We start from the raw sequence: 526295 nt of genomic DNA, 5'->3' as shown, positions 1-526295 counted from the left end.
TCTTGCTTGGTAAGGTTGTCGCACAAGGTTACTTGGGTTGGTAACGGAAAATACGCTATCGCATGATGCGAACGCCCGTGATTGCTTGACCTGGAAGAAGCCGGCCAGATGACGCGGGCTTGGGGGGGTATTACTTAGCTCAGATAAGTATGTGTAATTTATCTTTCACATAGGTACGCTATCACGAGCATGATATGATTGTTGACTAGTAGATGTGATACTGCGTCGAAGTCATGGCCTTGGTTGAGGGAGGATGAAGTCGCGGCTTGTGATGGTACCTTTATTGTACGAGCATCTGCCAGGTCTAGTCTTGGCTGGTCTCGCCTTGGAGTTCGATGGCTAATGCTATGAAGCTGCTTTATACAAGGTAGGTACTGTAGGTAAGTTCCTAGGTGTGTATTGGTATATGTGGTGCTTCGGCCTATTCATCCACCACCGACTGCTTTATAGCTTCCTAAAGACGTATGTATAGGCAGATGATGGTGATATCTTAAATGATACTTATATAGGGGACAACATCTATGTATGTAGGTTGACTTGAAGGAATACCTGATATTTAGTTAGCAAATATTGTGTCAAGGGAATGTAAAGTAGTAGTGTCATGATATATATATTTTATATATTTTCAATTGGGAGTGATAAACCATTTTCTTTCGTTTAGAATGAAATACCTACTAAGGGATGAATGAAATTGGATGGTGATGAAATGATAATTCCTATGAGGGTAGCATGTAGGTACTAGGTTACAGTACTAGTAGTAGTAGAGCGCTGAGGTGAGGGAGCTCGGTGTGGCTTGCGCACTGATCGCATCTATGGCAGTGCGATAATAGGCCCTTGAGGTACCTAGTACATTCTACATGGTAGGTACCTACCTAGTACCTAAAATTAGGTACGATGGAGGCTGATTTGGCCCATTCTTGTCACCCCTAACTGGCTAAGCTCTCCTTCCCTTTTGCCTCTTTTTTTCGGAGGGCAGCTATGAATCGATAACTCACACTAAATTTCATCAATTCGAGTCCATTTTTGACTTCAACGTACCAACATTTACAAACCTTTCATCAGCTACATCACCCGAATTTATTCAATCGATTCAATTCTCATAATATATGATAGCATTGCGACTTATGAACACGAGCAAGAAATTATAAGCAACGCGAAAGCTGTGGCGGCGTTGTGAGATCGTGGCTTGGCGCAATCATCTTGGACTCTTCAAGGTCCAGAGTCCTGAGATGAAATGAATGGCGTCGCTTATGAGGTGAGGTGAAAAACATCAATCAGCAAAAGAGGAATTACGATAAAATATATATTTACAACGACTTGTTTAGTCACATACATTGTAGGGATTCAGTACATTCCCCCGCCATCGTTTAATCGCCTGTGCACCTTTAAGTACGTCAAGTCAATTCTTCCTACTTAGATCGAAAATCCTTAGAACTGTGAACCACACGATATTCATCAATATTCATCAATTCTTGATATGTTCATTAATTCTCATCATCATCACCTCCATATCACTATTGTCACTATTGTCACTATTGTCACTATCGTCACTATCGTCACCTACCCACTACTTGATCCTATATCGCAATAACCACTTACCCACTTGCCTTATATAATATCGCATCATACCCACTTACTCATTCCGCACTCTCAAACCCATGATACCCAAATCTGCCCCTCATAAGCATCGTGCTCAATCCTTATCATATACTATTTCATTCTCTAACATCGATTCATCGTCATAGAAATTGAAGCTATGGCATCTGAAGCCACAGTCCCAGAAGAAATGGGAGCTGGAAGTGTAGATGGCACACCCACCAACGAATTCTCATGGCTGTAAGTCACCATCTTTAGTACGATACACATTTTCATTTTTACTAACGCATCTGCCAAGACAGCCACACGTTATATTCGTGGTCATCCTTGTTGGTGAAGAAGAGACTCCATTTGGAATTCAAAAGGACTTTCTTCGCGCCAAGTCAACTTTCTATGCCTCCCATTTTGCCGACGAACAAGGCGACGAGACCGAGAGTGACAAGCTGGAGCACATTGTCAAACTCCCCCACACTACCCCCGAGGTCTTCGGATTCGTTCAAAACTTCCTATATACTAACCGACTGTTCACTGGTGTGGACACTCTACCCGGTTACGAAGTTCTGATTGCCACCTGGAAGCTTGGATACGAGTTGGGCATTGATGGTCTCTGTGAAGAAGCTCTCGAGGCCATGACTGAGTGTAGACGAATCACACAACATATCCCAGCTACTCCGCTCCTCGTCCAGGCATGGAAAGATGCCCCCGAGGGTTCTTCGATCCGCAAACTTCTCCTTAACTGGGCAGCTGAATACATAAGGTCGTCTGAATCTCGCCAGGAATTCACAAAGTCCCTCCCGCAAGAAGTGTTGAGTGAGCTTGTGATAGCCATGAGCCATCTTAACTCTTCCCCTGCCATACAGGTTAACACCGGTCCATCCCCCTCGGGACAGAACCAGGGAAAGAATGTACATTACCTCGAGGCCGACGAGAGTGATGATGAGTCTCACCACAAGGCACAGAAGCGCCATCATTCCGATATCATGTCGAATCGGCCGAGTCCGAGTGAGCAAAAGGTCAGACTTAAGAAGTCTGCCCAAAGAGTGTCACTGCCTGCACCAAAGCCTGCCAAAGCTAAGAGAGCCAGCAATGGTCAGATGGATGACCACATCTACTCATCAGACCAGAAGTTGAACTTCTGTGCGGACCTACTGAGCCGAATGCTCTCTGGGCCTGGTAAGTTCCCTTGCTGATTTGGATATTCATATTCCGACATCACTAACATCACTCACAGGCTTCTGGACCCGTCTAGTCGGCCCCTTCCGAGAGCCCGTCCGCCCCGTCGAGGACGGCGTGCCGGACTACTTCGACAAGGTCGCCGCGCCCATGGACCTCAGCACGGTCAAGGCCAAGATGGACCGCCGCGAGTACAAGAGCGACGAGGAGTTCGTCACCGACATCCGCCAGATCTTCACCAACTGCTATCTCTACCACAAGCAAGGGTCGCCTATGTGGCAGAACTGTGAGAAGTTCGAGAGGACGTTTGAGGAGAAATACAAGACGATGCCGAAATGGATCTCGAAGATGGAGGGCGAGGAGGCTTCTTAGCCCGGTGTTTGTTCTGTGCTGTGTGGCTTGGTCAACTCCCGCCCCCCCCCTTAAATATCTACGCCGAGCTTGCTTGCTTGCTTGTGGGCTCTTCGAAAGAAGGTGGAAGTGGAAGGTGTAATAAGTTCCTGTTGTGAGATTGTGTGGTGGAAACTACCGAGGCAAATCCAAAACCCCAACCCTTGAAAAAGGATTAATACGATACGATACAATACAGTACGATACGAGCTGATACAAACCATCAGAAGATGGTCTACACAAGACCGAACCTAACCTACCTACCCACTTACCTGGACTACTTACACATTTGTACTACTATAATTAATACCCGCACATAACAATCCTCATGTGCAAACCCAACCCAACCCAACCCCATCCCCCCCCTTCGAAATCTTGGGGAGGAGAAGAAGAAGAAGAAGAAGAAGAAGGCAAGGAAGTTCTCTAATTACGTGGATCGCATTCGTCGTTGCCTACCTATCAAGCTACCCAAGTTACCTAGGTAGGTAACCTTGTTGTTAGTTAGTTAGGTCGTTGTCATAGGTTAGGTATATATAATAGGTAGGTAGGTAGCAGAAACATTGAAACTTGAAACTTGGGAAGGTTCTTAAGAACTTTCTCTGCAAAAAAAAAAAAAAAAAAAGAATTAGTAATATTTCTCCTGTGTGTGTTCTCCTCGCGCCCCAGGTCTCGCTTGTATTTAAGGGGCAGGTGCTCAGGTAGGTCGGGAGGAGTGAGCGCTTTTCATAGGTATGACAGACAGCCTTGCTTTGCTTTGCTTTACGCACGCTTTGTCTGTGGAAGACGTACTGGCTTGTTCAATAAGGTAGATAGATGCCTTCATAAATCCCTAGCCCAACCATTGCCAGCATACCTTAGGTAGGTAGGTAAGATATAACAGATGAGATGAGATGAGATGTTCATAATCTATTAACCTAATACATTGTATATATATTGGTTACTATCTAACGTCTAGCCAGGTATGGTATCATCGGGGTATTACAATTATATAAGGTATATATATATAGGTAGGTAGTTCAGGTACTGTATATATGTGATGTTGATTGCCTGGTTTATGTGTACTCACTGGAGCAATCGCGATTGTGCTGTTTCGGTGTAAAATCCAACCTGCTGTTCCAAGCTGCTTTGCTAGAAAATCTAAATATGCCATGCCTTAATGCTCTATGCTCCTCTATAGTTTGCCCATTCCGATCATTAGTCCAAGGATTAGTTTGTGGCACCACCTCCGAGACCAGTACCGTCGTTTGCTTTGGAAGGTAGGGCCACTTCCGCCTCAGCTTCTGCTTGTGGGTTTATGGAACTCTGAGGAGCCTTGACGCCCTTCCCCTTCTTCGTAGCGCCTTTACCTACGATTTTCTCGGTCCAATTCCAGCCTGGACTACTGGCTCTTCCATCATTGTCTTTACTCTCCTTCGAATTTTTGCCCTTGCTATGCTTGCCGTACGCCATGTCTAGATCTGTGTCGCTATCATCACCACTGTCGTTGAAGTCCCGATCGCTCCAACTTGCCGAGTCGACTCTATCAATCGATGGTCGGGGCGGTGATTCTCTTGAGTTTTGAGACGATTTTTTCTCTCCGGATTGGGATGGTAAATCCGATACTGTATCCGTGGCCTCAAGGGCCTCACTGGCAGTGTGTTTATGGGCCATCCTACCACCACGAATATTTGCACCTCTCTGTGGTTGGGCGTCGTCTTGTGTATGCGTCTCCGCGCCTGTTGTGTCTGGCGCCTTATGCATCGGTTTAGCACGGTCGACACCCTGCTCAGCCTCGTCCCGCGTACGTGCAGCTGCGCTATCACTAAAGTGAGCATCGACTAGGTGCTTCACGACAGGCCAGCCAAAAGCATTGGCAAATTTGCGACGGACGATAATGTTATTGTGCGCATCTGGCTCTAGTTTGACCAGAACTTTTCGCCAACTCAAGCCACGGTGGTATGCTCGTGCGATCTTCTCTTCGACCTTCATGTTGGATGTGTCAATAACCTGGTCAAAATCTCTGTCAGGATCCGTATGTGAATGGTCGTCGTAATCATGGGCTGAGAGGCCAGACTCTACATGATCGACTCCCGAAGTTGACGAATGCGCCTTTCCATTTTCTTCCTTGGAAGTTGAAGTACCACTAGAGCCTGTTGGCCGGTGTCGGAAAGAGAGCGACTTAGTTGTGCGTCTTTTGAGGGGTGGCGGTGGGATGTCGGACGGGTGGTAGACTCGATCATGGAATATGGTCCGGGAGCGCTGTGAAGGGTCGATGAAGTACTCGACCGTTGGTAACTTGGGATTGAGAAGATCACCCGCGGACTCAAAGAACGTAGTCCTAGGGGGGGCTGATACTTCATGTGTTGGGTCGTCGCTGAGTTCGTGACCAGAAGATACCTTGGACCCACTTGACGATTTACTTGGCGATTCTGTGCCCGTGGCCATGTCAATCTTAAGCGTTTGACTGCGCTGGTAAATCTTACTTTCCCGGGGAGATGGGGGAGGTGTTTTGCGTGCCCCCGTTTTAGACGACTCGCTGGATCTGAAGAAGTTGAAGAATCCTGATAAGGGGAAATCATTGTTCGTTTGTGAGTTATGACCCATAGTACCAGCATCCGGAGTTGCTAAGTTCAGACTGCGTCTATCATCCTCTAACGTTGCGTTAGTTGATGGTTGAGGCACCTCGTGCGAGTCGCCTCCGGAAGACTCGGATTCGGCACTGGACTGCGCCAACGATGGTGCATCTTCGCTTAGGGGTGACCACGGTCCTCTTCGCGAAGTCGCATTTGCACCGGTTAGTTCAGCCCATCCAAACCCAACAACGGTCTCAACTAAGCCAGCTTCTCGTCGAGCCTTCTCTACACGACCAAGTCCTTGCCAATCTAGAAATAAGAGGCAGCTGGTGCGGAGCGGTACGATTCCATCGTTTACCACATTGGAATATATGGTTCGGTTGCGGAATTTCTTCAAAGCGGTATGCGCTGGACCAGTTGGTAGAATACGTAAGAGAGGCTTTGACTCTGGTTGCACGTCTCCTATTACCTTCTTATGAGCACTCTCTCCTAGTGTACCGACTAATGCACCCCAGCCGCTTCTGGCAATAGTCGGAGCTCGCCACGTAAGGCCAAGATCTTGCCCGGTCCTTCCGACGAGGCCAAAGTCAAGCGCAAACTTAACATATAGGGGATTTTCGTTGCTAAGGCCTAGTAATGGGGAGGCAAGCGTAATGAAGTTGATGGGCCGGATTAAGTCAAAGAAGGAAGGCGAATGCTTCTGGATATACGCGATGGCGTACACTTGAACTAGGCCCCCTAGGGAGTGTGCGACGAAGCTGATACTAGTGATCTGAAAATTGCGGTTCTGCTTATGATGATGATGACCTCTGTGAATGGTGCTGTGTTTGTGCGCTGGTTTTCCGGCTGCCTCGTCATTCCCTTCGTCGTTCTTAAAAGCACTGGTAATGGTTTCACCGGCTGCTTTTTTCAAAGATGGAAGAAAAGGTTGGTCAGGATACGTCCTGGAAAGTATCCAGCGTGCCAAACGCTTGCCCAGGAATTTGATGCCCCTTTCTGTTCGAGTAGCATTTCCAGAGAAGCCGCGTACTATGACTTCCTCTTCATCGTCTTCGTCGTCTTCATCCTGGCCATCAGTACTCTTTCCCGGTTGTTGTTCTACACCCTCACCCTTTGATTCTTCTTCGCCACCCTTCTCGGCTTTCGCTTTTGCTTTTCTGGCCTTCGCGTCTACCTTCGCTTGCTTCGCAGCCGCGTCAATACTCTCTTTCAAGTACAACATGTCGGCCCCGAGATTACTATGCAGACCATGAGTCAAGATGACCAAGTGGATCTTCTTCGGGGGGCGACTTTTTACACCATCCTCCTTCACTGTTTCTGTTGGTTCCGTGACAGCACTGACAGCACTGACAGCGACTGCCTTATCTCCGCCGGATGCTTTGGTTCTTGCATGATCCAGTTCGTCCCAGCCTGGAAGCGGTGGGCTGTTCCAGAGACTTGCGGTATCCTCAACTTGCAAGGTGATAGCTTTCGAAAAGACGCCCTTTAACTGCGCAGGATGGTGTCCATCTTTTGCGCCCAAGCTTTGTTGAAAATCGGTCACTTTTCCGGGCTGTGGGACCGGGGCCTGACCGCCAATAACGGGCACGCCGCCCAGGGTTAAGCTTTTCTCATCCCGTGCAACCAAGACCTCGTAACCCACAGCGGCGCTGGCGGAAAATATAACCTGACTCGTAACCTCTACGATCCAACTCGCGCTCTTGGGGGCATCTTCGATGGCATCGTAGCCATAGTCGCCCTGGCGAAAACCAGATCCGGCACTCTCGCGTATGTCGTCGGGTACAATCAACTGACATGTCCACGTGCCTCCGGCCTTGAGCATAGGTTCGAATTCAGGGACGCCATAACGCTTGGGATTCTCGAATTTGGTGTTGGGGTCGTAATGAGCCGGGTACGCAGAGACATTGAGGGTATAGGGACCATGGATGAAGGCGGCTCGGAGAGGGATAGGAGAAGTATTTCGGATGCGTAGATGTAGGACGTCGGGGGAGGGTAGGATTCGGTCGTTGGAGGGCGTATAAGTTACGGTATAGCGAACGACTTCACCGATCTTGACACTGCCAACCTGATGCAGGAGAAGCATATTTTATGGAAGTGCTCTTGCTATTGACAGGTTCTCAAGCGCGAGTACTTTTCATTAGGTGACCGTGAATTGTTAGTCAACAAGACATGGCAAATTAGATGTCATGGGTTGATGGATCCCCGATGGATCGGCAAGGGTATGATGGTACGGATCGTACGGACGATATTATCGATAAAGAAAAGATTGTAGATTTTGTAGCATGTGTGAGTTTGTAATAGGTATGTTGGTTGGTAGGTAGATAGGCTAGGTATGTAGGCAGTAAGTAGTATGTAGTATGGTATTGAACCTCAGGTTACTTCGAGAAGTTTGAATGGAGACGACTGAAGAACCACGTGCAGTCCTAGGATGTATTGTCAGGTACCTAGGATGTACAGATGATTCTCATGAACTATGTTGCAAGTATTATAATGTACACAAGTAGGTGGGATGTATGTAGGTAGAATAGAAGATCTGTGGTTCAATGTTGTTGGATGGATTCTATCAGCTGCATTGTATGTACATACATACATGGGGGTTGTAAATTCAATGTTGTAACATTGAAGTGTCAATGGTAAAGCGTGAAGATTAGATTGAAAGGGATAATGAAGATTTGAGTAAGTATGCACAAGTACCTACCAAGTACTTGACTTGCCTACAATGCCTACATCAATGATATTAATATTACTAGTTACAAGGTAGGTACCCTTGCTACTTCTCGTTACAATCAAATACTTCTAGATGTCAGTGTTAAACCATAAAAAAGATCCACGGATCCACAGCGTCGGGCAGAGCCCGCTGGTGCCGATACTGCAGTGCTACTACCATAGTACATACATAATACTGCATAGGTACTACTTAATACTAGGTAGATAGTTACTCTACGACTCTAAATCCTCTAATGCACCCCCGACGTCACATGTGCTAGACTAAAAACTGATCACCCCACAAACTCTAAGTATCCCTTTGAACGTTACAAGGCAACATAGGCAACAAAGTTACTAAAAATAAACAAGGATACAACCAAGCCAAATTACCCACCGTCCCATAAATCTAATATCCAATAAAATCTAATTATTCTGTAGGTACATAATTTACCACTTAATTTTGCGTATGCCACTTGTACCAACAGTACTTAGAATTACACATAGCTACATTACATACAAGTGCCACATCGAGATCGTGGCTTAATGTTTACCATACTTTTTGGCATCAGCTTTAAATCCTCGACGAAAACGTACCCAAATATTATTCCCCTGACGAGCTTGACAGGAAGATGGATTCTTATTTGAAGATCGTACGTGATCAGTGAGCTTGCTATGCAAAAAGGATAGGAGATCGCGTACCTCGGGGTTTCGCGATGGGATTTCTATTGGAACAAAACGCGTACCAACTTCAAGATTAGGAGGAGCTTTTGAGCGACGCGTAGCTGGATCAATATCGTCAACTTAGATGGCAGCCGGGCACAGCTGCGCCGGCGTATCGGGTGCTTCTAAAATCGAGATCAGTTGCACTAGATACCGGATTAATATATTTACCGGCTAACTTTGTATTGCGTTGTATTTGAAGTAAAATTGGATCAATATATGGGGTTGTGGGTAAATGTGGATATAGTGGATTAAAAGAGATGTATTAGGGTTTATTTTTAGTAATTTTGTTGCTCATGTTGCCTTGTAACGTTCAAAGGGATAATTGACAATTGCGGTACGACTGTCTACGACATGTTTTGACTTTTGGTACAAGTAGATAACTACCTAGTAAGTGCATATCTATATGCAAGCAAACAGATGAGATAAAACATACTCTAAATTTAATGTTAGGACCTAGGTTACATAAGTATGTATGTAATAACTCAAGGTTTTTACCATGCTGTCACTACTCACTATTTACATGAACATCAATTATATCAAACAACTCCTATAATCCTATCACATCTCAGCAACCTCGACTCCCAGATTGTTACACTATGTGACAATAGTCAAGTCAGCATTAGGTAGCTCAGGCTATTCTTTAGCGTTCGTATTAGTCCCGAAGGATTCGTACAGCACCCTATCTACACATATAGTAGGTATATAGTAAGTCGACCCCTTCCCGTTACACCCGTCTTAGACTCCTTCTTCCTTGTAAGACACGTCAACGGGTCTGGTGTGACACCAAATAAAGGAGAAAAGAAGAAAAGAAGAAAAGAAGAAAAGAAGAAAAGAAGAAAAGAAGAAAAGAAGAAAAGAAGAAAAGAAGAAACGAAGACTCCAATGCTAGAGAAGAGATTCTTTACTTGAAAGTAACTTTACTTCAGCGTAAACAAACGGAAATCCAGACACTGTTTCAAACTTTCAAACTGGCCATGTTGCTAGACGGCATTTAAGATATCACCATGCAGAAATGACAGCTCATACATAAGGTCTCATTCAAGTCTGACCGCATACTTTCCCAGCCTATTTCCTCGTGGCCATCTTCGGTTTCATGCAGAGAGGTCGAAAAGCAGATGGTTCCTTTGAAGTCGTCCCATTCAGAAATACAACTATTGCCATGTACACTGTAGGTTCTACCTAATAAGTACCTACCTTGGGTACATGACCATATATTGCTTCCAGATGTCTTTCCTGTTGGAACAAAATATATTGGAAATGTCAAGTAATTTGATGACAATTCTAGCATAAGTGATACATGCCTACCTATCTAGGTTACATGTATGTAAAGCTAAAGAAGCATGTAACGCATGAACCAACCATATATATAGGTACCTATGTTGTGTTGTTAACCGGCCGAGGCCGCTGCATCTTCCGTTCGCGTGGATTGGTAGACTACGTGGGAAGGGGTTTTGACGATGGGATTAAGCAAACCCGGAGGGGCAGACAGCACCACCAGTCTAGACAGGAACATGAGCCTTGGGACATCTCCTTTTGGTTGCGGTCTCTCAACAAGGATTCGTCGAATGGTTCATGAACATTTTGGAAGTCTGAGACTACAGTTACATATCTGGATAGGTTGTGCAGCTGTCTATATGCAGTTGGGGTCCTCGATTCAACTTGCCTGTTGCACAGCAGTAGCCGCAAGAAGCACATCCTCTAGCTGCCTGGCGTAGTAGCATTGAAACCTCAATTCAATTAGGCAATGTCGGAGTAGATAAAAAAAAAAGTTTTTTTTTGTTTACTGACACCGGCATGAGAAACAAGGCCAGCTGCATGATGAAAGCGCTTACTAGCTAGGTGCCTACTAGCCATCTATTTGGGTACCTACCTACCTACCTATGCAAGTTATGTAGGCTGGATGGAGGCTAGTTGTACATACATATGTAGGCTGGTGTTTGGAAATCGTGAAGATCATTGATATGTACATGTAGGTAGGGACGAGTAGCAAATGATGGCATCTCGCACATCTTGGGAGATGCAGGTTCTTGTGTAATATCTACCTGTCCCTACCTGTCTGCCGACCTGCCTGATGAATGATCAATCATCCAACCACCCCTTTTTTCCGCATCTGGAGATTGGGTTTCCTTTTAGAGGCTGACGACGATCAGGAGTCGTCAGCGTAACTCGTGACATAATGTTCTCTACTTTCAGTGGTATTTATCTCGAGTCACTTGACGGTAACTGTCTATCATAGGTAATGTCACCACTCTAAAAGATCGTGGCACGAGCTGTGTGTGATGGGAGAGGTCAGTCCTTGTATTTCTTTCCCTCCGTGACAAACAGGACTGGACTGGCATTCCTGGCATGTGAGGGGCATTGGGCATTAGGGGGGGCCACTAAAGAGCTGGGATGTTAGTCGCGCTTGTGCCGCCAGAATCACTGTCCAACCAACCGATAGTCGACTTTCAGGGGTTCCCGGCCGCCTACATCCACTCCTACAACCATTCGGGCCATTCCCCAGGGATTTTCCAGGTGAAGATCACAGCCTGGAGGTGAAATGCTAAAATGGTAGAGCAGGGGACAGCGAAGGCGGAGAAACGATGGGAGGATCCTCACAGTATTAGTATCATGTTGACAGCTCAGGGTTTAGTACCTATGTAGGGTAGTTATGTGTAGGGCATGTGTGGTGGTGGTAGAATTTTGAACTAGAATTTTGATTGATGGCTTGCTTACCTGACCTGCTTCTCCTCCCGTCTCACCTTTTGTCACTCTCAGACACATTCATGCCATACCGGCCATACATACCCAATACCTACCACACGTCTCGTATCTAACATATCTTGGAACATCTTCTATCTCTCCAACGCAACACGAGCCAATTGCCCTACAGAAATTCCAGAAAGATATTAGGTGCGATCACACATTATTCCTCTGCAGATTTGACGTCTAATTGGGGATGTTTTTCGCCCGATACTGCACATCCCACCCCTAATGCAGACTGCGACCATCCAGCCCAATCAGCACCGGATTGAGTGCATGCAAGCAGCCATTCAGGAGTAACCAGCTGTTCATTTCCCACGATACTGGCAGGCCTTTTCAGCCAACCGAAGCAGTAGAGCAAGAGTAGAGAAAAGACGGCTTCCTCTACGAATCCATAGCTACGGGGCTGACACAACGGACAAATGGCACAATTCCAGCATGCCGCAGCCAAGCAACGGGCCCGACGTCGATACCAGACACGCAGTCCATCCCCATCTCGCCACCATGACTGGAACACACAACATCATCCCCCTCCCCATTCGCTGCCTTACCGATCCCGAGAACCTGAAATAACACTAGGGCTCTCCGGCACAACAAAGCCAAAATATTATTCCCAACGAGCTGCAACACCGTCCGACGACTCAGATCTGTCCGACCCAATGCCTCATCCGCAACACCAGCTGGCCCGACCAGCCCCCGCGGCCCGGAACGGTAAAGGCCGGGCCGTGTATCTCGAGATAGATGACGACGACGATGAAGACGAAAGAATGATATCGAGACTGAGGTCCCGCTCGAGGCCCAGGACGCGCTCGAAGGCGAGGAGTACGAGCAGCAGCGGGGACGACGAGACATATGAGCTATCGACGCCACCGAGGTCTACCCCCCAGTACCGCTCGAGGCCCACTTCGAGACTTCCATCCGTGTCATCATCGAGAAGCTCCAGCGTCGACTCCGATTCGTCTGTGTCAACCCTGGATGAAAGAACGAAGCGTCGCGCCCGCAAAAGGCCAAGCGACGTACCCCTCATACCGCCAGCCCCGGGCCGGGCCGAGCATCGACGGCATCGGCCAAGACATCGAGACAGATCCCAGTACAGGGAAGAGGACACGGACGCTGAGCCCGAATACGATACCAGACTCCGTTTACGTGAGCGATCCAAGTCCGTACCAAGGCCTCGGCGACAGATACAGTCACGGAGCACCTCTCGAGTACGCCAGCGCCCACGGGATCGGTATGAAGAAGGAGAACCCAGTACATCGAAGCGGTTAGTAAATTTGTGGACATGGTCCATAACATGGTTGATTCTAACAATTATTACTGGATTAGACCACATCGGAGGAGATATTACGACTCTGATACGGGGTATGAGAAGCCCGCGCTCCCGCGAGCACACACTGCTCCCAGCTCGCATATCACTGCACAGAGTATGAGTTCCTCCTCCAGACCTTCGTCCGCTCTTCTGAATAAGTTTATGGCATCAGGACTTCCATCACCTCCCGAACGATCTTCCAAGATGTGAGTTCGCGTTTCATTTTTTTTGTGATGGTAAACCTGCCAAAATAAGCCGTCTCTAATAAATAATGTGTGTGTGTGTGTGAACAGGGTGGAGTGCGTAGTCTGTCTCGATGACCTACCGTCGACGAAGACGGCCAAACTGAAGTGCGGACATCGAATGTGTAAGTCATGCTTGAAGCGCAGTTTCAAGCTGTCGGTCAAAGACCCGGCCCAGATGCCCCCGAGATGCTGCACATCAGACTGCATCCCGTTGAAGCACGTCGACAATCTATTCGACGTCAACTTCAAGAAGACCTGGAACCAGAAGTTCCACGAATTCTCCACCCGGAACCGCGTCTACTGCCCGGGCAAGAGATGCGGCCGATGGATCAGACCCGACCAGATCCAGCGTCACCACAACGGACGCAAGGTGGGCAAATGCGGCGGCTGCCAAACTCGTGTGTGCTGTGACTGTAACAACCGATGGCACGGCTCCGACCCGTGTCCCGCAGACGAGGAGACGAACCAAATTTTGCAGCAAGCTAAAGAAGAAGGGTGGCAGCGCTGTTTTAACTGCAGAAACATGGTCGAGCTGAAAGAAGGTTGTAATCATATGACTTGGTATGTCATGCACACACCCACACCCCCCCTATCTACCTATCTGCATGTCGGGCATATGCACTTCATCAACATGCTCGACATCTAACAAGCCAACCTAACTTTTCCTGTTATAGCCGATGCGGTGCCGAATTCTGTATGATATGCGGCCTGAAGTGGAAGACGTGCGAGTGCCCGTGGTTCAACTACGACAACATCGACGGCGACCACCTCGACCACATGCAGATCCCCGAACCGATGATCGACCGCGACCGCCTCGGCCCGCGCAGCGCCCCGGCGACCCCTCGCCTCGACCCCCGCCGCGGCGTCTCCCCAGGCCACACCCTGCGCCCGCGACCGACCAACTACGACGAAGACCTCCTGGCCCGACGTTTCCAGGAGCGCCACGACGAGGAGTTCGCGCGCCGCCTGCAGTACGAGGACACCGAGGACGACTACATGGACCCGCTGGCCGACGGCGGCGTCGGCGGCGTCGACCTCGACCCCGTGCGGCCCTTCGGCGGCGGCGGCCTAGCTCCAGGCCACGACGAGTACCGGCGGCGCGGGCGCGCGCAGACCGTCATCGCGCCCCCCGCTCCCGCCCCTCCGCCCCCCACCGCCCCCTTCGAGCGCACGACGAACTCGGTAGCCGACTACGTGACGGGCGTGAACCGCGCGCGCGGGCTGCGCGCGAGCTCGATGGAGCGCCGCCTCGCCGACCGCTTCGAGACGCGACCGACGCCGAGCCCCGCGCCCACGGCGCAGAACCCGTTTGGCGGTCACGCGGTGCCGGCGCCGCCGCCGCCCGCCGCGCCACGAGCGATGGGGCCGCCAGCACCCGCACTACCACTTCAGCAGCAGCCGCTGTCGCCGCCGCCGCAGATGGGGATGGGGATGGGGATGGGGATGCCGATGGGGACGCCGCTGATGATGCGGCGGCACACGGTCGACGACGACCAGCTGTACGAGCACGCGCCGCAGCGGATCCCGCCGCGGATGCTGCCGCGGCGCGCGGGCACGACGCGGAGCTACATCGAGGACCCGCACCACGCCGCCTACGAGGCTGGGGGAGGCGGGCCGAGGGTGCGCCGCCGGGGCCGCGCGGCGTCGACGTCGCCGAAGGATTCGGTGCTCGCGGGCCTCACGGGCCCCGGGAGGGGTATGCACAGGGTCTACGAGTGGGTGAACCATGTCGAGCAGGAACCGGGTGTCACGGCTTAAATAATTTTTGAGTGCTAGGTATCCACACTATTGATTGATATCGCTATGAAGGGCAAGGGAAGGGAAGGGAAGGGAAGGAATGGGAAGGGATATGGAAATCGATATGGGTATGGAAAGGGGGGAGGGTGAGAAGTGGGATGAGGGACGAGGGACGAGAAAGAAAGGATGAGGGATGTGGCAGTTTTTGACGCCCATGATCGGTTAGTTTACGATGTGTTGACGACGTTGACGAGGCATGCATGCATGACGTGGATAATGGGCTCTTATTTTTCATCATTGGTTTTTTATTTTCCGTCTTGTTGTTTTTTTTCGTTTTCTTGTTTCTGAGGATATTCTCTTTATCACGCTCACGCTACGCAAGTTGTATCACCATCTACAAAAATTCGAACTTCTATGGACGCAGTTACAAATCACACTCATACAGACAGACAGACAGAGAAAGAGAAAGAGAAACACATCGCCAAAGTGTTCAACAAAGAAGCAAAGGGGGGTTATTCATTTTATTACCGGACACGGCTTCCAGTCTCAGGACGAATCGATCAACGCGTGTTCAAATCAAATCTTAGCACTCGGATTTACAGGCAGGAGTTGCGGGTATCCCATCCTTTTTTTATCTTCTCCAATGTTCTTTTCGGTTTTTTATTTCTGGTTGATTGTGTTGTTTTTTTTATGTATCTCAACTGGATCTCCAGTTCTCTCTACTACTACTACTATTACCTATTTACCTAGGTACTCAAAGAAACATCGCAGGACATTCTTATCTTTAGAATAAACGGAACTATCGTTTTTTTCTGATCCGTCGAACATAGGAAAAAAAAACAGCCTCCACCCACCATAACCACAACCAACTCTTCGCCTGAGAAATAAAGTAAAGTAAAAAAGACGAAAAAAAAAGACCAACCCCTATCATCAATTCTTCACGCATTACGTTCTTTCCATAGTAACCTTCCCATATTCCATCCATCCATTCATCTCCCTCTTGAAATCCATGTAGTTGGTTGTAGAAGAAGTAGTACTGTAAAACTCGAGCCATGAAAAAAAAACAGCATTTTTCTTATATATAAACAAGAAATATGCTGGGATATCTAGTATTTGCAAACCCGTTGACAAACTCCATCTTTTATCCTTTTCTCAAGTAGGTAAATACAGAGAGAGGGGTACCTATGTGCTTAAACACGTAAGAAAAGTCTGGCACCGCCCCTTACCCCTTACCCCTTCATCCATTCATCTATCCACTGTTCATCGATCCATCCCTTCATCGTTCGTCATCTACTTCCTAATACCGAGAAATAGGCTGCCCCTTCATGTCCGTCGCCCCAGGTCCCGGCGCCGCTACCGGCAAGTGGTACACCGGCGGCTCCGACGGCGCTGGCGTCTGCCCCATCTGATACGAACTCGCCTCAGGATGCGGCTCGGTGGACTGGAGCGCGACCGCCACGGCGTACGTCGGCGGCGTCTCGGCACCAGGTTCTCGCGGCTGGGCAGCGGGCATGTTGGGCGTAGCGCCGGGCGACGAGACGGACGGCGAGTACGTCAGCGCCGGCGTGGGCAGAGCCAGGCCCGACATGGTGGATTCCGTCTGGACCGAGGGCGCGCGTGCCGGGAAGGGGGTGGGCATCGCGTAGCGGACGTGCTGGTTCTGGGCCGCCGGGCCCGCGGGGCTCGGGAACGAGCTTAGGGGGTGTGCGCTGGAGTTGGGGGAGGGCCCGTAGCCTTGCTCGAGCTCGGCTTCTTTCCTGGCGGCGTCGGCGAGTCTTTGCTTCCGCTTGGGGCGGATGCGCAGGAAGTACCAGATGCAGAGGATGAGGAACAGCGCGATAAAGCCGCCCACAACGCCGCCGGCTATCACCTTGCCGTTCCCGTCGTGGCCGTCGCCCTTTCCGTGGTCACCCGGCCCTGGCCCTGGCCCATCATCATCATCGTCGTCATCATCCTCCTCGTGCTGATGGAAATCCCGATCGTCGAGTTCTGCCTGAGCTAGCTCGAGGTCTTTAAGGTTGTCATCGAAGTCGGCGTCATCCTCGAAGCTGTCGTTTTCGCGGCTCCTTAACGCCGCACCCGCCGCTTTCTTTCTGTCCTCGACTCTAGCGTAGAACCAGCTCAAAGCTTCGGGGATTTCTCTTGACGACTTCGAAGTCAGGTCATTCTTATGAGTCCGTCTTGGCGACGTGGTGCCGTCCGCGGCGGCACCCGCTACCAAGGCCAGCAGTAGACACGAACACCTCATAGCATGTGGTAGTAGCGGCAGCAGCAGTATAGAGAAAAATCAAAGCTTCCTCAGGATCTACCTTTTGTTTGCCTTATTACACCTCGCCACGGAAAGATTAGGTACGTTTTGTTGGTGGTAGGTACTGAAGAGTTTGGTATTTTGGTATCAATTTGTAATTGTAACTGTCTGGCAGCACCTTATTGAAGATAACAAGAGGTACGGAAGTTGTTTTCTTTTTCCAGGTTCTCTCTCAACTTCTTCTAGCAGACAGTGGAGATGCGGCAGGCGACAACTACATACATACATACATACATAGTAGGTACCGGTCTTCCAGGGCGACTATGTTACCTGGACCTACATGTACATACATACTAGGTACCTAACCGACCTAGTCCTATTGTGCCAAGATGCGCTGTTCCAGCCACTAACACTCGAAATCAAACTCGCTGAGCTGATTTCACGAGGAATTATCGAGCCCCGGCTCCGCCATAAGGCTATCGAGCCGTACTCCTGGCCAATTGTTACGAGCAAAGTTGCATAGCCCCGGTAGTGTACCATGCAGCGAGCGTTTGAGTGACACGTCCGTCTTACACGAGTTGAACCTACATACATACAGTATTGTACAATACATACCTAGGTACAGTCGGCCGGGTACAGTAGGCCTACAGTAGTAGTGTACCTGGAACTATTGCCTTCCTATTGTATGTCGCCTTGAAGGATGGACTATTGGCCCCGGCGGATGCTTACAGTGTCTGAATCTAAATGATCTTCGTTATTACGTTACCAAGCGAGGATCGGGATGAGCGCCAAGAGTATAACTATGACAGCTTAATCTATATTAAATCACATCATGGACCGAGAAGACGGAAGAACGTTTTTTTTTATGCCCAGACAATAAAAGACAAACCCCGGAGATTCAAAATGTGTCTACAAAAGCCATTTACCTGAGGTCCTGAGCAAACTAACCCTAGGCTATGAGCCGGGTTTACCTACAGTAGCTACAGTGTGCCAAAATCCCATGCACGACAACGGCACATCCCGCTCTCGACGCGTCTGCGCCGTGGCTGAGCCCTGATGCCTTTCTCTCTTTACACCGTAGGATCTGTCAGAAAACTCAGAATATTAACTTTCTCCTGCCCATTCCAGCCATGCTTTCGAATGATAAGTAACACGATCGATCCCCCTTTTCTTAATCTTATCGGTTTCATGCAGGACGATATATTCCATCGCAGCCGAACCTATGTAGGTTAGTTTCAAAGGAAGATACGTAGATAGGTAGGTATGTGTGTGTATGTTATGAAGGGCTGGGGCTCTAAGAGCTTAGCTTAGCTTAGGTACACATCGGGATCGAAGTGTGTGTTCTTGGCCCCCGTGGATCGCTTCCTTTCGACCATTGATGGCCATGACCTAGTCAGCCCAGTCTAGCGGCTTCCGGGGACCGACAGCAAGCCCCCCCAGGGCCCCCACGGCGGCCTACATACACTACCAACTACCTAATCATTAGCCAGCCCACTAGGCAGCTATTGTGTTGTAAATAACTACCTAAGAACCTAAAGCTAGATAGGTATGTATAAGCAGCCAACCCAGAATGTGCAAATGGCCAAGAACGGCCAAACGGTTTCCACTTTTAGCTATTACCTACGCCCAGCAGCAACCAACGGCCGGCAAACAGGCAGAGCTAAGAAGTCGATAGTGCACTGCGCCTATGGTTGTGTGCGTTGGGCATCTACCAAGCAATGTCGAAAGGGGCATTGAACGTCCTCTTAGGCATACCTAGCCTATGACAGGCGATAAACGATCAGTGCGGCGATCCATCCGGGGAGAAACGGTAGATGTCTCCCTTCTCCTCCCCCTACTCTACTCCTGGTCTCCTTCTATTTTCAATCTACTTTCTACGTTGACAGCCTCCCTCGGTAGTTCCATTGGAAGCTGTGCTACCTAACCTAACCTAGTTACTGCATCACATCGCATGTCATTGCTGGGCAGTTCCAGACATCACCAAAAACAAAACTGGTCGGCAGCAAAAGGTCGGGGCTGTGAGGTCGTAGTGTAATGAGCTGCGGTGAGCTATTGCGTCAACTCGGGCTTGTGTCAGTATATTTGCATGGCGTTGATTCCGAGTCTAGGAAGTTCTATATTATTTCTCTTCAGATGTAGTCCTTATTTGAGGCATATCATTCTTTGGCAGTAGGTACACAAGTACGAAGTAGGTACCTGTCTATTGATGAACCCCCAATGTACCTGTCTACACAGTAGACGCGGTGCCAGTTGATGAGGCTTATGTACGAGATGATGCCGGCAACCCGAGATTGAGATTGAAGGCGTGCATACATGTTAGGCAGGTATGTAGGTACCTATCTACGCGCCAAAGATCGGCTCTGATTCCGAGATACGCTCCAGTCTGCATGATCGTGATCGGATTTAAGGTTCGGGTGTCATCTTTGACGTTTTTTTTTTCTTGATTTGCGTGCCTGCTTGGAACCTGTCTGGTGTAGTTAGGTACCTATTTACCTACATAGGTATTTACCTAGGTGCGCATGTGTTCTACAACATGTGAACCTTTAAGGATCGGGCAGAAAGGGGCAACCATCACACACTTCCCCCCCTTTCCGGTTGTCATATAAGCCGAACAGGTACCTATTTACATACATGTAGATACGTATGAGACGCCATTGATTATAGTAGTTATACGGTTTCTATGTAGTTGTTGTTCATTTGCTGTTTTCATCTATAATAAATATGTACCAAGGTATATGACATGAGGCTCTACGTCTGATTTACACCTCCCACGTTTCACGTCCGAGCGATCAAACGCAGGTACCTAACCTGGAAGTCAACACTGAACCCCTTAACACTCATTACGTAAGTTTACAACTTAGGAATCTAACTAGATTCCGGATGTATTTACGGTTATATTGAATGATGAGATAGGCACATGACTTCGAGGCTATTTAGTACGTATGTGCTTAGAGGGGGTAGTAGTGAGGAGGAGGTTAGCAAGGCGATGTAGACGGGAAAGGGATAGTTCAAGACAGACAAACCATCCCAAGATGAAGACAAACATCACAAATCACTAGCAACGAAAAAAGGTATTCAAGTTCAGAGATCCCAAAGACATCCGCGTTCATTCATTCTACTTCAGCTATGCTCCGTTCCCGCATGATCCACTATCCCCAACCGAAGACCCTTTTTGCCGGCTGCTCTGCGCGCAACAACTACCGACCAGCTGATGTAGAATAATCGAGAAAGAAGCACACTCCCCCCCCAATGATCCCGTGAATAATTAACAATGCCGGCGAAAAGGGTACAGCGGTTGGTTTCTTACACATAAGTAAATAAAAAATAAAAAAACATATCCAATAAATATTTCTCAAAATCCTACTCTTCCTCTTTCTGTGTCTTGCCCCCAATCCTCCTCTTCATCAACCAGTGTCTGCGAGGTAGACTCTCTCTCTCTCTCATGCTATTGATAGTGGCTGAGTGTGAGATGGCTGTCGCCGATCTATTTGAGGACCACAGCGTTTATTTCTATAGTGTATTGTTAGTCCCGATATGTCGGTATATAGAGGCTGTCTATGGTACTTACGAGTCTGTTGGATAACAGTCTGGATCTGGGGGATCAGGGCCTGGTCGATGAGGGAGCCGACATTGAAGCCGCCAATGCCGCCGATGACGCCGAGGTCGAAGACGTTGAGCTGGATGGTGCTGAGGTCGAAGTTGCCGAAGATGCCGAGGCCGCCGAGCTGGGACAGGAGCGCGATCTGCTGGAGCTGGAGCAGCGCGTTGATGTCGAACTGGTTGTTGACGAACAGGCCCTGCAGGCCGCCGATGTTGAGGTTGTTGAAGGCGGCGAGCTGGGCGAACGACTGCAGGTCGAAGCTGTTGATGGCGAGCAGGTACTGCAGGTCCTGGTTGGCGAAGTTGAAGTTGTTGAAGGAGCCGAGGTCGATCGAGGCTCGCTTCTCGCTGGAGACGCTGCTCGTGGTGGGGAGAGCGCTGGCGACGGCGGCAAGGGCGCTGACGAAGAAAGTAGTGGCCTTCATTTTGAATGTTGAGGTTGTTGGTTGGTTGGTTGGTAGAGTGAGAGTGATATTGAGAAATTAAAATATTAGATAATATGAGCACAGCTGTATGAAGTTAGTTAGGTGAGCTGTGTTATGGATATAAAGCTGTACTGGAAGCTCAGCTCTGGGAGTAGACTGACCTCTAAAAAGTTCTAATGAATGTGTGTAAAGAATGAAGTGAAACGAGCACAGCTGTTTCAATGTTAGCTGAGATATTCAGGTGAAGGAATATCTAGAAGCTGGTTGGTGACTTACCTCTGAAGGAATGAATGAGGAAGTGATTGGAAAGTCCGAAGATGTCTTTGTGTTGATGAGTGGAATGAGTAAAAAAAAGAGATATATCCAAACGATCTAGACGTGATCTTATATATCAGATGCCACGCCATCTAGACCGGATAGCTTGAGTCCTAGAAACCATGCCAAGATTCTCAACAGTCTTTGATATCTCGGAACGTGGTTGAAGGAGGGATCCGGTGCGTGTCAGGATGTTGGCACCGTTAGGCGGATGTACGCATGGTCAAACGAGCCGTATCCAGGGGGGGAGAGCTTTCAGCGAAGAGCAGCTCAACATCAAGCAAGGAAACATCTTGGCAAAATTATAGTCAGGGTGCCGCAGTGACTATGGCCTCATGTATTGCATACAGACCCCGACGACTAAGGGACTAGAGTACCATGAGAGAGGAGACGACAAAGGCCCATAGCGGCTCATCCCATGCTTGATGCTGCTGTACGTTGGCAGTAGGCTTGCCATTGATCACACTCGGAAAGCGTCTGGGCCGGGGCCAAGGCGTGGATCAAGAGCGCATCTCAAGGGTGACGGTAGTATAGTGGAATCAACCTTTGGTCCGGAACAAGATCTGACTATGCTAATTATCTGACATGTACTATATCCTGCGGTGTACTTCAATCCTCGCGGCAAGTCCCCGTCCGCGTTTGTGTCTTTCCGGCGCGGTTACATCAAGCTATCCCGCTAAACTGCTTGATCGTCAACCAGGATTAGAATCTGCCGTACCATGCTAGTACTGCCGCGTTCCCACATACTATCATGTATCTAGCATCAAAAAAACCAGTAGACGTGAAAATCACTAGATTAAACAGAGTATGATATCGTACTTGTGATCTAAAGAAGATGAATCCCCTCTACCTTTGTTGACATGAGCCTTGGAAGCGTATGCTGAGTGTCAATAGGGTCTATGTTTCCGCACGAGTTGAAGTTGATGAATCTCTGGATGTCCCGCATGGCCAAAGCACCGTTAGCCTCTTGGCGAGTCTTAACTATGACCAGGGTTCCATGTAGGGTAGCTTTACGGATGACTTAGGGTCTTGAAGCCATTCCCGGGGTACAGGCAAAGTCGGCATTGCGAATACCCAGTGGGTTCGGGTTCTCAGCCTTAGCTGTCCCGTGCTTTTCTACTTGCTACTTGTGAACCTAGGCGTGTATCAACATGTAAACAATCAGCTAAGAATTAATATCGGCATAGGATCTACTGTTCGAACTCTAGACATTTGGGTAAAGGAAATATGATCTTCTTCACATCAGTTGCTATACCAGGTAGCCAATCGCCACGATGTTTTACTCATCCGCAAATCTCGAAGTATTCGACATACCCAGACCCCTCTAACATTCACAAAAGATCTACCAACACAAACACCAAGACAGTCTAGCCTACGACCCCTTCAATGGTGTACCGTTACCCCAAGCTTCAAGGTTCTCGATCTTGAACATCGGATGTGTTACAGATATGTGCGATACCTAGTTGCACACAGACCTCGAGCATGATCGCACGCCATTCCTCTTAAGCGCCTAGTATACTAAGATCGATATCATGGATATTAAGGTTAATAAGTCATAGCTGCGAAGGGGGGTTGGCGTATGTACCTGAGCGCAAGTAAACACCACCTTCCCGACTACGTTCGTCCGAAAATACTGGTTTCTTCAAACAATCTTGTGGATAGCTAAATTACCTACATAGTGGGTAACCAGCAGCTACTGTACCTACCCATACTTCAGCCAAATTGCGGTGATAGATGCAACCCCTGAGTTGGTGGATTAGGTAATAGGAAACAAATGTGACGAGAACCGTGGCAATTCCTCCCTCTGACCCTCGAAAGCGGCTATCTTGATCCCCTCAATCTAAAGGCCGAGCATACCTGATCCACCGTGGCCCCTGGCAGGATCATGATAATGATAATATTATGTACTCTATTAAGTGGTCGATGTAACTCCCCAACTTGCTTTGTGAGCTTAACCACGTCCGTATACACATTATACTACTTCACTACCAAGACATCTAGATAGTGATCACACGACATGTTCACCAAGATCCACTCCCAACTTAATCTCTTCACCATATTCAAGCCTGGAAACAATCATAGATCATACTCAAGGTTTCATAAGCACACGTGTGCTTGCTTGCTTGTTTGTTTGCCATTATAAACGCCTAGATACAACGAAACAAGCGATAAACCGCAAAATGAAAAAAATCCCCCAAATTGCAGGTACATAAGGCTTGGGATGAACCTCCCCCCCTTCCTCTCCACCAAAAAAGCTACCCTGATGATATTCCCCGAGTCATGTTTGATAGTCGTCGTGTGCTGTCCAGTAAAATACATGGGGAGCTATTGAGTCCCTTTGCTACCCTTAGTTGCTCTTGCTCTGGCACTCCCGCTTGCTCATGATCGTCCGCTTCTTTCCGCGCGAGGCCTGCTTGACAGTCGCGTTGATGGTGCGCTTGAAGATGTCTAGGTGATGTTTCATTAGCTTTGAACTATCCACTGTTTCCCCCCCGTTCCCCGTGGAAAGGTATTGTAACTCACTGAGGTTGAAGTTGTTGAGGAGCAGCTCCTGCTGGATGAGCTGCTCGATGTTGACGGAGTTGACGAGGCCGAGCTGCTGGAGCTGGGCGAGCTGCTGCAGCTGCAGGAGGAGCTGCACCTGGTTGCCGATGCCGATGCCGGCGATGCTGCTGAGGTCGAAGTTGCAGACGCCGAGGCCGAGCATCAGGTTCCCGATGTTCTGCTGCAGGCTGCCCTCGACGTTGTTCTCGTCGATGTCGATGCCGTCGGCGTTGTTCTCGATGTACTCCTCGAGCTGCTGGTCCTCGTTGTTCTGGTCCTCGTTGTTCTGGTCTTCATTGTTCTGGTCTTCGTTGTTCTGGTTCTCGTCGACGTTGGCGTTCTCGTCGACGTTAGCGTTCTCCTCGTCAGCGTTCTGCTGCTCGTCGACATTTTCTTCCTCGTTGGCGTTTTCGTCGACGTTGGCGTTCTCCTCCTCGTTGGCGTTGGCGTTCTCCTCTTCGTTGGCGTTCTCGTCGACGTTCTCTTCACCTTGGCCAACATCGACCTCAGTGCCGTTGGCGGCAGCCGTGCCGTTGTTGGAAAGCTCGCGCCGGAACACGGCGACAGAGCCCCTGCCGGGAGCGTAGCCCTCAGCGGCGAGGATTCCGGGCAAGTAGGCGGTCAACGCCAGGGTAGCAAAAAGGGGGCCGGCCGTGAACTTCATTTTGTCGTTAAAAGAATAAGTGAATAAATAAATAAATGTGCCGCTGAGAAAGGAACCTGTTAGCTTTTTGACTCCTCAATATCAGATAATGGGAGATAGGAGCCCTTACTTTCAAACGGAAATTTAAAGAGAGTGGAAGAAGAGAATGTAAAGAGCACAGCTGCTATTCGTTAGTAATTGACGAGTGACCCAGGGCTAGCATTTGGGCATACCTCTGAATTATACAATAATAGAAATGAGGGTATCTAGCAGATTGATTGCATATGGAGGAGAAACAAGAGTCAATTACTACGGGAAGTCGACGAATTATATCTCCTCCAAGAAACGGCGATCTTATCAACTTCTGAAGCTTTGTGGCTCCCCCTATCTTCCCCGTGAGAACATACATATATCAAAACATCACTTCAAAGGCGTGATTGAAACGCTCTGTGGCTTGGCCTCATGATATTTAAGACGGCTACGCGACTTGCCGTTAGGATTCCTCGAGAGTTGAGCCATCTCTGAGTTGTAAGCCGATAGCGCCAAGACCCCTGATCTACTCGGAAGGGGCGTTGATGGCACTATTTCCAAGTCAAGGCTTGTGTGTATATCGAAGTCGACAGTTGGGATGAAAGCCATCTGGGGTATCTGAGATCACGTTGTATAGCTCCTTGAACCCTTGTTTCATCCTGGCCCAGCTTGGAGGCTCACCGTAGTATGTAGTTGTAGGTATTTTTTGCCAGTTGGCTAAGGCAGCTGTCACGCCAAGAATAGGAGTCGATCTCTGACATTTCACCTCCGGACCCTGGATTATGTGACACCGCGAGATCGCCGTCCCGAAGCTTCCTCCAATCGGGACTCTGCATCCTTCGAGCAACCCATTTTTCTGTCAACGTGATATCATGACCGTGCCGCTTGCCACGCGATTTGACTACTTCACGCTAAGCTCAAAAATAAGGCACATTGCATGTTAAATGCTTTCTTCAAAATAATATAATTGAACGCACGTGAGATGTTAGCCAACTTCAGAATTGACGAAGCTCTTGCGAATATCGCGCTCTCCCTATCCTGGGGATGCCGTTCAACTACCTGCCTAAGTAGGTAGATACCGATATGATCTACCTACCCGACTACTGTTCGGCTCCATAGGACGGCACTAGGAAACAGATGATAAGAGAATGGTACTGGAAATATATAGAAAAGTATAATATCACGATTGCGACATCAATGTTCTAGAGTCCGATGGCTCGGATAATATTGAGCACAAAGAGAGCGCCAAGGAGAAATAGAATTTGCAATCTTTAAAGAAGATATTCGTGGTGGACAAGACCTTCATATTTTAATAATACATACCCACATATTACTACCTACTGCTAACCACTACCACCCTTTCATGGTAGCGATAATTGCGCAAGTCTAGACTTATCACATTAGAGCCATTGGTGTAGGAATTATTATGTAGGAGGTCGGACAAATCTCTCCAAGTTGCACCAAGTAACGATATGATAACCAGATGGGTGGGTAGATGGGTGGATGGGATGCAGGCACCAGATTTAGGAGTAGCATTCTAGACTCCGGCTAAGCAACTAAAGAGTTTTCTGTCCTTTATTACTAACGTAACTACATTAAGTATTTACCTATCTACGCCAAAGTTCCGACTACCGTCTATTTAGAAGATCAGTGCCCGTCTCTACCTAGCTATTCTGGCAAAGATTCAAGTTCCGCATAGCGAGAGTTAATCTGACTGTGTTGTCGCTATGGCTTCGTTCGTGACCCAAGGGAGGTAAGACACGGCCGTTCACAAAGAATGTAATCTAACCCTTACTCGTACCACTGCAATCCTGTGGCGCCGTTTCGGAATCCCTCGTTCTCATACCTATTTTATGACGTTCTTTATTCGCCATAAACATCCATCAAAGAACGCCCGTATTTGTTGAGCATGCTGCGACACGACACGAAATATCCTCAGGCACTTGTATACGCTCGCTTTGTCTGATACCGGGGGCAATGGCTTCGTGGAAATCATACTCGGGGGAAGGAGCATACGTGCCGTCTATTTCCTCGCCCCTGAATCCATCAAGCACCGAGACACCCCTGAGGCGCGAGAGGCGCGCCGTGCGTAAATATGAGCCGAGCCCGACTCAGAGATTGATGCGCCAGAAGGCCGCAGCAGCACGAAAACTGATGTCTTCTCGGCAGTCTATCGCCGCAAATATCACTCCGACAGTACGTGAGAATGAGAAATTCGACATAAAACCGGCTACGCAGAATGACGACCCCTATACTGTTCAAGCGGTCAATGGTATCGACTCATCGGCTACTTGCGAAGAAGAGGAGTGTGAAGATATCGATCTAGGTGTGCGAGAGGTGGACACTGAAAAGCAGGCACTGGTTGAAAACTATCGGCAAGATTGGCGCTCAGCGGCAAGGACCATATCAGAGACTTCGATAAAAAGACGTCTGATAGTGGTTGTGGGGGTTATATGTATTATTGGGGTTTTCTCAGTTATACGCACAGTTGGCAGGATACCACTCTGGCGGAGGCCATAGTCGTCATATCTGTTACTTATGCGAGACGCGAGCAATATCTAGTTGCTCAAATATCATCATAACGAGCAAACTGGCCGGGTTTACCGATTCCGATCCCCCAAACTAGATGGCCCCCCCTCCCTCGAATCACCTGTCTTTTTACCATACACTGTCATATCGTCATGAGGGATCTTGGGGCATATTATCTTGATCTCATGGCTTCATCATTCGTTCTTCGTCGTATCTGATGGTTTGGCGCTCTCCTCCTTTTCCACCTTCGCCTCTTTCGCCCTCCGGATGGCCCCCTCGACTTGCCATATTGCTCTCTCCAGCTCAACTTCGAGCTCTGGGATTTCTAATATCTTGACGAGTTGTCGTCCATTCTCTTGTGAAAGCAACATCTTCTCTTCGGGCTGTGTCGAGTTATTAAGCGTGGATGAGCTTTTGTCAGCGCCTGCTAGTGGGTCTTTCAGAACTGAAGAGTCAGGGATGAGCGGCGAGTAAATCGAGTTCAGCCCTGAAGATGGCATTAAAGACAATATGTTTTTGTCGCAAAGAAATTGGAGATGTTTCCCCCCTGCAAGTGCTCTCCAGTGCGACCAAGCTCGGTATACTAAATAGAAGAAAGGAAGATTGGGTATTCTAGTAACATAATGATTAGCAACTGATGGAGGCTTCGTGCATGTTTGTAGTAGAATAGTAACCTACACAGGCACAAGAGCGAATGGCGCACTGATAGGCATTCCAACCAAACACCATAATAGTCTACTCTTATGTAGCGACTCTCGTTCCGTAGCCAGTGTTCTCAACACGCTTGTTGCCTTTGTCGTAGGGATAATAGTTTCTGGGAAGACGAGATGGTTCTTATCCTTCCCTAGTATTTCTTCCTCTCTTCGCCTCGTTGATAGAGGAGGTACAGATTTGAGCCCCCATTCTTCATAAGGGATCCTTCTCAACAAGCTATTACCATAAACAACAACCTTTTTTTGCCAACCTGCCTCCTTCTTTTCCCAGCCAGACCAGAGTTGCGCGGCACGAACCGTAGCTTTATCAACCCAAGTTTGCTTGTGTGTTGGTAAAACTTGGACCTTTTGGCAGTATAGTAGGGTTCGGCGGGTTGAGATAGGTAGGAGAAAAAACTTCATGGTTGCGATCAAAGAGAGATTGCGACAACTTGGGATGAGAATCGACAATAGTGGTGATATAGTGGATCGCACAAGTCAAGTCGCAATATAATTGTCGTTACCTCATCGTTAGTTAGTTTTTGTATAAAACATTTTGGTCTGAAGTAATGAAGGTTTGCTATGTAGATTAGTTATCTACCTCAAGGAGAAGTATACTTGGATGACGTTTATAAACATACCTGGTAAGTGAGGTAACCAATTTTTTTAAGCAAAAACACTTGTCAAGCTTGAAAAAAGTGTTTAGGTTGACACTGAACAAATTTAAGATGTTGTGGTGACGCATGTGAACAAGGATGCTGCTGTGACTACACTAGACCTACCCGGTGTAGTACCTACCTAAGTACACCCAGTACGTGTAGCACCTAGTACTATTACATAGTAAGTATTTACATAATGTAGTATTTTGAACCATCTTGAAGTGTGCTAAATGTATGCTAAGCACTGGCGACTACATAGCTTCAAGTTGTAGTTCAATGTTCAATCGTAATTCCCAGAGCTCTGAAAATGTACATCATTTTTAATTGAAAAATTAAGTCACGACAGTTACCCATTGTTTCAATAGACATTGAACAATTGAACCCAATGTCTAGGTACCTAAGTACCTAGCTTAAGTACATAATCATGCAAGCGCCAGCAATTTAACGTTTATGTAGTTGCCTAGTATTGTGGCTGAATGATACATACATATGTGTATGTTCTCAGCCATAACAGTACTAATCAGGTACATGCAGTTCAAGGTTGTAGTGCCATATTTAGATACAAACAGGGCTCCACTGGTGGAAACGAAACAGTGATTTCTTCCCAGAAAGGTCGTGAAGCTATGGCCTCATTACGGCATTATCCGCATAATCAATATCAACAATGTACTTACATATGTACATGCGTATGACACTGTACGTCGTATGTAAGTATCTTACATTTGTAGGTACCATATCCCTGGAATCCCTGGAGTCGGGATCCTTGTTCCTTCAGAGTTCCCGGCCAACCTGCCCAGACCCCCGGTTTAGTTTAACTATTCGTCTTCCAAGTTGTTCAATCTTACATCGTGACCTAAACTTTCTCATACTGCACAAAAGAAGAGCCCGTGTGTGCCGTGTAGTGTACTAATTGAATCTTCAAATCCCTCCACTTCTTCATTATCCTCTCCCACCATGTCATGAGAATGTGCATTTCAAAGGATTTGTCTTTGGTATTACAATTTGTGTAACCTTTGCCTAATATTTAGGTACCTAGACACCCAATTTTGGCGCGCGTTGGTACTTCAAAACTTTGATGGAAGTCGGCGCCTACGAGATCACGCTCACCCATACGCTCACGCACACACCACAAGCAATACCCATATACAAACTATCGACTATCGACTATCGACACACTACTTGAAGCCTCTTTCTACCTATCAAACGTTAATTCCTCCCCCACCTCTTCCGATTCTCTTCCAAGCTCCCGACAACATTAGCCATACGAGATACGAGAGGATGACTAGGATTACTGCCCACTTCATCATCATCAACGACCGTGGGCCTCCTTCAATATTATTCGTAGACCATCGCATACCTATGACATTGTCCTCCCAAAGCCCGACATGACCCGAAACCCGTTGAGGACCAGTGTGCCAGCTTGGGTGGAGCTTTACGATAAAGAAGCCCACGGCCCCAGGCCACAAGAACACATCACTCCTCCCGAAGCAAGCATAAGTCCGGAGCAGAGCAAGGGGAACCATTCACTGAAGCGGAGGATATCAAAGGATGGTTACGTTAACTGGGTCGACGAAAGACATGATCATGTGTCTAAACTACCCGTGTTTCTAAGAAAACGCGCCGATAAGCCGGGGAGGAGATGGGACCATTTACGCACGGCAGAGCCGGTTATTATGGGTCTGGGCTACCGACCGCCTAATGAAGATCCTCACGAAAGATGGAGGCAGTTTATCCGATCATCCTCCTACGGGCGAAATATCGAAGACAACTACGAGGTGGTGTCACCCGAAGTATTCGCGCAGCAAATGCCGGGCCTCGGTATGCCGGTTCGGAGCCCGCTTCATCCTCTGGATCCCAAGACGAAGAGAAAATCCAGAAAGGACACGTGGATAATGCGGTTCTGGAATTTTGTGTTGCGACATCCGATCGCACCGCTCATTTTCCGCCTGGTAGTGTTAATCACTACGATCGCTGCTCTTGCTCTGGCTTGTAATATCTATCAAAGAGAGAGGGACCCGAACACTCCCAACGACAGCGTTCCAGAGTCATCGCAAGCGATTGTCGCGATAGTTATCGATGTTGTGGCTATCCCTTACATTTTATATATGGTCTGGGACGAGTACACAGGAAAGCCGCTGGGACTTCGACCTCCGGCACAGAAGGTGTCGCTTACACTCCTCGATCTCATATTCATCGTATTGAAGGCAGCCAGTGCGGCATTGGCATTCGAAGCACTTGTATATCATAGCGGGGATGGGACTTCGGAAGATCCCCGTTGGACAACAACGGAAAAGGTATCTCTTCATTTGGCTAGGGGTCTTGCAGCATTAACGTTGGTGGGGTTGATCGCCTGGATTCTGAATTTCACTATTAGCGTGTTCAGACTGGCAGAGAAGCTCGGTGGAATAGATAATGTGGCTGAAAAATGAAGTACTTGAACGTTAGGCAAAATAGGTTACAAGCAGATGAATATACCCCCTTCAAATATACCTAGCAAGGATAATTTCTATTGCCTCTGGTTCTACGCCTATGTACCAAAGGCATTTCAATATTCCTTTATCGATGGGGTCTCCTGAGCTTTAGTTCTGTGCTCCCTTTTCGAAAGGGATTGATAGGAGGTAACTGCATGTGGTAGTGTACGGGAAGTGTAAGGCAGGAAGCCTGACCTGATGTGTTGATCAAGAACACGAAGACAAACATTGAAGGGCTCAAATTCTATCGGTTAAGGATGTTAGTGGGAACATTGAATAAATACAACATTTGAACATTGGATTCAATGTTGGTACCAGGTTAGGTACTTATATACACTCAGTGATGTAGGTAGTAGCAGCCTCGAATGTGAAGGATCCATGGATGGATTAACCGTATTAAGGTGACTCCCGTCGAGTACATAGTTACTAGTATGATACTACCCTAGGGCCTAGGTTAGGTATGTACAGCAATGTAGTAAGTGCACATGTGCACCAAACTTGAACAGTGGTAAAGTGCCTTGGTGCTAGGTAGTACCTACTCTATTTAGAAATTAGGACAGTTTTGGAGGGGCAACCGCGTAAAACAAACAACATTGAAGGTGGGGGCACCTTGCGGCAACCAATAGGCAGAACTAGGCCAATTCAGGGTTGACTAAGATGTCTACCTAGGCCCATCCTAGGGTGATACCTAGTACATATGTAATTTATGGGTCATGTCTGCCTTACTTGCTTACTTCATACTGTAGAACAGTTGAAATGCGGCAACCTGAACTCAACTCCATCCATTTCACTCGTCGTCGCAAGTGACTGACAGTGACATCAACTTCGCAAACTTCGCACCACTTTTTAACCCAACTCCCAACTCCCAATCCTTTATTTCTTCTTTTTTTTTTTTACATTGCGCGGAGTGTCCCCCTCCTCATCAATTATTTCCTTGATTCTTAGCCATCCTCTTCTATCTTAGTGGTTTAAGCAATCTACGAATCTTCCGAGGTTCTTTTGAATTGAAGGTCAACGGTCTAACTGGAAGATTCATTAGGTGTCAAAGAAAGCTGGTATGTATTGTTGTGCGTTTCATTGTTTCCCTGTTCTTCCTTATCTATTGTTTTCTCTTCATACAGTGTTGCCTGTACATATATTAGCAGGTTCTCAAGGTGGTTTTTCTTTTGACCCTCGACCATGTTCAAGTTTTCGAAATATCATTTCAACCTTGATCCGTTCACTTACATCGCTGCTGATTTTTTCTTCACATAACTAATGAGCCTTGGAACTTAGATTTTCCAGGAAACCGGCTTTCGTCCCTTTACTCCAGAAACATATCCTCCCGACCCTGTGCGTGGTCTTCTCCTAATATACTCGGAGGAGGGCGTCCCTTCCGAAAACCGCCACCATGTCTCTCACCGCGACGCGATCCATGCCCCAGACGCCGAATCGAGAGGATATCGGCCAGACCTGGGAATACCTTCAACAGGGAATTTCAAAGATTATGATCAACCTCCAAGATGGCATGGATATGGGAGCAGTAGGTTACTCCTCGGTCATACCTTAAATTAATCCATAATAGCTAACCATATATTTACTAGTACATGGGCATCTACACGTGAGTCGATACGGATGGCTATAGATATCTGACCCCTACATGTCCGACTTTGAACTAACTTGATGCAGTGCGGTCCATAACTTTTGCACGTCTCAGAAAGCTGTAGGATTGGGAAGCTCCAACGGGGTTGGCCAAGCTCATAGAGGAGGTACCAATACCAGCTCCAATATTTCAAGCCCTTTAACTAATTGTGCTCCCATAGCGCACCTGCTTGGAGAGGATCTGTATAAGAAACTCAAGGAATATCTCAACAATCACCTCCATGGACTTTTCGAATCATCGAAGGCGCACACCGACGAGGCCCTACTTGCGTTCTACATTAGAGAATGGAACAGATACACCATCGCCGCCAAGTATATTCACCATCTTTTCAGATACCTTAACCGACACTGGGTTAAGCGCGAAATGGACGAGGGAAAGAAGAACACTTATGATGTCTACACTTTGCACCTGTATCAATGGCGCACGGAGTTTTTCACTCCTGTCAACAAGAAGGTTATGGATGCCGTGCTCATGCTGGTCGAAAAGCAGAGAAATGGTGAGACCATTGAACATGGCCAGATCAAACAGGTTGTCGACTCATTCGTTTCCCTTGGCCTTGACGAGCACGATGCAACCAAGTCCACCCTCGACACCTACAGGTTCCATTTTGAGAAACCTTTCCTCGCGGCGACCGAAGAGTTCTACAAGGCTGAATCGAAGCAATTTGTTGCCGAAAATAGCGTTGTGGAATACATGAAGAAAGCTGAAGCACGCCTAGCTGAAGAGGAGGAGCGTGTTCGCATGTATCTTCACAATGACATAGCTGTTCCATTGAAGAAGACATGCAACAAGGCCCTTATCGCTGATCATTCCGCTATGCTAAGGGATGAGTTTCAGGTTCTTCTCGACAATGATCGAGAAGATGATATGGCTCGCATGTATAGTCTTCTTTCTAGAATCCCGGAAGGCTTAGATCCGTTGCGACAGAGATTCGAAGCACATGTGCGGAATGCTGGCCTTGGTGCGGTTGCGAAGGTTGCCGCCGACGCAGAGAAGCTTGATCCTAAGGTCTACGTCGAGGCCTTGCTTGAGACCCACACGAGATATCAAGGCTTAGTCAAGCGTGCGTTTGCTGATGAGCCCGAGTTCACTCGGTCATTAGACAACGCTTGCAGAGAGTTTGTGAACCGTAACGAAATCTGCAAGGCAGGAAGCAGCAAATCCCCCGAACTTCTCGCCAAATACACAGACGTGCTTCTGCGAAAGAGTGGGACTGGTGTGGAGGAAGCTGAGCTCGATACTACCCTAACACAGATCATGACCGTATTCAAGTACATCGAAGACAAGGATGTATTCCAGAAATTCTACTCTAGAATGTTGGCAAGACGTCTAGTACATAGCAATTCTTCATCAGACGATGCCGAGACCAGCATGATCAGCAAACTCAAGGAGGCGTGCGGCTTCGAGTACACTAATAAGCTACAGCGCATGTTCCAAGATATGCAGATTTCTAAGGATCTCAACACGGGATTCCGAGAGCATACTAGAGGATTACAACTAGAGAAGCAGCCTCTAGATTCGACATATTCTATACTGGGAACCAGCTTCTGGCCTTTGACACCACCCAACACGACGTTCTTCCCCCCAGCTGAGATCCAGACCGATATCGACCGGTTCACACTCTTCTACAAGAACAAGCACGAGGGTCGTAAGCTGAGCTGGTTATGGCAATTGTGCAAGGGTGAATTGAAGACGGGCTATTGCAAAACGAAGACACCCTTCACGTTCCAAGTCAGTGTCTACCAAATGGCCATTCTTCTACTATTCAACTCCAAGGATGTCCATTTGTATGAGGACATACAATCGGTCACCCAGTTGACTAGCGAGGTCTTGGATTCTGCCATCGGGATCCTTTGCAAAGCCAAAGTTCTGATTATGAAGCCGGACGGCGAGAAACCCGGCGCTGGAAAGACATTCCACCTCAACTATGACTTCAAGAGCAAGAAAATCCGCGTCAACCTGAATATCGGAACCAAGACGGAGCAGAAGCAGGAGGAAGCAGATACCAATAAGACAATTGAAGAAGACCGCCAACTCGTATTACAAGTGAGTCCCCTAAATGGTATCGTTCTAATATACTAGGAATACTAACAACGAATGTAGTCTGCGATCGTCCGAATCATGAAAGCACGAAAGAAGATGAAGCACACTCAAGTTGTGAACGAATGTATCATCCAGATCAAGTCGCGCTTCGTCCCCAAAGTCAGTGACATTAAAAAATGCATCGAGATCCTACTCGACAAGGAATATCTTGAGCGTTTGGACGACGACGAGCTCGGTTATCTTGCATAATGGGGTTGTAATACCTACCTATCTCAGTACCTGATAAACATACAACATTATACTCATACAACCATTCCGTTCTCCCTTTAGCATCGGTTGGTGGCTTACGTCCTCCTCGTTACATAGGTAGTGAAGGGGCGGTGGATATGCAAGCTCAGAAGTTTGGGTGACCCTAAGAGAGCCTGAAAAAAAGGGAGGGCTTAGTAGGCTATTTGACCCAATAGTTCGGGACGATTACTAGATTTATGCATTTGGCAACGGCTTGAAAAGCCGAGGCTGAGTCAGTTGAACCCCGAAACCCCTAATGAAAATGAACCAGCAAAAGGATGGATTAAGGCGATGCCGCTCCTGTATACATTGATGCAAGGATAACGGATCCTACTGGACAGAGAGACAGACAGAGAGAGAGAGAGCTGAGTCAAGAAAACAAATGATAGCTGGCAGCTGTTAGCTACCTAGGCACCTCACCTACCTACTTACCTCACTACTTATCTACCTACCTACCTAACCTGGTATCTAGGTAGGTAGATAGGTAGGTAGTTACTACTATACATAAGGGAGGTAGGTAGGTGGGCAGGTAAAAAAAGGGCTTTGTGGCCTTTTTTTATTCCCCGTCGATTGAAAAAGACCACGGTTCCACCTCTGCACGCACGTACGTTTGCTATTCAATGAATAAACAATTTATGTACTCCTTTGTGTTTTCCCTCTATGCCTAAGTACCTAGTGATTGCCTATGCTGCTTCGTCGACCGAATATGCTGATGTTATCCCATCTAGATTTTCGTAGTTTGCTAGTGCTTCCAACGCCATGCATAGGTAGGTAGGTATGTACTTACAGTACATGTCACAGCGGGTTGTCCATAACTATGATTTACCACAGTATATACCTAGGTTAGGTAGGTAGGTAGTTACAAGACTTGGCTGAATCATACATACACACATATATATTCGTGAAGTTTTATCGTATTAATTAGGCAGTGTCTGTATCACTTATATACCTACCTAATATCTGTAAATATCTAACTTAGGCATTTAGGCAGACAGGTAGATAGGCAGATAGGCAGGCAAGCAGGCAGGCAGGTAGGTTCATATAAATTAATTGCCTACCTATAGTATGTAGGTAAGTTACTAGGTAAGTTATTAGGTAGGTAGGTAGGTAGATAAACTCATCCTACATAACTACCTACTATCGTCCTCCATACAAAGTACTTACTATTACTACTACAGTAAACCTTGGCCATAACGATTCGGTAGACAACGATATTTTTGTATAACGATATAATTTTGGGAACATTGCAATTTTGTATGGGAAATAACGATATTTTAACCTTAGCGATATATCGTTAATTTTTTGACCGCCACCACCAAGATCGTTATGGACCATGTGTAAAAAACCGTTTATTTTGATAAAATTTTGGTGGAATAAGTGGAATTTTGCGTTTGGTAGCCAATTGGACTGCCCTTTTTTCAGGTAAATCTAATCACCGCCACGATATCTAATCGCCGAAAAATTGGCTTACTGCATAATATCTATTGTACAATATTTTTCATAAAATAGTAAGTACCTTTTCCAATAAAATGGCAGTAAAGGTACAACGGCATTACACGGACCATGACAGTGGGTCCATTTCTACATAACGATATCTCTCTATAACGAATTAAGGGTGGTGTTTTTTCCATATCGTTATGGCCAAGGTTTACTGTAACTACTAACTAGGTAATCCGTAGGATACTAAAGTCCCTCCCTCCGTAACCTACATACCTACCTAGCTAGGTACCTAGGCTACGTACTCACAGTACAATAGGTCCCTAATAGATATAATGTAAATGTAAATGTAAATGTAAATGTAAATGTAAATGTAAATGTAAATGTAAATGTAAATGTAAATGTAAATGTAAACCATGGAAGCAATACAATAATGCTCTGGGTATATAAACACACACACACCCACCCTGAATATGTCCTCCTCGTACTTCATGACCCCCTACGTAGCTACATACTGTACCTAGGTATGTAAGTAAGTAGGCAAGTGACCCCCTGTGTATGTCGTGTTGCTGCTTATGCTGCTATATACCATGGATTACAGGTAATGTACCTATCTACGTAGTAGGTACCTACTTACGCGGTTGTGGTTGTCTCCGCTGCCTTGGGCTTTTCTTCTGGCTTTTCCTCCGGCTGGACCTCAGTCTCGTTCTTTTCCTTGGGCTTATCCTCTAGTTGGACCTCAGCCTTGCCCTTGTCTTTGTTCTTGTCCTTATTCTCGTCTTCATCCTTGTTCTTATTCTCACCCTCACCCTCACCCTTATCCTTCTTCTCGTCCTTCTCATCTTCATCCTCGTCCTCATCTTCATCCATATGCTCAATAAGAGCATCGCTATTCTTCCTAATCTTATCCTTCCTCGCTTCCGGGCTCTCGCTGCCCGCTTTCAGCTGGACGTATTTCCGCGGGCTGGAGGGGCTCGATGAGCCGCTCTCGTCCGCCGACCCTACACCGTCTAGCATGCTCTCGCCGAAGCTATCTTGCGTGAGCGGCCTCCTGTCGTATCCCTCACTTGATCGGTGTAGTACATCGGACATCTGTATCTTCTCGGCTCTGGAGAATCCTGGCGAGGAGAGTGTGGGGCTGCTGAGTGGTGTGAGGTTCTTCTCGCTGATCGAGTCCGTGTTTCCGAATCTCAAAGATCTGCGGTTACCACCACCAAATCCCCACCCGCCGCCACCTCCGCCGGAACTGCTGCTCGCGCGACCCCATCCTTGCTTCCGTTTCTCGCCTGCCCATTGGGCCCAGCTGCCGATGTATGCGCCGGCCCTCGTTCCCACCGAGGGTCCCGCGTGTTGTGATTTCGGCGAGTCTACGCCAGATGCTGTAGATTCGCTCTTCTCTGCCGCTGCCGCCTCTGCCGTTTCCTCAGCACGCTTCCTTTGCGCTTCTCGCAGTGTTTCCATATCAGCATATAACCTGCTGAAAATAGTGCTGGCTTTGTCGCGTCCCGCTGCTAAATTCCTTCCCAGCACCTCCCGCCCCACTGCGAATCTTTCGTCGAGATGTAGGTCCTGTACCTGTTGCTGGATCCGACGTTGGACGTCATCGATCGAAAGCCCCCCCGCACAAGGGTGTTTGGGCTCAACGATGTCGAACAGATGCGAATCCGTATTAGAATCCCAAATGCGATAATTCTCGGTTCTCATCCAGTATTCCACAAAATCATTACTAAAATCAGTCGATGGATCTCCTTCGATATGCGGGAGTGTTGCCTTGGGGTTATGGGCATTCTTGGCGAGATAGTTGTGATATTTTACGGATGAGATGAGAGATTGTATGTACTCTTCAAACTGAAGTCGAATAAACTCCTCGCTGCCACGATACCCCATTGTCTTAGGACGACCCGGATTTGACTCGTCCCACGTGTCATTCACTTCCTGCGTGACGAAGTCAATCCATCTCCTATCAGAATGGGAGAGTACTAATGCAGTGCGAAGCGAGGTGGATGTGATGTTAACCGTGTTCTCGTCTAGATTGATTAGAATATCGCTATAACGATCCCTTTGCTGTAAGAGTAACGAGTTTGTGCTGCCAACTATATAGGATTTCGTGCCGAAATCTGCCAGAACGTCCAATTGCTGAAGGGGCGTGTATGGCCCGAACAAAGCTCCCTTTATACTTGGTCAATATACGTATTTTCAACGTGAATCGTAAGCAACTCACCTTCCCAAATATCTGCAAGGGCAATCCCATGTATGCCAGCAATGAGTTTCGATCACTAGTTCTCAAACTCGTCGGCCGGGTGAGATTCTTCTCGTAGTTATTCAGCTCAGGCCCGGCGCAATCCTGGAGATTCCTCAGAAGACCGGGTATTAAAGAGATGAGCGAGAACTGCATCATGCATAAACGTTCGCACCGCGAGCCGAAGAAAAGCATCTGTTTCATGCATGTAAGCTCATGAATCAAAACGGATATCACTGCAGACTGCTCACCTTGGGCTGCAAGAGACAGCATTTCAGGAGCACCAGGGTCTGCCAACGGAACTCTCTCACGAGTTCTCGGAGGCTCATGCCCAGGTACTGGTCCTTGTCTGTCTCCTCATTCATCTGACCGCGCGCCTTTTCCTCGGCAAGGCTCTCTTGAAATCGCCGCAGAATCTCGGTGTCGCCGAACTCGCGCTGCGCGAACCATGCGCTAGTGACAACAGATAGTCGTTCCCTTAGCATACCAAAGGTCTGAGGGCTATCCGCTATAACCACCACAGCTTTCTGCACCGTTGAACGCGTCACATCGGAGGGTCGAACGAGTAGTTGCGAGGCATCCAACTGTCGTGTGCACGATATGCCAAAGAGCGAGGTCGCGGGGGTATCGTCCGTGCCGGGGCGTAGAAGGGTGAAATAGGAGAAATCCTCTGTAGATCTGTATACGTCAAAGGACCCGGGTTAGTGGTAGACATGCATGCGCGGTACTAAGACATAACTCACGCATGGGCCCCATCACTTAAAGCCATGAAGGGGAGCAACGTCCAGTCATAGTCGGCTGCTGGATCCTGCCCTTCCGCCGCGCCGAACCACCTCTCAACCTCGGGGCCCCTGTGGTGGTGGAAGTCCACCACTGTCACCAGAGGGATAAATCCGGCCTTGTTATTATTTGGGCTGTCCTTATTACTCGAGCTTTCCTTATTGCTACTTGAGCTTTCCTTATTGCTACTTGAGCTTTCCTGATTGCTACTCGAGTTTTCTTGGTTGCTACTCGAGCTTTCTTGGTTGTTACTCGAGCTATCCTTATTATTACTCGAGCCATCCTCCACAACGCTGCTGCCCAAGCTCGGGGTAGCCATGATGCCGGTTTCCGCGCTCGAATATGCGTAAGAGTATCGGCGGAGCTATGTGCACACGTAAAAAACTCGAAAGGGTGTATCGTCGAGGGGCGAGACCACGTAGAGGCAGGTCTCAGGTAAAATGACAAACTAGCAGCAACAGGGTGTCTTTTCCAGCTATCAGTAATAGGCAGGTCCCAAAAGCGGCTTATCCAAAGCGACTCAATTTTCTAACTATTTGGTATAAAGACATGAGCCGGCCGAAGCGAAGAGGAAAGTCGGACAGAACGGTCAAAGGCGGTGAGTTGATGGCACATAGAAATCACCGTGGAGACGTGTGGAGGGTAGGTAATTAGGCACACTAGCCAAGGAGCTTGGAGATATTTTGATAGCAATAAGAGATCCTTAATAATAGGTACGGTTGACATGAAGGCCTCGAAAGGACGAAGCTCTCAACTAGATAGGTAATAATGGCTAGAATTTCGAAATCCAAGTCGGGCCAGACTAACTACCTAGCAGTAGTAGGGATAGCTACCTAGAAGGTATGTATGATAATGTCACCAATATACCGGTGCTGGTCGAGGAGTAAGCGTAATCCAGGGATCTCACGGTAGCTCCCATCGACAACAGGAGAAAGCGCGTAGTATTGTATGTACTTTGGGAAGAATAATAATGGATAGGAAAGGGAGACAGAGTGATGGTAGAGCTCGATTTATGTCACACAAGTGCCATTGGTGAAGTAATATACATGATCATCAATGCCTCCTTACGGGCATTGAGATGTTATGATTTAACGGGTCAAGGAGGTGGTTTATGTTTGTTCAAAAATAGAAAAGAGAAAAAAGGTATAATTAGTAGAAATAATGTTTTCTTTTCTTTTCTTTCTTTCTTTCTTTCTTTCTTTTTCGTTTCTTTTCTTTTCTTCTGCCAACAGACAGTTGGATTGGTTGTTTTGTTTTTTGATTTTTATGTAGTTTGATTCGTTCTGTTTTCTGTTTTTGTACTATGTAAATTTGACATGCAACTGGTAGGTTAGTTAACTAAATGGAGAAATTTCGAAGAAAGATTGGATAATATTTCGTTGATCCGTTTTCCATTTAAGCTGTTTTAAGCCAATCATTTTTCAGCGATGTTACCCTAATAAAGGTCCCCAACAGCCCACTGCGACAGCTACAACTTTCTTTAGCGACTCAGCGAACCCAGCAGCCCAGCGAACCCTCTCAGCTCCCCCTACCCACTCATTATGGATCCATGGATATATGTATCTTATAACTATCCTATATCATGATTATCATCATCCCATCTTCATTTACAGTTAACAAAGTATGACAATTAGTACCAACAAAGAATCCATGAATCTTTTCTTTTTTAACTATCATCTTAATCAGATATGTATCTTTAGCTATGCCTATCTGTTACATAACTAATTTCATACCTATGTACCTATGCATCTACATATCTTTGGTGTGGCCATACTATGTATGTTATGCCAGCTGTCTTGCATTGCATAAACGACCTCCTCAACTTATCATACATACATAATACCGAGATACCTTACCTTTAACCTACCTACCTACCTACCTACATAGCCATTTCCCTCATCGCAACCCTCTTATTTCTTTATCAGCGCTAACTATCTCCAGACCTCTCTATCTCGTTTCTCCTGCTACATTGAAGGTGCTCAACGAAATATGCCACACTGTTGTTACATATCTACCTCAATGCATCATCGGCCGGCAATTTTTCATCTTCGTGGGGTCTCCTTTTCCTTTTGCTTTTCTTGGCTCCTACATACGTCCCCAGAATCCCAGATAGCCCCCCAGCCCAAGGGTATACCAGGTAACTAAGGTATGCACCTATGTAGGTAAGTAGGTAGGAATGCAAAAAATCCCGACAACCTGCACAGTCCCTCATCAGAGGTACTAATGTATGTATTATACCTACATATACATATACATATACATATCAATCTACCCGTGCGAATTAAGATGAACCGATCACCGTCTTTGGACTGCACGTGGGATCGGGGAAATTCTATCTCGTAATGGAAGGTGATTTCGGGGTCGGCTGAACGCGAAAAGCCAAGAAAAGCGATCCTCTCTGCCTCCTTACTTTATTTGCCATTACACGTTATAGGTAGAAGAGTCTGAACAGATAGATACTATACCCATCTACCTGTAAACTAGGTAGTAAGTAGAAATGGGAGTATCGTGTGCAGAGAGTACATTAGGATGTAGGTTATGCATAGGTAGCTTGCTTGCTTAGCCTTGCTATCTATTTACCCTAGGTAGGTATCTTATAGGTATGTAGCTAGGATTACATCATGGTTTTTGTTCATCCCACTCACCAAAACGAACACCTGCACGGCGCCCGTTTCATTAGTTGGGGACATACATATAAGCGAATCTACTCAGTCCCTACAATCCCCGCTCTCTCGCATCGACAAACATGGAAACCTCTCGGAAACACAGGTACCTAGGAAGCCTTAGCAAACAAGTCACTGTCACATCATTCTAGCCATGCATGAGCCTAGATTAGTAGCCACTCGGAACTAAGAAAAAAAATTTGTTGGTATCTCTCAATTACTACTTTTCATGAGCAGTCGGACATGCTAGCTTTTCGCAAAAGAGTTTGAATAAAGTATTCATTCCTCGCATTTGCTTATCCCAACTAAAATTAGATGCCCTATTTCCAAGCGTTCAAGCCTGCCCATGGGTCGTTGTTGCTTTGTGCCGGCCGAGCACCAGCATTATGCGAGGGGGCGCCTTGAGGGCTTCCGTATGGGTAGTCTTGCCCTTGCGGTGAGTAGTGGATAGTCTGCTGCGGACCCAAAGGCGGCGGTCCGGGCGGCGGTGGTGGCGGGACGAAACCCGGAGGCATGTACTGCTGTTGTTGCGGTGCTGCTACTGCCTGCGGATTTCCATAAGTACTGTATTGATTTGCTGTGAAGGATGTCTGCGTAGGTGGGGGCGAAGCAGGATTTCTACTACCAACACCAAGTCCAAAGGTAGCCTGGTTTGGCGGTGGTGAGGCTGGGCCAGGGTTTCGACCCCAGCTACTAGGGTTATACGCAGCTTGCCCGTACTGTTGATTAGCTTGTTGTGGGTTCGGAGTAAAGGATGGCTGCGACGTAGATGTGTATGTCGTGCCCGGTGGTGGGCTAGAATAGCCGGGGTAGTTGGCTTGATTTGGCGGCGGAGAAGTTGGCATTTGATATTGAGTGGCCATGCCGGTCTGGGGATAACGTGGCGTGCTCGTAAAGGAGAGTGGTGTCGGCACAGGCCTTGCCGCACCCGCCTTCGGTGGTGGTGATATACTAGAATCCATGGACATGCGTTCCATTAAACCACGAAGTCTTTCTCGCTCAGTTTCGGCTTGCGTGCTCTTGTTCGCAGCTATTTCTTGCTCGATCTGGCCAAGTAGCTGGGCACCTTCTGATCTCCTATTGTTGACAAAAGTCTCAACGTTTTTCTCGAGGCTATCAACCGTTTCCTTCATCTCATTGTACCAGTTCTTTGCGCTTTGCAAGCCTGATTCCAAATCGAGGAACTCCTGATATGCCCTCTTATATTTGTTCACCACCGAATTCTTTTGTCGTTGTATGGCCTCATACTTGCTGCGCTCCGAGCGTACACGCTTGTCCTGGAAGAGATGATTGATCGATGCCTGTAGTTCCCTCATCAGTGAGGATTGCTTATGATTTGCCTGCAAGATTCGGTTCTGGTGTGGACGGAATTTCTCCAGCTCGGACTGGAATAGTTCTTTCTCAAAGTTCGGTATCGATTTCTTGTTCAGAATCAAAATTTGTGATATGTCATCAGTGAGAACCTAGTTCTTGTTAGCCGCCAAATATCAAATGCTGAGTATGTTGCGCTCACCTTCTCCTTGAGATCCTTCAGTACTTGCTTTCGTTCCCTCTTTACCAGATTTAGTCTCTTGAGAATGTCCTCAACTCTAGCTATCTGCTCCGCAACACTCGGGCTGTCGTCTTCGAAATCAGCATCTAACAGATTCGGCTCGCCACCTGCTGGACTTGACACATTACTGGATTTCGCTTTCACTTTGTTGACGGCCGTTTGGAAAAGCAAATCGACTTCACCGGTCTGTGCGGCCCTCCGCATCTCTTCAAAGTCTACTTCATTTTGTCGGAACTTGGTGTAGAGCTGAGAGTCGCTCTTTGCTGCTTCATCCAAAGCATCCCGGTAATCTCGAATGTTTCCTCTCAAGGTGGTAGTTAACCGTGAGCTAGGCTGCTGTGTCCACTCGCCCTCATACTTCGATCTCATCTTCTCACAGACACTTTCTTCCATATCGAGCTGCTTCGTACACTTATCCAGGTTATTCACAACTGCATCTTTGTCTATGCGTAGCGTATCGAAGATTGAAATCGGATTTTCATGTCCTGCAACATCGTCGCACCAAGTTTGGAAATCCTTGTCTGGATGAATATCTTGGTCGACACCACCTTTGAGAACCTTCAGGGCGCCCGGTAATTTGAGATAGTCCAAGCTTGTAGCCAGCTCACTATCGGCCAAGTCAACTCGCTCGGTCTCTGCACGCACCAATTTCGCCTTCTCCTCGTCGTATAAGCTCGCCGATTCGGTAACTGTAAATGGGACGATTCTCGCAAATAGATCAGGACCGGTTATGCGTTGGACATCCTGGCCAGCATAGAGTTCGTTTACCGGGATTGGCTTTGCCGCAGGCAGTTTCGGTACAGGAACTAAACTCGCCTCCGCCGGAATTGTTTGGTGGTAGATGTAGTCGTTGTCTTTTATCAACTCCTTCAGCTTTTCTTGGATAGTAGTCAGATTCCGTTTTGTAATCTCAGCCAATGAAGGTCCCGTGTCAGCACTCAGATTTGAGCTAGGTGGCATGGTACTAGGGAAGTTATTGGCTATCTTGTTAGCTTCTTTCGCCTGGACTTCAGCTGATGTGAGTCTTGCGACAGCCACGCCATATGAGTTTGCATCTTCGTCGGCAAGGGCTTGGTAATATTGGGCATTTGAAGCCATCAGATTGGCTTTGATCTGGATAAGGGTCAGTTTCCACGCACTTTTGTATTAGATGAGATCTTAAGTCACTTACCTGGGCAAAGAGAAGCCAGACCTTCTCGAAGATGGCCTTGTTGACATTGTCCTGCACACCTTCAAGTGCTTGCTGGTATAAATAGGCAGCCTGACTGGATAACTTCGCTAGTAGGCCTACCTTCTTCTGATCGGCAACCTGCTTTTCAAGAAATATTTCTTGTGCCTGTGCAAGCATAATCTGAATCAAGGTTTTCACGGTGTCTCGACTGAGATCAGATGACGGCGCATGCAAGAAGTTCTCATTTATGTATGTGAACATGCCAGCAGAGGCCTGGAAGGAGTGGTAAGCAGTCTTGAGGCCAGACTCTTCGGAACGGGTTTGATTGGCAGCATGGCAGGACAGGACGGCGGATATGTTGAAAATAATGGAAGCCTTCTCAAACGCAAGCGAGTATTGGGCCGTAGACTTGTGAGTGAAGGCATCAAACCTGAGGACCATGTGTTAGTATACCAATAACAGCTAACCTCATCCGCAACATGGATCAACCATACCAAGTAAAGGATATCTTGATGTGCTGCTCATCGACTGGAAAACGCAGATCTAATAATTCGAGCTGGCCGTAATATCTATATAGCAAGTCCCTTCCAGCAGTACTATCTTTCCCGGCACCCCTCATATCCTGTCGCAAACGGTTAAGTGTTGCGCATTCCTCTGAATACCGTTCGGGGTCATCTCCGTACGTATCCCTGATAAAGGTCTTTAGCGGGGTAATCCAGTCGATCTCGTTGGTAGCCTTTAAAGGCACCGAAATCATCGGCGTTTGTGTCATGGTGGATTGTAGTTCGTAATTGGAAACGTATGCACAGGACTTCTCTTCTTCTTTTCTTATTTGAAACTACCACAGTCCGTTTCCCTTAGGGACAGGTGGTATCGAGGGATTTCGTATCACGGCGTGCATATAGTTTGAGGATAGTGTGAGGTCGAGATTCCTTAATGGTGTGCTGGCGACGACGGCTCTATGGCGATTTATCTGGACACCTGTCTGGCAGATTGGGTGCCAAGTTTGACGCAAGAAAGTAGTTTCAGATCAGTTTACCTGAAGCTCTTTCGTAGTAGGAGTCGATGGATCTACCAACATGCTGTCGCCGAAAAGGAAGAGAAGAAAGGGGAAAAGGGAAGGGAAGGGAAGCAAATGCAAGCCCAATAGATACTGATTCAAGATTGGATGAGTTGGTCGGACAAGGCGGGAAGTGCAGCCTAATAGTCCGGCTTACGATGAACCTGAATGGCAAAAGAACAGGTAAAGACAAATAATACAGAAGCATTAACCAAGTTCTCCGTTATTCAGTCAACGATGATAATATGGCACATGAGTGAAGTAACACGCGGCGCGTCTGTAAATGCAGGGCCAATGCAGTTCAGTTAAGATGGATGCATGAAGGGTGGTCGTGGACATGCGAACGAAAGTGCAAGAAGTTGAAATGCTTTAAGATCTAGGTGTGTAGTTCTTGCCTACCTAACGCTAGTAACCAAGCACTTAGCAGCCATGTACCTAGTAGCCGCCGAGTTGATCTTAAAGCTAAGGCTAAGCTACATGTATCTATGGTGGGGTTTAAGTCATTGGTACCTAGAACTACTACATACATCTCCGCCGGGATAGCCTAGGTTTCACGAACATTGAATTTGATAGGTACATGTAGGTGCTTACATCAACGTACCACATGGTATTCTATACAATGCACACATGCAATTAGAATGTAACTGATGTTTAATGTAACATGGATGAGTGGGGAGATGCTTACATACCCGGAATAAACTTGAATGAACACATACAGATTTCAAATACATGCTCTGCTCTGCTCTGCTCTGCTCTTTCCTCAGTGCTGTCGTTTATACATAACTATATCGGATGTAATATTAGATAATAATCCCTACTCGAGATGCGCTTCCCGATTCTTGGAACCAAAGGAACCCTTGCTTTGGAAACATTACTCGTCAGTGCCCTATTTGACGTTACCTACCCGGTAACCACATAGTACAAGGTGTGTATTGTCCATGTTGATGTGTTACGTAGCGCTTAACATTGACCCAGATTCCCCGATGCCCAAATTCAATTCAATAACTTGAAAGCTCTAATTAACTACCCCTCCTCTATAAAGATCTCTATCAATATCAAAATCGAAAATCCATCGCATTCATCGCGATAGTGTAGTGACTGCGTGAGCACCCTTTTTGTTTATGCAGGTGACGAGGCCATCGGACCAGGGCAGAAAACCCCCTCTATCGTACGTCATTGGCTACAGTTGACATGCCTCCTCGACCCGGCTTGAGATGTGATTGGTGCTTATGGCGGCTAGCGTTGAAGGAGGTAAGGGATATTGGCGCCTAGCGGGCCGCTACTGCGACCCCAACTCAACTTTAAGGCTTGCTCCCCCTCCTCGCGGCTCATCCAACCGAGACCACTTCTGCGACCTTCTGTCAGATCAATTCCTTACATGATCATGCTTCGCGCCTACGTCGTACATACCAACCTACATACATACATACATACATATCACCCAACTACCTATCTCTAACCTAGTATCTATATACCTCCATACAAAGTGCGTACACGGCGATATATCTCGTGGCATTTAAGCTTGGAAGAGACCCCCTGAACTGTCTGAATGTTGAAGTCCTCAGTCTATTCCAGATGTCAGTCACTGCTTGTACGTGGTACCCATAGAATGCATATAGGCACATAATTCATCATGCATCTTTGAATTGAGAAGAGTGGCCTCACACTATTTAACATTTGCTTGCTGACCCTATTAGTACTATACATCTCAGAATACGTAAGACATCGATGTTGGACGTTGAGGCGCGCAAAGCTGCTCTCGTCAGTGACTCGATTCCCGTTTAGGATATTCGAACACTACCAACCTGTCCACAACATCCCCCACACAATCACAATCTCTATGCCTAGTAGCGTATCCCCCTTGGGAGTATGATATATATTATTAGGGAGTGTGATCATATGACGCCTAGTTGTCCAGAGCAGGACATAGCGATCCTTGACTAGATGTCATCCTTGGAGCCGCACATCCTGAACCAGAGCCAGACTATTTCTTAGTCTTTTTGTCGGATTTCTTCTCGGAATCTTGCTCTTCTGGCTTTTGATGGGCCGGGTTATTTGTTAAGTTATGCCACAAAGACTTTAGAAACCCTTCATTTCTATGCGTTTCCGGGTCGTCGTTTTTCGTGGCTTCCTTACCACTAGCACTATAAATTGCCAGTGAGCTATGTCCCCGTGTGAAGTTATAGGAATGATCGCTTACCCTGGTACATTCACGTTCATGATCCGCTTAGCCGATTTGTCGCCCATCTCATCTGCCAACATTTCCAAAATCATTCTCTGGTTGGAGGAGAGATACTTCGGCATCGAGACTCGGAATTCCACTTTCAAGTCTCCCGTAGCGCTGCGTCGAGCACCCAGTTTCTTCATACCTAGTCCGGATAGTGTAATCTTGTCACCTGTGTTCGTGCCTGTCCCAACCTTCACTTCGACTTCCCCGTCCAACGTAGGAATATTCACTGAGCCGCCCAGAATTGCCGTGGTCAACGGGATGGCTGCTGTGTAGAGAATATCCGATCCCGCCCGTCTAAATTTAGTATCAGGGGCGACTCGCACAAAAACGTAGAGATCTCCTCGAGCTGTCCTGGGACTCGATCCTACGCTACCACCAGTAACGGGGGCATCGCCCCGCCCATCTATCCGTAACCTCATCCCATCTTCGATACCGGCCGGGATATCTACGGTAATGGTATCGCGCTCTCGGACCGCACCACTGCCCGCGCATGATCGACAGTCTGAACCTTTGGGAGCTACCTTTCCAGTGCCGCCACAAGTGCCACAAGAGGATGCCATCTGGAAACCACCTGTCATAAAGTGTACTTCTGTGCCCGTGCCGCCACAGTTATGACACTTTGTTTGCTTAGTGCCCGGCTTCAAACCACTTCCGGAACAGGGTTCACATTTCACGAGTGGGTGTATTGTGATAGACTTGTGCGTCCCTTTTGCTGCCTCCATGAATGATATGCTCGTTTGTACCTCGATGTTTTCACCAACCAGGATCTCCTGCGCACCACTAGAGCGACCTGATCCGCCAAAAGGACCTCGTCCGCCGGCAAATGCAGAAAATAGATCATCGAAGTTGAAGTTGGCACCAAATCCTCCTTGAGCGCCAAAGCCTGAGAAGGGATGTCCTGCGCCACCGAACGGATCGCCGCCTCCTGGTTGAGGTCCACCACCTTGGTTAAAGGCGGCGGCTCCGAACTGATCATACTGCTCCTTCTTACTCGGGTCGGACAAGATCTCGTACGCCGATTGGATCTCACCAAACTTATCTTTCGCTGATGGATCCTTGTTTGTATCTGGGTGGAATTTCTTGGCTAATCCATAGTAGGCTTTTTTAATTTCAGCTGCTGAAGCAGATTTACCCACTCCAAGGGCTTGATACGGATCCTTCATTGCTAGGGCATTGGGGGTGGCATGAAAGAACTGCATTGTAAATTAGTTAGCGGAAGCCTTAGGTAGGTAGGTTCAAGACTTGAGAACATACCCTTTTAGACAAAGCAGCTTGGTACAATGGCTGTGCTCCTTGGTGACTTGGTCTCTTGGAAAGCGAACATATTGTGCTACTTTGGGCGCGCCTTCGTAAATTTTGTCGTAACCTCTGTCTTCTGTATATCTGGGCAGGCGATAGTATGCGCGATGGTATCGCTGCCTTTGTGAATAGAGTAGAATTCATCTTGAAAGCTCCTAATCACACGTAAATTCCAACTAGACTTTTGCAATTCGTCATTATATGCGACTAATAGTGATACATATGGGGGGGCAACAGAAGAGAAAAAAAAAATGTTGAATATAGAATGTGGGAGTTTGTCGCAATGACGCTCCAAACTTTTTTTTTCTTAATTTTTGCACTAAAAGACCCGACGCCGCGGGAAGATTCTCGATTTTCAAACCCCCACTCATTGAAGCTTACTTAACAGTGTTAACACAGGTACAAGCTCATTGGGCCCACATAAGCGACCATTCACAAATTGAACCACAATCATTACTACCACCCTCTAACCTAATTTGGTTAGTGCATAGAATAGACAATTATATAAGCGAGCTCCACATACGTGTACTACTAGTAGTAGTACATAGGTACCTACCTAGCCTACCTACATTCAACAGCTTCTTCACATTTCAACATTGAAAGTTCAACTTGACGACCACGCCGCTGAAATTTTTGTGAATAACAACCAATCGTTATAACGAATCCCAGCATAATGTCCAATACTGATTTGCGTTGCTCTCTTGCCAATTTATAACACTTTCGCAGCCATGGCATTGAGTGATACTCTATTACCCTCTCTATTCCAATCCCTTTCCAGAATAGTACTACCCTCGATAGCATATCTCGGGGGTCACAAATCTGTTGTCTTTCGTCTGCCATCTTCGTTAAGCTGAGTGGCATTGTTGTTGACTCTGTCATCCTTGCCCTCATCCTTGCCCTCATCCTCGAGGCGTTCAAAAGTTGCAAGGGATATGTCAACTGCATCATGGCCTAGCCGTCTTGTACCCGCTGCCATTGCCCGCTGCCCGAACCGACTGCCAATAGTTTGGACCGTGTGAAGTACTGCTGGCCTATTATGGACCTTCCTGCTCCCGCAGAACGAGAACAGGCTCGAGTCCAGAAAAGCTCTAAGCAGCGGGCTCAGTACAGGCAATGACGCACAAATGGTAGCTAGGCCAACCTCGAGGCTAATCAACCAAATAGGGTCAACTAGCGTAACTGCGGTACCAAGTCAGCATGGAATCATATCAGTGTCTTTGGGACAATTGACTAGAAGATCTGGCACTTCTTACTGGTGAAATCTAGGTCTGTTCTTACTTCAGCACGAATATAAGGCAACATTCGGACTAAACTTGTAATAGTCGCACCCAGGCCAAACGAAAAGACCGAGGCCAGAGCAACACGTTGGCTATGAGGTAATTGAAGGTTCCATATTTCGTAAATGGGTAGACAAATAATCGCAACATCAGTGACGACGTTTGGGAACCCATTTGCAAAGAAGAAAGTATAGCTGGAAATGCAGTGGCCTGTCGTCATGAATGGGTCGAATACCTTATGGATTGGGTCGCATTGGAAGATTATCACAAGGCTAACAGAGAGCCACCACGCCATTGTAATGGCACCTAGGGTCATACTTCCAATATTCATGAGATGGGTTGGGAAAATACGCCGGTACATGAACAAGATGCTCAGCTTGACCATTGATATGGCAGTCACATATACAAGTTGGCCGGCGAAATAAAGCTAACAGAAAGGAGGCTAATTAGTCTGTCGATTCTCCATATCTACCTATACATGAGTGTGATCAGACTCACCTTTTGGTCTATGACAAGCCTATTGCGATCAATGGCTAAATTCACAATGATAGGCCTACCAAGCCCCCCAATCTCAACAAATAGAACCATGCCAATGTACAGCCCCCATTGCAATACCTAGGCATTGCAAATTGTCAGCATCTTGAGCGGACTAGGATACTAAATATTGAATCTTTTTGCTTATTGGTTAGGTACCTACTTACGAATGAGGAGAGGATCAACCAGTCGTCCAGACTCATGCTCAACCGACGATGGACCTTCACCCATATACGAAGGCCAACTATTATACTCACAATTACATGAAGCAGCGTTGCGAGAGCGATAACTTTGGGGCCTTTGTTGATTTCATGCTCTGTCTGTGGAATCGACTCCATATCTGTCTATCTGTGTCAGCCTTAGACAGCTATCGTATGCGTGGCATATCTACTAACCACTAGGTAGACAGCTAATTTTCTAAGTACCCAAGAATGCAATTGAATATTGCTAGATGAGGCTATAGGGATTAACAGGCAATCCCATGACACGGACGATGTAGAAGACCTTTCACCTCTTTTAAAGGCGGGAGAGAATTATATGTTAGGTACAGCCAGCCTTCTTCGCGTTACATTGGTTCTATGCAGATTAACGCACCCCTATTCTTAGATATTAACCCTCTTCCTCAGCTACCTGTGTATATCCATACCTCATGCAGATCCAACGAAGGCTATGGGTAGTAGTCTGTAACATAAGCACATAATTCAGGTCGTACAATTGCTTTCTTACATGATATGCGCATCATAGACTACGCACATGAGCCAATGGCAATGAGTTTCGCCAGGTATATATTTATATATATGCAGGCTACCTTATAGCAATCCCCATCATCTTTACTTCTATGAGTTCTCACAGTGGAAGAAGAGCACGACGAGCCCGCATTAAGTCCAAGCCTATCAAACTGGTTTCTTCTAAATACATACCTATAGTGGCAAAGCGTTCCACACTTCTAAGCACCCTCCAAAGAAACGAGGTCCAGGCCGACAGAAAACGGGCTCGGGGGGACTCGCTCTATTATGCTACTTGAGCTCGGTAGGCTTTACACTTGATTAAATCGAGGACTTCTTTCTTCATACCCTCGGTTGGGGACATGCTGGCGATGGAGATGCAAGGCTGAGTATCGCCCTTATGAATATGGTGATTGGCCTTTGCTACTCCTGCAGTCAGTCATCCCATGCCACACATGCTGAATGTACCGAGGATTCCGGATATTAATTGAATTGTTTTCTTAGTCACCCAGCGCCTTACTAATGTCAAGCATATCTGGTAGTGGCAATGGTGAAGATCCTGCTAGCAATATTAACTGATATTCTGATGGCTAGGGGAATTGGATACCTATTTGGCCTCAATATCCCATGCGTGTGAGTGTGTAGGTGAAGAAGGTTGTCACGTGGGAAGAAAGTGGGATAACTTAATGCCATGTGCTGAAATAGCGTCACTTTTTCAGTTGGTTAATAAATTGGTTAAATTGGCCGTAAAACGTAAATTACCTTATCGAGCCCGTGGCTTATCGTGCTGCGTGCAGTGCCGTGCACGCTACCGATGTGCCTAGACATGCAAATGTAGGTACCTGGAAAGGTGACACTTTAATGAGAAACACGCCCTAATATGTATGATTTTGACCTATAGAGAAAGGCCCTATGATACAATGACCACCTTCGTAAAGTCGACCCATATTCATTATAATCATTGTCGGTCTTTGTTCCTCCGTGATCGAGTTCCCACCCAGCGCTAAAACTCCAGGATATATGCAAGAAAAAATGTGTCAAGGTAAATGGGAGCCCATGAATGTGCAACGACTAAAAGTCGAGTCTCGCGATGTAAAGGGTATTTGTAACAATGTAAATCGATATGATTCAGACGCCGAAATGATTTGATTTTAGGAGGGTATATAATTTTCATGGCAACGGAGAGGAGTGTGGTAGATTTTTGTTTCTTCTGATCTTGACGATACCGGGGTTTCTGACCTTGTGCACGAAGTCGACAATGACATCGTTTTCTTGTACACCAAGCGCATTGAAATGTTTTCGGACTACTTTCGTGAGCTCTTCTTGACTCTGGCGTCGGTATTCTTGTTTTCGTGCCATGGTAGGCGAGCGTAGACCGATGCCTGGTCGCGAGAGCACCCAGTGATGGTAGGGATTGGCAAAAGCGGTCGGAGTTTGGAGGAGGTATTTGCGACGGTAGTCGTGCAGTACTTCTCGATCGAAAGATTGCCAGTGCAACTGCAAGGGTTAGTTTTCTCAATTCTGCTTAAAATTTAAAGTGAATGGCAGAATTGGACCTACTCCTGGTGCATGGCTCGGTTGTGACGTTGGTGCTGCTGTGGTTGACGAGCCACCGTTCGTAGCCGTCACATCCCGCAATTGTGTGCCAGTAGAACTAGCAACGCGACGAAGTTTTCCGTTCGATTGGTGGTGGTTTGTACCATGACCATTTCGATCTTTGACGCTTGCAGTTTCCGACTTGGAGTCGTCGTGATTCGCTTTCGACTTGGCTGGTGGCATTGGAAAGGTTGTTGGATCAAAGAGAGGTAGAACGCAATGGGATCAATATGGTCGAATTCAGAAGTACCATTCCTAGAGTCGCAAATGCGAACGTGCGAAATATATTATGGTAAAGGCGGGCTAATTTTAGAGTGCAAACCGGAACAAATTCTAAAGAGTATTCAGTATATGTGCTTAAGGGTGTGGGAGTCATGAAGAGGAGTAGAAGGTAAGTAGGTAGAGAAGGCGACCAGAGGAAAAGATAGCCCACATTATTCCCAGGTACATCAACGATTGCTAACAATTTTTTTTTTATTAGGGATGTCATTTTCCTTCGCTGCTTCGCTACAAAGGCAAGCCACCAATGACGACAGTGGAGCCATATCGAGCCACTAGCCGAACATCGGACCCTGCATTTCCAAAAGTAATAAGTGGAGATGCCAAGAGAGCTAAATTAGGTACCTAGTAGGCAGATATTGTGGGGGCCCTGGGGGGTAGTCAACTGACCTTACTTCAAAGTTTGCTACAGTAGGTACAAATATGCACCTGATATGAACGAATGATAGAGTTTCAATTTATTTCTTCTCATAATAACATTGAACCTTGAATATTAACAAACCAATAACAGATCAGACCAGATACCAATCAATACATCCCATGTCCAGAGTTGTCAGTGACTAAAATGGGAAACTCATTCAGAACATGAAGATTGGTGCAATTCCTTCAACATTGAACATCCACCTGGGGTCAACATCATACGAACAGGAATATCCTTTACAAATAGGCACTGTCAAACATCCCACGGATGATGTCCACTTTCTTTCCCTCCTGGGCACCTAACCTTAGGTTTAAGGAATGATAGGTACCTAGTCAGGGCAAGTTCGTCGTGTTGAATAGGCGGTTGCCAGTGTCAGTGCCGCCTCTGCCAACATACTTGTGGTCCGAGGATCGAAGGGCCACAAGAGAAAGATTCTGAAAGCCCCCGAGCTCTTGGGCATACTCACTCTCAGAAACGACACCGCTCTGAACGACACCAGCGATTATTACTATGGGGATGTCCTCATCTATCTTGCGTATGTGCCGAACAAACTCCACCACTGTCCTACCACTATTAATCACGGAGTCCACGAGCAAGACTTGACGATTTCTCGTTATAAGGTGGTCCTTGATGTCCTTGACGTCAGATGCATGTAGGAACTGTGCAAGAGGGAGCGCCTTGAGCACTCCCGATGCCATTGGTTCGCCTCCGCGCATGAGGGCAATGATCAACGTCTGTTTCTCGCAGCGCAGCCGATAGCCATCTGTTTCATGTCCTTGAACGTGTGGTATTGGAACATGCTCCACGCCAAATATAGTTGCTAGGAAATGCACTGCCAAGTACCATCCAATTTCCTTGTGAGCCTCCTGTAGGAATGGCCCGACGATTCTTGCATCACGGGTTGGAGTCATGAGCAGCCGGGCAGTGAGCGTATTAGCCGTCTGGAGCTTAAGACGGCCACATTCCTGTGAAGCCGTATTGATGAAATCTAAGTTCTCGAATTGGATGATTGGTACCTTTGTGGTATTGAGTCGTGGAGTGGTCGTATCTATAAGAATTTGGCGAGCTTGAAGACCGTCAATCCTGATGGCGTCCGACAAGGCTGACTCCATCGATTTGCTTCTGGTATTCTCGTCACCTACCACAACGACTGCATGATTCGCTGCCTTTAACATAGGCAAATCGACTGGGCTGTCTCCGAAAGCATATACGTTTAGTCGGTGGCCGTTTTGGAGGCGAGAAATCATGGAGGACTTGAGGTCGGGGCTGATGATAAGCCCGTTCTCCATGCGCCCACTCCCGAAGACTTTCACCTGATCTGATAGACCCTCGGCGTGAATAATCTTCTCCCAGATACTCTGAAGCCCGCAAGTTAAAACCATCACACCAACATGAACTTGCTTTGAGGCGTTTTGTATGAAGTCCACCATTTGGGGGTACATCTTTGCCGCCGACGCTGTCCGAGTACAGTATGTCTCGAATCCCTCCTGAACTAAGGTCTCCTCGTAAAGCAGGGAGGCCTGTAAAAAAGCATTGTATGAGTAGCCTAACGGACTACCAAATAACGCCTTGAGTGGGCTCTTTCCCGTTGTGCTTGAATGGGGATCCTGATCTACTGATCGAAATTTCCAGAATAGCTCGCCAGTATCCTTCGCGGATAGAGTTTTATCACCATCCAGCACCAGCATAACTTTCAGCAGCTTTCCTCCCTCGAGGATTAAGTCGTCAAGTTGGCGAATGGCACGGTGTTTATTGGTGGCCTCTGTGTGCTCGCGGAAGATTCGGATTTGCATCGACACTTTGTCTAGCAATCCTTGACTCGGTGATATAGGCAAAAATAGGATACCGTTGGAATAGCATTTCATACGCAGCATGTCTCTCTCGGAGTTTTGCCACATGCGTAGATGCTCAATAGATACAGCGGGACGATTTCTTTGGTGGTCATTCTTTCGACGTTCAGCAATGAGTTCGGCAGGAACATCCAAGTAAAGAATGTGAGTATAGGTGTCTAGGTCGTTCTGGGTACACACGCAGACACCGTTTTCCTCACCCTCCCGCCAAAACATGAAGTGTCCTGCCAGGATTGCTGTTTTACCACTGCTGGACGCTTCTTGTCTGATCTTGTCAATAGCACGAATGCGCAATTGGTCCTGCTGTTTCTTGTCCAGGCCTCGGAATACCTCTAAGCCACCAGGAACAAGGTCTCCGATCACTTTGGAGCCTTCATAAAATGCGAAATATTGTTGTCCTAAGTTCTGGCTCAACTGATGCACTGCGAGATATAGATATGGTTAGCACGATCTCACTACGAGTTGGGTCGAGGGGAAAAGCAGTCCCCCCTATCGAAAGCAATAACAGCCACAACCTACACAAGAAAGACTTCCCACAACCAGGAAGACCGTAGATTCCTATCACTACAGGTTTCGCGCCTGCGACAGTTGTTCCCACTTGAGTTGTTCCCATGGTCAAAGCTGGTGTATCTTCTGTAATATTTGGGCGAGTTGCTACTACTACTATTAAGTTCGAGAGAGGAGTCAGAGGACAAGAAGGATTAGAAGTAAAGTCTCAACCATCATGTTGGATTTGAACCTCGTTGGACCCCTTTCTGTTGAAAGGCTTTCAACATTTCCCTCCTTCTTCCTACTGCTATCTTTGATATTGCGCACCTCTATCCAGGCAGGCATTTCGTATATGCCATTCCCCATTGAGATTATGTAGTTGACGGCTTTTTGCATCTGATCCATTGTCACTATTTACTTTGTTTGAAATTGAGAATTGCGAATGTGGAAGAGTGCATATATCTTAGCACATTTGCCATAAAGCGGTGCCACTGTCTTGATATCTGCTATCTTCCAGACCATATATATGTATTAACCTTGGAGGGCATGACACGTCCAGCTGCCTGTGTCCGTCTTTGGTGAAACCGCACCGTACTATATACAATCACAGCTGACTTGATATTCTACAGCATCAACAGTGAACTTTTCCTAGTAGCCGGGTATTTAAATGCATCACTGTTTCTACAGTCTAGAGGTAAGGCTAGATACCAGGGATGTATATCCCCGAGATATATCACTTTCATGATTTCCAAGTGAATCATACTGATTCTCTTGAGAAAAGGGGGCAGTCAGTACCATTGTGGATAATAAGCATAGGATCCATCTAAACACTCATATATCACTTTTGAGTGTTATCTCCTTTGATTGCTAATATGGGATCAAACATCCTTTCTTATCATCAGCGGATAGACGCCTTGCCTGCCTGTATGAGGCCGAAAGGGGTCCAGTTCAGATGACGTGGAAACTGTCTTGAGGCTAGGTGCTTGTGATTGCTAGTACCTAAGTAACAACGAGGAAAAAAATGAGAAGTGACAACTTTAGGTGCTGGATCCGGAAATAAGGAATGGACGATTTTTTTATTATTAAAGCTTGATAGGGGGTTGATCTCTGATACTACGTAACACGCAACGTTGTAACGACTTTTTTTTTTTAACTACTATCTTAACGGGATGTTGAGCAGCAACCAGACAGATTGCCTTGATAGCATAATTGATATTTTGATCGTTACATATCTATAGATCGATTTACGACCGGAGAATTTACCTAGGTAGGCACTCTTAAGGGTAGGTGCATTGGCTGATGACGCTCGCAAGCATCCGAGGCTACCGAGGCTGTATTATCACCACCGGTGACCCCCCCTATGATAGCTACACCGATATACCGTGGAAGCCAGTATGTTGTGAGACCTCATCGAGGCTCTGGCGTACCCAGGTACCTACCCGGAGATGACGACAACATTGAAGCACAGGCAAGGGGCTCGCGTTACCCACCCAGTCACACACACGCTCACACACACATCCGTACATACAGTACCTACCTACCTTGGGTACCTACACACATCCTACCCACCCACCTCCAATCCTCCCACCACCACCACAGCCTCGCCCTCCTCCCTCACCCTCCGGATCAACTCATCCGCCAGCTCCGCAACCAGCCGCGGATCATCCCTCTGGATAAAGTGCCCGCAGCCGACCGCAATCACGGGCCCGCGCGCCCTCCCCCCCCGCGCCAGCCGCACCAGCCCCTCGTTGTACCGCGCCCACGCCGGGTTCACGTACGCGTCGGTCAGGCTCCGCGGCACGCCCAGCGACCCGCGCTCCCCATCCAGCGCGAAGGTCGCCCAGTCGTGGCCGACGACCGTGAGCCAGGCCTCGCCCAGCGCCGGCGAGTCCGCGCGCGGCAGGAGCGAGGCGAGGTTCCGCCGGTCCCAGCGCTCGGCGTTCGGGACCGAGGGGTGGAAGAGGGCGGCGTAGGCGGCGCGCGCGCGCCGGAGGTCGGCGACGGTGACGTCGGGGGGCAGGTGCGCGGTCGCGGGGTCGAAGGCGGGGGCGTCCGGGTCCGGGAACAGGGAGACGAGGTCGCTGTTTGCGATGTTGCTGTCGAGGAGGAGGAGGGCGGAGACGGAAGCCGGGTAGGTGGTGGCGAAGAGGCGCGCGAGGGGGCAGCCGATGCTGTTGGCTATGAAGATTAGGTTTGGTGGGTTGGGGTTGGTTTCTTCTGCTTCCGTTCGTCCTTCTCCATTGTTGCTGCTGCTGCCGGACACATGGCTATGGAGCTTCCAGATCTCCTGCGTCAGCACGCGGAGGTCTCGGACGACCTCGCGGATATCGTGGCTTCCGCCCTCGTCCGCTGGGTCTCGGACCGAATCGCCCTGGCCGTAGCGGTCGTAGGCAAGCAGAGACGGGTGGTTATGACGGTGGCCATCATCTTTGTGGCCACGGTGATCATGGCCATGGTCATGGTGCAGGGGTTGCTCGGCGCCGCTCTCGGCCCATCTCCTCTGCAGATCTTCTATGGTGGCCTGCCAGCTGGTGTGGGGAAGGAGGAGACCGTTGAGGAAGACGACGAGGTGTGTCGTCGATAGGGGACCCTGTCCCGGCACGAACCTGTAGGACAGTGGGGCGTTGGGTTTGTGGGGGAGACAGATTGTCCCTAGCATGATTGATGATTGATTGATTGATTTTCTTTGCTTTCTTTGCTTTCTTTGCTTTCTTTGCTTCCTTCAAGGTTCTGTGAATTTCTAAATTTTCATTGGGCTTTGCTGGTAATACAGACAGTGTTTGGGTTCAGGGGTTCGGCAATAACTGGCATGTGTGCATGTGTTTGACATGTCTTGTCGATGCAGTTGGTGGGCTCGTATGTGTCAATTAATACCCGACCGTGATACAAATATGTAGATATGTATGTACATACTACGGCAGTGTGTTTCCTTCAATGTTTTTTGCTATGATTTGCTATGAATCCTTACAGACATATATTGAGGGGTTGTTTGCTTGCTATTCAAGTACCGACTACCTACTGTCTTCTACGCATGTGTGACATTGTGTGTAACTGTATATGTAGGGTCTGTATGCACAATACATATCTACATAGTCCTACCTACATAGATCCATTACTACCTACATGTATGTATGTAGGTGCCATATGTAGGTTGTGCATTTAGGTAAATAGGGCTTTTGGGTTTTTACCAATCCTTTCAAGAGGTTTGTCATTGCTTGCTTGGCAATGAGTGACAACGTGGGATATTATCTAGATTCCACCCATCTTGACTTACTAGCCCACGAGTCTTTGTAACAGTGAAAATAATTTTCAATCAAAATACCAAATGACGTCGCATCCTCTTGAAGTTGTATGCCGTGTCGGTCTGATCCTACAGTGTAAACCTCGACGAGAAATGGAAAATGCTATATAGCTTCCAAAGTTCACAGACATTTATTCATATCCTACCTTAGATATTCTTACATATATAATTACATAATTACTTTCACACTTACCTGTGGGCAGTAAATAATTTTTTTTTATAATTATGAGTATACCTCAGTCCCATTCACATGTGATAAAAAGGCCTGGTCTTCAAAAATTCTTCTAACACGCCCAGCAGGCTACTCACCTACCTACCTAGGTAGAATCTGGTAGATAGCGATATAGGCAGGTACTAGGCTTACCTAGGTCTTGTTCGGCGATATTATACCAAGCTGATGTTGTCTCGATTCTAATTGTCCAATCTTTCTCCGTAGATAGATATGATAGGAGTCCCTTGAAACCCAGTATCGGACCAACGTCTAACTGTTGTCGTATGTTGTCTGCGACGACTGGTGCAGATGTAAAGTTTGATAGTCGATTGCTTTACAGGTCTTTTCTCATACCTGCCTTACATATGTATGTTACGTTGATCCATGAAGCGGGCCCTGTCAATCTCCGCTACATCTTTAAATGACATTTGGATTCTGGAAAGTGATGGTGGTATTAGAGTATTAGTGGGTGAGAAGGGACCGAATACGGCAGTGAAGAGCCAGGGGTCGTTATTGCTACGATGATATTTCACCTCTACCTAGTAGAATACACTATTACCATAGACTATGGTCCATAGTAGATAGAATGATGATAGGTGCTAGGAAGATAGTTACTAGGTAGGTAACTATGTAGGTAAAGTTGTATGTAGCTAAGAATGGTGCAATCAGCGGGGAACCATGTAAACCAGCTAATCATTCGAAGTTCGGGGCCGGTTAAACGATTGTTACTCGCGTACGGTACTTAGCAGTTACGGGTCGCGAGGGACCAACCACATGTGCAACCGCCTACCTATCTAACAGTTAACTATGTAACTACCTACCTAGTGTAGATAGGTACATACATCTAAGTATTTGACGGCTTGATTCCGAGGGATCGACAGGGACACCGCTTTCCCTTCCTTCATCCTTACTCCGATTCCGAGCCCACCTGACTCTTAGGGGTCGTCATATAACTTCAGCCTCAAAGAATACAAGCATTTGACCTTGAAAGGGTAATTAGGTATTATGTTAGTCCGCGCTGGAACTTGATATATTAAGCGAGAATGGTTTAAATTCAAGGCAGCTGTGGATGCTTTATTTCAAGAGGAACGGACGGAGTCTGATAGTGCGTGTATGCATCTCCAGGGCCATCTCTACCATGGTAGACTGGTAGTGTATAAAGTGTAAAGTGACTGGGTGTGGGGGGGGGGAGTGTTTGGGGGAAACCGGTGTGGATATCTTGATGTCTTCAAGTCTTGATCCCCGAGATCCCGACTCATATAATTCTAGCTGTGTGTATGGACAAAGAGCAAAGGAAAGGAGACGGCCTCTTCAAACCAGGTCCGACGCCGTCTCCACGTCTGTCATTAACTTCCATACAGCCGTAATTATGTTGGACCTAATGTAGGTACATGTAGGTATAATTTATAAAATTCTGCCTTGTTCAGGCTTGTTGAGGACTCGAGACTCGAAGAGGCTACGATATTACATTACGTGCACCTCACCAGATCCTAGCAGCCCAAGTTCCAAGTGGCTTGGCTATCAGCCCTGACACTAAGGGGCACAAGCGTGAGTTAGCACGCACATTACTCATCCTAGTGTGTTAGATTCTATTCGTCAACCTTGCATATCACCCACTGCCACCCCAACTGGAGGAGGATCCCAGGGCCCCCACAGCGTTTTGGTTAGTACAACACAGTAGGGTATTATTATGTATGTATGTATGTATGTATGTATGCATGTATGGTAGAAAGTTCTCCAGAAAACGGGTACAATACCTGTCTACGATAGGTAAACTTGGGTGAGATATGTAATCATAGTACGTACGTACATACGCCTCTTTGTTCATGACGATAATAAACAGCGGCACGGGGGGTCTTACAACAGCAAGCCACCTCTCTCTCTCTCTCTCTCTCTCAGCCTTTTACCAGGCAGAATACTTTAAGCTACATGACAACTGCTATCTAAGTAGGTATTACTAGTAAGTATAATTAAAGTACAGTACATACATAATTACCTACATACAGCACTATCTAAAGAAAGAGCTGGGCTTGATCCTTTATCAATCTCTAATGCATGTCTCGTACCTCTGGAGTGGGTAGTCTAGGATCGCCTTGCAGGGATGAGCTGAAGGCAACGCAGTGGGAGCCTCTGGGAGCAGTGGGAGGCAATCATCAGTGACAGCCAGAGCAATTACCTTCTTGATGACAGGCTGCAGATTTTGATTCGTCCCAAAGTCACAGGATTCGATGAATATGCATTTGGCATTTGCCGATGGTGTGTTGACTCAGATCCCTCCTGAACCCTACCGCCTAATGACAGTCACCTATTTACCTACTGTATTGTATTGTATTGTATTGTACAATAGTTATTTACCTATAACTATCTACTCCTAACATTACTTGTCCCGATTGCCCCGGGTGTTTCCTGGCTTAGCCTTCGATTCTCGGGGGAACCAATACCCATTCAGAAAGAGTAAAAGCCACCTTGAAACTGGCAACCCTTGAGATTTGCCCGACTATTGGTTATGCTACGATTAAGTACCACCGAGGTAAAGACGTTTATCCCGCTCTTTACTTCAAATTGATCTCTACATCTTCCGAACCCGAAGAAACGGTTGGGTTACTAATAGGGTCCCAAATACACTTATGGAGTAGGTGACACTGCAACGTGAAGATCGCTACTAACTATACCTAGCTAAGTACAATGCCTCCATTTTGGGTGGGTTCTGATTTTTCATTACCACAGTGCTATGCCTATTAGTATCTATGTACTATGTACTGCAATATAACTAGCACCTCTAGTATTACTAGCTACAGCACGGTTCCGCGTCAGCACCACGCCTCGTCGGCTGAATACCAGGTATGTAGGTAGGCTGCCAGGTAATCATACTACTTGAGGTTGGAATCGTTGGATAGATAGGTGCAAGTGTAGGTAGACATGAGCAGATGAGGTAAAGTCTCGCTAAAGAGCTCTATAATAGGGCATAGTATAGGATAGGATATAGGCCTGTGCTTTCTTGAAGCATTTCATTCGTCCCAAATAAAACTACATTATTGTGATCAATACCCTAGGTAATGGTAACAGGGGTGTTCAAGACACTAGATTCGCGAGTGGACATTCTTTGGAATCTTTACTAAAGTGCTGAAGGTCAAGGAAGCGCTAATGTGCCCGCCAGTGGAATCGATGGACCAGCCCCTGTCCCTATCAAACTACGAGGGTGCGAGGCCCAGCGAGGGGGGTGACACGGAGCATACCGTACGCCTAGGCCAATCAACCCTATAACGGGCGGTGACACTAGCATTTCGATAGCCAACACGGATGGGGATATACTAGTGTAGCCCTGGAGGTAAAGTAGCGTAGAGAAGCGATAGAGCAGCACTACATGTATGCTATCATCTATGGGCTACCCATCACTTACCAGTCTACCACTACTATAACTACAGTCTACTACTACAACTACAACTGCTACTACTACCCCTAGGGCACTAAACTATACGTATAGTTAATCATTATACGGTATTTATTCATACATACCAAATTATACCATTATACCCATACTAAAGTGGTATAATATACCGTATAATAGATTATCACATACAAACCTTCCATTTTTCATTTTTTTACCTTTAAATTTAAAGCTTTCCTTGCTTTATTTCTTATCTTATCTCGATTATGTAATAAAGTGTTTGTTTATTTATTTATTTACTAATATTTTTGAAAACTTTTTTAAGATTTTTTGAAATTTATTACAATTAATGCTGAAAGTTAAGGGAAAATATTAAAGATATATATGTGAAATGTGAATAACCCCGTTATTTATGGGCCCGGGAAGGGTTCTTCCGTTCCGCTATACGTATAACGAATCATTATACCGTGTAAATACATGTATCATACGTATAATACTTATACGTATAATAAAATTTCGTGCCTTAACTACCCCTAGTTACCTAGTTACCTAGTATCCATCTACCTAATAAGTAACCTACAGATACCACCCACATGCACACATGCCTACTGCACACATCAAATGCCACAGACACAACCCTGATCGCCTGAGAGCCTATACTATGTAGTATACCTACCAGGTGGTAAACTAGGATCTTAACTTACCTACTAGTCCTATACTGTGTTTGTATTGGCTCGAGGCAGTATTAGAACCCTTGAGCATTCATCACTCTACCCCCAGGTCCCAGGTAAGGCAAGTCAATGGTACAAGACATACATACAAGACAATACATATTACATACAACTAGTTGTACATGTACTTGCTTTATGTGTGTGTAAGCTGTTGCTCTCTGTTGCTTCTAAAGGAATCTCGGGTTACCCTTTCAATTGTTGATTGTCCAAAAATCATTTCGAGTCGTGGGGTGAACTTCCAATTCCATATCCGATTTCGTCCTCCTTTTTTTTTTCATCCTGATTGATTGCTTCCCATTATGTCCTACTCTATCCCTTTACGCTTCGCAACCTCGACATAAACTTACCTACGAGGGCTGAGCTGCGAGGAATCTCTCCCCTTCCCATCCGGTTCTCTGCGCCACTCATCCCTCACATCCCCAAGTTGCTTTTCAGCTGAGAGGTTTTTTTTTTGTTCTTTTTTTTTCTTTCACCTTCCCGCCGGCTTCGATAGGCAAAGAGGCATCCCGGTGTGCGCTGGACGGATATCTGACAGAACCCTACCAAATCTGGTCTGCCCACCATGGCGGATGAAGTTGAGCGGCTTGCGGTCGCACCTTTTAGGGAGATTGTTGAAAAGGGCAGCGTTGCAATTGACAATGCGCCAAGTGCGGATGAAGAGACGTCACCGCTTATGCTCAAGGCAGCGCAGAGTCTAGTAAGAGAGGGCGAACGAGCGTTGAAGCGGATTGAACCACTCTGCGCTAAGAATTTCGACGAATACGGCGTGAACTTTGTAGATGCGATTAAGGAAAACGGTAAGACTATATATACCTTATACTACTACTACTTACTATATTTATTTCCCTTCCGGATTAGAGCATTGGTTGACCCGTGCCGCATGCATTAGATGAAATCGCGCAGTACCGATCGGAGCTGGAGGACTTGTTATGGGATTTCGACGAATATGTCGAAGTCACCGAGTTCGACCCCGAAAAATTCGAGGAGTTGCAGAAGGCTTCGAGGAAGGCAGCGCCGAAGATCGTCGATATACTCAAGAGGATGAAACTCGTCGCCCCGGCGCCAACCTCGGCATCGTTGTCGTCAAGATCAGTTATGCCTGACCACCTCAAGCGTCACTCGCATGATTCACAAGTTTCCACAAGTATTGCTACCGACCCTCCGGCACGCACTTCGGCAGATAAACTGATGGAAGAGACAGAGCTGCAGCTAAGCAGCATGATGGGGACCATGGCCGGCCCTGACGAAGGCCTGGACGCGAACCTACCTCGACGGTCGCTCACGGACTCCGACCGAAACCACTGGCGCCGCTCCGAAGCTGAGATATCCGATGAGACCTCCGACCCGCCACCCAGACCCCCCTCTGCCGACCCATGGCAAGTCGGCATCGCTCCGCCCGTCAGCCCCATTGAACGTAACGGCGAGGGAGATCGATGGGAACGAGACCGCCGCCCTCCGGCCCCCAGCGACTCCCCCACTATTCCTCCCGCCCAGCCCGCCAGCCCGCGCAGCTATGTCACAGTACCGTTGCGGACTCGTAATAGAATGGACGAGCCCAGCGATCCGGCTCAAAGAAACGACGACGACGACCTTCGAATGCGCGCGGCTTCTCGGAGCTTCGGAACAGCTAGTGATGGATCCCGGTCCCCCGGGAAGAGCAATCGCTGGACTATCTCGACGCAGGGCTCGATGCCAAGATCGCACAGCGGCTTTATGTCTGCCCGGTCGCCTGGCACCGAGGGATCCGGATCGCCAGGCCCGCCCCCCGACTCTGCTGCCAACCGCTCGCCGTCAGATGCATCCTCTACAATGGGACACACGCCGTCCATTCCCGAGAACGTCGCCGTTCATAGCCAGGCCCCCAAGACTAGCTTGCCGCCTATCCCCACCTTCCCTCCGCGACAGACCTCCTTGGCGAAGCAGAGTAGCCTTCGTCGCACCAGTCGTGGGCCTTCCACCGAGTCTATCAACAGCTCCGTTTTCGATATCATCGAGTGCATGAGTGCTCCGAGCCCCAGTGCAAACACCACACACCGGAACTCGGTCATGTCTGTAGAAGCTACAAGCCCGCGAGGACAACCGCCAGAGTATATGGCAAGCCCGCCTCTGTATCAGCAAGTATCGGGGGGCATGTCCTCTGCCGGGGGGAGCCTTGCAAACAATTCTTCGTCTACTCTTACCGTCCAGCCGGGCATGGTGTCTAGTCCACGGTACGGAGGCATGGACGAGGGCCTGATCCCAGTCGACATGGAAAACCCGTCACCGGAGGGGCAGCTCACGCCGCTGCGGGAACCGGACTGCACTATAGGCCCCTTCAGCTCGTTCTATAAGATGAAGGGCTTCTGCAAGGGAGCCGAGGAGGTCATGGCAGGTCGGCTCGGCTTCAAGAAGATCAAGCGGCCCGTTGGTGTAAGTGCACATCTTAACATTTCTTTTTGGTCTGATGAAACAGAATACTAATAGAAGAACAGGGCTTCTCTATGGCCATCGTGGCCAAGTGCAACCACTGTTTGTTCGAGATCGATTTCAAGTCCGTAGAACAAGATTTAAATAACGACTGTAAGCTTCCTCCTTCCCCTCCCCCTTTCCCCCATGCATCGTGTCATACATAAATAACTCACACAACCCCCCCAGCATCCGGCAGCTTCACCTCGAACTCCATCGGCTTCCGGCTGCGGATCCTGCAAAAGAGCCACCTGCAGATCCGGCACATCGAGGAGCATCTGTACGGGTGCCTCTTCTGCATCCAGCAAGGCAAGACCGTCGAGGAGAGCGACGCGACGGTGTTCTTCAACCAGAGCCAGCTCTTCGCGCACATGGCGCGGCACCCTCGCCCGCTGCCCGCCGTCCCGGGAGTCACCGTCTTCGAGGGCCCGGACCTGCCGCTCGAGTTCCGGGACAACTTCGACCTGCACTTCCCGCACGCGCCGATGCCGTCGGTGATGATGGGCCTGTCGCGCGAGCTGTCCCGCCTCCCCTCCGCGACCGCGACCGAGACCCGCAAGATACAGAACGGCGTCATGCGCTCGCCGCCCGGGCGCGATAAGGTGCTGCACTACGCCGTCGGGGCCAGGATTATCGGGATAGAGTTCCCGATTCAGTACGAGGGGAAGTGGGGGATAGGCTGGCATGATGGCGTGCGCGCGGCGTTCGAGACGGACTCGATACAGATCGACGCGCCGCCGAAGAACGAGATCAAGATGCAGGGCACGAGCAATATCCAGGCGGTCGCCCGCTGGAAGTGGAACCACAAGGGCGATGATAGGTGGCTGAGGTTCGATAAGGGGGATGTGATTAAGAATATTGGCTGTAAGTGCCATCACCTATGCCCGATCCCGTCATCTATCGTACGATCAGACAGACAAGCTAACACTACGTTTCAGGGGCATACACCGACCACTGGTGCTGGTCCGGCACGACATCCAAGGGCTGGGGCATCTTCCCGCAATCGCACCTGGACCACAGCTCGAAGAAGACGGTGCAGCCGGGCGATAACGCCAGCGTGTCTAGCTGGGAGAAAAAGGGGCCGCTGCGCTTCCAGCTGTCCCTGCGAAAGAATTCGGACCGCAAAGTGGGCGCGTTCGATCTTGGCGAGGCGCCTATCCTCCCTAGCAGCAGAATGGGTATTTACTAGCCCCCTTTTCTAGTCCCCTTTTACTTCTTAACCTAGGGTCCTTTACTCCCTAACACCCTGTCTGTATACATACACACTACTACTCCCTGCACTCAGCCCCCTTTCTCTCTCTCTCTCTCTCTCACAGACACGTGCAAGCGTACACACGTGCCCCCCTACTACTATACTGTATAAACGGTGAACAAAACTACTTGAGTCATGTAACTGATCTTTCTCTACGGGTTCGGTGTCTAAGTAGAGGCTCATCCATGAGTGTTGATTTCTTCTTGGTGCGTATCTATACCTACCTAACTCCAGAAGCAATATAGCAAAACTAACAGTAAGATGCACACAGCAGAAAACGATGAACGACCGACTCCTCGCCCGAACACACGGAACTCCTTCTACCAAAACCTACAGCTCCCCGTAGACGTCTTCCCCTTCTTTTTGAATTCATGAAATGCTTTTGTTTATGTTGTGTATGGTTTGGCATGGTTGCGTTGCGATACATTACTTTTGGTTGTATACCCCTTTCGCTTTTTTTTTTTTTTTTTTTTTTTTTTTGTGTTTATCCTCCTCGTATCGTAACGGCGTGAAAGGGAAATATATTTATATAGGGTCGCTTCTATACCGGAAAATCCGCGAAGTTGAGGAAAGGGGACCAAGGGGTAGGGCGGCAAAGGAAGATTGGGGGAGGGGGGCCGGGGCGTTTTTTTGTTTGCCTTTTACACATTTGCCTTTTACTTTGCTAAGGGTAGAAGATGAAGAAGAAAGACGAAGTAGAAGATGAAGATGATCATGAAGATGATGAGGAAAGCTGGAGTAGTGGATAGGGGAGGTTTGAGGTTGGGAGTATAAAGGACAACCACACAAGTCCTTTCCGAATTAGCGAAACTCCGGGCTATACCTATCCATACTCCGTTGATTATCTACGTACTTGCTTAGCAGGTAGATAGGTACATATTTATATATGTGTACGGGCTTTTCGCAAAGTCATCTACATAATGTTGAATGCTGGGGAGATTTATATATATCGACGGCATCACGAAAGAAAGCTTGCTGCTTTACTGGTAGATGCATAATACATATCCACATATACTTACACGCCGGGGATGTATGATTCCCATGTGAACTGGTGACATCATTCAAGACATCATAACTAGGTACATTACATACCTACGAAGCATTCCACGATACAATACAATACATCTCTGTAAGCCATACATCGATATAACAAGCATATCATCAACTTACTAGCCTACCCGCCTACCTACCTAACGATTCTCATATGCTCAAGATAACCAGAGCACTATCCACCTCATCCCTCACGCATCTCCTCAGAAACCACTCTCTTATCCACACCCACCCACCCCCCTACCAACCATGAGCTGGATGGACTTCTGGTCGCGCCCCGGCAAGTCGCAAGCGATACCAGCGCCATTCTACCTACTTCCCGGAGGCGACGCAACGCCGTACTGCCGGTCCTGCGGACGGGCGATAAGTCCGCGCCGGACGACTGCTGCTACCCTTACCACCACCACCACCACCACCACCACCACCGCCACTGCGGCGACTGGCAATGGACATGCCCCAAAGTACTGCTCCGCACGCTGTCGCAGCCGCAAACCGGGACCGCTGGATCGGGAGATCGAGGGGGTGTTTGTGCGCTTGTTGTCTGGTAGTAGTAGCGGTAGCGGTAGCGGGGGTGGTGGTGGTGGGAGTAATGGCGGTGGCAATGAACAAGGCGGTAGCAAACCGTGTAGGAAGAAGGGGAAAGGGAAAGGGGCGGCGGCTAAGAAGGGAGACCCGCGGATCGTGGTCTCCTGTGCCGAGACAGAGAGGGTGGTGTTTGGTGGGCTTGCTGGTGTGGGGGAGACTGACGGGCTGAATGAGAGGGAGAGTGGGAATGAGAAGGAGGAGGAGGAGGAGGAGGAGGAGGAGGAGGAGGAGGAGGAAGGGGAGGAGGAAGGGGAGAATAGTACCCTAAAGACCTATCATCACGGAAGCCCCCAAAACAGCGAAACACCCGGCGACTCAGACACCGCTGTAGTAATTGCTGACTACAACTCCATCGACAGCGACAGCGACGCAGACCCCATCGACCCCGACATACAAGCGCGCATGGCGGTCCGCAGCGGAACGCGCGTGCGCCTGCCACAGACGGTGTCGCTGGTGAACGGCAGCGTGGGCGGGGAAAAGGGGCGGGCGGAGCGGGGCGAGGAGACGGAGGAGAATGCGCGGCGCAGGCTCGAGGGCCATCGTAAGGCGCTGCGCCGCGAGATGGTGAGGAGGGCTGCGAGGAGGGGGGTGGTTTTTGGGTTTGTTGTGGATGATGGTGGTGGTGGTGGTGGTGGTGGTACGCGGAAATGCGAAGCGGTCATGCAGGGTAACAAGGTCGTGGAGCCTAGCTTTGCGAAAGGGGAGTGGGGGATCCGGTGGCGTGAGTGATAAGGAGACGGAGATTCCGTGTTTCTTAAAGAGAAGAGAGGTATCATTCATCTTCGCTCAACCAACATCTATTTTCATCACGGTCTTCATGTTACAGTGCCTCCCTACCTACCAAGTAAGGCCTCATCTCTACAATCAAACTAACATTCGGATCGGTAAAGTTAGCGGAACCGGCACGTTGGATGGGAGCACGGAACGGACCGAGGAGATAAGACTAAGGGTAAAGGGGGGGGGGGGGTGTTTCCTTTCCATCTATTCCATCTACCTGTAACAGTTAATTCTCCCTTTTTTCGTAATTATCACATCTAAAACACCATCGGTAGAATCTGAAGAATCGGAAATTCCGAGAGCCACTGTCGGAAAAAATGCGTCTAGAACCGTACCCATACGATCCTGATTTTTTTTTCTTTCAGCACCGACTCGTAAACCAGATAGATCGACGGATGGGTCAGGAAGAAGAAAAACGCGTGGAATGTTCGAAATGTACATAGTTAGTGTAGATACTAGGTAGTGTAGATAGAGAGGAGCTTCGAGCTTGCTCATACATCGGTAATTACGCCATCTAGTCACGCATATCCTTCCTAAGGAGGCATTGGGTCTGTACACGTAGCCCATACATACTTACATATCCTATGGATACTGTCGTTTGCATTCTGGAGCTTTGCTGCATCTAACTATTACCTAGGTATATTAGGTAGCTTTGTATTTTTGCAACTATACGCGGTGTGTTCTTGTTCTTACCGTGTCTGGCCGCCCTTTTCCTTGAAGACCTGCAATGCAAGATGTATGTCTGGACCGAGACATCATGCGTACATATGCGTACCTATCTATCCGGGTACTTAGTAAGGGAAAAGGAAAACTTAACAATATCGTCTTCACTTTCGTGATTGGTAGATCTACTATGCATTTGGTCCAAGTAGGGGTGATTTGCTTTAAGCCTTTGCATAGGACAAATGTATAAAAGAAACATATTATTTCGCAGAGGGCATGACAACGCGAGGACATGCAGACCATGGTCGTCACCGCTTGCCTGCTTTCACCATCCGCGCCCCAACCACCCACCGCCAGCCCACCTTTTGCTTTCGCTGACCTGAAATCTTCAAGTTCCTACGGCGTAGTACATACCTACCTAGGTACCTAACCTAAGGTATTCCGTAGCTTACCTACATTAGTTATTAGCTGCCTGTGGCTCTTGTGTATCAGCCTAGCTATGTATGTACAGACCTTCACACATTATTGATTGTAGAATACAATGGATTAGGTACTCTGGTACGGAATGGATCTCTTGACATAAATATCCCTATCGGTTCCAGGTTCATGAGCTGCTTACAACCAGATGCATATCCACCATAAAAACTTCCGACGTCAAGATTACGATCGGCTACTTGCATTATGGTACGAAGAGAAATAGAGAGAGAAAGTAAAAGCCAACTGCCGTGCAACGCGAGGCTTTGATTAAAGAGAATGCATACATGTAGTTATATACATATAGTAGTAGGTATGTATGCTGTACATATGGGTAGCCCTAATGTCGCGAGCAGGAAGGAGAGCCATCTTTACCCAGTCGCCCGCCTGCCTACATAACTAAGCACCTACCTACCCATCTGCCCATCTACCTGATCAACTAACATGCATGGCGTCTCGGTGAAGAAGCCGACGAACTTACACTCGCTAAGCACGTACAATACCATACCTGCATACCTTCACAAATACCGAGATGTAGGTAAGGAGTATCTAGTTAGTAGGTAGGTATGTATGTAGGCTATATAGATTAATTACGTACGTACGTAATATTAAAGGAATGGGGATGCCAACGTCAACACGTGGTTCTCACCGCCGAACCTTGTCAAATCAAAGCACGGATGAGATATGCCACGTGTGAGGCCTGCAGTTGGACCAGTCCCTTATCAGCCGCAGAAATCCTTCTCTGTTTCTTACATAGTAATTGTATTTCGGACGATATTAAGCCTCCCACAAGCGCCCTGCTAGGTTATTATACATGTACCTACCTAAGGTATGTAGAGGCGAATAAGTATCTAAAGGAAGTATGTAGGTAGGTATGTACATAAGGAGATATTAAAGGAATGCCTAGCATGGTACGTACTACGTAGGCATGTAAAGAGAAACGGGCAACCCCGGGGAAACCAGGGCGAGTCAGTAATTGGAACTTTTAAAGGACCTCGAGCCTTTTTTTTCTGCTGCGGCAGGGCATCTCACGCCGTCCACCATTCCAGACGCAACTATAGGAACCCTTTTGCCGGGAAGCTGCCTCGCCGCTCCCACGATTCCACGCGTTTTTGAAGGGTGGATGAAACGCGATCCGGTGTAAATAACAGTACATGCATACACACATACATACACACGTACAAAATATTAATTGCCCGCATGGCCTCCTCCTCCCTAGCCGGCGGCCAGAGAGCCTCAGCACAGCATCCCTTTCGTATTCCCCGTGCGTGCATGCTTTTTCCCAAGCAGGATGGAGATGTGGCTCGGCTGCAATTCATGCATGGACCCCGAGCGTATGGAATACGAGCAGAAGTTATTCTTGTTCTCGACCCCTCGTGGAGACACATTTGGTGATGAAAAATAAATATTCCTTTTTTTTTTCTGCAGTTAGGCATGTATTATAACACACCTACTTTATGTATGTATATACTTACATACATACATACATATATCCATGCATCCATCTAATGAGGTAGCCAACAATGGCTTGAGAACCAATTTGAAACTGCGTTACATGGCCATCCAATAACCGTACAGAGGGTGACAGTCGGCGATCACAGCTAGGGTTAGGTACTACGAATTGCAACTTAAAACCAATATACCTGTGTAATATTTCGGCCACAAGAGGGCAAGAAAGGGGTCTCGAGTACCGATACTTTAGATTTCTGTCTTACTTTTGTAAGTAAGCAAGGTCTCTTCTGCGATGCATTAAACACGTGGGAAAGAGGTGTGACAGAAAGCCCAATAGAACTCAATCTTTGCATGCGATGAAGCGATGAGGGTAGGAATTCCACGAGACCAAGCACACTTTACCCAACCTAGCCGAGCAGCATGAGTAAGAACTAAACTTAGCTCACTCAGTCGACCTTGGTTACCATGCCTATGATTGGATAGGGGTCATTGATGACTCTTGGATTTGAAAAATAGGCGAATACCCCAAGGCTTAGTCTGGGAAAAGTCGAATGGGAATACTTGATGTCGTTGGGTGATACATGTAACCTACATACATGTGAGTCCCTGAGAGGGCGCCCCCCCTTTTCCCTTGAATCTCAATCAATCAATCAATCATGCACGCACCTGGTGTTGTTCAACCTGTGATATTGCTCTGTATTATGAATTGAAGCATGTTTCATCGAGATGTGAGAAAAGGGGGGACTTGTGTAAAAGAAAAGAATAATACTCCAAAACGTATCCAAACATACCTAGGTAGGTATCCTGATGAATAATAGATATAACATATACCTACCTATACATATGTATGTAGGTATGACACCACGTATTCAAGAAATTCACCGATAGGCGTTACATCGCCAACTCAAAAGGACGGTGAAAAAAGTCTAGGACCTAGGTCTATGTAGGTATAGGTAGGTAGGACTCCGATTCCTCAATTCAGGGACGTCACCTATAGCTGGAACGTTCCGGCATAATTCCCATTCCCAGATCCATTGCCCCAAAGAATTGGTGATAGTTAATTGGACTTTGAGGTGTTGAACTTTTCAAATTCTTTCCTAGAAGAGGTGGTGTGTCTGCATGGTGATGGAGATATGAATGTGACTGCCGGTCCAATTGATAGGGCACAAGTCGCTGGTTCTCCAGTCACAGACAGCTGCCCTTTTGGGGTCGGTTTTTGACGATATAACTATCATAAAATATCATAAATGATCATTGGCTTTTCCTCGATAAAAATAATCAAAAAATTGATGATGATGATGAATTGATTGTCTTGATTGTACTAGGTTAGGTAACTAGTAACTACCTAGGTACTGTATTAATCAGTTCAGTTTAAACATTGAAGGTCCGTGATCCGACAGAGATAACAAACAGCATGATCCCTGGACATCTGTGTACTTGAATCTACTTGAATCTAACCATTGACCAATTTGACCTATGCATTTTGAGTCTAATGAAGCTTATGTGGATCCATTTTTTAGGGCATCTAGGCATTTCACGTGTGAAAGAGCACAGACTTGAAGACTAAAACATTAAACTAGATCATTGATGAATCCCGGAGTAAGAACCCACTAATCATAAGATACTTGCTGCATCACGCTATCTGTGCTATAATATGCAAGTAGAATATCTTAATAGATGACCTGTGCACGTAGCTATAGCGCAATCATATGCGCTCTCGAAGCGGCATAACCCGGTGTTGCGGTGCCACAAAACGGTTTGAGCGCATACATCATACCTAGTAGCTTGTACACTCTACAACGAGTCTACATATTCCCAGTACTTATTACCTATCAACCTGGCACATAATGTAAGTGTAGGACTACATGTAGGTACAGATACGAGGGTACCCTCCCCCTGCTTTCCTCTAGTGCACATTACTACCCCCCCTGCTCCCATTCTACCCATCATTCTACCTAGTACCCATGCTGCAAGGGTCTACAACAATAGCAACAATGCATACCGCCAATCAATTGGATGAATCTTTCCATTGACCATTAAAAAGGTTCAGCCCTTCGGGGCTCTTGGAACCATTTGGGGAATTTTGAAGGAAATAATTGATTGAAAAAAAAGTCGCAGTACGCAGTACGCAGTACATACATAGCAGTAGCATCCTAGGTACGGTGAAAGAACCCAAGACCCTGTCCCGCCGAGAGGAATTCGAGAACGATGATTGATTGAATTGGAACATATTGACCCTATTTTTTATTATTTTTTTTTGTTTCCTCCTCGTCATCAGAGTCACATAATGAGCCTCGCCGGTGTAAATCCCGTTAAACTCCTCCATTGATTGCCGTTGCGTAGCTACTAAGTTAAGCTACCCGCACTTTACCAAACTTACTTCCTCGTCCTCGATCTATTCTAGAAGCTTTTTATTTTATTTTTATCTTTAATCTTCCCGACTTGAAAAAAAGAGAAGAAGAGAAATCTACATCTTAACAAGGTGAATTGACCATCGTCATTGTCACTGTCGTCGTCTACTTAACCATTATTTTCGTTGCTCTCTTTGATACCTACCTACCCACCTACCTATCTACCTGTTCACTTCCCTGGTCTGGAATGAGAAACTTGGTTTGATATTTGCCTAATTACGAAACAGTTACTTGGTAAGCATTATTACATTACTACTACCTACTACCTACTACCTACTACCTACCATCTACGGATGTACTACCACTTTCAAATGTTGTGTCCATATCGTCAATCTATTCATTAAAGTCTCATTTAACTACTTCCTTTGTGTTGAAAATAACTACACATTACATCACTTTCCCAGTGACGTGTGTACAAACAACATAGATCCTACACCTACTACTAGGTAGTCTGACCTCACCAAGGACCCTGATTGCATTATTGGATATGGTAACGCGATTACTACATCTTCACTTATGTCCAACACCTTTCTGCTTTTACCTCTCATGATTTCTTATATACATACCTGGAGTACCTACCAATCCCACCTTACACTAGCCAGTACCCTTGGGTTACCTTATCCCATCTGCCTACAACCTAACCTAGGTTATATACCCACTTGGTATGTATTGTACCTACATATCCGTCATGTTTTCCTTTACTCCATTCCTCCTCAAACCTGTAATCTGTTTGGCTTCATTTTCGAGAACATCGATCGCATTGTGCGCGCCGTGGGTTTGAGGATCCGCCCGTCTTGCTCTTCACCTACGTCAAGCGACATACAAACATAAGATACCACAGCAGCCACTGATCAACTCACCTACTACCTAGTACATACCTAATAGGTTGGATACTAGAGGTAATTGATAACTTGCGAATCTGGTATGCAATGTCCCCTCACCCTGGCAAAAGAAAAGAGAAAAAAGAAAAAGAAAAAGGCACTTAAGTGGGAAGAGAAAAGAAGGACAGCGGAATGTATTCATGAATTAGTTCATGTTTATTTCATTTCTTCATTTCAAACTTCTTTCTACCTTCAATACTTCAATATTGGGTCTCTTAGATACTAGTCGTACCTAGTAGGTATAGTATCAGTATCTGCCTACCAAGGGTACCCAGATGTAATCCATTCCGGTACATATTCAATGTTGGATCTTCAATGAGGGTTGCTTACACTCACTACCTACATAAGTAATCACTACTGGATCTCACCCGCCTCAAACTGCGCCATCTTGTTTTTTAATGTTGAAACTGCCCGTTTTCTTTATCATTCACTCGTCATTCCCCCTCTAAACTCAATTCGCATCTTGAGTTAGACTTGAACTTACTGATTTCGAGCTAATCGCTAACTGTCTGCCTCTCTGTTTCTCTCTCTATAGGTACCTTGGATCTAAATCTTCTAAGGCTGTCAACAAATTTTGTCATATCTTCCTCCTTCGCCATTACCATCCAGTCGAAACTGTTTATATTTCGCTTACGAGCTTCGCCCAGCCTCAGCCTCTATAAAGGCCTCCAAGCCACTTTCGAGCTGCTATACCTACCAACATATAGTGCTTATTATCGAAGTTGCGACAATACCTACCTACCTACCTAGGTACCTAGCAATCCAAGCTATCTCATCAAACAAAGAACAGCTGTGGTTACTAGACGAACTCTACCAGCTACATACTTCATTGTACGACATCTGGAACACTGAGAGCAAATAGCTAGCTCACTTACATCTATTCGATTCTAAACTGAACCGTCGTAGCGACAGCATGTGCCTTTGGCATTAATTGTCGCAAACTATCTAGGCGCTCTATTTCGATATAGATCGCCAACTTTTTTTCTTATTTAAGCAAACCTGTTCATCCGCCACACTGGCTCCCAATCCAGCACTCCCTTTCTCCATGATGGGTGCTTGTATGAGCTCCAATAAGGAGGAGGAGGAACAAAAAAAGCGAAGCCAAGCTATCGACCGTGCGCTTGACGAGGACTCTAAGAGACTACGACGAGAATGCAAGATTCTTCTGCTTGGTGAGCTTCCCTCTATCTGCGCCTACTGACTCTACTATAAATATCCATGGATATGTTCATATGCCTAGGTATCTACCTAGGCGTCGGTATAACATCATACTAACGAGGTTTATTCACAAGGGTCCGGAGAGAGTGGGAAATCCACGATCGTCAAGCAGATGAAGATCATTCATCTCAAGGGCTACTCTGAAGATGAGCTGTACAATTATCGCGCAACCGTTTTCAAGAACTTGATCGAATGCGCCAAAGCCGTTATTATTGCTATGGAACAATTCGATATCGAGCCCACCAACCCGGAAACCAAGGGCCATGCAGACTATCTGCTTGGCTACACCGTCGAGTCGGGTCCCTCGGCACACATCGAACCAAAGGTGGCCCTAGCTGTACAGGCTCTGTGGCATGACCCTTGTATCGAGCGACTCATGCAACATTCTACCGAGTTTTATTTGATGGACTCGGCTGAGTAGTAAGTTCCGAACATCAGCATTGGAGTTGTGTGCTATGTGCTAAATAACTGGTATAGCTTCTTCGACGAAGTCACCCGAATATGTGCTCTCGATTACCTACCGAACGAGATGGACGTCCTTCGCGCCCGAACCAAGACCACGGGCATCTACGAGACCCGATTCCAGATGGGCGCTCTTAGTATCCAGTAAGCCATCCAATATTGCAGCAGCCTGGGACGACACAGGTTCTAACTTTTTGGTGTTTAGCATGTTCGATGTTGGCGGACAACGAAGTGAGAGGAAGAAGTGGATCCATTGCTTCGAAAACGTAACGTCTATTATCTTCTGCGTAGCCCTCAGCGAATACGACCAGGTGCTCCTCGAAGAGAGCAGTCAGGTATGAGCTACACGCCCGTTGGAATAGGAGTTTTGGGTAGGCTAACATAGACTTAGAATCGCATGATGGAAAGTCTGCTGCTCTTCGACTCGGTTGTTAACTCTAGATGGTTCATGAGAACGAGCATAATATTGTTCCTCAACAAGGTTGACATCTTCAAGGTGAAGCTTCCTCGATCACCACTGGGCAATTATTTCCCAGACTACTCAGGGGGCAACGATGTCAACAAGGCTGCGAAGTATCTGCTCTGGAGGTTTAACCAGGTCAATAGAGCTCACCTAAATCTTTACCCTCAGTATGTTGAATATCCACATATGGAACTATTTAGCTTCCCGGTCAGCTACTAACATATTTATCTAGTTTGACTCAAGCAACAGATACCTCTAACATTCGATTGGTGTTTGCAGCTGTCAAGGAGACGATCCTCAACAATGCGCTTAAGGATTCCGGCATATTGTGATTTCGTTTCCTTTCGACGGCAAGGGCTCTGTGAGACCCAGCCACACCTTCTTTGAAGGCAAGATCCATGAAGCATTGGGACGGAGTTTATGGCAGGGAACTTGACATTTTTCCAATTTTCTTTTTTTTGTGTTCAAAATCTGTCTTTGTTTTTTCCTGCAAGGCGTCGGGGACTCAGCAATTTTAACAGGCTTTAATATGTTCAGGGCATTGGGAATGATATGAAATGGTGTCAGAAGAATCACAAGCACTACATAAGAGAGTTCTGGTGAGAGATGATCATTGTTTTCATCTAGGGGTTTAGACCGGGCTATGCAATGCTCCAGAGCCACTACATATACACCAACCCGATATGAGGTTGACGAAGAAGGAAGGGGCGCAAGCTGGACATGTCTCATTAGGAGGAGGTCCGAATGGCAAGGCGTCAAAAAGATGGGGTACCTAAATAGGTAGATAACCCTACTGGGCTTTGCCCCTATTAGTAGTAGGAAACTATCTACTCAGACACAATAAAATAAATCAACAAACCGGAGCACCGGAGCAAGTTCTACTAAGCTGGAGAGGAACAATATGACTTTGTTAACCTTGAGATAGGCACCTATCAACCAATGTACCTGCTGGCGTACGCATGAAACGGAACCGAGGATCGCATTGCGAATCTATGCATGCCGCTGATGTAAGTGAGCCCAGACGGACGATCATGTTCACAGAGGTAACATTCAAAAGCGTTATGACATAGGTAGCTGTGTCGAAAGATGCAGCAATATGCCAGGATGAGCACAAGCTGCAGATGCCGTGCCGGGTTCGCATGTTCCAATACCAGAGCCCGAACTATAGCGGCGCAGTGTATAGGATTCACATAAACAGAATATACATAGTAGATTCAAGATGTCGTTCGACATTTGGTATGTTCAAAGTTTGATATCGAGATGGTTGGTTCTACTTGGCCCCAGCCATCAAGCTAGACATCGCGCCCCTCCTCCTCTCCCCCCCTGAGCTAGCTAGTTCATACCTAGGTATACAAAGACCGGAGACTAAGTTGGGTACCTACCTATAGTAAGGGGCTACAATTCTAGAGGTCACAGGAATCCAAGGAATGGAGTCCACAAGGGTGATACTATATAAACATACCCCGCACTTTCTGCAGCTTCGTCCTTTGCGAAAAAGGTTGGCGTCGGGTCTCGTGAACTACATATACATGCATACATGTGTGATATGTTGGGCATATAAAGTAGGCACAGTAGGTACATAGGTATGTAATGGGTATACTAGCTAGGTAGGTAGGCACCATGTGTATACATAGACATTGAAGCTGCGCCTTCGGTTCGGACATCTTGGTAGCTACTGGGCATGTGCCTATATTCCTATAGTGATCGCAACTACCATTGATGGGTGCTCGAACATGGTTTCTTGCAGCTTCTCACAACATTTGAAGTTGCTTCATCGTCATCATGCTTTAAGCTGCTGGTGGCATGTTTTTTTATTTGTAGGTCGAATTCTTTAACGACTCACTTTTCTTTTCCACCCCCCCTCCCCCCTGCAAGGCCGTATCCACCATCGAAAGGTATTATACAAACTACCTGCCTACAGACCGGTGCCTTCCTACCGCGAGTGCTAGTAGTGGGATTGGATCAAAGAGTAGTAGTTATTAGTAGTAGTAATGGTGTAGTGTTTGGTTGATATATATAGGTAGGTAGACAACCAGTCTATATACCCCCTTTTCCCTTCCCTTAACTTTCATTTCGACTTTTTAAATACTTCCAAGGTTAGCTGACAATATTGCTTTCCTTTGTTTGTTATTTGAGCTATATACTTCTATTCTCCCTTGTTTGTCGTGAAGTCCATCATACTACATACTACATACTATATTATTATATCGTTAGAACTAGGTAGCAGCAGTATAGTAGTAGGTACAGAAGCATAGCACACAGGTAAGTTGCTATACCCCGCGGCGATCCTCTTTTTTTTTTTTTTTACAAACCAGGAACCAAAGCTCTCCGTCCCCCCCGAACTCCTTCCTCTAATCACAAGCTTGGGAGCTCCCATATTGCATCTTCATTGAACGAAAGAACCCCGCCCCCTCATTCCTATCCCTGCTTCTTTCTTGCTTCTTGCTTATCGTTGGGCTTGAAGAGCTCCAGTCTCTCCTTCAGTCTATGTCTTTCTATAAGTTCGACCTAATCAAAATTGTATGTAAATTCATTCATCTCGCCATTATTCAAATTGCCCTTCTTAATTCTCACTTCTAAACTGATACACTAACCTACGTAGATAATATAGTCTAGTAGTATCTGGCTCTTTGTCCTACGACTGATCTATCCCTTCGTTCCCCCATATCCGAAGGCAAGCCTCGGACCTATAAGCCAGAAAAGATGGCGTCAAACGAACAACGTCTACCAACCAGGGAACGCCGCCCCTCTACAGCTGCACCTATTGTCGACATAGTCGGATCGGTCAGCCCCGCAGGCATCTCCCGCCCGAAACATAAACGCACATACACTGGCTTTGGAGCTAGCGATATCAAAAATGTCGAAGGTTAGTTAGTTAGTTCGTATAGTTGAGAGTGGCACTACTATTTTCTCTCCGGTTTCTTTTCTTGCTTTTTCTTTCCTTCTTTTCTACTCTCGTGATGTCGATCACTCTAAATATAACTACCCATACCCTACCTTACCTATCTACGATATACCCATACCATACCATACCATACCATACTACATACTGACCCTAGTATCCTTGTATAGCGGCGATCCCCGAGCCTCAACGCGAAGTATGGACCAAACACCAGTTCGAAGGCTTCAAGAACAAGGAAGAGTTCGAGAAAGAGGTCGTTCGCCATGTAGAGACCACCTTGGCCCGCAGCATGTTCAACTGCGACGAGTCAGCTGCCTACTCAGCGACCAGCTTGGCCTTCCGAGATCGTTTGATCAAAGATTGGAACAAGACTCAGCAACGCCAGACGTTTACTGATAGCAAGCGTGTCTACTATCTCAGTTTGGAGTTTTTAATGGGACGTGCTCTGGACAATGCCATGCTGAACATTGGCGCCAAGACCACTGCGAAGGGTAAGAACCGGCCAATCCATGCCTTGCATGTGCTGTGCATCCTCGTATGACGAATTAAATAAACCCTGACTAACCCACGATAAATAGATGGTCTCGCCGAGCTCGGATTCCGCGTTGAGGATATCATTGGCCAGGAACACGATGCTGCCCTGGGCAATGGTGGTCTTGGGCGGCTCGCAGCTTGCTTCCTGGACAGTCTTGCCTCGCTCAACTATGCCGCATGGGGGTATGGCCTAAGATATCGCTATGGCATTTTCAAGCAAGAGATTATCGATGGGTACCAGATCGAAGTTCCAGACTACTGGCTGGACTTCAATCCCTGGGAATTCCCAAGACATGATGTCACTGTCGATGTGAGTATCCTTTCTTTCTTTCTTTCTTTCTAAACGATTAAAGAAAGATGATTAGTTTTAACGGTAACAACTAGATTCACTTTTATGGCAGTGTTCGCAAAACTCAGGACGAGAATGGGAAGACAGTGGCGCACTGGGAGGGTGGTGACACCGTTACCGCCGTAGCCTACGACGTGCCAATCCCCGGCTACGACACCCCTTCGACGAACAACTTGCGACTGTGGTCCAGCAAAGCGGCCAGCGGCGAGTTTGACTTCCAGAAGTTCAACAGCGGAGAATACGAGAGCTCAGTGGCAGACCAGCAGAAGGCTGAGACCATCAGTGCTGTCCTGTACCCCAACGACAACCTAGACCGTGGAAAGGAGCTGCGTCTCAAGCAGCAGTACTTCTGGGTTGCCGCATCACTGTACGATATTGTCCGCCGCTTCAAGAAGACGAAGCGTGCCTGGAGCGAGTTCCCCGACCAGGTTGCCATTCAGCTCAACGATACCCACCCGACGCTGGCCATCGTGGAGCTTCAGAGGATACTAATTGATATTGAAGGCCTTGAATGGGACGAGGCGTGGCAAATAGTTACCTCAACCGTAAGTTATGCACCTACATGCGTATGGTCTACATTAGATTGTACTCGCTAACTCTGTCTTCAGTTTGGATACACCAACCACACAGTCCTGCCCGAGGCACTCGAGAAATGGCCCGTTACGCTGATGCAAAATCTCCTCCCCCGCCATCTCCAGATCATCTACGACATCAACCTCTTCTTCCTGCAGTCCGTAGAGAAGAAGTTCCCCGATGACCGGGACATGCTGCGCCGCGTCTCGATCATCGAAGAGTCCCAACCCAAGATGGTGCGCATGGCGTTCCTGGCGGTCGTGGGCTCGCACAAGGTGAACGGCGTGGCGGAGCTGCACTCGGACCTGATCCAGACGACGATCTTCAAGGACTTCGTGTCGATCTTCGGCGCGGACAAGTTCACGAACGTGACGAACGGCATCACGCCGCGCCGGTGGCTGCACCAGGCCAACCCGCGGCTCTCGGAGCTGATCCACAGCAAGATCGGCAGCTACGACTTCCTGAAGGACCTGACGCTGCTCAACAAGCTCGAGCAGTACGTCGACGACAAGGCCTTCCGCAAGGAGTGGGCCGAGATCAAGTACGCCAACAAGGTCCGCCTCGCCAAGTACATCAAGACCACCACCGGCGTCACCGTCAACCCCGCCGCCCTCTTCGACGTCCAGGTGAAGCGCATCCACGAGTACAAGCGCCAGCAGCTGAACATCTTCGGCGTCATCTCGCGCTACCTCAAGCTGAAGGCCATGAGCCCCGAGGAGCGCAAGAAGCAGCTCCCGCGCGTCTCCATCTTTGGAGGCAAGGCGGCGCCTGGGTACTGGATGGCGAAGCAGATCATCCACCTCGTCAACAACGTGGGCAGCGTGGTCAACAACGACGCGGACATTGGCGATCTGCTGAAGGTGGTGTTCCTCGAGGACTACAATGTCAGCAAGGCCGAGATGATCACGCCGGCGTCGGACATCAGCGAGCACATCTCGACGGCGGGGACCGAGTAAGTTATACCTGAGGATTTTTTTTCTTTTTTTTTTTTTTTTTTGATGATGATTAGTGTGGGGTGTGGAGTTGGAGCGATGGGATGGGCTAACACGAGCGATAAAATAGGGCGTCGGGAACCAGCAACATGAAATTCGTGCTGAATGGCGGGCTGATCATTGGAACGTGCGACGGCGCGAACGTAAGTCTCACCACCCCCCAATCTTTCCTTTTATTCCTTGACCGAGTTTCTCACGACCCTCCCCCCAGATCGAAATAACCCGCGAAGTCGGACAAGAGAACATCTTCCTCTTCGGGACGCTCTCGGAAGACGTGGAGGACCTGCGGCACGCGCACAACTACGGCACGCACGCCGTGGACGCCTCGCTGTCGGAGGTGTTCGACGCCATCCAGAGCGACGCCTTCGGCAGCTCGGACGACTTCAACGCGCTCGTGTCGGCCGTGCGCGACCACGGCGACTACTACCTGGTGTCGGACGACTTCCAGTCGTACCTGGACACGCAGCGCATGGTGGACGACGAGTACAGGAACCAGGACGAGTGGGTGTCGAAGTGCATCCGCAGCGTTGCGCGCATGGGCTTCTTCACGAGCGATAGGTGCATCAATGAGTATGCCGAGGGCATCTGGAACGTGGAGCCGCTTGCGGTTTAGGGAGGAGGTGAGGGGCGTGGGCGTGGGCGGGGGGTGGGGGTTGCGAGATGGGGGAGGGGGTGTCTACTTACGTAGGGGCTTGGGCGCTACGTAAACCGGGACTGGTCTGTGGGAAAAGCTATAACCTACCTACCTGGAAGCCTCTAGGGGAAGAAGCGGTTACGATAGTTTAGCTCACGTACACGGAATTAAGAGCTGAGAGGTTACGAACGCATGGGATGGATGGATGGGTTGGTAAAGGGGACTACTACTACTACGACTACGACTACGATTACTGCTGCCCCTATATCACGGAGGTTTGGTGCGAGGAGGGCTGTGAGGGAAAGAAAGAGGGAAAGGGGAACGTACATGAACGAATGGTATTCTTTGCGTGTTGGTTATACCTACTTACTTAGTTACTTGCCTACCTAGCCTACTTATCCACCTATTTGAGTATTCTTAAAACATTGGTTTTTCTTATTGAGGCCTGTGATTATGTATCTGACTTGATTTGAGGTTAGCTTGGGTTGGGTTTATCTTGGGGTGTTGGTAAGAGGCTGTATGTCTGTTTATATGAATTTGTAGCAGATATTTATACATGTGTGCTTTTCTGTTGCTTGGGTACCTAGGTATGTAGGTATCGTAGCGGGAACCCCCTAGGTTAACCTACTCTACTCACGAGAACCATTCTAAACTTCATTATCCAATGAATCCACGCATCCATCCCAATGATATAAATTGGGAGAAATTGGGTTTCCGAACTAGAATGATTCTAATGAATAGGGGGTTCCTGCTACTAGGTCTCTAGGTATATAAAGGGTCTAAGAAGGTCAGTTTCACGGGCACAGGTACGGTAACGGTAGGTAGGTAGGTAGGTAGTATTAGATCCATGGATGTGTTGTCTTAGAGCAACGCTGGCCACTTGCCGACTAGCCGTGTAGGCACATAGGCACGTCGATACTTAGACACTTGGATACTTACCTAGGTAGGTATATGGGCATGAAGCGCCGTCGGGGTTGGTGATCTAGCTAAGCATACATTTTAAGAAATACCTAGGCTAGGCAAGTACGCAACTATAACCCCTGAAGTCCCTCGTTTACCTAGGTCCAAATTGCTATGAATGGCATTTCATGAATGTATCGGCAAATAGGCACCCAATTTGACACTTCGATTTTCCCATGCCACATACATGTAAGTGTCTACCTAGTTAGGTGGATAGATACGCGAGCGAGTGATGTCACCGAGCATACGGCGTGGGCATACATGCATAGCTACATGCCATGTAGCTATGTAGTATCCTGAAGTGTTCCTCCACGTCCTCCGCATCCCCCACAGCCCTCGAGATAAGTAGTAATGTGTAGATAGTTACTATGTTAGGCAGGTACCTAGTCAGGTACTTGGCAGTTTGGTTTTTTTCCCCTTCCTTTGAGTCTCGAAGAGGGCGTAGGTGTGTGTAAGAGAGGTGGCAAAACGCGTGTCGGTGTTGATTAACTTCACATACAAACCTAGGTATCCTGGCTTGTGGCGGAATCAGAGATTTTTTTTTCATGTGTTATTGCTACTATGGTTACTATTTTTTTTATTTTTTTTCGTTGGTTCGAAAAAACATTACATAGCATTTACATCGTTAGAGGAGGGAGGAAAGAGGGGATCTCTTGGCTGATCTACCAGCCTTATGGGATAATGATCGTCAGGGTCCAGGGAGGGTATTCGATGTGCCTTTTTTATGTATAGTTATGTACATACATGTGTGAATAAGAGAGACGGAGATAGAGAGAGAGAGAGAGAGAGAGAGAGAGATAAGTAGAGATAGTAGAGATAGTAGAGATAGTAGAGATAGGTAGTACTTCAGGGTAGTCATGGGGTATTAATGACGACATTTCAGGGGTCTTTTTTTTTCTTCTTCTCTCCTTTCGTGTATGTTCGGGTTGGGTGTTGAAGAGATCTCATTAATGGTAGTTGTTAAACGCCGTCATGAAATTTATTTCTCATTAAGCCTGTGCTTCTGAAGAATGACGTCAACCCTGGGTTGGGGTACCCGTATCCCTCCACCTCTTGGATAACTACTGGACATCGATTAGAAAAAAAGAAAAGGTGCTGGATTAGGTAAGTTGTGTGGGGTAGGACAAGGTTTCATTATGCGTTACTATTTCACCTTTTTTAACTTTCCAGTCTTCTATCTACTTGCCTATCCAGATGTACTATCTCTCCTACTTAGTCCTACTAGATAGTAGTAGATAGTAGTAGACACACTAGGTAAGGTACTTTCACCTTGCCCTAGGCATTAGGGAGCCAAAGCTCCGGTTCGCATATGCCAACATTGAACATAAGAAAACTCAATGCATCCTCGTCTGACTCCAAATGCATGCATGGAACACTCCAGACAACATTGAAGGCATTAATTATCCAACCCTGCATATCAACTTCACGGCGTGCGCTTCGGCGTCGAAGCTAGGAGGTCTGCTTGTGTAGATGCGATACGTCATCCACGGGACTTCTCTCTACGTTGCTCCTCAATGTTGTAATTATTCTTTATATTTTCTTAAGCCTCTCGTAAATCAAACTCGTTGTGGCTTTCCTACCTAATTAGGTAGTGGTGAACCGAGGAGCGTTCTGCGCATACATACCTAGGTTAGGTACGTAAGGAATGGAATAATTAGGTAATATTAGCTAGGTAATATCATTATTGGTATTTTCAGACCCGCTTCGTCCAAATCCCATTAGCGGGGTTGTTGTCGTTGGTTAGGTATTTTTTGGTGTGATTAACTAAGGGTTGTGAAGGGATATCAAGTCATGAGCCCTTTTTCTCTGCTTCTCTCCCCCGGTCAGTTCGGCTCATGCCATATGCCTTCTTAATGTACCGGGGGATTGAGGCTGACAGCGGTATACGTATCGACGATGGGGCACGTACGGCTCGATTGTCGGATGCCCTGGAAGAGTTTAATGCAGTACATACATCGCCAGGATGCTAAGGCTCCCATGTACCCGTTTTTTCTCACCCTCAATCCGCAACTATTTCTATAATAGGTACGGAGTACTACGTACCTAGTTTCGAGATTTACTGGAGGTGCTAGAGGTGATGTCTACATACTATGTATGTAAGGATGAATAACTACAAGGAATATATCGCAAGCGCGTGGCTATCATATTATGTCATTAGGTATCTACCAAGTTCAATGTTAGGTTACTTACTGTAGGTATGTATATCATCTATAATATCTGGTATTATAATACATATGTACATAATAATACCTATTAGTAGGGTATATCATGGATCTTAACTGACTTGTCAGGGATATCTTATGTTACACACGATAAGTACCTGGGCAATGTCCTTTAAGAGCATGCTAACATTGAAGTGACAGGGCAGGCATGTATGCAGAAGGAGAGGGGCAGAGTGCTAAGAGGATTATCAAGTGACGTCATTATTTTTCGGTGATGAAAACAACGCCATCTCATTGGTTTGTTAGTGCTTGGTTGTATACCAATCTTGAGGCATCTCCTTTCTTACTGGTACTATGTAGTATTAACTCTTTATTATCACGCATCTCAGATGTGGCTTGTCTATATCTAGGTATTGGATGTATGTGAGATGCCCCTTGTGGAGATAATGACCCGCTTGATATCTGTACGACTAGCTGTGCGTCAAGTGATTTCTTACTCACCAATCCATCTATCTTGGGTATCTTGGGTATCTTGGGTATCTCGTGGGAAATAAATCGCTGCCTGCTTGCCTGCCTATCCTTCGAATAGAAAGCCGAAGGAGAAATGGAAACCCATGCCGAGAACCCAGGTTCATCGGCGTTATTAGCCTACCATCAGAGTCACATTCGCTCAGGAAAAAGAAGAAGAAAAAAAAACAATTGTCCCATTTTTGAACTTCTATTCAACAAAATTCATCTCTTGTGGTTTGTTCCCTGCATGATTGTACCGTGTTTAATACTTTTGATGGCATGTGTGGTGGGCTGCGGGGTGTGGGTGAGGCTAGGAAAGCTACCATTATTCGACAATGACTGGTCAGCTTGGTGGCATCAAATAAAAGATAGCCTCTTCAAGCAACGATGCAACCCATAAGGAAGAGAGATGTGTCGACAAATATGAGACGGCGGCCGGGAACCATAAATCTTATACGATCTATTCTATCTCCATTCTCTCTAGGTTAAAGTAGGCATACATGTCTAGGTTAGGTAAGTTTCACATTGAAGATGTTAAATATTGGATAGTTCAAATAGTTGTCGTTTGTAGCTTTAACGGGCCGATCCTCTCTTTTGGTGCAACCTATCCCCATACCTAGTACTCCATACAACTCCCACCCATTCATCAACCCCTATTTATATCGTCGGCATTGGCTGTCGACGGGTGCCAGCAGAGATCGACGCCGTTATTGTACCCTCCATACCTCCATACTGAACAGTTTCCTTGGGACGACATTCGTGCTAATTCCTCGTCCCCTGTTTTGCGGTATGTTGTACTGTGTATGTTGCGGGTAAGCGCTTGATCTCGCTGTTCACATGTTTTCTATTGCTATTCATAGCACTTGAGATAGATAGGCACCTACCTACCCATGGATACCCTTTAGACTATTGACCTTAAGAAGAGGCTATCTGGTACGAAGAACATACGTAAAGACAACTTTACCTACCTGCCTCAAGGTTTGGCTCAATCTTTCGTATTGCAACATAATGCTAAGCATGTCAGTGGGGTACATTGCCTACATACATCTATGTAGTTACTAATTAATAGCAAATAACCATGTTTGATGTGCTTTTTTATCTTTCTAACCTTTAGTACCAATTCTTTCGAGATTTCGCCTAGGTTAGGCTATTTTTCCATAGATACTGCAACACAACAAGTAGATTTAATAACGCATCCCATAGTAATAAGAGAGACTTGATATTTGCTTATTTTTTTCTATTTTTTTTTTCTAAAGACAACAACTGTCATTTCGGTATTTACAATTTACCTATGCCACTGGCTTTGATCCTGAGCAATACCAAATCCAAATCTAACTTGACTAGACTCTACATAGTAGCCAGGTTTTGATTGGCTTTGGTAGAATACTGCCCAGATGCACGGTCTGTTTGCGCATTGAAAGGCTCAACAACTCCAAGAGAATCAATCTACTTAACTAGGTGGGTGCTGTGACAGCTGTAGGACAGTGCTCATCACCTGCGCAGTGTCAATTATACTAGGCCTAGGTATGTACAAATGTCCATGAACATACATATGTACATACAAAACTCAGCTATAATGTATATCTGCCTAGTGCAACTTCTAACAGGATATAAAAGATTGAAGTGATAGGCAGGTAAGTACTACTAGTAGTACATGTATGTAGGTACATGAGCATTGATACATATAGTACCTAGCAGCATCAAGCATTTACCTTGGATACGTGGATATATGTACCTATATATATGTACCTACATGGGATAGATGAAATATAGAATTTCTTCGATCGCGATCGCCACTAAAGACTGTCTTCGAATCGCCGTTCCGTGCGTGTTCCAAACCTTATCCACAATACAGCCCAAGCCCAACTTCGAACCTCGAAAATCCTGTTCTTACATCCCACTTTTTTCCCCATCCCCTTAACGGCATTTTCAATATTGCCCATACTATCCATAACATTCATACCATCCATACCTTCACATTGATTCTATTCTATTCTACTCTACTTAATTAACTAGACCGGGACCTTGTTCTATCTTGTCTTGTACTGTCTCGGTTTTTGTCTCTGATATCTAATTGTCGACTTGAAAGAAATCACTATTATCAACGAATACCTCTTACCTCTCTTACCATCCCAGACTACCTAACTTCAGCACTGGTACCTACACAGAAGACAAACTAACTGAATACGGCTTTTTATCTGTGCCCCTCGTTTTCCCTCCTCTTCCTCCTCACCCCCCTCGCTCCCCTCGATCGATAGCTATCAACAATCCCTCCATCTTCTCAACTTCTTTAGATCGACATCCGAAAACTTCAACCCCATTCCCCATCCTCCATCCTCCATCCCCCGTAACCCCCCCGCCTCCCCCAGATCACAACTCGCTATTCGCCATGGCCGAATTTGTGCGAGCCCAGATCTTCGGAACGACGTTCGAGATCACGTCTAGGTATGCTGCCTATTCGTAACCACCGTTTAAAACTTTCCGAATTGACGCAATATTCAACAGATACTCGGACCTACAACCCGTGGGCATGGGTGCCTTCGGTTTGGTTTGGTATGCTTTCCTATTCAACTTCTATCACTTCTGCGCTTTCGATCCTGGACGTAAAACTAATTAGCATGGAATGTCGCCGCACACAGTTCTGCAAAAGATCAACTCACCAACCAAAATGTGGCTGTCAAAAAGATTATGAAGCCTTTCAGCACACCCGTCTTGGCGAAGCGAACATACCGAGAATTGAAGCTTCTGAAGCATCTCAGACACGAAAATGTTGGTTTATTTTACCCTTTGTGGGATCAAAACCTAGGAAATAATGCTCATACTCGGTTCTAGGTCATCTCGCTCAGCGACATCTTTATCTCTCCCCTCGAAGACATGTATGCCTATTTCCATGAAAAGGATCCTTTACCTACAACACAACACTAATCCCATTACCAGCTACTTCGTTACGGAACTCCTCGGAACAGACCTGCACCGTTTACTTACCTCAAGACCGCTAGAGAAGCAGTTTATTCAATATTTCCTATATCAAATCATGGTGCGTGTTATCCTCCACTTTACATGGGGGTAAAGAATAAAGTACTCATAAGTTTGAATCACTAGCGAGGCCTGAAGTATGTCCATTCCGCCGGCGTCGTTCATCGTGACCTCAAGCCCAGCAACATCTTGGTCAACGAAAATTGCGACTTGAAAATTTGCGATTTCGGCCTTGCTCGAATCCAGGATCCTCAGATGACCGGATATGTCTCGACAAGGTATTATCGTGCGCCGGAAATTATGCTCACCTGGCAAAAATATGACGTGGAAGTCGATATCTGGAGTGCTGGGTGTATCTTTGCCGAGATGCTGGAGGGAAAGCCTTTGTTCCCTGGAAAGGACCACGTCAACCAGTTCTCCATTATCACCGAGCTCCTCGGCACACCCCCCGATGATGTTATCAACACAATCGCGAGCGAGAACGTGCGTTGAAACCACATCCACTATTTAGGGATTGTTGCTTATCAAAGACTGTGTAGACTTTGCGATTTGTGAAATCGCTACCAAAGCGGGAGCGGCAGCCACTGGAGAAGAAGTTTAAGAACGCGGACCCCGCAGGTTAGTTAACACTTACATACTTGCCATGATACATGCATAGTTTCTATGAAGACTAACACTGGACAGCCGTGGATTTACTTGAACGCATGCTCGTATTCGATCCCAAGAAGCGAATCACCGCCGCCGATGCTCTAGCACACGAGTACCTCGCGCCTTACCACGACCCTACTGACGAACCCGTCGCGGAAGAGAAATTCGACTGGAGTTTCAACGATGCTGATTTGCCTGTGGATACGTGGAAGATCATGATGTGAGTATCTCTACGCCCTTTACACTGATGGCGATTCGGTGGGAATTGTAGGGAAGACGGCCACCACTAACACAAGCGAGGCAACAGGTACTCGGAGATTCTTGACTATCACAATGTGGAGTCTAGCCACGTTGGAATTGAGGACCAGTTCAATGGTCAGTAGAAGGCGCTGCAGATCATAGACTGGTTTTGCGGACTGCAAACATACTGTACGGCAACGATACCATGGTTTAAGGCAATTTGCATATAAATGCATACAACCCCAGACTTGATTCATGTCCCGGCGTTTCGAGACTGGGTTATGGCTTGGACTGCGTCATGCATGATTTTCTTTCAACGGAGACGGGAGACTTTCCTCATTAGCCGGAGCACAAGAAGGGCGGGAAATATATAAGGATTTGCATTCAGCTGCTGACGGATAGGAGCAGCCAGGGCTTACGCGGTGGTAATATAAAGCGTTTGACATGGGGAAGAGCACGCGATTGTTGGAAACATTTGTCTTCTTTTCGGCCGGGCGGCGAGTACCTATGGGGGTTTGGGAAGTTGACGACATGGAACAAGGCATTCAACCCCAACGTCCTAAATTCAAAGAACACTCGACCGTGGATGGCGCGCGAAACAACCAGGGGTTACTTGTGGGGACGACTTCGAACAGAAGGACGGTTTCACACAAACTTGACATAGATCATGGACGTTACGGTGACACGAAAAGAAAGTAAAAGTAATAGAAGGCATTTTGCCATGAAATATCGTTGGTCGACATCTATCTGCTGTGACTGAGGCGCCACTTATTCCCTCGGCTAGATGACGTGTCTTAGGGTGATGTTTTAATTATTCACCGAGGATGGCCTTCAAGAGTCTACTGAGAATCAGTGTTTAAGCACCTATCTGCCTACATAGGCATGTAGAGCATAGGTCGCATGGCTATGGTATGGTGGTGGCTGGCTAGGGGTAAGTGATCACTTCGCATCGAGCTTTGTTCGTGGTCTACTGACCCATTTAGGACCTGGTTGATGGAGGGTCTGTGAACCTCATCTAATTTCTAGCGCTGACCTAGTCATACCCGTTCATAGCGCAACAGAAAATTTCCGCGACGTAAGCGTTCTATTCTGTTCTGTTCGTTGCATCTCCACAAGAGACAGAGCCTTCGATATATCTACGCTGACTAAGTTCGTTTTTCGACATTTCGATTTCGATAAACGAGGTTACTCGGATACCTACCTACCTATGGTAGATAGTCAACAAGATAATCCGATTCACCTTACCAAGGTGGCGTTGAGGTGGTGGATAAGGGGTGTCAAATAGGGGGAAGGGGAAAAGAGGAGAGGGGTACTTATATCGAATATTGTGGATACTCGCGGATGGGAGGATGGGGAGTTTGCTTCCCGGTGTCTATATTCCATGGTGTCTAGACTCTACCTAACTCCTCAGGCACCTAGGTGCTCAGTGTCAGGTACGCACTCGTTATATCGATTGGTTGGTACCTACAGGCATGTTAACGATGCGGTAAATGGGAGAGGATTTGCCTTCGTGGCCTACCTAAGGAGAAATAGAATAGGGGTATGTCGTAGAGAGCTGTCTGAGGTCTATGTGTTCCTAGGTCAGATACTGTGGATAAAGACTTCCTGGCGATAGGGGGGTCTTACATGCCTGCCTAGGCAGGTAGTAGGTATACATCAAACCTCAGACAGCATACATGGCGATACTCTCAACCGTTCCCTCTTGCCTCTTTTTCGGGCCAGCTCGTGTCTGACGCCTTTTCCCTTTCGTTGTGAAAAGGAGGGGGGTTTGGCAACCATTGCTTCCCCCTGTAGTTCTGAGTTGTTTAGGTTCCGGTGAGAATACCTAGGTATACTATATGGTATGTTGCTTTTCAATATTGGCCTTGTTCGGGTAGATGGAGTCGCTACACCTTGGAGGGAGGTCGCTTACAAGAGTTGTTGTTTTCCGTCCTCCTGCTCCCGCCTTCGAGCTGTCCGGGTTATATGAGAGGGGGGGTGGGGGCACAGGAGGTGGTAGTGAGTTGGGCACCCATCAGGTATGGGGTTCATGGGCTGAACGGACTTCGGGGATTCTTGGATGATTAAATTACTTCCTGGCCTCTTGTGGAGGGTAGTTTGGTCGCCTTCATGGTATATGCCTTTCTTTGGCCGGTGGATAGGTACCTACCTACGTTTCCCGCGGCTGAAGACTCTTGGGTTGAATGGCCGGGATGATGGCTGAGAACCCCTGACCAAGTAGTTAGTTGGGAAGTTCGGATTTATGTAACAAATGGAGTGGATGGCTACTAGATCTATACCTACCTATCTACGTACCTTCCATTTTACTTGTAGGTTTGAGAATGAAGAGGTGGAGGGCATTGTGGGAAGGTTGGAGAATAGGGGGAGGGTTGTGCCCCTGAAATTCGGAACCGGCTTTTTAATAGGTAAAGTTAGACGCTGCCTGGTATGATTAGGACTTACAGAGCAATATATGTAAGTCAATAGATGGTCAATACTTCATTGGCCCTGGGTTTTGTTACCTATGTCTTGGTATGGCTGAGTGTCTTTATATCGATTCTCCTCTCCTTTTGGCCATACTACAGGCATGTATGAGGGCAATTAAAGGAACTATATTCCAAGGAGATTTTAATTGTTAGGCACCCATACGTTTGAACCAAAATCTTTGTTTATCCATTTCGGTGTAGGGAGAGAAATAGGGGAAGGTTGGCATAGAAACGGAGCTACCATCATGTATCTGCGTACCTACCAGGTAGGTATCTATCAAGGCATAAACGTTGAGGACACTGCATAGTTACTCGTTTTTTCAACGTCCTCGATAAGAAATATCTAGAGAGCGCTTCTCTCTAGGTACTCTGCAGGTACCTAGGACAGCAGGTAAAATGGATGAATCCATGATGGATATTAGCGGCTTAAATAGGGGCTAAGGTCACTCAACATTGTCGTGTATCGGCATATGAACGGTGCAATCTGGTATGAGCACCTACCTAGGCAATATACCTGATAAGACTAACATCGAGCTTTATATTCGCTGTTCCTCATTGGACGAGCATTACATGGTTGAGTTGATTCATAAGTGCAGGACCAGCGAAGTGTCTGGGGAAAATCCGACCCCGATAGGAGTTGCATTGTTGTCACCCAGTTTTAGGGTTACTTAATATCGTTTAAGGAGGTATGATATGGAGTATTTCATATTGTGTCGATAGTATAGAAACCATTACTGTAGATCTTGGATGCATAGTAGTCTTGCCTCCTATCTACCTCCTATCTGCTTAGTACGTAGATATATAGAAGCCTCACAACAGGTGTTAAGGGGTTCACAAGAGTAAGGTTAGATGCTCTCGCAGGACTTTGTTTCAGCGCATCTTCTACCAAGACGCTCCGCGAGGAGTCCGAATACGATAGAGGGCAGAAGTTGATTCCAGAGCCAAGGGTCTGCCTTTTGTAGTACGCAAACAGTTAAGATGCCATTGATTATGCAGTATTCCCAACCCCTTCCCGGTTCTGTAGCACCTACCTACTCCAGGGCAAACTTCCGGATCAGATATACCTAATAGGTTTTGGTGGCATGCTCAACAGTCATCCTCCGAGGGTGTAGGTAGAGATTGATAATGATATCGTCTTTTCAATCTAGCTCAGATGTACCCCTATTCTATACTAGGTCGACGAAACTAGCAGCAACGAAAGGACACCACACGATGTGTGAGTTCTTGGGTCTGGGTTAGATAAGGATAATTCATATGCGCCATTGACTACCTACTCCCGAGCATCGGGGAGATAACCCCTGGATACATACCCGTTATTCTATGAACACAATGATCAGTTGAAAAGGTAGGTACTAGGCAGGCACATGCTATACCAATACTCCCATGCCATGCCATCGAAGATCTTTGATTAGTACATACCTACCCACCCACCTCTGTATCCAAAGTGGCTAATGTTATTTTCATTGGATAGGTACTAGGGCAAGTAAAACGGTTCGTCTAATACCAGGTTATAAGAAGCGATGTTACCAATACTTTCCAGCTACGGCAATATAAGCCTGGTTTTGCGCCGGCCGCAATAGATGTGGCCCGGCTCGGCGACGCAGCGGGTAACGACCCGGCCTTTTTGATATACCCTTCCTGCAGGAAAGATCCACTCTGAGTTCCCGAGGGCCTAGCATCTAGTAAATATACTGTACCATAAAGATGGATGCTTTTGGTTGACCCTACGCAGATCTGTGAATGTAAACAGTGAAATACCTATCAATGGTGCTGCTAAGGCATGGCTTACGATGATCAATCGCCCTCATCACTTCCGTGTTGAGGCCCAGTTGCAGGGACGGATCGACAATAAGGCGCCTCCTGCTTGCCATTAATCTAGTGGCTGCCGATGAGATCTCATCCGTTAGGAATGAGCATTGATGGTTAAAAAAAAAAGAAAAAAAAGAAAAAAAAAGAAGAGGAGATGAGAGGAGGAGGAGAAGATAAGAAAAAGAATGGACGTTTTTCGGGATTGTCGATCATGAGCCTCACTCTAGCCTATATCCGTAAATCGGTTCCCGAACCGTACTTCGACATAGCCGGGCACGTGGGATTGCGAAGAAATGGCTTTTACCTATGGAAAATGCATTGGTTTTTTTTTTTTTTTTTCCTTCATAGACGACTTCCGTCCTTGTTTTCGTTGGGTGAAAGTAGGCGCATGCAATGGAACCATAGACGGACCCTGATGTGAGGTTGCCTCCAATGGGGAACGGAACTGCTTATAGCAGGTGATAGTGACGAGTTTACACTCGTGGCTCCTCTAGTCACAACTTCGTATTATATTGAGAACTGCCGGGTTAGAAGAAAAGAAAGGGGATGAGTTACCACCGCCATATTGAAGTGACATGGGAATGAAGAGAAACTTACCCTCCATTGCAACAACTATACACCGAAAAGTATCGAACTTGCACACAACCCGCCTACCCTATTGTATATCCGTATGGCCCCCCCCAAGTCTGTCTGTCAATGCTGACTTTACATACCTTTCCGACCTGCCAGCCCTGCTACCCACCTCCGAAAAGAATAAGTCGTTGATGTTGGTGTGGTGAGCTGTCCATCATGCACTCCAGTTTTTTCCCTGTGTCATCCCCCTCGACTATCCCTTTCCGTCGACCTGCATATGTGCTCCCTGCTTACTGACCTGTGGCTGAAGAATTTTGCCTCTTCGTAACTTTGCCCATTCTCTTGGCCCTTTTCTCTCTACTCCACTATGCGCATACATACCTATGTAATTATTCCCTTTTTCCTTATTCCTTACAAATCATTTTAATTCCCATCAATTGTGTGTTGATCAGCTGGCTGGCCCACACCCCTCCTCCTCCCCCGAAAAAAAAACGCCGCTTCGATTGATGGATCCGAACCGATCATGGGGCATCGCGAATAATCCCTGGGGAGGCTGACTGGACCCAGCAAGCCTAGGTAGCTAGCTGCCTACCTAACTAGACCGTAGCGTCGCCGAGTTCTGCCTCGGGCCTTAGTAAAAAAAAAGAAATCTGACTTTTGGGCTGAAAGGGGTGGTGGGTGCGTGACCCAAACGATCCCGTGTCTCTCTTTTTTTCTCTTCTCATCAAAAAGCTTCCAGAAGCTTTCTCGAGCATGTTCGTTGCGACACAACCAATTCACAGGAAGGGAGGGGGCCTTTTCCCCTTCTAATGCTTTCCAAAACCAGATTGAGTAATCTGCGGGGGGTTACTTTCAGTCGCGACATACGCTCGGTTTAGGGTCATGGCTTGTGTAGGTAGGTACACTACCAAGATACAACACTGGGCAAAACCATGGTTCCCGTATTGCATGATGATGGGTGGTGGTGGTGGTGTTGCTGCCCGCATCGATATGTGTGTACTTTGCTTCTTTCCGTGATCATCGATCTACTTACTCCACTGTGCCTATCTGTACCTACATATGGATACCTAGGTATGGTGGTCACAATTTCCCATCCCGTCTTGACAACTTGGGTCTGGAGATGGCTTGAAGGTATTAATATACTGTACCTAAGCTGTGGTGACTGCCTAGGTAGGTGATATCTTACTTTAAATAAGGTAAATCGATGTCTTGAACTTAGCTTGATCGGGTTATTTCCACTCTTTAGTAGATCCTCCCTGAGATTTGATGTTCAAGAGCCACATTAACGCCTTCGAGAATACTAGGGATGAAGTAGACGGGATCCAAATTTCCCCATGCCTAGACTGGTCTTGGGTAGGTGACTTGGGGGTTAGATCTGATCATACATACAGCTACATGCCTGTCTACCCACTCCTAGGTATGTAGTCTAGATCATGAGCTTACCGAGCCCGCGGTACGGTTTGAGCTTGATGACGACAAATGATATATTAGAATGAACCTACATAGCATAGGTTAGGTACTTTCGTACGAGCTGCTGAAATGTTTGGGGGGCGCGGGGGGCAAACAAAGAATCGTTGATGCTGCTGGGCATTTCTGTAAATATGTATCAAGTGCTAGGTAGGTAGTAGGTAGCTTAGCGTAAGTTAGCCTTCCTTGGTCCTCTCCTCGTCGGGCTGTGCTAGCTGATATTGATGACCTTGACCGAGAATAGCTAGGGTGAGTGGTGGCGAGACGTATTGTTCTTTCTGATGGGGGGGGGACTAACTGACTGGCTGACTTACTGACTGACTACGAATCCAGCCCGATGTTTGGTTTAGGAAGTATTAATAGTAAGCTACTACGTCTTGGGGGCTTTACTATGAGTCTACTTGCCTACTAGATACCTACTCCGTCGGAGGTAGTTTGATGCTAAGTTGAAGTCTGACTTACATGGCTGCATACCTAACCTAGAACCTTTTGTACATACCTAGGGTAAGTAGTAGTTAACATTGCGATATATGTAAGAAACAATAACATTGTTATAGAAGAATTATATATTCATTGAATACATACAATGTACAACCAGCTGGGTATGTGCAATGTGGGTACCTACTACTAGTAGTATGTAGCTCCTTGCCTAAATCTGGCCAAGAATTGGGGAATCCAGCCAATCAATCGGCTCTACTCAACCCCGGCCTCCGCAGGCTTCCCCCCGTGCTCTTAGCCATTGAACATCCTCTAACACTTAATCCATGTCAATATCTTGATATGTAGTAAGTACACTTTACGAGGTATATCCATAACCTAGCATATAACATTGGAATATATCATTGCCTAGGTATCCAATGAGGGAAATTCTTCCGTAGCTGGAATGATCAATACTAGGTAGTTATTCTCATTAAGTTGTGGCATGCTTTTCTTGATTTTCTTTTTCTGGATAGTTAGTTAAGTGCACATGAAAATCTCTTGGTATATGTAATCCTAACTTACATACATGCACACATTTTCATGCTGTGGGGGTTCCAAGGTTATTAATGGGAAAAGGCTGTAAGGCGGCATACATACACTACTGAAGCAGCATGCTGGAGCAACATGCTGGTTACCTGCTAGTAGGGCACCACATTTTACCCCATCTGTTTGGTAGAACAGCTGGCAACCATTGGTGCTCGTAGTTTGGTTAAACCCTCAGAATGGAATGGCCCGCGCTACTGGATCATATTCCCAACGCACCTCGGAGTCTTAAGGTTAGGTATGTACATAAATAGAGTATACGAGTACGGAGTGCGGGGGATGTTTGATCATAAAACGGCATCGGATGGGAATCGGATGGGTTACAGCCCTATATAAAATATCCTTTACTGCTTGGCTTAAGGTATAACGACGAAGAAAAAGTAACTACTCTTCTGCTTGTATAACCCTCACTGATTTATTTTGCATCAGTGGTTCTTAATGCATCGTATAGTTAACCAATGTATATAGCAATCTCATATAACCGGAGTTTAAGGGTCTGGTTGTCTTACCTTACTTCTTCTTATACCTATGATAAATCTCGCCTGACAATTGGGGAGACAGGTGTGATTATTATTATGTTTGGCAATGTGTAATTGATAAATCATTGAAGTGTTGTTAGGTGCTTTAAGAGGCGATCTCTCGTAATAAAAAATGTAAGTGAAGCCTGACAAACAGGAAAGACTAAGACCACGTGTATGTGATATTCATGGATTTCCTCAATTATCGTTCTGGCTTGCTGGTGCGCTCTAACACGCGCGAGCAGACATACATCGTCATGTGTGCTTACACATATTGTAATCCATAGGTTTATTAGATGCAGGTTCTTCTCCCAAGCCTTCTACCTACAGGGGACGCGCTCCACAGTTCGGGGGAGCCATCATCATGGGTAAGTATCTCCATGTAGTTCATACATGTAGCGTACGCGTACTTGCATACCTACACTACCTACCTGGTAGTATTATACATATAGCCCTGTATGCACATCCAATGTCATCCATAGTAAACGGGACCCCCACCTCGAGCTCATCCATTTTCCCACATTCCATATTCTCATCTCCATTCCCATCCCTATTCTCCGGCTCCCCAGTCGCTATTTTAGCAATCCGGGCCCTCTACACTTAGCCTCACCCAGTCCATCACCATTAGTGGTGCTTGTTCACCTACTTGTCATCTATCACTTTAGCCGCTACTCACATAGTCCTGAGTAAATCCGGTGAGATTCGGATTGTTCGGACGTCGGGGCAAGATTGAACATTGGGATTAGGTTACTTCCCTGCTACGGTCGACGATATCGTCGAGAATCGCACTTACATACAACCCGAGACCTGATTGTCGCCTTACTGGTATGTTTCATGTGGTTTATGTATGTCTATCCTCAGCTCTACTCGTGTTTTTATTTCCCACGTTTTTCCAACGTTGGACAAGTTCGCGTGGGACCTACACGCGGTTTCGGGACAAGTTCAGGTTCCGCGTTGCCTTCGCCGACCTAAAGGTTTTTTTTTTCTCTTCTTTCCCCCCCATACAACTATGCAAGACATCCCTTTTCTCCTTTCTCCGACAATAGCCCTATCCCTTGTCCTCTCGTCTATAGACGAACCAGTCAAGACCCTTGTCAAGTGTCATGTTTTCGCAGCAACGTGCAATTCGAAGGGTTTTATGTCTGCAATGGAACGTCAGGTCGGTAGAAACCTACTTTTGAGCACGGATAGATACTGGGACTACCGTGTTTCTTACGAACCTACCGGGCCTTTACCTACACTTACAAATTATCAACATTTGTAAGTTGTTTATGTATACCATTGAATATCAGTATGTTATGTGTGTGTAAGGTCGAGGTATGTAAGTACCTGGATGCATACTACACATGCATGTATTGTACATACCTAGGTTAGGAGTATAACTATGTATGTATGCAGTACTATGCGTCTACACAACCTACATGTGTAGTTCCAACATCCACATACCTAGTATGTACATACATACATGTAAGCCTAATGTTCAAAATCCCACCAGTTCCTGGGGTACCTAGTAGGGCTTTTCCTTGCTCAATTGCTTGTTATATCTACATACATCCATGGACGTAAACATGGATCAATTGAATTGACTTTTTACCCCCCACATTTTATCCCCATGTCTATACAAATACTTTACACTATAATATATGGATGTACCTACATAGTACATGCACTCTCTATTCTCGACGGGGTTCCTTGTACTATGTATGTAGATACAATATAGGCAGACATGAAATTAATATCCATATTACTTCTTGGGGCACCTCCTCGCTACCTAGTAGATACATTACTTTAGTCGTCCCCAATGTTACACCTTCCCCAAATTCCCACTTAATTACTTTTCACCTAAACTCCACCCCGCCGCACTAGCTTCGTCAGGTAACTAGTAATTACCTAGGACGGTTAAGGGTTGCTGTCAGGTGTACTATAGTAGCCCTGGAGGTACTTTGCTGCTCCTTTCGAAAAGAAGGAAGGCGTTTTCGGTTCCCAAATGGACCATGGCCAATTTACCGCAATGGGCGGCATTTACAAATTCCTAACATTTCTTCTACCCGTCTCCTACTATGTATCCTACCTAACTATGTAGACGTGGGATCTTCAGACCTACATATGTGAAAAAAGAAAAGAGAAGAAGAAAAAAATCGACTAATTACATTCTCCCCAGTTTAGTTCGTCTTGGGTCCTTTTTAGCTCGAATATCATCTACCCTTCTTCTACCTTGATTTCCCCCCTCAGCCTGGTTCTATTCGCTTATCCACGTAGCCGGCGATCCGATTTGCCTTCCCCAGCTTCCCAGGTCGATATAGCGCTCGGCGTTCCTTGATTTGGTCGTTATGTGGTAGTCGTAGCAAAGTTCATAGGTATAGGCATAGGCATAGGCGAGGTTGCTTGTTTCGAAGGCGCTCTAATCTGTACCACCACCAACGCCCATACCAATATCATCGTCGCCATCACCATTTCCGTCATCGTCTTCGCTATAACATTGCTAGTTCCACCGCAACCGATTAACCCCGCTACGCGCCACGCGCCGTAGTAATTCGAACTCCCGAGTTGTAAGACGCTTGGATCGTCGGGGTGTGGTATTAGCGGACACATTTGGTCGGGGTTTTTAGTGTAATAGGTCTGTTCTGGTCGAGAGTGGCCAAAACATTGCTGGTGGACCAATTGTTATACTATCCAGTCTGGAGAACAACAAGGAAGCTACTCCACAAGAGGGTGAGATAACCTTGCCACGAGCGATCCGAAACCAAGGCGCAACGACTCTTCGCAATATCATGACGCTTCATAGAACATGACTTCTGTTCTCCCCGCACCACTTGGAGACGTGGAACTATCCGTACCCTTTGCGCGATCGAACTTAACCATGACCATGCCCAAGGCACAGGAGCCGACGCCGCCGCAAAATCTTATGCAGGAAGATGACTTGCAGCGTGGTCGCCGCCGCAGTCGATCTCTCGACGGCAATGATAGCGACCAGGCTGGCGAGGGTGACAATAGGAATGACAATTCATCAAACTCTGATGGACCAGTGAGGAAGCGGAGGCGGAGTCGTAAAGGTCTCGACAAGAAATTCGAATGCCCTACCGAAGGTTGTGGCAAGAGTTATTCGAGGGCCGAGCATCTGTGAGCTTTGGAAAACGTTCGTTTCCTACGATGTGCCCTACCTACTAACTTATTTCAAAAAGCTACCGTCATCAATTAAACCATTCACCGAAGCAGATATATAGATGCGACTTTCAGGATTGCAAGCGCCAGTTCGTCCGACTTGACTTATGCAACCGCCATAAAGATCGCCATACTGCGAAGGGGTCTGCGCTGAGTCGAAAGGATTCGTTAATCAGCCAGACTTCCCCCGTCGACAACGTAAGAGCTCCGTACCCTACACCTAGTGCGGTTTCTCCCGATTCCGACAGGCTTGGGCCAAGCTACACTCAAGGACACGGAGCTCACTATGAATACCAGTCCCCAAAAGATACCATCGGCACACCCTACACCCCGATAGCAAATACACCACCGACGGGCTTCCCTCATACTGGTCCTTCAAATGGAGTTGACAGTTATATGCACCATGACCCAAGCTATCCCGGCTCTCATGGTGCGCGACATCCGCACCACTCCCCTACTGGCCCTCCGCGGCCCTTGGTTCAGTCCAATGTTAGCGGTCCTTATGGTGTTATGTCACCCGTCACGACACAACATGGCAATTACCATGGCCAACTCAGCAATACTCCCCAGTCCGCCCCATCTATACCATATGTTACTCAACAGAACTTGACACCATTCACTCTACCGCCTTCGGATTTCTCGACCACCTCCGCTGCTGGTATGTCCAGAGAGCCTGGACAGCCTTACACATCGCAAGCCTCTAATGAATACAGTGATCATTCACATGCCCAGTCAAATGGTGAGATGGTGTTATTAGATCAAATGGCAACGCAAACTACCATTCCAGTGTTTGGTAGCGACGGTGTCTTGAATAAGTCTCCATATGTGGCTATTCCAGAAGACTTTTTCGCATATTTGTTCAACACCGACGGCTCACCTCAGATGGGCCATGTGATGCCGCATAACCAGTATGCTAAGTGCGTATCATCTATGACGGTTAATAAACCCAATGTGAAAGCTAACAAATTTAAATATAGCTACGGAGAACACCAGTATAGCATGCCATATTATGGAACGGACGGTGGACCTCTCGGCTATTTCCCACCATCTTCCCAGCCGCAACAGGTGATGGCAGTCACAAACCTTCTCGATCCAAATCTTCCAGAATCCCTATTATCTGAAGAAAAGAGCCAGGAAATTTTTGACTTTATCAAGGAAAGGTTTCACGAAAACGACCATGCGCCGGTTGAACGTCAACGGGAGAGTATTTTGGATGGGGACAGAAGCGACGAGAACCACATGCTAAGTCGAAAGATGATGCAGCAGTATATAGGCTCTTTTTGGCTTCACTTCAGTGATCAAATTCCTATCCTACACAAGCCGACTTTTTCGCCAGATAAAACTCCGAATTTATTATTGATAGCTGTGATGGCCATAGGTGCGGCTTGCCTGGATAGGACACATGGACCAAAAGTCATAAGAGCTGGATCTCAGCTCTCTAACTTTCTTGCGTGGCATCTTAGGTGGGAGATATTTATGGACGTAAATTGCCGCCCCCCGGCGAAAATATGGGCCTTCCAGACTCTGCTACTGTTAGAGCTATACGAGAAGATGTATTCGACAAGGGAACTTCATGAACGAGCCCACATACATCACGCAACAACGATTACGCTGATGCGAAGAGGAAGATCGTTAATTGGAAAGTCAGCACTCGATTCACCACCGAATCCTCGAGATGAGAAATTAGGGACGAATGGTTCTAGACATTCTTCCACGTCGGGTCTTGCACACACGCCAGATGAGTGGTGGAACCACTGGATCACGAACGAAACTACCCGGCGGGCTGCGTTTGCCGCATTTCTCATCGATTCGATTCACGCAACGATGTTCGGGCATTCAACTGTGATGGTCGCGCACGAAATGCGCCTACCGCTTCCTTGTGACGACCAATTATGGAAGGCAACGAGTGGCGCTGAAGTTGGTAGGATCGAGGCTAATCTCATGTCCAACGGAATCAAGCCTATCTCGTTTCTAGAAGGGCTCAAGCGAACTCTTGCCGGGCAAGAAGTACAGACGAACCCTTTTGGTCGGCAGATTCTTATGGCAGGTTTGCTAAGTGTGAGTTGGCATATGAACCAACGTGATCTCCAAGTCAGCTCACTTGGTGGCGGCGTGCAGCAAGCTCTTGGTGGTCGCGACAAATGGAGATCGACACTTACGAAAGCATTCGACTCGTGGAAGACGGACTTCGATAAGTCGTTACAATGCAATGATACAATGGCTGACCCATATAGCTATGATAAGCGGAACGAGGCGAATGTGGTTTTCGAAAGCCGGACCGTGCTACATCATCTAGCACACATGGCAATGCACGTGGATATTGTCGATTGCCAAATATTTGCCCGTGCAAAACGGCTACTCGGTAGGGCGATCGGCACACAAGATTTGAATAGCGCCCAGCGGAGGATGAAGGACCTTTGGGCCCCTTCTGCAAAAGCTCGTGACGCTACCTTCTACGCCGCCAAGTTCTTGTGCTCGGTAATGCTCCCGGAAAATGCGAGTTCCCATCCGGATGGCTACAACCGCCAGTCAGGAATCGTTATGTATCTAGCTAGGGACGACGTCTTACTGAATCGACCTTGGGTGCTTTACTTCGCAGCATTAGTTGTGTGGTGCTATGGGTACGCCCTCGAGGGACCTTGCGCCAAGATCCCAATTCCCACCACTACACAGGAGAAGATGAACCAAATGCGTGACTACTTGCAACGGGTTGGCTCTGTATCATCACCGGAAGACTTGAAGGGCATGAAAGGTGTCAATAACAATAGCGCCTTGCTTATAGTACTCAAAGATTCATTCGAGTCGACGCGGTGGGAATTGCTCCACGAAGGAGCGACATTGTTGAGCAACTGTATTCAACTCAATAGCGGTGCAAGCTTGTAGCAGTTTAGTGTTCAGCAAAAGTGTTGGCATCTTACGATGAGTCGAAAAAAGGGAAAAAAAGAAAAAGAAAAGAAAAAGGGGGGGAGGGAAGGAGTTATAGGACATACGGAAGCACGATGAACGACAACTTTGGAAGACGATTAACTGATATATGAGGGAAGGGATTGGATTATGGACCAGCGGCATCGAAAATTTTCCTTTGCGAGGATCATATTGTTCATTTACCAGAGTCATTACCGCCATTGGGAGACTTGGATCATCCAGCTTTTTACTATTGTAACTAAAACGGCATCTCGCTATATACCCATCACGACACAACGTCGCCATATCATTACAACTGGCTACATACCTATATAGTATGTATTTGTAAAGCGTTCTCTTGTTGCTCGACACGTATATACCTGCTATGGTAGGTACACACCTACTAGTAGTCCTATTCAACTATATACTAAGTTTGTATTTACTAAAAGTTAGCAATGCTTCTTTGGTGCTGATTCATGGTCCTTGCCTAGGTGCCTAGGTAGGTGGATGCCTACACACATGGAAAGGAATGGATGCATTGTGAATAGTTATGAATCGGACTGGCCGGATGATGCTCGGCCGGTATGGAAGAAGATTGATCGTTGAATATATGTAACCTATGTACATACTTCCAATTCTGCTAAGAGCGAAGACTGAAGCTACAGCATGCACATCCATGGATCACCCTAGAATAGCACCGGAACTTTCCGTTCTGAAAGCTGGGGTTTGGGGGCTAGCTCTAGGCAAGCCGTAGAATGGAGATACATGGATGTGCCTAGTAGATATGTACGGCGTACATAGCACCTATGTCCATGTAGATAGGCATCAAACATGATTTGAGATGTGTACATTTATGTTTACCGGAACCTGCGGCATGGATGTTTCTAGGTTAGATGTTTCAATGATGGAGTGTAGGTTTGTACTTAGGCGTACTGACTACTGATATATCATAATACATAGTATCACTATCACTATTATGTACATAGTATGCATTTAAATATAGGTTCGTCTAAAACTATATGTAGGCAGCTGGGGTATAAATACATACATGGATATATCCTATTAGATATGCCTGTAGCTGACTAACCTAGTGGATACCATCGTAATTACTGGAGCCTTGCAAAGCTGGGAGCCCTGGAGAGTTTTGGAAAGTCCGAAAATCGTTAAACTTAAAGCCGACGGCAGGAGTGGACCAATCCTCCTCTTAGCTTCGTTGATAAACTGACAAGTCCACACTTTGGCCCAGGGCTTCCTCCTCCACCTGTGACCTCATCTTGCACCTCATCGGCTGCTGCGACCATAACTAACCCATAACTAACCCCAAACGCAAAGACGAGAGGATATCACTCATCCATCTCTTCTTGATACTCTCTCCATCTCTTCCGTCCATCAAGATACAATGGTCCTCTTGACAGAGCTTCCACCAGAGATCGTGCAGCATGTTCTGGGCTATGTCGACCCGCCCGACTTAGCTTGGATTCCCCGCATTTGCAGGAGCTTCTACCATACCATTAAGGGGAATTCCTCCCTTTTTAGAATAGTCTATCTCAACAATCTCGACAAGCCTCCAAGCAAATCTGTTATTGATTGGGAGAAGGCCATCAAAGATACTGTTCGCCTAGAGGCTATATGTCGCCGGGAAACTGTGGAGGAAAAGGTGTGATCATCTACTATGAAGCTCTCTTTACTTACACTTAAACCCCTATCTTCCTTATCTTCCATAGCTTGCCCATCTCTCCTATCTGCTTAGATAGGTACCTAATTTGTATTATGAGAATAGCATAATCCCTAACACTGTCTTGTGCAGAAGAGCGAGCTGAGCTTCGTGTATGAAACCGTCCGGTTTCTCCTCCAGAATGCTGCAACCGACACGGAGCGTGTCCGGTCGATGACTTACCCGTCGTCCCGGAATGCCGAAATACTATCCGACATCTTTAGCAAACCGACCACGAAAGCTGCGTTCTTGTGCCGGTCTTTCACCTACGAGCGTGTGTATGCAGAGGTAAACGATTCTCTGCCCGATTATTACTACCGGCACCGGCAGCCAATATACCAGATGAGCGCTCACCTACACTGTCTCTACGGAGTACCAATATTGCACATCCCGGACTACCCCCGCTCCAACAGGTGCGGCAAAGCAAGGCCGTTTGCATGCTCCAAAGTCTACGACCTACGGCAGTACACCGACAAAACCAAATGGGGCCCTTTCAGGAACGATGATACGGGCCGCGTAGACTGGGAGATGGTCGAAGCTGTTATGATAGTGTTGGCATCCAATATCCGCAAGATGAATCTAAATAGGCTCCCCGTGTGTCGCAACTTCTGGGAGACCCCGTTCGCTGGCACCTGGTCACAGAGCTACAAGCCATTGCCATTGGCACGCGAACCCGACCCGGTAGAGCTACAGGACCCCTACGGTGTTACGGGCACGTGGCTACGAGTTGTCTGCTTCATCGACTACACTGACTTCTATGCATACAACTTTACCGCGGGCAATCGACTACCGCCCAACGCACCGCGAGACCCAATCGACATCGGTGAGGCTACGCGGTTAATGCTCATGAAGATGCGTGTGACAAAGATTGAGCCGCCAGGGCCCGAGGATGGACAGGAACTGCCAATTGTCCACTTCAAAGGAATCTCGAGAACGCTAGACGATACTTTCGACGAGAACGCTAACTCGGACTTGAGAGGTATGAAAGGTACGTCTTTAGTTTTGCTTGGAGAATGCCTGGACGTGCTAACAAGGGCCACGGGGGCGGCACGTAGGCTCGGTACGTCTGACGAAGGAGGGAGAGGTGCGATGGACGACGTTCTCAATAATTGGCGGCGTCGAGCGTTGGCGTAGCGAGGGTATACAGGTTGGCGGCGTTCGGAGCGCGAAAGGTGTTATGGGGAATTGGTTCGATACGTAAGTGGAGTCTAGGCATTGTCTAGCATGAATTGTACCTATTTAAATGGGAACTAAACAAAGCGAACAGGGACTACAGTCCGGAAGGCCCGGCTGGCCCGTCGGGGTTTTGGAAAGTGTCAGATCGAGCTGCGGAATCGGGTGGTTATAAAGCTCTGATGCAGGATTTCCTGCCTCTGATTCAAGATCAACTCGACGAGACGCACGACGAGTACGATGCAGGAAATTTCGAGGACGCAGAGGAGGAATATGAGGAAGAATACGATGTGAACGAGGAAGATGAGGATGACGAAGACCACGAGATTGAGATCACGGGGATATCGTGGGTGATGTGGTCGAACGAATAAGGTGATCTCCCGATGCCTTATTCCATGTCTTGTGGTTACCTTTGTTTGCCATGCATTGTTTTTGTTTTTGTTTTTGTTTCCGTTCTCTCTTCATGTTTCCACATCCAGAATGATTTACTTAACGTGGGAGTTTTGGCGAGGAATGATACCTGCCTACGAAGTATGTATTCCAAAGTTATGTATGTATGGTTTGGGAGGTCCCTTAAACTCCCTTTATGTGTTGTCAAATATTGTGTTTTTTTACATTGTAGGTTCAATACATGTGGTAGGTTCCATGTAGGTAGTGGAGTGTAGTTTGCTTTTTGAAGTTATGTAGCTGTGATTCATTCAATTGAAGTTGATTTGCATTTATCAATGATAGTATTAGGTATAGTTACATATATGGTCTTGTCAATTGATAATATCCATCTATCAAGCTACTTTGTTTAATTGAGTTCATTCTTGGCCCGAGCTTCGGTATACCCCGGTTTACGTCAAACCTCGGCAGGCTGTTGGATGTTTTGGATCCTCCATTTCTATTCCTCCATTTCCTCCATTATTTTGTTTGGTAGATAGACAGTACAACTTTCAACTTATACTTGGGTTATTATCATTTGATCCTCTATATTCTTCGGTGCCACAATTCCCAAAATACTAATTCAACTCGAATGTTAACAAGGCTACAACAATCATGTTGATATTCCCTTCTTGACATTCCACTAACTACACTCTACACCACCTCTACGTATCTTAATATAATATATAATTCGAATTCGAATTCGAATTCCGGCACAATTAAGCCACGATGGAATTCGTCACTGCCCTTCGGGGCACATTCGACGATCAGAAGCCCTCACTATTCGAGCTTCTCTCCGAACAACAGCTAAACTCGCTTCTACCTCCAACAATACGATACCTTCTCACCGTTGCCACGCACCGTTATCCCCGTTATCTGCTACGTGCCCTGAACTCCTTCGATGAACTCTACGCCCTTTCCATGCTCGTCATCGAGCGCCATTACCTGCGAACCCGAGGTGGCAGCTTCACGGAGCACTTCTACGGCCTAAAGCGAGAAAAGGCATTGCAAGCCGAGATCCCACGCGCTGCCACCCTCACTCCCGAACTCGTCCGGGAGACCCTCAAGCTCACGCCGACGGACATCTGGAAGAACCTGGCCGTGATGGTCGGGCTGCCGTACCTGAAGCGGAAGCTGGACGAGGCCCACGAGATCGAGGCCCCACGCGCCCTGCTCGGCGCCAATTACACGCGTATGCCCGCCAACCCGACCCTCAAGCAGCGGTTCGTGCACTACTTCAAGTGGTTCATCCGCAACGTATACCCCAGCGTGCACGCCGCCTACTACTTTAGCATCATCGCCTTCAACCTCGCCTACCTCTTCGACAACACCAAGTACCACAACCCCTTCATGTGGCTCATCGGCACCCGCATACGCAGGATGACCAAGACCGACTTCCACGCCCTCGAGGCCCTCCGCAAGGCGAAGCCCGGGAGCCCGCCCCTGACATTCGCCGGCCTGTTCAACCCGTGGACTATGGGTCCCAAGCTGCTGGGCAGCTTGTCGGTTCTATTGCCGACGAGTATCTTCGCGCTCAAGTTCCTCGAGTGGTGGTATGCGTCCGACTTCGCGAAGCAGCTGTCGAGGAAGGCGGCCGAAAACCTCGAACTGCCGCCACCGGTAGTGTCTGGGTTATCTACCTTGGGCATCAAAGTAGCGCCGAAGAAGGGGGCAGAAGCACAAGACCAAGGCGAGAAGAATAAAGACGATAACAACAAAAAGGGAGAAGGAGAGGAGGAGCAGAACAAAGTCCCCGTAGCGGACGACGCGCCGATCGCTACGCCGACGATGCTGCCCATCTTCACGGTGCCGGCGTCGGAGAACTCGGAGCTGTGCCCGATCTGCGACGACGAGATACAGACGCCGACAGCGTGCCAGACGGGCGTCGTCTACTGCTACACCTGCATCCACAAGTGGCTCGAGGGCAACCACCCGCGGCAGGAGGAGTTCATGGCCACGCAGGCCGGCAAGTGGGAGAGCGGCGCTGGCAGGTGTGCTGTCACGGGGCGTCGTGTGCTCGGCGGCACGGAGGGCTTGAGAAGGATCATGATTTAATATATTTTATTTTATTTTTTAATGGGTCGCTATCAGAGGTTCTTAGATTAAAAGGGTCTGTCTGGGTTTATCATCGTGCAGATTGATGCATGTAGCATTGGGTCAGGCACTGGCGTTCTGGGGGTCACATCTACATACACCTACCTATATATATCTAAGTACCTTAGGTACATATGAAGAAACGGCTCCACGCGAGAAGCGAGCAATGGGTACCTACCTGCACCAAACCATATGTATGTATGGCATATATACCTACCTAATCCTAGAGTTTTCCAATTCCCTTGGGTGCCTAGGTGGATGGTAATCTGATCTCGACGACATGACATCTAGACGGTGTCGTCTGGGCCAGGATAGTATATTCTACTCACCTACCTACACTCAATGCACGGCCGTCGCCTAGACTGATTACTATAGGTGCCTCCAAAGAAGGTGATCCGTGGTTTCGTCTCTTGTTCTTTGGGCACTACAAGGGGCTTACAAGACAACCTAGTACCAGAGGTATCTACCTAGGTATTCATGGTACGGTACACGCCTACGACGATGGACTGATTCCCAAAGGTCTGGCCCGCATTTCTTTTTTTTCCCCCTCATGTTCAAGAGATATTTATTACTACATAGTAGTACCTAGGGCCTAGGGAGGTTGCGGAGGGAGCAGTCTAAATATAGCAAGGACCCGGGAAAAGATACGGAGTCTAGACCTAGAGTGAAGACAATCAGATGTTTCCAGGGTTTTTTTTTCTTTTTTTTTTTTTTTTTTTTTTGCCTTGTCACATAACTAATGCCAAATAACTAACTAGGGTCTGGGGAGATAAAAAGTCGTCGTCAGATTTGAAAGTTGGAAAGCTGTATGTATATTAGGCGGAGAGTCGGACAGGGACAGGACACTGGTATTGGGACCTGGAGCTGTAAATAGAAATGAAAAGATTTCCTATATTAAAACCAAGTCTCGAGTAGTTAAGGCACATATTAAAAGAAAAGAAACCCCTGGACATCTGGACTCAGCGAGCCAGTCTAGACCTGCACCTATCGCCCGGAGCCCTTTTCCAAAGGTTTCTTATTACCCGGGATGCTGGTATCGTGGCGGGTTTTGATGGGGAGACAAAAAAATTTTTTTTTTTTTCACTTTCCGGTACCTACCTACCTATCTACCTACATTAAGGGTCTCTCCGGGGGAGCTTTTGCTTTGGGGCATATTAGAGGAACCATTTTCCCGGGCTCGCAAAAGCCAAAGGAAGAGGGCAAGGGGTCGGGGTCAGGTACATAGGGGGAGCTTGGTGGTTAATATGGGTAAAATCAAGTTCACCCAAAAAAAGAAAAAGAAAAGCAACCTAGCCCGTTAGAACGAATAAACGAAATGGGATAGGCAAGACTCGCCATTTGCCTTGGGTACTGTACTTACCTACTTATGCTACTATATATCATTGTAGTAGTGGCGTGGCGTACGTTATGTATTGTACCTATGATAAGTAGATACCTAGGCACTGCCCATGCCCATGCAATCTTCAGATGTAGTCGGTGGTCCCCTACGCGATGACGACGACGACAGCAGGATAGCTGGTTGGTTGGTTGGCCGACAGTCTCGCTAACTGGTTTTGCCGATGAGCATATCAAGAAAAGGGGAGGCCGGACCCGACCTCCCACGTCCATGGACCGTGGGCCAGAAGCTTTCTTCTCTCGCTCGATGCAGGATACCTACCTAGGTATGTTTCGGGATTCTTGGTTCAAGGTAGTTAGACACGGATAGGGCCTGGAAGTCAAAAAATCCCATATGGATCGAACGAGGAGCAGGAGGTCATTGTATAAAAACCTTGGTCATTCGGCCTCGAGGGGCGAGGAAAGGTTGGATGATGTAGATAATAGGTATCGATCTATTTAAATATCGCCACACTCTGCATACTTACCTACATCTTCTTCCTCTTCCTCTTCGTTCTTGTTATTTTTATACCCACAATAATAAGCATCATCGTTGGACACCTTCGTAGCAATTAAGGCTCGCTCTTACTACCACCACAGACACAAGCACCTCTATATACATCGAAAAGCAACAACCCCAACCCCAACCCTCCAAAATGCGCCCAACACCCCTCCTCCTCCTCCCCCTCCTCCCCCTCCTCACCACCGCCTCCCCCCTCAAAACCCTCACAACCCTCGACGCTCCCCCCTCCCCACCCCCCCGCATAATCTCCGTCTCCTATTCCGGCAGCGGCTGCCCCTCCTCCAGCCCCTCCGTCGACCGCACAGGCGGGTTCGAGGACACCTCTCTGCGCCTGAACGCGTTCGAGGCGCGGGCGCCGGGCGCGCCGGAGACCGCGTCCGCGAACTGCCAGGCGCACCTGTCGATCGCGGGCGCCGCGGCGCCCGGGTGGCAGGTCGGCGTCCGGGACGTGTATGTGCGGGGCCACCTGGTGCTGGACCCGGGGGCCGCGGTGGACTACTACGTCACCAGTTTTTGGAGCGAGGATGCCGGGGTCACGGTATGCTCTTCCTTCCTTCTTTTCTCTCCCCCCTTCTCCCTTCTCCCTTTCTACTTCTAAAAAAAACGCGTACTGATCCCACCAAAAAAAAAAACAGTCCACCATCCGCGGCACCCTCGAAAACCCCAACCCGACGCGCCTGGACCAAGACATCACGGCCCACAGCACCGTGGCCGACAACGCCGTCGCTTTCTCCCCCTGCACGACGTCCGGCGGCGACGGTGGCGTGGGGCTGCTGAACGTCAACTTCCGCGTCGCGCTGCAGGCCGACGGCGCCAAGTACGCTTACTTTGGCAAGGACCCCGATACCACTGCTTCCGAGAGCTGGAGTTATGTGTGGCGGCGGTGTTAGGGGTTGATTGAGTTGCAGTTGGAGAGGAAAGGGGGGAAGAGTTTAGGGGGTGATGGGGAGATGAGGAAGGAAAAATGAAAAGGGGGGAGGGGGCATACTTGTTTGTCTTATTGTGCTTTCAATTTAGCTAGTCATATTTCTTCTTGTTGGCATGGATATAGCATTGAATTTGTTGATTAAGGACTTTAGGATTAGGGTTTGGAAAAGGGGGAATGACTAGTGTTGGTATCTACCTAGGATAGCATATGAGAGACGGAAAAATCAATGTGCATATTCCTTTACACTGCTACGCGCTAATCTAGTGGCTTATTGATACCTAAGGAGTGAGCATAAGGGGTAAGATGCCTAGGTTAGGAAGCTGCCTGTTGTCTGTTGATAGATAATATACCTAGTCAGAGTAACTGTTTGGGAGCCTTAATATCACTAATATGGCGCATGTCAGTAGATGCAGTACTCCGATTATCTTTGGTAAACAGTAATATTAATTTCGAATGTAGACTATTGGATATCAGTTACTCCCCAAGGGAACAGTCGAATAGAATCTTAGAAAAATCTTACTCGACTATTAACCCTATTACTATCGCCAACGTCATAATCACCACAGTTTCTTCTAGAATATTTCCCGCAGCAAGTAACGTCTCGGACACCTAGTTCTTCTCTACCTTCTTCTTGGAAATCAACATGCGACCGATTTGAATGGTCTCGTCCATGCCCTGCTGTCTCAACCAGAACCTGTAGAAATATGTTAACGAAGCATGGAAGCTGTTTGGGTCAGGTCTCTTACAATTGTTCAGGCGTCCCCCCACCGCTCGAAGATAACTGACGGGCTTCTTCCTCTAGGGCATCGCGAGTAATAACCTCCCCAGCTTGAGGGGTGGGTGGGATGGGTGATTCTGTAACGTCGGCTCCCAAGCTTTCCTCTAGCCACTGTTTTCTCATGGAAAAACGCTCAGCTCTCTCCTTCTGCAAACCTGGACTGTCAATATGCTTTAACACATATCGAACGATAAACTGGGCGGCTAGGTAAATATGCTCGGAGAGCAAAATACTCAATAGCAACCCCCAAGCAACGATATTCGAAGGGTCGCCACCAGGTCCCTCAGCGTCGCCGCTGAAGAGATATACAATTGCAGAGCTTACGAGGCTTCCAAACCAGGACAAGAATCCTAGAGCATTAAGCCAAGGACCGATAGAATCAGCTCTCCAGGGAATGGGTCTCTGGCTGTTGACTGCGATCTTCATGGCGTCGGATCGGAGTTCGACCCAGTTGTTGATCAAGAAGGAAAGTGGCGTAAGGGGCCAGATTGCCGAGAATAGAGACAAGTAGCCAAACTGAATAATCATCTCTCTGTAGTCTACAGTAACATCATAAATATCCAGCTCGGCTTCATTTCGGACCTTTTCAAGGAAGGCATGCTCCTCGGGGACATCGTTGTTTGCTGTGGCTTTGCCTTTGGACTGGACTTTCTCAACTTCCTTGAAAGCCCGGCGTTTCAAATAGGGAGCGACACCTTCGAGCGCAAAGTTCACAATCTGAGCCGTTACTGTGAAGTAAATCATCTGCTTCTTCAGGCGATCGGGATTGATTTGGAAACTCTGGGTAGTAATCGTCTTCTCGCTCGCGAATCTCTCTGCTGTGTTCTTGAAGATATCAAGGTACGGTACTAGCAGATTACCAAAGGGCATATAGACGAATGCGCTTAGGAAGAGGGGGGTATAGGAGGTGATGAAGTTAATGATGAATAATTTCTGCACAAGTGCGGCATGATGGGCTGGATATATGTTAGCAACAAATCGCGACTGAAATATATATCAATGTTACATATAAGCTTACTGTCAACTGTCTCGTAATTTTCCCTCTCAGTAAGCTTTTCTGCGAAACTACTGAGTACAGTTGATAGAGCTGGTAATGCTCCGGTTAAGATAATCGTTGGCGTGAATGTCTGAAAATTAGTCAGCAACATCTATCATCGAAGTAATCCAATATCAAATATTAAAGAGGTTCACCAACCAGGTATGACTTGAACGGTCCATTGTAAATCTCCCCGAGAAAGATCTCGATCGAGAAACAAAACACATAGAGGGCCCCAAGGATTGCCAAACAGCCAAGTGCGAATGGAATTTGTAGCAGTTGAGTCTTCAGCCTCTCCACTGGCGAGTAGACCTTGACTGCTTCGCCAGTTACTGGGTCCGCTGCCTCATGGTCCCACTTGAATTGTGTTCGGGGACGTTGTATGCGTGATACACCACGAACACCCCATTGCACGGCGAGATCGACCTCCTTCTTTTTCCACCACTCGAAGAATACGATTGACCAAAGAGAGTTAACAAAAGCGTAGAACCATGAGTAGCGGCCAAGTATGAGCCAAGCACCAAATCCAAAGGCTGCGGGGAAAATCAAGAAGGCGAAATATGATTGCATGAATGCAAAATAAAAGGCAACGCTTTCGCCAAACTTGTCACGAATCTCGTCGAGATCGTGCTCGCTGAGAATGTACTTGGTGCTCCATTGCGTTATCCACTTTCGGTTGAAAGAGTGGTTGTGTAGTGGGAAGATGGAGGCGACATCCTTCCACTGACCAATCTTTGGGACGATGCCAGCACCCCCTTCGTTCTTGGGCTTCGTGATCAGCAAATACACAGTACGGAGCCTCTCAGCCTCCGTGATAGCCTGATTGGCGAATTCATTCTCCACGTCCTTGTCAGGTGCGGTGATTCGTACACCGTAAAGCCAGTCCTGGACACGCTCGCGATAAATATGAGCATTGAGGTGCTTCTCCGAGGCCACCTTGAGGAAGACTAGTAGAGAGGTTTCATCACCATTTCGAACCTCACAAGCAATGCCGACTGTGGTAAGTGCCTCAATGAGCTGGGTAAAACCAGCTTCGGCCTCAGCTTTATCCTTGGAGATTTTATAGTGAACCACATAATCTACACCCATGTTGGTCTTCAGCTCCGGGTGGTCGGCATTGAAGACATCGAGGGACCCGATGCCCGACATTTTTGCTTAGGTTGCTATGATAACAACCTTGTGTAATAGTGACCTTGAGCTGAAGTATCAAACGTGAATATGGGATATGGTAGTACTATATAATAGTTTTAAGAGACGTGGATTCCTGATGAATGGAATCACAGTCCGGTAAAAGGAGAATATATTGTTAATATTGTTAGGTGCCTACCTACCTACGTAGGTGGACCAGAAGGGAGAGGGGCAAGCAACAAACGAGAGGTTTATAAGGGAACGTTTATGAAGTTTTAGGTGAAGAGAAGTCTAGGTTAATGTATCTAACATTATTCAGGAAGATAAAGAAGTGTGACAAGCTTTGGTTTGCAGAGGTCGAAGTAACAGGAAAAGTTGGAATAAGTTGAAGAGTGATGAACGTCATGTTAGGTGGCTAGCTCAGCTGGATTTACATATGTAGATAGGTACCTAAGTACCCATGACCTAAGTAGGTACCCATGGAATTGCTGGTTCAATGACATCCAGTTATAAAATTGGCCCGTGCATAATAAAGTGCTAGACAGCAGGGATCTTGGCTGTGCCGATAGAAGCGAAAATGGGTTCCACCGCCCTGGGCCTCACTGGACTGACTGGACTGTCTGCAGTGTCTGGTCCTTCTAGAATTGCGTTGGAGCTCCCCTGTAGGTTTACAGCTACAAAGCTTGTTAGGTGCTGCCGGGGGTGCCCTGTTGTCGTCGTATTTGCGGCAGTGAGCCCGTCCCTCAACCCAACTTCACGATAAACATGTTTTGAGGATAAAATAATTATTATTTTTATTTCTCATTCAACTTTTCTCATTCAACTAATACCAATCATATCCCATTTAAATTAAAGTAAGCTCAAAAGAAGACAAAAACAACATATCATACTCACAAACCTTGACAGACTTAATTAAGGATCCCGAGACCAAGATATCTAAGTACGCTTTTTAACAAGTTTCTTACCTACCATCTAAATCAATCTCACCGTACTTACGTCATAGGGCAGCAGGCCAAAACAAGTATCAAGTAACCAAAAAAAGAAAAAAAAAAGCCATGGGCTTGCTCGTCAAGCTCGGCCTGCGCCGGCCCATGCAATGGGAGCGTCCAACAGTGCTCGATTGGCTTCTGGACTCCCCTCTGCAAGCAATCGTACACCACCTGTACCTGCTCATCCTCTGGCTGCGCGGCAACCCGGTGAGGCCGCCGCGGAACAAGCCGCCCATCAAGATCGTGTTTCTGTCGGACACGCACGAGTCCATCGTGGACGATGTCCCGGACGGCGATCTGTTGATCCACTGCGGCGACATGGCCAACGACGGCACCGCCGCCTCCATCCAGAAGCAGGTCGACTGGCTCGCCTCGCTGCCGCACCAGCACAAGGTCGTCGTGTGCGGCAACCACGACAGCTGGTTCGACATCAACGCCCGCATGGAGGAGGATACTCTGCTCCACAAGACCGTTGACGTCAAGTTGATTCACTACCTTGAGCGCAAGTCCATTACGCTGGCCTTTAAGGGCGGCAGGAAGCTGAACTTATACGGCGCCCCCGATATCCCCGAGTGTGGAGGCCCTGAGCACGCGTACGTCGACGACGAGAAAAAGCGTCCCCCCATCCCCTAGCTATTCCCGTAGGATGCCTGTATTTGACCCGTAACATGTGTATGTAGGTTCCAATATACGTCTCAGCAGAACCCATGGGATGGCACCATTCCCTGGGATACGGAGATTTTGGTGACGCATACTCCACCGGTAAGACCCCCCCTGACATGCCCCCTTGCCGAAAACCCGAAAACCAGTATGCTTTCTTTCTCTTCCGACTAAACAACCCAATCACCAGAAACACCACCTCGACCTCTCCCTCGGCTGCCCCCACCTCCTGCAGGAGCTGTGGCGGAAGAAGCCGAAGCTGCACTGCTTCGGCCACGTGCACTGGGGCCGCGGCACGCAGCCCATCTTCTGGGACGAGACCCAGCGCGTCTACGAGCGCGTCATGTCGCGCCCGAGGCGCGGGCTCTTCTACGACATGCTGCCGCACCGCGGCTGGCTCGACGCGTGTCGCGTCCTGTATCACGGCGTCGTGAGTGTGCTGTGGCATTGGTTCATGCTGGGGGGTGCGGCGAACGGCAGTCTCATGGTCAATGCGGCGATGCAGCATGGGACGTCGGGGAAGCTGACGAAGAAGAGGCCGATAACGGTTGAGATTTGAGGGGGGAGGTAGGGATGGAGGGCGTGTGTAATAAAAAGTAGAGGTACTGGTTTATATGGCTTGGAAAATGTATGAACATTGCCCTAACCTAGGCAGTTATATACCAGGAAAGCCTATGTTGAGTGATCGGCGTATAAAACCTAGGAAATGTGACTTAAAACACAACAAGGCTTCAAGATTCAGACGATGAAAAGGACTAGAAGTTCTCCATTGTACTCAAAGCTAGTAGATCAGATTGCCTCATTCGTTGTGTGTAGCCCACCATATGGGTATCATCCAGATCGTGTCCCACAAGCGATCAACTCCTTGACACCGAAACCCCCCAGGGTAACCTAATAGTTGCCTATCCATACAAAAAGCCGTGGCCGAAAACGCCTACCACCCACTCTGTGGACTCCAAGTGGAAATAAATGATATGAACAAAGAAGAAATGACATCGATAAAAGACCCAAAAATAAAATATTGGAAATGGACGGAGAGACAAAGTGGGCCAAGGTACCCAGATGGGAAGAAATGAACGAGATGGAACCTAAATAGCAAGCATAGCGCCAAACAACAGAAACCAAACCGCCAGACCCCAGCCGATCGTCTCAGCAACCGTAGCCGTCTTGCTGCCAGCGGAACCAGCGATAGGAGATGGGAAGCTGTTACTATTGCTGCTAGGCCTGGGAGTTGATGGTGTAAAGGTGGTCTGGTTCGCTGTAGTGGCGTTGCTGATGACGGGGATAACCGTGTGCACGGCGATGGCGGTGACGACGGCGGGTTGGGTGACTACGGCGACGGGGACGGTTAGTGTCACGGTGCTCTCGCCGTGCGGGCCACAGGCGTGGCATGTTTCGGGGTACGTGGTCATGGGGACGGCAGTCCAAACAGGGAAAGTCGTGGTGGGTGTACCCGTGGAGTTGGCTGGATGGTGTGCTATGGTGGGGTGAGCAGGTTGGTGTTTGGTGCAGTCGCAATCCTCGTATGTGACGGTCGTGGCGTACTTGGTCTCGACTAGAGAAGCCGGGTTGGTTGGGCAGATAGTCTTGTAAGTCACGGTAATGGCAGTTGTCACGGTGTGACTTTTGGTGGGAGGTTCAGGAATGGAGGGGCCGCCCATTGCTGGGGCACCGAACGGCGCGGGCTCGTTAGTCATATCTCCATATACAGTAAGTAATTTGACAGAGGGGTCGTCGCGACGATTATGAAGAGCAGTTAAGGTAACGTTAGCCGGCAAGGTGGAATTAAGAGCCGAGTGAAAGGGAGTAGGCATCTCATTGGGGTCAGCGACTCCACCACAGAATCTGTCGTCGTCACCTGGGCAAGGTGTAGTACACATGTCGGAGCCGACAGACTTGGCATCGCCGAGGTTATCGGCGCAATAGCACATGCTATATGATAATCAGCTGTTGTCTACTCCGTTTCAAGGAACACAAAACTCACTTGTCATATACACCAGCAAATCGATGACCGACGCAACTATCCAAACAGGTTTCAGGGTCCATGTTAAGAGACGATCTCGCCTTCGAAAACGACGAATAACCAGCACTGGATCCGTAACAACCTAGCAACGTGTAACTACTGGGAGTGTCTCGGGTCCCCAATGCGGCGTTAGTTTGGGTTGGCACAACTGAGGACAGTGTGATAGTGCGAGTATGAGTTGGAGCGATGGCGCTGGGAGTTGTAGTGGAATCTGTAGTTGTAGTTGAAGTTGCCACTGATGAACCGTTGAATAATGTTCCATTGGCGAAAAGGGGTGGAATAGTCTCATTGGTCAATGGCGCAATCTGGTAAACGTCGATGAAGTTTATATCCCAGTATCTTGAACAACATTTAGCATCATAAAATGGAATGGCGTTACAAAAGATTTTGGACTACTCACGACTCTTGGAAGCTGTCAGGGTTGTTGGCAACAAATTGCTCACACGTGGGTGCGAGTCGGTTGCATTGGTCTGCCTTCCCCCAAATATTGCCGGCGTAGTCTCCACAGAAGTTCTGCGAGAGTGTATTAGCCAGAGCTCTCCATATGTAGGTTCCTATTGAAGCCCTTTCAACTTACAATATTGAGGACCAGACTGAGGTTGAAGAAATAAGTATCAGGGTTGCAAGAAGAGCCGCCAAAAATAGCTTGGGGTGGTCCCCATGTTGTCGGATCTGGGCCGACAACATGAGCATACACGATGTTATCCGGGATGGTTGAACGTGGGAAATGCCATAGTTTCAGGTCTTCGGAATCCCACTGCATCGCGTACACCCCACCTTCTTCTGCATTAAAACCGCTTCCATAAGATGTAGTATCAGAAGTAGGAGATGCGTAATTGCACCCAAGGTTTTCAGGCTGTGACTTGTATTAGCCTCGTCCTTGTATTGGAATATTACCAACTTACACCAGGTGAGCAATCAGTCAAGCCTTGCTCTCCCGAGAAACCATTACTTGTTGCCTGGCATCCTTCGGTACTGCATTACTTAGCTAGAGTTCGAGTAGATTCCTCTTCATATAGACTCACGTGTGGGCTGAGAACAAGTTCCGTTGGGCTGTATTCGCACCCTCGATGATTTCCAGTTCACCTCCCACAGGCCAGTCACTGCCGTTATCTTGATTGTTGAACGCCCAGACTACAATATGCTATGCATCAGCCTAAAGTACAATAAGTACCTAGGTAGGAATGGATATAACATGACATACAAGCAGGCCAAGTACCGCAAGTTGAAGCGGGCATATGGTAGATATCCGCGATGAAAAGTCCGTGGTTAAAAGCGTCCTGACTAGTGAGTCGGACACTCGGTCGCCCCTTATCGCTGGCGGAATACGTATTATTTGAGTCGACCCCGAGTCTGACGTTATTGTAATCGCTACCAACTGATACTAGATTCATAGCCAAAGCATCCTCTCTACTTTGATAACTGCAATATAATTAGACTTCAAAACAGTTACAGAATTCTTTTGATCGTATACTTACTCGACAAAACCGTTACTTGGGTCATTCCCCGTGAAAAAACTGAAGCTATCAAGCAGCCCCTGGCCAGCATAATGCGTTGTAAGTGAGTAACCAGTCGCCATTTTGGCAACGAAAAGCAAACGAAGGTTTGGTAGGTAAATAGAATGAAGGAATGACTTGAAGATTTAAAAATGAATGGAATAAGAGAAAATCTCTTGGTAAAGGAGTGACGATGCTACTAGTAGCGAAAGAAATGAAAAGTGAAGACCAACCCTGACATGATTGTAAAGGCTTGAAGCCTCGGGGGTCCCAGGTCGACATTTTAAGCAGTCTGTTGATATTGACTTTAATCGCGATATTTTGGAATTCCTTTATCGAGACGCGGCCGCTGGAAGGAGAATGCTAATAAGACCTCGAGTTGCAACGGAGGCTTGAGGAAGCGCGGGCAAGACATGGACGCCACAGCAACGCGGGGAAGTCTCGCGTTGAAATGAGAGGAAAATAACAAAAGCTTTGAAGAAGCATTTATAACGTCATTATATATTGAAGAGATGGTTTTGATATTGAAAAGATTACCTGCTACAGAAGAGTATCTTGGGTTTAACCCCATGAGGAGACTCGTGGGGAGCTGAGAAGCCGCTAATATCGGCCTCGTGTGGATGATGAAGCAGTATGCAGTTAATGAGTGTCAATTTTCTTTGGGAAAGCTCCTGTGTTTAACATCTATTGACGAGATAGCTCGCTTGTCAAGCTTAGATCTTCATTCCATCTCTATTAGGTAGGTAGCTAGCCAGAGCACAACTTAATAAGAAATCGTATTTAGCATGGCCATTAGACTTCTAATGAGATTATTGATCATGACGGAAAAACTAGAATTCCAATATCTGTAATCCAGTAGTTGGAATTTGAATTATGATAGTATGAAGAAAACTGAAACCCATGTTGTCATTTATTGTTTAGTTAACCTCTACATATATCTGTAGAGGTTAGCAGCGGATCAATTGCGAACTAATTGTAACCACTGATCGGTTCGATTGGCCACAAAAATGAAGCTACAACTTCTGATTCTAGAAGTTTTCGAAATTCTTCGAGATTGCGCAGCACGGATGATGTAATGAACGGTAGGATCCAATCCAATAGTTCTCAAATGACACGTGAAAATGTGAAAATGGAACTAATGGAGTCTGGAGTTTCTAAACTTTCTATGAAGGAACCCCCACAAGGCATGACCTGCTGACAGTTGGACACGGGGCATGTAAAGGACTAGGAGTAATGGATGCTTGGCCACGGGGTAGCGGACGGTAAGATGGAAGATGAAGTTTAGTATATAGTTAGTATATAGTTATGTAGTTCTAGTTTGGAGATTGTGTTGTGTAAGTGAAAAGACTACCTATGAATGGATGTCTTGGAATATTAGAAAAGGTTAAGAATGGACTAATTGATAGTCCTTGGCCCTGGGTTCAATGCAGTGAGTTCAAGTTATGACGAATTGAATTGAGGCTGGTGAGCACTACTAGTAGGTACATTAGTACATACTAGGTTAAGCCACATGTTAATTCCCGCTTCATGGTTACAGTGGATATTATGCAAGGAAAGGGAGATCCGCAGCTTACCTCGGCACCGGTGATCTGTGAGCCGAAGCAAAGCCCACCTTTAATTCAGATGCACCAGCTGAAGCTTGCATGGTACCGGACACACTGCCGACACCTTTTGTTAACCTTAGCACTGGGCATACTAAGAAATGGTTGCGGGTTAACGGCTTTACTCACTTGAGCCAAGAGTTCCCACACTTCATCTTCAAGGGCTCCAGGGCTATTTACAAAGGACCACATATCGCAACATACCGCGGTTCATTTCACAGTGCTACTACAACTTGGACCGGCTGTTGTTCTGACCACCAGGGCTTATTTATTTTTCCCTTTTAGTAAAAACCAATCTTGTCAGAGACAAGAACCATTGTGATGTTGAGTTTGTTAGCAAAGAGTCGGACACAAAGTACCGCTCTTCGAATTCCTCTAAAGCAAGCTATAACATCCAAGGTGCGCTCCCTTTGCCCTTTGAGCTCCGAATACCGAAATAATAGCGCAAAGCTGATTCTGAATCCATAGAACTTATTGATGGCGCCGGCAACGACACGGAGCAACAGCTCCCTCCCCACAGGTTAGCATACAATCAAAAATACCAGAGAACACGATGTACAATGTCCAGATAACTAATAAAAGCGTATTATTGCTATTTATATAGGATATGTGGAAGACAAGTCTAAAGGCGCAATGCTTCGTTTCCAGGATTCCCTTCCTCGATTACCTGTCCCGACCCTCGAAGAAACTGCCGCCCGTTACATAAAGAGTTTACATCCTCTATTAAGCTCCAGCGAGTATGCCGCAAGCAAAAAGGCCGTAGACGAATTCATAAAACCTGGAGGCGCAGGTCGAAAACTACAAGAGAAGCTAATTGCGCGGCGGGAAAACCCCGAAATAAAGAACTGGATTCATGAGTGGTGGAACGATGCAGCATATTTGAGCTATCGAGACCCCGTGGTTCCTTATGTCAGCTACTTTTATTCACACCGAGATGATCGTCGCCGGCGGAACCCCGCGAAACGCGCCGCCGCTTTAACAACCGCGGCGCTCGAGTTTAAGAAGCAGGTGGACACTGGCTCTCTTGAGCCAGAGTACATGAAGAGACTGCCAATCTGCATGGATAGCTACAAGTGGATGTTCAATGCTAGTCGAGTACCGGCGAAACCGGCCGACCACCCAATCAAGTACGACCCCAAGGACAACAAACACATTGTCGTTGTCCGAAAGAACCAATTCTTCAAGGTCGCCCACGAGGTTGATGGCAAGCAGCTCAACACGTCCGAGCTCGAGTCGCAGTTTAAGCGCATTTATGAAATTGCGCAGCCTGTGCCCGCTGTAGGCGCTCTCGCCTCCGAAAACCGTGATATCTGGACAGATGCGCGCCAGGTCCTGCTAAACGCCTCTCCCAAGAACAAGGCAGCGCTCGAGGCCATCGAATCTGCTTCTTTCGTCGTCTGTTTAGATGATGCTACGCCGGTGACCCTGGAGGAACGGGCGCATCAGTACTGGCATGGTGATGGCCAGAACCGGTGGAACGACAAGCCTTTGCAATTCATCGTGAATGACAATGGCACCTCCGGCTTCCTGGGCGAACACAGCATGATGGACGGCACGCCCACGCACCGCCTGAATGACTACGTCAACGATGTCATCTTCGGAAACAAGTTGGACTTCAGCGACCCCTCCGTGCGACCTAACCTACCTGAGCCCGTTGCAATCAACTTCGAGGTTACCAAGGAGGTACAGAAGGAGATTGACCGCGCTATCAAGGACTTCAACGAGGTCATCGCCAAGCACGAGCTTGCGGTGCAGGCCTACCAGGCCTACGGCAAAGGCCTTATCAAGAAATTCAAGTGCTCGCCAGACGCCTATGTGCAGATGGTGATCCAGCTGGCATACCACAAGATGTTTGGCAAGAACAGACCTACTTACGAGTCAGCCGCAACGAGACGCTTCCAACAGGGCCGCACCGAGACGTGTCGCACGGTGTCCGACGAGAGCGTGGCCTTCTGCAACGCGATGGCAGACGCGGAAGTGGCTGACGATAACCGCGTGGACCTGTTCCGCAAGGCGATCAACGCCCACATCGAGTACATCGGTGCCGCGTCTGATGGCAAGGGTGTTGACCGTCACCTCTTCGGCCTTAAGAAGCTGCTCGAGCCCGGCGAGGACTTGCCCGCTATCTATAAGGACCCGGCCTTCGGGTACAGCAGCTCTTGGTTCCTGTCTACGAGTCAGCTGAGTTCCGAATACTTCAACGGATATGGTTGGAGCCAGGTTATTGATGATGGGTTCGGTATCGCATATATGATTAATGAGAACAGGTAAGCTCTCCCTTCCTTCCTTATGTTTTGCATTTTCAAAAGAGCAAAAATACTAATACGTCGATTCTAGCCTGAACTTCAACATCGTATCCAAGGGCCTCGGTAGCCAGAAGATGAGCTACTACATCAACGAAGCGGCCAACGAAATCCGCGACCTCCTTCTCCCCACCATCGAGCCGCCCAAGGCGAAGCTATAATTTTCTCATGCTTCACGCCCCGTGCTTATTCTAGAATATCCCTCCTTCCGCACCCTAACTCCTCACGATGTGTTCCTAGATATCGGTGGTGCCTCAAGGGCTAAAAGAAGAGAGAAAGACGTGAGGAAGAGAGGGAATGACATCTTTATCCATGCATACCTATCTACCTGCGTACCCTACCTAGTACATACCCATCTATACCAACCTTCCTCGTTATCGGCGCAAGCCATATTCTCTTTTCTTAAAAATCTACCTCGACTACTGCTTCTTTTATTTTTTTTTGCTAGAATCGTAGAGAGCATGAAAAACTCGGTGTTTTGACGGGGTGGAACATGTAGGTATCTAATGTACCTAGGCACCTGCATGCATACCTGATACCAGGTAGCTTGGGTAGATTTTCATAGAAAAGAATTCCAAGATTTCAAAAGATGACCTTCTGGGTTAGTTACCTAGTTATGTAAGAATAATTGTGTTCATTGAGGCACGAACGAATCCATGCTTACTACCTACTTGAGTGAGACTAATAATAGAAATTGAGAGAAATCATTGCAAGATTTGGAATACTTCTTCGAGTTGGAATGATTTCTCCCAATTTCTATCGATCTTACATATATGCATGGATTCGTTGGATCAAGTTTAGAATGATTCTTGCGAATAACTAGGGGGTTCTTGTTACGGTGCCTGTGATGTGTTTGGTGGTCATATCCGTGAATACGTAGGTAGGTAGCTGATATATGTATAACACTTAGCAACCGACCTACGTATACATATAAGAACTTGGCCACTTATTTGAAAATGCGTGTTTTCTTTTTGGTTATTGGATGATATACGAATGCTATCTAAGCGATGCAAAACAACACCCACCGCCAACACCACCACCACCAGCATAGGAAATAGTCCTAAGGTGCCAGCAATAGTAGCACGCCTAAGTACCTGTCCTAGTTTTCAAGATTCTTATCCACCTAGTTACCTACTCGTCCACTCATCCACCCACCCATTCTTCCACCGGCCTATACTTCTAACCCTAAGTAGAGAGATGAAGTGATTCTATGCCTGTAAATCCAACACACCCGGCGACCGTGGAGGTATATACACCCGGTTACACGAGACAAGGACATTTCTACAGCGGGGATGGGTATTAATAGCTTGGCTTATTAACCAGCGTGGTCGACAATCTCGTTGACCATATCACCCTTCTCGTCGTCGAAGTACGAGCAGATCTGGCCGGGGAGCGGAATCTCCTTGTAATCGTCCTCGGGGCCGGAGAGGACATTGACGTTGATGCCGGCAGACTTGCTGGAGAATATGCGAGTGGAAGTGCTCTCCTTGCTTAGGTAGATCTGGGCGCCGTCGAGCTGGTCAAGTAGGATGGTAGGTAGGTTGCCCAAAACTTGTAGCGCAAAGTTAGACGATTTAACGACGTCGACGGTGGATACAAGCGAATCGATGACAATAGATAGACGCTGCGTGTTCTCGACAGTGATAGCGTTCGCCTTTCCCTTGATCACGATGGTCGTTTGGTTGCATCGACTGATCAGAATCGAATGGGTCATGTCGGCCTCGATCTCAATAGGTATGGGGGCTTTCTCAAAGTTTTCCTGTGATCCTATCAGTTTCAAGTTCCCACCCATGATAAACTATCATGGCGTATATGAGTCTCGCTTACAATTATCCATTTGTTACCATCAAGTTCCTTCTTGGGTGGCTTCTTTAGGCGCATACTCTCGGGCTTCGGCTTTTTCCCGGGCGCGGGACTCTTACCCCTAGAAGACGAGTCGTGATCCGAGACCGTAGATCCAGCTCTTAGCGAAGGATTCTTGTGTGTCATTTCTGACTTGTCAACCTTACGTAGACCTCTAGTCACGCTTTCGCCCTTGTTCAGCTCGCTAAATACAGCACTTATACCTTCGGGCTTAGAAGGCGCGGCTTGCTCTTTGATTTGTAGAACGGGGGGCGGGCCGGGAGGTGGAGGAGGAGGGGCACCACCAGCAGCTGGCGGCGGAGGAGGCGGCGGAGCACCAGCACCGGCGGCCGGAGTAGAATCTATTGTATTGGCGACCTCGGCTGCCGGTTGCCCGCTCGGGTTCCAGGGGATGCCATTGGGGTAATACTGCTTCACGTAGTCGGTGAGATCGCGGAAAACTTGGTAGAAAGCCTGAATCCATTCAACCTGCTCGGGGTCCCTATGTTTAAAGTCAGTGCTGAGATATTATGTGTTCGTGGGGCTATTCGGCCATACTTATCCTTATGTTCCTTAAGTACCCGGTTACCAAAGAATTGCGCCGACCCTAGAGACTCCTCGACGTGCTTAAACGGTTTGTTGTCTACGGTAACCCAAGCTAGTACCATGATACCTTCGGAGACGGCGCTCAGCTGGGAAAAGACCTCAGATCCGCGGTTGGCCTCCTTAATGTTGCCGACGGCCATGAGAGCCTCATTGATGGGTTTTAGAAGCTCCTGGTAGATGACCCCGCCGGATCCATTTATATCGGGTTTCTTAGCTTTTGTAGATATTAACAGGAACCGGCGCTGCTGTTTGAAACCTTGGAGTACCATCGAAGCTTGTTCGGCGATCAAGCCGCCCAAAGCATTGCTGATCTTAACATACTTGTCGACAGACTGGTTGATAAAAACATCGAATTCTTCAATAGATTCCGGCAAAGGTTCTTGGGGTACATGCTTAGGCGCGGGGGGAGCTGGCGTGGAGCCGGCATGTTGGGGGGTGAGGCTCGCTGAGCTTGAAGGATCAGAAGGTGTCGCGACGGTGGCTGTGAGAGCGGGAACAGCCTGAGGCAGCTCTATCGTTGACGAGGCAATATCTTCCAGGCGAGTAGTAGCAGCTTCTAGCCTATAGGTGAAGTGGGGTTAGTATAAGAGGTTGTGCTGATTTTGTGGGAGTTGGTTGAGAGCTAGTTGCGCTGTGAAGATCGAAGCTCGGCTTTGAAGTAATAGGAGTATAATGTGCAAAGGCTGAAGTAGAGTTATCCATACCGCTTGATTAAGGTGACCAAGTTATGTATATTGTTTTGCGCCATATTGGCAGTTGGGCTTTGCGAGAGGTTCGTAGCTTGAGTCTTTTCGAATTTTGGGCTGGCGATCTTTGGAGCCTATGATTGGAATTAGGGGGGGAAATAATAAAAAATGCCCCAATGCTATTCGTTCTATTCGATATAGAAACACACACACATACACACACGCACAAAGATCAAGTACTCAGGTAGGACTGGCGACTGCAAAGCGCTAACTTATGAATTGGTTATAAGTGCTGATGCCTAAGTAAGACTGTAAAGGGGAGGAGGGGGGGTTTTTGTTGATGACGAAGCGTAAGTTGATATTCGACAACGAGGCTTAGGAAATTCCAGGTGTTTGATCAGATGTTAGGAATTGAATTAACGGCTTGTATGATAACTAGTACCTAGTACTGCCTACTAGGTACCTAGGTTAGGGTACGTAAAGTTTAGTCGCAAATCGGTCCGTGCATCAGTGACACTGATTGGCTTATTGCCTTGTTACAGACATCAAGCCTCCAAAACTCAAAACGAATAAAAATTATAGGTAAGCTACCAGGAGGTAGGTACCTGAAATTAGGCATATTTGGGTATATGACTTAGTTAACAGGAAAGCTTAAAATGGAAGAGTGAGGCTACATACATTATGATACATATAGTACCAGCTTCAGCCTGATAACCCATTTTCACCTATCAAAAACATTTATCAAACATTAGAAGCTTTTTTGGCTAGGTACATATAAGGTACAACGTCATCTCAGACCTGCAGTGCAGCCCTCTTTTTTTGGTCTTCCCCTACTTAACTACTTGACTAGTACCTAACTTCGTTGCTACGACACACACACATGCAAATCTACCTAGTAGCTACCCACGTATTTCGAGAGAGCGGTCTAGGGGGGGGAATTCATGCACCTCCAAATCTCAAATCTACTTTTACACCGTATGATATATGATATGACATGACTCCAAACAGCTGGTCTATGAGATCTGAAAGAAGGAAATCAAATAAGTGACGATGGATGCCCAGGATACCCAACATACACCCAAATCTGAGGATGCCGATGAAGCTTCTCATGAAGCTTCAAGTCCTCATGAGATTGACTTTGTCACATTGGGCATGTTCATCATCGGTATGTTACAATTTATTTCCCTTTCTTTCCTTTTTTTTGTGTGTTCTCGTGCGTCCTATTTTCTCGAGACCCCATCTTGTTCGTCCCAACCAACCTATGAACTATTTCGTTTTTGTTTCCTTATTGGGCTTGATCTGTCACTCACCCACCGTTGCCAACTTGGCGGATGATGGCAATCAAACACTAAGGGAACAAAGAAAATACAATCAAATTCGATCGTAGATAGACTTGAAGCTACCTACTTGACTTGTTTGATACATGCCTACTTGATATTTTGCATTTTCGACCATAGTTATCCCAATACTATTGTTTGAACACTCACCGCCTCGACATACCATCACATGCTATTGAAATGAGCTAGACAATTATTAGTATATCAGTGCAATTCGGTTAATAACAGATTTTAGATGAAATCGAGTACCTGCCTCCGACGCCGCCCGTGAAAGATATCCTTGGTGGCGCCGGCACCTATTCGGCACTGGGCGCCCGGCTTTTCTCCCCGCCGCCTCTCTCCCGCTCCGTCGGGTGGATCATCGATAAGGGTTCCGATTTCCCACCTGCCCTCGAAGAACTTGTGTCCACTTGGGATACTTCGGTAATCATCCGACCCACGCCAGATCGCCTCACAACTCATGGCTGGAATGGTTACGATGCTCATCAGAACCGTGCTTTCCGCTACTTGACCCCCAAGAAACGACTTACGGCTGAGGATCTATCCACATCTCTTCTTACTTCTCGCTCTTTCCACCTCATCTGCTCCCCTACTCGCTGTCGTGAGCTCGTCACAGAGATCAAGGCCCGCCGAAGTGGGCTCTCTGGACCAGATGGTGGGGCCCTTCCCAAACCTATCTTCATTTGGGAGCCCGTGCCGGATCTTTGTACTCCAGACGAGTTGCTCAACTGTACCAACACCTTACCTTTGATTGACATCATTAGCCCAAACCATGCCGAACTAGCAGGGTTTATGGGTGACTCTGGTCTGGATCCGGACACAGGTGAAATCAGCACAAAAGCAATCGAGCGCGCATGTGAGCAGCTGTTGGGTTCGATGCCCCTGCAATCTTTCGCCATTGTAGTCCGCGCTGGAGAGAAAGGGTGCTATCTCGCGCGCAATGGCGGTCGCAAGCGCAAGACGCGACCTTCAGTGCCCCGAAGCAAGAAGCCATCCGCTTTCCTACACGGGGGCTTGCGGCCTGACACCGACATGGAAGCCCTTTTTGCTGGGCTCCTCCAAGATCCCGAAGGCAGCATTGCTCGGGAGGAGATTGAGGTCGATCCTGGCGTCGAGCGTTGGATCCCCGCGTATCACACGGAACCGGAGAAAGTCGTCGACCCGACTGGCGGCGGCAACACGTTCCTAGGCGGGCTGGCCGTCGCACTAGCTAGGGGCAAAAACCTCGAAGAAGCCGCTGCGTGGGGATCCGTCGCTGCGAGTTTTGCAATAGAGCAAGTTGGCACACCGACGCTTGGGAAAGACGAAGATGGAGAGGAGACGTGGAACGGTGTCAATGTCAACAAGAGGTTCGAAGAGTTCAAGAGCAGGCTAGCCTTTAGTGAAAGATAGGCTGTGACAAAAAGGAGGATGAGGAAGAGGAATAGGAATACTCCCAAAGCGAGACTAAAATTTGGAGGGTTTAATTACTGATGAAGGGTACCTACTTACTACCTACTAATATTTCCTTACCCCCCCTTACGGAAGTGCGGGTGGGCGGGTTATTTCTATTCCTGGTTTTGATTTGATTCTCTTATCGAATCCTGTTTGCAATCCAAAAAGGAGGATATGACACTGATGAAAGAAATAGCATACACACAAACACACCACAGGTAACGGGGACTTGGTAATAATGGTTATAGACAACAAGGTCTCTGGTCACGGCTAAGACGCGGTGAATTGAAATTTTATTGAAATATTTTATCATGAGATGTTGCATGCTGTTGCTATAATCGTCGTTGTTATTGTTGTTGGGGTTGTAGGTTGGTCGTAGTAGACAGACAGACAGACAGACAAAGACAGACATAGTTATTGATATTCGATAATTCATCGAACTTGAAGACTAGTGTTACCCAACCTACCTGATTACCCCCCTAGTAAAAAAGCGAACGAAGGGAAAAAGTCAAAGGAGAAAAAAAGGGGGCAAGGAGGATCGTTGGCTGTTTGCCCGTAAGGGGTATCACGTGTTTTCGCAAAGCCTAACTTACCTAGGTTAGTTAAGATAATCCTCATTCGTACCTACATCACCGCTCCGTATTTGTTTACTACTAGGTATACACATCTACAAATCGAATCTTGGAGAAACATATCCTACTTCCGATGTCATCATCTAGGTAGGTAAATATATGTATAATCGTTTTTATTAGGTACTACGCGTACCACGCCAATTATTCTAGACGTCCCGAATCGTAGGCCAAACACAGCCGTCGTTGTTTATCATGGTAACCCCTATACCGTTCGTCGCATCTTGTCTCATGTGTATTGTGTTCAATTGCCTAGTATCAGGCTTATACAGCTCAGCCAGCTTGTCCCAACAACCGTAGGACTGTCAAATTGGGGGGGATAAGTCATTGACAACTTTCCTCCCATCCCACCAGTGGGGTGCTCTATATAACCATTTCTACCTGGTTTAACCATTGAGGTAGTTTCGGATGGCACCTTGCAGTCTGGTAGCACCTTCACCCAATGCGCTTGTGAGGTTGTCGAGGTCATCGCCGGCAGTGATGCCGAATTTTCGAATAAAATCCTTGGCAGCGGATTCGAGATCGCCGTAGTCATCCGCTGGATCTTCGTCTTCGGGTCGACCGAAGTAAGCGTTCGACGAGATGGAGGTGGCACCCTCGAATCCTTGCAGGCGGGTCTTGGCCTCGGCCTGGGAATTGGGGTCGAACGCACCCTTTCCGAAGAATTCGTCCGAAGAAATTCCCTTTTGGGTTCCGAACTTGTTTCGCGCATAGCGCTCTTCGTTTTCTATCTCACAATTTAGTAAAACATTATGGATATTCAGCTGGCAGTGTCAAGGACTTACCTTCAGAAGTCGATTTAACAGGACCGACTGAACCAAATCCGCCAGCATTCTTCTTGGGCGCGGAGCTGGCGGCGGCCTTGCCACCTCCAACTTGTCCAAATCCTAGCCTTCCGAAACCCATACCTAATCGCTCGACCTCAGCGGCGGACTTTTCACGTGAATGACCAGATCCATAGCCACGCGGGCTCACTGGCGTCGGTGAAACTACGTTAGAGGCTTCAGTTTTGGTTGTGGTTGTCTGCTTAGCTTCGGCCTCTTCAGCCTCAGGATCGTAACCTAGTTTCGCAATTCGTTCGGCCTCTTCCTTAGCCTTTTTCTCCGCCTCGTCAAAGTCGATAATATCTCCAGTGACCTTCTTTGCTCCGAGCTTGGTAGTAGTTTTCTTTGCGCCCAAGACATTGGCTTTGCGAGGCCCCGTGTTTGTCTTCCGAAGTGCAGCGGAAGTAGTAGTACGACTGGCGGCAGGTTTGGCATCATTGGCAGAGTCCGACTTGGCTAGAGGAGACGAAGATCTCGAGATCTCCTTGCCATTGGCATTAGCGTTGAGGAATGGAGACGCAGTTCGACCGACAACGGGCGGTGTGTTAGTTCGCGAAATAGGCGGTGTGGGTCTCTTGATGGATGGCTTATCCCAAGAAGAAAAGAAGTCATCACTCGGTTCGCTCGCCGGGGTTGCAGACCCCTCAGCGCCATCGCCAGGTACGTCAGTGACAACAACCTCTTCGGGGTACTCAAGAGCGTCTCGGGCGGCGCGCTTCTTAAGCTCATCCTTGTACTTGGTCGCTACATTGGATTGGTACTTGGTCTTCGGGTCCTTGCTAGCAAGGGCAGCGCTACCGCCATTTGCGCGAAAGTACTTAGTGGCGGATTCATTGCCGCCAACTTTCATAACGCGTAGCTGATCCCATTGCCACTCTAGATATAGTATTAGCGCTAGGTGGGTGTAGAAGGTAGGTAGACTTGGTAGAGTGGCGTACGATCAAGGTTGGTGGAGCGAACAAAGGAGATGTGGACACCGAGGTTTCGGTGGTTAGAGGAGCAGTCGAGACATAGGTAGATGCCAAATGGCACGGAGGTCCACGTAGGATTCTTCTGCCCGCAGTCAAAGCATATCTTATATATGATAGACAATGTTAGTCATCTTCCTTATTTCTTTCTTGGTATGGACGCGTTCGCGGATCCAGTGGATTATCACGCACCCTATTCGCAGGCTTGGTCTTCAATTTCTCAAAGATCTTCTGCGACTGTTGCTTAGTCGCAAGCACACTCATCTTGCTAGATTGGATATGTCGATATATCTAAAATATGAATGCAATTCGCGAATGTGAATAGGGGTAGGGGAGGAAAGAATCCCGGGGAGGTTGTTAAAAATCAAGTCAAGGTTGTTAAACTTGGAAATTGAACAAATCGAGTCAGGAGTTGGAAGTTCGGCCACATTTCGCCAAAAAAGCCACATCAAAAGATATGTCAAAGGACCCACTTCATATCTCTTAATTGATACGCTAGACCAAGTATGGGCTTAGCGTGTAGTCGTGCTAAGGCTGCCATGACGCCTTATCCGTTACTATCTACTGGCCCTCAGCCCCTTGTCACGTAGGTACAGCTCCCCACATTATCATCCATGCATTTGATTGAAGCTTCAATCAACTCCATTCAACTCCATTTATTCCCTTCAATCGCACAACCGCCGAAAACTTCAAAAGCGCAAACAAGGATTCTAAGTGTAAGGCTGAGCCTTACCGTATACGATCAAAGATCGATATAGTCAGCTCCGATGGACTTCATGACACCGTAATGAAGCTCACATCCCCCATATCCCGGCCTTCAAGCGCTATTGCTATTATTTCACGACTACATCCTGTCGTTGTTCGTCATGGCTATTATGCCATTCACCATCGTGGGATAAAGATTAACTCATCTGCCTCATCTCCCTCATCTACCTCCAAGAGAAAGGCAGTTACGCCATTCAACGACACTGGTTTCGTGCCATGGCAAGACCTATCTACTACGGAGAAGGCATGGCGTACTACACAACAGACCTTCAATTTTGGTCTTGTCATAGTCGGCTTGGTCATGACGGTAACTTCACCTTATCGATCGCTTCCATGAATGCACAGTACGCTAAGGTGCCATTGAGTAGGGAGGCGTTGGGTACTTTCTCTATCAGGAAGTCTTCTCTCCCGATAGCAAAACGGCCTATTTCAATCGAGCCGTCAACCGAATCAAGAAGGATCCGGAATGCATCGCAATCCTTGGCGATAGCAAGAAAATCATAGCACACGGTGATGCGACCTTGAATAAATGGCGCCGTGCCCGTCCAATTAGGTACAGTCCACTTGATCAACATACCTACCCGGGTATTCAAACTCATGTCCCTACTAATCCGTCACAGCGCGACGATGAATACGGATGCTCAAGGCAACGAACATATGATAATACAATTCCATGTGGGTCCAGACTTTTATACGTGAACCTCGATATATCTAACAAGTACATAGGTTGAGGGACCGTTGAACGAGGGACTTGTACGCATGCACCTAGTCAAGCGTGTTAATCATGACGAATTCGAGTATAAATACCTTATCCTCGACGTCAAGGGCCATCCAAAAATTTACTTGGAAAATGCCAATGCCAAGTCAAAATCTGACGGAGATACTAAGAAGTTTAAACTATTTGGAGTGAAGTGGAACTGACCGTCAGACTGCTCCTCACAGGGACAAACTTACAAGTCATCAACATGGACATACATGCACTTGAAAAACCGGCTGCTTAGTCTTTGATGAGTAACTTCCGAGGTCACCTAGATAGCGAAGATATCGCTTGATTCTGGTTGTTGGAGGACTGTAATTCTATGTGTCTAATACATCCTTATCACGCACCTCCTTAGGTTAGGTATCTAATAGGTACCTAATTAGCCAGCTCAATGTCAATTTCATAATAGAAGGGCGGGATGATCCTCTTGGAACCACTGAAGATGCCTATAGTCCCCTTTCGGCCGACTCCACTTAGGTAACGAAACTTGATGTTGGAGTATCAGACACTACAATGTGTTCCGTATCTCTCATATAAAATACCCTGCCATTACCTATACCTATTATTAACCATAACATAGCCCCTAACATTTCGTGTACACGTGAACAAGCTATGGATCAGTGAAGGTCTACCAAAGGGGGCATTTCCGACTGTTCCTTGAAAATTGAGTGGGGATTCCCCCTAATGGGCAAATCAGCTACTCCCAAACTTCACTTCCGAGCTTTCGAGTAGCGATGTCAAGAGATGGATTCTGGAAGACAGAACAATATAATTGCTGTGCAGTGATCTCTAGAATCCCTCTAGGTTAGAGACTACGGGTCCTACATATATCTATGTAGTCCTCTTCGTTCTGGCGAGCTCCCCATATAGCCTTCTCTGCCTTAGCTAGCCCCTGAGTGGACCCTTGACGGGTGATCCACGAATTGAATGAGAGGATGGTTTAGGGGACTTTCCTCGAGTTGTACATCTAAATGTCAGGACCTGTCCCGTGATTCAATATTGCAGCAAAACTGCCACTAAGAAGAAGGAAGATAGAAGGAAGAAAGCTTGGCTTATTCCTGACTACTCTGGCGGAGTGCCAATATATGGCCATATGACCCATATGGCCCCAGTGGAGCCTATGGTGCCTCGGACACCTGCAACATTCAACTTTTAAGGTCTTGAGTTAGGTGACAGAAAGTCTACAGTAGTATCTCGGTAGCTAGATAGAAGCCAGGAATTACATTGGGAACGATAACTGTATTAACGCCTAGGTAGGTACCTTGAATGATATTCTAAAAAAGGGGGGAGTTGAGTCATCCCCTGATATATATACATCGTGTGCTCTGCTGACCAGCAGCTAAGGAGAGAATAACATTAAATATTATCCAACGAATAGGATAGTTTGACACGAGAGCCGCGCTCATATTAGCCATTTTGTATGGATTATCAACGCCTATGCCTCCTACGCACTGGGTGAACACTCAAGAAGATCACCTATTCAATGGCCAGGGCTAGATGAGTTCAACCCCCTTTCACTTCTTGGCCCCTTAATCATTTCTTGGCATTCTTATGAAAACCAGTCCCCGGAAGACTCCTGGTAGATACTTCGACTTTCAAATCTTATAAGAAAAGGGGCTATACTTGCCTCAAACTACCTAGGTACCAAACAATATACTAGATAGGTACAATGGTAGGTAGATCCAGTATTTACTTAACTATGGAAACCGTGCTGGTTATCATTCATGACTTTCACTCAGGATGAGTACCTAGTAAACTAGCTCTTACGACAGCATCAAATACGATTTATTTCAACTATCGATACCCAGTAAGTGGATCCACAACCAGGTTATTGGGGATTAGTTGGCCCTTGGCTAGGTAGACAGTAGAAAGGATACCATAATGTTAGATGGGGTGAGATGGTTTCCACTTCCCCATAAACGGCTATAACCCACATGTGACTCTTCTCCCGTACTTATTAGTTTATATGTTACCAGGTATGATTCACTTTGGCTGAAGAAAGAGATCCTATGTCTACTAGGTAATAAACCGACTGGTATCATAGATATCGCTAGGATACAAAAAGATTGGAAATTTCAATTTCTCGTTATGTTCAAAGCTACCTCTCAACATATACTCCGGTATATCGGTATATCCATAATATCGTAGTGATATATTCCTAGCTAGAGATCAGTACTATGAATAACGATGCTCAAGCTTTTCCCTTTGTTTTCTAACCTAGGTTCGTTCGCAGCAAATGATACATAGGAGGTCTACATGTCTCTCTTGGTTCTCATTGTTTCTTCCTACGTCCCTCAAGCCAAGGTATTATCTTTCAGGTGTTAACTCTACTAGGTAACCTACATTCTCCATGCCCAACTACATATCCAGCATGATCCACAACAAGACTCCCTCTACTCCGTGATATCCATATAAGCCTAGCTGCCTTGATTTATTACCAATATGTCGTATTTTATCGCGCATGTATCTGTACGTGATTCACTCTCCACCTCAAGGACTTTCTTTGTTGCTGTTCCAAGCTTGACGTTGCACAGAAGCTGTCGATATAATCAATGCAGTAGAGACTATATGATTTCTTCGCCAGGCAGCTAGTTAATTAACTCGGATCTCTACACAGCATACAGTGAGTAAGCGTACATCGTCGGTTAAACCTGCATCAAGCAGCATATAGGGGTATGATTATACTCAGCGATGATTACTATCGTCATTTTCAGACAACAGCCAAGTCAGACACACGACTAAGAACAAATAAATACGCTAAATTAAATCGATGAACTAGATAATGAAGATGGTTGTCTTGCCGTCATTTTTAAATATTATCTGCATCTGCTATCTAATGGCCTGCTTGAATACTCTCGTGGCTCACTAATAGAGCAATTCCCAACTGACTCATTGAGCCCCGGGGGCCAATAGACCAATAAGGACTCACAGCCCTGTGGTGTATTGATCAATAAAGTCTCTACTTGAGCAAGTAAAGTACCGTGCAGTCAGCTTAGTTAGGGGTTGGGAGGAGCTCATTCCACCGAAGATCTGCAGTATCTTGAGTTGAGAGTCCCCTAATTCGGCTAACTTTCTCATTCGTGAGACATTGTCTCACAAGAGGTCTGAAGATGACTACACGCGCAATCCATTCAGAGAGCTGCGGAGCGAAGTCCGGGAACTTTGCAATACGTATGTATTGTCTGTTAGCAAACTATGTAGAGTAAGGCTGTTTTTCATTTACTGAATGGATCAGGGTGATGGGCTGTATGAACACATGACGTTTGGCCTTCATGCTTGAGGCCTCATTAGTACAGCTGGATACGTGGGATCATTGCGTAAAATAGACCTATTTCATCTGCCGAGGTCTGCTTTTCGTATATCTTGAATGTCATTAGCCACCTCCTATCTGAGAAGATCTGTCTCCATGACGCCTGACCTATGTAGGCTGATAAGCAGAAAGATATCAAGTGTGAGAATAGCTAGAGATACAATGGTAGAAACGTTGCACAGAAGGACCCCAAGCCCGCTCATAGGCCTGGCAATGGAATATGCACCTTCTAGACATAGTCTTCGCAAACTACTACTTGGTAGGTATCTGAACACACCCCCTAACTTATCTTACAACTAAATACAATATACCTAATGTATAATGAGACGCCACTTGAAGATTACCCATACGTTGGAATAGAACCAAGCTTGGGTATCTGAGTCGAAGACTAATGCACGTCTAAACCCAAAGGTCAAACATACGTGACTTTGATCTGTAGAGTCATCATAGCTGGTTGGGTTGCCATTGGGCGGGGTGGTGGCAAGTTAGGATCATCCCCGGAACTTGGGATGGCTGCCACGGTGGTACGGGTATCGGGCGAGACGTACATACATTATATTGGTTAAAGCCTCCTGCATATTATACCTTCAAGTAGGTACCTAATAGGTTGTAGGCAGGCAAGCAGCCTTGGGTTTCAGAAAAAGCATGAATACCTAACAGGCTGAGTGGAAAGAGACGTAAAAGATAACAAGTAGGTTAGTGATAGATAGTGTTGAGGCCTCCAAGTAATCTTGGCTTTCGTCGTGTTTGCTCATGTGTTATTCATTCCTTCCCACCAATCTCCAAAAACCTAACTTCATAGGTAAACAGAAGTATACCAAATTGTTGACATCGAACTGGAATAGGAAAGTGTACATATGCCACTAACGGGTAATTCATGTATGACGGAGAACCCGGAATTCATCCAAAGGTGAGGTGGCACAGCGATTTCGTTTCGTTTCGTCATGCCCGATGGCATCGTGGCACTCGACTGTCAGGCCCCCATATCTCCCCATCTCCCCCTTTTTGACACGGTGAGGTGGTAATACCTATTTGATGTTTCAAACCGTTTTAACTATGATGCCTTATCGGTCCTTTCATGACATTGGGCCTTGATGGCTTGTTGCTCACCCATTAGGGAGTTTGGAGTCCCGGTACTTGATGTCCATTCACAAGATACTCGCTTGCTGTTTGCTCGGCCGTAAAGTATAGACAAACTTAGCCACAATCCGCGTTGACAGCTCCGGAATAACCAAGTCGCGGCATGTCGTTCTTGATCTAGGCCCTCTATAGCCCTCACCGGGAGACACAGGACTGCTGAATGCCGTCAGCTGTACAGGGTTTACGTGGCCTAGAACATGTAGTCTTAATGAAGACTTTCCCGAATCATTCTCTTACTTCACCTAATTAGGCCAATATCCGATACGCTACTTCGCTCGTCGGTATTCATTGAAGATTTGAGGTTGAGAAAATCATGCCATGATCGACACGTAGACAAGGAACCCCGGGGAAATGCTAAATTGAACGCGGGACAGCGGGACCCGAGAGGAAGGATGGCTATCCGAATGTAAGCCAACGAGTATGTTTGAGTGTTTGAGTGTGTAAAATCAACCGAGAACAAGCAACTGCTGGATAGCTGAGCAAATTACGTCCCGAATAAGCTGACGCACATCTAGCCAGCCTTCGCTAACGAAGTATCTTGGCCCCCATGTGAGGCGTAGAGCAAACCCCGAGCAGAGTCTCTAAAGAGAGTTTCCAATTTCTGAGTCCCCGTAGAGACGCTGTCTCATGAGTATCTATGTAGATCTAAATGGCAAAGATCCTAATTTTACTGCTAAGTACCTAGGGTCTTCATGAGTGTAGACTCGAATAAGGGGCTTATTCCTTGATGCCGCTCCAAAGTAAGTACAATATCTACTAGGTAGGCCTCAAAGCTCCTTTATTTCGAGTAATAATACCTAACCTAGGCACAAAAATACCTACTATCTCCACGAATTCTCATAGAGAATGGGAGCTGTTATTTGAAGAGGCGGTAAAGACCTAGAAAATGTCAGGCTCAATGGCTTGAGGAGGGTATGTAACTGTTCAAGCAGGAAACTCCAGTTTGAGATCTGGTAAAGGGGCGGAAAAGGGGTGATACCGGAAACTATTCAGTTGGACTTTGGGATAGGGGGGTATTAGCCTCTGAACAGAGCTATCCTAAGAAGTACAGCCTTATTACCTGGCGGCTTAGGGGTTTGTAAGATACAGGAAACATGAAAAGACCTATACAGCTGTGTTCTGCAAGAAGGGCACCATTGTCTAGATATCATCGAGTGAGGTTTTGAGTGTCATAATCCGTAAGCAAGTAAATGTCTACCTCAACAATGATAACCCCTGAAATCACAAACACTCTCTTATATTTTAAACAGGCAGGTACTATTAGAACTCCAGTCAATATGAGCTATAGTACAAATAGGTAACCGATAGGTATAGGCACCCTTCGACTAAGACGTATGTTCTTTATGGATTATTTCTTCAAGTCTTCTCTTAAATCATCTACCTTTATAGCTATAGAACCTAGATCTTCCATTGTCAATATAATCACTCATAATCCCCGTTATTTTGGTGTACAAACTACCCCAGGTGCTCGAACATTCCTAACCATTAACTTCTTAACCAGCATATAACCTCCAGACTAAGGATTATGTGACAAGGCGGTCTTATGTGTGATAACAAAGGTTACGGGTATCGTGTAAACTTCTAGGGACTCACCTACAACTAGCTATTGCTAATACATGGACCTTACTCATAGGGAATTACTATATTTCATATGGAATAACAACGTGGCTTATCGGGGAAATTAGGATGGAAGTTGAATAATTTAGCCTAGAAGCATCTGTCACCAAAGAACTAACTACCCAGGCAGACGAGTTTCATGAAAATATTGAGAACTTTACAGTCTCTATGCGTTATGCAAGTATACTTTATGAATTGGACCTCCCAAAAGTGTGAACAGCCCCTATTTCAGAGTTAGCTCAGTGGCACGCCTTCCTAAGGACGAACTATTTAAGAAACACAGAGCAGTAGGATATTTAACGTAGGTAAGTAGGCATGAATATTAAGTCCTAGGTTAGAGAATGATAAGATGTTACTGCTGTGCTCCTGATTGCGCAACCGTGAAATACATGGACTTCAAACTAGCCTTTGAAAAGTCTTTGGATGATTCGACCTACGAATGAGCAACTGCCTACTACACATACCTGGATATCAAAAAGGCTAATTGCAAATAAGATGGTTTGAGTAAGAGCTCTATACATTACATGACGCGTTAAGCAATCTATGAAATGATTCTTATCCCATTTCTGTCGTTATTGATACAACAAGCGCTGTGGAATAGCTACCACCAAGCCCCTTTTTAGCCCCCCCTCACCACTTCTCCGCAAGGCTAGGACTGGGAATATCAAAAGCTACAACATGTATTAAAGATGCCATACGACGCAGAGCATAAAACCAATGATTGAATACATCCGAGAATCATAAAACCTGACTAGAGCTCGTTGTCTCATATTGTCCTCAAAAAGTGTTGCGATGTCTTGGCTTAGCCCCCCCTAAAAGATTGAGAATGTATATGTCAGACGCTTACTCGGCACAGCAACAAAAGAGGGACAGTATAATCGGCAATTTGGTGGATTACTGCTCATATGCCTACGTAGTTAGTCAAGAATTAAGCTAGCAGTAGTATAGTAGTTCACTTCGACTCTATCGCTGTGAATAATGGGCTGTTGCGTTGCCTGCCAAGGCATTGCTTGGAGGCAGCCTCATCTCTCTAGTTGCGTATACACTTTACTTCCTCACAGCCACCTAGGCAGGTAGGTACCTAATAATCAACCTACGATGTTCATATGGGGCACCATACTTTCGTGGTATCAATGGTCAATCCTCTGAAGTTCTTGTCTGAATGAGGTTATGAGGTTCCGGCGGCTCGAGTATTTAATTTGCCGTGGCAGCATAGCCATGCTTTAATGACCTGATTATCACTCGAAGGAAAAAGGAGACCAAGGCGGACAGATAAACCTCTCTGCACCCAGTCTCTCATGTTTCCCCGTCCAACAATCCCCCGTCGCGGCTCAGGAGAAAGGTCCGAACAATCGTGTCGAGGTAGTATTCATAGTTAAAAGTCGCAGTTCGCGGCATGGTGGTCTGGCCGTCAATTAAAGGAATGGTTTTATGCTTGCGTCGATCGGCGATTGCATTTCACTGTCTACCAACCGATACACACATCCGAACTATAGGGTTGGAATGCATACCAGGTTAAGCCTCGACGGGCACCCTGCGGGAAAGCGACACCAACCGTACCGGCTAGCGTGCATCTCACGGAAGCGATCCGATTTAAGGCGAATGTTATCTGAGCGCTTCCGATGGTTTCCGTCAACTACGAGCCCCCTATCGTTTTTCTTTTCTGTTCGCTCGAGAGAACCAGGGATGGGGGAAGGTCATGGACTTGGTCCGGGTGCGTATATGTAGGTTGGGCCTGTTCGGAAACATGTTACTTGTAAAGCCCAATAGCAAGTTTGTCAATTACCCATGTCGCGCCCAGCTCTCTCCTAAGCCACCATTTCTGCTTCTCCGGCGAATAACCCTCGAGGGTAGGGACGCAAGCCCGATCTTAGGCTACGGGCTTTGGAAAGTACTGAAGCTTGGACTGGTCTGCGATAATCAATCGCTTCTTTTTCAAGAGACTAGGATTATATTGCAAAAGAAAATGGGAACCAAAACCGAAGGGATGAAATTCCCAGAAAGGGGAAGGTAATTGTATTAAAAAAAGGAGTATGACAAGTAAGGGATAGCATTCATTTCGCTGGATCGGCTATGACAGTAGCTGCCTATGTTGTAGCTACGTAATCCACTAAACCAGAGAAATGGATAATGGTAGCTTTAGCTACCAGAGGAGCTACCTTAGGTATTCAAGTCACCTTTTGCTCCATAACAGCTTCAAAGCGAATCGTAGCCGGCTCCGGTGTGGTAAAACGTTCTTCTCTTACCACTACTCGCGAACCCACGTTGTACACCGGCTAACAGAGAGTACCGACTACCTATCAGATTGGTAAATGTAGGTTCGATATCAAGTACAGTAGAAACTACTCTTGAGCTTTCTGATTGGGATGATCTGAGGGGCCCGGAGGGACCCCAACATTTGTCCAGGACAAGGGCGTTCAAGCTTCTATCTACCTAGTAGGTACGATACGTTCTCATTCGTTAACATCCTTGAAGTAAATTCGTAATTACCTCTTGTTTGATGGCCACAGTATAATCTCCACGACAGCAAACTATACAGCTCAGGCAGGTAACTAGGGGAAATTAAAGAACACTCCATGGAAAGAAGGCTTGACAGTCTAGTAGGCTACTTCGAAGATCATCAAACCGTCTTATCTTTGCTTTGTATTTGTAGGGTTGTAACGGACATGCGGAAGCAAACAGGGATAAAAAGATGGAGGAGAGGAGAAGGGCTTGGTCTTTACGCCGGTTCGCTCGTTTATTCACAAATGCATCACTCGAAGATCCTATGGCCTCACGGACAATTTAGCTATCTCTGCCTACCGACATGCCTCTCAACCCCCTTTGTCTAGGACTATGGCCCAAGGCGGCCTCTTTGATGTAGGGCTACGATAAAAAGGAAAGACCTGATGGGTGATCGTGCTGGCCTTAGGCACCAACTAGTTGCTACCCATCGGGGGCCTCCATGCGTAGTAAACAGGATTTAGTCATCGGAAACATACGTAAGAAGTTTGGAGCCATACACCTCAGCTACGGAATGATGATTTGCGGGCCGACTACCCATGGGGAGAATTATTCCTCAGATGTCGTTGTCGATAGTCAAACAGAGCCTCAAGGCGTCCGACAGAAACTCGGTTTAGTTTAGGTGGTTGGAACCTGAGGTGTCATAAAACTGAGATCCCTCATTATGATATGCATGTTTTGCCACTGCAGAAGAAGCTAATGGAGATAGACCTACAGCAATAGGAGAGACCTCGTGCCACGTTACAAGAATTAAGATGCATTCTGCTGGATCGACATTCGGCATTTGCATTCTTCCTAGACGTATCTGCTGGGGGGGGGACCTCCATATTCCATATCGATATGTTTTGACCCGAAGCCCTTCAGAGACTAGGTTCTTAGTTCTTCACGTACATGCATGTCGTCTATTCCAGCTATGGTGCTCTTCTGTAGGGAAACGTTGGCATGGGGAGACATCCTAGGCAGTCATTTCAACTTTTCGGGAATCCCTCAAGCAGCTAGGCTGTTCAGAGGGGGTTGGGAAAAGATCACGACAGGAACTGGAGCCGTGATGTAGTTTGGACTGAGGAGAGCAGAGAGAGGGGTGTTTAACAAATGATTTCACAGCAACTGCCCCAATCTGGAAATGGGAAGCGAACAAATGCGGCAAGTCAAATCCGAATGCGCCCTAGCCTTGATGCAAATAGAGGGCTTGAGCAACGTGAAAGAGGCATGGGGAAGCCGAAGCTTTGCTTCATGTTGAATACCCAGTATTCGCGTGCCCGATAGCCGGCAAATGAAGGGGGTGAGGGAATAGTAAGTCTTTTTTTCACGTGTATTGCGTGTGCTGTCAGCGTCGACGGCACGGCGTGCGGGAATAATCGACTTTTTACATACACAGTAGCTGTAATTATGCACGGAAAGCCAAAGAGACTGGACAACCAACGTCAGCAGACAGTCTCGAGATATGTATCTTAGGCGGCGAGGATACATTTCCTTCGCAATTTCATAATCCTTATCGTCGATCAAGGCACAGTGAAGCGCGAACCCGCTGACAGTTCGTCAGAAGTGCCACAACATGGGTCTTTTGGGATATCATTGGCTCATACCCATGATTTGCTAATACTTCAGCACGCCCGGCTGTACTTGAGAAGGCAGGCAATACTATGTAGGAAGAATAGGCTTCGGGTAAGGCCCCTTGGTGCAACGGCTTGCATGGAAGACCACGCCATTTTGGTCCAGTCTTCTCGGTCAGGTTCTTGGTCTTCAATCCTTGGCACAGTCCGAGTGGTTGGCAAGATGGACTGGCCAGTATGTAGCAACTGGTGTTGAAATGTGATAGGGGTTAATGCTACTGTTGCTATATACTTAGGTGGTTTTCTTTGGCTCAGAATAAACCCTCCATTTAGAATAACTACTAGGTACATATATAGTATCCGATGACCAAAACCTCTCTTGCGCAGCGCCGGCTTGAACAACACTTACAGAGATATGTATTGGCCACACGTTCATCATATGTATTCTCGAACCCACAAATATTATGATCTGTACTTTCTACATATCGGTAGTGTACTATACTTGCTACGGCGTAAGCCTTGCGGAAGTATGTAATCGAAGTCTAGTATACCAAGACTCGATGAAGGTGTTTAGACACTACAGTGCTGGAACTGGCGTTGTAATATAGAGTAATGTTAGGTACATACTAGAAGATAATAGGAAATTGTGGATTACGAAGAAGAACATTGAAATCTTAGAAACGTTACAGGATATTTGATAGTAATGTAGATGTAACGGTGGGTGCCTGCATGAGAAGCCCACGTCGAGTCGCCCCTTTTCGATATTTCTTGCAGACAACTCCAGTACTTATGTATGAATAATCCATTTATTAAAACTACAATATGAGCCTGAAGAGGCTTAGGCTGAGTTCCGAGATGTCTCAAATTGCCTGTAGCAAAATTCTACTCGACGATGGAATGTTGGGATCGAACAATGAAACTAACTAGTGTGTAGTTGATTAGGACCATTTCGATAGGGATATTAACAAACGAATCAATATCACGTCATGAATATATATCCGGGACTAGAATCATGTGCTACGGGATATTGCGTCGCATATTGGACTTCTATCTGCATTGAATAAATCAACGAAAGGTAACCAGCGCGGGCCTGTAGTTATGGGTCGATGAAGACAACACTTGGCTATTTTTCGTAAATAAAAGTAGCAATAGAGGCACATATGTAGCATACTCATGCGATTTATAAAGGCAATTATTACCTAGACTGATGCGGATGCCACATAGACATGCACTCGCCTATTCTATTAAGTACCTACCTACCTAGGTAGGTTTTCTAGAACATTGGCTTTGGGGGTCAAGACGGAAAAGGGGATTAAGATGGTGGGCTTCTTCCTTATAAATTTAGCGATAATAGTGACTCCTGTGCATTATACTGTAGGTTAAGCGGTAGCATGATGTGATCCAAACCAACATGCCAAGTTTCCAACATGGCTCTTTACCTTACTCTACTGGATCGCAATGGACTCATGTCTCTACACAGTGTCCTTAGCTCGTAACTTATGGAATCCGTGCTATATCTCGGCCGAAAAAGCCTTTGCACTATTTGTTTAGATTAATATTAGCTCGGAATTATGGAAGATTCCGAACTACTTACAGACTTGGCCATGCAGGATAACATCGGAGCTCGAGAGACTGTTGGAATGAAGCTCACGTTAGGGCAGGCTCACGTTAGGACAGATAGGATGGATATCGTCTGATCTTATTCATCGGTGTGTAAAAAGTTTAGATAATGGTATCAATGGATAAGAAGGGGCTCATGGTTTTTGATATTGACCATGAGACTTCACCTTGTGTGCGGTTGTCCAATATACTATGTACATCGATCATAGTGGTAGAAAAGACGCTGGAGCTTCAATGGTCGGAATGTCTGTAGCGATGATGTCTTTGTGTTGCATGTGCTTGTATCCTTTCTGCCCACATCATAAGCAAAGCCTCACATGTTTAGGTACCTCTTTACCTAATCTAGGCAGTTTTGGTTTGCTTTCTTCAGTTTTCTTAATTCTTATGCTTCCTCTTAGATGTACTTCATTCTTATCCACCTATATGTAGGTACTAGGTAGTTTATTCAAAGTCCGGGTAGGAAACATTGAAGTCGAAGCATTTTATGGTGTATGTATGTTTGATGTTTGAGGGATATGACATGTACCCACTCATATATATATAGATACATAAATGTATATACCATAGTACATGTTATTATGGCAACTTGGCTGCTTGGAGGAGTTATGTTCAACAGTATTTCCCAAAAAGGACATACTATATACATGTATTGGACCCTTTCGAGTTGGTGGGTGCCCATTCCCAGCCCCCTACCTGTCGAGGCAACCCTGGTATGACAAGGGTACTCACTGACCATCGCAGCCATGATTGGCGGATCGGCTTATCCCTACATAGAATCTCTGGTCTGCACGGTCAACAGGGGGATATTTTTCACCGGTCAAGAAGCAAACGTGACAGTGTGAGTAAGGGGCTGTCTAGCTTAGTTAGGTATGTACATATATTTCAATACTAATAATGTTGGTACATACCGAGTCCTCCTTTTGGTTTTCCTGCTTCATGTGTATACTGTATACATATAGTTATATGTAAATATAAAATATGTGAAATATTTCCATACATAGGTAGGTAGGCCTGTACCTACATATATGTATAGAGTAAGTACGTGTCAAACGGACTCAAACCATTACATATGTACATGATGTATAGATGTATGTATATTAGCCTTTTTGAAAAATTTCTACCTAGTAGGTAGGTAGGTACCGACATACGTAGGGAAGTTTGCTTTTTCTTTTCCCCTCTCTGTAGTTATTTTGTATTTGTAGAATTGTGTTCTGGGATCGACGCGTTTGAAGGTTCTCTCAGCATTTTGATAATAAGTGGTATGGGCTTCTAGTGATATCTTCTGTATATGTAGGTATACAGATGTACTGAACCACGAGTTTCCTGAAACTGTTTCTTTACCCCAGAAAATCCCTTAAGTCTGTCAACCATGCTATTTTCCCTTGCCCGTTACCATGTGTTACCCCTGCCGCTGCCTGGTGACATGCATACTACGGTGGGTGCGTCCAAATCGCGCCACTACATATGTATGTTAGGTAGGTAAATTTTTATTTTCTAGTAGCAAGGGACAGCAACATATACCTAGGTACTTCTACTTGAATAGGTAGGTACCTACTCACCTAGCATATATACATATATACGTGTGTATTTGCTGATCCGAAATGTACCTTATGTATTATTATACCATGTCATGCCGTACATACGCCAGGCCTAGGCTTTTCGACGTGGAATTAGTATGTATCAAAACCGTCAGCTTGACTGATGTGATAATAAGGAGACCTTTCGAATCCATGGATGAATTGAGGCTCAAACAAATCAGTATGAAGTGAACTAAGTTCTATAAATCATCAGAGCTGTTTATTGAGCCGTCACCTCACACAAGATCTACAATCACCGCGTGGTCACTACTTGTTCAGCTTGCACAACCATTTCTGTACCAATTCGGCCAAGGACAAGATGTTTTGGGCAAAGCATGGCTTACTGCCATTGCTCTTTCAGAATATGCTAAACGTGGCACCGCTGTATGATGTAGATCACGAAATGCATTGACATAACGGCCAAAGATTGCTGCATCAGTACTCCAGATTAACGAGTTCACCAGAACATTGAAGCTGCAGGCCGATCCGAATACAACTGAGCCTTAAAATGCATACCTATTACCTAGCATAGGTAGGTAGTATGTACAATACAATGGTCTAGCCCCCGCACTGACTTGGCATGTCGACTCTTTCTGCTACATACATCCTACTAGGTATGTAGATAGACATCTTAAGTTCTTAACAAGTCCATAAGAGTTGTACATTCATCTATACCGCTCACACCTGCCCCAACGTATATATGTATTACGTTTCATCTCGAAGCCCATTTCTTTTAATTCTAAAAATATGAATTATCTTTCTCCGATAATGGGCACATTACGTGGCCATGTCTCTACTCGTCTTGAAAGTACCTACATATAGCACTTATACATACATATGTACCAACCAACATATGTACTTTCGTTTCATGACGATCATGAGAATTCCATACATACATACATAGCCATATCCTAACCTAAGTTTGGGTGGCACTCTTAAGTATTCCCTTATGTGGGGGTAACATGTTGGTCGGATGCATACAACTCATCGAATCAATGCCAACTCACACAAACAATAATGGATAAAGAGGGGCTGAATATTAAGTAGAATACTACATAAGTAAAGCCCTAAGGTACTTAGGTGTCTGGAAGTTTGTAGGGTCCGCTCATCAGACCATGTAGATATATTAATAGCCCTGCAACAGGAGAGACACAATGAAGATAGTTCTACTTCTAGCTTCCAAATTCTTCCTTTCGGCATGCTCAATAATTATCGCTCTTGGTCCAAGCCTCAAAATCTCGGGTAATAGAAGAAAATCATTGGTTGATTGATCTAGGGTGTGTAGAAACGACGACGAACTACCTAGTAGTTCTTCTCGAAGTGTTTTCTTAGCTTTATTCCTTCATCTTGCTGCTCTCTTCATCGAATTCGTCCTTAAATTAAAATCAAGAGGGATAGTTACTCCACTTCGGATCCAGAGCAGGAATATATTACAAGGATAAAGGTAGGTTGAGGCCAGGTAAAACCTAGGCGCTAACCTTCGGACTCGGGTCCGTCGTCAGAAAAGTGTTGGCCGGGAGAGGTAGCTGACGGTCACCACATTCCTCACGTGTCGTATTGTTCTCACGTAGGGCTTATTGTTGCCTGAAACATTTGAGATCGTGGCTTTGATAAGTTTCTACTACGTCCGTACCTTGCGCACTAAGCCTGCATGTGGTAGACCTACTCGGTTGGCCTACCCTAACCACCTAGACAACCTTGAAGTCATACCGCTATAGCTCGGTTGCTGCCGAAATCTCGTTGGAGATTGGTATCTCTTCTAGTCTCGTTCAACAGACCGTATACTAACTGCGTATATGAACCATGACGAACTAAAATGGTGTTCGTGGCAATGAGTATAGAGTATATGTAACTACATCTGCGAACCTACGTAGTAGACACTTAATAAAATACCTAAGTAGGTACATATCAATACTCCCTCGTTCAGTCATATACACACACACCTACTGATATTGATCTATATATACTCTAGAATCGATAGCGGAAGGTGTCATAGAGCATACATATAAGCACCTAACCTGTTAAGGACTTGCTCTTTAGCTTAAGCTAGGGATCTCGGCTGATCATCGTCAACCTCCTTGTATACTGCGAGGAAATTATGTACAGGTTTTGGAATCTAACGAAAGAGGAAGAGATGCACAAGAATAAGAGACTACAGTTTTCTGATTGCGTAAATATGAACAAGGACCCCGGCAGCAATACCTAATGACCAGGTAGTTCTAACTACAAGTTACTTCAGGCTGGCCAAACGGTTTTAACTTACCATGCAGCCTCCCGAAGACTAGACCACAACTCGGCCAAGCAGATCCCTTCCCAATTACCAGAGTGTGTTTGTGGCGTCTCGTAGAGGCATTGACGGTAGGGTACATGCATAGAGGAACGAGGTTCCTCATTCACTAGCTCCCAGAGTCTCGGTGCTTCTATTATCTCATCTACTCTATACACTTACTATGGACATACCGTATTGGCTGAGGATTCGATGTATTCGATGGTAAATATCGATGAGTGACTTTTCTGTTCAAAATAAACCCTCAAAAATAAACGTCTAGGTTCCTCTGCCTTTTCTTTCTCTTCGGGTCAAATTCTGAGTGATACCAGAGAACCCCCTCCCCCCTAAAAGGAGCGCGACTTTGCTAATTTCAGGAATATTAATTATAGTACGAAGCAAATTTGGGGGTCTGTGGCCACACCCTAGAACTTGTTTGGCCTTGAGGCTGGAGAAACCAAAACAATTTGAAGCATAAGCCCTGCAACTTGAGCGGCTCCTTGCCTTGATTGTCACGGAGGAAAGATGGAGCTAAGTTGCCTAGGTGCCTTGTGTCTAATTCGGCAGACTCTTCATGGCCTCGCTTGCTATACTCCACCTCGATGCCAACACTGATGTCAGGCACAGCCTGTGCTGCCTGCTTTGTATATGCTACTAGGTAGTCCGTAGATTTCTTTGGCTAGTCACTTAGGGCTACACCCAACTACCTTGTCCAGCTCATACATCACCGCGCAGCTCGCAAGTCGTGTCGAGAACCTAAAGGAGCGTGCTAGTAATAAAAAAGATCAAATGCGCCTCGAACTCTCCACACAATATACAGATGACCCTAATAGTCGCTGTCTCAAAAATCCCCCAGCTTGCACAACCTCTGCTACCACTATCACCTCACGAAGTCCCAAGCGGGCATAGACAATACCCACTTCGCCTATCCCATAGTCCTATCAAAGTTCTATCGTTCTGTTTTTGAAGATTCAAGCACCGCAGTCTGGCCGATATATGCTGCGGGTTTGATGTTGGCTTCATCCGCATGCACTACTTTGTGGCACTACTCTTTGCCTCCTTTTACAAGCCTCCTTAGATCTGCGCGGCATATGCCATCGTATCATCCGAAGCCACTACGTCAAGTATCAAGGTGCGTTTGATGAGGGTATATAGATTCCCTTCCATCTCGGGTCTCGTGTTTATGTCATTAATTTAGCCTGGAACTTTGCCCAGAAGACTTGCACAACCTTAACGGACCTCTCTTACGCTGATTCGTGAACCCGCGCCTCTCCCATCCGCGCCATCTACGAGCAGGCCACGTTGAGTCTATGAATACCCAGCAAGGGACGAGGCGAGACTTGTAAGGCTTGATTCTTGGATAACGCAAGGCTTTGGATCACGTCGGAGAACAAGGTATGCCAAATTACTGACGTTCCTGGAGGCTGATTACCACAAAGCCTTGCCATGGGATGAATGGTCGAATGGCGCCGGTGTGGTTTCATTTCAGTGCAATTGCATGCCCTGATCTAAATTGATACGCATGGCGCCATTCAAGTCGACCCAAGATGGCGGTAGGCAGGTGGTGTGCAGGGTCATTTGGCCTCCACCATGTTGATCAAACCAGGCTGCGCCAAAATTCTGCAGAGCCGGGAAGTGCTGACACACAATTTCAGGGCCCTTTTTCGGTCTACCTACAATATAGATATTCACACTCGCATGTTCGCATCCCTTTCCGACAGGAAAAGTAGGTACCTAGTTCTATTTCTGCTATGGTGCGGATAAGGTGCAGGCGCCACACACGAAATCGCGATCCAGGACCATTACAGCGCCGAGGGGCAGATCTCGAAGCCTTGCACTAGGTACATACATTGCCTACCTACCTACCTACCTACCTACAAACGTACGTATAGACAAAAGCGACAATTTGGTCAATATTGAAGATAGCTTACGGCTGATTCAGCTCGGCCCGTCGATCACTTTGATATCCCTTTACATACTAGAGCTTAACTGCTTAACCCTGTGCGGCTTTGAGATCGCATCTTGCGTTGCTGATCCTGCAACACAAGGACTACGAGACGTCTTAGCTACCTACCTTCCACACACTATACAGCTTTTCCCCCTTTGGTTTTATCTATTTACTACATTTCCCATTCTCTTCTCTTTTCCGTCACTGGTAAGCCTTATCATTGTTATGGGAGGTAAAGACTGACTCAAAAACTTGAACGGTCTAGTTTAGATTTATTACACACTGCAGGACGATATAGTTGCAGTTGTATCAATCACTTGGCATCCATGGTTACAGCGGATTATCCAAAGGTCGGTGTACATCCTAACCCCTGAACCTCAAGAACCACGCCCACCACCCCGTACCCTCCCTCCCCTTGGCGTACATACATTAATTAGTTACCTCAAAACCACCATTTCATCATGAATACCCTACTATAAATCGAAACCGGCGAGATAATATACTTGGCCAGTGTCCAATTACAACAACTGTATTAAAAACGGGGGGAGGCAAAGGAGAGAGAAAGACCAATTTTGATTTTAGAAAAAAAGAAGAAAAGAAAAAAGAACAGGAGAAGAAAAGCGCGAAGGTCATCGATATAATCCCCACTAATTCAGTTTCCTCAAGTAGGTATTTTACATACCTACCAATACCCTTACACACAACACATGTATGGATATAAGCCAAGGGAGTATGTATATACATACCAGCCTTAAGTAAGGCGCTTCATATTGATGGGGTACGCCTTATTAGTGGATAAAGTACCTGCCTGCTTATGAGGTACATAGTAGTACCTACATCCCCAGTACTTAGGCAGTACCCCTAGCTACCTCTTAAACCGTTACATTCGGTTTTTACCTTTTTAAGGACCTTGCACTGCCCTACAATCTACAATGCCTTACATTACATTACATGCAAAGAAGAAAACGGAAGTGATGACCGTTCACCGTTAACTGTTAACCGTTTTAATACAGCCAATCCACAACACGTCTTCAAACGCTCCGTCTCCGGGCTTATTAGTGTCATCAGCCACTCTTCGGCCGAATGAAACACGCCTCTCTTCTGACAGAGAGGCTCCTCGAATGAATCAACTCAATTCCAAGGTATTTCTTACCATTATATACTTCCTTATACACTCATTATATCTTCCACTCTATTCTTTGATGCATACTCCTGTTATTCCTTGCTCTTCCTCGTACCATCTTATTACCTCAACCTCTATCGAAAAAAAAGAAAATAAAGGGAAGGAAACAAAAATCACCAGTCGAGAAAATCCACTTTCGCCTTGCCGGTCTGCGTGAGAACGCTTTTAATTAACGGGAAGCCGATTGGGTCAAACGGGTCATGCATCTTTGCAGGTGTTGAAAGAGTCAAACTTTGAGATCCCAAGCAGTTCCAGTATGCTTACAGGAGTTTTGAGGTCGAAATAAGAAGAAGGCCAACCAAGGTCAGTTCAATCTCGAAAGTCTCGTCTTATTCTTGATGCACCCGTCCCAAGCACAAGCCCACACATGCGCCCGCGCGCACAAACAACGACACACCCGCACATTTACAAACACATTCACCCAAACACATATATAAGTATATAATATCCCCCAATCCATATACAAGTTAGTATTCGAGACAAGCACATAGAAACATATGTCGTTCTCGTACTTTCCTTCTAATATCCCGACTCGTGTCCAATCCACGATGGGGTCCTTGAGGTGGAATAAAGGAAGGAAAAGATATGGAATTCAAATCCTCTCAAGAAACGAAAAAGAGAAAAGAGGAGAGGAGGGAAGAAAGAAAAAATTTTGACGGAAAAAGACATGCCACCTCCATGGCTTTTAAATACTCTCTCGTGGTTACTAGGCTAATCTCTTGATGGCTGCATGATCATGAAGAAGAGACTTGTCATATTGGAGTAAAAAAAGAAGAAAAAGCAAAACAACACAAAAGAGAAAGTCCACTCACCCCGGCTTCCTATGTCGTACAAGAAAACGCCTCCAAGTCTCTTAGCGTGGTACCTCACGAGGGAATTATCTCTTTACATCTTCCAGAGTCAGGTACTATCCTCAAGCCTTGATCCTCGATCCCGACAGCCCTTTCCCTGCTTTCCCTGCTTCCTATGCCCAAGTACATATATCTATCCGAAGGTACCTGCCTGCTCAGTCCACCCTACCTACCCTGCATAAACCTAGCTGCATACTTAAGCTACTACCAGGTACCTAGTAGGTGGCCATAATTCATAAACTATTGACGTATCTTTCTCAAGTTGCGGCAGTACCACAGTGCAACGCACGGAATGACAAGGTACCTGTCACTTTGTCACTTTAACAGGAAGTAGCCGGGGCAAACACCGTGCCATTCATTTCCACTATTGCTGGAAGCACTTCATTCACTTACACATCATACACATCATACCCTTCATACCCTTCATACACATAAACCTATCTAGGTACCTAACCTACCTGACTACACACTTACTCAATCCATACCACACTCTACGTCGGGTACATTACATACATACACACATACACACATACACACATACACACATACACACATCCATACATCAATACCATATGCCATACATTATATACCACACACACACACATACCCTACCTACTGTACTTACATACATACATACCCATACATACATACACGATAGCCATCCCATCTACAATAACCAATCCCTCCAACCATCTGTCTATCTAGGTATTCGTGCCTACCTATGTACCTAACTGACCGGCTCCCACTTACCTGAAGACCTGCAAGCCATTTCGAGCACTAATCGCATTTTGATGTTAGAGGGTTCCGTACCTACAGCTCAGACCCGTGTACTAATAATTGTTTCCGACTCTTAGCAAGACCTGCTCATAAACCCTTGAGCCCTCCATTTTCCCACCGGCAATGCCCAAAGCCCGGTAATGATTGCAACTCAACTCATACCCAATGGGTCTTTTCTATTAATTAGACCCGCCACCGCTATGCTAAATATCCCGACATCACAGCTTACGTTACTGACAATTTTTGTCCTTCTAGCAGGACTTTGAGTCTTCGCCACCTTCGTGCCCTGGGCTGGAGTATCTTGACATTCCGGCAACAGCTGATATGAGGTGAGTTGATCCCATATTATTTGACATATGTGATTTTGAATCTCCTTCTGAAGTGTATCCTATACCGTTACTTCTATTCATCTACTTTTTCAGTTGCTTTTCTCCTCATTTTCCAACCACAAGTACTTGGCACTTTACACTTTACACTTGGGCATTGGCGGCGGTGATGATAGTGGTGGTAGTGATGCCAGTCAGGCTGCTTTGGTCGCCTTCTAGCGTCACCTCCTACCCACCCCCCCAAGCTACCTGCCTAACCTACCTTGCAATCTGCACCCACTGCCACCGCCTGTAGATCTCCTTCGCCATAGGCGCGGAGACGAGGTGCATTGGTGGCTGTTGCAGCTACACAAAAAACCTGTGACTCTTCCGCTGAAAGCCGCTATATGACATGGTTTGCACACTTCCCGGTCCTGTATCCGCTTGTGGGACACGAATGTTGTCAGTACCACCTATTGGTCGCACTTGATCACTTGAGAATTGTCTTGTATGGAATTGCGATACAGCATTTTCGCTAGCTTACCTAGAGCATTGTACATGAGCTTCCATTTGTCAAGACCCCTGCTGATATCTTCTCTCAAGATACAACCAAGATTCTAGTATCTCTTCTTTGACGATAGAAACCCCTCCTCAGCCGCCTTCTGTACTTGGCGGCTTCTCTGCGCCTTTGCTCAATAGCAACACTACAACGGGGTACTCCCCTGATACGGGATCTTTCTATTCCCCAGCCTCACAAATATTTTCTGGGATAGACGTCAGGCAACCACGCCTGGGTTCTAAGTAAGTCGTACACATTGATTCCACTCCTTACGGCATGTAATATCTGATCTGTATTTGCGACTATTGTGCTTCCTGCTTTACTTACTGCCGTAGTAGTAGCACTTCATCCACGGGCATGGCACATGCCAATCGCCCCACTGCGCTACCAACTCCAGCATACAACGTTAGAGAGCTCTACTCCGGACCGAGTCCATCCTTCAGAAGGGCAGGGGAGCATACAAGATCACCTTCGTTTGCAACGCCGTTGCGACGCCTTCCTCTATCGCCAACTCCTAGTCCTAGCATCGGCTTTACGAGTCCCGTCAGAATGGATGCTAGTCAGTACGGCAAAGCTACGGGATCACATATCCCACCGTTGTTGACTATGACTTCCAATGGTCAGCTATCTCACAGTGACTCTGCCACACCCATCAAGATCGATATTCATGGGACCATTGACAAGGGATTCTTTATGTCGGAAGGGGACTGGACATGCTACAGGAGGAACTATTTCTCTTGTATCTGTTCTTACAGTTTAACCCCATATTATCCCAACAGCACAATGCAGTATGTTCCTAATGGATCATCTACATCGTATCAGGTATTTGGGTTTGCCATGAGCATTTCCGCAGTCGTCTCAGACAGCGATTCACACACTATCGATTTAGTACAGCATACACCAAAGAGAGACAAGGGTCCAGTACAAAAACCCGAAAAGGTGAGACTCACTCCAAAGCAACCCCAACAAACGCCACACCCGCTTCTCTACCAGGACCATCATAGCATGTCTGGTGGATCTCGGCCATTGTACGAAGCCGGTTATGGGCAAAGCACCCAAGGATCATACCCAAGCGAGCATACGTTTGAAAGGATCCAATTCAAACAAGCGACTGCGAACAACGGCAAACGGAGAGCGGCCCAGCAGTATTATCATTTGGTGGTTGAATTGTATGCGGACGTCGGCAACCAAGCACAAGATCAGTTCCTGAAAATTGCGCAGCGAAAATCGGCGAAGATGATAGTACGTGGTCGATCCCCCGGCCATTACCAGACAGAACGGCGCGGCAGTACTAGTAGCGGACCTGGCGGACAAGGCGGGATGGGCTATCCCGGATCTCAAGTTCTTGGATCAGAGTACGGCACAGGTGGTGGATCTTCATTGCTCTCTGGCTCGTATACTGGTGGTGGGGGGTACGATACTCGGCCAGGGCATTACGGGGCAACGCGACACCACGAATTGCCAATGGAGCCAATCATACCGACAGAAGACGCGAAGGCCATTGACAATGCTAAAGAGTACCAATATTATCCATCGACGATATATGAGGGTACCGATTCAAGACAGGGCGTTGAGATGTTTTCCCACCGAAGCGAACCGGAGAATTTAATGCCTTCGGCGCCCGCAACGGTCGACCCGACGACTTCAAAGGTCAAGCACGAATACGAAGGCACCCTCCCTAGCATCTTCTACAATCCCGGGAGTTCCTACTACCCTCGCAACTGCAGCCGATTTGAAGGTAAACAGACCTCAACGGGGTACTACCCAACGATGCCGGCTATGCTCCCCCAGTCCGGTTGAGGAAAGCGCAGGACTCAAACGATAAATGTGGTTCGAATATGAACTGGCTTATCTACGCGGCATGGTCGGTTGAATTTTTTGTAATCGCCTACCTCAAAATTCGCTGTGTCCAGCGTGGCCATTAGGGAGGAGAAATCATTAATGATCGTTTTCCTCTAAGGGGCAGGAATTCGCCCCTACCACTCTAGACTGTGAGATGTATTGGCGGCGTGTGCGGTACAGTACAGAAACATGTTCCGGATGAGATGAGGTTTGCATGGCGGATATGAGCAAATGCGAGAAATATATGAAGAATGAACCACGACTTCGGCGGTGTTGCCGGCTATATGACAAAATACGGGCTTCATCTGGCGGGATAACGGAAAGGATACCCTGGTGCGATGCTTTACGGTGTTTTCGAGATGGTTCGAGAAACGAAGGACAAAGCGACTTTCATTCATCTACGTCGAGATTCTGCGAAGACTATTCTAAAATTTAAGAAATCATGGGCGGCGTTGGGAAAGACGGGTTTATAGGGGGTATCTGCTTTAATCTGTTCCACGCCTCGGCAACTGCTTTCGCTTGTCGCCTGAGTCCTCCTGGTGAGACCAATCTGTTGCAACTCGCCTCTTCTCTTGTCTCGGTGTAGTTGGGCGGAATGTGTGTGTTTACGAGTCCCGCGAGATAACCAAGGTCTATGAGGGGGGGTGGAGGGTGGAACAGGACTCAGCCTGGAACGTAGGGCTGAAGAACCTTCTACCTACCTGCAGACGGTGCTCATGGGCTCAGATTGCCTTCTTGTAGCTTCTTGATGGAAAGATAAATTATAGCTTTCTTTCTATTTTTCTCTCTTTTCTCTCCTCCGGGATAGACCCCTTGATCTCGTAACCTACGGATCAGTGAATGTATACCACGAAAGCACGGAAAAGTTATTCACGCATAGCTCCACCAATCTATGTGCCAACCAACTAAAAGATGGAATTTAGAATGTGGATTGAATCTAGGGGGGAGCAACATGTTCTACATGGGTACCTAGTAGGTTTGTGCAAATCTATCAACTAGGGAGACAAGGGGGCGCGAGGTGTGTGTCAATGATTATCCCTACGTGAGGGCGCAACAATGAAGAGACTTTGGTGTGAGGACTTAGGTAGGCAGGTATAGATTTTTGCTTTTTTTACTTCTTTTTCTCTCTTGAGCAATAGTACCTTGTACCTAGTACCTGGTAGGTGGTAGATACATATAAAGGTACGTGACCTTTACTAGGGCAGGTAGGCAGGTAGGTAGGTAGATTGGAAGTGACGTCCAAATTGGACTTGCAAAGCCTCAAAGAGCCCCACAACGGGAACTAGGTTGCACTAAAAGTATAACACCTTGGTGATAGCCTTGGATTGGGGGTATAGTACTAGGTACATAGTTACATGTAGACTGCTTCAGCCGGGGTTTGAGGCGGCGTAGTTGTACTTACTGGGTATGCTATAGGCGAGCTAGGGGTGGGGGAAAGTTTCTCATACCCACTTGCGATTAAGTAGATCCTTGGTATCAGTGCTAATCTAACAAAGGAAATTTCAAGGGCTAGTGAGAACGGGTAACCCCACAGTTGATGTACAGCACATCCATCTCGTCTAAAAGAACCTTATGACTCCAGTAGCTTATCCGAACGGTGCCCCTGCTATTCAACCCGCGCTACTCCACAGTAGTACTAGCTTGGTTTTTTGGGGGGTTTTTTTTTTGGATAAATAAACGGTGAAATACGGAGAGAATAAAAACGCAACTAATTAAATACAAGGAAAAGAATAAGAAAAAAAAAGAAAAAGGGGGAGTTTGGAAGAAGGGATGAAAACGGAGGACTTTGTTTAAAGCCTAACATGAAATATTTAAACCAACATTAAACGTTGACACACCAGACATCTATTATGTATCTAGGTATAGAATAGATGTTCATGTACTACGATACTTATCTATATATATCGTGTACATCTGTGCTACATGAATGTTGTACTAGGTACTAGGTAGCATAGGTACACCGTACTTCAAGTTCTGTGTACCTCATAGGGAGGTAGGCACTACCTACACAACACACATATCAATTGATATGATTGATTATACATGGATGTCTAACTAAATTCGGGACCGAGGGGTTTGTATTTGGTTTTTCTCCTTCTTCCTTTTTTCTTCACCGTTGGGCAACTCCCCGCCACCCATGTATCAGAAAGCCCGTGGCGTTCTTCGTCGTCGGCCCTGTGTATTCAGAAACCTTCTCACACTTGCCCTCTTCCGTCCAGGGCTACCTAATATTATACCTACATGCACTTCGTATGCATAACATACATTCAATAGCTAAACTCAAGTGGGCTACAACTTCCAGGCTTTTTTTCGGTCACTTCGAGGTTGTAATGCAACCGCCCTGATTCGATCAAGACTCTGCTCACCGGTGGTAAGTCTATCTTTCTAGACTTGTGTAGATTGGCTTCTAATAGCATACCGGTCTCCTCCATGCAATCCGAATCATGTCGTTGAAGGCCCAACGAGATTTCTCAGATTTCTCTTTCTTTCTATCCTTCTCTTCTAGTCTATCAAACAAACGTGGCCGAGATAGCTCGAGATCAATGAGCAGTACTAGGTACGGAGGTATGTACAGTACATATGTACCTAAGATCAATTAATTCTGGAAACCCCCCATAATTTCTTAGCATATGAATAGCATCATTAGGCATGCAAGTGAGATATGTACCACCCGCGGCCCTCCCCGGTCCTCTTCTACTATTACTTTGTACCCAGGTGGGTACCTACCGAACAGCTACTTGGAATACAACTAGTTACATACATGAGAGTCGAGACTCTCGAGTAGGTAGGTGATACATAAGTACCTGAGATACATAGGTACTACTAGATCCTTCAAGAAAGCAATAATCTAATCTACATAGGCTCAATTCCTTTTCCAATCGATGCGCAGTCTAAATAAGCTTTTGTGGAGCTTGAACAGATCGCCATCAGGGACGTCGGAAGCTGAGGACTGTTAATCGTTGCCTCCGTCTTGCAGCGATTTGCGAACCTAACATGGAATTTGGTTGCCTCCTTATTGATGGTCTAGATCCCCTACCCTGGAATTCATCAACTATCCAACTAACCTAGTAGGTTAGATTAGTAGGGTTAGTAATGGTAGTATCTGGTCACGGCCGAGAGAGAAATTTTTCGAGGAGACCCGCCGGCGCGGATCCGGAACCTACCAATGCATGAGTGACAGAACCGTCACAACATGATGGGATGGGCAAAGTACCTTGGCGCACGTTGCCAACCAGTCGTTGTTCGATAGTGGTTACGTTGGGGGCCGCGTATCCGTCTTTCACACTACCTCCCCACCACCCCCGTCTAAGGGACGTGGATGATTATAGAGCACATTTCAAGGTTACTGAAAGAGGAAATCGGACAGATCCCAGCCACAGCGCATCGCACTAACCTTTCATATCCAAGTTATGAGGTCTAGCCATGCTGAGCTAAACCGAGTTTCATCCATCTTCAAAGTTCCGCGACGGGGATTTTGGAGAGGACCACGACAATAGATGTTGAAGTTGAACGTGGGTGAAAATGTAGGTACGCTTCCTTTACACACATACAAAAAGGATTCTGCGTGTTTCCTTGCATTACCCGTGCGTGGCAACACATGCGCGTATTATGTTCTTTATGGGAGCTTACTATATCTGACGCGGTTAGCATACCCAAATTCCCTCCCGCTATATGATGCAGTATTTCTCTACCGCCATTCTAACTGATCCTTTATTTCCCATATACTGCTACCCACCTACATGGTAGCAGGTCCATGGAAGGTAATCCTGCCTGGACTTGTTTCATTTATCACGTTGTCAGGTAAGGGGCAACTACTAAGTACAGTGACGGATAATATCACCCAGTTCTTCCATGACGACAGGTGGATTGTAAGGTACTACTAGTTACACATAGACTAGGACCTATCAGCTCCAGATCGAATGCATTATTCGAACAATAATACTGTTGGCCGAGAGAAGTTATATCGACAGGAGGTCTTCTGCACCTCCACAGCTGAACAAATCGCCATGGATCTCACCATCTCAGCTTAGCAGCAAACCAATAACATGGTAATAAATCCGTCACTGGCAATCTCGAATTAAGCTGCCAAGCCGAAGAGAGACATAAACAAAGTCGGTCGGTCTGGCTGTGGGGGCCAAGCTCTCACCCGCGACCGCTGTTAGATGAATCAGTGGCGGTGTCGAGCTTGAGCTCGGATGATATTACCATTCGCAAAAAGCTTCTCTTTTAGCAAGCCACGCGATGTTACCTTGATAGGTAAGTACCTAACCTATTATTTGTCTTTCTCGTGGCGGGACCTGCGGTTCCTCGGAACTCCGCTTTGCTGGTATTGCATGGATACGGCTGCAATACACATAACACGATTACCTACTAGGGGAGGCAGACATAAGCGACAATGCTACTCATAAGCCAGGGGTTTGATTTTTTTAATTCTGATTTTATTCCCCCCTTCCCGTGTCGATATCCCCCCCACCTGCAGTGTATACATACATTACCTACGGATGATGTATCTGACGTGCATAGAACAGTCCTCCGTTACACAACTTCCTGCTTTCTGTTCAGCCCTACGCAGGACTTCTTGTGCCACTTGCACGCCGAAGAGAAGTCCACGATTCGTCGCGGGCTTGACTTCCGTATGGTCATGGCTGAGTCAGACAACGTTTTCTTGTCTAACTTGACCGTACGGGTAACACGAGCTGCTAAGGTACAGGAACCATGATGATCATAAAAAATGACTGGTCGGTTCGACTCCCGGACGCCCACATAGTTCAACGCGATAGAAGAATATGCACTGTGTTCGTGGTTTTGACAGAAATATGACAGGTCATTTTTCCTCTGTTACTCACCCTGGAGAGAGTCGGTACTTTTGTTACACCAAAACCACGGCTGCACATGTACGCCTGGAGATCTTCAAGATGGGATTGACCATTCTTGTCATTTGTACTCTCTATTCCTTTGCGCATCTGGGTTGTACAGTGACACAAGCTACTGCGCCGCGCTTCTTGTGACGCTGAATATGGATGCCGCGTTTGTTACTCTTCTCCTTTTTCATCTCTCGTCTCCTCTCGTCAACAGCATGTGACACCGTACCATAATTGGCCATCGCTTAAGTATGAGCAAAGGGGCTAATTATTATTAATCCTTTCCAGTGTAGGGGAGTTGGCGCTTAAAACCATTTCAACAAACGACCTGTCAAATGGTTATGTCAGGAACTTTTGGCCACCCAGAAATGCACCACACCGTATTAGGGAGAAATTCTCATCGCGATGGCACATACGTAGTAGACAGAATCCGCTGCGACTTCTCGCCAACTACCTGGGCTAGTAGTTACTAGTAAGATATGGATATAATATGAACAGGTATGTCACACCAGTGTCTCGTCCGCGCTTTTTACTGGTCCAAAGCTGCCCCTTTCTAATAATCACGCTTGCCCCAAGGTAACCGAAAGTGATCTGAGAAAAGACTTTGAGAAGTCAGATGGCATATGCAAATTCAAGGGGAGGGTGTGCAACCACCTTCTTTAACGCCGTATAACTCGAGTGACCTATCCTTCTTCTTCCTGGCCCTCTGAATGGGTGGGACCAAGGGAGAGAGGAAGCGCCAGGTGATACAAACCTCCAAAAGCCTAGCACGCCACCGGCGGCTTTCGTCGCCAAGTGGGGAGGGATTGGTGACTGCCGAGATTACCTAGCACACAGATCAACGAAGATGAAGAGACGTCACAGCGTCGCTTACGTGTTCATCATATATGTATGTCATCAAAGATTTGGTCAGAGGAAGACAGAGAGGGGAGGAAATAGAGAGAGATAGGCTAACCGGCAAAAACCAAACAGGATTTTGCATCAATCCCCTGATGATGTCTGAAGTAAAGCGAAAAGAGCAACACCATTTGAGCTAGGTGCTCGAGCTAACGTGCCTATGCATATGTAGGTATGTAGGCGTGTAGGTACCTTACTCTTTCTTCTCTACACTGCCCCTCTCGTCAGGTCACACCGATCGGCATTCACATGTGCTTTTTTCAGCCCTAAGACGTTTCGTTTTCCTGCGAATTGAACTTGAGCATGTTACGTTTATCATTTGCAGATCGGAGTAGTTGGTTGATACAATCATAGTTACTAGTAGGCAAACAGAACACACACGTATCCTCCAAAGCGGCGCTCTGCGAGTTTAAGGCTACCTATGTCTGTACCTACCTAGGTAGGTAAGTCTGTATGTCACGAGTAGGTTAGAGGCTGTTTCATGAGATTCCCAGATACGGGGAGCCGGAGCAATACACAGATCGTTGTCCTTGCAGGCGCATGGTATATACCATGCTCCATCCATACATCATACCCATCTAGGTTAGCGTTCTAGGTAGACAAATACAAACATAGTAGGATATGTATGCCCGCTTAAGAAAAACGGCCAATAATAGGATAGGACAGGATTCCCGTACCAAGGTTTTCTCGGCTCTGGTTCGACCATCCGAACATGAATAATGACTTACTTGATCCTACTCGTGGAGAAAGGTCGGCTCGTTGGTCGTACAGAACACAGATGTCGTGGTTAGTTGTTCCTGATCCTCAGGAGATTTTGTCATGTGTGCTGGTTCGGTTTCTGATTCGCTTCGCGATGCTAGCTTCGCTGCCCAGGTGGCTAGCTACAAATTACAATTCGTACCTAGTGCAGTAGGTATCTATTTTGGTTTACTAACTTTTATATACCGGTCTATACTTCAATGCACTAACTAAAGCAGACAGGACAGCTAGGCGTTTGGCCTAGGCTTGCGCCGCGCCCCGTGCAGCACTACGTGCGACTCGGTTGGCATTGCTCAGAAGAGTAAGTAGCTACATACCTACCTAGTAGGTACCTCAAGCCAGATTCGATTTTCCCCCATGTGATGTCAGTATACATACATGCCTAGCATACCTACGTACCTGTCTAAACAGAAATGGCATGCAGAGGAGGTCATACCTACATGTAGGAGGTTTAATAAAAGGGGCTTTGCTTTTTTTCTTGCCTGCCTACCTGCCGCAAGCCGCCGCCACCGTAAGGTACGCCCTGAACGTGGGGTGGAGTGTGATACAAGTACCAACGCCGTCATTGCGGGTTCCCGCGGCAGAGCTGGGCCTCGTGTTGGCTTGGATACGCAGGCCCGGTACGTAGGAGGTGTGTAGGTGGTGGCTATCAGATGCGCATGTGATCTTCTAGCTACCTACATGTACATGTATCCTATCATACATAGGTATACAGTCTAGGGCCTAACGGATACCTACATTCACTAGCCACACATACGCAACCAAGTCCTAGCTCTACATACCTTACCTACCGCATATCGTTGATGGTGTTGATGAAACGTAAGCAGGTAGGTAGGCATATACGAACTCCAGATCTTGGGAGGAGGGCCAAGAAGCGGGAAAGAAAGCGGCATCCTCACTCGCGGATGAGCAAGATTCAGTCAAGAGGGGGGGGCGTATTTCAACCAAATCATCTCTAAAGGGCCATCCGCCAGTCCAGTTGAAATGAGGCGGCCCATTGGTACATTTGCATCTCCAGTCGAACAGGTTGGGGGTGAGATTGAGGGGAAGGGGGAAGGGAAAGAAAAGGAACGCTGGAGGAGACACAGACACCGATTGTAAAAGCGGCTAGAGCGGCAGAAGGAGTCACTTACATACACACATAACTACATACGTACACATCTGTCTAACCTAAGCACCTACCCTTCACCGTCCTCTACATACTTCCGACGGGCAAGGCTTCGAATGGGCTACATATCGTATCGTAGATTATCCTGTAAATGCACATACATGCCTGGTTAGTTACACTATGGGCTGGTAGATAGGCCCCCGCGTGTCTTTGAAGTATGCTATGCTAGGCAGGCAATGTAATGTCATGTAATCTGCAATGTGCACATCTACTACATAATAGCTCCCAGCCTATCGGAGTAGCTTGTAAGACGCCCCGATAACGCCAAAATGAGATGGATTCTTGTTGCCGTTGGTGATGAGTATGAGTGGTTTGTTGCCTGCCTCTACCAAACCTAAGTAAATACCGCAGGGAGAGAAACCCACAGAAACAGAAATAGACAACACGGCACGACCCGGGGGGGCTCTGCTGTTGCCATCGACCCGACTTTGGGGACGTGGGAGAGCGGGATGTGTCTTCCCGCCGCTGCGGCATTGTCAGGGCCAGGGCTGTCTCGGCATTGGGACAGGTGCGACATGACACAAACGTCCAGAAGACCGTTTGACGCCATGGAAATTAGCACAGGTGAGGGATGAGGGTTTAAATTTGCTGTTTACCGTGATGAAGATAACTTTTCTTTTGTCATAGAGGACGCTTTACTTTTATAAATAGCAGCGAGGCTTATAACCAGTAGACTGGTGAGAATGAATACAGCTGAGTTACCCCTATTATCTCATCCTCCAAGTCCATCAGGCTTTGGTACCTAAAAAAGCTGCTTGCTCCCAGAGATTGACTACCTACTGGCTACCTACCTATCATAGGGGTATGTTGAGTCGTATGAAGGCGCCTGGAATCCCGTTGATTATCAGACTGGGTGACTTAGGTTCATATCGTCCGAACATTTGCTCCCCTGAGGCATATATACCATAACCTTCATATGACATAGCGATCAAGGTATTGGATTTAGATGATAAACCTTTGGAATAATGCTAATGAGGGGGAAAGTCCATGGACTGACAGGTCTAGGAGGTGTTTTGTAGAGGAGGTTAGCATCATGTCATTGCTCTTTAGTATCTCCAATGAATACCATCATGCCATATTAGCCAACCTCATTGTGTTGAGTGCGTGAATGTCGCAAGGTATATCGATGAGAGTAGTGATATATGTATGGCTGTAGATATAGAGGAAATATAATATGATAGGCCCTAGAGGTTGGTGATGTTAGAATTCAGTAGTCCCTAAGCAGTACATATGTGCTCCTGAGGGTACCCCTGAATAGTGCCAGCAACCATTCAGATGACCTATCTGAACCCCATCAAATCTGGGTTTTCACATATCCCTAATATCAACAATACCATTAAAAGCACCCTTGTTAATGCCTGAACATCCAAGGGCTCTATATGCTTTGATCAACCCATAGAGGGTCTTGAGAATAGACGAGTAAAGAGGACTAAGATACTTAAGTTTCATGCCACTGAACAAGAAAGAGCCACACAGTGTTAAAGGATGTTAACTCCCCAGACAACATACCTCAGGCAGGTACTTTAGCAGGCCCATCCTAAGGTACCCACCAAGGTAGCTAGGTGCCTGAGGTTCCTCCGGCCGGTTCAAGCTAGCCTACGTCCGGGAAATGTGGGCCCCATCATCCTCCATCCCGGCCTGCGGCTCGGCCCCTAACCCGGGGCTCCGTATAAGCCGCATGGACAGCTCCGGAAGTCATGAGAGCCTCTCCAGCCGCAGAGAGTGCCCTCGCTCACAGCCACATATTGAAACGAATATTGATACCTGAGGAACCAAAATTTGGTACACAGGTCTAAGTACGAGACTTGACCAGAAATCTTTGCAGCCAAGGGCACAATGGTTTTGTTTCCTTTCCTTTTCTTCTTCCCTACACCCCAATGCCATTCATCGTTCTCCTCTCTCTAACCATCTCTACTCGTACCCCACCGCATTACCCTTACAGGCCCTACAGTACCGTACAATTCTGCTCGGCTACTCTAGGGGACCGCACACACTGACACTCATTTAATTTTCTCACTTGTTTTTTCATCGCCATTCTACTCTTGTTTATTCTCCATTCGGAGCTTGAGATCAAACTGACGTCAATTAAGATATCGATATTCACTCATTTTGTTCCCCTTATTCTATCATTTGACACGTCGCGATGGGCAATTGTATCTCGAAGTCAGACGGCCATCGCGGTCGTAACTCAGGCTTCCACCCGTTCCCAGTTGATAATGACACAAATGCCATCCCTCTTACGCCTCTTCGGAGTGTGTACAAGGCTGAAAGGCCATTAATTCAAGCTCCGTTCGACGATGAGATGTCGCCTAATCGAGTCGTCGGTCTGTCTATCGGCGGCGGCAGCAACAGCGTCGCCACAGTACCACCTCCAGTCTACCTCCCATCTGGTAGACTTCGTGACATCCCAACCGAAGACAACAGTCCCTATGCGAATGGCCAGGCCAGCACAAGCGCCTCGGGAAGTGGCGGCTTTCTAACATCTTCCAACGTCGGTCGTCGAGCTCATAAAGGTCGTTCGAAGCTGTCCAGCTTTGCCAAGATTTTCGATGCCGACGACTATGACACCCCATACTACGAGGCCCAGGAAGAAATCGCCCTCCTGCAGTCCATAGCCACCACAGGAATGTCACCTCCCAAGAAGCCGTTGTTCAGCTTCCCGCGTTCCTTTACAGCGACGAATCTCGGCAGTTCACGTTCGAGCAACCATTTATTTCCCCGTTCAGTTACTACGGGCGACATCAACAAGCCGCTTCCAGATATCCCAGATCCCGACCCGCTCCACGCGTACATGGTACGGAATAGGATCCACGTAGACTGGGCGTGGGATATATGGGAAAAAAACGACAAGAAGCTCGCAGATCAACAGCGAGATAGAATAAGCATGAAAAACAAAGGCAAGGCCAAAGAGAGGTCGGTGCCCTTGCCTCTACCGCCGCCGCCGCCACCGCCACGGAGCCAGAAACTGAGCAAGTGCAAGTCCATGCCAGAGCTAGCCGTCGTCCCTTTTGAGGATGACCTGGTAAATGTTCCGTTCATTAATGAGAAGGACTTCTCGATCTGTAAGACGCCCTCGCCGAAGGCTGGACCATCCAAGGAGTACATCGAGTCCATTCGGGCCATCAGTTCTCAAGGAGTAAGTCTTGAAACAGCAACCCCCTCTCCTGTCAACCTTGTCACCACAAGAAACAATACTAACAGCCGCTTATAGTCCCCCCAGGGCCTACAATTTCGAGGCCCATTCACACCTCGGAGCCCATACGGATACGGCGGCCCGTACGGTCATGGCGGCCCAGCTGGCCCATCTAGCCCGCGCCATCCACGCCAGCCCATTCCAATCCGCGGCGGCCCTCATGCCTTGCCGAACCCCTTCGGTCACGATGGCACTATTGACACGAACCGTCGTCAGCGAGATCCGCAAGGTCCGCAAGGATCCCGTTCCATGTCTGGAATGCACCGCCCCGCCAATCCCAGCAGACGCGGCGGATCCCACCAACGCCGCGGTTCACGTGGAATTGACCGCCCCGGCCCTCGAAGCCACAGACGCCGCTTCTCCCGCAGCGGCGCGTTCGGCGGCCACCACCGCCGCAGCAGCAGCAGCTCCTCCACCGCCGAGTCCGGCGCCCGCCGCGGCAGATCCTCCCACAAGCCCACCCGCCTCTCCGTCGTGCTAGAGTCGCGCCTCTCTCGCCTCGACATCGAGGGCATGCTCTCCGGCAAGGGCAAAGCCACCGAGGAGGAGGAGGAGGAAGAAGAAGAAGTTAACCCGAGACACGCGATGGCGCGCTCCATCATCCAAACCAAGGTCCGCGAGCTCGTCGGCAGCGAGAAGGAGGCCGCGGCCATCACGGCCGTGATCCTGTCGATGGACGACGCGGTCATCGACGCGTGCGTGCGTGATCGTGGGGGGTGCGAGTATATCTGCGACAAGATCCGCGAGGGCAAGCGGGGAGTTTTGGAAGAGGGGGATGTTATGATTGAGGAAGAGGAGGAGGAGGAGGAGGAGAGTGAGGAGAGCAAGGTTGTTGCGCTTATGGAGAAGTTTGTTATTGGGGATGAGGAAGATGAGCAGGAGGAGGATGATGGAATGTACGAGGGTGAGGGAAAGGGAATTGCTCTGTAAGAGCTTAGTACCCTACCTACCTACCTACCCGAGTACCTACGAACGAAGGTATTCTTTTCCCACTACGGTAAAGAAAGATGGAAGATGGGAGAATGGCAAAGGAGATGTGTTACGAAAGCTTAGGGTCTGCCTCTAAAGATTGTTCCCACCGAGGCAACCCTAAGCAAGATGTGAAGAAAGAAGAAAGCTGGAATATGGAAACGGCTAAGGAAAGGGGTGGCAGAAGCTTATTATCTGCCTATGACGTCGACGATGTTTCCCCCGCCCACTGGGCCGGAAGGATGATACCCATTCAGATGTGTTTTACATCAAACTACCTAATACGGAACGAGTTATGTTCGCTCCTCTCGATACCCCATTTGCTTTACACTGGCACTGTACTACTCAAGTAGCACTCCGATTAGGGGTTATTGATGAGAACAGACACCCAGATAATTATGCAAAGAGAAAGTTGATTGTACCCAGAACGCACATAGAATGCAGAAGATGTAATGATGTATGATACGGGATGGCACATACCTAGGTATGCTGTCTGCGTATGTACCTATGGGAAGAAAGTGTACGTAGCTTAGGTTAATTTGTACCCAGAAACAATGCATTCGTATCCTAGTATCGCCATATGGCGTCTGCCATCTTAACTACCTGTCCCATCTCTATCACGTCGTGGACGCGTACTATATCCGCGCCGGCCTGTACAGCGGCAGCCACGGTTGCCGCCGTGCCGAAGACACGATCCATCGGCTTGGGCACGCCGGTGACCTTGCCGATGAAGCTCTTGCGGCTGGAGCCCATGAGCCAGGGCAGGCCCTCTAGGCCGGGCCAGTTCCGTAGCTCGTCGAAGCGACGCAGCAGTTGCAGATTCTGCTCCCCAACCTTGGCGAACCCAAGTCCTGGGTCGAGGATGATGCGCCACCGACGCACCCCCGCCGCCTCTGCTGCGGCGACGCGCTCGAGTAGTTCTTCGGCAATTGTCCAAATTAGACCCTGGGGATAGTCGTTGAGTTTACTCATCGTGCTAGGGGTGCCTCTCATGTGCATCAGACAAACCGTCTTGCCCAAGCGAGCCATTGTGGGAAGCATGTCTGGATCCATGACGCCCGCAGACACATCGTTGATGATGTCTGCGCCGGCTTGGACAGCTGCTTCGGCAACGGATGCGCGGTAGGTGTCTACGCTGATAGCCACGTCGCGCGTCTCGGGAAGGCTGCGGATGAGCTCTATGGCAGGCAAGATGCGGTTCAGCTCTTCTTCGCCGCTGACTTCCAGTGTCCCAGGCGCCGTAGATTGGCCGCCGATATCAAAGATCGTGGCACCTCCTCTAACGTAGGCTAAGATGGTATCCCTTAGAGAGTCGGGAGTATGCATTCCGCCGTCAGAAAATGAGTCTGGTGTTATGTTCAGAATAGCCATCAGTTGGGTTTTCCTGGTTGCCTTGAGGGCGTTCAGGGGTTCTACTGAGGTACATATTGGCGTAAGAGTCGAGAGCGGCTCGCCAGCTGGCTCGAGTTGGTTTAGATAATCCTGTATGAGTTTCCAGGGCCTTTTGGGGTTTATGGGCTTATGTGGAATGAGTTCGGCCAGGGGGCGAAGAACGAATTCACGTTCTGGAATGCCGACGTGAGGAATTTTGAGCCTCTCGTGGTCGACCTCCTCATCTTCATAAAGAAGGATGTCTAAGTCAATGTTCCGAGGGCCTTTATCTATGACCTTCTGCCGCCCCATAGACTTCTCTATGTCTTGCAATGCATCCAACAGTGCCAAAGGCTCCAAGTCGGTTTCCACCTAGGGGGTTCCGTTCAGCTTATGGTTTAAGGGGGAACAAGAAATCCAAGACACACCTCGCAAGCCCCATTCACAAACCTATCCTGATCAGCGACGTACATTGGCTTGGTTTCCCACAGACTGCTGGTCCTTTTTACTTTGATGCCTCTTTCGTCCATGTGCTTGCATGCTTCCTCGATCATGGCTATCCGATCCCCCATGTTGCTACCTAGAGCAATGTAGGAGGTCCGTTTACCACTGGGACTCGCTCCACGACAACATGATTGCGCCTCCGAGGATGCAAAGGTAGAGAAGTATTCCTCCATGGCCTTCCTTGTGCGATTAATATGAATTTTAGAGGAAAAGGGGGAGGTGTGAATTGAATTGATATGAGTTGGCAGCACACAAGCACGGCGAAATGAAAATCCCCATGCTCGAAGCGCTGACGAAAAAGGAGTCATGAGGGCCTCAATGAATGAATAGACCGCTAGTCAGATTTGTTATTAGATAAGCAACCCATAACGATGGTTGGTTGATGGTTGGTTGCTGGTTTGAATTTTTTGGTGTTCTTTTCGAGACTTGGTCTGGATTGAATCTGACAGACGCAAAAAAATTAACAATTCCCATCACTACCTAGTACCTCACTAGGTTACATGTTAACAAATTCCACAGACCCTAGTCATAGGTACTTAGGTACTTAACCACTCATATCTTATCCATTAATCCTGCCATTCACCAGTGACATCAATATGTAAAAGCCCATATGTATGTCATCGTAGCGGATCGGATTATTCCCATCTTCATCTTTATGGAGATTGATTTATTGATTTTTGTATGATTTGTAGTAAATATTTTCACAAGAATGAGTGCTTGCACGTAATTATAGGGGGGTTTGATTTCTCCTTATTACTTTTCACAACATTGAACTAACTACTAGGTATCAATGAATAAATTATTCAAAACCATCAATTGGCATATGTCCGGGCATGTACCTATGTATATACGGCTAGTTCGACAAAGGCGGATACGTGCGGCAGATCAATGATGTGCCTCGGCTGGCTGATTAGATCTGTCTTTCAACATTAGAGGGCGATGCATGCATGACCTTAACTAGAAAGATGCCTCGGTTCTCCAAGCTCCACGCTGCAGGGTTACGCGCTAGTGTCTTTGATGCTACACCAATTTCCACCGACTCCGCAGCTTTACATAACTTTACCCCCAAAAGCAGTTCGCCTGCTAACAATGATCTTGCTTACTACTACTGGTAGTATATGAGTTCACGCCTCTCTTTTTTACACACATTCTTTTCCCCTTACCATTACCACTTCAACTTTACTCCTACAGCAGAACATTGAAGTGATCTTGTGAACCTACTTCTCCCAAACAATTCAATCTGTTCAAAAATCATCCATCGGCATTCCCGACAACAATCAAAATGGCTTCACCACGTACGTCGGAAATGAACATGCTTACCCGTTACGTGGCTAATATAACATAACCTTACAGAGCGAATCCGAACGCCCATCACCGATCTTTTCAAGATCAACCATCCCATTCTCTTGGCTGGCATGAATGTCGCTGCTGGCCCTAAGTTGGCAGCTGCAGTCACCAATGCTGGTGGTCTTGGTGTGGTTGGAGGCATGTCATACAGCCCGGAGATGCTGAAAGAACAGATTGATGAGCTGAAGTCGTATCTAAATGACAAGAATGCGCCATTCGGCATTGACTTGTTGATTCCAAAGGTTGGCGGTGAAGCAAGAAAGACAAAGTACGCCGCAAAAGCCCCCAACGCCACACTCTCTATTGCTAGCACTCGCTTGTAACATCCAAAGAGATCATTGAACTAACCGCAACGGAACACAGCTACGATTACACGAAAGGACGGTTGAACGAATTAGTCGACATTATTATCGAATCAGGTGCCAAGTTGTTCGTCTCCGCTGTCGGAGTACCACCAAAAGCCATCGTCGACAAGCTACACAAGCACGGCATTTACTACATGAACATGGTTGGACACCCCAAGCATGTGCAGAAGGCGCTAGATATCGGTTGCGACATCATTTGCGCCCAAGGTGGCGAAGGTGGCGGTCACACTGGAGATGTCCCAACTACTGTCCTCATCCCTGCATGCGTGCAAATCTGCAAGGGCAAGAAGAGCCCATTGTCGGGTAAACAAGTTCAGGTCATCGCAGCTGGTGGTATTCACAATGGCCAAATGTTGGCTGCATCGCTAATGATGGGCGCGAGCGCCGTCTGGGTTGGTACCCGTTTCATCCTGGTCGATGAGGCTGGAGCTCCCGAGTCGCATAAGGAGTCAGTGCGAACTGCTGGATTTGACGACACGATCCGAACGCTCATCTTCACCGGGCGACCTCTGCGCGTACGCAAGAACCCGTACATTGAGAATTGGGAGAACGAGCGCCAAGCCGAGATTAAAGAACTAACCTCGAAGGGAATTCTGCCTTATGAACACGATCTTGAGAAGGTTATGAGCGAATCTGGCTCCAAGGAAGGTGGTAGTGATGATGATGATGATGACGCGCTGGACCAATTCCGACCTTACTTGATGGGTAAATGCGCTGCGCTTGTCAACGAGTCGAAGAGTGCGAAGGCAGTTGTAGACGAGTTCATTGAGGATGCCACAGCATCGCTTCAACAAGGCACCCAGATGGTGTCGAAGCTATAGACTATCGGCCTAGATACAGGCTCTGCTAAGAGGAGGGAAAATTTAGGATGGATGGAAGGCTGTAGCTGTCGCTGTCGCTGTATATACTAGTGGGAAGCATTATGGTGGTGTATGTGTACGAATATGCATTGATTCTCGGCCATTCCATAGGTAATTATTAGAAAAGACTAATAATTCAACGATATAATATGCATCACAGGTTCCGTGATAAGTTGGACTTACATACCTGCATATCAGATCTTATCAGATAACTATCCCTATCCCAGGATCCCGGCGGGGCTGTTTATCTGATCTGTCGTTGCCCCCTATGCACAATGCAGCTCGTAGATCCCTGTACTACATGAGATGAGAGCTACTGGGGACTCTTTACGTCACCACTCATTCGTAGTACAACTGTATGAACGAATCTTTAATATCAACTTTGCAAAAAATGGGTTATGCTACCTGGTATGACCTCACCGTTATGGACAATTTAAATACCCGTTGTTTACGAGTTGTAATAACTACCTAGTATGATATATCACTTCTCTATTATACGCAGGTACAGCTGTCTACCTTGTAAACCACCACCAACATCTAATTCCTTACTGATCTACTCTATATCCTAAGAATTATTATCTAAAACTCTTCCGGTAAAGATCGTCTACATTCACCTCCCCTAATATGGCAGACACACACCAATTTGACGCTCGAAAGCTTTTCGGCGTCGAAGACTTCGTAGCCGTAGTCACCGGCGGCGGGACCGGCATTGGGCTGATGGCCGCCCAAGCGCTCTCCGCCAACGGGGCCAAAGTGTACATCACCGGGCGGCGCAAAGAAGTCCTTGAGGACTCCGCTAAAAGCCACCAACCAGCACCAGGCGTCAGTAAGGGGCAGATTATCCCCATCGGACCGTGCGACGTGACGAGTAAAGACGACCTCGAGAAGCTGGTGGCGGAAATCGGGAAGCGGGAGAAGTGCATCAACCTACTAGTATGCAACGCGGGGATCGCGGGGCCCAAGGCGGAGCCCAAGGCCAGCGACGCGGACGACCTCAAGGCGCAGCTGTGGGACAACGAGGATCCGGCGGGGTGGAGCGAAAACTTCAACACCAACGTCACGGCCGTCTACTTCACGACCGTGGCGTTCCTGCCGCTGCTGCAGGCGGGCATTAGGCCCAAGGGCAAACTGGAGCCGTTCTCGACCTCGGTTATCACGATTTCGTCCATGTCGGGCATCATGAGCCGCCACGCGCAGGGGCATTTTTCGTATAACACGGCAAAGGGTGCTACGGTGCAACTGACGAAGCTCATGAGTGCGGAGTTTCAGAAGGCGCAGATCAGGGTTAATTCTATTGCGCCGGGGTATTTCCCTAGCGAGAGTGAGTTCTTCCTTTCTGGGGTTTTGTAACCCTTCGTGCACTTGCTTCTACATGATTCCGCCTACCCAAGAACTAGTTCTCGGGATTAGTCCCATGCAATATTTACTAATCTTGCATATCCATTATAGTGACCGCAAAGGAGAGCGACGAGAACCAAAAAAGCTATGTGCCGCCCGAGACAATCCAGGATAAAGGGCACGTTCCATTGATGAGAGCAGGGCGCGAGGAGGAGATGGGCATGACTGTTCTGTACCTTGCCAAGAACCAGTATGTCAACGGGGAGATTATCGCTGTCGATGGCGGTGTCTTGAACGTCTTAGGGGGTCGGTAAAATGACTCGATCGATCAAAGAGCTAATGCTCCAATTCAGAGTGTTAGTATAAAATAATTCTACATTTAGAATCTATTAGACGGTAATGGAGTTCTATATTAGGTCCGTCATCTGGGGGGCTAGATAAAATAGGATATTAATTATCTCATGTTGATATAGATATCCTCCGGTATTAAATACTGATAATATGAATAACAAATCGCTTGTCGGTATGGCCTATGAGATGTTTTTGTACTAATCTCCATAGGTAGTCTCAAATCTGCTCTGTGATAATCGGCCTCGACTTCTAAGGCATTGATCGTATAGGGAGCTGAAGCTCCATGAGCTAGCCTTAACCGAATACTCACGATGACTAGTAGACGTCAGAAGTGACTTTCCCGTACATGGGCTATTTAGTCTGGGCTTAGCGAACACTAGAGTTTGAACGTTGGCAGTTTTGATGGGCTAGTTGCATTATGCATATTCCACTGTAGCGTCGACGCATCATCAACGCTGAGTCAACGAATTTGACGTTCCTGTTTCTCTTCTTCAGGCATACGGGCCGTCTTATGGTGGTCAGGCATGCTTAGTCAATGCCTCATATATCCCTAGCGCATGACTTCACGCTGCTCATAATAATTGTGCTTTCTATAGAATCAGTAGTGGATTGTTGAAACATGCGGTACGTTCGTACGCTCTATCTTGTCGTCGTATGTTACCCAGACGGCTCACTAAATTCAGCTCAGAGCTTTGCCTAGGTACGCCATAGCTGTGCCAAGATTCCCTGGATATCGCTAGATCTACCGGGTCAGGGCACTCTTCGGTTCTTTAGTTGCAGCTGGATACTACAATTGCGTATAAATATTCTATTAAAATATTCTGTTACAAAGAGGATACAAAGAGGATAGCCCGAGTAAGAGGACGCTACAGCTTCTCCGGAGACATAAAGGTGTTGATAAGATAGAATAGAATAAACCATGTAGGAGATGCAGTGCACTATAAATAGTTAAATGGGAAGTGAGTGGATTCCGGCGATCCAGGCAGTTGACAGGCTTGTACAATACATACATGTACCTCTTAGGGTTACCTGGGCTATCCCTGCCCACTTCTAATAGCTAACCTTAGGGTGTTACGTAATTCCACCTTGACTCATTTGGAATCGCAATCCTCTTCAATTCCTTCAACCCCTTCAACTTGATTCAAATAGTTTCACTTTCCACTCACCGATAAGCATTTCTCTTCTTTTCGCTAGCAGTCGAGACAGGTTCTTCACAACCCTCAACTGTTATGCCGAAGAAAAGACATAATAATCAATATTCCAAACCCCCTTCAGTAGCTCCCCCGTCTCTAAGCTTGTCCTCTTCATCGAGGGCATCCGGTGAGTTTATCTTTTGTAAACCCCCCACATCCATCATGATCACAACCCTAATAGCCATCGCTCAGAACAGAATGAGCGCTCAGTCAACCAGATCCTAGCAGATCTGCGACGGACTGCCCCGAGGCCAACCGGTGTTTCTCAAAACAATGTTGCCATTGCCACTCCCACCGTCCACCCTTCAATCCGCGACATTCTTCAGATCCCCGAGGTACCCGCTCCAAGACCCCGAAGGCCTCAACGCCGGGATGCCAATGGCCGACGAATACCACCGGGTCCTCCACCACCACGGAGTTGGACATCACTATCCCAGTCGCAACCGACTTTCCGAGACTTCAAAACGGACAAAAAACGGCAGAGACAGCACTGGCCTTTACCGGGTGCTTATGCGCCCAAGCCGGGCAGTCTCGTGGGCGAGGTGCTCGGAAGAATTGTAATGGACTGGGATCAACAACGACATTGGAACCAGTTCTACTTTTATACACTACCAAGCCATCTCAGGACAGCGCTACTTGGCTATATTTTGGATTTTTATGAGCCCGGACTTTCCGTCGCGGATTTGCGACTGGTTCTTACTGGGCCAGCGGATAGTGAGTTTGAAGAGTATGACGTAGAGAAGCCCGATCTAGACCTGATGAACTCGGACATAAGCTGCCTAGACTTGAGCTTTTCCGTCGGAAAGTCTCTTAAGTTAAAGAAATTGACCGAGTTTCTCTTTCCTCCCGATGCTACAATCGAGTCTCATGTACAAGAGTCTTGGGACACATCGGAGCCCGTTTTTGGGCCGACTAAACTCCTACCAAATTTAACACAACTCTCGCTAGCGATCGAACCCGGAACTTGGTGTGCCGTTTCTTGGAAACAACTTCTCACCTTGGCTAACAAGTTGCCCACTCTTACGCACCTTAACTTGTCCGGCTGGCCCCAGCCTTCTCTGACAGGTAGTATCAGAGAGCCAGGTTCCCGAACAACTGTCGAGGATAATAATAGCTATGATTGGTCGGAGGCGATCATGGTGCTGAAGCGTTTAAGCAAAGCGCTATATAGCCTGGAGTACCTAGATTTGACTGGCTGTGTGAATTGGGCCCCAGCGCTGAAGGCAGAGTCCGACGGGGAGTTTGTTGACTGGGTGCGCGATTGGGGAAAGATTACGATGTTAAGGCTTCGCTCAAGCTACGCGCTTTCGGATGAGCACACCGATGGCAATGTCTTTCAGTTTGCGGACTGGATTGACATTGCAACAGCTGTTGAGAAACACATTATAGCACAGAGGGCCGGAAGGGGACGTTGGATAACGGTGGAGAAGGAGACCCTGACGGAGAGCGCGAAGGCGGTTTTGGAAGGCCCGCCGCCATCGTACCTTAGTATCAGGGTGCACTAAGCGCACCATGGTATACTATAAAAAGCGATGAGTTGTCTTAGGATACCTCTAATGGGCTTTCCCTTGGTACCGAGGTATCTACTATCTCAAGACTCAGATTGGATGGTTAGGTACCCAGGGAGATGGGTTGATAGTCTCATGTGCACCGCACAAACAAATCTTACATAGTTAGTTAGATACCTACATATTACTTCCTTCAGTTCAAATGTTAGACTACCCTGTTTCATGCAATTCCAAGCCTGGGTGTCCATAGGTCTAGGCTCTTTGGAACATTCTGAGTCATCCATAGGCTTTGTCTTGAAATAACATTAGTTACATACAACAAACATAGCCTCAACTAAACTCACCACCTCTTCTTAAGTTAGTCACTTTTTTTTTAAACGCCCAACCCAACCCCCCTACCCGCGAAGCAAGCAGTTTCAAGAACCTGCCAAGCAAGAGCATCGTGTGGCTGCTAGAGTCCCTTTTAAGAAGACGCCCATGCCCCTTGCTAGCGTTCATCAGATGCAGTTAGTTATCGATAAGCTTTTGTACTAGGTTAGTTAACTAGTTATGGGGAACCTGTTTGGACCCTTGGAACTACATAGTTAACGGTGTGTTGTGTAGTTAGGTACCTATGACGCAAGGCCGATCACGAACCAATCACCGCCGCGGACCTGGACTAAAGCAGGCAAAGAACTTAGCCCTGTGACGCCATGTTCCTAGCCACTCGAATACCGTCCGTTGTATGTAAACCGGTGATGGTTTCTGTAGCAAGCGTGTTGGGAGTCACGTATGTATTGTAGGTACGCAAGGGAATGAATGAGTATGTTATAGTAGTACCTATGCACATAATATGTACATACGTATGCCGAGCAAAAAAACAGGTACCAACCCAATAGGTAGGGCTTCCCATGGGATGTTGCAACGATCTTGAAAGAAGCGTCTGGCGAATGAACACTAGCTAGCTACCTACGTTACGAGAAAAAAAAAAAGAGATTGTTGTACATACATACATGTAGTTAGAACAAGGGCCCCATTGTTTCCCTGATTGTGTATGCGAACCAATATAACAAGTTAGTTACCACATCGGCCATTCTTTTGTTCTTCGTCTTAAAAGGCCTTCGTCATTTATTAAAGTTGTTGTTGTCTACTAAAATCTTGTTAACCAAGAAAAAAAAACAGAACAGCTCCCATTTGATCTTCTGTTTTATAGAAATTTTTCTACACCTCCTAATTTTCGAGAACACTACCAACCCAAGCAACTCTGAAATACCTATTCTTGATATATATTTTTGAGCCATACGCGACAATGGTTCTCATCAAGGACGGAAGGCTTCGGCCTGCGGCCGTGATAATCCCACTCATCCTTTCGATCGCGGGTTTCGTGCTGGGGATGGTCGCGCTCTTCGCCGGTACTGGATCGCAACAGCGAGCGCTGGAAGACTACCACCTTATCGCCGTATGTACACATCACTCGTGAATATATAATCATGAGAAGCTACTGCTATATCCTTTACCTATATATACTAACTTGATTCTAGATTAATATGTCCACTTTTGGCCATGACATCGTACCTACCTCAACAACATCCGGCTCCCAGCCGACGGCAACCTCTCTTTGGAGCCAGATCGAAAGCGGGCTCGGTGAAATCGGCGACGAGATCACGGACGAGCTGAACGACATCCGAAACGACCTCGCGGACCGACTCGCACAAGAACTCGGCATCTCGCAGTGGTACAGTCTGCACGTCATGACGGCATGCGAGGGCAACTTCGCGCCCAATGCCACTTCGGCAGGTGCCTGGTACAACACCACCAACTGCACCGCACAGTCGACGGGAGGTATGTAACCCCCCATGCTGCCATAATCTCGCGAAGCATTGAGCTAACATGTAGGCACTAGTCCAATTCAACCTCACCGACGTGATCCAGAAAGAACTCGACGCGGGCCCGCTCAACATCAGCGCCTCGCTAATCCCGATCCCCGACTCGATCCAAGAAGCCATCGACTACCTCAACAGCTTCCTGCTCGCCGTCTTCATCCTCTTCGTCGTCGGCAGCGGGCTCTCGGGCCTTTCCTTCCTTTCCTGCATCGGCGTCCTGACCCTACGACGCAACGCCATCGGAAAGGGTGCTATCGTCATCAACCTCGTCCTCGCCGCGCTCGCGACGCTCTCCTTCGCCATCGGAAGCGCCATCGCAACGGGCATCTCCAAGAAGGGGGTCTCTGAGATCAACAACGCAGGCGACGACGTAGGCATCTCGGCAATCGAGGGCACCAAGTTCATGATCATCGCCTGGGTCGCGTTCGCCGTCATGTTCGTGACGACGGCGTTCTGGAGTCTCTCGTGCTGCCTCCCGCGCCGAGGTTCGGGTGGGTCAGCGGCATATGGAGAAAAGGGGACCCGAGAGAGCACGGATAGCAACCGTGGCCTGCTAGGGTTCTTCCGGCGAAAGCATTGAGGGGACTGCTGACTGTGGCGGCTGTGGATTAACTTGCAAGGAAGAAAGGGAGGGGAGTTTTGATTGAAAAATATTATGATTGACAGGTGCGGCGGCGGCGTTGAATTTTCATGATACCATGGCTTTTTTTCTTTTTTTTGCCGCAGCATTGTTAGATGATTCCTAGGTTAGATTAGTACGTTGATCAAGTTCTCGGTCCACGCTGGTAGGAACTTTTAGTAGGTACTGAATGATACGAAATGCCATTCTTGGCATTATTCCACGATCCCTCTCGTTATCTTCCATTAGTATACGAGTATTTACCTACTCGTTGGTATAAGGATGCATGTGGTCCTTATCTATGTATGTGAGTAAATCAAGAAGTTTAGATGTTGTTCTTGGATTTAATCTGTGCCTAGTAGATCGACGGTGGGCCAAATCAATTGAAACCGCCAACCCGCCAAAACATTAAAAATATTGATTATATAAGCACAAGGTACAAGGCTCGCCATACAAATTTATATGGTAACAGATGTACCTTTACAAGGAGGAATAATGCTACATAACCTACCATATACCACCATATATACCATCTTATATACCATCTTATATACCGCCATCAAAGACTATAGATATTTGATAAAACTTATTCTGAATAGTCAATATATATACACAATTAATTAGAGAGGTAAAAAGCAGCTGAACAACAGCTGAACAACAGCTCAACAACAGCTCAACAACGGGTCAACAACAGCTCAACAACAGCTGAACAACAGCCCAATTACATAGGTGGCTAGGTATGTATTTAGGTGCCTACGTATGCTACAAGCCTCTAAGATACCTCCTAAACAGCTACTTAAGCAGCTAGAGGCTAGAATAACAACTACAGAGACCTTCAGGGCTGTTGTTGACCCGTTGTTGACCCATTGTTGAGCTGTTGTTGACCCGTTGTTGAGCTGTTGTTGACCCGTTGTTGAGCTGTTGTTCAGCCGTTGTTCAGCCGTTGTTCAGCCGTTGTTTACCTATTTTATTAATTATATATATATATTGACTATTCAGAATAAGTTTTGTCAAATATCCAAAGTCTTTAATGGTGGTATATATGGTGTGGGCGCAAGGTACATTTATTACCACATAAATTTGTAAGATAAGCCGTGTACCACGTGCTTTTTTTTGATGTTTTGGCGGGTTGGCGGTTTCGTTGATATGGCGCACCTTAAGATCGCGTGAGCGTCGCATCGTTTACCACTTGCCCGAGATAAGGGTGGGATATTCAGTACTTGCATGAGATCTGAGGCCATGACGTCGATCCCACCCACCATGCAATTCAGCAACCTCAAATAGAAAGTTTCAAAGTCGAAGGATGGTGGACTAATCCTAATAAAGTTTCAATCTTCCATCTGCTCTTTCCCTTTATTGGGCGTTTTGCATTATCCCTAGTTCTTGGTGTTCCCCACACAAGAGCACCTGAGCTGGCTGGCTACCTAGGCAAGCGCAGTTTATCATAAACTTTACCATCAACTTCAGCGCCCACGCAGCTGCCATGAGGGGGCAAGTGGGTTAGGGGTTGACTGTTGGGTATATGAATTGCATATGAATCTGTGTCACCCAAAACTCTCATATTCTACTCTCACATCCAACATTCGAAAACTAATACCCCTAAAGTTATCTATATGTCTTTATATATTCACTTACCTCACATATAGCTGAATACCTAGGTACATACCTACCTGTATATTTAGTACGCCTTTCTCCAGATTAGACTCACGATGCCTACCCCTCCATGGGTCCGTGACGAAGAGGCCGCAGAGGCGGCGGAAGAGGAGAGACGGACCTTGCTACAAGAAGGCGAAGTGAAGGCGCGGAAAGTCTTTTCCGGTTTCGTTGATTTCGCCTTCTCCGGCAACATTCTCGAAATCGCCTTTGGCTTGATGTTAGTATACCAAGTAGTTCTTCAACCGTGGGTACGATTCCATTAACCACTTGTCTGGGCAGTCTAGCAACAGCATTTACGGCTGTTACCACCTCCCTCGTGAGCGATATCCTTCTCCCACCACTCTCGGTAATCCTCCCTTTGCGAAGGAACATGAACGAAAAGTTCGCGGTATTGAGGCCCGGACCGAACTACAACAACGAGCACGGCTACAACACCTTAAAGCAAGCGCAGAGTGACGGGGCTATCATTCTGGCTTACGGGTATGGCGTATTGAACGGTTTCGTTGCCGATTGAGAGCTTGCGAATATTAATTCAGTGTCTGCTAGTGTATTCATCAATCGCGTCATCAACTTCTTAGGCGTTGGCCTTGCGCTTTACGGCATAGCAAGTCTATACCAGGCCGTGTCGCACGATCCCATCATCAAGCACACTGTAAAATGTCGATACTGTAAAAAACGTGTTAGCGAGAAGGTTCGTAATACCATCCCTCATCCCCTGGCCAACAGCTGGAGTTACGCAAGCCTGACTATCTGGAACAGGCAATCCGGTGCGTAAATTGCACTAGCTGGCTTGACGGGCGAGAAGAGCGAATGCATTGAATGATGGGCCACGGGCCACTAGGTAATTCGGCTAGCACTGGGTCGAATATCAAGGTATTGTGAATATCAGAAACTGTCCGCGGAGGTGTGGGCATTGTCCAGAGTACTAATACTCTGGCAGATTACTGAAAAAACGTCAGTGTTTTTAGATTGATCATTCCGGCCGGTTGGGACATTGGTCCAGTAACTAGTATCAGCGTGATAGAAGAGCTAAAGACATGGTGGATATACCCGGTAGGTCCTGGCCGCGTTCCCAAAACTAGGAGTCCGGTGGTGACCTCAGAATGTCTTGAATCTGGATCGGACAAACCCATAGCCAATGCGATTTGTAAATAATGGAACATCGATCACTGACTATCCTCAAACTCGGTAAATCGGTACGCTGGCACGTCATGGTGTTTGAAGTTGTGCAGTATCTACATAACATACGTATTGTAAATGCGTAGGCAGATTGAAAAGAGAGAAACGAAATGGATCAGATAAAAGTTGATATTTTTAGGGACATGTACCTCAGTACCCAATCAATTCGTTGACCTTGACGATTCACCGGCCAAACTGCTCCGGTACTTTAGCGATTGTGGGGCCCATCTTATCGATCGGGTACGTTCCCAGTTAAGCGGTGGGCACCCGTTCAAGCTAAGGCACTCTATTGGTAGGTACGTACCTTAAGTTCCGTACCAGCAGCCAAGTTTTTAATGCTCGAGGCGAAACTACACCATGTATGATGTCATCATATGAAATATCAAAGAGTACTAGGTATACATACTTCGTCTAGTGTTTCGTCTGAAATTCTATCTTAATATTAAAATGTCCCGAGTCAGGTCACATTTCTCGTGTACCTATTTTTCCAAGGCTCCTTTTTATTGTTTCCTTAGTCAATAATGTCTAATGAGCCTGATATTCCGTCTTACGACCTACAACAATCAGTAACAGATACTCCGTTACGATCACAACAACAACAACAACGGCAACGGCAACAGGAGCAAGGGGAGCAGCAAGAGCAGCAACAAGAGCCCCTTGATGGCGAATCCGGACGACGTCGTTCGAGTTCTGACCCGGTTGGTCGAGGTCGTCAGAGACCAGGCCTAGCAATATTACGACCTCGTAGGGGAACAAATGGCTCTACCCTGTCCCAAATTCCTGAGAATGCGAGACCTATGAGTACTGCTCTCTTCAATTCTCCAAAAAGACGCACCGAAATCGATGAAAATCTGGCCGATATACTTGACGTAATCGGTAAGCCTCATATATCATACTCCAAACATTTTCAGGGGCAAAGCTAATTACCCACCACTGCCCTTAGACCCTGAAGTGTCTATGTTAAACAATGTTACCAATATCCAAAACTCACTTTTTGTACCCTCCCTCGGGAGATTTATTAACCGTCGCCCAACGTACCAGCTTTCGGTAGCGCCTGAGCAACCAAGAATTCGAGAAGAAAAGGGCGAAGGCGAGGGCGAGGGCGAGGGCGAAGAGGAACAGTTTAATTTTGATCACGCTGTTATTCCCGATGGTGTGTTTCTAGAGGGTTGGACCGACGAGGAGAAGGCCGAGTTAAACGATTACGTACGGCATATGTTGCATTCGCGGCGATCCAAGTTTAAACGGAACATGAGAGCCTTCGGTCAATACGTCAAGAAGCCACTCGGTTTCTTCGTGACACTTTACGCCACGCTCATTACTTTGTTCGGTCTGGCCTGGGTCCTGTTTCTAATCGGGTGGATTTACGTCGGCGAAGAACAACTTTACATTATCAACGTCATCGACAACGTGCTAGTAGCCCTATTCGCCGTCGTGGGTGATGGCCTCGCACCATTTCGCGCCGTCGATACATACCATATGGCCTATATAGCTCGTTACCATCGTTTGACGTGGAAGTTACGAGAAAAAAAGCGCATGGGGAATTTGCGCGACAAGAACGACCTGCCGACGAATGAGGATCTTGAAGCGGCCCGTGATGAGCTTTCTGTTCTCACGCCACAACAGCAGGCTCGATTGGTGCATCACCAAACCAAGTTTGCCAAGTCCCATACATTTTACAAGCCGCACGAGACCAAAACGCACTTCGCGTTTCCACTCAACCTCCTAGTCACCATCGTGACTTTGTTAGACATGCACTCGTGTTTACAGATCGCTCTGGGAGCAACTACGTGGGGCATTGATTGGCATACGAGACCAATGGCGATAACGGCGACGATCCTCTGCTGCTCCATCGCCGTCAACATTACAGCAGGAATCTTGATCAGTGTGGGCAGCCGGCGTACGCGTAAGAAGGACGTTGTTGAGCGCATGTTCCGTCAGGATCTGACACGCGAGGCATTCGACAAGCTGCGGTCACGCGGCGAGAAACAAGGCAATACCGAGAAGGAACTGAAGGCGAAAAAGGCATTAGAGCAGGCGCCCCAAAACGAAGCAAATGATGACACAAAGAGTGAAGAGATTAGAGGTGTCCCCATAGAGAGCGGCAAGGAACAAAGATACCCAGACAATACCGGAACCTAGGTATACAGGTTAATGTCTAATGAACTAAATTTACTATGTTTTGGAATATACCTTTTGAAGAATAGAAGCCTTAGTTTTAGCAATACACCATTCGCAGAATTATAAAGATGGCGTCAGCACACAGAACACTTACGCGTTCCTCCCGCTATGGATTGGAATCAGTAGTCAGAGATTCGGTCTGTGCCTAAGCTAATTTGGTCAGAACTTATGTCGGTTGCCTCTTCCCTGTTATCGGGGGCTTTCGTAAGTATGGATTTGCATACAACTTGGGTGGGCAATCTAGGATCAGATTGTAGACTTGAGGTTTTGATCCAAAATGAAGGCACTTGGCCTTGATGTTTAACATGGCTATGAAATATGCCAGGTACCACCTATGTAGTATATGATAGATGCTGCGATGCACGTACAAGGTCAGGGGTCATCGTTCAAGTTCTCCTGCAGGGCTGATGTGGCGGGGTACAGCCATTCAGGGGTATTGGTACCGAGCCACGCTCACGAGAACCAGCCCTAGTAACCAACTTCAGTGATGTACTGCGGATAGTCATCTGTTTGACGTCCAACTAGGGAACACGATGCAACTTTGAATCCTTAAATTCTCGGTATATCTAATTGACTTAACATATAATAATCATGGTTTAGTTGGAGCTTCGCATCTATCAAAATCCGCTGTGTATGTGAGTTTCATCAGCGGCCCCAGAGGAGGATGACAAGTTCGCTTTAATGTCGGGGAAAGGAGATGGATGTTGAAAGCAGTCAATATCTAGTTTTCATTTACATTGTATAGAATGATGTTATTCAGGCCCCATCATCTTCCACATATTCACCCAGAGTTCGTGTGACAAGCGAGAACACTTCACTTCATGTTAGGAGTATCTTATTGTCACTTTAAAGCACTTGTTTGTATCATACCATTGTTAACGATGGCTAGACTATTCACTTTGTCACCATTAAATTAATGGAAATTAGGCTAGAACCATGATACAAGTAATATGTACATTAGACCCCTAGCCCATCATTCAGACAAAGGGATTATACTTGGACAACATCCTTATGGTTGCTAGCACCTAGGACCATGCTTTTGTTATCATGTTTATGGATGTGGGGTCAGATATCGACGACAAAGCCTCCCACGTATAGTGGCTAGAGGATAAATTTTCAGCACTTTACCTGTTCATCTACCTCATCACTCACCCATCATTCAATCATCACTCGCCTTCACTGCAAACACTTCCTGCAAGGTAAGAACATATAGGTATTAGCTCATATATAAAGTCAACCGTCGTACAAAATGGCATCCAACAAGCAAGAGTTCAAGACCTCCCAGGGTTCCTTCACCAAGTTTGAGCCTAAGCAGGAGGACTCTGCTACTCTTTACTACACCTACTCCAAGGGTCCCGATGACAAGCGGCAGGTGTACATGATCGACACCAACGGCCAAGTCAGTCCCACCGGCCTAAAATGGAACCCGAGTCCAGCACCGCAGTCATCGAAGGACAAGTTTGAGTTTTGGAGCGACGAAGAGGATGATGATGGTGATGAACCTGAGGTTTCGGAAGAGGAGGAGAAGAGGATCCAGGAGATGCTTGAGGCGGAGTACAAGCAGTTCATGGAGGACACTGGCTTGACCGAGGAGCAGTACGCGGAGTACATCGCTCACGTCGAGTCGTTTGGTGATGTCCCCTTGCGAGATGATTGGCGCCTCCCCAAACGCGAGGGGGAGTCTGATGATACGCAAGAAGAGGATGTTCCGTACTTTTCTGATTGATCGAAGTCTGTGGCATAACAGAACAAAATCACGGCCGCTGTGGGATTGAAATATTTCAAGATGGGTCCTTTTCAATCCTCTCTCTGGAGTATCCCAGCGAACACGACGAACTGAAAGGGCAATGAGTGCCCCTCTCTGACCCCCCCTTTTCTTATGTGATATGGAGGAAGGAATTTTGATATTGCGGTTCTAGTTTTCTGGTTGATTATTTCTTGCGTATATTATAAAGGTAGATATTTCCATTACAAATTCAAAAGCATCTGAATTACAATATGAATTGCTAAGAAAAGTGCTGTTCTACTTCTGCCGTCTATTAATAACGTTGAAGGAGCCTCCCGAACGTTAAGTCAGTTGAAGCACCCCTGTGCTGTAGGTACTTGGGTACCTAGCTAGTACCTAGTGTCCCACTACATAAACTTGATGCTAGCGTATAGAAAACGTGGGTTTGCCGAATTAGGAAAGAATACTGTCCCCTAATGGTTCTCATTGGCTCCCTTGACCAATCTCAAAGTTCACTAACCAAAGGCAATTTGATTTTATACAATCTAGTACAATCTAGAAATAGTAATGATCAGTAAGTGGTACTCCGTTTGGAACGGTAGAAGTTAATGCGTTGCGTTGAGAAGATTGAAGACTTACTAGTATCTACCGAAAATAGGACATCTAGGACATCAACCCCATTTATGTCCTTGAATCTCTTTTGCATCTCGCTTGGAAGGGCATGACTACCATGCAGGATTTCAAGTGCATATCTAATTGACAGCCTAGTACTTATTCAGTCAATACCCCGTCTGACAGCCCACTTCCAGGTTGTCAGACTACCCCTCTTTATTTATAGCTGAAAATATTAAGCATTATTCGACTTGTCCTTGATCAGGCTACCGGCCAGCCGAGCCTCCCGACTACATACCTAGTACATAACCCCCACCGCCCCTCCCTCTGCCTTCTATGTGAATACCTTCTCTTAACTCTAGAATCTACATACCCTAGGTAGCCTTGACCAAGGTCTTTCGAGTTGCAACTATCTTTGTTTCATGAGAACCATCTGCGTTTTATGAGAACCATCTGTGTTTTATGACAACCTACCTAGGCACTCCATTATATATATTACACCTCATCCAAGTATTAACCCAAATATAAATCCACACTCTCAGCCTCCCCCAAACTCCGAGATGCCTGATAGAGGAAACCGAAGAGACCGTATACCTAAGCCCCCGGCCCCGCAGTCAAATCCTTTGGCCGAAGGATTAGTCCTCTCTTTCGAGCACACGGACCTTAGAGGCTTGGACGAGGAAGGCGACAACATCGTTAAGGCTTTTAGGTCTATCGGATGCCCATGTCATAAATACAGTATCAAGAGCGAGCGGAGGGTGCAGGACAAGTTGAAAAGGTTCTTGGCTGAGGGAGCAACACCTCGAATTATCTATTTCCATGGGCATGGCAGATCATTGGATAATTCACTAACGTTCTCAAGCCATAAAAGCCGACAGGTCGGAGGGTAAGTTGCGGTTAACCACCTTTACAGAAGTCTTATGCTAACTTGTCGCAGGGAGAACTATCAAAAATTGCACTGGCAAGGCGTAGCGGATGTTATCATGGACGCGAAATGTCCTGTTCTCGTCATCCTCGACTGCTGCAATGCCGGCGCGGCAGCCGCGACTCCAGTAAACCTCCACTCTAACAGGTATCCTAAGGAGCTGATTGCTGCCACTAGCTGGGGGTTGAGTACTTCTGATAAGCTAGCCATTGCCCTATGCAACGTGCTTAAACCCTGGGCCGAAAGCTCCCGCTCCCGATCAGCTCGGAGTCTCCACGAGAGGATAAACAAGGAGCTCTCGGAATTGCGCACCAACGAGAAGAGGAGGGTTGAGAGTCGTATTGATCAGTTGAAGGATGACCTCGCTAAGACTAACCAAAGGATCGAGAAGCTGGAAGACAAACTGAAAAGTGCCAAAAGGGAGTTAAGACACCCTGAGAAGCTCAGAGACCGGAGGCGAAGGGAGCTGGAGAGTTCTCGGAGGGACTTGGAAAAGGAGATCGACAGACTGACTGAGAGAACTCAGTCTCAACGACAAAAGATAACTGAAAAGGAAGAAAGGCTTGCTAATCTTCGCAAGAGCATAGATTCCTACCGGCAGGCTCATCACAGTCGCTGGATGTCGATGAGGCAGGAGTGGGTACTTCAAAGATAACTCAAGACTGGGAATTGATCTAGGCACGGGGCTTCCTTCTGACATGGTTTTGCTTGATTTTTCATTATATCCAACCTTTTTTCTTGTTTTATGTTTTGCAGATATCCTTTCAACTTCAGATACCAGGTAGTGGCCTAGATTCAGACGGTCTGGTTGGCAGCTAATGTTTATGTTATGTTTAATACTAAGTACTGCTAATTCAATTCAGAATGCAATTCTCAGACAGTTCCTAGATACGTTTACCATCAGAATTTCATGCATGTTTAACACAATTAGAAACCTAAAGAGCAGGCGGAAGAGGGTCGAGATACCAACCGTTAGCAACGGCAAAAGGGGGATTTTCAGGAACTGACCCAACAAAGGCTAAGCCGTTTCGTATATAAAAAGCAAACTGACACTGAGAGCCACCGCGCCTCCACCCGTCGACTTAGATTAAGACACTGGTTTCCTGATTAGGAAGTTTCCCCTTTAGTTTGATGCGAGCCATTGGTGTCGATCACTCTCCCAATTGTCTTGAGCCTTCGAGTCGAGTCTCATTAGGCAAGGCTCGTGCAAGCCCCAATTGGAGTATCAATAGTCGTGGTACTTTTTCTTCCTTTCTCATTTTAACCATTTTGCTAGATGGCTTGCAACTAAGCCCTAGCCTGCATCCTTTTCGGCACATATAGCTGCTTTCTGGGAATATTGATACAGTAGAATAGTGAGCTACACAGCCATGAATTGACTTAGTGCGCCACGAAACCTCAATTCTAGAACTACCGGCCGCTCTGTATCCGAGGACTTGGCCACTTGTTGTTTTGATCATGTTGGCGGTTTCTCCTGTCTTTAGTTGCCCTTCTAGACTACCTTATCGTACGGGTACGAACCTAAGGTAAGCCGTCCATATTAGTTACCAGTCATTAGACATTTTGCCGAGTTAGACTACTGCTCAATGGCAGAGTAGGTACGTCTTTCTTTTTTTCGTATGGTAATTGATGTTGGATACTTACTAACCTACCTAACTATTGCCTAGTATCCAACCACTGTCAGGATGTACGCTCCGTACCTAGTAGGCATCATGTGCAAAAGACACTAGATTCAATAACGTCTATGGATATCTTCCCATATGGCTTATATCCATATCCAGAACGGTTGAGATTTGCGTGAAACAATAATCGCAAGGCTGAATCATAACTACTGTCTTACATGTGGCCGCGACTTAGTGTCCAACTTATTGAAGTGAGATCTACACGATTGCAGTCGTTAGTCAACTTGCCGTGAAGCTACCGGATTTCCGAATTGGAATAACAAGAGGCATTGTGATCATATACTGGCAAGTTTGTATAAGAACTCAGTTAGATGCCGCTCTTTAGGTTACAATATTCACTCCTCATCTGACTATCTTCTGTTCCAACTACAGCAACATCACCACACTCGTTTACAGAAAGTCGTTCGCACTCGTTTATACCCTCACCCCCTGATCAAGATGCAGATCAAGGCCCTCATCCCTCTGGCACTCGCCGCCGTGGCCACAGCTGGCCCGGTAGTGCAGCGCGACTACAAGGTCTCCAGCTCAGAGGCCAAGTACCCAACAACCACCAAGGAAGCAGAGTACCCTACTTCTACGCCAGAGATGAAGTACCCTACGACAACCAAGAAGGAAGAGTACCCCACGTCCACACCTGAAGCCCACTACGCCACGACGACCAAGACGACCACGAAGGTTCAGTACTCTACTTCTACGCCGGAAGCTCAGTACCCAACGACTACCGAGTACAAAACATCAGCGCCAGAGTCGAAATACAAGACATCGACTAAGGAGAAGAAAGAGGAGAGCTCGACCAAGGAGAAGAAGGAGAAGACGTCGAGCAAAGAGATGAAGCACAAGACCTCTACATCGGAGATGAAGTACGAGACATCCACGTCCAAAGAAGAGTATAAGACATCTACCCCTGAAATGAAGTACGAGACCTCTACCTCTGAGATGGAGTACAAGACTTCTACGCCGAAGATGGAGTACCCTATTTCTACATCTAAGATGCAATACCCTACCTCTACACCTAAAATGGAGTACCCAACCTCTACGTCTAAGAAGGAGTACCCGACTTCCACACCGGTAGAGCACTACCCAGCCACAACCATGAAGCAAGAAGTTCCTACTACCACCTCTGAGGTCATCCCCATGACTCCTACCACCACTCTTGAGCCTACCCCCTCCACGATGAGCACCAAGACCAAGGAGAAGGAGACCAAGACCAAAGGCAAGGGCAAGGACAAGGAAGACAAGACCAAGACGAAGTCCAAGGAAGGGCACACGAAGACGAAGTCAAAGGCCGGCCACACCAAGACCAAGCGCGACAACTACCCTTATGAAACCACCCCGGCACCCGCTCCCGAGTACCCCAGCACCCCCAGCACCACCATCGATACCAAGACTAAGAAAGGCCACACCAAGACCAAGTCCAAGGCCGGTCACACCAAGACTAAGCGCGACAGCTACCCCTCCGAGACTTCTACCTCCGAGTACCCCAGCGACCACTACTCCACCGACGACCACCGCTCCGACGATGACCACCACTCCGACGAGCACTCCGGCGACTCCTCCTCTTACGACTCCTCCAGCCACGGCTCATCCCCCACCGGCGGCCTCGACGGCATCTGCCCTGGCACCACCCCGCTCTGCTGCCAGGTTGACATCGACGGGATCCTTGACCTAAGCTGCTCTTCTCGTAAGTATCCTCTCCTCCTTTCTCCCCCTCTCCCTTTTTTTTTTCTTTCCACCCCCCAAAACTCACCACAGTACCTAACTAACTCATCTACCTACAGCCGACCAAGACCTGACCAGCCTCGAGCAGTTCACCTCCATCTGCGCCTCCACGGGCCTAACGGCCGAGTGCTGCACGCTCCCCATCGCTGGCGACGCGTTGCTCTGCACGGCTGTCTAGTCTAAATGATGGACTAGTTGGCACATGAATACCTATGCATACGAGATTAATATCACGACGGAGGGGGGCTTACTCACTTATTAATTTTCAGGGGAAGAATGTGTGTTTGGGGAAACTTTAGATGAGACGGCAACCGACTGCCTGCCTGCTCATGCGATGTGGCTTTGCCTTTTGCATTTGCATCCAAGGCAGTCCCAGCGGTCTCGACCAAATTCTTTTTTAATTTCTGTACCTTTTCTTGTCCTCGGCTTCTCTCCTAGTCGACGACACATTACTATTTTTTTTTATTTTTTTTGACATTATGACCTTTTATATACCTATACTTCTAGTCTTATTAGCTTCTATATAGAGCAGAATTGAGCCCCCCCCCCCTTTTCACGACTTATGACTGGCTTGCGTGTTTCGAGATCACTAAGAAGATCACTAATAAAATCACCTGGGCAACATTGAACTTAATAAGTGGTAAAGATTTGGACCCTGAGCTTAAAATGGACAAGGGTATCATAGGTAACCAACGATAAGCCCCACGCTGCATGATAAGCGCATGCCCCGCCAAAAAAATAACCCAGCAGTCCCAAAGCTCTTTCTTACATTCATTGACAGTAAAATAACTTCAACCTTTACTAAATTTATCTTTCACACTCACCACTAAATTCCCCACCACATAATTCATTTGTACCAGAACTCACAATTACACCCACCTTGGCTCCAGGAGCCAGCCATTATTAGTATGGCAGACACAACAGCAATGGACATCGACCTCGAATCTCCCATGCCCCCAGCCGCGATCCCCATCGAGAGCGACAACGAGACCACCAACCCAGCCACCAATAAAGCCAAACAACCCATCGACCCAAACGATCCCGACCCCATAGTCGCCAGCTACAATGTCTACACCAACGCCCCCTTGCCCGAAAACCGCAAGCTCCTGATCCTGCAGCAAGCTAATAACAGCCACACATCCAACCGCGCCCCCCCGCCCCAGATCAGCGAGGTACGCCTCAAGGCAGATTCCGGCTTCATCGAGGTGGACTACCCCATGGCCCACGGAAACTCAGACTATGACCGCGACAAGGGCCTGCGCTGGGGAGGCGCGCTTGGTCGCAGTGTCGCGGCTAAGAATGGTGGCACCCATGGTCTGGCTGGTGGCTTCGGCGTCGGCGTGCCAAATAGAGCTGGTGGTGGCGGCGGCGCGGGAGGAGCGGGAGCTGGTCGTGGTGCGGGGAAGCGTCAGGACGATCTGGAGCGCGAGCTCAGCATGCTGGACTGGAGCGAGGCCGTCCGCCAGGATAAAGTGTTGCGGACGAGAACGTTGGGGGGGCAGTTCCCCATCGAGAATGAGACGAATTGCCGTTGGATGGTGGGAGTATTCAAGGGCGGTAAGTTTGAGAAATCGTAACATTCTGTCGCTACGGTGATAAATACTAAAATCGCTTGGGGAGCGCGCATTCGAGGCTAACCGAACCTTCTTGCTAGACCAATTACACCTGACCCCCGCAACATCACTGATCAACCTGCGCCCCCAACTCCACTACGTCGACGCCCTCGCCGAGCAAGAGCGCCTAAGCCGAGCGCGCGAAAACGCCTCAGCCGCCGGTCCGGGCCCCGGTGCCGGCGGAGCAGCAGCAGGCAAAGAGGGCGCAGGGCCCCAAGGTCCCGGCGGTGCCGCCAAGGCGATCCACATGTCGATCAAGAGCGCCGGCGCCGAGGGCGGCGAAGCCGTCGTCGACACCATGATCGAGCGGCTGCGCAAGGTCCAAGTCGAGCAGTGGAGCAAGCTGCACTACGAGGACGAGGAGAGCTACAAGGCCTGGAACGTCTTCCACCAGAACTTCCTCTACTCCCGCGCCCTACCCCGCGACGCCGACGACGACAACGATGACAAAAACGGCAATACTAGCAAGGGCAAAGGAAAGGAAACAGCAACCAAACTGGCCAACATACCAGACATAAACGACGAAGCCAACCATGCCGCGCTGCCCAGGTACCAGGCCCAGTGGTCCGAGACCGACTTCCTCAAGGCCGTCAGCGGCATGACCTCTGACCCGCAGGCCGACGCGAAGAACGGCGATGACGATATCGAGATCAAGGCCGAGGTCATCAACCTTGGCGACGCCGCCAAGAAATCTGGCGCCGCTGCTAGGGGCGGTGGTGGTGGTAAGGGTAAAGCCCCCACTGCTGCTGCTTCCGCTCTGGCGGGTACTGCTTCGTCGTCGACAGCCGCTAAGAAGGGCGCCCGGGGGAAATCTGTCACTTTTAAGGAATGATTTAAATATGATTAGCTGGCTCGCTTGCTCGTTGGTGGTGGTGGTGGTGGTTGTTACGCTTAAACGTTGAAAAGGGGAATGGGGGTTTTTGGGGGATGGGGTATGGGGGATGGGGCATTGATTAGTTAGACGTGTAACCAACATACCTATTTGCATGACTCGGCGTTTATTATTTTAGGTAGGCAACTGCTTACCTACCTACTTACATGTATGTATACAGGTGGTGGTGTATAAAATGGGTCCATTCATACAGGGTTACCTCTTTGCTTCAGTATATTATACCAATTGTTATCACAAGAGTTGCCGAACAGATTGGTTATCAATGTAGCTATGTATATTTATCACTGCTATGGTGTCTGCATCGTGTTGCGTTCCGGTAATGATGTACATCGAATCAAGGCATCCACATCCATAACGATATAAATATACGTGGTACTCAACAGCAAAGTGCAGTCTCACGCATGCATGATAAGGGCTACAAAAATAAGCGTTTTTATGTTAGCCTATGATCACACATACTACCTATCAACCTGCTTTTGGTAGGTAGCCCAGAATTGTCGATCAGAGGTACCTAGTTCACATGGCCCGAACGACCCTATCTCCTGTCTTCATCCTTCACAAATCCGGGCATTGCGTGAACTCATAAGAATCCCCACTGAGATTCCCTTGTTCAGTTCATCGCCCACATTCCAAGTCGATCCCGGGCTAAGGGTCTGCAAAGAGCCCTCTCTGCATGGGGTGGGTTGTCTCGCCACGAGTCAGGCTCCGTGAAGCTGTAGTACCATAAACATCTACCCACCTAGTTACCTAGATAAGCGGTGATGATGGGTACTAACCCCTTTATGCCTGTATGGCTAATTGGGCTTCGGAAGCATTCGTGTGAGTTGATGTATTAGGTCAAGCAGCACTTCTGCGTCCTGAAGCTTAGAAATTCAATAACTCCACGTCGAGGCCGATGGATCTCATGAACAAATTAACACTATCCAGGCGCTCCTTCGCCATGTCAGCCGGTAGGGTCTTGGATAGATTAAAAGTGTCCATTACTCGATCCTTGACAGCAAGGACAAGTCGCTCATGTTCATCGGGGCTAGCTCCGATGCCGATGGCAGCCAAGAATTGCCACACATAAATGTCTTCTCCGGACATAACAGTGCCTGGGAAGATGTTGGGTAAAGTCGGCTCTAAAGCATTGAAAAATTGTTTGAAGGTTGTCACCCTAAGTAGTGTTAGCCGGATAGTTACTCAGATAATTAGGAATGTAAGAAACAGTTTTATGTACTTACCATTGCTGCCAAGATTGCTCCGTCGCTTGTCCCGCCTGCTTTGCAAGCTCAGCTCGGCTGAGAATCATAGTCAACATCGAGACACCAATACGAGTTCGCGCAACAAGATCCACGTTGATGTTCTGGGTTATCAATCCAAGCACACCAGTGATGATATGAAGCTCCGACTCACTCAGGAGCTTGAGCAGGCTTGGCATGACAGCAACAATGAACAATTCAATGCTCTCGCGCGTGGCAGCATTAATGCTGATAGGCTCCCCAGTTTGCACCTGCGCACCTCGGACCACATCAAGCTGATCAAGATGGATGACGATCAAAGTCAGAACAGTTGTTCGCTGTTCAGGGGTGAGGTGCTCGAACACGCGAGGAATGGCCTTTTTTCCTTTGGGATAAGACAGGAAGGCGATGAACGGGTGTACATCAGTTGCGCCGATGGGATCGTGAACCTTGAGCTCACTCCACAGCTGGTTCTTCAAGTCGGCCAGTTGCTTTTGCAACTCAGCCTGTTGTTCGGCAGTCTGCGGATCTGGGGTACCATCAGATGGAGGTGGCATATTGCGGGCCATATCTTCTACCTTCATAAGGGTAAGATAAACGTTTTCAATGTTCCGAAGTGTTCCCTTCTTGTCAGCACCCTTTTTTGTGGTTGCATCTGAGCGATGGCTCGAACTCGGTCGGTTGGTGTCGGTGTTACTCTCAGTTCGCTTGATGTTCAGCAGAGGCTTAGGTGTCTTCGCATTGCTGAATGATATTTTCCCCAAGCTACCTTCAATGACCAATTGCTTATTTTTAGGCTTGTTCTTGGCGGCTTCGACAGCTCGTTGAACTTGTTGCTCCATACGTTGCATGTGATTCTCCGGGCCGCGTCCTTGACGTCTCATGCCACCGTGACGAGTACCGGTCTGGAATAGGTAAGTCTGCGCGAAGTTGTTAAGAGGCTGATTCGGGTTGGGTCGTTGCCCGGCTCGCAGGGAGCTGAGGACCTGGTAGTAGAAGTCCTCCGCAAGAGCAGCATCGGTGCCATGTTCGCTAGGGTCACCCGTGGCTGAGACGAGTTGCTGAAGCTGGATCCGAGTGATAAAACTCTTGTCCTGCGGTGTCATGAGACCGTTATCCCTTGAGAGCACATGAATTTTATGGTTGCGCTTGGCACGTCTAGCTTCAGCCTCAAGAAAAATTGCTTTCTCCTGTTCACTTAAATGGGGGAGATGAGATTGGTTGGCACCGATTTGAGGAGGACGGGAATACGAGTTCTGCGCACGATGAGCTGGGGGGGCCGGTACATTTGCTCTGGCAGCATCCTGAGGAATACGACTGGGATTCTGCAATATCTGGGTTGGGAATCCCATAGGTGGCTGATGCTGTTGAGGTAAAGGACTAGCAGCATGAGGCCCGCTGGCGGGAGGGTGGGCGTGCTTTGAAGAAGGGCGCTGCAGAATCGCGATGGGATGTCCATGAGGGACACTTTGCGCAGGCTGATTGTGCTCAACAGGGTAGAAGTTTTGTAGATGACGATTGTCAAACTGCTGCTGACGATAGTCTGTAGGCTCGTGGTGAGGATAGTGGGCATGCTGAAATGGCACCTGAGGCTCAGGTGCGGCCTGGGGATTTGGCGGTAGTTGCTGTGCCAAAGACTGAGATTGCAGGTCTTGGACAGATGCCTTGGCCTGGACTCGCATCGCTGCTTCAACTTCTTCCAAGCTCATCATCTTACGGGACGATGGTGGTGCTTGATGTTGGCTTTGAGCTGGTACTGGCGTCACGGCCGTTTTCTTCGGCTGAACCCCCCATATTGAAGCATCAACTTGGAGGTCTGAGGCATATTCGGGATCCTTATATTTCTCGTAACCGCTTCTTGTGGGTTTGGGTGTTGGATTGTATTCGTAACCGGTGTTGTACTGTATCGGGGCTGCTTGAGCCGCCTTGGGAACTGGTAGCTGGCGGCTAAATCGTTGATGCTCCTCTTCCATGGCGTTCGCGACCTTAGCAGTCTGGCCAAAGAAATCAAAATCCTTGCCAACTGGAGCACGCGTGACATCACTGGGGCCATCGCCGAATGTATCGTCGTTGAAGGCGTCATCTGTCTCATCCAACTGATCGCCCAACCCATCGTACGTATCCTCGAAATCCAGGGCCTCATCGATATCATGGGCATTTCGCGAAAGATCGGCAAAAGGATCGTAGGCCTGGCTGAAACCAGGGGCCGCCATATCATGGCGGGGGGCATTCGGGTTGAAGGACATGGTAGAGATTACGAGCTTGGAAGCTCGGTCAGATTATCTCAGGTGTAAAAGGGAGAAGACGAGAGCGTGGGTTGTAAGTCTAAATAAAGCTAAGGAGGTAAGTTGAGGGTACCTAGGTAGGTGAATATTGTGTGTTGGACTGTGGTACTAGTGCAGAAAAAAGACACAGCGCAAAAGTAAGAAGAAAAAAGAAAAGAGCACAGAAGGTAAGGTAGCTAGGTATGGACAACGGACGAGGGACGGATCCTCAGAAATTTCCCAGTACGAAAAAGAACGATTGGAGTTCAAAGTAGGTAGACAAGAAATTTAAGGGTTTCTATAAGAGCTGAAGTTTTTTAGATGGGGGGATTTTTAGATGGAGGGGAAGATGGGCACAAGTGATGGGCTGGACTAGAGGCCAAAAATACAACAGCTGGATGGTGATGGATAAGGGAGGTTGAAAGAAGAAAAATTGATGGATAGTAGAAATATACTGTGCTACTTACAACTAGGAAGATTGGAAAACTTGATCGAACTTGACTGAGACTGATTGATGGATCATGATGCGATAATGAAAATACACAAAGGTGTTGCGGGATGAATGTGGAGGGGCAAATCAGAGATGGATCTCTCCAGTTGCGACAATAAAAAAAACGATGAGATAAAAAGAAATGTTTGGGAAAAAAGTCAATAACAGAAACGAGAAAACACGGGTCACTCCCGAGTTGTTAACAATGTGTAATAAGATAGTTGACTGAGAAAGAAGACTATGAACTATGACGCTCAAGAAGCTGAAATACCTTCTATCGCGATTAGGTTGGTATGTGGTAAGTGTGTTGATATTACTGTGTAGGTAATTAGTTGACGTACCAGAACAGTGCACATTTCGCAATAGCAATCTGGGTGTGGATTAGAAAGAATGATGCGAGTGGCCCAATGCAAATCAATATGATGCCAGTAAGACTTCGGACCGATAGTTAATGCGCCTTACATAACTAACTACCTAGTATTAGGTAGTAAAACAGATATATAGTTACATCAGTATAGGTACCTAGAACCGAAGTATATCCGAACTTAGGGCCAAACTTCAATGAACATGCATTCGTCAATGATTGCCAGGTGTCATTCAGTGCCGTGGCGTGCAACGGCATTCAACACTTCAAAATGCCATTCAATGTACTAAGTACATGCCGTGTAACCGACCATGGGTCCAGACATTCCGGTTATTACACATGTTCACATACCCGGGTTCCTGACTTCCTGGTAATTTATGGAGTTACCAGATACCTACGAAGTAGGCAACGTTAACATTGGATTTCGCTGTTGTTATATTTGATACTATATAATTATATAAGAGCTCTTATATAATTGCATTGAAATGACTAATGCTATACAGAGCATTTCACAGTTGTTATACTTAGGTACTACTATGTATGTGTCTGCTTAATACTACATACATGTATGTATCAGCGACATGTAGTCCGGTCACGTGCTTAGCCTTTTATGTTAAATGATCATATGTAACTAGTTAGTTAACTTGTACCCGTACATCATGTAACATTAAAGTTTCTTTTGGTGCGATGGAGACTTCATGGAGTAAAGGATCAAGGATCAGCAATTGAAACTGGCCTTAAATGAGATTTCATTGTGCAGTATTTATAGCAATGAATCCTCATATTTTACATACAACTTGATTCAACTTTTGAATTGTGTGTTCTATTTTCTTTTACCACATCGAATATTTGCATAGCAGTACGTGTTTAGTATATCTATGTACGTAGCGGTATACGTCAGCGTCAGTCGTTCTATTGGCCGTTGGATATCTACATGTAGTAGCTCATAAACCAACGGTACTATAAGCTAAGAAACCCGAGCACCAGCACTGGGATGCTTTATACACCTGCATGTAGATACTTATATGCAGTTTTGGAATTCGAGATGTACAAATGTTCATGATCTACATACATAATGCCTAGTACCAGACTACTGGCAGTACATATGTAGGTTAGGCAGTGTACTGCGTATGACACTAGACATTAATGATACCTAAATCTTGTAGGTTAGGTACTATGTATATAAGCTACACGGGATAGCCAAACGATATGACTGCGGAAAACTGCATCAAGACCGTTGTTTCGAGCAAACTCGATATGCTACCCGAACATTGAAGAGTTTAAGACAACATGCCCGAAAGTATGGCATGGTAAATGATACGCCCCTCTCCTCTGAAGATCTCGAACTGTGGAAAGAGCACATCCGGGCTGAAAAAAATACACGAAGAAAGCACTGACGGGCCCCCGGGGCGGACTACGGCGTATGATACGGAGGCAAATGAACATTCAATCCACAAATCCAGATGCAGCTACTAACCTTAGGTAATACATATGTATATTCATGGATGTATCCATAAAGGGTAAAATGGACCTAATGGTGGAGAAAATTGCCATACATAGAGTACAGAGTTACATAGCAGTTACATAGTACTAGGTACATCGAATCGAGTTACAGATTTGTACAAGCCAGGGGCAACCCAACTTGACCTTCCCACTTTCCTCTGACGCGTCGACCCATTCACAGTTGAAATTTTAATCCCATCGTCTCCATATTCCACCTTTTAAGGCTTGGAAATCCATGCTTGCAACTGCCCCCCTGCGAACTTTAGCTGTCTACTATTAGTCGGGCCCTGTCTGGGACTCTTGGGTAATAGGTATTCTTCTAGTAGAATTTTGACATTCTACATGCTACATAGTTACATAGTACCCAGGGTATTCGACCTAGGGTATTCCGACCTAGGGTACTGTACAATACAATACTGGAATACATGGCATTGGCATTGTTCAGCAGTGCTGCCAATGCAGTATACTAGGGTTCCCCCTAATCCACTTTCTACATCTCTGAACCTGGTCTCCCACTTCGTATTCAACATCCTGCCCTACCATCTGGCCTAACCTATCTTTACCATCTATCAATCTATCACTCTATCAACCCATCCTACACGTCTACTCCTGGCCTTTATCCTTTTCTTTTTTTATCTTTTCTTCTCTTCTTGCGCTCCCTTGGTTTGCCTCTCACCGTCAAACCCATCACTATCTACTTATTGCGGAATCAAGTCAATCGCATAGAAGTCCTGGGTGATGACTTAACCGCTTCCTTTGTTCTCTGCAACAATAGTTACCATTTTTCTCCCTTAAGGAGGTCCCCGCCCCTTTCCGGCTGGGTGGTACCCTCTAAATCTGAGCATCTGTCATCCTCTCAAACATCCCTTGACGGCGGACAACCCGTCAGTCCGAATTTTACATCATGGCCGCCGGCAGCGCGCGCATCGTGAGATATATTCTCTTCGCCTTTTTCGTAAGTCGTCCTTATTTGTTCACGACTCGTGGCTACCTAGGTCGAATATGAAAGGCTAATGGCAGTTACCATCTACAGTTCCTCGCAGTCCTTTATTTCGTATCCAATTCCTCTTACGAGGGAGTTCAACAGCTAAAGCCTTCAACATTCGGGGCTCCCAAAGGCTCGTCTTCGACAAGTGCTGATAAATCAACAAATAATGTTGGTGGATCGTCCTCATCTAGTTGGGGAAGTAAGCCAGACGACTCGGTCAATAGCGCGTCAGGATCATCGAAGGGTTCGTCTACAAGGCCACTCCCTGGATCACCTAAGCAGAACCCAGATCTTGCGGAAGCCCCGATGCCATTAACACCATCGGACCAAGGATGGAACGATCTCCTAGGAACTGCTCCTGGCCCTCGTATGAATGCTACATTTGTCAGTCTTGCTCGCAACAGTGATGTATGGGAGATTGCCCGTTCGATTCGACAAGTCGAGGATCGCTTCAACCGTCGATTCAACTATGACTGGGTTTTCCTAAACGACAAACCGTTTGATGCCACTTTCAAGAAAGTGACTAGCTCGCTCGTCTCCGGAACAACCCACTACGGCGAAATCCCGCATGAGCATTGGTCCTTCCCTGATCATATCGACCAGGACAAAGCGCGAAAAGTTCGAGAGGATATGGCGCAGCGCAAGATCATCTATGGCGATTCCGTTAGTTACCGACACATGTGCCGTTTCGAGTCAGGTTTCTTTTTCCGCCAGCCACTCATGCAGAACTATGAATGGTACTGGAGAGTTGAGCCTAGCATTGAGCTATTCTGCGACATCCACTACGATCCTTTCCGATTCATGGCCGAGAACAAGAAGAAGTACAGTTTCGTGCTTAGTCTGTACGAATACGGCGAGACCATTCCTACACTATGGGACAGTGTCAAGAAGTTCATCAAGAACTACCCTGAGCACGTCGTTGAAGGAAACTCCATGGGCTTCCTTAGTGATGATGGTGGTGACAGTTACAACAACTGCCATTTCGTAAGCAACGTGCCCGTTAAAGTATAAATACCAAGAAATAGCTTTACTAACTGCCCCTTTAGTGGTCTAACTTCGAAGTTGGAAACCTTAATTGGCTGCGATCCAAGCCGTATGTCGACTTCTTTGAGTCGCTAGACAACGACGGAGGCTTTTTCTATGAGCGATGGGGAGATGCACCGGTTCATTCCATTGCTGCCGGACTCTTACTGAAGAAGGAAGAAATTCACTTCTTCAACGACATCGCTTATTATCACGTTCCTTTTACTCACTGTCCTACTGGTGAGAAAACGCGACTGGACCTTCGATGCCACTGTAATCCTAAGGAAAACTTTGACTGGAAAGGATATTCTTGTAAGCATCCCGCTTAACCCAACTTGCGTTTCGCAATCCATATATCACTAAGATTACTAACTTACCCTCCCAGGTACTTCAAGATACTTTGAGCTGAACGGACTTGAGAAACCGGAGGGTTACGAGAACCAGCAGGATTAGATAAAAACAATACAGACCGATCAAACATGGTTGTAAAGTAAAATGCTAACTATTCTCTAATGACGGTTTATTATAACGCATTATTATCGAATGGCATAGTGGGTACTGACTAGGAGAAAGGGGGGCGGGTGTGGCGTCTACGGAATCATCATTCGGTGATGAAAAATACTGGTTTCTTCATCTGTTCTGTAGATACATATTCATGGTGTCGGCCATCTGAAATACAAATGCTGAAGTTATACTTGGAATCATATCATATCGCGTAAAAAGTACAGATGAAATTTCACGCAACGTCTTTCTATGCCGTGTGTTCTCTTACTCCTGTTCCATTTAAGGTCCTTTATGAGATATGTCCTTATGAAATATTTGCTACAATATCTACCACTCTGCCCTATGCGCCGACAGATGCCTTCTTTGGTTTCTTGGTTCCGTATTTGCTTCGACTCGACATACGATTGGAGACACCAGCCTGTATGGATGAAAATGATTAGCAACCTGTCTTATTCATGCACACCTTGTTCCCCCTCCCCCATCCCCACTCCATATATATATATATATATCTCTAGAACTCACCAAATCCAAAGCCCCACGGACTAAATGATAGCGCACACCAGGACAATCCTGAGTGCGCCCCCCGCGGACGAGGACGACGGAGTGCTGCTGGATGTTGTGGCCCTCGCCCGGGATGTAGGCGGTGATCATGCGGCCGCTCGAGAGGCGCACACGCGCCGTCTTGCGCTCGCCCGAGTTGGGCTTCTTCGGCTTGGTGATGCCGACTTTTAGGCACACGCCCTTCTGCTGCGGGCACTGCATGTCGGATAGAGCGGGGGAGACGGCGTGGCGGGCGCGCTGGGGTTTACGGCATTTCTAAGGCACGGGGGGGTTTGGTGGTTTAGCTTGGTTCGCGAGCTTTGTCTTGTGAGGTCTTTGCCGTTTGGACTTGGGATGGGGTAGGTAGGAGTGGAGGGGGGTAGTGAGTCATGTATCGAGATGTTTCTCGGTATATGGTAGGTAGAATGGCTGGGGGGAGAGAGAGCGTACTCGTAGAACTTGGTTGAGGGTTGCGTTGGGTGACGGCGTCGTCGCGAAAGTGCGTATGGAGGGGAGCTTCGTCGGGATAGAGGTGGATATTATTGCTGGCTGCCTCGCGATGGAGGGCCAGAGGAATCTGAATAGTGATGTGGCCATGTTGGCTGGTGGTCGCTGGTTTTCCTCCAAGCTTGCTCAAGCTATAATGCCTCCTACCCAGGTAGATGGGTACGTAGAGTTGATAGTGCAATTGGTTACTGCGATTGTTCTTCAATTGGCACTATGCGAAAAATCAAAGTCAGGTGACATCGGCCCGGTAGATCCCTGGTCCGTCTTCCGTGGGTTTGCTTGTGGAGGGTGGTGCTGACATAAGATTAACTAGACTCTAAAACGAAACTGGACGTTCACATGTCTGACGGGTTCAACGGTAACACCCAAACAGCTTCTTGAAGCAAGTGGATAACTATCCGCTAAGTCTCAGGAATTGGATGTGTTTGATTCGCCCTCCCCGGATTTAAGGTCAACTTTATCGACGTCAGTGCTGCTTCCCCAATCTTCAATTTATCAGAAGCAATTTCAGGGTTCTGACATTGACTTGTTTTTGATATGTTAATTTTGAGAACTCCTCATTTAAATCATCTTTGATGTTTAATAAGCAAACAAAAAGGCAATTCTCTTCTTCAGCATTTACATTGTAAAAAAAAAAAAAAACAAAAAAAAAAAAAAGGCTTAACTACTGCATTTATTTTGGAGAAAATTGGAAGAATAAGCAAAATGAAGAAAAGCAAAAAGAGTCGATAATGCTGGGGCCCACAGCTCGGCTCATGTCTTCAGGTGGCTATCCTCGGCAGACTGAACCCGCTCGGCGAGTGCGAGTTCAAGTCAAATCCGGGGAATGTTTAGACGTCAGATCCAACTTGTTTAACTCTCACCTACCTTGTCAACTTAACCCTTTTCTTTCTAATAATTCCAATACAGCCTCCCAACCATTGTGTTCCATTTATTCTCGAGTCCCTAAACCTTAACAACTAGTCAACAATTACTGCTTCACACAATGTCATCACTCGCCAGGTTTCTGCGGCCGGCCTTACGGCGGAGCGTTGGTGTTGTACCCCGAGTCTCGCTGTCGACGCGATCTTATAGATTGCCTCGGAATCTCAATGCGCAACAGTGAGTCACACTAAAAATAAACCCTGGCACTTATAACATGCCTATGTTAACACTCCTGCACCTAGATTAAGAACCTTTTCTGCCTCGCAGCGTCGTTTCACCGATATATCGGAGATCCCACCTACCCCTATAACGCACCTATCCGAGACAGAGGCAGCAATGCAGGAGACGGTCTCCAAATTCGCAAACGATATAATTCTACCAAAGGTTCGCGACATGGATGAGGCGGAGAAGATGGACCCAGAACTCGTTGAGCAGCTCTTTGAGCAAGGGCTGATGGGGGTAGAAATTCCCGAAGAGTTCGGTGGTGCCGGTATGAATTTCACATCTGCCATTGTAGGCATTGAAGAGTTGGCACGTGTAGACCCTAGTGTGAGCGTCATGGTGGATGTTCATAACACATTGGTCAACACAGCTATTCTCAAATATGGAAGCAACGATCTTAAGAGGCGGTTCCTCCCAGCACTCGCCACCAACACAGTCGGTAGCTTTTGCTTAAGTGAGCCGGCCTCAGGGTCCGATGCTTTCGCCCTAAAAACCAGAGCTACCGAGACTGCAGACGGATTCAAAATCTCTGGGAGCAAGATGTGGATCACGAACTCGATGGAAGCAAAGTTCTTTATCGTATTCGCGAATTTAGATCCTAGCAAGGCTCATAGAGGTATCACGGCCTTCATCGTCGAGAAGGATACTAAGGGCTTCTCGATTGCCAAGAAGGAAAAGAAGCTTGGCATCAGAGCCAGTAGCACATGTACTCTCAACTTTGACGACGTTGAAATTCCCAAAGAGAACCTGCTGGGCGAAAAGGGCGAGGGTTACAAGTACGCCATCGGACTATTAAACGAGGGGCGGATCGGTATCGCGGCACAGATGACCGGCCTGGCTCTTGGCGCATGGGAAAATGCTGTGAAATACGTTTGGAACGACAGAAAACAGTTCGGAAAACTGGTTGGCGAGTTCCAAGGCATGCAACACCAGATCGCACAATCCTACACCGAGATCGCAGCAGCTCGCGCTTTGGTATATAACGCGGCCAGGAAGAAGGAGGCCGGTGAAGACTTTGTTCGTGACGCAGCCATGGCGAAACTGTATGCTTCCCAGGTAGCAGGACGTGTGAGCGGTCTCGCAATCGAGTGGATGGGCGGCATGGGCTTTGTCCGGGAAGGCCTTGCCGAGAAATACTGGCGCGATAGCAAGATTGGTGCTATCTACGAGGGAACCAGCAATATCCAGTAAGTTGATTTGTTTTGATTATTAGGGGTAAAATACTAATCCAAGGTCTAGACTGAACACTATCGCCAAATTACTTCAGAAGGAGTACACTACATGAACATAACGACAGGCTCAATGACATAGACTAGTCGATTGTGTTCCTACATGAAAATAGGATTTATATTGCGGATGATAACGGAGGACCGTTGAAATCAAATATGCTTGCGCATGGTTTTTACCAAGGTATTCGTGCCATGGGTTTCAATCTGAAGCGTATTAACGATATCCGATCACATGTCTTGAGTAACTATTACCTAAGTACCTTGTCAATATACCAATCTAATCATAAGATATCAAACGATATACAGACGTACGAGTCAACGTGTATATGGAGTGTAATATAACTATAGGGCACTGACATTACCATGACCTCATGTCTCCTTACGAGAAAGGTCAAATACAACAGAAAGAAGAAGTCCTCAGAAGCACTTGTCCATCCAAATTCTTTACTTTTATAGAACGAGAGGGTGAAAGTAGGTAGGCAGCTTACAATGTGCGACTAGGCCAAATCGCCAAACTAAGCATCGAAGGAGCATCAACGAAGCGAGTCAACCAATCGCCAGAAGATCTCTAAACCCTGCATGGCATATTTAAGCGTAGACTACCTAGTACCTAGGTTAGTCTACTATGTTGACATTCGCAAGTTGCGTGCGTCATTGCGTAGGTAGGTAGGTAGATGTTACTAGTTACTACAGCATCCACGAAGTTCTCACCAGCTCCCCCCCCACACACACTAACATCTCGGGACGGATAAATAACGCTAACCTAGCTGCTAGGTAAGGCTCCCTTCTCTCTTCACGCCCGATCGGTGGTAGCTAGGATAGGTAGGAAACGCGCATGGGACGGGATGGGATTCTAAAGGACGGTCCCGTTTTGCATAGGCAGACGTATGTATGTAGGTTAGTAAGTATCCTGGCTAACTTCCAAGTTTCCTTTCTATCTAACCTAGGTACCTACCTACCTACTAGTATGTACATTGCCTACTAGGTAACCTACATACCTACCTACTACCTAGTAGATGCCCAGCTCTGCACTTACCTACCTAATAACTAACACATAGTTACTCCCACAAAACAGCACTGCCTGGAGAGTATCTATCTATCTATATTAGAAAAGCAGCTCTAGATTTTACCAACAACATCAAAGGGAAATATTTCGATACTGCCCCTTACCGAGATCGGTAGACTTTTTAGTCATAGGTAACGGACTTCGACGAGAGATGAAAACAATTTTTTTTTAAAGAGGGTCGTTACATACTTATGTAACTACTAGGAAATGGAGATCGTACCCGGTCGATCAAAACACCGGGGGGAGGGAAGCCTGGGAAGGAGGGAAGTTCTAGACTAAGCACCTAAAGTATTTTGCTTATACTATACTAGTAGGGGTAGGTAGAAGCATCCACATACGATGAATATGTTGGTTATGAGAAGAAGAAGAGAACAAAAAAAAGGGATCATGAGAACGGCTGCATGTTTTTCATGGGTTGAAAAAACATTTTGTGGGAGTTGATGCTATCCAATATTTGCTCAGTCACGTAAATAAATCTGGGAGGTAAGATTCATCAAGCGACGATGATGCGAAAAAGATTATAATTACATATGTAATACTATTTAAAGCATAGCAAGTTCCATCTAAAAAAACCAATCCCCATGATTCCCCATGCCGCCTCTGCCAAGAAACCAATCCTCCATCTGAACGGTCTAGAATTCGCAACAATCCATGGGGGAATATAAAAACGGCAAGCCACATGAACCTATCAATATCAATCTATGCCCCCTGAACGTTCAGGGGAGCTCTCACTGATACCGACCCCTCAAACCGTCAACGCCTTGCTTTTCGGCAAACCACCGTCAACCAACAAATGTAAAAACAAATAAAAAAAATATTGATCTCGAATGATCGTGGTATATCCAATCTTGGGGTATTACCAACTGTAATAAACGTAAAAGGGGCAAGAAACAAAGTCGTCGGAAGAACATCAGCATGCTTAGTGAGCTGCCACCGGCCTCCGATGCTGACGAAACTCTATATCCGCGTAATCGGGTAACGCAGAGCCAGCTTGAAAATCGATCGTAGGTATATTGGTGGAGTATGGTTGCAAGTAATCAGCCGCATCAGCTTGTTCTACCTCCTCGAAGCTCGGGGGCAACACTGAAAGATTTGGGTGGAGCTCTGTAGCCTCGACGCTGATCTGCAATGGCACGTTAAGGGTGATATGTGCACTAGCGCCACCGGATGAAACCGATACGGTGAGCGAGAGTACATAGACGCGTGAGGTGATGCAAGAGTGAAATGTTGGGATGAACGCCTTCTTGTGTGCCGGCAACTGGATCGGTACTTGAACGCGAGAAGTGTAGTATACCGGCGATGGCAAAGAGCCCTTGCTCTTCTTCATAGGAGCGGTCTTGGGAGTTTGGTCAGAATCTGACGAAGACAAGCCTTCGCTACCGTACCCGGAATCTCTTCTCGCGTTCATCGATATATGACGACCCCATCGAAGCGCTTCTATTGACCCAGTAGACGCTGATACTGTGCTTGAGTACGAACCGCGCCCATCTGTGCTAAATTTCCGGCGTCCATCCTTAAGATTAGGGTAATGGTTGATTCCACAGGCGCTGAAGAAGGTAACTGCGGCGACCTTGGATGAAACCCCGGTGATCTTCGGTGGCTGCACGTCGGTTGCGGAAGGCTCAAATTCAAGAGTCAGGGGTACCGAGGTCGTTGTAATAGTCTGCCCATCTGGACTGAGAATAGCCGCGCTCGGTTGCGTCGCCGTGATCGTCACTGTCCCTGATTTCGGAGATATGATCGTCTTTCTCAATGTCTTTCTCTTTGACATCTTGTATAGGTCATCGTTCTCGGTGATATTTAAAGGGGCATCCTCTGGAACAGCAGGCAACACCCGAATCTCCTGACAGGCCTCCAGAAGCTTAGTTCCAAGGCTGACGCCTTCCTCGTCTTTGTACACCCGTGCCTTGACTGCATACTCCACACGGCTCATATTCGGCGAGAAGTCATCCTTCTCCCAAGAACCTACGGAGGGAGGCAACCTCACGTGATGCTCCTGAACGGAATCATTGGCAACGTTGTGATTGCATGCGTTCAACGTGAGGGTGCTGGGGATGACAAACGTGAACGGTACTGTATAAGTCATGCCCGCTTCGAATACTCGTGGTATCGGATATGCAGATTCTGGAATGGGCATTATGAGCTTGAGGAAAGTATGTGCCGTAGACTGGGGAATATTGACGGCATCTAGGCGAGTCTTGCTGGTGCCGAGCAATACAACTTGTAATGTGTCGAACCGCACGTCCACAGGAGGGTTGATGGTGACATGGCCTGATACTTCTGAGCCAGTAGTGTAGACCTTGGAACGGTAGTGGTTCTTGATATGAATGTGGATGCTAGATTTGGGGGTTATAGATAGTTTTCGAGCGTAGCTACCAAATGAGCTGGTTTTGCTGTTCTCTGAAGGTGTAGCGGATGTCATTTTTTGAGCTTTGCCTCCAGGACTGGAAGCTTGAGACAGAAGATATTATCTCAATTCTGATCAGATTCAGCGTTGCTTTGGATATGGTTTCACAACAATCATGGAAATAACCAGGAATTAGGTGTTTTGCGAGGTTGGGCTGGAGCTCAAGGGGCTGGTTATAGGTGCTTTCTGCGTAGATATAGCGCCTAGCTAGTAATTTGAGCTAACTGGATGAAATTATATATGAAATTATTAGGTGCTGGAAACAAGATACAGCTTCAAAACTAAAATTCAATATGCGAAGATTGTCGACGTAGGTGTTAGGAGTATGTCGGCGTGATATCGATCAGGTGTTAAGCTTGTTGTAGTGTTTGAGCTGTAGGTAACAATGCTGGTTGGTACCAAGGTGACTTATACAGGTGCTTATAAATTAATACAACGATATAGAATATGGAAATAAGGGAGGATATATAAAGTGATGTAACCTTATGCTGGAATGTTCAAGTTGAGTCATAAAAGAGATGCTAGATACATGTACGATATTATAAAGATGGGTGTCACAGAAGAGTTACCTTCTTTTCTGACGTAAGGAGCGTAGGTAGGGGATAGATCATGCCGCCCTTCATGTCTTTTGCTTGACGAGCTTGATGAATGGAGACATGGATGGAGACGTGGATGGAGTAGATGGAGACCCTAGTGGCCTGACATGGAAGCGCATCTGTGTAGACAGGGGTTATCGCGCCATCCATGGATCGTAATAGCGAAAATCAAATCGAGCTGCAAGTTTTTTTTCTTCGTTTCTTTCATCTTCCTTGGTTTGGGGTTCTGGAGCCCCCTTGAAACTCGAGTGCGTTGAACCTCGAAAAATCCTTTGATGAACGCTTGGCCTCTAAGGGTGACCAGTTCGAGACCTTACCTCCAAAGGACCCGACAGCTTGTCTTTCAAAGATAGATTTTGCCTCCAAAGGAATGCCTCTTCAATAAAAGTACGTAAAGAAAATGTTTGCAGCTAGCTATAGCATTAGGGGACATAGGGGTCCATGCCCAAGCTCTAGCCTTTGGGGGCATTCGAATTTCGGGGGCTTCGGGGGAGCTTTGCGCCCTTGAAGATGTCCTTGTAGTTATTAGCTAGCACACGCCCTAAGAAGATACCTCGACGATCTCCCGAAGGATGAATCTGGTCAGTCATGCGGCTCGCAGTCAGCACCGTTATTCGGCTTTTGCTCTTATTTTCTTCTACATGTCTTTGATAGTTAGTCACCGGGGACTGTTAAAACGGAGCAGTCAATGTCGTTAGCTTTTCCCGGGAAACCGTCCGTTGGACACTAGACTCTTAGCCCTCCAGCCCCCAAGGAATTTAGTGTTAAACAACAGTGGCCACTGGCTAGTTGGTGGAGGCCACAACAGTCAACTGTTAAAAAGGTAGAAATTGGTAGAAATTGGAGTAAATAACTAAAAAAAAATATTTTAACTCCTTCATCCAGCAGGTAGGCGAGATCCACTTTGGCTTCTAAAACAGCCCGCGGAGCAGGAGCACATTGTCCGTGCTGTCATCTACTATACAGAGGTATGTAGTGTACACCTAGTACCTGGCAGTTAGTGCACACCTCTAGCACTGCGCCCTTCAAGCTTAAACATTTTGACATGCATTGATGTGATTGGCCAAACCTGCTGGATCCATGGATGCTTAAAAGGCGTAACCTGGCCATGTCTGGGTACATCAACCTATCGCAATTCAGCATTGAGACATGAGAATTACTTGATCGGGAATAAATTCCCATTAACTACCCTACTTATCTCGATCGAGGAGTCATCGATGGGGTCAATCAATACCATAACACAATAACACAATAACACAATAATACAATATAATAATCTATTGCATACATAGTACGACATTAGCGAGAGAATGACGCCTTACTCGAACCAACAATACATGTACAGATACGATATATTGCATTATTAATGTAGGTATTGGTAAGTTCAAAGGCGTGATCAGAAGGTCATATCAGACACATACCCAGCCCAGGCCTACATAACCTCGAATCCATCTGCACAGCACAGCACATCTACCTAACCACCCGGGCAGCTAATAATTGACATTGACTTGGTATGCTAGGCTGTCAAGGCACCACAGTGACCGCACCCTCAGGGTCTCGATCAATCATTAAAGCAGCAACGCAACCAAACGACCAGGTAGGGATTAGCTCCCCGGAAAGGTGTGGACGATGTTTATTTCAACTTAGGTAATTGAATCTCCGACTTCGGCTTAACTACTATTATTCTCCAGGTAAAAAAAAAAATCGCAAAGTAAACAGCAACGCACTCTAGATGGTCAGAGACAAGTTACAGAATTTGCAAGGTCAGGTTAGTAGTTAGGTACTATAGGTACTAGCTACTAACGAAGTCGGTGTGACAGCTTAGAAAGAAAATTCTCTTCATTGTTGTGATGTGGATATACATAGCTCCTTACTGGATTTCTTTCCTCTTTTTCTAAATACGGGCATCCATTAATATATCGTATCGCGTAACTATGTAGTTGTAGTTGTATTTTCGGATATTGCCTATGTGCTGGTGGTATTATCAGATGCCCCCCCTTTTCAATCAATCTAACCTAGGACATTCTCCACGTCACGAACAACGCTCATGGATCTATCTCGCTCCATCTCCCGAACGTTAGTGATACCACGTGGACTGATCTAGTAAATTAAGACATCGGTCGGTATACAAGGAAAAAAAAACATATGGATGTGTGCTGTAAAAAATTGCGAGTGTCCAATCCAGATCCGATAACACACATGTTCCAAACCGGGACTCCTCGCATGCAGGAACCGCTACCATATGAGATCTAAGCGTTCTCTTGGCCAAAGAGAGTACTTCTATGTAGGTACTATGTAGTTATTCGATGGGTTCCCCACCGCATCACGGCTTCTTACGGATACCACAGGCATCCCGAGCGAGGGATGTTTCCGCGTCGAAACTGCCGCTGACAAACGTGGGAGAAATAAGCGAATATAGTAATCCTCCCTTCTTCTCCAACTAGTGTGCCTAGTATATATCCCCTTGTAGTATTCTATAAGTGGACACCCACCCCTCTAACCTCTATGAGATAGCTCATGATTAAACATAACCCAAGCCCAGCCTATATGACCAATATGCCATCATAATCAATTCCACGAAATGTACAACATGATCCCGGCCCCCAACGCAATGGCAGCAAACTGCACAAGAGTCTTTCGAAGCTCGAGGGCCTTGTTCGGTCCAGTCTCCAGAAGCTCTGGGATCACCGCGACCGTGCCCACATACAAGAAGGTACCAGCAGTGAAGGGGAGCAGTAGATCACCATATGTCAAGCTGGTGCCCCAGATGCCTTCCGTCATGCCAATTCCGCCGCCCTCAACATTGCTGCCGCCGAATTCTTGCACCGCGATGCCGATCAATGTTCCTAAGAGAGCACCTAGAGCGGTCACGAACTGAGCCCCCATCGCCGCCCGCTTCGAGAAGCCAGACTGGACGAGAAGAGCGAAATCGCCAACTTTGATGGATAAATGTCAGCATCAGCAGCAGTAACTTAAAAGAATGACGAAAGATTATGTATAATGGGTAAGTGGTTTAGTTACCTTCATGAGGAATCTCGTGGAAGAACACAGCTACCGTAGTCGTGGCGCCAATCGTAGGTGATGCATAGAAAGAGGCAGACATGGCTAGCCCATCCGTGATATTGTGCGTGAAGTCCGCGCTTTTATACCAAGATTAGCTAGCAACCCTTGACAGAAATTAAACCCACCCAAAGGAGTCCTCGAACTTACATCAGGTTGAGATACCCCCCCAGCTTAGCACTTGGGTTGATCTCCTTTTCACTCTCCTGCTCGCTTACTTTGACATCGCCCTTGCCGCCCTTCTTGCGCTGTGTGACACTTTCACTCAAAACCTCCACAGACGTCGACGTAGCCTTCGTCTGCGCCAGAGCATCATCATGAGCGTGGCTCCCATGACTATGATCATGTCCCTCCCCACCCGTCGCGATCCGCAGTCCTTTGTCCATCGCCACGAACGTCATAAAGCCGATCATGATAGCCACGCCGAGAATAAGGTTGCGATTCGGCTCGACGAGGACAAAGCGCACGTGTTCGGGGCTGTCCTCGCCGAGGAAGATCTCGGGCAGCAGGTGGAAGAGCGTGTCGCCGAGCAACCCCCCTACCGTAAACGCCACCATGATAGATAGCGACGAGGGGTCGATGTTGGGCGGGTAGAGCGCGAGTAGGAAGTTGGGGGGCCCGGAGATGTAGAGGGTCGCTAGGAGCGCGTTGGTCGCGGGGCTGCCGGGAAACAGGACCGCGAAGGCCCGCTCGGCGAAGCTGGATGTTTCGGAGGCGCTCGCGAGTTTCTCGGCGTTGAGCTCTTGGACAACGGGACAGGTCTGGTATATGTGGGATTAGGCAATTGGTTTATAAGATAGGTGGGTATGTGAATGTGGAAAAGTTGCATACCTGAACCAATTCGTCCAATTCATGCAAGCTTAACAAGGCGCGCGACGCAGTTACCGAGCTCTTGTCAGCTGCGACTCCGGATGCGATTGCGATGGCTATGAAGAGCAGCAGCACGCTCCAGCGGTTTACTATTGTTGCCCTCATTGTCGTGTTCAATTATTTCCAATCTACGGTATAAAATTCCCTCTCACGACAGTTTATACCATTTGGTCGAATTGGTCGAAAAGAAGACAAATATGTACAATTCCTTATCAGATCTGTGTATGTAATATGTATTACTAGGTAGGTATTGTATGTAGCCCAAGTCGAGCTAAGGGCAGAGCTATCTTGCTGACTAAACGCTACCCCTCCAAACCCCGGAAATACGGTTACATCATGGGGCCTGGACATCCCGTCTCGACCCCGTGGAGCCCCACCAACAGCTTCGAAGGCCGCCGATGTTTTAGGTTTGCCGAGACCCAGCACGCCTACCTATCTAATCGGAAAAGGGGCGAATCGGAAAAGGGGCCTTTCTAGAGCCACATAGCCATACATAGCTGTAAATCGGAGCATTACTCAATATTTAGTCGTGAATTTCGTCATGCCGAAAAAATGATTCACCTTCTACCTATATGCGTACATACCTAAGTAATACACAAAAAATCTATGCCAATTCCCATTTCGCAAAGACCGCCCAGGACATGCTATACCCGCCGCCACTTTTCGTCCTAAAAAACTCCTCCTTCGTAACGCCCCTCGCGTCCTTGTTGTTGACCGTCGTGAGAGCATATAAAAATACGTTTTGCCCAGGGGCGCCTAGATCCCTCGCCGGGATGTCCGTCCACCACCAGAACCCGTCCGTCTCCAGAGGCACCATGTCCTCTTTCCTGCCATCTACCCCCTGAATCTTTATCAGAAGCAGATAACTCTTGCCTTTCCCGTGCCGTTCGGGGTCCCAGTGCTCGCAGATCTTCGAAAATTGGAAACGCACGACCTCGCCACTGTAGACGGGGATATGCTTCTCGGCGGGGCTGAATGTGTATTCAGAGACACCCTCGTCCCCTGCCGTTCCGTAAAACTCGGCCTTTTCAGCCTGCATCGGTCCAATATAATACTCTTCCCAGGTGGGAATACGACCGTCGCTGCGGAAGAAATATGCTTCATTCGAGGGGAAATGCTTGAGTCCAAACTGTTCATTGCTCAGACAGAACATTTTTGGGTTGAACCCTTTGTGATATTGTTGATTGCCTACTGAGCCTGCACCCCAACACGCGTCAAGCAATTTCCATTCTCCATTATCTATACACACAGCGTTCCAGGCATCTGTGACACATATGAGTTAGTATTCTCCACTGAAGATGTTTTGGCTGATGCATGGAAATTACTTACGACCGGTAGGGTTTTTGCGTGGTGGTGGCTCGCCACTCCCAAGAGGCGTGTAGCCGTAACCCTTTCCATGGCCACTAACTAACACGCATTGCAGCCCAGCACGTTCAGCAATGGCTCGGTATACTTCAGCATACCCTTGACAAACAGCTTTGCCATGAAAAATGGTTTCATCTACGCTCCTACCCTTGATGCACTTTCCAAAAAACTCTTCTACATTATAGGCGATGTTGTGGTGGCACCATGTAAATATAGCTCTCGCCTTGTCGGTAGGCGATTGGAAGGGCCCACAGAGAACACTCGCTAAATATCCGACTGGATCATGTCTCGGAAGCGAATGACTGGGGTATTGCGCCGCTACACTGTCTGGAGCCGAGAAATCTCGGCAAAGCAAACAACTCTTGACTTCATTGACGCTTGCGCGAACAGTCACTGCGTCAATTTGGGCAAATGTCGGTCGCGAGCTAATAGGGACCGGCGGGGGGGCCTCGTCGCGAGGTCCTCGACTGGCCGTGCTATGAGTTTTCAACGATTCGAAGGTGGAGGCTGGGCGTACGAATGCTGAAGGTGGTGGTGGGAGGCGCCGTGATGATACAGACGAATTTCCGTCGACTTGTGAAGGGGCTGGTGAGTTTCCAGGCCGCGACGGCAATCTAGGGGGTAAGCTAGGTCGCGATCCAACATGGGGAACTACCGGGGCAGATCGTGTCGATAGTAGAGGAGCCTTAATAACCTCTGCCGCTTCCCTTTCCGCAGCTCTTTGGGCAGCCTGTACCTCTCCTTCTTTTCTAGACGGTGGGAGGGGTGGCAATTTCGCCTGGTCTAGAGCTGGAGCGAGAAATCTTCGCGTGGGTTGGGTTTCGGTCGACGTCGTGCTTGTGCGAGAGGATACCGGGTTTAATGATAGATTTGAGATGGTTGAAATATGCGACACATCTGATGAGTTGGACCCTCTTCTGCTGGGGAAGGGTTGGGTTGATGCTCTACGGGCCGGTAGAGCGGGGGATGGGAGGGTAGAGTTCTTGCGACCTGGAAGAGGAGGAGGCGCATCACGCATAGGTAGACTCGGCGAATTCTGGGAGGTTGGTCCTGATGTGTTTGTACGTTGTGGTAGACTGGGTACGATTGGCTTTTGAGGCCTCGCAGGTAAGCTAGGGCTTTTCGACGTGACGAGTGCATTCGTGTCCGAAGCTATGACCTGGGCTATCGGTTTACCAGGAGGTGGCGGCGGAGGACGTCGTCGTGCAGACGGGGGTGGCGCAGTGAAGTTTTTCTGGCCATTCAAAGCTGCTATACGATCGGAGAGAGAATTGAACTTGGGTTCTTCGACGTCGGCCATGTTTGAAGCGACAGATTAGTTTATGGAAGTGTGCTTTGAAGGGTTTAGTGTTCAAGGGAACGATCAGAAAAGCAGTTCTTAGGTAGTAAGTCAACCTGAACGCGTAAGTAATAAATGTGATAGCGTTGACCACATTAATAGACAAGAGCAAAAATAAAACGAGAGATATCTGGATTGAGACTATACACAAAACATAAAGGACTTAAAACGAGTATGAAATGAATTATATTTCTGTCATAGACTACGATGAGGTAGAAAAGTAAAGAGGTAGTTACATGAGTGAGTGTGGTTTGATGGTAAATTGGTGGTAAATTGGTGGAGCCGAGGGGGAATAGGCACATAGGCCCATAAGCACACAGGCAGGCACAGAAGCTAGCACAGCCCTGTGAGAAGTGGAGAATAAACGATCCTTCGGGCCCCTCGATGCTAATTCCGTACTAATCTTAAATGGCCTAGACAACAGCGGTAGGGCTAGTATGAAAAAGTACTAGTGGAATAGCTTAAGTTATCGCCAATAAACTCCATGCTTTTTGCCAGGGTTCCCAGTCGATCGGGAATTCAAGAATTGAGGGGTTCAATTCTTGATGATAGCGGTAGTTATCCCTAGTACCTACTTCAAGGTTGGTGGAGAATCTGGAGATAAAGATTAGATGAACCCAAAATGCCATTTCCTGTCCTAATATCCTCCTACCTGGTGTTTAGTAGTACTTTGATGAGAAATAACTTTTCAAGCTGCATTTGAAAAGGTCCAGAGGCAGATATTTGTTAATTGGAAAGATATCGTGGAGATCTCCAAACATACTTACATTCTACCTACCTAGTGTATGTAGGTACCAATATTGATAAGATGAATGGCTACGGAGTATCAATCGGCGACTTGCAGGCAACACAGGTTATTAGCGTCTGGGCCGTGCCGTTGTATTTGATGAGCATTGAATGTCCCTTGTTTAATAGTTGGCTCCTTGAAAGTCCGATGTCAAGCTTCTGGTTAAAAACCTAATTGAATTAAGTTTTAGGTGGTTATTGAACAAAAACGTCCCAGTACTGAGAAGTTAGAGTTCTACTCTATGTATCCCACGAAGAGTATGTAGTAACATCCCTCTGTACCTACAGTGTAAGCAGGCACATACATGAGAAGCTCTGGCATTTGTCTAGCGCGTCATGTGCATAAGACAGTTAGTTCCCTCCCCACCACTGTCTAAGCTGCCGATTATCACTAGGTTAGGTAGGTAGGTACGCTAGTTTAGTGCCTACCTAGTACTAACTATGTAAAATACAGTACCCAATTGACCTGTCTCTCCCTTTAACCCCCACATGCATCCATACAATACATCACACATGACATATCATACATACATGTGCTTTCTTCATTTCATCGTTCTACTTTACAACATACATCTCTAAAACCCCCTCGCTCTTCTCAAAGTTGTCTAACACTTGCAGTTCATCCATTTTATGAATAAATTCAATTGACTTGCCGTACTGAATATCGTTTGAGTCCGAGACCTTGGCAGAGCCTCAATATCTATCTTAGTCGCCCAGTTTACTTCACTCAACTTTTTCGCAATCGTTGCGCCCGAGTAGAGTATAAGTAATTTCTATGGACTATTTCTAGAATTGGTTCATTTATAGCCAAGGTGTCTTTGGTTCTCATTCTATTTCCCGCTAAAAGGGCAACTCCTCCAGCTCTCAGTCGCTATCAGGTAGCGAAGTCACCATCATGGCACCCAGTGTCCGCAATTCTATCCGATGTCCCTCTAAAACTACCAACATCCTCGATTTGCCTGACGAGGTTCTTAAGGAGATCTGCATTCACGTACGTTTCCATCTGTGATTGGCATCCAACTTAATCTATCAGTACTTATAGTGCTTATCACTAACCACTATCTTCACAGTGCCTCCAATGCGATTGGATCTGCCTATCGCTCGTCTGCAAGCGCCTTCGTAAATTCGCGGCCGCCCAGCTCTATCGCAATTTCCATATAGTCTTCCCTGACGAAGATGATCCCTTCTTCGACTCACCCATTGACGGCCTGGCAGGTGGTTTATCCACTTTCGTTACCAGCGACTATGACTATGCCAAGCATCTGCGAGACATATCCCTTGACACGCTTAGTGTGGGTGCGAAGGCTGAGGCAGCTTACAAGCCATATCTTGCCAACGTTAGCTGCGGGAAGTTCATGAATACTTTGTTACTTCTCACCCTACGCCGAGCCAAGTCACTCAATACCTTCCGCTGGAATATTAGGGTCGAGCTAAGTAGACCCGTATACAAAGCCCTCCACAATATCGAGTCTCTGAGACATCTTCATGTCCGCTTACAGGCCGGCCCTTCTCTCCACCAGCCCCCTCCACCCCTCCCTTTCTCCATACTTCCGCTGTATACTGAATACACCACCGAATGGAGTAACTCCAGTGGTAGTCTTCCTGACGCTGTTACGCTGTATGGACCTCCTCCGGTCTTGACGCCATCATTACCAATATCCAAACCCACCTTTAGCCCTAGAGCTTCGAAAAGGTCACGCTTCACTGAAGAACCACCGACGATTGCTGGTTTTAAAAACCTCGAAAGTTTAAGTGTACTTGACATGGATAACTTAGATATTATTGACGAGATTCAGGCATGCATACACAATTCCTCATCGACGCTGAAAAAGCTAAAGTTGTCGTTCTCTGATTCTCTTGCAATGCAAGCGAGGCGTCCACGTACAGAGACAGAAATTGACTCTGAGGGCGAGGAAGTTATATCCCTACCTACATCCATATACCACAATGGTTCCAGCAGTGGGCCAGTAAAGTCTTTCGGAGCTCAGGAGGAACGAAAGAAACAGGAGTCAGTCCTAGGTCGTATATTCGGCGTTGAGCGTGGAAAGAGCCCCCAGAGATCTACCGAAGACAAGAATGGGGCTGAAGTTCAAGAGCAGCCAACTTCGCAGGAGGGCCAGCGCTTCATTGACGATGTCCATAGAACCTTCCAACGAATGGCCGAGCACATCAATGGCACACGTGATTTTAAACATCTAGATCAACAAAATGCCCTGGACACCATTTTAAAAGCCGCCAAGATATATGTCGAATCCGAAGAATCGAAAGCTAAGGCTAAACCCCAGTCTTCAGCCCAAGAGATTCCTCTTAGTGAAGATGCACAAACATCTAGCCTGGTTGAGATTGGCATGTCGTTGGGCGATAGTACGGGAAGGATGGCTTCGCCACATAGTAAGCTATCTAAGTATCACACTAAAGCAAAGGGCGTTGCTTTCGATATGGACCCGGATGATATTGATGTCGCAGCCCCAGAAGACGAGTCCCTAAATGCTGATGAACAATCAATCCTTGAGACACAGCTAGATTTTGAGTCTCTTTCAACAGTTGATACACCTCAAAGGAATGTTGCGCGGCCAGGAAAATGGGCAGACTCGACAGAGGTGGAGCGATTGCTGGAGTATGATGTTCACGATGAAGATGTCTCAGGTCGATTAGAGTCACCACAGGAACGTCCAAATTCCACTAGTCACGACCTACAACATACAGACGGGGATGATAACGCGGCAACTACAGACATAAAAGACACTCCTAAACACACAGGAATAGCCACGACAGAGGAGGAGAAGCTTCACAGTCATGTCTGCCAATATGTCCGTGACACACGAGGGATTGCCTTACGTTCTCTCAGTATTCATCTTATACCAATCAAAGCATCGGTTTTGAGGAAGGCCATAGATTTCCACACACTGAAACGGATCACTCTCTTGAATGTCGGAGAGCAAAAGAAGTTTTGGACGTTAATGATGAAGGAGAATAACTCGAAACGCCTTAGTTTGAAAAAAGTCTTCACCGACGATGTGTGCCTCCCATTTTTACAGCTTATTTCAGAGCTTGACTTTGTCGACGAAGTATTCATGTTACAGCGGTCGCCAAAGCATAAGCCTGATCCCTTCGCCCCTAACCCAGGAATGACGTTGGAACAGATCAATAAGTTTGTTCTGAGGAAGCGTAAGTATTTCATACCTATATTTTAGACATGATTATGATTGTTTTGATATAAATGGGTTCCATAAAATACACTGTAAAAACGTGCTAACTGTATAATCTAGATATGCACACACTGAAGCGCCTCATGATCAAGAACCAATCAGATGGCTCATGGGACCTGAATGAAAAAACAATCCAGTTAATTTGCCGGCGAGGTAGATCGCTCAAGGAGCTAGCCGTAATCATGGGCATGCGCGCAATAGTAAGTATCACTTGAGACGCCGTTGCCACCTTTAGGAAGAAATTGCAGGTGACTAACGACCTTCAGCACACCTTTATCCAGCATATGGTTGGCCTCGTGAATCTCCGTGCGCTGCAGCTTATCTCGTTTAGAACTGAGGATACATGTCTTTCAGTCATGCGAGAGACGCGTCAATTTATAGTTGACGCTGTATCTTATCATCCTGACTTGAAGCTGGAGTACCTCGCATTAGGGGACGAGGACCGAGCTATGAGAATCGTGCGGAAGCTGGAATCCTCGAAGGGTCCGAAGAAAATATCATTCAACGGCAAAGAAATTGCTACCGACGTGGTTAGCAATCATCATTTTGGTATATATTTCCCTGAGGCACCGATGGGGTGGTATACAGTAAGTGAGAGTGAGGATGAAGAAGATGATCCATTGCCAGGCTCAAAGCTAGAGGTGATTGAAGGCTTTGCATTCTACGATATTTATGGCATTCGCATCTTCAAGAAAGAGATCGTAAGTGGCCGATTGTGAATAGCAAGGGTTCATGATACTGAATAACACGTGGCGAAGTCTCACAGGGAGTATAAGGTCTTTCATTTCTTTTTTTATTCCAACGTCAGAATACCCTTTGCGCTTGGTAGGTAGGCGTTCGTTAGGCATTAGGTAGTAATACGGAATATATTACTGGTACGTAGAAAGAGTCTCTGGATACTTTGTAACAGGTATTGTCCTCTCCCATCGCAGCTATGGCGTTTAAATGCCTTCCACACCCCACCCCCCCCTTTCTCTTCAGCAATCTCCTGCTATGATATCATCCCATCGAAATTTACAATGAGAGGGGACTCCGCGCCCCATAAATGGGTAATAGGAGGTTGTGGGCAGGCTGTTACCATTGCCGCTAATACCACCACTACTGCTGCTATCGCCGAGTATATATGTCTCGGCACTGGGCCCGAGGACGAGGAAGAAGCCGAGGAGCTGCTGCCAGTCTGCGCGCGATATACTATGCTCGCGGGCCATTGCCGCCGTACTTGTGGTGGTGGTCGTACTGTTGCTGTTATCAGGCGGTAGCCCTCTAATGATCTGCAAACCATTTACCACATGCGCGAGCGCGGCATCGTCGTTGCACCGCGACGTCTCGATGCAGACAAAGACTAGGCAGCAGACGAGCGTCACCTCAACGCTTGAGAGTGGTGCTCCCGGTTGCACGTGGCGCTGGAGGTGGTAGATGGAGAGGTTGTATTGCTGGATTGTGAAGAGCTCTGGGTTGTCGATGGAGGTTGAGGATGAGATGCTTGAGGAAGGGGTTGGCAAGGGCGAGGAAGTGGAGGTGGAGGTGGAGGTGGTGGTGGCAGTAGGGTATATCCACTGCTCCTGCTGCTGCTGCTGCTGCTGCTGTTTTTGCTGCTGCTGTATGCTTTCGTACGCGGCACCCAGAGCGATCAGCGCGTGTCGCACCGCGCGGTCCGTACTCCCCAGCTGCGCCGCGAGCCGGAGCCAGAACCCGGGCTCGACCCCGGGTACGTGGATGGCTGGCGGCTGCAGTCCGTGGTCGGCGGCGAGCCAGAATCGGTGGAAGAATTCCCGTTCTTGGGGCGTGGAGGGTATGTCGGCTGCTAGGGGGCGTAGGGGGCGTGGTTGGGAGGAGGAATTATTACTACTGTTGCCACTGCTGCTTCGACGGTTATCATGAGATGACGCTACGGAGAAGACGTGCTGGCCTGGTTCGTGGTGCGGTCTTGTTGCTGCTGCTTTGTGGTGGTGGTCTTTTCTTTGCGAAATGGTGATATCGGAGGGGCAGATGGTGATTGAGGGTGGCGAGGGCGATTTCGATTTCTTCCGCCGTAGAGGAGCATTGCCATCATACCCGTCACATTTCCTCCCCGTGCTGGAGCACCGCGTGCAGGCTGGTTTTGTCTCGTCGCATTTTACACGTCGGATTCTGGGTTCATTAGCTTGGCCCCTGAATTTGGCAGTTGAGGTCGTCTTTTTTCTTTGGGGATGGGGGGGGGGATGGATGTGACTGGTAGACACTCTGCCTCTGTAGTACTTACTTGCTATGGAAGACGCGTTAGCAAGAGAGGAAGAAGGCTGTCTTGGTCGGGCACGGAATACTTACCATGTGATGCACCCCGTTCTAACCTTGGGCTTGCTCGTTCTCTTACGCTTGGTTTCTGCTGGGGGGGTGAGAGAGCCCTCGAGGTATGGTGTATCGTCTACGACGTCGTGAACGAAGAATGTTGGTCCGGCTAACCATTCTTGCATCTTCATAGGCACCATTGCTTTCAACTTATAATGTGGTGAGGTGGGAACTACTGATACGGGGTAGAGTGTTATCTCGATGGCCTATCTAGAGGTCTTTGTTGACTTTCGAAGATGTCGATCATTTAAATGTCAGTTCAGCGATGCTTCTTCTTTGGAATTGCTATTTGCTATTAATATTCACCAGGCGTTACCTTCATCTGGTTAACAAATGTATGGCGCGAGCACTTCGTTTTATTAGAAGCAGGATCACAGGCTATACCTACCATTCTCCCCCTTTTTTAATCTCCGTGTGGCCAAATATTATTTGTGTAGATACAAAGATCCCACGGTTCAACTTTGCTTCGATGATGCGCATCATGCTATTCATACTGCAGGCCTATGCAAAAGTACCGAGATTTTGATACCTACTAGGTATCCGATGTTACATGACAACCCATCTACCATATCTCACCCTCCTTTCCCTAGGCTGTCCTTAGGTAAGGACATGTTAATAGCCTTTTAAACTACGCGAGAACCCTCGCTTAGGACCAACCAAATTTCTGGGACGAGCCGAGGTATCGTCGAATATATAATCATGAACCCAGAATTATGCTACTAAGTAACCAAGGGACGTCTAAAAGCTCCCCTACCTTGCCTTGAACGGTCTAGTGGCAAAGGGGGACCCATACTGACTAAGGCCATCGGGGTCTGATCTGGCGGGATTAGCGCAGGTGTTCTAATTATATCTCCAGCCTTACCAAGCAAGCCAAGCAAGACTCCATGGGGCTTGTACCAGGTATTCATGCGGCATCGTAGCAAGCTGGGAGGGTAGCCATATGGCTTTTGTGGAGCACTCGGGGGTGGTGTTTGGTTTCTATTTGGCATTGTCATCACAAAAGATTAATACAGATACTGACCTGGTATGATATTTCATCTTTACTACCCAACTAGCCTGCCTCATTTAGCGAATCACGAGACTGGGATCATGAGATGGTATCTTAGGTGAGTAAGCTACCTAGCCTTAGGTAGATAATAATTTCTTTGTTATAACCGGCCTTGCGGTGTAGACTGAGTCTTTACGTAATTTCGAGCGATGCAATAGTATATGCATGTTGCTTAGAGTCCCATATTGGCGGTAAAGCTTATACACGTACGAGTAAGCTGGCACGTCTTTCTCCTACAGGTCCCGAGTCAGGTATTTTCTTGTCCATCGTCTACGCATTGGCTAAATTCACAAAGACCCCGTAGAAACATGATAGTTATGTAGGTGGAGATATACATGTTATTCCGTCGAGATGTCCGAGGGAGTCAAGTGATCTTCTAGATTTCAACTAAACAAATTTCTAATTAGGGCTGGTAACTTGGTGTTATTGGGACCTGCGTGTATTTGAAATAGGGGAATGACTTAAACCCCATTAATTCGAAAACCAAACGGCTATAGCTGCAGATACCTTGGTAGGTAGGTAAGTTCATTACAAGCACCTTTGAAGAAATTCAAAACTTCCTCAGTTAGAGGTTCTAGTTAGAGGTTCTTGCCATCACGTTGATGCGTCCCAGGTCCCGTGGTACAAGGCACAGTTCTTTGAGCTTCTACCGTTACCAAGACGTATTATAAAGCCCCTGCGTCCTCCGTATTTCAAGACTTCCGAGTCAATGACCGGCGAATGCTCGTTTGGCCTGGCATTACCCCTAATGTCCTTACGTTACTCTACGCCAAAATATACACTCAAAGGTAGCCAGCTACACAGGTCAGCGACCAAACTACAGAGAGTTCTCATGCTTCAGAACCGTGACTGTAGACATTGATGTCGTGGCAGATCCTACAACCTTGCATTTAAGTTACGATACACGCTCGCGTCACCACCGTAGCCCCAGAGCCATAGCACTTCGTAATCCTCCCTGCCCATCGATTCGAGACATAACATCGCTACGCACATCGGTTTTGATTTAGGCCAGGATCAGCGTTGATTGTTCTCAGGACAAGGCTACCTGCACAGCCATCGAAAGAACCGAGATATATATACGGTATTAAATGGGATAGGGGTTAGGCATTGCAGATACGATGATGGCGCATATCAAAAAATATTCCCAAAGCTACCTACTGTAACGTCTGGTTGGTTAATTAGGAAGCTTACTTCGCCCATGGCAACTGCAGCTTCTACAATCAGCCACAACGCTTGCAGATACCACTACTACTCTACTTGATCCTCCGCCACCTTCATACCCTGTAAAGCCAGATACCATAGCTGGTGTATCTCAACCGAGTAGAATGATCTTCGGCGTGAACTAAATGGTCATCATATTCTCGCATGACTGGCATTGTGGCCTAGGATAGTAGGGAGTTGCTACGTGCTCTAGCTCTTAGTTAAGCTATTAGAGCCCTAGAATAATCTGTATGAGTAAAGCGAACCTTTAAGTTTCCCTTTATTTATTATGAGAGAGCGAGCCAGGGGCTAATCACTGCCACTCCAACGGTGATACATAAATACTTCAGCCTTGAAGGTAAAGGAGTGATGCTTGGTGCGTGATATCTCGTGTCCTAAGTATTCGCATATAGGCAGGTAGTAATCCCACTCCTTTGGCCTACCTAGTACTGGGGATTTTCACTTGTGGAAAAGAAAAGGGGGAAAGGCGGGGAGTGGGTCTAACATGCCATTAGCACCCCTATTATGGCAGAGTCTCTGATCAGTTCTCCCGGAAGCTAAGCCTGCTTATGGCTTAACCCTTCTGATGATACCATACCACGGACGCCTCCAATGCATATAGACCTTGCTGGCATTCTTCTCTTAGGCAGAGGCTAATTATCTACATGCCGTGGCCAGCTCAGAACGGTAGCTGGAGAAAAGGGGCAATGATCTGCCTCGTCATTTCATATGCGTTACATCGAGGCTTAGATGTTATCGTACAGTAATGTGTTATTTACTTCTAAAAGATGGAGTGGTAGTTTTCTAATTATGTACTTGTCCCAATTATATCCTTGACAGGAGAGGTTCTTCGTCTATCTTCCAACCGGAAGGATCATGCATACCACAACGCCATCGCCAACCCAGATACCGATGACGCGAGTGAATGTATCAATCCTTCAAATGAGCCACTGACTGCTCAAGAATAGACTTGGAACTGGATGCTATTGGGGTTTGATCCCGTAACTCTTCAGATCCTCTCTCTTCTTTGGTCGGATGAGTCTGTGCATCATTCTCCGTTTGAGCCTGAGTGGTCGACTTTATCTCTCCATCGCTAGGCGATGGACCTTTGTTAGCGTCTACTACCCCTGAGGGCTTTCCTCCCGGTGGGAAACCTGGCCCTGTCTTCTTGATGTTTCGCCATTCCATGAAAAGAGCTGCTACTAGGGCGACAAGTGCCACGCCCATACCGCAAAGGAATATCCTCGAGATGGCGTTGTTATATAGTTGTTTTACACGGGGTCGATAAGCCGGTAGAACATTGTCGACGAGATCTGTAGCGCCTTCACTAGTGACCTCGGCGGGATTGAGGCCAGGGATATCTGCTACGTGTCTAACCATATAACTGCTCAGGAGGTTCTGGCCCACAGACGTGAAGATACCACCTCCTAGCTGCTGACAGAAAAACATTATGGAGATTCCAGTTGGAATATCTGGCTTGGGAAGAACGGCTTGAGCGGCGAGTCCAGACGACTGCATACCTGTTCCTAGCCCATAACCGACAAGAAACTGGTACCCGATCCAATGAGCAGATGTCTCGCCTACTCTAAAAGTGCTCATCAACCCTAGGCCCGTCGCCATGATAGCTGGACAAAGTATCATGACAGGAACGTAGTAACCGATCTTTTGTGTGAGGGCTCCGGCTAGGATACTGGCTACCACCATGCTAAGGACAAGGGGCAATGTATCAATACCGGATTGCACGGCGCTCACGCCTTGTACCACTTGGACTATATCTCAATGTAAGTAGGGGACCTAATCATGGGATGTCTCTGAGTTAAGAGAAGGAGACACTAAGATGAGAAAAGACTTACACCACAATGGTAAAAAATAGATGGACAACATCATCGCCCCAGCAACTGACACCATGTAGCAGGCTGCAGCCGCGATACTACGTTGAGTAATCACTCTGACCGGGACTGTCGCGGTATTAGGCATCAATACTTGTATGGTGGCGAAGGCGCAGAGAAGAACACCAAAGAGGACCAGCAGAAGGATTATTCGCCAACTATTCCATGCGTAGGTTGACCCGCCCCATTGCAGTGCGAGCAAGAGGCATACGATGCTTGGGATGAAAAAGAAAGTTCCGAGGGGATCCAGCCGAGTAAAATGCTCCCATGGTTTTGCGGACTCGGGTGGCTTCGATGGAATTTTCACCAAGAGAAGGCATAACACTGCAACGGCTCCAACTGGAAGATTGACATAAAAACACCATCTATAGGGCAACGCTTTTTCTCAGTATAATCAACATGTACGAAAGAAGAATTATTGAAACTTACCTCCAAGTAACACGGTCAGTGAATGCGCCACCAACTAGAGGGCCAAGCACCGAACTGACGCCAAAAATAGTACCAAAGATGCCCTGGAACATTGGCCGTTTGCGAAGGGGTACCAATGGAAGCATGATGAGCATCACACCGGTGAAGATGCCTGCTCCTCCCAAACCTGCAATGGCGCGACCGAGAATGAAGGCGATCGAATTTGGTGCTGAACCACAAATAGCCGAACCGATCTCAAACAGTGCGACCGTAACAAGAAAGGTGCTGGCAAACGGAAAGAGAGCACGGGTTAGCGATGTAGGCGTAACTACGGAGCGGGTGCGAACAGCGAGACGGCAGACTTACCTCTTCACATCATAGAACTTATAAACTCTTCCAAACACCAGCTGAGATGCGGCTGTGGTTAACTGGTAGGCCGAGCCATACCAACCAATGTCTCCTAAACTGTCAAAATCATGTGTGATTTGGGGGATCGCAGTCCCGATAATGGTTCGGTCTAGGGCGACTAGAAACAGGGCAATGTATATGCTAAGCATAACAGACCAGAACTTCAAGGTCTTGGGCTTGAAGTTCTCCTCGGCATCATCGACGAGTTCTGGCGATGCCTTCTCTACATCGTTGGGCGTCACTTGCGCGGAAGGGCCACCCGTCTCGGAGGTCCTCCGCGACGACTCGGCCATTTGGTTAGGGAGCAGGAGATGAAGGCTGTGTTTGCCGAAAGGAAGAGTATTTCAAGGGGTCAAAAGGTTAGAAGAGAAAAAGATCAACGGGGGAGGAGAGACAAGTAAGTAGTGTCACATTTACTCGATGGCAAAGCAATAAAGAGTTCGATAGCGCTCATTACCACCGGTTACCGACCTAAGGAGGTGGGGAGTAATAAGTTTGCGCCTGTGCTGAGTTACAAACAACCTACCAGGCCAACGTTTATTCAATATCGTAGAAACGGCGATATATAAGCCGTGTACACACCAAGATAGATATAGTCGTTTACCAGATTTTCACGATTCGTCATGTCCTACCTAGATTTATCCAATGATGGTATCTAGTCTGTGCCGCGATGGGCACTGACCCATAGCACATACGTCCGTTCATACTAGATAGGTAAGTAGGAATGTGCATGTGGTTTGTATTTTCTTTCTTTTCCATGGCGAGAAGGACATCTGGAGAGACCCGGCAGGTTGGGGAGTCCCGAAGCGGGTGGAATTCGGGAGCGATGTAGAAAGGGAGAAAACCGAACATTTTGTATTTACAATACTAGGAGGTAGGTACCTACATGTATGTACCTACATACTCACATCATGACACAAGGGAGCTTAGGTAAAAGATTGATTGTATCACGTGCTACTACATAAAGCTTTAAACTTTAAGCGACAAGTCTTTGGCTGTTTCCAAAATTTCCGGCGGACCTCTTTTTGATAAAGGTGCTCATAGCCCCACCGAACTAGTCCATAGATAGTTAGTGGAACTACTTCAACGTAGTACGTACCTTTATCCTCAAAGCCCGTCCGGTGCCGCCCCTCCTTTAAAGTACAGCAGTTGTACTAGTAGTACCAGCCCTAAAAGAGCCTTACAGGGCATTCGGTCCCGAACGATGAGATTTCGTGACCGAACACCTGCAATTTGCCAATTCCACCTGCAATTCATCAATTGGAACGAGAATCCAGGCAGCAACCAAAAAAAAGAATCCAACCAAACAAGTTCTCTCCAGCCTTGCCTCGTCGGTGGTCGGTGGTCAGTGGTCGGCGGTCGGCGTTTAAGGTATGTATGTTACAGCATGTAATGGATCAATCTCATCTTGTATCTCGTTCTATTTCAAGGGCTTGTGTGTTGTTTGATTGCCTTGATTATGTATTACTATTTGCATCTACATATGCTAACCTTACATGTCCAGGTATCCAGTACTACTAGTAGTAGGTGTACTACCTAGTATCTTGAAGTAGTATCGATACGAGAAACATACATATATATGCGTACTTACATGTACACATACTACATATGTAACTACATTCTTAAAGGTAAATACTGACTTTCAAATCAAATGTATCCGTAACAATGACTTATTTCCTTCTGGTTTTGTATCAATGAAGATCCATTATCCATTAATGATCAATGGAGGGGGGAGAGAATCATTGGGATGGATAGGATCTATACGCACATTTCTTTTCCTTTTTCATCTGACCTGCATAATTCGTTCCCCCCTCCCTCGTCAAGAGTTCTAGATACCTATCCTAGAGGTTCAGGTTCAATGAGACGGTCTGATCTAACCCTCCCAGCCTCCTTTTCCCCCATCTTCTTAATACCCTGTGCTCTCATGTTCTCGTGCCCTTATGTTATGCCCTGGCGTCCTCGTATCCTCTTATCTTCTTACCCTCTAATAGCAATCTATCTACTATCTATCTATCTCTCCCCCCCTTCTTCTCCAAAGCGGCACAACAGCCAAAGAACCTGCATGAGCCCGACTTGCAAAGACATTATTGTCTTTTTATTTCATATTTTTCTTACCATGTAACTAGTTAAACCCCATCTCGGTCCCGAAATTCCCGCATTTTCCGCATTTTCCGCATCAACACCATTGTATTTTCGCCTGATTGCCAATCAACGCCGCACTGGGCATCAAAGCTTCTCGTCTCATGTAGAACAAGAATCATTTCCAATTACCTAGTTGAGGTCTATTGATCCGCTAGTTATACCACAAGCGCCTGCACGCCCACGCTAGCGGTGTATGAACCCGTCCCATTCGGGACCGACTGAAAAACCTCACTATGCCCCCAACCCCAGAATCCCAACATGGCGATGGCTCGGCTAACAACGACACTACGTCGCCAGCCGGCTCCTCGCTTAATAGCTCTTTGCCCAATCCAGATCCTTCCATGGTAAAGGTTACGAGAGGGCATAGCTGTGTGTTATGCCAACAGCGCAAAGTCCGATGCGACAAGCTGAAGCCCTGCTCTAATTGTAAAAAGGCTGGAGTCGAATGTCGCGTCGTGGCACCCCAGCCGCCGAGGCGGCGCAAGAAGCGCATTCCCGAAAGAGATTTGGTGGAGCGCCTCCGAAAATATGAGGCGCTCTTATCTCAGAACGGCATCGAATTTGATTCACTAGGTCCGGATGTCAAGATTGTAGATCCCGGCTCCGTGGAAGATGGCGATGAGTTAGAGCCCGAATTTATAAGGCAGAGGAGTAAAGAATCTCCTGAAGGGCTCGACCCTGATCTGATCTCGTCCCCTGGCGAGACTCCGCATATGCCTAGGTGAGCGCCGACCAAGTTCAGGCCAATCCTGCCCCACCTATGCCATTACCAAGACTAAAGACTGACACTCTACCTTATCAGGACCTTCAAATGGTTTCCTTTCCAGAAGGAGGCTAGTAGTAAAGTCCCTACGTCTTTAGGACTGTGAATACTAACATCCTTGTAGTTCCGTGCCACAGAGGAATCTCCTAGGGACTCTTCTGACGAAGAAGACGTCGGCTCGTCCATTAACCAAGCGTACGATAAGATGTTCGATAACCCTACTGGCTTCCCTTTTGTGATTGGTGGCCAGTTCGAGAGTGTCACTCATCAACATCCATCCACCATCCATATAATTCAGCTATGGCAAATCTACCTCGACAATGTCAACCCCCTCCTCAAGCTGACGCACACGCCGACGCTGCAAGTGCGGATTATAGAGGCTGGAGCCAACCTTGAAAAGGTTTCTCGTCCTCTCGAGGCTCTTATGTTCTCGATCTACCTAATGGCTATCACAAGTATAGATGAAGAAGAATGCCAAACTCTATTCGCCGAATCGAGGACATCATTGCTGGCGAAATACTACTACGCTTCGCAGCAGGCCCTCCTCAACGCAGGGTTCATGCGTAACCCAGACCTAACCTTGATACAAGCCTATTTACTTCATCTTGTAAGACAAAACATTTGGTTCATATATAATTGCGATCTAGATCTGACTTGAATTAGTTTGGCGTTCGACAATATTCTGACCCTCGGTCACTATTCTGCTTGACCGGGATAGCAGTGCGCCTTGCACAGCGAATGGGCTTACATCGTGACGGTGCCCAATTTAAACTATCACCATTTGAGGTGGAGGAGAGAAGAAGGCTATGGTGGACCCTGGCAGGATTCGACAGACGAATTGGAGAATTATGCGGTTGCATCATCACCGCCGTATCGAGTGGTGCTAACTGTAAATTACCGCTCAACATCAACGACGCTGACCTGCATCTCCATGCTAAAGATCCTCCATCTCCTCATACGGGCGCAACTGAGATGATGTTCTCTCTTGCACGTCTCGAGTTCGCTAAAGCACCAGGAAACGACAAAATGAAGGGCCAAATGTCGGAAACGAACCCACAAGCGGTGGCAAGCGTTGCTGACCACAGGTTATCAAGCTACCTGGAACGAATGTCTGTTTATATGGAGGACACTTACCTCAAATATTGCGATCCTAAAGTTCCTCTTCACTACATGACCCTTCTTACGACCCGAGCAAACATATGCAAACTAAAGATCGTGGCGGGCTTCTTTCGCGTCGCACTTACCGCTCCTGCTCCCTTGCCCGAATCTGAGAGGGAAGTTCTCTTCGTCGAAGCCATCAAGATGATTGAATACGACAGTATGATGCAGGCCCGCGATAACCTGAAGCGTTTTCTTTGGTATACACAAATGCATTTCCCATTCCCGGCTTATATATGCCTGCTCTCGGAGCTACGCTTCCGCACAACCGGCAATTTATGCGAACGTGCGTGGAACACTATCTGCGAACATTGCGATTTGAGGAAGATGACAACGCATGCGCGGAGCCCCATGCACCTATCCTTTAGCCCCCTTTTTGTAAAAGCGTGGGATGCTCGCGAGGCGGCGGAAGCCGCAATGGGACGTACCATAGCACCGCCTCGCATCATTACCCACATGAGACAGATCGCAGCTCGAATACCCCAGGCGACCAAGAAGCAGACGCCCGTACCAACACCTTCCCCCAAGATTCCCGTAATAAGCGGTGCCTATGTTTCGACGGCACCAACACCACCAGAACAGCAAATGCTACCGGGCACTATGCCTCTATATGCCGAAAACGACGTATTCAACGGCATGCAGCAGATGGACATGAACAGGCAGTTTGCGACCGCATTTCCGGACCTTAACATCGGAGGCGAGATGGATTGGAACTACATAATGCAGGAGTACGGCGGGTTTGTCGCACAACCCCCGCAGATGAGCGCCTACGCGAACCAGCCGATGCACGATCCCACCCAGGCCACTACATGGCAATAACTATGTATATCACACATTATTATCTCCATTCTGTCTTTTGTACATGAGGATATATGCCCAGGGGGGACAGGGGTAATTAACGGGCTACTTATTTAAATAGGACGCGCAACACACGACACGCGGCACATGCATATAACTCAATCACCTCCATGGTAACATATACTAACCTAGGTACTTACCTATCTATTATGTATATATACAATATATATGAACTTCTTTCCAGACGCTACATACTGCGAAAATACGGAACCACGGAATATGGTATATGGAATACGGAACTACTGGTTTGGTCCGAGGTGTGAGGTTGAGGAAAATAATGTGTGGCCTTGAATAGGAACATATATATATATATATATATATATATATATATATCTGGCCTAGGCTAACTAGGTAGAGGTCACTTAAAAAGAAAAGAAAAAAATCAGTTTATCATGCTGTAGCTGATGCCGTGCGTTTAGTACCTAGTGAGGCTGACTGGAAGACGGTAGCTGACGATGAGGGTGTGAATCAGGATAGGTACCATGCTCTTGTACATACCCATGCACCCCTACTTCCACCTTCCACCTTCACCATCAGTTACTGCTTGCTAGGTAGGTATTATGCATGTATAAGGGGCTGCCGAGGTACGGTGCCTACGTGTATGTAGTATTCACGTTCATCTATGGATTGTAAGGGTACATAGGTAGGTAACCTAGATCAGGCACCTAGGTACATATCTAGCAGGCACCTAACCTAGGTGAGAGTCGCGGTGGTTGCGGATCTTAGTATGGAGGGGCTACGAGGGTTGGGGGGGAGGGTCTCGAGATCCTGCCGATTCTTTAGATACCAACTAGCATTGGAAGCCTTGCGCATATTAACCTACCTAGGTTGTGTTGCGTCGGCGCTCCAAGATGGAAGGCTGAGTGGCCCATCTGGGTTGGGTGGTTGGAGATACAATCCATATGTGCATTGACAGTCGTGATAGTATCGTCATGGTACCATGTATAGAGGGGTAGTAGGTAGTAGTACACATGGCAGTAAGCGCTATACTAGGTAGTGCGGGGGTATTTTCAGGGCTTCTAGGGCTGTAGGGATGTACGCAGATGAGAAAGGGTCGATGGGTAGGTACTGACTGCACATCAGGTATAGCAAGCTAGGAGTGCTGTAGGTGCAACACTACAGGACAAGATGGGGAGGCCAGGGGAGCGATCAGCTAGGATCATAGGTACTAAGAGAAAAGAAGTGGTGGATGTTTTCGTGTGTAAATGGCAATGTATTCATGCAGTCACCTCACTGAAGCCTGTCGATATTTACATAGCAGTGTGTGTACCATGTCTGTTAGCAGCGAGGTGTGCCCCTGTAAGTATCTGTTTTGTGGTACATAGCTGTGTGGGGATAGCATCACTTGGCTGAGGCTCTGTCGAGCTGTTACATGAATTCAATGGTACATTTCCATAAGTATCTCCCAAGCAGTTCCTCCTCTCCCCTCCCCTCCCCTCCCCAGTGAAACCTGAGTCCCCAATCCCTAAGTCCTCCAGTTGCCCTTTGCCGAACCGCACCCTTTTCCTAGTCCATTGATCATGCTTGTGGTGCCCTGTTATCTTGGTGCCCTTTTGTCTTGAAGTAGTAGGTAGGCAGTCGCCAGGTGGGGTTGTAGAATTGCTATCAATATCTAAGGATGTTAGTTACTGGAGATTAGTGTAGAAGACACCGTACCTTCAGTCCTTGTAGGTACTGGGCTGTATCCATGGGTACGGCTGGCATTGTGGGGTTAGCCGACTCGATCAACTTTTGCTCTTTGTCATTCTCCAGGGCCACTAGCCACATTGAGTCAGACCATTCCTCGTGATAACAGCATGCAAACCTGGTTAGTGAAGGCCCGTAACTGTATTGCTGTGCCGTGCCCCAGAAGATTTCCCCCTCATCGCATTAAATCATCTGCTTGGCGATTTGCAGTGCTGGAAGCACGCTCGACTTATAAGGCAGGATGAAGTCGCGGCGTAGCAGAAGAAGAGCCATTTGCTGTCACAAAGACGCTGGAGTTCTCTGCTACTATGCTTGCGAATCAGGTTAGTCTTCTGGGAGGTCATTAGCCAGTCTTAAGGTTGCTTCTCTATACGCTTGGAAAGATGGTGTTGGAGGTAGGCTGCTCTCTGCGGTTAGTGGTGCTGGAGTGTAGACTACCTAGTAGATTCTATAAAACTGAAGTGTTAGTGAAATGAAATAATTGAAACCTTAGATACAAGGAAGGAAGAAAGACTTACCTAGTTGCGATCGAGTCGGCTGCTGTTATCCTTGTTCTTTTTCTTGTCTTCGGTCTCATATTGAGAGAACTTCCTTTTTGGTGCTTTATTTCGTCCCTTAGGTCTCATGTTGGGATACCTAAGGTTCAAGTAAGCAATTACCAGGGTGGGCGAAGGTGGTTGTTCTTTCGCCTTGTGATGATAACATGATTAATGATCGATGATTGAAGTGATTGAAGATGAAGATGAAGTAGTAGTGTAGTAATAGTAGTATAGTAGTAGTAGTAGTAGTAGTAGTAGTAGTAGTAGTAGTAGTAGTAGTAGTAGTAGTAGTAGTAGTAGTAGTAGTAGTAGTAGTAGTAGTAGTAGTAGTAGTAGTAGTAGTAGTAGTAGTAGTAGTAGTAGTAGTAGTATAGTAGTAGTGTAGTAGTAGTAGTAGTATAGTAGTAGTGTAGTAGTAGTAGGGCAATATGGTAGTATGGTATGAGGGCACTGATCGGATTGAATTGCTATGGAACGAAAGAAAGAATGAAAGTTTGGAGGGAGTGGACGGAGGTTTAAATACTTGTGGGTGGGGCGAGTGATTCTGGGGTACGCTAGTCCAGATCTAGGTTGATGGGAAGATCTCGATTGGCTTTCTGGGGTAGGTGCAGGGCAGAGCCGCACTCAAATCCAACTACATCCATTTTTTCCCCATTCTTTCCCATTTCCCACTGTTCAACCTTATTGTTTGCCTGATTTCGTGCCTTACCATCGTTACACTTTCCCCTTTTGGATTAAATGAGAATTTTTTGATTTTTTGAGTTTACGCTTTGGGCCAGAAAGTGGATCCGTTCTTGCCCTGATAGGTAGTAGCAAACATCTCATACATACCATAGCGTGAAAGTATGAGTGGCGGAAATAATTGGCCCCTAGGAAATGGCTGGAAATAACTCATGTTCATGACTTAATTGGCAATCATTTACAATTGGCAATCATTTACAATTGGCAATCATTTACAATTGGAAATCATTTATGTTGAGACATTATTTACATTTGGAAATCAATTCAAATTTGGAAATTATTTTTAATTGGGACATTATTTCTTTATTCAAGTATTATTGGATTATATGTACATATCCACCACTTCCACTTTCCATCTTATACATACCTTACACCATACATATATATAGACAATAACAACAGCTTCACCTATCCAATTAGGATACCCACCTATTGATCAATAGGACCTGGTCCATCCGCTAAGTATCGTTTTGATCGATGTAAAAAATCTTCTAAGTTTTTTTATTAGTATTATTTGATTGTTATATTCATACATGTAGGAATTGAAAGATTGAACTAACCATTGATTTTAGTGAAAAGTAGGTACCTAAGAAAATTTGTTGAAATGGTAAAAGTTAGTAGAGATTCTTTTCTTATAAGGTAAGGATGTACGTACCTGAAAAAAGTAATGTGTTGTGGTGGTGATGAAGGTGGTTATTGAAGATGGTTATTGAAGGTGGTGATTGAAGGTGGTTATTGAAGATGGTTATTGAAGGTGGTGATTGAAGGTGGTTATTGAAGGTGGTGATTGAAGATGGTGATTGAAGGTGGTTATTGAAGGTGGTTATTGAAGGTGGTGATTGAAGGTGGTGATTGAAGGTGGTTATTGAAGGTGGTGTTGTGTTTTGGTGATGTGTTGTGGTGTTTTGATGAAGGTGGTGATTGAAGATGGTTATTGAAGGTGGTTATTGAAGGTGGTGATTGAAGGTGGTTATTGAAGGTGGTGATTGAAGGTGGTGTTGTGTTTTGGTGATGTGTTGTGGTGTTTTGATGAAGGTGGTGATTGAAGATGGTTATTGAAGGTGGTTATTGAAGGTGGTGATTGAAGATGGTTATTGAAGATGGTTATTGAAGGTGGTGATTGAAGGTGGTTATTGAAGGTGGTGATTGAAGGTGGTTATTGAAGGTGGTTATTGAAGGTGGTTATTGAAGGTGGTGATTGAAGATGGTTATTGAAGGTGGTGATTGAAGATGGTGATGTGTTGTGGTGTTGAAGAAATTTTTTTTGAAAAAGAGTGTGTTGTAGTGTTGAAAAAAAAAAGAAAAGGTGGTGTTGGCCAAAAAATATTAAAGAAAATATAAAAGTGGATACCGGGATTGGGTTCTTCCTGGATTTATATAAGAAATGATTGCAAAATATGAAATAATTGCATATAATGCTATTATTCAGCCTAAATTATGGTGTTTGATTTACAAAATTCAAATGATTGCCATCTTTTGTTTGATCGAAATGATCAAACAATTGACACTTGTACCTACCCTAAGAAATAAGGTGGGAAGGTACTTCAAACCTTTGAAATAATGTCCTATTTTTAAATCATTTAAGGTTGTAAATTATTTACTCCACACGTACTTTCACGCTATGGTACGCACCTTCCTTGGGTTACTTTATTCATGAGTCAATGGTACCTACTAGCGTTACAGGCCTGTGGTTCCTTCCATGATACTGCCACTGTGCAGTCTGCCATAAGGCCTAGGTAGCGACTGCCACATTCAAAATGTGCATATCAGGTGTGTACCTAGGTACCTACACTCCGAGCACATCATACATCTACTGGTGCTATACCTAGTACAGAATGTATCTAGGTAACTAGGTGCTTGCAGCGCATATCAATGCCAGCAATGAGATACAATACTATCACTGTAACACTTATGCACGCCTACTTTAGTATTTCAAAGTTCTATAGAAATGAGAATCTCTATTTATAATACTAGATTGCATGTAGGGACTCGCTGCGAAGTTGAATACATATCATACCTATATACGAGTGAGGTTGACGCAATTAGCTTTGTGGATTTTTTACCAGCCCAAACAACAAAGGTATTGACATCTTTCTCCTACCGAGTGATCTTCTGCCTAGAGATTGTATTTGATGTCCTCGGGATATCATGGGGTTACATATCAAAAGATGAGAAACTTGAGCTTCGAGTTGATTCCAGACAATGGCTGTAACATAATGTTTAGTAATAGTCGGGAAACTGCCTTGAATTCAAACGGCATTTTCCCCCTGAGTTCAAACGGCAACGGCAACCACTATCAAAAGCGTTCGCTCTTTCCTCACGCCCAAACAATTGCGACAGAAAACGCAAGCCAATGGATCCATATGAATCAAATAACCAGAGCGAACTCTCAACAAGCCATCCGAATTGGTGTAGTGGTTAACATTCAGGATTCTCATGTGTTACGCTGTGATCTCCTGGGCCCAGGGTTCGATTCCCTGATTCGGAGATTTTTTTTTTTTTTTTTTTTTTTAAATTTACATGTTGTATTTTCGACTGACTATTATTCTGAAATGAGCATTCGCACATAGTCCACATGAAGTCGTCACAATAGAAATATTATGTCGAAGTCCTCAAGTTTCGCGATTGATGATGTTGATGGGAACGTACATGATAAGTACCTAAGTACCCAGGACAGGGGTTGTCCATGCCACGCTCCAGCCACGTGACCACCCTGAGCTTGACACAAGTCAATGACGTTCGGGTTGGATGCCTTACCACTGAAATCCGTAATACCCATTTCCCAATTAACTCAATTATCCTTTCGAGTCTGATAAATATGTGCGCGTTGAGCAGATTATGCGTTTGCACAGTTTCACATGTTTATTATCTCTCTATTAGGTAGGCAGCGATGCATGTAAAAAACCTCCATGTCATGATATTTATTATAACCCAAACAGAGAGTCGGATCATCGAGTATAGCTTGCTTTGGAAGTAGGTTGGTTTTAATGTGTTCAGACTTGAAGACCTATAATTGGTTACACGATATATCCGAAGCTACCGAAGACGGCCTTCGGAGTCCTATCATCACTCTTCTTGGCATGTATGACAAGAGTCCGAGAATCCTATGGTCGGATGAGACATTCACCGCGAGTGCCGAGCATCACAGTTCCCAGAGATGATACATCTTGCGAGCGATAGGACTGAGTTGAACCCCCATAGGGCTGAGGTGGGGGGCGCAATTTTCATGAAGCGTCTTTCTGCCCAAGTCTTTATATCTCACTATACATACAATACCTATTCATGACCAACGGAACCGGCCGGAACCCTCAATCTCGGGGATAGTAACTTCTCACACAATTGAAAATGAACTGATTTTCCATAAACGCCGATTGGGTTTTTTCTCAACAACTTCGGCGCTCGAGGAATGGCGCCGTGTCGCGAGCTTGGCTGATATGCGTGATTAAGCAAATAGGAGAGCAGAGATTGGTTAGTTTGCATTTTATTACTTTTTTCGGGTCCCCAATCGGTTTCGTTTCATCGTCTGATTCAATATGACGAGCTGACGGGCTGACGGGCTTGAGTCTCTCGGGCCCGGATCCATCCTGGTCGTGTCTTCCTACACGGTAATTATCCTTGCCTCCCCCACCCCCCTTAGACAATCGTTAGAGGAGAAATACGGCTATGGGGAAGCATCGTACTTGAATGTTTATGTTTGTCCCAGACATCTCCAATGTTGATCTTTCGCAGAGGAATCACATTCACGAGTGATGCTAAGGTACCTGCTGTTTGTATGTAATATTATATGTTTCAGAAAGGGTAATATGCAATGTAGATCATATGCAGGCAGATGCGACAGAGACAACTCGGCAAAGGTAGATGATGTTACATTACATACTACCCGACTATGTAGACTACATACATGTCATATGTACATATCTGTGAGGGGAGTTGCGAACATTGAAGTACGAACTCATAGTAACCGATCATAGCACAACAGTTCTAGCTGAAAATAAGGCGTTTGGCTAACGCTGTGTGACAAGCGGCTTTTGTGTACTTAGGTATGTATTGCTTCTTTTTTTCCATTTTGTTTTTCGTATGACCTGACCGCTTCTTACGTGTTACACAAACAAGTCTCTACCTATACCTTACCTAGGTAGATAACTAAGTCAATGATATCAACAACTCCACGCCAATTCATTAGGTAATAACCAACAATCTGACACTAAGAGTAGTTGGCCATAAGAATTAGGCAGATTTGCGAGGTAGAAATTCCGTAATCAGCAGATTTTCTACACGATACGGAAATATCGCCTCTTACATAACGCCGAGGGAGGAATGCTCACCTTTGCTTGTCATTGGGGGCTTATCGGGAAATAAAATAATGCTTTCGACAAGTAGTCTAGACTCATTGTTCCCCGAGTGGCACAACGCCCCAATATGCCACACGAAATTAGTGACATCAACCGAAGTGGTGCGCGGGGGGGATTTGCGAAGGATACTCCGGCGCGAGTTTTGCTGTTGGCTGTTGGCTGGAGGAAAGGGGGGCGTTAGGTAGAGGCCGCCACCATTATGTCTCATTGGCCGACTCCCTCTCGAAGCCTTCTCTCCGCTCCATCGTCGAAAGGTAGACATACAAAAAGGAGGCTCTTCGGCCTTGCGAGAATTTCACGTTGAGACAGCGCTATTTCTTGTGTCCCACCAGAAGCCACCTCTCGCTAGCCACCACTTATTCGTCGTCCCTGTTATGCTGCACATGCGTGTGAAGATGAGAGAAGTAATTGAGCCGACCATGACCAGTGAATCGGGCTACAAGCCGAAGGTCCTAATAGTCGGCGGTGGCCTAGGCGGCTTGACGCTCGCCCAAGTATTCCGCAAAAACGGCATCCCGTTTGAGATCTTTGAGCGAGACGAGCATGAAGTCGCTAGAGCGCAAGGATGGTCCCTAACACTTCACAGGTGAGTATCCTTCTACCCCAGGTTCTACGATACCACAGCCCTAGCGGCGCCTAATGTCCTTCAAGCTAACTTGTCAGTGTTCTGGACGGGTTGTTCGAGGCCTTTCCGGATGACATGCCCAACTTCCGAGAGTCCGTCCACCACCTGAACCCCCTCGACTTGGAAACGCAGGTCGTCTTCTATTTCAACAACGAACGTATAGGCACAGAAGGTTCTCCGGCTACCCCTCTGCTACGAGCCAACCGCCTACAGCTTCGGAGATGGCTATCCACCAAGATCAACGTCCAGTACGGCAGGGTTGCGAGCAAGGTGGAGAGGGTGGGTGACAAGATGGTCGTCACCTTCAGGAACGGCACCACCGCCATGGGCGACATTGTAGTTGGTGCCGACGGTGCAAATAGCATCGGTAAGATCTCCGTATCCACGGCCCGTTTAATCGAACATCATATTTGATCCTAACCAATCAATAGTGAGAGAGCATATCTTAGGGAAGCCGAATAAGGAGATCCTCAGGAACGTCCCAGTCGGCTCGATCACGGGAGAAGTCAAGCTCAGCGGCAGAGCTTTGGCGCGCCAATTAGAGCTCGCCCACAGCATGGCCATCATCCCGGTCACCACCGCCGACGCGTGGAACCACTTATTCTTCGGACTGACCGGGATATCGCCCGACGGGCAATCGGGCGAGTTCTTTTGGCTAGTCTCATGGCACGACCCGCTAGCCTCGGCGACCGGCCGCGTCGCCGTTAACGCGTTCCCGCGGCACGAGCGCCTCGAGATCGCCAAGAAGATGGTCGCGAACCTAGACCCCAAGTTCCGGGCCATCGTCGAGGAGACGCCGGCGGAGGGGATCCGGGATATTGGGTGGGTGCCGATGGACTGCCATCTCGACGAGATTCCGCTCGGGCGCGCGACACTGCTCGGCGACGCCGTACACCTCATGATGCCGTACAAGGCCGAGGGCGGCATCCATGCCATGCGTGATGCCCTGCACCTCGGCAAGCTGCTCTCGAACCTCGAGTCCGGAGACGACGCCGCCCTCCACCGCGCCCTTACCACCTTCTACGGCGAGATGCTCCCGCGCGGCGCCGAGGCTGTCGAGACCTCGCGCACCTTCCAGCACGAGTTCCGGAAGGACAAGACGGGTGTGCATGCCTGGGGACACCCCGTGAGAAGCCTGCCGGATGAGAAGATAGAGATCGGGCCGGAGGGGGTTACCAAAATGTCGAAGGGCATATGCAAGTTGCAGATAGTACCAAGTATATGATGATCTGCGTTTCAAATCATGTATAAACAAATTTACTTGCAAGTTTCTTTCTGGGTACGGGGGTGTTGGTAATATCATGATACAGAGAGAGGAAGAGGGAGAGCCAGCTTATATACTTAGGTTTGGTAGGTACATGTCAGACCAAATCTCGATTATTGCATTCGAGTTTGTCTGGTGACTAATTTTTCGTTGCCTCATTTCGTGTAAAAAATGGCACAATAGCACCTAGTTGTTCTGTCTAATCTGCTCCTAAGAAGGTGACCTTGACTGAAATATTTGCAGTTAATGTCTACCTAGAATATCAGGTCAGCTCACACATAGAACAGCTGCGTAGAAAAAGATTCTTGGCCGATTTAGGCTGTGTGAAATGTCACTTGAAGAAGCCATTTAGTTCTTGGGTCAGGCTAAAGGAGAGGGCCGACAGCCATAAGCCATTATATTGACTAGCTCCCTAAACATGCACTCTCCATAGCTTTTGGGTGTTTGGTATCATGTCGCTACGATTTCTATGCTGATGTAAAACGGATGAGATATCTGAAAGTCAGCGCTGGAAAAGCAGGGTCCGTTATGACGACTTCATGGTTTACTTCTAAGCCCAATCCATCCTTGAGGGTCTTATCGAGATTTGGTCGTGTTTGCTCCTCAATACTAGGTGGGAATTGCATGTATAGAGTTCTTCCCTCGGCTCTGATGGATGGCTTCTTGAGTTGTAGATCGGGCTTGATCGCAAAAGAGTCAAGGAGTTCCCTAAGAGTCCACTTGGGATCGACGTGCAGCGGCTTAGCCAAGTCGCCACACACCGCACAATCTTCTTTCTTGTCATATTTGAAGGTGTTGGTATAGATGCTGTCGTCGCCAGAGTACATCATGTAGCTCTCTTCAAAACCAAGTGCTGGGGCAGCAGAGGTAGATATTTTTAAGGCCTCATTGCAACAGCTGGCGGCAATGATGGCATTAGTAGATGCTATGGCGGGAATGATGTTCTTGACAACGCCCTGGGTGAGCGAGTAAGTGACACCGGTAATGCCGAATTCTTGGGCACGTGCCAGGGCTTTCTGGTACAGCCAGGTGATGTGCTCAGGATCGTCCTTATCCAGAGCTGGGAAGGGTTTCTCTTGATCCCATGCGATGATATGTGCCCATTCTATGCAGTGCTCTGGCTGACGCGGTATGGTAGCTAAGGTGCATAGCGGTACTGCTGCCCTTGGGGTATAAAGGTCGAGTTGACACTCTATGCAAGGTGTCAAGGTGGGGAATACCACTCTGGTCTGTCCCTTGAATCCTGCCCGTAGTTAGACCACCTTGGCTCCAGGAAACAAGTATGGATATCGAAGATACCTTCTGTCCCACCATCAATCAATGGCTTCAACGAGTCCTGGTCGTTCATGTCGACCATATTCACGAGGGTGGCATTGATCCATCGCCGTGCTTCGATGCTGTCGAGACCGCAAACAACAAGCTGAAATTGCATATAGAAATCCTCATCGAACTCTTGTATTCGGCAGTTATGAGGTGTAATCTTGACGCCCTTGACTCGCTTCTCGACAAATTTGGCGGCGACTTCTGCCTTGAACTTTCCGACGTCGTCTTTGCGAAAGAGAAATTGGCGGTTAAGGTTCGATATATCGATGGTGTCTAAGTACAAGTGCCAACGTGCTTGGTTAGTATAATCATGGAAATAAATGGAACTGAAGTATGCTTACCCATATCTATTACGTGTATGTCCTTAAATCCGGAAAGAGCGAGGTCCTTTAATATCTCACACCCGAGACCACCAGCGCCAATTACCAAGATCTTGGCCTTGTCCATCGTCGCGATAGCTTCTTCACTAACATCTGACTCTGGAGTAAATGGACCGGGCGTTTTGCGAATTCTGTCCAGGTATTGCCAACGTGAGGCGCCGCCGCCAGCTGCGACAGCCGCCATATTGTTAATCGTTAAATTGCTGGGTATCGTGTGCAAGTAGATAGTTGGGGTGTTTGTGTTTGGAGGGTAGAAAAGAGTTGAAGGAGTTGAAAGTGTTGAAAGTGTTGAAAGCGTTGAAAGTGTCAAGACCTTGGAGTTACATATGCTACCCAGGGTACCACCTACCTTGGCAGCTTCAATGTTGGGTAGGTAAGTTAGATAGAATCTGATAGATGCAGGGCCTAGGCAGCTAGGTACTAGGCAGGTACGCTAATCCAATTGATGTCATTTCTTATCGCCGATAGGCAGCTAGCGGGACACTAAGGGTGGGATGAAGTACCCACATTTTACCACCTTACCAGTTACCACATGTGCACCTTACAAGTTACAACATTGAACTTTACATCTTCGCATCTTTAATCGTCGCTTACGATGGTACAGACCAACATTGTCTAAGAGCTTCCATTCAGGTACCTACATGTACCTTTACAACATTATGCCAAAGAAACATACCCATATATAGTACTTGGTCTCACGTAAATGAGCTATTGTGAAGCTCTATGAGCTCATTCGGATAGGTATAATCCATACCAACTGTCTCTACCGATGAGATAACATGGAAGAGCTACTCACTCCCGTGAGCCAGACTTATCGAAAGTCGAGCCAACAAGATGAGCTGTTCCAGCTCTCTAAACCAGTTGAACGAGCGCCAGAAACAGAACCCCAGTTTCGTGGCTCATCACCAGAAGAGGCTCTTCAGACTCTCAAAAATCAGCCGAGTTATGAAGTTCTCCTATCTGTATTGAAGTATCTTCAAAAAGGTTCCCAAGCCAGCCATGAGTACGACATTAGGAAACCTAGTCCACAGAGTGCGCAAATAGTACATATACTAGTCACAGAGATCGTTCCCAATTATTGGACTGTATTACGGGATGCATCGTCAGGACCTAGTAAAGGAGATGCTGATGTGCTGCTCACCTGCCTACGGAGTCTTACGGGTATCAATGCCATATTGGCCCATATGCGTGCTCTTTTAAAAGAAGCAAAGTCGGACTCAAAATCCCTAAAAGACTCCCATGTTACCTTTAGTCTGACTTTCGTTCTAGAGATGCTGTCTCAACTTCTACATACTGATAATAATATGAAACGCATTTGGCGTAGCACTACTTTCTCAACGAATGAACACCAGACCCGACCCATGCGTCAGGAGTTCATCACCCTATTTGCCAGTGGGAAGATTGTTTCGTTATCTTCCGAGGCAGAAGATATCTGTCGACAGGCAGGGAAGCTGAAGGATAACATGTGGATAAGTGATGCAAAGTCATACATTGACTGGCTTGGTAGAAATATGGTACGGTGGATGCGATCTGTGATCAACGACGACGACTTGAAGTTGTGTGCCGAAGTATCAGCGCGTGCAATACGGCTTGGCAACTCTGGTAAGTCGTCTGCACTCTCCAAGAGACACACTTACTGATGGCCACTCCAGAATGCTTTATCAATACACTCTTCACAGGGTTACTTCTTCAAGATGCAGACACCCATGCAGTATTTGCAAAGTTTCTGGGTTTCTTCCCATCTCTCGAACAGCGCAAGGTCGTTGATCTCATTTTGAAGTTACTCACGGATAGCTATCTTGTTAACGTTGACAATAATGCTACGTTGGCTGATTCCCCTATCATGTCAGCTGCATCAGATATTGTGAAGTTCATAATAGGGAACGACGAGATACGGAAAAACAGTCTCGTGAGTTGGTTAACCAGCGGATCTGGTGCGGGAATTGGCGAAGGCTGCGCTATCAGACGGGTCGTCGTGTCTGTCTTTGCCGAAGACAAGGAGTTTATGGCGACCATCTTGGAGAGGAGTCTAAACCAATTCGGCGATCAACTATATATCAAACACGCACCAATACTTCAGCAGGATGGTAATTTCCCTTAAGCCACAATATACTTCGCTTTATATTCAAGCTAATCATGAAAACTAGCTCATGCTCAAGTGTTACTCCTCAGTGCCGGATACATCCACAAACTCGCACCGATAAAACTAACTCTATCACTACGATCCAGCGCTTATCTAAATGCCATTTCCAACCGGATAGGTGCGTCCCAAAGCCGCGCTCGTTTCTTAGGAATGGTCGTCGGAGAGGCGCTCTCCGGGCTAGTCCATGGAAAAGAGACCAAGTTGGATTTCAAAATGGACGAGATGGACACGGAAGAAGCACGATGGTATAAATCACTTGTCCATATACCAGAAAAGACGGATTCATTAGACTCATTTAAAGACATTTTTGCTCTGCGAAAAGATACAAGTACACCAAAACCTACGAAAACGGCACATACTAAAACCCCAGTCCCAAGGCCAAGGAAAATACCACCTCAATCAGGTTTCATTATTGAGGAAGTCGAGGATGATGAAGACGATGAAGATTCAGACTTGGTACCATATGCGAAGCCTGATTCAGACGTCGATGATTCGGATGATGACCCAACACTCATTAACCGCAACAAGCCTAAAGCCCCTGTTTACATCCGGGATCTTATTGCATGCTTCCGAGATACGGAGAGCTACGACCGACAGAAACTTGCACTTAAAACTGCCCCGGCCTTGATCCGTCGCAAAGCGAATTATGGTACGGAGGTTAGTTCTCATGCAGAAGAACTTGCTACCCTTCTTGTCGGTCTACAAGATAAGTATGATCTCGAAGGCTTTGACCACCTACGTATGCAGGGAATGGTCGCCGTTGTCGTTAGCCAGCCGAAGAAGATGGGGCAGTGGTTCGCGAAGACATTCTTCGATGGCGATTACTCCTTGTCCCAGCGGGCTTCTGTGCTCATCGTGTTGGGCCTCGGTGGTCGAGAGATTGCTGGCTTCGAAGCGTCTGAATACGCTTCAGCTGAAAAGTTCCCATCAAAAATGCTTCCTGCCAAAGTCGAAAAGCACTTTATCACATCTTCCTCTGCAAAGACACTCGGGTCCTCGGCTAGTCAGCTGAAGGCCCTTCCCCCGAATGCGCTTGATAGTCTAGCCAAATCCCTCTCACAGACCTTTCTGGCCCCCCTAGCGGCAGAGGCCGCCGACGTGGCAACCGGACCGGACGCCCTCAAGCTCTCGTCTTTCACATCGCGTTTGAACTCGCAACCCTCCCAACTCGGGAAGAGCAAAGCGAAGCCACGCGTGCGAGCCATCCCCAACACCACCGCCTCTCTCATCGCCTCCTCCTTCTTCTTCCCTCTGACCTCCCGCTTCCAAGCAGCAATGCGCTCCGCATCCGCCACAACGCGAGGCATCCTCTTCCAACCGTACCTCCTAACCGTCTACCTCAAAACCCTTGCCCTCCTCCTCCACGCCGCCGGCCCCAGCACCCTGTCCCTCCCGCAGATGACCGCCGAGTTCTGGGACCTGCTCCTCGGCGTCCGGGGCCAGTGCGTCGGCGACCACGGCGTCACGCAGGCCGTCCTCTTCGGCCTCGTCGCCCTCCTCGACGTCAACGAGGCCAACATGCGCGGGCTCTGCGAGAGCCAGGGCCGCGAGGTCGTTGAGACAGTTGAGTGGGTGAGCGGGGTCTTTAACAACACGCGTGGTGGTGATGTGGGGAGTGGTGAGGGAGGGGGCGAGGAGAATGAGGTCAAGATGATGGCGGCGGGGGTCCTGATTAGATTGCGTGAGGCGGTGGATAAGTATCAGGCGCTGTTGATGGGGGATATGATTGGGTTTACGTAGGTGTCTATCTAGGTAGTTAAGGAGAGAGGGGTACATGATGTAGGAAGTATTTGTGTGGTGGACGCGCTACCTAAAGTAGGTAGGTAGATAGTACAGAGACCAACTACTCAACCTCTTCTCCTAGATCTTTCCTTTACGCATTGAAGACATGAACTTGTGTGCGGTTTCCATATATATAGGTAATTGACCTGTCCCTTATCTATCACTCGCGTATGGGGTTGGATCGATTGGCCAGCACCAACATATCACCAACTACCAAAGCAGTCACAGTAAGATTTCAAAAAATAACAGCATCATATATACCATTTATTCTATTCGCCCCGGTGGGGACCTATAACAACAATTACAACATTTTTACTGCAACTACCTACTACTTCTATATTATACCGTACGACGAACTAGTGGTATCTCGAAAGGCAAGGAAAAGGAGAAGAAGGGGAAAGGGGGAAACGAAACCGACTGCCACCACCACCACCACCACCACCACCACTACAACAGTAGCTGAACAAGCAGTACTATACTTATACCGAGGCGAGATTCGATATAATCAGGCCATGGTCTACATATACGCGCGCACACAGGCCATCAACCATGAAACGTCAATCATGTCCAGAATCCTCTATACTCCATGCATCTACATCAGAAAACGCGGTAGGCAAAAAAGATCAAAATGTCCCTTCCCGCCAAAGTAGGCATCAATTACTCAGGACCATCGAACCCCCTCCCAGCGCGACGAGGTTCCATGCCACCGACCTGCTCGCCAATGATAGCCAAGTGTTCGCCCAAGGTACCGATGAGTCTCCTCATCTCATTCGCCACGTCACCGGCGGTGGCTCGAGCCTCCATGACGCTTGTCGAGGGTGGGGGGATAGGCGGGATGGGGCGGAGACGGTAGGGCTCGAGGCTCTGGCCGCCGTCGGAGCGGTACCCGGTGCTGTCGTCGCGGTCGACGTAGGTCTCGGACGAAGCGACCGTGAACTCGCTTCCCTGGTGTTGGTGCTGATGCTGCGAGGTGGGGTCGTGAATCGCCGTCATGATGCCCGGGTCGGGCACCTCGCCAGCGATCTTATTGGCTACTTGGGTGTGGAATTCCGAGCCGTCGGATACGTAGATGGATGGTTCGCGACTAGTAAGATGGGTAGGTGCGTAGACGGAGGCGTGGCGTTCAAGTTCGAAGGGTTCTCGTGTGCCAATATCAGATCCTGTGATAGATCCGATGTCTGAATTCGCCGTAGACGGCCGCGTGAGTTCCGGTAGATTTGGTTCAGGCATACTCATATCGAGATCGATGAGACTGGTCATAGACATGCGGTCATTTGCCATACTTGTGCCCTGCATGTCATAAGATTGCGATGGTAATGATATAGGTTCAGTCTGATGGTGCTGGAGGCGGGGGCGTTCATCAAAACCATCATCGTCACCGCGATCGTTGTGGAATGGAAAATGAGGCGTTTCGGCACTGGCTGACGCAGGTGGGATACTAGTTGGCCAAGACCAATCTGGCGGTGCTTGTCGGCCGGTATTCATATCTGCGGGATCGCTTAAAGGTGCTTGCTCGTAGGAAGATGTCTCTGTCGCTGACGAGAATGACCAATTATTGTCCATAGAAGCGCGCGGTCCTGGTTTTGGGCCCGGTCTTATCGTACCCATATCGACAAAGCTTGAGAGATCGCCGCCACCAAGAGAGGCATCTAGATCAATCAATGATTCACGCAGGGTCGCATGAAGTGAATCGTCGCGTAATGGAAGATCAGATGCTGAGAGTTCGTTTGATGGTTCCGCCATGTTAGGAAGCATAGGACGCCCATAATACATCCTAGAATTCTCATCATAGTTTGAAATCGTGTTAGGGTCAAAGACCTTTTCTAGAGGAGCTTTGATTTTCGATGCGGCAATGGCTTGTGGCGGGGGTCGTCGTCGTCCCTTTACTTGGGGCTTGGGTCTTGCAGTATCTTCGCCGAAGGTGCTAGGGAAATCGACAGCTGAACCATAAACATCCCGGACTGCCTCGGCGTAAGATCTACCGTCGGAAGCATCGTGGAGCTCTTCATCGAAGGCAAGAGTAGTGGAAAAGTTCCATTCATCTGTTGCCAATGATGTTGAACCCAGATCAGTGGGCGCCTGTGCCCCCCCTGCTGCAAAAAGGGATTTTCTACTTCCGCCGCGTTCCTCCCACAATTTGAAGGCTTTAACAAGATTTGAAAGAGATGAGGTAGGGTATTTGGAACTGGTATTAAAAATGTACGGATGTTGTTGGACAAATTCGATGGAAGGTCGTCTCGCCGGGTTTTCCTCGAGGCAGAATGCGACAAGATCTTTTAGTTCGTCCGAGTATTGATCTCCGTCAAGGCGTGGGAGATGTTCTCTCAAGTAATCTCCTAATTGAGGGAGGCCTACATTTGCCCTTACATTTGGAGGCAAACCGGATGCTATCTCGTAAACCATAGACCCAAATGCCCATATGTCAACCTCGGTTCCATATTGTGCGTTTTGATCGAATAGTTCTGGAGCCATCCAATGAGGTGTTCCAATGAAAGTCGATCGTTTATCGAGCTTCGTCTCCATCATACCAGCAACTCCGAAGTCACATAACTGGACCGCCCCAGTCTCAGTGACTAATACATTAGCGCATTTAATATCTCGGTGTATAATACCCTCCTTGTGAACCCAGTAAATTGCTACGGCCACTTCCCGTAGAATAGGGATTATCCATTTCTCCTGTAATCCTCCCGGTGCTGTCGGTTTCATTAAGGTTGCTACACTACCTCCAGCACAATATTCCGTAACCATCCACATGGATTTACCAACGGGGAGGGCCTCGATAACATGGTTGATGTTCTGCGCGCCGGACTGACTCAATCGATGTAGCGCATTAATCTCCTTGAGAATCTCACTGTACGTGTCTGCAAGCTTGGGATTTAGGGTATCACTCTCGTCGACGTCTATAATCTTGACGGCTACCACACTGGCAGTTACCAGATCGTTCGCCTTGTAGACACGACCGAAGCTCCCCTTGCCGATCAGTTCTGTGAGGCGGTACTGTGGGGGAGGCTTTCCTGACTTGGCGAATTCTTCTTGAACAGCCTCTTCCATTTTGCGGGCATCTTCGAGAGCTTTTTGACGCGTAGTCGCAGGTCCCCCGCCAAAAACTTGAAGAGTTGCCATGCTGTGCGTTGCTCAGGGACGAATCTATAGGATATGGTTAGTGAATGATGCTCGACATGTGCAAATATAGAAAAAGACGGAAAAGAAAACAAGGCTTGGCAGTGAGAAGGACAGCAGCGATATAGATTATGAAGTTGAGTATGGATAATTGAAGCATATGATGCTTAGCAGCGAATCGATCGCAATACAGTATTACTTGCTTTTTCTCGGGGCTTGGCTTGCGAAGAGGGATGTTGAGTGGGGGGCATTCCACGAATGCCATAACAAACGGACCACCGCGGAGACCTGGATTAGGTGCCAGCGGAATATCGGAGTGCCATGCCGGAGTTTCTTCATCATCCATGAATATGTTCATATTTGGCGGTCCAGCGGGGGAGTCCAGGTTGGGGGACGGCATGGCAGGAGAATTCATACGGGACGGCATCGCAGGAGAGTTCATTCGAGACGGTCTGGATGGTGGCCGTCTGGGAGGTAAAGGGGAAGACATCTTGAAGAACAAGCGGCGATGGCGATGAAATGAAGGGTGGAGATGGCATAGAGAGGTAAAAGATGAAAGAAACTAAGAGAGAGAACATACTTACGGATATGTTTCAATTGAGGGGACAAGACCTTAGTAGCTACTAGGTAAAAAGGGTGTCATATGAGACCTGTGTTAAAACTGAGCTGTAGATACAGCCAACTTGAAAGGGATCAAGTTCATAAGCCAGTATGCGATTCTATCCATACAGCCCTTTTACGAGATGCATAAGCGGTCAACGCTACAGGGGCCCAACAGCGCCGGAAAAAGTTCAAGTAGAGGGTATATTGAATTATTTATCAATATATTTATTTTCAATATTTATAACTTGAGGTTTGGTGGTTCCTGGGCTTCCAGAGCATTTGGCATTGAAGAGAAGTTGACGGAGATAATGAACAGAAGCGACCTAAAATGGTTTCGAGATGTAACTGGGAATTAATTGGGACTTTACCTGAATGGGCCCAATGGGGCCCCAAGAGTGGGTCTGATGGTACTACACTAGTTATGCACTAGTGCTGAAAGGAGACAAAGTCATCCATTTCACCAATTAGAACACTCCCTTCTAACTTCACCATCATGCAAGGCTCCTCAGCCTCGTCTACTGCTGATTTACACTGTGAATTAATGTCTGACATTGGGAAGTATCATGATTTTGAGAAACACCCCAAAGGTGCATAATACTAGATATATGAGATGGATAGCTAATATATACTTCATTATTATGTATGTAAGTAAATTGATATATCAAAACTTTTTTTTGGCTTACGCTTTCCTCCATCTAAAAGCTCCTTAGGTAGATATATATATACTTTGGTAGGTAACATAAGGAGTCATGCCTACATGAGACTACTGCGTCCACCAACTTCCATGCTGCCTTGTCCATCGCGCATTTCACCGCTGCGTCCGACTACGAATTCCTTGTATATCCGCTCTAACCTATTCTTCTCCTGGGGACTAATACTGGCCCTCGTAGACCCCAATGCCTTTATCATGTGTTTCCAGCCAATCAGGACTTCGGTATTACTTCCTTCTTTGCCTTTTCCAGCATGCTCTCCAGCGGCGTGGTTTGGTCCCTTTTGAACCATTTTGGTTTGCTTTCTAGCCGTTTTGATTTCGGCGAGCTTGGCTGCAATCGCAATGTCTTCGGCCAGTTGAGCCGACTTGTTATATCCCTTCTTCGCTCGGTCTTCTGCCTCAGCTAAGGCACTCTCCAACCCGTATCGAAACTGCACAAAATTCCGGGCCCGCGCTGGAGTTTCTGATTTGGCCCGGGTATTTCCAGCTCCACGTTTGGTACCTGAGTCTTGTGATTCCATGTCGTTCAGTACATCGTGGATAGCTTCCAGCTGAGCATTCGACATAAGCGCTTGCAAGTCGGCACCAGAATAGCCTTCGGTGCGTCTCGCAAGTTCGAGGAGACCTTCATCCGACGATAGAATCTCCGGATTGAGCTTGACTTTCTTACCCAACGCTTGCAAGATATCGATTCGATCCTCTACATCTGGAAAGCCACATAACAAGCTCTTATCTAAACGACCTGGTCGAAGTAATGCTGGGTCGATCAAGTCTGGTCGAGATGTTGCAGCCAGGACGTAGACACCAGACAGACCCTCTGCACCGTCCATTTGCGTCAAAAGTTGATTTACCACCCGATCGGTAACACCAGTTGAGTCATGCCCTCGCTTGGGTGCAATAGAGTCGAACTCGTCAAAAAACAGTACACATGGCTTAGCAGCCGAGGCACGCTCGAAGAGATCGCGAACACTTTTCTCGCTGGCACCGATGTACTTGTTTAAGATTTCTGGGCCCTTGACTGAGATGAAGTTGAGACCGCATTCACCAGCCACAGCGCTTGCTAAAAGAGTCTTGCCGCAGCCAGGGTATCCGTACAGCAAAAGTCCAGACCGCAGCCTGAGAGGACATTGTGCAAATATTGGTGCATACTTGGTGGGGTATTGTAATGTCTCGAGTAAGATTTGTCGTGTTTCCTTTAGACCGCCGATTGAGTCGAAAGTCGTAGTAGAAGTTTGCAATGGAACATTACGAAGAGATGCTGGGGTGAAGCCTTTGAGAGCTTTATCGAAATCGCCACGACCGAGTTGAACAATATCAAATGGTTCCTTAGACAAGTCTTCGGTGACTGAACGTATCAGAGCTTCGTTCCGGGCTCGGGATACAAGGAGTATGAGGTCTCCTGGCATGTAGCCATCAGTGTCTCCAGCAAGATCAAGAAAGTCAAGGTCAGGGTCCAGCAGAAAGCCATCCGACCTTGGTCCAGGAGACGCTGAATTGCCGCGGCTACGTTGGTCGCCCCCATCCATCCAAGTACCATTGTCATCACCACCTACACTCCCATCCGCAGTCGTGGGGCGACTTCCATTCGAGATAGGCGCTCGCATAGCTTCAGGAGACACAGTTTGTTGCCTAACAACCGTTTCCAAAACTTGTCTCCGTGCTTCCTTATCAGGAGCCTTTAGATCAACAATCTCTCGAACGACATGGCCTCCAATGATTACATTATTAAGCGAGTCTTTCCCCTGAGCTGTTGCGAGAAGAACAACTCCCTTATCGCGCCCACAGTACTGTCGCACAATCGAGCTGATTGTCTCGCTAACTTGTCGGCTCCGGCCATTGTCATTTCCTACTTGCAATTCCGTCTCAACCGGACACAATTTATCTAAATCATCGAGAATAACAAGTGACTTCCCGCCAAGCCTCGCACCCCAGCTTGCGCTCATAAAGATCCTATTTAGTCTTTCTTTGATGGTAGATATTCTGCTTTCGTCGTTGACAAGTCTTCGGCATGGAAAATAAGTTGTATGAAATAGATGCTCGTCTCGTAACGTCTGGGCCAGAGACTGGACAACCCCTGTCTTGCCGGCCCCTAGGGCACCGGTTAAGAGAACAGAGGACATGTGTGAGAGATGAGATTTCAAATCGGTAAGGAGCGAATCAATCCCAACCAGGGTCGAGTCGCCCAGTAGAAGACTTTCGCCTATATCATCTTCGTCCAGCCACGCCGGGCGGGGAACCGGTGGTTGCATTTCGATCGGCACATTTTTGTCAGATGCAAGATACCAGTTCACGTCCTTGGAGCCCGAGTCAATGTTTGCAGCATCGAGTTTTGCAATGCCACCTTCCCAGCCGCTGGATAACTCGAGGCTCGCGTATACCGGTAGTATCATCCCATCTGTCAAAGGGCCGCGCAAAAGGCCATTGGTCCGGTCTTTCTGGCCATATATTTGTAATATGCGTTTGGAGGCTTCCTCTTTTTCAGCCTTTGACTCTCCTCCAAATTTTAAGCCATCTGAAGACTTCGGACTTTCATTTGAAAATGGAGACAACTTCAATTTTTGAACGGCGTTGCGCGATAGAGGTGGTGGTGCTGGCTCAACTTTTACAACGCCCCCAACAATTTTTGGGCAGCCAAGCATGGCACACAACGGAGTCGAAAGAGCGATAGTCTGTGTGCTGGGAGGGTCATCCCATGGTCGTAGTTGCGCAACGACCCTCTCAGCCGCTTTGACCACATCGGTATTGGCGATATTTTCTGGTTGTTTCTGAGGATCCAGTGGAGGTTGAAGTCCAGCTGGCTTGACGACATTGACAACAACCCAAGTGACACCTCGGAAATCCTTCGACAGTAGAAGGTCTCGGTCGACCCACACACTCAAATCCTGGGTTGCAGATTCGTCGTCGAACCATTCCGTGCACAGTTCGCGATCAACCCCTCTCAAAAACATGGCAGGTTTCTTCTCTTCACGGGCATTCTTTCTACGAACTGTGCTAGCCGAGCTCTTGGCACTTCGTCTAGATGTGCCCCCTACACTACGGTCCTCGCGGCCATTTTTAGATGGCTTGGATCGAGTTTTAGGCGCAACAATGACCTCGGCATCGGGAGCAATCTTTACGAATGGAACGTCTCCCGCAGGAGCTGGATCGAGGGACACGACTTTGATATTGGCTGTAGAAGTGGGTGAGAGGTGGAGGGTCAACGGATGCGGAATAGGAGGTTGGCCCGGTGTAGCGGTATACGTAGGGTTCGGTAAAGCGCGGATCTGTGAAAGCAGATTCAATTCCAAGAATGTCGCATGCAACTCAATAATCTCCCAATCTTCCGGGGTTAGTGGCTCGATATTAATGGTGTGCGCTAACGGGGGGTCGACGTGTATTATAGCCATAACCTTCTGGCCGTCTGACAATCCTAGAGTGGCGGCCAAAGTAGCATCCAACTCAACTGAGGCAACCTCTTGGTCCCTACCGCTTCCACGTGAAGCACTTATACCATCACGGTCTACTATAGGGGCTATCTTGCGTTTACTCGGCATTCCTGTCCATCCAAGATAGAGCGACCGTTGCGATGATGACGTGCCATTGGTTTGGGAGGCGCCGTTGACGGGCGCGGGAACGCGATAATTAAGTTCGACGACAACATTCTGAGCGGGCTACGAAAGTAGTTTAGTATATGTTATAGGGTTTCTTTTTCTTTTTCCCTTTTCTTCTCCAAAACAAAAAGTAAATTATAGCTTACCGTATTAATTGTTACAAGTAGGTTCACCAAAGACGTGGGAAGGTTGACGAGACAACTCTTGAGGTGAAGGAGGGAGATCTCAGCGGCGGTGGACGGCGCGTTCTTCCGTTGAACTGGCGCCATGTTAAGTCAAAAGTATCAGAAACGAATGGGCTCGAAACCATCGGATGTATTCTGTATTCAGTATCGTGACACGAAAAGTTTAATCATTGAAATTCATAATATCGTTTCTCGGATCTCAAGATGTTGTTGTTTGTTGTTATTGTTGAAACTCAGAAATTAGGTACAATACCTGACCAGTGAAAATAGATGGATGACTTAATGAAGAGCATGTGTCTGTGGACCGAGGCACGATTGAAGAGCATACATACATAATATGTGCATAGTACATGATACCTGCATAAAGTTTAAATATGTAGGCCTGTTTTGATGTTATACACATGCATGTAGCCAATCATTTGCTCAATTCATTGATTGCCGGAGGTCAACCGGTAGTTACTTGGATACCGATACATTTACACGTATCTTTGGTTGTACACGTCAATTGGCTTTTTCCGTGGGTCCGAGCTTCGTGCCTTACTTTAAATCTGCAGTCTGCAGTGGCAGATCCACTATGCCATGTGTTGGTGGACAGGCAGGTTGGTGTTTGCTTAGCCACAATTATACACCGGGGTTGACCCTAGAGTTTTAATGAATGAGGCTGGTGATGGGCGCGAAAATTCGCGTCAACGCGTATTCGTCGGTTCTTCTCCATTTGTCTGGCACCTCCAGCCTCACCAGTTCCACTTCAACATTTTGACCGTTCAATGTTAAACCGTTAAACAACAATTGCGGCTCAACCGAAATATAGTCGCAACTCTTCAACCTCCCACCTCAACCCACCGACATTCTCCACGAATAAATACACTTAATTCATAATGGCACTTCTCCAATATAGAAATATCGTCGATTATGAGGCGCAACAAGGTCAGTTCGACATATCTATTTTCCTTCGCTATTCATTATCCCACCATCTAACCCAATTTGTCCGACACAGTCGCTTTCGAGAATTTCCTCCAGGGATTCAAAACTTCTCCGGAGCAGACCTTGACGCATGCTATTGGTCAGATCAACATTGACGAGGACGACTTGAGCGATGAATATGATTTCATGGATGAAGATGATGATCATCATGAGCAGCGCAGGAGGGAGAAAGCTTCGAGGTTGCCACAGCACAAATACGCCGACATGATGCAGAAACTTGCAGATCGAGCACTGGACGAGGTCTTGATAGAACTGGATGATCTTACTCAAGTAAGAATTTACATATTGTCTGCTTGTCTATAAAAGAAACGCAATTAACATAATTCAGTGGGAAGAGGAGACAAACGAGGGACTGAAACTTGTGGAATCCATCGAAACCAACACCAAGCACTATGCCGAGATTATATCCAGAGCTATCGACAAAAAAATGCCTGCTCCTACTACAGGTGTAACGTACGGTCAATTATATATCCTCTGTATTGCCTCGCCTTGCTAACCCACATCCTAGATTTAAAGATGACGTTTTAGATGTGATTATGGAAAAAAGACAAGCCCGAAACCGCGATCTTGCTGAAGCGGCTGCCAACACAAACAACCCCGACTTGCTCGAGTCTACATTTCCAGCTCAGCTGACGAGACGATATACGCTCGTGTTCAAGCCGAGAACATCAACCAAAGAGAAGCCAGTCAAGGCTCTTGCAGTTAGACAAGTACGGGGAGATCATCTAGGCCATCTTATCACTGTCCGCGGCATTGCGACTAGGGTCTCGGACGTCAAACCTGTCGTTCAAGTAGGCGCTTATACTTGCGATCGTTGTGGCTGTGAAATCTTCCAGCCCGTGAATGACAAGCAGTATTCACCTCTTACCAACTGCCCCTCGCAAGAATGCCACGACAACCAATCCAAGGGCCAACTGTTTCAATCCTCTCGAGCATCGAAGTTCTTGCCTTTCCAGGAAGTCAAGGTTCAGGAACTGGCAGAGCAAGTTCCTATCGGCCAGATTCCTCGTACGCTCACTATTTTATGCTATGGCAGTGCGGTCAGACAGATCAATCCTGGAGATGTTGTCGATATATCCGGAATATTCCTACCTACTCCCTATACGGGCTTCCAGGCAATGCGAGCCGGGCTACTGACTGATACATATCTAGAAGCGCATCACATCACCCAGCACAAGAAAGCATACGAGGAAATGATTATAGATGACAGGCTATTGAGACGCATCAGTACCTTTAGCCAGTCGGGTACCGTATATGAAATGCTAGCAAAGTCGATCGCACCAGAAATCTTCGGTCATCTAGACGTCAAGAAGGCTCTCCTCCTGCTCCTTGTTGGTGGTGTTACCAAGACAATGGGTGATGGAATGCGAATTCGTGGCGACATCAACATTTGTTTGATGGGTGATCCTGGTGTTGCCAAGTCCCAACTGTTAAAGTATATCTCGAAGGTTGCCCCCCGTGGTGTATACACGTCTGGTCGTGGTTCAAGTGGTGTTGGTCTTACTGCCGCGGTAATGAGGGACCCCGTGACAGACGAGATGGTTCTTGAAGGCGGTGCTTTGGTGTTAGCAGACAACGGTATCTGCTGTATCGATGAATTCGACAAGATGGATGACAATGACCGAACCGCTATCCACGAAGTCATGGAACAGCAGACTATTTCCATTTCCAAGGCTGGCATATCAACTACTCTCAATGCCAGGACATCTATCCTGGCAGCTGCCAACCCTATATACGGCCGCTATAATCCACGCATATCCCCTGTTGAGAACATTAACCTACCAGCTGCCTTGCTATCTCGTTTCGATGTTCTGTTCCTCCTACTCGACACGCCGACCCGCGATGGCGACGCGCAGCTGGCCAAGCACGTAGCATATGTGCACATGCATAGCAAGCATCCTGACACATACGCAACCAATGCTACTGATGGCTCGGCCGCAGCACAGCCCAATGTCGTATTTACACCACATGAGGTACGCGCATATGTGGCACAAGCGCGCACATACCGCCCAACTGTGCCGGAGACCGTAACGGAATATCTAACAAAGACGTACGTACGACTTCGGGAGGCGCAGCGCCGCGCCGAGAAGAAGAATAAGCTGTTCACGCACACAACACCACGAACACTACTTGGTGTAGTTCGTCTCGCTCAGGCTCTAGCTCGTCTGCGTTTTGATAGCGTTGTCAACCGTGACGATGTGGATGAGGCGCTACGGCTCATGGAAGCTAGCAAGGAGAGTCTTGCTGCGCATGAGGGCAATACAGGTAGAAGAACCCTTAATGCCTCCAGCCGAATTTATAACCTGGTCAAGAGTCTTGCGGATACTGGCGCATGTAGGGCTGGAGATGGTGATGAGGATGAGGACGAGGATGAGCCAAACACGGTGGAATTAAGCTTGCGCAAAGTCCGTGAGCGTGTGGTGGGCAAGGGATTCACGGAAGATCAGTGGCTGGATGCGTTGGAGGAGTATACCCATTTAGATGTAAGTTTTCCTTCCCCTTTCTATGCTTATTGGGGATCTAGCTTACTAACATGTCAACACAGGTCTGGCAAACTGCTGGCAATGGTACGAGATTGGTGTTCATCACTGCCAATGACAATGCGGAGAATGATGACGATGAATAAGAATCAGGAGCAGCAAAGAACCATAACAAAGTGACCTTAGGTACTTACCTACCCAGTACCACAAATATGAAGACCCAAATGAGCCTCGGCGTTCAAGGATTCCTGTGACTAGTACCAGTATAAAGATGGATAATGGATGAAGTACCAGCAGGTTTTGATCCCGCTGTTTTTTTTGCCCTTCACAAAGCTTGTGCTCGTCTAGATGTAGATGTACTGGCTGGGGCTTATTTACCAATAGTATGAATGAAAGAATCACATGTTGATGAGAATAGACCTTTTGCATTGCTCGTCTAAAGTAGACATGAAGTTGCACTGCGTGTTTGGTAGTTTGCTATCTGAATGCGATGAATGCGAGTATTGTGTTGTATTGCGTCTCACCGTCCGATAAATCCTTAGTTGTTGGTTAAGGGGGGGGGGGGGGGGGGTCAAGGTCATCATGCTCCAAGCCTGAAGACGCCTTTTGTTGTTGTTGTTGTTGTTGTTGTTGTAATCGAGTATAGGTAGATGCATGTTTCTAGTTGTGTTCCTGTGCTCGGCTACCAACTTGTAACGTGAGACTCTGTTCCGAGGAAAATTGAGTGTCTTGACTGACATGCTATTTTTAATCAGCGATTTAACTATTCTGTGCCCGTGATAGTTATCCCTTAATTACAATAGACTTTGGGAAATAGATCTAGTACCTACCTACACATTACTAGACATATACTTACCTATGTAGGTTGGATGTACCATCACTCCCTATGGTATATGGTAATACGATGCGATGCTTCCCACATTGGTTGACTCTAATAATAGACTTGATCTCTACTCTGCGTTTATCTCGTTCTATGCTACGTACTTAGGAGGGTATGTACTAAATAAGGGGAAAGGGGTATTCGAACTCACCTTTAGCATTCATGCTGGATCTGTTACTTGGTTCTCAGGATTGTATCATGGATGGACATTTCTTTCCAGTTTCTTACAGAAGAGCAATACAAGTATTTTCTCCGTATGTGTTTAATCCGACGTAAACACAGACAAATAGCGCAGCACACTCATATCACGAAATATGTATATTTCTTCTGCTTTTTTATACAATCGCACGACATCGCTTCCATCTGAAAGCTCGTGCTTCTTCTATCCCGACTGTTTTATACAGCAAACAGGTTTGAGTGGGTAGGCTTGATACGTAGTTTACACAGTCGACCTTACATCAAACAGGGTAACGCGCTCCATCTCGCCGAGGTTGCCGTTGCCGGCGAGCGTCCACTTCTCACTCACGTTCCTCTCGTCAACGCGCATCCGCAGGATCCCGCTCGCGGCCCAGTACTCGAGGAGCGAGCGCGCCTCGAGTTTCGACACGCCGCCGAGGTTGAGGGTCTTGACGCCCTTGAGCGCGTCGAACACGTGCTCGTCGTACTTTCTGTAGAAGGGGTCCCGCGGAGGGATCGGCTGGCCGTTTTGGGCTGCCACGGCTTGTTCTAGGGCCTTCTCCATCGAGGGGATCACGGGGGAGTTGCCCTTGGTGCACAGGCCTAAGATTGCCGCTCCGTTGGGGAACTGGATCTTTCCGCCCAGCGCGTCTACGAATAGGCGGACTAAGGCGAGATCGTGGCTGTGGATAAGCTGGTAGGCAGGTGACCGGTAGTCGCTTATTCTCATTATGTGGCTGAGGCCGTCGAGACTAAACAGGATTGGGGGCCGGCCGGGCAACAGCAATTCCTTCCAGAAGGCTAGGAAAACGGGCCAGGCGAACTCGGGTTCCTTGGTGGCGTTAAGTAGGGCGACGAGATTCATGCCACGGTTCACGGAAATAGGGAGATGTATGTGATCGAGCTCAACCTTACATTGAGATAATACCGCGTGGTTGGCCTTGGAGATGGCCTGGAATAGCTTGACGATGTATACAGGCTGAGCATACATCTCGGAGTTTGCTATTGGGGAGTATTCCGTTGCCCCCGTAGTTAGTTCTTGACCTAGATGCGTGTGAGGAAGTATCAGTCTCTCGGTACATGATACCCTACAAGTGTAAATGGTATTTACATACCCTCTGGGATATTAATGACGACCCAGTTATTCATAAACCCAGTGGCCAGAGCCTGAAGGCCAAGTAAACTCTTCCCTGTCGATCTGTGGCCCGTAACGACCAGTCTTAACGTCTCCTTTTTGCTGATAGAACTCGAGAGTTGCTTCATAAGATCCACTGTCTCTTGTCTGATCAACGTATGCGGCGATCGAAATAGATTCCAAGTTTGCGTGGGCTTGAAGGCCTCACTAGCTCTCAATTGATCTATTAGGTCTGGCGAGAGGCCAACTATCTGGCCGACCGAAGCAGCATCCACCACTTTCTCGGGTGCTATAGGTTCCAGGCCCGGTACTTCCAGGGCATTGTCGTTGGTGAGCTGGATGCGCTTCCGGAAAGCTTTTCGTTCTCCTGGGCCAGGAGGCTTGGTCTTGTCTGGTTGACGTTTCTTTCCTCCTAGTGTTAACTGTTTTCCTGCGCGAATATGCCGTGACATTCCCGCCTCTGGATTTTTCTGAGCTGCGGGGCTTGCTATTCCCCTTTGCACAGCCGAAGTCGTGAATGCCGCTGTCGCTGCTGCTGAGGAGGAGGGTGGTATCAGGGATGCGGGCACAAGCAGGCGCTGCGAGGGCCGTGCTAGGCACCTCCAGCAATTTGCGCTCGCCATTGGTAGTGCGGGTCGAGGTCGAACGTGCGTTCCTCGGAAGGGTTGGTTACTCGGGAAATCGTTCAAAGTCGAAAATGGTCATCTAATTCAAGTCGCAACTAAAAATTTACGAATTTACGATTGGAATTTCGATACCTGCATATTTGCATATCTGCACGTCAGTGCATAAGACCCCCCCTAGTCGAAACTTTAAATCAAGTGTTAGTTAATAACGGAGCGGAGAAATCAGAGTTCCCAACCCACTAGTTATCGATAGGGTGATAACCAGTATTATCAGAGATCCCAGTCCCAAAAAAAAAGTTCCCAGATTCTATTGAACTTTTTTGGTCCTTAATTCCAATTATTATTCCAATTATTATCCAGCTCTACCACCTTTACAATCACAAACATACAAAGGTCATATTTTTCCGACAGGTAGTGTTTCCATTCAATAGCTACACATCCGTCAATCAACCCAGATTACCTGCGAACTCTACTCGCAATGGCGCCGACATCCAAACCCAAGCTCGACGTCGCCGTCACCAAACCCACACCCTACACCTTCGACCTCGGCCTCCTCCTCGCCAACGACCCCAACCCCCTCTCCACCTCCACCCCCAGCGCCGACGCACCCACCGACAGCATCTCCCCCTCCGCGCTCGAAGCCCAGCTCGCCGCCACCGCCCGCGACGGCGCCCAAGCGCTGATAAACCAGATGCTATCCACGCTCCCCCTCTCCGCCACCCAAGCCGGCGTCCTGCTCTCGCTCCCCGCCATCACCACGCCCTTACCCCGCGAGAAGCCTCTGCCGACGCTCAAGGCGCCCACGAAGTGGGAGCAGTTCGCGGCGCGCAAGGGCATCAAGCCGAAGACGCGGGAGCAGCGGCACGCCAAGTCGTCGCAGTACAACGAGGACACGGGCGAGTGGGAGCGCACGTGGGGGTACGACAAGGGCGGCGTCCGCAAGCGCAAGGAGGAAGGCGCCGTCCAGCGCGACTGGCTCGTCGAGGTCGACGAGGACAAGGAGCGCGAGGAGAAGGCCGCCAAGCTCAAGCTCAGGAACAAGAACAAGAAGAGAAAGGCTTGAGCTGGATCTGCATCGGCATCGGCATCTGCAACAGTATAATAACTATGGACCAAACAAAAACAAAATGGGGCGGGGTTGCTTATATATCTCGACGACTTTCTACTACATGTGTGGTGTGGACATATCGCCAACTCGATACGAATGGGGGGGGTTTTATACTATTTCTTGGGCAAACGCTTTTGAGTGTCACTCGGGGGGTTTCATTATGAGAATGGACTATTGGCTTCATCTATAGTACATGTGTGATATGCCAACTACCTCACTATCAGTAGAGGTAGTTGTCAAGAAGTTTTTAAGGGGCACTTATTGATACCCATACATTATGAATCACAATAGACACAAGGCAGGCGTTAGGTTGGGGGGTGTTAATACATTACAAACTCTGCAACTCGAGAATTGCACTGCTTCTGGGCTGTTTCCTCTGATGTATGCTGTATGGTACAATTCCTTTTCTCATTCCCTATATTCCAGACTCCATCGCTGCACCTCCTCTCACCCCCCCCTTTCACAACCAGACGTACATGTAGCCTTTACTTTTAGTTCGAAGTACGAGTCCGTTTGTCCAGCACGGAGCTGGATAACAAAAGGAATACCGATGGCAGGCCATGCCACTGCACCACCACCACCCTAAAAATTAAACCGTGTGGCGTGCAAAATTCAGAACAAAGCTCGGCCAGGATTAACAATCTCATTCTTATGCGAGGGTTGGTGCCACCTAGTGAGACTAAACCTCTCATACGTCCCAAGATTCCCCACCGCCGACAAAAGAGAATGTAGGCAATCCGCTTGCCATTCGTCCACGATGGCAAGCTTGGAATAGGATCATTCGCAGAACGCTTAAGATAAAAGGAGAAAAGGGTTGAAAATCGTCAACGGAGCGTAATATCGTCACAACACCTCCAGGCCAAATGCCGTCATATCCACCAAGTTCTTCTCCGGGGGTATTATCAAGACAAAAAAAGGTATCACCAGATCGCGACTGAAACCCACCCTACCTCCAACTGCGTGCACCGTGGCCGAAATGGGCGTTCAAAAATTCATAGGGGATAGAGGCTTGATCGGTGAAAGCGGCCTTATATTTCGCTCTCCAGATCGATGTCGCGGTGTATCGTGCTCGCCACTAACTGTCAGGGTCGAACCAGTCGAGTAATTAGGCGTCATACCATTCGATTGGCCCGTTGTCCCCGTTTTCTTTTTTAGTTTCCCGTCCTGTTGTTGGGTAGGGGCTGCTGAGGGCTTACTACTATCCGACGAGGACAAATTCCGGTCGTCATGAGTTTCACTTCCGGCATAGCTCCGGGATTCCACCGAACTTAGCCCTTGAGGCAGCGGTTGTTGGAATAGTTGATATTCCTCCTCGATATATTTGGCTTCGTTTTGACACCCTTGCCAACACTTTCTCCAATCACAGACCAGAAATTTGAAACAAAATGCGTCGATTTTCATGCAGGGTTGAAAGCATATGCATAAGTTGCGGAAATCCATCTTGTTCTTGTCGGAGTGTGCGAGGAGTAAGCTAAGATGACACGTGATAGCGAACAGGAGGTAATAGTTGAAAGGCGATAAGTTAGAAAGCTCTTCAACCAATAACTGTGGGACTTCTTGCGCCCCGGCGCACTGTCGGGAGATTCGTTCCTGGGCCTCTTTCGGGAATAATTCGTCGGGGAGTTCACGAAGCCAAGCCTTAAACATGGAACCGATGATATTGATATCGTACAGATCCTCTTGGGCAAAAAGGTCGACGTCGTATTCTACTCGCATGTAAGTAAGGCTTAACAGAAATCATGGGGGAAAAATAGGTTCACCTTCGTCAAACTTCCTTTGCCATTTTTTGATCTGAGGTCCGCTCCCAGGAACACGATAGAGACCTTCGACATCCGTTCCCTTAAGGTTTAGATAGTCGATCGCGCGCCATGGAAAAGCTGGCATCCAAAACTCCGTCTTGTCTCGGGAATCTTCCAGTCGTTTGGATATCCTTGTTAACCGTGTTTGTTCGACCAGTGGTAGGTTGATAACCTTCAGGACGTAATGTTCATCATCAATCAAGTCTTTGTCCGACGTACTAGCACTACGAACACCCCTTCCGAATAATCCTTTGCTGATCATATCTGCCGCTCGACTTCCAGAACTTCTCAAGCCGTTGAAAAATGTGGAACCAGCATTATTATTTTCCTTGACGGGAGGATGAGGCCTATTATAGTCTTTATCGTGTCGGTGGTCTTTGTTCGCTGTTCTGTGGCTGGGAAGCGCGCGGTCGGCAGAATGATTCCGTGGTGTTGAATTCATCATATGCCCAAAGGACCTATCATAGCCATCAGTGTTCATAGGAGCCGTCCTCAAAGGTTGCACGTTCGTATCTCGCTCAGGTTCATTCAGCTTGATTGTGATGGACTCTTTGGGACCATTGATATCATTATCCTTGAATGACCTGTTACGACCTAGGATGGTGAAAGGGTTTGGCTTGTTCTTCTTAGAAGCAGCTGTCTCGTACTCTCCAGCAGACGTCAATGAAACCTCAGATTTAGATGGCAAAGAGGCCACCGATCTCTGGGCTGAGGAGTCGGCAACTGAGAGGTCTAATTGACAAGGAAACAAAGAATTAGTATCGGGAAGTGGCGTAAAACCTAGCAACACTTCATTCAGCTTCTGATCTAGCGTACCTGAATGTTTAGAATTTTTACTCGGGACCCTATCCGGAATGGTGGTATTTTCTACGCCACGGGACATGGCTTCATTTGTGCTCGCACTTTCTGCGTGGGTATGGTATAGGTGATTTGAAGATTTCGATGTCTTACCAAAGTTGAAAAAGCGACTAGTGCTTCTTGCATGTTTCTCGCCTTCGGGACGCGATGTTGTGTCGCGGGCGGTCGATGCCGGGTTGTACGTAGAAGAGTGCGTTGGGGGTCGATATTCTGGTTCGCGGCGTTGAGGAGAATGGTGTCGGCGGTGATTGGCAACTTGCACGTCATCAGGGGACTGCAACGGTGGCACTGTATCGGCAGGATAAGGCAGATGATGTTGTGGCGGGGGCCTCCTAGTCGTAGTGGTGTTTGCGCTATGGTTGGTGCTCGCGGGACCTGTGGTGCTTGTGGCCGGAACGGTACTCGGAACAGGACCGTATTTACCAAAGGGGGAGCGAGGAGACCTGGACGACTTGGAAGAGGTTGGCGAGGTTACTTGCGAGGTTACTTGAAGTGTTGCTTCGCTGCTCGGTGTTGGACGTGGACTCGGGCTCGGGCTTGGTCTCGGTCTTGGTCTGTCAGCTCCTGGGGCATGAGGATCGGGATACTTATGGGCGCGGGCATCGGCAGAGGATTGTTCGCCCAAGGAATCCGTCTGGTCAGCAGCAAAAGACAGCGGGTTGGGAACTGGCTTTCGGCGCATTATGGATGGTATGTGTTTCCTCCCCCCTTTATCGACCTCCAGTTAAACAGACGAATCAGATCGGGGGATAGCAGGGAGGAGCTTGATTCGCTCTCTACCGCAGGAGAATAAATTAAGTCGTGCGCGATGGAATGCTATATCAGGAAACAAGCAGGTATCAGATATTGGGGTTATCAAATTGATCGCGGCAGGATTTGTGTCAAGGTAAAATATGGGCAAGCTTGTTCAACCTGCAACACGGGGCCGCCAGAACAAGGGCGACTAGGGATGTTCGGAGCGTCTCATGGGGGGGTAAAAAAGAGAGATCAATGATGGGATATTATTGTTTACACCTACATATGTAGGCACGGTAGGTATGAATTATGTGGATAACGGATATCGTGGATAAAAAAAAAAGAAAAGAAGAAAAGAAAAAAGAAGACGTTCCAAAGATTCCAACACAGAAATTTTCCAAGGGAAAAAGGAAAAGGAGATAGGTATTGGATGGGATTGGAGTTGAATTGGATTGAATAGAATTGAATTGAAGTGAATTGAATTGAATATTTCGAGATTGAAACTGATTTGACGAATTGATGAGACTCTGGGTCTTCTGGGACTGTCCTGGCAAGGGCACTCCGACAGGGGAATACTCTGTACCTTAGGTAGGTATGTACTACATAAGTATCCACATGCACATTCCAATCATGCAGCCATTACAGCCATGGTATCAATTCCGTACCTGCCTACGCCTGGGACATAAAGTGGTTTGGGCGCTCGTACCTACCCTAACTTGCTAGGTATCGAGGGGGGGGGGGAGCACGCTAGTCCTCAGGGGTATGTATGCGACTGAACTGGGGCTACGTAGGTTGTACTACCAATGGTGTCCACTCACCCACTCGCCCACTCACCTACATTCATCCATCATGATATGCTGATAAATATCATGATACATACTACCTATTGGATACATATGCAGTTATGTGTCGACTCAAAGTTATTTACATGTGCAGTACATATATGTAGTCAGTAAGTCACCTATGTACATCTATAGATATGTAAAATCCTTGAGTTGTTTTCTAGTGTATAAATTATATAAGAAATGCATTAGATTAAGAAAAAGGCGTTGAACTGTCGATCAAAGTGGCAGCTATCAATACCTACTCACTCAGCTGCTTCTTAGTTTGGCGCTCTTGCTGGTTCAATTTGGTGTTGGACCGGACTAAATAAGACCTAAAGATTTCATTGCGTTCTCAACCTTGGAACTAGCACTGCGCAGCTAACGCCATCCTTGCTTTGACAACTTTGGTCCCAGCGTTCGGTCAATGTTGTGTTTTGGTCTAATGTCATATGTAATAGTTGTTCAGCCGTTAGAAACCAAGCCACATAATAAAAGAAAATAAATTGACATATGCATTCCCTTTGGTCGGTAAGGAAAGCGGGAACTATCTGGATCTTTTAGTGACCTACCCTAGGTATCTATCCTGGGCACTGGGCAGGCTACTAGGTAGGGAGTTTTATGAATACCCGAGTCGTCCTAGCGGTGTCACAAATTCTTTAGAGTCTATAAAAGTAAAACCTATAATTATGGTAAAACTTCCAATTATTGGCATCACCAATCATTTATAAAGCATTCAACACCCGCACAGCTTCCATACTCTACTAATCCTATATATATGTATGGTATAGCCAAGGTTAGTAATTATCGACTATCGACTACATATGTATCAATTGATGTGCACATGCATACTACACTACATACGTGCTATAGTGACATATGTATGTAGTATTATACCTATTATACCTACCTACATATGTGCATGTGGTATGTAGATGCATTAGCTCCACCCAAAAGCGCGTAATAAATAACCTTGAACTTTGAATCTGAAACAGGCTGCCACGCACGTCTGTTATATCCACCTTTCCCGCTTTCCCCTCAGCTATTCTTCTCTTTAGGTACTCTAGTGCCGGAGTTAAAGCATTCTATATTCTATATAGATGGCTTATCGGCCGGGTGTTTTCATGTCGATGTTGTTACAGTCATAACTATAATTTTTACATCATTGTTGCTTGATTATGGAACCAGCCAGTGCCCTAGGTCTGGTTACATACCTGTCAACTAAGGCTACAAGCTTCAGGTTCCATAAATATCAATTACTAGATAAGTTAGGACATGTATAAGTCTTCATTCTGTGGGCAGCACTAAACGGAACTCTATACTCTGCATTATACGTGGTATTGTCAGTAGATAAGCCGAGCGTCCGAGATTAAGCTACCAATCTGAATGTGAGTATCAATATATATGTCTACTATCATTAGCTACCTACTTCAACATTCCTTCCCATGGATCGAAGCCGTGCTAACCCTGACATAGTAAATATAATACCTAATCATCATAAAATCGCACAGCAGAACTCGAACCACGCAGAAATTACTGGTATAAATGGATACCACATGGCTAAGTTTCCCCCACGTTGACGAATCCTAGACAAACCAATGTCGGACATCATTTCTGGATCTTGCTCCAATCTAAAGTTGCATGTCAAGCTCAAGCTCAAGATCCAGATTCTCCTTGTATACGTTCTGTCGTCTTTGGTAGGAGAAGACAGCTTGGAAACATGTACAACCCTGTCATGTACGAGGCATGTTTAATCGTCTTTACTTCCCGAGTCAACCTCAAGAATACAACGTGATCAAGCAGAGGGGGTTCGCATCGCCGAGGTTGGTTTAAGGCTACCTGTAGGGAGAGGACGTGATAGAAAACGTTAATCAAAGGTTAAGTCACTATGTCACACTCTTAGAATTTCAACTAAAAAGCCGGTATGACACTTGCTCCAAACTGAGGAAGAGAATTGAGGGAAAGGAATTAAAAATAGCAATGTGGACTAAAGTGATGGTTTAATGTTTAATAATGTTTAATAAAGCTGGACAACAACTTATTAATTCTGCCAGGCGGTAAGGTCCCACATGACTACCCCACACGCGTAGATATAATTGATCATTGTAACTCGGCTGCCATTGCTGACTTGGAAGCTACCTATCTGTACATATATTGCCCAACGTGCCTTCAATGTTCAATGTTCTTCATGGCCCCTAAGTATTAATATGCATTTAAGTACTATACTATACATACTATTCAAACCTTAATACATATTCCTCTACCACACCATTTCCTATTCCTACCCTCTTCCTCTTTTTTTCATCCTGAATCCTTTCCTATTAAGAATGTCGGAGGTCCAAAAGCTACCAGACGAGCTCCAACTTGCGACCGCAGCACACGTCAAGTACATCCAAAGCTTAGATACGAGGAAGGACGAATATAATTACTGGCTGACCGAACATCTTCGCCTAAACGGATTGTATTGGGGGTTAACTGCACTCCATTTACTCCGGCATCCCGATGCCCTGCCTCGAAATGAGACCATAGATTTTGTTCTCTCGTGCCAGCACGAAAATGGTGGTTTTGGGGCTGCGCCCGGCCATGACGCGCACATGCTCTACACTGTCAGCGCCATACAGATCCTTGCTTTGGTTGATGCCCTGGACGAGTTGGAGAAACGGGGTAAGGGTGATGGCAAGGCTCAAGTGGGCAAATGTGAGTCAGCAGAACCATTGTCCTACCCTCACTCACTTCCTCGATGGCTTGTTTGGATGGGGACTAATTATTGCTTCAGACATGGCAAACCTTCAGAATCTAGAAACAGGTACATTTGCTGGTGATGAATGGGGAGAGGAAGACACCAGGTTTCTATACGGAGCTCTAAATGCTCTCTCCCTCTTGGGCCTAATGCATCTCGTCGACGTCAACAAGGCTGTTGATTTCATTGCATCATGTGCTAATTCCGATGGCGGGTATGGTATCTGCCCTGGAGCCGAGTCCCATTCCGGTCAGATCTTCACGTGCTTGGCTGCCCTGTCTATTGCTAATCGCAAAGACTTGATTGACGTCGATAAGCTCGCGGGGTGGCTGAGTGAGAGGCAGGTTGCCTGCGGCGGTTTAAACGGGAGACCGGAGAAGAAGGAAGACGTATGTTATAACTGGTGGGTACTGAGCAGCCTCGAAATGATCGGACGATCACATTGGATTGATCGGGAGGAACTCATCAAGTTTACACTAAGTTGTCAGGACACTGAACATGGTGGCTTGTCAGACCGACCTGGCGACATGGTTGACGTCTGGCACACGTTGTTTGGCCTCACAGGCTTGAGCATGCTGAACTACCCTGGCATGGAAGCTATTGATCCTGTGTATTGTCTACCGAAGTACACCACAGATCGCGTCTTCGGCAAAAGGGGTTGAGTTGGTAGAAAGTGCATTGATCCTCTATTTCGGCAACCGGATAATGGCCCTTTCATTTCATGGACAGCTACTCCCTCTAAGCCGTGACCTTCAGCAGGCGCTCTATACGTCAGGTATTATCAGACAAGCAAGTACAGTATCACCATTGCCAAGGTTGATCCTTACGCGTAAGCGAGCCAAGCCACCACATACATTGTCTCTTGCAATCTAATAACCTACTACCTCATCTAAAATGATAGATAGGATACAAGGCAAGAGTAGATGGATCCCAGACCACTTCCTCTCGATCTCAAGTCTATCTTCACATAGCTCGAGATCTTGGATCTGATCTGGACACTTTTCAATGCCTATTCTGCTAACCTTTAACAACATCACATGGAGTTAGTAGCCATCAAGAGCAGTTGAAGCAAGTGGTATCTTTTATTATTATTCTCCCCCTTATGACTATTCTATGCCGTGTCCCTCTCCCGCTGTCCACAATAGAAGCCAAGCCCATAGTCTTCCGTGGTAAATGTGATCTTGGAACCCTTGGGGAAGTAGAGTACGTCTCCAGGAACTGCGTGCACCTTGTTTCCTGCTTCGTCGCTAATGTCAAAGCTGCCCTCGATGATGATTTTCACTGCACCACCAATAATTATTAGCTGATCTGGTTCTATTGGTTGGGGAGTTTTATTAAAGCGGGATGAGCTTACTCTCGTGGTAGTGATACGCGTACACGAGCGGAGTTCCCTTCTCCAGACGATAGAACCCCGCTGAGATGGGCTTCGCCGGGTCGAGTTTGTCACTACCAGACAGTCAGCAATGCGCAAGATATATATTATTCAGATGCCTATACATCCGCTGGAAAGGCTTATAGGAACTTACGACGAAGAAACATCCCCGAGGAATGCGTTCTCATTCGCAATCAACGGTGGCTTGACGGATTGCGCTTTGGCATAGTACGTCAAAGGTACCGGTTCTGTAGTGGTTGATGACATCTTTGTTTTGACTTTGCTGACGATTGATCCCATTACTTTCTCGAAAAATAAAGACTCTTTGGGTGATGCTATGTAGGTGTCTAACCTTTAGTCCACATCCCCAACCTTGGAGAGGGCACCGCAGGCTTATATAGGTGCCTATCTTACCTAGTGTATACTGTACAATACATACCTACCTACCTACATGATCAACAACACCGAGAATCTCCGAGTAACAGCTGTATAGCGAGTTCGGCCATGATCGTCTTCTCCGCAGATTATCCATTTACCTCCGGTCAGGAGATAACAGCAGAATGACTTACGGATTCCCATAACACACGTGCGAATGGCGACCAGCGGCGTATATCTAGGGCAAGGCGTTCCCGTTTACGGCGGGGTCGACGGCTCTGGTTGGCTAGCTGCTTGCGCAAGCCCCCCTGCATTATCTATTGCCCAGCTCCCCAAGATCTGCGCTTCAATTCATCCTCCCAATTGGATGGGGATGATTCGGTATCGTCACTTCAGATAAGTATCATACGCTATACGCTATACGCCATACATATACTCTGGGGTTTGTGATCTTCTTTTCGTTTTCGTTAAATAAGAAAACGCTAGGGCTAGACGCATCTGCCCCGCACCTTGTTCCTAAATGCATCTGTGTATGAAGCTGTAATCGGATTAGATATAGCTACATTTTATTTGTCAGATACTGAGCATCGATTTTTAACTGTCTATACTAATAGATTGACTCGGAGCCTTTCGACAATTCCGAATTCTCAATAGGTTGTTTGTCTACAGTTATTTTTAGATGTACACCACTTACAACAAACAACACATCCCCGTATGTGCTCTTCATCAACCACCCAGGTACTTTGGTAGATAATGCTACAAGCCTCCTATGCATACCAAGACGAACACCTGTATACCAACTTTGAGGCCGAATCAAAATTTACCAAGCTCCGGGATTCAAATGCAATATAGTAACCTTTGAATGGCTGAAAGATGGTTCCTACATGCGTGTCAAGTCCCTTGATCGGGGTAAAATCGGAAAGGGCATTTAGCAACCCAGCGAGTTCCTACATACATATATACTCCTCTTCTACGCCGTGCTACCACATTAACCTAGGCATGTTTGAACATACGTAGAAGATGATGAGTGGCGAAGGTAAGAGTTGGCACCAAGACCTGCAAATGCTGGTAGATCATAGAGCTACTTTGACTTATGCCTACCATACATACATACCGATGGAGATGAGCATAGGTAATAGTACGTTGTCATCTTCATATGTTATGGCTTTAATATCCACCTAGGTAAATATAGTAAGTACCTAGCTATGGATATATGTACGTACCTGCTGAATTAAGAGAATAGAGTTGCCTGCAAGATCTTGTATCTGCCTTGGCATGAGCGTTTCAGCAAAGCCGCATTGGAAGATATATTAATTGCTGCTATTCACACTACCCAGTGCTTACACCGACATCTAAGCTTCAACGGAATACGTTCCGCTTCATGATAAAAGGTGCAGCGGTATGTTTCAAATTGATGAAGTACAGTATGTAGTGAAATGGGAGAAATAGGGGCAAATACTAGGCAATAGCAGGCATATGTGCAAATGCATGAATTAATATCGGATCGATAATGCGGAAGTGTAATTACGACATAAACGAGTATACGCCTGAACTAATTCACGATAGGACGATGGGATAATGCGTTAACTAGTTACTAGGTAAGCAAATAAGTCTGAATATGGTAGTGAATTATGATGCAAGTGCTAGCTAAAGGTTCTATTATACCCTAAGTAGCTTTTCTAGAAAGTGACCAAGATCTGCCGATTGGGTACTACTTTATGAGATTGCCTGAGTGCGCACAACACCAGCCGGATCCTTGGTCTCGGTATCACCCCAAGTCGCATCCCAGCCATTCTCCGTCAAGTAAATCTTCCACGCCTCGTCGTCCTCGTTGAGTCGCCGGGACACGTCGGGAATGACAAAGAGAGCAATCAGAGCGCCGAGGACCGCGAAGCCGGATCCGATCAGGAAGGCGACCTGGTTCCCCTTGGACGGATCGTCCGTGTAACTGTTTAAAATCGCTGTGAAAACCTGTGAGATGACTAGTAGTTAGCACTGACAGCTCAATTTGCTGAGAGAGGAGGGGCTGAGCTGAGAGGGAGGGAAGGGTCTTACCTGTGTTCCGATGGCTGCGCCTGCTTTCGACCAGGCCGAGACAAACCCCATCATCTGTCCTCTGATGGACGTCGGGAAACATTCCGATGCCGTCAGTACGACCGTGCTACCAGGGCCAACCTCTCCGAGGGTCAAGAAAATGCCGTACAGAACCACAAACAACGGGAATATCTTCTGAATCGGCTCCGCCGCACCACCGAGAACGAAGCCGAGGAGGGCCTGCAACCCGAAGCCCAGCGCCATCGTCTGCCGTCTTCCGATCTTGTCGGAGAGGTAGCCTCCGAGGAACGGGCCGGGGATGTAGAAGCAGTTGATGACGACGCCCCAGCCGAGATTCTTGACGAGGCTGTCGCCGACGTTGACGCGCGTGATGATGGTGGAGCTGAAGATGCCGAAGGGGATGCTGATCCAGTTGTACAGGAACCAGGTGGCGCCGCAGCCGATGAGCGGGCGCCAGTAGCGTTTCAAGGCGAGCCAGTACGGCGTGCGCTGCTTGCGCATGGCGGACTTGCGGTACGCGGTCGACACGGCCATGCGCAGCCGGAACCAGAAGATCACCAGCGGCGGCACCATGCCGAGCGCGAACGACGTGCGCCACACGATGCTGAACTTGGACTCGCTGCTGCCGACGCACAGGAGTAGGAGAAGCGGCACGAGACCGCCCCACACGTACCCCAGGCTGCTCGACAGGTCGGCCAGCATCGCGAACATGAACCCGCGCCGCTTGCGGTACTTGTCGCTCTCGTCGGTGGCCTCGGCCGCGCCCGCGCCGGAGACGGGGTACTCGCCGCCGGCGCCGACGCCGGCGATGCCGCGCGCGATGATGAGCATCCAGAACATGCCGGTGGGGGTCTCGCCGTTGGCGGCGGTGGAGAGGATGATGCCGAGGACGAGGAGGGCGGTGGTGGCGACGGCGCCGGTCTTGCGTCCGAGCTGGTCGACGACGACGCCGAAGAAGAGCATCCCGATGATCATGCCGATCAGGAAGGCGTTCGAGAGGCGCTGGTAGATGGACTTGGTCAGGGCCTCCGGGTAGAGGATCGCGAGGAGGAGCTCGACGTTGCCGATTACGGCGGCGTTGCTGGTGGGTTGTGTGTTAGTTTTCTTGATTAAGTCATGCTGCTTGTTGGGTAAGGGGGTCGGTTGGAGGGCATCTTACTAGCCATCGGACCCAATTGCCAGTCCAGAGAAGAGGACCATGAGCCAAACCGAAACTTTGCTGTAGTAAGTCTTTTCCTCGCTCGGCAAAATCTCGCCATCCTCGACGTCGTGGGTGTTAGCGGTCGCGCCGACAGACTTGACGTCCTTTAGTTCCATGGCGCTCTGGTCTTTTGGCGTTGGATCTGTTGCCGTTTCCACGGCCGAAGGCCTGATTTCTTCAACGGCTGCCATCGCATTGGTTGGTCATTGATTTATGACAGAATGATGAGAAGCGAGAAGCAAAGAAGCATTCTATCGATCTAAGGTTACATAACTTATATTAATGTAGGTAGTAGATATAATAATATCTCGTCGGAGCCGAATATATTCTTATCATGACCGCGGCCCAGCGTACGACTAAGTTGGGATGCCCCGGTGATCTTATCAACAGCTCCATACGGCAACGGACGGAAACAGGATGAAGCACCGGGGCCTTACGCTTTTCGGAAAATGTAACAGTGCTTGGACGGGGATGGATTCATGACGGCGCGGTTTTATACCTGTAATCGGAACATCTAGGGCCGACTGCTGGATATTCCTTGATATGCTAGTAGGGGTTTCTAGGCTTGATTGGGGATTGATTGGGGATTGATAGGGCATTCTAGGTACCTAAGTTAGAACATTGGAGATATATGAAAGTGGGTGGGGCGATGGCCGGGGTACAGTCGGCGCTATAGATTAGGGGTTGTGGTTGGGAATGCGGAGACGAGATTGATACTTTTTGGGGTAAAGTGATTTTGATGTTTTTCAATGTTCTTTTTAGTTCTTTTTCTACTTCAAAGTTAGTTACATGTACAACTGTGAATGTTATACTTGTAAGTTACAACTTTCAAAAAGTTACAACTTTGAAAGTTGTAACAGTCTGCACTCAAACACCAAAATCTGCACCATGGAGATAATCGAGAAAGGAAAGGCTAATCATGAGCCTCAAAACTCAACAACGCCACCACCAACAACACCAACAGCACCAACACCAACTCGTCGGAGGTGCCGACGTCGGTTTCGTTTACCCTTGATTTTCTTACTATTGCTCAGCGTCACTGCTTGGTTTCATCTGCCGCACTTCCAATGTCGCCACAGTTCTGATGCGCACTCTGTACAAAAATGTGCCATCGAAAATCTTCATGCAGACCTTTCATTCCTTGATTCAGCCAAACCTATTGAGGCAGATGAGTTTCTTACGCGGCGGGACCGCTTAGCTCAAGCACTCGCCAAGTCTGGCGTTGATGCTTTCGTGATCGAACCGGGTTACACATTTCAGTGAGCAGTTTATGCACCATTATTCCAGCAACCGTGGGTTAAGTTGATGGACCATGACTAATTAGTTCTTCAGGTACTATGGCAATATCTCCCAAGTAGATTGGGAGCCATGGGAGCCAGAAGAGCGCCCTTTTCTTATGTTGATTCTACCTCAAGTAGAGACATCTGGAGAGGTCACTGCTAAGACAGCGTTCCTATCACCCCATTTTGAGGAAGGCCGTGTGCGTATGCTAGGTATTCCATCTAGAGAAAAGGATCTCGACATCGTGATTTGGGAGGAGCACTGGAACCCATACGAAACCCTCATGGACTCGCGTTTGTTTGGAAAAAAGGATGGACCTGTACCAAAGCTTATGGTGGATGAAGAGATGCGCGACTATATTGTCCGGGGGCTTGACTCCGCTGGCTTCCAGACGGTTGGACTCAATGCCGATGTCGAACTTGTACGACAGCAGAAGAGCCCTGCAGAGGTCGAACTGCTTCGCGCTGTAAATACTGGCACCGTCGTAGCGGTAAGGGCAATGCGACCATGCCTGGTGCCTGGCCTGACGGAGAATGATGTCACCACCATACTGAACAACGCACTTTTATCCATTGGATTTGATCTTTTCTTCAATATCGTCTTGTTCGAAGAACACGGGGCTTTACCCCACGGTGGGTTCGTCACAGGCTGGAAAAAGGTAACTCACGATAGCATGATTGTTATCGATGTAGGAGCCCATTATCTTGGTTACAGTTCCGATATATGCAGGAGCTTTTTCATTGATCCACCGAAAAGCGCGAAACGTACGATCTGGAAAACCTTGGCAAATCTTGTTGGAATTGGAAGACCCTTGACGCAAGAGGGAGAGGAATCCACCACGCGAGATGCGGGTCTCCATGCTGAAAAGCTAAAGGTCTGGGACATAGTGCTGGAAGCACAGACCGCGGCGGCAGCGGCTTTCAAGCCTAACAAGACGGCCGCGGGCGTTGATATTGCTGCTCGAAAAGTAATCTCAGATGCAGGATATGGGGATGCCTTCACCCACCGTTTGGGACACGGCATTGGAATTAAAGGTTAGCTTAACTGCGAAAAACTCCATTTTCCTCCTGACACCGTTTGGGACGATGCTAACCGCTGTAATAGCACACGAATCCCCGTACTTGAACAAGTGGAACACCGGAATCCTCCTTCAGCCTGGCATGACATTTACCAATGAGCCTGGTATCTATCTCGAGGGAAGATTTGGTGTTAGACATGAAGATATCTATCTCGTGAAGGAGGATGGCGAAGCAGAATTGCTCACAGGACAGAGAGCGAGGGGTCCCTTTGAGCCTTAGAGATACATACGGTTCTTTTTGGTTCTATGCGACAGACAATGCGTCTCACTACCTCGGGAACTTTTGCTGCTCAAATTTGCCATTCCTTGGACACGCTCGCTCGCGTGCACAGGCATCTATGTACTTTATGTAAATCATTGTTCCTCTGCTGAATACCTAGCCATGAAATAGTTAACTTGGATAGCCTATTAACTCCATACCACCTGAAAAACATGCTAGTGTAGCACTGGTCATTTCTGTATCCGTTCTAGTATTCTTTGTATCCATGGGTTGAAGATTAATATTCGAGTATTCTAGGAGCGCCTTCTAGCAACTCGAATTACTGGTACTAACAATATCAGATACCTGATGTGGACTAAGATTCAGCCGCGCATCTGTAAGTTTACTACCTAGTAGCGGGGAGTGTTCATCTAAGGTAGGTACTGCATGTGCACGTTTTCCAACCAGTAGCATACCCACCCACATAGTCTGCATGTCAACTGCCATTTGCCCTTGGAATGTTAGTGCGATGTCTATCGATGAAGTGTCGTGCGGCTGTTATGCCAAAAATACATGCCTAGAACGATCCATAGCCAGCTAGGCTAGGCGAGTCTGGGATAGGGGAATACCCTCGGGAACTAGGCTGTGATAAGGCTAGTGGAAGCGGAACGTCCGACATCATGAGTGCCTACAGGCCGTAAAGGGTGGTCTATATGAGATGAGGTTCTTCCTCTGCCGAATCTTACACAAATAGTCATCCCCGTGCGACGTCCGTATCTTCCAAGCTCTAACACTGACCTTGAAGCATGAATCGAGGATCGTCATCATTGTCGTCGTCGCGCGCCCAAATTCGAATGGGCAAGGGGCTCTTTGGAAGGACATGGTAGTTTTGTTGGTACATGTAAGCCATAGGTTACAATTTGTTTTGGAAAAAATGATGAATGCTCTGGCAACCTTCGGTTCAATAATAAAATAGGAGATATCGCGGAGGTGAGCTTCTTAAGTAGACGAGAGAGGACCTAGACAGAATGGTACCTTTACCTGTTAATCGAATCCTTTTTTGGAGGGGCGGGGAGGAGGCATAGCTGGAAGAATATGCTAGGGTACCAAAATATGAATGGCTCTTTAGTAATAGGGATAACAGGCCTTTTATCTTGCGATATGTAATCTACGTAGTTCAAAGTTGAAATATCATGAATGAAATGCGTCGTAAACCATTTTTCATATTTTCGATTCGAGTCTTGCGTAGTCGACTTTTTTTTTTCAAGGGGTTGTGCGGTTGAGTCAATTATGGTGGGAATTATGGTGGGGTAAAAGATTTTTAAAAGGGGGGAGCAAGACACAGTGCTAGCATGGCTTTATACGGAGAGACATGAGTGCACTTACATTTCGATACATCCAGTTTCCTGCCTACTCCCAGGACCTCTGTAGACATGTATTGTCATTCTATGGAGGATGTATATGAAGGGAATTTTGTTACGAGGCTTATAATACACCTACCTTAGGTGCCTAGTAGAATATATGTAGTTGAGGAATTGGAAATGATTAGTACTATGGTGGTGATTCTGCACACCCTACTTATAGCACTTCTTCACTTGAAATCCCTCCCTGTATCATAATACATATATGCCTTAAAAATATCGACCTACCAATGCACCTATCTAAACATCCAGTATATGACTGCCAGGTGATTATCTACTGCTCGGATGACCATGCATGACTGTCAGCTGGCGGGATCACTGTAGACTGCCCAGTGTGTACTTTACCAGGTACCCTAGGTATGCAACCGTCCGATGTCTATAGTTAGCGCCTCCCCTGAACCAATGCACTTTCCCATCTTTTCAATATCTGTAATCTATATAGGGCTTAGCGTTCTAGTGACGTCTGTCAGAGCCCACTTAGATCTGTTAGCGCGACTTCCCCCATACCTAGGTACCTGCTCTCTTTTCCTATTCGAGCTTAGAGTATCATTGTAGATCTGCCAATCCGGGGAACACTTTCCTCGACATCAGCTGGCGATGCCTCGAAATGAATAATTTGAAGGCAGTAACGAGCCGTCCTCGAACCTTGTGGCCTGTATGTAGAGTAGCTTGTAACAAAATGTAGCAAAATGTAGCAAAATGTAGCGCTATCAAACCAATTGTGCCTGCCTTTTCTTATCCTTTTTAAATTGCATTTACAATTCTCCCTCTTTCCACATAACCCTGTTCCATCATCCGATATCCTTTCATGTCACTTATTTCAATCCCACCCCTTCACCTTAACAATCACCTTCACCTTCACCTTCTTCTACCGGATACACCACCCGCTACCAAACTTATAACAAATCAGATGGATAAGTAAAACTTCCAATCACCCCATCTCTCAAGTTTCTGGAGCACTTCTGGGCCCAACGCCTTCTTCCGCCTTCGACGGAAAGAATAAAGAATCCACAACGCCAACCTAGCCCATAGCGTAAGGTACGTTGCAATTCATTATCACCATGTTGGTTTCCAACGTTCCAGTTTCAAATATTATATCAATGGCTTCTCATCGTTGAAAATTTCAAGTCTCATTAGCAGCAGTAATGTCATTGTCGTCACCATCCCCCCCTGGTATCCTCTCCGGAACACCTTTCAGTACATATTCACTACTCCTTACTCTTGGCATAACAATACTGCCAAATTGTTTTTCCTTCTCTCCTACTTCGAACTATTTCTTTCTTGGAACCATGCTTTCTATCATTGGTCGCCATGGAATTTCCACCAGACATTCGCCTCATCCATACCCTCAATCAACTTCACAAACCCACGAAGCCAAACTATGCATCATGTTGTTCTGTACTCTCTGGGACCCTCTCTGAATGAATTGGAGTTGGTATATATGAGAAACCCCTGACATCCTTGACTTGGCTGCTGATGCTAGTCTCCTCTTCTTCCTCTTTTCAAAATTTCTTTCCCGAAGCCGAGCCTATGCGGATGTTGTATCGTTATTTCTAATCGGCCGGTGATCTCTAACCCGAAGTTTCACAGGTACCCAGGAACTGTCAAATCTGGACTCGCCAGCATCTATCCAACAGCCAAGTCTTCGATATTCCAGCCAGAGATCGCAATTTCATAGCCATGATCCCAGAGACAAGGCACTGATTTTTGAATATCGCATAACGGTAAAGGGATTTATCACGGCCCAAAACGTGCAGCCCTGAGTGATATTCATAGGTACGGACATAGGCAACTGCTCATATGAGTTTATACTAATTTTATCTTTGTATACAGTCGCCTTTCCAATCGGATTTGCCCATATTCAAGAAAAGGGTCACCTTACCTTACGAATTCCGACTTCCGTGATAATAGACTTCCTGGAGATTACGCTCAAGGACTTGTACAGCTTCCGGTAACGACTTGAGCCATTATTACCAGAATCTGAACTAGTTGTCATTGGCCCTAGGCAGTTGAAGGTTGCCATCGAAGGTATCTCGGGATCCCCATTTTGTAAAGTCTTCTCTTTCCATCCGAAAATGCAAACAGAGTTCATTGATCCTCGTTTGTTTATACCATCACTATCATGCCATCATCAAGACTCGGAAGAAGAGAATCTTCTGTTGCTCAGGATATGATTTCCTCTATCCAACATTTGTTTTGGCTACTGGAGTGGAATATCGCAAACAAGCCCAGCTTTCGTATCCAATCTTCGTCCTCGATTATACATCCGATTTACTAACAATATTCCTCACAGAAATGGCGAACTATTCGCAGATGGCTCCGGCCCATATTCACGGAAGCCATGATATGAATGTTCACAGCACTCAAGTGATAGACAATTCTCTCTCTTTGACACGCTCAACAGACCCATCACAGATCCCTCTCGTCTGTTTTGCGTGTACGGATGAACCACGCTTCTCAGACCTCTCCCACCTCCTTACCCATGTGGGCTCAAAGAGTCACTTATCGCAAGTCTTTGAGCTACGTATCGCGGGTATGACCGACGAAGAAAGCGCTCAACGGTCTCGTAAGTTCGAATTGTGGAATTCCACTTACCACATCGATCGACTAGTATGGCAACGTAGAGAGGCAAGAGGCGAGAAAGGTGATCGATCTCGACGACGTAGCCAACCCGCAAGAGAGACACCCATCGGTCGAGTCACATCTCGTGGTAATCGTGGTGGCCGTGGTAGTCGTGGCGGCCGTAGCGGCACTGTGAGTTATTCCCACCACACAATTAGATATCAATTTAATTGTATTTCACAGAGCACTCGCAGTCGCGCCCGCAGAACCAACCAAGTTGAACAATCCAAGTTCGAACCGGAGGAAACCATGAATTTCGGAATTGGTTACAATGATGGTTCCCCAATTCATTCTTGGGCTAACTCATTTAGCACACTAATGCCTCACAGCGCCCATCTTCAAGGTATGGTACCCCAATCAGACTTTGAGCAGCCGGGAGACGAACCTGGTTCTCCCAAATACTCATCATCAGAGACCGGAAGCTCTTTCCCGTCTAATATGACGGAGTCCACCGAGATCAACGAGGACACAGCCGTGCCGGCTCTAAAAGGCACACGCTTTCCTGGAATGGGCCTTTTTGATGCTGCCGAAGAGGCACAACGACGCAAGAGAAACCAGAAGAAAGACCCCGCGGTTCTCCAGAAACTCGAAGTTAATTCTGCAATGATAACCACCCAAGAGGAAGTATACAACTTCGACTTTGAACTTCTGCGAACTAGAGACGTCTATGACGATGCATCCACTGATGGAAGCGATGTAAGTAAATAAGAGGAGGAGCTGGTTGAGGATAGGCTTACTCACCATGATGTAGGATGAAGAGGAGGAACAGGAAAAAGACAAGAAACGCAAGCGTCGAGCATCTCAGGGACCCAATTCATCAAACACCCGGAAGAACAGTACCACGCGTGTCATCAGAACAGCGGCCCAGGATGAGCCAGCATCTTCGCAAATTTCCAGAGAGGCCTTTGAAACCAGAAGCCGAGCCTTGAATGATCAAGGTAGAGACAATCGACCAACCATCATCCAAGGTTCAATGTCACAGGCGCAGCTACCTCTTCATAACCACGGGTTTGGTGGGAATACTGGCCTGTTCCATGACAGCATGGGCACAGATAATGAACCAGGTTGGCAATTGCCCCGACTCTTTACCGGAAACATTCCGGTTGATAATGAACAACAGATGCTGCCCTCAGTCCTCGCGGAAGACGAAGACGGCAGTGAGTCATGGGACCTGTATTCTGGATGGAAGTATAATCTTACGTTCGATGACAGACACGATCGTTTACCTGCCCTCGCCCTGAGGCCCGGCAACCCAAACCTCTCTTTTGCGTCGCCGAGCCCCGGTATCAAACGATCCCCGTCACAGTTCGGTGGGAAGGAGAACGACAATATGTCCCTCAAACCGACAACCTCGTCGTCCAATCCATATCTAAATTCGACCGAGACTCTTCATAGTGAGAACTATAACCCTCTCTATGTCCAGCCTCGAGACGACCTTGGCCTTCGCTTGTACACCTCATATAATGAGGGTATGAAGCCAACCGCGGCCGGCTTTCAGCCGATCAATAGCCACGATGTATTCAACTCGTTGCAGCTGCCTCACCAAAATGCTAACTTCCCATCAAACCATGCCAATGACAACGACTTTTGATGTTGAAACAGCTAATGTTCAATTCCATTGAATGCATAAATAAATAGGACCGGGAAGTGCGCGATTACATCTCTGCCCAGAATACGACGTATTATACCACGAATACTTGGTCGGACGCCGTCTTATACGAGGTCGTACCCTTTGCACTCGGAAGAGAATTTTCGAATTCCTCACAAGAACAGTTCAGCAAATGATGTTTTGCGGACTTTTCCTTCAATTTCTTATACACACTCCGCCATCTGTTTCACCCAATTTGCGGGGTTCACTATTATCGTGAGTGGTTGACAGAAGGGTTGAGACTCTTCTCTGCGATTCATGATCAACTTTCATTTACGTCCACCACAACCACCGATGGTCTCCTTTGAGCACCAATAACTTACCGGGACCATCATACCATTTACATATCATGGGTTTTTCGACATGCTTTCGTCGACGGGGTACATTTGAAGAAAGCGATTACTTACGCTATAGGCTTAAATATTTATATCCGGGTTTCTCGACTTGTGCTGGTACAGGTCATAAAATTAGCTTCTTGGCTGGGTTTGATACGATGCAAAGTACTCTGGCAATGCTTGAGGAGTAGCGGTCATATCAGGTTCAGGGTCTGGGACGTTTTTATTGGGAGTTGATGACAAAATCAACATGGGCTATATATCAGTTCTTAGCTATTACTAAGCCAATACGGCGTTCATGCGTTCTACTTATTACGCAAATTGCAGCACATTCCGTCAATAAATTCAGTGTCTCCTTTAAAGTGAATACCTAGTACGTATAGTAAAAAAACCCATTACATATATAATAGCCCTACAGCTGCTCAATACTTGATACAAGGTGATCTAATTGATCAGGTCCATTTTGTAATACATCGGCAAGAAGCCTTGTGGCCCCATTCAGTCTCCGTATTTTGATCTCCTCCTCAAGTTCCCTGGACTTCTTTGCCGCCACCTCTAGCACTTTTCGCGGAACACGAGCTAGTCTCGCGACATTTAAGCCATAGGACCTGTGGGCCACACCCTCGCCAACCTCATACAAGAAGGTGATGTCCTGGTCCTGATCGTCGTCGTCGTCGTCGTCGTCGTCGTCCCCGTCACCATCACCATCGCCTTTGCCGGCGTGATCAACGCGCATATTTTTATCGGCATCGCTGTTTCCCCCGTCTCCTCGCTTGGTGGCGGTGAACCGCATGTGCACGTTCTTGCAGCGGCCGGCGAGGCCGTCGGCGACGCGGGCGAGGTTCTGGTAGTGGGTGATGAAGAGGGTGAGGCACTTGGTGTGCTGGACGACGTGCTGGAGGACGGCGCTGGCGATGGCGGCGCCGTCGTGGGTGCTGGTGCCGCGGCCGAGCTCGTCGAGGACGACGAGGGAGCGGGGGGTGGCGGAGCGGAGGATGCGGGACGTCTCGGAGACCTCGACCATGAAGGTGGACTCGCCGGCGAAGAGGTTGTCGCGGGCGCCCATGCGGGTGTGGATGGCGTCGGCGAGGGTGAGGGAGAGGGAGGTGGCGGGGACGAAGGAGCCGACTTGCGCGAGGAGGACGAGGAGGGCGACGGCGCGGACGAAGGAGGACTTGCCGCCCATGTTGGGGCCGGTGATGAGGTGGGCGAGGGGGGTGGGGGAGGTGAGGGTCGTGCTGAAGGGGATGTAGGAGGTCGCGAGGGTCTGCTCGGCGATGGGGTGGCGGCCCTCGGTGACGGAGATGGTGGGCGGGGCGTCGGATGGGAGGAAGGTGGGCTTGGAGTAACCGGGGAGCGCGGCGATTTTGGAGAGGGAGAGGAGGCAGTCTAAGGTGGCGAGGGAGGAGACGGCGTCGCGCAGGGGCTGGTAGTCTGCGGCAATGTCATGGAGGAGGGACGCGAATGCGGCGTCGCAGGCAGCGGAGAGGGCTTCCTTGTGCTGGTCGCGCTCGGAGATGAGGCGGACGACCTCGGGGGTGTGGAAGCGCGAGAGCTTTTTGGTGCCGCTTATCTTGATCCAGGAGGCAGGGACACGGCGCAGGTCGGCATTGGGTACCTCGACGAGGTACTCGATTCCGGCGACGGTGGCATAGGGGATGGGAGACTTCTTGCCGAGAGTCGCCGCAGCATCCTTGCGGTGGGCGTCGAGCTCTTGCTCCACGAACGCAATGCCCAGCTTGTGCTCTGTGATAGCCTCCGTCTCTTCGGTCTCCCGGAAGAAAGAATACTTGTCATCCTTGCGTGCTGCATCGGCGTTGATGCGGTCGAGATATGATAATACAGTGGGTAGTACAAGGGGTAACGAGGAGATAGCAGTGCTAATGGCTGCGGATTTGAAGCCCGTGTCCGTCGTTGATTTCACGCGTCCAAATTCCATGGTAATCCTTTGCATGGTCTGAAGAACAGCCAGGAGCTCCGGACGTGTGCACTTCCCGTAATATATACGGATCAGACTTCTCTCGAGGTCCGTCTTGATGGTTTTTAGTAAGTGCTCGATTTGGTCAACTTTGGCGGTCGAAGCATTCTCAAGTAACTCTTCGACGGCGGCCACCCGCTCCTCCAGACGATCCTTGTCTAATAGGGGGCGGCCGATCCACTTACGCAGCAGTCTCTGACCGAAACGAGTAAGCGTCTTATCAAGGGCCCAGAAGAGACTGCCCTTCTCGCTATGATCGGTTGAATTTCGATATACTTCCAAACTCTCCAGAGTTGTGCCATTGATCAACATATGTTGACGAGCACTAAAAGACTGGAAATACTTGGTCAAGTCGAATATATGTTCGAGGCCGTACTCTGTTAGGTGATTTATCATAGAAGACAGGCATATCGTAACCGGTTCCGGCAACTTTAGAACCTTGTCTAACAGAGAACTGGCTTGTTCATTGTTACCATCAGATGCCTCTTTCAATTTGGCAGAATAAAATTGAGCAACGTGCGAGTAAGCCTCAGCGACAACAGTTTTGGATTTTGGAATCCTCTCTACTCTGCTTCTGTCTCCGAATACATTGGTAGAGCTGCCAGACAGATGTTGGATGAGCTTGTCCGTAGTTTTGGATAAGTCGCCGACGATCAAAAACTCGCAAGGCGAGATGTGTAGCAACCTGGTCTCGATTTCATTTCTCATGAAACTGTCCTCGAAGCTGTCGTATATAATATCGCCCGTGGCAGGCTGGACCGCGATAATGCCAACATCGACTTTCTCGTCGGTGCCCCAGCCTTTGGCGTTTGTCTCTGTAATACAAAGCAGGTATCCACCCGAGGGAGCACCCGAGCTACCCCCTTGGTCTAGCTCCCCAATCTCGTCGACATAGGTGCCTTTTGTGTAGACGTTTGTGAGTTTCCTCGTAAAAGGAGCGTTGCGGTTGTCCCCGACCTTCTTCAATGCTGCCGTCTCGACTTGACGAACAACCCCAACCTTATGGCCGGCCGCTACTAGCCGCTTGGCATGTACGGGTAGTCGGTGCACGGGGATACTGGCAGAGGCGAACCTGTCGAGATGGGCTTCGGACGGGTGCTCATCATACCTAAACTTGCCGGGGATGCAAACTATGCTAAGCTCCTTGGCAGCGACACGGGCATCCTCACCAAAGAATTTGAACTTGTAGCCGACTTCGACAATCAACACCGTATCCATGTGCTTTCTCTTGATGTCCAAGTACTGAATCTCCATTGGTGTAAGCTTTCCCGTCTTGGAACCCCTCTTTTTGCCCTTTGTGGATTGGGGTGGTGGTTCTTCCTCTTCGCCGTCTTCTGCATCCTCTTCTGCAGCATGAGCATCATCATCTACGCGCCCGGCTCGATTTCTAAGCATGCTATCCGGCCGGCCTAGCTTTTGTACAAACTTGCGATGCAGCTCTTGCCTCTTGCGCTTCTGGATAGCATCTTCGTCATCTTCGTCCCCGCCTTCAGGTGCATTTTCGCGGGAAGCTGACCCGTTATAGAGGTAGCGTTCCGTGCGTGTACCCGGTCTTTTCAGGGCCAAGGTGGGAGAGCTATGATGTGGACTTTCCAAATCATCATCATCCTCGTCCTTATTCTCTACACCAAGCGCCTTTGATCTTTTCTTCAGTGGTGGTGTATGATTTCCATTGTCTATATCTTCTTCCAACGGTCGCTTTCGTAAGCTTTCGAGGGTTTTGTTGGGTATTTCGGGTTCTTCAGCGTGGGATTGGGATTTCTGGAGAGAGGAAACTAGGCCATTAACGGTCTTTGGGGTGAAGAAGCTGGTGAGGGATTGTTGCTTCTTCCCTTTTGGTGGATCGGGCATCTTGAGAAGATTTTTGTATAGATTTTTGTATAGTTTGCTCGCTAAGCGAGTAGTCGAAATTTTTATATCTCTTTCGCAACGTTTTATTGGCAAGTCTCAGTCTTGATGTGATTTAGATAAGTACCTAGGTTACATACATGTAGGAGGGTAGGTATGGTAGGTTAGAATTGAAGTTGAACGCGTCTAATCTAGATTGTTTGACGCGTTAAGTGATCTGAGCACAGGCCACACCCAGCTGCAAGACGGTTACAGGGATTATCCTCCCCTGAATTTATGATGCCTGTACTAGGTACTGAATAAAGCTTTCAATGTTCTTGATTAATAAAATGCCAGTTACTTGCATGTTACTCTCTTTCTCATCGTAATTTCTGCACTGCTTCCATGACTTTATACCAACTTTCATTTAGTTTTAGCATATCAGCAAAATGCTGTGCATCCTTCAAGTGTTGCTCTTTCTCCCGCAACATTTTCGCCAGCCTTAACTCGATATTCTCTCTTCGCAACCTAGCGTTATCTGCCCGTAGCCTTTCCATCTCTTTAAACTGGTCCGCTGACGTAGCCCGCTTGCGAGTCGGCTGCTTGAGCTGGTCTAGCTGGTCTAGCTGGTCTAGCTGGTCTAGCTGGTCTAGCTGGTCTAGCTGGTCTAGCATTGTTCCGACACATTTGACAGTGTGCTTTATCAATTTTTTCACTGTTGGGTATTGTCTGTTGCATAGGAAGCAAGAGCATTCCAGATATGGCTCAGCGATCCGTGGTGAAGGTAGTGTAGAAGGCATAGGCTTGGCGAAGTTCGAACTCGTGAGTGACGGCGTGGACTCGAAAGAGGTGGGTTGGAAAGGCGTGGGTCTGGAAGAAAGGGGTACTTTGTTGGTAGGTTCAACTTCCGGTTGTCGATCTGACTTTGTCATTGGTAAAAGCAGTTGGACTCTCTCGTTCATCTCCTTCATTTGTTTCTCCATGCCTCCGACCCTTTCGGCGAGTGCAAGGGTTGCTTTTTCCTGTGCATCATATAATTTTACCATGTTGGCGGCAAACAAGTCAGTTCGGTCTTGGATACCCTGTGTGATGCTGCTGTAGTCTTTTGGACCTTTGGTTGACACGGCGACGGCGATGGAAGGGGTTATTATACTGTGAGTATGTTATGACCCGCAAGGCTCTTCTGATAGCTGACGAGGATGGATCCCTACATAGGTATGCAGGATTAATTTGTCGGAGTGTTGGCCCTAGGATTGTATATGAGTCCTATATCTACCTAAAGTGCCCATTTACATGCATAGTATGCACTCCAGGGCTTTGTATGGAATCATGTGGTCGACTGTCGTTGCCCCGCACCTCTTCCGATTCTGCAGTGCTCCGTTTCTCTTTTTCTCTTCAGCCAACAAGCATAATCAGATGCATATATGTGCTCTAGGATGAAAGAAATCGTCATCTTTGGGCATATGGTAGGTATGTTGCAAGTATTTCAAAGATCAACTATATTCTATGTGTATTCTATGTATGTATAGCAAAAGTCTATAATTCTTCACTAAACTTGCCCCTTTGTCTAGACATCTATCTGGTACGCTCTCGTCCGGACGACACTATTCAATCACCTTCTAACCCCTCCCTTCTATGTATGTATTCACTCCTCACTTTTCAGTCCCTTATTCCAAAATGACCAACAACCCACTTACAACTCAGCCTTGTTCCCGTTGAAGGCAATCAAATTCGGGCTACCCTTGGGATCCTGGACCGTGTTTGGAGTTCCAAGGCTGAGAATGCGACTGGTCACATTTCCGGCCCCTGATACGAGTTCCCGCGACATCAGATACGTCGCAAGACCAGCAACATGCGGGCTGGCCATGCTGGTCCCGCTCAGGGTTTGGTACGCGGTGTCGCTGTCGTGCCAAGCTGAGTAGATGTTGTTGCCTGGCCCGAAAATGTCCACGCAAGTGCCCCAGTTGGACCAGCTGGGCCGGCTGTCGGACTCGTCTATGGCGGCCACTGTAATCGCCTCGGGGGCTGCAGCCGGGCTGTACGTGCAGGCATCCGCGCCGTAGTTGCTGGCTGCGACCACCACCGTCATGCCTGCTGCCACCGCCTGCTTTACTGCGTCATCCATGGCTTTGAACCTGGGACCACCAATCGACATGTTGATCACGGATTTCCCGATCCTGTTCTGCGTTTGCGCGTCGTTTACCGCTGCCCGAAGCGTGATATGTCAGCATCTAGTCGGGATATAGGTCTACTAGGTATATGTACTTACCCCATTCCATCCCAGCAATCATCCCCGACCAAGATCCAGATGAATTCTCGTCCAGAACCTTTACGGCAATGAGTCTGGTACTGTTGTCAACTCCAACTGTGTTGCCACCAACTGTTGCCGCTGTGTGGGTTCCATGGCCGTTGTCGTCGACATCCTAGGAAGACGGTTAATAGGTTGCCTAGGATCATTTTTATCTGGATAAATTACTAACCTGAGCTCCGTCGATGAAGTTCTGGCCGAATGTTGCACGGCCACCAAATTCCTGCTGCGGATTAGATCCAAGTTTAGATCATCAGGGGGAAATACCATCGTACCTGATGAGTTGTGCGAATGCCGGTATCCAATATATAAGCATGTGTCGAGGCCGCTATCTGGTCAACGTAAACCGAGACTCCGGATTTCCGATGAGAAATGCGACCTAGGCCCCACGTGTTGCCCGCCGAGGCTGCCCTGGGGACTTCGTGGCGGATAGTTGCTTGCGCTGTCACTCGACCGTCTAGGGCAACGTAGTCGACCTTTCCTCCTGTTAGAATACACTAATAAGAGATACATGAGTAGGTAGTATTATGCACTTACGGCAGAACTCTTGCGAATGGTCTCAAGGGTGGCATTATCACACTCGATGTGGTACGCGTTGAACCCGGGGATCTGGTAAGTCCTCACGAGGCCTTTCTTCCCGTAACTGGCTTTCGACGAGTTGGTGTGCACCTTTGTATAGTGCGCTTGGATCGTGCTGGGGTCGGCATCCTTCATAACTACGATGTAGTTATCAGCGATGGCGTGCGGGATGTCTCTGTTCACAAGAGGCGCTCGTGCTAGGGCAAGCGGAGCCAGAGACACTAGGAGCGAGCTGAAGACCTTCATTATGGATTAAGTTTTATAGGAAGGTAATATGAGCGACTGAAATCAAGGAGAATACTGTAAAGTACTAGGTAGCGAGTGTATTTGGCGGATTGTAGCTGGGAAAGCGAAGTGATTGTTCGATGGGTATTCATTTCTGGTTCAACTAAGCTGGATTTGAAGCTATTCTTATACTCGGCTCGAGAGCGGCGATGTTCCCAATGTCTTCAGGTAAGCGACCGATGTCATGGCCAGAAATTCAATATCTTCCTCTACTAAACGACTAATTTTTCTTCGCTCGCCTATTCCATTGGCATCATACGAAAGCATCCCCCCGAGACTCCAATAGCGAGCTCGGCATCACGAACCGAATACTAGGTATCGTGTGTCTTGAAAGCACTCCGAGACTTTTCTATCCACCAGCGGTGACTCCATGGAAGACTATTTTTCTTGGACAGACTCGAAAATGTAACTATTCTGAGAGAGATGCTGGTTACTAGTTACTAACCTAGCAAAACTTTCCTGTATATTTGTGGCATTGTCTCACGGATCTAATCGGAACTATTAAGCATGTGCTTGCGTGACAGTCTCACGACAGCTACTTACCTAACTCTGCTCGGGTCATACGACAATTGGTAGGGCCTCGAGAATGGTAGGTCGATATGGCTTATATATCAACGCTGCTGGTAGAGTTGTCTCAATATTTTATGGGCTACTACGTGCTACTGTCGCCTTATCGATTCGGGAACCGAGGCACTAAGTATTGTGTAGGTAAGTCTATACTATGTCCTCTGATGCGGCGTGGTAAAGGGGAAGACGGGGTTCTATCTTCTGTGTAGGAGACATAGGAACTAACCTGTTGTTCAAGGTTGCTTCCAGGTTTTCAAGAGGAAAGTATAGGTAGGGAGACTTCGGTAGGGCTACCTCTGATCGTCATGTCATTCACGGAATAGCACGTCTAGGCTATTGAATAAACCCTTAGAGTTGGTACGTTAAAGCCTTGCTGCGAGTGTTCCCGTGACTGATCAAGCGCCAAGGGCGAATACTAACTAGGTAGTACGGTACCACATGGAGATATAATTAAGTCGCCGATCACTTTTTTTTCGCCTTCCCGGGAGACCGGGAGCCGCCTTGTCGAGTCCGGTGTACAGGACCCAACCTTACGACGTTGTACTACTTGTATCGGAGACAATTGGGTGCCTTGTGCTTGTGCCTGTGCTAGGTAGTAGTACAAAGAGGCTGAATTAGGTAGGCATTTTCTGATTTCGCAGGAAACTTCTTCAACAGTCTGTAACTAGTTTAACCAAGTTGAGCTTCAGCTGAAGCGAACAGCCTAACCTAGTCAGCTTCCTATCTTGGTCACCATTAGTACAAAGTGGAGTTGCCCCTATATTCTAGGTAATCTTCCGATTCAGATATGTCGTAGCCTCGGATACTTTTCATGTAGGATTTAGCCCTATTTTCCTGGAATACATACGAAAATGTTGTCTGACGTCGCATTGTGAATCCGAGTAGGGCATTATACCCCCGTCGAAGTACCCTGCCATGGACTTTGAGAGCCGCGATGGCATCACTAAATAGCCGATTAGGACTAGGACCTGTTACTTGGCAGTCACGTATGATATCGGCCTCACCGATCTCACCAACGTCACTAAAATCTCCATCGTTGATTTAGTGTTTGTCCTTTGACATGATGAGACTCCCCTTCTTAATGCTGGGGCCCCTTCTCTTGCTGTTGGAAGATACAGTCGAAGTGATTACTCAGCTCGTATTCAAATTCATTCATTAACAACTTCTGTATACCAACTTCCCCATTTATTGTCTCTATACTTAGACTCCAGCTCTCTGAAAAGGCGCAACTGGAACCGTGTGAGATGTTTGAGGTCTTGAGCACTGAGAGCTGACGTGTTAAACTTTTGTAGATCTAGTACCAGCGTCTTGATCGCCCTAGAAACCGCGATGTAGAGAACCGAAAGTGGACGTGGAAGCTATGATGTCGAATTCCGAATCTAGTCGTTCTGAGTTAATTGTTTGAGCCCACCTATGTAGGGTGAACTTTGACTGGCCGTTGACCAAAATTGAAGGAGACACGGGAGGGGGGATGGGTAGGTGGGCAGAGATGGATAGAGACGTAATAGCTCTTGTAGATCAGTTGTATGGCATGTAGTCGGGTCAGCATCAGACTAGATATCTTCATTCTTTATAGTTGGCTTGGAGAGCGCCATCGCGACAATATGTGACAGGCGAGTAAGGTTGGTGCGATATGCAAATATGCAAGGTTCGTGGCTATCATATAGAAAAGGGGGATCGAAGAAGATAGTATGGGATGCCCCCTAACTAATGATACCACAACCTTGGTAGATCAGATAAGACAGCCATGTAAAGCACCCCTATCACGCGATTACCGCCGTACTTATCCCTTAAGTTACTTCAGTGGACTGAACGAGCCCATCACATCTGCAGAGCAGAAGAAGAAACGTTCAAGGACGGTATAATGGCTATGTTTCTCTTGACCATAGATGCTTTTTAGATACATTTCGTGTGCTGTGTCTCGAAAGAAGCCGAAGACCGAACGTGGCAATGGTATCAATCTACGTCTCACAGGATCGGCAAGCCTTCCCAAGGCCCGCTAACCTCATAGCTACGCGACCAGATATAACGAATAGATATAATTTCCAGTGGCTTGTTGATATACCAGGCACACAATCGGGAACCGCATGCCATGAGGCGTATGAATTCACCACTGAAGGAACGACGTTCCCTTACTTATTCATGGAGTATTCGGAAACCGGAAGCGAGAATCAACTTCAAACATCTGGCGCTGCAGCGCTCTCGGCTACGAAAGAAGAAGGGCCATTTGAAACTCCTACATTTATCCTTGGGGCGCCGAGTTATTTTAATTTGGCTATGTATGACGGGGCGATAGGCTTTCTAAATGTCTTGACGAACATACGTTATTGGGGTTTGATCCAACGCAGACGTTTGGTGGAGTTGAAGGCGGAGCTCGTGGCGCGAAAGCATAGGTTAGAAGATGAAGGCAACAATGGATTATGTCAGCAAACTTAGACTATGTAGGCCTGGTGGGTTAGGTGGGTATTAGTGAATTAAAGCTTAACCTAGGTACGAAGGTTGTGGCCAAAAGTTTAGACCAAGATATACCTCCGCCCCACAGTGCGCTACTCTTTTTTGGGCCTCTACCAATAATAGGTATACATTTAACGTCAAATCCCCCACAACCATTAAAAGTATAGCACCTTATAGCACACTTAAGCGCTATAATGTGCTATAAACTTAAAGCCTTCAGTCCTAAACAACCTTAGATTCTTATACAAATATTTACATTAATTTAATGAAGAAACAAAATTACAGAAATTTTTATTATTAAATAAACTAATTAAATAACTTAATAGCGTATTTAATATTTATTAAATAAATTTATAAGGCTTTATAAGTAGGTAAGTATGTTGGCGATGATATTTCTTACAGTGATAGAAAAGTGGAGGAACTGTGGGGCTGAGGTATATCTTGGTCTAAACTTTTGGCCACAACCTTCGTACTACTAGTAGTAGTAGCTTAGCACTCAAATAACCAACGGAATTAAGCTTTTAGGGGGTCCCGTTCCTAAATACTAATCGATCCCGCTGGTACTCGTATGTATGTATGTATGACTAGCATAATCTTACTTGAAAGAAGTGGCAACTGTGATTGCCATTGGAAGTTAAAAGAAGATGGAGAAACAACGATACACGAATATGACGTATGATAGATTGAGCCCAAAAGACCGGTACGCTACCTATGACGTTTACAAAGTATCTTCAATCACATAAGACATATTAACTACTACATATAAGTAGGATCTTAAGATATAAACTCTCACAACTCCCATCAATGATTATTCCTAGTATTTACTTCGTATCCAAATAACCAACACCTATCGAACCAGATACAACCTGTACTAAACGATAATCAATTCCACAATGCCTTCAACCAACTTCAGCTACAGCAGCTCTTCCGTCTCCTTTTCATCTTCTACAGCCCACAACGGCGAGACTACTGGGTCTCGATACACTGAGCATACCGCAAGTAACCCGTCGGGCACGACCACACACACCGCTTCACAGCGATTTGGCGAACCTATTCAGCACGAGCGCCGCGATTATGATGCTTCGGGACGTTTGGTTTCCTCTCAACAGAGGGCTCTGGGCGGTAGCAACATAGACTCCAACCGTCGCATCGAAGATGTGTCGGACGAGCAAAGAGAAAATGATAAGCTGTATGAAGAGCGCATTGAGGATGAGTATGCTAAGAGGGAGGGTGGTGCGTAGGTAAGAAGACGGAAGACCGCTCAGGTGCCTAGGCGGTGTCAAAGCACACCCTAAGTACAATACCTAATTACCTACATATTGACTACACTCAATGATATCAATATACAATACCGAGAGTACCTATTTCTACACCAACTTCAATCACTCAAGACTGTTAACGGCATCTAAACACTTGAATCTCCTAATTAGTAATATATCAGTTCGTTTATTAGGTGCGACGCTTGCTTACTTGTCACATCGCATTGAATTTTTGGCATTGGGATGGCGATGCTTGGTAGCATGTACAGCTAATTCATTGATGCCAAATGTAGAAGTAGTGCTGGGCTATAGTGCCCAATGCGGTATAGGAGTAGGCTATTAGACCACTAAGAAGTCGCTGCGTATGTGGCACATGATGGTTATGCCAAATCCCTGAAACCTAATCCGTACAGGGTATCAAAGAACGTCACTCACTGCTACATGACCCACTATAGCTTTTTACTTGTCGCGCGAACTTCCCGAGCGTCAAAATATTCTTCTTCTATTTGTGTACAAGTACAAAAATCTATCCTTTCCCCCCTGAAATACTGAAATACAATACTTACCTATTTAAAACCTGTCAACCCTAATGTTACCGCCTCGTTACGTTCCTGGCATCGCCACCCATCCCAGAAACCATGCATTCTGGTGATGATGTGCCTCCTTATTGTAAGGGAGAGACGGCCGCTGGCCCTGGGAACAAGGACATTTTCGTTCAGTTGGTCATCTCCCTTGCAATAGGCATCACCGCATTTGTCGCCTTCTGCGTATGTCTTACCATAGTGACTTTCCATATTGATACCCAAGTTAATTGATTTTTTTTTTATCGCACAGATCCTTAGACCGCGATGGAAAACCCTTTATTCCGCCCGAAGGCGACATAAAAATCCCGAGATCGCGCTCCCGACGCTTCCCGATAGTTTCTTCGGATGGATGCCAGCCTTGTATAGGGTGACGGAGGAGCAGGTTCTGGCATCGGCGGGCCTAGATGCCTTCGTGGTATGTAGTATAATAGATAATAAGTTCGAGATGATGATCGCTCATACATTGTCAATAGTTCCTGTCCTTCTTCAAGATGTCGCTTCGATTATTTACTACCATGCTCTTCTTCGCCTTATTCGTCCTTTGGCCTATTCATAGAACTTTTGATGCTGGTGCGCCAGGCGACTCGCCCGGGAACGACACCGTCTATTCGCAATTTACACCGAATTACGAATCCCACATCCTATCAACTTTCGATCATCTTTCAAAAGACAAGGAGCCTGAAGATCAGAGTTTCAGCTACCTACGAGCGTACTTCGTCTTCACGTGGTTCTTCAGTTTTCTAACAATATTTTTCATGGACTCAGAGACTATCAAAGTCATCAAAATAAGACAAGATTATTTGGGAACTCAATCAACTGTAACCGACCGGACCTTCCGACTAACAGGAATCCCCCGAGATATTAGGTCGGAGGAGAAGATCAAAGAGTTTGTGGAGAACTTGGAGATTGGGCATGTACGGAGGGTTACCTTATGTCGAAATTGGGCTGAAATCGATGGCTTGATGGCCGAGCGACAAGTTGTATTACGAAAGCTTGAAGAAGCGTGGAGTGCCTATTTGGCTCAAGTGCCAGTAGGAACAGAGGCGATGCGGTACGATCAACGAGACCGAACGGTGGGCCATATCGACTCAGAGGATCTTGAGAATGAAGATGAACCGCAAGAAGATGGACGTCTTATCGCTGGGGACAGCCTGCGTGATCTCATGGCCGAGAGAGAAAGACCAAAAGTGCGTCTTCGGTTTGGCTTTCTCAGAATGAGAAACCGTAAAACAGATGCCCTTGACTACTACGAAGAGAAGTTGCGTCGTCTAGACGAGAGGATTCGAACTGCCAGGAAAAAGGAGTATACACCTACAGATACGGCATTTGTAACGATGGACTCTATAGCAGCCTGTCAAATGGCTGTTCAAGCAACGATAGATCCCAGGCCAGGACGTCTATTATCAAAGCCAGCACCAGCCCCTTCGGATGTGATCTGGAAAAACACGTACATCCCACGATACAAACGCCAACTGAAATCTTGGTCTGTTACCATCTTTATCACAATTCTGTCTGTTGTCTGGTTCTTCCCAGTGGCAGTGTTGGCACAGCTACTTAGCATTTGTTCGATTGCTAAGGTGGCACCGTCTTTGGCTGATACCCTACAGCGGCACGACATCACGAAAGCCTTTGTGCGGACTGGTCTACCCACTCTCGTGGTTTCGTTGCTTAATGTATTGGTACCGTACCTGTATGATTATCTATCAAACATACAGGGAATGGTTTCACAAGGTGAAGTTGAGCTGTCTGCGATATCGAAGAATTTCTTCTTCATATTCTTCAACATCTTTGTCGTCTATGCAGTCTCAGGTAGTGCAGCCCTGTCAGACTTTTGGGCGATACTTCGAGACTCGTTGAGTGACACGCGGACCATTGCATTGAAGATAGCTGGCTCGATTCAGAGCTTAAACAACTTCTACCTAAACTTCATCATGCTTCAAGGCTTCGGCTTGTTTCCTTTCAAACTTCTACAGTTTGGAAGCATATGGCTTTATGCCATCTATCGTATGGGAGCCAAAACACCAAGGGACTTCGCCGATCTCGTTCAGCCGAGTCTATTCAACTATGGATTCTATCTTCCAAGCGCCTTATTGGTCTTCATTCTATGCTTGGTCTATAGCATACTTCCCGGCGCACATATCGTCCTACTACTCGGTATTTGCTATTTCTCCCTCGGATACTTTGTTTATAAATACCAACTCCTATATTCAATGGACCAGCCACAACACGCCACCGGTGGTGCGTGGCCAATCATTTGTGGGCGGATCATAGTTGGCTTGGTCGCCTTTCAAGTTGTCATGATTGCCTATCTCGTCCTCCAGTCTGCCTTTATAGCTGCGGGGCTTATTGTACCCCTCGTGGTCCTGACTTTCTGGTATAATTATTATTCACGGAATCGATTTACTCCGCTCACCAAGTTTATCGCACTCCGAAGCATCAAACGAGCCTCTGATCCTGGATCGGAAAGCCGCCCCGATCGAGACCCGGAACAAGTGCAACCGGAAACTCGACTGACGAGGCACATGAGTACAATAGACGAGGATAGAGAAAAGGGTATGAGGTTCATAAATCCAAGCCTCATCGCTCCTCTGGAGCAACCTTGGATTTATCAAGATCCGCCACCGCCAGTCGAAGTGTCGCCCACCGAATCTAACACAGGAAGCGTGAGCGGGAACGAGGAAGGCATCGCAAGAATTCCACGAAACTTTAGTACCGGACTAGGTAGCGTTTCTAGTTCCTTTAGTCTCGGAGATACCCATATTTGGCGGGAAAATGGCGACAACAATGTATGATGATGGGCCCAAGGGCGAGAGTAGTAAATTGTTTGTATTCAACGAGTACATGAAATAATGAGATTGAGAGCGTTGCCATGATATCTCCACCCTTTATGAAGTATATTACCTAGGCATAGGTAGGTGCATCGGTATATGTATAGATTTGATTAGGTAGGTACTAAGTAGTCATTACTTTACTATTCTTGAGCCTATGCCCACATTCCGTCAAACATAAAGAGCCAATCATCCCAATACCGGTCATAACGGCCCACAAGCCAGCTCCTCCCATCACCCCTCCCGCCCACCTTCCATGGACGCGTATACAGGCCCTCCTGCCTCAAGTGCCGCTTCAGCGCCACATTGATGCTAAAGCTACTCGGGCTCACGCCCACAAAGTAGTCGCAGCTAAGCAGCACCGCGAAATCCACAAGCGCCTGCTGGTCCCAACTCAGCGCCTCCAGCCTTCCTAGCCTCTCCGCGTCCCCCGCCAGCAGCCCGTGCTTCGACCGCACGTCCAGCTGCAGCGCCGCCATCGCATCTTTCTGGAACCTCTCCGTTTCTGCCGAGGACCCGGATGCTAGGTACGCTACCCGCCCCTCGTACCCTTGGCTCGCGGCCTCGCGCAGGTATGCTTTGGTTTGGTTCTCGTAGGACGGCCACGCCGACAGCGCGTCTGCCTCCGTGCGCAGGTGCACGCCGAGGAAGGCCTGGCCCGCGACTGCCTCGTTCGCTGGCGTCGAGGCCGCGAGGTTCCGCATCGACGCCACTACGGCGTCAGCTAGCTCGAGGATGTCCGGCCGGATTTTCAGGAGCCCCCCGAACGTGGCTGCGAGCTCGGGACCGTCGCGGTACACGGGCCAGTCCCAGAGCACGCCCCAGCTCAGCCGGATCAGCCGCGGGGTGTTGTCGGCCCACCCCCGCTCCGCGGCGGATGCGTGCAGCCACGACCGGAAGGCGGCGCCGAAGCGGTCGGTATGGCGGTTCGGGTCCCGCGCGTCGCAGCCGGTGCGGCTGCCGCCGAAGTGCTTCGGGGTTATGCGCTCGATTGTGCGCTCGATGCTGCCGCCGCTGCGCTCCCGCGCCCGCGAAACCACCCCCGGCACATCCTCCACCCTTGCATACACCCGCATCCCCGGACACGCCGTCCCCAGCGCCTCGCGAAAGTGCGCCGCGTCGAACATGTAGTCCAGGCCCTGGTGCTCGGCGAACAGGTTCGCGGGGTCGGATGGGGAGCGAGTGCGGATTCGGGGGACGACGAGGGAGCGGGCGCCGGAGGCGAGGGCGTATCGGATGCAGGTGAGGATGTAGTTCCGGATGTTGCCGGGGCCGCCGCTGTTGTTGTCGCAGAGGAAGGTTAGGTGGGGGAGGGGGGAGGTGAGTTCGGCGCAGAGGTGGGAGAGGGGGTGTGGGATGAAGGGGGCGTGGGGGGTGGAGAGGTCGATGGAGTTGGGGCTGGTGGGCTGGTGTAGGAGTTGTTGTTGCTCTTGTTGTTGTTGGTAGTGTAGTGGTTCCGCTGCGGCTGGTACCCCGGAGGAGGAGAGTGGTGGAGTAAAGGATAGTGGGGTTCCCCGGTCAGGGCTTGGCAGGATTCGGCGGTCCCATAGAAGGAGTAGTAGTATGGTGGTTGAGCAGGCGAGCAGCGACACGGCTGCGTGTCGGCGAGTGTTTGAGATCCTAGGCTGAGGGATGGTCATTGTTATTCATAAGGTAGGCATTATATTATTGTCCTAGTCTAGGTACATGTCTCTTGCGACTCGTTTTCGCACTATAGATGACAGCTCCTGAAATTAAACACGGGCGGATGTCGCGATGCTCAACAGCACCTATTCTTTATTCGTCTCTTCTTGATTTTTTTACTTTTAGTAGAGGAAAGGAGAAGCATAGCTACTTATTAGAGCTCAAGCTAGGAGTAAATGTATCCCCGCCTGCGAATGGAGGATGGTGCCCATACCAATTTGGGGATCTGCGGAGTACTGATACCGAACGTGTGGGAGTGCCGCGCCCTCAGCAGTGAGGAGAAGTTGCATCGATTGCGACGACGCCAGACTAAATAGGCAACTTCTCGTCTTACAATGGCTTGCTTTTCTTTTCTTGGTTGCGCAGGTGTAGATGGGTAATGGTGGGAAGGCAAAATTCCCATTACTTCCTATTTGTCTGTCCTATACCGGGATTCTTGGTATCTGCTTGTCTCTCTCTCTGCCTGCCTGAAAGTTCTCTTTAAGGAAGTAGGGGTAGTTAGGTAGTCATTCCTCCTTAGGAAGGCTTCGCTACGGAAACACTACCAAACTTGGCACCGGCATCGCGGGCTATCACACCTGTTGCGCCTCCAGCAAACGAGTCGTCCGTATAAACGATCTTGGAGCTCGTCAAATCGTTCACAAAAACATTAATTTCGGTGCCAATGGCCGTTATTCTGACAGAATACTCTGTCGCAGTGGTGGCATATCCAGATGTGCCGACTTCACTTAATGAGGTCAAAGTACCCGCGTTAGCTTTAATAAGAGAAATGGTACCGGTTGACGAGATGCCCGCGTAGTACCCATTGAATCCATCAATACTCAAATTCGTAGCGCGGAACAAGAGTCCGGCATCGCCGCTGCCATCTGTAACAGCGACTGTGGCATCGAAGACAAGATCGGTGAAATTGTTATCGAGCAAAGCTCTACCCTCGGCCGTGTTCGCGACTGTAAGTCGTTGATCTACCACCGACCAATTCCCACCGTACGTCTTCCAATTGAACATCTGGCCATCGGCGAAATTGTCCTTGACGAGCATTTTAATGGGCTCGATGGTCCCATCTTCGTTAAAGTACATGCGGTCGTACGCTAGAACGCGATGGTTACCATCTGTTTCGCTGAGCGGTCGTCGGTGGTATACGATGTAGTATATATCAGTGTCCGGAACGTGAATCACACCGTTATGGCCACTGCTCCTGGCCACCTCGCTATCCTGCTGCAGGATCTTGGCGAGCCGGTTGAACGGGCCTAGCGGCGAGTCGGACATCGCATATGAGACTGAGTAATCCGGACCCGTCCAGCCTCCTTCCGACCACATAAAGTAGTAGATGCCGTTGCGCTTCATCATCTGCGACCCTTCGACGTAGTTCTCGGGAGTGATTTCTTTGAACTGCGTGCCGTCGTCAAAGGTGCCAATGGAGATCATGTCTTCGTTTAGCTTTGCCACATTGGCGTGCGAATGCCCCCCGTAGTAGATGTAGGCCTGCCCATCAACATCGTCGATAAAGACGTCTTGGTCGATTGGCTGTGCACCATTGTGGTAGTCCCCGATCAGTGGCTTGCCGATCGCGTCGACGTATGGACCCTCCGGCTTATCTGCAATTCCCACTCCAATGCCGCCCACTTTCCCCTCCGCGGCTTCGTCTTCTTGGATGTCGTTGGCGCCAAAATATATGTAGTACTTGCCGTTGCGAGATATTGGCGCTGGAGCCCACACGGCCTTGGTGGCCCAGGTCACGTTGGCTATGGTCAGAATGTTGGGGTGCTTGGTCCAGTTGATTAAATCCGGGCTTGAGAATGCATCGAGATATGTCTGCTCCTCGTAGGCGTACGAGGCGGTTGGGTACACCCAATACAGACCATCGTATATTTCCGTGTCCGGGTCGGCGTACCAGCCATCCACGAAAGGGTTCCCTGCCTCCGATGTGCTGTAGTCCGGCGTCGCTTGCTTCGCCGTGGGTAATGCCTTTACGATTTTATTTGACATTGCGAACCCCGCGAGAAGATAGATGATGGAAGTTTTGACACGAGTGTCGGGCCAAAACCCCGCCAATTGCCGAAAGACTGCGGGTAAGTTAAGGGATGAACGGAGTAATGCCATTCGCAGCAATTTCAAGCCGGATGGATATAAGCGGGTTTGTGATGCGGGGAGATCTGTTCGTGAATGCACATGTAGATCTATGCACTAACTAGGTGCATAAATATGTCTACTACTAGCAGTACCTACAGTACCTAATACTATTAGATAGACAAGTTCTATAAAGCATCTTTAATATTTTAATTGCAGGTGAACATGAGTAAATCTGAAAAACTTCAAGGTTGGAATGTGGCTTGGTAGGTATACATATTTCTACTGGTAACCCTTAACATACTTCATTCAGATCCCTTACCTACTGATACAGGTCTTGGGTGTGACCTGCTAGGTTAGGCACATCATGATAAGACATTCAGATACCATGGCAATCATACTCTATGCCATTACCGATTATGGGAAACTAGGTAGGATGATATGGTGTGTAGGACTGATCAGGACAGCCGTCGCAACACATACATAATAATGTGTATCCAACCTTCCTCATTAAGAGAGCTGGTGTGTTGAGCTGTCACATTCAAGTCACTTGATTGGGTAAGGACGAGGTAGGCTCTCGTGCACACGTAAATTTGAGGCTCGTCGCCATTCCTTCCCTCCCCCTCCCCACCCCTTAGCCTCCCCCATGACGAGAAACATGTGAGGCATTGTACCTTTGTTGACCGTCATATGAATAAAATGGCAGATCACCCACCACTTAGATAGTGGGAGCCCTCATTTCTTAGCACTACTTGGTATAACCGTCTCAATATAGTCCAGTTGCGATTGAAGTGCTTTTCTATGCTCTCGGAGAGCTTCATGATATCGAGGGATCAATTCTCCCGAAGTGCTCGGGGCTTCTGCGAGGTACCGCCTAAGCATTGGTGGGGGGTTTCGTGATTGGGCTCTACATGTATTGTTTAATGAGTTGGTGCCAAGACATGTAACTATAATAGGACAGACAGTAACTTACGCTTTGCCAGTAGTAACTGATGGTGACGGTGATTGAGATACTGAATCCATGACTATTTAAGGTAGTAGAGATCTCACAAACCGAAACGAACAAGGCTTCTTTTGAAGTATGGATTTCAAGGCCACTTGGGCATGTGAGGAATTATCCATCTAGTCATATCTGCCGTGTTTAATTGCTTTATACTTGAAGTTTCTGCACCAACTTGAGCTACTACATTATTTATCGAGGGCATTTCTTCAAATCCCTTCTACGTACATTGCTGTCAAAGCATATCGCGAACGGTTCTGGACGCTTACCAGTTTTGCGCAAACTGCGCAGAACGACGAACTCTATAAATACGCATATAGCTGATTGGTGATAATTTCAATGCAATAACACGCTGGCATGTAGAGACGTCGTAATCATTTTTGAGGCCTCTTACGAAGGGGCCTATATTGGTACCTTCGGGCCATCCTTAGGTACCTAAGTACAGTAGGTAGCTAGGTAGGTAGGCCAGGTATATAGACCCCGCCTGGCCTTGCTTAGCTGTCATGATCATGATGCCCTTCCTATTTCTCCCCTTCACACATTTGTCAGCTCCACGGCTCCCTGTGATTATCAGCTACGCCTTACATACTAGTGATACACACATCAAACAATCTGTAGGTAGATGAGGAATCACCTACGTTCAACCCGCTTCCGCTAACACATAGCAACGGCCTAGTTAATACATAACTCATCGAGAAGCATCAACATTTCTTATCCAATGACAAGTGGATATCATCTCACTCTCTGCTACATTCTGTCGCTCGTGTTATTTTACAGCAGAACGTAGTTTAGCTTTGGGGCTTTGCGGTGGCTATAAACCTCAGTCTGGGACAAGAAAAGAGACTTCAAAATAATTTTTTAATAAGAAATAGTAAAGAAGCAAGTACCAGAGGTAACAATGCCTTCACCCGCCATTCCGGAGGCCCTAGGGCAGCCGCTTCCCAAGCAGGGCCTACCCCTTTACTAGCCTGTCCTTATTTCAAACATAACCCAGCGAAATACGTTGGAACTTCCTGGAGGAATTGCTGTGGGCCTGGCTGGACAACAGTCCATCGTATGAAGTAAGTATTCTACCAAACTCACTATATACTGAAGTCGGGCTCATAAATGATTGCCTGTCTAGGGAACATTTGTATCGAAGACATAGACAACCAAGGCATCGGTGTAAAAGATGCGGCGAGGCCTTTGAAGACGAAATAAGTTTGGAAGAACATGCTAGGGCAGAGGAACCGTGCACACTAAAAGAGATAACACAAATGGATGGCTTCGACTCCAAAAAAGAGATGGAACTCAAATCGCGAAAGAGAAGGGTTACTGAATTATCGGAGGTTGGCAAGTGGAGTTCTGTGTATAGGATTTTGTTTCCTGACGTGCCGCAGACTGACATCCCATCTCCCTGTGCGTACCTAACCTGGTTATAAGAGGGACAAGGTAGCTCGTACATCGGCTCTTATACTGACCAATGCATATAGTTTACGATTACTTCGAGGCTAATTCGGAGGTGCCTTCGGGTAGTCTGAGTGACTACGAAGAATATGCCCACAGAGAAATTGATCGCGGATTACGAGAAACTTTGGAACATGAATTAGAGACCGATCTGCAAATTACAGATGACTTACAGAAAGCAAAAGCAATTCGTTGGTTTAAAAAAATGCAACTTCGGCTACTACATGAGTTCAAATTGTCTCGCGGCTCGGATTCGAACTCCCGAGATACATCGAATAGCCCCCAGGACGTGGAAATGGAATTGTCGCATCCTATATTAGAATCCGACCATGCCTCTACTGCCTCGTTCTTAGAAAGGCCTCTGCATAGTGTCAATGAATACTGGACATTGGCTGATCAAAAACTTTACGGAGAAGAATTTGACTTCAACCTCGACATGTCACCCCAGATACCATGGCTTGGAATGGCTGTTCCATTCACAGATATACGAGACGCGGGGCTATCTGAACCGGAATGTGGGATAATGAGTGCGATGGGAGGTAATACACACCCACAAGGGAGTTAGTAGTGGGGTTAGTAGTGGGGATGGGGGGTTTCACAAGCACTTCTATCGATTACGTGACAAGGAATTGAAGATTCCTGAATGACTGTCAGCGGCTTGTCGAAAGCCAATCTCGTCTATTTCTTATATAGCGTAGCCTATTATCCATATGAGACTATCGCCAACCTCACTGGCGCTCTCTAGTTTCTACGAGTCATGAGGCGGAACCTAGAAGACGCCAAACAACATCGTCACTGCACTGGGATCTCTAACATCATGCCACAGACTACGGAAACTACATATCCATGTAAGCTCTGTTTATTCTACCTAAGCCCCATGTAATGCCCTGGCAGATCCTTGACACTACTCCTCGACTAAAGCTAACGGCAACGCTCTGGGAAAACCCTCTAGTAGATTCGGTTCTTGTGCCATTCGAACAACATGCTAAAGTATTTCTTCAACCGGTGTTGTCTTCTAGTTCTATGATGGCGAATGTGGAGCTGAAAACGTAGAAACCCATAGTACCTAGTCAGTCTGAAAGGTACATAATTTGCATGAAGTAGAGCACACTAAGCTCCATTGCCATTGAGCTATCCTACAACAAACGAAATTGATTTAAATACACCTAGAATTTAATGCATATCCTATTTGTCAAAGACAGAAAGGATGGATGTTGTCAACGGTATGTACGGGAAAGGGGCAGAAAAGGGGTATCACGTGACCACCTCCTTCTAGAATCATAGCCTCCTATAATGTTGGCATATAAACTTGGAACATGGACAAACGGGATAAGCAAGTCAAAAAAGCCCGTGACGTAGTGAAAGGTGAAATTTTAAGCTTTGAGTACCTAGTTACTGCGTTTAGAAACGGAACCCTCTGGTCCATGAGCACGCGCCAATCAGATTCACATTTGCACATAAAAGCCCACTAGCTTCTATTTCAAGCCTCTTCAACTGACGCCTTATGTTGCTTATTCATTGGAATTTCTTATCCCTTGTTTCTCTCCACTTCCAACCGAGCGATGAAGTATCCCAGCAGCTCCCCCGCCAACCGGCCAACCCCCTCACGACCACCTACAAATACATCGACAAATACCCCGGCGGCGGCTCATCCGACAAAACCTTCCTCTCCACGCTCTCCCCCGTCTTCTTGACCGGCGTCCTCGGCGCGGGCACCTGGCGCTCAGCCTGCCAGCGGACATGCCCGTCCCAGTCGGCGCAGCGGCGCTTGTTATGGTCGTTGGCGACGGGGACGGCGATGCCCTCGTACCAGTCGTGGGTGAACACGGTCGCGTCGGCGGTGCAGACGACGGCCTGGCGCAGCGCCTCGACGCAGTGGTCCCAGTGCGAGAGGCGCCGCGCGGCGGACAGCTCCCACACGACGCTGCGCGAGGAGTAGTACGACTGGTGCAGGCTCTGGTGCAGGAGGTACAGGCAGTGCAGCTGGTGGTGGCTCGACAGGTACGCCATGTACCCGCCGCCGCTCTCGGGGGGCAGGCGCACGGAGTGCGGCGAGCCGCCGATGAGGGAGAGCTCGGTGGGGGTGAGGCCGATCATGCCCACTTTGTTTTTTTGCTATTGTGTTAACAGGATAGAGATCTATATCGGCTGATAAGGAGGCAATGGCGTTGCTTACAGCGCAGGATGTTTGTCCAGTTCCCGTCGACTTCTTCGAGGGTGCTCCCGCTGTTGGGGTTGTAAGGAGACCAGGCCGTGAAGTTGAAGTGGGTAACGCGAGAGCCGGGTTTAGTGGCTTCGAGGGCGGGAGCTAGATGGTGGCCATTTGGGTTAGGGAGGCAGTGGGCTTGGGAAGGGGGGAAAGGGGAAATACACACAGTAGTAGTAGTGGTTCTCCATGCCGGAGCCGCATCTTCCCTCGTATCGCCAAGTGACGATGATGGAGAAAATGAGAACGGTGGTTAGGAGAGCGTTGATGAAACTGTGGATACGGCGGTAGCGTTGGGACTTGGTCGGCGAGGTAGCAGGTGCATCGCCGTCATCGCTGCCACTGATCAAAGCCTCGTTCTCCATATCCCCATCGCTGAGGAAGTCTTCTTCTCTGTGTTTGCTACTAAAGTCCATGGTGGAGCATAACTACTCAGAAGTGGTGATGTGGAAAAGATGAATGGTGGATAACAAGTGCCCAAGTGAGTATAATGAGAGATTTCCTGGAGTATCTCAGCCGATAGCTCTGCCGATGCTTGATCGTCGGTATCACCAGCATGATATTGCGCGGCTCATTAATGTATGCGGTCATCATGTGTATATGCGTGCCTATGCAGTTGAACCTCGGAGCTGTTTTACAACTGGCCTGCTCCTACTGCACGACATTGAGTGTTACAAGCACCCATTGGGCGCGTAAAGAAAGGGTCAACATTAGGACTGTTTGTATGGTCAATATAAGAGATAACTCCGTGCGTAACGGTAACGCGAAGCATGCAATATGCTGCAACTCCAACAACCAGCCTGCTTCAACAGCGAGCCTACTTCTCTCGGAAGATATCCAGGATGTCTCAACTAGACTGACTACGTTATTCAGTGGCAGTGGAGCAGATTTGGTATAAAGGCCAAGCTTGTCTACTTAGCTCATATTCGATTGGATCTTGGAGATATTCACAATCCAGAACAGAACATCAATACTTCTCACAAATAATATACAATTTTGATAATCAGTCCTCAACAATGAAGTCCATTCTCGTCTTCCTCGCGTTAGGCGTCCTTGCCTCAGCGGCACCCATCAATGGTACAGTGTTTGGAAATGTGTTATGTGTATGAACATGGGCTGACACTACTACAGACATTTCCCGTGTAGTCAAGAGAGCAGACGTTGAGTGAGTAAAACTCATACAAGTCATTACCCCCAACCTTAGAATCCCAGATGACCAATATTTGAAACAGTACTGAGATCAGCGACGCTGGCTTCATCCCCGTAAGGACTAATGCTCTTTGGTGTGCTCCTCGAAGTGTGGGTCGGGATAGCGTTGGTGTAGAGAAACTAGAAGCAGACTGCTAATAATAAATGGTGGCATACGGACGCGAAAGAGGAGACAGCTACCTAGGTACCATATCAGCAGCTGTTGGTAGCTTACAATCATTAAATTTTGATCAAATCATCAACGCATGGCCCATTAACTATAGAAATCGCTCTTTGTCACAGCAATACATTAGTTATTAATTGAGTAGGAAAGTCAGAGACGGGGTCAACAGATCTAGATGTTGCTAATACAGATGCTGACATATATGTGTAATATACGCGTATGCGAACCTAGTTTAAGATGTCTTTAACGAGGGAAATTGGTTTATTGAAACATAGAAGGGCTATTTTAGTGAAGGTGGCCATGATTTAAACACTATTATTTGTCCTTCTCTTGATACTGGTACTGAGATATCTTTGCCCCATATTCGTCAAATCTCACTGGATCGTATTTCTGGGGATTTTCGGGTGTAATAAACCGGTCCAGTGTTGCTATAGTGTGTGAGAACTCACACACTGCGAAGAAGGGTATCGAATAACGTGGAGGTATACCCGACTCCGGTACAGCGTCGGGGTCAGGGACAGCCACCTGGTGGAGTGCTGAGACGAAGTAATCTGTCTCGGATTAGTCTAAGATTTCGAAATATGTGAGGCAGCATACCGTTCGTGAATCGCTGCAACATGTCACCAACGTTCAATACCAGGGCTCCTTCTTCAGGTTTCGCTGATATGAAGACGCCAGAGTGGGGATCTTTGAGCTCGAGACCACCATTATCATCTTGAAAAAGCAAGGTCATGGTACTACCGTGGTGCAGATATTAGCGCCACAATGCAGGTAGATACTCGCCTAGGTAGGTGTTGATCATGGGCAAACTTACCCCCAATCATTGTGTGCCGGCAGCCTTGCCAAAAGTTCGGTTTCCAATTTATTCTTTGTCACCTCCGGATAATGTAGAAGACGTAGCTGACAACTTCGATCAGAAATCAACTTCATGCATTCTGTATACTCATCGGCATTCAAGGAGAGCCCGATAGCAATTGCTTCCAATATGGTTTTGCTGACGCCCAGTAGCCTGTCGTACAGGGCTGTCATATAAGCCCTGTAACCTGGGAGTACATCTTCAGGTAACCAGATATTTTGCTGTACAGGATCCTGTTCATGACCAATTTCATAACTTTCCTGGTATTAAGTAAGCTATCAAAAGTGATCGAAAAATGGATCGGAAAAGGGGTGAGCTCTTGTGAGTGGTACCCACCTTGAAATCTGAGACATTGCGCAAGGACTGTCCCACGTTGCCACTCTTCTTGTGGTTTTCAACGTCTGATTGAGAATATACCTTCTCCTTGCCGATACTCGAGTATCCTCTATGGGGCATAGGCCCAGGTGGATGAGGGGCCTTCATTTTCTCCTCGAGCGGTAGGTCGAACAATCTCTTAGTCCAGGCTAGCGCCTCTGTGATATCGCGCTTAGGAAAGCCATGTCCTATGATCTTAATGAAACCGAAGCGGTGAAGTGTTTCAACGAGGCTCTGCCCGACCTTGAGGCGCTCCTCATGAGGTATTTGTTGTGGCGACTCAGTCGCGAAGACAGAAAGGTCAATGGTTGGAACAGCACTTCCAGAAAAGGTTTGTGCCATGGTTCTTCGTGAAACGAGTTGGGACCAAGGGAAAATATTGAAGGCAGAGCATTTCCATAAAGAGGCAGCTCTTAATACTTGCAGACAGTCGGCGGGGTAATGTGGCTTTGTAAGTAATATGAAAAGGTTCCAAGGTTAGCAGTGGCAATACCTTGCGAGGATCATTCTAACCTTAGGTTAGTAGGAAGCAAAGTGTCACAGAAAGTGTCACATCACAAAAAAGTCAGATGGAAATTTAAGTTTTGATTTTAGTCAATGATTCCGTTAGATCAAGTTCTGTTAAGGGAGGAGTCTCTAAGGGAGTATGGATAGACTGGCCCTTACCTCCGCACTATCTCCGTATTCCCTTTGTACAACTTCAGATACACGAAGAGTACCTAGGTAGGTTAGTATAATGAGCCTTAAATGAGGCCATTATTTGTTACACAGATGACTTGGCAGATCCCGATCAAAGACCACATGTACTTTCCCCCTAACTCTCCCTCGTGGAGTCGCTCACTAACTACGTACGTACGCAAACGCCACCCAATGGCATGTCTCGCACATATCAATATACAGTCTCCCTGCGGAACGGGAACCCAGAGAAACCCCGGCTACATGCCTTAGGTAACCTAGGTGCTAGCCGACGGTAGACAATCTAATCGTTGTTGTGTATATGTATCGTCGGGACCGGACAGACCGGGTAGTCATGTACGAATCAAGTCACGAGCGTTCATATATATTGTTTGCTACCTACCTATACATAGTATGATCTATCATTCCTTGTTACTAAAATAGTATTTAATTTGGGCATCTAATTTGCAAATGTAAATACGGCTAAGGTTAGGTACCCAGGTAGGTAGGTAGTGGTGGCGTACGCAGTTTACAAATGTCGCTATAAACACCACTTGTGACCCTACAGCTTGGCATTAGCCTTTCGCCTCTTTCTTAGACTCGTCATCATTATACATACCCATAATGTCTGATGCAGGTCAGGGTATTTCGGCCACAGGCCTATTGGTACGTCCTTGAGTATTCATATTCCTAATATTCCTCAACTAACCACGGCTCTATCATCTAGGTCGTTCTCTGGGTTTTGACCGGAGTGGCAACCATTCTTTTCATAGGCCGACTAGTAATTCGCGGCGTCCTTCTGAAGAAATTCCATCTCGACGATGCATTCGGCGCTTTGGCCTGGTTTCTCCTATTGGTATCAATGATATGCGCCACCATTCAGACTCCCCTTACTTACCATTTCTCGTCTATACTCATTGGAGAGACCCCAGCCCCGTCCGAAGAAGAGATGGCGGATATGACCATCACGTTGCGCAGATGGAATGTCGCTGTTGAGACACTATTTTGGACCTCACTCTACTCCGTAAAGCTCTCTTTCATGTTCCTCTACCGATACGTCCTACGATCCGGGGGCCGAAACAAGCACATAGCCGTCTGGTCAGCCGCTCTGGTGTATATCATACTCTGCTACGGGATATGCCTCATTGGTGTTTATGGGCAGTGTGGTGACGTGCGCAATTTGTTTACATATCGTAAGTCTCCAGAGATTATACGATACTATGAATCCCCCGTATTAATTAGTAATTTAGAGCAATGCATGACTCCATATGTTGCATCGCTCATCCCTAAGCTCATTTGGATATCTTTCTTCTTCAATGTTACCTCAGACCTGGTTGGTGAGTTTGTCATATCTACCTAAGAAGTACCGGCGGGCGGGGGGTGAACGTTACTAATTCTGTTATGCAGTCGTCATACTCCCGATGCCCGTGATTTGGTCTTTACAGATGCGTCTTCATCAGAAGCTTGCCGTGTCCGGCCTCTGCAGCCTTGCAATAGTCACAATCGCATTTGAGACAGCTCGATCAGTGAAGCTTTACGAACTGAGTAACTCCTTCACCAATCTCTATAGTTACCTGGAGCTTATTATATCTGTTCTTGTCGGTATGTTGCCGTCATATCGGTTCCTGGTCTCGCCAACAGATAAGGATCGAGAATATCGGCGTTTATTTTGGAGTCGAATCACACTGAGAAGCTATAACTCTGGCTCTTCTAGTTATTCTATGCATTAGAGTCTAGGACAGATACTCATCATAGGTAGCATTCAACATAGTCTGTGATAGCTATCGACCGGAGAAACATTGCCCACCCCTGCCGACCCACGATGAAAGAGGCGAAGATAGATGGATAAAGATCAGACTACATTGGCTCTATAACATAATACATAACCTACCGTCGATCGATCATTTACCTTTTTCCGTGGCTGACAAGTTTGACATTTACCTACATTTATAATCTCCACGTAGCTAGGTATAATAGGATATAATAACTAGATAATATTTATACGAATGAGCTATAATCTATTTGAATGACTGGGAGCTAACTTCTAACAAACAGTGCACAGTAACCCCGTAAGAGACTGGGTTAGAGCGAGCCTTACAGACTCAATGTATACTAGGTAACTTCCATCAGAGGCACAAGCTATCGGAGAACCATAATCAAAGATTCCCAAATACCGATATGGTTGTGATCATTTCGTCACCTTTATCACCGCTGAGAATGTTACCACTCCGAAAATTCTAACGTCGTGGGATTTATATTAGGGGGCAACAGAAATTTCAGCTCGTGCATGTTGTCCTTAAATCCGGGATGTAATGGTAGCTTGGGATCATCCAGTGCTTGGCGGGAGAACCACCCAAGTGCCGTGATCTCGTTCGTGTCAAGCTTAATTTTCGTCAAATCGAGGTCTCCTTTATGCTCAACGCAAAATGTAAAATAAAGCCAGTTACCGTGGTCGGCGGTTGTCCATGCGGTGATCCCAAAGTGGGTGCGTTCCAGTCCAGTTTCTTCAAGTAGTTCACGAAACGCACCATCCTCGGGCTCCTCATCCTTATCCAGAGCCCCTCCTATTGTTGACCACGTGCCAGGCAAGTCAGTGCCCTGCGCTCGTTGACCAAGGAGAACTTCGATGTCGCCTGTCTGCAGATTCCTTTGATATATGAGTACCCCCGCCGCATTGTACCTACCAAAGTGTTTGTGCCCTTCTTGACAGGTTATCCAGTCATCCATATTGAAGTTTTATTTAATGAGATTTAATGCGAATACTTAGGGGTATGGGTATGCAAGAAGGCAGCCGTAAAGTGGCGGCCATAGATAGTTTATATAATGTACTCGTACAACCAGAACTTATATACCTGTATAGGAAGTAGTACGGCAACAAAGCCCTTGTTTCTGTGTCGTTCTCTTTATTTCTCTCCTGTAAAAAGATAGATTCGTTTTAAAGGGTAATTGTTCTGCCGTACATGTATACCATAGCCAGGACAAATTCGAAAGTAAACGATGGTAATATTGGTTCATAGTTAACCTAGGTACTTCAATGGAGTAAGTGGAAGATAAATGAAACATAACCTTGGAGAATTACAACTACTATGTAAATTATTTCAAACTGTATTTAGGTACTATTACAAGTGTGACTACCCACCTGGATCTTAAGAAAGCCCCTACTGTCGGTGAACAAGGTCTACCGACACCTACCATTTTGCTACCAGAACAAAAATCGATAGCGCACGGAAACAACAGACTTGTTATGTGAATAACACTTCCCGGGACATTAGCCTACACACACAAATACCCTTCTTTGTTCTTTACTACACCCTATACAGCTTCTTATGTTACTCACACCATTGATTTACTTTCAATCACATCATGAGTAAATGCTTCATGTGAATTTTAATGCTTACAACTATTTGTATCGGTAAGGTAGGTAGGTATATAGATATAACTTATGCCATATGAAGCTCAGCAGAGTCTGAAGTTTGCGATCAGCCATGCCTCTAAGACCCAAGATATGAAACATAAGATCAAAGACTATGAAAGCTCTACTGGATATCATGTTAGATATCCAGATACGTGGTCATCCGTACTAGTATACCTGATCGGAGATCATGTCTTAGCTAAGGACAACGGTCAATAAGGCCAGCACACACTGCATCAACTATCTTACAAGTCATATAAAAGCTGGCCTAGTAAAACGACAACTCCATACAAACAGGAAGCAATCGTTGTGACTAATATCTATATGTCTCAATCTTAAATAAATAGCACTCCTAACCCAACTTCATCCAGTATGCATCTCTCTCTCTACACAATAGGCCAGAAAGTCAACCTGCACCGGATCATCACAGGCACATCAAATACACGACCGCTTAGTCTTAGATACTGATAATATTGGACATTCCAGTAAAATCAAACTTCCCAAGTAAATCTCCCGGCGAATCCTCCTCCACCATGGCACCCGGCAACGACGAACCGCTCTGGCGAGAACAACTAGGCCCAACCGACCCCCGCGTGCACAACAGCCGCTATGTATCCGTGCAGCGGTACAAGAACGAGATCAGGGTCGACATTAGAGGGTACTTCTACGACCACAACAACGACAAGGGCTTGCAGCCTACGAAGGCGGGCATCTCCCTCACGGCGCACGAGTTCCGTTCCTTGGCTAGATTGATCCCGCAGATACAGGAGGAGCTTCGGATGCGAGAGGTTTAGTGGGATGGAATGGCTTGTATGACTGAGCCTTGCAATGAAGGACCCTTTGCTTGTCAAGATGGACGTGAGCAGGGTGGTAGTCGGAGGTGGGCAAATTGCGGGGGTTGAAGGTATACTGGGTACTCCATAGACGGAGAACAATTCCAATACAGAATCTGATAGTTATTCAGCTAGAGCTAGATACTGAACATGAGTATGGTTTGGTACTAATGATTGTACTTCTAGAGAGTGAGTTGATGTGTGTGAAGCTCACAGCGGTCACGTGAGTAGCGCCAAGCAAGCCTTGGCAAGAATTTGTGAATAAAGTCATGTGATCTATTAGAGTACGTGAATAAGGTCTACTTGATACCCCGAACAGGAACATATTTGCTTGCATAATTTGCTAAATACACTGTAGTTATACTTTCTCTTCTTTCTTCAACTGAAATAATAACAATATCTGGTCTGCGCTCCTTTTAGCTAAGTAGTGTTATGGCCTTCACACCTTCTTTCGAATCCAGTAGAACCTGCGTCCCAATCATTGCATTATCTCGCACGGTCGTGCACACTACTCCAACGACCTATATATCATCAAAATATAACTCATGTTAATAATGAGAATGGGTAGTATTCTACGAGTATAGCTTTACTTGTGTAACTACGTCATAGTGATAATAAGTATTCTGTCGCAGGGGAATCACATGATGACTTCTCACGTGACTCAGGTGTATTTATCGCGGGGTCACTTACATAATCAAGATGTGAACATTAGCTCAATCCCAGCGACCAAGCCCGCTCGTTGCTTTCTCTTTCGAATACAGCGCTCTTTAACAAGACCTGACGATCTCCTTACTATTATTGGCCATGCACATATAAATCCATGCAACATATTTATTGCAGGTGCCTCAGGCACCATAGGCTCCACTAGAGCCATATGGCCCATATGGCCGTATGTTGGCACTCCGCCACTGTAATTAGGAATCAAGCAAGCTTTCTTCCTTTCCTCTTCTTCTTGGTTGCAGCAATAGCTGCAACAATATTCAATGTTGTGTCTTGGTTTCGTACATGATACCAATTTGTTTTCTCTTTCAAAAGAATACCTATTAGTTATCCCTTGCGTCGCTAAACAGTCAGTACGAGCATGTCCATGAGTCCACCCTACCTCGGGAGATGTCGCTATATTAGGCATAGTGCATCAGCATTTAAAGGTTACAGGGCTTGGAGGATCACTAGCCTTGTCAGCTCCAACATGTATGTAAGAATCCTTCTACATCGGACTACGACATCATTAAACAATGTGTATCTGGAAGATCGGCAGTTCAGCTGGCCCGACACCCTCCTGGTCAGATATCGTTGCAATCGATCTGTAGACAAAATGCTTGGCATCGCCTTATAAGTACCTATTGTTCAAATACGTAAGGTGGGGGTTACAATTCGTACATTATCTCTACTCCATCCAGAGGATCCCCTGCTACCTACCCACCCGGGCACTTACATCAACATATAATAATTCCTTAGTAGAAATAATTTTTGGCAATGCAACCCATTAAAACGTTGATTGAATGAGACATTGAAAGGCTTCTGTCAGCATTGATATGTAATGTAATATACTTTGATACTACCTTCACTACTTCACTCCCAAAGTACTACTTGAAAACCTAGCCCTTTATATTCTATATGATACTGAGCAGAGTCCGCTAATCACCAAGTACCGCAACCGAGTCACCTGATCTCAAAGTTTGCCAAAATCGATTAAATTTAGCTTCGTTATGTCCCTAAGAAATGATGTATATGGCACAATAGCTTAGTGAGGCCACTGATTCTCAGTCCCGGTTACGTTATCGTCTACTTTTCTGTTGGTGGTGCAAACCATATACCCAATTCCTACTTCACCGATGTAATCCCCAATACCGGCCGGTGAGTAGCACGCTGCCGCACAGGTGGGTTGCCCAACATTGGAATATTGAAGCGACGTAGTAGCGTGGCCAGAGAACAACAGTTACACAGTACGTCTCCAAGAGCCTACCGCTGCATTTTGTGTGACCACCACCGAAGGACCTCCATAGCGGACCTTTCGTGAGCTTCCAGCCAGCTTCGGTGCCGAGCTAGCGATGCGACTCTCAGGCCGTATCTACTTGTACCTAGTATTGTGCTAGATATTGTAACATTGGGTACTCCAATCGGATATAATAATATGTTCCAAGTCATGCTCAGTGGGTAAGCTAGACGTCAATCGCTGCCAATCATGTTTGAATCGTACCCCCATGCGCCCCCAAGCAAGTGGACAAAAATGACTAACACCAGCGCAAACCTCTCTGCTGACTAATCAAGCCCCTATTTGCTTTACCTCACTTCCACACAGGTGTTTCCAGCTCCTCAAACACCAACTCCAAATCACCCGGAAGCGCAGTCATCTGATCCTTCATCTCCTTCTCCACAAACATCTCATCGGACGTCCCTGGGGCGAAGGAAATGGAATACTTGGAGAGGAGTATGGAGACGGTAAGCCGCATCTGGGACATTGCGATCTTTTTGCCAGCGCAGCTGTTACGACCTACAAAAGAAGACTTAGTTTTGACTTGTATTCTCTAAGATAGGTATCGTGGAAATTGGAAGCCTCGTGTAAGTATTCACGTACCCATGGCAAAAGGGGCAAAGGCTCTCTTGTCCTTGACAAGCTCGGGCTTGCTGTACCAGCGTTCAGGGATGAAGTCGTGCGGGGCCTCGTAGGCTTCTTCAACTGAGGACAAAATAGACCATGTCAGCAGTGATTACCTATAACTAATTGACTCAAAGATGTCTTACGCCGTCCAATACTGTAACGTGGCGCTATGACTTTGATATCGCCGGGTATGTGTACGTCATCACATTGGAGGCCCTCAGGCGGGGTTTGCCGCGATCCAAAGGATGGCCCCGCGGGGTATAGTCTTAGAGACTCGTTGATCGTCGCTGTGATATGTGGAAGCGCAGATAATGCCGTCATGTCGTTGTAGTCTACATTCCGCAGCTCTTGGCGGATCTTCTCTGCGTGCTCGGGCCAGCGGGCAAGGCAGTACAAGACTAGGATGAGAACCGGGCCGGTGGTACTATTGAGATGTTACTTCGATGTCTGACTATAATTGAAGTTGAGAAATGAACCAACCTTCCTGCTAGGATTAAAATGCCAGAATCGCCGTAAACTGCTTCACGACTGGCCCGATCTGCGTCCTTGCGGTGGGCATCCTCAATGAGGAAAGAAGCTACGTCAACCGATTCTGGCTCGTTCTAATGCGGCTCTGTCAGCTCAATCGACATGTATAACACAAAAAGGTAATCCTTATACCTTCATCCTCTTCTCCACGATACCCATAGTAAGCTCGATAAACTTGAACCAGTGCGGAATCCTCCAGACGCCTGGGAAAAGATCAAATGCAATTCTTAGAATCCAGGGCGAAGGAGAAAGAGGTCCAAGGATACTGAGGGAAGACCCGATGACCTCAGCGCCCTTCTGGGCCTCGATATCCATCGTACCAAAGCCTACATCTTGGAGCACGTCAAACGTCATCCGGTATATCAGGTCGTTGATGACTATGGGCTTAGCTTTCTTCGCGCTGATTATTCTCTCGAGTGCTAAGACATGGGTGGTGATCTTTTTATAGTACTGCTTCATATCTGCGCGCCCATGTTAGCTAAGAAACAGCCGATAATCCCAGACTCAAAGGCAATAAGCACTTACAAGACAATGACATAGCTTTGTCCCAAACCTTTCGACGGGAAACGTGAACCGCAGGGTCTCTACTAAACACCTGGACACTTGGTAGCAAGAGATCATACCAGTCAGACCTGGCATTGCGATTCAGGGGCCCGTCTAGCCACTCTTGTCCGGCAGGGTGAAATATGGTAATCTCGCTCGGACCTTGTAGGCTGATTAGTGGACGCAACCAGGGGGTTATTGATCAGGAAAACACTGACCAGTCCTGACAAAGGCCCCATACTGCTGACGCCACGAGTCCAACACGAGGTGGCTCTGCGAGTTTCGGGACAACCAAGCGTGCCATAGCTTTGACAGTGCCGCCAGGCGGGGACCAGGGAAAGATCTCAGGCGGTGGAAGTAGAGTCTGTATACGGCCATGCTGGCAAGAATGCCACAGAAATAGGCCAAGAAAGGTAGAAGGACTCCATATGTCGGTGCAGGTTCAGATATGAATTGTTTGATAAGCAGAGGAGTAAAGACAAGCGCATGAGTCAAGAATACACTGGCGGCATGGACGTGCCATTCACCGCGGATGAAGAGACCCAGGTGTATTATTACACCGAGGCAGAGTGGCGCGACGACCTGTGGAAGCACTGGGGACATCATAGTGCATATCTTAGGTAATATTTAATATGACTTAGAAACAGAGAAACGACTCGGGATATAATGCACGGTTGAGATAGGTGTTTTTCAGCTGGGGAACCCCAAGAGCATATGAATGTCCGAATTTCCTCTGGTCTTGGACATGGTAGACTGATTATAATTATCAGGGTCGTACTACCTACACCTCTGCTCTAGGAGATACAAGGAGTATAATCTCCTCGTATAACGCACATCCTAATGATTCATGTATCTTCCCTTCAAAGGTTACAGAAGTTACCTATACAAGTAAGTACGTATACTCCCTCTGTGTACTCAAGTGTTTTTTATATCTTCTACACATGATTACGTTATCCTTGACCATCCTGGCGGAGGTGTAGATCGCCATGTTACATGTGATAGTGCTTTTGATGTTTGCTGACACAGAAAGGATTCACCATCGATTCCACTTAGTCTTGGAGGTATCCGTGGATGCATACCTATTCGGTACCGTATAAGTAGCTGTGTAGTAAGTTCCGCATCGATCCGCACTCCTGTGTACCCCGGCCCCCTATATCCCAGAGAGACCCGTAGTTATCTAGGGCTGCTAGGGTACCTGGGACATGCCCCAGCCCCACATGTCTATCATTTAGACGCTATGGGAAGCCCCGCCGCATACATAGTACTATACTTTATTTTGACGTTGTATTTGAAGTATCTTGTACGTTACCTAGACCTAGACCTACTCCCACCCCTAATCCGGACCCAAACCCTGACATCATGTTCTTTACCGCCTGCCAAGAGTATCCCATCCTTCAACCTGTTAGCGCCTGAGTATGCCTACTTTCACCCACTGGGCAGAATATAGCATCTTGTAATCTTTAAATTTCGAGATGCGTCATGCTGAATATGAATAGTTGTACAATTATCTACCCGGGCACGGCAAAACCAAGGGAGGGCTTATGTAGGCACGTATCTCATTCTCAACGATCGTCGGTGATTAAATATACAGAGATTTGGTGCTTTTGGCAAACGATAAAGGGACATTGTCTCGAATCTAGGTAGTTATGCATAAAACCAAGGTGAATAAGCCCGAATCTCTCAACCAGTGGAACGGTTTCTTTCAAACATGTTTGATAACGCCTCTGCCCTCATAGCCCTCTTCTTCGATCGTCTTCCTGCCGCCTGGCATAAGTCTGCTCGATCTGGCTCGTCTTCAAAATATTGTTCTGGGCGCCGCCCTGGTTGGTGGAGACCACGGCTTCTCCCCCGCTCTCAAAATCTTCCATCTGGCTATACGCCACCGGCGTAGCCACACCAGCCGTAGCGGTCGATGCGACATGCTTGCGCAGCTCGAACTCGTCTTCCTCATCGTAGCCGCCCTCGGACCCCAGCGTGGTCATACCAGTAGCACCACGCGGACCCATGTACTTGGCCAGCGTAGAAGTTAGCTTGTCACCCTTGCGATGCTTTCCAGTCTTTCCAGACGAGCCGAAGGTCACGATTCCAGATCTGGAGCTTGCAGTGGTGGTTGTGGTAGGTTTGGGGCTGCGGAAGTGGTGGTAGAGCCGGGAGAAGAAGGGCATGCAGCCGACGAAGATGACGATTGAGATCTCTGTGGTTCTAGGCAGTTCCCAGAGTCAGTATTGAGGCAGTTTGAGTGGGAAGATAAACTCACGCGAACAATGCAAGCTTTGTCAACCACCAAGTCTCATCCGTATCTGTTAGGAGCACTATGCGGACATACATGCCTCCAATGCCTATCGCGATTGCACTATTTCGCTTAATATTAGCCATAGAAACGGTATATACTAAGCACTTAGTAAGAGGCGTCAGACGTACATCAAACTGACGCCAAAGACAGACAACGCAGCCAGCTTGCGCTTGACAGGCATTGACAGGTGCCAGATAGCCCAGGTCGGAATGAGCAGGGCCTCGACATCTGATATGATATTGAGGATCCCCGAGCTGAGGTTCACTTGTGCCGCGTTCGTGCATGTGCCTGCAACCGTCTCGCCAAGCCATATCTTCTCTCGCGGCCAGCACTGGAAGACGTAGGAGAAGAAGAGGCCGGCATAGAAGACAACATTTATCACGATAGAGACCGCTGTAGTCTAGTCAGTTGGTATCGCAAGTTGTCAATTAATTCGCCCTGTGTATGGGTAGGTACGCACCTTTAACCCGAAAGACAGCGTTGTGGGTGCCGGTCGTGAATATGGACTTGAGCTGGAACAGCACCGAGAGTTTTGCGGCGGCGGTAGGGACGGAGTATATGCAGTATACGATATTGGTCCAGTACAATAAATTCGGAATCTGCGTAAGAGTGATATCGTACAAGTGGCGCGTGAGGCCCATCCCCGAAAGGTGAAGGATGACGGCGACATAGGGCACAAAGCAAGCGAAGGCAAAGTAATTCAGGTAATCCTCGATTCGATGGCCGGGCACAATAAAAAACCTCACGAACAGGCGGGCGGATACGCCTATTGTTGGGAGCGCAAGCACGAGTGCTGACGTGACATACACGGCTACCAACTGGTCGGGCGGATTGATGAAATTCGGCTGTGTCCCATGCGGTGGGGGGATGACGGATGTGTAAGTTGGGTCCATTGCGGCGGAACTCTGAACCGTGAGCAAGGCCTCTCTATACTGGGATGATGCGGAGACTGAAAGCCCTCATTGACATGAAGTCCGAATAGAAATTTGGGGGTTGTTAGAATTCGGCCGGTAGGCTTATGTTATTAACCATCGTATGGATCGTGTCTTAAGCCGAAAAGGGGCTAATAGCAATTGGCAGTCGCATTGATGGATGCCATAATGTAACAGTAAGTAGTAGTATCGTGAACACCTAATTGATATTTACACCGTCACTCTTATTGTTTAACTGTCTCTTTTCTCCTCATTGTATTGCTGACCACCTAATTTCATATCTCACCACCTGTACAATCGGCCAATGGCTGTTGCAGCTCCGCTCCTCTGAAAGTAACCCTCCTTCGGATACCAAGTTAAAACCCCCATCTTTTGGGCCTGCAGCCAAAAAACGGCGGATTGGATGGAGTGCATAAATCTTTAACGGAGGTGCCATTGCAACAAATCCTAGAATGTGTAACATTTTCCTTCAGTTTCTCTCTCGGCACCGATACAAACTGGATTTTTTATTGTATGTATGTACACACTGCGACTAAGTCCTACACATTACTAGGTAGTATGTAGGTAGGTACTCAGATGAAACGTGCAAAGCACCTACATATCGTGATATTCCTACGCAATGCACCCAAATGCGCCACCAAAGAACCCTAAGACTAAAAAGAGTAGGTAATGCAAATAGGAGTAGCGAGGAAGATCAACTGGCGCAAGTTATTGTAAGGATTCATGATTTCCAACTATGTACCTAGAGGCGATGATTCGGCACCCTCACTACCCGGGACACTGCCGCGCACCCCGCTAGACCTCGATGCCCCTGCTCCGTAGTCTCTTATCATTTACTGTAGCCGCTTCCTTACGACCAGGGGTGCCCATCCTTCCCCAGCTTGGCGTTCAGGAACGCGCGACCGAGCAGATTCTCGCGAACAATCTGATCCTTATGCGCCTCCATCTCCTCGAGATCCCCTTAACAACGCCATCCCATGTCAGAAAACGTAGTAATGTTTAAGCACTAGAAAGAGGGGACTCACAGTTTACGCTAAGTATGCCACCGCGCATCCATTCAGCACTCGGAGTAGACAGGAAGAGCGTCCAGCTAGCACTTAGATCGGGTGTGTCCTTGGCATACGGCTTCAGCGCCTCGACCGTCATATCGGTCTGCACAATCCCCGGCATGAGCTGGAAAACGCGGATCCCCGGCTGTTCGGAGTGCAGGCTATCCATGATGCGGGCAAGCGCCAGCTTGGACGCCGTGTAGCCCGCCATACCCGGAAGGACCGCGCCCATGGCGCCAGTCGTTATGGTGATGACGGTGCCGACTCCATCTGCCTGCGCGAGAAAGTTGTGTACCATCAGGTACGACCCCAGTAGGTTGACCTGGAAATCGTTGAAGAATTTGGTGATATCGACGCCGCCAATAGGGCCTAGGTGCAGACTCCCCGCGCTGTTGATCAGCACGTCGATCTTGCCGACGGCCTCCTTGGCTGCGGCGAAGAGCGCCGCAACCGAGGCTTCGTTGGTGATGTCGGCCGCCTTAGCGAGGATCTGAGTCTCCGGCGGGGCAAGACTCCGGAGCCGGGTGGCGATGCCCTCTAGCACATCGGTCTTGCGCCCGGTAATAACGATACCGGAAGCTCCTGCAATAGCCCATGATTCGGCAATGACCTGCATACATCTGTTTGGCCCCGCGAAAAGATAAGAAGATGGGGTGGGGCCCCGGAAATGGTGCTTACCTTGCCTATCGCCCCGGACACACCGGTAACAAGTACCGTCTTTCCCTTGGCCGATAGCTCTGACTGGGTTGGCTCTAGCCGTGGATAGACATCACGGCGAACTTGCTTGGTAAGCTGGTAGGGCAGGGTGAATGCGTTAGGGTCTGAATAGTCCATCGTACTAGGTAGTTGAGGGTGCGTAATCTGTAATCTTTTTCCCCTGGTAGGAGAGATGCGTGAAATAGGATGAGATTGTGTTAGGTAGAATAGAAGTATAACTAGAAGTAGAAGTAGAAGTAGAACTCTGTATCCGGCACGTCTCTAAGCGGCACCACTGCTTCCTGTGTAGGTATATGTAGGACGCTGATGGATGCCTGGGATGGACGTTGATGGTTGCCTGGAATGGACGCTTAGGAGTCTTTGTCGTATATAGGGGAGAGCTAGGGAAGCTAGGGAAGCTAGGAGAATAAGGGGGAGAACTAGGAGAACTAGGAGAACTACATAAGGATCAGGGTGGGGTCGATTATAACTGTTAGGGCATATGCATATGTACCTTAGGTAGTATGTATGTATGTACATGTATTACAAACATTGGCGATATTGCCAAGACCATATACATACTAGTCTCATCAGCGAATCAACAATTACGTAGGGCTAGGGAGTGGATCCTTTTACCCCATGTTACCATGTTACAAGGACCACCCACGCTTTCTCGTATCTTATCCCTTTCGTCAAGTTGTATGTATCTTGAGGATCCGGTGGAATGACTAAGCTGCAATGCAATATTTACTTCTAAATATACATTATTACCTAACATAGCACTTATCTTTTAACCTCTACACCTTTTAATACAACATCAAAGCTTTGAGAACCACTACGCAGACCACAGTGCCAACCACAATGGTACTAACATCGTCTAAAGCATTAAGTAGCGATCATGCAAAACCCTACTGCTTACTAGTACCTTGTATTCCCGGGGGTTGAGTGAATGTCGAGACCTCCAGGACCTATCGTCCGAAGGATTATAATACACCTATTAGCCCTACCATATAGTAATAGTAAGACGATAGGATGATACTCTCTAGGTATGTTCGCACATTCTCCCACCATTCAACTTGAATGTAGACGTAGTGTGTCCGTTCATTATAGACTGCCTTTTGTTGTCTGCTTGACGAACGTTTCAACTTGCGCGTAACGTAACCACGTCTTCTGCAAGCACCCCCCCTTCATCTACTTGACTATTATACTTATCTTGTCTACTGCTGTTTGCTGCCGACACTTCTTATTGCTATGACTTCTCAGTTCTCTCGAGTCGAGTCCTTTGCGCCGGTTCTTCAAGAGTCAATATGGCACCAGCACCGTGACCTAGAAGCCTCATCCGTGGAGGCGAGAATCAGGCTTGCATATGAGCGAGCCCGAAGTCTCATTAATTCAGTGGGTTAGAAGACCTACATTGTACTTGAGGTGTGATCAACGCTAAGAGGTATTAACGTGCCATTAGGAATGACAATCGAGGACATACGCTTGCTGAAGCCGAAGTTCTGGGACTTTCATCGCCATGGTCTGAGTTGATCCATACCTACCCACCCAAACTATTTCACTACCTGGACGGTCTGGCGCTCATATTTCACCAGCAATATCCCTCGACTCCGGTACCTGGACCATCCTGTCCATTCATTGGAATCTCTGCATGGGCACAATTAGCACCTTTCTTTCCGAGCGGCCGGACCTGCTGCCTTTGCTCCAAGCCTTAGAACGGTTCGATACCTGCGGCGAGTTTTTACTGACCGAGCTGGGTCATGGGCTGGACGTGAGGAACCTTGAAACCACGGCGACCCATCAAGCCGATGGCTCCTTCGTACTTCACACTCCCAATCCTCGTGCAGCCAAGACAATGCCTCCAAGTTCTCCGCACTCTGGAATGGCGCGCACGGCTGTTGTTTTTGCCCGGCTCATGGTAGCTGGTAAAGACCATGGCGTAAGTCCATTTATCGTGCCTCTAAACGATGCGTCGGGTGCGATGTGCCGTGGCGTTTCATGTACCCTATTTCCCTCTCGTCCAGGAGCCAAGGCTATCGATCACGCCATGACGAGCTTTAGCCACGTACCGCTGCCGGCTGAAGCCCTGCTCGGGCATCTTCACAGCCCACCCAAGAACGAGCGAAAAGAATTTTTGCGCGCTATCCACCGCGTGACCGTCGGAACGCTTTGCTTATCTACAAGCAACGCCGCCGTCCTCCGCTTGTCAGGCTGCATTGCCGGTCGGTACAGTACCCAACGACAGGTCGGTGCGCCGAATCCAGTTCCTATACTTTCCTTCAGTACCCAGTACGGTCCCATCGCACGAATTCTTGCTCATGCCGTCGTCTTTGACAAGTATGCACTTGAGGCGACGCAGATCTTCATCCAAAACTTCGGAAATCTAGACACGCAGAACGTTATCGCTGGCGTTTACAAGGCTACCGTCATCGACTATACACAGAAGGCGCTAGGCGAACTCGTTGAAAGATGTGGCTGGCAAGGCCTTTTCGCTCACAATCAAGTCAGTAGACTCCAGGCCCCACAACTGAGATGTCCCCGCAAGAATTAATTAACATGTAATAACCTTGTCCAGATTAGCGAACTATGGCTCTCTGAAAAGGGTAATAGCATCGCCGAGGGCGACTATTTGGTCCTCTGTATCCGACTCGCGAGCGAGATCTTACTTGGGAGGTATGCCCCGCCAAAACCGCGCGACCCGCAGTGTCTTCTGGCGCGCCACGAGTCCGGGGTTTGGGGAGAGGCCCGGCAAGTATGTGCGTCTCTTCACGGTGGGCACCGCGGGAAAGAGTTCAATACCCGCCTCCTACCGCTGTCTCTGTCGCTAGTCCGGGCTACAGGCCAGCGCATGACGTACGAGGCTGCCAAGGATGCTATGGTACATCGAAACGATGATGGCCTGGGTGTGACGCCGCAAGTGTTGGCCTTGTATGAGTCGACGTGCATGATGGAAGACCAAAGCTGGTATGTTGAGAACGGCATTATGTCTCGGCGGGCGTTGTTGGATCGCGATGTCGATGCAATGAATTCCGTGTTGCCGTTGTTGGAAGGCATGATCAACGATCCGGCCGTTGACGCCTTCATCAATGCGCCAATGGTTAACCAAGATAGACTGGCTGCCTTTTTCTCCAGCTTGCCGTCATTTCAGGGGCCAGAAGCCGAAGGGTTTCAAGCCAAATTATAGACAGCATTGTTACCAAGTATCAGGGGTGTGGGTTACTTGTAGTGCTTAAGTTTCTCAGAAGTGTAAGAGGCTTAGGTTGGCTCTATGGTGCAGCATAGGTACCGAGTAAACCGCTCTGAAAATGGGTCTCATACGTGATAGTAGGCAGTCAATATAATACTCAATAGACTCGTTCGCTGATCGTACATATTCAACACCCGAGATACTTTGAGAATTTAGACGACGAAGGATATGCTATTATTCATCCTCATTTCTTCATGAATGATGGAGCGACTTCCATTTTCGCCTTTGGTGAGCAACTTCATCCATGCACTTAGGCACCCCTCATGAGACACCATCGCGGGGCCACTGCACTGCGCTTCGATGCTAACAGCTAACTAGGGGATGTCATACCTAACCGAATCTTCCCCCTCATTTTCTTTCCAACGTACCTCTCTTATCCAGTTTATAAGGTATCCAATTGGAGCTTGAGTAGTTAAGCATTTAAGGTAGACTGTGCAAGGGGGTTTCATTCTTTCCGCATGTTTTCGACAGCTAACTTTACCTTCTACACTTCACTCATGCTCAGGAAGCAGAGAACCCTTTTATACCCAATGACAGCGGGAAACTCCAAGGGCACGATCCTAGTGACGGGTGCAAACGGCGGACTTGGCACAGCAATTATTCAGAACATTGCCGCCGACCCAGACCTAACTTATCACGGCCTCTACACGTTGCGAGACGTAAGTACATCAACCTCGCTGCAGTTAACTCTAGCATCTACGAAGTCTCACCCACACGACGTGTTTCAACTCGACCTGTCCAAATTGTCGAGTGTGCGTGAGGCAGCGGCAGCTATCAACGACAAGGTCTCGGCGGGAGAGATCCCCCGGATCCGTGCCCTGATTAGCCTTACGCCTTCCTCTTTTCGAGCGACATAGTCTATAGGTAAGTACCTACGTATTTAACATGCCTTACAGCCCCGAGCTCCAACGCCGCCTCGACTCAGACCCAGCGCTGCACAATACATCGATCCTAGGCGTCGACCCGGGGATCATGCCGACCAAGATCACGACCGGTCCTCTGAGCCTCCTCGGCCAGCTCGTCATGTTCGTCCTATCACATATCGCCAGTCGCGTCTGGCCCAGCGTAGTCCGCCTGCCGCACAAGTCCGCCAGAGACGTCATCGCTGCTGCGTTCGGCACAGGCCCGCCTTTAAGCGAGCGCCCCAAGGGTTTGTATCTGAATGGGACTGAGAAGAAGCATATCAGTGCTGAGGCGAGGGATCCAGAGAAGAGGGCGAGTGTACGGCATGCTGGGCTCCGGGAGGGGGGGACGTGTCTGATTGACTGAGCGTGATGGAGTCGGCTGTTCTAGAGATGTATAACAGTTTCACGGCACGTAACGCTCTTCACACTTTTAGCCACGGCCCATGTTGGCGGGATTGTTGGTAAACCGTAACGTGCCCAGTACACACCTAGGTACCAAGAAATCATGTAAGTACTAGGTACATACCTCGGTGCATGCTACCTAGGTATCCATCACAATATTACTCCAGGTTAGTCAATTATTCTTCTACCAACAGTTGCATTCACCTTACTGAATATCACATATTATGTAAGCTATCCATTGTTGCGTGGAGAAAGTGAATATGTAAGTTGGTGTTGCGCATATGCAGTCAGCGAAATCACCTCCGAACCTATTCCCTTCTACCCTAGGTACCATCACACACAAGCGATCGGCAAGGGATATAAGCAGGCTGCAACTATGTTGGTAAGCTGGTCCTCGGTACGATGCGAGGGATACGCATACTGCATACATAGGTACATTATCCCCCCTTGGCCTGCATGCCACCTCCCAGTGCTTGAACTTGAAGTCCTCTAGTCTAGGATACCTACTACTAGTAGTATGTAGCCGATCACGATGCCGCTCATCCGCTGCCACTAGTGAGGTGGGGATGGTGTCGTTCGGTACCTACCTATGTTGTGGAGGTCAAGCAAGCGTGATAAGTCACCTTGGCTCAGCGAGACTACTGCAATACACGGCACTTCATGACAGTCGAGTAGGGTAATCTTACTCAGAACCTATCTGGGCCTTAATCTCTGACGTTATCGCTACCCTAGCAAAGCTCTCAGATCAGCCCCTACCCTACAGTGCCGGCCGGGCCCTATTTCGTAACGGGCGGCACCAACATCTGAGTCATCGTCCGGTCATCCGTCATCTCGGAACCGTGTATTCACCGCATATATACGTACCTAAAGTTTTCCGGGGTCGGTTCCGGAGTCGCTAGTCTATCGCGCCATGATCCATGATGCCCCTAGGTTAGTTCGTTTGACCAGGAGAAGCGTATGTGGCATGCGTTGCGCCAGATGAACGAAAATTGAGTGCCAAGTAGGTACCTAGGCACGCCGTGACTAGGTATCTTCTCCAAATTATCATGGGCCATCTTCGAAACAATAGCTCTTCCTTTTCCCGATCAAAGAACGGGCAGAGCATGTGTGCATGTTCGCCTTCGCCTTCTTTAGACAGAATACGGCGATAGCTGTCACACATTGGTATTATATTAGAGTAACGACGATACTGGATTTGTTGATGATGAGTTCAGTGGCCTACGTAGTCGCTAAGTCCCCTGTAGCCTTCCGGGGAATCACTACAAGCACTGTATTTTCGGGTGCTTAGGGGGGCATCTATGGGGAATCCTGTGCCTTCAAACATGGATGACCCTGTTGGAAGCGACAAACGATATGATTGGCTATGGACCCCTGCCGATGTCCTTAAACGGCATGTGGTGCTACTTGGGGGCAGCCACCCGGTGCTAGTGAAGTGCTCGAGCCTACGCCGCTTCACTGTCAAGTCTTGTTAGAGTGCGCTGCTACAGAATTCTCAGTGCTATCCAGAACCTGCCTGTCTGATTGCCCACCTGTAAGTTGCACATAAGTACCTGCGGACCTCTCCAACTCAACTTTCTAGAATTTAATTGGCTGAAATGATTTCAGCTTTCCATAAAGAGTAGATTGAGATCTTCGAGGTTGTGTTTGATGCAATCCGATTCGCCAGTCCTAGGAACTAGGCATCATCCCTCCAAGACGGCAATAAGGCCTCTTACTCCCATGCCAAAGTAAAGACTGTTGAGTTCACTCGGTGAATACCTAGCTGTTAAATATAGCTTGGAAACGCGGCGAATCGCGAGCTGGACTTTAGCCTCTTATCTCCGCCTAGCTGCGCTTCGACAGCCGGACATATGAAGTCATACATCTCGAGATAGTTGGCTGCTGTCATGAACTCTCTTCTAGACATATACAAGTTTTGGGTCATACGTGTACATACATTTCAATCATCCCACTCATCGCCACAAAAATTATGGCAGCTACGCGACCTTCCACATGGTTGATCACGGGCGCCTCTTCAGGCTTCGGAAAGTCGCTAGCTCTAGCAGCTCTTAACGCGGGACATAAAGTCCTCGGGGCCACTCGCAGCATTCCCGACGCAGAAAGGTCGTTTCCCGAGTTTTCCACCAAAGGCGGTATTTGGCTGAGCTTAGATCCAGGCCAAAGGGATTCCTACGAACAATTTGCCGAGGTCTCGAGAGAGCACGATGTCGACGTGCTCGTGAATAGTGCAGGCTATGCGTTTATTGGCGGGGTTGAAGACACAGCGTTAGTAGCTTCCCGCCTACCTGCCCGGGCCCACATTACAGCTAATATCTCGACTCGCGAAATGGCCTTTTACTTATAATGGTTGTAGGGAAGAGGAACTTCGTCAGCAGATGGAGGTCAACTTCTACGGGCCCCTTCGCGCCGTTCGTGCCTGTTTGCCAGTCCTGCGGGCAAAGCGCTGTGGTAGCATCGTTCTCATCAGCAGTGGTGCTGGGTACGTCCAATCTCCCCTATCTCTTCTCTTGCACTCTCGCTAACGAAACATTTTACGGGGTGGTAGATTCCAAGCTCTGCCCGGACGAAGTGCATATGCCTCCAGCAAGTTCGCGATCGAGGCCATGCACGAGTCGCTTCGCCAAGAGGTCAAGACCTTTGGCATCAAGGTCCTCATCGTGGAGCCGGGCGCATTCCGTACTCCCTTCTCATCTCGCCTCTTAACTCCGGCTCAGTATGAGAGCACCGATGGCTTCAGCCCGGATTACAAAGGCACTGATGTCGAGCGGATGGTTATGATGACCAAAGGGTTGAACTCTATCCCAGATGCTATCAAAGGATGCCCTGATAAGGCGGCGACGGAAATACTCAAGGCTATTGACGGTGGTCATGAGTATCTGCGCATGATCTTGGGGAAGGACTGTGTGAGGGCAATGGAACAGAAGCTTGAATCGTTGCATAGTGACTTGGAGGCTACTAGGGCCATTGCATCGAATGTGGACATCGATTGACCTAATCTAAGTAGTTAAGCAATAGTTATATGGATGTAATAAGAGCGTGCTTATTTACAGCCCTGGAGATTTCATGGATATCTCGTACACCAAACATATGGCTATTATAGCGCTTTTTACTGTATTAATTTAGAACCAGGCTTGGATTCTATAGTGACTTATCCACTAAGGCTTAGGGTGATCACCACTATATACAAACGATCCAACCAACTCAATTACAGTGCTTTAAGATTATATGTACTATAAAGCCGCAATTCATGTTGTCCGAAATTTGTCGTGCACGCGAAAGTCATGGCTTCCTGTAGTTACTAGTACCAGCCAATCAGAGGACGCCTCTTATCCCAGAAGGGAAACTCACACGGCCGTTACATTTATTACGGGATTGGGGATCATGAAGAGGCGCAGCATCGGTAACACATCTTGAAACTATCAAGCATTGAATATATACTAGCTAGAGTGTCATGGTCTAGCACATTATTTAGTACTTACGGAGTGGCCGACTCTTACGATACACTGACAAAAGCAGTGTTGCCAACAAAGTGGGAGCACCAAGAGCATCACCAGATCTGCCTAGGTTACACAATTCCTAAGATGCACTAAAATTAACGAGAATGTGAGTGATCATATCAGATTCAGATTACCACTATCATGTTGTACCTTGCCTGTGCGAATCGGAAGTCAAGGAAGAATGCATATAAGACACATACATAAGGGGAAGGTAATCAAAAAATTCCGATGATGCGTAATACGCCAAAGCCTATAGAGCCTCTACATACATCCGTACCTAGCACAAGATCCAATAATAGTATACCGAAGTAGGTAGGTCGCATATCTCTGCGTCGTGTTGTGAAACGTATCTTCAATAAGGGCTCGGGACTCGGGGCTCGTTTGAATTCACGAACTCTCCGCTGTCTATTTCTTCAATGGGTGTCGAGCATGCCTACTAGGTAGGTATCTAACCTAGGTAAGTGTCTTGCGGAGCAGCGCGTGATAAAGGGGTGAGGGGCGTATCATACCAAAGATGCAATGTAGGTACGAGACACAACCCCCACTTGACTTCGGTTTCTCTTACCGAGTGAAAATCGCAGACATATCTCATAGGGGATCACAGCTATTCGAATTTTTGATATTCTGGAGTATCATGTGGTTATTGCTAAGTGGCCTTCCCCCCCCATTCACACATATTTATTTCCTCCTCAGCAAGATCTCCCCAATAGCAAGTCTAACCTAAGCCACAGCCTCCCTTTCCGAGGTATGTATATACCTATTTAACCCTGTGGCCCAATTACTCGTCAGCATTCTTGCCGACTTTATAGATTTTATGTGTACCTACAGTTAGGCGTGCGGATAAGATTGATAGGGGAAAGTGTACCAGGCATATACTGTCGTTTCTCTACCGCGCCTTCAAGGTCTTTGTGGATTTTATACGTAGGCCTGTACTGCCTCTCTTCCACCGCGCCCTCGAGGCTCTTGTGGATCTTATATGTAGGCTCATATTGCCTTTTCTCAACAGCACCTTCGAGATCAGCGTGAATCTTATAGGTGGGCCTGTATTGCCTTTTCTCCGTCGCGCCTTCGAGGTCTTTGTGGATTTTGTAGATGGGCTCATACTGGCGCGAGGATAGTTCTGACGATACCTAGAGCAGTGTATTGGTTAGACTTCTAGAGTCAGATAGGTGAGTGCGTGATGATGGAGGTGAGATGGTTACCTCAATAGGTGCTGCCAGGGCGATGGCAGCCATGCCAACAAAGGCGAGTACGGAGAAGCGCATCTTGAGTTTTAGGGGTTGAGATTGGGATCGAAACGGAATCGGTGGGCAAAGTGATGAAGAGGACTGTGAACAAACTTCAACCAACCAGGAATAAGGCCTAGGGTAACTCGAAAGCATGCGAAGAGACCTCTACTTATGAAGATCAACCTGAGATATGTGGCTCCCTCCGGGCCGAAGGTCCTGCTACCGCAACCCTGTCACCGGCGTCGTTACGTTAACATATGCGCTCACCCGCGGCCCGGTTCAATGGATACCCATCCTTTAATATACAACCGTTGTCTAACAAATGCAACTCATTTTCCATTTTCATCTGCAGGCGCGGTTTCACTTATTACGCCAAATGCTACATGATCTAATATACGTGCCTGTTAGTCTCTCAGCCCACCTTCCCCAAACAGCAACGAGTGTCGCTCTCCCGGGCCTTGACTAATCCATCACACGTTCATGTGCGGTAATGGCCGGCCTAGGAGAATCACGAGTGTAACCTCAACAGGGCAGCACCATTATCTACCAGGTATCTTTCTGGGATTTATAGAAAGGCCAACACTAATGCGGGTTGGTGAGCGTCCTAGGTTCCAGACAATCCGATGTTTATTTGCCTCTCCGTATTTACGAGATTCCGGTGCCGGGAAACCGTCCGTAGATAGGATTCCCTCATCCAATCTATCAGACCTTCAGAAACCCGTCACACGGAAATTCCTTGCGTAAGGGCCTGCCACATTCATATTCATCTCATACCGCGCTATCTTCGCGTCGCAAGGTACCATAGACATCTGTCAAAATTTCAGGCTATTAACGCTGTAAATAACTTATCATAGTAAACAGGGCATACCTTAAGATTTCATGTAGCCAATTCGACTATGCCCTCCCCAAATGTTACATATGCGCCTTCGCGCATATCAACCGACAAGCTACCAAATGAGTTCCCCTCACCAGTCCCTTTATTCAGCGAAGGGGGTCCAGATGAGGAAGGAGAGAAGCTACTGGGCGAGACTTTGCCAACTCGAAGGCAATTGGCACAGCGGCATTCGGGGCGACATTCAAGCACCTATGTCACCATAGTGATCACGCTGGTGAACATTATCATATTCCTGATATCCCTCGGGCTCTTCGTAGCGTCACGGGGTCCCAAGTCCCAGCTTAATGCTGAGCTGCGGCGGGTGTCTACTTACAGTACGTAGAGACCTAACGAAGTATTTTCGGCCTGAGTAGCGTAATAGCGGGTGACAGTAGATAGCTAACACATCTTAACAGGCCCCATCTTCGACAAGCTCGACCTAGATCTAAACCCACAGAAAGTCCAAGGGACACTATTCCCTTCCAAAACCGGCGCCTCCATCGCGCGGGAGCTGCCGAACCCCACGGCCGACGAGCAATGGGAAGAGTGGGAACTAAGCCGGTTCCACCCCCTAACGCGATCGGACATCAAGCGCATGGGCAAGGACCCGTCCACCGTAACAAAACTCGAGGACGCAGAATGGGGGCTCGGCGACGACGCCTACGTCGGCGCCTTCGACGTATACCACCAGATCCACTGTCTCAACTCGCTGCGTCGGAACGCGTACCGCGGCTACTATAACCTCACGACGCGCAACCACTCGGTGATGGGCCTGCCTGAGATCCACATCAACCACTGCGTCGATATACTCTTACAAGCGCTGCAATGCAGCGGTAACGTGAATATGATGACATACCACTGGGTTGCGGGACAGGAATATCCGCAGCCCGATATGTAAGTTCAAAATCGCTCCCCGTACTGGTAAAAGGAGGGGATATTTACTAACATACATGTGCGTGGGATGTAGGTCTATTAATCGACAATGCGTCGACTTTAAGAAACTAACCGCATTCCGAAAAGAGAATGGACTTGATCTTGATAAGTACGTGGAGATCATGAAGAAATCGCTGCATCCTGGGGTCCAGGAACGGCATCAAAGCGACGCGTACTACTACTGGTATAATGAAACGAACCCGAATCATATCAATGGAGCAAACCCTGGAGAAGATTTCAATATGTAGCGGAATAATAGCTTTGATTGAATCATCAACATATTGGAATGGTGCCAAAGGTGCTACTACCTAAGTTGCAAGGTAGGTAGTTAGCCTCGATATCTTTGCGAGAGCTAAGATTTTGAGAAAGCAAGGAGCTAGAATCTCAACCTATTAGCGGGCTAAATAGGTATGTTTAAAAGTGTCGGCGTAAGACTCTTTGAATGTGATGGTATCATTTCACTCCGCCTCCTCAGCCACCTCGACGAACTTGTCTTTGCTTACTTTTCCATCACGTTCAATGTCATCCATTCTAGATATGAACTCATCCTGAAGCCTTCTCATAAAACTCCCTAGTGCAGCATCATCCATGTCAGATTGCTGTAGTTGGAGAAGCGTATCGTGCAAATTCAAGATCAGCTTCCGACGCCGGAGTAGCTTTCTTGACTGGGAGGTTTGTTTCTTCTTTTCGATATTTTCTGCGAGTGTTCTTGAGACATTGTCTGCAACTTCAATGAATCGTGTCGGAAACCCGATAGCCCGTGCGAGATTCAGACCGTAATGCTCTTCCTCAACAGGCCCCGATGTAATCTTATACAGCATTGTCATCTTCAAATTTTCATCATCCATAGCATTCATTTCAGTAGCAAGGTGTAAGTTTAAAACTCCTGGTCTACTGCCTAGTATCTTTGCTACATATTCAATCAGAACATGTCTCCTTCATTCAGCACAGGGTCACTCACCGAGTTGCTGAAAGTGGGTAGCAAACCAAACCAAGGAACTGCTCTGAATCAAGGCTTCGGATATAGCAAGTGCAATTGCTAACCCGTCTCTTGTGCTAGTGCCACGGCCAAGTTCATCGATGATGGCTAGGCTCTTTTCGTTAATGTTCCTATTCAATCGTTAGTAAACGTTGGCATATTCATTCCAATCAGATTCTCTTTACCTGAGTATAAATGCCATTTCTCGCATTTCGAGTGAAAAGGTTGACATGTTGGCTTCGATGCTGTCATCTGTTGACATTCGTACGAAAAGCTGTTGAATCACAGGAAATGCCGCATACTGTGCGGGAACAAAACAGCCGACCTGAGCCATTACTTGAAGGAGTGAAATCATCCTGATATAGGTGCTTTTGCCACTCATGTTACATCCAGTGATTATCTGAAATCGGTATTGCTCATTTGCAAAAGCATCATTGGGAACAAAACGCTCAGGGTTAACCTAGACTTTGTGAGCTCCTGATCGCAGTGTTGATGGACATATACCTACTCGTTCGCAAATAGGATGTCTGGCACCTTTGAGAGCTAAGGCATCACTGATCTCAGGCCTTATGTAGTCCCTAGTAGTAGCAGCTTGTCCAAAGGCAGCAATCATATCCAGTAGAGCAACGCTTTCGCAAACACGGAAGAGGTTTGGTACATGTACTCGAATCGCATCTAGAAGTTCTTGAACGACTTTGTCACTTAGCATGATAGCCTCATTGTGAGAATCCGTGATACGGTGGTTGAGTTGGACTAATACCAAAGTTTGGCACTGGATCCACGCCCCTTTGCGCACCCTGTTTATGAGAACGTCTGGAATTTCTCTATCATCAAAGTCACTCTGTCGAATTCGTAACCAATATTGTCGATTGGCATCAAATCGAAGATCTACTAGAAGGTCATGTTCCCCTGCGCAATCAAGTTAAAACTACTTTGGCAACAGTAGCTAGGTACCACTTAAGTAGAGCTTACGGTTGATGTCTTCTATATGTTGGTGAACATCTTCTGTAGCTTCCTTATATGTCTGTCGAGCAACATCTAGGAGCCCATGAACTCCAGACTTAAAAGATTAGGCATCCATTGAACTTTGCACAAATTAGTAAAAAGCTAGGTAGCTTACCTTAACAGCATAAGTTCTTTGATTCCTCATATCAAGAGGGGATTTCATCGCCGTCACGTCTTCGTTAATCGTCGTTGTGATGAGATCCGTGACAGGTTGAGTGAGCTCCGGGCGGCATATTGCACGGATCCTGGTCAGCAGATCTGTACGTGCAGTCCCTAATGCCTCGAAGAGAGTGGGAACGGCGGTGATGAAAGCCTTGACACTGAGGATATTATTGACAGCCTGCTCCGAGGCATATATTGATGATTGATTAGGCACAATAACAAGCTTCATGTTGTCAGCTACCTAGTGGATGGCAAGTTTTAGCACCTAAAAGCTCACCGTAGTCAAGAGCTTTTCCACATCCGCAAATCCTTTGAGAGCTATTGTAGATTAGCGATAAGTATGAAGAGGATATTGCTACTTCTGACCCTTTCGAATTTCAAAGAACATGTCTTCTTTAACGGTAAGCTCGTCAAGTGCATCGTAACGAGGGGTCAGTGTATTGTCAACCTGGCATGAAGGCTGGAGAATATTGCTTCGCAGCATTCTCGACCCCATGGGGGTGAGAGTTTCGTTTAGCAGTCCGAATAGACAGTCTTTTGATTTCGCATTGTGAAGATTCTGGATTAGCTCGAGAGAGTGAATAGTCGAGATATCGATCATCATGGTATTTTCTGATGGTTGATATCGCACACGTAGGGAGTGGGACATGATTGATACATGACAAGAGAGCTCTATATACTTGATAGCCTATATGATAAAATTAAGAGATGCAGACAGGAGAACGGGTCAAATCTCACGTACCGCAGCGAATGAGCATGTAGCATAGAAGTTACCTTCGATAGCCACTTTGATGGCCTCTAGATCCTCTCTGAACGCCAAAGTCTGAATAAACTCGAGGCCAACATTTTCAGACCAATATTTACGATCAAGTGGTTCGATTGGTGTATCGGGAAGTTCTTCCTCGATGATAGAAAGCAGACTGGATTTGGGATTTGGGGGAAATGCAGTGTTGACGATTAAGATTGTAGACGGTTGATACATTTGAATTTTATGGATAGTTTTGACATAAAATTGAGAATCACATATCTGACTTATTACAGCCTCATTGGTGGTTATGTTGACAAAAGCAAGACCAACGGTAGGAGATACGCCCCGAGCTTCGGAAACGCTGCATACAATCTCATGGGAATCTGTGCCCCAGACTGACGAGGTGGTCCGGGACTTACGGCCCGAGGTAGTACTAGCATGGCGGCGCTGCCCTGAACGTTGCGACAAGCTCGTTGCAGAACGGCTGCCACTGAACGAGGTAGACAAGCGCTGAGTAGTCGAGGTGGTCGGTCTAGGTAGCACACCATGAGTAGCACTTGGATAAGGGGTTGAAGATGTAGTGCGTGATATGGAATGGTTAGAGGGGTAAGAGGTCTTCCGTGAACGAGACGGTGTTTCTTCACTTGAAGACTTATGAGGTCTTGGCGGAATAGAGGAGGAGGACTCCATCATTGGTGGACTCACTCGACAGTTATGTAAAACCAGCCAAGATTGATGACATTAGAATACCCATAAAGAAGTAACTGAATGTGATGAATTGGAAGAAATTACCCAGTACATAGTAGACTTCTATTGAAGGTTCAATGTTGCCTTTTGATTACATTTGGGTCTGATATTTGAAACCACTACTTAACCTTAGTAGGTATGGAAAACAATGTTTCAATTTCATAAGGTTTACGGGGAGGTTCACTTGATAATCTGCTAGAGAAGGCCATTTCTTTGAGGGCGGGATGCGACTCCCCATCCTGCCATCTGACTTGAGGCATCTGCGACTGCGATGATGTAAGGTCACCCAGGGTTACAAAGTAAAGATGGCCATCAGGGTCCTCGATCAACAAAAGAGAAATATAAAAGAAATCGATAAGATAACGATAAGAAATGTAATTTTTTGAGTTTTCAAACTTTCGGGATATTGCCCCACCACCCCACGACGACCTTATTTCTGATATAAACATTCAAATAACAAAACAACCAAAGATCTTACTGTGATCGCGCATATTCAATCTAATTATTTTTGATATCGCCAAGTGTTCCATCTGAACCCCAAATATTTAACTATATAATAAGTGTTGGCAATTTAACAAGAAACAAGATAGAATGGCTACTATAGCCCCCCCACCATCGAAGCGACAGCGTCGAGAAGCTTTAGAACGTACTCAGATCCAACAAGATGTCACCCCACCGGTTATTGAAGCAGGATCATTCAAAGCTCGATTCATAGATAATGATGGGAACCAACTGGCCGAAACAATAGAGGTTCCCCTTGCTGATGCGACGGAGAAGAATGTGTCTCTATTGCTCAACACTTTGCTGGGAAGGGTATGGAATATGCATTAGATGTTGCGCCCCGAACAAGAACCAAGAACTAAGACCTCGTTGATACATAGGAACGTGAAGAATTTACGCCATATCGCTTTCGTATACATGTACCTGGTTCCGACATAGTAATTGATAACTACCCGACGCCTTCCGAATTTCTCGCAGTCCTTCGCAAGCATGGCGTCGAGAACCCCTTTGAAACAACGATCACGTTAGCTGCGGAGCCCCAGGCAGTCTTCAAAGTACAGGCTGTGACGCGCATGTCAAATAAGATACCGGGACATGGAGAAGCTATCCTAGCAGTGCAGTTCTCTCCCAAGACGAGCGGTCTTCTTGCGACTGGATCCGGCGACAATACGGCGAGATTATGGAATACAGACAGTGGAACACCCAAATTCACTCTCAAGGGCCACACTGGTTGGGTCTTGGCATTGGCATGGCGTCCTGATGGGCAGAATTTGGCAACTGGTAGTATGGATAAGACAGTTCGAATGTGGGATGAGTCAGGCCAGGCTGTCGGCAGACCATTCAGTGGCCATAGCAAATGGATTACCAGTATAACATGGCAGCCATTTCACCTATGGCGTGACGACACGCCAAAACTAGCTAGTGCCAGCAAAGATGCTACCATTCGGATCTGGATTGCGAACACTGGCATAACTGAGCATGTACTCTCAGGGCATAAAGTGAGTAAATGGCTCAGACCATTAAGGTTAAAAAAGGCTAACCGTGATGTAGGGTAGTGTGAGCTGTGTTAGATGGGGTGGGACGGATCTGATATACAGTGCCAGCCAAGATAAGACCGTCAAGGTGTGGGATGCCGTCAACGGAACCTTGAAGCATACGCTTGCGTCACACGCACATTGGGTGAACCACTTAGCGCTCTCTACAGATTTCGTGCTTCGAACAGCATTCTACGACCATACAAAGAATGTCCCGGTGTCCACAGAGGAGAAGCGGGCTAAGGCGAAGGAGCGATTTGAGAAGGCAGCAAGGCAGCAAGGCAAGATAACGGAACGGATCGTCTCAGCTAGTGACGACTTTACCATGTATCTCTGGGACCCCGCGGAGGGCACCAAGCCGTTGGCGCGAATGCTAGGGCACCAGAAACAAGTCAACCACGTTTCCTTCTCGCCCGATGGGAATCTGATAGCCAGCGCTGGTTGGGATAACCACATTAAGATATGGGGCCGGTAAGTCATCAACTCTGTATCTCCCTCTGCAAGATCCGGTGTCGTTCTAGTGTACGATTCCGCATTACCGGATAGAGTGACGCCTAAGGCATGTTGAAAGCTGCTAATATGACAAGCAGCGACGGGAAATTTCTGGCAACGTTACGGGGTCATGTAAGTCGGCATCTTTCCAATAGCATTCCAGTCACTGTCATCGACCTACATATTGCTTGCATGGCCTAAATCGGAGCTTGTGAGGATGAAATCAATTACTAATTATAAATAGGTGGCGCCGGTCTATCAATGTGCCTTCTCAGCCGATTCGGTAAGTGATATTAAATTCTCTATCTAGAGAAATATTTCCTAAGAACATCAAAATTCCCTCAGGGGGACACACCTCCTTTGACTCATGAGTAACAACTGACTGACATGTGATTATCAGCGCCTCCTATGTTCTGGATCGAGGGATACTACGCTGAAGGTATGGGACATGCGATCCTTCAAGTTGTCGGTCGATTTACCCGGCCACGAGGATGAGGTATATGCGTTAGATTGGTCTCTGGACGGCCGTCTTTGTGGGTCCGGGGGGAAAGACAAAGCTGTACGGCTTTGGCGCAACTGATTGGTGAGCGAGGGTAGAGCTGAGTCGAGATAAGCTCACTTGCCGATTACCACCCAGCCTTGATTACAATTTAATGGCCGAACAATCCTACCGTCTTTCTACGTACCCACCACACCTCAACCTCCAGATTGCATGACTTTTCTCATGGCGTGGTTCCCGTGGAAACCTTACCGTTGATGAGGATTCCTCATTTACAACTTTAAGATGAGAGAGTTTTTGAAAAAGATAGACAGACGGGGATAGATGGGGACTATGGGGGTTGGGGATTGCGGGAGAAACATCCGCAAGTACTTACATAATAGAGGATACCTACATTCTCATTTTCTGAGCCTCGTAACAACATTTATCATGTACGAAGTACTGTCCTGTACACACAAAATGGAGACTTGAATGCAATGGGACATGCTGCTGGAGTACATACTGTAGTTTATTCACTGTAGGTACCCTATATTCCCCAAACAACAACAACAATCGATGGTGGGGATTTTTGAACAGCATTAGAGCCTGACGATCCAGCCAAGTGGCACACGAAATGCGGGCCGTTCCTGCATAAGTGAGTGGCGGTCTTTTTTTGCGCGCCGTGACCCTTTCGGGAGTGCAGCCGAGTCGACAGATTTAACTCTAGATCCGATTTTCAAAACAAGTCATGATGTTATCACACATCGGTCATATTCCTTCTGTGCCCAGAAACTCTTTTTTTTTTCTTTTCCTTTTTTCTTTCGGTTTTGGTTCTGACAAGCGGAAGAAAGAAAACTTACCTACGTACGTACATGCACTACTTGACTCGCGCTGTTGTGCAAGTATGTATGTAAGTGCAAGTGTGTACGTATGTAAGCCGGCTATGCTGCTGAATAGTTACTAGTACGCGCGGACAAAAGTTTGTGTGCTGCTAGACCAAGCGCTTAGTTATTTCCGCTTTTTGCAGTCGCGCTTAGGTATGTAGGCTAACCCAGCTGCAAGAGAGACCTGCCCAGGTGGCTTGTCTGCGGCCCATCTGCAGGTCTAAGAACATCCACAGGTCAGTAGGCAGGTAACACGCACCAGGAGACTAGGTATACTAGGTGAAGATCCAGAAAGAAGGCGGGGTAAGCCACTATGTAATGCACGTGGTTTGTTACGATATAGAAATCGAGTAATAAGCCTTCGAAGGGGTGGGCTCTCTAGGTATGTAGGTATGTAGTGTACTCCTCCGTATGTGCATAGCTAGGCAGCTGAGAGATAAACCTGATGGGCTGGTCTCGACATGGACAATGCCAAGAATGTGACATCCAATCCATTTACGATTCGAACCTCTTTTCACGATCAAATTGGTAACGGGGGTTTGTACTTTTGCTCTCTCCCTCAGGGGGTTTAGGGGGGGCAAGTGAACGAGTCGCACTGCGGATGGGAATTTCTCGAAAAGGAGGTTAGCGACGTTTGAAGGTTCTCAATTCTATCGAGCACTCGAGCCAATAGGGAGGTTCCACATAAATAAAGGTCCCTTTTTAGTGCCTAAAGATCGTGTTCATGCTTCCAATGTTGTTTCTTGGTTGCAGCTAATAGCTGTTGTTCCCGGTAGTTGCTGGATATCGATGGATATATGGATGGATCACTCGTTACCGCGTGATCAAAAATGTTGGAGCTTTCTGTCTACGTCTGGACTCTGGATACCTATTCTTAGGTTGTCTGTCTCCTTTTGAAATCCAACCCAGGTAGCGAATGTGGCTATTGCTAAGTTATTGCAGGCGGTTGTGATTCAAGTCCATCAATGATTAGTCCATTAGTCCATTAGAGCAAGAATTATCGACGCTGACAAGCCTTCACCCAATCAACTCAACCCATCTAAGAGTTTCGCACACCCCCCTGCATAAATCTTGGTTGCGAACCTGGTCTAAGAAGTCTGCGCCAGCATGCGAGCTTTTTTTTTCATCGAAGCTTCTCTTGGGCACCAAAGGAGTTACCATTTTGGGCAAGCCGCATCGAGCTTATATGCGATAGCTTGTCGCATGTGTTATGGAAGGTTCTAGCCTCTGTACGGCCTCCCTACGACGTTCAAGGCTGTATGTGTGAGACGACAAGAGTGCGAGGTGAAGGGTAGATAGTCAGATAGTCAGATAGTCAGATAGATTAGATTTAGATGGGTGCGGCTTAAGGGAACTTCATTTAGGTGCTCATGCAATGTGATCTTGGTAGGCTAAAATGGCCAATTGTCTTAACTTTCCGCCGAGCTGGTCTGTACCTTTCTATTGATGTAGGGGATGTGTAACAAATGCTCATGATTAGACAGATTGAAGGATGGATGACCACGGGAAACCAAAGGTGGATTTGATGACTGCCATTGAAGCTATCACGTCTTCAAGGTTCGTCCGCAAAGACCCGAGTGAACTGGTTACATTGAGGGGCATGGCCGGGGTAAGCTCAACGTATGCTCCGGTGGATGTTTTGAATAAACCAATTAGACTTGTTGAAAAGACAATGTGCTCTAACGTACAATTTACAGAGGGGGCTGTGATTTGAATGTTGTATGCAGCAAAGAAGGGCGTTGCTAAGACCGCAACGGCTTTGGCACACTGTATGTTGTAAGTGGAGAGAGACCAAAGAGAAAGAAAGAAGAAAAAAAAGGGACAAAAAAAGACGGGAATTTCGGCATATGCTGGAGTGCGGGAACCAAAAAGCTCGGGCGAAAGTCTGCCACGACCATACAGATCCATGATGCGTTTTACCTACCACGTTTATTGATCCTTGGGTAGTGGAGGGGAACTGTTTCTCGGTAAGCAGCCAAGCTGGTTATCCTCAAATCCAGGCGTTTTACCTACCTGAAGTTTGGGGTGTGGATTTTGTGGATGGTAGGCAGGTATACGATAATTCATGTTAATTACCTAAGTACTAGGTAACTTCGGACCAAATTCTCCTGGGCAACCTGAGTAAAGGCTATGTATAAGCACACCGGGCCGGGTTTTGGTAAAAGAAATGCTAGAAATCTCGATCGTCTCATAGATATCTGATTCTCATTGATTTTGTTACTTCGTTGGTTGTTTGGTTCAAATGAACCCTTGTGTTGGCTTGTCGTTTATATTGGATAATACAGACATACAGATACTACTAGTAGTATTCACTCAAATCTAATCCAGGTTCAAGTTGGTTATGTTGGATGTGCGTGAGCTATGTAAGCTTTTGCTAGATGGAAGTGAATTAACCCGTGACCCGTGTTAGACGCGAATTCCTTTTTGTTGGACGCGAATTGCATATTGAAAATAAAAAAGTGTATGAAGTCATATACTTAAAGAAACCTTGATATTGATATGGATTCTGTTCATTCCTAATGTTGAAGGAGCTTTCCTTCCAACGTTCCAACGTATCACTTGGCTACGTCAAGACTTGAGATTTAATTTGTGAGATGGAATACAATCGACTTTGCGATCGATTTCTAGAAGAAGAGAAAAGACGAAAAAAAAAGGTATGGCTATTTTTTTAAGTGGAGACCTTTGCATTTTCGACTCAAATTTTCTCTTACGGGCGTTACATATTATTACAGCTCCTTAACGGCTTGTCGGCAAAACCAAAAAGCGCCGTGGGCCTGGGTAAGCTTGAAGTGCTGGAAGGTTAGCTGCAACGCTCCGCTAGGGCCCTGTAACGACGTAGCAAGTTAACCCCTGTCGGAATGGCCTTGGTGTGCTTGGTATCTTTTACTTTTGAAGTACGTCACTGGTCACCTATTTTATTAGTGTTTAGTGTGTCCAACCGTTGTACAAATCGACTTGCTATCCAAATTTAGTTCCAAATTAACACAGTAACTGACATCAATTTGGATTTGGTCCAACAAGCTCCGCCGCCTTTTATATATGTACTGTACCCAGCTTTTCTTATGCTGGCTCTCATACATATGAATTCATGCCTCACACATAATTTATACTTTTTTGCGTCACCTTGACCTACCTTTCTTTTTTTATCAATTAACTTTTTCAACTAACCCCTCCCGGCAGTATCCCGTTCCTCTCCGCCGTCTCCCCAGCCCGTTACCTAGTAGGATCATCCGACTCTTAAAGGAACGACGTCCGATCTTCAGACTTCCAATTTTATTATTTGGGCTTCACCTCAACTGATTCAAGCAAAGCAACTGACAACTCAACCAAGTCAATCTACACAAGCTCACTACAAGCTATCATACCTACACATCACAATCCTGACACCCGATAATCTTCATAGCCTTTCCTATGAGCTTGCAATTTCTGTTTACAACGCTTTTTATATCCAGGCTGCACCAAGAAATTCCAGTCTGAGTCTTACCAAGACCAATCTGCAGCAACAACAAATTTCCGCAGCTGTTGTATTGGATAATATCACCACAACTTTTTCACAATGACTATCTTCTTAGCCTCGCTGTGAGTACATCAATTTTATAATTACAATTTTATAATTATTAGTTTCTATTTCAGTTATATCATTTGTGCAATCCTACTTTCTTTCCATATAACCAAGTCTGCTCGCTTGGGGTGTTTTCCCATTGTTGGGAATTCGGCGCCTGAGTTGTTTTCAGACTTGGTCTTTGGTCTTAGGTCTTAAGGAGGCCGGGTAGAGCCGTAGTACTTTTACGAGCGAAAAAAGATCGCCCAGGCGGATATCCCGCACGGCCACCGCTTATACACCCATGTAAACAACAATTAGCTTACTTGCTTCTCATTAGGTTTCTCCCGAAGACCGTTTACTTCAAACTACCTAATGCGCCAGCTGCGAGCGAGCGCCATACTCAAAGAAAGAGTACCAAAAAAGTGCTGAAACGACCTCCTCTAGAGCTTCGCACTAGTCTCTTTCCCGACCCCGCAATCACTCCTCCCAAGACACCCGAGGAGGAGACTACCAACCTTAGTGATGCCCTTTTTGTAAATGAGGACGGGCTTCGTGTGATTAACGTCTCGGACGACGAGGAATTTAGAGCGCCAGCGCCGACCGACAAAGAATCACCGAAATGGGGTGGCCGAGCTAACCAGCCAAAATCTCGAGCGAATTCCCCTCCTCCAGCCTCCCTCTTAGATCATGCTAGGACCCTGGAAAAGGCCAAGGAGCTTGGACGACAAGGCATTCTTCAACCTCGAGTAGCAAGGAGCGATAGCCATGACAGGGTCTTCGCGCATGCCAATTGGCGCATAGTGAATGCGGATCAAGGCAATGGAGGTCTTCGCAACGCAGCCGAGGCAGCAGGGCGCGATGGGTATAACCAGGAATACTCATGGGTGGGCACTTTAGGGATGCCCACGGATGCGCTCGAAGGGACACAGCAAAAGCAAGATATCACCGACAGACTGGTGACTGAGTTTAGTATGTACCCCGTCTTCTGCTCCGATAAAGACTTCGACGGACATTATTTGCATTTCTGCAAGCAAATTCTTTGGCCTGTCTTTCACTATCAAATACCCGACAACCCGAAGAGCAAGGCCTACGAAGACCATTCATGGCAATTCTATGTCAACCTGAACCAAGCCTTTGCCGACAAGATCGTCAAGAATTGGAAACGAGGCGACACGATATGGGTCAACGATTACCATCTGCTACTGGTGCCAAGCATGATCCGCAAGAAGCTCCCGGATGCAAAAATTGGTCTGTTTTTACATGTTGCCTTCCCATCTTCCGAGGTCTTCCGATGTCTCGCTGTCAGAAAGCAATTACTGGAGGGCATGCTCGGCGCGAACCTTATTGGCTTCCAGATCCATGAGTACACTCGCCACTTCTTGCAAACCTGCAGCCGCCTCCTCTCTGTAGAGGCGACTCCCGATGGGGTGCAATTGGAGGATCGGTTTGTGAATGTGATGAACCATGCCATCGGTATTGACCCTGTTAGTCTCAACGGTCATCGCCAGGATGAGGAGGTGATGAAATGGATCGAAATCATGAGAGATCGATACAAGGACAAGAAGATCATCGTCGCCCGTGACAAGCTCGATCATGTTCGTGGAGTCCGGCAGAAGCTTCTCTCCTATGAGCTGTTTCTTAACAAGAATCCTCAATGGAGAGACAATGTCGTTCTCATCCAAGTGGCTCTATCTAACGGCGAAAAGACAGACCTTGACGCCGCAGTCGGCGATATTGTCACTAGGGTAAATTCCAATTGGGCTAATCTCGCCTATCTACCTCTCGTGTATCTGAAGCAGGACATCCCATATTCCCAATACTTGGCTCTTCTGACAATCGCGGACGCTCTCATGATCACCAGTCAACGTGAGGGTATGAATCTTACATCACATGAATTCATTGTCTGTCAAGATGGTGAATACTGTGACAGGAAGCATGGCTCTCTCATATTATCAGAGTTCACTGGGACTTCGTCCCTTTTCGGCGGAAAGGAATTATCTGTCAACCCGTGGAGTTATCGGCAGTGTTCAGAAGCAATCAAGCAGGCGCTTGAAATGCCTGATGAGGAGAAAAACGAACGGTGGACAGCACTTCGTGAAGTCGTCAGCCAACATACCGGAGGCCAATGGTTCTCCAAATTCATAGCATCTCTCAACCAGGTCTATGAGGAACAGCACCGACATGATCAAACATCTGTACCTCGACTGAATTTGAATGCCCTTGGTGCCCGGTATTCTCAAAGCAAACGTCGTCTGTTCTTCCTTGACTTGGAAGGTACTCTAATCCCCTATGGACCGATGAATGAAATCATTCCCATGAACCCTCAGGTTTGCTATCCTTCTATCATATTATCTTCGAACATAGTCGGTGCTAATAAATGAGTAGCGCACTCTAGACGTCTTGAATGATCTAGTGGACGATCCTCGCAATACCATATACGTAATGTCTGGACGTAGACCTGAAGAGCTCGATCGACTTTTCCGCTTAGTTCCTAACTTAGGCCTCATTGCGGAGAATGGCTGCTTTATCAAGAGTTCTGCCGACGGAAATTGGACTGAAATTGCAGACCACAATCGAGTCTCTGCTTGGAAAGAGTCGGTCCGGGGGATACTCCAGTACTACCTGGAGCGCACACCTGGATCAGAAATTGAAGACCGCAACTGTTCATTAATTTTCCATTACAAGCATGCCGATGATTACGCCAATGCGGAACGACAAGCAAGCGATTGGACTGGGCATATCAACGAATCCTGTGAAGAACAGCGCGTGCATGCTACACAGTTAGACAATTGCGTCGTTGTCGAATCGATTGACTGGACTAAAGAAACTGCTGCTGCCCAGGTATACCAAGATGCCATTAAACACCCTCAGGGTGTAGAAGCAAGTCCAGTGGATTTTGTCATGGTCGTTGGAGACGGCCGTGAGGACGAGAAAGTCTACAAATGGGCCAACAGCCTGAAGACGGCTGGCGGCGATGCTCAGGTAGACAACGTCGTTACCGTAAGCTTGGGTAGCCGGAATACTGAAGCTACTTCTACATTAACTCAGGGTGTGAGCGGTGAGTGAAACATTCAGCACATTCATACATTATCATATGCTAATCAATGATTCTAGGTGTTCTCGTCACTTTGCAAAAGCTTGCTGGACTTTCATAGACAGAAGTTTTCGCAACCTCGACAATGGATATTGCGCTCCATGATATTATAGCTGGCGTGTCTGGGGTACTTTGAGCTTGCTTGGGAGTCCCGGCGTTTGGCTTGGTGTCGTGCCCTTAGTGGCGTGGAGCATGATGATTATATGATATCTGCGTTTTTCGTAGCTAAAAAACAGACTCCTCGTCTTGACTAGAGTCCCTGTACATCATGGAGAGATGCGCATTAGAACGGAGTTGGGTTCTCCCTTTTTCTTTAATATTTCTTTATGAGTCGCCCCCGACTTTATATTTCCATGGATGTATTGCAAAAGTCTTCAAAAGCTACGAGGGGGGTTGGTTTGATTATGGATATGTCCGCACAGGACAACACAAAATGTTTTCTTTTTTCCTTTCTTCTTGGAACAGGTCCTATATTTTGGAGGGATGTTATGTATCATCATGATGAATAGGACGATGAGACGACGTTCCGGGTATGCTTAGGTAATGAGCCTCGGCCGATATTAATGAATTCACGGAGAAGCTTCACAGTCGTTTATAGAATGGAAGACGAATTGAAAGGCTCAGGTTTATATTGGTTTTTGTTTTCTGTTGTACATAGGTAGTTAGCATAGGGGGCGTTGATGTTCACACGCAAGGACTTACCTAGCTGTGGTGTGGTTGGGAAGTGTACGAGGGATGAGAAATGAGACAACTCCTTTCTTGATTTGTTGGTTCGTTATACATGTGATATGAGTGAGCGCCCCTATGCACTGAAGGGCCACGCCTAAGAACACATAACATTGAATAAAACAAATCAATAAGGTGCCTAAGACCTATACCATGTCGGCTGTGCTTCCACCATACCTTGTGGTCACTGTGCTATATTTCCGGCTTCAATTGCTTTACCAACTTTCGTAGGTCTTAGATGTATGTATCCGCGCGCTGGCTTTAGGAATTGCGACCTCGAAGGCTTCAATGTTCTTTTGTATCCGTATCACCTTCTCCACATAGTTAGCATCTGTCTACCTAGGTATGTATCCATATGCTATTGCCTACTATTAGATACCCCAAATGTTCCGGCTTAACTATATCCATCTAATCGTATGTTTACGACAGACAGCAGCCTCTCAAAATCAAAACCGCGATACCCATCCACCCCACGAAAGGAAATTGGACCACGGCGTGGTGTGGTATGTATGTATGTATGTATGTATGTATGTATGTGTGTCTTAACCTGGGATAACAAGATGGTATGAGGATCATATCAGACACATCACGCACCATTCACATCGCACACCTTACACATAACTACGTACACACATTTAGGATGGTGGTGTTGTTGTTAGGTGGGTATTCGTCATCTATCCTCCGAGCAATTAAGCCGCATCAAACTAGGTAGCTAACCTCGATCGGACGACACACCAAAGATTAACCAACGTCTACCTAGCTAGTTAGGTGTTGTTTGGTTCACAATGGCTTGATGCCGTCAGCAGATAAAACGTCTGGGCATCTTAAGATGAAGGGTTCCAATGTTTTTTTTAAGCGAAGGGGGGGGGGAAGAGGAGGTGATACAGCATTTGTTATTAGATGATGGGATGCCGGAACGTCGCTTTGTTGAGTGCCGGCATGGTTCTAGATGCATGCATACATGTGTATGTAGGTAGATATGTATGCAACATAGGTGGGCATGCATGATGTTGTGCGTGGGGACGGTTGCGGTGCTGTGGTCGATGGATGGTAAGGTATGGTTAGGGTATGGCGTGAGGCTCATACTATCCTTGACATTAAGCCGAATGTGACAAACAGACCGAACTCCTCTCTGAGTTCAATACAGTGCAGTACTGTGTATAGATGGGGGGGGATGGATGGTGGCTTTGGAGTTTTGGAGTTTAGGTATAGGAAACTCCGCATTCACATGCATGCGATACCTAACCTACACTATATCGCGGGGGATGGAATAGAATCACGATTCACCGGTAGTTACTCAAATGATCGTCAAACCACCACATTGAGCTCGTACTAGACTGGGTAGCATCTACCATAGATGTGCAGACCCCCCCCTGAATATAGCATCCTCTTTAGTCAGGTTGATTATCGACGATATAACGTAAGCGACCAAAGGGACGGTTCTACTCCAGGTTCTTGTTTGGTTCTTGTTTGGTCGAGAACGTGCTAAACAGGGGTTCCAGTCGCTACCCCGGGGAATTATGGGTAGGGGTCCGGTAGCGCTGCACATCGTTCGCGTCTCATCTGCTCATCTGGCGTTTGGCGGACTTCCGAATAGATAGCTCCGAACTACGTGTGCAACTCGATCCATATCCCTTGGACGTCATAGACGGGGCACAGGTTATACAAATACCTGGGCTCTTCCACTGCTTTCTTCCGATGTAGACCTTCTCATTTCAATTTTAACCCAGAAAAAAGCCATCCAACATTGCTCGATCTACCTGCACTTGAAGCTTAGTAGGGTGACTGTGCCTCGACACCTACCACACACTCCAGACGAAGATCCTTACCCCAATATCTGGCCCGGAGTTCCGTCGGCTGCGCGACCACGCCTACTTACCTGTGTACACGTGTATGTTGGTTCCCGCAGCTTGTGCGGGGACGTTGTACATAAGAAGGGCGTTGGGGTCATTCAACTTACTCTTTTACCCCAGACTCTCAGACTCTCAGACTCCCAGATAATCCGGGGAACCCAAAATCCCACCTGAAAACTACGTTGGGCCGGAAGGATCGTACTTGTGAATAACTAGTTCACCGGTGTAGGATTTAGTACGCAGAAGCCTAGTGAGATACTCATAAAACAACCCGGGAACACAACAGCAAAACGGGCTTATTTCTTTTGCCAACGACGATGGATATGGAACCGGCAAGCCCTTCGAGCCCCTCACCGACTGCTGATTCGGACCCTTGGTTCTGGTCATGGGTTTCGACTTCATATCCCAATTAAACCAACCACGACTCACTCACTCACTGCAACGAATCAAATGACTGCCAAGCATGACTGGCTGAGATAGAAGGAAGGCGGGCGTCGCGCGAGGGAACTCGCTCGAGCCCGTGGCTTACTTGGCTTGTGTTGAGGCTCAATGTGGCGAGAGCTGAAGAGCTTGTAATGCTGTCAATGCGACACGTTTCTACCGGCTCAGCACTTGCGCGATAGTGGTTGTATCATTCCCTGTTCTAGGGAATCCATTTTCAACAAGTGTAATTCCGTCCTTGGCCTTCGCAATGCGTGCGGGGGAAGGAGGAGTCTACTTTCCCTCAACAAGAAAGATCTCGCACTGCTAAAGTCTTGAAATGAAGGGATGTTCGCAGACTTTCAGGCCATTTTACCTGGGTACATTGCTGCGCCGAAAGGGCTGCTGCAACTATTGGGTATCGGCATGAGTTTGAACGATGGCTACGATAACGAATGTCCTGGAGGGTTTAACGTGTCAATCTCACTGTATCCTGTATCCATACTTCGGATGAGGAGAGTGCTAGCGTGACGCGTAGGTCGAGATTGGGTTTTGGGTATAGCTTGGTCAATAGGGCAAAGGGATGGATTCTTGGTGTCAAAGTTTGCAGTGTGTTTGAGCGGACTTCGTATCAATCCAGGAGGGCTTGGTGCTTAGTGGTTCGGTTGACGAAATATGCCGCCGAGTAAAAAGTCAAGTCAAAGAGTCGATGCAAACAAGTTAAGATGTCAAAGGGGGAATATTGATTAAGGAGACAAAGCCGTGGCCGATTTTGCGTGTATTTCTGTCTATAGGGGATTGATGTTAGCCCAATCTGTTTCGTATTTCAATGTTCAGCTTCCAGTCGCAACAACACATTGGATATTTTCATGATCGCTCCGTGAGGCATCGAATGTTAAGTTGGTAATTTTAGCTCATGAAGAAAATCCAAATCATATGAGAAACATTGAACTGAGACAACTGACTAAGCCGATCAAGGATTTAGGCAGTAACAGGTAAGGGTGCTTTCCAATATCCTTATATCCCCCTGTGGTTCCGATTGTCGGAGTCATGTATTTTATCTTGACGGAAGGAACGAAACTGGGACACACCAAAAAAATAGCAGAGCCAATGAACTAATTGCATATTCTCAGCTTATTCACAAAGATTTTCTTAATTGTGGCCTTCGAGAGATTCTCTGGAGTTTCTTCTGTAACAACGTCGAGTCCGTAACTGCAATCAATCAAAGCTTTCACTGCCCCTCCAAACCAAAAAACCATGGCTCAGTTCCCACCCCCACCAGTTAATACTATCGACTGGCCAAATCTTGGCTTCAAAGTGCGCGAGGGTAAGTCTGCTGTATCACTACACCAGAAGAGGTATAAGCCAATAAATTGACCCAATATCTCCTTGGTTTTAAATAGTGAACGGGCATATCGAGTCGCACTACTCGCTCAAGACCGGAAAATGGACGTCCCCCGAGTTTGTCGCTGACCCATACATCCGCCTCCATGGTATGGCCCCAGCCATTAACTATGGTCAACACGCATATGAAGGCCTCAAAGCTTTCCGTACTCCCTCTGGAGACATACAGACCTTTCGACCGGATCGAAATGCTGTCCGCATGCAGCACTCGGCCGAGTTCATATCTATCCCTCCTGTACCTTCCGACTTGTTTCTCGATGCCGTAAAAGCAGCCGTGTCTCTCAATGCCGAGTATGTCCCTCCTCATGAGATCGGCGCAGCTATGTATATACGACCGCAAATCTATGGATCCAGCGCCCAATTGGGCCTGACACCTCCCGAGGAATATACTTTTGCGGTCTTTGTCATGCCCACGGGAGTGTACCACGGTGCGCATCCTGTCAAGGCTCTGATCTTGGACGACTTTGATCGCGCAGCTCCACATGGAACCGGCACTGCAAAGATTGGAGGAAACTATGCGCCCGTATTCAGGTGGAGTGAGAAGGCCAGGAACGAAGGTTTTGGCATTACGCTTCATCTAGACAGCGCGACCCATACAGAAATAGACGAATTCAGCACGAGTGGATTTATCGGCGCTCTTGTCGACGGAGACAATGTGACACTTGTGGTACCCGACTCCCAGAACGTGATTCAGAGCGTAACAGCGGATAGTATCGTGGAAATTGGTCGTAGCTTTGGGTGGAAGGTGGAGAAAAGACCTGTGAGCATCATTTGGCTGATCAGACAGTGGTTTTTCAATCTTGCTAATTCCATTCCAGATTCAATACACCGAGCTACCTAAATTCTCTGAGGTCATGGCTGCAGGAACCGCTGCGGCTATTGTGCCAATACGGTCCATCTCGCGACGCCTCGACCCCGCGTCACCACAATCCATCACCTCTGTACTCAAGGAGCATCCTCGTCTGTCGACCGAGGGAGAGTTCGAAAAAGTTACATTTATCCCGGAGGCGATTGAAGACGCAGGCCCTATTTGGTTACGGCTTATTACTCAACTCAAAGGGATCCAGCTAGGCAAGGTCAATGATGATTTTGGCTGGTGTTTCCCCATTACCCGTGAGGATGGAATAAAAGTGACCGGTGAGAAAAACGGCGCGAGCAGCAACGGAGAAACCGTCGACCAATTGGACTAATCAAGCCAATGGACTTCGAATATTGTTCACTCAATTCCCATACAAGGATTTTAAGGATGCGCTGATGGGTAAGACAAAAAAAGTTCGAAAACAGGAGAAAATATAAGACTAGATAGACGAAGATTCGTTCCTTTATAATCTAAGACACATGGATGTGTTGTTTCAATGGGATTTGCGTCTCACTGCATACATATATAGGGTCATTTGATAACTACCTACCTAAGTTGGTAGTCGTATGTATAGTCGCATTGCGTTGAATATGCGCCTGTCTTATCAAACCTCCAACGAGAACACGACAATCAACAGCGTATCGTCTGCGACACAGAAATAGTTAACTGGAGCGGTGGAAACACGAGCCTGCTTATTTTTTATTTTATTTTCTCAACAAGCCATTTCAAATATCATCATCATCGAATTAAAAGTTAACAGCTAATAAGTCGTTCATTAACTTCCGCTAATATCAATTAAGAAGTCCTAACCGTTTATTTCAAGTACTGCATAGTAACGTAGCCAGGTTTGGATTTTATTCCTGTTTTTACCCAGGTATGTCTATTTCACATGTCATCCAGAAGCGTTGGAGTTAACTTGGAGACTAACCTTATAGTATCCTAGACTTTGCATATTGGATGAGGCATTTTTCTCCAGCTATATTCTTTTTATTGCCGCTGGGTACCTCATCTGAATCCATCGAAGTATTGACATGCCGTAGGTACTGTAGCTGGCTAGATACCTACCTAATCTAGTAACTACCTAGGTAACCAGGTAGGCTACTCTAGGTAGATCCATATGCAAACCCCGTCCTCATAATGAGCACTCGTCTTACGAATATGTATTATCTCGATATTAGGTCCTCTCTATCATGAGGCTGGCTCACGATAAGGAAACAAAAATCTCCAATTCGTCACGTCAGTGAGTCTGTCATACCCCCCCTAGACATCAATTCGTTGGACTGGATCTTGGCTCCGCAGCCCCTTATCGAGAGGCGCCCTGTCCCAGTCCAAACTCCAAATTGTGTTGACACTTACGCCGGAAAATAGCGGGCTCTCTTTCAACTCATCTCCTTCTTCTCTACAACAAAGCAAGCTTTCAACAAGCTTTGTGCACAGCCCCTGAAAATCGAGATCGACACTAATGCTAGGGCTTTGTTTGAGTCGGGGGGAGCTACTCCAACGACCCCAGTCTTACAGTCTCTCCCCCTCCCCCGTTCGAGAACCGATATATCATTTCTCACCGGCAGAATTAGCTTCTAGCTTCCACAGGCTAGTACCACGCATCCGCTTTCGTTCTTTTTGTCGGCTCCCACATGCTCTGTACGAAGAAGAGGCCTCTCACTCGTCTTCCCCACGCCGATCTTTCGTCTTATCATGACCCGGGCTTTGGATCCAGATGATTCCTTCAATTTGGTGGATGCTCTTCCCGTCAGCAAAATTTGCGCCGACCTAATCCTTTGGCGCAGTGTGTACAGTTAGCTGTAATAATCTAGTTTTACTTCTTTCTCATATAATTAAATCACCTTCACCATTTGCACCATTTGCATCAGGCTAGATCAAATTCAAAGTTTCAGGGCTTTTCCTCCTGGTCATGTGAATAACACCTAGCCTTGCGAAGTAAATTTTTTTCCCTTTGGCACGCTTCTTCGTGTACCTCAAATAGGACTTGACTTTCCTTTCCATCTATCTATCTCTCTTTCGTAGGATGCAGTTTGATCATCATGACGGCCCCAACGACAATCACCATTGCTGCGGATGACGACGTGTCCGGTAAGCCGGACAGCTCTACCAACATGCCTGATATTGGAGGCATCTACCACTCGCGCAACTTCTCGCGGCCCCGTAGATCGCGCAGTAACACGCACGGGTCTCACGATAGGCGGAGCGATCACCTCGACGTCGAGGACGAGGATGATTGGCTCCGCGACGATGGCCGCAAGAAGCAGGTTTTCAAGGGCGCTCAGCTACTCTGGTATCACAACTCCTACTGTTCGCTGGGTGATACGGTCTGACTTGATGTATGAGTGTTCACTGACTGTTTGTGTTAAAGGCTGGCGTATCAATCTATTGGTGTCATCTACGGTGATATCGGGACCAGGTACATAACCATCTTTTTCCGTGTCCTCCTCGTCTTTGTCTTTGAAAATTCGTCGCTATAACTGAAGGATGTTAGTCCGCTATACGTGTATTCGAGTACCTTCACCGATCAGCCCAGCTATGACGATCTCCTCCAGGTGCTGTCCGTCATTCTGTGGTCCTTGACTATCATGGTCACGCTGAAATATGTGTTGATCATCCTGCACGCTGATAACCAGGGCGAGGGAGGCACCTTCAGCTGCTACTCGCTGCTTACCCGATATGTTAGTAATTTCTGGGATATTACCTATGCAAAGTCGTCAATTTTGTGGTTGTTAACAACATGTCCAGGCCAACATCACGGATCGCGACCCGCGAGAGGAGCGGCTCGTGAAGATGGAGCGGTTCCAGACAAATGATATGCGCCCGAGCAATCGGACATTGCGATCCACCATTGAGCGAAGCATATTCACGCGCGGTCTGCTGAAGACCATCGGCGTCCTAGCTGTGTCCATGGTCATCGCCGACGGAGTCCTCACACCCGCCCAGTCCGTCCTCGGCGCCGTGCAGGGTCTCTCCGTTGTGAGCCCGGACATATCCAGCGCCACCATCGTCGGCACGTCGTGCGGCATCCTCGTCGTCCTCTTCCTCCTCCAGCCCCTCGGCACCACCAAGCTCGCGAACACATTCGCGCCCATCGTGATGCTGTGGCTCGCGTTCAACGCCGGCTTCGGCATCTACAACCTCGTCATGTTCGACCACTCCGTGCTCAAGGCCTTCTCGCCGTACTACGCCATCCACTTCTTCGTCGAGAAGAAGACGGCCGCGTGGCGGATGCTGGGCGGTATCTTGCTCGCGTTCACCGGTGTCGAGGCGCTGTTCGCTGATCTCGGCGCGTTCAGCATGCGCGCTATCCAGATCAGCTGGCTGTCGTACTGCTACCCTTGCCTGCTGCTCGCGTACATCGGCCAGGCCGCGTATATCAGCGTGCATCCCGAGGCGTACTCGAACCCGTTTTACAATTCTGTTCCCCCCGGTATGTTGTATCCTAGTCTTGTGGTGGCGATTCTGGCAGCTATTGTGGCGTCGCAGGCTATGATTACGGCTGTTTTCCAAGTAAGTAAATGTGCTCTCTACTACTACTGATTAGTCGGTGGATAAGATGCTAAGTGTTCGTTTCTGCAGCTCATCAGCCAGTTGATGAAACTGTCGTACTGCCCCCAAGTCAAGATCGTGCATACGTCGACGAAGTTCTATGGGCAGCTATACGTGCCGTTCGTCAACTGGGTCTTGTTGTGCGGTACCATCCTTGTCACCTGCATCTACTCGAACACGACTCGCCTCGGTAACGCGTACGGGTAAGTGAACCAACAACCCCCCCTCCCCTCCCCAATAAGACCCCCATCTTATTAACTAACCCCTCAGTGTCTGCGTCATGTTCGTGACCTTCTTCGACACCTGCATGGTGACCCTCGCGTCCCTGATCGTCTGGCGCCTCTCCCCCTTCCTCGTCGTCCTCCCCTGGCTCTTCTTCGCCACCGTCGACGGCCTGTACCTCTCCTCCTCGCTCATCAAGGTGCCCGAGGGCGCCTGGTTCACCATCACCATCGCCGGCGTCCTCGCCTGCATCTTCCTGCTCTGGCGCTTCGGCAAGGAGAACCAGTGGCGCGCCGAGGCCGAGGACCGCTTCCGCCCCGGTCAGCTGCTGCACACGACCGACGACACGCCTGACGGGGGTTTAGTGATGACGGCGCGCTGGGGGGGTGGGGGCGTCAGTAGGATTCGTGGGTTCGGTGTGTTTTTTGACAAGACGGGCACCCTGACGCCGACGGTGTTCACGCAGTTCGTGACGAAATTCGGCACGATCCCCGACGCGATGGTCTTCTTCCACCTCCACCCGGTCGAGGAGCCGTCGGTGCCGGCCAGCCTGCGCTTCGCCGTGTCGCGCATCCCTGCCGTGCCGGGCTGCTATCGCCTGGTCATCCGCCACGGGTTCATGGACGAGGTCATGACGCCCGATCTCGCGGCGCTCATCTACGAGCAAGTCCGCAAGTTCGTCGTCCGGAAGGCTTCGCCGCCTGCTGGCGATAACGCGCGCGAGGTTGCGCATGATGGGGACAACGCGGACGCTACCGAAGTCCACGACCACGACGCGGCCGGCGCGACCGCAAGCACCACCACCACACCCCCCGCCACAACCGCCAGCGCCACCGCCCACGACAAAGCCGCCACCCTGCTCCTCCTCTCCGACGAGGCCGCGCGCGAGGAATTGGGTAGATTGGACCGCGCGTACGCGACCAAGGTCATGTACGTGATCGGCAAGGAGCAGATGCGCATCAAGACGCAGTCGGCGTCGGTTTTCCGCCGCGTCGTGCTCACGACGTTCCTGTGGATCAGGGAGAATACGCGGGCGAAGATTGCGAATTTGAGGCTGGCGATGGATAGGGTTGTTGAGGTCGGGTTTGTGAAGGAGATATAACAGGAGGAGGGGCTGTGGACTACCTGCTGGGAAGAAAGGTAAAATGGGGGTGGAGGGTGGAGGGTACACATGTGAGGTTGGTTGGTTGGTTGGCTGGCTGGCTGGTATATATAACACCGAGGGTAGGTGAGGTATATACATGTTGGATGGTGTTGAATTCTGGGATGAGTCCATTTTGGGGGGATTAGGATATTTACTTGGAACTATAGCTTCACGAGTTATAGAGTCACAATTGGATTCTGCCTAGTAGTTTACATGCATGACATGGTATCGACAACGATACTGTATAGACAACCATGTACAGCCTAGTCAGACTACCTTTGTTCCGACCCATTATCATCATCAGCATTCGTCCTTACAGCGTGCCCCATTGAATATTCCCATCGGTGACAACCTCAAGTTTACTCCTGGATAGGCTTCAACCAAATGCGAGCCTGGACTCGCATGCCGTCGGTGTGGTCATCGAGCGATTCGCCTCGTGGGTTCATAACGTCCATGAGCATGGCTTGCATGCAATCCGAGGCATGCTGCATACGTCGAATTTGGGCATGGACATTGCATGCCACCTCCGGGAGCCCGATGAGCTCGTCCAAGTAGAGGTCCAAACGGCTGGTGAACAAGTCCGCGCGCACTGTGACAGAGGCGCTGAGGTCCGTGGCAGCTTGGATGCTCTCCGCAGCCGCCGCTGGGAACCAGGACCAGTCGTAGCTTGCTTGGTCTCCGACCTTCCCCATGATGAACTTGAAAAACTGCAGGTTGTTGCGGGTGCGGAGCAAGGCGGCGGTCATCTGCTCGTGCTCTTCAGCAATCTCGGCGCGGATGTGCGAGATCCACAAGGGGCAGATCATGTCCGCCGCGTCCTCGCTGTCGGCGTGACCAAAGTCGCTCTTAGCCTCGGAGTTAGTCGTGCCGGCATCTTCGATATCGGCCTCGTACGCGGATTGCTCGGCGTTGACGTAGTTCGCGTCGTAGTACTGGCGGGCCTTCGGGTCCTTGAGCACCTCCTAAGCGCTCTGGACCGCGAGGAACTTCCCGTGAGCTTCGGCGTCGTTGCCACGCTTGTCGGGGTGGTACTTGAGAGCAGCTATCTTATAGGCTTGCTTGATCTCCTTGGAGGAGGCGACGGGGGCAACGTCGAGGTCGCGGTACAAGTCTCGCTGCAGAATGTGGGCAGGGACAACGGCAGCCATGATGAAGATGAATAGTTTGCTAGTCGAGGATATTTCTGGTGTGTGCTCGTGTTTGATACCGTGTAGGCACTCGAGATGGTGGTTGATCTGTGATGAGTTGTGTAAATAATAATGTTCCAGCTATGGTCCGCTGTGAATAGACGCGTGCTTGGGACCGTAAACAGACGCGTATATGAAATAGTAGTCAACTGACAGCGAGCTAATGCTTTCGCAAGTGATAGATCGTAGCAAAAGACAACGAGGATAGAAAATAAGGGAAGAGGTGAGGTGAGGAGGACAATTTGCTAAGCTAGATGTAGGCCTCACTCTCTGCAAAGTTGTTGGAGGAGTTGTTGAAAGTAGGTGGTTGTGGGCTAGATGAGAATGTGGGCAGACCTTTTATATCTTCCTGTGGAAAGAACTTAGGTATCCAAGGTAGCCTTGGGCAGCATACATGCTTCAGCAATATATAGGTACTTCGGCAGGTACTTCGGCAGGTAATGAGCAGGTTTTCAGTTGTCTAGGAGCTTATACACCTGGTTGTAGAGCCCTCCAGATGGCCAAGAAGCTTCTGAGGCTTCTGGTTGGTCCCCGTTGTGTGGATACGGACGCAGATGCAACAGTGCCAACAGTCGATAAATAGACCCGAATGGTATTGTTTGCAGGGCCCTAGTTGTTGAGGTATGAAGGTTGAGTGCATAATGGACACTTGGCATGTGGCTGTCTTCAAGTTTAGTGAATGGGATGAATGGCATATTTCACGACGTGGCTGATATCGAATTGTAGCTATGCACTAAGAACACCACACTGCAGAGAATGGTTGTGACTTGAAGATAACGAATACAGACACGCGTTCACCAAATACATCAACAATATAGCATCTTGGGAGACCGGTTACAATCATGTGGCTACCCTTGAAAGACTTCAAAAAGACTAGATAGATACCATTGTGCTAACAGAACATAATTCAACACACAGCCATTAAGAATCTTAAGGATTTCGCTGTAATTTGATGTTTGGCAGATTATAAAGCTAATATGTTGTCCCGAACCCCTATTGCGAACCAGCTGGTTGAACACGAAATAGAAAAAGTGCGCACATAAATTAGTACTATGCCAAGAACACTTAAGATACTTGTACACCAGTGCAAGTTGTGATTTCTACCGCATCCTATGTTACAATTAGCTCAGTTGTGCGTGGATATCAACGTAATAATTGGAAGACTTACAGGTACACCACTCGGTTCCCACCCCTCCACGAATTGGCTGTCGTATATCAGATTAGGGTTTCCCTGCTGGAAAGGCTCATCTTCGCTATCAAGCTGTCTCCTTTTCTCCTCCACCGTGCTTCGGACGTATTTCAAATAGGGGGGGTTCCCCGGCTTGACAACTGCGAAACGTATTAGAACTACTGAATAATTTGATTCGATCAATAGAAACTAGACTGACCATTATCTGCTGCCAATATAGTTCCAGCTCGAATGAAGTCCAGATCCTCGCAAAGCTTCAAGTCAGTTATGTAGGATGCCTTCTGGTGGTCGAGGAAGAGGATGTCAATATCCTGCAATTTCTGTTCTCTGCGGAGTCGTAGTAAAGATTCGGAACTGGCGCCAACGATAACCTTGACAATGTCACTTAGTCCGGCGAGATCGACGACCATGGATATTACAGCGGCGAACTCGGGGTTCAATTCCAAGCTGAAATATCGCTTGCCTCCAGAGTCTCGTAAGGCAGCCCCGAAGGCGACGGCGGAGTATCCAACGTACCCACCTAGTTCGACCATGACATTTGGTTTGTGTTTCTTGATGAGGTCCACGATCGTTTTCGATTTGTATTCGCCTATGTTCACTAGGAGGGGTATAGGGGTTAGTAATGGAGCATAGGAGGCAAGTGTAATAGCGAGTATGGCCCGTCACTAGTTGTGCAGGAGAATTAGATCGAAAAGTACTAGTCAGAATGCATACTAAGATATTTCTCTGTCTTTCCATATTCATCAATAGCATCGAGGACCCGCTGAGGATTTCCTCGAATTTCGTCTAGATCAGGGTGTCCATAGAGGAAATGGAGTAAATCAATCTCTCTTCCATCGTCGAACTAGACGGTGTTTCGCAGGTTAGTCTAGGAAAATCGGGGATAAATTAATTCTTATTAAGCGTACTAACGTAGGTCTCTTCTTGAGCTTGGTATGCTTCCCCCTTAAAGGACTCCTTTTCGAGTACCATTTTCTTGAGCTTACGATGTTGTGTCACTTGGTGCGTTCAATGAAGCCGAAGACGTTATCGGTTTTGTCAATATGGAGCAGTTCGACAATGTTATGTTGCCCGCCGTCACTAGGTACAGCTATTGATTCATATCCGAGTGTTGAAGTCATCGATTGTTGCCCGGATTATCCTCCGACATATATCTAACCTAGTTTGCGGATATGAGTAAGGGGCAAGGATGTTTTTGGGCGGTATGATCCGTTAGCAGCAGATATGTAGATATGGAGCTTGTATTGGAGGTATGGAGCCCATCCCGCACATTCTTTACTGTAGGTGAGGCCATTGTTCCAAGTCAACGGTATAGTTCGCTGCGACCTGAAATCAATGAATCATTTAGTCAATACGAAACAAGGTGCCCCCTAAAAAGACTAAAACGATAATCTTAGATGTCATCTTTGCACTAAGTGCTGGTATGTGAGATCTATATCTGGCTAATATTAGTTAGTGCGAGATGTTACTGCATGCAGAGTCGAGGAAACAAGGGGTTCTAGAAGCCTATTTTTTTTCTTGACATTAAATCACATGCTATGTTGCGATGCCAGCTTCTTAAGGTCTGAGTAGCATTGCAACGACGATGACGGAAGTATATGTACATAACTGAGGATTGATTGGGAGCGTGCAAATATTGCGAATCTTTGTATGAGCAGTAATGACGAATTCAGCTCAAGATATGACAATCACCGACTTGAAGGTTCCTGGTACTTGAACTACATATGTATGGCATTCCCTTCATTTATCAGGGATGCATTTAATTAAGAGCTCTAGAGACTTCCATGATCTGATATCATCCACACCCTGAGTGCACATACCTTCTTGACTACTTTCTCTACCTCTCGTCCGCCTTGCAATGTCTGACCTTCAAGCAAACGTCCAGGAGACCAAGGATGGCTTCCACGTCGAGGGTTACGAGAAGATCGAATACGATTTCACGTTCGTCGATGGGATTTTTGACATCGCAAACTCAAATCTCGCAAATTGCTACAAGAAATGGGGTCGAGTTCTGGCGGTCACCGACAAGAACGTATACGGTATATACGGGACGAAGATGAAGAACTATTTCGACCATTATAACCTTCAGCTTAAGGTTCATCAGACTTCCATTGGGGAGAAGGCGAAAACGATTGAAACTTTCCTGGAAATAGCTGATAGCATGACTGAGTTCGGTATCATCCGAAAGGTACTTGATTGCTCCCTTTTGATGAGTCTTTTTGAGGTGCTCGCTAAACATGTCGCTCATGTGATAGGAACCTGTCCTCGTTGTTGGCGGTGGACTCGTGACAGATGTTGCCGGATTTGCCTGTGCTGCGTACCGTCGCAACACGAACTTCATCAGAGTGCCTACCACCGTGATAGGCCTGATCGACGCAAGTGTCAGCATAAAAGTAGCTGTCAACTATGGCCGATATAAGAATCGTCTCGGTGCATATCATGCCCCGCTCCACACGTTCCTGGATTTCACGTTCCTTCGAACTTTGCCCATTTCTCAAGTCCGAAACGGGTTCGCCGAGCTGATCAAGATCTCATCTTGCTCCCATACACATGTGTTCGATTTGTTAGACAAGTTCTGCGAACAATTAATCGAGACGAAGTTTGGTCGAGCTGATGGATCGACAGCCGAAATCCGTAGGGCTGCAGACCTTGTACGTTTTTACCACTCCTTAGGCCTTATCATGGAGTACAGGTAGCTAACATAGTTCTAGATCAACCGCGAAGGTATCTTCGAAATGCTCAAATTAGAATCTCCTAACCTTCACGAGATCGGCCTCGATAGAGTGATTGCATATGGCCATACGTGAGTCAATTCTATCACATGGTTCGTGGCGACAGCCTTATTGATGAACATTCATAGCTGGTCACCGTTGCACGAACTCATCCCAGAAACTCCATTGCGACACGGGCATGCAATCTCCATCGACATGGCGTATTCCGCCACTCTAGCCAAGGAACGCGGACTGCTTTCAGAGAAGGAACATCGCCGACTATTCGGACTATTCTCGCGAGCCGGGCTATCTATTGATCACCCTCAATTCGACAACGAAGTTTTGGAGAAGGGCACGGCAGCTATCCTGAAGACGCGCGACGGATTATTGCGGCTTGCTGTACCGAGCCCTCTAGGATCTTGTGTTTTCTTGAACGATGTATCCGTCAAAGATCTAAAAGATGCGCTTAAGAAACATAAGGAGGTAGCGAAAACGTACCCACGACAAGGCGCTGGGATTGAAGCGTATGTCGACAGCAGCGATACTGGCTACACTGACCTCGAAGCGGAGAATATGAGTGTTCAAAAGAACGTGAAGGAAGCGGGAGGTAAGAATTTCCTTTGCGTCTTTTCTTTTTTTTCCTTATTCTGCCCCGCCCCCTTTTATTCGCGCCCCGCGTAACTATACCCAGTGCCTACGTTTACCCATTTGAAGTTCCGATATGTTACGGGTGCTAACACTTCAAAACTTAGTATTTCACGAAAATAACGGCATTATCGATGGTATTCACGATCATGGAAAGGCGAATGGACATAAGCGGCAAGACTCTGGCTGTCAGTTGATCAACGACTCTGGTATTGATGACCACCCTGACCAATACCTCATTAACCTCTCTGACGTTCCTGTCAACGAGGCGCCAAACGGCATAAAGGCTCAGGCATAATTCTATGAAGCATTTCTCGGTGTTTAAAACTGCCTACTCTCGGGGCTTAATTTCTAGTGCGTTGTATATACTTGGTAGTCAATCATACGTATGTAGTATTATGACAGATTAAAAGTTTAATTTTGCATTTCGTATCTGAGGAATCTTGACCTAATTCGACACAGTTATACGATGATTTCCTGAACTCAACCTCTCATGGAATTGGGACTTATCCAACATCTTTTCATGCGCATCCAAACTCTCCTACAGATTCTCGTATTAAGTGGTGACGTCTTCTATCTGGAACATTGGGATATGAATCAACGAACTCATAATTCACTATCAATGGAATGTGAACTATATTTCTATTACGTCAGACACTACTACCTAGAGGTAGTAATTGCAATATGTAACATTTTAGGGATATTGATCAAGTAACCTACCCCCTACCCACTACCTTCTACTCATGATTCCGGGCCCTGGGAGCTAGTTACATCATCATCGGGCTACCCATCAACACACACTGACATGGCAATATCACTGCCCAACCCAGACTCCCTCAAAATCTTCAGCCTAGTACTTCTCAGCCTCCTCCTCCTCCCATTTTCCCTCTCAGCCCTATTCCTCTCTCTCATCGCAGGCAGAAACCCCCCTTTCCACAAATCATGCACCTCCTCTCCGCAACGACGACGACGAACAATCCTCGTCACCGGCCTAGGAATGGCCAAGGGCCTCACCCTAGCCCGCTCCTTCTACCTCGCCGGCCACCGCGTCATCGGCGCCGACTTCGAGCACCCTCGCATTCCCTGCTCGGGCCGGTTCTCACGAAGTCTAGCGGCGTTCTATCGACTCCCGCGCGTAGACGGCGATGACAATGATGATAGCGAAAGCACGAAAACGAACACCAACACCAACACGAACAAAGTTTACAGCCGTGCCCTGCGCGACATCATCGAGGCCGAGAACGTCGACCTCTGGGTGTCCTGCTCCGGCGTCGCCAGCGCCGTGGAAGACGCGCAGGCGAAAGAGTTCGTGGAGTCACACACATCGTGCAAATGCATCCAGTTCGACGTTGCGACGACCGCAAAGCTGCACAACAAACGCTCCTTCGCCACCGCGTGCAAGAAACTCGGGCTCTCGGTGCCGGAGACGCACGAAGTGACGTCCAAACGCGACGTCCACCGCATTCTCGCGGCGTGCGCGAAGTCCGAGTCGCCGCTGCGGTTCATCCTCAAGCCGGTGGGCGTCGACGATGCGCATCGCGCGGACATGACGCTCTTGCCCCTCGCTACGAAGGTAGAGACCGAGAGGCATGTGTACGGGCTGCCTATCTCGGAGACGAGTCCGTGGATCCTGCAGGAATATATACCGGGCGGCGAGGAGTACTGCACCCATGCGCTCGTGGTGCGCGGCGAGGTGAAGTGCTTTGTAGTGTGTCCGAGCGCTGACATGCTGATGCACTACACGCCGGTATCGCCCGCCTCGCCCCTCTGGCGCGCGATGCTAGATTTCACGGCTGAGTTTGTGCGGCGCTCGGCCAGGCCGGAGGATATGACTGGCCATCTTAGCTTTGACTTTATGGCGAGCGAGGGGATGGGTGGGGATGAGGGGAGGAGGAAGAAGAAGAAGAAGAAGGAAAAGAGGGTTTTTGCGATCGAGTGTAATCCGCGTGCGCATACGGCGGCGGTGCTGTTCGATCATCGCGGCGAGGAGGCGGAGGCGATGGTGCGGGCTTATCTCTCTGCGGTTGAGGGGACCCAGAAAGGGGAGAAAACGAAGTCACTCGCCAGTGCAGAAGATTCATTAGTCGTGCCGTCTAATAGTACACGATCGAGATACTGGATTGGCCACGATGTAGTATCACTTCTCTTGTACCCCGGATTACGATGGGGTATGGGGTTTACTGGTTTTCGATGCGTTTTAGCAGCTGTGCTTGATTTAGTGTCCCATGTTCTTCTGTGGAAAGACGGCACATTTGAGATATGGGATCCGCTCCCGGCTGTATTATTGTACCATGTCTATTGGCCTCTAGTGATGATCGAGGCTTGGTGGTATGGCAGGCGCTGGAGTAGGATTAACGTTAGTACAACTAAAGTTTTTGGGTGCTAGTCGTAATAGGTATTATAGACGAAATATAAGTAAATATTAGAGAAAGATTCCGGAATGTATGACCGTCTATTTAGATCGCTGTGTTCCAATGTGATATGCATATAATCCCACATGGATTAGCATGTTTACTCTCGCTGAAAGGGGCCTCAAGTTACCTAGAGATACTCGGATAAACAAGGAAATCCATCAAGTTTACATGTGATAATAATATGTTTTATCAGGCCAGAAGAAAGTTTACATATGTGCCTATCTAGGTCGATGACCTCATGAACCTGACGACTGTCGAGGGCTTCTGTGTTGACCGTTAATGCTTCACATCCGCGGTACTTACATTTCCGCGACACTGCTTTCATGTATCTATGGCGGATCACAGAGTAAATTACTTCACCTGCTCTTTAGGCCATGCGGCCCGACTCAAGGAGCATAGCGGAGGTCGCGTTTCTTCCTTCACCACAATCCTTTCCTTGATCGATACTCAAGCGAGTGAACACCCCGAACTCACTGCTATCGTGTTCGCTAACTACACATCCAATTCGTTAGATGGTCAGCGTGAGCGCTTTACCCAAGTATCTGTTGTGTTTATGGTGCGCTTCGTACTGATAGTCTACAGCCCCTGATCAAATCGCCTTTTCAGACCTCCGCGACTTTTCGCGAGTCGCCGCCACAACGCTAGCAGATCTCCTTGGCGTCGATAACCAGGAAGATGAACGACTCACTATTGGGCTGCTGTGTGCGAGTAACCTCAATTTTATTTTAACATGGCTTGGGCTGATGCGATTGGGACACAGGCCATTTCTTCTGGCGTAAGGAATAACGGAACCTGTTGGATTTGCAAGTACGTTTTGCTAAAAGATTGCGGTCGTTACAGGCCTCAACTAGATGTCCGCGCGATAGAACATCTCTGCGATGTGTCCAACATGACGACGATCATGGTAGACGACTCTCAAGCAGATATCGCGAGACAATTGCGTAGTTCAATCCGTACCGTCAAGATACCATCGTTCCCCAAAATACAAAACTCGAGGAACGAGTACCGCGATAACGACTTGTCCAGAAGTGCGTCTCATGACGTCGCCTACCTCAGACATACTTCAGGCACCTCATCAGGCTTACCGAAACCGATTGTACAGACCCAATGGGGTGTCGTGGGCTGCTTGCCCTCCTTCCCACACCCGAAGCAGCCTGCGACGTTCTCAACTACGCCCCTCTATCACGGCGGCTTAGCGGATTGCTTCAGGGCTTGGACCAGCGGCGCGATGATTTGGCTGTTCTCCGAAGGCAGGATGCCCATCACAGGGAGAAACGTCATCGACGCTGTAGCATATGCCCGCAGCCAGAGCTCAGCGGCCGTGAAATACTTTTCGTCGGTGCCGTATGTGGTGCAGATGCTTGCCGACGAGCCGGAGGGCCTTCGGCTCCTCCAAAGCATGGACTTGGTCGGTGTTGGCGGTGCTGCGCTAACTCCCTCCGTGGGAGACGAGCTGGTTGAGGCAGGGGTTAAGCTCGTCTCGCGGATGGGGAGCGCAGAGTGCGGGTTTCTCATGTCGTCTCATCGTGATTACGCGGAAGATAAGGAATGGCAATACCTTCGGCCAATCGTGGATTCTACGTATTTATCGTTTGAACCCAGGGGCGATGGCCTATCGGAACTTGTCGTGAAACCGAGCTGGCCGCTCATCTCTAAGACGAATAGGGACGATGGCTCATATGCTACTTCGGACTTGTTTGAAGCGCATCCGTCGATACCGAATGCTTGGCGATACCATAGTCGAGCGGATGCCCAGATTGTTCTGGCTAATGGGAAGAAGTTCGATCCCTCTCCCATGGAGGAAGTGATCAAGGCATCAAGTCCTTTGATTCAAGACGTTCTGGTCTTCGGTACAGGTAAACCATATGCTGGTGCTTTATTGTTCAAGGCTTCAGACGATCCTTCGGACGAGGATGTGATCAATGCCGCTTGGCCGACGATACATTTATTGAACGGGAAATCCCAAGGGCATTCGCGCTTGGCAAGGTCAATGCTAGTTGTGGTGAAACTAGAAGATGAAGATCCGATTGCGAAAAGTAGTAAGGGAACAATTTTAAGGCGACAGGCAGAAGCTCGCTTCGCGAATCTAATCGAAAGATCTTATGAAAGTAAAAGGGTTGTTTGCCCAAAAATCGAGAAGATAGAAGATTCGGAACTCACCTCCGTACTTAAGGATTTATTTGCACAGATCTTGGGTTGGGAGGCCGATATTTACCAAGATCTCTTTGGTCAAGGGGTAGACTCAATCGCATGCATTCAGGTGAAGAAGCTTATCGAGTCCACCATGTTTCCCGAGAAATCCCCACGATTGCCTACGAATATCATATATGACAGTGGTAGTATAAGTGTGCTGTGTGAAAACTTGAATCGGATAAAGAGAGATGGGTGTCTTCGGAACACAGAGGACGAGATCGGGGAATGGGAATTAATGCGAGATCTTTCTGAGAAATATGGAGATTTTACCTCTTGCAGTACTACCTGTTCGGCTAAGAAGCACGGCGATGTTGTGGTGCTCACGGGTGCTACTGGCACTCTAGGGGCACACATTCTGTCTACGCTGTGTCGCGACGTTAATATCCGAAAAGTATATTGTCTGCTTCGTAGCCAGCTGCAAAGCACACCTAAGAAACGCATGGCCGATTCTCTTTCTAGGCGTGGCTTGTCCGGAGAAGACAAGATCAAAGGCGGAAAAGTCGTAAGTATATATTGCGAGCTTTCTAAGCCCCATCTCGGTCTTTCGGACGAAGATTGGACACGGATAATTACCGAATCCACGACTTTTATTCATGTTGCCTGGAGCGTGAACTTCAGTCTCCCACTTGGGTCTCAAGCCTTCGTGCATCACATCGCGGGAACCCGAGAAATGATCAAGGCAGCGGTGGCAAGCGGTGCACGATTCGTCTTCGTAAGCTCAACCGCGGCTGTCAACTCTGTTTTCACGGCTATTATCAAAGAGAATGTTTCGCAGGACCCGTCGCATGCGTCCCCTCTAGGTTACGCGAGGTCAAAATGGGTTGCCGAGCAAATCTGCTCGAGTGCCTATCAACAGTTGCCTGACGCGAGTATCTCCATCGTTCGCGTAGGACAGCTGTGTGGGAACGAGGCAGGAGTGTGGAATATGAGCGAGTCGTACCCGCTGATCCTATCGACAGCTAGTCTGGCGGGATGTCTTCCGGATTTACGGAACCAGTCCCTCAATTGGCTGCCAGTTGACCAGGCCGCAAGTGCAGTCCTGGAGATCACGCTGTCGGCCGGTAATGGTAAAAGAGAAAGTTCCCCGGACATGCCGGTTTACCATGTCTTGAATCCTTATAGATCCCCGTCATGGAGTCAATTGCTTTGTTGGATTTCACACACACCAGGAAGCTCGGAATTTGAGATAGTCGAACCTGCGGAATGGCTGCGGCGAGTAGAATCGGCTTTGGGAAGTTCACACGCAAAACATCCGTCTCAAGCTTTACTTGGATTTTGGAGAGGGAGATACAGCGATTGCCAAAGTAAAACTGTCCAGTTGCCATCACAATTTGAGATAGATTCAACTTTGCAGTCCTCGCCGACGATGAGGGGCTTGAAACCGTTGGGTCGCGATGAGGTGGTAGGAATGTGGGATTGGATTCAGGAGAATGCTAAAAAGTTGTAGTTAGCTGGAGCCTTGGAAATGTTGGATTTAGTACGGGTTTAGAATGGCAAGCCCCTATATATTAGTGCATCAATTCCGGGTTTTCAGGTCATTTTCTCAGGTGCCCCCTATAACTAGGGCCATGATAGCGGCTAAATCGCTAAATCGTAGGTGGCTGACCACTATAGTTTTGGGAGCTTACGAAGAAGTAGTTGTGACTAGGTAGGTACTAGGTACCTACACCAGCGCAAAGTATGCGCCTGAGTACAACATCATCTCTATGATAAACATTGAATAGACCAAGATATTATGTAACAATATATTATGTAATAAACGTCCCTTCAAGTTAGAGGCATTTCCGATGACTCCCGAGTAAAACCCGGACCAGAAATCCGAGGCATGTATGGTGTAGTAATCACTGAGATAATCACTGAGATGTTTACCCGATCTCCTGCATCGGATTTCCTCGGTGTGCATACATCATGTACCTACATACGTAAAGTAAGCACACATGGCTGACTCCGAATTTCGAAAATTAAAGCCCGACGCGTGGCAAGAGGCGTTTTCAAGAGCGCAGCGTTGGAGAGAGGTTGGGTGTTGTGAATGCAATGCATGGCGGCACGAAATCACGTGGTCTGGGGAGACAAGAAGCACACACCCAATCGAATCGGCCATAGATAACCTTAAAATCTTTAAATTCGATGCGCCTATCAAAAGCGCGGCACGAAACCTTAAATCATGCAAATGACAAACTTTCAATATTGGAAGCGAAGCTTAAAAGTGTATATCACGTGCCCTAGAAGACCAGACCATGTGACTATGTAGGTTAGGTTAGGTTAGGTAGGTAGGTAGGTAGGTACCTATAAATCACTTGACTTGGTTGGATCTAAGCTAATTCAGTTCTCAGCTGAAAAGAGAAGAGAGAAGAGAAAAAAGAAGGGATTGTCAGGGCGCATAGACTTGATGATTCATTCTATACCCTGGGCCATCTTACTCCCGACTCAAGGAGAAAAAGCAGCCCCCCCCTCCCCATCTTTGAAGAAGCCGGAGTCCCCGTTGCATCCAGGGATTTGAAAGTCTATCATACCGAGAACGCAGCTTTTGGGTATGCCAGATTGGCAAATCATAATATCGATTTCTCATACGATTACGTGCCCGAATCGTTGGTACTGACTGGTATGTATACCTACCTCCATACCAGCGGCGGCGGATCCAGTCATGTCACCACCCCTCTTGACTGACCGCGTGTCTACCTTTGGCAAGTAGGTAGGTAGGTATCAATAGGTAGGTAGCAGACATCGTGACTATCAGCGTTGACAGGGTAGGTAGAACCAGTGCTACTGTTGTGATACGGCGCCATGTTCAATATGCGTTCTTGTTGGGGTATGTAGGTAGGTTGGTAGGTTGGTAGCACAGGGACCAAAGGATCCTCTGTTCTGCTCTGTTCTCTCTCTCTCTCCACCCAAAAGGTCACCGCAGGTCTACCTACCTATGTTCCAGACTCTCTCCATCTTGCATATAAAACCTCGTGCGCTTATTTCATTGGCCGCGGAGGTGAAGTTCATTATCTGCACTTAGACGTGGAGTTTCGATTGCCGTCGGGATACGACCCACTACCCGCCAGGCTTCCCGGGCCCTGTTTCTGTTCCCAGGGTCCTCCTCTCTCTCTCTCTATCAAGCAAGCGCGCCTGGGTCAACTTCTGGGGCATTGGGTCATTGGGTATTGCCCAATTGTGCCTTACTCCACCAGTACGTCGCCGTCCTAAAGATGAATATCAAGCGTATAAACTGCTGCACATAGTAGTGTGATAGGCTAGGAGGTGATAGGTCATAACAATACTTTGTCATCGACGCGCAGCCATTTTCTCGTTTAGGTTGATAGCGGCGGTTTCACCCCGCATTATATGCCCCAGGAATCCCAACGAGTCCTAGATAGATCATCAGATTATCTCAGAAGTTATGATAGCAAAAGACGATATCAATTCATGATGTGTACCTGTAGGTAGGTACACACATTAGAAGCTTAATGATTGGTTAGAATCATTTGGTATACTAGCGTCACGATAGTATGTGATAGAGGTAAAGCATTTTGTTATGCAAGCAGCTTTGTCCAATGCGACCCTAGTCACTTGGTGGACCATTAGGAACCCACCGATATCTCTCCGCACTTACTAAGGCAGGCCAATGACATCGTATCTACATGGCGGTAGACATGAAAAGTGACAAGACCTAAGTGGCGGACGATCTCCATCTTCATTGATAGATCAGCAGGGAGGAAGAGAGATTCATCTGGGGATCAACAAACCCGGCCTCAAGCATTAACCGTATTTCGTATTTGTCCCTACCATAATCATGTAGAGTCCACATGATAAGCAAAAGCTGGGCCGCAGGTATAAAGGCACTGGATTCATCTAGACACCTAGCTTTATCTCCGTTATCGGGCGTCGTACTACCAAGCCGTCTATACCGACGGAGATAGCTCGCATGGAGGGCCTGCAACGTGACGGCAACCCAAAGACAATATTCGAATATGTCAAAAAAAGATGCGATCGTCAACACTCAACAGGACCGATTTCATGATATAGTAAGTGCCACATCCGTTTTTGCGTTGACTGAAGTATTATTGGGTTGCCCGACGGTCACCATATGCTGTGAAATGTGAATAGTGTACAGTATATATAGAGTAGTATGCACATGAAAGTGTATGGTACACTTGGTTTATCAATTACCAAGTCCCGAATCTCAGTGGGGATGCTGGGGAATCTGAATGTCCAAGAAGTTACCAAGATATCAAACTAATTTGGGAAGACAAAGGAGTAAGTTCTAACTCAGTCCAAAATTGGCCTTTTTTGCCCTTACTTGCAACCAACATGGCGAAAACTAATGTGCAGCCAGTCTCGGGGTTCGGTTTCTAATTTCGAGCGGCGTTAGGTAAGTGGCACATCGCGGCTCTTGTTATCCCAGGTGGCATCGCATCTAATAGTTTGGATGCCGCTTTAATTATGTCCGGTAACGCTGGGGTCGCCCCTCCACACCTTTCAAACCTGGTAACCTCCTTCGCCAGGTTGAACTGAACCACGTATGACGGCGAGGAAATTGTATCGATATATGCTTCAATCGTAATATGTTGATTGGAGAGTAGGCTGATAGGGAAAACGGACCAACCCGTCCCTGTCGCTGGTTTCATCGCGGTGCTGCTTTATCTTCAGCATGTTGGGGTGCCTGACAATGGACACATTCACAATGTCTTGTCTATCTATCGTCGGAAATACCTAAGGATCAGCTAGATTCGTCATAGACGGTTCCTACTACGCAGATATTGGGGCCCCGTTGCTTCGCCATTGGCGAGAGAAAATGAGCTATCAGTCAGGGTCAACACACTCGAGATAAGAGTTTGCCAAATCCTTGACCGGCTTCATCATGATAAATAGATGTCCTGGGGGCACCTTCTCGACCTTCTGATGAGTTAGTGTTCATTGTTATCAAGCTTGAGGTTTCAAAAGCCTAGAAAATCGTCTTATACCTATTCATCAAGGGCCATCACTCATCCATATACTCCGGCACCCACATCTATCATGGCGGCGGCAGCAGTTCTACCAGCCTCAGCTGATCAAAAACGGCACTGGATCCCAAACATCGCTCCACCTAAGCTCTCGGAGACTAAGAATGATGTATTCGATCCCACACGGCATCTTGCCTTCAAGGAGACCCCCAAGGTCTACACAATGAAGGATATAGGCCTCCCTGAGGACACGGGAATATCACCCGTTGCCGTTTCAGAGCCTTTCCCGTTGTTCACAGAAGACGCCGTGATGAAGATGAGGCAAGAGGTCCTAAGCCCAGAAGTGCTTAGCAACTGCCAGTACTCTAGCAATCTAGCGCACTGCCAACTAAGAGGGTTCGCAAATAAGTAAGTGCTCTACTTCATATAGTATAATCCTGCAAGCATAATGCTAACAGTATAATCACAGATACGCGCCCTTTGTGTACGATGTATGGAAGAGCCCCGAGACGCTGGCTGTAATATCAAAGGTCGCTGGCATCGATCTAGTAACCGAGATGGACTTTGAGATCGGTCACATCAACATATCGGTCAAGTCTGAGGAGGAGAAACAAGAAGAGCTCCAGGCATTCAATGACAGAGCCCAGTATGAGGCCGACGAGGGCATTGCAGGCTGTCCATGGGAGGACGACAAGCCAATTGTGGACTGGCACACTGACAGCTATCCCTTTGTTTGTGTAACCATGCTCAGTGATTGTACTACCATGATTGGTGGCGAGACGGCCCTCCGCACTGGCACGGGTGAGATTATGAAAGTAAGGGGTCCTCAAATGGTAAGTGCTCCCTTTCTAATCAACTCTTTACTCTTCGGTTAAGATTCAGAAATATGAAGTAGGTAGCTAATAACTCAATAGGGCTGTGCTGTAGTGCTACAAGGCCGATATATTGAGCACCAAGCTCTACGAGCCCTTGGTACAGCAGAACGAATTAGCATGGTAACATCATTCAGACCGCGCTGCCCGACAGTTCGCGATGATACTGTGCTAACAACGGTGCGCCCGATCTCAAATCTTGCGGACTTGTACAACCAATTCAGTGAGTACCGGCTTGAGATACTCGAGGAGCGCGTACGCCAGCAGTTAAAGGAGCTGCGAGAGGCTAATAGCGCCGGTCGCCGGGTCGCTACTCGCAAGCTCAAGGCATTTTTCACTGAGCAGCAAGAATTCCTTGCGCATATGAATCGCGAGATGGTAGACGACGAGGAGGTAATTCGGGGAAATATCGACGATAGTCACCTACTGACTAAGAAAGCAGAGGCTATGGCCTCTTCAGCGAAAAAGGCTGCGACCGGGTCGAAGAAACGCCCGCGTCGCTTTTAAAGGAGCCATGTGAAGAAGGATAATACTCTACCTCCAGCCTTCCGCACATTTCTGTGCTGCTAGAATGGGGACAATAGCAGCCGGAATGGTGTTCTTGTTTTAGCACCCAATAGTGGTACCGTCTATCGTTCGAAGCTAGCGTTGTAGCGTTCTACTTATCAGTTGCCAATTTTAGCTCTCATATCACTGCCCCGGTTTAGCTCGTATCTTCATGAGCTCCTGATGACTTGATAAGTTGTGTACTTGGGTAGCTAGTCCTTAGTTGGGACCATGTCGAAACGCATATTTGTACAATTAACAAGATGGGTGTAATAAATTAATTACGGATCGACCATAGGATCCGAGTGATTCAATAGGTCTAGGTTTTCCAAGTCTTGTCATATTGTGCCGTTGTGGGCAAAATTGTGTTAGATGTGAAGCCCCTTTAAAGGCATGACAATACTCTTCAATATGGTGGAGGATCTATCGTAATGACTAGTCCGCTTGCACTAGGATTGTCTATGCGTTCAAATATAAGCGCTCTTGCTCTTTGAAGCTCTTCCCTTGCTGATTGTAGGGCCACTTCGTTTATGTTCATCTCTTCCTCGGCATCCTGGTACCTTGATTTGGCTAGAGCGATCTGGTCGCGCAGACTTGCGCCGGCACGCTGGAGGCTCGACAAAGAATCCTTGATCTTTTCATGGAAAGCCATGTCGCTAAAAATGTTGTCAAAGAAGACATCGCCCATCAGATTGCCGGTCGCGATGTTAATAGGTGGAAGATCCTGTACCATCGGTGACATTCGTTGTGCCTGGCGTACAAGTAGCATGACCTGGCTGATTTGGCTGTCAGCCTTATCTAATGCGTTGCGCTCCATCATGTCGTTGAATGTTCCTCCGCCAAACATATCCATTCGGCTGTGACTCAATGCTTCCTCGGTGTAACTAAGAGCCTTATATAGTCGGGTTTGGGCATCTATTAGGAGATGTCCTGTTTGCACTTCTGTTTCCATCTTGAGCCGTGAATTACGGTAGGCTTGTAGAGCACTTTCCAAGTTCTCTTCCAAGTAGTCTTCTTCGGGGAAGGCAGGTGTCGGTCCTTGAAATATGCTATTATACAGGGTATCTAGTTGCTCCTGGGCTTCAATATGACGGGCTACTCCAGCTTCTAGGTCGGTTTGTACCTCTAGAGCCTTGGAACGCATGGCCTTGAGGCTCTCCTCCTGTTCTTTAGCTTGTCTTTCCTCCTGCAAAACTGAAAAATACTCTCTCTCTTCCTTTTCAGCTTTGGCCCGGAACTCGTCTGTCTTGCCACTAACTCGGTAGGCAAAGCGTTTCATAACGGAGTCACGATATTTCTTGTGCTCTTTGAACTCTTTAACTCGTTGTTTATCCAGTACGGAGATGCGTCTCTGGATAGTGGACAGTTGGCTGTTGAGATCATCGACGTATCGTCTCTGCTGTTCTAGTGACGGCAGTGCGTGATCTGTTTCAGATAGTGTGGCTAACAGCTCATCATTTCGGGGTATTGCCTCTTTGATCTTGTTTGCAAGTGAAGTCATGTTGGGCGATATTACTATAGTAAATTGTGTTCTTGTTTGGTGAATGATACCGGTTACTATCTTCTATGTAGGTAGATAGTTTGTGTGGGAGGGGATTGCGATGTTTCACGTCTCTTATATACTGCTTTTAGCCATTATAGTCTCAACATTGCCACCCTAAGGCAGTCTTTCACCTTCTGCATATACTGTACATACATAGGTACCTAACAGCCAAGGTTTACTTGAATTCATGCAAGGCGATATGAGGTGATGTTGAAAGGTTGAGCATTAAAATGATCTGCGGGGTCCGATAATGTTCTAGGTTAGGTTAACAGGTTTCGGGATAGAGTGGTGGCTGTGTTTATTGTGGCTGTGACTGCTCTGCGTAACGCCGTAGTACGTACCACATGGCAGTGACCAGTGATACCTAGTATTCTAACCTAGCTACATACCTAGGGTACATAACTACATATGTGCCTAGGACTTGGTAACCTCACAGGCTCACACACCTATTGACGTCAAATTTATTACAAGGTTAAACACTTTTTTATCTGGCTGTTGCAGGGGTATGTATGTAACATGCAGGGTCCATTCTGCGTAACATCAACCTTCCTCCGCCCCTTTTTTCCTTTCGCATTTTACATTTCAATTTAATTTTCCATTCTTCATTAATAACGCCGTACTTGTTGCTAATATAGCGCATAACAATGATATCCCTGAATTCTGTTAGCGCTCGTGATACCTTTATATCCAACGAATAACATCTAATAACGATCTCACCATGGCTATATTCGAGGCCGCGAACGTACGCTTGCGTCACGACTCGAGCAATTCCTTGTGGTGCCTCGTCAAGATAGTCCACGCGTGCCATAGCTTGCTTGATAACCTTCATCGAACTTGTTAGTATAGCTGGACTTTTTGCACTCAGTATTTAACGACATGGAATAGACTCAACCTTTTCAGCTTCATTTCCTTCTATACCGAGATTGCGCAATCTCGAGGCCAAGTCCACCGGCATTATTGCTTGCATCATCGCATTGCCAGCGGCCATGCCTAAGATTGACCCGATAGGGCTCGAAAGGAATAATCCTGATATTGCCACAGCCTTGTCTTTGGGATCTATTGCCGCCTGGAGAGCGATAAAAACCGCACTAAGGGATATGCCAGTACCAAAGCCGCTAGAATACGCCCAGTGTAAGTATAGCACACAACTGCTCACTCCTCTTGAACTTACCCAGGCGTTATATAAAAAGATTCTACCCAATTCGTATCCCCCTTCCATCGAAGAATCAAGAGCACGTAGCTGATGGACGAGATTACCCCCGCAAGCACCAATGGCGCTTTGAATTGGCCGGTTCTTATAACAGAATGTCAATACTTATATCTGCGACAGATAAATTGGATTGTGGATTATCGCGAGTTTACTAACTTTCGTATCCATGCGCCAGTCAAAAGGCCGCCAACAGTATTGCCAATAACAGCTGGCATCAAGTGGGCCCCGGCAACTGTGCTAGATGACCTTTTTGTCACTTGAAAGTATAATGGGACAGATACCATCATCTGAAGAATCATGTAAGCACATAAGTGTTGCGGGAATATGTTTGGACTGGAAATACTTACACCAACTTGGGCGGCTGTTTGACAAATTGTGATGAAGTAGCTGAATACCACTTCTCGGTTATTCAATAACCTCAGCGGAAAGATTGGCTCGGTTGCCCATCGCATTTCTGTCACCACAAACAACGCTAGCAGGAGTATTCCCGCTGCAAAGAGTGATAGAACGATTGGACTGATCCATGGCACTTTTTGCCCCCCAATCCTCAATGGTAAGAGCAGGGCAAGGAGGCCGGTGCCAAGGAACGCGGCACCTAGGAAGTCTATCCTACGCAGTCGACTGCTCGCAACCTCGTCATTGACTTGAGTATTCCTAGGTTTCAGATCAGGTAGGACAATACCACAAAGGATCATAGCGAACAGAAATATGGGTGCCTGGCCAAAGAATGACCTAGACGTCAATGTAAGCTTTGGGCCGTGAGGCTCTTGCGGCGCGGTTAACTTACCATCTCCATCCAATCGTATCGGCTAGAAATCCTCCAACTGGACCACCCAAACTTCGGCCGACAGTAGCAACGACATTGAGATAGCTTTGCCACGACGCAACGTCTCTCAGAGGTGCTAGATCTAAACAGACTGTCAACTTCCAACACTCTCATCGGATTGCGAAGAAGCTTGGAATGTATTCACCAGTTATAATTACAGCCGCCAAGGCTATTATACCAGCCCCTCCAGAGCCCGAGATCACACGTCCAAGAATGACCTGGCCCATGGATTGGCCGGCTCCTCTAAGGGGTCTATCAGCATGGCGATACGCCTCAACGTTCAGCACGAGAGACTCACATCAAAGCACTACAGAATTGGTCAGTCTAGCTCCCTCATATAAGATTTCACCAATTTTTCAACTTACGATCCAATGGCGAAAAGTGCATAAGAGACCAACAACACAGGTTTCCGGCCATATATATCACTGAGCTTGCCATACTGCATTCCACTGTGAGCAATTCTCCAGTAATGGGCGTGGCTGAGGATTTCTTACCAGCGATTGGGTCGCAGCTCCTGCTAAAAGGAAGCTAATGAACAGCCAACTAGAATTTTCGAGATCATGGAACTCGGATGCGATAATTGGATGCGTCGCAATTACTAGCGAACTATCTGCATTCGCGGTAAAGACCCCTTCGCGAATCCGACACATTAGCTACTGCTAATCAAGGGGGTCACGGGTTGGCCCAATTCGCTGACCTACCGACGAGTAAAGCGACCACGACCCTAGTGATATAGCCATTGCTATACGTTTGGGTGCTGGGCACATGTCCTGGATTGCATTGCTCCTCTTCATCCGGATTTGGCTTTGAAATTGTTCCATATAGTGTCGCCGAATGAACGCTGTCGACGAAGCTGCCCCTGGATGATTGGACTGAACTGTCAGCATGAGAGTCAGTATCGGCTATATCAAATCCCAGAAGTCTGGTGGTCTCATCGATGTCTTCTTTTGGCATTGAATTGACTGCCATGGTGACCTTGTTGCACACAATATCCCCTAGCAAGACACGACCTCTCGTCTTCGATCAGCAAAACTGAAATAGGCAAAGAGAAATAACTTGGGGTCTCATTCTTTTGACTCACATAGGTTCAAAGTTCCTAGGTTCAGCAAAGATGGTAGCCTATCTAAGCAATCAGTAGGCATTTTGGGGAGCGCCGCAGAAGTCTTATTGGACTAACATCGAAGCGACGAGCACGTCATGCTCCATACATCGCACACCATTTTCTCTCAGGCTTATTAAACACAACAATCGCCCACAGCTATTTATTCGCCAAATGACTACCTATCACTCTTTTATTCTTTATTTCAGGCTGTGAAAGTGCCTAGTCAATGGTTGATTCTATGTACTATTCCCCGACTTACGTCTTGGCACTATTTGCCAAGATGAAAGCCTAGGACACAAACGTATAGGTACTACGATACTAACTATGCACAAGTGGCGTTATCATAACGGGCATATGGGGTATCACGAGTTGTGCGGCTGTGTGACCCTCGAAGTGGTGTCATTCATTTTGATGCCCAATTGAGGCAAAGGGGTTCAAAGCCATCATAAGCCTCTCGTGTATCATACTATTCTTTACATGCACGTAGGTTATCTATGTAGGTACCTATTCATACCTAAGACGACCAGTTCCAAAGTCTACATATAGCTATACAGTCGGCGAACTTCATGGGCTAATTTTCTTATTGCGCTCTTTGTTCGTGAAGCATGGCCTGGTAGATTATCTCGCTGGCAATCTCTTCTAATAAATAGGAGGATTCAAACGACGCGATGTGATTCATACCTACGTACGTAGGGTAGTTATGGAGGGGTATAACGCAGCGCTGTGAACGTGAAAATTGACGACATATCAGTTCCTCGGTTCCGGGCTTGGGACAATACAATCTTAGTTGGCAGGATACCTTTCAGAGCTTTCCCTTCCAGGACTTCTCTACGACCATGCTCTCCGCCGTGGCATGTACGACTCCTCCGGGTCCTTCCATAGTGGCATAAACCATAATCTTGCCTTCGGTTGATAACTCTTGGATAACCTGAGTCTTCATGACTGTGGTAACTGTGCCGTCTGGGCCGAAAAGTAATGGTTTGATAAAGCGAACGTTCGTATACGCAGTGTAGACTTGCTTCAGTGGATCGCGATGCATCCAAGCGGTTTTCCCGCACACGCCATCGGCCAGCAGAGTCAGGACCCCGCCGTGTATCGTCCCCGGCACGGCTTGGAGGGAATCGCCGAAAGTGAAAATGTCTACGTGCACTGGATATTCCTCCTCGGCGGTAGTTTCCAGAGAAGCAAGTCTCGTGTTCTGGTCTGGCTTTTCTTCACCCGGGCCTCCTATGACCGGTTTGTCTACTACATGGAGTGAGGGAATGGTGCCGGGATCTGCCAATAGGCTCGCGTGTCGTAGCACGCCCCCTTGGCGGAACATAAAGCCATGGATCACGGGATCTGGGCCTCTGTCGCACCGCAACGGGGAGGTCACTTGATAAGGCCTGATATTTGGAGAAGAAACAATCTTAGAACACCACGGGATAGTGCGAAAGTACTTGAGATCTTCCCTTGACTCGGGTTCCCAGCTGAGGATGCTGTGCACTGGTTTGCCAACCATTCCGACGACGCGTATCCAAAAGAATGTGATTGCTCATTAGAAAATGTCAAGGAACGTGTAAAAGAATGGTATAGAATAGAGGCTGATACTTGTCTCATGGATACTTGTCTCATGAAAGAGAAATAAGACAGTGAAGTGCCTGCTATGGAGGCAACTACTACTATGTATTAAGTAGGTGACAGGCTTCGTGCCGATTCCTCAACACGATTTGCCCCGCATTAGTGCCCGCATCTCAGAGCATTGAAATTACCCTAGTACGGAGTAGGTTAGTCTCATTTAGATCTCATCCATGATCACGTGCTCTTCAATAAATACCACGTGATACACGGATATGAGGAAATCCTCCATTTGTTCAGATCATTCTTCTCTGTATGTTACAGTACTAATCATCATCTTCCATCTCCTCATCATCTTCCATCTCCTCATCATCTTCAATCTCCTCATCATCTTCCATCTCCCCATCATCTTCCATCTCCTCATCAAATTCCGACTCATCATCAACATCCATCTCATCATCAGCCAATATATCAACAGCACTTGAGCTGCTGTCTGAGTCTTCTCCCTCCGTGGTTGGCAAATTCTTAATTGGCTTTGTAAACTCGTGCGCAATCCACCATTCCGATGCTGGCTGTGCTCCTGTTCCATTCCCCAAGATGGACATGCCGATAGTACCAGATACGATCGTCACGTATCTTCGCACACCAGCATCTACATCCACGATTTCCATAGGGAATGTACTGATGTTTCTTGGAATGTTTGAAGTCACTATCAGTGGATAAATCTTCTTGTTTAGTATTAGTCGTTCGCGGTTCGGTACAGTATGGTGTTGCCCTGGATTTCTCGCTCTCCAGTAACGGACGGTCGCTTCATCCGTTCGACGGATGTAATCATCTCCGTAAGGCCCGAAACCTCTTGTAACCTTTCCGCTGTTCTCGAAATATGCGAATGCTGTGATCCAGCCAGATAGCGTGCGGACGCCAGGAACAGAATCGTCTATGCCTGTCGCGTACGCGGCATGACGCCAGAATTCCTTGATCTCCTTCGTATGTCGCTTATTGAAAGTTCTCAATATATTATCAATGACTGGGAGCAGCAGAGTAGCCCACTTCCGGCACTCCTCGCCACAATTGTGTAACTCGTTTACCCGCGTTCGAACCAGCTTCCAGTCTTCTTGGCTCCCCAGCAGTATCACCCTAGCTAAGTCGTGTCCACTGTTAGGTAGTTTATGCCCTTGACGGATGTCATGCATAGAGCTAATGTCGGTATATTCGACGTCCAAGGCCCGGTCTACTCCCGAGTGATGTTTCTGTGTGTCCCTCATATGGCTATTTTTAGTCGGTCCAACACCTTCCCAACTTTCACCAGGAGATCGAAGCCAGACTGTGAATGTAAAGTATGGTTTCATCATCCCCATAAACTCGAGCATTGCCAAATTCTGGTCTTGGCTTGTTGTGGTAGAAAAGTTTGGCATCATCCACAGCCACATCTTGTTATCCAGAAGGTTATGGAACAGGATGTCGAAGAACACTCGGGTTGCTTGGTCCATGTCAAATTGACAGGCAGACATGGCTCTGAAGCCGATGGCAAGCTCACGCGTTCCTGCGTGGCCGACGAACGCGTACCGCATGCGCTCGGCATGCGTCCTGACAAAAAGGCTATATTGTGAAATGATGGCCTGCCAGATATCGTCAGGTCGGAGCGTGAGGTCGAGGTTCTGTTCGGCGGCACGAACGACACCTCTTACAAAACCATTCTCATATATGGATATAGCGTCCTCGGCGTATTGCTCTTTCGTCTTAGCTCTGCCATCGAGGGAGGAGGCAATGATTGGGAATCCGCACAAATTGTTCGAGTACAATCCAGACACCGTCGAAGGCCGTGGTCGGGGCCGCCGTTTATTCCCTTGATACGGGCTGTCGCAGTATTCGGTAACATAATCGAAAACACCCGCCATATTTTCTGCGTTCAATTCAATCTCTCTGTCTTGATTCTTCCCCGGTTTATGGGAGCGGCGCGTCGTCAAGGTCGGCATCCTGCCCTAAAGCGATCTGCACCCACGCAGGTAGTAGTGGGATCTAGAATAATTTAGTTTGGTTGAAGGTATGTCTGTAGGTATGGCGTCCTAGATGATGGATGTCAAGGGGTGCTAATCTTTGACGTGATAACTAGGACATGTTCTTAGTAAGGTGTAGAAGCAGCGGTTTAGATCCATGGATGTATTAATTGATGTGAATTCAAAGGTCACAAAATTATCTGCCTAGGTACTTAGGTACGGTACCGTACCTACCTATGATAGCGAACTTCCAACATTGAAAGCCCTGGAGCTATTATAAGCTGCCTGAGGTTGCCTGAGGTTGCTTACATGCAAGATGGGTCGCTTAGACACACCTACTTAAGTACTTACAAGGACATTTCTTTCTCTGCAAGCCCCGACTGATACATCCAATGGGCTCGTAACAAAATGGGATAATAATTGTACAATACGGCCATTCCCTCCCATTTAAATTCTTAAGGGTTACATATGAAGTGTTGAATCTTTCACAAATATACATAGTGTACTGATCTGGTCGGACAGAGTGATTCTACGTATTAGGAACAAACTTGCTCAGTCTACTAGGTATTGCACATTATCCTAATTATCTACCACCGCTGTATTTACCAACCACCGTGTCCTCACAATACGCCCCCGAGCCGAGCAAACGAAATTATATCAAGAGGTAGATATCAATCACTCTTCATTTAGACCCGCAGGGTATCCCTAGCTCCCACATAGCCCGACAAGATCTGTTCGACTTTCTGGGCGCTGCGAGGCTGAAATTCGCAGGGGTAAGGCAACGGCTCTAAGATGACATGGGCATTCGTCGCTTCGCTATCGAAGTCGATTACCTCACCCGTCTTCGGGGATATCTTCCTGTTGAGGTTGAAACCCCACAGCACGGCCGCCATGGACACGAGCATTTCATCATCCACGATATGCTGGCCCAGACAGGTTCGGCGGCCCCAGCCAAAAGTGTGCATTCCCACCCCTTCCCGGAAGTTGGGATACTGAGAGAGCGGCTCCTGGTAGGTCGGCCACCCCTTTTCTAGATAGCGTTCGGGGTGGAAGTTCTCGGGGTCGGGGTACTGCTCCGGGACACGGTTCATGCTCCACTCGCACGCTAATATAATGGTGCCTTTCGAGATCTTTTCACCGCGAAACTCGTCGTCCTTTTCAGCTTGGTGGGGAACTCCTATTCTTGGTGTTAGTACAATATGCCGATTTGTCAGTAGAAAGGAGGTGGCTTACCAAGAGGAACACCTGATCTCCATCTAACTGCCTCTTTTAGGCACGCTCGAACGACAGGTAAGTCGGCACTATCGCTCGAACTCGGCACACGATCACCACAGACCCTGTCGATTTCCTCTTGCGCTTTCTTCTGCCACTCGGGGTGGAGTAACATCGCCATCAAGAAGAATAACATAGGACCGCTCATAGTTACGACGCCAACAAGATTCTGGAATCCCAACATGCAACTAGCGAATTCTTCTTCCTGCGGGTTCTGCTCTAGGTCTAAGTTGCCCTGTTTCTGCAAGCCTGTGAAGTACCGGTTCGACCACGTGTCTGTCGGCAACTCTCCTCGAAGGAACCTGTTTTTCGCGACTTGGAAACTCTCGAGCCACCACGCTCTTTGCTTGTCTTCCCGCGCTCTTTCGTATTTCTTCCAGGGGTTCCAATTCCATGGAATTACCCATAGCGGAGTCATGGTGTTGACGATGGGTCCTGATACTGACATCTGGGTCAGAGTGCAGTCAGCGCTGTCGCCGTTCTCCTTGCCAATTGAAGCATCGTCCCATGCCAGTCGACTCATGATACGCCCGCAGTGCTCGCGCGTGTTGGCGTGGAACTTCGCGGGGTCGAGTAAGAGTACCGCCAGGTATCGCTTGACCTCGTTTTCGATGACACCGAAGAAATGATGCCGATGGAACTCGGCCATCGCGGCGTGTACCCATTTACGTTGGCGTGTCCATATCTCTTGAGATTAATAAGTCAGCAATCGATAACCAACATTGACGGCGATGATTAGATAGATCTCATACCGTGTCGATCCATCAATGCGACATAGCCAGGCCCCGTCTTGTGGTCAAAGAGCGCCCTTATCTGAGGGCGCCCAGAGTATATGTGACCTCTCTTGACGAGAAGCTCCTCGGCTATCTTCACATCTGATATTATGATAAACTGCTGCCCCAGCATGCTCGTCCGGTAAATAGGTCCATAGATATCGGCCCATTCTTTGAACTTCTTCCACATACAAAATCTATCCAAGTCATGAACTCTTCCGACAATAGGGAACTGCTGAGGTCCAGGTATAGGTTTGGTCAGGCCGTCGCCTTTCTTCCTCCAGGAGATTATTTGGCGCAGGACGGAAAACAGCAGGCTTGGCACTGCCAGATATAAAACGAGTACCCGGATACTGTCCATGTTCAGCAAAAAACTGTGAACAGACTGCGCAGCTCTAGATGAGACAAAAGCATATTCAGGGAGAAAGGGGACAAGGCATATCCAGGTAATTGGCACTTATATGTAGCAGCAAGGCTGCCTCTGCCTGGTATTCCATATCAAACCTATGCTTTCCAGCCGTCAGCGTAGGGTTCCCTTGGTGCCCCTCCACGACCCCTTGGTATCTGCACTCATGCAGCAGCAATGTGACCTCACTGGCAGGTTGTGGGGCTTGGCATGCTTGTCCGCCACCCCGGACATAATAACAAGCACTGTTTGCGTCTTGGAAATCTGAGTCCGAGATTCAAGATATGATCCGCATCGTACGTGCAGATAGCTGGACTTGATAGGGTCAGGGCGCCCGCCCCAACGCCCCTCAACCACCCGTTCAATACTATCCCGGAGTACAGAACATATCACGGTTATGAGCTGGCGCCCGCATGCTTCACTTTAACATTTAAACCGCCCCATCGATAATAAATAACTTCAGCACTCAAGTCCTTGAAGTACTTGTATCAAGTATAACGATTTATCATTTGATTATTTACACATGTCCCTATCCTTATTACTGCCTTACAGTCACGTTCCTCTTGTCACAACATGTCATTCATATTGCAAGGCCCCAAAGCTATTTCCACCCCCTGGCTCATTTGCCAATTGAACATAGACATTGAACACGATAGAGGACACCACCAATTCAACCTCGTGGGGATTTCCGGTCATGATATCGTCCGAATTATCATTCTCCGTAGCTACCTACCTATCTCCAATCGTCGCTCTTTTCCGGGATCAGTTAAAACGAATGGTTTGCATATGCCCGCCTGACTATTTATACGGCTAGACTTATCGATTCCGTTCCGAGACCAGGTTCGGACAGAGAGAGGTAGGAGTTGCCTAGCACCACCAAGCAGGCTGTTACTGAGGCAGCAATTCTTTTTTTTTTTTCCTCTGGTTCGCCTGACTTCCCGGGGTCGCACATCGAGCGCCCCTATTCGCTGCTGTGCACGCCGACACATCGATGAAGAAATAAGGACAATGCCGATGGACTAATCACAGCGCGCGTTCGCAGCAAGCCCCGAATGATGTACTCCACTCCCACTCCAGCTCATGCAGAAAGCCACGGAACTCTGGCCCCCATATTGCTTTTTATTCGATAACTTTGAGATATAGATGTGACATTCAGTTTCTGGCCCCGTTTCAACCATAACATCGAATATCAATCATCAGCTGCTACTTTTGGTATCTACACATGCCTAGATAAGGTTCACGATGTGTAATGGGCTTATAGATCCTTACATACCTACCAACCGAGGTGGCCTAGTGAGTATTAACTAAATATAGACAAAGGTCCCGAGATACAGGTATTCGGTCTTCACGACAATGAAGAAGCTGTGACATCATTGGGGAGATACTGATTTTCGTCCGACGCCTGTTTCTGCACAATAAGGGTGCAAGGCTTTTCGTATCGCGGGATACAGTCATTGTTGTGACTAATCTCGACATGTGTGGATGTAACACCGTCATAGTTCCCCGATCCGTGTCCGATCATACAGAAAGGGGCTACAAATCGATTCAATACCATTCTCAAACCACCACATACCTCCTTTCCCTCCATTGAATTGCGAACTGATGATGGCCCATACCAATCATATATCAAAGTCACTTCAGATCAGGGTTTCGTACTAGGTACACAATACCTATTTTTACGTGGGATGGATGTTGATGATAACACAGTAGCTTTCACCTTTCCCACAATATCATTTGCTACGTAATTACTGCCTTTGTTGATAGTGCGGCTCAAAGGAACACGAGCAAATAAAGGTAATGTCCATCGATATATTATGGCGAAAACCATCGCCAAAGGCTTTGAAACTCTATAACCATACAGTTAAACAACTTTCTTTAGTGTGGAATACATAGATATCTTGACTCTTGTCGTAGAAAATTACATTAGCAGCCTTCAATGACGCAAATTATATAGATATTAACCAGCCAGAGTTGTATTAGCGCTTCGCTGTATTTGCGTAGTGCATCTGAAACCTTTCAACACCTACGTACTAACAAGTAACCTACAAGCCTAGCTAGTCCATTATACCACTTTTAGACAATAGCTGCCCGATATTTTCTATTATCCCCTTGTTCCAGTCATAAAGCCACTCCAGATCAACCATGGCAGCAAAGCGTGTTCGTATTCCGCGCGAATTAATATTGAATTATCCGCGTGGCTTGGACTTGGATCTCCCTCCCGACTTGGCAGCCAAAATCCCGGCTAACTTGGATTTGCTACCCCCAAATCGGTTGCTTCAACTTTACAATGATCTAATTGACTTCCCACATGCTTTAATAGAGATTACGCTCAGGCGGCCGGAGCTCTTCCTCTCCGATAAGGTAAACATCGCTCGAATAAACGCCGCGGAGGTGGTAAAAGATACGAAGCGAAGGCCACTGTTCAGCAGTGTGATCGAGCATCCGGGAACGCCGCTCTGGCTCGTCCGCATGTTCATGAACGAGCTGGAGACTATGAGTGAAGGGTCTATCAACGCCGTCTTCCCCGAGTCGTGGAAGCTGGAGCCGCCCCTCCATACAGCTGTCAGGTCGGGCAGACCGGACGTCGTGGAGCTGCTCTTACAGCATCCTAACATCAACGCTAACATGGTATACGATAGCGGGGAAATAGATCGCCCTGGACTTGAGGACTGTCCGCAGAAGGGCTTTCCACATACTGACCCGTGTGTCTCACAAAGTCCACGGTGTAGCGCTTGCCGCTCGGCGGTCGAATACGGCGTAGATGAGTTCTCGCGGCGTCCCATCGACTCAGAACTGAGCAGAAATATCGAAAGCTGCACGATGACTATCGTAGCCTTTGGTATGTTTCCCAGTCCTCTCGAAAGCAACACTCAAACCGTTGATAAGAACTTCGCCATGGCAGTCAAGCGGGGTATGAATAGATATGTGATGGCCGTGTTGGAGAGACTCATAATACCGACCGTAGAGCCCTATGCAACCAATCTGATAAACGGCGGACTGGAGAACATTTTCAAGTGCGCTGCCATGGGCGTGGATGATAACCCGGTACTCCAGGATCTCATTGATTTCGCATGCGATCTCGATATCCCTCTTTTACCCATCGATCCACGGGTGGTTGGCGGCCAACACGCCCTCGAAAGAGCTATTACTTGTCCAGAATCTAATAAGCCGAAGAACGCCATTATCATACTCCAATCGCTTCTCCGGCTTACATCCTTTGCCATCCCCAAGCCAACGCAGACAACCAACGCTGGGGAAACCGGGACCAGGACTGCGAAAGGAATGACAGCGGTGGAATACATCTCTTTTCTGTTCGAAAACTCGCCGTTCAACAGAATCGTGGGGAGCGACGATGGCAATCACGAGTACTTTGTGGAACATTTCCGATTCATCAGACACCTATTAAACCGGGATAACATGTCGAAAACGTGCAAGGCGAGGCTTGAACAGGCGAGGGAGGAGATGGCCAACTTCGCAATTCAACAGTTTGAACGCCACGAAGCACCGCTTAACACCATCTATGCCGTTCACCATGGATTCGCCACGGTTCCGGCGTTGAAAACTGCCTTGGAGGCTGGCAACTTCACGGCTGTCAGCGCTGTCATTGACGTCCGGATCCAGAAGGGCGAGTGCATGGAACAGAGCGCCATCGCCACGGACGCCACTTTCCTGGAAAGCGCCGTGAAAAGGAACATGGTACCGATCATCTTGAAACTAGTCGGCGCGGGGGCCGACCCGTCCAAGGTAGGCAGGAGTGCGTGGGAAGGGCTTACGCGTGATCTTTTTAGTGCCTACCACCAACACTCGCATGTCGAGTACTACGCCTTCAAGTACTTCGGCATTCGCCCAGCAACCGTGGGCGGATACGACGCGACGAGGGAAACCACTAATCTGGTGACAGATCAAAGATGGCTGGACGAGGCAAAGGCTATGGATATTAGGGGTATGATTAAGAAGGTTATGGAAGTCAGTAAAGTTGCTGGCGCCTACTTCCCGGATGAAGTACGAGTCATGTAAAGTGCTCGGTAGAAGAGTATAATGGCAGAATGGTTGCCACCTACACTCCTACACTCTTCGCTAGATACTTCAATGTTGTAACCTAGGATGTTTTAGGTGTAGGTGTAGGTACGTACCTCCATGAAGGTTGTTGCTCTTCGACGGGGATGTACGCTAGGTTAGAAGATTCATTTCTTGTTTATGAATTAGCTTTTTATTCTAGACAGCTGATGAGATGCGTTGAATGAATAAGTTAACCTTTGTTTCTAGTTAAATACTCTTTGTGTCAAAATAAACTCGTAGGAGTGGACGTGATTTGAAAATGTTTATTCAACAAGAGGGGCTTCAAAGGGGGCGACAGAACAAAAAAGGGGTTTGATTCCTTTGGCTAATACATAACTTAGGTGTATTAAATTGAGTCATGTGACGCTCCACCTATCTGCCCTTGTGGGTCACGTGATATACTGATGCGTTATGTGGGTACCTAGTACTTGTAGAACTTACCAAATCCTTCCCCCCCCAGATATGTAAGAGAGGGTAAGAGGCGGGTACCTTAGCAGATATTTATGTTCCTCATAATAATCACCTGGCTCAAGACATTGATACATCTGGTATGTGTACTTCGTCATACTGGCCAATTAATGATCTTCGATAAGATAAGATAAGATCTTACCACCTCCATCGCACTGAGGTTTACCTACCTATACGACTTACATCCATGGACGTACATATATACCTGTCTGTCTACAGGACCTGTGCTGACCTTGTCAGAATGACAAAGGGGGGATATGCCATGCGCAGTATTAAATAAAGACTATCATATTTTACGTATAGAAATAGTTAACTAATTTACCTATTGTCCCAACACTAACTCACGTATTCTACCTAGTAATACAGCCTTCATCACTTGACCCAAGTATGCTTCACTACCCAGGTCTTTCCCTTCTCCCTTCCCATGTCTTGATATCCATTAACAAAGTAACCAAAGTAGATGATGTAATTTGCTTAGAATAAACCCCCTGTCTAGGGAGGATGCACATCGCTGCTTTTCTCCACGATCCCCCGCACGCGCCACCGATGTGACCCGCGGAATCCAAAGCGCGCCCACTTGCTAGTGCCTCTCGGAGGAATGCCCCAGCGAAACACTCCCTCATCGACACCTTACCTTTGTTATAAGTGCTGATTCCCTTTTTTTTAATCTGCACCTCTCATCTTCCTGCCAAAGTTGGATTGTTGAGGGTTTGGTATCCTCGATGTCCATATAGCGCGAAAGAGTTACTTGGGTATTATTACTCGTAAAAGGTTAAGATGGCGTTCAATAATGGTGGTGTAATATCGGACCCTCCAAAGACCAGCTTCGGACATAATGAGTACCAAAATGAGGTCGACCGTATCGACACCCTCGCTACGTCCCCGGAGGTAACGCTTGAGTCGTTTGCTGACCTGGACGAGAAGAAGATTCTAAGAAAGGTACGGAAAGCTCCCCGCGTTTGGAGAACCTACAAAATATCCCATACTAACCTCAAAGAACTTACTTAGATGGACTTGAGGCTCATTCCAATGCTCGCTCTGCTTTACTTGCTATCATTCCTAGATAGGGGAAACATTGGCAACGCAAAGATCGAGGGCCTCCAAGAAGATCTGGGAATCAGCCCGGATGAGTATAATTGGTGTCTTACGGTGTTCTTCTTCACATATGCCGCCTTCGAAGTACCGAGCAACTTGCTGCTAAAAAAGCTACGCCCTTCCAGGTGGTTACCTTTCATCATGGTTATGGTAAGTGTAGTATTATTCCCGATCTCAGAGTCGCAAGCTAATGCAAGTCGCAGTGGGGGGCAGTAATGACATTAATGGGCATTGTGAAAAACTATCAAGGTCTCCTGGTTTCGAGGCTGTTTCTCGGTGTCACTGAAGCTGGCTTGTATCCCGGGTGTGCTGTATGTGTCCACCACCATATTTGAGCCGTATAAAACTAATTCGCTTTAGTACTATCTCACTATGTGGTATTCTCGCCATGAAATACAACTTCGACAGGTATGACATCTGACAATAGAAACGGCTCCAAAGGCTGAGCTGGGTTACGATTGCTAACATTGAAGCCCCTTTCACCAGGCTATGTTCTTCTCTGCTGCCTCTATAGCTGGCGCATTTAGTGGGCTGCTAGCATTTGCCATCGGAAGGATGGACGGTGTCGCTAACTTGGAAGGCTGGCGTTGGATATTCATTCTTGAGGGCCTCGGAACTGTGAGTCGGGCCTTTTACTGGTAAATTTCAAAGAAAAGCTAACTGAGTCTTCCAGATCATCATTGCAATTCTAGCATTCTTTGTGCTGCACGATTTCCCCGAAACTGCCTCGTTTCTCACAGAAAAGGAACGGCAATTCGTAGTCTATCGTCTCAAATACCAAGGGCAGTTGCACGGAAAAGAAGAAGGACACCTACGTGTCGCACAGGCAGAGGAGTTCGAGTGGAAATACGTGTTTGCGGCGTTTAAGGATTGGCAGATATGGGTAAACATTGTGGTATATTGGGGCGTAAGTTTTTCACTCGCCTCCCACACTTATGAAGCTTTGATTAATCTGGTCTGTGCGTAGGTGGTTTGCCCCCTTTACGGTATCAGTCTCTTCCTCCCAACCATTATCAGGAATTTAGGGTACTCTTCGAGCACTGCGCAACTTATGACCGTCCCAATCTACATCACAGCGTCAATTCTCTCTGTCGTATTCGCATTTATTTCGGATCGCGTTGGAAAACGGAGTCCGTTTATTATAGCCTTCTTTCTGGTTATGATAGTTGGATTCTCAATGTAAGCAGACCCCCGAATACGAGGCAAATGAAACGATACTAACATCTGGAAGGTGTATAACGAGCACCAACCCTCGAGTAGTCTATGCTGGTGTATTTCTCGTAGCTTGCGCCATCTACCCAGCATTTCCAGGAGTGGTCACGTGGCTGTCGAATAACATAGCAGGCAGTTATAAGCGCAGTGCCGGGATGGCCATTCAAATCGGCATTGGGAACCTTGGCGGGGCGATGGCATCGAACTTCTACCGGCAAAGGGACTCTCCGCAGTATGTTCTAGGCCATACTTTAGAACTAGGATTTATCAGCGCCGGTATCGTCGCAGCGTTTATTCTGGTCATATCATACGTCTGTATCAACAAGAAGAGGGATAGGATTGTCCAAGACGGTGGAGAAGCTCAGTTTACAGCTCGAGAACTATCCGCAAAGGGAGATCGGGCTATTACTTTCAGATATATGATATAGGTTTGCGTGGCAAACGATGACACCTTCTTAACCTATAAATCACAAATTTGATTGATATATCGTCTTCCAAACGAACAAACAGAGCCTTGATAGAGGGGTGATATCATTATGAATACTGCGTACTAGGTACCCAATATTGCCCCAAGTTGTAGACAAGAACCTTAGAAATGAAACGGCTTATGATGATTCCGATAGAAAGGGGGAGAACCAGCAACAAGGCACACTCCAAGATTCTTTGTTAGCAATCCTAACAAAAGGATTGTTTAAATCTTAACAAGAAAGAATATAAGGCCTATTCCCCTTGTCTATACTCAGAATAGCTGTTTCATGTGGATATTAAATGAAATTTCTAGCATGATCAATGATGTGATGTCCCTTATATACCCCCGGACGAGGTCATCTGGTATCGACAGAGACATGCATACTTCAACTTCTGCCCAAAAGTCGAGTCCTTCAAAAAACAAAAATAAAAGAGATGGCACATTCACCCCTTTTACGAACAGTGATGCGATCGAAGCTGGACTTCAGAAGTACAGCATTGGTAAATTATGAGGTTACTATCGAGGGTCTCGGTGCCAGCCTGGAGCTGCCCCCCAACAAAGAATATTTCGACGAAAATCAATGGACAGACCTTCGCAAAGATTACGACTCTAAATTAGTTCGGCAAGCCCATCGAAACGATTGTGAAAAGGCGTATCTCGATGTGATCAAGTCAAAGAGGAGGCGCGAACCTACTAGGGTTGGTTGGGATGGGCCGCGATATTACTTCAATCTACTTCAGGCATTGAAGAGCCTCGTTCCAAGGAACCTTGTGCAGCTCAAGAAAACGATAGCCAAGTCCGGGTTTCTCGAATGGAAACCTCCCTTGCTATCAGACAATCTTCTCTGTGAGCAGCTGGTTCCTGACCCTGTACCGTGTGGCCGCGTCTGCGTTGCAGAAGTAGGAATTCTTGACAGGCGACTACTTCACCACGCCATATCTCCCAAGTATGTTCCAAAGCCCCACTTCAAAATGGAGAGAAAGAGACTAGCGATCAAGTGCGTTGAATTTGCCTCCTTCGTAGAGAAGCAATTAGCGAGCGGGCACAGTATTATACCCCGTCCCGAGGACGAGTCATCTGATGAAGGCCTCCTGACTGAGAATGAACCGTTTCCTCTCGGCCCTGGTAAATCAAGCAAGCCCGGCAAGACTCTCGGTAAGCGGAAGCGCGGAAATGACGCTCCAAAGAATGTGCGAGCCAGGAAGAGACCCGCTTTCGTCAAGCTTTACGACTGCAAGGCGCACGACCGTGCTCAACTCAAGTCCCAGGGAATGAACCGATTTGCTTTGATGCAGCAGATAGTACCCCGTGTCGAGAGCCCGGCCATAGAGCGAGTCAAAGGGACTACTACTAAAGACAACTCTGATGTATCAATCTCTGTAGATATCGAAGAAGACCCTGCCATGGAAGAACTCAGGGTTTACGGTATCCCGCTGCCTGCGCGTTTGCCAGGCAGTCAAATTGACGAGGAAGAGGAACCAGAAGAGTTGACGGCGGAGGATATAGGAAAATACCGTTCTTGGAGATCACGAGCGAGGCCCTTTTTCCAGGAGCGAGATCGATACATGCAGCATAGGCTGTACCGGGAACGAGCTTGCGATCGTGAGATATCCTCCGCGGTTATGTCTCTAGTGGGGTTCTGGGCCAAAATAACAGCATAGCTTCTAGTATATAGATCAGAACCTGCCTATTTCTTACCTTCTCAAACACTTGAAGGTGAAAGAGTTCTCGATCAACTCTTCTCAACACAGTCTTTACGATGTCCTTCTTTAGAAAATCAAAGAACCTTAATAATATTTGATGCACTCTTTTTTTTTGAAACCTTTCAATGATTTTCTCATGCATATACGATATGAAATTTTAAATAACGTCTAATATCATTGTTCAGAAAATGCCAGCATTCATAGGAGTCACATATACATCTATCACACTTCGGATTGCTTCATAAGAGGGTAAAACACACCACGATTAAATCCCTTATATACTCTGTACCTAGTTATACTATTCCCCCTTTACCTACCTAGGTAGTTAGGACGTTAGATGCGTGCTGGGATGTGACGTTAATGGGTATCACGTGATCACGATAAATCCAAGATTCTTCATCATAATGTCTTGCAAATTAAACTAACTATGTAACAATAAACCGTATAGCACCTACCCACAACTAGGTATTTAATAAACAAAAATGGCTTCAAACAAGTTAGCAAATCATCACACAGCACTTGAAAAACTACTATCTAGCCTAGTGTACTACTAGTAGTACTAGGGAAGATATATATCACCATTCCACCCACTTGTCCGCTTCTATAATATATGCTAAGGAAGGAAGACCCCCATCATATAAATGCCGGTGACGATGAATCTAACAGTTAAAACTTTAACCCTGATAAATCTGCTTGTGACGGTGAAAGAAGAGGCGAATTTTCAGCAGGGTTAGAGGATACATCTATAAGCACTCCCTCGTCAGGCCCAGGTTCGGGAGGATCAGGTTCAGGAAGCCCAAATAATGACGGTCTCAATGGTCGTCCAAAATCAGTTACTTCGGAGTCGCTTTCCTCGTCTTCCAGACGCCGATTTGTTGCATTAGTAAAACCCATCATGTCCACCAGATTCCACTAAAAGAAAAGTTAGCATACAGGTTGCAGTATCAAAGGTGATCGAGTTACGTTAGTGAAGAGAAGAGAGAAGGTAGGTTGCTTACGTCTGTGGTGGTTTCATGGATATTCGACAAATTCCATCTCGTATATGGGGAGATATCTACTCTACCCACTTCAGCGTCTGGAGCATCGAAATACCCGCCTCTAAAGTTGGCGTGAATTGCTGGGACAAGGGAACGTGGGTACCTGGCATCAGGATAGTGGAAATTGCACCGCCAACTACATACGAGCAGATTCAGAAGAGAGAAACCGAACCACTGAGACCAAATGTGTTAGTTAGCAGATTCTTTCGATGATGAGGAAGAAGAAGAGAATACGAGATACATACATGCCGATCCTCTGGGCCTGCCGCAATGACATGGCTCCAGAAATATTCCTGCCAACCCCTGGCGTTATCTGATAATATATCATTAAGTCTCAGGTAATGTTGTCCCCTGAAATAAAGGCTAAGTATAAATCGGATTGCATGGTCCTCATGCGACCACTATACAATGGTTAGTGATTACTTCCTTAAGAAGCTGAGATAACCTCGGAACGCTAGGACATGAATCATCTGAAAGGAGAGAACAGAAAACCGAGCAACGCGGATAAGGGTCGGGATACGTACGATTGTTTTGTCAATACTCTCTGAGTCAGGCAAGAAAAAGCCGTAGGTACGAAGCACCGTATTTCGCAGATTGGTATCTGCTAGGACAGGCTGTATCTTGTTCCATTTTGGGTTTCTTGTTTGCGGGTTGAATCGCAGATAGCTATCGCAGTACTCTCGAAAGGGCTTTTGAACTGCTGGCGATTTTAAGAATAAATCAAGTTCATACATCTGTGAAGTTACCGTATTAACTGTATCGTGACCGTGCCGAGTGAAGCCATTGGTACCAGTCAGGCTATATAGGAGCATCTCCGAACGTAATTGATGCTGGTTCTCGGACATTGCCAAATGTCGGAAAATGTGTGAAACGCGCGTCCAGTAGGCGTATGCTTTCTGTACCCTGATTCGGGATCTCATTACCATGAAAAAATTGATATTTCCTCGATCATAGAAATTTCCTAGGATTTCTTGGTTCCCTGGAACGCCTCCTCCTGGTTGGAACCACTGCTAACGAGTCAGTAATCTTCTCTGGAAGGGGCAAGATTCAACTTCAGCATTACTTACAGCTCGAGCTACTGTTTTCATCCAACCTTTAAAGGGGTACCAAACTTCCTCCTCAAAGGACGGCTCTATAAACCTTTTAACACTGATCTCGTGAGGTATTCCGAAAAAATGGTACCACTAAAGAATAAGTTAGTGATTATCTCTTTCCAAAACGCGTCGGTATTCGAGTATTTCTCAAATCCAATTCAAATATAGCCAAGGGAGTGGGAGAATCATACATCACGTCGCCTCGGATCCTCGAGATTTGAGTAGGGTGGTAGGATAAATCTACCTTCGGGGTTGTACAGCTCTACCTCATATTTTGGCCGGATAGGAACCCGATACAGTGGCAACCTGAGGTCATATATGCGTTTGGTCCATTCTCCTATCGCCTCATTATACTCCTCATCCTCCTCATCGTCATTGCCACTCGTCTCATCGCCATCGTCACTCATCTCACTCTGATAATCCATCTCCTCATCACTCTCATAATCCATCTCCTCATCACTCTCCTCATTTCCAGGGCCACTCTTCTGAGTGCCAATCGTCTGACTCTGAGAATTCATTTTTGAAAATTATTCGAATAGTAGGTGTATTTTGTAACAATATCACCTGGTCGTCGAGAACCCTGTCTTGCGAAATATACGTGGGACCATATGTAATTGGTTATGTGCTAGATAAGTACCCGGAGCATAATCAGTGTCAAAGTATACAATATCATTCGGCCATTTATTCTACAGCTCAAGTAGAATATTTGACAAAGACATTTCCCGACAATCTCTTTCTTCTCCACGAAGCTTAGGCAGTGTTCATATGAAAGGCCAATTAGACACAACTACTAGGTAAAGTCGTCACTGTACCTACCTACTAGGTACCTAAGCATGACAGTTCTCTTCATATAGGTCACGAGGAAAAGAGTGACCTGACAATGGGATAGGCAAAGGAGTTGATATTATGAGGCGGATGCAAGACCAGACGAGTAGAAAGGAATGTAGTCAAGAATCACGGTTCTCTTTCTGTGTACCTACCTCCCGCGAAAAGCAATTTTCAATGCTACTTCTCTTAACGGTGTTCTTCGTCCCAAAATCCCAGTGTCAAACAATGACTCTCGAACCTAGGTCTTAATTATATTCGCAGCTACCACGATCGCATCCGCAGTTTTTTGCACAAATTCCGCTGCTAGTGATATATTGCGAGCCAGCACCGCCTCCGTTACTCCTGGAAATGTCGTTGGCGCATAGCCTAAGTCAGAAAGCGTCAGTCATGTCCCTAAGTGCCAAGTATCTACCCAAGTATCTTCCTCGGAAAGCTTGGAGAGAGCACGGCAGTAGTAGAGTCTAGACGTACCCGTATCAATTCCAGGGGCAAAGATTAGATGCTTGTAGAATTCCCGATTTGGTAGCCCGCCTTGGGATACGAAGCCGCGCTGGAAATCCCTGTACTTGTGGTTTACCAGAGTGACGAGGTTAGGGTCACTGGTTGCCGTTGCCTGGTCCTCGAGGGCCTGTACATCTGTTGCGCCTGTCTGGAAGGTGTCTATTGCGCTCCGTAGCGCAGACGTGTCCAATACCTGTGAGGTGGATTCTATCGTAGAGAGCAACTCTTCGTAATATACTTCTAGTTGCTGGGCATAGTTCGGTAGATCAAATTGTATTATATCTTGATCCGCAAGGTTATAAGCCAGGAGTGTTAAGTACTGTAAGAGGCATGGTCAGTACTCGATCGTTACGTGTTTCTGTCCAGTCTCTAAACGCATGCAGTCATACCTGGGACATAGATTGGTGAGCCCTAAAGCCAGGATCTCCGAAAGTCGTCATCTGTAACACAGTTAGTCAATAATCGCCCAGGATATTTTGAGGGGGGGTGATAGCCATGTCAACTACTGAGTAGAAGGGTCCTCACCCAATGATAACTATCGAAATTGCTGTGGTAATGATAGACGGGATCCGACGAGCCTCCGCCTGAACCAACATCGATCTGTAAATTATTAGCAATACCGTAGTAGACAACGCAGATGTCCAAGTAGCCACAAGCTGAAATGCACCTACCGAGCCAATGCCTTCGTGAACGAAGGAGGTGTAATCAGAACCGCTGCCCAATACGCCAATCGAGTCTTGAGTGTACTCGGACCAGACATCATACATGGTATGGTCCGTGTCCATCCACAATATCTTCTTCATGGTATCTGTAGCGATCGTGTGCAGCTCAGGCGTCGCGCTGATGTAGGGCCAAGGTCCAGACGCGCCGACATCCTGCACAATTTTGAAATCAGCACCCCCCCTTCATCCAAATAGCAAACCTAGCCTGAGGGTGTAACTCCAAACTCTGCTTACAATATTCAAGTAGGACACCGCGCTCTCTTTGAGCCAGGGAATGTACTCCTCCACCCATTCCGTCGACCCCACGAGCCCGTACTCCTCCGCATCCCAGGAACACAGCACGATATTCCGCTTCGGCCGCCACCCCTGCGCCAGGAGCTTTCCAAAGGCTCGGGAGAGCTCCACGATGATCGCCGTCCCGCTGTTCGGATCCGCCGCGCCTCCAATAATCCACGCATCGCGATGGTTCCCGATCACGATCGTCTCGTCCGCAATCGAGCCGTTGATTATCCCGATCGAGTCCCAGATCGGCGTGTACGCGTCCTCCATGAGGTTCGCCATGCTGATCGTCGTGCCGGGGGCCGGGCCGGTGCTGTACGAGACGTTCAGCGCGCCCACCCACCCCGTGCGGTTGACGTCTGCGCCCGCAGTTCCGTGCCCGTCGAGCGCCGCGAGGATCGGGATCGCGTCCGCGTAGGAGATCGGGATCGACGGGATGTGCGGGACCACCTGCGAGTGGTTTGCGCGCGGCGAGCCCTCCTTGGACGGGTAGCCTGGCGTCGTCGGGTCGCCGGGGTATGTCGAGAGGAACTGCACGCTGCCTCGTTGCACGGAAGACGGGTTTCGCGCGGGCCCGTCGGGATACGCGGCGTACCCGTTCGCTTCGGTGATATCGCCGTCATCCGACGTGTCTGTGAAGATGACCGCGCCTATCATGCCGTGTTCTTGCGCATTTTTCACCTTCAACCCTCTGAAGGGTCCGCCGTACTTGGCTAGCGCAACTTTCCCTTCCAGTGGCACGTTCAGCTCAATCAGCCTGTCAAAATCGACTTGCTGGCCTCGCCCAACGTAGACATACTCGGCCTCTGCGCTGCCGCTAGCCGAGTACCCGTGGAACGTGGGGATCCGATCGGGATAGCTCGACGTTTCGTCCTCGTCCAGTACATCTTCCTCCAGGAGCGGTGCGTAAGTGCTGCCATTAGAATATGTCAAGCTCAGGGACTTGCTGACCGGATAATTGAGGAACACAACATAAGACACGACAGAAGAATTCCAGCCATTCTCCTGGAAACGATCGGCCGTCCACTGCGCCATAGTCAGGTTTTTACCCGCCAAATGCGCGCCGTGGGTGTAGTAGTACGCCCATTCTGAGATCGTCGTGTTCGAAATAGCCTCCACAAGCGTTGTCTCCTCTGGGCTGAGGGAGACTAGAGGGGTGCTCTGTCTTCTTGCCAGGTCTGGATGAGTGGAGAAGCGTGTGTGCAAACACGCATTAGCGAAAGTGAGGAAGAGGACGACAAACGCCTGGATTCCATTGCTATGGCGCCCCATCTTCAGTAAATTGTCGTGATGGATATTGTTAGCATATGCGACAAGAATTGCGAAGCCTTGATATGATATTCGAACTTTCTATATAAAAATGCGGGCGAGATCGGCCACAGTAAGCCTCGTACCGAGCCCTGCCGAATGTCGTCACAAAACAGCATGGCAACATATGTGCCTACTGCAACGCCGGGAGCTGCGGATAGAACACCGGTACAGAAGTGGAATATCCCCAATATTGAACCTATCTGTGATTCTGTGGAGGCTTGATAACCGGATGCGGGGTGATGTCGTATTGGCAATGTTAGATTAGGCGCATACCGATGCAAATCACAGTGTCATTGATAAGAGCCATGTTAGTATTAACCTGTTCCAACTTCCAAGACAGCCACTTAACCGTCAACTTACAAGTCAATTGTTAGTTAGGTAGTTACTATGTGTTAGTCTTCGTGCCAAGTTCGTGGTACATGCCCAGTACTTACGCAAATAAGCTCAGCCAATCATGATCAAAAAACAGCCCAGGACCTGCCATTTACAGAATGGTATAACCCAAAACATCCAATCAGCTTCAGGGCGCCCTAATGCTTAGGTACCCAGAGTAAATAGAAATAGCACTCCATAAGTGTTCACTGTTCTCTATTGTAAAGGTCCTCGTCGTCTTCGCCATTTGTTGTGGCATCCGTTAGAAGGTAGTTATCGCTGTATGGATTTTCTTGTTGCGGCCAAAGGTCCTGCAAATTTGGAGCTGTGGCTAGACTGTGTAGAAGAGGCTTTACAGCACTGTATTTTACTGGTTAAGCTCCCTGAAATAGTGTTAGCCACGCACTAAGCTGGGGACTCTATAGTGGCCCGCCCACTGTAAGCTTAGCTAGTAAAATACTGTGCTTATATGAGCCTTGGCATACTGTACATGCGCGGCTTTCAATTTGCACGACCTTTGGCCGCAACCTTGCAAGGTTTGTAGGCGGGACCTGCCCAGATAACTACCTAGTATATATGTAGGGTCGCTATCGCGTTGACGCGTTTGCTCTTCACCTTGGTACTTGCTCGTAAATATTACGAAGGTCGTATTCCAGGCGTCGTCTTATGCCGCAAAACTCGGAAAACTAAGCGTCTAGTATCTCCTACATATGTAGCTAGCATAAGCCAGTTCAATAAAGTTATTGTCACGGTCAATGGGACACTAAGCATGGATGCCAGAATGATTGCAAAACCCCTAAATACACGTAGGAAAGAATACCATATCACGGTGCGGAACTACTCGAGAAAGTCGGCGATCAAGTTTTCATTACAAGCTACCTAGTGCCTGATTGTATACCTCCAATAGTTATATCAAAGGCGGTGCTTCCGTAATGCATTCGTACCTAGTGCCTATCTCATAAAATAGGCATTCCTGTTAGCTACCTGAGAACCCGTTCCTGCTTGCGAAATTTCCTCCGTACAGCTTAGTCAATTTCCATCTTGTCTGGAGACGCCTGGGTGTTAACGCCCATCGTATCCTCAAACGGGGGGTTGACAGTGCTCTCCTTGTCCTTAACCGCAGGGGTGTCAACATCCATCTGATCGCCATCCATGCCGCCGTTATTGTTATTGAACAAGTAACCCGCGTTGTTCACGAACTCGGCGGGGAGACTATTGCGGATGAGGAGGACCTCGGCATAGAAGACGGGGTACGCTTGAACGGCACGTCTCAAGCTGGGGCGCTGGTCCAGCACCGTCTTGGCCTGGTACGAGGCGAAGAGCGTGGCGAGGGAGGTCTTCAGCGACTGGAAGTGGTCGGGTCTGCTGCTGATGAAGCCGAGGATCACGGTGAAGGGGGCGGCGAACTTCAAGCCCGGGGTCTCGTGCGCGTCGATCGTGCTGATCTCGCTCTCCACCTCGATGTAGTGTTGGAGCTTCTTGGCCAGCGGCGCCGCCACAAGGTCCTGGAAGCCCTTGACGCCGTAGTCGAGGCTGAGCTTCATCACCGAGAACACCAGGACGAAGAATTTCTTGAACGGGTTCGTCAGGTCCCTGTCCAGGTCAGGAGGCACTGGGTTGATTTCATTAGCTACCGCTTGTATGTATTGTGGCGAATATACTTTTCATTGGGAATCCCGCCAGAGGATAGAAGGCATCCATGGATAGGTAGCTTCGAAGATGGGATATGCCACTTACTTGTGCCCTCGTACATGTACTGGATGAGCCAGTCCAGTTGATTGGGATCCTGGTCGTTGACAACGACGACGGAGTCAGGGTCAAACTACGCAATTCCTCGTTAGCACGGACATACCTGTAGGAAAAAAAGAAATAAAAAGACTGATTCTTACCAAACTCATCGTATTATACTGCTCCGCAGCCTTTTTGAATATTTCCGACTCCATACAGATGATGTACTGGTGGAGCTTCCAGACTCGATTGCGACACTTGACAATGATATCGAAATCCATGCCGGTGCGGAGCAGGCTACATCCAGGTCAGCATAATTACTTCCAGTGACAGAAGCCTCTATCCAACGAGGCGAGGTTATTGCGACTTCGAAGAAAAGAGACAAACTTACTGAGAACGGTAAAGATAGCTATCGCAGCCCTGCTGGGCGGCCGTGTTCACAAAGGCAGGCAGCATGACTGTTTCCTAATTTTAAAAATTAGTATTCAAGTTACTAATTTCGGAGATATAAATTGACGGATGGTCCATTGAGATAGGAAAGTATTAGGTGGTAGATACCTGCGTTTCTCGTTTGGGGTGACTTGAAGAAAGGAAGAAGGAAAGGTAAGGAAGGGAAGGTGAGAGATTGCAAAGGTAGGAGAGGAAGAAATGAAAAGAAATGGGTTGGTGGGAAGCAAAAATACTTCTAGAAAGTACCTTTCGACCTCAACGACGACAACAGCTGCGATGAGAGACAAATCGATCCTAGGGCCAGCTGGCGAAGAACGAGTTGACGACCGACGAGAGGGTTAACGGTCTTGCCGAGACAAGTTGACGAGGTCGAAAAAGGGGGGTCCGCTTTTGTGAATAAAGGCATAGGGACTGGGCCACTACTTCCTTAAAGCCCCTACTATCATCTTTATAAGCAAGGCCATTAGATGTCTATTCAAGTGAACCTAATAACCCTACTATCTACGAACGTGGAAGTATTCAAATAAACTTGGGCTAGATACCTCTTGACACGGCATTATACCGATAACATGGCCAAAGCTCGTACATCCTCTCGAGTGAGACTTTTAGTTTCTTTGGCAGCCTGAGCTTCAACAGCCAGGAAAGGGGGGAATGATGACATGAGGGGTGAGAGCAAGAACATTAGGATAAGCACGTATATATAGTAGGTGTATCTAGCGTCCATCATATAAAACGATCTTGTAACTAGGTGCCTACTTTTGTACCTTAGTAAGATATAGGTGTTCAGAAGTATAGACAACTCAAGTCATAGTAAAGCAATCAGGGTGAGCTGTTATAGTAGCGATAGAAGATCAGGTGGGTAGAGGACTTGGTAAGAAAACTCTTTGAGCTTATTTAACAGAAAGGATCAGCCTCAGCCTCAGCTTCCATTAATCAGCTACCTACGTTAAAGACAAACATATAAAAAGAAAAAGCCATGATGTAGATGCTATTATGCCCACAAACCCTGGGGCCATATCCCAGAACTCCTGTACCTCTCTGTACGGATATCATATACCCAAGCACCAGTAGACCGAGACCACCACTGCAGCAATATGTCCCTATTCATACATCAAGATTAAATCATCCCGAGATGGATCTATCCTATTCGTTCCGTCCCCTAATCCTTCCTTCCTAGATGCTCATCAAGCGATGATCCCTCCGTCGACTCGGGTGGGGTGTACCGGGAGTTGCCGTGGCCTGGTCGGAACCCATCGGCAACGAATCCGGAGTCCTCAGACCCTGCATCATAGGCAGGAAGCTCCTCGTCAACCGATGCGTAGTCTGGGAACGCCGAGGTCGGGCTCGGGGGTGTCGGGATGTTGCGCTGCTCTTGCATCTCACGGGGGTACTCGCGGGAACGTCCCTCTTCCGCAGCGACCAAATGGCCGACGACGCTAGCAACGGCACGGAATTGTGCGATATCCTGCTCCATGGTTGTCGAGATGTCATCTTCCTCGTACTCGTTGTCCGACTCGTGCAATCCTCTCATGATGGCTTCCTTCTCCTCATCGTCGGCATCCTGGCGCCTTAAGCCCTCCTTTAACCACCGGAGAATTTCGCTGTACTTGTGGCCGAGAGCACGTGGGCCAGCCCAAGCACCATGACGGTGGCGACGGGCCTTTGCAGCTCGACGTCGCCCAGCACATTTACTCTTGCGAGACGCAGTGCAGCAGCGTGTGCAGATGGCACTTATTAGCAGGCCCAGGAGGACTACTACAGCCCCGATGTGCACCAGTGGTAGCGCTTCGAATGGGCCATGGGGACCGAAAGGCTAATTCATAGTTAGTAACAAAACTCAATAGGAGGTCACTATAGTACATACCGGTGGTGGAGGTGGAGGATGCGGGCCACCTTCATGATGAGGGGGTGGTGGGGGTGGTGGGGGTTGTAAGTGGTGGTGAGGATGAGTTAGGACTGGCGGAGCATCGATATCATCCTCAGGTACATGCATTGGTCGCCGGGTCTCATCATCCTCGAGGTTCTCGGACGGATCCTAGAAAAAAAGTTAGTTCTGCATGGTTGGATGTTAGATATCCAGTCTGTCTTACCTCCATCTCGAACCCGGGAATTGGTCTGGGATGTTTGTGAGGTCTGTCAGAACCTGGGAATTCGTGGTGCGCCGGTGGTGGTGGTGGTGGTGGAGGCGGCGGCGGTGGTCCTCCGTGGAAAGGGGGTGGCCCATCGAAGAACCCCGGGGGTGGCGGCGGAGGCGGGGGCGGTGGTGGCGGCGGGGGGCCACAATGGCAGAAGGGCGGCGGGTGGTGGTGCGGTCCATCGGGAGGGCCATGAGGACTATGAGGCGGTGGGTGTGGGTGAGAGTGGTTGTCGTGTTTGCCATGATGCGGTGGGGACCAAAGAGGAAGATGGTCAAAATGCTTTCCACCTCCGTGGTGTAAAGGCCAATGAGGTCCCGGGCCCTGATGATTAAAAGGGCCGTGGCCTTCAGGGCCATGCCCATAAAGTCGGCTAGCCATGTGCCTCGCTCTTCTGTACATTGTCTTCACAATACACTTGAGACTGTCACATTCGGAAAATGAATGGAATCTGTGCGGCTGTCTGAAATCGTATGTCTCGGATATATGCTGCGCCTTGGCGGAAATCGCATGTTCAAGTGCTGCAAGTTGTCGCATCATTGACTTCAATTCTGCCAATTCATCGTCCAAGGAAGTCGAGGTATCCTTATCCAAACCATCGTCCTTGACCTTCGTAGTAGTGGTAAGCTCTACAGAAAGTCCGGTGCCATTGGCGAGCGAGATCGAAAGAGGTGCCATCTGTTGAAATTGAACATTGAATCCAACATCTTCAACATTTTCGTCGTCCACCGAAATTACATCGAAAGTCATAAGCTGACCTTGAAATTCATTTTCAAGATGTACACAAGTGAATCCCCAGGTAGCGAGAATGATGTTGCCATTCTCAGTCGTAATTGGTCCGAACCCCTTACCATTCTCGTCTTGCGCGAGTGCTTGGTCATTGAGGGTCACATTTCCATAACCACATGGAGATGTTGACTCGAGAATGTCGAGACGAAGAGTCTGAATGCAATAGCCTTATTAGTCGCGACTTTCTATTAGAGATCTCAGAAAGATAGGGATAGATGGCTTACAGGTCCCGTGACAGCAAGCTCATCTTGAGTATTATTGAGCTCGAACTTAACTAAAACTTGGGGTGTGGTGACTAGAAATAACAATTACGTGTCAGAAGTATGTTACAATCTTCATTGATGTATTGGATTTCACCTTCTTGTCTCCTGGGAAGGGCTGCTACCAGCACCGGTGCTAGCAGCAACTGGGCCGCTAAGTGGCCAAGCATTGTTTGGACAGGCACCAGTTAAAGATTGTAATGAAGATCAAAGTTACGAAAAAAGATTCCTTATACGTAGCATGAGACGATTACGAATTGGCCTCACTTGGCGAAAGAAGAGGATAAGGAAAGAAACACACAAATTGGTTGCCTACATGGGCGGGCTGTGAGTAATATGTAAAGACACCCGGGCTGTCCGCGAGGCGTGCGGAATAGGGTGGGGTGCCACGCGGACACTTTCACTTAATGAAAATATGGATGGAAAATATGCCCACAGTTCTAACGGCAGTGATATCGTGCCGTCTCTTTTTTTCTCGCAGGGTAGGTATGTATTACTTACATATTAACGGTAGTCTTACCTATGTAATTACCTAGGTTAGGTTAGTACCCAGTAGGGAAAGGTGGAATATGAAACGGCTCTGATTACAGTGATTAGCAGCAATTCGCCGTCGCCCTAGAGAAGTCGTCTAGTTCCGTTCCATTGGAGGCGGTGCAAAGTCCTACATAATACCTAGCAGCTATTACTCTGCCCACCCAGTAGGTTAGGTGGTTCTCAATGGGTAGGGGTGGTGAATGGCGTCAACCAATAAACGTCAACTAGCTGACGAGTCCTCTAACCTGGCCTGGATTGAAGCCGATTGAGATCAGGGGAAAGATTCGTACGTCGCAAGGAAGCGCAAGAAAACATGCAATGACTCGGCCAATCATCGATACTTGTCTGAATAAACAATATCACGACGCATCCTGGCCATTAGGTAAGTGTAGATGATCTGAATGTATGAAGAAACTGCTAGAGCTCAACATTGAAAATGAAGGACTGCTCAAAATACCCAGTATTGTTACCTACTAACCTCAGCGATTTGGAAGTTCATGAGAGTCGAGTACGGGTAGAATAGCAGCCAAATGTTCAATATCTGACTTTTTATGTAAATATGCTTCCGTGAGGGTTGGTGTTTTGTATCGATTACTTCAATGTTCGTTCAAAATGCATTGGACATCGGAACAAGCATTGAAGCCGTTCAAATTTAATTTCAAATTTAATCTTGCACCTAACAATTTTCTAACCGCCGTGACTAAATGCTGTGGCTTGATTAGACCTTCAGGACTTAGGTACTAGCGTACTTAGCCACGACAGTACGATCTAGATCCGATTTCTGTGGCTTCAAGGTTGACTTACTAGATTAGGTAATATATGCATGGTCCCCACCAAATTCTTTCTACTAGGTAGCTTGTCGCTGCAACTGCTAAAACAAAGTATCATCATTGCTGTCATATCAACCAAGCAAAGATTCATTGTTGCGCAATTCACATTACAGCACCATATTACCCTGATTCTTGATTGCGGTTCATTCAAAATGGTATTATATGCAATTATCTCTTCTCTCATATTCGTACCTACTAATGCGCACGCTTTCTTAGTTGCCTCTCGGCCTCTTGAACGCGGCCCAAGGCCACCCCATGCTTGTCGAGCTGAAAAACGGAGAGACCTTGAACGGTCACTTAATACAGTGCGATACGTGGATGAATCTGACGCTCAAAGAAGTCATCCAGACAAGTGCCGTACGCAGTTAACCACTCGTTGCCTTCCAAAGTAAGCATCATAGCTGACTTCGTAAAAACAGGACGCCGACAAGTTTGTCCGTCTCCCGGAAGTATACGTGAAGGGCAACAATGTAAGTCCCATATTACCTTTAATAAACCCGTTTCTTGTGTTTAATGAAGCCTTTTTAGATCAAATATCTCCGAGTACCTGACGAAATCATTGACCTCGCGAAAGAGCAGCAACAACAACACGGCCAACAAAGTGGGTTTAGAGGTGGCCGAGGAGGACATGGCCAACAAAGAGGAGACCACGGTGGCAGAGGCGGCGATAGAGGTCGTGGGCGAGGCCAAGGAAGGGGTCGTGGGAGGGGCCGCGGTGCGTGAGGATGATTTTATCCTACAGCAAAAATGCAAGATGGCTGCCAATGACGATGGCCACCGATACATATGAACGCGGCACTCGGAGGGAAATACTACACTCCCGAAAAGTCAGCGAAGTCAAGATGAAGTGACAGCTCTAAGTCGACAGTTGCTATGGACGAGAACGATACCCAGCCCGACGAGACAGAATTAGCGCAGACAATAGGTATTGAACTTGTGCGAGGCACAAGAGGATAGGTACCTGGTAGAGATCCGTGGCAGCAACGAGCAACGAGCAACCAAACTCCACAACCTTTCAAGATAATCCAGGGATCAGAACCCGATCTTCAACCAGATACCTTCCTACTATGTAGGTATATCAGTACTAGGTACTAGGTATTTGTCCAGCTTTCTCAATGATAATGCAAATAAATACCCAGCAAGTGTAAGGACCCAACGAACAGATATTCACATGATCGACAAGTTCTTAATAGTCTATCAATAAACAACTACTTTTGCAAGGACCACATGAGCACATCTACCACAAGATTACACAATTTCAACGTATTGATGCAATTCAAGTCCACTATTTATGTATAATACAATGTACAAGTATATCCGCCTATGTCACATTGGAGCATAATGCTGACATCGGACGCTAAAAGTCGATCCTGGCAGCTGTCACCAACTGAAACTAGCGCCACAAAATAAGTGGCATGTAACTTATCCCTGTACCTATTTCGTAATTTCGAGATTTCTTCTTTCTGCCGCTTTATTCTTTTGAATATTTTAAATATTTCAATGTTTTATATGCAACTACGACTTCGCACACCACCTGTCCTCCGATCACGCAATGCGAGGGGAGCGCATTGTCATCGATGGACTATGGCGATGTCTATGCCCCTCGGCAGACATTGCTACCATTTCTAAACTACTTGGTCCTCCTCATAATCCTCCACAAAGACCAATCCTATCATCATCTAGTCGCAATGCCCAGATCACCCAAAGCCAAGGACGACGAGAATACCGAGCAATCCCCTCTCCCCCAAACGACCCGAAGCGAGATGATCACGAGTATCGCGAACATGAGCGCATTCAATACCTTACGCGACTAGCGAAACGAAGCCCGTGGATTCCCGACGCTTTATTTAAAGGCGTTGATAGTTTCATTACCAAGCTTGACAGGATCCCAACCGAGACTATATATGCCTCTTTGAAAGAACTTACAAGGGCTGAGAGCACTTATTTCTCAATAGTGAAATTGGTCGAATACTTGATAACAGTGAGGAAAGAAAAGCCAAATGCCGTACTCTATGAGAGCCTCATAAGGGCGAATGTCGATAAGAAACATGGTTCTGCCGAAGTCGCTAGTAAGCTCCTCAAGGAAATGGAAAAGCTACGCATATCAATCACCCCCCAAGTATACCAGGCTGTGTTAGATGTGAGATGGCCCAACTAGTGATCCAGTCTTGCATGAGTTAATATAGGGACGTAGGTTACGGCTGTTCATCCTGATTATGTCCTCCGAAATACCGCACTCTTTGAGATGAAGAATCGATGGTATACGCCAACCCCAGATGATTTGATCAGCATCATCATTGGCCTGCTACGGGATAATCAGTACGAGCTTGCTCTGGAAAAACTGGAAGAGCTACAAAAGGACCCCGTTTATGTGCCACTTTGGCTCTATGACATATTTCTTTATACATTCGGAGATTTGGGTTTTCAGGATGAAGTGCTCTCGATCCTCAAACATCGTTTAAAGGTTTCAAACTTGACTGATGAGCCACTGTCTTTGAATACGTGGCAGTTTCTACTCGACGTATTCAGCAGAGACTCTTTTTACAGTGGCATCAAGTACATATGGGACCATTCAGTCTCCCTCGGCTACTTACACCCTCCTGATGGCGTTGTCATGGGTACATTGAATGCGGCATCGAACCATGGGGATACAGCCCTGGCTGTAAGTGCAATCCAAACCCTTTCGCGACGTGGGAAAAAACTTGAGCTACATCATTACGAAGCTCTGATGGACATCCACGTACGGCAAAAGGATCTTGCAAGAGCATTCACGACCCTATGTATCATGGCCAAGGCAAATTTATATCCTGACCTGTCTAGCACGCGGTCTATTTTTAGGGTTCTTCGTGAATCATCTTCGGATACGAATAATTCCATCGATATCTTGAATGAGCTGAGGTTACATTATCAAGTCCCTCCTGCCGCATTCAACGTCGTCCTGGAGACTATTCTGATCCATCGTGGATTTCAAGTTGCCTTGGACCTATACAGAAGCGTGCGCCAAATCTGTGCAGGTGGCCCTGATCTGGAAACCTATCATGTTCTCCTCGCTCACTGCACGGCAAGAAGATCCATGAACTTCCTCTACGAGGAGATGAAGGCATTTTCTATAGAGCCCAGCGAGACCGTGTATAATCATTTGATTCGCATCTCCAGTATGCAGGACAACTATGAGCAGGCGTTCTATTTCCTCGATAAGATGAGGTCTAGCGAGACGGCGGGCCTGAGCAACAATTGGTTTATGAATAGAGATTCAGCTCTAGCACTGCTCAGGAGGTGCATACAAGAAGAAGACATGAGGGCACATGACCTCATTGAGGAGTGTCGCAAGCGAGACTTGAACATTGACGCAGAAGTGCAGCAGCTGCTTGACGCCGTCCAAGCACAGAAAGAAGCAGCTAAATCAAACCCCAGCAATCGTATTAGATCACCTCCACGAGCCGACGCAATGTCAGGCTGGGGCTAGTTCATATCTCAAAAATCAAATATCTCCAAGTTCAAATACTTCAGTAGTCATATTGCATTAAAATATTGCCTATGTCGAGCGTTGCCTAGTTTCTTGATGTACAGACCCTCGGCTGTGAATTCGAGATGAAGTGATGTTTTAGTCTGATAACCTTGGGCTGCTTGTCCGTCCTGCCTAGATGAGATTTGTAGGTGCCCCTGAATCTGATTGTAGCTCTTGACATGATATTGGTTAGGGGGTTTTCAGGATGGACTCAAGTCAGGAATGCCATAAGTAAGCCTGCTGAGCGTCATACTTCTTGATTATAACTACCTAAATAGGTAGGTAAGTATAAACGTTTAGGTAATTTAGATTTGGATGGGTTTACTGCGTCAAGGAATCCATTCGATCCTTTCGTAGACATACTCACGCTTCAACCGTACTTACTCCCTTCGGTGGTGAAGAAACCCAGGCGAAGATGACTACCACAATAGAGCTAACACTGTAGAGCGAGGCTCTTTCTGTTTGTCATGAGAGAGAACCTCTACGACGCAGAACAGCATCGTTGCTGTCCGAGGATCTCTGGCATTTCCCCGAAGACTATAGTGGCTACATATACATGTAGCCGTCTTTGCTCTAGCTAGCCCCCAGGTAGATACTTGACACTCACAGTTACTAAAAGGCGTCGGGTGTTGCTGGCGCCATGAGCTGGAACGTATTGAACTACTGCTTCGATTGCTTCTCTTCGTAGACATACATACTATTAGCTATTAGCTACGACCAGGACGAGCTTCTAATCGTGCGTTTGGTCCTCGGTATGATGTATAGAGGCTACCTATACCTGGGAATACAAGAAGTAGTATTTTAAGGCATCGCAGATTCCTAACATCTAAGACTCGAGGTGTTGGCAATCGCCAGCAATAACTACATCAGCCCTACACTTTCCTTTTTGTGTGATATGTGTGCATGGTAAATTGGTCTTTGATAAAGGAAATCTATCCCCCTGGTGTCTAAGAGATGATTTATGACATCCGTGTTAGGTCTTGTGTTCCCTTAGCCATCGGCAAGGAAAGTTGTAGACATAGATAGACATCTATGTAGATGTGCGCTGGAACATACTGTTTATCAGTATTAGAGATACGTGAATACTGTGCGAAGTCAAGAAAAGTTGTTGGAAGTTATCATAGAATTTGAAAGGAAACAGTTGACATATGTAATGTTCATCCCATTCAGGGGGGGGGCTGGCTTTCAACTTTCCTTAACTACTGTGTTGCTAAGCGGTAAGGAGGAGAAACCTGCTACGCTAATCAGGAAGACATCTATCAGCACCTACCGATAATCGGCTCTATATCATCATATGCATCAACTGAGGAATTGATCTCTTAGTACATTGCATGATGGGGGTGGCTCAGTATTCTAAGACATGCATTCTGTACTAGAAGTATGCATACCTAAGTTGACTTACATTGGACGATGGCTTGACTATTATCATACCGCCTTAAAGTCTGCTGACTACTAATTCTCGACTAGCAATTGTCACGGGTGAACTAGCATGAGACCAATGACAAGATAGAAATGGCTTGAATTTACATGATGAGAGTCTGGTTCTTACATTATCGAGACCTATCTTTAGTCTTTCCAAGGGACAGACATTGTCAACATAACAATGGGGGTAGCAACAATCTCGTCGTAGATTCGATTTCACATTTATAGAAACTACGTGTAGGGGTTGATAGACCAGGGAGTGTTGTCTAATATATATAGCATATCATTTCTTGTCACTACTCCCAATATCTGGATGGAAGTGTCGTTATTCACGACTTTCTGGAGATCCAGATAAAAGGGGTCGGAAGACGGAAGAAATAATTCCGGGATATGCACAGGCCCTAACAACTTGAAACTTAATATTTATTACATTGTACGTACCTTGCATTGCATATCGGAGCTTATGTAAATTAGGCAGAGTGGCTTCCCCACAAACAACATGCCATCCCACGCCAAATTTATGAGCTTTTTGATTACGACCGGTCACCAATCAGTTTGATGTTGGATTGCCTAGGCCTACTATTTGAAGTACCCAGTAACTATTATAAGTACTTAGTACCATGTACTCAAATGCTGTACTGGTGGTTGTACTCTCTCCTTGCTTCCCTTTTTCCTGCGAACACGAGCAATGGCCGGCACGTATGCACGTACTGCTGCAATAGTTATTGGTTATTGGTTAGGTGCTACGGAAATACGAAGTATAAACGGAGGTGACCTGCTTATGAACGTTCTGCGACTATAAAAAAAAAACTCCTCATCTTTTAGTCGATAATTCATTCATATATAACCTACCTTAGTTTTTGATTACGTGGGCTCCATCATGTCCTTTACATACAACATATGTATGTTTACTATTCGAGCAGTACTAGTAGTACAACTTGATTATGAGTGGAGTTTTTGATATGTACATGCAAGTAGATACATGCGCGTGTACCGTTGTAGTATCATGTATGTACAATGTATGTATGGTGAACCCGACGCGTCTCACGGGAGTGGATTGGGGCTAGTACTTAAACAGGTACTTAATAAGACTTCACCTTGCCGGTGAAACTGCCACTATCCGATTCAGCAATCTAAGGTTCTGCCTCTGACGATTGGTTTCGTTCCCACTGGGGCAGTTTTCCCCGTACTAGGTTGGATTGAATATAAATGGTATATAATAATTGAAATGAATGAATTTAACATTGAACTATATATGTAAGTATATATACTTATATGTAGATAAGGTATATAATAATGTAGGTAGTAAATAAGAAAGTCCCAAGGACATGGAGGACATCTGGATTGGAAGAGTAATTGATGATTTTGAAGTTGTAGAATCAAAGGGAACAGAGAAAAGGAAAGCAAATCAAAAGAGAAACATCAGGTTATGATGAGGTGGCAGAAGAAGGCTTGCAAGTTGCAAGAGCCGACATCTGCAGTTGCAACTTTGAAAAAAACAAAAGCTCCAAGCTGGAACCTCCAGTTTCAACGTTCTCTGCTACATTAATGTAGTTTTGTACCCGTTGATTAAAATCCTCCGCCCAGTTGAAGATTTAACCCAATCAACAAGTTCAAAGTTAGTGAATATCCCTGTAATTAGACCCTTACGGCAAAGATCCCCTAGCCACACACTGACACCCACGAGTGCTTGGGAGCGCAGCATGCATCAATGAGTGATCATGGTCCATGGATGCATCCTTGTCGCACACGGACCTGGCACACCAGGGCACACCAGGGCACACAGGGCAGTGAGAGGGCACACTAACAGTTAAGGTACATAACACTAACTACACTAGTAGGGCATTCTAGTTGTTATTTGGTAGTGCAATCGTCGGTTACAGCAGTAAACATTTGGAAGTACGGCATAGTAAAAGGCCTAAAAAAGGGGCGCTGGGGTACATTCACGTTAGTATCGATGTACCTGTTGAACAACCAGACATTAAACCCTGAAGTTCTGAACAACCTTGAATAGTACTCAGGTACATGCGGGCATAGTTCAAGGTTGTAGATGACCCCAAGCCCCTTTTGATGCAAAGGCCAGGGCGCCCCAAATTTGATTTTGATTTTTTTTTTCTTGATTGAGGAGACCAAAGAGACAGGAGGTCGGGTCGCACACCTTTCAACAACCTCATTTTTCCCACGTACATTGTAAATCTTTCTTCCTCCCGTTAAACTACAACCTCCTAATTAGGTAGTTTGGCTTTTTTTTCTTCGTTCTGTCAGCCATTCATCCCAATTCATCTTTTTTCTAACTTACTGCAAGTCGACATTCTCTAGATTCCAAGTCCTCTCAACCACCCCACCCAAACGAGATATCGGAACGCGCAGAGTCGGTCCCTTTTTTTTTCTCTTCCTTCTAATTCATCTACTTCTTTTCACTCGCTTCATCGACAACACATACGTTTGAACGTCCTGCGACGTAGATAATTGAGATACGCGACTCCTAATTCATCCTACTGGGTATGTGAACACATCGATATTTCCCTTGCAAGACGCGACATCGATGGTCTAGACCTCCTTCCATCGGACTTCCCACATCACTTGCTACTCGTTGCTTGCTCCATTGCTAGCTTGTTGCCCGTCCTTCGTCCCGTCCTCTACCTGTCGTGTCGCATCCTATTCCCTTCGCAGTATCCTCCATGCTGCCACGCGACCTCGCAACTCTCACTCTCCCTTCTCGAGTTCAATCAGGACTGACCTTTCCGCCTCTCTAGATTAGACATCGCGCTTTCCTTTCTCCATATCTTAGGACTTGACATCTATTGACTATATTCACCATGGGTAAGCACTTTCTAACTGTTATTGATGCAACCACCTGTTTCATCCAAGAGAGCAATATTGCAAGAGTCGCCCGTGTCGTTGAGAAGGAAACAACATTGGAACGGCTTTGGAGTTTGGTCTCTCATCACCATTCTCTCCCAACTTGATTTGATGGCTTTTCCTGGACTTGTCACCTTTCTTCCATCTCATCCCATCTAAACATCACCAATACACTCGTTTACCGAACTCCACCTTCGTTTTTTGGTTGATCTATCACTTCTTGGGTCTCGTCCTTTTTTTTTTGGTTCTTTGGAATATCTGGCCATCGTTACGAACAACCGTCTCTATTCAAAAAACCCAAGCAAAAAAGTTGGAAAATAGAAAGAAACGACCATTCATACAATGCCAGCTTTCCTTAACGCCCACTATAAGGGACGAGCACGTAGTGTTCAACTGGACGGTCATAGCTTCATGGAAGGGTTCTCTATGTCTCACAAAGACGCGGAAACACCTTCATCTCGCGCAACTCGTTCCAATAGTGTCCTGGATCAAGAAAACCAGCCTCCGTCCGTTCGTCATTATCGCAGCATGTTGGTTGTGGACGCTCCATCTCTTGGTCCCCATAAGCCCATTTCATACGATGAGCTTTACGTTCAACTACCGCTGGCTGGTACATTTCTTCGGACACGCTCTTGCAATTTGCTCTCTAACATGCCCATACATTTGTGCGTGAATACATGTGCTGACTTTTGATATTTTCTAGCTGCAAACGGTTCGATAGCATCGCCTGCGCTGGCTGATAGCAAGCTACCTACCCTTCAACCTTCGTCGCCAACGAGCTCTGACTTGATGCCTTCGGTATCTGTCACTAGCTCTGGCCCGATTGTCAACGATGCCAAGGATGTTGTGCGAAGAAAGTTGACTGGATATGTCGGGTTTGCAAACCTGCCCAACCAGTGGCATCGCAAGAGTGTCCGAAAGGGCTTCAACTTCAATGTCATGGTAGTTGGTACGTACATGGAGTCTTGTTACGTATAATCATAGAGTTACTAATATGAATCATTTTAGGTGAATCTGGCCTGGGTAAATCCACGCTAGTCAACACTCTGTTCAACACGTCTCTATACCCCCCCAAGGATCGCAAGGGCCCGAGCCTAGACATCATCCCCAAGACTGTCTCCATCCAATCCATCAGCGCAGACATTGAAGAGGCTGGTGTTCGTCTTCGTCTAACTGTCGTTGACACGCCGGGTTTCGGAGACTTTGTCAACAATGACGAGTCGTGGAGACCCATTGTAGACAACATCGAACAGCGTTACGACGCCTACTTGGATGCTGAGAACAAGGTTAACCGAATGAACATTGTCGATAACCGCATCCATGCTTGCGTTTTCTTCATCCAGCCCACTGGCCACTCATTGAAGCCTCTGGACATTGAAGTTATGCGTCGTCTACACACCAAGGTCAACTTGATCCCGGTCATTGCCAAATCGGATACTCTTACCGATGAAGAAATCACTGGCTTCAAGTCTAGAGTACGTTCATTGATCAGCTGGTTTTTCAAGACGTTAGCTAATTATTCTTTTAGATTCTCGCAGACATCAAGCACCACGGTATTCAGATCTTCGAGGGCCCTCGATACGAGTTGGATGACGAGGAGACGATTGCCGAGAATAACGAGATCATGTCCAAGGTTCCATTTGCCGTTGTCGGTTCCAATGATGAGGTTGACAGCCTCGATGGACGCAAGGTTCGCGGTCGTCGATACCCGTGGGGTGTTATCGAAGTCGACAACGAGGAGCATTGTGACTTTGTCAAGTTGCGCCAGATGCTCATCCGAACGCACATGGAAGAACTCAAGGAGCACACCAACAACAGCCTATACGAGAATTACCGAACTGACAAGCTTACTGCTATGGGTGTTGCTCAAGATCCTAGTGTCTTCAAGGAGGTCAACCCAGCCGTTAAGCAGGAAGAGGAGCGTGCTCTTCACGAACAGAAGTTAGCCAAGATGGAGGCTGAGATGAAGATGGTATTCCAGCAGAAGGTAGCCGAGAAGGAGAGCAAGCTGAAGCAGAGTGAAGAGGAGCTGTATGCCCGCCATCGGGAAATGAAGGAGCAGCTAGAACGTCAACGGTTGGAGTTGGAGGAGAAGAAGGCAAGGATCGAGAGTGGACGACCGATCGAGAAAGAAGGCAAGCGGAAAGGTTTCTCATTGCGAAATTAACCTGTCACGACCCAGCCTTTCTATCTACGATCTACGCCCAAGCCTTTATGATGCCGTACTGTACCAGGCTGCCGCGTTCTTTCACTTCGTGCTTCTGTTTATTCAACCACTTTTAATTACTCACCACCTAATACGCCTCGCCATATGGCCGTCCGTCTCGATAGTTGGACGAGCACCTTCTGGCCGTGGATCGTGGTACTATCAGAATTACTCGGCAGCCATCATCCCAACGACAATAGGCGGGCTTCAGAGAGGCGAGGTTACTCGATACCTGGGGTTGCCTTGTTGGCGTTCTTGAACATTGTGGCGAGATATAGTTGGTTCAGGATGTTGGCAAGCTGTATCTTAATCCTTCCGACGTTGCACATTGAACCGCCTTATACGTCTCATTACACTATCCCAAATACCCACATGTTAGTTTGGAGAAGGGCAAGAGATATGAGCTATGGCGAATAGGCACAAGAAGCATCGTCTAATACTTCATTTTTGTGGAGTGGCCCGTACCGCAAATCAAAAAAACTCCTGACGGGCCTCATGGACCACAGGCCCCTTGGTTGTCCCTCCTGGAGTATCTGTTCTACCATTCATTTCCCTTCACGATCATATGTGCTTGTTTTTCTCAGCTGTTATGACAAAATACCCGGAATTGGCGGATAAGTCGATAGGCGGCTCGGTGTGTTCGTGGAGGAATCGGAGGGAGAAATGTCAGAACAACGCTCCCCCATATTAGATGTCTCTGTATTTTAGGAGTAATCTTTCTGACTCGTAGGATGGGAAATCGCAAGTCTCGCTGGCTTGTACCATCCGACGAGGAAGACCACTCGGCACCCACACACACATCTGGCCACCCAATTGGCCTTCTATTGGTTTTCTTTTATGTCACACCCCACAATCCTGTGTTTTCCTTGTGTTTTAGCCTCGGTGTGTTTCTCAGCTTAGGTCGTCTGAATTCAAAAGGATGATGTTTTTCTTAGGAACTGAGTTATTCGCCGTTTAGTGATGAAGTATAGTAGTAAATGCTTATTACCTATAATGTGTCCTTGACTTGCTTCTCTTCTCTCGTGCTCTGGTTTCGTGCTCTTGCTTCACGTCCTTGTCTACATGTGTAAGTGGGTAGATATCTTTGAACTCGTACATCTATCTACCAGGCATTCTCTAGTACCGCGAGGACAACGGATGGACTTGGTGGAAACATTGTATGTTTGCTGTCGTGTACGTACATAGATAGGAATAGATGCCTAGGTACCTACCTAGGTAAGTAAGGTTAGACAAGTGAAGATGGAAACGAGAGTAGGTAGGTAGACTACGTACCTACTTGGTTAAGTAAGTACCTAGGTTAGGCAACTAGTTAGATAGGCAAGGCGTCTGTTTGTCTGTCTGTCTGTCTATATTGATGGCCCAGTACATAATATCTCTCCTGATTTCCGGTGTTTCTTCTTTTTTTCACTTGCTGTTTGTTGTACATATGCCCACATGGGAAGTAGATAGGTACTTGGGTTAGGTACCTAAGCTACTGGTTACAGGTAATGTATCTACAATACTAAGTAGGTACTAAAGGAGTAATGAATGGATGTGTACCTATGTAGGTAGGTAAAGAGATGAGGGAGACATACATACATATAGTTCAAGGTTGTATAGCCCCTATGTACTACGTAAAGTAAGGGGTCTGCCCAGTGCCTACATGTAGGTAGGTAGGTACCTATCTACTAGGTAATTACCTATATGTAGGCATCATTACGCTTTGAAACTACAATGACATGCATACCTAGTATGATGCACGCGATAACGACCCGAACGGTGTGATTTCATCGTATTATACATGTTGTATATGCCCCTTATATAAGTAAGTACCTGGCCCTACCTGGTATCAAGTACATGTAGTACCTAAGTAGGTAGGTAGACAGGCAGGTATATACATAGAGAAGGATTTTAACCTAGGGCTATCTATCCCTTTGCCAGGACTTCAGGTGCCTCCAAGTCATATATCACTGGCAACGCGAGTGTCCCCAGTGAATAAAAACAAATAGCACATCGGGAAGCTTTCCGAGGCGGGTTGTAGCATTGTATAATACAGTTAGTTCCTTGGACTTCTTTTTTTATTCTACCTGTGGCATCGTAGGTAGTAGTGTCTCTCCCAGCTCAGGCTATTCCCGCATGCCGAGCTAAGGGGGTGGGTGCCCGGGAGGCTACCTTTCCATCCCTTCTTTCTTGAGTTTCATGACATATGAAGGTCCTGGACCTCATCTATGTCTCTACCTTCTTCTCAGGTACCAGTTGAAAGCCAACTGGTTGATGTTTTCAGGGAAGGGCGTGGGAACCTCGGCCTTGCCGAGCTTGGCCACGGGATGTCGCAGATAGACGGCAGCGCAGATGTTGTGGTTGACCTCAAGGTACTTGGGGATGAAGGCAAATGGCGACATGTAAGGACGAGGGCGCCACGGCGTCTTGTAAGGTTTAGTGGGGTCATGCGGGTTCTCCTCTTCCTCGCGCTCGTGTTCGGCCATGCGCTTCTCCAGCTTCTTCAGCTCATCCTTGCTGAGATCGCCAATGGGATCTGGCCGCGACGAACGTTGCGATGTGGACTCTATCGTATTATTTGCGGCTTGTTCGTTGGTAAGAGTTAATCCTGAGACCAAGGACGAAAGCTCCTCAGAGATAGAGGCCGGGGTGGCGCTGGATCGACTAGTCCGACTGAGTAGAGATTTCATGTCCTTCATTAATGCCCGAAGCTTCTTCTTCTGCTTCACACCGAGAGCTTCTTCTTCGGCAAGGAGCTTTCTGCACCGCGCGGCAAATTCCTGGACCTGTTTTCGCGTGGGCTTCATGTCTACTGGAACGGGTTCTGGCGCATCTGTTGTATCGGGATCTTGCTCTGCTGCCTCCTCGGAAGCCTCTTCGGCAGCCGCCTCGACTTCCTCTTCAGCTGGCTCCTCGGCACTGTCTTCTCGAATACTGCGACCGAAGCGTCTCCTTTTATTTTTTTTCTTGTTAGGATCTAGTTTGGGTTCACCAGTTGCGTATAGAACGCGCTCGGGCTCGACCTGGAACATATCGCCGGGGTTGAGACGGTAGGCAGGGTATGGCATCTGTTGATGAGGAGGTATGCATTGGTTAGTGGGAATCTTTATTCTTTTTATATTATATATGATGATACAGGAGGAAAGGAGGGTTACTCACTACTTTGCCATTGACCTTCACAGCACCGTGGACACAAAACTGCCTAGCCTGCCTCGTACTACTTGCAAACATAGCTCTGAAGACTGCGATATCTAATCGTCTCTCCATGGGAGCGAATGTCATCTGCATGTAGGGAGTAAGGTTGCGCTTCATTACCTTGCTATGCTCCCAATTCGGCGGCTCGTCCTTTCCAGATCCTCTACCAGCTGCCATCTCAGAACCATCGAACTCGGCCATGTACTTGGTGTCCATGTCGACGACACCGAGTAGACGTCGGCTGAACATGCGAGTCCATTTGCGCTCGACGACATGCTCTCCGTGGTAGTGACGGAGCAGACCTTTTGCTCTCCATTTCTGCTGGAAGAAAGTTTCGTTGTCGGATGTGCCGATCTTGGGGAGAGGATACTTGGCAATATTGAAGAGATTGTATTTGTTCCAGCTCTGGCGGAGTTTCTATAATATGGTACGGATGATTTGGTGGTGAGCTAATAGGTTCTTCTTTTTATATATATACATGCATATATACATATTTTTGATTCTTTTTTTGTAAAAGATCATGTCAATTGGAGAGTGAATTGAAACTTACCGGTCGTTTCAGACCATGATATCTTCTGGGCTTCATTGCGGCTGTTGTTCCGAGCAAGAAGGCGAACAAGAAACAGTTCAAGAATCGCGGGGCCGAAGAATCGCAACCCAAACTTTTATTTCTGATAAGATGTGAAGCCGCCAAAATTTTGATGATTGGCCATCACGTGCTATGATTTACCTAACATAACGTACTGTACCTGCGTAGCTGCTGCGTAATTACCTAATACCTAGTAGCCACATAAATGAGGTAACTTTGAATATTGATAACCGATAAGAAAGAGCTTGGACCACTCCTCATCGTCACTTTTTATGATTCGACTAGGTTGGGTACTTATAGAAATTCAAAACCAAGAAAGTCAAATTTCTTTACTATAAAATGTCTATTGTGTTGCTGCTCGGATACCTGTATTCGACTACATATGTATACATATATTGACTTGGCTCAATGGTACAGCCTCAAGGTTGTGGTTGTAAGTCTTGCAAATCTGTAAATCTATCGTATCGGAGAATTTGTATTCAACATCTTCTCTCCGTTGGCCTGTTCAAACTTCACCCCGATGGTATCACGCTTAAGCCCTTTATCTCCGCCTGTCTCTCCGCCTGTTTCTCCGCTTGGTCATTCAGTTGTTGGAATACATCCATGGACATTAGATCATGATCTCCTACGTAAGAGCTTATGTATCTACCAATAGCACCTACCATTCCTGCTTATGTAGTATCTACATGTCTCTCTCCTAAGTGCCGATTACCCTGCTCCGGGTTGCTCACCTACATCGGAGTATCGGATATCTACACTTTAAACTGCTGCCTTGACCGGAACTGTGCTGGATTATGTTCCATCCTTTAGATCTTACCTACCCACATCTATGTATCTCCCTTTTTCCCACCTCGTCTTTCAATAGGTCAGTCAGGGCTCCGTCTATGGTATCAATTCCCGTCTTGTTCCCTTTCCGCGGTTCCACCGAAATACCCCTGAGCCGAACATGCAAGATAACTTAACTTTTAACCTATGTAAACGTGATGTGCCATTCGTATAGGGAATCGTAGTAAGGTAGGTATATATAAGACCGCTTAGCCGCAAGCTTTACTCGTAGATTCTTGGTTCGCTTTAACCTAGCTGCCTACCTAGATATATTACCGGCGAGAGAAGCTTGAAGTAAATAGAAAAGGAGGCAGCCGTCTCAAATCCAGCAAACACTCATCGTTTAAATACTTGATTGCTCGCTCCTATATACTCTACTGTCACTGCTACAGCTAGGAGTAGTCTATAAATTACCGGCAGTAAGGAATTGAGGGCGTTGCGCTTAGGGGTGATGGTGATGAAGGATTCGGCGATAAGCAAGGAGACCGACGATGCATCAATCCGAGCTCCGGCAAAGACCCAGTACAAGGAAACCCATGACTTGGAAAAGTCAGTGAGCCGAGAGACCACAGGAGGACGGTCCGACAACAACAACAACAACAACTCCGAAACCGCCAGCGCCACATCCAGCCACTTACGGGGAGATGTCCCCTCATTGCGAATCATCTCGCGGACCGTCTCCGAAGTTCGCGATGGGATCGAGTCGTGGCGGGACCTCGACCTAGCGCAAGACCAGCCGGCCGAAGACGGAGGCGAGAAGACCTCGTCCCCGGACCCTGACGACCCTAACCTCGTAACCTGGACCGGCCCCGACGACCCGGAGAACCCGAAGAACTGGGCCTTCTCGAAGAAATGGGGCGCCGTCTTCATCGTCTCGATGTTTACCCTGGTCTCCCCGATCTCTTCGTCGATGATCGCCCCGGCGCTGTTGGACATTGGTAGAGAGCTGGATATTCCTGAAGGGTGTAGGTTTGATATCATCCCCCCCCCCCCCTTTCTTCTTGGCGAAAGTTCCCAGCTCACACTACGGAAACCCGCTTCCTTGAAGTCGAACAGAACCTAGTCCTCTCAATATTCATCCTCGCCTATGCCCTGGGACCCTTAATGTGAGTACAGACGGACCTTCCCCACCCTCCATTCTCCATTGTCTTTCCTTTCCCTTTTCCTTTCCCTCTCCGTGCCAAAATCTAACCCACCATAAAAAGCTACGGCCCCCTCTCCGAGATGTACGGGCGCGTAATAATCCTACAACTCTCGAACCTCAGCTTCCTCGCCTTCAGCCTCGGGTGCGGCTTCTCCCGCACAGCCCACCAACTCATCGCGTGCCGCTTCTTCTCGGGGCTCGGCGGCTCCGCGACCCTCGCCATCGGCGGCGGCGTGCTGAGCGACCTGTTCGTCGCCGAGGAGCGCGGGCGCGCCATGTCGATGTACTCCTTGGCGCCGCTGCTCGGCCCCGCCATCGGCCCCATCGCCGGCGCCTTCATCACCGCGAACACGACGTGGCGCTGGGCGTTCTGGGCGACCTGCGTCGCGGACGCCGCGATCCAGGTCGCTGGTTTGTTTTTCCTTAGGGAGACGTACCCGCCGGTGCTGCTGGCGCGGCGACGGCAGCACCTCGTTACTTTGACCGGGAATATGGCTCTGCGCACCCCGTACGATGACAACGGTAGCAGCAGCAGCATCTGGGCCAAACTGCGCGTGTCCATGACGCGGCCGTTTCGGCTGCTGGCCACGCAGGTGATTGTGCAGTGCATCTCGCTGTACATGATGTTCGTGTACGGGCTGCTGTACATCCTCTTCACCTCCTTCCCGACCCTGTTCACCGCGCCGCCGCCTCAGGGTTACGGGATGAGCGTCGGCACGGGCGGGCTGAACTACCTTAGCCTAGGACTGGGCTTCTTCTTGGGCGCGCAGATCTGCGCGCCGCTGCAGGACCGGATCTACGTGTATCTGAAGGTTCGGCGCGGCCACGGGGTCGGGCGCCCAGAGTTCCGGGTTCCTATCATGCTGCCGGCCGCGGTCCTTGTGCCCGTGGGCCTGCTGGTGTACGGGTGGACGGCCGAGTACAAGACACACTGGATCGGCCCCGATATTGGCGCCATGCTCTTCGCCGCCGGCGGCATCGCGGCATTCCAGTGCCTGCAGGGCTTCCTCGTCGACTCGTACCAGCGGTACGCGGCCAGCGCTGTCGGCGCCGCTACCGTCTTGCGCTCGCTCGCCGGCTTCGGCTTTCCCCTCTTCGCCCCGTCCCTGTACGACCGCTTGGGGTACGGCTGGGGAAACACGCTCATGGCGCTCTTGGCTGTCGTTATTGGAATTCCCGGTCCACTACTGCTGTGGAAGTATGGCGAGGTGTTGAGGAAGAGGAGTCCGTTTGCTGCGGGGGATTAACAAGTCGGATTCGGTGGGAGCACAACAGGATTGCAAACGCTGTCTTGACACCCGAAAAATAAAACCAAAGATGGTAGCATAGCATAATCACCAAATTCAAAATCTATTTGCAGTCGTTGATTTAGATTTAGTAAAGTACCTAGCAACTATCATTGTTGATGAATCTGCCTAATGTATGTAGTTGTAAAAGAAATGCCGTGAAACGCCTCATCCGAGCTATACCGAACCACTGCCGTATTCGTCCTGGAAGTGTGTATATGGGTGTATGTGGAGCAACTGTTGAGACGAAGTGATGTAATGTAAACAAGATGCATCATTCGTGCATTTTAAATAATCAGTAATCTGTGGCCGTTCATGGGGGGTTGCCTCAAGCCTCTTTGACATCTACCTTCTTCGCTGGTGGGACACTTGTGGCAGCATCGTCCTCCCGAGCACGCTTTCCATTGGATTCTTTCATGATCTTTTCTCCCTCCTTACTCGTATGAATCGTAGGTCGTTCATTTTCACGAGAAATGGCCTGGTCTTCCGTTGCGCGACCATTCTCATTCGGGCCACGATCTCTGCCACGTCCACGGCCGTTGCCTCGACCTCGGCCACGGCTTCGGCCACCACGGTCACGGCGGCCTCCACGGTCGTTGTTTCCATTTCGTTGATCGTCATCGCGACGCTTCTTCCAATCATTGGAATCTGAGTTTCGATGATTGCCTCGAGACTGGCGGGGGCCTCCTCGTCCAAATCTGCCACCGCGCTGACCACGATTTCCGAATTGGTTTCCACCTTTCATCTGCACCTTGCCATCACGAATTTCCTGGGCCTTCAACTTCTTGTATTCAACCTTGGAGAGAAACTTCATTGGATGTTCCTTCCAAAGGGGCTTAGGTTCCAACGCCAGGAATTTGTCAGCGGTCTCCTTGTCGGCCCACTCAACGAATACGGAGCCTTTGAAGATGCTTTTTTCAGCAGGGGAGGTACGTCGAAGACGAATTGACTTAAATTCTCCAAATTGAGTGAAGAATGCCTCAACGTCAAATTGTGTAGACGATTGCTCTTCACCAAATCCCTTAACATAGGTGCTGCGCTCATCGACCTCGCGCTGCTTATCATCCGCTTCGATGTAAGGTTGCTTTCGACGGACTGTTTCTTCACCTTCCGAGCCTTCTACTACGAGGTGTTTGCTAGCCTTGAGGGCCTCAACCACGGCCGAGTAAGGTTTGAATCGACGCATTCGAGAGAAGCTGCACAGTAAGGAGAGTAACACGGGCTTGTTGTTCTCGCCATCCGTCTTCTCCCACAGAAACTTATCAGTGGGCAGATTGCTGTCGCTGAAGTAAAATTCCACCTAGAACATAATGTTAGCATGTTTTTGGTGGTAAGAGAGCATATCGCGTCATTAGACACTGACCTGTTTACGAATGGCCTTGGGATCATCCGAATCTGGAAGAACAGAGGCATCTGATCTCTGCCTGCTGCCCATCTTGGTGACTTTCAACATTTCTTTGGGAGTATCTTTGGTAGAGGAAGGCTCTTGAGTGACCTTCTCAGATTTCTCCTCGACACCATCTTTGATGGTTTCGGGCGCATCAGTGGTCTCTCCGTCATTGACTTGGACTTGGGCAGTGTCTTGGTTAACATCCCCAGCGCCGTCCTGGACAATGTCCTTCTCGCTATGTTCCTCGGCCTTGGCATCGGCAGCCTGTTGGACCTCGGGCGTATCGTTGGTAATTAGAGATTCATTGTTAACTCCCTCGGGGGCTTCGACCGCAGCCTCGACGCCCTCGGTGGGCTTATTATTTTGGTCAACCATGCCTGCGTTTGCGCCTGAGGAAAAGGTCGAGGGTGGGAGGCGAGGGTGTTTAGAAAGTCTATCAGAAGAAATCTGATACTGAAAGAAATAATTCAGTATTGGCAATAATTCTCGGTGGATTCAAAGTAGAGTAAGCGAGCTTTGAATGTGTAGATAATAAAACTGGTAGGTATTGAAATGGGCGAAGAAGAGAATTGATGGTGGCGGGGCAAGGACCAGTGACGGTGGGGAGTCACTCGAGTAGGGATTCTTCTCGCGCGATATGTGACAATATGGATAGAGTGTATGGATGTTTGCGAGTGTATTGGACAATCGCGACACGAAAAAGGACCCTGATGTGTTTGGAGTGATCACCAAGTTAGTCCAGTCGCTTTTGTGTACAATAAAATTTTGGAGTTGGAAAAGGAACGAAGCTTGTTGCGTTTGTTGCGACTTGCAGAATTGAAAGTGGATAGTAAGTTATAGTGGATACCTTAGTAGCTTTAGTGCCAGGGTCCGCCGAGTATGGATTTTTTTTTTCGCTAGGTGGGGCACCAGTGAAGTCAAATTTTCATTCGAGGTTGCCAGGGATAAGCTTCTAAGCTTTCAGAGCTCCGAGTACCCCGCCTTCATATGATTGGTGGATGAAATGGTATCTACAAAGCAGCTGCAAAGGGAAGCTTCAAAGTTTACCTTCTCACCCAATCATGTGATAAAAAAGCCAATTCAGAATCCCTATTCTGCAAGTGCTAACTTAGGGTACTTGCCTCAATGGTAGCCCTGCTGCCCTGGAGACTACAAAGTAACTATATTCTGTCCCTTGGCACTTTCTGATAAAGTTCAACATCATTGATGTTTCTAATACATACCTAGGTACTATGTAGATTAGATCAGGATCTATCCATCTACAACCTGGTTGCCATAGTAATGAGTTACTCTTATCTTATGCCTCTGGCTTATTGAATCAATGGCATTATCGTTGTCACCGTTCGAGCCAACATAGCCGTATAGTAATCATCCTTCAAAACACCACTCGCGTGGTCCTTCAAGTTCCTGCCTCTACATCCCACGACTCTGGTCCCATTTGCTTCGAGCCGAAATGGCTATCCTGTGTCCGATCGATTGGCGGCATGGCTTCGCACGCTAAAGCGCCAGTGTAACCGATCTTACGCAGTGTCTGGATGATAAGGGGCCAGTTGAGGTTTCCATCTCCCGGGGCAAGACGATTGTTATCACCAAGATGGAAGTCAAGTACCTTTTTTCCACACTTGCGTAAGGCGGTGATCATGTCGGATTCTTCAATGTTGAGGTGAAAGGGATCAAAGGCGACACCAAGGTTTGGAACATTCACCTCATCAATGACCTGCAACGCCTGAGATATGTTGGTGATCAAGTATGTTTCGAACCGGTTCAATGGCTCCAACGCTACACGAAGCCCCTTTTCCGCAGCGTAAAGGGCAATCTCTCGCACACACTGTACCACCCATTTCCACTCATCCCGCGAGTCTGCGCCGGGCTGCAGCTTTCTCACCGTACAGGGGACTAATGCCACTATCTCTCCTCCTAATCCTGCTGATGGGTCGACCAAGCTCTTCATGTAGCCGATCGTAGCTTCTCGGTCCCCTTCACTTGAAGCGGCCAAATTTCGGGACCCGTACATGATTGTAACGACGCCCCAACAAGTTAAACCATATTTCTGCAGGAGGGCGCTCGTTCCATTAACAGTATAGCGGGATGGCTCACCCGCTAGTTCAATTGAGGTGTAGCCAAGTGATGACGCCCTTTTTAGAATTTCTTCGAGGGGCTCAGGTCTCATCCAGGTGTTAAGAAATGCATACTGATAACTCAAGTCGCGGGGGTTGAATATACCTAGGTAAAACTGCTCGACTGCGAATGAGAATGATCATGGAAGTTAAAGTCACATTTGCAAGTCTGTTCATATTAACTTTCTTATATAGATGTTTCCTATTCTACTTGACTAATAACATGGATGATCATGTAAGAATAGGTAATATCACAAATATACCAAGGATGCCAAAGATCTACGGACTTGCCTTATTAAGCGAGCCCGCGGACTTGCTCTTGATCACCACCGGAATTGATCATTGAGAGTACCTGACCCCACACCATGAAGAGAATCAGATGTATCGGGGACCACGGAGATGGTAATGGGTTGAAACGAAGACAAGTGCGGGCGGCTTGTTCTTCCTGCAGGAAGGGGAAACGCAGATGCCATCACAATCCTGAGAATGAACCTCCGAAGGGATCTACGAGCGAGGTAACGAATGCGCTCACTAGCTCGCTAAGCAGTATTGACTACGTCGACTCTACAATTCATGAGAATGAGCAATCATGTTCGCCTGTTTTTGATTCAGGGTCAACAGCTCTCTTCATTGGGCCTTCCTCAGCAAACCGTCTTCTACTATCTGCATGCATATCTCCCGATATGACGGGAATTGGCATAGAGCTGGATGCGGCGCGACAGCTTCCTTGCTCTCGGATCCTGCGCCCTTCTCTTCAGGATATGAAAGCGCCTGCGTCGGAACGCCGACCGGGCGTCGCCCCAGAATACCTTCCCATGGTGGTAAGAGCAGTGTTGCCATACCTAGAAATCGAGTGTCTTCGAGTCCTACCCCCTCAGCAGGATTTGGATTCGCTTATACAGATTTTCAAGCAAGAAATCCACCCTATTCTACCCATTGTAGACTTTACGACAACAGCACTCGCAGAACCTGTCAACCGCGAGGATGCGGCATCTATCACACTGAGGCAGGCTATTTGTCTAGCTGCTTGCAAGAACACGTCAGCTAAACAATATCTCAATCTCCCAAAATGCGAAAATGGGCCCATTGCCCAGAGGACGCCTCGAGAGTTTGCTGACGCGACTTTTAGCGCTCTCAAAATCGCCTTGGATATCGGTCTTGTCGATAACAGACTGGAGCTTGTTCAAGTCTTAGCCCTGATGACATTACATTCCTACGGTCCCGACGGCGACGATGAAGTATCCCGCTTATGTGGTCAAGCTGTCCATTATGCTTACTCCGCCGGCTTACACTATCCTTCGCGGCCGGAAAGTCCCCTTTCAGAAACTCGACGTATGGAAATACTATGCTCTCTCTTCGCCCTTGACAAAATCATCGCCATGGTCACGGGCCGTCCGACAATAATCCGAAGTAATGAAATATGCTTGCCAGCAGAGAATGATGATACTTTGAGAACTCTTCCACCTGGTCTTCAGCTCTTGTTTTGTCTGTGCCAGAGGCTTGACCGCATCCTCGATCTTTACCGAGCCCGGCCACCCCATGAGATGGAAAAAGAAGAATGCATCTGGGAGACATCTTGGCAGGGGTTCGAAGATCTAGCTAGGGACTGCAATGCTCACACCATGGAGGCGCCCCTCCAAGTAACCCTTGAGCTTCTTTGTCACAGTATGAGCGTCATATCTTATCGGCCACCCAAGGCTTTACCCATTGATCATCAAGCCCCTGAAATCACACCGTCTCCATCAATTCAGAGCTCAAGAATGGGGCAAAAGTACTGTGCCCAACAAGTATGTCTCCTCCTTGAGCAAGAAATAACCATGCTTCCCTTTATACCATATGCAGCATCTCTTTCACTAACGGTCGCTCTACGTACCATACGGACAACCTTCCTGGAAAGCACAAAGCGGATTGCTAAGAAGGACGCAGAGAAGAGCCTACAACTGCTTGATAGGTTAGCAGATATTTATTGGCACGCGGAATCGACGAGTATGGTCGGACGTCGGATTCTTCAAAGTCTTTTATAAGCAAGTAGTATTAGGCATTCGTTGGTTTACTAGGTTGGTGTCTACTCCGTGTTGATTGCTAACATGACTCCGAGTTCGTCTCTCACTGATATTCAATCGTAGGTAGGCATATAGTACATATCCAAACACGACACTTGATAGCTTCTTACCTAGATCATCGTGAGTTTCGGTACATACTAGGCAACGGCTGCTTCTCAAGCTGGTCCTTTGCTTTTTCTATCCACTTTTTTACCCACCTCTTTCTCCTACATACCTAGGTAGTAGGAAGCGCGCGCGATTTCGAGTCCACAGAAATTTGTAGAACTCGAAATAACAGTTTCCTCCAATATTTGGATAGGTCCTACTATTAATAGATCGATTCGAGATCGAAATATGACCTGTTATTATATTTCGATACTCGCGTTTTGATATTATTTCGTGTAACTCACTCCACTTGGAAGGCGGCTATTAAAGGAATGAAGTACGAAGTCTGCGTTACACAACAAAAAGGGGCTTAAAACTTCACCTATACTACTATATACCTATCCGTGAGAGGATATTCTAAGACTATTCAGCGCCTATTTTCAACTAATCCTCGTTGTTTAGGTGGAACTTGTAAGTCTTCTGAATCAATTTTCTTGGGCAAGTTCTTAACTCGTTACCCATGTCTTAACTGCTCAGCTAATCATAGCCTGTAAACTCACCTAGCTAAACGTACTGCATGGCGTTCTCTGGGGCACATGATGCGGGCCAGGTTGCATACGAGACAGGGCAGCAATGCATCAGATGCGGGGCCTCCATGTCCGCCAATCCGACTATGGCGATGTTGGTAAATGGAGCTGGAGACCTCGTAGCCTTTGATCTGGCAAGTCATAAATATGTATAGCCGGCTTTATCTCGATATATTCGCCCTCTTAGCGATGAGTCGTGGAAGCACACTCTCCTTTCAGCGCTGAATTTTAGCACCCAATGAGGCTCGTCAATACTACTACACTTTGCATTGAGCCTCTTAGCGATGCTCAGGTGTCGAAAACCCCTTATGCGATTCTTTCCCATGTGTGGGGCCCTGATGAGATCTTGCTCCATGAGGTGCAAGAGGGCCAAATTGGCATCAAGGATAAGGCGGGATGGAAAAAAATGGCCAACTTCTGTGCCACGGCACGGAAACATGGCTACGACTATGCGTGGATTGATACTTGCTGCATTGACAAGCGCAGCACTGTCGAATTAACCGAAGCAATCAATTCTAACTACAAATACTATTATAACGCCGCGGCATGTTTCATATATCTTGAGGATGTGCAAAAATGGTCTGTTGATAAGGGCGGTGTCGATGGCAGTGAGGACGGTGATAGTAAGATCGATGTTAGTAAGGGCGTGGCGGCAAGGGGTATATTATATCTCTTCTTTTTTCAACTACTAGGACTGTTGTTCGGATGGACTTGTTTGTTGGCCGCTAGGAATCGATACAACAAAATTCGGGATGATAGTAAAGGTCATGTTGTTGTGGCGTCAGCAAGGTCGGAAGTATCGCGAGATATACTCCTTTCTGCGATACGCAACACTCGCTGGCTATCGCGTGGTTGGACATTGCAAGAACTACTGGCGCCTTCACGACGCTGTTTCTTCGCGACCGACTGGTCTGAGATCGATGGTGGAGATGACCTACTCGATACACTGGCCGACGCTACAGGGATTGATAAATCATTGCTGCAAGATAGAGACTTGCTTTCTACTTACTGTGTTGGGGAGCGTATGAGTTGGGCGGCTTTACGAAAAACTAGCAAGGGAGAGGATGTCGCTTATAGCTTGATGGGCTTGTTTGGTGTCTATATGCCTATTATGTACGGCGAAGGAGCTGAAAGTGCCTTCAAAAGGCTGCAGCGCGAAATTATGCAGGCGTCTTTCGACATGACGATTTTTGCGTGGAGAGCCAACTATGAGAGCAGTGGGCTCTTAGCTCGCTCGCCTGCCGATTTTACAAATACACCTTCCCTAGGACTCTGGGCGCCGTGGAGCCTCTCATCTTTCGCAATGACCAACATCGGGATAGCACTTCGGTTAAATATTGTACGGGAACAGCCAACTTCGGGAGACTCATTGGCCAAATACCCTGAGAATTACACGTGCCTTGCAGCATTGCAGTGCGACATCCAAACGCCAATGGGTGAATGTCAGGTCCCCTTAATATACCTAGAACAGGTGGAAGGGACAGGATTCTTTACCAATGGAAGAAAATACAATGCCTACCGTCGAGTTCGATGTTTGGAGTGGAGGACGTTGCCTCCAGAACAAATACGCGACTGTCCCTCCGAGGATATTCTGGTTTTAACAGATGAACAACATCAACTGGTTCGACGTGCTACGGAACGACATATATCCCGACATAAGGTTGAAAGCGGCATAGTACGATCAAGGTAATTATCATCCTGACTGCCTAGTGTGTTAACGAGACTGCAAATACTAACATGATGCTTGCTTGATAGTACATCTAGGCTTTAACTGCCCAAGTCTACGGTATCGTTACCTATCTAATGCAACAAGGTTTGTGGTCCCTTGGAATATGAAGAGTAGAACTCTCCGGGGATTGTCTAATCCGCCATTCAGACAAACACCAGCTCCTAGGCATATTTTACAGACTTGCCCTGAACGCCAATGAACGCTTTTCCGCGGCATTTTAGGGTGCATACAACCAGATACATGTCAAAGGATCTAGAGCACCCCATCTTGTATCATCTTGGTGGGCGATCTAGCAAGCGGCTGTATCGATATGTAGGCTGCGGTATATTTCTGCGCATGGCGGCAAGACCCCTTTTCTGGTACCAAGGAGAAGGAGATCTAAGCTGATCACTTGAAATTTTCTTGGTAACCCCGGAAAGCATATCCAAAAATCGGAATCACGTATGTTACGGACTACCTCGATCCGACGTCCATAAAATTGGAGGGGGCGACCTGTTTCGTTAACGACAAGTTTGCCGCCTTCTGACGATATGAACCCCCTAAGTACTGTCTTCAAGTGCCTGTGCCCCGCCTGGTAGCGGTAATATGGCCTTCTGCCACGACAATACGGAGTTGGTTCGGTGGATGAGAGAGATGGACTGCAATGATGTCTCGCAAAGTTTAGAACAATCAGCGAAGTACGATATATTCATTGTTGGCAACTTGTCATGTTGGAAAACTGGAACTGAAAGAGTAGCTGATGAAGTACCTAACACACTGAGTAGCTCGGCAGCCTCGGCTTACTACGAACAGTCGGTCATCGTAATAGTACTGGATATACATCTAAGCAGGGAGACCGAGATTGAATATAAGTAATACCATAGACTTGGAGTACCTACTTTAGTATCTATCAAAAAAATAACTACCGCATGATATGGACCAGAGTATGTGAATACCTACCTCCTACGGCACCTAGAGAAATAGGAGCAAAATCCATGCTTGTTAAGTGGCTGAGAAGAAAGATCTTCAACAAACGCCTCCTTCAGAAATCGGGGACGATTATTATACGATATCAAGCAACAATTCCTATTCATAATATTAATAGTAGATAGTAATAAAGAAAAGGGGTAGATCAACGTTGGATGAAAACAGTTGAATTTATCCTCCAATGGATTTTATTGGCCGAGATGTCGGTTAAAATCCTCCCTTCCATGACTAATTCGATTACGACAGCACACACTTTAACATAACAGACTGAGGGTTCTATGATGAGAACTAACTCATGCCTACTTCCTCGAAGATTTTCGTTGCAGATAATAAATTTGGATGAGAATAAGACACGAGGGATTTGGCCTGAGCATCATGGCATTGTTGGTAATTGAGTTTTGCCTTACACGGCTCCATATAGACTTGAGTTTCATATGCCTGCATTCGTGAATGTTGTTTGCCTTATAGCCGGACAGCTTCTACAATGGGCAGAGTCAATATTGAAGTTCGTAAAGGCAGGAACAGCGTGGCAGCGCCAGTTCTGGGTTTGATCAACCGAGACTTAGCCGTCTTGCCGGTGCTCTAATAGTTGTATCTAGTGGTCAGTGTCAAATGGTTAGTGGCTATTCTATTAGTGGCTGTCCCCACTTGGCACTGGCGCATTCGTAGGCTAGACCCCTTGGCCTATCACGTATCTCGTAAGTTACCTCGTATAACTTATTAGAAACTCATGCATGTCATCCGTAGACACATTCCATTGAGTTGATATTGTGAATGCCTATTGTATTTTTGCTTTTGCTTTGTCAGTCAATTAATATTGACTGTTGCATTGTCGTACCTTAGACAAGCATACCTGGCACCTTAGTACCTGCATTTATGATTTATTTAATGTATGGAGTACCTACATACAGTACTACCTCAGTTCAAATGATGTTGTATTCAATGTTATCTAATTGAGATACGGACGGACAACAACGTTGTGAAGGTTTAATGTTGTAGTTAATACCCACATGTGCATCCCTTTGCAGACTAACCTTGGGAGTACATATCGACATGAGATCTGATGATAGCGTGGGACATCAACCTTGGAACTCTGATTGACTTGCATCAGCGCACCTACCTTCAAGTGGAGGATAGCACGCCAGCAGTAATATTCCAAGGCTACACAACACTACACTGCCTGGACAGCTGGAGACGTTGTGCGGGAACCTGCAGAAAGTTGTACCATAGTACCATAGTACAGTCCGTACAACGCATGGGTACCTGTGTCACTGATACCTAGATGGGGATAGTCGCTTGACAAGAGATCGGGCTAGTGGCTGATCTAACTGGGGTAGGCTAGAAAGTCGCTTGCAGGTTCCCTCGAATTATGCCGACGCGCCCGTTCTCACCGTTCGAGGCATTGTATTGTTACTATTGTATCGTACCTTACGAGCCCATTCTCCGTTGTGCTTGGCGTAACTCAAGGTTCCAGGTACATACTTTTATAGTTTTTTGTTCTATTTTTCTTCTTTTCCCTATTTTATTATGTAACCCGATTTCCTGTCCTGTTCCAAGCCCGTTGAATCCGTCCAAGCCGTTGGAGCCGTTCAAGCTGTCCTAAACCCACCCAACTTGGCAGCGGTTCCGTGTCAGTTTATCTCTTTCAATAGGTCACACGCCTTCTTTAACTGGGCAGACTAGAAATAATCTGGAATTCCATTCACTAACACACACAAGACCACAAGACTGGACCAATCATTCGTTCATTCATCCTCTCTCGGTTACTGCATTTCCTTTCTTTCCTTACCCAGTACCACCCAATAACTCTTCTTCCACTTACAAACTCTCCATTCTTCTCACTCTATCCCTCCTTCGCTCGACCTCATCCAGCTTCATCTAGCGTCACCAATCCTGACTGTCGCATAATCTCAACTATCGTAAAAACATTCATTCGTTTGGTCCCGAGTCGAAAGCAGAGAAAAAAGAAAACAAAGGAATACCGCGACCATGTCGCAGAATTGAATAATAAGATAAGGACAATAGCCAAGACAACGGGTCTCCCCTCATTCTTTTCCATTTCGCATTCCGTAGAACAACGAATAGACCCTGCCGATCTTTCCGGTTCGACGACTCGCGTTTCCACAGATCTGGTTCATCTTTTTGGGGCCTTGCTAGGTGCAATCTCGACCACCTCCGCGTCGTTGCCACGATCACAATTATATCGAAGTTGGTGTGTTGAGAGGACTACGGCACACGAGCATAGTTGTAGTCGTGACTATCTTGGTTGACTTGTTCGATTCGTTCGCCAATTACGTCTCTACTTTAGTTGGTTGGTCGGTCTATGACGACGGCAAACATTACACAATCATTCGCCTCTTTCGCTGTCCCGTTGTCCCGCTGTCGTGATACCATCGAATAGCATAGCGTCGAGCGCTGCGTGTTTTCCTCCAATCCTACGAGCCGGAGCCTGCTGCTTGTGTTGAATTATTCGCGCCCTACAACGATCCCTACAACATTTGAATAAAAATATCTCGTACCTGAAATATACTGTTACACATCAACCACCTTTTATCATGGGTATGTCTCTTCGTTCTTTGTCCCATACTTGGGCGGGACTCGCTCAGTCTCTCATAGTCTCAACAGAGACTTGAAGTCTTACAATCAACAAGTACTTGTCAACTAACAACCTTCATTAGCGACTCCTGTGACGACCATAGTGCCTTTTGCAAGTCTGCCTTCGTGTGCGGTTAATTGTGGTGCTCTATACGATGCCAACGGTGCTTGTGTACCTCCGGCAGCTCCATCCGGCTCTGAAGCTACCTACGACACATGTTTCTGTGCCTACAACTCACTTCAAGCCTTCAAACAAGGTCCGACAGGGGTGTGCGACAGCAATTGTGACTCCGCTGGGCTCTCAAGTATACAGAGTTGGTTCACCAGTCTATGCAACAAAGCTGCTACTGCTACTGCAACAGCAGCCTCGGCAACAACTACAGGCGCGAGCGCTGCAGGAAGCAACCAAGGTGGTGGCGGGGATTGGTAGGTTTCTGTTAACCTGAGGTGATCTAAGTTGCTCTATAAAACTGACTTCCCTTCCAGGATATCAACACATTGGAAATGGGTTGTCATGATCGTCATCATTGTTGTCGGCATAATAGCCATCTGGGCCGGCGCTTGTATTTGGCGTCGCAAGTACCTCAAGAAGAAGGACCGAATGTACGAACTTGGCAAAGGCCTTCCGAGTAGCGTTGCGGTCAATACGCAAGGGAACCTCGTTGGCACTGGTGCAAGGGATAGCAACTATTCCAATCAGGGCATGTTTATGTCAGGTCCCGGGGGCACTGGTTATGCGGAAAAACCAAAGAAGGAGCGCAAGAGATGGATGGGAAGCCACTGAACATGACCGACATGGCGAATGGTAGAACTGAATCTCTCGCACTTAACCCCGACACTCCTTGCCACCGATGCATCGTATCGTTTACCACATATTTTTATTACGTCGTGTTCTACCATCCTACAATTGTGGGATTATTCCTTTGCATATTTATCGTCGGGTTCAAATTCCGCATCGAGGGCGTTCAAGGACGGAGAAGTGGTGTTATCACGACAATACCAACGTGGGTTTCTTGGTGTCTTTTGAACAATTTAGGCGTGGGAAGTTTTGGATAGACCAAGAAAACAGGCTAGGCAGGATTGGAAGATTTTGATATCACTTTGTTAACCCTTCCTCTTCAAGACAGGAAGGGGCTTTATTTTAAGGGGATGAAAAGCCTGCAACGGGATTGTGTTGGTTCCTGTCTCGCTGGAACGATGGACACGTATATCATGGAGATAAGACTTGTGTCTTGCCTGTACAAATTCCAAATACACGAGCCGAGTGCAAATTCTTCAAGGAGTCTAAATGCTCAGATACCAACCTAGGTACCTAGGCTGATATCGTTGTTCTAACTGCCCGACCTACATACATATGTAGCTTCGAGTTGCTACCGGCCCGGAAGCTTACTTTGACGGATATAGTTGACGTGTCACCGATGATAACGGAAAGATCACTAGATGCTGGCATAGGGATACACGGGTGACAGATACATCTGGAGGTTGCCTGGCTGTTACTTCACTAACTGGTAAACAGGGGGGGCAAATGACCGGACCCCAAATCAACTCAAAGTCAGACTCTTCTATATACCTAGGCACCTACGACGTGGGGGCGGTATTGTAGACTACTGAAGGCGTAAAACACATATACATACTTATGTAAGTGTATCTACTGCTTACCCAGTTTACCCATCAACCTACATATGTGTGTACTACCCTCGCAGGGGCATTGATGTATGTGATACATATGTGTCACTGAACGTGCATCTAGCACAGCATATACAGTACATGGCTAGTTTACATAGGTATACGACAAATACTAACTAGGTAAGTACAGTACGATCTTCATGGTAATGATGGATGACGCCATCCTGCCCACCAGCGTACCTACCTACCTACCTACCTAGGTATGTGGTACCTGAGAATATAGGTAGGTAGTGTAAAATCAGAACCTGGCGAAAGGTCTTCAAACTTCTGTAAGAGAGAGAGAGAGAGAGAGAGAGTTGGCTCGAATGTACGTAATGTTTGATGTGACAAGAACGGAACGGGGGGCTCTTGAACCTACGTACCTAGGTAGGTATCTATTGTTATGATATAGAGTTCCAAGGTAATGAATGAACTTGATGATAACCTTAAAAGTGCGCGTGACTAGTCCCGGATATCTTAAACTTAGGTGGTTGTATACCTCAACCAGGGGGGAAACATGAAGGAGGGAAACAGTGGGGGTCTCGGGGGGTCTCGGGGGAGGCTAAGGGGTGGGGGCCCGTTTCCCATCACACTACCCAGAAGTGAAGGTGCTTACTGAAGCTATGTATATACCTATTTTCCATACCATAAAAAATCCCAACCCAACGTTACATTCTTCACTCTTGAAGGGTGATGTGACGGACAGTTGAGTGTTGAGTATTCGCGTTATACTCTCCGCCCTCATTCGCCATTCGCCTTGCCTCTTCCGCTGTCTAGGAATTCGTAAATCTGATAAGAGATAGATAGCTATAGGTTGGTAGGTAGGTAACTAAGTTACTCTTCCCCACGGACTAGACTTACACATTGTAAATAAATATATTAAAAAAACAAAAAACAACGACAGCATTGAACTTAATTATCAAGGTCCGCCAATACATTAAAACTACTAAGGTAACCTACAGTACCTGATCCATGCTGGGAGAAAGTAGCTCGGAATGGGTTGAGTAGGTACTTATAAGTTCCTACTTAAATATCTAGGTGGGTATCTAGAGTATCAAGTAAAAAGGTGTAAAAGAAAGGGGGGTCTAACGAATTGGATTCCAGGCGTCCCTCCAAGGTTGAGGGGCCTAGGCAAGTAAAGGCACCAAACGTGGACAACAAGAAACCTCGTATTTGCTTCTTCATAACATGTATTCTCTGTCTGTCTCTCTGTGTATTTATCTACCTAGTTGCGTGTATAGCAAGGTTCATATCTCTTCATAATCATCAAAACGAACTATTTATATGCTTTTCTCATCACACTTCTTCTGCTTCTTTATCTACACCCATCTACTTCTGCTATCATTACGCAGTCATGTAGGAAGGTTACTTCATCCCGTACTCAGCCGCATCCATGTACAAGTCAATAAGACACCCGGCACTCCACGCTTGCGTGGGACTCGAGTCGCCGCAGAATTGGCCATCCTTCTGCGTGAGTTCCGTTAATCCTGCCCACCAATTCTTTTCAATCATCTCTTTGCACCCCCCCAGGCGCCTCGTGACTTGCTGGAATGCCTCTACCCGGCCTTCCTGTGAATCTCTTCTCTTGAGATCGAACTTGAGGAGGGCACGCAGGAAGAAGCCCGTAGGCCAAAGCCACTCGGGTCCTTGGTGGTAGTTCCGCCCCTTGGACGTCGCGAAGTCGGTCGAGTCTTCACTGTTGATGTAGTAAGGCCGATAATTCATGTCGATCGGGTCTAGCGTCGCCATTCCAGTCGGTCCACGTAGGGCTTGGTCCGCAATAACGAGAGCACCCATGGCGTGAGTGGCATCAAATAGATCGGGAGCCACCGTCATGGCAATGGTGAAGTTGGGTCGGAGTTGGTAGTCTTCATATTCCTTTCCGGAGCGGTAGAGGTCCTTGTAGATACCACGCCGGTTGAGGACGCTCGGGTTAACATCATATAGCGAATCCTCTGCCTCATCCGTTGGCACGTAGTAGCTGCGCTCAAAGTTTGACTCGAGTAGGTCTGCCCAGGCTGAGAATGTGATTTCAGACTTGTCTGATTTGGTCACGCCCTTGTGCGGATAGTGACCGTCGGCATTGAGCTTGGCTAACCATCGGAGGGTACTATAGAGTAGGCCAGTGATCTCAATAGCGGCACCATCACGTGGAGTACCCGGGATGCCCTTGGACCCAGCACGCTCACTCTCTCCCATCTTGTCCATCCACGTACCGCAGTTGAACTGATTACCACCAAAAATTATACCATTCGACCAGTCGACGTTGACTTCAATGTTGAAACCTTCATCGCGCATCTGAGAGTCAATGGTTGGCCCTGCGTTCGCTTCACGGAACTTCAACCCAGTGGCGTGTCGTTGCATAGCTTCTTGGATAACCTCTTGGATTGTGCTTTCCGTCGAATACGCTCTCGGGTCCTCCGAGTCGAACCAGATATCATCATAGGGTAAGAATCGCCGTTTGACTTTTCTGTTCAGGAGGCTTAACCCATCTGATGCATACTTGGTGTAGTCTTGAATGCATTGTAGGAAGAACCAAATGGAATCTCGGCTGTTGTATCGCGGAAGATTCCCACTGCCAAGAAGGTTGGGGATCATGCCATGCTTGAGAACGCTGGCAAACGCAAAAATGTGCTCCGCAGCTTCTTCAAACCTGCCGGTTCCAAGGTAGAGACCGCGAAGGGAGATGAAGACGTCACGACCCCAGCATCGCGCCCATTCTACAGCAAAGTGTGGTAGTCCAGCAGCTAGCGAGGGGACGAGCTTCTTGGGCCAGAGTGAAGCGGACTTTACTAAGCCCGTCATTTGAACACTGACCAAGCCCAAGCTCTGAAGGAACCATTGACCGGTTTGTATCTTCTCATTCATGAGCTCCAACCCTCTCGCCCAGGCAGCCTTATAGGCGGTTCGTATCACAAGCGTGAAGTAGCGTGGTAGAAGGAAGTTGGGAATGCCACGGATCGCATCGAAACGCTCCTTGAGCCAAGCTGCTATCCCTCCAAGGCGAGAAAACCCAGCCTGCTGACTTATTCTCTCCAGCCGTCCCACGGTATAGTCCAGAGCCCATTGACCATCACGAAGGTTTTGGCAGAGTGGATGGGCCAAATTATTTTCCTTAATGATGTCTTTCAAAAGACTCCACCAGCCCTGGAGACCTGCGTACACAATCTTGCCATGGCCCGGAATGTCGTAGGTGCCATCTTTGCCACCACTCCCATCAAGCTCTTCGGCCTCGCAACGGTACAGCAAAAAGTTGAGGTCGACCAAATCTAGTTCAACCATGGCCTCCTTGGCTCCGGATGTCACGTAGGTATCTAAACCCGATGAATGCTCGGCTGCTGGAATCCAGGTTTCGAACAAGGCGATGCTTCCAGGGGGAAACTTCTCACGCACAGTGATAACTGTCTCGTCAGACTTGACTTCCAATCGAATACCTGGCAGATCAAGCACACGACTCGGGAGACCCCGTAGATATTTCTTATCGTTCTCGACTTCTTGCTTAGCTTCGTCATTCGCGTCAACCTCCAGCATCCAGCTTCCTAGGTGTCGCGCCTTGGTGCCGCTAAGGTGTACGGGACTGAATGTACCACGGCTATCTCCGTAGCCGGGATATGCAGTATGTGCAATGAGGAAGTATCCTTTCCTCGACTCGGGATGCACTCTGTGTACTGTGACATATTGATCTTCGTGATGGATGTGGGTTTCGTCATACCCATCCTTCCCCATTAGAGTGTGAATTTGGTTGAGTAGCTTCTTGATGCCGCCGATGCCACCTTTTCCACCGCCAACTTTGATCTCCTTGGCGACGGATGATTCAGACGTATACAGCCTGGTCTCGTTCACAAGGTCGACCAGCTTGGGGTATATTTCGTCGTAACCCATGACGCTTCCGGTAGCGCTAGCACACATACACACCAACGCAGCGTTTGGTAATGTATCTCGAGCATCTCTCTTTTGTGCCGGAACCTCGTTATCGTGAGTGCAATCCATAAAGAGAGCCTGCACCGGAGCGGGCTTAATGGTGCGGATGACTTCTCGCGCAGAACTGCCATTCAACCCAGGACTGGCAAACCCAGGACTGGTAGGAGCACTTCCAAGGGGGGTTTTGGAAATCTCATCCACCTCAAAACTGCCGATAGGGCGTCCACCATGACGGTGTACCAATCTGCTGAGTTCGGCTGTGCTCCAAGCCTGCATGGCTTCTCTGATCAACGAGCTCAAGCCTAGCCTCTTCACGAAGACATAGTCCATCTCCTCCGATCCGGTGAAAAGTTCTGCCACCACGTAAAGGTTGGGCCGAACACGGCGAGCCTCATCAAGGATGTGTTCTGCGACGTGAATAGGGGTAGAGTGACAGTTGTCGATGCGGAAGCCAGCAAAGTACTTTGCAAGCATTCGTGCATACTTAGTCATGTATTCCCAGAGAAATGGGCTGTCCTTGGGACTGCTTCCGTAGCGAAGCTTGACGCAGTCGCCCCAGACAATTACTTCGCGCCGTAGATAAACGCGCGACTGAGGACCAGCATTGTCCACCAGCGCGTTTCCGGCCCACACCCATCCATTATTGACGAGAACCAAGTCTTCGGGTTTGAATTTATCAGAAGCCTCTGACTTATTCAGGCGAGTGAAATAGGTTTCGATTAGAGGGTTTGCTTGATTAATAGGGCCCATCTTTGGGCCATGCTCATCAAGACGGGTATACTTGATCCTATTGAACAACTGCTGGAGGATTTCTCCAATCTCCTTGTCGTACTCCTCGTAAAAGCGAACATTGACAACGTCAAGTATCTGGGTTAGCTTAGTTCGAATAGCCGCCTCATCCGCCTCGCCCCGGTACTTCCCAAACAAAGTAACTATTAAACTAGCTGCAACATTAGGGTCAACGCGCCGTCGGAATCGTTCACCAAGTCTGTCGTTCCCAGCCAGGCCCTTCTCAATTAGATACAAAGCTTGATGTTCCACATCAACATCCCTGAGCTTATCAAGCTCATCACTTGTAGACCCCTCGGGTACAGTTTGCTTCCCAGCAGCCCATGATTCCATGGCAGCATCAACATCCCTCTCCGTATCAATGGTGTAGTACTCCCACAGACGAATTTCCGAAATCACATGCTTCTTGATGCCATCCATGATCTTGATAAGATCGTCGGTAGTTTCAAGGTCTGTAGGGTAGCCAAGCTCCTCCAACTTGGAGCTTAGGAGCAAAAGCTGGGTGTCGAGGGCGTAGGCTGACTCTAGCCACGGCGCCGTGGTCAGATTGTACCCTGCTTCTGGATGCTCCAATAGCCACCCACTATTGTTGGCGGTATGGTTGAGAACTATGTCAGTCAGACTCAGGAGAGAATGTTCCCGCTCCAGACTATCCACCATTTTCTGTACGTCCTTCTCTCCCTGAGGAAAGCATTCGGGGTCCCACCCAAGCTGATTATATAAACTATACGGGGAATTTGAAGCTCCACGAATCTGTAAAGGGGTGAAATGAATCATATTATAACCACGACCACTAATACCTCTCAGATGCTTCTCCCAGTCAGATGGGTACTTTCCCATGAACTTGCTGATGACAGAAAATACGGACAGTGCCGAAAGAGGCAACGGACGACTATCTAATGACAACCTAGGGGCAACATCGATATAGTACAGCGGTGTCTTTTTGGACGCAGAGGGCGTGTCAGATTTAGAGGTAGTGGACAAGCTAGGTAACTCGGCGTATGTAGTATAAAACGCAAAAGCACCAGCTTCATAGATGGGGATCGATATCTCAATCGTTCTGTTGAAATCGGGATTCAACCTAGAAAAGCGGTTAGTAAGCCAACATGTTCTGATACCCTCAAACCCCCTATGTAGTATGAATAGGCCGGGTTTCACTTACTTGTACTGGCGGAACTGATCTCTGCGAAACTCGGATCCTTGTTCCGGAATGTTGACCCATAAACTGCCCTGCCGACATATCGACGAAGTACCCTCGATCGTAAACCGTATCGTTACATGCTCCTTCGATCTCGGTGCCAAGTAGATATATTCCCCCGCAACATCAGGAGCACCATCATCCTTCAAAGGCAGTATATAGACCTCATTCGAGGTCACTGTCCAGGGGACCATGTCTACTCCTTCAGATGGTACAAATCAAGTAGGTTAGGTAGGGCAGTCGAGTACAATAGAGTAGGCAATGTAAGATTGACGGGGAAAACTAACACAAGGAAAAGAGTATTGAAGACAAAGGAAAAGAAGGAAAGGAAAAGGGAAAAAACAAAAGGAAGAAAATAGTTAAGGAGTGGACAGGGTAGCTACATATGTAGGTATGTACCCAAACTAGAGATGTAGGTACTGGAGTACCTAGTACACATCGGGATAGACCAGACTGTCTGACCAGTTGAAGAGGGCAAGTGTACTCCGATGTCTGTGTATGGATGTTGAACATTGAAGTGAGTAAGTGTAAGGTGCCTACTGGTACCTAACGCATATAGGTACTATGTACATATGTATGTACATATGTAGCTCTTTCTTGCAGTTCGTTAGGTCGATGTCGGTAGTACATATGTACCTAGTATATTCGTAGGCAGGTACGTTTACGTAGCTCACGCACACTTCAATGTTTCAATATCGATTGCAGTGCTGAATGTTCCATCGGCAGGGCGGGGTTGGTTCTTGTACCAATGACGTAATGATCTGGCATGCACCCATGCCTTATCGTGGATACCGGTGGGTACGGTAATGGACCAATAAAAAAGGACAAATCTGCTGACTTGATGCAGTTAAATGGGATCAAATTGGATCGACTGGTCTAGACCTGGTGTTTACCCTAAATACACCCGGGGTTCTCCAGAATCGTTGAGCCACAGCATGGCCAGCGGTCTTCCTTGACCACAGGAGTATCTTCTAAAGTCCATTGGTTTCGCTTAACGACCTCTACGAACAACAGCCATTCGGAAGTATGATCTAGATTAAAAAAAAATTAAACGCGTTAGCAATCTGACTTTTGTTTTTCTTTTTTTAATTGTAAACTCCTTCCTTGGATCTTATACTCACGTCGTATTCGAGGACAATCTCCTGGGTCTTCTGCCCGCAGGTCAAATAGGTCGCGACAAAATCGACAACTAACCATGAGAGGAGGAAGTCGGGGAGGAAGTGGAGGAGCAGCAGCAGCCGTAGTACTGCTAACACTTTTCGTTGTATCTTCACCATTGGATTTATCTTCACCCTTGGATTTATCTTCACCCTTGGATTTATCTTCACCCTTCGAACTGGACTTCTTGCTCTCATAAGCTTCTCGCTTAACGAGGGGAAGTTCACGTGGATCAAGTGTAGGGCTGGGTTGCCAATCGTCGAGCTCCGGAGCCTTTCCCTTCTTGTATGGAGCTCCTCGCCAAGGAGTAATGGTCTTTGGCCCAGTATTCTTCGTTCCATCAGGCTTCGCTTGAGAAATCTTCCTGCGCTCAGTGGCCTGTTTTGTGCTGCTAGAAGGGGTAGGTGCTAGCAAAGCAGGACGTCTCCGTCCTGAATTTGCTGGACTGCTCACGGGACTTCGCGGCCTTGAACTTGGAGGCTCCTGAGGAGTTCGCTTCGGAGCATTTCTATAATACGTGGGATCACGTCTCAAAAATGAAGAAGGCCTACTATATGCAGGAGAATCAGATGAAGATCCATCATCTGAAGCTGTGGGGCTTCGGGCGCGACGCGATAAAGGTCGGATATATGAACGTTGAGGGCTCGAAACATGACGGCTGGAGGGTTTAGAGCCCGAAACATGGCGCTTTGAAGGAGGTGTTGGAGAAGATTTCAAAGGAGAAGCCTGTAGATTTGAAATATCTCCATGAGCTCGTTTGGGATGTCGAATCTCCTGTCGAGCTTTATTGGGATAGGAATCATTTAGACGAGAAATTCTGCGTCGCCTGGGAGAAGAGTGTGGCGGACGTGGTGCGGGTGAAGGTGAAGGTGATTGGTTGCGAGAGGCCTGATAAGTAGTCAATGAAGAAGCCTCGCCGTCTCTGGATTTCATGCCTTCTGGAATTCCAGCAGTCTGTGGCGGCGTGCTTGTGCGATTGATGTACGGCAGAAAGCTGTCATTTCCTGTTCCTCTTCGGCGTGCCAGAAGGCCATCCATCGTATCTGGCATAGGCCTGACATTGCTCAAATCTGGTGTAGCCGGTCTGTTATCAGGCGACCTTCTACGATCATTCGCTCTTCGAAGTCGACGACGACGAAGCGAGTTCGTGCTATCGCCAGACGCCGAAGACTCCACGCGTCCAACCCTGTGTGGACCTTTCTTCTTTCTTGGAGACATGATCAATCAATAAATATCTTCAGAAAACTCAAGGTTAACGTGAAGAAAAAAGAATGAAAAGATATAAGTACTGGTGAACCAATACTTGACGGTTGTGAAGGAAATTTCTAAGCCGGAGGAAGAACTGAGAAGGAATTTTTTTAAAATGGCAGAGTGCAAGGCAGAAATATAAATAAACAGACACAAGTTGGGACCTAACCTTAGGAATCAGGCGTTCGTAAGTAATATTCTTTCCGCCTTCGTCGGCACTGTTTAAGAAGTATCCACATAGTTATGGGGTCCTAAGGCGAAAGGAATCGGGGCATGAACGAAAGCATACGGGGGACTAGCTAGGGGAAAAGTAGCGCCTCAGGTATCCATGGATATTCTCATATGAGATATGGCTGAACAGTGTTCCTCAACTCTTGACCGCCTCCTTATGGCAGCTAAGCGATCTGATCACGAGCTATCACGAGTTATCACTCAAGACATTTCTCAATGAAGCTAACTAGGTAGTCTACGATTATACATAGCCAAATGATACTACGAATCCTTTCTATAAGGTAGAAGAAACGTGGAGCCTGACTTGGACAGGAGAGGGCAGTGAACCGTGTGAACTGTATACAAAGGAGCATCTAAGCGGTAAGGGGGCAAGGCTCATGATATTTCTAGATTCTTAACTCACCTAAAACCACACTATGCTATATCACTGTATTTTCCCCCTATTTGTGTACCTTCTCCTAAATCCTTTAAGAGCCACCATACATTTTTTCCCAATATATATACTTACATGGTGCGTAGGTAATCTCAATATATATGTACTTATACTGCTGCAAAGTGTCGTTATCCAGACTCTTTCCATAATAATAACTTTGCTTACCACACGGTGCGACATGTTAATTTAGGCCCTGCTACCCGCCGAGTTTGCTGCCTAAGGCGAAGTACAGTGTATTATGTATTTTTATGGGAAAAGAATAACCGATAAACCCGGCGTGAAAGGGACAATTAACACGGCCATGGCATGCAAGTGTTAACAGAAAACTAGAGGATAGCTTAGACAGGTTGAGCTATACTAACATCAGCAGGCCATCCCCTTCTCACTCCTTTATTTGTATATGAATGTATGTGTTTTTTTTCTCCGAGTGTTACAAATTTGGCTTATCCTACTTTATGATTCTAACGCTCTTATTCTCTTCTTCAGCCGGAAGCCTTTACACAATCTGATATCTGAGTGTGTCTGTAGGTACCTAGTATATATATATATGTGTGTGTGTGTGTGTATGTGGAGAGAACTTTGCGTGGAATTCAACAACTAATCGACTATAACTCAAGAGTACATGCGTATCAAACAAGAGATAAAAGCTACAAGAAACCAAGTTCCCAAAGCCCACCGAAATCAAGCCAATACCATCCAACCGCCCAATCCATAGCCAGCTGTCAAAAGTCAAGACACAAATACAACCACTTCAAGTGCAAAATAACGATTACACCCACCGAAACCCCCAAATACACAAAGCCATAGTCAACCCAACCCAACAGGCAATACCCCCCCCTCTTCCACAAGAAAAAAGATAAAAAAAAAGATGAAATCCACCTTCCTCACGAATCCGTCTTCGGCTTCGCCGACCCCTGCGTAGCAACCGACGGCGTGACATGCCCCGAAGCCGCAGCATCAGCATCAGCGCTCTGCTCCTCCGTCTTCTTGCCGTCGACCTCAGCGATAGCGTGGTATGGACCGTCCTGGTCCTGGTTCTTCATCCAAGCACCCGTGGCATCGTCGCCGCTGTACTCGGAGTCCTGCCGAGCCTGGCCGCCTTTCTGCGTCCATTGGTCGCGCGAGACGGGGATGGCTGTGTCGGTGCTGGACTTGTCTGTTGTCGTGTGAGTGGGTGTGCAGGTAGGTAGGTAGGTAGGCGTGGAGAGTGGGATATGGAGATATGGGGCTGGTTGGCTTGCTTACCGTCGGGCTTGCTTGGGGTTTCGTCGGATTTGGAATCCTGGGGCTTGTTGTCTGCAGACATGTTGACACCAAGGTAGATATCTAGTGAAGAGGTGGTTATATGGGTAACTGTGTAGGTAGATGAAGGTGTGTTGGTAGGCAGAGACGTATCTTGGCGAGCCTCTTGAGTACTTGCTTGCTGATAGTGATTCTCTGGTTCTTAAGCAACAACACGCCTGCAGACTCCCACCCTTTTATACCCTCGCTGGAGTCATACAAGTCATTGACGACGGGCTAGAAAACCACCGAATATATTCGGATGGGTGTGCCGACGGCGCATCTAGATCGCAGAGTACCTCGGTACGCATAAACTCATCAACACCAAACATCATCCCAACACGCGAGGTTAGACAGGGCTAGCGCAGGCGGGCAGTCCTTTCTACCTACAGGAGCCGTTCCTCGATAGATCCGGAGCGGTGGCACCTACCGCCACTTTTTTGCTTTCTATTCCTCCCTTCCATACATACCAGCTGCCCTTATCAGCTTGTACCATATCTCTCTCGCGATCCCAGCCTTCTGAGAGGTCTTCTCCCTAAGACGTAGGTATCGGATGATCTCGGCTAACCGTCAAATTCGCCTTGGCAGGTAATACAACACCCATCTGTCTTCCATCATCGTCTAATCATACGGGGCACGACGGCTAGCTCAGATGCCACCCGCGGAGGAAGCGTCATCATCATACCTATACCCCTGAATTGGCACGCACGTGGTGAGATATGCAAGGCTCGGAGAACTCGCCCCATGTACGTGGTAAGTATGCCCAATGAGCCGGCTCTCGATATCACCCTCTGTCGTTGATGATGGGATTAGGATTATGACTCTTTCTATGATTAGACAGACAGACAGACAGACAGGCAGCCAAAAAAGAAAAGGAAGGAATAAAGAAAGAAATTAAGAAATCTGGCGGATATGCAAGGAGACTATCCGAAGTGTTTCTGCTTGTACGTTGCCCCCTGCTCTGTCGCCGAAACTTTTGTCATGACTCCTATCGGATGCGTTATAAGCTCACTGACATATCTACACTTTGGCGTCGCACAAAGGACGTTGTCGTGCAAGGACAAATAGACAGATAAATGCGTGTGTGCCCCAGCCCAACGCTACATACCCCCGGCAGAACTACCCGGCTCATCATCCGAGGCCTAGGTAAACTGTACAATGCTTGCATACATGCTATGCAGAGAGCTGACCGCTCGGGTCAGTGGGAAGAACCGTTAAGGTGCAGCCTTAGTTCGCAAACTATCGAGAAGCGCCCATCCAATGAAATATTCCAAGAATTCCAAGAAGATTGTCGAAGGCTTTCTTCTTCTTCTTTCTTTTGCAGGGGGCTATGTATGTAGGTGGCTTGCAATGCTTGCATATCGATGTCCTGGTTGCCAATTCGGGAAATCTATCCAGCTCTCCCGGGGAGCCAGTGCATGCAGGAGGAGGTATGACATTATAGGTGCGGAGGGCCCATCCGTGTCACCCGGATTCTGGGGTCTGCATAATCTGCATGCGAGCCCGGCAATCTGCATAGGTGCCTACACGTAACCAATATCTTGGGGAATAATCAGAGAGCCATATTGCTTGCTGCTCGCCCTATCTGGTTTCCGATTACCTGTTTGAATGAGTAGCCATGACCTCGGCTTCGTAATCATCTCACATACTTGCAAGTTATCTCAAGCGAATAGGAAAAGAAAAGAAAAGAAAAGAAAAAAGAGATATAGACCGAGGAAGGGGCAGCGAAGCGATACACTTGCGCCATCGACCCCCCTTCTCTGCGAGGACTGGACTGAGACATCGCAAGACATCACAAGTTTTTTTCGGCTCAGGATGAGCTTTTGGCAGCACACAGCGAAATCGGTCACAGTCAACTCTCCGAGACTGTATACCTGCCAGCCTAGTACTTACCTGGGCAGTTACCGATATCAATGAGCCTGTGTCCCCGTTCAGTAGCACTGATTAGATCTTCGGAATTGTAACTCTGATGTAATTCCGGAGCTAGCAAATTCCCCAATAAGGGAAGAGAGTTTGATATGAATGTATCCTATCACTGGGTCCACAATGAATACATACCTAGGTAGGCGAACATCATGATCTCGGTGCTTCTCGATATGAAGAAGTCATATTCATTCGACTCGGTCGCTTAACCGCCTTATGAATAGCGCCAATCAAGGCAGGGAAGAATTAACGAGATCGCAATCTCAGGGGGGGGGAAGTTTACCCCACGTGAGAGTTGTCTGTCTCGGGACAGCCCAGGCACAGGGGGCAAGAGGAAGCCGAGCTTCGTCCTCCCCCCTTTTTTTCAGTCAGGCATTGGTCAGCTGCATGTCAACATTTTGCCCGATCGTACAATGTTACAAGAGCCTCGCTGTGTTATTCAAGATGACGTATACCTTGCTTGCCATGTTTTCAACGTTGCTGCTCGAATCGCACCAGGGGACCGTACGGTATCTGCTAGTCCAGGATAGGGATACCGGCCGCGGGATCGTAAAACCTTTGGAGGTATATTTGGTCTTACATCTCTACCTATCTAAGCATTGAACTTTCTACCTTACTAGGTACTTAGGCAGGTAGGCAAAAGAATCATATGAAGATCGAAAGAGAGTCACCACAATCAAACCGTTGGCGAGAAGAAACATCTAGCAATAGGTTACGTCTTGGGAGGGAACATATTCATCGTCCGATATAGGGAGACTTGGAGGATAGCACAGATTGGCCTGGTCAAACGCAGCATGCTTCATTAAGCGGATCGGATAAGTAATCGTCTTCTTCTTCCAGTTCAGGATTAGCAGCTATGAAGCGGAGCGAGCGAACGCGTCTATCACGTCACCACAATGTGGCCTCAGAAGGGATACACTTCCCGCAAGCTAAGTTTTGACAACACTCTTTCGCCTTCGTTTACCTCTTACAGCTTCATATACGAGTTGCAAGTGAAACGCGATGGCGTGGAGTGGCGTGTGGTGATCCGCCGTCTGATCTATTCCTTCTTCTCCATGGCTTCCTGCACCAAAGACGCGTCGGGGGTCTCGTAGGTATCCGTCTGGAACTCTGCTGCAACAACGCCCAACTTCGCTGCTTCCCTAGCGGTGAAGGTACCATAGACATCGGCTTCGTCGTACTCGCCCAATCCTGCCACCGGAAATAATTTGTTGAGGATGTAGAAGAGAACTCCACTGGTGAAGAAACCTGCATCACACGGTTAGATTTACTCTACTCCTGTGGGTCAGTAGGAGCTGATCATGCTCACCTATGAAGAATGCCATATAGTATAGTTCAAACCAAGCTCTCGATGCATTTGTATCACTATTCACCGTAGCGACGAGTCCACCGATGGTAGGAATCCAACCGCAAACCCACGACACTATTGCTCGCCAGTTGGCCCCCTTCCAATACCAATACGATGAAGTGTTCGGGTTATATAAATGAGACAGGCGGATCTTGCGTCCACGTAGGAGGTAGAAGTCAACTGCCATGAGACCAATCATCGGCGACAGGAACACCGAGAATGAGCTGAGCACCTGGATGAAGGTAGTTGCCCTGTTGACGAGCTGCCAAGGCTGAACCACCCAAGCAGCAACAAAAGTGATGATGGCCCCTCTCCGTATGTTGATATAGTGGGGCCAGAGGCCCGCGAGGTCGATCCCACCAGCAACTGCATTACCACAGATGTTCTCGAACATGCTAGTCAACGCAAACCCAAAGGCCAGGAAAAACACACCAGCCCGGGCGGCCGAGGACCCTTCTCCGTTCTCCATCATCCGCATCAACAGATCCGGTGGATTCCAAAACACCTCACCGTAGAGCTTCTCGGCCGCACTGGTGGTCACTAGTCCAATGACACATACTAGGACGCCGGTGATCCAGCCCGAGGTAATGGTGCCAATTACGAAAGACCTTCCATTCTTCGAGTACCGGGAAAAATCAGACCCGTTCGTGATTCCCGCCGCAATGCCTCCCAGGGTTTGATTGACACCGGCCATCATAAGCCAGGACACGTTCCACATCGAACTCTGGGGGACGCTAACGCCGGCGTACAAAAGGGGGCCGGCTCCCTTTGCAGTTACCAGCGCCCATATCATTATACAGAGCATACCTAACCCAGTGTAGATAGAAGTAACCAAGAAAGGGATCTTGAACTTCTCGGGTGGGATCCATAAGAGCGGTGTTGACAAAACCCAGATGATAATGAAGCCGACAAACTCATCGCCAGTAGCGGGAAAGCTCTCGGGTAGGAAGTTCCGCATCCTGGCGAATGACGGCCAGATGGCGGTGATGCATACCGCTGCAAGCCGTCCGCCATTCCAGACTTGGACGGCGTTCCAGATAAAGTTGAGCAGGATGCGCTGGAGAAGGGGGATGTAGCTGGCCCGCATTCCCCACGTGAAGCGGTTCTGGATGGTAAAGCCGATGTGCCATTTGATGCCGCACCAGGCAATGAGCGTCGAGAACATCACTATTAGAGCGCGGCCGACAATAATGATGCCCAACGCTTGTGCAACCGACAATCCTTGGGCTACATCGACGAAATGCATTATGCTCAGCAAAACAAGCCATCGGAAAAAGCAAAAGGAGCCAAGGGGGAGGAAGAGGGAGCTTTGACTTACTCAAGAAACTATTAGGAGTCTGCCAATTCGCGATATTCAAGGACGAGAGAGTCCAGTATCCGAAATAATGGAACCATCCTAAACCGCGTGGTGAACAACATCAATGATTAGAGGCCAGGACTGACGAGGTACAGCATTTTGTTCAATGTTGACTTACCCCATGTTCTTCTGCTTGGCGGAAGAGGTATCAAATCACGATTACTCCATTTATCCGTCTGCTCGTGTTGAGACTCGTCACCGTGTAGACGAGCTTTCTCTTTGACACGTTCAAAACGAGCTCTCAAACCGGTGTCCTCCATCGCTTAAGTGAAGCCCTGAGTTTCGATGTGAGAGTAACCAAGGACATCGGAACTTCCGACGCGGATTGGATGTGCGATCTTGCAGGGTAATATACTACACACACATGCATGTAGGTATATGCTGTACCTACCTGGGTACTATGTATGTTGTTCAGCCACCTACATACAAGCATACGTACTAGGTATTGTACCTACATAGTCTGTTTGTATTGCCTTCTTCCGAAGCGGCGTGTCCCCGCCCTCTCGGCAGGTTGCATCTTGTCCAGGAAACTGGATAGGTATCTTGAGATAAACAGCTGATTTCCATTTTTTGATACGTTTTGATAGGGGAAAGGGTCCCTGACTCCTATACTCTTATATGCTACATATCTGGTTAGACCAAGCAGTTCCCAGGTGATAAACAGCCAAGATAGCCAAGCTGGGTATCGTATTAGATGATAGCGTTATGAGTTCCGTACCCCACGTTGTTTTAGAGTCTTGGAATAGCTGGAAGATAGGCGGGTGTCTCTCACCTAATTCGTTCACGAGGAATGCTAGGGTAGTATAGTAGACATAGAAAGTCCGGCACTAGATATATTTGATAGTACTGCCCAGGTATGGATGCAACGTTGAGTAGTAGAGATATGTATGAATATGTATGTATGTACTATGTAGTAACTAGGAGCCCCTTGACCTGGTTCTCAATGGTTCTTATCATACTCCATTCCAAGGATAATCATTTTTTATCTTATCAATCAAAAAAGGGGCCAAATCAATTCTCCATATAAATACTCCACTTTGCCGCTTCGCTGTTACGCAGTATTTTAATCGTCGATGCGCGTCAATACGACCCGATGCTACAGTACATAAATACTTTAGTATTACCTAAGCGCTTTTCAAGAATACCTATGAAAATTAAATTTCAAAAAAAATATTTAAAAATACTTCAACTCAAACATACATATGTACATTTTATGTAAGTGAGCAGGCACTCAGAGAGTAATCATTCATATCAATCTCCAGTACCTAGTTATATCAACTACCAAAATGTCAGCACAGCAATTTGCTGCGGGAGACCCTGGTACCAGATACGGTAGGTAGGCCCTTTAGGTCGAAGGATGGATGGACAAGCGCCTCCAAACCTGTCGCATATGCCGAAGCCGGCCATAGTAGGCACATTGACATATAAAGAGAGCTTGGCTTACCAGTCTCGCCTCGCGGTGGCTACGTAAGTAATCAGCACCTGTATAGATACCTAGGTAGGAAGGTAAGAATAGTACCTAGCGTACGCAGACCTCACGTTGCCAAAATGACACCTCCCCCCAAAACCCTACGCATCGGCGTCGACGTAGGCGGCACCAACACCGATGGCGTAATCCTGGACCCCTCGCGGGCGCTGGAGCCGAACAAGGGGATAGTAGCCTGGCACAAGACGCCGACAACCAAAAACCCAAGCCTCGGGATCAACGACGCCATCACCACCATGTTCGGCGCCGCCGACATCAACCCGGCGCAGGTCGCCAGCGTAACAATCGGGACCACGCACTTCGTCAACGCCGTCGTGGAGCGGGACGCCGCGCGCCTCTCCAAAGTCGCCGTCCTTCGTCTCTGCGGGCCCTTCTCCAAGCACGCGCCTCCCTGCGTCGACTGGCCCGACGACATGCGCGAGCTGATCCTGGGGTACTACGCCCTTTTAAAGGGAGGGCTCGAGGTCGACGGGTACGCGATCTCGGACATCGACCCGGCCGAGATCCGGGCGCAGTGCGCGATCATCCGGGAGAAGGGGATCATGAACATCGTGGTCAACGGGGTCTTCAGCCCGATTGACACGGTCGCGCAGCAGGAGACTTCCGCCGCGGCCATCATCCGCGCCGAGATCCCGGGTTGCGACGTCGTGTGCTCGCGGGACGTCGCGAATCTCGGCTTCCTCGAGCGCGAGAACGCCGCGATTCTCAACGCGTCCATCCTCTCCTTCGCGCGCAAAACCATCCGCTCCTTCCAGGAGCCTGTGCGCCGCCTCGGCCTCGACTGCCCCGTCTTCATCACCCAGAACGACGGCACCATTCTGTCCGGCGACATGGCTGCCAAGCTGCCCATCCGTACCTTTTCTAGCGGACCCACCAACTCCATGCGCGGCGCCGCTTTTCTCGTGGCCAACGAGCTGGATGAGGCCGTCATGGTCGTTGATATTGGTGGCACGACCACTGACGTCGGTCTGCTACTCGCCAACGGGTTTCCGAGACAGCAGGCCGCGTACAGCGACCTCGCCGGGGTCCGCATGAACTTCTCGTGCCCTGACGTCAAGAGCATCGGGCTCGGCGGCGGCTCCATAGTTCGCGGGAGCGGAGAGAACCTAACCGTAGGCCCTGACAGCGTAGGCTACAAGCTCACGGAGGAGGCTTTGGTGTTTGGCGGCAAGACGCTGACCACCACCGACTGCACGGTGCTGGCCAACAGTACGATCGATATCGGGGACAGGTCATTGGCAAAGGGGGCGTTGGACGAAGAGGGCATTCTCAAGTTCAAGGCCGCCGTTAAGCACAAGATTGAGAAGATCATCGACACGATGAAGACATCGCCTGAGGACCTCCCAGTCCTTCTCGTAGGAGGCGGCGCCGTAATCGCGCCCGACGAACTGAAGGGGGCGAGCAAGGTTCTCAAGCCCAAGTGGTCGGAGGTCGCGAATGCCATCGGCGCAGCGATCGCACGAGTCAGCGCTGTGGTGGACACCGTCAAGTCGACCGATTCGAGGTCCACCCAGAGCATCATAGACGAGGTCTGCAAGGAAGTGATTGAACGAGCTGTGGCGAACGGCGCGTCGAGAGAGACGGTCAAAGTGGTCGAGATGGATTACCTGCCCTTGCCTGTAAGTTGATCCCCTACTCAGCCCTATTCATAGTGGGTAGAATATCTAAATACCCATCTACTAATACCACTACCAGTATATAGCCAACAAGTCACGCTTCACAGTGCGGGCAGCGGGCGACCTGGATTACTCACGAACCGAGTTTTCGAAGCTACATTTCGACGATTCCTCAGCAGAGGCAGTCGACGAAATGGACGAATACTCAAAGGTTACTGATACGCCGGAGACAAAGACGAAATCAGCACAGCCTAAGGAAGACATCGACATCGACAACTATAAGCCCGTAGTCCAGAACCGCGTGTGGCTGGTCAACGAGACCGACCTCCAGTGGATCACAATCGGGTGCTACATCCTGGGAACGGGTGGTGGCGGTAGCCCCTACGCGTCCATGATCCGGCTGCGACAGATGCTGCGGCGGGGCGACGTTGTGCGCGTGGTGAGCCCGGATGACTTGCCCGACGGCGTGGCGGTGGCGACGTGCGGGCACGCGGGCTCGCCGACGGTGGGGATAGAGAAGCTTGCGGGCGACGAGATGACGCAGGCGCAAGAGGAGCTATACAAGGTATTCGGCAGCAAGCCGACGCACATGATCTCGATCGAGATCGGCGGCGGCAACGGGCTGCAGAGCATGATCGTCGGCGCGAGCACGAACATGGACTTGCCGGTTGTCGACGGCGACTGGATGGGCAGAGCGTACCCCACCAAGTGGCAGACCACGCCGGTTGTGTTTAACGAGAGACCTCTGATTTGGTCGCCTGTCGCTATGGCCGACGGCAATGGGAATGTTGTCATTATGCCGACCGCTACCTCAGACTTGCAGGTGGAGCGCATTCTTCGAGCAGCCCTGAGCCAAATGGGCTCGTCCGTCGGAATGGCCGACCCGCCCGTGACCGGCTCGGAGTGTAGGCGGTGGGCCGTGGAACACACCATCTCCCAATCATGGCGGATCGGTCGCGCAGTTGTCAAGGCACGCCAATCGAACCGCGTAGACAACGTCGCGGAGACCATCCTCGCGGAATGCGGAGGGCCGGCAGCGGGTAGAGTGTTGTGGAAGGGCAAGATAGTCGGCGTAGAACGCACGTTGCGCTTAGGTCACATCTACGGGGAGTGCCTCATTGAAGGCGCAGATGTAGTCGACGATGAGACCGCTACGCATATACAGTCTACGTCGAAGGAAGACGGGCCGAAACAGCCCCAATTCCAGGGGATTATCAAGATCCCATTCAAGAACGAGAATATCGCTGCCATCAAGATCTCACGCTCGGTCGTGGATGGTGAGGTGGTGGAGACGGAGGGCGAGGTCCTGGGGCTGGTGCCCGACCTGATCACAGTAATCGATGCGCAAAATGGCGAGGCCATCGGCACCCCTGAGTATCGGTACGGGCTTTTGGTTATCGTCCTTGGGATCGCGGCGAGCGAGCGGTGGACCTCGGAGAGAGGCATCAAGATTGGTGGACCTGAGGCCTTTGGCATGGATCATCTGACGTATAAACCATTGGGCAAGTTCGTCAAACCAAGGAGCGTGATTGATGAATTCGATGTTAGTTTATAGGTAGATATCTCGACCGGAAGGGGAACTCGAGGCTTGAAAGTCCTAGACACGTAAAGGGGTATAGTTATTAGGTAACCTATATTATCTGACTTTAAAGATATGTGAAAAGCACATTCATCTGCTGTCATGATTTGGTTCAATAGCCACGAAAATCATTGGAATATCCAGATCCACCTCCTACTAGGCGAACCCCTATCTCAGTCTTCCAGCCATACCCCTGTTTTTATAGGGCTACTAGGTACCTAAGCATCAGCGCTAGAAATTGTTCAAGTTTAGGTGAATACGACGTAACTAACTAATCCTTGATACAATTTTCAAAGCTTTCCCAACCATGTTCGACTTTACCATCTTCCGATTATACAAATCGCATAATTGAGAATTGAAAGCTGTCTTTAGCTTGTGATTCGGTCCCGAGGATCCATTTCTATGTCTGCCTGTCTGTCTGTTGGTTGTTCGAGATATACCTTCTTAGTTGTATTATTGAAAGCTGCAGGAAAAAAAAGATCAAAGAGGCATCTTCCAGCGAGGAGGTTTCGCTGGCCGTGCAGCAGAACTCAATTCCTATAGGAGGTAAGTTATAAGTTATAGGTGCTAACCCGGGGTAAGGTGCCTGGGGAAACTTTAGCCGGGTATAACATCTTCATAAGTTCATACACTATTGCCTCCAGATGCTTCTATTTCTACCTACTCTTCTTTGATCTATTCAGCTACTACAGAAAATGACATGTCATAATCATATTCAATATTTAGGTAATAACCCATTTCCATTCTACCGTATATTTTCGGCATTATGGTCCTCTTGTTAGCTCCACTTATTTGTGCACCTTGCCCAATTTGGTTAGTTCAGTGCTGAGGCTCTGGTACTAGTGTTATCAAAATCCACGTGATCCTAATTTTACCTATCTTATTTCTATGTTTTTTCAATAAGGATAGGTTTAAAGTGTTATGCATTAATTAAGAAGCTTCAAATATTCATATATCTATCAAGAAATAACAGATAAACGTAAATATTGGAGAGCAGGTTTCACGTGCCGACACGTGACATTGCGTGCTAATATTGCTGGAATCGGATAAGAATCCCTCCGAAATGAGGTGTAGTTGAATAAACCTTGGGGTAAATCACCCTAATTAAGTAAAGCGCATTAATAAGTGGAGCTAACAAGAGGACCATAATGCCGAAAATATACGGTAGTTACCTACAGAGTTTTCATCACATGAAACCAACAACTCAACCCGGCTATAGTTGGCCGGTAGTAGCATGTATTGTATTGTACAATACCTATCCAGGTATTTATACTGGCATGCTGGGTAGAACTGCACCTTTCATGTCGTCAAAGCAAATATCATCCATGGCATCAAAACACCTAAGCCAAGGTATCATCCTCATCATCTCCATTGTAATTAGATAAATACCTAATTAATTACACACGATCCCCTTCACAATGACAACAATAACACCATCACCACCCAACGACCCAGACCCAGAGCGTGAGCCCTTCCTCCGCCCCTCATCTCCCACCCTTACACAAACCAGCAGCAGCAGCAGCAGCAGCAGCAGTGACGCAACAAGCCGCCACCACCATCCCCCCCCATCACCCACCCCCCTCCCCCTCATCGCTGCCTCCATGCTCTCCTTTACCGTCCTCGGAACCATGGTATCAACCCTCGGCGTCATGGTGCCCCAATTCGAGTCCCACTACGCCCTCTCCGACCTGCAGGTCTCCTCCGTGTTCCTCGTCTGGCCCGTAGGCTACGTCGGCGCGGCCTGGCTCAACGGCGTCGTGCACCTGCGGTTCGGGCAGCGGGGGATCGCGGCGCTCGGCCCCTTCTTCCACATCGTGTTCGCGGCGGCCGCGGCGCTGCACCCGCCCTTTCCCTTGCTGCTGGTCGCGCTGGCCGTGGGCTCGCTGGGGACCGGGATCCTGGACGGCTCGTTTTGCGCGTGGGCGGGCGGCGTGGAGAACGCGAATGTGGTGCAGGGGTTCCTCCACGGCTCGTACTCGGCTGGGGCGGCGCTGGGGCCGTTTCTGGCGGGCACGATGCTCGAGGCGTCGCATTTGGCTTGGTATACGTGGTACTACGTTCTGGTAAGGACCCATCCCCTCAAGAACCCCCCCCTTTCGGTCAGATCGCCGTCTCCTTGATCAAGGCTTAGGTACCCTCTAACCCGGAAAACATATGTCCAGTTAGGATTTTCCATCCTCGAGTCCATAGCCCTCCTCGTCGCCTTCCGGTCCGAGGACTCCTCGAAGTACCGCTCACAGCACAACCAAGAAGACCCTCATCCCGCAACACAGGCCGAGCCCCCCACCACCACCCCCACCACCACCAAAGCCATCTTCAAACACGCCGTAACCTACATCTGCGCCGCCTACTTCCTCGCCTGCATCGGCACCGAGAACTCCGTGTCGGGGTGGATCGTCGTCTTCATGACGCGCGTGAACCACGCATCCCCCTACCTCGCCTCCCTCTCCTCCTCGGGCTTCTGGATCGGCCAGGCCGCCGGCCGCCTGACCCTCGGCCTCGTGACCGAGAAGCTCGGCGTCCGCCTCGCCACCCTCGTCTACCTCTTCGCCGCCTTGGCCTTCGAGGCCCTCTTCGCCGCCCTCCGCCTGCCCGAGCTCTCCGCCGTCGCCATCACTCTGCTAGGCTTCTGCCTCGGCCCGCTTTTCCCTTCTGGCGTGTTTATGATGACGCGGTTGTTGCCGAGGGAGCTGCATGTCGGCGCTATCTCCTTCGTGGTCTTGATCGGTCAGGTTGGGGGGGCTCTGTTACCGTTTGGTCTGGGTGCGCTTGCTGAGACGCTTGGGATCCAAGTATTCCAAGTCGTCGTCTTCGTTCAGTTGGCTATAACGCTTATGATATGGCTCACTTTCCCAAGTTTGCCATCGGCGAAGGCCCCTTATACGGAGGTAAGAAGAGATAGTTATAGTCAATGATAAAACAAGTATTCTCTTCACCAAAGCCCCCCATAACCTCACGATGGGTTTTGGTATGTTGTAACCGCCATTCACGTAGCAAGAGCTAAGTCGGTATATACAAAATGCATAGTTGTAGAGTAAATTCTATATTGCTGCCATTACCATCTACGAAGCTGATGCACCTAATCTAGTACCTTTCTAGTATCTTTAAAGACAACTATTATAAATAAGCACCAAATCATAAGCCCATGATTCTTCCCCTTATTAAGACATATCAATGAGAACGAAGATCTTTGAGTCGTCCGACCGGCCCTAGCAAATCACGATTTCTTTTTAAAATGTCAGTAAGCGCTACTATTAGCAACTAGATCAGCAAAGCTTTGGCGCCAGGTGACGGCGAGGGTGTGCTAGGTTAGGTAAGGGTTCAATGATAACTTTAAGTCAATGCTGCTTCCTCTTTAGCCACACGAAGTGCGTTTTTGACCTTGGCTGTTTGCCGTTGCCATTCTACGTATGCCTGGTTGCGATGTTTCGTCAGGCATTTAGAGTGGAAGTCATGTGTCTGTGTAGATAGCTCGCCGTATAACGATGTTAGTTCCAAAAGCTTATCTCTGGTTGTAGTCGACGCCTCGAGCCATTCTGCGGTTTGTCGCTTGGTCAATCTCTTTGATATTTTCATCCCGTTGCGTCTATACTCCTTAACGATAGCAAAAATACTTTCCTCTCGAGTTCTCAGATGTTCGAGAAGATTCTGTTCCCTCGTTAGATAATGCTAAGCTAAGCCAACAAGACGATGCACTCACCGTAGAAATATGGTGCAGGGCATCTATAACCCCGTCAGAAGCGACATTTACTGCATTTTCCCACCGTTCCTCGTTTCTAGGTTTCGACTCTAGATCGCTCGAGCGGCCTGATCTAATAGATTTGAGAGAGGCACCCCTATGGTTATCTCGGGGGTTTGCTGAATCTTGTGGTCCCAGCCATGTGGGTTTCCTTGTTGATCGACAGGTCTCTGTCTCATTCGTTGTTTCTTGGTCGACTTCCTCAAAATCGTCCGCTTGTTTTTGTTCTTTGGAAATCTTGGTTGCAAAGGCTATAGATTTAGGATGAAGTTGGGGAAGCACATATTCCTTTTCGTTCCCCCCTACAAAAGTCGCAGTCTTGCTTAGGGTTATTCCTACGTGAGGTTTTGAATTCAGCTTGTGTCGACATTCCACTGTGTCCTGTTGTGACTGATATTCTGGACTATGAACCTGATACCGAATATGGGTTGGCTGTGGTGGAGCATGTCCTTTGGGGGGTAAGGTCTCGAAGTCTGAAGTAACCTGCATAGGCTCAGGAATGTCATTGTTGAGAGACATCCAAATATTATTTGGCACACTATATCGGGGTTGATCGTGAAAGGATTGGTGGACGCCATCTGGAGGGTTATTTTCACGCTTTTCAGCATTACCTGCGACTACAAGCGAGGGATTAGAAGGACTTCCCAAGTCACTAGTCACTAAGCGCCGATTGATTCGTGCTGCAGTCCTATCAGGCAGTTTATAGCTGTTCGCTTTGATAGAAAGGAATGTCGGGGCATGTTGAGACTCGCCAACATATACGTGCCTACTTGCCGAGTCTTCTTTTACGTTCCTCGTTTGAGATTCCCGGCCAGAGCTAGAATGGTAAGCTGGCAGTGATGAAGTGGCTTTCCCCATTGGCTCGGAATTTTCCTTGCTGTCGATTTCCCCATGATTATCGCTTCCATTGGTGACTTTATCGACTGAGAGTATCGTGTGGTCGTCATGGCAGGTTTCTCTTACCACATTTTCTGATAAGGTTTCTGCCATGGCACTCTGTTGATTGAGACTTTCTTTGGGCTCATCTAGGACTTCAGGGACTTCAGGGGCCGCTGTGGGTAATGCGATTTCTTGATCCCTGTACTTAGCAGTGATTGCAGTAAGTGGCGCGGCATGTATCTGTTCCTCGGGGGGAGATCGAGCGCTCCTGGCTTCCGCAAGCCCTGGAGGTTCCATAATGATGGGCCCTTCCTGTTGTACTGGAGCTATCTCAAGATCTTTCTGGAGAGCCTGGTCTCGGGGAATGGTCTCCGCTGGTGCTTCTTCTGAGATGTGTGATCGAGCAGCTGTTTGCTTGCATGTTTCGTCTGTGCCTTCTTCAGCATGGTTTAACGAGCCAGGGTTATCTAATATATATATTGGACGTTGTCTGGAGGATTTGGCTTCTTCTTGCTCTAGCTGTCTCGATTCGACTTCCTTGGATCTTTTGTTGCGTTGTGGTTTTTGGCTCTTCGATGAGGCAAAATATTTACTTTCATCAAGATCTTGAGGTGAAGCCCTTCCATTTTTGTATGCTGTTGCCTTTGCTGCATTCCTCGTCTTCGTTCTGGGCTGTATTGACTGCAATGGCCTCCGCTTCTTCTTTGAGTTGGGGCTTATTACCATGTCTGGCGTGCCTAGAGAGTTTTGGTCTTCATTAGCTTTAGCATTTGGCTGTGAATTTTGCTTGCGCTCTCGAGGCGATTCCGGTATATACCAAGGATCATCGTCGTTCCCATCATCATCGTTAGACATCTCAATCGGCGACACATGATGATCAGGAACCCGTCGATTAGAGGATCTCTTGTTGTCTTCGTTTGTATTAGCTTTCTGCTGAGACTTGACACGATTACTAGTACTCTTTGATGCCTGTATTGATGAGACATCATCCTTCACTTCGTTATAAAAAGACTTTTTGGGGACTCTTGGGGCTAACTGCTTTGGCCTTGCCAGGTTTTCGGTAGGAAGTGTTTGAGAGTCCGGAACAGTCTTATCCGTTTGCTCAATGTTTCCCTCTTTGACGACTTGGGTACGTCGCGTTATGCGACGGTGGTTAGTTATTGTTGAGTTAGCCGAATCCTTGGTAGCAGAGTTCGGCGGACTTGTAACACTAGTCACTCGATTGGTACCTTTTGAGATTGGCTTAGATATTGCCTGCCCCTTCTTCGAACGACTTTTCGTGGTTAGTGCTGGTTTTGATACCTTGGAGATCGACAAAGGTCTCTGTGTGCCATTCTTGATCACAGCTCGTGGTTTAGTGGTAGCTTCGACACGATCTTTCTTTTTCGGAGCTCCCCTCTTTCCTCTCCGTTGAGGTTTCCTTTCCACATAGGAACTATCTGATTCTTGCCCATCATTTTCAGCCGTTTCAAAGTCCTCATCGTCTAGGTCCCGCTTGGAGACCGCATCCTCCTCCTCGTCGAGGTTACCATTGTTAATTAAGTCCTGGACCTGCATGTTTTCCAATTCAAGCCTCCGTAATACAATAGAGTCATCAACGTCCGAAGAGGAAACTATACGCGGAGAACTTGGCATGAGCATATCTTCAGCCCTGGGAAGATTGCTATCGCGGGGAATAGGCTCCGTTTCCGCTTGCGCAGCATATGAAAAGGGACTATCTTCCATTTGACGTGCCGGCAAACCCCTTGATTCTTCTACCTGCTCACTTTGCACGGTTGGTGATGACGAACGCTCATCTGGATTTGAGCTCGATGTATTGATGGGGTCGTCGAGAAGCTCTGAAGGAGGATTGCTCTGTGTCATTTCCCACTGATCGTGAGATCTACGTCGCCATTGGCAAGACATATTATGAAGCTAGTTCAATATCATCATAGTCAGTACGCTCTTTGTAAATACACAGATATACTACTGGAATAATTGATAACTCCAAAGGGCGTAGAACACAATTCTGAAAACTTGCCTAAATATTGCTGATAGAAAAGGGGGGGAGGTCAAAGAAAAACTTACGAATGAACAACACAAACATGTGATCCTATAGAATAGCTATAATATTTCGGACGTACAGTGACTATGTTCCTTTCTAGTGTCCCCCGTAACGTTCTCAGTTGGCTTGAAATATCCGTAAGGCTTTGGAACCGTGTAGAGAAAATGAGATTGTGCTCTCGAGATGGTAAGACCCTCGAGGATCTCAAGTGAGAGCACAAAAGTCGCACAGGGAGTTACTTAAATTGCGGAAGAAATCGTGCTCATATATTAGGATTGATTATAGACAGACACATATCGAATGGGGTATTGATAGGGTAGTTGGATTGAATATATACCGGTAGTTATCAATGCTCAAAGATGCGTCTGCCAGTGAAACATGAAGCGTGCGAAAAAGATGAAAAAATGAAAATGAAAATTTAGGAAATAAAGATGTGCCTACTGTGACATCCGAACTCCTTGGGAAAGAAGGTGCGGTTTGATCTTTGTGGAAAACGACCTCGTAACTTCTCTCCTGAACTTGTATATCTGACTAGCACCTACCTGATATCCAAGACCGCTCTCAACCGGCAGCACTACCACCATGGTGTAAAGACCACCACATACGTGTTGGATACATGTATCTCATATGTTCAATCCGCATAGATGCTGTCCATGATGATAATGGATGCGTGCCCAGCAGGTATCGTGGAATATCCACTCATGCCCATGAACATACAGACATATCACGTGTGGTTCGGGGTCCTTCAATGGGTGTGCTTAGGTTCGTCATCGAAATCTAGAGGTAGGCCGTATATATATGCCACATTGCCCTAGGGCGACTGAGCAATGTACATCATAGTAAGTACTGAGGCTACCATCAGAAATAGTAGAGTTAAAATGTGTCATCACTTGTGTTCATTATTACGTGGGAAGCCGGCAGCGTGCCGGTCGGTCTCTGAGGCCGCAGCTGACTTAATTCAAGTCATGCTAGAAAGACGAAACTACTCGCCAGTATTCAGTAGATACAAGTCCATGAATCGTTTTTGTCCCAGATCCGCCTGAATCAATGCATCCAGCCAACGCCGTGTAATTGTTCCATACCGTCCAATATCTCAGAGAATTTATCGGACGATGCCGTCGAAGCGCTGCTTGAACCACTTCACGGTCTCATCACGGTTGATGCGGTGGCCAGCGCCAATCTTGCTCTTGCATCGTCGTCGTCGGGTGACGCGCTCACCAGGGCGGGTCATGCAGCAGTAGAAGTCCATGCCGTAGATACCGATGGCGGGGTCGTACTTGATACCAAGATCGATGTGTTCGTTGATACCGAAACCGAAGTTGCCGGTTTCGCTGAAGTTGCGCTTGCGTAGCTCGTACTCCTTGACCTTGAGGCCACGCTCGAGGATTTCCTCGGCCTTGGGGCCACGGACAGTGACGTGAACGGCAATCTTTTCGTTACGTCGGATACCGAAGGTTCGGACAGTGTAGCGGGCCTTGCCTAAGAGTTGCAGTGCGGTTAGAAAAGAATTGTATTGTTGAGGGCATAGCTAATATCCATTGGACTTACTGTAGACAGGAGTCTGACCGCTCAGCTGCTCCAAGACCTTCGCGGCACGAGTCAATCTGTCACCAGATTCACCAACCGAGATGTTGAGGACGAGCTTTTGGATGCGAAGCTCTCGCATGGGGTTCTGTGCCTTTTCCGACTATTGCGAAAAATATTAGCAGCGTATTTAATTGAGACATTGAATGTAAAACGTACCATGATAACTGATAGTGGTTAGTAGTGACTGCGATCGTGGACTTGAACGGTGTTGTCGCTTGGCTCAGATTTCGCGATTTCGCAAAGTTTGGAGTTGGTAATAGGAATAAAAAATCACCTTCAAGATTTCTCTGTGTAAAAGGGTTTCTTGCCCTACTGCAAAGACTAGGGTCTGGACAGTGTGGATAGGTGTGGCTAGTGCTAAGCGTGGCTGATCTTCAATAAACTTTGGTGGGGTACTTGAACCGTGTGTGGAACGTTCAAGTCGAAGCTTTTTTAAAGCCAAGTACCGAAGTACTTCCACACCTTACCTATTATGGATTAGACCTTCTTCAGTTCAGCCTTGACCATGTCGGCCTCGTCCAATTTTCGTCGAATGAAGCTCTGTTATCTTCCATATCAATACCTCAAACTTTAAGCTCCCACGCAACCTGCAACCTACGCGACGTGACGAAAAACACATTACAGTGATCTCAACGTGCAACACACAATCGGACATCTTTATCCTTACTTGATAAGCTCCATTGGAGCATTTCATCGCGAAGATGTCGAACAAACAGGGAAAGATGGTATGTCGCTCTCCTTCACCGATTCATAGCTTCCACGTTGACATCGCAGGCTGACTAAATGGTGTACTTCTAGGCTGGCTACGTATGTACTCCCTCTGTCGCATTAACATCTGCGACATAATCGTAATAGACAATCCCGTACGCCCACTAACTCTTCTAGATCAACTACCGAATGAGGGTCACGTTGATGGACGGCCGCCAGATGACTGGACAGATGCTCGCGTTTGACAAGGTACGTTATATGTACTCTATGTGCCCTTGGCCTTGGCCTTGAATGTCATTAGCTAATTACTTTATAGCACATGAACCTCGTCCTAGCCGACACCGAAGAGTTCCGACGCGTTAAGCGAAAGCAAAACAAGCCCACGGCTCCCGGCGCATCTAGCTCGGCTGCTCAGACCATTGAGACGGAAGAGAAGCGTACTTTGGGTCTGACAATCCTACGCGGTGCTCACATTGTGTCCCTATCAGTCGAATCTGCACCACCGGCCGATCCTAGCACGCGACTTGGAAAGAGCACCCCGGGCGGCCTAGCTACAGGTCTAACATCCGGTCCGGGTGTTTCTCGTCCTGCTGGTCGTGGTGCTGCTCCCACGTCTCTTGCCGTAAGCGTTTACACTTGATTCTGAATAGTATCATTGCTATTATTTTACTAACACTCACCAGGGTCCAGCTGCTGGTGTTGGAGGTGGTGTTCCTCCTCCGTTCCCTCAATTCCCTGGGGCGCCCGGGTTTCCTGGTAGAGGCGGCCGTAAGTAGTTCCCACACCCTTGACTATCAAGTGAAAATAACATTGAAATGCTAACATGTAGTAGCCCCCGCTCCCGGCTTTCCTCCTGGTGGATTCCCTCCAGGCTTTCCCCAGAACGCACCCGGACAGTTCCCACCTCCGGGCTTTAACCCTGCCGGTGGTCCTCCCCCAGGATTCAACCCCCCTCCACGAAGATAGTGAACTTGGACGTGTGGGAATGTTAATACTCGAGAAGAAGATGAGGAGAAAAGCCCTACAGAAGAACGATAGGGGATACCAATGGCGTTTAGGGTGGTTGCTGAAAAATCTATGGATAGCACCAATGAACTATTTGTGAACTTCGCATTCTGTACTCTACGATAGACCAGGAGGGGTTGCAAAATACATACAACACCACATTGCGTCTCAAGGACATCAAAGGCTATTATATTCTGGCTTCTCATGAATCAAATTGACTAAATGAATTCAAGTTGCCCGTACACTTCAAATGTTGTATGCCTAAACGTACATAAATATAAATGTACTGTACCTAGTTACCTAAGCACATGCAGCTAGGAACATTCAAGTTATTCAAACTTCAAAGTACTAAAAGTAGTACATACACACCTGCCAGGTACAACTTTCAATGTCATAGATAGGAATGATAATAAAGTGGGACCAAGTGAGATGCAAGCTGAAGATTGGTTGGTCCCTTGGAACCCTTGGAAGTTTACAAGTGCCCAGCTGATGCTTAACCAACAAAATTCCAAAAATTGGCCCGCCAAAAAAAGCAATTGCCCCATTAGAAAATTTCCCATGAGTTCCGAGTCGGACTCCCGTCACTTTCTTTCACCGGCGCGCCAATTCACCAACGAAATAAACGTCAACGCCAACGACAAAACCAACCGCTATTGACTTTTTGTCAACTTTTCCACTTCCTCTTGAATTGATATTGATTATTCCAGTGACAACTCAAGATGGCCGCCTTCTTCAAAGCAGCCAATGCTAAGATTCGATCGAATCCCACTCTGAGCTACTTCTGTTCAACCCGTACGTGAATACCTAAGTGCCCCTCCAGGTGCGCGGACTTTATCCTCGTAATGTCCGATATCATCCTCATCCTTGACAATATTTCGATTTGTTGTCTCTTTTCTGTTCAATTATAGCACAACTTGCTTCTAGTAGTCTATGATGCTGTGCCACTTGAAGATGGTCAAGCTGGCTCTATGAGAGAGGGGCCATTGTCCGCCCAATGTGTCGTCGCTATTATGTATTATTCAGCTGCTGACCTTGCTGATATATATAGACTTTTGGGGTCCCGCATCGAACTTTGGTATCCCGGTTGCCGCTGTCATGGATGCAAGAAAGTCGCCTGAGCTGTATGTTACCAATCTACCCATCCTACGCCGCTTGCTATGATAGAAAAAATATCGCACACTATATCGCTCTGCAAGGCGACAGAGCAGCATCTTTCTATGCCCCGTCCGTTCTAAGCAGGATCGTAAGCTGACCAGTCTCTCACTACAGGATTTCCGGCCAAATGACTTTCGCTCTCTGCATCTACTCAGCAACCTTCATGCGATATGCCCTCGCCGTGACCCCAGCGAACTATCTCCTCTTCGCCTGCCACTTTATCAACGAAGGTTCGCAGTTGTCACAAGGTTACCGCTATCTGAACTGGTACTACTGGGGAGGCAAAGAGAAGGCCGGCGTTCAAGGCGCCATCGAGGGGGCGAAGGCGAAGGCAGCTGAAGTCAGTGATAAGGTCAAAGAAGTCGCCACTAAATAAAACCACATCATGGTCTCGAGGTACTCATAAGGGCATCTCGACTATCTCTTTGTCTTGTGAACACTATCGTCGTCGAAATGATAAATTCAACTAGAGGATTTGCACAATTGCGTATAGAGTGTCCCGGACTCTTCTACAGAAGGATCGGGAAGGACGGTTCGGCTGGTGGGAACCATGCCTAGGAAGGAAGTGCAATGGCCATGTAATTCTATTGCATCGAAAGGCTCGCAAAATCATGTCTATGATAAACCCCTGAATCAAAAACCTGTTAATTTCAATCATGTTAGCTTGTCAGTGTCATGTCGAATTTTCAAAACTCCAAAGGAAACGGGGCTGGCTTCAGGGTGGTTTGCAGATATTCGAAAGAATGGTGTTGACGGATCATAGTCATCGGGGTGGATACATTCGTTTCATAATGCGCAAAGGGAACAAGTGTCTAAGTAGGTAGTGAACAAGAGTAAAACGAAGGTCAAGCAAGCCAAGGCATTGAGATCGTCGCATTAGCCATTATCAGGTCCAGTAGGAACTATCTATATTTATCTGTTTCTCGGGATGTTTCTGCGTAGGGTGTGAAGCACATACATCCGATGAGAATGTACTCATTGTCTCCAACACGTGAAGGGCTCGATTGGTGCTCACTGTTCAGAGCTCATTTCCAGTTTTGGAAAGTATAGCAATATTATATACCTCCTTTCGGGGCAATGTAGCATTGCCGACATGTGCGTTAAGGGGCAACACATTTAGGAGCTTAAATGTTTCGCTACCTGTCTACATACAGACAAGCAAGCAAAGCAATTCGAGGAATTATAGCCTACATCCAGACCCTCTAGGGTTCATGCTATGCACAGGTAGTAGCAATGTCTTCGACGTAACGGAAACCCCCACGCTTAAAACAAACAGGCACCTAGCCTAGTCCATGGCAGTTGGTCACATGCGCTTGCTGACGACGTTGTTTCGTTTCGTTGATCATATCATAGATTCGGAGGAGGGTCTTATGTACTACACAAACCCACTCCGGCTGACTTCTTCCCTGCCTTCGTTCGAGCTCAAGGTTTCGACGATGCCCTAGCCCTCAACACCATCTTTATCAAAAACAAGCCGTGCGCTAAGACTTGCTACAGTTAGGAAAAACTTCCTTTCTGACTGACGCGAGTCAGAGTAGAATTGCATCCCGTTGTACCGGTTGTACTTGCCTGTTGAGATACATACCTGCCTACATGATATGTAATGTTCTAATGTTGGCAAAGGTGACGAGAAGCGAGGGATATTACAGAGGACGAGGATGGTCTACAGTCCAATCGATGGGCGTGTGGGGTTGTCGGATGGAACGTTAGACCAACCACAACTCTTCACTCGACCACATTGTCTACCCGGTAGGTACCTACTAGATATATTACGCGGCCAAGGCTACATATGTACCTGAGAAGGTGTATTACATATGTACTATACATGAATAGGTACTATCAAAGGGCAAAACATAGAGACCATAGACTTCACTCAGCCTCATCGATATCAGACAAGCTAGCTTAGGAAGGTTTTACGTGGAGGTATCACGAGCTCTTAGTGTTTCGCCCGAGAAAACGAAACGTCAGGCTTGGTAGGAAAGCTTGCGGATAGGAGAGATGATGTCGCCGAGGCGGCCAGATGCATGAGATCCGTTGCTTGGCAGCTAGGCACGACAAGAAGGAAAAAGAAGAAGGATAATAGTGTAGAGAAGAAAAAAAAAAGCCTCTTAGGATCGACGGTCATAGTTGTGACTGTACTAGTCTCGCCAAGCGACTGGCGAGTAATTAATAGCGCAAATCTAGATAAGCTGTCAGATGGAGGCGCTCGTTTAGTATCGCACCCGCAGTGTTGGCGCGCACTATGATGCCACTAAGACATAGACAAGATGCAAAAAGGGCTACCTATACCTTGTGCATAAGATAGTAATGTTGATTATATTACACTTAAGCTCAAGGGTGTGAGCCAAGGCGTCGGATATATACAAGAAAATAGTGTGGGTAAGATCCATCTACTGCTAGTAGTCTGCACTATTGTTTCGTACTATATAAAAAGTAGAGCCTCAGCCATCTCGAAACAAAGCAAGATTCGAAAATAACGTAGAGCCAAGATATATCAGGTCTCCAGTCTCTTCACGAGTGATGCTTGCAAAACATATCATACGGTCCTTCACCTTCTTCACCGCCATCTTCCCCGTTCCCCGGAGTATCTATCTCAGATGCCTCGAGCTTGGCTGTTCCAGCCAGCCAGGTATGGATGTATGTATGTAAGTACAATGCAATACATATACGATGGGTGTAGACGATGGATGGTGGGGCACACATTGATACCTACATGTATGAGATGCACGTTGCATTATTTATTATTTTCACTCCTGTCAGAACCATATGTGCTCGCCTCAACACGTTATAGCATCCCGGTACTATACCTGGGATGATGTAATTGTGCGATTTTCGGGGTCAGCAGACTACCCGAACAGGTAAGTTGTCCCTCATCTTTTTAGAGAGATGCCAGAGGCCAGAAGCAAGCATCTCTCAATGCTACTGTATACTTGACCTTGTCTACATAACCCCTTTTAACAAAATACCAACAGGTAACTATACTACACGAGCATGTAGTATAACAAGTAGATTCATCCTACATACATAGTTAGTATCTACCGGTGTGAATTCATACATGTATTCAAGAAAGTACCATAACCGAGGTAGGTAGAGACAGAGATCTGGAGTATAAAATGTAGATCAAATAAAATAAGAATAAGAGAATAAACGCGGCAAGCAGCTTCAATAAGCGTACGAATTAGAAATTCGGTAATAAACAGCTACTACATGACAGTAGTTACATGTACTTACATAGTACGTAGTACCCAGGGTATTGTACATAGTATTGGTACTATGTAGGTAAGTTGGGAGACAACTGCTTTATCTGACTCTTCTGATTGGCTAATCTGATGATACACAACAGGGATATCTAGTTAAATAGGGTTCCCCAGTGTGTCGTAGCTGGGTTGAATGAACCGAGCCCCTTCAATGTTCCTTCTGCCCTTTTGCCCACTGCCCACCTTGCCCACCTCTACAGGCACTGGGGTCTACAGGGTATTGAGCCGCGGATGCAGAAGGCTCCAGTGACAGGGATATCCCAGGTGGATGTACGGTATTGTACAATACAATACAACTTACCAGCAATTAATAGCTCAACTGCTCAAGAGCTCGTGCTTGAGGTGTATTTTCTGCAAACTTGTCTCTCACCTCAACCCCGCCAAAAACCCCCGCCATGCGTCACCTCCTACATACCTCCCCCCCTTGTCATCTATATTCCTCCCCCCAAACACTTACTTTCTGGCTCTCCTACTACATACTATGTAGTAACAGTACATAGTATGTGATGCGCAATATCAATTGCACATGAGATACACACATACATCCATACACCCTAGCCTGAATCCAAGACTGAACGTAGTCCAGACTGGTCGCTTGAGGCAAAAACTCTGCCGCAACAAAGCGTACATATCCCATGTCACACACTACTCAATGCTCATACTCAACAATGAAGCTACATAGACATCGTACCTCATACTGTACATACAAACTTGAACTTAGAAGCTCCAGATGTCAGCCCTAGACAGACCCTAATTCGAAGCCTCAAGTTGTGCGAGTTTCCCCATCCGGTCGATTCGGACTGAGTTCGGCAAGCGGTATTGGTTGTTTTATCAAGTTTATTTTCCGCGGCTTAATACATATATAACCAAGGTAATAACAACGACAATGAACTAACCTAGCTATCTAGATTGCCAACCTCATAGTTACACCTTGTCGGCATCTCGTGACTTGGCAGGAGTGAGACAAGAAGCAAGAAGAGTTGATCACCCTTTAGTGAGGTACCCTAGGTAGGCAAAGGGGGGAAAGTGATGAGAAGAAGGAAAGAGTAATCCCCTCAACACCCATACCATACCATCCCATCCCCCTCCTGCTCTCTACACACATAGTATCATATTAGTATGTATGCAGAGGAGTGGTCTATCACCCATGCCTTCCATCTTTGTTTGTACTAGACTGTATCGAGGGTAGTGTAGCCATGGAGAATCGGCACTATACATACTACATGGTAGGTACATAATAGCTATATGTATGTACCTTCTGCATCGTCCTCTTGGCTTTGCAAAGTGGAAACAACCTTAAGAAGCTCTTGGTCTCCTCTTTCCAGACGACTCGCTACCTTTTCATAATTTCTACCCTCTCCAATTTTAGTGATTATTCGTGTGGCACCAACTGGTCGAGGCAAAGCCAAACTTATTTAGCTTGGTACTAGTCTGCGTCTGCTTGTCTCTTCCGAGGTTCTCTGCCTCTTAGCTATTAGACTCAACTTACTTACCTCCCTACCTCTACTTACCTACATACCTACCTACATAATAGGTAATCCACCAGCCTACCTACAACACCTGGAACCATATATATATCCCTCGTTGGCTTTCCGTGCCGTCATTGAAATTTGTGTAGCATTTCCTATCACATCCCACGCTCCTAAAGTACACATTGCCTAGAGATTATCCTACTACATACGTCAGCGCGGACAAAGGAGTGAGCATCGGATTCAAGAAGCAGCTCACTCCGGTTGAGGGACACCCCCACCAAACTAAGCTCGACTTCACAAGCCCAACAAACACCCCCTCGCTTCCTGCGCCATATCCAGGAGCTCCTCCGCAGTTCTCAATTGACTTGTGTGTTGAACCCGAACTGTAGTCGCCATCTACAGTACAGTCATCACAATGGCAACAGACATGGATTTCCAGGATATCCAGGACTTGGAGGCTGCTCGGTTCGCCGAGGCCGCGGCCGCTGACAGCGATGAGGAAGTTTTTGAGGAGGGCGCCGGGCCGAAGGAAGCCAAGACGGCGCACCATATTCGCGCGAACAGCTCCATTATGCATTTGAAGAAGCTGCTGGGTGAGTCACAATATGCACAATATGCCTCCTAAGACTATGTTGTAACAGGTTACTAACGATTCTTCATTTCTTTAATAGTTGCCAACAGAGGAGAAATCCGTAAGTACTATCTATCTCATCATGCTCTACTAAATGCATTTGTCCAGATCATTTCATTAACTTTTGACAGCAATTCGAGTACGATATTACCCTTTATGCAAACTATGGATTACTTGCGACTAATGATTATTGTTGTGGTATTAGATTTTCAGAACGGTATGTGAATGTTGACTCATACATAGAGGGGGAGCTCCCCCTTTTGGAGAAATCAAGCGGCTAACTTTGTTTACTAGGCTCATGAACTGTCGCTACACACCGTCGCAGTTTTTAGGTAAATAAAATACAATTACAATTATAAGATTATATATATTGAGTTTAATACTAATTCAAACAGTTATGAGGATCGTCTTAGCATGCATCGGCAGAGTACGTAGCAATATTCACATCACATCTACACCCCTCATGTCTATACACTATACATGCATGGATCTACAGAGGGGTTATCATATGCTAATTTATGTATAGAGGCCGATGAGGCCTACGTCATTGGAAAACGAGGCCAATATACCCCTGTCGGAGCCTACCTCGCAGGCGACGAGATCATTAAAATCGCCCTGGAACACGGCGTCCAGATGATTCACCCTGGTAAAACTTTTCGCATCGTAATCCAAGATTGACGAATATTTCTAATTCAAATTTATAGGTTATGGTTTCTTATCAGAAAATGCCGAGTTTGCCAGAAACGTAGAGAAAGCTGGTCTCATTGTAAGTGACTATTCTCAGTCGGAGTCCATTGCCCCGATTAAAAAAGAAGAAAAAAGAAAAAAGAAAAAAAAAAGAAACCTAGCTAAACATTCGGCTTCGTCCAGTTTGTTGGTCCCTCTCCCCAAGTGATCGACTCTCTTGGTGACAAAGTCTCGGCTCGAAGATTGGCCATTGCTGCGAATGTTCCCGTGGTACCTGGAACTGAAGGGGCAGTTGCTGCCTTTGAAGAAGTAAAGAAGTTCACTGACGAATATGGATTCCCCATTATTATCAAAGCCGCCTATGGTGGTGGTGGCCGAGGTATGAGAGTGGTGCGCGACCAGGCAAGTCTCAAAGAATCTTTTGAGCGAGCTACCTCCGAGGCCAAGACGGCCTTCGGAAATGGTACGGTATTTGTCGAGCGCTTCCTCGACAAGCCCAAGCACATCGAAGTCCAACTCCTAGGTGATAACCACGGTAATATCGTGCACCTATACGAGCGTGACTGCTCGGTCCAGCGGAGACACCAGAAGGTGGTTGAAATTGCACCCGCTAAGGATCTTCCCGCCGCAACCCGAGATGCCATTTTGGCCGACGCAGTCAAGCTAGCCAAGTCCGTGAACTACCGAAATGCTGGTACCGCAGAATTCTTGGTCGATCAGCAAAATCGCTACTATTTCATCGAAATCAACCCGCGTATTCAAGTTGAGCATACAATTACCGAAGAAATCACCGGTATTGATATCGTTGCTGCTCAAATTCAAATTGCCGCGGGTGCTTCTCTACAGCAGCTCGGCTTGACTCAAGACCGAATCTCTACGAGAGGTTTCGCGATCCAATGCCGAATTACTACTGAGGATCCCGCTAAACAGTTCCAACCTGATACTGGTAAGATTGAGGTCTATAGATCAGCTGGTGGCAATGGCGTGCGTCTCGACGGTGGCAACGGTTTCGCTGGCGCGGTTATCACGCCACACTACGACTCCATGTTGGTCAAGTGCACATGCCATGGCTCAACCTACGAGATAGCGCGCCGGAAGATTCTTCGATCCTTGATCGAATTCCGCATCCGTGGAGTGAAGACCAATATTCCCTTCCTGGCTTCGCTGCTTACCCACCCAACCTTCATTGATGGCAACTGCTGGACTACGTTCATCGATGATACTCCCCAGCTGTTCGATCTTATCGGCAGCCAGAACCGTGCCCAGAAATTGCTAGCTTACCTAGGCGACATTGCCGTCAACGGAAGCAGTATCAAGGGCCAAATTGGCGAGCCCAAGTTCAGGGGCGACATCATTCTCCCGGAACTTCTCAACGATGATGGTTCCAAGCTTAATGTTTCGCAGCCTTGCCAGAAGGGATGGAGACGAATCATTCTGGAGCAAGGCCCCAAGGCATTTGCCAAGGCTATTCGTCAATACAAGGGCTGTCTACTCATGGACACGACTTGGCGTGACGCTCACCAATCTCTGCTAGCCACTCGTGTACGGACGATCGACCTTTTAGGGATTGCAAAGGAGACGAGTCATGCCTTGCACAACTCGTACAGTTTGGAATGCTGGGGAGGTGCGACGTTTGATGTCGCTATGCGTTTCCTCTACGAGGATCCGTGGGACCGTCTTCGCAAGATGCGAAAGGCCATTCCCAACATTCCTTTCCAGATGCTGCTGCGAGGAGCGAATGGTGTAGCTTATGCTTCACTCCCCGACAACGCCATTGACCACTTTGTCGAGCAGGCGAAGAGGAATGGTGTTGACATTTTCCGAGTTTTCGATGCTCTAAATGACATTGATCAGCTCGAGGTCGGCATCAAAGCTGTGCAAAAGGCTGGTGGTGTGGCAGAAGGAACCGTGTGCTATTCCGGTGACATGTTGAACCCCAAGAAGAAGTACAACCTCGAGTATTACCTCAACTTGGTTGACAAGCTAGTGGCACTGGATATTGATGTCCTTGGTATCAAGGATATGGCCGGTGTGCTGAAGCCTCGTGCTGCTACTCTTCTCATCGGAGCCATCCGAAAGAAGTATCCTGATCTTCCTATCCACGTTCATACCCACGACTCTGCTGGTACTGGTGTTGCTTCCATGGTTGCCTGTGCCCAAGCTGGTGCCGACGCCGTCGACGCCGCCACGGACAGCTTGTCCGGAATGACATCGCAACCCAGTATCAATGCCATCATTGCATCACTTGAAGGCACTGATCTAGACCCCGGCTTGAATCCTGCCCACGTCCGTGCTCTCGACTCCTACTGGTCGCAACTCCGTCTCTTGTATTCTCCCTTTGAATCCCACCTCATCGGACCTGACCCCGAAGTTTACGAGCACGAAATCCCCGGTGGTCAACTCACCAACATGATGTTCCAGGCTTCTCAGCTAGGTCTCGGCTCGCAATGGGCTGAAACCAAGAAGGCATATGAACATGCAAATGATCTCCTAGGAGACATCGTCAAGGTTACGCCAACTTCCAAGGTCGTTGGTGACCTGGCACAATTCATGGTCTCCAACAAGCTTTCATCCCAAGATGTAGTTGACCGCGCCGGTGAGCTTGACTTCCCTGGCTCAGTCCTCGAATTCCTTGAAGGCATGATGGGTCAACCGTACGGTGGATTCCCCGAACCCCTGCGTTCCAGGGCCCTCCGTGGCCGCAGAAAGTTCGACAAGCGACCTGGTCTTTACCTAGACCCTGTTGACTTCAAGAAGACGCGCACTGAACTGGCGCAAAAATGGGGACAGGTTACCGAGCCTGACCTCGCCTCGTACCTCATGTATCCCAAGGTATTTGACGACTACAAGAAATTCGTCCAGAAGTTTGGCGACCTGTCCGTCCTACCGACAAAGTACTTCCTTTCTGCGCCCCGAATTGGCGAAGAATTCCACGTTGAGCTTGAGAAGGGCAAGGTTTTGATCCTGAAGTTACTTGCCGTCGGACCTCTGTCTGAGAACACTGGTCAGCGAGAAGTGTTCTACGAGATGAACGGTGAGGTCCGCCAAGTCACTGTAGAGGACAAGAAGGCCAGCGTCGAGAATGTCAGCCGCCCCAAGGCCGACCCTGGTGACTCGAGCCAGGTTGGTGCTCCCATGGCTGGTGTCTTGGTCGAATTGAGAGTCCATGAGGGTTCTGAAGTCAAGAAGGGAGACCCGCTAGCTGTGCTCAGCGCCATGAAAATGGTAAGTTAACTTAATGCTCATTACTCTTTACAGACATATATATACAGAGAATCTAGTACTAACTCTTATGATAGGAAATGGTTATCTCAGCTCCGCACAACGGCAAGGTCGCTGGTCTTCAAGTCAGGGAAGGCGATTCAGTCGACGGGTCAGACTTGGTTTGCAAGATTACTAAGGGCTAAACACACTGCTACTGTTCAGAACATAGCCTATCGTTTCGGGGGTTTTCAACAATGGAGCAACGGTATCGGTTACTCGAAGGGTTTTGTTGGGTGTGTGTTTTAGTTACCTAGGGATGGAATTAGAATGTTTGGTTCGGAGTGGACTGTTCCCGCCGTGCGTGCTCTTCAGTTTTATCCCATGAAGCAAAAGAAAAATACCTAGGTTTAAAACTTATTTTTTTAACGAGTCAAGTTCAAATTTGAATATTCCCTCTTTTATCTTAGATGCATGCTTGCATGATAGTTACCTATTCCCGTGCCCGGCCTTCTGTCTTACTCTACTGCTACTGCTACTGCTACTGCTACTACTGCTACAACTCCCCCCCAAAATCCACATCCTCCAACTCCACAACCGGCAACAAGGCCATGTGCAGCTTGCTGCTCCCGTACGGCACAAACCGCGCCACGAACGGCTCCCCCACCGCCTTCACGTCGAACGTCCCCGGGTCCGCCGCCGAGTCCAAGGCCACGGGCCACTCGATCTCCACGGCGGCGACCCGCAGCTCGACGGGCGGCGCGCCGAGCTCCCAGATGGGGTTCGGGAGCAGCGGGTCGGCGTCGGCGTCGAGGTCGAGGTCGAGGATGGGGTCGGTGTGTTCTTCAAACACGGAGGACGAGGATGATGATGAAGAGGAAGAGGAAGAGCGCCGCACCACCACCTTCACCTGCCGCGGATCAATCGCCACGTTCCACCGCGACCCGGCCTTGGGAGTCAGTCGGTGGTCCCGCGTGTGCCCGTGCGGGTCGGTGGTGTTGGGGGGCAGCAGGGCGCCGGTGCGGTAGGTGCGCGGGGCTAGGGCCACGGTGTCGTGCTCGACGGCGAGGGCGTAGAGGAGGGGGCCGTGGTAGAGGGCCGCGGTGTGGTTTGCGTGGTAGGTTGTTCGCGGGGTGGTGGCGAGGCGGAGGGTTAGGCTGGTTGTGGGGTTGGTGATGGGGATTTTTTGGAGGGAGGTGGAGGGGGCGGGGGAGAGGGGGGTTGGTGATGAGGAAGAGGAAGAAGGGGAAGCGATGGTGAAGGTGCTGAGCTCCGGGTCAGCCCAGCCGGGGATCCGGACGTAGAAGTCGAAGGCGGAGTCGGCGGTTATCGCGTACGTTATCGTGTGGCCGAAGGGGTACGTGGTGTTGGCCGTGACGCGGACGGCGTTGGGTTTTCCGCCGTCGGGCCCGACGAGGGTTGTGGCGGCGGTGCCCGGGATCAGGAAAACGTGCGCTAGGCCGTTGCCGTCGGCGGTGGTGGCGAAGGAGTTGGCGAGGAATTTGGGGTAGGCTTGTGGGTGGTTTACTGTGCAGCAGGGCTGTTTTGGGAGGGGGGTGAGGGGTGGTTAGAAGGGAAGTGATAGGGGGTAAATAAAGGGGGATGTAGAAAAGGGGAAAGGGATTCTTACATAATTCGGTTCAAGGCCAAATACGTTAGAGTACGAGTCAACGTCCTGCCAAAGCTCGCTGGTGCTTAGATTGCGAGACCACGGCTATAGATGGTTTAGTAAATGAGGTAGGTGAATAGTTGGTAGAGATTCGTATACTATATAGGTATATAAGGGGAGAAAGGGTATTAACTGAGATAGTCTGTATATAAACACATACCTGATTTTCCTGCTGAACATACTGATGCGACCACCAATCAGCCGACACAGAGACCGGGAACGCATTGAACGCCGTCTGCTCGGCCCAGTCGGCAATGTCGTTGTCGCCGAGGTACTGGTATATGTACGCGGCCGAGAACATGACCTCGGCGGCGATGCAGAGCTCGGCGCCCCTGGACGGGTTCAGGTCGCTGACGTACTCGTCTCCGATGATGGTGCCGGCGAGAGAGCGGTGGTAGGCCGCCAGCAGGTCGACGGCATCTCGGGTCTGTTGCTTGAGCGCCTCGTCTCCCGTGTTGCGGTATAGGGATAAGGGGTAGCGTAGGCCTTTCAGGTGTTAGCTGACGAATTTCCCCCTTTCTCTTTTTTCGCCTGTTTTTTACCTAGAATGAAAACTCACCTTGTGCCATATTGACCCCGTGGAGAAAGACCCAGCTCAGGTTGAAGTTATTAGATTCGTACAGATCCTTCGGGTAGGCTTCCTCGGTCCAGAAAGTCCTCCAGTCTGCTCCCCACTCGACACCGCCGTCGATCATGAGATCCATAACCTCCCACAGAATCTGGGAGTTGTTTCGGGGATACCGCTCCAAGAGCCACTGCATGGGGATATGCATCTCATGCGTGCGACCGACGCCAAACCCCGCCGTGTCGAAGACGTCGTCCCCGTGCACGATGAGACCGGTGTAGTTGTCCTTGAGCACTGCGACGCGTAAGTAACTCAGTGAAGAACAACAATCCAAAAAAAAAAAAAAAAAAAGAAAAAGGAAAAACCTACTACTATGCGCAAGCACCGCATACCGATGCATCGCATCCACGATCCTCTCCGTCTGCGTCGGGTCCGCCTCCGCGTACTGGACCAGGCCCAGCAGCACCAGACACCGCGCCCAGAGCCCCCGCGTCTGCCGCGTGGTCTCGAACCCGATCCACCCGTCCTCCTGCTGGTGGTCGAGGATGTAGTCCAGGTAGTACTTGACCTGGCCGCGGATCCGCTCGTCGCCGAGCCCGAAGGCTAGCGGCACGAGCCCGTTGAACCAGTAGGGTGAGGCTTCGCTGTATGGGATGATGGGTTAGTCAGTTATGAAAAGAAATAAAAAAGAAATATCTCCTTGCCCCTTTATAGGTAAGGGGTGTCTTTCTTTCTGATTTTTTGCTTATGGTCACATAATCCCCACGAGTAGGTGCCCCCTCATTTTTCAAGGAGTACAAGCATAGGTACACACAAATCAAAACCAACACTCTTAGCAAAAACACGACATAGGTAATAAACACATACTCCAGGTGAGAATACTCCGTCTCCCCCCCGATCCACCGGGAGTCGTGGACGAAGCGGTAGAAGTCAAACATGTTCCCCGACAAGCCCGCGGCCTCGAGCTCGAGCTGGTCCTTGAACCACCCGAGCGGCTTCACCGAGCCTAGGTCTAGGGGGCGGTATACGGGTTGCACGACTGTTAGATCGGTTAGATGCCTCTAGGTAGATAGGCCAGACCCTTTCTTTCTTTCTTTCTTTCTTAAATTTTGAGACAGATGGCCTTCCGCCTTAGCGATGAGTGCAAGGGGACAGAAGAGACGAGAAGAGAAGGAGAGGTGGTAAACACACGATCATATCCATCACGAACCGCTGACCTAGGCGGCGGCACCACTCTTGCCTGCACTCCATCTCCTCCTCCTCCTCCTCCTCCTCCCAGCGCCGCGAGCGCTGCTATGAAAAGCCGCGGAAGTATCATGTCAATAACGATTTAATGATCAACAGATACCTAGAAACTAGCACAAACGTAGACGCAGACTCGGGAGTAAAAAGAAGGGAGAAATGAGAACAAGTAGATAGGTAAAGTAGCGTAGGTATGAATATAGGTTCCGACAATAAACAAAACAAGTCCCCCCGTAGCACAATCCAATGCAATCTTCACACCTCCGACGGACACAAGCTTTCTTAAATGCATCCCATCCCCCTCTATCCTACCTACCTGCCTACCTAGCATACCATCGCACACACATATCTAGTCAACGGGAAGACGGTGCGGCCGCGGTGGATAAATAAAGCACATGCGAGCCTATCAGAACGGGGGTAATGAACCCCCCTCTCTCCTTTCCCCAAAAATTCAAAGTACATATCACCCGGCAAGGTTACAGTAGATAGCCCTGACTGGCAAGCATGTGGCCCACGATACATCCATGGTTAATATAGATACGAGGAGACAGGGCCTGATAAGCTCACCTTCAATGCTACTGGGGAGGAGAACGTAGATGGCCAGACCAGTACATATAGCGGATGGAAGCAGAGTGGTATGGAATCCTACTTTCCTGCCGTAATTGTGCTATGGACTCATCTTACTTATCAGCACCTAGGCGTAACTTATGATCATAATAGGGCTACGTTCACTTAGTGAAATGTCGGACAGTGGAAAAAAGGGTCTTTTTGTACTATCGTAAAAATACAGCATCGTGTAATCCCATCGTGACTAGATCCTTGACAAGCTTGATGCTGCCCAAGGATCAGTCTCTACATTGCGTGTTGGTGCAAACAACTTCTCTACTCTGTCTAAAGACTAAAGAACTCTTCCCCCGCCCTGGATCTGACCATGGACCGGACCTTGGTTAAGATCCCTCGGTTGAAGTTACATTATTCGCAAAATCCACACAACTTTTCCTGATGACCCCCTCAATTAAACTCCACCACATTCGTTCCGATGAAGCCATAGCGACATTGATTTGAGATCCTTCTGATGAGGTACTCAGAATTAAAGTTAGGACATTACATCCATCCTTGCCGATGGAGCATATTTTGGTCTTCCGGCATAGAGCCTGAAAATGGGAACCGACTAGAAGCCAAAGCCGGTTGCCTGCGGTGTGAATCCGTTGGTTTGCATGAACGGAGCAGGAGACATGCTTCCACCCGTGGCAGCAGGTCCTGCAGTAATCATGAGGCGGTTTCCGCCAAGGATAGGCGTCTCGTCCTCATGTTTCTCCTGAGCCGACTCTTTGGCTTTTCGTGCTTCGTTATCAGCCTTGAGCGCTGCCAAATCCTTGGTTTGTTGACATAGAAGATTGATCATGTATGGCATCGTGAAGTCATTAAGACCGTTACGCCATGACAACTCCAGGATAATGTCAGGACGAATGAGATCATAGCATGAGTAGAGCATGCCGACATAGCACTCGCGGCTGCCAATATCCACAAACTAGGGTCGTAATTAGCATCTATGAACCATTCATGGGTGGGCATGTGGGGAGGACTTACATAGCGGAGGAGTTCCTCAACAACGTTGGACTTGCCAGAGATGGCGGCAGTCTCGATAGCATCCTTGTACAACTTGTCTTGCTTGGATAATGCGATAGACTTCTCCCATCTCTTAGTCTTGCGGTAGATGTTAGCGGCGATCTGTCTGAAGAAGACAAGGTCGTGTTTCTCCAAGCGGGCGGCCAGTTCAACCGCGTCATAGTTGTCATAGTTCTCAGCTGAATCTCGAAGAGTCTTGTAATCTTCCTCCTCAATTAGAAGATCGTTGATAGCATCGTTCACTGTTCGCTTGTTCTGGGTCTGAACATTAAGCAAGAACGGCTTGATTAACGGTAGGTTGTCCGACTTTTGGAACATTCGAACAACCCGGTTAACATCAATACGTGGGGTGAGAACCTGGAGAAGATCGGTTAGGAGCGAGGGGTGTTGCTCTAGGTAGAAATTAATGGCGCGATAGTAGATCTCCAAGTTGGCGACCTTGACCACAATGTCCTTGAACTGCTGGTGTTCCCACGAGTTTTGCGCACGTTCCATTACCGCAAGTGCAGCATTGTCAAACTCATCATAGTGGTAATAACAGAAGACCAACTCGGGCCACAAGTTAGCTTCCTCGCAGGCGCGGATCAGCTTAGGCATGTTCATTCTGCTCCAGAACAACTTGATGTGCTCCATTAGTCTCTCGGGGTGGTATTTCGAAAGTGCAATACCAAGCTCGGTGAACATGCCCATATGAGCACGCTCTAGGCCGAGACCCTGCTCAAGGAGATCTATGAGCTCGTCGAAGTAGCCTTCGTATTCGTACTGCTTCACGAGAGCCGACAGCTGCTCGGCGTCGACGATCAAGTTGAGACCGCAAATCTTGGCGAGTCGGAATTCCTTCTTGGAGACACATGCTGCGTGGACCTGGTTCCAGACCTTAATGTTATTAGCTTTGCGCGCGCATTCAACAGCTGCCTGGTATTCTTCCAGGTGAACAAGAGTCGTGGCAAGCTTAGACCAGTTGGAGATGCTGGTATAGAATATCTTGGCAGCTTGATGGAATCCTTCCTCGGCTGCCTTGTCACCAGACTCTTCAATGTTGGCTACATTCGTACCGCGGAGGAAGTCCTCCAACTCTCCAAGCTGATCAAGTCGAGCATAGCAAAAGGCGAGAGCCGTGTCAATCGGAGGTTCTCGGAGAGTCTTGCGGGTCATGCGAAGATATTTGACTAATTCCTCGTCCTTTCCAGCGTGAGTTGCAACCTCAATGACCTCAACGTAGTTACGAGGGTCACCAGCCCGAATGTATGACTCAATGGCATCAGCTACCCGTAGGCCATCAAGCTGGGCCTTAGCAACTCGGCTCCAAACTTCTGGAATATCGACATCTTCGGCATATGCACTCGCTCGGTCGATGCTAACAATGTGCTCTACCAAGACTTCAACAGCCGCAGTCTTGTTGTCCACCTTCTTGTAAATCTCAAAGGCTTCTTCATGGAGACCAACATCGATACACAGCTGCGCGCATTCGTCGGGGTTGAAAGAGTCCAAGCGATGGATATAGTCCATAACTCTACCCTTATCGGCTCGGGCGGCGGTGAGAATAAGCAAGTTCTGTAGACTGGGGTTGTCATTGAATGGCGATGGCTCCAATACTATCTTCTCCAGGAGCTCGATGAGTTCACCGGGGAGATCCGATGCCAAGAAGGACGCAACAGCCTCGGAAACCTTTGCGGGGTCAGTGCATTCAGGGACAGCTGTCGCAACGACCTGGTCAATAACTGATCGGCGGTGAATGTTGTTCTCGCTGAGGACAAACATCCATAGTTCTCGATCCGAACGCTCTAGGACGTAGCGAGCTTGGGCACGGTACATCGAGTTCTCGTTTGTGATGTTGATTAGCTCCAAGTCGTTCTGGCCCTTCTGATATGCAATGAATGCCAAGTTCGGGTCTCGCTTTTCGCAATATTTACCGACGCTTAGAGTGTCGTATTGGTCATTCTCCTTCAAGAATTTCTCGGGGTTGTTATTGGAATCAATGTAGATCTTTGCGAGGGCGTTGTATACAGCTTGTTGCTGGTTGCCTGCGGCCAAAGTCGCCTCCAAAAATGGGAGCAATAGCTTTAGACGGTTACGGGTCTCTACCTCCTGAACCAATGCATCAATAGGAATTGAGCCGGGGTTAACAGTGCCGAGGAGGTTCTTGATCACGGTCTCATCACAGTCCACATCAAGAAGGCCACCAATAACTTCAGGGGTTCGAGAAGGGTTAACGCGCTGGACGTAGACTTCAATGGCATTGAAGCGTTGGTTTTGATACAGGTAGAGGATCAAATCGTGAACAAAGTTGTGTCGGTCACACACAATGATCAACGGAAGCATCTCGCTAAGCTTGGCTTCCTTGAGGAAGTTCTTCACCTTCTCCGGGTTGTAGAAGTTGCTGTCTCTGCAAATTCTTTCAACCTCAGCGAATTGCCCCATCTTGGTAGCTGCTTCAATGTACTTGTAGTGAACATCCGCCTCTTGAGACAAGTTAACAATGCTGCCCAAGTAGAAGAACAAGCCTTCATGGGTCTTGTATTTTTCGAAGAGGTCGATCAAGTTCGTGGGGCCAAGGAGTTCGGAATACTTAGTAGCGACCTGGACAACAGACTGCAGGTTCTGACGAATGTTGGATTTCATCATCGCATCGAGGCAATCCAGCGACTGTTCCACGGAAAGCTGACCAAAATAGTTGACAAGCCACTCCAGGCTAAAGTTAGGAGTGCCAGGGATGCCAACAATGACTCTCTTGATCGCGGCGGGGTCTTCATAGAGCTCCAATGCCTTTTGGTATAAGCCAGTCTGCTCACACAAGTTTCCAATGCGGGCTTTGTCGAAATGCGAGAACAGATTGTTACCCAATATTGCGTCCGCAACTTGCGGCGCATTCATCAAATTCATTTCGAGAAGTCTCGTTTGCAGGTGACCGTGTTCCGGCTTGTTCTCCTTCAACGCCTCAAGCAGGAATGCTGTGGCCTGCTGGACCATGCCTTGTGATTGGAAGACATCGACAACACGCTCGATATCGATCAAGGAACCACCCTGGTGATTTGCTAGGGAAGTTGCAAACTCTGCGCCACGCTCCGGGTTTGTACGGACGATGTGTGAAAGCAGACTAATCCAGTCGGCTTGGTAGCCGGCTTGATCACAGTATGGCAGTATCTTGTCAAACTGGCCAAGCTCGGCGAACGCTGCAACCACCTTCTGAGGAACATTGGCCTTGAGGTAAACGGCCAAGGCTAAGGTGACATCATGTGATCGAATCAAGTCACCGAGCTCCTCAGAAAAGTCGAGTTTACCTTCTTTCGCCCACTTCTCAAGTAAATGCTTGCGGTTTTGAGACAAGACAGGCAAAGCAAGCTCAAGAGTTTCAGTCTTGTTAAGGGGAGTAGTCTTATCGAGAAGCATGCCAAAGTACTGCAGAATGTAGGACATCTTGCCTTGGGGTGGGGGTAGGTTCTTGAACTTGTGGATGGTCTCCGTAGTTCGCAAGAAGCCTCTAGGCGAGTTAGCAGCCACCTTCGCGGCGCCCTCATAGTCACCCGAATTAAACAACTGGTCGAACTGGCGCACATAAAGTTGATCTGCGCCAGGAAGTCCAGCTCGTGAAGCCATCTTGATAGCAATCTCGGTATTTGCAGGGTTCTGAAGGAGGTAGTCGACCATGGTTGTTTCATCAACCGACACAAATAGTACCTGACCTTTCCTATTAATACCATAAAGACCGGTAGAATTCGAGTCGGCACAGGTTGTGAAAATTGTCTCGCTCGAGATGCGGTTCATGAAAAGAGTGGTGCCAGTTTCGAGATCATAAAGGTGGATGAAGCCATACTTGGTTACCATGTAGATAATTCCATATTTCTGAGACACTTGCATGGCAACCGGGAAATCGTTAGTGGCTTCCGGTGGGAAGAAAATGTCGACAGCTTTTTTCTGGAAAGGTCGGTTGCCTTCGGGATGGTCGATCTCGACGATGTGCAGCTTGGCACCTGTCGCAGTACGAACAGCAAAGGAGAAAACCTTGGTGTCTGCTGGCTCGCCCTCCAATCTCATGGTACCGAATGTAGCAGCATGACCTTCGATCGCTTGGCTGATACCTCTGTCCTTAGAATACAACTGCAGACTGCCGGCCACACGGCCAGCTTGCTGAGAAATGCCAACAACTGCCATCCATTTTCCATCGCTGTTAGTTCGATAGTTGATGATTTGACATCCCTAATGAGATTAATATTAGTTACCAAACTTTGAATAGCACAACGTTAATAGCAGTGGAAGGTAGATAGGAATCATACATTCAGATTGGCATTGCGCTTGAACACCTCGACAGGAGCAGCTTGAGAATTGTCATATATGTCCCAGTGGAAAACAGCAGTATCTGTGACCAGGCCCAGGGTTGATTCGCTGACCCACTTCCAGAAGACCACATCCTCGTTCATGGTCGCGGACTTAAGCTTTGCTTTCTTCTCCAAGTCGAAGATTTGCAATGTTCGCGACTGTGCTCGGAGGGCGATTATCTGCTTTGTCCAGTGCATGATGGCACTGTCGGCCTTGATGGGTCGTCGGGTCAAGTTGTTTCCTTGCTTGAGGTCGATGATGATAACTTCGGGTTGCGACGCATCGTTCTTCTTTTCACGTATGCAGATGAATGAATCGGATTCTAGGGTCTGGTGCCGGATATCAGTCAGCTATGCTATCAGAAAGATTAAAGTCAGGATGGGAAATGGCATACGCAGGAGTTAAAGCCAATGGAGCTTTGATCGACGCCGACGTTGGGGAGCGTCAGCATCTCCTGGAACTTGATAGGAAGCGGCGCCATGATTCCAGATCACATGGGTCGGCTAAGGGAAACAATCGTGAAGCGCAAACGCGATGTAGAATAGATCGATTGCTCGAAACCCGGAAAGGTATGTCCCAAGAATGATACACCTGGTTCAAGGCCAATATCGACAATGCCTAATAAACGCGATCGAGTGGCAAGTGAAGGTTACCAAGATGCGTTGTGTAAAGGGGCAAAAAAAAAAGAAGGTAGCAGATCAGAAGAAACCTCCAGGGATTGAATCGATTATGCAGGCGAAGGGAGTAAATAGAGGAAAAAAGCGCGTGGAAGTCGTCTTCGACGAGGTGGTTCAGATGAGTAGGTACGATGATGGTACTACTATGTAAGTACGGGGAAGTATTGTACAAAAAGGTGGATGAAGGGAGTAGTGAAAGTTGATTGATGATTTGTTGATTGTGAAATTCAAGGGTAAGAAAGGTAGAAAGTGGACGGGTTGTTTAAAGTGTTCAAGTGTTAAAGCGAAGAGGTACGAAATAATAATTGCAGTGTGATCCTTTTTTTTCCCAATCAGATCGATGGAAGTTACGGGTTACCTGTTCGCAAGCCAAGCAAGGAGTACCTACCCAAGTAAGGTAAAAGTAGGGTACATAGGTAGCAAGTAGGTACCTGAGGCTGCCTGACGTACTACAGTACTACTACTCCTTCCTACACTGCCAGGTGCTAACCTAGAGAAAACAATCATGGATGGCACTACACTCCAGTCTCCAGCAGAGTCCAGCTTCTGAAACTAGCCTCCATGTACTACTAGTACTGTGTACTGTGTAGAGCACGAGCCACATGAAGGCACTCAGTGCTGCAGTGAGCTCGGGATTGACTTTTCAACGTTCAACGTTCCATGTTCCTAATAAACCTGAATGTACTGTATCTCGGATCCCCTTACGAATTACACCAATTACTCAATTTAATATGGGCAGCATCCATTCCCTGCTTGTTTCAATATCGGGCATAAAACAAGAACATCTCCAAGTGGGTATTCAGGAAGTTCAAATTAGTTAACTATTTCTATTATGGTTATTTAATATCAATGTGTCACTGTCATATTCGTACTGTACTCTGGTGATACGGCCTGCTGGGTGTTATGTTATATACTGTACCTAGTCGTTGGAATCTCGTGCATTAATACTCTTAATAAAGAGTGCAATGCCTCGAATTCTAATCAATGCGTGTATCTCATATCAGAGAGTAGTCTTCTTACTCTAGAGTCACTACCATAATAACCCTCGTAGCACTCTCACGACGATACGATAAGGTAGGTTAGGTATATGTACGACCCAGCGCAAGTAGGAGCCTTGGAAGCATTGAGGTCGTCAACTAATCTCAGCGCTTGAATCTCGAATAATACCAACAGCTTCAATAGCCATACCGTACAAGTCGCGATTGCAATAGGAACCCCCAAAGATATATAACTAGAATTGTGCATGTGTGTGTGTTATGTACGTTCAATCATTGCGATCCTTCCCATCGCCCTCAAGAGAGGACAGGGAAGCACCGCACCCAAGATTGTCCGTTGGGAGTTTGTTCTCCATTCTGTTCGAAAGAACTTCAGTGGTCGTGGACCGCCGTCAAAATAGAGGCTACCTCGCACCGAATATCGTGTCTCGAGAATGTGTTTTTTTGCGTTGTTCATTATTTGAATGAAGAAGAAAAGAAAAGAAAAATTCTAAAATCCAAGCGTCCCGCGAAGAGTTTTCTACATCGGTCAAAACGCCCCAGCCACTTTTCCGTTTCGCGCGCTAAAGTAAGTAGTTAACTAAGCCACATACAGAAAGAGGGCTTGTGTAGCTTAGCGGCATGAACTACCCACATTAAGTACCTAGTACTACCTAGTAGTTACTAGTAGTACGTACCGGAAGCTCCAGCATCGTGAAGTTCCGAGCCCGAACCCGGATCTTGTAGGCTGTAGCTCATTTATTGGGCAAATTATTCCATATTTCGGTCAACTTTTATATCACCCGTTTAAATCATACACACTATCCCTCCGGAAACCCAACTTACCTGAATCAGAGTATAGATATGGCAGGCGTCACTGGAAGCGCAGTTCAAACTCTACCTCGGTTTCTGCTCCCGCGACTGAGCTGGGGAGCGTCTGCTGGGCCCTCGCAAATACTTCGAGTAGCAGCATTCCCCTCAGAGAAAAGACGATCCTGGCAAAGACATGAGACAGCTTCTTTTCACTCATGCCGACAGGCACCCCCGTGCTACTCCAGAAATACCCCAACGAAATCATCTATCCTACTTCAGAACCCGGGCCTGAGAAGGTCCTTCCACGCCACAGCACCGCGGGGTAGAGACCACCACTTCGACACCCTCAAGTTCGTGCAGCGGCTCCAGAGCGAGGGGTTCACCGAGGAGCAGTCCGTGGCCATGATGAAGGTGCTAAATGATGTGATCCAGGAGAGGCAAGCGTGATTTAACTATTCCTACCACCCCCTCCCCCCCCACCAACACCGGATTCGCTAACCCAAGCTCCGCAATTCACAGCATCCAAAACCTGACGCGCACCATGGTGCTCCGCGAGGACGCCGCCAAGGCGACGTACACGCAGAAGGTCGACTTCGCGAAGCTGCGGTCCGAGCTGCTGTCGGCCGACAGCACAGAGTCGAACACAACGCGCGCCGCGCACGAGCGGCTGACCAACGACATCACCAAGCTCAACAGCCGCCTGCGCGACGAGATCGGCCGCACCCAGGCCTCCGTCCGCCTCGACCTCAACCTCGAGAAGGGCCGCATACGCGAGGAGGCCGTCAACCAGGAGCTCAAGATCAAGGAGACCGAGACCAAGATCGAGCAGGAGGTCGCCGCCCTCAGGGAGAAGCTCGAGCAGGTCAAGTTCCAGACCCTCCAGTGGCTCATCGGTGTCTGCACGGGCTTCGCGGCGCTGATGCTCGGTGCTTGGAGACTGCTCATGTAGGTGTGAGGAGGAGACTTGAATATGGAAAGCGTATGTGCTATTGTAGTAGATTTAAGAGCCTCCTCTCGCGAGATAGGTGTCACATAACAGACCATAGTTACTTAGTCTAGGGGATTGAAAACTCCTCGTAGGCTATCCGCAATATGCTTCTCCATGCTCACTCGTTATGAAGCCGTGTACCTACTATGTAGCACCTTCGTTTTCACATCCAACACAGGCGCTTACCTGCCTACCGTATCAGGAACCGCATATTCGCGAGGATGATTCTCAACTCCATCCAATGAATCCATACATAAGATCGATAGGAATTACTCTTAATCTTGTAATGATTTCTCTCAATTTCTATTGATCTTATCCACGGATTCATTCCTCGATGCACGTAATTATTCCTACATGGCTAGAATTACTCTTGGCTACGTAGGTAAATAGAGCTATTCTTATGTAGATGAATAGATTCATTTTATCCAACTTGGAATCGCCAGAATCATTCCTCGCCTATTCCGTAATAAGCCAGACCCATTCTTGCCATAATGCCTACTCCTCAGCTAGACATCTATATGTATTTAAAGGAAGGTACCGATCCAGATGCCCTCGCGATACCAACATGCCGATAAGTAGGTACATAAAGGGTAGGCATTAGATCTGTCCGTCTGTAGTAGCCAGCATCAATCACACCCAGCTACGCCCTATTCCCATCCACGAGATGTCTCGTCTCTCACATTTATCCACCTCGAGAGCTCATCTCCTTAATATCGAATGATTCCACAAGGAGGCCAAGTTAGCCGTAGTAGGCGACCTGCTAAAGCCAGCAACAACAGCAATAGGCCACAATACCTGTAAAACATCTCAGCTTCGCGCTCAGAAGACATACATTCTTAGAAATCCTAGCCCATAATGCTGGAATTGTTTCACCAGACAGTCATCCATCCCTTTGAACATTGCAATGCCTCTTCCTAGAAGCTCATATATACGTAGGTAGGTAGGACACTGCATAAAAACCTCAGATGTTACAATAACACACACACAGGTGCCTACCTAGATTACATAGATAGTCCTAGGTATCTAGCACGGGTAGGTAAGGTACTCGGTTTGTGTGCTAGCTCATCACACGAAACCATGTCTAAGTCTGCCTGTGAGGTGGCTTCATGTACGACTCTACTCTTCCAAGCCTATCTATCTGCTATGTATGTAGTACCTATTGACCTAACCTAGCAATCTACCTGCCTGGCTTATAGGCACATGCATTCCTAAACTTGCTTGGAATTTACCGCGTACAACGAGACAAGCACCACCATGAAAATACACATCCAGGAAGACCTTGATGAAATTACTCCTTGTTACTCCTTGCTTCTATCCCATGACCATCGGAGTATTACTTCTCCACGATGCCCAGTAAGCTCTAAGCTCTCTACTTATTTAAATAGTACTTAATACCGTACTCAGTTTACTGCTCTTGGGGGCCCCCTCCAAATCAAATATGAACAAAGTTCTTCTATTTAACGAGAACTGGGAAAAAACAAATCCTATCGATGTCTACCTACAGGTGACAGAGAATGGTCAACATGACCCTGAATCAAACCACTTCAGGTAGAGCTGATAAAGTCAAAGCCCGGATCTGACCAAATACCTAAGTTTCGCCTTCCAAGGCGGTACAGTAATCTTCTAAGGGCGATACAGTAGACTGGTTTCATCTGATGAACTCCAAGGTTGCCAGGAACTGGATATAATCGTTAACGAACGGCCCAGCCGTTCGTGATATCCACCAATTCATCAGTGCGAGGCGTTTTCCTGTAACACTGATACCAAGTTCATCGTTATTCGTCATATCTGTAAACGCCAGTATTGCAATGCAAACGGCCATGTTCCTTGCCACGATATAGGGGTTTGGGAGGTTCGATACAATGAATCCTCACGTGGCACACAACTTGTCACTGAAGAAGATGGCTTCAACAGGAGACTCGAGATTATAAGGTCGAGAGTGTGAAAGGAAATGGCCGTGGTAAAAACTTTTCAGTGGCAATACACTGATAACAATATTCAGAACAATGTCTGATCGATGTCGCCAAAGGTAAGGCGACTGCCACGAAAAAAAATCGGGCCAAGTGTAAGCAAGATTTTGCAAGGAATCTCTGCTAACAAGGCGGTTCTGCTAGTTGACAATATTCACTCGATTCGGGGTGGTGTGTTGCTGGGGGTTAGGCGGCGTCGCTCGCCCTCTCTTCGCAGGTTCTCGATTATTTTGAGCATTTCCTTGCGGGCTCCGTAGCTATCGATCGCCTTGTGGGCCATGCTCATCGAAATCTTTTTTCCTGCATTGACAGCAAGGAGTCGCTTCATAAGCAGATGTCGCATGATGATACATACGAAGACACCGCAATCAGAGCTATTCTCTTGCTGAGGGCTATCGGGCAGATTGTGGAAATCGAGCTTCATTTGAAGAAGCGAGCCAAGTCGCTCAGCTGCAGACCGGGCGTGACGGGTGTTGCTTCCGTGCATAGAATCGTAATGGAATGCGACACCGTCGATAATGCTCACGAGTAACAAAGACCAGTGGGTCCCGCTCTCACCACCATCGAGGTTTTGGCAGTCGTTAATCGGCAGAAAGATATGGGTGATACCCCGGAAATCGGGCAGGGCGGACTTGACCATCTCCGTGTTGTGGTTCGCCATTAATAGGAAGGCCATGGAGGGTCGCAACAAGACGATATGGGCCTGTGGGTATTTCGAGAGAACCTCGCGTTCCAAAAACTCCTCCCAGAAGGCGATGTTCTGTGTGCAAGAAAAAAAATAAGTAAATATTCATAAAGAAGCTTGATTTCATTAGCCGGGAAGGAACATACGTTATCTGTAAGCCAATCATCCTTGAGGGCTCTCATATCATCCGAAGTCACTGTAATTTACCGGTCAGTCTTGAAGCAGATTCGGATTGACGGAGTGGATAGACGCATACAAAGGATGTCGTGATCTAATACAGTGATAGTCAGCAACAGAAGAAACGAGATACCAAGGGGGATTGTGGATACTTACAGGATAAGTGTGCTCGTGCACGCGACGGCGACGGCGATATCTGGTTTCTTCTTGAGCGCAGTCGCCTTGATATTCTTCGGCGTTCTGGGGGGCTCACGCTCTCATTCAGACGTCTAGTCAATCTCTCGCGCAGCGTCATGGTGATTGCCTGCAATCAAATATCCCTGCTCAAAAAAAAAAAAAGTTGTAGTAATGTCGCTTTCCGAAGCAATCGCGTAACCAGACGCGAAAGGCTGTTGGTATTCAATTCGATGTTGCGGGTTTGCGTTAAAAGGTGTATGATACGCGCGATCGTAAGCGGATTCGTGTCGGAGTGGGAAGGGAGGAAGGGTTAAGATAAAAGAAGAATAAAGAGAACTGTTGATACCAGTGGGTAGTCGTCGGGTTAATCGTCGTCGTTGGGGGTAGTGGTGGTGGTGGTGGTGGTGGTGGTAGAGTTAGGAGTAAGTTCAATCAACGATAGGTTCGAGGTTGGTCGTGATGATCGTGGGTACCTGAGGGTACTAGGAGCTTGGTATCGTTGCTGTAACTCAAGTAAGAAACGTTTATCGACCAACAACGTCACGAATATCACGAATGTCTCAAATGCCTCGACTTTTTCGTAATCACTTCAAGTACTTTCTTCACTGGCTTGCAGGTAAATTCTGTCCCAATGGATCTCGAAATGTTGACACTCGCAAAGTGACTGATCGACTGGATTGAGGATTGAAATGACGAAACCCGAGATGTAACTGAACTCTTGGTTGGTAGGGTCCGGTATGTAGTGCCGAACCACTATGCCGGAAAAGAATGATGAGATGTAAATCTATAAAATTGGTGGGGAGTGTAAAAATGAAACAAAATGAGGAATCGCCAAAGTAGTAGTAAAAACGATAAAAAAAAGGCTTCAAAAGGGCTTTCAAAGAAGAAAGGGAAAAAAAAGATGAAGAACCTTGAGGGGATTGTGACGATCCTAAGTACTAGGTGTACGGTAGAGGTATGCAGGCATTCCCTAGTAGGTAGAATATTTCAAGGTTGTCTTGCTTTTTTTCTCACTATGATCGTACCATGGTATGTAGATCCGAAAGTGAAGAAGGAACGAAAGGTCGGTTTTTTAAATAATGGGAAACCAAACTGCGGGGAGTGGGAACAACCTTACAACCTTACCTTGCACGCTAGCAGGATCAGTAGATATTAATAGAGCTTCTGCGGTACAATGCCGAACTAATACTAGGATATACCCCTCCAGTACTAGGTACATTAGTTTAAGCCAGAATTAGCCAGAATTATAGCAACACCCATGTATATATCTAGTACTATGTACTTACATAGAATCAAAATCTACACACATGTGCACTTTAGTCGATGCATGTGCTCGTCTAACTCTTAAGGTTGCCCAGATACATGGTAAGTAATGACGACCAGCGCTGTTGCTAATCAACATTGATCCCGGATTTTTACGCTTCGGGCTTAGTGCCAGTAGGAAATGATAATTATTATTAAATCACCAACTTCATTATTGGATCAATGGCACCACTACCTATGTACATAGTAAATAATTATGTAGATGCCATATTTGGAGGTCCAAGTAGGCATGTATGGAAGCTAACGCAGGATGACGAACGGTAAGTAAGGCTGAGCAATCTATTTTACATTACTCGCAGTGAACGTTTTGACTTGGAGCTTGGGAACGATATCTATATACATATATAGCAGGTAAGCACTTAAGAACGATACGTCTAAGGTTACATATATTATTACATCATGAGGCTCTGTATGACTTACTGGCCCAAACACACTTAGCAACTAATTATCAAGAAGATCACCAGCTCTAAGATGTTGTTTGACAGGTGCTACATGCCATGCCTATGACCCTTCTACAGAAAGGATAGAAGTACATAATACATATATTTGAAGCGGCTATTCAAATAAATGTTAAATCAGTGCTGCCACTACATACATGTAACACTAGCAAGGGGTACGTACATAAATCCAGGTTTAAAAAATGAGATATCAACCTTAATTCCTAACATCTATCGACATTTCAGATCAACCTATTCCTAAAAAGGAAAAGAAAATGTCCAAAAATCCAAATTCAAACCCGAATAAAAATCAATTAAAAAAAATAAAACCGGAGCAAATAGCCCTGAAAGCCTAACCTACGACGTAGAATCAACTAAATATTCTCGGGGAGAGCGGGAAAGGGAACAACATAAGCCACACGTGTCAATGGGAACTAGTATCTCAAGTACGTATATATGTAGTTACCATATGTAGTACTCCGTTGTATGTAACACAACATCACCCCAGTGACCCCACAACTTATGCGTTCCATTTCAAGCATGTAAATAGGCTTGGCATAAATCGCTGTCTCCCATCTCCAAATTCTCCACACTCGCTTAAGCCTTGGACAACCTCCATGTCCTTCTTGCGATTCGTGTCTAGGAAGCATCGAGTAAGTACACGGTGTATCTTGACACCTTCAATGTTCTAAGCAGCCCTCCTGGCTATGATTGTAGAGATCTAATGAATCGTAAGATAGATAGATCTCCTTTTTTTTCTTTTCTTCAGATCGCTAGTACTCTCTGATATAAACTTAACAAGACCATGTGAGAGCTCAGTCTCTGCTATTTCCATCAGTAGTTCTCGAATCTGGCACGACTTCACATAAAAAGTTATACCCAATATTCCACAATATCAAAGTATCCTCCCTTGAAATTTATACCCAAGACTAAAAGTAGTTATTGGCATGCCAACGCAGAGCTATTTCCCCAGTATCTCAATCATCCACATCATCAGCACACACAAAATGGATAGCTTACATATTGTAGATTTGTAGATTTGTTATGGACGAGACATAATTTCACAAAAGGGATATCCAGATCTTGAAACTCAAGGAGAGGCATCTAACCTAACTATGTCCCAAATATCCCAAGCCCGACTATAGATTCCTTACTGGGTATGAATATTCACCTTGTCTTGTAATACTAGGAGTTTATACAGTAGCTATATCTAACTGGATTAGCTAGATGACATACGGACACCGCAAATGAAGCATACTAACCTAAACCTTTTTCCGACTTCCAAAAAAAGGGTATCTCAAGGTCGATGATACACATCTCCATCCCAAGCCTGTCTAGTACCTAGGTGATACACAAGTTTAGGGCTGAATATTGGTTGCCAAGACCACCAGTGGTCATTGCGAATGCATCCACATGGATGAATATCTACTAATTTAGGTAGCTTGCAAAGCTCCATGAGACAAAACCCGCGTTATTTTTCTAGAATTTACCTATAGCTCCTATGAATAAGTAATATCATCCACATATCTCATAAAAGCAAACACTGCCCATCCGTGAATAGTACCTTTTGAGAACGCGATATGGCTTAGGGATTTTCTAAGAATTGACCATAAACGCAGAAGCATATCGATTTCAGCATTCATTAATCATAGAGACAGATTCTTTTATAATCATGAACTGCTCTAGCCTAATTCCCGTGTAATCGTAAGGCCTAGCATCAACGTTCCCGGTATCTGCCACGCCTCCCAAGCTAGACGCTGACATCAACAATAAATACCAGCTCTAGAACCTTAGTCTTTCGTTCCGGGATTGACCTTTAGCTGCAGGGAATCACCAAGGCTGTGCTGAGAAAAGGCCGAGTTGGACGAATTTCAAAGGATTCCACCTTCAATTGTAAGAGATCTGGACGTATATGTCAGTACCTGACATATTAAATAGAAGCAGAGGCATCTTACCTGTCAACATGCAGAATTACCTTGTCTTAAACCCCCTTTCTATAGTTGTCAATTTTCTCCTCGCTCCTACCAGTGTAGGCAAGTAGATATCCATTTCATTTCCCATCCTTCTTCTCCACAAACGCCGGATTCTGCTCCATAGTCGCCGAAATGAAGCCCCTCAGCGCCGCCCATCGATTCGCCGTCGACATCTGGGGCGGTACTTGCGCCTGATCCTCCGTACCCTCCACCACCATCCCCTCTCCACCTCCATTCTCCCCCTTCGGCACACCCTCAACCGGCCTCTCAGCCACCGCACTCAACCTCGCAAGACTAACCCCAAACCTCTCCACCTCCCCCTTCACCAACACCTCCTTCCTCTTCAACGCACCCTTCTTACTCCTCAAGCTCTTATGCCGCGTCTTCCCCTCCCTCATCTGCTGCAACCCCTCCTCCGTCTCCAACAAATCCGGCAGCGCCTCCTTCAACGAGTCCAGATTCGCGACCAGCTTCTTGCCGGGGCGGCGGCGCTTGGTGCGGGAGGAGGAGGAAGAGGAAGAGGTGCCGGCTTTCTCGATGCGCGAGACGAAGGAGGCGTGCTTGACGGTGCGCTTGTCGCGCTTCGAGTTGATGAAGGCGTCGCTCGTGGCGATGGCGTCGGGGCGGGGGGCGCGGCGCGGCGCGTAGGGTTCTGAGGATGACTTGGCGGCGAGCTTGGTGCGTAGGGAGCGCCGCTTGGTGGAGGGGATCACGGGGGCCTAGAAGGTAGGTAAGGATATAGATTAGTTTGGGTGGTGGTGGTGGTGGTGGGGGAGAAGAGAGAGGGAGAGGCTTTAGACTACGTAGGTACGGACCATATTGTGAGAATTATTATGTAGCTTTGAGACTGATTGAAGTCTATTTGTGTTGGTAGATGTGGAAGTTTACGTGGTTGTGCTCAGTTTTGATACTTTAGAAATGTGAATATAAATGTTGAATGTGAATAGAGAGATATTGAAATTTTAGTGGGTCGTTTATCTTATCAGTTGAATAAATGTTGCTGGCTGGTGGGAACTCTATTGAGCGTCTCCCGCTAAGGTAACTACTAACTACTGTGCGCTAGCATGTGGTAGCATCGATGCGGATATTGAACCCCTGAATCCATCAATTCAAGCTACCTACCCTAGGTAGGGCACCTCCTCATTCTTCCTTGAAACCAATCAATCATAATATAAAATTTACATCCGCGAACAAATTTTGGTGGTCATGCCACAGCAAGTGTAATTCAAATAAAATCTAAAAGTGATGACCTCCTTATACTAAAACGCCCGAGGCTCTGAACGCCGCGCCTGCTCCTATCTAATTCATGGCTTACAAAGTACTCACCCGAATAATCCAACATTATAACCAGTTGTTTTGTCCTCTCGTCTTCAACTATAGGGAGAAAGAAGTTTTACCTCGTAGTACATGGTGTCTCGGATCTATTTATGCAAAAATATTAATACACTGAACAACACATGGATCCTACAGATGTCTGAGCTTCCTGGTCGCAAATACAGCCATAATTGCACTGCAGGCGCCGATGAACAGACACACAGACACCGCGTTGGGACCATCAGTGCCGTGTTGTTCCTCTGGTTTCGCATTGTGAGCTAACTCAGGGCTTTTCCCTGGCTCGAGAAGGGTAAAAACGACGGTGCTGATGATCGTGCCGATGAACTGAGGTATCGTCGTGTAGATGTTAAGAATGCCAAAGTAAACACCTGATAACTGGCCCGTCTGGCCCGTCTTTGAAGAAGCAGGAGAGCTTTCCGAGTCGAGGATGGGATGTTTAGCTAATCCATTCATGTCTCCTAATTCCACGTTCGAATCACGCGACATATGACGGTGCGAGCCGTTGGGTCCGGCTGCACCGCTAAGCTTATTAACCTCAACCCCGAGGAAAGCAGCAGGCGCCCATGACGCTATATTCCAAGGCCTAGAAGGTAAGTTAGATCTCAACTGCCACTTATTTTTAACTCATGTATATGGAATACTTACAATCCGCATATGCAAACTAAAATAGTCGCAAATCTAAAGCTCGTTGCAAATGGTGCGAACAACATGGCTGCCGCAAACGTCGCATGAGCGCAAACCCACGCAGTTAAAAGGTCCGGCTTGTATTTGTTCAATCCTTCCACGATGGGTTTGAGGCTCGCAGGGGGTCGCTGGGTGTAACTCTCGTCATCCGGAGACTTGATAATCATGGGCAGGATCCATGAACCGAAGAACGTGATGATGGAATAGATGATGAAGGCCTCACTTCCGACTCTACCGATTTCTCCCAGCGCATCGCCTGAATCTTTCGCACTATGGGGGGCATCATAACGGAAGTAGGTTTCACCTATCCATGTGGTGCTGTAGAAGAGGAATGGGAACCACCCAATCCACGCCCAAAACTGAGCCATGCATATCGCGCGTATGCGTGGTGGGAGGTTTACAATGGTGAACCAGATCTGACCGACTAGCTTGAAGCCTCCGCCCTGCTTGCGGGAGTCGTGTCTTGTAGCAAGTAGGATTCTTTCTGTCACGGCCCAGCAAGTAACCCCGCAAGTAAAAACAAGTCCAAACGCAGCTATGACGGTCAATTGTTGGAATTGTGTGTTGCCTAGGGAATCCCCGAGGAGTGCAGGCAAATCGATGGCGCCAGTCGCGTAAGCGATTCCATGGCCAATGGCTGACATTCTACTAACTATTAAGTCTATTAATATGCGTTAGCCGAAAGGGAAATGAATCCATACCCCAAGCAGATCCGGTTTGTTGCTTTTCGATTGGAAGCGTATCAACGACGAGACTTTTCGCCGCAGACATCACTATTAGCATTGTTAGCAAAGACAAAATTCGAAACGGGTTGAAGCAGAGGCAGCATCACTAACCCACGTTGATCGAGAAATCAACTGCGTATATGGCCAACACAGCAGTGAATATGGTCATGCTTTGCGCCGCCTTCTCATCAGGAACAAAGTAACGAACAATTTCCTTAGTGAACCCCAAAGTGAGCAGACAGAAAGCTGACAAGATGGACCCGACAACTATGAAAGGCCTCCGTCGTCCCCATGGCGATATCGACTCGTCCGCGAGGGCGCCGACTATCGGCTGGACGATTAGTCCAGAAAGCGGCCCAGCAATCCATACCAAGGAAGTCGAACTTTTTGTGAGACCGAGGGATAGGAGGTAAGGTGTACAATCTGGATACGAAGGTCATTAGTTCGAAATTCGCGCTGGCTATAGGGGGGTTGAGAATCGTACAAGTTTGCTCTACGCCCCAAACGAATCTACAAACAACGGCTTGGTTAGGAAGTATTCTATTATGTAGGTCGCTACTGGGTCTTGAATAGATGGAACGTACGTAATGCCGATAGTGTTAAGCGTCAGCAAAGCCATTCGCATGGCCTCGGTGCTCCCTTTGATAGAGGGCTGTCCCATCCATCTCGACATTTTGTACCGTTTATGAGGGCAATTAGCCCGGGCTTCGTCAATGTAGTTGTCGAATCGTCACTTTCGCGCCCAGGCGTCTTGTCAGCTAGTCAGCTTTGCGCAACGTAGTATCGAAGTAATATGGTTTCGATCTTCGTTGCGATTTTCTGGGATTTTCGGGGATTTTCGTACGGTTCTGTCTAGTAATTCGTTCGCCTAACAATACTTGAAAGGTAGCTGAGTTTGGTTGTTACCCGAGCGTTGCTGCGACCATGATGGACGGGATGGTGAATATTAAAGGGAAACTAAAGTCTCGTGAGAGTTTCCCAAGTTGAGAAATGCATATATTTGTAGGTAATTGTCAAGTTATAGGAGGTCACAGCTGGTAATATCTAAGGCACGACAGGGACAAGGATGTTTTGCGCTTGTGGATCATTAGATGTGCTCCACTTCTGGCTTGGCATTACACTGAAAAGTTGAAGTGTTTGTGAAACACGAGAAGTCATCTCCTGTTATTGTCCAGTTATTGTACTAATGTGTACCTAACCTACATGCTGCAGTAGCAGTATGTCAGACTGAATGGATTGCGAAGTGCTGACGTTGAGTAGCCTGCAAATCACGAACTTGCAAACTGGCAACTACCTACTAACGCAATAGAAAATATTCTTTATCTTTTCCGTTTGCTTTTTTTCCTGGTACGAAGTATTACCACTTTCAAGCCATCTAATCATGAAATGATGACTTTGTGTTACTCAATAGCCTACTGGTGACTGTATGTAAATGAGTATAGGGCTACAAAGTTGTACATAAAAAAACAGTAACAACAATTAGTTAATAAGATAGAACTTTACAAAGACTTCGAAAAGCGGATAAGCGGCAAAAGCCTTGAAGTCAACACTACCTTCCTTATTGACACAGCTACATAGGTGCAGTTTACATACCAAGAAGGCCAAGTATGGGTTGGCACGGCCGCGACTTCTCAGCTGCGGATCATGGCAAGCGTCCCAGCGCATTGGTTCGTTTATCACTGGTCAGGTACGATTTAACCCTTGAAATCTCAATCTCAATAACTAAATAAATACTCCGTAGCAAATACCTAAGGGTAGTACTAGGTACCAAGACCATATTTTTGTATACCTACAATGTCCTACATGTAGCAAATGCAATGCTTGTATCTACTACATTCAATCATTGATGTTGTATTCATATATGTATATAAGAAAACAAAACAAGTAATTGTATATAATGTTATTCTATTACAACAACATTGAAACACATGGACACGTTGGTAAATCCAAGACTGTAATTAGTACTACTAGAGTCTAGGGCTGCTACCTATGTGAGGTACAGGAGGTGGCTCCTCGCCCCACCAGTAAATCGACGAAGTGGGAGCTCCGATTCAGGAACGTGGGGTTGTGGACTTGGGATTATTTTTTTGTTCAAATTTGTTAAAATATTGTTCGTCATCTTCCTATTAAAGCAAAAAGCAATATCCATTTTCAACCCACCATAGGGACCACCAGCAAGTCATCGCAAGCACAGTGTATCGGTCCTGCAGGTAAAGCCAACATTAATATAATCAATTGGCCCATCTACCATTCAAAGCCCACACACCACTTGCACCATTCGTATCCATCCAAAAGCAAAATTCAGTCAATACCCCCGCGAGCTTGACAATATTCCCAGCCATGGATCTAGTTAACCAGTTCGTCTACCCAACCATTTCGTAATGAACATACAATATCAATAGATTTCGATCGATCTTGGGATTTTACGGCATTATGACTAACTTATTACCTGTTCACATTAGCCTAGAAGGTCGGCTGCTGTTCGCCGTTCCCAAAAGTACGTCGTCGCCTTACGACTGATCGACTCCGCAAAGCTGACTCACTAGACAGAGGGCCGATTGAACCAAGCCGCTCTCAACTTATTAGAAGGCGCGGACATACAATTTAGGCGAGAAAACAGGCTTGACATAGCTCTAGTCAAGAACCTTCCCATTGCTCTCATCTTCCTCCCTGCCGCCGATATACCTACCTTTATTGGAGAAGGTCAAGTCGACTTGGGTATCACAGGATGGGATCAAGTTCAAGAGCACGATGCCGGTCTTCGAGCTCTCCACCGAGCACGTCGATTTTCTGGAGAGATCACCCCGGAAGAGGAAACTGAGAAGGTTTCTCGAGGGTCAGGATGCGAAACCATTCTGGATCTGGGATTCGGTGGCTGCAAGCTACAGGTCCAGGTGCCCGAGAAGGGAAGCTATAGCGAACCCAAAGACCTTATTGGAAAGAACATTGGTACCAGCTTCGTCCACTTGGCACGCAGATATTTTGCGAACCTCGAATTAGAACAAGACGCAGCCAGAGAAACGCCAATTGGCGCTCCAACTGGATTCAATGGCAAGCTGCGGACCAAGATTGTTGAGCTAAGTGGCAGTGTCGAGGCAGCTTGCGCTCTAGGAGTAGCAGATGGAATTGTCGACCTCGTTGGTAGGTTCATCCCCATCAACCCAAGGTGGCCATGGCTTGGAGATCTGACACTAACTACTGCAGAATCCGGTGAAACGATGAAAGCGGCGGGGCTCAAGCCGATCGATACGGTTGTGGAGTCCACAGCGATATTGATTAAATCGCGAAAGCCTTCCAATCCAGACCTTGTCGATCTAATAGCTGCCCGAATCCGAGGTGTCATCACAGCCCAACGATACGTGTTGTGTCAATACAACGTCGAAAGAACGGGCCTCGCAGCAGCCTCCAAGATCGCGCCCGGAAAACGAGCACCGACGGTAACGTCTCTGGAGGAAGAAGGATGGGTCGCTGTTAGCGTCATGGTAGAGAAGAAGAAGATCGCACCGATAATGGATGAATTGTCCAAGATTGGGGCAACTGACATCTTGGTATTAGACATTGCGAACACACGAAGCTAGGGATAGAATGCTAAATAACGAAGAACCAACATTGACCGCATGCACACCTACCTAGGTTACATATATCCATATCATTTATCTTTGTGAGGCATACTGGGTAATTACCACGTACCTAATCTCTAAAAAATAATTACCCTAAACTAACAGCCCATAATGAGGCTGTCGGTAAGGGCGATTTCACATAGCTCATTTATCATATTGGAGTATCAAGTTGAATACGCGGATACTATGTACTAGTAGTACGCGGATACGGTAATTAGCTAGGACTGCCCTAGGAGTACTATGTATGAAAGCTTGAGTGCTCTAAATTGGTATTTAGCCTCGGGCCCTAAAAAGGAGAAGAAAGAAAAGAGGAAAAAAAAGATGGAAAGTGTCATGTACGATACATAGTAAATCGGCAGAGAGTTACGCAAGCAGGAGCGGCGCGGGTCGGGCGGAGTATAATAGAGTGGTCGCGCCGCCGCGGGCTTAGGTGTGGACCATGTAACCCCCCTCGCATCCAATCGCCAACTCGCAGTGAATCATTTCGTAAATTCGTACCATTTCGTATATGAAGTCACCCGGGCGGAGCCCCGGCCTAAGTCCGTTATTTTTTTTCGTTTTGTTCGTTCATCTGATCTGTACTATACAATATCTATGGTATATGTAAAGCCTCTTTTGCCCTCCTTTTGGATTTGATACAGCTCTTATAACACAAATCACGAATATCTGCTTACCCAATAACTACCTACCTGTACTGCACTGCTGAGTAATTATTGACGCTCAAGAGAAAGCTTAACTAGTAGTGCCCAGCCAAGTATTGTGTTGTATATCTATCTCCAACAAGCGAGCAACCAAGCAAACCAGTATCGATGATGGAATCGAAAATGGCATCCCGCCATGAAACGGGCGAAGTAGCACATTCATCAATATATCATGTAGGTCAAACCACCATTACATTATCTCACAAATACAATACCTATGTATCTCTCTCTTCCTCCCAAATATGTCAAGATTGATTAGGCTAACAACATCACCCACCCACAGGCAATCATGACGCCCATCAACTTCGTCTCCTTCCTCCTCTCGCTCTACCTCGTCGACTGCCACTACCACGACAAGCGCATCCAGCAGCACTCGGAGCGGTACAGCCGGCTGCCCTCGTGGCCGCCGCTCCCCGCCTGGCTGCAGCGCATGCTGTTCTCCTCCCGCGCGACGTACAACCCGTACGATTGGGTTGGTGGTAGTGGTGGGAGGAAGAACGAAGTGGTGAATAACAGGGGCAGCAACAGGGGCACGAACCCGGACCGCTGGTACTACCACACGCAGCAGGGCAAGCTCATGCGCATGGAGGCCGCCGATGCGTTCGAGCTCCGCCGCGCCGTGCTGGTGGGGTTGAGTGCGGTGCTCGCCGTGCTGTGCGCCGTGGGGCTGGGGTCCGTGGTGATGGGGGCTGTGTGGGCGCTCTGGCGTGTGAGTGTGGGGGTGATGTGCTCGTCGGCGAGGTAGATACCCAAGTTCGGTATTCGTTGTTTGGTGTTTAGGGGGTTCTTGGAAAGGGGATGGAATTTACGGCTTCGATTATTTTAGCAAGGCAAGGATGCCGGCTAGGGGGGGGTACAATGATTTATGACTTGGACGCTGATCACGAATTTGTTTTGTTTGTCTGTTTGGGTATCCATAGGGATGGATGGATGTCTCCATTGTAGGACTTTGGACTTGGCGTTTCGATGTGGATGGCAAGGGATGGGTATCTGGAGGAGAAGACATTAGGTATATACCTTTACCTATTATTTTCACTTATGAGTGCCTACATGCCTGGGTTACTGCATACTGTTATCTTCCTAGGTAGGCATGGAACTATATCTCAAGTATCTGGGACTCCCACGATCTTCTACATAGAGTAGTAATTAAAAAAAAAGAAAAAAGTATATCTTGTATGTATGTCACTAGTTGATTTCGAGTTAGTAATCGGCATATCACCAGGTTTTAATATCCATGGATGCTAGCGAGATCTCTGGATGGAAGTTCAGCGTCGCATGGAACGTCCTTGCAGAAACATGGGTTCTTGGTAGATGGATGATCTGGCGGCGATCAGGAACAGGCTACGAGTTATTCTAGAAAGATATCCTAGAAAGATTTTATTTGGGTTGATAGATTTGACGTCATAACTAGTTGCTCCATGCTAAGCATTGGAAGTGTATGTAACTATTTAACTCTTACTTCGTACTAGTGTACTATATAATGCGTGCCTATACTCAAACCGCCACTATGATGGATATAGTTATACATTTATACACAACACAGCCTAGGACCCTTTAAATTCATTCAGCTTTTACGCCCGTTCTACGGGTACAACCGTAACCGTGCCTTGTGTAACTTGAAAAAGGCGAAAAGCAATGATACAATGATATAATGTCAGTTACTTGTTTAAGTCTTGTTATACATATTATTATAACTACATATACATCTACAAAATTAGTGTTTGCCCCTGGATTCTGCACGATGAAAGCTTGAGCCAAAACCTCGTCTCATCTAGGTTGGCCAGTTACAAGATGTCTCAATCACAACCTGCCCATGACCTTGGCCTTGGCCATGGCCATCCTCTTGGTATAGCATCCACGTACCGACAGATTTACCTCGCAAAGTTCGAGGAGGATGTCTTAGCGGGTACCAAGAGACCTTTTATACTTCCACTGCACATGCTGGGTATATGGATCATACCGACTCTTTATTTAGCTATACCGCATAAGAATCGGCCGTGGCTTTATAGAGCTAGGTGGCTTGTCCTTGCCATCTTGGTCGCCTTCAACTTGGACATCATACTCAATGTCTCTAGCCACAACTTCGGCTCTGCGTACGCCGCTGGCTTGGTGGGATCTTGGAGTATCGTATGGAGTTTTGCCTTGCTGGTGTGGACAAGACCGCAGTGGGAAGCTAAGAGGGTCAATATAAGAAGGAAACTCCATGTTAAAGATCAAACCGAACAAGGAAAACTGGGGAATTCCTTGCTGTCTACGACATCAGGAAACGGTCATGCTGCTGCTAAGCCCATTAATGGAAACCAGCAACCATGTCTAAATGGTGCTTCTCATCAAACCCAAAGCTCGTGTCAAAATGGTATGCAAAAGGAGTCGGAGGTTGCTAAAGCATCTGGGCTCGAGTCAAATGGGCATAAAAGTAATGGCAATGCGCTGTCCCGAAATCCTCAACAAAGGAAGGCGAATATCAGCACGGACTCACCGCTCTCTGGACAACTAGAGATATCAGAGGAATCAAGAAAGCTATTGTTAGAAGCAATACCACCTTTACGACGAGCACCAGAAATAAATCTTGATAAATTAGCTTCGGAGCAGGAATTTGAATACTATTGGCAAGAATACCCAGAAGATGGCTCTTTTTGGGCCCGGCTTGACTGGGCATTCGACATCGCCAGCACATTTCGGATGACAGGTAAGATGCATCACACATGCCACCCCCCTAAAATCATATCCAACTAATTATTTCTCTTTTCTTCAAGGCTGGAACTGGGCCATCTCCTGCCTACCGCCATATGAACCACCCCGTACCATCGGCCCCTTCCAGCTACCCCTGAGCAGCGTCGGTCCGAACCGTAGCAAACAGGGGTTTACGCGGTCCTGCTCGTATGCAAAACTCTTCTTCTCGAGGATACTATTCGTCGAAATCCCCAACTACCTGCTCGTAGACTTCTGCGCCGTCCACATGACCGCCGACCCGTACTTCATCCTCGGGCCCGAGCACGGCCAGCCCTTGCCTCCGCACCTCGCCTCTCTATCCCCTCACTTACTCTCCTCGCAACGCACCACCCTCTCCTTCCTCGGCACCTTGTCCGCCCTACACCTCCTATTCAACGCCGGCGCTCTCGCCCTCGCCCTTCTCCCACTCCTCGCCGTAACCCTCAGACTCCCGTGCGCCCAGATCCTCCTTTTCCGCGCGCACCCCTGGCACCTCCCCAGCATCTCCGGCTCCTTCACGCAGGTCCTCGATCGCGGCCTCACCGGCTTCTGGGGCGCCTGGTGGCACCAGACCTTCCGCTTCGGCTTCGCAGCCCCGACCCAGTACCTGTTACGCCACGGGCACCTCACCCCCGGGACGCCCATGGCAAAACTCGTCTCCGCCTTCTTCGCCTTCGCCACCTCCGGCTTCCTGCACGCCTCCGCCAGCTACAGCACCGTCCCTGCGCACACACAATCCCATCTTCCCCCGCTCTTCTTCCTCCTCGCCGGCCTCGGCACCATCCTCCAGTCCTCGCTCTCTCACCACCCTTTCCTCCGTCCCCGCATACAATGCTTACCCAGACTAGTCCGCCGCGCGGGAAACCTCGCGTTCGTGCTGGCCTGGATGTGGCTCACGAGCTGGGCGCTCGTCGACGATTTCAGCCGCAGCGGGCTGTGGCTGTTCGAGCCGGTGCCGGTCTCGGTGCTCAGGGCGTGCGGGTACTATGGGCCGGCGAGCGATCGGCGCGTGTGGAGGGTCGAGGGGGCGGTGGCGCCGAGGTGGTACTGGGGGGACAGGTGGTGGGAGTGGGGGGTTGGGATTTAACCTAGTTAACTCTAACTTCTCCTCCCTATCTATCCCCTTTTTATCACAGTTGAACCACTTTAGCACCCGAGATATATCTTAGTTTTCTGACTATTTCTTGATATATATATATATTCTTTAGAATAGAATGGGAATGTCATGGCATGGTATAGCGTAGCATAGATAGTGCGTATACAAAAAAAACCGAAACGAGTAATCGTGGATTAATGTAATGTGATTAGCAAAGATAACCGCTTAATAATAAAGGGGGGAGGTGTCTTTAATACACTTTGACTTCGTGCCTATCAACATAACTACATGTATGTACCCCAAGATATACATCGATACAATACAATACAATACAGCCAGCCTACAAACCAGCCGCCGAATCAAAGCTACCTACCTACCTAGGTACCTAGGTAGGTAGATAGATACCTGATCTACCCAGCACAACAAGCCAACTTCATGACCCGCCCATGCCGTATATCTTTCTGCAGACTTAGCTTCGCCATCTCGGACTGGATCCAGTCGAGGGTCGCGCGGTACCTGGACTGTTTCCGGTCCAGCACTTTGTAGAAGGCGTTGTGGGCTAGCCTGTGTAGGTGCGGTGATGTGATTGGTGGTTAGCTACTGCGGTCTAAGTAAGATGGGAGATGGGAGATGGGAGGGGGACAGTGGTGAGGCGAAAAAAAAAAAAACGTACCAGGCTACCTCGGGCTTCTTGACGTCGCAGGTGTACCCCGGGTACCGGAGTTTGCGGGTCTTGCTTATGAGAAGCACGTGTGCTATATCGATGAGCTTTGAGATTGTTTCTATGCGGAAGAGAAAAATGTTAGATCTCGCCGTCTTATATTATCGAAAAAAAAAGGGGGTGGGGGGGTGGGTTATATTTCCGACGCACTGATCACAAGTTCTGCAGCAGGCTGCCTGTGGGCGGGCAAGCAGCGGGCGTACGCCCACATCTTGGTAGCCGTCTCGCAGAACGCGTTGTATATATTGGTCAGCACCGTCTTGGCCGAGTTGAGCTCCGAGTCGAAAAACATGAGGTGGCTTTGGATCTTGAATGAGTCTGTGCGTGGCATGGCATGGCATGTTAGCTCTCACGTTCAAGGTTGTATGTGTGTAGTGTTGGTTTAATTAAGTTTGACTCTTACTCAAGACTTTTCGTTGGAATGTGCGTCCGGGCGTTCTGGAGAAATCTACTATGAGGGAGTTGTATATATCTAGGAAGGAATAAGAGTTAAGGTACTGCGTCTTGAGAAGAGAAGGGGAATATTCTGAACTTACTGCTATCATGTTCCTTCCTTTGGGGTCGGGAGATGCCGAGCGTCTTAGTATCGATGACAGTGCCACAGTAAGGGAACGGTTCGTTGCGGCCGACTTTTTTGACAGGTTCGCCACCGACTTTGAGATCAAAGTTGACGAGTGTCTTTCGAGGATTCACCTTGACTCCATAGTCTGGAACGCCTTGATGCATCGTCTCGACAAAGCGAGTGGCTTTATGCTTGTCCGTGGTGATGAGAAGAAAATCATCGATCAGTCGTAGGAGTAAGCAATCTTCAGAATTGAGGAAAGATAGAACATGAATCTCGAGGTCGGCGTAGAAGTAGTTGCAAAGCGTCGAAGACAATATGGATCCCTGAGGGATGCCCTTACTCTGCCTATAGAACTTCTTGCCGATCTTTACGAGATTTTGCTGAATATGCGAGGCCACTAGCTGAAGTAAATCTGTGGTATCGTAATACTTTTTCCACCTATCGACGAACACAGTATTTTTCTTCCCAGTTACCCGCCCGGATTCGATAAGCTGGAGAAGTGTAGAGTTGTCGTTGTTACTTGTCGCCGCGGAGGGCCATCTCTTTACGGGTTTCGCTTTGGATGCGTCACCTGACTGGCTTGTAAAACTGGTAGCAACTTCGGTATAAGTTGATACTCGGTATCGCCGTTGCTGAGGTATAGAGTTAAGTAGCCTGATTATGGATTCTTGAGGGATGGTATCAAACGCAGCTTGTACATCGAGCTTTGCAAAATAAAGCCTCTCGCCACTCTTGCTTATTCTTGACTTGAAAGGCTTTATTCGCTTGTAAATGTCCCCTACTGAAAACATGGTAGACCCCAATCTTCCTGGATTTATGGCCTATCCAAGTTAGAAACGCGAGACTTGTTCGGAACATGATATCTTACCCTTTCTAACTGAAGGACGGTGTACACTGGCGTTAGAATTTTGTTGATGCCAAGTCCCAATTCCTTCGTTTTTCCCCGTAAAGCGTTCCTCCTGCGTAGGTTCATGATGGGTCGCATACCAGTCTCTTTCGGCAGCAAGCGGATTTGGCTAAATCCAAGAGTACGGGAGTCGAGGATTTGGCGGGCACGAGAGAGGTTGACCTCGGAAAACATTTTGCCCTTCAGAGAGGCCATCGCGGGTTCCGCCACATACCTCCAAACGTCATGGCGGAAGAAAAACAGTCTATACTTGTGGACATTTGACTCTGTTACGTAGAAGTTGCTACGAAGTAGGGGTATTAGTAGAGAATCAAACACAAAGTACAGAAACTCGGTGAAAAGCTCAAGCCGCTTCTGTATATCTGTTTGCGAGGTCTTGCTAGACCTAAGCCAGGGTGGTGCAAGCCAATCTATTTCCGTCACCTGTTCACTGTCAACTGGAACCCTATTTACAAGGAGAAAAGAGCGCGGGTCTTACTTTCATTTCCTGTAGCACTTCATGAAGTGACATGCTTTCAAAACGCCTCAAGAGTATGAAATGGTTGACCTGCTTAAGAAATACTTTCTCGTTATGCTCAGCTGCCGGCCCGGTTCCCCAAAATCCGGTTGGTATAATCTTCCTCAGGACAGCTTGACAGAAGGCCGAGATCGATGCAGGTGGAGTAGCCAGATCAAAAATGGACGACAGCGGGTCCTGTTGAATAGGGGAGGGCTGTCCCTGTGGCTGTGGAACTACATTATCTTTCCGCAGCACGCCTCCTTTGCGTGAAGACGTGTGTACGCATCCGGTTTCACCTATTTCACTTGCTTCAAGTTTTTGGTGGACAAGTGAAGGATGAAGCTTCAAATCATTAGTATTGCCGGGACTTCCAAATAACTAGCCCTTCCCCAGAACTTACCGCGCAGTAGTGCTGGAGTAGTTTTAAGTAGGAACAGCGTTGGTGTAACACCTGGAGCTTTCGTATCAACTCTGTAGCAATACCCCTTAACCTTTTTGGTACCTGGACTCGAGTTTTTGGGTCATTAAGCCGACCAAATTTATCAAGAATCTCCTCTTCTCGTAGAGTATAGTCTTTGAGCCGCTGCGTAGTCTCTCTGAAATTAACCTTGGAGGTAAAGACATTGTGAAGCCCGAATTGACGGGGAAACATGTACATCATGACCCTCAAGGTATGTGCTTGGTTTTGCAGCGTTACCCGCTTCTTGTCATCAGCTGGGAGGCGCTCTATATCATCAGGGTGGGCATAGGTCGACCGATTCAACACATCTGCTATTGTTAGCTTTCATAAATGCTAAGATTCCGAGGGACTTACGGATATGTCTCAGCCCGAATTGTACGAGACCGCGAGCATTGAAAGCGGCTCGGGCGTAAAGCATGCGGTTGCGAACGAAGGCAATTTCCGAAGGAGACTTTACAATACTATTGACGATCTGTTCCGGCTTGTCGTGACCAAGTGCATCAACGTCTGACAGTGGCTTTCCTAAGTTTAGATGAGCATAGAAACTCTTTTCTGAGCATAAGTTGAAGCCACCTACCACTGATTTGACAATAATTATTAGCACCGCCCTTTACTGTCACAAAAATTGCGCACTTGAGAAGTAAGTCTATCATAATGCGCTCTCCCGACTCGCCCATTAACGCCAGAAGTTGAGGCCAGGGCGACTGTTTTAATATATCAACATGGGGATTAGGACGAATGGGCCGTACCCCCAACCCCTGATTTCTGATGTAGCCATCGCAAAGTAGGTGTCTCGGCCACACGCGAGTTTTCTCTCTGGAGAAGAGAGTGAGCACGACGTATTCTAGCAACTATTCAACTCATATTAGCCCCTTTCTGAGATCTTGACAATGAACATGATTGCTCAATAAACAAGCAACCAAAAAAAGTGATATGGGTCGTACAAGTGCCTGCGTCTCGACCAAACCAGCGATACCGTTAGATAAGGTGACGTAGGACTCGTCGCCTTTTTGGGAGAAGGTTTTCCATCCCTCCAAGTGATCATTTTCCTCCAAACTTTCGGGAACACTTAGTATCCCAACCAGTGTGCTGTCAAGCAAATCACCTAAGGAACGCTCCACGTCTGGGATGGCCAAGCCCGGAGTTTTACTAATTCTACCGACAGCACTAACCTTCTTCCTTCTAAGCCTAGAAGTAGAGGGCAGGTTTGAGAGTATATAGTTGCGCAGGGTTAGCACCTGGGTATAAAATTGACTGAGTACGGCATGTTGAGCTTGCGAGGGCACCACTTGATCAATGTGTTTAGGACAAGTCTTTCCTTTCTTAGTTGGCGGCCTGTCGCCGTCTACATTTCTTCTAATGGTGCTCTTTCGCTTCCGCTTCCCTGAACGAGCCATTTTTCTGTCCCATGGTATGTCTGACACCCGATTTTACAGTGACTACTTTTGATTTTCAGGTAAAGGTCGCAGTTTATGTTGTTGGTATTTGATATTGAGCCCTTGTTGATGTCAAAGGACACGCTACGCGTTCAAGGACATAGGCGTGTAGCGCAAACAACAACTACCTGATCTTGGATAAACACCTGGACAGTTACCTACCTACCTAGTACCTAGGTAATTTTTAGCCTCATAAACATCAGATGTAGATAATATTGTATTGATGCTGCCACATACCTTTTATTGGGTATGGGTTTGTGTATGGGTATGTGTATGTGCATGTAATATGTATGGTGTCATGCGCGGAATACGCGTACAATACAACGTTGAAGTTCTTGAAGTTGCAACTTTTAATGGATTGATTCAGCATTGAATTTTCAATGTTACAGGTACAGTTAAGGTACAGTTAGTACCAGTTACAGGTACTCTAGGTACAATACCCAGTACAATACTAGGTACAGTGATTTGTATCCACCGGACTTACCCACATGGGCCACATGTGCACCTGGGCAAGCTCAAATTTCAAGAAAGCTTGGACCCGTTCCGCGCGGCTCCGGTACGGGAAAGGACCGTGCATAATGGGCCAAACTTTACTGAACATTAAAGTGGGCATAAACCTTCAAATTTACGGGGAATCGAATCACTAATTCAATTTTTTCCTTTCTTTTTCTTGGATATGAGCATTAATTGTTCACACATTACCATAATAATACTACTATGTATCTATCAGATACTACATAATTCAGAACCTGGTCTGCTATAATAGTGGTAAACCTATAATAGGGAGGCAACCCAGCCGCGTAGCCTCTATCCATCCCATCCTGTTGGGATATTACGTAGTAGGTAAGGTATTGGGTACCAGTGATATTCGTTTGCTATCTACCTAGGTATCCATCCAAGGTCTCTCTCTTAACCGGTGAGGTCAGCTTGATATCCTAGACATATCTCAAGTTGGGCACTGGTCAATTGACATTGGACATCAAGGACAAATGGTCAACTCGTGTATTTGTACGGTTGTGCTTGCCCGACCATAAGCCACGGCTTGCAATTTGATACGTGCTGCTCTACCGTACTGGATTGGTTCGCTACGCCTAGTATGTAACTGACATCGACCGGGTTTAGATAGTTACCCCCCAACAGCCTACATACGTAAGTACTGGGCAGGAGAACATTGAAAAGAGGTGGAGGGGCGCGGAACATACATGTAGCAACAGAACCATTATCTAATATCCACTGGACCGATCCGAAATGCAAACTATCATGCAGGAAAAGGTCGGGACGAATGAAGTATGCCAATTCCTGCTGTTGTAGTTAGGGGTCCAACGTGAAAGTTCCCGCGTTGAACTGACTGTGAGTCGTCTTCGATAAGGGGATAAGGGGATAAGGGGTAAAGGGGGTCAAGACCATCTACCTAACCTAGTACGTACCTATCCATGGTACGTCTATCGCTGATAAATTGTGACTTGACCTCTCAGTTCATTAATCTCTCCGGTAGCATAGGGAACCTCGAAATGGCAGAGCGAGTGGATGAGATAGAATTATGCAGGCTGCATGCACTCCTGTCTGAATCTATGTCGTATTCCCATTGCCAGTTGGCCAAGCAGACCAAGCCAAGATATTCCTAGGCGTGGTGTTACCAACGGAGCCTACATCAACAACTACATGTGCGGAGAATAAATAGATAAAGGAGGTCAGGTTTCTTGTTTAAGATTTTATAGCAGATGATTTCATCGGCTATTGGACAAGGAAGTTGAGGATCTTAGATTGTGGCTTATTATTTTGGCATAACATCTAGGTATACGGGATTACCTTGTACATAGCTTAATCGCTGAACTATTTGAGCTCGAAGCGCATCAAGGTCAGTTTTCTTCTTCTGCTCGACTTCGACGAGTTTGCTCACCATCGCTGTGCCCCATTACGAATTGAAAGGAATCAAATGATGTAAATACATGTACCTACCTAGTAGGTCCAGGGGTTTCTTCCAATTGTTCATCGTCATTGACGATTTTGATTTTCCCAATAGTTACATTGGTGTACCTATTACTCCAATTTCTAATTTCACGTTCTATATCTGAGGTAGACTATAATAATTGATTGATATACTTGATGATAATGATATGATACAAGGTATAATCTTAACCTTTAGATCCCTTACAGTTCCTCTCAGTTCCTTTAGCTATGACCTAACAACGTAATCTTCCCACGAAGCAGTCTGAGTGGCCGGGGAAAGTTGTCCGATGCCTCGATCGCCGCAGATATGTAGGTATACATGTAGGTAGGCACTAGTTAAGCATTTGGTAACAATATTGAATATTGATCTTGAATTACCTCCATGCTGGTAAGCAAAACGGGCCTACGATCCCCAACCTTTTTTTTCCACCACTAGGACAACCTAATTCATCATTCAATCAAGCCTAGATACCAGAGCTCCGACTTGAAGTCTTGGGCTTATGTACAACTGTTTCAAGTTCAATGTTGGAGAGAACTATTAGCGTAGCTAAGCTAAGAAAGCCGCCAATTTAGATGTCTATGGCGTTTTTTTTGCGTCTTGCAATCTACGATTCCTGATTTCAATATCCATGATCCTGGATAATAAGTATGCACAACATGCATTTACCTAGGGACATGTAGGTTAGGGACATCCCTAAGTGAGGTACCTAGGAGTGTACATCTATCCCCATCTATCCCCATCTATCCACGTATAAATCAGTGGGATTCAGGGCTATTCACGAAGTAGTGTGATGTACAATACAAGTGGTACCTTGTTTAGCTTGGACAGAGGAGCCTGAGAAGGCACATGAAAACTCGAGAAATGAACTGGGTCTTTAGTTCAAGTTCGATTTTAATCGGAGCTAGTACTTAAACTGTCACAAAGATACGAGGCATGGGTAGGTAAGAGGAAGACACATGCAGGGAGGGAGAACATTGAATGATTGAACAGTTCAATTGATTAATGGATGATAGGACCAGATAGGTACTGCTACAGATGTACAAGTATGTACGTAGATACTTACATCAAGTTACATGCACTTCAATCATCAATGTTCTCCAATGTTATGAATACATGGCGGATAGCGACTTCTTCATACACATGTGCATACATACTTACCATACATACAGTACCATACATAATACCATGTTGTAACAGAGCAGGTGCATACACTTTTGATTCCACCAAGGGAAAGCACAATGAGCTGAGCACCTACCTACCTACCCAGCACCTAACATAACTGTAAGTACCTGACATGCCTGTGGTAAGAGTAATTTAGCATTACATACTTCGTAGCAAAGCAATTTAGAGTAGGTAGTCACAACCTTTGAAGCGTACCACTTCAAATCTTCTTGTTCTTGCTCTTTGCTCTTGCTCTTGATCCTCCTCCTCTTGCTTATTGCCTTTGCATTTTGCCTTTTGCATTTTGCTCCTCCTCCTCCTCCTCCCTTTTTCACGTTTCCTTCTCGCCAAAACGGTTCAAAAAATTAACCAAAACCAAATCACCTTGCATGCTAGGCTGCCAGCGCATCAAGTCGGGAGATATCCCACCACGGCCAAACAGCTTTTGAGCTTGCCAGGGGCGGGTCTTCGCATGCTTGAATCATCGAATGGCTTACTGACAATTCTTTTTTTTTTTTTTAACTCCTTCGACCATCTGCACGATTGCACGACTGCAATACTGCAGTACTGCACAGCTGCACGCTCACTCGCTTGTAACTAACTGTATGGCCTGTCCAGTCCGTCCAGTCCCATTCACTCTCCCACCCCCCCACACTCTTCACTGCTACATCACCCATCGCCCATTGGCATCCAATTGCTTGTAAGCTCGACGCCTAAGTTTGCCTAGGGTTAGAAAAGTTCGAAGCGAGCCAAGGTTATTCGACAACGTAGCCTAGGACAGAAAAGTACCCTTGCTTGGCTTTAAACTACCTACTCCTTACATCTGTATCGTACTTGTTACTTGTATGCTACTCACTATCGGCGCCTGAATTGTCAGGGTGATGTCCAGAAAATGCAGGAAGAGGAGGAACCCCTTGGTACGACGCTGGCAACCCATAATTTTGAATCCCAGTCACGTCCGGACCCACGTTCAAATCCAACAAGTCCAACAAGACAACAGCATCGCTATCACCACTATCACCCACAACAGCCACAGCTTCAACCAAGCCCTAATTCAGCGGCCTTTGACGCCTCAGACTACGAAGATTACGAATACAATCCAAATCTCAATATTAGTCACCATTCCACACTATTCTCGCCAGAGCTCGCATCCTATGCCTCGAGTAACTTTCAAGCCGCCCATGCGAACGCGACGACTGTCGAGCCCGTGGGCGTCGTAGATCCGGACCACTTCTATAAGCCCTACCGTGACGTCCATACATCCACTCAAGGCCAGGCCTACAACGAATTGATGGCGTCTGCTTTGCCTGCCTCGAGGCAAGACCAGAACCTTTCCCCACGATCGAACGGGAACGCTACGGGCCCGAAACACCCCGCCTCTTCGTCAACACGGCCCGCTCTAAAGCCAGCTTTTCGCTCTGTGTCGGCCCCTATCGATGATAAGCAGCCCGGCAATGCTGCAAAATCAGGATCTGCAGCCACACCCGCCTACGGGGCCCGCAGTGGTCATCAACCCAGTGTAAAGGATTTAAAGAGAAGATTCGACCAAAATGCGGCGCAGCCAAGCAATTCCACTGCTCGCAAGGCCACCACCCCACGCATTCCAGTTAGAGAGACATCGTCGTCACCAAGGTATCATAGAGTAAGTGGCTCTTCTCCAACGAATGGTCAAACCTCTTACATGGCGTTGCGGTCGTCTGTGACGCGTGATTTGGAATCTGGAACAGGATCATCGTCGACAACGCGAACAACACAAAGAAATAAATCGGTCGCCGAGGATCAATTATCCAACAATTCACAGTCGTTTGCGAGTCGGATAGCGAAACCTCGAGTCTCGGTTAATTCCCATTCTCAGGCATCAAAGTCTTTAAGCAGCCTCTCTCCAAACGCATCACCGACCTCAGCCGTACCAACTCTGCCATCCCGAGGCCTTCTTTTTGGCGAGATACCACCTGGCGAGCGGGATATCGGAATGGCAGGTTATGGAATTGAGGGTACGCGGACAAGACGAACTTCTGATTCCAACCTTCACAATCCAGGTGGTCTGCGTCAGCGAAGCTTGTCACACACAGGTCGTTCAGACGTTGACCCGCCTTCACCGAGTGATTGGTACCGTAGCGTAAATGGAGAATCAGCGATTCATGACGATATCGAAACGAAAAATGTAAATCCCGCTAGACTCCACAAACGGTCGCATAGCGACGTTGCTGGAACTAGGCCGAGCCCAGCGCCGTCGCAAATGCCTCGAGATTCACGTCCCAAACTCCACATAGATCGGGGTCCACCGCCAACGGTTTCGAGGCTACCCGTTTCAGTTCGAAAATTTAGTAGTCCTTCAGGTTCCTCCAGCCCTACCTCGACGCGATCAAATTCGCCCGCTACACGAAGACGACCTCCTATTCAAGGGAAATCAGCCAAGTCAACACCTGTTGCCAGAGCGAAGACCCCCAGTAGCAACTCTAGTTCCACGACGAGACGACCCAACCGCCTAGGTGCCGTAACGCCGAATGGGAGTACGAGGCTTAACGCTTATATTTCAACACCTCCACCGAAACTGTCTCCCCCTTTGCGAAGTTCGCGTCCTCGCCAACCTGTGTCTTCAGCAACTACCGCGAGCTCAAGGATGAAGGCCGTCGAAAGGGGTCGATCACCATCACAGTCTGATTTACGACCCGGGGCGAGGGCTAGCGAGCAAGGACCTCGAAGGCGAAAAATATCGATGGGACCAATCGATTTCGAATCGCGGAGGGAGCAAATTAAGCTGTCATATACGAAGTCTATCCGGGAGAATGAAGCCCGAGCAGCAGCTAGGAGAGCCGCTGAAGAGAAAAAGCGGAAGGCAGAAGCTGAGGCCAGGGCGAAGGCTAGGGCGAAGGCCAAGGCTGAATCAGAAGCTGAGGCTGAGGCTGGGGTTGAGGTTGATGCTACGAAGATTGAACAACCAGATGCCGACGAAGAACGCTTAGGTAGAATCAGGGAAGAACCTTCGTTGGACACTGTTGAAAGCCCAGCGGTTCCTGAAGTACCAGCCACAGATCAAGTGGCGTTAACGATTTCAACAAACCTTCAACAGCCAGAACTGGATGACCTTTCACCGAATTCAGGAACGATTCAGAGAGACTCATCAACGCTTGGCGGCATACCTGGGAGCTTTCCGGCTGCTGGAAGCTCTCAGGATCAGGATGAGGCCCCCCCTTCGGCCATCTCAAACACCACCGAATTCGATATCGAGCCCCAAGTAGAGCCGTCCTATCAAGAAGTGCCCGTGCGTTTAGATATAGCCAGGGCAGGCGATGAGGACATTACCTCAGAGCCAGGATTTTCGAAATCCGAATATCGATCTCCATTCGAGGATGAATGCACCAATGATGATGTTTCGATCAATGTCTCGTTAGAAGCTCCTGTTGAGACGGTGCTGCAACTCATAGAATCTACTGCGACTACAAGGGAGCTCAGTGCGAACCAGGTCATTCCAAGCCCGTATGAGGACGGCGATGATGATGAGGAATATTCTCCACGGCCCCTCCCGTCTGAGCCATACCAAACCAAGGTGACAATTATTGGACGTGATTCGGACTTTTCACCCTCAAGTAGAGTAGTTGATGAGTCAGCAAGTGCAGCCATCTCTAACACTCGAGATTTCAGAGACCTCAACTCTCCATTTGAAGGCCCCAAAATATTTCGCCCATTCCCCTATAGCCGCACAACTAGTCCGAACAACGACCAAGCCGGCCCAAGTGCTGGCCTTAGCGAAATCGAAGAGTTCTTCGTTGGCCCAATGCTCAAGGATGATGTAGCAGCTATCCCTCGAGATTCTAGCCCTAAACCATCGGAAGGAAAAGATGTGGTTAGTCCCAGACGGCCAGTTACAGAAGACTCACGCTTCTCTCTAGAGTCTCGGAGGACCATGGCCACAGCTCCTAGCCTTAATGTGCCTAGAACTTCAAATTCGATGAACAGAACAAGTCAAACGACTGTTTGGACCGATTACTCGATCAACAGCCAGGACGCGTACTCAGACTATGAGCTAAAAAACCGAGACCTGCAAAATCGCGACTCAAGCTGTCAAGACAATCATTCTATATCGGACTCAAGTTCGCTATCACAGCCATACCAGTACGAGCTAGACTCTAAGGAAGTGCATTGCAGTGACGATATACCTCCCCAAGATCTTGAGTCAGTGCATCATGCCTCGCATCAGCTCCCAGAACTCAATACTGGGGATGGCTTCGTGGTAGACTACGTTAACCACAAGGATAGTTCGATTCCAGTTTTACCCGACCACGCTCCACCGCCACCCCCAGACGCGAGTTCATTGCGTGACGTTATGAGCTCTGTGCCACAAAGCGAATACTTTGATGAGACGAGACCGAATAGCTACCTCCAGGTTGGAAAAGATGATCAAAGCGTCTTCTCTGCGGATCCTTCTAGGAGGGAGAGTGAAGATTTTGATCAGTCCGAATCAGGCTCCCGTACAGTATACCAAGGCTCACTCGATATTTCCGAAGGATTACCAGCCCATACGATTCTCCTAGACAGTCAGCAGACACTAGCAGAAAGCGTTGACCAAAGCGAGGAGGGTACAGGTCTTTCAGCGCCGGAGAGAAAGCGACTATTCACACGCCTTGAAACTGTCAAAGAGCTTATTGATACTGAAGCATTTTTCATCAGGGATATGAATATAGTCGAAGAAATCTACAAAGGCACAGCCGAAGCCTGCCCCAAGTTAGACGATAAAACTATCAAATTAATATTCCGCAACACTGACCAGATCATCAAATTTCATTCGGGCTTTTTAACCGAGCTTAAGCAAGGGGTATCTAGCATCTATACTCCCAAGGGACATCGGACTCAGAAAGAATTATCGAGCTTGTCTGATGGCACTCTTTTATCAACAGTTTCCACAACCGCTACAGGTCATTTGAACGATGCCAGAGATCGACAAACGTCGATAGGACCGATTTTTTCCCAGAATATAGAGCAAATGAAAGCGGCACATGAGACGTTTCTCAAGAATAGCGACTACGCGGCAAAACGACTAATCCAGATCCAAGAAGACCCTACTGTGAAAGTCTGGCTGAACGAATGCAATGAAGTTGCGAGAGACTTGACGAAGGCCTGGAATCTCGATTCCCTCCTTATCAAGCCAATGCAGAGAATTACGAAATACCCTACGCTCCTTGTCCAACTTCTTCATGAAACACCTGCAGACCACCCAGATCGTCTATTCCTTGAAACTGCCAAGGCCAGCCTAGAAAATGCCATAGAAGAGATCAACAAGACAAAGAAGAATTTTGAGCTGGTTGGCCAGATAGTTGGTAGAAAACGTAAAGACTCTGATGTCAGGGCTGGCCTGGCGAGGGCGTTTGGGAAAAGGGTTGATAAATTACAAGCCACTCAGAGACTGGCAGATGATCCCGAGTATCTCAAACTTCATGAGAGGTTTGGCGACGATTACCTTCGGCTACAGGTCGTGCTAAGAGATGTTGAGTTCTATACGAGGCAGGCTACTGAGTATGTGCACGAATTTCTGCGGTATCTATCCTCGATGGAATTGGTCATGCGGCTCCAGCCCTCACCCCACCCCGAGATCGAGAGCAAATGGGTCCGATTCAACGTGTCTATGAGAGATATTGAAAAGGTTGCGCTAGAGCAGCATGTAAGTTACTTCATCTATCGCCCACTACAGTCTTTTTAGGCTAACCCGATGACTGTAGCTCTCTCAAGTTCGGAAGCAAGTAATTGAGCCTTTCGAGCTCGTGATCAAATCGTACGGTAACCCGTCGCTTGCTATGAAAAAAAGAGCCAAACGTCGGTTAGACTACGAGAAGTCGGTTCAACTTAAAAAGAGCAGTAAAAAGGTCGACAAACAACTGTCTGAATTTATCGAACAGTACGAAGCTCTAAACGAAGCTTTGAAAAAGGAACTGCCGAAGCTGTCTGCGTTGACCGAGAAAGTTGGCCAAATTTGCCTTGGAAATTTTGTCAATATTCAAGCCCAGTGGTTCGCTATATGGAAGGAAAAGGTCAAAGCGGTACTCGAAGACCAGGAAGTTCCAGAGATCGCCGATATCATCACTTCTTTCCAGCGTGACTATAAGTTCCAGGACGAGCAGATTAACACAATTGGAATCATAAACCCAGCGGCCAAGGGCCGTCCTTCCCAATCAACCAGCACCGACGAGCCTTTTGCAAGAATCCGCCCTAGACTTAACGACCTATCACCCCGCGGCCGAGGAATGTCTTTGAATAGCGATACAGCTCCTAGTTTGCCTACCCCTGATTTCATGAAACGCCATAGCGGTCAATTCACTATCTCGCCGACTGTTGCTTCTATGCCAAGTCCTCATCAATTCTATTACCGTGATTATTATGCCGGGATCAACGCGCAAGGGCTCCCAGGGCCCAGCACGCCACATACCCCTGAATTGTCCAGTGCTTCTCGATCCCTGGGTCCAGCATCTGTGCGACCTGGGACAGGCCAGAGCTATGAATCGAGCGCTGCCCCAAGGCAAAGCACAGAGTCTGGCCTACAGTCAAGGCGCTATTCCAACTCGATGTATCCCTCTCCGCTTCAACCACCCGACACCCATCGCTACTCTGGCCTATTCCAATCTGCGCTCCCCCCCTCGGATAGCCAGGAGCGGCTTCCTCGACCATCCCAAGCGTCATCTCGTGCGTCATCTCGGGAGCGACAACCAATTAACGGGTACAATGTCCTCTGGCTAGCAGCTTCTCTCTTCGAATTCAACATTGAAACCACCAAACACGAAGCCGGATATCCTTATCTAACATACCAGGCAGGCGAGGTACGTTCATCTCATTTACTCATTATGCGGAATGATGTAGTTGCTAATAATCTGATCTCAATAGATTTTTGACGTGATAGCTGAGAAAGGCGAGCTTTGGCTTGCCAAAAACCAGGACGATCCCAGCAACGTGGTTGGGTGGCTATGGTCTAAGCATTTTGCCAAGTTAGCGGATGACTAGGTGGCCTGGTATGTTCTCGGCGGCGCAACGCAACATCTCCTGACACATTGAGTGAGCTTTAGACTTAATGCTATAAATGATATAACAGGCGCTAGGTTACTGGGCTTTCACATTTGTCATTTGCTCTCCAGCCTGAACAGACTCTACTTCAGTGGTAATGGGAGACAATTTTGGTGGAATAGGGTTTTTTTGAATCTACATCTTTTATATGTAACAAAACTATGGCGAAAACTACGTGGTGGTAAGGCCCGCTCTATTGGCGAGGCCTGGGCGAGTATGGCGTTTCTTCATTTTTTGGTTGGCATCATTTACTGTACGACGCGATGGGATATGATATTACCAAAGTACAGGCAGGGGAGAAGAAGGAAATCTCAGCGATGAAAAGCGACAGAAGTATATCTTTTTTTTTGTTTCTATTCTTCCAGCCATGTTATTATTTCCCGGAGTGCTTCAGCTCTGGGGTTCTACATTGGTATTTGTATTTGTTGTTAACTACCCTGGTACCTAGGTAGAGACGAAGTTGTGGTGGTGGTAGAATGGGATGCGGGTATTTGGGCGGATTGAGTGTTGTGCGATGATATCAGATCCGATTTCTTTATCCAGAGATCGTAATATAATAAAACTCATCAAAAGTCACAGACTGGGCCGAGAGAACAGACTAGGAACAGACAGACAAACAAACATCGGCATAGCCTCTAATCATCGTTTCCCTTTGCTATTCGCGCAACATACGTACTAGAGAAAGCCCCCTCCCATGAGCTCGCGTATTGATGCAAGTTGTCCCCGTACGAGTGCAGTCATTGCATCATCATCATCATCATCAACAACATCAACATCAACATCAATATCAATACCTACGAGACTCAATTTACGTAACTATACAAAGTAGGCAGGTGTTGCAAAACCAGATATATCTTCTTCTCCCTTTTCACCGCTCTAGGGTTCTTTCCCCGGCCCTATCGCCTACCCTAGGTAGGTTAATGATTTGTTTGTTTGTTCGTTCCTTCGAAGCCACGTTTATCCCAGTGCTGCGTTTGCTTTTTGCTTTTTTTTTTGCCTTGCCTACCCTGGCCTTGTAAGTGTACTATATATACCTAGTATGTATGTATATGCAAAGTCCACATAACACTCATACATCACGGCCACTTACCCAGTAGTTACTAGTTAGGTAGGTAGGTACTTGTCCCAGCCCAATGGGGCCACGCTTTTTGCCGAGAACGGTTCCACAGGGTTAGGGGAGAGAGAAGAGGGGATTGGGGATGGGGATGGGGATGAGGGGGGTAACATACTCTATTAAAAAAAAAGAAGGGAAAAAAGGGAAAAAAGAAAAGA

The 526295-nt window shown here is 47.6% G+C and overlaps 150 protein-coding genes and 1 non-coding gene across 151 annotated transcripts; 83 read left to right on the top strand and 68 right to left on the bottom strand.

Moving 5' to 3' along the window:
- Positions 1-1756: 1756 nt before the first annotated feature.
- Positions 1757-3141, top strand: GGS25DRAFT_516711 (uncharacterized protein; the record flags this gene model as incomplete). Its single annotated transcript, XM_049263252.1, has 3 exons — positions 1757-1836; positions 1895-2769; positions 2828-3141. 3 exons carry the CDS (start codon positions 1757-1759, stop codon positions 3139-3141), a joined length of 1269 nt encoding a protein of 422 aa, XP_049121188.1.
- Positions 3142-4045: 904 nt separating this feature from the next.
- On the bottom strand, positions 4046-8388 carry GGS25DRAFT_469204 (DUF676-domain-containing protein). Its single transcript, XM_049259129.1, has one exon. It carries the CDS (start codon positions 7792-7794, stop codon positions 4366-4368), a length of 3429 nt encoding a protein of 1142 aa, XP_049121187.1. The 5' UTR covers positions 7795-8388; the 3' UTR covers positions 4046-4365.
- A 3517-nt stretch (positions 8389-11905) lies between these two features.
- On the top strand, positions 11906-15208 carry GGS25DRAFT_20137 (uncharacterized protein). Its single transcript, XM_049256805.1, has 4 exons — positions 11906-13146; positions 13209-13397; positions 13485-13997; positions 14111-15208. Exons 1-4 carry the CDS (start codon positions 12305-12307, stop codon positions 15192-15194), a joined length of 2628 nt encoding a protein of 875 aa, XP_049121186.1. The 5' UTR covers positions 11906-12304; the 3' UTR covers positions 15195-15208.
- A 1140-nt stretch (positions 15209-16348) lies between these two features.
- On the bottom strand, positions 16349-17589 carry GGS25DRAFT_20207 (uncharacterized protein). Its single transcript, XM_049256813.1, has one exon. The coding sequence runs from the start codon at positions 17419-17421 to the stop codon at positions 16471-16473; it is 951 nt and encodes a 316-aa protein (XP_049121185.1). The 5' UTR covers positions 17422-17589; the 3' UTR covers positions 16349-16470.
- A 3316-nt stretch (positions 17590-20905) lies between these two features.
- GGS25DRAFT_516707 (uncharacterized protein) lies at positions 20906-21446 on the bottom strand (the record flags this gene model as incomplete). Its single annotated transcript, XM_049263251.1, has 2 exons — positions 20906-20931; positions 20990-21446. The coding sequence occupies 2 exons, from the start codon at positions 21444-21446 to the stop codon at positions 20906-20908; spliced, it is 483 nt and encodes a 160-aa protein (XP_049121184.1).
- Positions 21447-24108: 2662 nt separating this feature from the next.
- Positions 24109-24969, bottom strand: GGS25DRAFT_516706 (uncharacterized protein; the record flags this gene model as incomplete). The annotated part of the gene is made up of 2 exons (XM_049263250.1): positions 24109-24209; positions 24285-24969. 2 exons carry the CDS (start codon positions 24967-24969, stop codon positions 24109-24111), a joined length of 786 nt encoding a protein of 261 aa, XP_049121183.1.
- A 1819-nt stretch (positions 24970-26788) lies between these two features.
- GGS25DRAFT_20039 (uncharacterized protein) lies at positions 26789-27599 on the top strand. Its single transcript, XM_049256789.1, has one exon. It carries the CDS (start codon positions 26956-26958, stop codon positions 27496-27498), a length of 543 nt encoding a protein of 180 aa, XP_049121182.1. The 5' UTR covers positions 26789-26955; the 3' UTR covers positions 27499-27599.
- GGS25DRAFT_20051 (mitochondrial K+-H+ exchange-related-domain-containing protein) lies at positions 27600-28705 on the bottom strand. The gene is made up of 2 exons (XM_049256792.1): positions 28186-28705; positions 27600-28119 (listed from the first exon to the last, which is right to left on the bottom strand). Exons 1-2 carry the CDS (start codon positions 28620-28622, stop codon positions 27702-27704), a joined length of 855 nt encoding a protein of 284 aa, XP_049121181.1. The 5' UTR covers positions 28623-28705; the 3' UTR covers positions 27600-27701.
- Positions 28706-29565: 860 nt separating this feature from the next.
- On the top strand, positions 29566-31701 carry GGS25DRAFT_469174 (uncharacterized protein). The gene has a single exon (XM_049259128.1). The coding sequence runs from the start codon at positions 30244-30246 to the stop codon at positions 31285-31287; it is 1044 nt and encodes a 347-aa protein (XP_049121180.1). The 5' UTR covers positions 29566-30243; the 3' UTR covers positions 31288-31701.
- Positions 31702-32088: 387 nt separating this feature from the next.
- GGS25DRAFT_469172 (Cullin-domain-containing protein) lies at positions 32089-35967 on the top strand. The gene is made up of 6 exons (XM_049259127.1): positions 32089-32384; positions 32605-32851; positions 32913-32929; positions 32998-33077; positions 33132-35017; positions 35075-35967. The coding sequence occupies exons 2-6, from the start codon at positions 32720-32722 to the stop codon at positions 35261-35263; spliced, it is 2304 nt and encodes a 767-aa protein (XP_049121179.1). The 5' UTR covers positions 32089-32384; positions 32605-32719; the 3' UTR covers positions 35264-35967.
- Positions 35968-37321: 1354 nt separating this feature from the next.
- On the bottom strand, positions 37322-40181 carry GGS25DRAFT_19944 (transport protein Avl9-domain-containing protein). Its single transcript, XM_049256781.1, has 4 exons — positions 39722-40181; positions 39230-39656; positions 38961-39173; positions 37322-38908 (listed from the first exon to the last, which is right to left on the bottom strand). The coding sequence occupies exons 1-4, from the start codon at positions 40075-40077 to the stop codon at positions 37373-37375; spliced, it is 2532 nt and encodes an 843-aa protein (XP_049121178.1). The 5' UTR covers positions 40078-40181; the 3' UTR covers positions 37322-37372.
- Positions 40182-42638: 2457 nt separating this feature from the next.
- On the bottom strand, positions 42639-46042 carry GGS25DRAFT_19896 (vacuolar protein-sorting protein BRO1). Its single transcript, XM_049256776.1, has 4 exons — positions 45639-46042; positions 45145-45574; positions 43935-45086; positions 42639-43884 (listed from the first exon to the last, which is right to left on the bottom strand). Exons 1-4 carry the CDS (start codon positions 45914-45916, stop codon positions 42742-42744), a joined length of 3003 nt encoding a protein of 1000 aa, XP_049121177.1. The 5' UTR covers positions 45917-46042; the 3' UTR covers positions 42639-42741.
- Positions 46043-48188: 2146 nt separating this feature from the next.
- GGS25DRAFT_516699 (uncharacterized protein) lies at positions 48189-49877 on the bottom strand (the record flags this gene model as incomplete). The annotated part of the gene is made up of 3 exons (XM_049263249.1): positions 48189-48348; positions 48405-49627; positions 49689-49877. 3 exons carry the CDS (start codon positions 49875-49877, stop codon positions 48189-48191), a joined length of 1572 nt encoding a protein of 523 aa, XP_049121176.1.
- Positions 49878-50287: 410 nt separating this feature from the next.
- GGS25DRAFT_19831 (uncharacterized protein) lies at positions 50288-52303 on the bottom strand. Its single transcript, XM_049256773.1, has 5 exons — positions 51940-52303; positions 51712-51888; positions 51509-51625; positions 50987-51437; positions 50288-50912 (listed from the first exon to the last, which is right to left on the bottom strand). The coding sequence occupies exons 2-5, from the start codon at positions 51880-51882 to the stop codon at positions 50545-50547; spliced, it is 1107 nt and encodes a 368-aa protein (XP_049121175.1). The 5' UTR covers positions 51883-51888; positions 51940-52303; the 3' UTR covers positions 50288-50544.
- Positions 52304-52982: 679 nt separating this feature from the next.
- On the bottom strand, positions 52983-54317 carry GGS25DRAFT_469149 (uncharacterized protein). The gene is made up of 2 exons (XM_049259126.1): positions 53830-54317; positions 52983-53766 (listed from the first exon to the last, which is right to left on the bottom strand). The coding sequence occupies exons 1-2, from the start codon at positions 54046-54048 to the stop codon at positions 53440-53442; spliced, it is 546 nt and encodes a 181-aa protein (XP_049121174.1). The 5' UTR covers positions 54049-54317; the 3' UTR covers positions 52983-53439.
- A 580-nt stretch (positions 54318-54897) lies between these two features.
- Positions 54898-57028, bottom strand: GGS25DRAFT_516696 (uracil phosphoribosyltransferase-domain-containing protein; the record flags this gene model as incomplete). The annotated part of the gene is made up of 2 exons (XM_049263248.1): positions 54898-56837; positions 56935-57028. 2 exons carry the CDS (start codon positions 57026-57028, stop codon positions 54898-54900), a joined length of 2034 nt encoding a protein of 677 aa, XP_049121173.1.
- A 982-nt stretch (positions 57029-58010) lies between these two features.
- Positions 58011-59913, bottom strand: GGS25DRAFT_526993 (alpha/beta-hydrolase). The gene has a single exon (XM_049265056.1). The coding sequence runs from the start codon at positions 59561-59563 to the stop codon at positions 58466-58468; it is 1098 nt and encodes a 365-aa protein (XP_049121172.1). The 5' UTR covers positions 59564-59913; the 3' UTR covers positions 58011-58465.
- Positions 59914-65097: 5184 nt separating this feature from the next.
- GGS25DRAFT_516694 (uncharacterized protein) lies at positions 65098-68169 on the top strand (the record flags this gene model as incomplete). The annotated part of the gene is made up of 5 exons (XM_049263247.1): positions 65098-65332; positions 65425-66944; positions 67007-67094; positions 67170-67844; positions 67919-68169. 5 exons carry the CDS (start codon positions 65098-65100, stop codon positions 68167-68169), a joined length of 2769 nt encoding a protein of 922 aa, XP_049121171.1.
- Positions 68170-68505: 336 nt separating this feature from the next.
- GGS25DRAFT_469127 (uncharacterized protein) lies at positions 68506-69236 on the top strand. Its single transcript, XM_049259125.1, has 2 exons — positions 68506-68670; positions 68748-69236. The coding sequence occupies exons 1-2, from the start codon at positions 68604-68606 to the stop codon at positions 68936-68938; spliced, it is 258 nt and encodes an 85-aa protein (XP_049121170.1). The 5' UTR covers positions 68506-68603; the 3' UTR covers positions 68939-69236.
- Positions 69237-69299: 63 nt separating this feature from the next.
- GGS25DRAFT_19661 (uncharacterized protein) lies at positions 69300-70727 on the top strand. Its single transcript, XM_049256760.1, has one exon. The coding sequence runs from the start codon at positions 69532-69534 to the stop codon at positions 70594-70596; it is 1065 nt and encodes a 354-aa protein (XP_049121169.1). The 5' UTR covers positions 69300-69531; the 3' UTR covers positions 70597-70727.
- A 6296-nt stretch (positions 70728-77023) lies between these two features.
- GGS25DRAFT_19203 (G protein alpha subunit) lies at positions 77024-79289 on the top strand. The gene is made up of 6 exons (XM_049256717.1): positions 77024-77697; positions 77818-78163; positions 78221-78349; positions 78411-78540; positions 78597-78835; positions 78901-79289. Exons 1-6 carry the CDS (start codon positions 77571-77573, stop codon positions 78998-79000), a joined length of 1071 nt encoding a protein of 356 aa, XP_049121168.1. The 5' UTR covers positions 77024-77570; the 3' UTR covers positions 79001-79289.
- Positions 79290-81511: 2222 nt separating this feature from the next.
- Positions 81512-84644, top strand: GGS25DRAFT_469108 (glycosyltransferase family 35 protein). Its single transcript, XM_049259124.1, has 6 exons — positions 81512-82061; positions 82149-82414; positions 82489-82998; positions 83062-83978; positions 84089-84161; positions 84230-84644. Exons 1-6 carry the CDS (start codon positions 81860-81862, stop codon positions 84629-84631), a joined length of 2370 nt encoding a protein of 789 aa, XP_049121167.1. The 5' UTR covers positions 81512-81859; the 3' UTR covers positions 84632-84644.
- Positions 84645-90673: 6029 nt separating this feature from the next.
- GGS25DRAFT_526981 (mitogen-activated protein kinase HOG1) lies at positions 90674-92442 on the top strand (the record flags this gene model as incomplete). The annotated part of the gene is made up of 9 exons (XM_049265055.1): positions 90674-90729; positions 90790-90837; positions 90924-91053; positions 91117-91160; positions 91222-91321; positions 91387-91743; positions 91800-91878; positions 91945-92128; positions 92216-92442. 9 exons carry the CDS (start codon positions 90674-90676, stop codon positions 92289-92291), a joined length of 1074 nt encoding a protein of 357 aa, XP_049121166.1. The 3' UTR covers positions 92292-92442.
- A 10349-nt stretch (positions 92443-102791) lies between these two features.
- GGS25DRAFT_512319 (fungal-specific transcription factor domain-containing protein) lies at positions 102792-106048 on the top strand (the record flags this gene model as incomplete). Its single annotated transcript, XM_049262779.1, has 3 exons — positions 102792-103123; positions 103186-104082; positions 104143-106048. 3 exons carry the CDS (start codon positions 102792-102794, stop codon positions 106046-106048), a joined length of 3135 nt encoding a protein of 1044 aa, XP_049121165.1.
- Positions 106049-107188: 1140 nt separating this feature from the next.
- On the top strand, positions 107189-109717 carry GGS25DRAFT_469074 (uncharacterized protein). The gene is made up of 4 exons (XM_049259123.1): positions 107189-107726; positions 107877-108762; positions 108839-108980; positions 109051-109717. Exons 1-4 carry the CDS (start codon positions 107469-107471, stop codon positions 109325-109327), a joined length of 1563 nt encoding a protein of 520 aa, XP_049121164.1. The 5' UTR covers positions 107189-107468; the 3' UTR covers positions 109328-109717.
- Positions 109718-109848: 131 nt separating this feature from the next.
- GGS25DRAFT_18753 (Pex12 amino terminal region-domain-containing protein) lies at positions 109849-111524 on the top strand. The gene has a single exon (XM_049256688.1). The coding sequence runs from the start codon at positions 110112-110114 to the stop codon at positions 111435-111437; it is 1326 nt and encodes a 441-aa protein (XP_049121163.1). The 5' UTR covers positions 109849-110111; the 3' UTR covers positions 111438-111524.
- A 1982-nt stretch (positions 111525-113506) lies between these two features.
- GGS25DRAFT_516685 (uncharacterized protein) lies at positions 113507-114263 on the top strand (the record flags this gene model as incomplete). The annotated part of the gene is made up of 2 exons (XM_049263246.1): positions 113507-113911; positions 114009-114263. The coding sequence occupies 2 exons, from the start codon at positions 113507-113509 to the stop codon at positions 114261-114263; spliced, it is 660 nt and encodes a 219-aa protein (XP_049121162.1).
- Positions 114264-114509: 246 nt separating this feature from the next.
- Positions 114510-117638, bottom strand: GGS25DRAFT_469068 (DUF590-domain-containing protein). The gene is made up of 5 exons (XM_049259122.1): positions 116275-117638; positions 116098-116206; positions 115048-116035; positions 114822-114995; positions 114510-114761 (listed from the first exon to the last, which is right to left on the bottom strand). Exons 1-4 carry the CDS (start codon positions 117262-117264, stop codon positions 114911-114913), a joined length of 2172 nt encoding a protein of 723 aa, XP_049121161.1. The 5' UTR covers positions 117265-117638; the 3' UTR covers positions 114510-114761; positions 114822-114910.
- A 526-nt stretch (positions 117639-118164) lies between these two features.
- On the top strand, positions 118165-119716 carry GGS25DRAFT_18696 (Metallo-dependent phosphatase). The gene is made up of 3 exons (XM_049256682.1): positions 118165-118825; positions 118913-118994; positions 119083-119716. The coding sequence occupies exons 1-3, from the start codon at positions 118299-118301 to the stop codon at positions 119449-119451; spliced, it is 978 nt and encodes a 325-aa protein (XP_049121160.1). The 5' UTR covers positions 118165-118298; the 3' UTR covers positions 119452-119716.
- GGS25DRAFT_18719 (glycoside hydrolase family 16 protein) lies at positions 119691-122606 on the bottom strand. The gene is made up of 8 exons (XM_049256685.1): positions 122394-122606; positions 122120-122337; positions 121941-122049; positions 121821-121890; positions 121493-121771; positions 121316-121428; positions 120877-121254; positions 119691-120824 (listed from the first exon to the last, which is right to left on the bottom strand). The coding sequence occupies exons 1-8, from the start codon at positions 122492-122494 to the stop codon at positions 119981-119983; spliced, it is 2112 nt and encodes a 703-aa protein (XP_049121159.1). The 5' UTR covers positions 122495-122606; the 3' UTR covers positions 119691-119980.
- Positions 122607-124239: 1633 nt separating this feature from the next.
- On the top strand, positions 124240-126564 carry GGS25DRAFT_18660 (acyltransferase ChoActase/COT/CPT). Its single transcript, XM_049256680.1, has 4 exons — positions 124240-124411; positions 124481-124532; positions 124617-126279; positions 126350-126564. The coding sequence occupies exons 1-4, from the start codon at positions 124334-124336 to the stop codon at positions 126474-126476; spliced, it is 1920 nt and encodes a 639-aa protein (XP_049121158.1). The 5' UTR covers positions 124240-124333; the 3' UTR covers positions 126477-126564.
- Positions 126565-127261: 697 nt separating this feature from the next.
- Positions 127262-129955, bottom strand: GGS25DRAFT_469055 (adenylate cyclase associated N terminal-domain-containing protein). Its single transcript, XM_049259121.1, has 4 exons — positions 129468-129955; positions 128716-129324; positions 128143-128659; positions 127262-128074 (listed from the first exon to the last, which is right to left on the bottom strand). The coding sequence occupies exons 1-4, from the start codon at positions 129509-129511 to the stop codon at positions 127631-127633; spliced, it is 1614 nt and encodes a 537-aa protein (XP_049121157.1). The 5' UTR covers positions 129512-129955; the 3' UTR covers positions 127262-127630.
- A 147-nt stretch (positions 129956-130102) lies between these two features.
- Positions 130103-132599, top strand: GGS25DRAFT_469052 (Ribokinase-like protein). Its single transcript, XM_049259120.1, has 2 exons — positions 130103-130614; positions 131022-132599. Exons 1-2 carry the CDS (start codon positions 130500-130502, stop codon positions 132176-132178), a joined length of 1272 nt encoding a protein of 423 aa, XP_049121156.1. The 5' UTR covers positions 130103-130499; the 3' UTR covers positions 132179-132599.
- Positions 132143-132688, bottom strand: GGS25DRAFT_18572 (uncharacterized protein). Its single transcript, XM_049256669.1, has one exon. It carries the CDS (start codon positions 132654-132656, stop codon positions 132360-132362), a length of 297 nt encoding a protein of 98 aa, XP_049121155.1. The 5' UTR covers positions 132657-132688; the 3' UTR covers positions 132143-132359.
- A 192-nt stretch (positions 132689-132880) lies between these two features.
- On the bottom strand, positions 132881-135051 carry GGS25DRAFT_469050 (ArfGap-domain-containing protein). Its single transcript, XM_049259119.1, has 4 exons — positions 134834-135051; positions 134612-134747; positions 133635-134549; positions 132881-133576 (listed from the first exon to the last, which is right to left on the bottom strand). The coding sequence occupies exons 1-4, from the start codon at positions 134903-134905 to the stop codon at positions 133236-133238; spliced, it is 1464 nt and encodes a 487-aa protein (XP_049121154.1). The 5' UTR covers positions 134906-135051; the 3' UTR covers positions 132881-133235.
- A 377-nt stretch (positions 135052-135428) lies between these two features.
- Positions 135429-136327, top strand: GGS25DRAFT_516677 (import inner membrane translocase subunit tim-21, mitochondrial; the record flags this gene model as incomplete). The annotated part of the gene is made up of 4 exons (XM_049263245.1): positions 135429-135713; positions 135775-135959; positions 136027-136081; positions 136133-136327. 4 exons carry the CDS (start codon positions 135429-135431, stop codon positions 136325-136327), a joined length of 720 nt encoding a protein of 239 aa, XP_049121153.1.
- An 11254-nt stretch (positions 136328-147581) lies between these two features.
- GGS25DRAFT_469041 (uncharacterized protein) lies at positions 147582-148406 on the top strand. Its single transcript, XM_049259118.1, has 2 exons — positions 147582-147827; positions 147883-148406. Exon 2 carries the CDS (start codon positions 148101-148103, stop codon positions 148335-148337), a length of 237 nt encoding a protein of 78 aa, XP_049121152.1. The 5' UTR covers positions 147582-147827; positions 147883-148100; the 3' UTR covers positions 148338-148406.
- Positions 148407-156845: 8439 nt separating this feature from the next.
- GGS25DRAFT_18336 (p53-like transcription factor) lies at positions 156846-159262 on the top strand. The gene is made up of 3 exons (XM_049256643.1): positions 156846-157277; positions 157419-157616; positions 157713-159262. The coding sequence occupies exons 1-3, from the start codon at positions 157228-157230 to the stop codon at positions 159172-159174; spliced, it is 1710 nt and encodes a 569-aa protein (XP_049121151.1). The 5' UTR covers positions 156846-157227; the 3' UTR covers positions 159175-159262.
- A 9783-nt stretch (positions 159263-169045) lies between these two features.
- Positions 169046-171025, top strand: GGS25DRAFT_516674 (uncharacterized protein; the record flags this gene model as incomplete). The annotated part of the gene is made up of 2 exons (XM_049263244.1): positions 169046-170038; positions 170114-171025. 2 exons carry the CDS (start codon positions 169046-169048, stop codon positions 171023-171025), a joined length of 1905 nt encoding a protein of 634 aa, XP_049121150.1.
- Positions 171026-171631: 606 nt separating this feature from the next.
- Positions 171632-173112, bottom strand: GGS25DRAFT_516673 (Dihydropteroate synthase-like protein; the record flags this gene model as incomplete). Its single annotated transcript, XM_049263243.1, has 2 exons — positions 171632-172807; positions 172864-173112. The coding sequence occupies 2 exons, from the start codon at positions 173110-173112 to the stop codon at positions 171632-171634; spliced, it is 1425 nt and encodes a 474-aa protein (XP_049121149.1).
- Positions 173113-173745: 633 nt separating this feature from the next.
- GGS25DRAFT_17960 (NPD-domain-containing protein) lies at positions 173746-175522 on the top strand. Its single transcript, XM_049256613.1, has 3 exons — positions 173746-174234; positions 174293-174554; positions 174650-175522. The coding sequence occupies exons 1-3, from the start codon at positions 174222-174224 to the stop codon at positions 175470-175472; spliced, it is 1098 nt and encodes a 365-aa protein (XP_049121148.1). The 5' UTR covers positions 173746-174221; the 3' UTR covers positions 175473-175522.
- A 215-nt stretch (positions 175523-175737) lies between these two features.
- Positions 175738-177385, top strand: GGS25DRAFT_468997 (NAD(P)-binding protein). Its single transcript, XM_049259117.1, has 2 exons — positions 175738-176832; positions 176961-177385. Exons 1-2 carry the CDS (start codon positions 176136-176138, stop codon positions 177161-177163), a joined length of 900 nt encoding a protein of 299 aa, XP_049121147.1. The 5' UTR covers positions 175738-176135; the 3' UTR covers positions 177164-177385.
- Positions 177386-178211: 826 nt separating this feature from the next.
- GGS25DRAFT_468995 (uncharacterized protein) lies at positions 178212-180188 on the top strand. The gene is made up of 2 exons (XM_049259116.1): positions 178212-178520; positions 178586-180188. The coding sequence occupies exons 1-2, from the start codon at positions 178430-178432 to the stop codon at positions 179896-179898; spliced, it is 1404 nt and encodes a 467-aa protein (XP_049121146.1). The 5' UTR covers positions 178212-178429; the 3' UTR covers positions 179899-180188.
- A 690-nt stretch (positions 180189-180878) lies between these two features.
- On the top strand, positions 180879-182473 carry GGS25DRAFT_468993 (uncharacterized protein). The gene is made up of 3 exons (XM_049259115.1): positions 180879-181339; positions 181422-181722; positions 181784-182473. The coding sequence occupies exons 1-3, from the start codon at positions 181190-181192 to the stop codon at positions 182341-182343; spliced, it is 1011 nt and encodes a 336-aa protein (XP_049121145.1). The 5' UTR covers positions 180879-181189; the 3' UTR covers positions 182344-182473.
- A 1000-nt stretch (positions 182474-183473) lies between these two features.
- On the top strand, positions 183474-185396 carry GGS25DRAFT_468982 (gated mechanosensitive channel). The gene is made up of 5 exons (XM_049259114.1): positions 183474-184255; positions 184318-184518; positions 184585-184729; positions 184798-184911; positions 184979-185396. The coding sequence occupies exons 1-4, from the start codon at positions 184092-184094 to the stop codon at positions 184855-184857; spliced, it is 570 nt and encodes a 189-aa protein (XP_049121144.1). The 5' UTR covers positions 183474-184091; the 3' UTR covers positions 184858-184911; positions 184979-185396.
- Positions 185397-185585: 189 nt separating this feature from the next.
- GGS25DRAFT_468981 (uncharacterized protein) lies at positions 185586-187465 on the top strand. Its single transcript, XM_049259113.1, has 2 exons — positions 185586-186093; positions 186161-187465. The coding sequence occupies exons 1-2, from the start codon at positions 185739-185741 to the stop codon at positions 187357-187359; spliced, it is 1554 nt and encodes a 517-aa protein (XP_049121143.1). The 5' UTR covers positions 185586-185738; the 3' UTR covers positions 187360-187465.
- A 2306-nt stretch (positions 187466-189771) lies between these two features.
- On the top strand, positions 189772-191544 carry GGS25DRAFT_468978 (uncharacterized protein). The gene is made up of 3 exons (XM_049259112.1): positions 189772-190037; positions 190115-190622; positions 190674-191544. Exons 2-3 carry the CDS (start codon positions 190297-190299, stop codon positions 191314-191316), a joined length of 969 nt encoding a protein of 322 aa, XP_049121142.1. The 5' UTR covers positions 189772-190037; positions 190115-190296; the 3' UTR covers positions 191317-191544.
- Positions 191545-192092: 548 nt separating this feature from the next.
- Positions 192093-194697, top strand: GGS25DRAFT_468975 (fungal hydrophobin-domain-containing protein). The gene is made up of 4 exons (XM_049259111.1): positions 192093-192259; positions 192329-192649; positions 192716-194024; positions 194122-194697. The coding sequence occupies exons 3-4, from the start codon at positions 192782-192784 to the stop codon at positions 194238-194240; spliced, it is 1362 nt and encodes a 453-aa protein (XP_049121141.1). The 5' UTR covers positions 192093-192259; positions 192329-192649; positions 192716-192781; the 3' UTR covers positions 194241-194697.
- On the top strand, positions 194681-196616 carry GGS25DRAFT_468969 (uncharacterized protein). The gene is made up of 2 exons (XM_049259110.1): positions 194681-195619; positions 195717-196616. The coding sequence occupies exons 1-2, from the start codon at positions 194971-194973 to the stop codon at positions 196505-196507; spliced, it is 1440 nt and encodes a 479-aa protein (XP_049121140.1). The 5' UTR covers positions 194681-194970; the 3' UTR covers positions 196508-196616.
- Positions 196617-197343: 727 nt separating this feature from the next.
- On the bottom strand, positions 197344-200112 carry GGS25DRAFT_468958 (topoisomerase II-associated protein PAT1). Its single transcript, XM_049259109.1, has 2 exons — positions 197791-200112; positions 197344-197723 (listed from the first exon to the last, which is right to left on the bottom strand). Exons 1-2 carry the CDS (start codon positions 200031-200033, stop codon positions 197432-197434), a joined length of 2535 nt encoding a protein of 844 aa, XP_049121139.1. The 5' UTR covers positions 200034-200112; the 3' UTR covers positions 197344-197431.
- A 3024-nt stretch (positions 200113-203136) lies between these two features.
- Positions 203137-204948, top strand: GGS25DRAFT_17443 (glycosyltransferase family 15 protein). Its single transcript, XM_049256583.1, has 3 exons — positions 203137-203363; positions 203442-204380; positions 204443-204948. Exons 1-3 carry the CDS (start codon positions 203313-203315, stop codon positions 204746-204748), a joined length of 1296 nt encoding a protein of 431 aa, XP_049121138.1. The 5' UTR covers positions 203137-203312; the 3' UTR covers positions 204749-204948.
- Positions 204949-205263: 315 nt separating this feature from the next.
- On the bottom strand, positions 205264-206060 carry GGS25DRAFT_516661 (ribosomal protein S12; the record flags this gene model as incomplete). Its single annotated transcript, XM_049263242.1, has 3 exons — positions 205264-205341; positions 205446-205721; positions 205914-206060. 3 exons carry the CDS (start codon positions 206058-206060, stop codon positions 205264-205266), a joined length of 501 nt encoding a protein of 166 aa, XP_049121137.1.
- Positions 206061-206955: 895 nt separating this feature from the next.
- Positions 206956-208307, top strand: GGS25DRAFT_512314 (short-chain specific acyl-CoA dehydrogenase; the record flags this gene model as incomplete). Its single annotated transcript, XM_049262778.1, has 2 exons — positions 206956-207071; positions 207137-208307. 2 exons carry the CDS (start codon positions 206956-206958, stop codon positions 208305-208307), a joined length of 1287 nt encoding a protein of 428 aa, XP_049121136.1.
- A 1904-nt stretch (positions 208308-210211) lies between these two features.
- On the bottom strand, positions 210212-212103 carry GGS25DRAFT_17615 (uncharacterized protein). The gene has a single exon (XM_049256595.1). The coding sequence runs from the start codon at positions 211831-211833 to the stop codon at positions 210331-210333; it is 1503 nt and encodes a 500-aa protein (XP_049121135.1). The 5' UTR covers positions 211834-212103; the 3' UTR covers positions 210212-210330.
- A 2879-nt stretch (positions 212104-214982) lies between these two features.
- GGS25DRAFT_516658 (Zip-domain-containing protein) lies at positions 214983-216449 on the bottom strand (the record flags this gene model as incomplete). The annotated part of the gene is made up of 4 exons (XM_049263241.1): positions 214983-215350; positions 215436-215554; positions 215625-216235; positions 216306-216449. 4 exons carry the CDS (start codon positions 216447-216449, stop codon positions 214983-214985), a joined length of 1242 nt encoding a protein of 413 aa, XP_049121134.1.
- A 391-nt stretch (positions 216450-216840) lies between these two features.
- GGS25DRAFT_17240 (uncharacterized protein) lies at positions 216841-219259 on the bottom strand. Its single transcript, XM_049256572.1, has 2 exons — positions 217674-219259; positions 216841-217607 (listed from the first exon to the last, which is right to left on the bottom strand). Exons 1-2 carry the CDS (start codon positions 219007-219009, stop codon positions 216949-216951), a joined length of 1995 nt encoding a protein of 664 aa, XP_049121133.1. The 5' UTR covers positions 219010-219259; the 3' UTR covers positions 216841-216948.
- An 810-nt stretch (positions 219260-220069) lies between these two features.
- Positions 220070-223923, top strand: GGS25DRAFT_468931 (uncharacterized protein). The gene is made up of 4 exons (XM_049259108.1): positions 220070-220825; positions 220905-223002; positions 223104-223243; positions 223310-223923. The coding sequence occupies exons 1-4, from the start codon at positions 220730-220732 to the stop codon at positions 223760-223762; spliced, it is 2787 nt and encodes a 928-aa protein (XP_049121132.1). The 5' UTR covers positions 220070-220729; the 3' UTR covers positions 223763-223923.
- On the bottom strand, positions 223828-225875 carry GGS25DRAFT_17386 (uncharacterized protein). The gene is made up of 4 exons (XM_049256581.1): positions 225760-225875; positions 225351-225687; positions 225286-225288; positions 223828-225173 (listed from the first exon to the last, which is right to left on the bottom strand). The coding sequence occupies exons 2-4, from the start codon at positions 225509-225511 to the stop codon at positions 224021-224023; spliced, it is 1317 nt and encodes a 438-aa protein (XP_049121131.1). The 5' UTR covers positions 225512-225687; positions 225760-225875; the 3' UTR covers positions 223828-224020.
- On the top strand, positions 225107-226343 carry GGS25DRAFT_468928 (uncharacterized protein). Its single transcript, XM_049259107.1, has 2 exons — positions 225107-226191; positions 226272-226343. Exon 1 carries the CDS (start codon positions 225637-225639, stop codon positions 225895-225897), a length of 261 nt encoding a protein of 86 aa, XP_049121130.1. The 5' UTR covers positions 225107-225636; the 3' UTR covers positions 225898-226191; positions 226272-226343.
- Positions 226344-228357: 2014 nt separating this feature from the next.
- Positions 228358-231188, bottom strand: GGS25DRAFT_468925 (MFS general substrate transporter). The gene is made up of 4 exons (XM_049259106.1): positions 230283-231188; positions 229938-230201; positions 229473-229873; positions 228358-229388 (listed from the first exon to the last, which is right to left on the bottom strand). Exons 1-4 carry the CDS (start codon positions 230615-230617, stop codon positions 228550-228552), a joined length of 1839 nt encoding a protein of 612 aa, XP_049121129.1. The 5' UTR covers positions 230618-231188; the 3' UTR covers positions 228358-228549.
- Positions 231189-232699: 1511 nt separating this feature from the next.
- GGS25DRAFT_516653 (uncharacterized protein) lies at positions 232700-235206 on the top strand (the record flags this gene model as incomplete). The annotated part of the gene is made up of 4 exons (XM_049263240.1): positions 232700-233187; positions 233269-233311; positions 233354-233836; positions 233893-235206. The coding sequence occupies 4 exons, from the start codon at positions 232700-232702 to the stop codon at positions 235204-235206; spliced, it is 2328 nt and encodes a 775-aa protein (XP_049121128.1).
- Positions 235207-240611: 5405 nt separating this feature from the next.
- Positions 240612-240699, top strand: GGS25DRAFT_t4. The gene has a single exon. It is a non-coding gene; the product is annotated as a tRNA-Glu (tRNA).
- Positions 240700-242560: 1861 nt separating this feature from the next.
- Positions 242561-244666, top strand: GGS25DRAFT_16085 (FAD/NAD(P)-binding domain-containing protein). The gene is made up of 3 exons (XM_049256492.1): positions 242561-243149; positions 243227-243555; positions 243620-244666. The coding sequence occupies exons 1-3, from the start codon at positions 242938-242940 to the stop codon at positions 244411-244413; spliced, it is 1335 nt and encodes a 444-aa protein (XP_049121127.1). The 5' UTR covers positions 242561-242937; the 3' UTR covers positions 244414-244666.
- GGS25DRAFT_16040 (uncharacterized protein) lies at positions 244667-246544 on the bottom strand. The gene is made up of 3 exons (XM_049256491.1): positions 246117-246544; positions 245752-246048; positions 244667-245695 (listed from the first exon to the last, which is right to left on the bottom strand). The coding sequence occupies exons 1-3, from the start codon at positions 246337-246339 to the stop codon at positions 244920-244922; spliced, it is 1296 nt and encodes a 431-aa protein (XP_049121126.1). The 5' UTR covers positions 246340-246544; the 3' UTR covers positions 244667-244919.
- A 151-nt stretch (positions 246545-246695) lies between these two features.
- Positions 246696-250199, top strand: GGS25DRAFT_468909 (telomere length regulation protein-domain-containing protein). Its single transcript, XM_049259105.1, has 3 exons — positions 246696-247757; positions 247808-248242; positions 248303-250199. The coding sequence occupies exons 1-3, from the start codon at positions 246935-246937 to the stop codon at positions 250036-250038; spliced, it is 2994 nt and encodes a 997-aa protein (XP_049121125.1). The 5' UTR covers positions 246696-246934; the 3' UTR covers positions 250039-250199.
- A 538-nt stretch (positions 250200-250737) lies between these two features.
- On the bottom strand, positions 250738-253690 carry GGS25DRAFT_516649 (kinase-like protein; the record flags this gene model as incomplete). The annotated part of the gene is made up of 2 exons (XM_049263239.1): positions 250738-253204; positions 253473-253690. 2 exons carry the CDS (start codon positions 253688-253690, stop codon positions 250738-250740), a joined length of 2685 nt encoding a protein of 894 aa, XP_049121124.1.
- Positions 253691-254418: 728 nt separating this feature from the next.
- On the bottom strand, positions 254419-258734 carry GGS25DRAFT_468906 (AAA-domain-containing protein). Its single transcript, XM_049259104.1, has 2 exons — positions 258252-258734; positions 254419-258165 (listed from the first exon to the last, which is right to left on the bottom strand). Exons 1-2 carry the CDS (start codon positions 258372-258374, stop codon positions 254557-254559), a joined length of 3732 nt encoding a protein of 1243 aa, XP_049121123.1. The 5' UTR covers positions 258375-258734; the 3' UTR covers positions 254419-254556.
- A 434-nt stretch (positions 258735-259168) lies between these two features.
- Positions 259169-261900, top strand: GGS25DRAFT_516647 (DNA replication licensing factor MCM7; the record flags this gene model as incomplete). The annotated part of the gene is made up of 5 exons (XM_049263238.1): positions 259169-259217; positions 259288-259544; positions 259603-259727; positions 259783-261757; positions 261820-261900. The coding sequence occupies 5 exons, from the start codon at positions 259169-259171 to the stop codon at positions 261898-261900; spliced, it is 2487 nt and encodes an 828-aa protein (XP_049121122.1).
- A 931-nt stretch (positions 261901-262831) lies between these two features.
- Positions 262832-264702, bottom strand: GGS25DRAFT_468902 (mitochondrial ribosomal protein). Its single transcript, XM_049259103.1, has 2 exons — positions 263927-264702; positions 262832-263855 (listed from the first exon to the last, which is right to left on the bottom strand). The coding sequence occupies exons 1-2, from the start codon at positions 264567-264569 to the stop codon at positions 263074-263076; spliced, it is 1425 nt and encodes a 474-aa protein (XP_049121121.1). The 5' UTR covers positions 264570-264702; the 3' UTR covers positions 262832-263073.
- A 169-nt stretch (positions 264703-264871) lies between these two features.
- GGS25DRAFT_468900 (ribosomal biogenesis regulatory protein) lies at positions 264872-265997 on the top strand. Its single transcript, XM_049259102.1, has one exon. It carries the CDS (start codon positions 265051-265053, stop codon positions 265633-265635), a length of 585 nt encoding a protein of 194 aa, XP_049121120.1. The 5' UTR covers positions 264872-265050; the 3' UTR covers positions 265636-265997.
- Positions 265998-266518: 521 nt separating this feature from the next.
- Positions 266519-269178, bottom strand: GGS25DRAFT_15936 (uncharacterized protein). Its single transcript, XM_049256479.1, has 3 exons — positions 268296-269178; positions 267441-268211; positions 266519-267386 (listed from the first exon to the last, which is right to left on the bottom strand). The coding sequence occupies exons 1-3, from the start codon at positions 269017-269019 to the stop codon at positions 266665-266667; spliced, it is 2217 nt and encodes a 738-aa protein (XP_049121119.1). The 5' UTR covers positions 269020-269178; the 3' UTR covers positions 266519-266664.
- A 3042-nt stretch (positions 269179-272220) lies between these two features.
- Positions 272221-273295, top strand: GGS25DRAFT_516643 (geranylgerany transferase type II beta subunit; the record flags this gene model as incomplete). Its single annotated transcript, XM_049263237.1, has 2 exons — positions 272221-272590; positions 272670-273295. The coding sequence occupies 2 exons, from the start codon at positions 272221-272223 to the stop codon at positions 273293-273295; spliced, it is 996 nt and encodes a 331-aa protein (XP_049121118.1).
- Positions 273296-273519: 224 nt separating this feature from the next.
- GGS25DRAFT_15870 (putative ethanolamine utilization protein) lies at positions 273520-274503 on the bottom strand. Its single transcript, XM_049256472.1, has 4 exons — positions 274445-274503; positions 274160-274340; positions 273988-274079; positions 273520-273914 (listed from the first exon to the last, which is right to left on the bottom strand). Exons 2-4 carry the CDS (start codon positions 274303-274305, stop codon positions 273745-273747), a joined length of 408 nt encoding a protein of 135 aa, XP_049121117.1. The 5' UTR covers positions 274306-274340; positions 274445-274503; the 3' UTR covers positions 273520-273744.
- A 1488-nt stretch (positions 274504-275991) lies between these two features.
- Positions 275992-278406, bottom strand: GGS25DRAFT_468871 (metabolite transport protein). The gene is made up of 3 exons (XM_049259101.1): positions 277595-278406; positions 276436-277516; positions 275992-276351 (listed from the first exon to the last, which is right to left on the bottom strand). Exons 1-3 carry the CDS (start codon positions 277825-277827, stop codon positions 276097-276099), a joined length of 1569 nt encoding a protein of 522 aa, XP_049121116.1. The 5' UTR covers positions 277828-278406; the 3' UTR covers positions 275992-276096.
- On the top strand, positions 278407-280427 carry GGS25DRAFT_468870 (peptidase M24, structural domain-containing protein). The gene is made up of 3 exons (XM_049259100.1): positions 278407-278895; positions 278969-279951; positions 280022-280427. Exons 1-3 carry the CDS (start codon positions 278426-278428, stop codon positions 280213-280215), a joined length of 1647 nt encoding a protein of 548 aa, XP_049121115.1. The 5' UTR covers positions 278407-278425; the 3' UTR covers positions 280216-280427.
- Positions 280428-283472: 3045 nt separating this feature from the next.
- On the top strand, positions 283473-286031 carry GGS25DRAFT_15578 (uncharacterized protein). The gene is made up of 6 exons (XM_049256452.1): positions 283473-283643; positions 283909-284369; positions 284421-284933; positions 284989-285301; positions 285358-285394; positions 285450-286031. Exons 2-6 carry the CDS (start codon positions 283911-283913, stop codon positions 285826-285828), a joined length of 1701 nt encoding a protein of 566 aa, XP_049121114.1. The 5' UTR covers positions 283473-283643; positions 283909-283910; the 3' UTR covers positions 285829-286031.
- Positions 286032-286521: 490 nt separating this feature from the next.
- On the bottom strand, positions 286522-290217 carry GGS25DRAFT_15607 (muts domain V-domain-containing protein). The gene has a single exon (XM_049256459.1). It carries the CDS (start codon positions 290047-290049, stop codon positions 286633-286635), a length of 3417 nt encoding a protein of 1138 aa, XP_049121113.1. The 5' UTR covers positions 290050-290217; the 3' UTR covers positions 286522-286632.
- A 110-nt stretch (positions 290218-290327) lies between these two features.
- Positions 290328-291422, top strand: GGS25DRAFT_15465 (uncharacterized protein). Its single transcript, XM_049256430.1, has one exon. The coding sequence runs from the start codon at positions 290431-290433 to the stop codon at positions 291124-291126; it is 696 nt and encodes a 231-aa protein (XP_049121112.1). The 5' UTR covers positions 290328-290430; the 3' UTR covers positions 291127-291422.
- A 296-nt stretch (positions 291423-291718) lies between these two features.
- Positions 291719-293158, bottom strand: GGS25DRAFT_512306 (subtilisin-like protein; the record flags this gene model as incomplete). Its single annotated transcript, XM_049262777.1, has 5 exons — positions 291719-292230; positions 292295-292448; positions 292506-292556; positions 292609-292830; positions 292871-293158. 5 exons carry the CDS (start codon positions 293156-293158, stop codon positions 291719-291721), a joined length of 1227 nt encoding a protein of 408 aa, XP_049121111.1.
- A 3609-nt stretch (positions 293159-296767) lies between these two features.
- Positions 296768-297723, top strand: GGS25DRAFT_468820 (uncharacterized protein). Its single transcript, XM_049259099.1, has 2 exons — positions 296768-296918; positions 296989-297723. Exon 2 carries the CDS (start codon positions 297112-297114, stop codon positions 297457-297459), a length of 348 nt encoding a protein of 115 aa, XP_049121110.1. The 5' UTR covers positions 296768-296918; positions 296989-297111; the 3' UTR covers positions 297460-297723.
- A 184-nt stretch (positions 297724-297907) lies between these two features.
- GGS25DRAFT_15395 (DUF221-domain-containing protein) lies at positions 297908-300949 on the top strand. Its single transcript, XM_049256422.1, has 3 exons — positions 297908-298244; positions 298312-298476; positions 298535-300949. The coding sequence occupies exons 1-3, from the start codon at positions 298116-298118 to the stop codon at positions 300851-300853; spliced, it is 2613 nt and encodes an 870-aa protein (XP_049121109.1). The 5' UTR covers positions 297908-298115; the 3' UTR covers positions 300854-300949.
- GGS25DRAFT_15429 (uncharacterized protein) lies at positions 300949-302864 on the bottom strand. The gene is made up of 2 exons (XM_049256425.1): positions 302787-302864; positions 300949-302675 (listed from the first exon to the last, which is right to left on the bottom strand). Exon 2 carries the CDS (start codon positions 302527-302529, stop codon positions 301045-301047), a length of 1485 nt encoding a protein of 494 aa, XP_049121108.1. The 5' UTR covers positions 302530-302675; positions 302787-302864; the 3' UTR covers positions 300949-301044.
- GGS25DRAFT_15389 (carbohydrate-binding module family 66 protein) lies at positions 302809-305023 on the bottom strand. The gene has a single exon (XM_049256421.1). The coding sequence runs from the start codon at positions 304670-304672 to the stop codon at positions 303089-303091; it is 1584 nt and encodes a 527-aa protein (XP_049121107.1). The 5' UTR covers positions 304673-305023; the 3' UTR covers positions 302809-303088.
- A 1872-nt stretch (positions 305024-306895) lies between these two features.
- On the top strand, positions 306896-307650 carry GGS25DRAFT_516632 (uncharacterized protein; the record flags this gene model as incomplete). Its single annotated transcript, XM_049263236.1, has 2 exons — positions 306896-307037; positions 307112-307650. The coding sequence occupies 2 exons, from the start codon at positions 306896-306898 to the stop codon at positions 307648-307650; spliced, it is 681 nt and encodes a 226-aa protein (XP_049121106.1).
- Positions 307651-308699: 1049 nt separating this feature from the next.
- GGS25DRAFT_516631 (uncharacterized protein) lies at positions 308700-309707 on the bottom strand (the record flags this gene model as incomplete). The annotated part of the gene is made up of 3 exons (XM_049263235.1): positions 308700-309187; positions 309262-309393; positions 309461-309707. The coding sequence occupies 3 exons, from the start codon at positions 309705-309707 to the stop codon at positions 308700-308702; spliced, it is 867 nt and encodes a 288-aa protein (XP_049121105.1).
- Positions 309708-310307: 600 nt separating this feature from the next.
- GGS25DRAFT_516630 (uncharacterized protein) lies at positions 310308-310638 on the top strand (the record flags this gene model as incomplete). The annotated part of the gene is made up of 3 exons (XM_049263234.1): positions 310308-310368; positions 310423-310456; positions 310524-310638. The coding sequence occupies 3 exons, from the start codon at positions 310308-310310 to the stop codon at positions 310636-310638; spliced, it is 210 nt and encodes a 69-aa protein (XP_049121104.1).
- Positions 310639-310779: 141 nt separating this feature from the next.
- On the bottom strand, positions 310780-312603 carry GGS25DRAFT_468808 (Clavaminate synthase-like protein). The gene is made up of 4 exons (XM_049259098.1): positions 311856-312603; positions 311478-311779; positions 311261-311400; positions 310780-311214 (listed from the first exon to the last, which is right to left on the bottom strand). The coding sequence occupies exons 1-4, from the start codon at positions 312234-312236 to the stop codon at positions 310979-310981; spliced, it is 1059 nt and encodes a 352-aa protein (XP_049121103.1). The 5' UTR covers positions 312237-312603; the 3' UTR covers positions 310780-310978.
- Positions 312604-312724: 121 nt separating this feature from the next.
- Positions 312725-314572, top strand: GGS25DRAFT_15350 (uncharacterized protein). Its single transcript, XM_049256420.1, has 4 exons — positions 312725-313235; positions 313297-313762; positions 313820-313906; positions 313977-314572. Exons 1-4 carry the CDS (start codon positions 313194-313196, stop codon positions 314297-314299), a joined length of 918 nt encoding a protein of 305 aa, XP_049121102.1. The 5' UTR covers positions 312725-313193; the 3' UTR covers positions 314300-314572.
- Positions 314573-314789: 217 nt separating this feature from the next.
- Positions 314790-315296, bottom strand: GGS25DRAFT_516627 (uncharacterized protein; the record flags this gene model as incomplete). The annotated part of the gene is made up of 1 exon (XM_049263233.1): positions 314790-315296. The coding sequence occupies one exon, from the start codon at positions 315294-315296 to the stop codon at positions 314790-314792; it is 507 nt and encodes a 168-aa protein (XP_049121101.1).
- A 1218-nt stretch (positions 315297-316514) lies between these two features.
- Positions 316515-316905, top strand: GGS25DRAFT_516626 (uncharacterized protein; the record flags this gene model as incomplete). The annotated part of the gene is made up of 2 exons (XM_049263232.1): positions 316515-316769; positions 316816-316905. The coding sequence occupies 2 exons, from the start codon at positions 316515-316517 to the stop codon at positions 316903-316905; spliced, it is 345 nt and encodes a 114-aa protein (XP_049121100.1).
- A 2189-nt stretch (positions 316906-319094) lies between these two features.
- Positions 319095-321090, bottom strand: GGS25DRAFT_526940 (cytochrome P450; the record flags this gene model as incomplete). Its single annotated transcript, XM_049265054.1, has 7 exons — positions 319095-319308; positions 319393-319494; positions 319560-319840; positions 319897-320018; positions 320077-320405; positions 320470-320649; positions 320706-321090. The coding sequence occupies 7 exons, from the start codon at positions 321088-321090 to the stop codon at positions 319103-319105; spliced, it is 1605 nt and encodes a 534-aa protein (XP_049121099.1). The 3' UTR covers positions 319095-319102.
- Positions 321091-321764: 674 nt separating this feature from the next.
- On the bottom strand, positions 321765-323930 carry GGS25DRAFT_468793 (uncharacterized protein). Its single transcript, XM_049259097.1, has 4 exons — positions 323241-323930; positions 322909-323173; positions 322745-322840; positions 321765-322689 (listed from the first exon to the last, which is right to left on the bottom strand). Exons 1-4 carry the CDS (start codon positions 323671-323673, stop codon positions 322218-322220), a joined length of 1266 nt encoding a protein of 421 aa, XP_049121098.1. The 5' UTR covers positions 323674-323930; the 3' UTR covers positions 321765-322217.
- GGS25DRAFT_468791 (NAD(P)-binding protein) lies at positions 323931-326035 on the bottom strand. The gene is made up of 3 exons (XM_049259096.1): positions 325440-326035; positions 324738-325371; positions 323931-324672 (listed from the first exon to the last, which is right to left on the bottom strand). The coding sequence occupies exons 1-3, from the start codon at positions 325593-325595 to the stop codon at positions 324563-324565; spliced, it is 900 nt and encodes a 299-aa protein (XP_049121097.1). The 5' UTR covers positions 325596-326035; the 3' UTR covers positions 323931-324562.
- Positions 326036-326708: 673 nt separating this feature from the next.
- GGS25DRAFT_516622 (uncharacterized protein) lies at positions 326709-328641 on the top strand (the record flags this gene model as incomplete). The annotated part of the gene is made up of 4 exons (XM_049263231.1): positions 326709-326856; positions 326920-326979; positions 327053-327960; positions 328033-328641. The coding sequence occupies 4 exons, from the start codon at positions 326709-326711 to the stop codon at positions 328639-328641; spliced, it is 1725 nt and encodes a 574-aa protein (XP_049121096.1).
- Positions 328642-329492: 851 nt separating this feature from the next.
- GGS25DRAFT_468783 (uncharacterized protein) lies at positions 329493-330230 on the top strand (the record flags this gene model as incomplete). Its single annotated transcript, XM_049259095.1, has 2 exons — positions 329493-329515; positions 329581-330230. A coding segment is annotated over exon 2 (380 nt), but the record flags the coding sequence as incomplete, so codon positions are not given.
- A 1750-nt stretch (positions 330231-331980) lies between these two features.
- On the top strand, positions 331981-333001 carry GGS25DRAFT_516620 (NAD(P)-binding protein; the record flags this gene model as incomplete). The annotated part of the gene is made up of 3 exons (XM_049263230.1): positions 331981-332276; positions 332365-332490; positions 332557-333001. The coding sequence occupies 3 exons, from the start codon at positions 331981-331983 to the stop codon at positions 332999-333001; spliced, it is 867 nt and encodes a 288-aa protein (XP_049121094.1).
- Positions 333002-333847: 846 nt separating this feature from the next.
- GGS25DRAFT_468779 (uncharacterized protein) lies at positions 333848-335143 on the bottom strand. The gene is made up of 4 exons (XM_049259094.1): positions 334711-335143; positions 334331-334638; positions 334090-334275; positions 333848-334029 (listed from the first exon to the last, which is right to left on the bottom strand). Exons 1-3 carry the CDS (start codon positions 334888-334890, stop codon positions 334266-334268), a joined length of 498 nt encoding a protein of 165 aa, XP_049121093.1. The 5' UTR covers positions 334891-335143; the 3' UTR covers positions 333848-334029; positions 334090-334265.
- Positions 335144-335633: 490 nt separating this feature from the next.
- Positions 335634-336792, top strand: GGS25DRAFT_516618 (uncharacterized protein; the record flags this gene model as incomplete). The annotated part of the gene is made up of 3 exons (XM_049263229.1): positions 335634-335946; positions 336028-336505; positions 336579-336792. 3 exons carry the CDS (start codon positions 335634-335636, stop codon positions 336790-336792), a joined length of 1005 nt encoding a protein of 334 aa, XP_049121092.1.
- Positions 336757-340128, bottom strand: GGS25DRAFT_526928 (muts domain V-domain-containing protein; the record flags this gene model as incomplete). The annotated part of the gene is made up of 9 exons (XM_049265053.1): positions 336757-337454; positions 337506-337654; positions 337709-337983; positions 338032-338432; positions 338496-338583; positions 338644-338913; positions 338968-339008; positions 339057-339378; positions 339433-340128. The coding sequence occupies 9 exons, from the start codon at positions 340126-340128 to the stop codon at positions 337003-337005; spliced, it is 2694 nt and encodes an 897-aa protein (XP_049121091.1). The 3' UTR covers positions 336757-337002.
- Positions 340129-340593: 465 nt separating this feature from the next.
- GGS25DRAFT_13556 (YVTN repeat-like/Quino protein amine dehydrogenase) lies at positions 340594-342302 on the top strand. The gene is made up of 3 exons (XM_049256263.1): positions 340594-340998; positions 341067-341684; positions 341737-342302. The coding sequence occupies exons 1-3, from the start codon at positions 340777-340779 to the stop codon at positions 342193-342195; spliced, it is 1299 nt and encodes a 432-aa protein (XP_049121090.1). The 5' UTR covers positions 340594-340776; the 3' UTR covers positions 342196-342302.
- Positions 342303-347130: 4828 nt separating this feature from the next.
- On the top strand, positions 347131-350273 carry GGS25DRAFT_512302 (glycosyltransferase family 20 protein; the record flags this gene model as incomplete). The annotated part of the gene is made up of 4 exons (XM_049262776.1): positions 347131-347153; positions 347456-349445; positions 349504-350176; positions 350233-350273. The coding sequence occupies 4 exons, from the start codon at positions 347131-347133 to the stop codon at positions 350271-350273; spliced, it is 2727 nt and encodes a 908-aa protein (XP_049121089.1).
- A 7243-nt stretch (positions 350274-357516) lies between these two features.
- On the top strand, positions 357517-360699 carry GGS25DRAFT_526924 (potassium transporter; the record flags this gene model as incomplete). The annotated part of the gene is made up of 6 exons (XM_049265052.1): positions 357517-357767; positions 357846-357893; positions 357969-358155; positions 358223-358987; positions 359057-359229; positions 359297-360699. 6 exons carry the CDS (start codon positions 357517-357519, stop codon positions 360348-360350), a joined length of 2478 nt encoding a protein of 825 aa, XP_049121088.1. The 3' UTR covers positions 360351-360699.
- A 52-nt stretch (positions 360700-360751) lies between these two features.
- On the bottom strand, positions 360752-361540 carry GGS25DRAFT_516613 (uncharacterized protein; the record flags this gene model as incomplete). Its single annotated transcript, XM_049263228.1, has 2 exons — positions 360752-361333; positions 361370-361540. 2 exons carry the CDS (start codon positions 361538-361540, stop codon positions 360752-360754), a joined length of 753 nt encoding a protein of 250 aa, XP_049121087.1.
- A 1088-nt stretch (positions 361541-362628) lies between these two features.
- GGS25DRAFT_468677 (S-adenosyl-L-methionine-dependent methyltransferase) lies at positions 362629-364136 on the bottom strand. The gene is made up of 5 exons (XM_049259093.1): positions 363681-364136; positions 363483-363612; positions 362968-363366; positions 362748-362908; positions 362629-362689 (listed from the first exon to the last, which is right to left on the bottom strand). Exons 1-5 carry the CDS (start codon positions 363738-363740, stop codon positions 362645-362647), a joined length of 795 nt encoding a protein of 264 aa, XP_049121086.1. The 5' UTR covers positions 363741-364136; the 3' UTR covers positions 362629-362644.
- Positions 364137-364626: 490 nt separating this feature from the next.
- On the top strand, positions 364627-366422 carry GGS25DRAFT_516611 (Dehydroquinate synthase-like protein; the record flags this gene model as incomplete). Its single annotated transcript, XM_049263227.1, has 5 exons — positions 364627-364956; positions 365024-365419; positions 365480-365571; positions 365629-366086; positions 366232-366422. 5 exons carry the CDS (start codon positions 364627-364629, stop codon positions 366420-366422), a joined length of 1467 nt encoding a protein of 488 aa, XP_049121085.1.
- Positions 366423-366810: 388 nt separating this feature from the next.
- On the top strand, positions 366811-368889 carry GGS25DRAFT_13476 (uncharacterized protein). Its single transcript, XM_049256255.1, has one exon. It carries the CDS (start codon positions 366930-366932, stop codon positions 368508-368510), a length of 1581 nt encoding a protein of 526 aa, XP_049121084.1. The 5' UTR covers positions 366811-366929; the 3' UTR covers positions 368511-368889.
- Positions 368890-368953: 64 nt separating this feature from the next.
- GGS25DRAFT_468669 (male sterility protein-domain-containing protein) lies at positions 368954-372191 on the top strand. The gene is made up of 2 exons (XM_049259092.1): positions 368954-369030; positions 369108-372191. The coding sequence occupies exon 2, from the start codon at positions 369269-369271 to the stop codon at positions 372176-372178; it is 2910 nt and encodes a 969-aa protein (XP_049121083.1). The 5' UTR covers positions 368954-369030; positions 369108-369268; the 3' UTR covers positions 372179-372191.
- A 3312-nt stretch (positions 372192-375503) lies between these two features.
- GGS25DRAFT_13330 (uncharacterized protein) lies at positions 375504-377261 on the top strand. Its single transcript, XM_049256243.1, has 4 exons — positions 375504-375622; positions 375693-376067; positions 376129-376492; positions 376574-377261. The coding sequence occupies exons 2-4, from the start codon at positions 375733-375735 to the stop codon at positions 377036-377038; spliced, it is 1164 nt and encodes a 387-aa protein (XP_049121082.1). The 5' UTR covers positions 375504-375622; positions 375693-375732; the 3' UTR covers positions 377039-377261.
- GGS25DRAFT_13345 (uncharacterized protein) lies at positions 377047-378861 on the bottom strand. Its single transcript, XM_049256244.1, has one exon. It carries the CDS (start codon positions 378576-378578, stop codon positions 377484-377486), a length of 1095 nt encoding a protein of 364 aa, XP_049121081.1. The 5' UTR covers positions 378579-378861; the 3' UTR covers positions 377047-377483.
- Positions 378862-379030: 169 nt separating this feature from the next.
- On the bottom strand, positions 379031-381379 carry GGS25DRAFT_468658 (MFS general substrate transporter). Its single transcript, XM_049259091.1, has 12 exons — positions 381358-381379; positions 381151-381287; positions 381022-381095; positions 380955-380963; positions 380802-380899; positions 380618-380738; positions 380178-380562; positions 379987-380117; positions 379792-379914; positions 379513-379735; positions 379338-379443; positions 379031-379273 (listed from the first exon to the last, which is right to left on the bottom strand). The coding sequence occupies exons 5-12, from the start codon at positions 380881-380883 to the stop codon at positions 379203-379205; spliced, it is 1242 nt and encodes a 413-aa protein (XP_049121080.1). The 5' UTR covers positions 380884-380899; positions 380955-380963; positions 381022-381095; positions 381151-381287; positions 381358-381379; the 3' UTR covers positions 379031-379202.
- A 444-nt stretch (positions 381380-381823) lies between these two features.
- Positions 381824-383439, bottom strand: GGS25DRAFT_13215 (uncharacterized protein). The gene has a single exon (XM_049256233.1). It carries the CDS (start codon positions 383257-383259, stop codon positions 382561-382563), a length of 699 nt encoding a protein of 232 aa, XP_049121079.1. The 5' UTR covers positions 383260-383439; the 3' UTR covers positions 381824-382560.
- A 193-nt stretch (positions 383440-383632) lies between these two features.
- On the bottom strand, positions 383633-385464 carry GGS25DRAFT_13111 (uncharacterized protein). Its single transcript, XM_049256230.1, has one exon. The coding sequence runs from the start codon at positions 385289-385291 to the stop codon at positions 383642-383644; it is 1650 nt and encodes a 549-aa protein (XP_049121078.1). The 5' UTR covers positions 385292-385464; the 3' UTR covers positions 383633-383641.
- A 362-nt stretch (positions 385465-385826) lies between these two features.
- On the bottom strand, positions 385827-388027 carry GGS25DRAFT_13100 (cytochrome P450). Its single transcript, XM_049256229.1, has 3 exons — positions 387337-388027; positions 386546-387271; positions 385827-386489 (listed from the first exon to the last, which is right to left on the bottom strand). The coding sequence occupies exons 1-3, from the start codon at positions 387716-387718 to the stop codon at positions 385999-386001; spliced, it is 1599 nt and encodes a 532-aa protein (XP_049121077.1). The 5' UTR covers positions 387719-388027; the 3' UTR covers positions 385827-385998.
- A 1596-nt stretch (positions 388028-389623) lies between these two features.
- Positions 389624-392273, top strand: GGS25DRAFT_468628 (uncharacterized protein). The gene is made up of 3 exons (XM_049259090.1): positions 389624-391840; positions 391897-391953; positions 392018-392273. Exon 1 carries the CDS (start codon positions 389906-389908, stop codon positions 391778-391780), a length of 1875 nt encoding a protein of 624 aa, XP_049121076.1. The 5' UTR covers positions 389624-389905; the 3' UTR covers positions 391781-391840; positions 391897-391953; positions 392018-392273.
- Positions 392274-393067: 794 nt separating this feature from the next.
- GGS25DRAFT_516602 (MFS general substrate transporter) lies at positions 393068-395025 on the top strand (the record flags this gene model as incomplete). The annotated part of the gene is made up of 8 exons (XM_049263226.1): positions 393068-393229; positions 393299-393535; positions 393589-393696; positions 393746-393793; positions 393872-394003; positions 394059-394292; positions 394353-394564; positions 394617-395025. The coding sequence occupies 8 exons, from the start codon at positions 393068-393070 to the stop codon at positions 395023-395025; spliced, it is 1542 nt and encodes a 513-aa protein (XP_049121075.1).
- A 362-nt stretch (positions 395026-395387) lies between these two features.
- GGS25DRAFT_526918 (uncharacterized protein) lies at positions 395388-396727 on the top strand (the record flags this gene model as incomplete). Its single annotated transcript, XM_049265051.1, has 1 exon — positions 395388-396727. Exon 1 carries the CDS (start codon positions 395501-395503, stop codon positions 396725-396727), a length of 1227 nt encoding a protein of 408 aa, XP_049121074.1. The 5' UTR covers positions 395388-395500.
- A 708-nt stretch (positions 396728-397435) lies between these two features.
- Positions 397436-399418, bottom strand: GGS25DRAFT_526916 (uncharacterized protein; the record flags this gene model as incomplete). Its single annotated transcript, XM_049265050.1, has 6 exons — positions 397436-397681; positions 397768-397980; positions 398052-398207; positions 398331-398813; positions 398874-398990; positions 399092-399418. 6 exons carry the CDS (start codon positions 399416-399418, stop codon positions 397436-397438), a joined length of 1542 nt encoding a protein of 513 aa, XP_049121073.1.
- Positions 399419-399781: 363 nt separating this feature from the next.
- On the bottom strand, positions 399782-402902 carry GGS25DRAFT_468621 (glutamate carboxypeptidase). The gene is made up of 6 exons (XM_049259089.1): positions 401186-402902; positions 400901-401104; positions 400755-400829; positions 400619-400669; positions 400200-400548; positions 399782-400094 (listed from the first exon to the last, which is right to left on the bottom strand). Exons 1-6 carry the CDS (start codon positions 402500-402502, stop codon positions 399967-399969), a joined length of 2124 nt encoding a protein of 707 aa, XP_049121072.1. The 5' UTR covers positions 402503-402902; the 3' UTR covers positions 399782-399966.
- A 1036-nt stretch (positions 402903-403938) lies between these two features.
- Positions 403939-405097, bottom strand: GGS25DRAFT_516598 (uncharacterized protein; the record flags this gene model as incomplete). The annotated part of the gene is made up of 4 exons (XM_049263225.1): positions 403939-404525; positions 404651-404735; positions 404803-404938; positions 405033-405097. The coding sequence occupies 4 exons, from the start codon at positions 405095-405097 to the stop codon at positions 403939-403941; spliced, it is 873 nt and encodes a 290-aa protein (XP_049121071.1).
- An 855-nt stretch (positions 405098-405952) lies between these two features.
- Positions 405953-408563, bottom strand: GGS25DRAFT_12941 (uncharacterized protein). The gene is made up of 5 exons (XM_049256212.1): positions 408373-408563; positions 408240-408310; positions 407182-408168; positions 406956-407126; positions 405953-406904 (listed from the first exon to the last, which is right to left on the bottom strand). The coding sequence occupies exons 1-5, from the start codon at positions 408443-408445 to the stop codon at positions 406251-406253; spliced, it is 1956 nt and encodes a 651-aa protein (XP_049121070.1). The 5' UTR covers positions 408446-408563; the 3' UTR covers positions 405953-406250.
- A 1110-nt stretch (positions 408564-409673) lies between these two features.
- On the top strand, positions 409674-410931 carry GGS25DRAFT_468617 (like-Sm domain-containing protein). Its single transcript, XM_049259088.1, has 4 exons — positions 409674-409794; positions 409856-409996; positions 410059-410109; positions 410168-410931. Exons 1-4 carry the CDS (start codon positions 409792-409794, stop codon positions 410360-410362), a joined length of 390 nt encoding a protein of 129 aa, XP_049121069.1. The 5' UTR covers positions 409674-409791; the 3' UTR covers positions 410363-410931.
- Positions 410932-411087: 156 nt separating this feature from the next.
- GGS25DRAFT_468612 (uncharacterized protein) lies at positions 411088-413175 on the top strand. The gene is made up of 2 exons (XM_049259087.1): positions 411088-411779; positions 411834-413175. The coding sequence occupies exons 1-2, from the start codon at positions 411192-411194 to the stop codon at positions 413103-413105; spliced, it is 1860 nt and encodes a 619-aa protein (XP_049121068.1). The 5' UTR covers positions 411088-411191; the 3' UTR covers positions 413106-413175.
- Positions 413176-417905: 4730 nt separating this feature from the next.
- On the top strand, positions 417906-419983 carry GGS25DRAFT_12821 (Septin-domain-containing protein). The gene is made up of 3 exons (XM_049256202.1): positions 417906-418380; positions 418440-418906; positions 418960-419983. Exons 1-3 carry the CDS (start codon positions 418221-418223, stop codon positions 419596-419598), a joined length of 1266 nt encoding a protein of 421 aa, XP_049121067.1. The 5' UTR covers positions 417906-418220; the 3' UTR covers positions 419599-419983.
- A 1395-nt stretch (positions 419984-421378) lies between these two features.
- Positions 421379-423732, bottom strand: GGS25DRAFT_12692 (alpha-L RNA-binding motif-containing protein). Its single transcript, XM_049256195.1, has 3 exons — positions 423362-423732; positions 422776-423228; positions 421379-422684 (listed from the first exon to the last, which is right to left on the bottom strand). The coding sequence occupies exons 1-3, from the start codon at positions 423395-423397 to the stop codon at positions 421851-421853; spliced, it is 1323 nt and encodes a 440-aa protein (XP_049121066.1). The 5' UTR covers positions 423398-423732; the 3' UTR covers positions 421379-421850.
- Positions 423733-424716: 984 nt separating this feature from the next.
- Positions 424717-426616, top strand: GGS25DRAFT_512293 (MFS general substrate transporter; the record flags this gene model as incomplete). The annotated part of the gene is made up of 4 exons (XM_049262775.1): positions 424717-424747; positions 424780-425190; positions 425274-425331; positions 425431-426616. 4 exons carry the CDS (start codon positions 424717-424719, stop codon positions 426614-426616), a joined length of 1686 nt encoding a protein of 561 aa, XP_049121065.1.
- Positions 426617-426710: 94 nt separating this feature from the next.
- GGS25DRAFT_468595 (uncharacterized protein) lies at positions 426711-428935 on the bottom strand. The gene is made up of 2 exons (XM_049259086.1): positions 428019-428935; positions 426711-427955 (listed from the first exon to the last, which is right to left on the bottom strand). The coding sequence occupies exons 1-2, from the start codon at positions 428418-428420 to the stop codon at positions 426984-426986; spliced, it is 1374 nt and encodes a 457-aa protein (XP_049121064.1). The 5' UTR covers positions 428421-428935; the 3' UTR covers positions 426711-426983.
- A 509-nt stretch (positions 428936-429444) lies between these two features.
- Positions 429445-430215, bottom strand: GGS25DRAFT_516590 (xylose isomerase-like protein; the record flags this gene model as incomplete). Its single annotated transcript, XM_049263224.1, has 1 exon — positions 429445-430215. The coding sequence occupies one exon, from the start codon at positions 430213-430215 to the stop codon at positions 429445-429447; it is 771 nt and encodes a 256-aa protein (XP_049121063.1).
- Positions 430216-430371: 156 nt separating this feature from the next.
- GGS25DRAFT_12656 (uncharacterized protein) lies at positions 430372-432838 on the top strand. The gene has a single exon (XM_049256188.1). The coding sequence runs from the start codon at positions 430528-430530 to the stop codon at positions 432184-432186; it is 1659 nt and encodes a 552-aa protein (XP_049121062.1). The 5' UTR covers positions 430372-430527; the 3' UTR covers positions 432187-432838.
- Positions 432615-434970, top strand: GGS25DRAFT_12641 (HET-domain-containing protein). The gene is made up of 4 exons (XM_049256187.1): positions 432615-432780; positions 432874-434582; positions 434652-434709; positions 434773-434970. The coding sequence occupies exons 2-3, from the start codon at positions 433135-433137 to the stop codon at positions 434665-434667; spliced, it is 1464 nt and encodes a 487-aa protein (XP_049121061.1). The 5' UTR covers positions 432615-432780; positions 432874-433134; the 3' UTR covers positions 434668-434709; positions 434773-434970.
- Positions 434971-437898: 2928 nt separating this feature from the next.
- GGS25DRAFT_12596 (uncharacterized protein) lies at positions 437899-439174 on the top strand. The gene is made up of 4 exons (XM_049256183.1): positions 437899-438150; positions 438270-438612; positions 438673-438981; positions 439024-439174. The coding sequence occupies exons 1-3, from the start codon at positions 438147-438149 to the stop codon at positions 438968-438970; spliced, it is 645 nt and encodes a 214-aa protein (XP_049121060.1). The 5' UTR covers positions 437899-438146; the 3' UTR covers positions 438971-438981; positions 439024-439174.
- Positions 439175-441023: 1849 nt separating this feature from the next.
- On the bottom strand, positions 441024-446450 carry GGS25DRAFT_468582 (glycoside hydrolase family 13 protein). The gene is made up of 2 exons (XM_049259085.1): positions 445724-446450; positions 441024-445642 (listed from the first exon to the last, which is right to left on the bottom strand). The coding sequence occupies exons 1-2, from the start codon at positions 445951-445953 to the stop codon at positions 441217-441219; spliced, it is 4656 nt and encodes a 1551-aa protein (XP_049121059.1). The 5' UTR covers positions 445954-446450; the 3' UTR covers positions 441024-441216.
- A 216-nt stretch (positions 446451-446666) lies between these two features.
- Positions 446667-448836, bottom strand: GGS25DRAFT_468581 (uncharacterized protein). The gene has a single exon (XM_049259084.1). It carries the CDS (start codon positions 448133-448135, stop codon positions 446816-446818), a length of 1320 nt encoding a protein of 439 aa, XP_049121058.1. The 5' UTR covers positions 448136-448836; the 3' UTR covers positions 446667-446815.
- Positions 448837-452854: 4018 nt separating this feature from the next.
- GGS25DRAFT_12301 (NCS1 nucleoside transporter family protein-like protein) lies at positions 452855-455139 on the bottom strand. Its single transcript, XM_049256151.1, has 4 exons — positions 454857-455139; positions 454700-454777; positions 453343-454608; positions 452855-453281 (listed from the first exon to the last, which is right to left on the bottom strand). The coding sequence occupies exons 1-4, from the start codon at positions 454996-454998 to the stop codon at positions 453073-453075; spliced, it is 1695 nt and encodes a 564-aa protein (XP_049121057.1). The 5' UTR covers positions 454999-455139; the 3' UTR covers positions 452855-453072.
- Positions 455140-455658: 519 nt separating this feature from the next.
- Positions 455659-460015, top strand: GGS25DRAFT_468569 (DUF917-domain-containing protein). The gene is made up of 2 exons (XM_049259083.1): positions 455659-457843; positions 457920-460015. The coding sequence occupies exons 1-2, from the start codon at positions 456287-456289 to the stop codon at positions 459393-459395; spliced, it is 3033 nt and encodes a 1010-aa protein (XP_049121056.1). The 5' UTR covers positions 455659-456286; the 3' UTR covers positions 459396-460015.
- Positions 460016-460837: 822 nt separating this feature from the next.
- GGS25DRAFT_516582 (MFS general substrate transporter) lies at positions 460838-462334 on the top strand (the record flags this gene model as incomplete). Its single annotated transcript, XM_049263223.1, has 2 exons — positions 460838-461482; positions 461582-462334. The coding sequence occupies 2 exons, from the start codon at positions 460838-460840 to the stop codon at positions 462332-462334; spliced, it is 1398 nt and encodes a 465-aa protein (XP_049121055.1).
- A 271-nt stretch (positions 462335-462605) lies between these two features.
- GGS25DRAFT_12262 (uncharacterized protein) lies at positions 462606-465021 on the bottom strand. Its single transcript, XM_049256143.1, has one exon. It carries the CDS (start codon positions 464890-464892, stop codon positions 463015-463017), a length of 1878 nt encoding a protein of 625 aa, XP_049121054.1. The 5' UTR covers positions 464893-465021; the 3' UTR covers positions 462606-463014.
- Positions 465022-465054: 33 nt separating this feature from the next.
- On the top strand, positions 465055-465528 carry GGS25DRAFT_468558 (uncharacterized protein). The gene has a single exon (XM_049259082.1). It carries the CDS (start codon positions 465143-465145, stop codon positions 465449-465451), a length of 309 nt encoding a protein of 102 aa, XP_049121053.1. The 5' UTR covers positions 465055-465142; the 3' UTR covers positions 465452-465528.
- A 1655-nt stretch (positions 465529-467183) lies between these two features.
- On the bottom strand, positions 467184-468175 carry GGS25DRAFT_512290 (ribosomal protein L5 domain-containing protein; the record flags this gene model as incomplete). The annotated part of the gene is made up of 3 exons (XM_049262774.1): positions 467184-467560; positions 467630-467768; positions 468173-468175. 3 exons carry the CDS (start codon positions 468173-468175, stop codon positions 467184-467186), a joined length of 519 nt encoding a protein of 172 aa, XP_049121052.1.
- Positions 468176-468210: 35 nt separating this feature from the next.
- GGS25DRAFT_468555 (Sm-like ribonucleoprotein) lies at positions 468211-469707 on the top strand. The gene is made up of 6 exons (XM_049259081.1): positions 468211-468393; positions 468467-468475; positions 468554-468625; positions 468693-468998; positions 469060-469144; positions 469209-469707. Exons 1-6 carry the CDS (start codon positions 468370-468372, stop codon positions 469340-469342), a joined length of 630 nt encoding a protein of 209 aa, XP_049121051.1. The 5' UTR covers positions 468211-468369; the 3' UTR covers positions 469343-469707.
- A 124-nt stretch (positions 469708-469831) lies between these two features.
- On the top strand, positions 469832-470999 carry GGS25DRAFT_12147 (UPF0041-domain-containing protein). The gene is made up of 3 exons (XM_049256132.1): positions 469832-470173; positions 470430-470502; positions 470651-470999. The coding sequence occupies exons 1-3, from the start codon at positions 470101-470103 to the stop codon at positions 470910-470912; spliced, it is 408 nt and encodes a 135-aa protein (XP_049121050.1). The 5' UTR covers positions 469832-470100; the 3' UTR covers positions 470913-470999.
- A 4836-nt stretch (positions 471000-475835) lies between these two features.
- Positions 475836-480524, top strand: GGS25DRAFT_468546 (pyruvate carboxylase). The gene is made up of 7 exons (XM_049259080.1): positions 475836-476113; positions 476191-476228; positions 476292-476323; positions 476423-476542; positions 476601-476662; positions 476767-479808; positions 479883-480524. The coding sequence occupies exons 3-7, from the start codon at positions 476311-476313 to the stop codon at positions 479988-479990; spliced, it is 3345 nt and encodes a 1114-aa protein (XP_049121049.1). The 5' UTR covers positions 475836-476113; positions 476191-476228; positions 476292-476310; the 3' UTR covers positions 479991-480524.
- On the bottom strand, positions 480079-483342 carry GGS25DRAFT_526897 (uncharacterized protein). Its single transcript, XM_049265049.1, has 7 exons — positions 483210-483342; positions 482886-483057; positions 482388-482662; positions 482013-482312; positions 481614-481939; positions 481415-481498; positions 480079-481324 (listed from the first exon to the last, which is right to left on the bottom strand). The coding sequence occupies exons 1-7, from the start codon at positions 483334-483336 to the stop codon at positions 480341-480343; spliced, it is 2268 nt and encodes a 755-aa protein (XP_049121048.1). The 5' UTR covers positions 483337-483342; the 3' UTR covers positions 480079-480340.
- A 663-nt stretch (positions 483343-484005) lies between these two features.
- GGS25DRAFT_11993 (clathrin heavy chain) lies at positions 484006-489977 on the bottom strand. Its single transcript, XM_049256118.1, has 4 exons — positions 489601-489977; positions 489164-489535; positions 484851-489086; positions 484006-484791 (listed from the first exon to the last, which is right to left on the bottom strand). The coding sequence occupies exons 1-4, from the start codon at positions 489685-489687 to the stop codon at positions 484432-484434; spliced, it is 5055 nt and encodes a 1684-aa protein (XP_049121047.1). The 5' UTR covers positions 489688-489977; the 3' UTR covers positions 484006-484431.
- A 1609-nt stretch (positions 489978-491586) lies between these two features.
- On the top strand, positions 491587-492998 carry GGS25DRAFT_468527 (DUF1640-domain-containing protein). The gene is made up of 2 exons (XM_049259079.1): positions 491587-492107; positions 492190-492998. The coding sequence occupies exons 1-2, from the start codon at positions 491722-491724 to the stop codon at positions 492617-492619; spliced, it is 816 nt and encodes a 271-aa protein (XP_049121046.1). The 5' UTR covers positions 491587-491721; the 3' UTR covers positions 492620-492998.
- Positions 492999-494631: 1633 nt separating this feature from the next.
- GGS25DRAFT_11968 (uncharacterized protein) lies at positions 494632-495558 on the bottom strand. The gene is made up of 2 exons (XM_049256113.1): positions 495460-495558; positions 494632-495388 (listed from the first exon to the last, which is right to left on the bottom strand). Exons 1-2 carry the CDS (start codon positions 495493-495495, stop codon positions 494783-494785), a joined length of 642 nt encoding a protein of 213 aa, XP_049121045.1. The 5' UTR covers positions 495496-495558; the 3' UTR covers positions 494632-494782.
- A 3318-nt stretch (positions 495559-498876) lies between these two features.
- Positions 498877-500332, bottom strand: GGS25DRAFT_468521 (ribosome biogenesis protein SLX9-domain-containing protein). Its single transcript, XM_049259078.1, has 3 exons — positions 500216-500332; positions 499383-500119; positions 498877-499329 (listed from the first exon to the last, which is right to left on the bottom strand). The coding sequence occupies exons 1-2, from the start codon at positions 500216-500218 to the stop codon at positions 499478-499480; spliced, it is 645 nt and encodes a 214-aa protein (XP_049121044.1). The 5' UTR covers positions 500219-500332; the 3' UTR covers positions 498877-499329; positions 499383-499477.
- A 72-nt stretch (positions 500333-500404) lies between these two features.
- On the bottom strand, positions 500405-503362 carry GGS25DRAFT_468517 (MFS general substrate transporter). Its single transcript, XM_049259077.1, has 6 exons — positions 502729-503362; positions 502629-502654; positions 502256-502567; positions 502121-502192; positions 501381-502071; positions 500405-501318 (listed from the first exon to the last, which is right to left on the bottom strand). Exons 1-6 carry the CDS (start codon positions 502815-502817, stop codon positions 500865-500867), a joined length of 1644 nt encoding a protein of 547 aa, XP_049121043.1. The 5' UTR covers positions 502818-503362; the 3' UTR covers positions 500405-500864.
- Positions 503363-504108: 746 nt separating this feature from the next.
- Positions 504109-506209, top strand: GGS25DRAFT_468515 (ATP phosphoribosyltransferase). Its single transcript, XM_049259076.1, has 4 exons — positions 504109-504501; positions 504607-504641; positions 504695-505285; positions 505349-506209. The coding sequence occupies exons 1-4, from the start codon at positions 504485-504487 to the stop codon at positions 505720-505722; spliced, it is 1017 nt and encodes a 338-aa protein (XP_049121042.1). The 5' UTR covers positions 504109-504484; the 3' UTR covers positions 505723-506209.
- A 5-nt stretch (positions 506210-506214) lies between these two features.
- Positions 506215-507892, top strand: GGS25DRAFT_468512 (uncharacterized protein). Its single transcript, XM_049259075.1, has 2 exons — positions 506215-506639; positions 506749-507892. The coding sequence occupies exons 1-2, from the start codon at positions 506574-506576 to the stop codon at positions 507208-507210; spliced, it is 528 nt and encodes a 175-aa protein (XP_049121041.1). The 5' UTR covers positions 506215-506573; the 3' UTR covers positions 507211-507892.
- Positions 507893-507977: 85 nt separating this feature from the next.
- On the top strand, positions 507978-510649 carry GGS25DRAFT_11655 (membrane bound O-acyl transferase family-domain-containing protein). Its single transcript, XM_049256078.1, has 2 exons — positions 507978-509154; positions 509222-510649. The coding sequence occupies exons 1-2, from the start codon at positions 508257-508259 to the stop codon at positions 510262-510264; spliced, it is 1941 nt and encodes a 646-aa protein (XP_049121040.1). The 5' UTR covers positions 507978-508256; the 3' UTR covers positions 510265-510649.
- Positions 510650-518865: 8216 nt separating this feature from the next.
- GGS25DRAFT_516567 (uncharacterized protein) lies at positions 518866-524963 on the top strand (the record flags this gene model as incomplete). The annotated part of the gene is made up of 3 exons (XM_049263222.1): positions 518866-523632; positions 523691-524782; positions 524847-524963. 3 exons carry the CDS (start codon positions 518866-518868, stop codon positions 524961-524963), a joined length of 5976 nt encoding a protein of 1991 aa, XP_049121039.1.
- Between the last annotated feature and the right edge of the window lie 1332 nt (positions 524964-526295).

This window comes from Hypoxylon fragiforme (genome assembly GCF_022984875.1).
Source record: "Hypoxylon fragiforme strain CBS 206.31 chromosome Unknown GGS25scaffold_1, whole genome shotgun sequence".
Taxonomy (NCBI): Eukaryota; Fungi; Ascomycota; class Sordariomycetes; order Xylariales; family Hypoxylaceae; genus Hypoxylon; species Hypoxylon fragiforme.
This window is presented reverse-complemented; position numbering and strand designations above follow the sequence as displayed.

Coding starts and splice junctions, on each gene's coding strand:
- GGS25DRAFT_468871 (XM_049259101.1), bottom strand. CDS start 277,827: ATGGCAGCCGTTGAAGAAATCAGGCCTTCGGCCGTGGAAACGGCAACA. Junction 277,517..277,594: donor GCAATTGGGTCCGATGGCTA/GTAAGATGCCCT, acceptor ACAACCCACCAG/CAACGCCGCCGTAATCGGCA. Junction 276,352..276,435: donor GCGCAGCCATCGGAACACAG/GTAAGACCCTTC, acceptor GTCATCTCACAG/GTTTTCACAGCGATTTTAAA.
- GGS25DRAFT_468820 (XM_049259099.1), top strand. CDS start 297,112: ATGCCTTCAACCAACTTCAGCTACAGCAGCTCTTCCGTCTCCTTTTCA.
- GGS25DRAFT_526897 (XM_049265049.1), bottom strand. CDS start 483,336: ATGATACTTCCGCGGCTTTTCATAGCAGCGCTCGCGGCGCTGGGAGGA. Junction 483,058..483,209: donor GGTTCGTGATGGATATGATC/GTGTGTTTACCA, acceptor CCGATCTAACAG/TCGTGCAACCCGTATACCGC. Junction 481,499..481,613: donor ATGTTCAGCAGGAAAATCAG/GTATGTGTTTAT, acceptor AACCATCTATAG/CCGTGGTCTCGCAATCTAAG.
- GGS25DRAFT_18572 (XM_049256669.1), bottom strand. CDS start 132,656: ATGAATTATCGAATATCAATAACTATGTCTGTCTTTGTCTGTCTGTCT.
- GGS25DRAFT_468582 (XM_049259085.1), bottom strand. CDS start 445,953: ATGGTCCCCTGGACAGTGACCTCGAATGAGGTCTATATACTGCCTTTG. Junction 445,643..445,723: donor GATCAGTTCCGCCAGTACAA/GTAAGTGAAACC, acceptor CCGCTTTTCTAG/GTTGAATCCCGATTTCAACA.
- GGS25DRAFT_469108 (XM_049259124.1), top strand. CDS start 81,860: ATGTTCAACTGCGACGAGTCAGCTGCCTACTCAGCGACCAGCTTGGCC. Junction 82,415..82,488: donor GACATGATGTCACTGTCGAT/GTGAGTATCCTT, acceptor GGTAACAACTAG/ATTCACTTTTATGGCAGTGT. Junction 82,999..83,061: donor GGCAAATAGTTACCTCAACC/GTAAGTTATGCA, acceptor CTCTGTCTTCAG/TTTGGATACACCAACCACAC.
- GGS25DRAFT_15578 (XM_049256452.1), top strand. CDS start 283,911: ATGGCGAACTATTCGCAGATGGCTCCGGCCCATATTCACGGAAGCCAT. Junction 285,302..285,357: donor GGGCACAGATAATGAACCAG/GTTGGCAATTGC, acceptor AATGAACAACAG/ATGCTGCCCTCAGTCCTCGC. Junction 285,395..285,449: donor CGCGGAAGACGAAGACGGCA/GTGAGTCATGGG, acceptor GTTCGATGACAG/ACACGATCGTTTACCTGCCC.
- GGS25DRAFT_469127 (XM_049259125.1), top strand. CDS start 68,604: ATGAAATGCTTTTGTTTATGTTGTGTATGGTTTGGCATGGTTGCGTTG. Junction 68,671..68,747: donor GCGATACATTACTTTTGGTT/GTATACCCCTTT, acceptor ACGGCGTGAAAG/GGAAATATATTTATATAGGG.
- GGS25DRAFT_15395 (XM_049256422.1), top strand. CDS start 298,116: ATGCATTCTGGTGATGATGTGCCTCCTTATTGTAAGGGAGAGACGGCC. Junction 298,245..298,311: donor CCGCATTTGTCGCCTTCTGC/GTATGTCTTACC, acceptor TTTATCGCACAG/ATCCTTAGACCGCGATGGAA. Junction 298,477..298,534: donor CGGGCCTAGATGCCTTCGTG/GTATGTAGTATA, acceptor CATTGTCAATAG/TTCCTGTCCTTCTTCAAGAT.
- GGS25DRAFT_13100 (XM_049256229.1), bottom strand. CDS start 387,718: ATGGACAGTATCCGGGTACTCGTTTTATATCTGGCAGTGCCAAGCCTG. Junction 387,272..387,336: donor CGCATTGATGGATCGACACG/GTATGAGATCTA, acceptor ATTAATCTCAAG/AGATATGGACACGCCAACGT. Junction 386,490..386,545: donor GAGATCAGGTGTTCCTCTTG/GTAAGCCACCTC, acceptor CACCAAGAATAG/GAGTTCCCCACCAAGCTGAA.
- GGS25DRAFT_12147 (XM_049256132.1), top strand. CDS start 470,101: ATGGCCGCCTTCTTCAAAGCAGCCAATGCTAAGATTCGATCGAATCCC. Junction 470,174..470,429: donor GAGCTACTTCTGTTCAACCC/GTACGTGAATAC, acceptor TGATATATATAG/ACTTTTGGGGTCCCGCATCG. Junction 470,503..470,650: donor GCAAGAAAGTCGCCTGAGCT/GTATGTTACCAA, acceptor CTCTCACTACAG/GATTTCCGGCCAAATGACTT.
- GGS25DRAFT_468621 (XM_049259089.1), bottom strand. CDS start 402,502: ATGGGGCGCCATAGCAATGGAATCCAGGCGTTTGTCGTCCTCTTCCTC. Junction 400,670..400,754: donor ATTTCGATAGTTATCATTGG/GTGAGGACCCTT, acceptor ACTGTGTTACAG/ATGACGACTTTCGGAGATCC. Junction 400,095..400,199: donor TGCCCCTGGAATTGATACGG/GTACGTCTAGAC, acceptor TTTCTGACTTAG/GCTATGCGCCAACGACATTT.
- GGS25DRAFT_20207 (XM_049256813.1), bottom strand. CDS start 17,421: ATGAGGTGTTCGTGTCTACTGCTGGCCTTGGTAGCGGGTGCCGCCGCG.
- GGS25DRAFT_18696 (XM_049256682.1), top strand. CDS start 118,299: ATGGGCTTGCTCGTCAAGCTCGGCCTGCGCCGGCCCATGCAATGGGAG. Junction 118,826..118,912: donor TGTGGAGGCCCTGAGCACGC/GTACGTCGACGA, acceptor ATGTGTATGTAG/GTTCCAATATACGTCTCAGC. Junction 118,995..119,082: donor TGGTGACGCATACTCCACCG/GTAAGACCCCCC, acceptor CCCAATCACCAG/AAACACCACCTCGACCTCTC.
- GGS25DRAFT_12301 (XM_049256151.1), bottom strand. CDS start 454,998: ATGGAGGACACCGGTTTGAGAGCTCGTTTTGAACGTGTCAAAGAGAAA. Junction 454,609..454,699: donor GACTCCTAATAGTTTCTTGA/GTAAGTCAAAGC, acceptor TCGTCGATGTAG/CCCAAGGATTGTCGGTTGCA. Junction 453,282..453,342: donor CTATATGGCATTCTTCATAG/GTGAGCATGATC, acceptor CGTGTGATGCAG/GTTTCTTCACCAGTGGAGTT.
- GGS25DRAFT_13111 (XM_049256230.1), bottom strand. CDS start 385,291: ATGCCGACCTTGACGACGCGCCGCTCCCATAAACCGGGGAAGAATCAA.
- GGS25DRAFT_526993 (XM_049265056.1), bottom strand. CDS start 59,563: ATGCTAGGGACAATCTGTCTCCCCCACAAACCCAACGCCCCACTGTCC.
- GGS25DRAFT_468975 (XM_049259111.1), top strand. CDS start 192,782: ATGCAGATCAAGGCCCTCATCCCTCTGGCACTCGCCGCCGTGGCCACA. Junction 194,025..194,121: donor TGACCTAAGCTGCTCTTCTC/GTAAGTATCCTC, acceptor ATCTACCTACAG/CCGACCAAGACCTGACCAGC.
- GGS25DRAFT_468512 (XM_049259075.1), top strand. CDS start 506,574: ATGATGGAATCGAAAATGGCATCCCGCCATGAAACGGGCGAAGTAGCA. Junction 506,640..506,748: donor CACATTCATCAATATATCAT/GTAGGTCAAACC, acceptor ACCCACCCACAG/GCAATCATGACGCCCATCAA.
- GGS25DRAFT_468658 (XM_049259091.1), bottom strand. CDS start 380,883: ATGGGCCAGGTCATTCTTGGACGTGTGATCTCGGGCTCTGGAGGGGCT. Junction 380,563..380,617: donor GATACGATTGGATGGAGATG/GTAAGTTAACCG, acceptor ATTGACGTCTAG/GTCATTCTTTGGCCAGGCAC. Junction 379,915..379,986: donor ACTGGCGCATGGATACGAAA/GTTAGTAAACTC, acceptor TTCTGTTATAAG/AACCGGCCAATTCAAAGCGC.
- GGS25DRAFT_468993 (XM_049259115.1), top strand. CDS start 181,190: ATGGTTCTCATCAAGGACGGAAGGCTTCGGCCTGCGGCCGTGATAATC. Junction 181,340..181,421: donor AAGACTACCACCTTATCGCC/GTATGTACACAT, acceptor ACTTGATTCTAG/ATTAATATGTCCACTTTTGG. Junction 181,723..181,783: donor CACCGCACAGTCGACGGGAG/GTATGTAACCCC, acceptor TGTAGGCACTAG/TCCAATTCAACCTCACCGAC.
- GGS25DRAFT_468808 (XM_049259098.1), bottom strand. CDS start 312,236: ATGGCACAAACCTTTTCTGGAAGTGCTGTTCCAACCATTGACCTTTCT. Junction 311,401..311,477: donor CCGGCACACAATGATTGGGG/GTAAGTTTGCCC, acceptor GCACCACGGTAG/TACCATGACCTTGCTTTTTC. Junction 311,215..311,260: donor GTTGCAGCGATTCACGAACG/GTATGCTGCCTC, acceptor AATCCGAGACAG/ATTACTTCGTCTCAGCACTC.
- GGS25DRAFT_468791 (XM_049259096.1), bottom strand. CDS start 325,595: ATGGACTATTCAGACCCTAACGCATTCACCCTGCCCTACCAGCTTACC. Junction 325,372..325,439: donor TGTCCGGGGCGATAGGCAAG/GTAAGCACCATT, acceptor AGATGTATGCAG/GTCATTGCCGAATCATGGGC. Junction 324,673..324,737: donor TGGCATACTTAGCGTAAACT/GTGAGTCCCCTC, acceptor GGCGTTGTTAAG/GGGATCTCGAGGAGATGGAG.
- GGS25DRAFT_469074 (XM_049259123.1), top strand. CDS start 107,469: ATGGTCCTCTTGACAGAGCTTCCACCAGAGATCGTGCAGCATGTTCTG. Junction 107,727..107,876: donor GGGAAACTGTGGAGGAAAAG/GTGTGATCATCT, acceptor TGTCTTGTGCAG/AAGAGCGAGCTGAGCTTCGT. Junction 108,981..109,050: donor ATGGGGAATTGGTTCGATAC/GTAAGTGGAGTC, acceptor CAAAGCGAACAG/GGACTACAGTCCGGAAGGCC.
- GGS25DRAFT_13476 (XM_049256255.1), top strand. CDS start 366,930: ATGGCAATATCACTGCCCAACCCAGACTCCCTCAAAATCTTCAGCCTA.
- GGS25DRAFT_468982 (XM_049259114.1), top strand. CDS start 184,092: ATGCCTACCCCTCCATGGGTCCGTGACGAAGAGGCCGCAGAGGCGGCG. Junction 184,256..184,317: donor GAAATCGCCTTTGGCTTGAT/GTTAGTATACCA, acceptor TTGTCTGGGCAG/TCTAGCAACAGCATTTACGG. Junction 184,519..184,584: donor GCTATCATTCTGGCTTACGG/GTATGGCGTATT, acceptor AGTGTCTGCTAG/TGTATTCATCAATCGCGTCA.
- GGS25DRAFT_19203 (XM_049256717.1), top strand. CDS start 77,571: ATGATGGGTGCTTGTATGAGCTCCAATAAGGAGGAGGAGGAACAAAAA. Junction 77,698..77,817: donor ATGCAAGATTCTTCTGCTTG/GTGAGCTTCCCT, acceptor TTTATTCACAAG/GGTCCGGAGAGAGTGGGAAA. Junction 78,350..78,410: donor ATGGGCGCTCTTAGTATCCA/GTAAGCCATCCA, acceptor TTTGGTGTTTAG/CATGTTCGATGTTGGCGGAC.
- GGS25DRAFT_17443 (XM_049256583.1), top strand. CDS start 203,313: ATGGCCGCCGGCAGCGCGCGCATCGTGAGATATATTCTCTTCGCCTTT. Junction 203,364..203,441: donor ATATTCTCTTCGCCTTTTTC/GTAAGTCGTCCT, acceptor TACCATCTACAG/TTCCTCGCAGTCCTTTATTT. Junction 204,381..204,442: donor GTTACAACAACTGCCATTTC/GTAAGCAACGTG, acceptor CTGCCCCTTTAG/TGGTCTAACTTCGAAGTTGG.
- GGS25DRAFT_13556 (XM_049256263.1), top strand. CDS start 340,777: ATGGCTACTATAGCCCCCCCACCATCGAAGCGACAGCGTCGAGAAGCT. Junction 340,999..341,066: donor TCAACACTTTGCTGGGAAGG/GTATGGAATATG, acceptor GTTGATACATAG/GAACGTGAAGAATTTACGCC. Junction 341,685..341,736: donor ATGTACTCTCAGGGCATAAA/GTGAGTAAATGG, acceptor ACCGTGATGTAG/GGTAGTGTGAGCTGTGTTAG.
- GGS25DRAFT_20137 (XM_049256805.1), top strand. CDS start 12,305: ATGGCACAATTCCAGCATGCCGCAGCCAAGCAACGGGCCCGACGTCGA. Junction 13,398..13,484: donor CCCGAACGATCTTCCAAGAT/GTGAGTTCGCGT, acceptor GTGTGTGAACAG/GGTGGAGTGCGTAGTCTGTC. Junction 13,998..14,110: donor GGTTGTAATCATATGACTTG/GTATGTCATGCA, acceptor TTCCTGTTATAG/CCGATGCGGTGCCGAATTCT.
- GGS25DRAFT_469172 (XM_049259127.1), top strand. CDS start 32,720: ATGTCTCTCACCGCGACGCGATCCATGCCCCAGACGCCGAATCGAGAG. Junction 33,078..33,131: donor TGGCCAAGCTCATAGAGGAG/GTACCAATACCA, acceptor GTGCTCCCATAG/CGCACCTGCTTGGAGAGGAT. Junction 35,018..35,074: donor ACCGCCAACTCGTATTACAA/GTGAGTCCCCTA, acceptor CAACGAATGTAG/TCTGCGATCGTCCGAATCAT.
- GGS25DRAFT_468581 (XM_049259084.1), bottom strand. CDS start 448,135: ATGTCTCCAAGAAAGAAGAAAGGTCCACACAGGGTTGGACGCGTGGAG.
- GGS25DRAFT_468555 (XM_049259081.1), top strand. CDS start 468,370: ATGTCGAACAAACAGGGAAAGATG. Junction 468,626..468,692: donor AGATGCTCGCGTTTGACAAG/GTACGTTATATG, acceptor ATTACTTTATAG/CACATGAACCTCGTCCTAGC. Junction 468,999..469,059: donor CTGCTCCCACGTCTCTTGCC/GTAAGCGTTTAC, acceptor AACACTCACCAG/GGTCCAGCTGCTGGTGTTGG.
- GGS25DRAFT_18753 (XM_049256688.1), top strand. CDS start 110,112: ATGGAATTCGTCACTGCCCTTCGGGGCACATTCGACGATCAGAAGCCC.
- GGS25DRAFT_12641 (XM_049256187.1), top strand. CDS start 433,135: ATGAGGCTCGTCAATACTACTACACTTTGCATTGAGCCTCTTAGCGAT.
- GGS25DRAFT_13215 (XM_049256233.1), bottom strand. CDS start 383,259: ATGGTTGGCAAACCAGTGCACAGCATCCTCAGCTGGGAACCCGAGTCA.
- GGS25DRAFT_468793 (XM_049259097.1), bottom strand. CDS start 323,673: ATGGACCCAACTTACACATCCGTCATCCCCCCACCGCATGGGACACAG. Junction 323,174..323,240: donor CGCTGTCTTTCGGGTTAAAG/GTGCGTACCTAC, acceptor ACTAGACTACAG/CGGTCTCTATCGTGATAAAT. Junction 322,690..322,744: donor ACAAAGCTTGCATTGTTCGC/GTGAGTTTATCT, acceptor GGAACTGCCTAG/AACCACAGAGATCTCAATCG.
- GGS25DRAFT_468900 (XM_049259102.1), top strand. CDS start 265,051: ATGGCGCCGACATCCAAACCCAAGCTCGACGTCGCCGTCACCAAACCC.
- GGS25DRAFT_16040 (XM_049256491.1), bottom strand. CDS start 246,339: ATGGCGGCTGTCGCAGCTGGCGGCGGCGCCTCACGTTGGCAATACCTG. Junction 246,049..246,116: donor CATACACGTAATAGATATGG/GTAAGCATACTT, acceptor ACTTGTACTTAG/ACACCATCGATATATCGAAC. Junction 245,696..245,751: donor GATTGATGGTGGGACAGAAG/GTATCTTCGATA, acceptor AACTACGGGCAG/GATTCAAGGGACAGACCAGA.
- GGS25DRAFT_13345 (XM_049256244.1), bottom strand. CDS start 378,578: ATGACTTCACTTGCAAACAAGATCAAAGAGGCAATACCCCGAAATGAT.
- GGS25DRAFT_468628 (XM_049259090.1), top strand. CDS start 389,906: ATGGCAGCAAAGCGTGTTCGTATTCCGCGCGAATTAATATTGAATTAT.
- GGS25DRAFT_20039 (XM_049256789.1), top strand. CDS start 26,956: ATGGCTTCGTGGAAATCATACTCGGGGGAAGGAGCATACGTGCCGTCT.
- GGS25DRAFT_469149 (XM_049259126.1), bottom strand. CDS start 54,048: ATGCCACCAGCCAAGTCGAAAGCGAATCACGACGACTCCAAGTCGGAA. Junction 53,767..53,829: donor AACCGAGCCATGCACCAGGA/GTAGGTCCAATT, acceptor TAACCCTTGCAG/TTGCACTGGCAATCTTTCGA.
- GGS25DRAFT_17240 (XM_049256572.1), bottom strand. CDS start 219,009: ATGGCCGACGTCGAAGAACCCAAGTTCAATTCTCTCTCCGATCGTATA. Junction 217,608..217,673: donor ACGCAAAAACCCTACCGGTC/GTAAGTAATTTC, acceptor TATGTGTCACAG/ATGCCTGGAACGCTGTGTGT.
- GGS25DRAFT_468779 (XM_049259094.1), bottom strand. CDS start 334,890: ATGCTTTCGAGTTACCCTAGGCCTTATTCCTGGTTGGTTGAAGTTTGT. Junction 334,639..334,710: donor CCCTGGCAGCACCTATTGAG/GTAACCATCTCA, acceptor ACACTGCTCTAG/GTATCGTCAGAACTATCCTC.
- GGS25DRAFT_468978 (XM_049259112.1), top strand. CDS start 190,297: ATGCCTGATAGAGGAAACCGAAGAGACCGTATACCTAAGCCCCCGGCC. Junction 190,623..190,673: donor AAAAGCCGACAGGTCGGAGG/GTAAGTTGCGGT, acceptor AACTTGTCGCAG/GGAGAACTATCAAAAATTGC.
- GGS25DRAFT_468546 (XM_049259080.1), top strand. Junction 476,543..476,600: donor CGTCCAGATGATTCACCCTG/GTAAAACTTTTC, acceptor TCAAATTTATAG/GTTATGGTTTCTTATCAGAA. Junction 476,663..476,766: donor TAGAGAAAGCTGGTCTCATT/GTAAGTGACTAT, acceptor GGCTTCGTCCAG/TTTGTTGGTCCCTCTCCCCA.
- GGS25DRAFT_18719 (XM_049256685.1), bottom strand. CDS start 122,494: ATGGCGACTGGTTACTCACTTACAACGCATTATGCTGGCCAGGGGCTG. Junction 121,891..121,940: donor AACTTGTTCTCAGCCCACAC/GTGAGTCTATAT, acceptor TAAGTAATGCAG/TACCGAAGGATGCCAGGCAA. Junction 121,255..121,315: donor CCTGACAGCTTCCAAGAGTC/GTGAGTAGTCCA, acceptor ATGTTGTTCAAG/ATACTGGGATATAAACTTCA.
- GGS25DRAFT_15870 (XM_049256472.1), bottom strand. CDS start 274,305: ATGGGATCAATCGTCAGCAAAGTCAAAACAAAGATGTCATCAACCACT. Junction 274,080..274,159: donor CTCGGGGATGTTTCTTCGTC/GTAAGTTCCTAT, acceptor ACTGTCTGGTAG/TGACAAACTCGACCCGGCGA. Junction 273,915..273,987: donor CGCGTATCACTACCACGAGA/GTAAGCTCATCC, acceptor TTGGTGGTGCAG/TGAAAATCATCATCGAGGGC.
- GGS25DRAFT_17960 (XM_049256613.1), top strand. Junction 174,555..174,649: donor GGTGAAGCAAGAAAGACAAA/GTACGCCGCAAA, acceptor AACGGAACACAG/CTACGATTACACGAAAGGAC.
- GGS25DRAFT_468925 (XM_049259106.1), bottom strand. CDS start 230,617: ATGGCCGAGTCGTCGCGGAGGACCTCCGAGACGGGTGGCCCTTCCGCG. Junction 230,202..230,282: donor AAGTTCTATGATGTGAAGAG/GTAAGTCTGCCG, acceptor TCCGTTTGCCAG/CACCTTTCTTGTTACGGTCG. Junction 229,389..229,472: donor CTATTTTTTACCATTGTGGT/GTAAGTCTTTTC, acceptor ATTGAGATATAG/TCCAAGTGGTACAAGGCGTG.
- GGS25DRAFT_19944 (XM_049256781.1), bottom strand. CDS start 40,077: ATGGCTACCCCGAGCTTGGGCAGCAGCGTTGTGGAGGATGGCTCGAGT. Junction 39,657..39,721: donor TTAAGTGATGGGGCCCATGC/GTGAGTTATGTC, acceptor TGACGTATACAG/ATCTACAGAGGATTTCTCCT. Junction 38,909..38,960: donor CCTTGCAGATATTTGGGAAG/GTGAGTTGCTTA, acceptor CCAAGTATAAAG/GGAGCTTTGTTCGGGCCATA.
- GGS25DRAFT_468527 (XM_049259079.1), top strand. CDS start 491,722: ATGGCAGGCGTCACTGGAAGCGCAGTTCAAACTCTACCTCGGTTTCTG. Junction 492,108..492,189: donor AATGATGTGATCCAGGAGAG/GCAAGCGTGATT, acceptor CGCAATTCACAG/CATCCAAAACCTGACGCGCA.
- GGS25DRAFT_20051 (XM_049256792.1), bottom strand. CDS start 28,622: ATGAAGTTTTTTCTCCTACCTATCTCAACCCGCCGAACCCTACTATAC. Junction 28,120..28,185: donor CCATTCGCTCTTGTGCCTGT/GTAGGTTACTAT, acceptor TTATGTTACTAG/AATACCCAATCTTCCTTTCT.
- GGS25DRAFT_469052 (XM_049259120.1), top strand. CDS start 130,500: ATGGATGCCCAGGATACCCAACATACACCCAAATCTGAGGATGCCGAT. Junction 130,615..131,021: donor ATTGGGCATGTTCATCATCG/GTATGTTACAAT, acceptor AACAGATTTTAG/ATGAAATCGAGTACCTGCCT.
- GGS25DRAFT_468909 (XM_049259105.1), top strand. CDS start 246,935: ATGGAAGAGCTACTCACTCCCGTGAGCCAGACTTATCGAAAGTCGAGC. Junction 247,758..247,807: donor AATACGGCTTGGCAACTCTG/GTAAGTCGTCTG, acceptor TGGCCACTCCAG/AATGCTTTATCAATACACTC. Junction 248,243..248,302: donor ACCAATACTTCAGCAGGATG/GTAATTTCCCTT, acceptor CATGAAAACTAG/CTCATGCTCAAGTGTTACTC.
- GGS25DRAFT_15936 (XM_049256479.1), bottom strand. CDS start 269,019: ATGCGCCGAAAGCCAGTTCCCAACCCGCTGTCTTTTGCTGCTGACCAG. Junction 268,212..268,295: donor TAAAAATTCTAAACATTCAG/GTACGCTAGATC, acceptor CTTGTCAATTAG/ACCTCTCAGTTGCCGACTCC. Junction 267,387..267,440: donor GCAAAGGAAGTTTGACGAAG/GTGAACCTATTT, acceptor ACATGCGAGTAG/AATACGACGTCGACCTTTTT.
- GGS25DRAFT_468931 (XM_049259108.1), top strand. CDS start 220,730: ATGGCACCCAGTGTCCGCAATTCTATCCGATGTCCCTCTAAAACTACC. Junction 220,826..220,904: donor TTAAGGAGATCTGCATTCAC/GTACGTTTCCAT, acceptor CTATCTTCACAG/TGCCTCCAATGCGATTGGAT. Junction 223,003..223,103: donor TAAGTTTGTTCTGAGGAAGC/GTAAGTATTTCA, acceptor TGTATAATCTAG/ATATGCACACACTGAAGCGC.
- GGS25DRAFT_468595 (XM_049259086.1), bottom strand. CDS start 428,420: ATGGTTGACCAAAATAATAAGCCCACCGAGGGCGTCGAGGCTGCGGTC. Junction 427,956..428,018: donor CCAAGGCCATTCGTAAACAG/GTCAGTGTCTAA, acceptor ATTATGTTCTAG/GTGGAATTTTACTTCAGCGA.
- GGS25DRAFT_15389 (XM_049256421.1), bottom strand. CDS start 304,672: ATGGCATTACTCCGTTCATCCCTTAACTTACCCGCAGTCTTTCGGCAA.
- GGS25DRAFT_468928 (XM_049259107.1), top strand. CDS start 225,637: ATGCTTCTTCTTTGGAATTGCTATTTGCTATTAATATTCACCAGGCGT.
- GGS25DRAFT_11968 (XM_049256113.1), bottom strand. CDS start 495,495: ATGAGAGCCCTCAAGGATGATTGGCTTACAGATAAC. Junction 495,389..495,459: donor ATGATTGGCTTACAGATAAC/GTATGTTCCTTC, acceptor TCTTGCACACAG/AACATCGCCTTCTGGGAGGA.
- GGS25DRAFT_17386 (XM_049256581.1), bottom strand. CDS start 225,511: ATGGTGCCTATGAAGATGCAAGAATGGTTAGCCGGACCAACATTCTTC.
- GGS25DRAFT_12692 (XM_049256195.1), bottom strand. CDS start 423,397: ATGAAGCCCAGAAGATATCATGGTCTGAAACGACCG. Junction 423,229..423,361: donor ATCATGGTCTGAAACGACCG/GTAAGTTTCAAT, acceptor ACCATATTATAG/AAACTCCGCCAGAGCTGGAA. Junction 422,685..422,775: donor TGAAGGTCAATGGCAAAGTA/GTGAGTAACCCT, acceptor CCTCATCAACAG/ATGCCATACCCTGCCTACCG.
- GGS25DRAFT_468995 (XM_049259116.1), top strand. CDS start 178,430: ATGCCGAAGAAAAGACATAATAATCAATATTCCAAACCCCCTTCAGTA. Junction 178,521..178,585: donor CTCTTCATCGAGGGCATCCG/GTGAGTTTATCT, acceptor GCCATCGCTCAG/AACAGAATGAGCGCTCAGTC.
- GGS25DRAFT_13330 (XM_049256243.1), top strand. CDS start 375,733: ATGGCGGCGGCAGCAGTTCTACCAGCCTCAGCTGATCAAAAACGGCAC. Junction 376,068..376,128: donor CTAAGAGGGTTCGCAAATAA/GTAAGTGCTCTA, acceptor GTATAATCACAG/ATACGCGCCCTTTGTGTACG. Junction 376,493..376,573: donor AAGTAAGGGGTCCTCAAATG/GTAAGTGCTCCC, acceptor ATAACTCAATAG/GGCTGTGCTGTAGTGCTACA.
- GGS25DRAFT_19831 (XM_049256773.1), bottom strand. CDS start 51,882: ATGGAGTCGATTCCACAGACAGAGCATGAAATCAACAAAGGCCCCAAA. Junction 51,626..51,711: donor GGTTGATCCTCTCCTCATTC/GTAAGTAGGTAC, acceptor TGCAATGCCTAG/GTATTGCAATGGGGGCTGTA. Junction 51,438..51,508: donor GGCTTGTCATAGACCAAAAG/GTGAGTCTGATC, acceptor CCTTTCTGTTAG/CTTTATTTCGCCGGCCAACT.
- GGS25DRAFT_469041 (XM_049259118.1), top strand. CDS start 148,101: ATGTACATCGATCATAGTGGTAGAAAAGACGCTGGAGCTTCAATGGTC.
- GGS25DRAFT_12941 (XM_049256212.1), bottom strand. CDS start 408,445: ATGCTTGGCCACTTAGCGGCCCAGTTGCTGCTAGCACCGGTGCTGGTA. Junction 408,311..408,372: donor CCTTCCCAGGAGACAAGAAG/GTGAAATCCAAT, acceptor TGTTATTTCTAG/TCACCACACCCCAAGTTTTA. Junction 408,169..408,239: donor AGCTTGCTGTCACGGGACCT/GTAAGCCATCTA, acceptor TATTGCATTCAG/ACTCTTCGTCTCGACATTCT.
- GGS25DRAFT_468906 (XM_049259104.1), bottom strand. CDS start 258,374: ATGGCGCCAGTTCAACGGAAGAACGCGCCGTCCACCGCCGCTGAGATC. Junction 258,166..258,251: donor TACTTGTAACAATTAATACG/GTAAGCTATAAT, acceptor CTACTTTCGTAG/CCCGCTCAGAATGTTGTCGT.
- GGS25DRAFT_468981 (XM_049259113.1), top strand. CDS start 185,739: ATGTCTAATGAGCCTGATATTCCGTCTTACGACCTACAACAATCAGTA. Junction 186,094..186,160: donor CGATATACTTGACGTAATCG/GTAAGCCTCATA, acceptor CACTGCCCTTAG/ACCCTGAAGTGTCTATGTTA.
- GGS25DRAFT_18660 (XM_049256680.1), top strand. CDS start 124,334: ATGTTGAGTTTGTTAGCAAAGAGTCGGACACAAAGTACCGCTCTTCGA. Junction 124,412..124,480: donor AGCAAGCTATAACATCCAAG/GTGCGCTCCCTT, acceptor CTGAATCCATAG/AACTTATTGATGGCGCCGGC. Junction 124,533..124,616: donor CAACAGCTCCCTCCCCACAG/GTTAGCATACAA, acceptor CTATTTATATAG/GATATGTGGAAGACAAGTCT.
- GGS25DRAFT_12262 (XM_049256143.1), bottom strand. CDS start 464,892: ATGTCTAACGATGATGATGGGAACGACGATGATCCTTGGTATATACCG.
- GGS25DRAFT_11993 (XM_049256118.1), bottom strand. CDS start 489,687: ATGGCGCCGCTTCCTATCAAGTTCCAGGAGATGCTGACGCTCCCCAAC. Junction 489,087..489,163: donor AGCGCAATGCCAATCTGAAT/GTATGATTCCTA, acceptor TAATCTCATTAG/GGATGTCAAATCATCAACTA. Junction 484,792..484,850: donor TTGAGGAACTCCTCCGCTAT/GTAAGTCCTCCC, acceptor TTACGACCCTAG/TTTGTGGATATTGGCAGCCG.
- GGS25DRAFT_468958 (XM_049259109.1), bottom strand. CDS start 200,033: ATGTCCTTCAACCCGAATGCCCCCCGCCATGATATGGCGGCCCCTGGT. Junction 197,724..197,790: donor GAGCAATCTTGGCAGCAATG/GTAAGTACATAA, acceptor AACACTACTTAG/GGTGACAACCTTCAAACAAT.
- GGS25DRAFT_15465 (XM_049256430.1), top strand. CDS start 290,431: ATGACTTTATACCAACTTTCATTTAGTTTTAGCATATCAGCAAAATGC.
- GGS25DRAFT_469204 (XM_049259129.1), bottom strand. CDS start 7,794: ATGCTTCTCCTGCATCAGGTTGGCAGTGTCAAGATCGGTGAAGTCGTT.
- GGS25DRAFT_468612 (XM_049259087.1), top strand. CDS start 411,192: ATGCGAGGGGAGCGCATTGTCATCGATGGACTATGGCGATGTCTATGC. Junction 411,780..411,833: donor TATACCAGGCTGTGTTAGAT/GTGAGATGGCCC, acceptor ATAGGGACGTAG/GTTACGGCTGTTCATCCTGA.
- GGS25DRAFT_468569 (XM_049259083.1), top strand. CDS start 456,287: ATGACACCTCCCCCCAAAACCCTACGCATCGGCGTCGACGTAGGCGGC. Junction 457,844..457,919: donor TGGATTACCTGCCCTTGCCT/GTAAGTTGATCC, acceptor TACCACTACCAG/TATATAGCCAACAAGTCACG.
- GGS25DRAFT_15350 (XM_049256420.1), top strand. CDS start 313,194: ATGTCTGATGCAGGTCAGGGTATTTCGGCCACAGGCCTATTG. Junction 313,763..313,819: donor GCGCAATTTGTTTACATATC/GTAAGTCTCCAG, acceptor TTAGTAATTTAG/AGCAATGCATGACTCCATAT. Junction 313,907..313,976: donor TGTTACCTCAGACCTGGTTG/GTGAGTTTGTCA, acceptor TCTGTTATGCAG/TCGTCATACTCCCGATGCCC.
- GGS25DRAFT_468969 (XM_049259110.1), top strand. CDS start 194,971: ATGGCAGACACAACAGCAATGGACATCGACCTCGAATCTCCCATGCCC. Junction 195,620..195,716: donor GGTGGGAGTATTCAAGGGCG/GTAAGTTTGAGA, acceptor CCTTCTTGCTAG/ACCAATTACACCTGACCCCC.
- GGS25DRAFT_469068 (XM_049259122.1), bottom strand. CDS start 117,264: ATGTCGGGCATCGGGTCCCTCGATGTCTTCAATGCCGACCACCCGGAG. Junction 116,207..116,274: donor GACCGTTCAAGTCATACCTG/GTTGGTGAACCT, acceptor ACTAATTTTCAG/ACATTCACGCCAACGATTAT. Junction 116,036..116,097: donor AAATTACGAGACAGTTGACA/GTAAGCTTATAT, acceptor ACATATATCCAG/CCCATCATGCCGCACTTGTG.
- GGS25DRAFT_468515 (XM_049259076.1), top strand. Junction 504,642..504,694: donor GCTGTTCGCCGTTCCCAAAA/GTACGTCGTCGC, acceptor CTCACTAGACAG/AGGGCCGATTGAACCAAGCC. Junction 505,286..505,348: donor TGGAATTGTCGACCTCGTTG/GTAGGTTCATCC, acceptor TAACTACTGCAG/AATCCGGTGAAACGATGAAA.
- GGS25DRAFT_16085 (XM_049256492.1), top strand. CDS start 242,938: ATGCTGCACATGCGTGTGAAGATGAGAGAAGTAATTGAGCCGACCATG. Junction 243,150..243,226: donor TGGTCCCTAACACTTCACAG/GTGAGTATCCTT, acceptor CTAACTTGTCAG/TGTTCTGGACGGGTTGTTCG. Junction 243,556..243,619: donor CGACGGTGCAAATAGCATCG/GTAAGATCTCCG, acceptor ACCAATCAATAG/TGAGAGAGCATATCTTAGGG.
- GGS25DRAFT_18336 (XM_049256643.1), top strand. CDS start 157,228: ATGGTTTGCACACTTCCCGGTCCTGTATCCGCTTGTGGGACACGAATG. Junction 157,278..157,418: donor GCTTGTGGGACACGAATGTT/GTCAGTACCACC, acceptor TCTTCTCTCAAG/ATACAACCAAGATTCTAGTA. Junction 157,617..157,712: donor CAACCACGCCTGGGTTCTAA/GTAAGTCGTACA, acceptor CTGCCGTAGTAG/TAGCACTTCATCCACGGGCA.
- GGS25DRAFT_468902 (XM_049259103.1), bottom strand. CDS start 264,569: ATGGCGAGCGCAAATTGCTGGAGGTGCCTAGCACGGCCCTCGCAGCGC. Junction 263,856..263,926: donor CGTCATTAATATCCCAGAGG/GTATGTAAATAC, acceptor ACACGCATCTAG/GTCAAGAACTAACTACGGGG.
- GGS25DRAFT_15429 (XM_049256425.1), bottom strand. CDS start 302,529: ATGACCATCCCTCAGCCTAGGATCTCAAACACTCGCCGACACGCAGCC.
- GGS25DRAFT_12821 (XM_049256202.1), top strand. CDS start 418,221: ATGCCTTCGGTATCTGTCACTAGCTCTGGCCCGATTGTCAACGATGCC. Junction 418,381..418,439: donor CTTCAATGTCATGGTAGTTG/GTACGTACATGG, acceptor GAATCATTTTAG/GTGAATCTGGCCTGGGTAAA. Junction 418,907..418,959: donor TCACTGGCTTCAAGTCTAGA/GTACGTTCATTG, acceptor TTATTCTTTTAG/ATTCTCGCAGACATCAAGCA.
- GGS25DRAFT_12656 (XM_049256188.1), top strand. CDS start 430,528: ATGAAGAGAATCAGATGTATCGGGGACCACGGAGATGGTAATGGGTTG.
- GGS25DRAFT_19896 (XM_049256776.1), bottom strand. CDS start 45,916: ATGACACAAACGCCGATGATTTCGGTGCCTTTAAAGGCTACCAACGAG. Junction 45,575..45,638: donor ATCAAGATATCCTTTACTTG/GTATGGTTGATC, acceptor CATGGTCCTCAG/GTTTGATGCCTTCACTCACA. Junction 43,885..43,934: donor TGAAGGATCTCAAGGAGAAG/GTGAGCGCAACA, acceptor AACAAGAACTAG/GTTCTCACTGATGACATATC.
- GGS25DRAFT_468517 (XM_049259077.1), bottom strand. CDS start 502,817: ATGTCGAGATGGATGGGACAGCCCTCTATCAAAGGGAGCACCGAGGCC. Junction 502,655..502,728: donor CTTAACACTATCGGCATTAC/GTACGTTCCATC, acceptor CGTTGTTTGTAG/ATTCGTTTGGGGCGTAGAGC. Junction 502,072..502,120: donor ACAAACCGGATCTGCTTGGG/GTATGGATTCAT, acceptor TAGACTTAATAG/TTAGTAGAATGTCAGCCATT.
- GGS25DRAFT_11655 (XM_049256078.1), top strand. CDS start 508,257: ATGTCTCAATCACAACCTGCCCATGACCTTGGCCTTGGCCATGGCCAT. Junction 509,155..509,221: donor CAGCACATTTCGGATGACAG/GTAAGATGCATC, acceptor CTTTTCTTCAAG/GCTGGAACTGGGCCATCTCC.
- GGS25DRAFT_468558 (XM_049259082.1), top strand. CDS start 465,143: ATGTTTCCCTCTTTGACGACTTGGGTACGTCGCGTTATGCGACGGTGG.
- GGS25DRAFT_17615 (XM_049256595.1), bottom strand. CDS start 211,833: ATGACATCCGCTACACCTTCAGAGAACAGCAAAACCAGCTCATTTGGT.
- GGS25DRAFT_468677 (XM_049259093.1), bottom strand. CDS start 363,740: ATGGTACTCGAAAAGGAGTCCTTTAAGGGGGAAGCATACCAAGCTCAA. Junction 362,909..362,967: donor TATATTGGCAGCAGATAATG/GTCAGTCTAGTT, acceptor TACGTTTCGCAG/TTGTCAAGCCGGGGAACCCC. Junction 362,690..362,747: donor GGGAACCGAGTGGTGTACCT/GTAAGTCTTCCA, acceptor ATTGTAACATAG/GATGCGGTAGAAATCACAAC.
- GGS25DRAFT_468870 (XM_049259100.1), top strand. CDS start 278,426: ATGTACAACTGTGAATGTTATACTTGTAAGTTACAACTTTCAAAAAGT. Junction 278,896..278,968: donor GAACCGGGTTACACATTTCA/GTGAGCAGTTTA, acceptor TTAGTTCTTCAG/GTACTATGGCAATATCTCCC. Junction 279,952..280,021: donor ACACGGCATTGGAATTAAAG/GTTAGCTTAACT, acceptor CCGCTGTAATAG/CACACGAATCCCCGTACTTG.
- GGS25DRAFT_469174 (XM_049259128.1), top strand. CDS start 30,244: ATGACCCGAAACCCGTTGAGGACCAGTGTGCCAGCTTGGGTGGAGCTT.
- GGS25DRAFT_468997 (XM_049259117.1), top strand. CDS start 176,136: ATGGCAGACACACACCAATTTGACGCTCGAAAGCTTTTCGGCGTCGAA. Junction 176,833..176,960: donor GGGGTATTTCCCTAGCGAGA/GTGAGTTCTTCC, acceptor TATCCATTATAG/TGACCGCAAAGGAGAGCGAC.
- GGS25DRAFT_469050 (XM_049259119.1), bottom strand. CDS start 134,905: ATGAGTGTGCTTGCGACTAAGCAACAGTCGCAGAAGATCTTTGAGAAA. Junction 134,550..134,611: donor TCGCTCCACCAACCTTGATC/GTACGCCACTCT, acceptor TACTATATCTAG/AGTGGCAATGGGATCAGCTA. Junction 133,577..133,634: donor TGTTAAATCGACTTCTGAAG/GTAAGTCCTTGA, acceptor ATTGTGAGATAG/AAAACGAAGAGCGCTATGCG.
- GGS25DRAFT_12596 (XM_049256183.1), top strand. Junction 438,613..438,672: donor CAAGGTGGTGGCGGGGATTG/GTAGGTTTCTGT, acceptor CTTCCCTTCCAG/GATATCAACACATTGGAAAT.
- GGS25DRAFT_469055 (XM_049259121.1), bottom strand. CDS start 129,511: ATGGCGCAAAACAATATACATAACTTGGTCACCTTAATCAAGCG. Junction 129,325..129,467: donor TTGGTCACCTTAATCAAGCG/GTATGGATAACT, acceptor CTTCACCTATAG/GCTAGAAGCTGCTACTACTC. Junction 128,075..128,142: donor ATGGTAACAAATGGATAATT/GTAAGCGAGACT, acceptor ATAGGATCACAG/GAAAACTTTGAGAAAGCCCC.
- GGS25DRAFT_19661 (XM_049256760.1), top strand. CDS start 69,532: ATGAGCTGGATGGACTTCTGGTCGCGCCCCGGCAAGTCGCAAGCGATA.
- GGS25DRAFT_468617 (XM_049259088.1), top strand. Junction 409,997..410,058: donor AAGTCATCCAGACAAGTGCC/GTACGCAGTTAA, acceptor TCGTAAAAACAG/GACGCCGACAAGTTTGTCCG. Junction 410,110..410,167: donor TATACGTGAAGGGCAACAAT/GTAAGTCCCATA, acceptor AAGCCTTTTTAG/ATCAAATATCTCCGAGTACC.
- GGS25DRAFT_468669 (XM_049259092.1), top strand. CDS start 369,269: ATGGCTTGGGCTGATGCGATTGGGACACAGGCCATTTCTTCTGGCGTA.
- GGS25DRAFT_15607 (XM_049256459.1), bottom strand. CDS start 290,049: ATGCCCGATCCACCAAAAGGGAAGAAGCAACAATCCCTCACCAGCTTC.